General features: G+C 39.7%; 1 protein-coding gene and 1 pseudogene across 2 annotated transcripts; one reads left to right on the top strand and one right to left on the bottom strand.

The window, feature by feature from the left end:
* Positions 1-114,558: 114,558 nt before the first annotated feature.
* LOC149211084 (transcription initiation factor TFIID subunit 5-like) lies at positions 114,559-454,049 on the bottom strand. Of its 2 annotated transcripts, XM_089396906.1 has the most exons (19): positions 453,671-454,047; positions 369,411-369,492; positions 356,025-356,103; positions 355,801-355,898; positions 355,608-355,664; positions 341,906-341,993; positions 341,598-341,710; positions 269,124-269,228; positions 267,507-267,658; positions 251,319-251,429; positions 251,099-251,168; positions 250,961-251,009; positions 205,366-205,521; positions 205,172-205,248; positions 204,173-204,289; positions 169,211-169,476; positions 115,225-115,320; positions 115,045-115,117; positions 114,559-114,952 (listed from the first exon to the last, which is right to left on the bottom strand). In XM_089396906.1, the coding sequence occupies exons 1-19, from the start codon at positions 453,823-453,825 to the stop codon at positions 114,899-114,901; spliced, it is 1,998 nt and encodes a 665-aa protein (XP_089253032.1). In that variant the 5' UTR covers positions 453,826-454,047; the 3' UTR covers positions 114,559-114,898. The 2 variants fall into 2 exon arrangements, with proteins under 2 accessions (XP_089253032.1, XP_089253033.1); XM_089396907.1 differs by lacking the exon at positions 269,124-269,228 and having other exon boundaries at positions 453,671-454,049.
* On the top strand, positions 224,441-226,197 carry LOC149211085 (putative UDP-N-acetylglucosamine--peptide N-acetylglucosaminyltransferase SPINDLY pseudogene; annotated as a pseudogene).
* Positions 454,050-576,716: the final 122,667 nt, after the last annotated feature.

Below are 576,716 nucleotides of genomic sequence, written 5' to 3'. Positions count from 1 at the left end.
ATAATAATAAAATAAAAAATAATAAAAAATTGTAAAAAAAATTTTAAAAAATAATAATAAAAAATTAAGTGAATAAATCGACGGATGAGATCAAGAGATGTCTTGATCCCGATCAACGGTCGAGATCATTTCTACATGGATCATTCGAACTAGCCGTTGGGATCATTTCCTTTATATAGGGTCTTAGGTGGTCATTTCAGATAATTGGATCTGTGAGTCTTGTACTGAAGAAGCTCTCTTGTAAATCTATTTCTGGTTAATAAAAGAAGACTTTGGGGTCCATATCTTGCTAGTGTTACTCTCTTGAAATGCTATGAGATTGTTTAAATTTTCTGCATATTTTCTTTTCGGCCATTAATAATAGCTTTTTGTAGAGTAGTGCGGGCACAGGTATCTTGTCCACTTGCTAGGATTTGGGTGTTGTTAGGGTTTCTGAAGTAATGGTAGGTATCTCCATTACTTCCTGAGATCTAGCAGCATTTTTTCCCTCTTTACTGATGGTTGTTTCTGAGCTGTGCAGAAAACCCTTTCAGAAGGAAATTGTGGGAGTTAGGGGAAGTTCTCGGCTGAACCAGCCAACTCCCGCAAGCATTTTTTGCTGAGCCCAGTTGGATTTGATCCTAGATCTATCATTCGGTTTATTTTTCTAAGTTTACATGAGAGATTTTCTGAAGTTCTTCACAGTGAAAATCTGAAATTTCTGTTCTTTAAATATTTTCCGTGCTTATTGCCGAATCTAGCTGTTAAGGGGCCAAATCTGTACATTAATTTTTCTGCCCTAGGGTTTCAAAATTTTTGCCTTATACAAATTTTGTTAGGGTTTTCCTTTTTCTGCAGGTGCTGGTATTTGATGAATTTTTGAGGTTTCAGTTCATCAGCTGTCGGATCGATGTAATACTGGGCACCAAGCCGTCTGCAAAACCTGCGGATCTGGAGTTTAAGCATTAAATCTATCGTTGTGGGCATATTACGTAGGAATAACAGTTGGCAGGTCCTTGATTATACGCGGTGGATTATCATTGCATTATTTCAGCTTCAAAAGGATCGACCTAAACACGTTGTCCATCTGCAAGTATAGCTTTTTTCTGCATATTTATTGAAAATCTTCAACGTGGGCAACAGAAAGAAGTTACGGTGGACTGTTCTGTCGACCTCGCAAACAGTACAATTCGTCCATTAACAAATCTCTGAATGATTTCCGCCGGCAGCAGGGGCAATCCGTCAGTTTCGTTTCCAGACCAGAAGACTGCTTCCACGCCGTCAAAATAACCTGCAAAGACTCATTACCGCCGCCAAATCGTGGAACCAGGTATATGCGTAGGTACGTTTCTCATTTCACTGTAGCGTAAAATCGTTTTTCTTTTTTTTTCTCATGGTAAATGCGTGGTTACGTTTAGGTTTCCGTAGGATTTTTGATTTCATTTTAGTTTCAGACATGGCTGTGTTCGATTTTTCGATTCAAATGGCTGCATTTTGATTTTTATTTCTTTTATTTATTATTTCATGTTAATAGGGTATGTTTCGATTAGGTTTAAAATCTGTATAGTTTTTATATTTAAATTAGATTTCTATTTAGTCTTTAGATTTAAGTCTAACGTGGATTTTTTTTGTCATTTAGATTTTATTTTGATTTTTAGGTTAGTTTAAAATTTTTGCATAGTTTTGTTTATAATTTAAATAGATTTTAGTATTTAGTTCGTTTTATATCTTATGTTTTAGATTATAGGTTTTTTAAAGTAGAGTTAGCGTAGTTTAGCTTTAGGTTTAAATTTGTATATTTAGACTTTAATTTATTTCTTTTTAGTTTTTTATTTTTAGATTTAAAATTTTTGTTTTGGTTTTATGATAAAAAAATATAAAAAAGATTTATTTAATTTTAGTTTAGTTTTTTTTTTAGATTTTTCCCCTTTTTAGATTTTTATCATATAAAAAATAAAAATAAAAAGAGATTTGTTTAGGCTTAGTTTTAGTTAGATTTTGATTTTATTTTTGTTTTATTTAGATTTTAAAATAATTTTAAATTTTGTTATAAAAAATCAAAAAATTAAAAACTAAAAAAAAATAAAAAAATTAGGGTTTTAGTTTAGATTTAGTTTTAAAATTTCGTTCTCTTTTAAAAATCTTGAAAAATATAAAAAAAATTTGAAAATTCTCTGTTTTGTCGGATTTCAGTCATTTTCGGGAGCTATCATGTTATATCTTTCATGCTGAGATCTAAATTTTCAAGTCGAGATGCGAAATTGATATCTGGTTAATGGTTTATGATTCGTGGTGGTTTAAAGCATTCATTTTTGAAAATTCTTAATCGCTGGATATCGTTTTCGTCATTCTAGGAGCATTGTGATTTAGCTGATGATAGATGATTGCTTTTCATGGTCCATATTTTTATATCATTTAACAAGTAATCGTTTTAACCACAATCTCTTAAGGCACTGGTCTGCTAAATTAATCAAATCCATCGAGTGCTTTTTATATCGTATCTCGTGTCTCCCAACCAACTGGTCGACAGTTGGTCTCATCATCTCACAGGGACTACCCCCCTTAGCCGCGGGAGACAGGGTTAAACGGAGGGATCGGGGATCAGAGTGACAGCCCCCGGTCTGAGCGTTGTCGTGCCAATCCGTGCGACAACATTTTTTGGCGCCGTTGCCGGGGACATTGTTTTCTCGGCATTTCAATCATCTTTTCATCATTCATCATTCATCGTTCATCTGTCTATCATTCGTTTGAGCCAGCAATGACAACATTTTTTGGCGCCGTTGCCGGGGATACTTTTTCTCGGTGTTTCAAACGACAAATCATTTTTCTCATTTCTTATCTTTTCATCTGACCCGGCAACGCCAACATTTTTTGGCGCCGTTGCCAAAGAAATCTTTTTCTCGGTGTTTTAACGACTTTTCATTCATCTTCTCATCTTTCTCGTCCCTCATTTGAGCTGGCAGATTCAATATTTTTGGCATCTTTTCATCCCATATCAGCAACATCTCTTGTGTTTGTTTCTTGTTTGGGTGGCGACTCCATTTTCTTATTTTTCCCAGACAAGAAGCCTCCTGCATATCTGCTTGTTGATTACTTCTTGGATCTTAGAATCAGTTTTATTGTTCAAGTGGCGACTCCACTTCTTTCATCTCTTGATTTTCTTGAGCAAAGAGCTAGTTCTATCATCCATCTGATCCCTTATTGTTCATCATGGATTATTCATTTAAACCATGTCGTTTTACTCACCGTCTCCATGATTTTCCGGAGGAGGCCATTCCTGAATTACCTATTTTTTCAGATGGTGATCCAATCGCTGCTAAAAGGCATCTAGACTTGTTTATTCGCATCATGATCATATATTGCAGACCCCCTCAGTTTCATCATGATGATATCAAAATGCGTCTATTTGTCCTTTCTTTAGAAGATGATGCTTTGAATTGGTTTAACAATTTTCCTAAGGATTCTTTCACTTCTTTGGTTGATATTATCAATGCTTTTGAAGATAGATATGGTTATCCAAACAGCTTGCCTTCTTCTTCCAAAATTGTGCAACAGAATGAAAATAATTTGATAAGAGGTCTAGCTGAAAGATCCCAAGACGATTCATCATGTCAGAATGTGTCATCCACCGAAAATATTGCAGATCAGGTTCATGATAGTGAAAAATCAGGGACAAATGACAATGAAAGGGAAGAGCAAAAACAAATTTTACGAGATCTAATGATGCTGGTGAGAAATATGGAAATCAATCAAACTAATTATGTCAATGATGTGAAAACTTTATGCACCCACCTAGAAAAACGTAATAGGGAGATTAAGGTCACGCAAAATCAGCATGCTAAAGAAATTGAGGCCATGAAAACTAAATATGAAACAGAAATTGGAAACATGCATAGCAAGATGTCAATCTTAGAGGAAAATATGGTGACCATGAAAGTTGATCATGATAGAGAAATTGACTCTATGCAAAACAAGTTATTAACTATGGAAGAGGAAATGACTATCATGACGTTCGATCATAATAATCAGTTGGCTGACATGCAAGCGAATCACAAAGAAGAAATAAATTCCATACAGCATTGCTTGATGAACATAAAGGAAGAAAATGTTAAAGTAATAAAAGATATGCAAGAACACCATGTCAGACAAATCAGAGCTACAAAGGTTGAACACTCTAGTCAGATGGATGCCATTAAAATACAAGTTCAAAGGTTTCAGCAACTGGCAGAGGACAAGAGAAACCAACAAACATCAACAGATTAGGAGTCTTCTCATTTGCTACAACAAGATTCATATTATTATGAGGAGGTTATTGATTCGATTGAAAGATGGTTAGTTGAAGGTGATCCGGATAGACTTAAGAATGATAAAGACCAGATGCAGGATAAAGAAAGACATATCACGCATAATTCATCTGATGGTTTTGAAACAGAAAGTTCCAGGTCATCAGTAATTCAACCTACCAGAAAGAGAAAGCGTAAGAGAAAGAAAATAAGAAGAAGATTTGACTCATCAGACGGCCGCAAGCAGCTTGATTTTCGGATAGGAAAAAGTCCTACCATATGCAAAATTGGACATGGCACATCCGACAAGCAGCCGACAGATTTGCCTGAAAGCAGGCAAATGCTCAGTATGCACTATATTGAACACATCTGATGCCGTAGGGCATCCTTTGTATCGTATTTCTAACCCTACTTGTTTTTTCCGCATTTTCGTTTTTGCTTTAGATAGTTAATAAATGAAGAGCTTTTATCTTTATTGTGCTTAATGTATATGATGATTTTGGATGGACGCTACTTATTTTTGTGTTGTATGGATGCATATTCTGGATTCTCACATTCCTGCAAGCAGCAACGTGTCCCCAAGTAGAGCCAGATGTTGACCACTACTGGTCAACTTCCCATGCAATACACCCTCTTTTGTTGGCAGAAAGGGGTAGCACCTGAACGACGTGTCCGTGCCAGCCTACAGTCATCAGCAGCTTGATCATTTCAATTGTAAACCCAGTCTGCATGTATGAATTGTAAATAATCTAAGCAGATCAGAGTCATGTATGTAAAATTGCCTAGGTGGACCTAACTTTCTATGATAATCTATGTCCCGGAAGGTTTTTCGTCTCACCGATCCATGGATCGGCAGAGTTTTCCTTCAAACCTGACCCCAAAGCCGGGATGGATTTTGTCATTAGAACTTTAGGAGAATCCTAGTGTGTTAATCTGCTAGATTATAGTTGTGTCGCAGAACTGGGTGTTTTGTGAGGGTCTGTATTAAGTGGGTTTGTCCCCTTGAGATGTAAATTGTAAAAAGTCATCATGAAATGTGTCTTGAGGGTTGAAAATGTTTTAAATCCCCTCGTGAGTCCTAAGTCCTAGGTCCTAGGTGATGTTTCCAAAGGCTTAGTTCGATGATCCATTTAAAAAATGAAATAAAATAATAAAATAAATAAAAACTAAGAAATTTAAAAATTTAAAAAATGAAATAAATAAAAAATAATAAAAAATTTAAAAATTTAAAAAATAATAATAAAATAATAAATAATAAAAAATTTTAAAAAATAATAATAAAAAATTAAGTGAATAAATCAACGGATGAGATCAAGAGATGTCTTGATCCCCATCAACGATCGAGATCATTTCTACATGGATCATTCGAACTAGCCGTTGGGATCATTTCCTTTATATAGGGTCTTAGGTGGTCATTTCAGATAATTGGATCTGTGAGTCTTGTACTGAAGAAGCTCGCTTGTAAATCTATTTCTGGTTAATAAAAGAAGACTTTGGGGTCCATATCTTGCTGGTGTTACTCTCTTGAAATGTTGTGAGATTGTTTAAATTTTCTGCATATTTTCTTTTCGGCCATTAATAATAGCTTTTTGTAGAGTAGTGCGGGCACAGGTATCTTGTCCACTTGCTAGGGTTTGGGTGTTGTTAGGGTTTCTGAAGTAATGGCAGGTATCTCCATTACTTCCTGAGATCTAGCAGCATTTTTGCCCTCTTTACTGATGGTTGTTTATGAGATGTGCAGAAAACCCTTTCAGAAGGAAATTGTGGGAGTTAGGGGAAGTTCTCGGCTGAACCAGCCAACTCCCGCAAGCATTTTTTGCTGAGCCCAGTTGGATTTGATCCTGGGTCTATCATTCGTTTTATTTTTCTAAGTTTACATGAGAGATTTTCTGAAGTTCTTCATAGTGAAAATCTGAAATTTCTGTTCTTTAAATATTTTCCGTGCTTATTGCCGAATCTCGCTGTTAAGGGGCCAAATCTGTACATTAATTTTTCTGTCTTAGGGTTTCAAAATTTTTGCCTTATACAGATTTTGTTAGGGTTTTCCTTTTTCTGCAGGTGCTAGTATTTGAGGAATTTTTGAGGTTTCAGTTCATCAGCTGTCGGATCGATGTAATACTGGGCATCAAGCCGTCTGCAAAACCTGCGGATCTGGAGTTTAAGCATTAAATCTATCGTTGTGGGCATCTTACGTAGGAATAACAGTTGGCAGGTCCTTGATTATACGCGGTGGATTATCATTGCATTATTTCAGCTTCAAAAGGATCGACCTAAACACGCTGTCCATCTGCAAGTATAGCTTTTTTCTGCATATTTATTGAAAATCTTCAGCGTGGGCATCAGAAAGAAGTTACGGTGGACTGTTTTGTCGACCTCGCAAACAGTACAATTCGTCCATTAACAAATCTCTGAATGATTTCCGCCGGCAGCAGGGGCAATCCGTCAGTTTCGTTTCCGGACCAGAAGACCGCTTCCACGCCGTCAAAATAACCTGCGAAGACTCATTACCGCCGCCAAATCGTGGAACCAGGTATATGCGTAGGTACGTTTCTCATTTCACTGTAGCGTAAAATCGTTTTTCTTTTTTTTTCTCATGGTAAATGCGTGGTTACGTTTAGGTTTCCGTAGGATTTTTGATTTCATTTTAGTTTCAGACATGGCTGTGTTCGATTTTTCGATTCAAATGGTTGCGTTTTGATTTTTATTTCTTTTATTTATTATTTCACGTTAATAGGGTATGTTTCGATTAGGTTTAAAATCTATATAGTTTTTATATTTAAATTAGATTTCTATTTAGTCTTTATATTTAAGTCTAACGTGGATTTTTTTCGGCATTTAGATTTTATTTTGATTTTTAGGTTAGTTTAAAATTTGTGCATAGTTTTGTTTATAATTTAAATAGATTTTAGTATTTAGTTCGTTTTATATCTTATGTTTTAGATTATAGGTTTTTTAAAGTAGAGTTAGCGTAGTTTAGCTTTAGGTTTAAATTTGTATATTTAGACTTTAATTTATTTCTTTTTAGTTTTTATTTTTAGATTTAAAATTTTTGTTTTGGTTTTATGATAAAAAAATATAAAAAAGATTTATTTAATTTTAGTTTAGTTTTTTTTTTAGATTTTTTCCCTTTTTAGATTTTTATCATATAAAAAAAAAAAAAAAAGATTTGTTTAGGCTTAGTTTTAGTTAGATTTTGATTTTATTTTTGTTTTATTTAGATTTTAAAATAATTTTAAATTTTGTTATAAAAAATCAAAAAATTAAAAACTAAAAAAAAAAAAAATAATAAAATTTAGGGTTTTAGTTTAGATTTAGTTTTAAAATTTTGTTCTCTTTTAAAAATCTTGAAAAATATAATTTTTTTTTGAAAATTCTCTGTTTTGTCGGATTTCAGTCATTTTCGGGAGCTATCATGTTATATCTTTCATGCTGAGATCTAAATTTTCAAGTCGAGATGCGAAATTGATATCTGGTTAATGGTTTATGATTCGTGGTGGTTTAAAGCATTCATTTGTGAAAATTCTTAATCGCTGGATATCGTTTTCGTCATTCTAAGAGCATTGTGATTTAGCTGATGATAGATGATTGCTTTTCATGGTCCATATTTTTATATCATTTAACAAGTAATCGTTTTAACCACAATCTCTTAAGGCACTGGTCTGCTAAATTAATCAAATCCATCGAGTGCTTTTTATATCGTATCTCGTGTCTCCCAACCAACTGGTCGACAGTTGGTCTCATCATCTCACAGGGACTACCCCCGTTAGCCGCGGGAGACAGGCTTAAACGGAGGGATCGGGGATCAGAGTGACAGCCCCGGTCTGAGCGTTGTCGTGCCAATCCGTGCGACAACACCAGGCACTAAAAAAAATCACAGTGAAAAATCATTACCCTCTCCCACGCATTGATGATTTACTAGATCAATTAAAGAATTCTATCTATTTCACCAAATTGGATTTGCATAGTGGTTATCACTAGGTTCGAATTGCAGAGAAGGATGTGTGGAAAACCGCCTTCAAGACCAAACAGGGGTTTTTCGAATGGATGGTGATGTCATTCAAACTTTTCAATGCTCCAGCCACATTCATGAAGATCATGAATGATCTCTTTAGGCCTTTCATTGATGAATTTGTTCTTGTATATCTATATGATATTCTTTTCTTTAGTAGAAATTGGAATGAACATGTATGTCATGTAAAGAAAGTGCTTGATGTATTGAAAAAAGAAAAAATCTATGTAAAATTGTGAAAGTGTGAGTTTGAGAAAACCTCTTTGGTTTACCTAGGTCATATTGTTGGTCATGATCAGTTAAAAATTGATCCTTCTAAAGTTGAAGCAATTGAAAATTGGCCTAAGACTACTAGTGTAACCAAGGTTCGCAGCTTTTTGGGTGCAGTACAATATTGGAGGAGATTTATTGCCAATTTCTCTATTACTGCAACACCTCTACACACACTGAAAAGTGTAAATCAAGTCTTTCAATGGGGAGGAAAGCAGCAGAAGTCCTTTGAAGCGTTGAAAGAAAAGATCAGCACCGCATCGGTCTTGGCCTTACCAGATCTCCAACAACCATTCGAGATCAAGATAGATGCCAGCAGATATGCCATGGGAGCTGTACTGATGCAGCAAAAGAAACTGATATGTTACCATTCGAAGAAATTCTCGCAGGCTGTGATAAACTATCCCACTTATGACAAGGAGTTATATGCCTTGGTCCAGAGTGTGAAAAAGTGGAAACACTACTTGATTGGCAAGGAGACCATCATCCATACAGATCATCAGCCCTTGCAGTATCTTCAGTCATAAACCATGTTGCAGCAAACTCGTCATTTTAGGTGGATGGGTTTTCTACAACAATTTCATCTGGTAATAAAGTATAAGAAGGTCACTAGCAACAAAGTGGATAATATTCTATCTCACCCTCCTATTTTTGCTTCTCTTATTTTGCATAATGCTTCATTATCTTTTGAAAGTTATGCTGAACAATATGTTAACGATGATGACTTTAAGGATATTTATGCAAAACTAACCCATGGTTCACAAGTGGACAGCTATCACTTGCAAGGGAAACTATTGTATCACCTTGGTAAATTGTGCATACCCATAGGAGAAAGGGTACATGTAATTCGGGAGGTGCACACCTCCTTTATGTCTAGTCATTTTGGGGTTGAAAAAACTTTGTGTCATGTACAAAGATTTTGATTTTGGCCTCATATGAAGAACATTGTGACTTGCTATGTAAAGGGATGTGTGATGTGTTCTGTTTCAAAGCCCTCTAATATAAAACTCAGGCTCCACACACCACTCCCTATTCTAAGTCATCCATGGGAAAGTGTGTTGATGGATTTTGTAGGAGGTTTGCCTTTGTCTAGAAAAGGTCACGACTATTTGTATGTCTTCATTGACCATTTTAGTAATATGTGTATTTAATGCCTTGTAAAAAGAAGATCACTGTAGAGCAGGCTGCTTATATTTTCTTTCAGCATGTTTGGGTCCATTTTGGGTTGCCCACATCGATTGTGTCAGATCAAGACTCTCTGTTTCTCAGAGAGTTTTGGACCAACTTGTGGAAGATGATGGACACCAAGTTGAAAAGAAGCAAGGCATTTCATCCATAGATCGACGGACGGACAGAGGTTGTCAACCACACCGTTGTATACTTGTTGCAAGGCTATTGTGGAAAACATCCTAAGTTGTGGGATGAGCATCTTCCATATGTGCAACATTCCTACAACCGAGTAGTGCACTCATCTACGCATCGTTCACCATTTGAGACATGTTTTGGCTACCTTCCCAAAGATCCTTTTGATATGGTCTTTGGAAGGGAAGATGACTCCAGTAGACGTGGTGATAGGGACAAAGCGTAGCAGTTCATTCAGCGGATCCAGTTGATTCACCAAGTAGTACAGGAGCAGTTGGAGAAAATTCAAGCCCGGTACAAGGATCAACATGACAAACATCTAGTCAAACATCAATTTCAAGTGGGAGACAAAGTGTGGTTCCATATCAGCAAGGACAAAATCAAGGGAGAAGGGAAGAAATTTCAACCAATCCGATATGGTCCATTTACCATCTTGGAGAAGATTGGAGACAATGCCTTTCATCTTGATTTGTTGACATATATGCAAATGTACTCCTTAGTGAATGTGGAAAACTTAAAGCTTTATGAGCCACCATTGATTATGGACACCGAAGAGGTAGGATCAGTTCCTACAGTTGATGCCTTTGCACCAGATTATCTCGATGAGTTGCCTAAAGATATCATCCTTGACAGAAGAACTAGGACTTCACAATGAGGAGATGTGGAGTACCTTTGAGTTGGTTTCAAAGGGATGCAGCCTAGCAAGGAAAAATGGTTAGAAAAGGAAAAGGTGAGGGAAAAATTTCCTCACTTGCCAATTGACTGAGAAATCTTTTGGCGGTCCAAAAGCTCCTCAATGGGGAGGATTGATCCAGGTGGATCCCCAGACACCAGTGGCATGAAAAAGGATCAAAATTCAAAGTGACAAAAAGTTGATGAACTTGACACTTGATCGAAGTGCTCGTCGCCCTGATTCCAACGGTGTGAATGACACTCCAATCCAAGTCTGTATGAGAAAGATAGAAGCAACCAAAGTTTAGGGTTGACTTACCCATGTGGCAGGTTTAAGAAGGGCGCAATTTGGCAAAAATCCGGCACCGAAATAAGGCCAGTTTTCTGGGCGAAATTGTGGGTCTTTTAATTTGCATAATATCCCCTAAGGTTCTAGAAAATTTCTAAAGAGGGTTATAAAAGTTTAAAAAAATATAGCGACAGGCCATGAACCCCATCACCCCGGTGATAGCAATAACAAAATAATATTAAAATAATGGCGGGCAGCCATGACCCCGCCACCCTCGAAACCACCATGAAACAAACATATTAAATATGGGGCGGGCAACCATGACCACGCCGCCCCCGGTACCCACTGTAACCATATATGTTTTAAAAGTATTGGGGGCAGGGTTATCAACCTCGCCCCTCCCCTCCACGCCATCCCATTAACACAAATAACTGGAAGATATGGGGGGAGCGGCCCACTAGACCAGCAGACCCACTGCCAAAAATAAATAATGGAAATATTATTGTGTTAAAATGGGAGGGGCGGGATTTGATCCCCCGCACGTTTTTAACCAATATGCCAATGGACACCATTGGGAGATCCGCCGACATTTTTTAATATAAGATTTTCTACACAGTACATCCGGGGGGGACCACGGCACATTTTTTGAGACAGAGGTGGCAGAACCGTGAGCAAGCCTATGATAGAGGGCGGAACCTTGCCTGAGCACATTTTCCAAGGGTTCAGTTTTGGTCCAGTGTCAGAATTGGGCAAGTTTTTATCGATTTTGCACCTCTCAGCGACAGGAACTCAATGGTGATGCTAGTTTCTGCAATAGAGCTCTCCATTTTTTTGGCCATTTTCTAGATTGGAGGTATAAGACTCCTTTTGTAAATGTTGATTGTACTTCTTCTTTCTCATGCCACTTAATGAATGAAGGCCTCCCTATTGATCAAGAAGGGCCCGGAGACGTAGTCCAAATTGGACGAACTCCGTTATCAAGTCTCTCATCTTCTTTTCATGCTTTTATGTGTTTCTCCTCTTCTTTCATGTGCACATTAAATTTTTATGATTAAGATGCGATTTATCCATGTAATTCTTTAATACACCTATAAACAAAATATCTTGGATCAACTATTCACCTGGAACTAGTTGATCCATATCCTTGGCTTTAGTGGGCATGCAAGTGTAATCCATGCGGGTGGGTTCTGTTTGCTTCATGCACGTGTAATGCGGGTGGGTTTTCCTATTGGCACATTCCATGTTCTTTTATTAAATAAAATGGCACATTGCATGTCACTTTATTAAATAAATTGTTATTTATTTTAATTAATAATATGTATATATTTAATCATAGTGTATTGGACTTTTGTTGAATGGATTGACAATTAGTTTATTTTATGTTTTGTTTACCACTTAACCATTCTATAGGTCTGTTGTAGCAGTTACAACCACTATTTTGGGAAAATTTAGTGTTCTTGGACAAATGGTTAACCCTCTAGACTAGTAGCTCAATTTAGAAATAACAGTACAAAGTATTCTCTACTTTTCCTATAAACAATAGATAAAATAAGAGAACAGAGAACCTATTTGCAGTTTCCACTTGTTCCTTATCTCCCTTGACCGATTACGTTGCTCCTTCCCGTACTTAAGCTGCTTGAAAAGTACCTGCATATAGACAGAAAGAAGAATCCATCAAAGAATATGATAATGATCTATTGATTAAAAATAGCATGGAATCAGATACATGATAAGCATATGAAAGCATCAAAAGATAATACAAGCATATGGGAAAAAAATTGAATACTTTATTAGTAAAAGGAAGGATTACAACCCAATTTGTCTGATTCAACACCATTCCTCCAGTTCAATCCCATCCTCTCCACACAACAAGCAAGACACTTTGACATCATTACAATACTTGCAATCAGCTCAAAACTCATACCAACAACATCTCTCTACAATCTTCAGCCTCCAGATCACTTAGATGAGTGGTCTTTTTATAGGTGAATGAAGGAGGTTATGCCATCAATGGTGATAATGAATGCCTTTCTAAATTTAGAAATCAGTTCCATGGAAGAAGGGATAGGGGATTGATGTTCCTTAACTCCCTTCCTCATCCAAATGCGAACTCAAAGGAGTGGTTAGCCTTGAGAAACTTCTAGAGGCTTCCAATGGATAAGGAATCTTCAAACCCTCACGGAAATTCACTCAAATTTGCCCAGCGCAGGCCAAAGAGGGACCAAGTGCATTGCATAGCACCCTGACAGTGTATGGTTTGCATTGCAGCGCACCCTAATGAAGGCCTACCTGTGTTGATCTTCTTAGAGGCAATTTTTGGATGTTTTCAGTGATGGAACTTCTTGGGAAGTGAGGCATTCTGATGTTCAAATTCTTTAGGGCATGTAACAACTGCATTAGGGGTTGATGGGCCCTAATAGCATCGATCTATAAGTTGGGGTTGATGTGCCCAAATGGATCTGTAACAATTTCCCCTAAAGCATGAAGTCGAAAATATAGATGTCGAGTGAAATGCTTTATCATGAGGAGAGGAGGTTTTGAAACGGAAGGTGACCTACATCAATTACAATACATATATCATGATAATTTGATTTTTCTCATGAACTTGCTGAGGGAAGGCATACCCATGCTCAGCACATAAACTTTCATTACATGTACAAATATAGTCATCTACAGATATAGACCCATGAATTGTTGACCATGAATGTAAGGCCATTGTACATTTGATTTAGTACTCCTGAAAATATCACAGCCCAGATGGATGAAACTAGATCTGGGGTCTTCAATCTCGTTCAACCTTTTGCTCAAGTACAAGTCTAACCATGTGAATAGATGTTTTGAAGTCGAACATGGAAAGACATCATCTGATTACCAGCCAATGATGTAAGTCGTTAACGGACGCGAGAGGAATCACCGATAATGGTAATGACCCTCAAGGTACTACAGTACATTTCGCATGGTGTGAATAAATGATTTGATGTCAAACACCATACAAAGTCTTTCAGTCGAAGGCTAGTGATGTCAACCTATCGCTAGAAGCGAGAAACCTGCCATTGATGTATGCAAGCTTCAAGGTACTGAAGGGGTGTTTCTAAGTCAACTTCTTGGATGATGTGCTGATGTTGACAAGAAGCGACTCATTGCAGGAGGGCCTTGATGTATCCCACATATACGACACGAAACAAGGTAAATGATTTTGGAGATGAAAAATCGACTGACGACAAAAGGTTCAGGAATGGTGGTCATGAAAATGAAGGTTTACGGTATTGCAAAGAATGAGTTTGAACTGAATGACTTCTATTGAACATGTTGGTGACACTAAGATGAATTGGTAGCATTGACCCAAAACAAAGCAATTGATGGTATGATAGACCAACAGTGTGATAACCATCAAGCTGAATGACCCAACCCACATAGTCATGATGATGAGGTGAAAGTATCATGTTCAAGAGCGACTTGCTACCATAAATTTTTCTCAGCTTTTTCCATTTTCCCCAGTCATTGTTGACCAGTACCTCTTTATTTTTTATCAAGCTTGAGGAGGATAACATATGCTTGTTGTATAATTTCACCCTTCAGGTGAATCCATCGCTATTTGATTCTTTAACGAGTCTAGCGAAGGTGAAACTCGACCTTGTCTCGATGGACAAGTTTGTCGTTGTTTGATGTTTCTAACGAAATTGGAGAGTTTGAAAAGGGACGAAAAGGAAACTCCACAAGTCCTTTTTTGTAAAATAATCTCTCAAGTTTGAAAAAGCGTAAAATAATACAAGAGAGATATCATTTCCAATCCTTTAACGAGCTGGAAAAGACAAGCGCTCGACAATCTTTTCATTTTTAGAGAGCATGAAAAGAGCTTAAAGAGGACTCCATTTTGAGGAACGAGTGGTGTCTAAGATAGCAATTGGTTCCGGTGATGTTGGAAATTCTCAAAACATGATGATTTACGTGAAGAGGCTGGCTAATAAGACCACTCATTGCAACTATTCCTCAAAAATAGTAAAACAACCAAGTGAAAGTGTATGATCGACCAAAGGGATGGTGGTGATGGGATTAAAACAACCAAGGATCATCTGATGAAAGAGGCTGATAGAATGGAAATAACAAGGGTTAAAATGAAAATGGGTTCATTTTTACACAAGCTTGAACCATAGATAACTATGCTTGGGTTTAGTTTCATGTTTACACAAGCTTGAAACAAAAAACTATGCTTGGATTCAGTTTCATTTTTACACAATCTTAAAATGAAAAGCTATGCTTGAGATTGGTTTACATGCCCCCAGCATGATGAAAGGGAGAGTCTCCTGTAACCAGATGGAAGTCGCTGTGGTGAAGTAGGATGGTTATCCAACACCTTTTTGGCTTCGTCCAGATAGGGACAAAGGTGAATGGGGTGATTCCCTTCACATAACCTACAGAAAAACTTAATTTTACCACTAGGTTCATGCTCCCCAAGCTTCATTACATTTACCTAAGTAGACTACTCATGGCTATGAGGTAGATGGAATGAAGGTTCACTTACGAGATCAAGTGAAAGACTCGACTGGGATTTTATGAGATCTACTCAAAGACTCGACTTGGAACTTTTCTCCAGGGGACCTTTTTTCATTTTTTAATGAGCTTGACACAAGACAAGGAACTATGCTCAGATTCCTTGTTTCATTTTTTTAATGAGCTTGACACAAGACAAGGAACTATGCTCAAATTCCTTGTTTCATTTTTTAACGAGGTTGACACAAGACCAAGAAATATCCTCATGGGAATTGTTTCATTTTTTAATGAGGTTGACATAGTAAAAGAACCGTCCTCTATTCCTTGTTTCATTTTTTAACGAGGTTGACACAAGACCAAGAACTATCCTCGTACCCTTGGTTTCATTTTTTAACGAGGTTGACACAAGACCAGGACTATCCTCGTGGACCCTTGTTTCATTTTTTAATGAGGTTAACACAAGACCAGGAAATGTCCTCGTAGACCCTTGTTTCATTTTTTAACAAGGTTGACACAAGACCAGGAATTATCCTCATGGGCCTATTTCATTTTTTAACGAGGTTGACACAGTAAAAGAACTATCCTCATATCCTTGGTTTCATTTTTTAATGAGGTTGACACAAGACAAGGAACTATCCTCATAGACCCTTATTTCATTTTTTAACGAGGTTGACACAAGACTAGGAATTATCCTCATGGGCCTGTTTCATTTTTTAACGAGGTTGACACAGTAAAAGAAATATCCTCATATACTTGGTTTAATTTTTTAATGAGGTTGACACAATAAAAGAACTATCCTCATACTCCTTGTTTCATTTTTTAACGAGGTTGACACAAGACCAGGAACTATTTTTAATGAGTTTGACACATTAAAATAAATATCCTCATACTCCTTTCAATCACAACTCATAAGAGGTCATGAAGGAGAGTGTTGCCACATAATTAACCCATGGCGGGGATGATACCATTGGTACAAAATAACCATTTAGGGAAGATGGTTGACTGGGAGCCATATTTGGACCGGGAAATGAAAGCTAGTCAACGGTGACAATTCTGCCTTCATGCGGGAAACAAATCATTCGAAAGAGTGTTGAAACAATAGCTCCCATGTCATAAACATAGTTGCGCCCTAGAAGTAAATTTTAATCTAAAGGGCCTGGGACTACCATCACGTTCAAATAAACGATTTTCCTCCCAAAGTAATAGGTAACTGAGGGAGGATCCCTAATGGTTGACTGGTTCCTCTGTTAAAACCCAACAGATTCTGGGTAATAGGCACAAGCGGCAATGAACCAAGCGCTTGCCAAGCAGTTGAGGAAAGGATGCTCACTGATGCACCTTCATCTATAATAGTGCCAGATACAATCATATTACAAACTTGTACTATGATCTGGAAAGGCACATAAGAAGGAAGGCAGAATCCTGCCAGTCGATTCCAATCAAAGGAAGTGACTTGACGACTTGGAGGGGGTACCGTAGAAACGGGAGAATTAACCCCTTTAGTTATGAGAGCAGGAGGATTGTCTTCCTATCTTGATGGAACAGGAGGACTGCCCCCAAGCTCATTAGAATCTGAACAAACAAAAAGAACTTGAGTGGTATCATATTCACTCTCTTCGGGAAAGTTACGATTTATTGAAGGTGAAATCGGGTTAGCTATTACCTCGACCTGTTGATTTGGGTTGGGTATAGACTCAAAGGATTCACTTTCAGAGAGAGTGGGTTTGACCGACGGTTGATTTGAGTCTGTCAATTCATCAACTAGTGAAGGAATAAGGGAGAGTTTCTTGTAACCAGATGGAAGTCGCTGCGATGAAGCAAGATGGTTATCCAATACTTTTTTGGCTTCATCTAGATAGGGACAAAGGTGAATGGGGTGATTCCCTTCACATAACCTACAAAGAAACTTAACTTTACCCTTATTTCCATGAACTTTACTACCACTAGTTGATGGTGTCTCACCAGCATGATCTCCAGCAGTTGATGACACAAGATGATGTGAACGAGAAGACCATTCTTCTAAGATCTAAGGAATATCAGGACAATTTCGAAGAAGATCGTCTCCCGCACAAAGTTTGCATGGATATTGAACTTTGTGAGGCTTGATGGATGATTTCTCATCAGATGTTGCATTCAAAGCAATGGTTGCTTGGTTGCCCCTTTGATGAATTTGCTTCTTCTTCTTCTTCTTCCCTTTCTTCTTCTTCTTAGCCACCTGATTACTAGTACCAATACTTTCACCAAGCGAAGAGGAAGAAGGGGAGGAAGAAACAAATGAGGAATAAGGCAAAGGGTCAACTTTAGGATCAAGTGGAGGTTGATTTTATCCAGTTGGAAGTGTACTCGATTGTAGAGAAATCACGACATTTTCAACCAAGGAGGTTGAAAACAACCATACTAGCAAGCTAATGGTAAATCCCAGAAGGGACAATGTAGCCATATAAGGAGCACCAATATTTCTGAAAGGAGGAAAAGGACTAGGATTCCCATCAAAAGGAATTCCTTGATCGGTGGAATCCGGATTTGTCGCCATATGTTTCAACCTAAGATCAACTAAGGAGTGAGCATGGAGGATGTTATCTGCGGTCAATTAATTTTATTTTAATCAAAATAACATAACAAAACAAAAGAGGGATGATCTAGGCAAAAGGATTACCAAGTAACTGTGAACTACAGAATACCTCCTGGTGAACCAAGAAGTACGGGCAGGCAATCTCCCCGAATGTTGTGTTCGGTGTATCACAGTGTACAAGGCAGCTGACTCAGTTACCTAAGGATGGATAGAAACCTAGTGTTGTCCTCCCATATATACCCGAAAGTACATGGAGGCCCAATCTGTATAAGCGTTGTCTAATGCAAAACTGCACAGTGAGAAAATTCCCATATATTTTATGTACTGTAACACTGCCCTATATACCCGAAGGTACATGGACAAGATATGATATACTCACGTACATGGAATGAGGTATCACACTCGGGATGTATTACAGACAAGTTAGTGACAACTACTTTGTTTTACGATGCCAGAACACGTCTCTAGCCTAGACCTCTAAATGTTTTTCGTTAGGTGACAATGCTCCATTAGGTAAATTCAAATAAATTTTAAGTTGATCTTCTTTAGAATTTGCCTTTCAAGGTTCACCACGTGATGTATGTTTGCAATTCCTAAAATGCAACTAATATGATAAGCATTCTTTCCATTCAATTTAACAATGAAAATCCTTAGCTAGTAGGGATAGAGCAATCAGGTCTTTGACAAAGAGCAAAGAGCACAACTAATGCAATTTCCCTAGCTATTCCTTTCAAGCATTCACAAACTACAATATGAACGATGCAAGTTTTTCTTTTCAAATCCCTTAATGTTATGATGAACAAAAAGGAAATATGCACAATCGATCAAAAATCTCTTTTCATAAAAATGACGATTTTGCGACAATTTCTTTTCAAGGAAAGGAAGAATTTACGACACTTTCGATTTCAAATAAATGAGGAATTACGACGCTTTCGACGAAAATAATAATCATTTGCACATATCAGTCAATCAATCTTTTATGAATGAAGAATTTACGACAATTCAATTTTTGAAGGAAAAGATGACTTTATGACACTTTCTTTCAACAAAGATCAATCGACCAAAAAATAACTTTGATTATAGACTGATAATGACAAAGAAAACATTAAAGAAACATTAATCAATCCAATCAAAGTAGGGTTGTCTAAGGAGATGAAAAGACTGTTTTCAGAGATAAGACATCATTGATATTCAGCAAGCAAGCAATCAGAAGAATTTTGGCAAAAACTCAAACCAAAGGTGGGAATTTAACCTAAGGTTGATCAGCGCAGGTCAAAGAGGGGCTAACTGCGCTACAGTGTACTATCTCTCACTAAAGCCTGCGCTGATTTCAATGATTTCAAAATTGATCAGTGTAGGTCAAATAGGGCCCATTTGCACTGATCAGCGTAGGCAAAAGAGAGCCAAATTGTTCTGATTAAAATATTCCAAGGTTAATTAGCGCAGGTCAAAGAAGGCCTAACTGCGCTGCATAGCACTGTCTCTAAGGCTAGCCTGCGTTGATTCCTGTGAGGCCTTCAAGAGTCATCTAACCTCAAATTTTGACCAAAATTCAGTGCAAAAGGTTGAATTACAACAAGTAAAGTATGTCAAGGTGTCTTAAGAGGCTGATAAGCTACTAAGATGGATGATCTCTCCCCAGTGGAGTCGCCAATTTGTTTTGGGAAAATATAGTGTTCTTGGACAAACACCTAACCCTCTAGACTAGTAGCTCAATCTAGAAACAACAATACAAAGTATTCTCTACTTTTCCTATAAACAATAGATAAAATAAGAGAACAGAGAACCTATTTGTAGCTTCCGCTTGTTCCTTATCTCCCTTGACTGATTCCGTTTCTCCTTCTCATACTTAAGCTACTTGAGAAGTACCTGCACACAAACAGAAACAAGAACCCATCAAAGCATATGATAATGATCTATTGATTAAAAATAGCATGGAACCAGATACATGATAAGCATATGAAAGCATCAAAAGACAATATAAGCATATGGAAAAAACTTTGAATACTTTATTAGTAAAAGGAATAATTACAACCCAATTTGTCTGATTCAACGCCATTCCTCCAGTTCAATCCCATCCTCTCCTCAAAACAAGCAAGATACTTTGACATCATTACAATACTTGCAATCAGCTCAAAACTCATACCAACAGCATCTCTCTACAATCTTCAGCCTCCAGATCACTTATATGAGTGGTCTTTTTATAGGTGAATGAAGGAGGTTATGCCATCAATGGTGATAATGAATGCCTTTCTAAATTTAGAATTCAGTTCCATGCAAGAAGGAATAGGGGATTGATGTTCCTTAACTCCCTTCCTCATCCAAATGCGAACTCAAAGGAGTGGTTAGCCTTGAGAAACTTCTAGAGGCTTCCAATGGATAAGGAACCTTCAAACCCTCACAGAAATTTGCTCAAATTCTCCCAGCGCAGGCCAAAGAGGGACCAAGTGCACTGCATAGCACCCTGACAGTGTATGGTTTGCATTGCAGTGATGAAGGCCTACTTGCGTTGATCTTCTTAGAGGAAGTTTTTGGATATTTTTAGTGATGGAACTTCTTGGGAAGTGAGGCATTCTAATGTTCAACTTCTTTACGGAATGTAGCAACTGCATTAGGGGTTGATGGGCCCTAATAGCATCGATCTGTAAGTTGGGGTTGATGTGCCCAAATGGATCTGCAACAACCACCCTCCAAAATTTTGGCTTGCATGCAAATTTCGGAGCCTGCTTTGGATCCTGTAATCGATCATTCCTTGGTCACTTGTTGGTAAGTTGATGATCTCAAGCTCCCTCCTTGATCTTATGATTTGTTTACGTTCTCGTATTTATGTAGTATGTGTCATCTTTGGGCATCGGGATTATTATTTTTCATGGAAATGGAATGTTGTTTTGCTTCCAGGGGAAATCTTGTGTGTATGGGTTGTTCTCATTGCATAGACATGTTTCACACTCACTTCACGCACTCTTTTCACAAAGGTTGTTGCATCAAGAAGAGAATGTATCTTATGTTTTGGATGGTCTATGTTGTATCACTAAGTGTTCGCGTGTGATCATAGTCAAGTTCTATCATTGTTTGCATTAGTCTCATTGATCTCACACTTAGCCCAGTTTCCCAAGCAACCTAGCCTCATCCAAATTTTCAGAACTACACACTTTGCTTCTGCAACCCTCAAGCTTTTTCCCTTGCCTGTTGGGACTGCGCAATGCACAGAGACCCCAACCTCCCTTGGCATCCAAAACTGTGCAGTGGTTTCCTCCAGTGTCCTTCCCTAGTCAAAACCCACTATCTTTAGAAACTACACAGTGTTGTCCCTCAACTGCCCAGCTAGCACTACTCTCCATAAATGCGCAGAGTAGTCAGGCAGCCAACACTGCTCTCTAGAAATGAACAGAGCAGTTAGGCAGTCAGCACTGCTCTCCATAAATGTGCAGAGCAGTCCAGCTGCCCTACATCCAGAAAATGCATAGAGGTGTCCTCATAGGACCCCATCCCGCAGCAGTGTTCTGTCATCCAAAAATGTACAGTATTGTCCCTCAGTTGCTCAGACTGCACTGCACTCAGAAACTGTGCAGAGATGTCCTCCCAAGACCCCATCCCATAGTGATGTCTTGCATCTCAAAACTGCACAGTGTTGTCCTAATTACCTATCATCCTTGCTCCCAGAAATTGCGCAAAGAAGGTAGCCCAACCTTGCTCTGGAAAACTGCAAAGATCATCCCGGTAGCAGTCATTTTCCGCTGAAACTACATTGATCTATCTCTTAGTGACTACAGGAAAAGGTGACATATTGCATCATTCTCAGGGAGTTGAGGTGAAGGACCAAGAAACTAGGTTATGATCGGGACTTCATGCAAACTCCATCGGATGCATGATCATCTTGAGGGTAAGTTGGTAACTAAAGAATATTTTTTGAAATACACCTCTTAATGTAGCTTGAAGGACTGTTTTTCATTGTCATATCATTTTGTCTTTGATAACATGCATGTTTCCAAGCACAAAGTCATTTCATGTGTTTCCTCTACATGTCTTGCTTCCCTCTCACTTGTTTGACCAACTGTCTTCTTGGCATGTTGATTTCTATGTCATGCTTGTGACCCAGTTCTGGTAATGTTAAAGGTTTGTCTTTGTGTGTTGGGTTATCTTAGCTATACGAACACTCGTCACACTCACGCACAAGGTTGTAAACATTGTCATGCAAGTGTCATCACGGTCGTTCGAAGACATATTTCAACTATCACACTTGTCACTCTCAACCTTCAAGTCAGTCTCACTAAGCACATGTTGTCTTGTTGATTTGAGGTGTCTTGTCGTCGAGTCATGCTAAGTGTGTGATCACATTGTCATGTATGCATGAGTACACTTGCTTTCACACTTAGTCAATTTTCCTAAAAAATTGTCGACTGGACAACCCTCTGTCAACTGGACCCGATCTCAGTGACCTTTCACTACTGCACAGAACTACGCAGAGCTTGAGGTTGTCCTTCGAGCAGCCTTCTCTGTACAATTCTATAAATGAGCCAGTTGACTAACTCCCAGAACTATGCAGAAGTTGTCCCAAAAACTGATCCAATCTGCGCTTCCCGCAAGAGCTCCCATCAAGCCTCTCATTGGTCAACCAGAGAAAGAAATTGAGTTGTGACCCTGGGCTATACTAAGATCTATAATTTCGCAGAGTTGTCCTGTTCATCACTTCTCCCCCACTCTGCAACAAGCTCAAAAATTGCGCAAAACTATCCAGGCCCAGAGTGTCTCTCACGTTTGTGCAGTTTTGACCAGCAGCTCCTGCAGCCCGACCTTGTGCTCCTCTATAAAATTGCGTTGATTTTTCTGCCAGTGCCTCTGGCTACCTGCATTGTCTTCCCCGGAGAAATTGCATAGGTCCTAGTTGAATGACCTACCCAGTGCTCCCTTGGAAAATTGCGCAGATTGGCCCAGCAACTCCCCGACAACCCACTTGGCCTTCCTCCCGGAAACTATGTAATTATTCCTTCCACTTGGGTTTTGCCCCGCAGCTATCACTGCTATCTCGGATTGTGAAAATCTATCTCCCAGTGACATCTGTGCAGTTTTTCCTGATAGTGCTCCGGAGCCTCACATCATGACCTGTGTTGTTCTCTCCGCAGTCTCAGTGCATTGTCCCTCTCCCAGTTACCTACACTGAAATGAAAAACAATGCATGATGATAGACTAGGAGATTTTTGGATTTGATGTCATCCTGTCATGAGTGATTGTAGGAACAGGTACATCGATGAAACATGGCACGATGATGAATGAGATAGAAAAGAGGTGCATGCTAGAAAAATTGCTCATGGTTGAACGAACACATCGAGCAGGCGAGCAAAAGGGACACATTCACATGCACCATCAAGAAAAGCCCAAGACCATTGAAGACTCCACACACTTTGCCATGCGAAGGTGAAGACATGTTACACCGAGAGCATATCATCACTCAGCAGCACAACACCTCGACATGGACTCCACAGTTATCCAGTACATGTCAATAGTTTCATGTCGAGTTGTGTCATTGTCTAAGCCACATCACTACTATGGGCCATACTTGTTGTAATCAATGTAATGTAAAGTGGAAGTCCAAGAGACCCACATATGAAATTGAAAATTCATGTAAAGTCGAAGAGTCATAGGAAGTTAAACAGTCATGAGGGAAGTTGAAGAGTCATAAGGGTTAGTTATACCCCCTTGGCTATATATACCCCCTCATTGTATGAGCCAAGGACTTTTCACCTTGGCTCCTCCCACATAGCCTTGAGAGTTTGCAATATGTTCTTTGAGGAGTGAGGAGTGGCTCCAATGTCCCACTACTAGGACTAGTGATGTATGGTGTATGAATGTGTCTTGGATATTTTGCTTAATTCAGAATCCTATCTCAGGCCAGTACGTTTTTGCGCATGTTTTGTATCCGTTTGTAAGACTATTCTTTAAACGTTTATAACGCATTTTTTCTTAACCTGTACTAAGATAGTTGAACTACTTTGGTTATTTTAGTACTCATATTGTTGAAGATGTGTTGTATTGTTTATCACTGCTATCACATCCGTGTGGACTACTCCGCTGGACATTAGACAGACCATCTTTGTGTATTTATTATTTTTAATGATCGTCACCCCTGTGTTGACTATTCCGATGGATGGTGTACGTGTTTTCCCTTTAAATTTGGTTTTCATGACTACCACATCCATTATGGACTATTCCGTTGAATGTTGGACAGACCCTTCTTGTTGTTCGCATGTGTTTCTTCTTGGGTTGGAACTATTCCCTCTCATCAAGAGGCTCACTTTACCTCTCCCTTTTGACGGTAAGATAACCCAGACACATAGTTACATTACGCACTCACTAGGTACACTCACTTTGCTTTCTAGAAGTTACAAGCATAACACTCTCATGTACTGAGCCGCAAGAGCTAAGGAAAATCTCTAAGATAATAGAAATCGGGCCATCGTACCAGATGGGAATCTTACACCAAATTGTGTGAGGTCTAGTTGGGACTTCATACTGGGGAGATCCCCTGAATGTTGGTGGGTCCAGCACCATCAATATTTCTGGAGCTAGAAGGAGGGCTAGATGAAAAGTTGAGTCCTCAAAGTCTGTTTTCAATCTCTGCACATATTTGATGACTTATGCTACCGTTAAGCCTCTGGCATGTCTTTCTCATGGACATGATTTTGAAGTGTTGGAGGACCTCTACAATGACTTGTCACGTTTCACATATTATGGTGAAGGCAGAGCAACCTTACTTAGAAACGAAGTTGCTTTCATAGGCTTTTGTGAAAGGAATGGGATCCATGAGGATCACATTGCTTGCTCGTTGTTTTCCTACACGCTTAGAGGGCATGCACAACAATGGTGCGTCATGTTGCGTGCAGCCTCCATTCACTCTTATGATCGGATGATCGGAGAGTTGGCCTATGATTTCTATTGTTATCGCCGAAAAACACTTAATAAAAAATTCTAGAATTATGGAAAGCACCTGATGAATACCGTATGCAATTTTGGACTCGTTTTTGTAATCTCGCTTTTCAAATTCCAGAAGATGAAATTGATTGGAATTTTCTCAATGAAATATTTCAGTATCTTCTTCACATATCTGAAAATCCATAAGTATTAGAATCATTCGAACCCCTCCCAGCATACCTCGGTATTAGAGTTTCCAAATCCAAGAAGGACAAGGTCCTTGTCACAAGTTACGATCCGTCCTCGTCTCATCAAATAGCTCTAGCTCCACAGTAGGAGGTGGGAGAAGGTGCGCACACATTTGTTGAACTGTCACATCCTCCCACCCCATCTGCTCTTAATATATGCGCAGATTTGGCTTGCAAGACTGTTGTTTTTCACGTGAACTCGTTCTCTCAGCCTCTATCTTCTGGTTATGTTGGTCCTCTAGATTGTATTATTTTGTGTTCTCCCATTCTAGACTCTACACTTGTTGTTCACGAGGATCAAGTTGTCGAAGGAGTTGGTGTTTTGCAACCAACTTGCGGTCTCATTCATAATGGGTGTGTGCAGGAATATGAAGAAGAACACGTAGTGAAGGATGACCTCCTTCTATCCGCACCTCATTTGCTCTATCCTGACATCCTTTGTGATTCTGCCATTTTTTATTTTCCCTATGAAAAATCATCTCCGAATGTTTCTACTTCTGATCATTCATAGAACACAATGGATGTCATTTTGTCATTACATTGCGGAGAGGACACATCTTTATCTGAAAATCCATCCCATCTTTCATCTGTCATTTTTGAAAACATAGAGGGTGAACATCCTTGTTTCTCATCAACCCCTCTGCATGACTCATCAAATCATGAGGATGTCGATGAACATCTTGAATTTTCTTATCGTTGTTGTCGTGATATTTGTACTTCTTCATTCGATCATGATGTTGATTCACTTGCTATTAATCTTTCTAAGTCACTGGTCTCTGATAATCTACCTGTTTTTGAAGTGGAAACCCCTCAAGCAGTTGGGGCACTTGAGCCTACGCTGATGGTTATGTCAAGCCCTTGTTGTCCTGAGGTTAGTTCCACTTCGGATTAGAAAATTTTTGAAACAGCAAAGGCTCCTCATCACTCTCCTGTGTGCATTGAAAATCAATCTAGTTCACAGATTTCGCTTCCTCCACCTGAACCACATGATCCCATCGCTCACACATTGGAGGAATCATACACAATGAGCATGCTTTTGAAACGCAAGTTGTATTTCTTTCTCATGTTTGCTCATTTTTCATGGTCCAAAGAGTGTGCATGTTTATCGTCTACACGTAGTGTGTCCCATCACCATGATATGTCCACAGAATGCTTATCCTGCACTTTTACTCTTTTCTTTTCTGTGGACGCTTTTGAACTTGGAGCGTGTTGGTCTTCACTGTGGTATCTTTCTTGTTCATTAGTTTACATGTATATATTTATTGTTTACCATGCCTTTGCCAACATGGGCCATCCAATGTGCTGGTGGCTGCATTGGAAATATCACTTTACATGAGTAGGCCCATGCACTGTTTAGTTTAGGAGTAGGAGTAGTGTTTGCTTTCTTATTTTGCTTTGTTTGCATGTTTGTTTGCTTGCTTACTTGGTTTGGTTTTCTTGCTTGCTTTCTTTGCTTACTTGTTTTGATTTTTCTTTACTTCTGCTCTTTGCTTTCTTGTTTGTTCGCTTGTTTGTACTCATAGGTTTAGTCTCACATGAAACCGTGTTTGGCTCTCGAGACAAGCCTGTAAAATATAAGAGGACTTGTATAGCTATCAACATTTGGTTATTTGTTTTCCTCTATCTTTATGAAGATATTTTTGTCTTCATTTGATGATACCCTAATGGAAAATGCATTATGTTCAGATTGAATCTTGGTGAAAACACAATGCTTGCACTATTAACTAGTACCACCTATTCTAATCAATTTTTTTTGGTTAATCCTTGCCAGCCTAGTCAAGTAGAGTAAGGTGAGCGGGAATACATTAAAAAGTATGTCAGAGGTATATATAACATACTTATCTAAAGGGAAAACCTCTTCTACTCTCAATAAGTTGGGATCCCTCTTCCACATTTGAAATAAATAAGTGTCTATGCATAGTTCTTTGAAAAGATGAAAAAGAAGAAAAATGAAAAAAATGATTAAGGCAACAGAAGAGAAAGGCTTCTTGCATAGAGAGGTGATGCAAGTAACTCTGTCGAGGTACTAACAAGGCTTGTTGGCAACGGAGTGATGCTTGTGTTCCTGCGCGACTCCGTTGGGGTACTGTCTAGGCTTGTTGGCAACAAAGCAACATCAGAGATGAAATTAAGACTCTGACATTTATATTACTTGTGCATCTATATACCCCTCATTCCAATCGAAACAACTTAGTTGACTTGGCTTGGAATGTGTGCTAACTCGTCAAGAGAATGGTAGGGACTATATCTTTCGCCCAAGCGAGTGCTTAAGCCATGATGATCAAAGAATCAAAAAATACTTCCGGAAAGGTTAGACTCGCTTTTCACGAGACAAGGTCTATACAAAGAGTTGGAATTCTATGAATGTGTCGCCAATGTTGTAGCGGCTACAACCACCCTCCAAAATTTTGGCTCGCATGCAAATTTCAGAGCCTACCTTGGATCCTGTGATCGATCATTCCTTGGTCACTTGTTGGTAAGCTGATGATCTCAAGCTCCCTCCTTGATCTTAAGATTTTTTTACGTTCTCATCTTTATGTAGTATGTGTCATCTTTGGGCATTGGGATTATTGTTTGTCATGCAAAGGGAATGTTGTTCTACTTCAAGGGGAAATCTTGTGTGTATGGGTTGTTCTCATTACATAGACATGTTTCACACTCACTTCATGCACTCTTGTCACAAAGGTTGTTGCATCAAGCAGAGTATGTCTTTTATGTTTTGGATGGTCTATGTTGTATCACTAAGTGTTCGTGTGTGATCATAGTCAAGTTCTATCATTGTTTACATCAGTCTCATTGATCTCACACTTAGCCCAGTTTCCCAAGCAACCTAGCCTCATCCAGCTTTCCGAAACTACACACTTTGCTTCTGCAACCCTAAATATTTTTCCCTTGTCTGATGGGACTGTGCAATCCGCAAAGATCCTAGTCTCCCTTGGCATCCAAAACTACGCAGTGGTTTCCTCCAGTGTCCTTCCCTAGTCAGAACCCACTATCTTCAGAAACTGCGCAGTGTTGTCCCTCAGCTGCCCAACTAGTACTGCTCTCCAGAAATGCGTAGAGCAGTCAGGCAGCCAGCGCTTCTCTCCAAAAATGAGCAGAGGAGTCAGATAACCATCACTACTCTCCAGAAATGCGCAGAGTAGTCTGGCTGCCCTGCATCCAGAAACTGTGCAAACGTGTCCTCCCAGGACCCCATCCCATAGTAGTGTCATGTCATCAAAAAATGTGCAATATTTTCCCTTAGCTGCTTTGGCTGCACTGCACTCAGAAACTGCGCAGAGGTTTCCTCCCAGGACCCCATCCCGCAGTGGTGTCTTGCATCTCAAAACTGCGCAGTGTTTTCCTAACTGCCTAGCAGGCTTGCTCCCATAAATTGCGCAGAGTAGGCAGCGCAACCTTGCTCTAGAAAACTGCACAAATCCTCTCGGCAACAGTCACTATACCCTAAAACTACATCGATCTATCTCTCAGTGACCCCATCCCACAGCGGTGTCTTGCATCTCAAAATTGCGTAGTGTTGTCCTAACTACCTAGCAGCCTTGCTCCCAAAAATTGCACAAAGCAAGAAGCCTAGCCTTGCTATGGAAAATTGCATAGATCATCCCAACAACAGTCATTTTCCATTGAAACTACGTTGATCTATCTCTCAGTGACTATAAGAAAAGGTGACATGTTACATCACTCTCAAGGAATTGAGGAGAAGGAACAAGAAACTAGGTTATGATCAGGACTTCATGAAAACTCCATCGGATGCATGATCATCTCGAGGGTAAGTTGGTAAGTAAATAATATCTTTGAAATACACCTCTTAATGTAGCTTGAAGGACTTCTTGTCATTGTCATATCATTTTGTCTTCAATAACATGCATGTTTGCAAGCACGAAGTCATTTCATGTGTTTCCTCTATGTGTCTTACGTCCCTCTCGCTTTTTTGACCAACTATCTTCTTGGCATGTTGATTGTTATGTCATGCTTGCGACCTAGTTCTAGTAATGTCGAAGGTTTGTCTTTGTGTGTGTGGGTTATCTTAGCTATGAAACCACCTGTCGCACTCACACACAAAGTTGTAAACACTATCACGCAAGTGTCGTCATGGTCGTTCGAAGACATATTTCAATTGTCGCACTTGTCACTCTCAACCTTCGAGTCAGTCTCACTAAGCACATGTTGTCTTGTTGGTTTGAGGTGTCTTGTCGTCGAGTCGTGCTAAGTGTGTGATCACATTTTCATGTATGCACGAGTACACTCGCTTTCACACTTAGTCAATTTTCCTGAAAATCTGTCGACTAGACAAACCCTCCGTCAACCAGACTTGATTTAAGTGGCCTTGCACTGCTGCGCAAAGCTTGAGATTGTCATTTAAGAAGCCTGCTCTGTGCAATTCTAGAAATGAGCCATCTGGCTGACTCCCATAAATGCACAGAAGTTGTCCTGGAAACTGATCCAGTACGTGCTTCCCGCAAGACCTCCCATCAAACCTCCTACTGGTCAACCTGAGAAAGAACTTATGTTGTGACCCTAGGTTGTACTGAGTGAAAAAATTGTGCAGAGTTATCTTGCCCTGCCCATCTTCCCTGCTATGCAACCAGCCCAAGAATTGCACATAGTTGTCCTACCCTACTAGCCCTTCCTTCCCGCTTTGCAACCAACTCAAGAATTGCGCAAAGTTTTCATGTCCATCCCTTCCCCCTGCTCTGCAACCAGCTCAAAAATTGTGCATAACTGTCTGGGCCCAGATTGTCTCTCAGGATTGCACAATTTTGACTAGCAGCTCCCGCAACCTGACCTTGTGCTCCTCTTGAAAACTGTGTAGATTTTTCTTCTAGTGCCTCCTGCTGCCCGCACTGTCTTCCCCAGAGAAATTTCATAAATCCTAGCTGGATGACCTACCCAGTGCTCCCCTAGAAAATTGCACATATTGGCCCAATAGCTTCCCAACACCCCGCTTGGCCTTCCTCCTAGAAACTGCACAATTCTGCTTCCCAACTGGGTTCTGTCTCAGATTGTGAAAATCTGTCTCCTTGTAACATCTACGCAATTTTCCTGATAATGATCTGGAGACTTGCATCCCGATCTGTGTTGTGCTCTCCGCAGGCTCAGTGCCTTGTCCCTCTCCCAGTCACTTGCACTGAAATGGAAAACAATGCATCATGATAGACTAGGAGATTTTTGGATTTGATGTCATCCTGCCATGAGTTATTACAAGAGCAGGTACATAGATGAAACATGGCACGGCGACAAATGGGATGGAAAAGAGGCACATTCTAGAACACTTTCTCATGGTTGAACAAACATATTAAGCACATCGAGCAAGCGAGCGAAAGGGACACATTCACATGCACCATCAAGAAAAGACCAAGACCATTGAAGACCACGCACACTTTTCCATGTGGAAGTGAAGACATGTTACACCGAGAGCATATCATCACTCAACAATGTTGTGTGTGGATGTATACCCCAGGAAGTTTTGTACACCCCTCCACGCGGGGGGGACTTGTCCCCCCCGCGGGGGTCCGGGGGGGCCCATCCCCCCCAGCTAGGGGGTCCGGGGGCCAGCGGTCCCCTGGCGGGGGCTCGAGGGCAGCACCCCCGAAGCCAAAAATAAATGTAAAATTGCCTTGTAAAAGTATAGTAATTTCTAGTCAATCTGGGCCGTTCATTAGGCGGATGATCTGATGGTAGAACTTATGTTTAGTTTAGGGTTTTTTTCCCTAGAAGGCAACCCCTCTCTTTGTATGAGGGCATTTGTATTTGAGGCTGTGTGATAGATGTGTATTCTGTGAGCGAGAAACAGAGAGGTGAGACTGTGAGAGAAAACAAGGGGGTATTACAGCAGATTTTCTATAGGTTGCGTCTCTTCATTTTGCTGGATAATAGAAAGGAAGGACTGGCTGTTCGGGGTGGACGTAGCCCAAACTGGGTGAACCACGTATATTTGTGTCTCTCTTGTTTTGTGCGTTTTCTGTGTTTATATTTCTGCAATATTTTATGTGTTCCATTGCTCCGTAATATATAATTTTCTAACAACTGGTATCAGAGCCGAAGGTCTATTTGGTTGATAAACTCACAGGAAAGAAGGGTTCTTGGTTCGAGTGGGAGCAATGGCGGAAGATGGTAAGTTTAGGGTCGAGAAATTTAACGGCCAAAACTTCTCGCTGTGGAAGATGCAGATGGAAGATTATCTGTATCAGAAAGATCTATACCTACCATTGGGCGGAAAAACAAAGATGCCGACGGGTATGAAAGACGAAGAATGGAACCTTCTCGATAGAAAGGCACTCGGAACAATACGGTTGTGCCTTGCTGCGTCATTCACCTTCAACATTTCGAAGGAAACCATGACAGAGGGTTTGATGAAGATGTTGTCGAAACTATATGAAAAACCCTCGGCCTCAAACAAGGTATTTCTTATGAAACAATTATTTAATATGAATATGTCGGAAGGTGGATCTGTTGCAAGCCATTTAAATGATTTTAATACAGTTACAAGTCAGTTAAGTTCTATAGGGGTAAACTCTGATGATGAAGTTAGAGCTCTGTTATTCTTGTGCTCATTACCAGAAAGTTGGAATGGTTTGGTAATGGCCATTAGTAACTCCGTTTCTGGATCTAGTACTTTAAAGTTTGATGATGTTGTCGGTGCTATCCTTAGCGAGGAAATGCGACGGAAAAGCTCCGTTGAGACATCGGGAAATGCTTTGAGTGCAGAGTCTAGAGGAAGAAAAATGGAAAGAGGAAAGAGCTTAGGATATCGCAGTAAATCAAGGAAAGGCAGATCCAAGTCCAGATCGGGGATAGTGTGCTGGAAATGTGGAAAGAAAGGACACCTAAAGAAAGACTGTAGATCTCGGAAGGGAAAAGAAGGAGATGCACAACAAGAAAACAATCATGAAGCAAATGTGACAGGTGAGGTGTTACAAGATGCTTTGATTCTTTCTTTCGAAAATATTACTGATTCTTGGGTGGTAGATTCAGGGGCTTCATTCCATGCCACACCTGATAAGAAATACTTTCATGACTATGTTCAAGGAGATTTTGGACAAGTTCTTCTGGGTGACGATAAACCCTGTAAAATCGTTGGAATGGGTAAGGTTTTTGTAAAACAGCAGAATGGAAACCAATGGCTATTAAAGGAGGTAAGGCATGTTCCAGATCTAAAGAAAAATTTTATTTCAACAGGGCAGTTAGGCGGTGAAGGTTGTGTGACAACTTTCATAGATAAAGCTTGGAAGGTCACCAAAGGAGCCCTGGTAATAGCAAAAGGCGAAAAGGTTGGTACATTGTATTTATGCAATGGTATTTCTAACTCTGTTAATGCTTTAACTTCCAAAGGAGCAGATGCAACATTATGGCATCATAGGCTCGGACACATGAGTGAAAAGGGGATGAAGATTCTTCACTTAAGGAATTTGTTGCCGGGTTTGACGAATGTTGATTTGGATTTCTGTGAGAATTGCATTTATGGAAAACAGAAGAGAGTCAGATTTCTCAGAGTTGGGAAAGAAAAGAAGAATGAAAAATTAGAGCTTGTGCATACAAATGTATGGGGACCTGCTCAGGTATCATCTCTCGGTGGCTCTCGTTATTATGTTACTTTTATTGATGATGCAACTAGAAAAACTTGGATTTATTGTATTAAGAATAAGTCTGATGTATTTTGGTTGAGATTGAGACAGGAAAGAAATTGAAGTGTCTTAGATCAGACAATGGAGGTGAATATTGCAACAAAGAGTTTGATAGGTACTGTTCAGAGCATGGAATTCGTAGAGAGAAGACAGTTCCAAGAACACCACAAGAAAATGGTGTGTCAGAAAGGATGAACAGAACAATCATGGAGCGTGCAAGGTGCATGAGATTGCATGCAGGATTGCCTTTACAGTTTTGGGTAGATGTTGTAGATACTGCTGTTTATCTAATAAACAGAGGGCCTTCAAGTTCCTTGGATGGTAGTGTTCCGGAGGAAGCATGGACAGGTAAAAAGGTAAACTACTCTTTTTTAAAGCCTTTTGGTTGTGAGGCCTTTGTCCATATTGATAAAGAAAATAGAACAAAGCTTGAGGCAAAGTCAAAGAAATGTACCTTTATTGGATATGGTGTTAATGATTTTAGTTATCGCTTATATGATTATGAAAATCACAAAATCATTAGGAGCAGAGATGTAATATTCAATGAAAAGGTCTTGTATAAGAATCAGTTGCAGGAAAAGAAGCAAGAAAAAGAAAACAAGGAATACACAGTTCTTGACGAAATCACTGAAAAAGTAAAGGTTCCTGAAAATAATAATAATCAACAACTACAAAAACAGCAACCACCACAACAGCAACAGGCACCCCAAACACCCGAAAGTGGTGTTAGAAGATCTACCAGGATAAGTAGACCCCCTGAATGTTACTCTCCTTCATTATATTATTTATTGTTGATTGATTCTGGTGAACCCGAATGTTATGAAGAAGCAGTGCAGGTAGAAACCAGGAAGAAGTGGGAGCAAGCCATGAAAGAAGAGATGGACTCCTTAGCACATAACCAGACTTGGGACTTAGTCAGGTTGCCTGTAGGTAAAACAGCATTGCGAAATAAATGGGTTTACAGGCTGAAGGAAGAAGATGGAGGAAAACAGAGGTATAAAGCTAGACTTGTGGTGAAGGGGTTTGCACAGAAGAAAGGTATTGATTTTGATGAAATATTTTCTCCTGTTGTTAAAATGACTTCAATCAGAACTATTTTAAGTCTTGTAGCAGCTGAAGATTTGCATCTTGAGCAGTTAGATGTAAAGACAGCCTTTCTCCATGGGGATTTGGAGGAAGAGATATATATGCAGCAGCCACAAGGATATGAGGTGAAAGGGAAGGAGAAACTAGTGTGCAGGTTGAATAAGAGCTTTTATGGCTTAAAACAGGCTCCAAGGCAATGGTATCTAAAATTTGACAAGTTTATGTCTGAACAAGGTTATACTAGATATCACTCTGATCATTGTGTTTATTTGAAAAAGCAAAATGATGGCAGCCATATTATATTGTTATTGTATGTAGATGACATGCTTGTTGTAGGATCTAACATGCATGAAATAAATGTGCTCAAAAGAAAATTGGCAAATTCATTTGCAATGAAGGATTTGGGAGCTACAAAACAAATCATTGGTATGAGAATAACTAGAGACAGGAAAAATCGTAAATTAACATTGTATCAGAATGAGTACATACAAAAGGTGTTGAAAAGATTTAACATGCACAATGCAAAAACAGTTAGTACACCTTTTGCTAGCCATTTCAAACTTAGCAAGGAAATGTGCCCAAAGATCCAAGAAGACATGGATTATATCTCTAAAGTTCCATATGCATCAGCAGTTGGAAGCTTAATGTATGCAATGGTCTGCACAAGGCCCGATATTGCACATGCAGTGGGAGTTGTAAGCAGGTACATGAACAATCCAGGAAAGGAACATTGGATGGCAGTGAAATGGATTCTCAGATATTTGAAAGGTACCACAAATCAAGCATTATGCTTTGGTGGTTCAAACATCTCCCTACAAGGATATGTTGATGCAGATATGGCAGGTGACAGAGATAACAGGAGGAGCACTACAGGATATGTATTTGCTGTTGGAGGAATAGCTGTCAGTTGGGTTTCAAAAATCCAAAGTGTTGTTGCACTTTCAACAACAGAAGCAGAGTATGTTGCTGCTACAAAGGCTAGTAAAGAAATGATTTGGTTACAAAGGTTTATGGGTGAGTTGGGTAAGAAGCATGATATCGGCACGTTATACAGTGATAGCCAAAGTGCCATTCATCTTGCAAAGAACTCAGCATTTCATTCCAGGACTAAACACATACAACTCAAGTATCATTTCATATGATCAGTGTTGGAGGATGGAGAGTTGAAGCTGGAAAAGATACACACTAGCCAGAATCCTGTAGATATGCTAACAAAAGTTGTAACCAGGGAGAAAATGAGAACATGCTCAGTTTCAATCAATCTTCAAGGATGACGATGAAGATGAGAAACAACCAGGTCCAAAGAGGAGTCATTGTCCAACAAATGAAGCAGCGGTGGAGTTGCTACAATCATTCTCCAAGTGGGAGATTGTTGTGTGTGGAGCATGATTGTTCAAAGGTCTTTGTTTCAGCCGGATGTATACCCCAGGAATTTTTGTACACCCCTCCACGCGGGGGGGGGGGGGGGGGGGGTGCGGGGGGGGACTTGTCCCCCCCCATGGGGGTCCGAGGGCCAGCGGTCCCCCGACGGGGGCTGCCCCCGAAGCCAAAAATAAATGTAAAATTGCCTTGTAAAAGTATAGTAATTTCTAGTCAATCTAGGTCGTTCATTAGGCGGATGATCTGACGGTAGAACTTATGTTTAGTTTAGGGTTTTTTGCCCTAGAAGGCAACCCCTCTCTTTGTATGAGGGCATTTGTATTTGAGGCTGTGTGATAGATGTGTATTCTGTGGGTGAGAAACAGAGAGTCGAGACTGTGAGAGAAAACAGAGGATATTACAGCGGATTTGATGTAGGTTGTGTCTCTTCATTTTGCTGGATAATAGAAAGGAAGGACTGGCTGTTTGGGGTGGATGTAGCCCAAACTGGGTGAACCACGTATATCTGTGTCTCTCTTGTTTTGTGCGTTTTCTATGTTTATATTTTTGCAATATTTTATGTGTTCCATTGCTCCGTAATATATAATTTTCTAACAAACAACATAACAGCTTGACACGGACACCACAGTCAACCAGTACATGTCAGCAATGTCATGTCGAGTTGTGTCATGAGTTGTCTCAACCACGTCATTACTATGGGCCATACTTGTTGTAATCAATGTAAGGTAAAGTGGAAGTCCAAGAGACCCACATATGAAATCAAAGAGTTGTGTAAAGTTGAAAACTCATAGGAAGTCAAAGAGTCACAAGGGTCATTATACCCCCTTGGCTATATATACCCCCTCATTGTATGAGAAAAGGACTTTTCACCTTGGCTTCTCCCACATAGCCTTGAGAGTCTGCAGCCTATGCTTTGAGGAGTGAGAAGTGTGTTAGGATATTCCGACACATAGGAAATAGTTAAGTATAACTTGGTCTAGTATAGAGTTAGGTAAAGTGTGTTTCTTTACTATGTACATTTTGTAACTTACAATCCGACGGTCACGATATGTAGTGATCCGACGGTTCATTCTCTCCTTGGTATTACCAACACTTGATCCGTGGCTTAACACCGGATTGGTCCATGATCTCTATTTAAAGAGCATGGAGGGTCATTTGTAGGTTAACCATCCATGAGAGAAGCTTATGTAAATTTTCATTCTTTTATTAATAAATTGCCTGAAGTGGCCGCGTTGGCTCAGGCCGTGGACTGTTTCCCTCTTTGATGGTTTTAACCACATTAAAAGTACTGGTGTATTGATCTGTGATCTGTTTGTGAGCGGTGTCCTTTGGTGTTCTATCTGAGGAACTTACCTTGTAAATTCCTACATGGTATCAGAGCTATTTGAGGGCCGCGTCCGTTGGTGATCCAAATCTGAAGCCGGTAGAACTGCATCCAACTACCGTTTCCTAGATCTATTGTTTCTGACTGCTTTTAGGCCGATAGGACTGCTCTGTTGTGTTGGGAGCATCTGTTCCAGTGAGGGACCCCTTTCGTTTCACGCGAAAAGGTTTCCGGTAGCCCTAGCTGCGTCATTTTTAAGATCTGGAGGTATACAGTGTTTATTTGCAGTTTACAGTTATTTTCTCTCTATTTATTTCGGTTTCGGTTTATTTACCTTTTTTTATTACCGGATTTGAACCTTTCATTTCTGCGTATGCTCTTTGCCCCGCGACTTTGTGCGATCTGGGCAAATCAGAAACAGAAAGGAAGGATTTTTGTCATGCGTATGCTCTTTTTTGCTGCGCCTTAGTGTGATCTCGGAAAATCAGAAACATTGAGGAAAATATTTAGTTTCCGGGTAAAGCTAACTTCGAGCTGTAAGGTTCGTTTTTTTTTGTATGTCCGTGTTGGGTTTTGTGTTTTTTGTTTTGTAGGGAAAAAGAGCTTTCTCAAAGCAAGCACGCAACCCAAAGCTTCAACCCCCCCCTCTCTCTCTCTCTCTTTCTCTCTCAAACTTTTTGTATAGCTCACTTGGTTCAAAGCTAATTTATGAGAGTAGAGGTCTTTAGTTCAAGTCTCCTTTTTGTGAGGGCAGATTTTTCATTTCCGCACATTCCCGCACTTCGTCGGCATCTTCATCAAATTTTCTTCAAAAAGCCATAACTTCTTCATCCGGAAGCCATTTTCAGAACCGTTTTTTTTAAACAGCCTAATTTTTTGAAATCTTTCCATTGGAACACTTAGTTTCAGCATCTATAGCTTCATTTTTTGTTAAAATGGAAATTCCATGCCAAGTTATTCTTGACAGCACCAACTACTTCCAATGGTGGTCCTACATTGTGGATTTACTTAGAAGTAAAGGTCTTTACAGAATAGCCTCAGGCCAAGAAACCAAACCGAAAGATGAAGATAAGGCAGCTAAATGGGAAAATAGGCAAGACCAAGCACGTGGGTTGATAGGGATGTCTATTTCTCTAGATCTTAGATTCCATATTGCAAAACTTGATACTCCTGAAGAAGCAATGAAACGGATCACTAAAATTTTTGGAATTAAAAATGAACTTAAAGCCCATCAACTTGAAAATGAGTTGCTTACATTGGACCCCAATAATTTTTCTTGCATTGAAGATTTTTTGTCCAAGTTCAAGACCCTTAGACTTCTCTTGGAAGGTGTTAAGGTTAAGAAAGAAGATAGTAGCCTTATCTACTCCATTCTTACTAAGTTGGGACCAGCCTATTCTGTTTTTGTTTCCACCTTCCATTCTACAAGAGAAGCCTCAAGGACAAGACAAGCCCCCTTCCTTTGATTATTTTTGTGATTCTTTAATAAGAGAACAAGAAAAACTCTTACACCTTGGTCTTCTTATTCTTGGAAACTCTTCTAAGAAAGTGTTAGCCACCCAGCAGCAACCAAATCCAAAGAATCCTAAGAATTTGTATCCTAAAAGGAATGGTCCTAAACCAAACAAGGGTCCTAAGCAATTTCAGCCTCAAAATGAAAAATCATTTCAACAAAATGATAAGACAAATAAAAACAAAGGGAAGAAGACTGATAGACATTGCAACTTTTGTAATCAAGATGGCCACTTAGAATCCAAATGCTTTAAGAAGATGGAAGCCTTGGAAGCAGCAATGAAGAAGCACAACATCCATTTGGAGCACTCTTCAACTTCAACTTCATCTTCAGGAATGGCACTTTCTGCATGTGGTTGTCAAGCATCTCGGTCTGGCTACGCACTAAATGTATCTTCTTCTTCTCATTCTCATGAGTGGCTCATTGATTCTGGAGCTTCTTATCACATGGCCAAAAACAAAGCCATGTTTTCTTCTTTAAATGATTGTAACACCAAAAATATATATGTTGGTGATGATAGATCTCTCAGTGTTGTAGGGACTAGAACTATTCATATAGACAATGGTCAGTTTAATGATGTATTATGTGTTCCAACCTTATCCTGCAACCTTCTATCTGTATATCAGATAACTCATTCAGGTGAAGGTAAAATCGTTGAATTTTCACCTCACGATGTTGTAATTAAGGACCTAGGAGATCCTAGACAGATTTTAGCTATTGGCATTGCTGATGATTCTACAAGGTTGTATAAGTTTCACAACTTTGGGTCATCAAATCTTCCCTCGGTATTTGTTGCTCATAATGATGAAGTGAGCAAACTTTGGCATGAGCGATTTGGTCACTTAAACTATCGCTCCCTTCAGAATCTATGTAAATAAAATATGGTGACAGGTCTTCCAATGGTATCATGCAGAGATGGTGTTTGTTCCGAATGTGTACTCGGAAAACATCATCGGGATAGTTTTGAAAAACGTGCCTCTTGGCACGCCTCAGCCCCTTTACAGCTCGTGCATAGTGATTTATGTGGTCCACTTCCAGTTGTTTCATTCTTTGGCTACAAGTATTTCTTAACTTTCATTGATGATTTCTCCAGACGCACTTGGGTATACTTCTTAAAACTCAAGAGTGAAGTATTTAACATGTTCTTGGCCTTTAAGGCCTTTGTTGAAAAACAATCTGGACATCAAATTCTTAAGCTAAGGTCTGATAATGGCGGAGAATATGTTAACAACAAATTCATCAACTTTTGCACTGAGAATGGAATTCAAATGCAACATACTGTTCCATATACTCCACAACAAAATGGTGTAGCTAAAAGGAAGAATCGCACCTTAAAGGAAATGGCTAATTGTATGCTTCAATCTAAAGGACTTAGTCTTAATTATTGGGCAGAAGCAATAAACTGTGCAAATTACATAATAAATCGCACTCCTACTAAGGTTTTAAAGAATATCACTCTAGAAGAAGCATGGAGCTCAATCAAACCAGATGTAAGTCACTTTCGTGTTTTTGGAAGTGAAGCATGGGCCCATATTCCAGATGAGAAACATAAAGCTTTAGAACCTAAGAGTGAAAAATGTATTTTTGTTGGATATTCTGAAGATGTCAAAGGATATAGACTTATTCCACTTAAGTCCAAAAATGTTATCATTAGAAGAGATGTAAAGTTTGCTGAAAATATATCGGCCTACGAGCCTAGTTCGGCAGATGTGCCACCTCTCCCTATCTCTTCTACTTTTGAAAATATTTCTTCTTCAGATGATGAAAGCGAGGATGAAAATCCTCCCCCACCTTCTCAGGATCCTCCTTCAGCTCCTCAGCTTCCAAAATGGGTCCGTGCTACTCGGGATGCAGCAGGTGATCTTGCCGGTGATCCTACAGATCAACAACGTACACGTTCTCAGTTTGATAGAGCCTCTTCTTTACTGGCTCAAGCTTCAGTGAATTATGATCCTGACACCTTTGCAGAAGCTTCAGGCCATCCAGATTGGGAAGCAACTATGAATGAAGAATATCATTCATTATTGGCAAATGATACATGGGATCTTGTTCCTCTACCAAAGGGACGAAAACTTGTTAGATGCAAATGGGTTTATAGAACCAAGTATGGACCAGATGGGAAATTTGATAAACATAAAGCTCGTCTTGTTGCTAAGGGTTTTTCACAAGTTGAAGGCATTGACTACACTGAAACCTTCTCCCCTATTGCCAAAATGAACTCTATCCGCCTTGTTCTTTCCCTTGCTGCCTCTTTCAAATGGGAAGTCCATCAGATGGATGTTAAATCCACCTTCTTGCATGAAGAAATATATATGGAACAACCTATTGGCTTTATACAAACAGACTCCAGTCTCATATGTCGACTTAAGAAATCCCTTTATGGTCTCAAGCAAGCTCCTCGGGCTTGTTATGCCAAAATGGATAGCTTTCTTTTAGAATCTGGCTTTTCTAGGTGTCATTCTGACAATACTTTCTACACCAAGAAAGTGGGAAAGTCTCTTATCATTCTTGTTCTTTATGTTGATGATCTTATCCTCACTGGTAGTGATCCCAACCTTATCAACCATGTGAAGTCTAGCCTTAAAAATAAGTTTGAAATGACAGACTTAGGACACTTACATTATTTTCTTGGTCTTCAAGTCTTGCAATCCAAGGAAGGTATTTCCCTTTCCAAGTCCAAGTATGCCTATGATATTCTACGCCATTTTCACATGGAAGACTGTAAGCCAGCCCCTTCTCCCTCCCAGTCTGGAGTCAAAATTTCAGTCACTTGTACTTCTCCTGAAGTTGATGCTACCTTATACCGTCAACTTGTAGGAGAACTTTTGTATCTAACCCATACTCGTCCTGACCTTTCCTTTTCTGTTGGCCTTGTTGCTCGGTTTATGCAAAACCCACATGAAAGTCATTGGAAAGCAGCTAAGAGAATACTTCATTATGTTCGAGGTACAGTTCAGTTTGGGATTCATTACAGTGCCAAAGCAGCTCCTCTATTGGTTGGTTTCACTGATTCCGATTGGGCTGGTGACCCTGATGATCGGAAGTCTACTGCAGGTTATGTGTTCACTCTTGGTTCAGGACCTATTACATGGGCTTGCAAGAAACAAGGTGGCATTTCTCTTTCTTTAGCAGAAGCAGAGTATCGTGGTGTCGTATAAGCTAGTAAGGAAGCCTTGTGGCTTCGTCAGATCCTGTCAGAGTTTGGCTTTCATCAGCAACATCCGACTACAATTTGGTGTGATAATCAAAGTGCCATTCAACTATGCAAAGATCCAGTCCAACATTAGCGCAGCAAACACATTGAACTGCACATGCACTTCATCAGAAAGCTCATCCACGACCATGTCCTTGAAGTGCAATATTGTTCAACAGATGATCAAGTTGCAGACATCTTTACAAAGGCTCTCACAGAGGCGAAGTTCACTAAACTTCGATTTATGGTTGGAGTTCAGGAAGTTGTCACTAAGGGGGGATAGGCTCTAGTGCCTCCTTCCTTCTCCTATTGTGTCATATTTGTAAATCCTTCAATCCTATCCCAAGTTGTTCTTAAGGGGGGATGTTAGGATATTCCGACACATAGGAAATAGTTAAGTATAACTTGGTCTAGTGTAGAGTTAGGTAAAGTGTGTTTCTTTACTATGTACATTTTGTAACTTACAATCCGACGGTCACGATATGTAGTGATCCGACGGTTCATTCTCTCCTCGGTATTACCAACACTTGATCTGTGGCTTAACACCGGATTGGTCCCTGATCTCTATTTAAAGAGCATGGAGGGTCATTTGTAGGTTAACCGTCCATGAGAGAAGCTTATGTAAATTTTCATTCTTTTATTAATAAATTGCCTGAAGTGGTCGCGTTGGCTCAGGTCGTGGACTATTTCCCTCTTTGAGGGTTTTAACCACATCAATAGTACTGGTGTATTGATCTGTGAGCGGTGTCCTTTGGTGTTCTGTCTGAGGAACTTACCCTGTAAATTCCTACAGAGTGGCTCCAATGTCCCAGTACTAGGACTAGTGATGTATGGTGTACGGATGTGTCTTGGATCTTTTGCTTAATTCAAAAGCCTATCTCAGGCTAGCACGTTTTCACGCATGTTTTCTATTCGTTTGTAAGACTATTCTTTAAACATTTGTGATGCATGTTTACTTAACCTGCACTAAGATAGTTGAACTACTTCAGTTATTTAGTACTCATATTGTTGAAGATGTGTTTTGTTGTTTATTGTTGTTGTCCCATTCATGTGGATTACTCCGTCGGACATTAGACATACCATCTTTGTGTATTTATTGATGTTAATGACTGTCACCCCCGTGTGGACTATTCCGCTGGACGGTGTATGTGTTTTCCCTTGAACTTTGGTTTTCACAACTACTGCATCTGCTGTGGACTATTCCATTAAATGCTGGACTAATCAAGGTGGCTCCAGACACAGGCAGAAGTCCCAGAGGACTTAGGAAGGGTAAAAAATCAAAGTGTTTGGATTATGCTTGAAACAGGTTCATGTTAAAGATCTTGTCGTTGTGATCGCGGTGGTGTGAATAGTTCGTCAAACCGAGCTCGTATGTGAAAGATAGAGCTCTTCAAAGTTTAACATTACAAGGGAGAAAAGGGGGCCACAGTGTGCCACATAGCATCCCCGTAAGCATGTGAGACCCACATGGCAGCCCATCAAGCATTGACACTTGGCATTCTTTCATTAACTCCTTATTCCTGCAAAAAGACAAAAGAAATATTTTTAAATACCAAATAAAACAAAAATCATTAAAAAATACAATATATATTAGAATATGGTTATTATTATAACCATATAACAAAAATCCTATAAAATATTAAAATGGTTAGCAAATCATATACAAATAACCATATATGGTTATATTACACAAATTTCAAACCAACGTGAATATATTTTCAAAGGTGAAAATGTGTTTGAACAAATATATTACAAGGTATGGGAAAGTGGACTTGTGGTATGGTGTATGGTATATAACACCAAATTTTAAATATAAAACAAAACCAACGTCACACGTAACCTCCACCAACGGTCCTTCATGTGATACGGCCAACCAACAATGTGTTAAACCAAACAAATGTGCGCCATTCAAATGTTACGTTACGGGAGTTATGGGGGCGGGCCACCCAATGCGGATTCGACCCCCCATTCACACACATTTTGGTTTTAAAAACAAACTATAGGGAGGGGAGGGATTTGATCCCCAATCCCTCTTCAATCGTTTACCAATTTTACCAACACACCAAACCAAATGATTGAAATCTCTACTCTGAGAAAAATTATATAAAAATTCATTTCACCCGTGCACACAAGCAGATGGAGGAACTAGGAGCGGGCATGAAAAACGAGGCAGAGTCATTTTTTTATTATTTTTTATGTAGGTGGAACCATGACTAAGCAAGATTTCAAGGAGGGTAAAATTTTCGTAGTGTCCAAATGGGACAAACTTTATGTCGATCTTACACCTCTCAGCGACATGAACCCGATGGTGTAGTTAGTTTCCTTATCTAAGCAAACGATTTGCAGAGGACTCGAAGGAAGAAATCTTTGAGGAATCTAAGGGGAATCTAAAAGATTCTTTGAGCCCCAAATTTTCATTTTCTCAGAATTCAGAAATTTGATAGTCGATTTTGCACTATTCGATGCCACAAATCTGATGGTGCATTCAGAGTTTCCATTTGTTCATTCTGTTCTTCGACCACTTTTCTAAGTGGAGTGCAGGGGTTAGCATTCATATGCAAGCAACCATTTTCATGTGATTTGATGCCGTGAGATCGATGGTCCGAACAACTTCAGCAGTTTGACATCCGCTTCTTCAGATGGCCCCTAGATGTGAGGTATATGCAGTGTGTTCATGTACTTCTTTTGCTATGCATTGTGATGCACAGATCCCTGTTTGATGTTTGATGTGGGATCTTGTTTCTTACTTGTCTCATGATTCCTGCCTGATGTGATGCGGAATCAGCTGTGTGATGTACTTGTTGTCATGATTCGTCATGTTGTGTTTTGAGATCCCTTTGTTGTATGTTGATGGGATACTCATGTTATCGTCATGTATGTTTGCATGGAGATCCATTTTATGCCATGTTGGTGGGATGCTCATGATCATCATGCATGAGTTTATGTCATACTGATAGGAGTCTTTTGACTGAGAGTTCCTGTAGCGGAACATCTCTTGGAGCCACTCCTGCGTGAGGGCATTTTCCTTGTATGATAGCGACATCATCTCTTATGTACATCACCACTATTGACAGCACTTAATGCAGCGGCCTACACCATCTTGACAGTGAGGCCCGAAGACGTAGTCCCTCCTGGACGAACTCCGTTATCAACGGCTTATGTTTTCATGTGTTGATGATTGTCATGTTCCTCTTCTTTACAGCATGCAGATGTATTCATTTATGTTCTTTTTAAAAATGCAATTTAACACATCACGAAAGTAAAAGGTCTTGGAAGGGTCCTTAGTCACACTCGAACTCGGATCATGGACATACCCTTCTTGTTGTTCGCGTGTGTTTATTTATGGGTTGGGACTTTTCCCTCTCATCAAGAGGCTCGGTTTACCTCTCCCTTTTGACAGTAAGAGAACCCAGACACAGAGTTACATTACGCACTCACTAGGCACACTCACCTCACTTTTTTGAAGTTACAAGCATAACACCCTCGTGTGTTGAACATCAAGAGCTAAGGCAAATTTCTAAGATAATGGCAACCGGACCATCGTACCATATGGGACTCCTACACCAAATGGTGTGAGTTCTAGTTGGGGCTTTATACCGGGGATATCCCCTGAATGTTGGCGGGTTCAGTACCGTCTACAAGGTCTCAACCACTCTTAGGTTTCTTTATTTCTATTTTTTGTGAAGAAATGCATGGAAACTATTGCTAGTTACAAGAACTGTATGGAGATTCTTGTAGAGGGTCATGGAATATTTTTGTAACTTTGGGCTATTTAGATTTTTGTTGAGGGTCGTGGAAAATTTTTGTAACTTTGGAACACTTTTATCTCTGAGACATGAAGAAGGAAATGGCAGAGAATATGTGAAATATTGATTTACTTAGTTTTGTGAATGTTTTGGTATGACATGGCAAAGGGAACAATTCTATTCTTCTCTTCTTGGACCAAATGGCCACAATTCAACATCAACATCTGAGTTTTCTCTCAAAAAAGTGTTTTGGTAGCTATTATATATTGCCCATTGTGAGATAGCAAGGGGTATATGTGATCTAAATTGCTTAATTTGATGTTACATTAATTGCACTTTTCTTTTTGGTTTGATTTTTTCTATTGTGGGAAATGTTGTAACCTTATACTTGTATTGAGAATGGAGAGTGTACTGTTCAGGCATATACAAGGAGCCTTATTGCTACATTTATTTAAATATAATAATAATAATTGTTGCAATGCTTTATGTTAAGAACATATCCATGTGTGAATCTTGTTTTGGACTAATTTTCTGTTGGTATGATAATAGACCAGTAAGGTGAGCTTCCAATGGTTATGGACTAGAAAGGAGTTACTAATCTAGTTTGGGACTAGTTTCCCCTTTGCTTTGGCGCAGACAATATAAATACACAAACATGCATTATAAATATGTATCACCAAATTTCTGTTTACATAGACCTTCTTTCTAAACAACTTGAGTGAGTCTCTATCTGCCAAAGACCATTTATTTCTAGCATGTCTGTTATACAATCCTTAATTTAATACAATATTATTTCTCTAACTAGAATAGTTTAGTCATTATTATTGTTATATAGTATTTTGTCACACTCCCCTTCGTAAAATGTCAAAATAATAAAAATTGTGAGTGTATTCACCATGAAACATATTACTGTATTTATTAAACTAGAAAAAACTTAAATAAAGAAAAAAAATGATATAATTAGATTATTTTCAAGTACATGACATGAGAAAACTGAAGATAAATTACCACACAACAAAGTGATATGATTAGCTTATTTTCAATTACATGATATGAGAAAGCTTACCATAAATTACTAAAAAAGAGTGATATGATTAAGTTAATGGGTATTATTAAAGAAAAAAAGTGATATGATGAGGTTATTTTTTAATTATATGGTAAAGTTATATGATTGGATAATCTTCAATCATAGGAGAAACCTTAGAATAAATTAAAAAAGAGTAATATGATTAGGTTATTCTTTAATTCTATGATACAATGGGAATTAAAGAAAAAGAGTTATTCTTTAATTACATGATTGGATGATCAGCATTTTCCAATTAGAGAGAACGAAATTGGAAGTCATAACAACGACTCAGCCTTTGTCCATAAATAAAAATGAACATTGCCATTTGAATATGAAGCATAGTACAAAGCGTTTCATAAATTTAACCATAGAGTTTGATAAATTTAAGCGTTTCAAGACTTAATCTCAATTTATATATACTCATTTTCGATCTATTTAATAAATATGGATAAATACTCATTCATTTGAGATCGATAATTTTTTAATTAAGTTAATGATAATTAAATTAAAATTTTAATAAATTTTATTTTTAAATCAAAATTTTAATAAATTTTATTTCAAAATAAAGTTTTAATTTAATTGGACTGTTTTTTTTATCTGGAAAATCATAGAAGTTTTCTCAATATTTTGATAAAATTGTACAGAGATTTTTGTAAATCTAAAAATAGTGGTCAAATTTCAAAATTTTAGGTGCCTAAGAGGTTTTTGATAGTGCTTGATCCATTTCCACCATGAAAAACATGATTCAAACACTGCTGCTACTGCAATATTTCTTGATTTTTTTTGGTTAGATTTCAGCCACTTTTAAGCATCATGACAATTCCTCCACCTCATGTAGAAAATATATAACATGTATTTTCTTTAATTTTAAAATTATAAATTATAATTTTCTTTTAAATACTTTATATTTTTTTTCACAATTCTTTAAACATACTAGATACCAAATTTTATATTTATATAATATAAATATATATTTTAAAATTTTTATAAATTTTAATAAAATATAATTGTAAATAAAAATGGTTATTAAAATAAAAAAATTATATATAATTATTTAATATTATTAATAAATAATTAAATATTTATATAAACAGTTAACGACTAGTTTATAACACTTAGTTTTTAATTGATATTAAAAATTAAAAATATATTAATATATTAACTAAAAAACTAATTTCTTAATGGCTAGTTTTTCCCAGAGAATTCTACTTCGATGCGTCTTTGCTATTTATTCATTAGGATCTAGATTTTTTCACTTAACCACGTTAGCTGGTTCTAAACTTCCACCAAATAATACTAATGTGATTAATCCAAAAGACATGCTTACTAAAATATATTGTTATTCTCAATATGCTAAATTTTTAATAGAGTTAGCTCTACCTTAACTAATGGAAGGTCACTAAGTCAATTCTCCTCTAGATTTTTAAGGTTAGGCTTCCCTAAATTTCACTGTAAATTATGCTTCGTCATAGTAAATATTAAATACTGCATTATCAAATTTATTAGATATACATTTTTATTTTTATCTTATATTTATTTAAAATAATTAATTAATTTTATTTTTTTTTCAATCACAAAAATAAGATATTAAAAATTCTCAATTAATTTCTTGAATTTTTTTAACTCATAAACCATATTAATCTTAATAAACATTAATAATCATCACCATTATATAGCAGATGAAGAAGCAATCTGTCTTATAGAACCTCCTGGACTTTAAAATAATTTCTTTCTTTCTTTCTTTTTTCTATATACTCTAAATTACTATTTTCAATATACTAAATTTTAAATTTAGTTATAAATCAAAAAAATTAAAATTAAAATGCAACCTAATTGCATAAACATGTAAAAAGCTAAAACTATTGATTATTATGATGATGATGGTTAACGTCTACCAATTGGTCTCTCGACCTAAAGAAACAAATTATTTAGTTTGATTTAAGATTTTATTTCTATGCTCAAAAAGCTTGGAGAGGCTCACTATCTCACTATAATTTTGACATCCTAAAAGGCTAAGAAGGTCACTATTACAACAAAGATTATGAAATTGAGATCTAATGTGGTTGTAAGTGGGGCACTCTAAGAGGAAATCATTTTCATCCTAGATGTTCATATTCTCACAGATGGCAAATCATTTCTATCCATGGTATTTTAGGAACTGCCCAACGACCCTTTTCACTATGGAACTCATGAGAATTCGTTTTAATCTTAGCTATATTAATTTTCTTTTTTAATAGATGGGATTGGGACACAGTTGCAAATATTGTGAGAGAGTCTGAACTGCATATGCTTGAAAAGAGAGCTCTTGTCACCAGAAACAAAAACATGACTGTAAAGATACATGACATCATTTTGACAATTGGCCTAAAAAGGAAAAGGGAATGAGATACACATTCACTGGTGCAAGTGCAAATCAAATTCACGAGTTTTTAATGATTAAGGTAACTAATCTTTCTGCTTGAAAATACATCATATATACAAATTTATTTCCTAAAATGTTTAGGTTGATTGACTCGATTATACTTAATAACGGAATGCAGGACCTCCAAGGAATCAAAGGTCTCTGGTTCAGTAAAACTAAAGATCAATTCTATATATCTGTAACGAAATTAAATTTAATGTACAATTCATTGAGAATTCTTGCACTAGGAAATTCCACAAAAGTGGAAGAAATATGTAATAAAGCATTTGAGAAGCTCGTACTCTTCCAAGGAGAAATTCCCTATCTTCCATTCAATGTGTCATGGTCAAAGGAGTTGAGGTATTTGAAATGTCAACCCCGGGATTTGAACTTACTTAAGGAGGCAAGTCTTCTTCACATATTTTATCCCCTGTTCCTTTACTCATTTTTCTGGAAAAGAAAATTATGAATTTGTTCTATCGTCATGGTTTTGACAAATTGAATACGTTCATTTCCAGATGCCCTCCAATTTCAAACACATTGAATTGGATGGAAAACTACATTCTCATGCCTACTAAATGGATTACAAGAACTAACTCTTTCATATAGCGAATGAATAGAGGAATTGCCCAGCACAATTTCAAAGCTTCACTGTTTAAGAATATTGAGAATGGATTATTGTTCGAGTTTGAAGCAGTTGCCAAAAGATTTTGGATCATTGACTTCTTTGCAAGAACTCAATCTTTCATATTGCAGTTCTATACCAGAACTACCAAGATCAACGATAGAGCTTCAATCTTTAAGAATGTTAACTCTTTCATATTGTACATCTATACAGGAGTTACCAAAATCAAATTCAAAGCTTCACTCACTAAAAGTATTGAGAATGGATAACTGCACTAATTTGAAGGGATTACCAGATGATTTTGGATCATTGAGTTCTTTGGAAGAACTCAATCTCTCAAATTACAAATCTATAAAGGAACTATCAACATCAATTTTAAAGCTGCAATATTTAAGGATATTAAGATTGAATTATTGTTCAAATTTGCAATGGTTGCCAGATTTTGGATCAGTGAGATCTTTACAAGAACTTGAATTGAAGGCTGTGAGAGTCTAGAACTAGCGGACAGAGAGAACGTCACCCGTCAGGTATGGAGCAAAAATACCTTCATGATGAGTAGTGTTTAGGGGAGCAGACAAGAAATGGGTAGAATAAGAAGTTTGTTAAGAAATTGAGGTGACTCTCATGCCTTCTCCCACCATTTTGTTATGTAATGTATATATTTATGCTACCATAAGAATAGCATTACTCTTTGTTTTGGTTTATTCAATACTATTGAAAAATGGAATAGCATTACTCTTTTGTTTTGGTTTATTCAATACTATTGAATTTTTCTATGTACTCTTGGTTTATCTAATATAATTTAGTTATTTTTAGTGAGATTTAATCCAGCTAAATAGTGAGATTTTTAAAATTTTTCTGGTTAAATTTTTTTAATATTTTGTTGTAATTTATTGAAATTATTGATGAGTAATTCTTGTGGTACTGAGGTTTTTCAGAATATTTTACAATAAAAAAAGTAGTTTAAATAATACAAATCAAAATTTCACCTCAAATTCAAACATCCAAAAAAACTAAAAAGCCAGACTAAAAACAACTCCAAAACAACTCCAATCCCAGTATAATTACTTTCTTTATCATTTTATTTTAATTTATGTAATGCACGTTTTTTGGTCTGTGAAAACCCAAACATGTTTACAGTTATTATGATGAATCTCTTTTTTTTTTCAGAGAGAAATCATCATATGGCCGAAACCCAAATTTTTACAATCAATATGACCTAAGCCAGCAGAATTTTTTACGACCGAAGCCAGCAGAATATTTTTTTACGACATAACCGTTACAAATATCACCGTAGCAAAGAAAACCTCAGTGAACGCCCCAACGGGAATTGCTGGAGTGCGAAAGCCAGCCGCCCCAGCCGCCGTCATATCATGCACGTCATAACTCACGTCATACAGTTATGGGTGATGAATCTCTACCCATGCACAACCGCATTTTCACTGGTGCGCCGCAGTTTGATGGAAATAATTTCTTTCTATACTGCATACGCACATTGTAGTGGTCGTTGTCTACTGATGGATAGAATTTGGTAATGGTTGAAAAATTTAACGTTTTAATATTAAAAATAGATTCGGCGAAAAAAAACTTGAAATACTCCCACTGTACCTGAATTTTTAAAAATTATGCCCGTCTATCTGTTGTTTAGACTGCCTGCATTGCATTGCATATATTCATATTCACGTAATTAATGAATCAACACGGATGGAGGGAAGTTCGTTTTGACCGTCACCTTCATAGGATTGGAGTCCGAATTAAGCATGGGATTAAACCCACACGGTAATTATGATAACTTAGGGATAAATTACTCATTATTGATTATTTGTCTTTCTCTCTTTGTCAATTTAGGCGTTTTTTTCTTATATTTTGTGAAATCTTAAAAATTGTGTGTAATTTGCAAATTACAAAATTTTTATGCAATATTTGAGGCATTACAATTTTCATTCAGTTATTTTAATTTTATTAAAAAATTTATCACTAAATTTTAATCAAATGGTACAAAAAAAAATCTAATAAATTATAATTTTTTACTAAACATCAAAATGATGATGTTATTAGAGTAGCTAATTGTGAAGCTTTTTTTATTCCCACCAAACTCTTGGAGATATTAACCCCTACTTGTATTGTGCTATATATTTGATATTATTCATGTGCTATATATTTGATATTATTCATCCTATGTAGAGATATTGATATTTTTCATAGGATGTAATCTACCTAATTTGTTATGTAATTTCTACTTTATTGGTTTATAATATTGACAAGATTTCTACTTTATTTGTTTATAATATTGACAAGATTGTTAGTTAGTTTTGAGAAAAACCCATGTAAACTTACTAATGTAATCTCTACCTAATTTGTTTATATTATTGACAAGATTGTTAATTAGTTTTAAGAAAACCCTATATAAACTTACTATTAAAATGCATTAAAGTTCCAATCCATTTTCTAGAGAATGTTGTTTTCTAAAAAGCCTAAGTTGTGATCATGTGTAAGTGTTATTAACATTCTAGTTCTAAATGGTTGTTATAGTTATCGATTTGGTGGGTGCAAGCTAATCATGGTTCTCATGGCACATTAGTGGCAATGCAAACCTCCAAAAACAACAAATTGTTAACTTGGAGGGATAATTAGAGGTGCTTACTGAATTTGAAGTTAGTGTAAAAAGATGAAAGGTAAGAAATGAGTTGGCTTTCCAAATATAATTTTTAGTTATAGAAATAGTGTCTAATTGTGTGAATTTTGAGTTTTCTTAACATTGGCAAGTTAATTTTTTATGCAAACTATGTTTTGGTTAGTAAAATTTTAAATATCTGAAGGATGGAATCTTGCTACAAAACTTGTGGAATTGTAAAGAATAGTTTTTTCTTGTGCACAACTATTTTTCAAAATTTATAATCTTAATTTTATATATATATTTAAATTATGAAAGCATTTATCCTTAAATTACAAGGCATTAGGTTAGTGTAACCTAAAAGGCTCTTAGAATTATTAAACATTCATTTTTTTAGATTGTACCTCTTATTGTCCTCTAGTGCATCATTTAATTTTTTTTCCAAATGGTTAAGGCCCCAAAAGTTATAGCACATAAAAACGAGGGATCTATTTGAATATTTTGATAGAGGTTAAGACATAAATGTATTTTTTCCTTCAAAAAAATCATAACTTTATTTTGTTAGAACATATGATACAAAATTACAATTTTTAGATGGATATTGGACTATGCATTCATGAAGGATTCGTCTATCCTGGCTATGTCGCATTTTGTCACCACTTGTGGAAAAAAAAAAACCACAATCATCCTAGCTTTTACATACATTTTGACTAAAATACATAAAATCACATCACTCAATGGTTGTATCTGGTTTCAAAATAATATCACCAAAAAATTGACGAGGATGGTAGAAAATAGATTTCAATTTTCTACATTTTGTAGGACTAAATGACCCCTTTCTATGAATGGCCCATGGCGGTACTCAAAATTTTCTCCTCCTCTTAATTCCCTAATATTTCACTACCCATAAGTCTATCAAATACCCTCTTTACAAACAGAATCTACAAGCATTCTAATTTCCATATACACGTGACAACATGAAAAATTTTCAGAAGTCCGTAATATGACAAACTTCCTCCATCAAAGGTGATATTTTTTGTTACAACAACACCAATGAACCTCTTTATCCCAATTTATAATTGTCATGGAATTAACAAAAAGTTAAAGTAATCACATCCATTTTCTCTTGCAAAATGTAGTAATAGTTTTAGGGACATTAGTTCAACATAATTATTTGTTCTCTTTCCCAACCCCTAATTTATAGAGTAGAAGTGGGACTCGAATAAGTAGAGGATAGAGTCCTCACCCTTTGAGGCCACATCGATGTATATTCATGGGCTTGTTTTGTTAATGTTCTCATTGGTAATAACACAATTGGAAGGGGGTTTCTCCTTGAGTGGAAGAATAGAAACAATGGCCAAGCATTGAGTTGTTGATCTGTCGAACAATGATAGTGGGTCTTGGAAGATTTATTTATTTCAATCTAGCCACACACCCCATCAAATTAGCAATGGTAAACTTTTAAAGCTTTTCACCGCCCGATTTCCAAACCACATCCGCCCGGCTTCCACTAAAGCCTCCACTTGTCATTCGCAATCCAGCCCTAATTGGGCTCAACAAACTATCCATACATATTTTCTGAAGAGCATTCAATGAATAAATTATATATTATTTCCTCCTTTGATTTACAAAAAGTGCACCATCTTGGTCCCTTCTTATGTATGATGGCACAAAGAACCCAACTAATACAAAACCCATAAAACACTCAAACTTCATTTTATTAAAGGCTCAAAACCTTTCTTGGTTTCCAAAAAATGATTATATTCCTATTTATACTTAGAGAAGTAAAGATATAGAATTTCTCAAGAGATAATTCCTCTCCTAGATTTTGTAAGAGCCCTATCCTAAGGTTTGTTAATAGATCTATTTCTGATGAATTTAAATGCAATAAGAGGCAATAGTTTACTTACTTACAAGACTTTTAAACAAATAAAATTTTACCATTTATATTCTAATCCTTATAACTTATGGTGAACATTTCATTTAATAAATTTACATGAATAATCTATAGAGGAATACTTGTACCGATGGTTGGTGGAGATGCCTTTGACCTGTTGCTCCTGCTGAATGCTCCTCTTGACTGACCCAACTGGATTTACCTTCCAGCCAACTAGGAAATAATTCCTAGCCCAGGAAACTTCCACAAGTTCCCTAGCCCTCCAAGCCCAAGTCCAATCAGATGTAGTGTGTGTGTCCCAGATGAATGATCCAAACCAAGATGAACAATATTTCCCTCCTCTCAACAACCCAAGAAACCTCCACAAGTTCCTAAGGTCTCCAACAATCACAACAAATCCTAAAATCACAGCCAAACCCAAAATCATAAGCAAGACCCAACCTCCCCTTTTCTCCCTTCCTCCTTCCCCTTTTATGCCCTTCCTCTCTTCTCCACCTCAACCACCTCTCATTAATGTCATTAATTTTCCCTTCATCCTTACAGTTGACTTCTCTCCTCCCAAGTAAATCTGAGAGTACATTTGGAAATGTGATATGAATATAAAATTAGGTAATTAATGGGAGAGTACATTTGGGAATGTGAGATGAGGACCATGTCCTCTCCCAAGTAAATGTGAGAGTACATTGGGGAATGTGAGATGAATATATATATTGATAATTAGTTGGGGAGGACCATGTCTTCTCCCAAGTAAATGTGAGAGTACCTTGGGGAATGTGAGAGAGAGTACATTTGGGAATGTGAGATGAGGACCATGTCTTCTCCCAAGTAAATGTGAGAGTACATTGGGGAATGTGAGATGAATATATATATTGATAATTAGTTGGAGAGGACCATGTCTTCTCCCAAGTAAATGTGAGAGTACATTGGGGAATGCGAAATGAATATATAATGAGAAATGAATATATATATTATTTGAAATAATGGAAGGAGACCATATCCTACCTAAGATTCAATTTGAGAATGGGAATTTGAATAATAGAAATCATGATTTTTATATTAGACCAATATTTCTCAATATTTTCAGGTAATGTAAACATTAATAAAAATTTGCAGGATAAGATTTAAGTGGGGCATTACAGGTTTTTGGAAGAAGTTGAGAGAAATCCTCTTGATTTTAGGAACCTATCATAACACTCTCCTAAAACACATTGTTTCTATACTTTACATAGCCTAGTATTTTCTAAAAATCTATAAAATTTGGATTTCTATAAAAGCTTCTTAGATTTAGGAAATTAAATATACATCTTAGGATGCTCCTCTATCAGACTCCCGGGGAACAAAATAAAATTTTCATTGTTGTTTCCTTCATTCGATATAATTTAGGGCATAAGGTGTTATTTTCAATTATTTCCCTCCTAGATCCCAAGGTATATTTGTTGGATGTAGGTTTACTTCTTAATTGTAATATGGTGTTTTGATATGGAACCTTGATTACTTGTTGAATTTTGTTAAGACATAATAATCTTGTCTGCATAATTGACATCTTTTCATGAGTTATTTCTTCAAATTTTATCTTTATTTGGTTCGTGTCTTCTTCAATTTCATCTGCACATGAAGAAAACATGTTAAAGAAAACAATTTGTTCATCAATCTTTTGAAGCCCATCCTTAGCCATCAAAATCATTTTCATGTATATAACTTCCAGGACAACTTGGAAGAATTTTTTCTTATTCTTTTGCCCTTCCTTCTTTATTTTTTCATATGTATGCTTTGTAGTCTCATTTTCACCTCATATGGATGAAATTTTTCTTGCATCAATTTTTTATGCTCATCCTTTCTCAAATCTACAAATACTTCCTATTCCACGGCCTGCTCACAACAATCTTTATTCATAGCATTTCAACAACAATTTGAGGTTTTTCACACAAAAAAAAAACCCTCGTTATCTCTTACGACAACCTCATGCTCTTTGTCTTCCTGTTGTTCACACACGACAATTTCTTCACAATTTCCTTCCATCATAATCTATTTTTGAAAATTATATTTTACAGTAGATGTCATTGGATTATCTATCTCTTCTTTCATCAGCACTTCACCAAACAATTCATCAATCATCATATTATCATACTCATTTAACAAAATATAATTTTCTAAAGGAAAATTGATTACCTCAACAACTATCTTTGTCTCCTCGGGTAATGTATATCCTTCTTCTTCTTCAGTTTCCTATTTCAAAAACTCCTCACTCATCATTAACACTTTGACTATTATTCTATACCATTGTATCTTCATCCTTTAATAGTAATAATGTGTGTTTCATTTTTTTCAGAAACATGTGTTTCTCCTCCCATCATGCATTTCTTTTATGCCATATTACCAAGGTATGCCTAAAAAAAAGTGAGATACACTCATGGGCATGACATCACAAAGTACTTTATCTTTGCAGTGTTCAATATGGAACTCTACTTCACATTGCTCATTTACCAGTATCTAGTGTCCTTTTTACATGATTCTTCCAGATCCATCACAATGTGTTTTTTAGTCAATGTTTCAAGTGAACAAGTGTGGTCCTAATTATGAGCCACACTTGTTGGCTCGAAAGATCAACTCAAAAACACATTGTGATGGATCTAGAAAAAAAAAATATTAAAATTACTCGCAACATAGGAGTCTAAACTAACAAATATTTGGTGTCCTTTTTGCATCCATGACTCTTTTTATGGATTAGAATGCATTCTTTTCTTTATATTTAACTTTTCCACCTTCTCTATATAGACCAAATTTTCAGTACTTCCACTTTCAATAAAAACTTAATAACATTTACCTTTTGACTTATATGTGGTTTTGAATAATGCTTTTCTTTGTGGAGACTCCTTAATCTCCTTAATAGGCTTCAACAAGACTCTTTTCATTATTATGGATTCTCCAACTTTTCATGCATTTTCATGCACAGAGGGATTTACACTTTATGTATCTTTCTGTATAATGTGGATGCATTATGTATTTTTGGAAGTGTTCTCTAGAAATTCATTAAATTTATGACCAATTTTATTACATGTGCAACATCTAATAACAAAGTTTTGTCCTCTACCTCTTTCGTATGAGATTTTTCCTCTAAAAGCTCCTCTTTTTTATGATTGTTATAGCTTATGGGAATTGCTTCCTTCTTCTGAGTGCTTTGGAATCTTCCTAAACTGCTTGTTGTTCCTCTACTTAATTTCCTTTGCTTCCTACTATAGTTCGCTCCTTTTCTCTCTAGATTTCTCTCCTTGCTAGTTGCTCTTCCACCTTGAGAGCTACCTGATATGCTTCTTCAACATTTCTTAAAGGAAAAATACTTAGCACATATTCGATTTTGTAGCTTAAAACATTAATATAACTATAAACCTTTTCAATGATCTATTCTACATGGCCATCCCTTATACGTAACTCATAAAATTCTTTTGTATGCTCTTTTATAGACATTGATTTTTTCTTGAGGTTTGCATTTTTCTAAAGAGATTTAGCTTATAATCTTGGGGTATAAATTTATCTTTTAATTTTTCCACCATTTGGTCCCAACTGGTAATATTATTCTTTCCTTTGTTTCTTTTCTTTACTTTCATGTTATCCCACCACATCGAAGCATGTCCTTCAATCTGGTAACTACAAATTGCATCTTCTTCTCCTCGGCTACATTCACATATTCGAAATATTTTCCCATAGCACTAATCCAAGCAATCAACGCTTTAGAATTTAAGTTTCCCTCATACATGGGTACCTCCAAATTCATTTTGTTGCTCAATCCTATGATTATCTTGATCATTTTCTCTTTTGGAGTCTATTGTTCAACATTGACTTCTTCTTCTTCTTCTTCTAATGACTCTTCTGGATCATTGATGTTTCTAGTGTCGAGTCTTCTTCTTTATGCCATCTCCATTTCATATATTTGTGTTCTTATGCTTCTTATTTCTTCAAGTAATATTTGTTTTGTAGATGGTCTTGCTTGGCCAATTCAATTTCCTCGGGCTCTATGTGCCATCTTTTACACAATTTATCTTACAAGCAATTAGTTCTTAATTTCCAAACTTGTATGACTTGACTTTTACTAAACTCCCCACTTATAATTTAAATAGAACTCATCATTTATTAAATAAAAATACTATTTTTTTTTTATAAATCAAGTTGAATTGACTTAAACTCTTATGCCAACCATTTTTTATCTTTCAATCACTTTTCTAACATTCCACATATATTAAAAGTATATTTCCATCCTTCCAAAAACTTCATATAAATTAAAAATTATTTCCTCCCAAAAAAAAAAATTAACCTCTTTGGAGATAATATAATATGGAAAATGATTGTGATCAAAGTTCCATAACACCAAAGATAGGAATATTAAAAGAGATTCCTAGAATAGATAAAATATACCATGTAAAACTCATAAAGATATAATGATTTTGAATAAAGGGCCCAAATTGACTTATGTTCAAGTTAATAACATGTGGCTCTACTACAACTGTCATGTTGGTTTCTGTGTACAAATCATCAAAAACCAAATATATCGTACATACACCAAGACTACCTAATAGTTCATTTTGGTAGACAATTTGTACAAATCTATATGCAATCCATCTATGACATCTCTATTTATTTAAACTTCTCTTGATCGTTGCTCTGATACCAAAATTGATGGCACAAATAACCCAACTAATACAAAACCCATAAAACACTCAAATTTTATTTATTAAATGCTTGGAACCTTTCTTGGTTTCTAGCAAATGATTACATTCCTATTTATACTTCGAGAAGGAAAGATCTAGAATTTCTCGAGAGAAAATTCCTCTCCCATATTTTTGGAAGAAGTTGAGAGAAAGCCTCTTGATTATAGGAACCTAACATAATTTTTTCGTCAAACAAATTGTTTCTAGACTTTACATAGCCTAGTTTTTTCTAATAGTCTACAAAATCTAGAATTCTCTAGAAACTTCTTAGATTTAGGAAATTAAATATACATTTTAATAAGATTCTCTTGCATCCATGTATTTTACAAATGTTATCCCAAGTTGGGACTTTGTTATCAAAGAGGCACCACATAAAAGTGTGAACTTTTGCAAACCACTTTAACTTCTTGATATGTTTCGACCACTATACCTATTCACCTCAGATTCGTTCAACAATTAAGTGTATACATCCCATTATCAGTGAGTAGGTCTATGAAGAGATAAATGCTAGCGAAGTTCATATTCCATGTCTAACAATAAGATTCGGGCTGAGTGTAGTGTTTTGATGTACCTCTTCCATGTTTTAAAATGTTCAGAAGGTATACCCAGTTGCCTATTTGATGTCCAACCTTGTGTCCAGATGTTATAAAGGGTTGGATCTGCCACCTGATTTAGTGAAAAAATACCACTGCCATTTAACTAGGCCACAAGATCTTGTGGAAGGAAGTATCCTTCACCATAACCAATCCATGGATCAATGCCTACTCTAACCTGAGAGCCATTCCAAATTCTCCAAATTAGGCCTTCCTCGATGAATGGAAAGGATGTTAGTATTGCCTTATAAATGATAGAGACATTTGTGCAAGCCTTGTTGGGATTCCTAACCTAGTCTTTGATCATGCCAGAGCCAATATATTTCATGTGTACCACCATTTTTCGTAAGCTCTATGTAGTAAGAAGTCTCCATCGCACTTTGGCCACAAGAGCTTTTATGAAAAGTTGAATTTTCTTCAGTCCCTAGCCACCCCAAGCCTTTGGAACTGAATTCCTATCCCATTTTACCCATGGCTGAATAAATTGATCCTTGGAGCCTGCCCAAAGGAAATGGAGGAAAATTCTACACATTTTCTCCAAGGTTCCTTTAGGAATATAGGAGAGGGATCCAATATATAAGAATGGCTACCAGGATGGATTTAATGAGCACTAATTGTCTAGCTCTAGAAAGTTATCTCAAACTCCATACCTTTAACCTCATTTCTAGTTTAACTATCAACCAGCGTTGGTATTCTTTTTGGTAAGAATTAGGCTTAAGGTAGAATCCTAGTTATTTAATCCCTTCATAAAAATGAAATATTTTGAAAGGGATTAAAGATTGTAAATAAGATACTTCTACATCTTCTAATGCATAATTCGAAATAGATGATTTAGAAATAATTATACGCATATTAGCGGCTTTCTCAAATAGAGATAAAGAGGAGTGTAGAAAAATTGCATTTCAATGAGAACCATCACTGACAATTGCAATATCGTCAACAAGTAAGAGGTGTGTGATTAATAGGTTATCAGCCACCACAATCCCTATTGATTTTCCCCTTTGATTTTCATTACCAAGTAGTCTACGTAGACATTCAACCACTAGTAGGAAAAGTAATGTGGAAATCATGAATCCTTGTTTATGCCCCCTTTGAGCATGGAAGAAAGCAAATTCCAAACCATTGATAAATAATGCGAAGGACATAGATGTCATGCAGCTCATGATCCAAGTGATGAAAGGTGCTACAAATCCCATGTGATTCAGTAGGGGGAATAGGCAGAGCCAGTGCAATCGATTATAAGCTTCTAAAATGTCAATACTTATAACCATTTCTTTCAAATTCCTAGTTTTAAGGTTATGAAGGCCCTCCTGTCCTACTTCAATCACCTCGTGTGTAACAACCCCGAGTTAAAATACATGTAATAAAGTTAATAAAGGAAAAATAAGACCAATATCATGGGACATATATTCCAAGTTGAATGTAGGGAAAAACATCCTAGTATGGGTGTTCATTTGGTTTATTATGGCTAAGGAAATTGGAAAAGGAAATGGCAAAGGCTTCGAAAAGGCAAGAGGCATTAATTGGCATTTTATTTATGAAAATAATGGAAATTAGGAGAAAAGGAATGTGAAAGGTCACAAGTTACATGTGAGGAGGAAAATGAAGGAAAATAATGGAAATTGAAGACAATAGAAGCTCCATTGATTAAAAGGTTTCTGAGGATCAGTTCACATTTTTTTTTCAATTCCATTTTGGAGCTCTCTCTCTATTCTCTCTCTCTCTCATATTCTTGCACACTTAGAGTATTATTGGAGCACTCTAGAATTGGAAGAAGGAAGGCAAAGGAAGGAAAAGAAAGCAAGAGGGAACCAAAGATCAAGCAAGGAAGAGAGGGATCTAGTAGCTATAACAAGATTACTTGCAAGTATCGAGTTGCATCTATGATTTCCTTGCTAGTTTTGGCATGCATGTGTGTATTTGGTTCTCTTGTTGTAATTGGCATGGGTTTTTCTAAGTGTGATAGTGGTTTTCAACCTTGCCTTTCCAATTTCAAATGGCCATGGTGTGATGGCATCTCTATTACTTGGTTGAGTTGAATTGTTGAATGATTTCAAAACTCAGTGGGGTGCTCTCAGGAAAAATCATAAGGCCTATGAATCCCTTGACTGGTACTGGTGGGATACATGGTAAATCCTAGCTAGGAATCTCTTGACCAGTAATGGCAAGATAAATGGTAAAGCCTAGAGGTGTATACCCTCGTTGGGCCTAGGAATCCCTTGACCAGTAATGGTGGGATACATGGCAAATCCTAGAGGCTGGAGACGGAAAAATTCCTCATGGTTTAGGTGGAGAGATTTAGAGGCATCCATGTTTGTTTAGGGCCTAGTGATCCCTTGGTGGGATTGTTGTAAATCCTGTAGTGTATGTTTACAGTTTGGTCCTAGGAATCCCTTGGCGGGATACATGGCAAAGCCTGAGGAAGACTTGGTTTGTTTTTTTGTGAGTCCCACATTCATGCTTGGAAATATGGCACGGAGGTGATTGGCTGAAAGAGAGATTTGGTTCAGCCTAATCTATGGTTGGGTGGTACGTGGAATTCACTGACTTGGTTGGATTTTACATATGTTAATAGGAGCTCTTTCTCTTATGTATTATGTGTAAATAAGTTTTTTATTATGTGATGATAATGGTTGTTCTAGAATTGTTATTATGTTGGTTATATGATGGTTATAAACATGGTTTATGACAGAACATTCCTATGTGTATGATTCATAAATGGAAATTCATTGTTCATTGTTAATTGTTGCCTCTATATTTCAAATTCTTCACTGCAATATAGGCCTAGGGGTTATTGTTTCTAGTTGACTTTTGAAACAAGTGCATCTTAATGTTCAAAACCACATATTTAGAATAGTGTGACCAAATAGGTCTCTGCAGAGATGTATATTAGGCCAGAATGCTTCAAATGTCTTTCACAACACTGTAGAATATTTTTTTGTTGTAAGGATCAACTGATGTAAGTCATAAAGGATTGTTGCACCTTCAATAAGCTCACAACACTTTAGTTTAGAAGCTTCGTTGTCAAATGAGAATGATCACGCCTTAAAATCTATTAATCTTTACAGGAGCCACATGCTTAATATCAACTAAGTTTCTTTCCGATTCTAAGATTAACCTTATGAAGAGCCCTAGTTCGAGACTTTCAGAAGAGTCTAAATAATTGCATTCAGTGACATATTAGCATGCCGAATTCATGAGGTTTATTCTTCACAATGATTATGGACCGTAGACATTTAGGGGGCAATAAACTTACCAAAATTTGATGATCAAAAGGCTTCAATATGTCTAGCACAAAGATACAATAATTACACCTTCATATTTCAACAGAACGAATTCTTTTGTGAACCAAAATCTGGCCTCAAGCGAATGCCAAGGTTGGTAACAACGTGAGGCTTCCTTCAAGCTAGTTGATTGATGACCGTAGAGATAGGGGTTTTAGATTGGTGACATTTTGGTCAACTCACATTCTAATAGTCATCAACATATTCAAATCTCAATGGCCAACCAAATGTTTTATGCCTCAGATCTTGTTTTAACTCTCGATCCTTCCTTGATAGATAGTCTTGTAACAAAAATAGGTGCTTTCACCTTCACCGGTCTCCAATGATGTATACATTCAGAATTTGAATCCCAGATTAGGGGCCAAGTGTCACAAAATTCAACGCAAATCTACCACAATAATGAAGACCGAGACTTCGGACTTGCATCATTTTTAAATTAATTTGAGACCCAGATCTCAAAGAATTAACTACAGGTTCTTCGTTGAGAGGCATTCTAGTGCAAAGGGTTGATTTCCAAATAGAAAATCGAAGCAACCAAACAGACTCCACAAAATTCTACACTCCTTCAACAACCAAAGATTTTATCCTTAGAAAGATGTGAACCCATAGCAAAATGATCGACCACATCAAGATCTCATACAAATATTCTTAGGCCGCAAAGTTTTTCTTCAGATCAACTCACTGTCATAAATGTCACTTGCAAAGAAATTAAAACCCTTTCAAAAGCTACAAAACCCAACCAGGCAAATCGATTATGCAAGAAGATGCCCACAATTAAGAATTCTATATTTAATTTCAGTTTGAAAAAATAGATATTATTTATAAGTCAAGACAAAGTGTAATTAAACAAATTCAGTCTTTCATTTTCTTTAAACAATATAGATTAGAATAACATATGGAAAACATAGATGCAACAATTTTACAAATAGAAAAACATCACCTGTCCGCCTGACACAAGAATCCTAGAACAGATTTATGTATTAAAGAAATGATCACCTTTAGCTTAGCGAACAACTTTACTTCAAGAGCATGCTTTCTTCATCCAAGTTAGAACCCCTATTACTTCGAATTCTAAAGTATTTATACAAATGCTAAAGAAAAATATCTTGATTGAAAAAAAAATCAAGATTTATTACAAATATCTCAAAACTGTATTACATAAATAGAACAAAAATATATTACATTTACATTGTTGAATCTGTTGGCACACTCTTCAAGGGTTGTTGATGAATGGGCCTGGAAAAGTGTTGCTTTGTTACTGAAGATAAAATTGCTTTTTACTCCAAGAGTTGACACAGCTTGTCCCATCTATCTTCATCTGGAATGGGTATTTTAACCAGCTTTCTATAAGTTTCATCTACCTCAGTATATTTATGGAAAGTTGGTTTGACCAAAAATAAATGCTTGATTTCAGCTCTGATAAGCAGATTGAATTCTAAAGCCTCCATGAAAGCTTTTCCTGTGATTGTGCCTTTGATAGTAGAAAACTTTGATTTTTCCCAAGCTATTGAGTACAACTTCTGATGGTAATCTGCTACTTGCACTAACTTGTCTCCAATCCCCTTTAGTCCTGGTCGTCCCTTTAAATGTAATACAATTGAATTTCTTATGGAACTTTTGGATGTTGGTCTCCAAATGCTAGCACTTGTTTTCCAACTGTACTAGCAAATTCCTTTTAGTAAGGTCTCTCTTGACTTCCAAAATAGTCTTTATCCTATCTGCAATTTCAAATTCTGCTTACTCATCCTTGGTCTTTGAATTCAAAATTTTAATTAAAGTACTAGCTTCCCCTACCCTCTGTCCCAACCTGTTTCTAACTTCTTCAATTAACTCCTTTGATCTTTGTATTAAGTCCTCCTGTTCAAAGATTATTTCAATCGAAGGCCAGATTTCTGTGATGTCCTTATTGATTTCAATCCATATACTTTCTTTGGTATGTGCTAGTGTTTGAGCCATTACAGACTCATTTTCCAGCTACTCAATCTTTTGGGTTAGCCTATGAGATTTATGTAGCTCTATTATATATGAATTATCTATTTTCAATTTCTTCTCCTGTAAAGTTTTAAGTTGGGCCTTTAATTTTTCAATTTCCTGCCCTCTGATGGACAGGTCTTCCATAGCTTTAACCAGTTAATTTGATGAATCTATGATATGTGCTTTTGTTGTTGTCGATGTAGATGATCTTGTTGTGGTTGCAACTGAAATAGGGACCACTGCCAGTGGAACTATTGCTAGTTGTGAAGACTGCTCCCTTTCCTTCAGTAGTCTTTCCATCTCAACCTCCATGTCCTTAATCTGACCATTTTTTTCAATTACAATTTTGAACATGTCCTCTTTTTCGTTCTCAAGCTCCCCAACTTCCTTAGTCTGTGGGTCTTCTGTAGAGGGAAGTTTGAGCTGCTTCTTGAGTGATGCAATATCAACTATTCCTTATTACAAACTATTTTGCTGCTTTCACATCGATGGGATCATACCGGGGAATTTGATTACAAGGTCTTCTATCGATTTGATCTTTGTATCTTTAGCCAGATATGAGATATTTTCAAGTTTTAACTAAGATTGCATGTTGCTGACTGAGGCTTACAATTTGGATGTTGTCATGGCAGTATGGTCAGAGTAGAACATAACATTTCACTAGTTTGTTTATGCATGTCCATTTGGTGAATGGGGTGAATATGCTTGACATCAAAGGAAAATATAGACTTCTTGTAATCAACTGGAGTTTTTGGAAATGGGACCTACGCTTGAAGGAATGCAATTTGCATTTTCCCCTTTTGTGTCAAAGGTTGAAAGAAGCCTATGTTGTGAAGAGGTTGTCTGCTTCCAGAATTGGGAGTATGTGGTGGCTTTGAGCAGTTCATTTTTCTTCTTGATTTCTTTGAATTTGGAAAAAATGTTTGGTTCAGCCTGGTCCTGAACCAACTCTGTTGTTTGAGTTGTATCTAGGGGATCTTGGGAAGCTAAGGAAGATGGAGATCCTGTGAGGATATCTTCTTTCCTTGTAGAAGCATGAGGGCCTATTAGGACTATGGTGGACTGCTCATCATCCTCCTACAGAAAAACTAGTATAGGATTAGTCTTTTGCTTCTTCTTGTATATCTGAAACTCTTTGACTCCAATCTCTGTCACTGAAGGGGAAACATCCTCCCTTGGCCTCTTGTCCTGTTTCTCTTGAGGTACTGGAGTTTGTGAGGTAGTTGTGGATATCACCTGCTCTTCTGCCTCCTGTAGAGTATTCTCCTCCCACTGACTTTGATTCATAAATTTCTCTATCTCTGGTCTAGGAGTGTGAGTATAGGGAGTGGTTTTCTGCTCCACTCTCAGTTTGGAAATGATGCCAAAGGGGTCATATGACCAGGTGAAACTCAACTTGAAATTCATTTTCTTAAGAAGCAAATTTGCCTCCTTACCTGCTGCCCTGGTGTTACATATAAATGGTCCAACATGTCTATGCTCACTGAGATGCAAAAGTCTCTGTATTTCTAGTCCTATCCTAGGCTCCACATCATTGTTTAACAAGCAGGCAATTGTATATAGAAACTGATCTACAAAGTCACTGAAGGTGAATTCATTGGAATGCTTCCTCACCAAGGAAGTCCAATGAATTATTGATTGAGCATTGTTGCTCATCTAATTTTTGCAATGAAATCTAGAATCTCTCGGCTCGGTGAAATAAAAATAGATAAACTAATACAGAAGCATATTTAAACACTTCCTCTATTGAAAATTTAAGAAATTGCTCATGAATTGTATCTGTTAAAAACTGACTATAGTTGAAAAAGACAGAAGGTTTCTCCCCTGTGGAAAAAACTGATAGAAAACCTAGGATGGGCTCATCAACCCACTGATTGGATTGATAGCCTAAAAGACATGATACTAATGAAATAATCTGCCTGGTCATGTCTGGAAACATAGAAGATGGGTAAGGTGGATTATTTTTTGGCAACTGAACATCTTTTGGTAGGAAAATTTCAAAAAATTTAACTCTTTGTGGGAAGGTAAGTTTCTTATAGAGTTCCATGAGGGAATCTACTGAAAATGGGCTTAGAGAGTCATTATTTGGGATTTGTAGCATTTGGTTGATTGAATCAGGGGTTACGGTGAAGAAAATGTCTCCATTCTGGGCCACAACTGCCCTCTGACAAGGAATATATCTAAACTGACACCAGGAGACAAATTCAAGGAAATGATGTCCGGGGAAAGATGAATTGGGATAGAGAGAGTCCCAGAGACTCAACTTGTCGCTCCGGTCTAAGAATTTTTCCTTTAACCAATTGTGAAGTTCATATAAGTTGAATTCACAACTGGTTTCAACAATTTTATACTCCTGGCCCACCAAAGGTTGATGGTCCAGGTCTATGACAGGAGGTAACATGGAGTTTTCCTTGCTTTTTTAGACTTTCTTTTAGGGGCCATGACGAATAGAAAAAGAAATAATGGATACTATGATTACCCAGGAAAAGGAACTAGAGGTTGTTGACTTATTTCCTATGGCTGTGATAGTTAATCTTGACGACTGAAGGTTGTACAGGATCCGCTTTTGCTGACTGGACCGCAAGGCAAGTAGATTTTGTAGATTGGTCACTGCAAATAATCTCTCTTTTTTTTTTTAATTTCTAGGAACAAAATGCAGAAGGGGGCCACCGAATAGGGTTGTGGGTTTTCTATATTGTGAAAACAACTTACAGTTGAGTTTGGGCTGTTAGGGAGTGGATCCGTTGATAAAGGGAAACGTTCACATGGTGAATGGGTAGTTAACAGATAGGCATAATGGGTGGGACAAATGGCAGGACAGGGTTGGAGTAAGAGCGGGGGAGGAGTAATGGTAGGCGAGAGCGGGGAAGGTACATGGCAAAAGATTAGTGGATGGGATGGGAGACGTGGCGGGGTAATGATCTTATTTTTGGCGGGAGGCAGATGGCAGTGTTCGGAGGGGGAGAGGGTAGTAAGGGGTTTTAGAAGGGGGGTGAGTGTGAAGCACCTGGGAGGCCGCCACATCGCCCAAAGCGAGAAAGTTGTTTCCACCTCTTCGGAATGTCCACCCCCCAGCCCCTGTGATTAAATGTCAAAGGCGTTGGGGGGGACCAAAGCTCATCACTCGTCGCTGATCCGGGCGCATGAGATATTCACCATCCAATGTCATCCGAATTTTATTCAAAAAATGACAAAAGGTCATGTCACATTAAATTTTATTCAAACCATATACATTTGCGCTTTTAACATGTAAAGCGGGTTTATTACATTAATCTTATTTCGTTGTTAATTAAACCACGATTAAACAATGTAGTTTAATTAATCAACATTAACTAACCTAATCAAATCAAAGTTAAACCACGATTAAACAGTGTGGTTAACCAATTTTATTCTAACTACTGTATTCTAACCACGATTACACTGTGGTTAAAAGTTAAAACATTATTTTGCTAACTAGACACATTTTATTAACAAGCATAATCACATTTAAATAGTGCTATTAAACTAATTAACCCTATTTATTTAACTTCAAATTATGTGGCATTTTCACTGGTAGCACATTATTCAAACTTTCTAAGGTATTACTGCTGCATTTTTTTATTTTTTTTAGTGGCATTTAGACTTGCTCACTTATTTTGGAGTACTTTGATTATTTTTTCTATTTTCTCAATTTTTTTTCTTTTGTTTTTTCACACACACACACACACACACACACACACACACACATATATATATATATATATTGTATCCTCTTTTATTTTTTTTTTATTCTATTTTTGTTCTTTCTCTTTTCTTTTGGAAATAATTTGTAGAAAAGAAGATTATTTACAATAATCATATACATGAAAATTCACAGATAATCAACTTATGATCCTATAGATTATAGGACTCTAACACAACTCAACACAGTGATTAGTTCCAAAATTTGTTCCACTCAACCCTTTCAACAAAGGTCAGCTGTCTGTTTTTCCACAGTGCCAAATTCTGTCCTCGGGACTGCTCTAAAAAGTCATCAAGATCTTGTTCAAATTCAATTGAAACCAATCTTAGATAGGCTGAGTTCTATGCCCCAATCACGTGTTTTATTCACAGAGGGAGGAACAAAAATTGTAGGTCTGAAATAGCCCCTTCCATTGTTTGAATCTACACTTTCTTTGAGCCAAGTTAGGTAGCTTGCTGAAAGGTCGAATTAGTCACAAAGGGCCAAATTCTGCAGTCAAAACAAAGACTGAACTTCAATCCAAAACCAAGGCCAAAGTCTGAGGCAACTTTCTAAGGAAGATACACGGAGTTTTTAGAGGTAGAGGGGCTGAGCTTGAGGGAAAAAACCAAACCAAAACTCTCTTCACAAATATCTAAAAATGAGTCCTTTAACACAATTGAAATACACTTTCAGTTTCACATTCTCTACCTTGTCCAAGCGATCTTCTTACCTCATATTTGTATCTCTTTTTTCCAGCAAATTCCTTTTATCAAATGGGGAAGGCGAATTTATATTTATAGTGGTTGGATGGCCTTATAGGGGAGCTGACATAACTTTGTGAAGATGCATGAAATTTAACAAGGCCGACCTATGCATCAAAATATCTATCCAGCCAACCTATTAGTGGAGTCATCGATTTGTTTGCATGAGATCAAGCAAGCCCTCTAACCAAACTTGCTCTTGATGTTCTTGTTGCCTTATTACACAAGCCAAGCATGGGTGATATCTCCTTCTTTAGATTATCATGAATCATTCCACATATCTTTTCTATATAAGTTGTCAGTTGTTGCTTAAAGAGAAAAGCAAAATACTTTGTTTCAATCTGGCGTAAAGCATCTAACCCATCAATCATCCCACCACTACTAAATGAAAGACCTAAGCCTGATGGAGATGTTCAAAACCCTTTGAATAAATTTCAACCCCCACTCTAGTTATCAATTTTCCTTATCACTCCATGCATTTAGTTTTAAATCCAAGCATGATAAAAATTCTAAAATCTAGAAATGACAATATTTTTTCTGAAAACACAAATTTATAGATTTCACAACTGTTGAAATTGCAGAAATAAAGCATAGCATAATTATGACAGCCACACACAAAAAATAACACATAGATTTTTGGTCAATGTGACCCTGGGAAAACCCCTTACAACTCTTGGGGAAAACTAGTTTGAGAGCTCTTCTTTATTCCTGAAAATGCTTTTACAGAAAAATTGAAACACACAGTAAAAATTCTAGCAACCACAAATTACAATTTATCTCAATTTTCGTGCTTGAACTCCACCTCAAAAATCATGCCAATCAGCAAAAAGCCAAAACAAAAAAAAAATTAGAGCAATAAAACAACATTAAATGTTGTATGGCTTGCCTCAAAAAATGTGCCCAAAACTTGTTGTACAGACTATACAAACCGTACAGATTTCAACAGTACGAATCCCTCGAAATTTGTGCCCAAATCTGCCTCGAAATTTGTGCCCTTGTTGTCCCTCTTCCTCGATATCTATGTTTCTCCTGTTGTACGATTTTGCCTTGGGATGCGTGCCAATGAATGTTGCTATCCAGATTTGTTGAATGTCTTCTAACTGCTCTCCTTCACTTCCTCACTACTCATAAATTTTCTCCTTGCTCTCTCTTCTCTCTCTCAAAATGCTTATGAAATAATGAAAGATATTTTCCTCTTCACTTCTCATTTTATTCTCTAAATGACCTTTTGGGTTACTCTAAGATCTAATGGCTGAGATTCATTTAGATCTAGGGATGAGAATAAATATGCATTTAATTCTCACTTTCTATTTTTTAACTCACCCACTTAAATAAAGACCCACTTAGCTTTTTATTTCCTTGACTTTAATAAAATCACCTTTAAATTAGAATGTAGCTTTACCACTTACAAAGTAACTTTTAAATTACAATGTAACTTTATCGCTTATAAAGTCACTTTTAAATTAATTTGACATTTTTCCCTAGGCCAAAGATCAAAGCCTTAGGGAACCACTTGTCCTCTGGTACCCAAATTTTAACACTCCCTCTTACCGAGGAAAGTGTTCCTCGCCACTCCAATCTTGTCTCTGAAGTAGACATGCTTGCCTCGTGGTAAGGGTTTGATGAAAATGTCCACTACCTGCTCATTTGTGGAAATGTACTCAAGCTTGAAGTGATACTTGATCTCAATATGCTTTGACCTGTCATCAAAAACTGGATTCTCTGTGAGTTTTATGCAACTCTGATTATCACAGTAAATTTCTGAAGGTTTCAATGCCTGACGAAATAGACCAAACAACATCTTGCGAAGCCATATGGCCTCACAACTAGTCAAAATAGCAGCCATATACTCTACCTCAGCTGAGCTCAATGCAACTGACAGTTGTTACAAGCTGATCCACGACACAACTGCCGAACCCAACCCAAAACAACACCCGGAAGTACTCTTCTATCTGAAGCACAACTTTCCCAATCTGAATCCATGTACCCTGCCAGTCTCACTCCATCACCCTCTATAATCCAGACCAAAATCCACAGTGCCCTGCAAGTAACGAAGAATGTGTTTTGCAGCCACCTAGTGCACTCTCCTGGGCTCACACATGAACTGACTCATAATGTTAACTGCAAAACATATATCTGGTCGAGTGTTGACCAAATACATCAAACAACCAATCAGTTGTCTGTATAGAGTAGGATCCACCAACTCGGAATTAGAAGCATGAATCATAGGTGTAGACATGGGTTTGCAATCCTCCATGTGAAATCTGCTAAGAATATCCACAATGTACTTCCCTTGTGCCAGGAAGAAATGCCCCTCCTCCCGCCACACCTCCAATCCCAGAAAATAATGCATCAAGCCGATATCCTTCATCTCAAACTCTAAAGCAAGATCTCTCTTATACCCCTTAATGAGTCTCTCTGCACCAGTGATGGTCAAGTCATCAACATACAACACTAGAATGAGAGGCTCCTCACCCACCGCAATGAAGTATAGGTTTAGATCAGCCTCACTCTTTGTGGAACCCAACTGCTGCAAGTATGTATCAATCCTCGAGTACCAAGCTCTAGGAGCTTGCTTCAGGCCATAGAGTGCCTTTTTCAATCTGCATGCATGGGACTCCTTCCCATGCACCTCAAAGCCCTACGACTGCTCAATATAAACCTCCTCCTGAATGAAGCCATTGAGAAATGTGGTCTTCACATCCATCTAATGGATCTTCCAGCCCATCTCTACTGTAATCGATATAATGGAGCGAATAGATGTATACCAAGCTACGGGAGCAAAGGTCTCCTCATAGTCAGCTCCCTCTACTTGTGAGAACCCTCTTGCCACAAATTGAGCTTTGAACTTCTCGATGCTGCCATCTGCAGCATGCTTTATCTTGTAGAGCCATCTCGAAGTAAAAACTGATTTACCTTCAAGCCTCGACACTACCTCCCAAACATCGTTCTTCATAATAGAAGAATACTCCTCCATCATGGCCTCTCTCCAGACCTGCTAGTTGGCTGCCTCCTCATAACTAGAAGGCTCGGAGTCAACAATGCTTGTTACCAATGCCATGTAACTACAAAACTGCTCAGCTGGTTTACTCGCTCTAACTTGCCTCTTTGGCCCAACAACTTATGTGGCCTCGCGCAAGGTATCTTGAAGCCATTCAGGCTTCCTCTTCCCTGAGCATACTTCTCCCATCGGAGTGAACGAACCCTCATCAGCATTAGAAGTCTCAACTCCTGAAGGCCTGCCAACTAACCTCATGCTTGAATCTGTGCCTGTAGATGTTGAAGTAATGTGTGAATTGTCCATTAGTGGACTACCTTGTGAACTGCTTTGCGAACTGCCCTGCATGCTGCCCGAAGAACCACCCACCTGACTTTGAGAGCCAATGCTCACTAATGGCTCTGACACTATAATCGATGTCCCTCCTGATCCTTGACCACTAGATCCCTGTGACTGACTCAGCTGCTCTTGAGGGTTTGCTGACTCTGGATACTCTAACTCTTGTGACCTCCTAAAAGCTCTCTCCTCATCGAACTTCACATCCCGCCTGACAACCACTTTCCTCTACGTAGGAATATAAATTTGATAATCTTTCGAGGTCTCGCTATAACCCACAAAGATGCTCTTGTTTGCAGTGGGCTCTAGCTTGGTCCTATTCTCCTTGGGGACATAGGAATATGTATGGCACCCAAAGATACGAAAGTGCCCAACATCAGGCTTCTTCCCAAAAAAAGCCTCCTCTGAAGTCACACTCCCCAAGGCACGATGTGGACTCCTATTTTGCAAGTACACAATAGTGTTGCAGGCCTCGTCCCACAAAAATAATGGTAACCTCTGATCATGAAACATGGCTTTGGCAGCCCCTGCAATGGATCTATTCTTCCTCTCTGCAACCCCATTCTGCTAGGGGTTGTAAGGAACTGTGAACTCCTTCCTAATGCTTGCCTCAACACAAAAATCAACAAACTCACCAAGGGTATGTTGGAAATAACACTGAGAGGGGGGGTGAATCAGTATTATCTAGTTCTTTTTAATAAATCTTCCTTATTTATACTTTGAATTATTCTTGTATGTCAGTACCATAAAACAATGAGCATGAACAAGAAAAATAGATAGTCACACCAAAGAACACCAGATGTAAGGTGGAAACCCAATGTGGGTGAAAACCACCTACTACAATATGTCTCTATCTTCTTTCAATTAGAAACTCCTTTTACAATGATTTTGTACTGGTGCAGTCCTTTACCAGTATGCAGGCTGCAACCTGAAGAGAGCTACAACTCTCTCTCGTTTTCTAGTCTCTCCTGGAAGGGAGCTACAACCCCCTACTTCTTTTCTTTCAAGGACCACTTTTCATAAATTTTCAAACTGGATCCATGAACATCAAATGATCATCAAGTACAAGTAAATCACCCAGTCAACTGCAGTAACTAGATCAATAGTAAGTGTAAACTAAACCTAGAACACCTTATCAACAGAGAAAAGTCAGTCAAATAAATGCCTTAAGACAGGTACGCAATTTTTCTTTATCTGGCATGCGTTGCTACGCACTCCACCTTCTGCACCTCTGCGTATCCCCGCAGAGAACCTTGAGCTGCACTGCGTATCCACGCACTGTTCTTTTAAACGCGCCGCGTACCTTCACTGTGCCCACGCGCCCACTGCTTCTATCGCGCCGCGTACTACTACTGTAGCCACGCACTCTGAGATGCTATCGCGCCACGTATCTACGCACCTGCGGCTGCTGTAGCGCCGCGTACTTTCACTGTGCCTACGCACCTGAACCTCTGTCGCGCTGCGTACCCACGCACTGCGCCTTCTTCTGCTCTGTGTACCCACGCACTGCGCCTTCTTCTGCTCTGCGTACCCACACACTTGTACTGTTAATCACCTGCGTACCTCTGATTAGGGCCAAATTGGCAGTCCCCCAATGTGCCACCGATAGTCAGATGCCCAGATCTGATCATGCGCCTGAGAGATCACACTTCATAGATTCACTTTCAACTTCACTTTTATATAGATCAAGCTTTTAAACCGATAACCCAATATTTCAGATCTTAAGATATTCAATTTGCAAAAGATACCTTAGCCAAGTGATCTCCTTCCCTATTTATAGTCAAGCCCTTATTCACACCATGGGACAAAACCATCAATAACCAATACAAGGGATCCGAACCAGGGCAAAATTAGATCCTATACCATGGGCCAAAACCATAGAATCAAGAATGGCAGGCTAAATACCACGGGCCAAACATAAGAAACCCCACGTGAGCGCGCTTCTCTGCCTTGAAGTGAGTGAACTAGGGGTACGCACCTCATGAACGGGTAACCTGCGGGTATGAACGCACTTCCTGGCCGGCGTACCTGCGGGTACGCACCTTTTGAACTATTCACCTGCGTACCTCTTAATTTCCAACATTTTGAGAGCCTGATTAGAGCATTGCCACTTGAGAGTGTTTCCATCAAGTACAACATCTGTAACATAGAGCCATACCAGAATCATAATGCCAACAATCTCCCCCTTTGGACTTGATGGCAACCTCAAGATCCTCAACGTCATTCTCTCCCTTTGACATCAAGGGCAAAGGGTTATGCTCCCCCTAAGAACATGCTCCCCTTGACTATAAACCAGATCTGCAAAGAAGAACCATAATCCACCAAACACCATAAATGACCATGAAAGAGATAGAGACATATTGCAGCAATATTCAGACCAGCATCCATGATCTTCTTCTGTACGTCCTCCATAATGCCAACAATGCATTATATGCTCCCCCTGAACCTGTGCCATTCGATCTTTGACCAATCCGCAACCCAGCACATGTACGCATATGCCCCAGATGAGCCTTGCATACAACCAACAACCAGAAGAGATTCAACAACATGATGATGCCTCAACAACCCCTAGCTTTTGCCTAAGGTATTCAAAAGTCTCCCTGGGCAATGGTTTGGTGAGTATATCAACAACTTGTTCCTTAGAAGGAACATACTCCAATTTGACCTTTTGTTCAAGCACTTGTTCCCGGAGAAAGTGATACTTGATTGGTATGTGCTTGGTCTTTGAATGCATGACTGGGTTCTTTGAAATGCTGATTGCACTTGTATTATCACATAAGATGGAGATAGGTGGTGTACAAGTGATTTGAAAATCCTGCAAGGTCTGCATCATCCAAAGGAGTTGAGTGCAGCAAGATGCAGCAGCAACATATTCCGCTTCAGCTGTAGACAAGGCAATCGAACTCTGTTTCTTGCTGAACCAAAATACTAATCTGGAACCCATAAAGAATGCACCACCACTTGTGCTCTTCCTGTCATCCACGCTTCCAGCCCAATCTGCATCTGTATAAGCATGAAGTGTGAGATCTGTATCTTTAGGATACCATAAGCCATAGTTTTGAGTTCCTTGAAGATATTTGAAGAATCTCTTTACTGCCTGAAGATGAGTTTCCTTTGGATTTTCCTGAAATCTTCCAACTATTCCTACTGCATGCATTATGTCTGGTCGGGTACCTGTCAAATAAAGTAGACTTCCGATCATAGATCTGTAGGTTGGTTGATGCACTGCTGCTGATTCATCATTTGCACTGAGGTTACATCCTGTGACCATGGGTGTACATACTGGTTTTGCATCTTCCATGCCATATTTCTTCAAAATCTGCTTGAGATACTTGGTTTGAGACAAAAAGATCCCTCCTTCTTTTTATTGGATTTGCAAACCAGAAAATATGTCAGTTCTCCCAGCAAGGACATTTCGAATTCTTTCTGCATTACCAAGGCAAAACTTTGACTCATAGCTTCTTCATTGCTGCCAAAGATAATGTCATCTACATACACAACAAGTATTAGCAATTTGTCGTTTTCAACTTTTATATAAAGATTGTTATCTGCTGATCCTTTTGAAAAACCTTGTTGATGAAGATATTTGTCCAAATGATAGTACCAAGCCCTTGGAGCTTGTTTGAGACCATAAAGAGCCTTTTTCAATCTGCATACAAGATTTGGATCATTTTCAAGAATGAAACCATCTGGCTGCTCAATGTATACTTCTTCTTCCAAGTCTCCATTCAGAAAGGCTGATTTCACGTCCATTTGAAATACTTTGAAGTTTTGAAAGCTTGAGAGAGCAAGGAACATTCGGATGGCCTCAAGTCTTGCAATAGGAGCAAAAGTTTCTTCAAAATCTATTCCTTCTTGCTGCGCATACCCTTTACAAACAAGTCTGGCCTTGTTTCTAATTACTTCTCCATTTTCATTCAATTTATTTTTGAAGACCCATTTTGTCCCTATAACATTCTTATCCTTTGGTCTAGGAACCAACTCCCAAGTGTTGTTCTTTTCGATCTGCTCAAGTTCTTCATCCATTGCTTTGACCCAACATTCATCTTTGCATGCCTCTTTCACATTTTGTGGTTCAGTGGAAGAGAGTAGTGCCAAATAGCTTGAAGCTTCTGCAATTGTTCTTCTTGTTTGTACACCTGCTTCTTTCTGCCCCAAAATCTGAGATTTTGGATGATTCTTCTGAACATATCTGGATGGAGTCTTCTCTTCTATCCTTATCTGCTCCTCTGGTTCTTCTTGAGGTTCTTCTTCTTCATCATTCTGTCTTTGAGGGTAGTCTTCATCTTCTTCGATATCTTCATGATTTACTTGCCTAGGAATGTATCCCTTCTCATCAACCACTACATCAATGCTGTCAACAATTCTTCCAAGTCTTTTATTGTAGCACTTGTATGCTTTGCTATGTGGAGAATAACCAAGAAGAATGCCTTCATCTGCTCTAGGTTCAAGTTTGCCAAGTTGCTCATCAGTATTCTTAATATAGCATTTGCTCCCAAAGATTTTGAAGTGCTTTACCGAAGGAGTCTCACCATACCAAAGCTCATGAGGAGTTTGAGTGTTGTTCACCCGGACATTTGTTTTGTTGAGAATAACAACCGCAGCATATGCAGCTTCACCCCAGAAAGTTGGGGGAGTTCCAGACTCATCAAGCATAGCATGAGCCATTTGTTGGATTGTTCTGTTCATTCTTTCCACTACTCCATTTTGCTGAGGAGTTCTAGCTGTAGAGAATTCTCTTCTTATCCCATGTTCTTCACAGAAATCGAAAAATTCATTTGAGGTAAACTCCTCACCTCTGTCGGATCTGAGGCACTTATTTTTGTATCCTGATTCATTTTCAACCAAGGCTTTAAAGGATTTGAATTTTTCGAATGCTTCATCTTTGTGCTTCATAAGTCCTAACCAAAAAAACCTGGAGAAATCATCAATGAATAATATCAAGTATTCTTCTCCTCGAGGTGTCCTTTCCCTGAATGGTCCACATACATCTGTATGTACAAGCTCAAGAGGCATGCTAGCTGATCCTTCCTTCTCTGGAAAGTTAGTTCTGGTTTGCTTTCCAAACTGCCTGATATTTGCATGCTTTCCTTATTTGTGAAAAGCTTAGATGCCCCAACCTCCAGTGCCATAACCAGTGTTCATCATCCTTGCTTAGATAGCATTGTTGTTGTCCTTCTTCAAATATGTATAGATTATTTGGAGTTCTTTTACCTTTGATCACTGTTTTACCTGTATCAAGATCACGAACAAGACATCCATTTCATCTAAATATCACCTTGGTTCCTTGATCACACATCTGGCTGACACTCAGAAGATTATGCTTCAATCCATCGACATACAAAACATTTCCAACTTTGACCTTTTCTTTTAACTGAGCAGTTCCTTTTCCTTTTATAGCTGCAGGAGTATCATTTCCAAAAGAAACTTTCTTTCCCTTTTCTAAAGTAGAATATGATTCAAGTTTTTCTTTATCACCTGTCATATGCTTCGAACATCCACTGTCAATGTACCATAGATTTTCCTGTCCCTCTGCATAAAATGCTATCCCACATCTTTATGTTTGTGGTTCCTTTATTCTCCATGTTTTGGTGCTTGAGGCTTGTTCCTTTGTCTGCTGAAACCTGCTCCTGCATTCAGAATTTTCATGACCAAAGTTATTGCAAATAGAGCATTCAAATTCATTTTCAAGAGCCGAAAAGTTGTTATAGGTCCTTTTTGTAATCCCGGTCATACTTCTTTGTTTTTGAGCTTCTCTAGTCATGATTGTCTTATATGCAATACATTGAGCTGCTTTGATCAAAGTTATGGCAAGAGAAGCATTGTCCATTGAAGAAACTTCTGCGGTTATTAAATCTTCCGGCCAAATGATTATAATTTCTATTGTCATCCATTCTTGAAGCAAATTGAGAGGATTTTACCTGTGGCTGGTTGTAGTTTTTGTTCATCCTTAGAACGGATTGCCCCTGGTTTACCTGATAGTCTTTGTTTGATGTAATTCGTCCTTGCTTCACCTGGTGATCTTCATTATGCTATTGCTCATTCCTTCTTGCTGCATCAAGGTAACTCTTTGAGGTGGATGGTTGAGAAGTTTCTCCATTATAGCCCAGACCTGTCTTGTTTAGAGGAGAATGTTGTGCATTGATGATCTCATCCAGAGTTTCAGATCCTTTGACAAACTTAATATTAATAGCCTTTGTTTTCTCAATCTCTTTTCTAAGACCAACAATTTCACCTTCTAACTTTTCAAGATATTTTTCTTTTTCATCAATTTGAGATTGTAGGGTATCAATGATCATATTCTTTTCTTCTATACATGTCTTGAGTCTAGAAATTTCTTCATAAAAGCTATCCACATCTATAGCATCCATGTAATCATCATCTTCAAATGCCATTAAAAGTTTATAGTCATTACCTCATTCATCTTCATCACTATTTGATAGACCATCACTATCTTCATGAGTGTAGTAGCTTTTCTTATTTGCATTCTGTTTCTTGTTCCATCTAGCAGGTTCCTTTCCTTTCTCAATCTTATCCTTATGCGGACATTTTGCCGCATAATGACCTACTCTTCCACAAGCAAAACATTTAAAAGGTAACGTACCTTTGAACCTTCCAGTACCCCGTTGAAGATTTCTGACAAAATTTGATTCTTCTTTTTCTTCTGGCACGTGACTTGCTTCATAGTAGTCTCCTTTGCCTGAAGCCTTGAAAGCAGCTTCTCTCCTGTCTGATGGGCCTTCCTTTCTCATTTCATAAGCAATTAGAATTCCGTGTAGCTGAGACATAGTAAGAATTCGTAGATTTTCCTTTTCTTCTATTGCAGACACTTTAGATTCAAACTTGGGGGACAATGATCTTAAAACTTTTTCAACCACAATAGCCTTTTTTATTTCTTCACCCAAGTTTTTCATGCAATTAACAATCTCGTCTACCCGAAGAAAATAGTTAGCCACACATTCATCATTATACATTCTGAGATTCTCATACTGAATCCTGAGAGTTTGAAGTTTAGCATGCTTTACCTGTTCATCTCCTTCGTAGCTCAAGACAATCTTGTCCCATATTTCCTTTGCGGATTTATATTGCATAACCTTTACGAATTCTGTTTGAGATAAGCATCCCAACAAAGTATTGACTGCTTTAGCATTTGTTTCGTATTTCTTCTTCTCAGCCGAATCTGTAGGAGTAGCTGAAGGAAAAGTGTAGCATGTATCTATGATATCCCAAACTTCTGTACCAAGAGATTGAAGATAGGCAGTAACTCTTACTTTCCAATAATTGAAGTTTGTCCCATCAAAAATTGGTGCCCTGATTGATGCTTCCCTCTCGTAATTGCTCATGATGAATGGTCTTCCTTCAAGCGATCAAGCTTCTCTGAAGGACCTGCTCTGATACCAATTGTTGGAAATAATACTGAGAGGGGGGGTGAATCAGTGTTATCTAGTTCTTTTTAATAAATCTTCCTTATTTATACTTTGAATTATTCTTGTATGTCAGTACCATAAAACAATGAGCATGAACAAGAAAAATAGATAGTCACACCAAAGAACACCAGATGTAAGGTGGAAACCCAATGTGGGTGAAAACCACTTGCTGCAATATGTCTCTATCTTCTTTCAATTAGAAACTCCTTTTACAATGGTTTTATACCGGTGCAGTCCTTTACCAGTACGCAGGCTGCAACGTGCAGAGAGCTACAGCTCTCTCTCGTTTTCCAGTCTCTCCTGGAAGGGAGCTACAACCCGTGTTGGAGAGGCAAATCCCCTCTACGGATAGAGGCGATCCCTACTAGCCCAGAATGGGTCTAGCAACAATCAGTCAATGCTACTATGCAAGTTCCTAATTGCAATTAAAAGGTAGGCAAAGAGCACCTACTTGGATTCCAGCGCTGTTGTTTGATGAAGAGATGCCGCCTTCGCTCCTTCGTTCTGGCTGGTCACGATCCTCCGCGATCTCCGCGAATAGACACCTGCACACACGAAGAGGAAACAAACACAAGTGTGAAATCTAATAAAAGCAACTATACATCAGTCAGAAAGGATGTAATTCACATTAACCATTGCATAGACAAATGAGAATGGAACAATAATAGTAGTCATCTATTATTAATCAAGCAGAGAAGAGTACAACCAAATGTTCTGACGTCGGTATCCTTCTTAGGAGGGGCCAGTCAGCAAGTGTTTCAAGCATTCACCTTTGGAAATGATTCTCCCAAGACAAGAAACTCTCTCTCTCACACAAGCAACACAAAACAACCTTCCCTAAGCTATCAAGCACTTCCACACTTATCACACCAACTACCTATAGTAGCAGCAATCTGAGCACTATAAACTCCACACAATCCAAGCTATTCCAAACTCGCTGCTCATGGTAATGGTAGAGGTTTATATAGGAGAAGGAGTCTCCTTGAATAGTGGAAGGATGAGCTTATCTTCAAGGGAAGTAGTTGCAAAGGGTCGAACAGACATGTCATAGAAAGGAGGCGATACTCACAATGCCAACAACCAAGTCTGGAGTTATCTGGAAGGCTGGCTATTGGAACAAATTCGCCTAAACTGGATCAGCGCGGGTGCATAACTGGTCTGGTGCACTGACGTCGCACAGACATAATGGAAAGGGCCATGTCAGCGCGGGTAAATACAAACAGAGGCTGCGCTGGTCATGAAATTCGATTAGCGCGGGAAAGTCGTGTGCTTCCGCGCTGGTAGCGCACGTGGTCTGTTATGAAGCGTCGGTCATCGCGGATATTTTAGAAACAGACGTGCTGATGAGGAAAACTTTGGAAAAGTGGGTTTTTGGCCAGTTCAGAAGGCATGAACTTGATTATTGTGAATTCCTGACACAGTAGGGTGACTGACAGGGAGACAGTGACAAATTACTGTGTAACAGATGCCCCCTAAAGCATGAAGACCGAGAGAGTGGGAGGGGTGAAATGCTTTACAAAACTTGCCGAACTGGAACACCACCAGGAAGGACCGAATATCTCTGATAATCAAGTACATGCTGTCTAGGCATGGGCGCAGCCATCCGAAAGACATGCGAAAAGGTCTGTGGAATGGACGCAGCCACCCAGCTAAAGAGACCAGAATAATGATAAGGTATGGTCGCAGCCATCCATGAAGACTCAGGTATGGGCGCAGCCATCCATCAATGAGTCATGTAATGATCATCCACAAAATCGCAACCTAGACCATAACAGACAGAGATCCAGGGTCTTGCGCTCCGTCCCGACCCGAACAAAAGTACAAGTCCAAGCATGTGAATACATGAGCTGAAGTCGAACATGCATGAACATCGTCTGATTACCAGTCAGTGATGAAAACTGTTAACAGACGCGAGAGGTACCACCAATAATGACAATGGTCCTCAAGGTACTATAGGTACAATCTGTGGCGTGTGAATCAATGAGCTGGTGTCGAACACCCGCAGAATCATCCGATCGGAGGCCAATGATGAAAACCTCGCGTCGAACACGAAGAACCTGCCATTGAGGCATGCAGGCTCTAAGGCACCTGAAGGGAGTCTCTAAGTCACCTTCCCGGATAATGAGCTGAAGTCGACAGGAAGTGACCTTGATCGAAGGTGGGCCATAATGTTTCTCACATCATCGACACGAGACAGAGGTAAAATGATTTGTGTGAGATAGCATATGAGGTTGTATTATTGCAGAGGTCAACTTCTCTTGAACATATCGGCGGCACGACAGGGGATTTGGCAGTGTTTGACATCAAATGAGCAGAGGGTATGATGACGACGGCAATGAGCAAATGAGAGGTCAAATAGGATAACCCGTACCCACGGAGGTCAGTTGTGAAACAAAATGAGAAATTCCCACCCGACACGAATGCAGACCAGTGCCATGTTCAAGAGCGACATACTGCCGACGCGACAATTTCAGTTTCATTTTCCCCACCATTTCTGGTAGGTACCCCGGTTATTTTTGGATGACAAGCTTGACGGGGATAGCATATGCTTGAAGAGTGTCATTTCGACGATGCCCGATGTCATCAAGTGTTTAATGAGCCTGACAAAGGAAAAAATCGGCGTCTTTTCTTGTTTAGAGAGTCTGAAAAGACAGCGGAAAAGGAAACTCCAGGGGGGTCCTTTTTCGTAAACTTGTGTCTCTCGAGCCCGAAAAAGTATAAAACAATGCTCGAAAGAACCGCCCGACTATTACGATCGAGGAGTACTTTTCGTAAATAGTGCCTTCGACCCGAAAAAGTAAAAAAGCGGTCGGAAACACATCGTTTTAGAGCCAATAACGAGTGCAAAATGACAAACACCCGGCAATCTTTTTAAGTTACACGGTCGGAAAAAGAGCTTAAAACGACCGCCTCTCATTCCCTTTAACGAGCTGAAAGGAAGCTTGGCTATCTTTTCTTGTTTCATGTCGGAAAAGAGCTCAAAGACGACATTTTTTTGGGACCAAGTGTATTTAGGGTCATTATGACTTCACCGTTTCTGAGGACCTACACAGTAAAAATACCCGCATAAATCCGTTCGACATGTTTAAAAACATAGTAAAACATGCATAAAGGCATAAGACATTGACAGAAGCGCTAAATCCATGGTAAAAGCATGACAAGAACCGCATTTGTAAAATCTATAGTTAATTAAGCCATTTTTACTATAAATAGAAGGGTAAATAGTCATTTTTACCATTGTTACCATATTGAGCCTTTGAGAACGTTGTGAAGCTGCGAAGTTGACGGAGCGAATTCTTCCCCGTGCGGACACCATTCATCGAACGGCTTGCTCCAGGTAGGTTCCCCTTGCCATGCGCTCTATTTTGAGTCCCTTTTTGAGCATTTCAACGGTGGGAATTGGCCGTTTGGGCGAATTCTTTGAGCGTTGGTGCGCTCTCGGTCAGCGCGGATTTCCCGCGCGGGTCCGCGCTGATCGAATTAAAATTACACGTACCACCTTCCCGGTCAGCGCGGAAAACCAATGTTCTTCCGCGCTGACCTGGGGAAAAAACAACGGGCTGCCATGGTCAGCGCGACTGTTTTAAAAACAGTCGCGCTGACGCTGTAAAATTTTGTTTTTTAAGATTTGAACGTAAAAAACTCATTAGTCAGCACTCTAATATTTTTTGATGCTCATGCAGGACGCAATGGCCTTTCAGTGGCAAGAGAGGGCCCATGATGTCGAGGATATAGCTGCTTTTGCAGATGCGAATTGCCGAAATGCCATGCGGGCGTGCGGATTCATGAAATTCTTTCTCACTCCACGTCTGAGGGCTCAGCCTGACCTGCTTGAGTTCCTGATCAGGGCATGGAACCCAGTAGATGGCAAATTTACCATCCGAGGCCGTGACATTGAGTTTGACCATATGGACATTTATTTTTTGACTGGATTGTCGCGCCGGGGCGTGATGCCTATCATAGAGGGGCAACGGCCCAGCGGCGAGACACTTGACCAGCTCATGGCTCGAGTGTGTCCAGAGGCGATAAAATCGCGAAGTGGAAAGGTGTCAATTCCCACGGTGACTGATATGGTCCTTCGTACCATACTCTTTATGGTAACCCGGGCAGCGGGGAGCTTGGCCAACCATGAGGCCTCGAAGACCCATCTATTGCTAGCTCTCGAGTGCTTACAGCCTACTGTGTTCAACTGGGCAACGGCGGTGACAAACAGCATGAAGAGGCAACTTAGCAACTGTCGTCGCGGGGAGACGAAATAGTTTGGCTACGGGTCGCTCTTACTCCCACTCATTCTAGAGCAGGTGCCAGCCATACGGCTACAGACCATGGCCGTGGATCCACCTAGGGGTCCCCAGGAGACGAGGGCCACTCGATGGGCCCGTATCATGCCGCGCGGGGGTGGTGGCCGCCCAGTGGCTTGGGGAGTGTACTTTCGAGAGTGGTTGGACCAGCAGGTCATTTTCGTAGAGGACTGGCCATATGCCGGTATGGACTTCCGCAATGATCCTGACATGCCACTGCCCGCGGGAGAGCATTGGGATGATGGAGGTATGACACTTGATCTCTTTTTAATTTTTTAATGTTTTTGATTTTTCATGTACATGTCTTGATAAACGTCACGGTGTGCAGATGTGGGACCTGTTAGACCCATCGGCCTAGCCCTAGAGGCTCGGAGAGAGGGGCAAGGAGCTGGAGCCCTGGCCTTAGTTCCTCCAGGAGTTGACACATCGGAGACTGTAGCTCACAACCTTGAGGGTTTACTGGAGGGGGTGCCAGATTACCAGGGGGTCGAGGAGGTCCCCATAGCTCATCAGATCCACACAGTGGGGGTGGAACCCAAGATGCACCGCCTCTTGAGGCAGGTGGCACGAGCAGCTGTATGCTACAGAGAGCATAACCCAGCACAGTAGTCGCCTAGGTTTATTTCCACTGATGTTTTGAGAGACATATGTCTTGGATGTACTGAGGACAATGATTCCATTTTTGACATATACACTTATTTTTGAGCGCCTTAGTGCGCCACACGATATATATATATATATATATATATATATATATATATATATACATACCGAGTTTTGGATGGATCTTGTTACATGTGATGATGTATTGTTTATGTTTTGCGCAAATGTTCAGTACAAATGTAATCTTATGTATGAATTGCACAACACACGACCCATGTATTTTAATGTTTTAAGTGTAAGCTTAAAAGCACACACAGCATGCATGCAAACTATGCTTGGGAAATATCTTATTTACATATGCTTTACTCTATTATGCTTTCTATGTTTTCTTGTATAATTTTTATCTATTTCGCAAATCTCTGTCTAACACATGATTTGCCAATGCATCAGTCAACGTGTTTAATCGTCTCGGAATATGTTGATATGTGATATAGTCAAAATTCCTTTCTAACAATCTGACACGTAGATACAACCTTAGGATACGTTGGTCTCTGACGGAATATCGCCCGTTGAGTTGATGAACGACCAGCTGGGAGTCGAGGTTTACTATCATTGCACGAATGTCGAGATCAACTGCTTCGGCTAGTAGCTCAATTACGGCACTGTATTCGGCAACATTATTAGTGGTAAGACCGAGGCAGACTCCTTGAAGATCTAGCAACTCTCCGTGAGGATCATAGATTGCCCATGCCGCAGAAGACAAATTGCAAGTACTACGGCAGGCGCCATCAGCGAAACCAACATAAGGTGTACTAGACATCTGCACAAGAAGGAGAAAACACAATAAGAGGCAAACACGTCTTCACACCAAAGCAAAACATGAAATCATGCACACAAAACACACTGAACACGCGTATGTACAAACTGAATGCACGAAGTCATGCATAATATTTCTTCAAATACAGCCCGTTGCGGGGCTTGTCAAGAGGATTTCCTTCTTAATCAATCAACTTATATGCGCCCTTTTGTAAAACTCTCTTCACGATATAGGGACCTAGCCACATGGATTCGAGTTTTCCTGCCCCCAGCTTATCTTTAGCTTGATCATAGAGCAGTACTAGATCTCCCTCAACGAAGGAACGAGGATGAATGTTCTGGTCAAAGTGAGCCTTGACTCTCTTCTTTTGCGCTTCGATAGCCAGAGAAGCTAAACGACGAGTCTCGTCTAACCGTTCTAGGTAAAGAAGCTGTTCCTCCACCGGAGTGGTGTTGGGAAGCAACTCGACAGCTAATTTCAACGAAGGAATCTCACACTCGACGGGAAGGGTGGCCTCCAGTCCGTAAACCAACTGAAACGGAGTGAAACCGGTGGCGTCCTTCACAGAAGTCCGGTAGGCCCACAAGGCTGGGAACAGCATCAGATGCCAATTAGACTTGTGTGTATTGACGGTGCGTTGAAGCATAGTGATCAAAACTTTGTTCACAGCCTCGACTTGACCGTTGGATTGTGGATAGTACGGTGTCGAACTATCTTGACGCAAGCCTAGTTGGGTCGTTAGTTCCGTCATCATGTGATTACGGAAATGCTTTCCGTGATCCGTGACGATAGCCTGAGGGACTCCGAAACGAGTAATGACATGATTAAATAAAAACTGCGCCGCTGTGTAACCGTCTTCATTCAATGTAGGCATCGCTTCGGCCCACTTGGTGAAATAATCCACGGCAACGATGATGTACCCATGCCCCCCGGCCGAACAAGGGTTACAGGACGTATAATCGATGCCCCATTTGGCAAATGGACCTACGGTGACAACAGGGTGCAGTGGTGCAGGAGGAGCACACATTTTCCGGTGGTATACTTGGCATTCATGGCATGCGCGAACGGCAAGAATGCAATCTTTGAAGATAGAAGGCCAAAAGTAACCAACACGGAGAATTTTCTGGGCGGTAGCATATCCGGACATGTGACCGCCACAAGCACCAGAGTGGCAGTCATTTAACACCCGCTCAGCTTCCTCGAGAGTCAAACATCGGCGGAGAACAGAATCAACGCCGAGGCGGTACAAGGTATCGCCCAAAATGCGATAGGGTTGAGCTTGGTGACGAATTCGTCGTCGAGCATCTTTCGATACATTTGGACGGAAGGAAGACGTCTGCAAATATACGATAATGTCTCCGTACCACGGGTCAAGGGTGCTGATGAGAAACAATGTTTCATCCGGGATATGCTCCTCCGAACGAGATGGTGCAGAGTGAGATGGTAAGGAACAAAGCAGTTCAACAAAGACCAGAGATTTCTTAGACTTGGCCGCAGTGAATTCCAAGTCGAACTCTTGGAGGATTACAATCCACTTCGAGTATTTTCCCCCTAACAGTTGACGCGACAAAATGTAGGTCATGGGGTTGCAGTCAAAGATCACGGTCGTTGTGCGCAACAGGATATAATGCCGGAAACGTTGGACGGCGCAAACAGCTGCCAATGCCAACTTCTCGACATATGCGTAGCGAGTTTCCGTATCTAGAAGGTTGCGACTAAGATAATAGATAACGTGCTCGGTGCTGGCATCATCATCCTGCACTAGAACCATGCCGATGGTGGTGTCAGCGATAGCTAAATAGAGAGTGTAATCACGGTGGTAGTTCGGAGGTCTTAAGAGCGGAGCTGAGACAAGAAGGTCTTTAAGGCGCTCGAAAGATTCCTGGGCGATAGCATCCCAACGAAAGGGTGTGTCTCGTTTTAATAACCGTGTGAAGCCCTTAGCCACCTCGGCATAATTCGGAATGAATCGTCTGAGAAAATTAGCTTTACCCTGCAAGCTCTGCAATTGCTGCAAAGAGGCAGGGGGAGGAAGATTCAAAATGGCCTCGACTTTGAGGGGATCCAGACGGATGCCTTCCCGGGAGACGATGAACCCGAGTAGTCGGCCAGATTCTACGCAGAAGACACACTTATGCGGATTGAGTCGAATACGGTAGTGTCGACAGCGGAGAAAAATTTCGCGTAGATGAGATGGATGGTCTTGACGCTTAGCTGAATGAGTTGGGAGGTCATCCAGGTAAGGTTGTACGATGTGTCGAATATCATGAAAAGCATATGACATCGCACGCTGGAAGGTGGCACCGGCATTTTTGAGACCAAAAGGAAGCTTCTTATAAGCGAAGGTGCCCCAAGGACAAATGAAAGTTGTCTTATGCTGGTCTGCAGGGGCTATGTTGATCTGGTTATAACCAGAGAAGCCGTCCATAAACGAATAAATCTCGCTTCCTGCGCAGTCATCAATAAGCTGATCAATGAAAGGCGTAGGAAAGTTATCTTTTGGACAGGCACGATTGATATCGCGGTAGTCAACACAGACCCGGATAGTGCCCTGCTTTTTATTCACAGGGACTATATTGGACACCCACTCCGTGAGGGGGATGGCATAGATGAAACCAGCTCGAAGAAGCTTTTCGACTTCGGCCTTGATGGCTGCAGCCTTTCGAGGGTGCACTGGACGTAAGCGCTGACGAACAGGCTTAGCACCTGGATAAGTGGGTATTTCGTGCACCACAATACTAGGGTCGATGCCGAGCATTTCCTCGTAAGACCACGCGAAGACATCACGGAATTCACGAAATAAAGCGGTATAGAGTTGAACTTCCTCAGGAGTGCACGTGACTCCAATGAAAATATTCTCGACAATCCCTGGTTTGACAGAGATGTCGATAGGCTGGGTTTGCGTGATGTTACCCATATTGCCCTCCGAAGACACTTGGTATAGCTGGACAGGTGTTTGGAGGGGCGGAGATGGGACACATGAAGCAAACCGCTCGAGACATGCGACCATTTCCGAATGTGGAGGGAGAAACGAAGAGCGATGGTGGTGATCTGACCAAGGGAGCTCTTCGAGAGACATAGTCTCTATGATGGCCTCATCGGAGGGAAATGTTTCCTTCAGGGGATCCGAAGTGGCCTCATCACCCAGCCAAGGGAAATGATCATATGAATCAGGAACACTGCTTAAAAAAGCAGGTTCAGGAGGGGGAGCCGATGCAGCGACAATCTCGATGTAGTTGAGCTCGGCAGGACTCAACGGCATCATATCACGCCAAGGGTCTTCCTGATTCAAGGGAGGGAGAACCCATGGATCAGAACGTACTGAAATCATGTTAACAGGGGCGAGATTCAGAGGTGGGAGGGGAAAGACTCCCATTAAGGAGGGATCTTTGAACAGTCCGGCACCCACACTCACTAATGACTTGGAGGTATGCTCCACGAACGGCACATTTTCTTCAGAAGAAGAAGCAAAAAATGACAGCTGGTCCACTGTGACGATTCTTCCTTGATGAGGGAAGCGAACGACACAGAACAAGGAGGAAGCCACGGCTTGCATGGCGTATGTCCAGCTTCGTCCAAGGAGGAGGTTGTAAGTGAGATTAGCGTCAACAACTTCAACCTCTACCTCTACGGTTTTCCCTTCTAAATAAATAGGCAATCGTGGGAGGATACCATATGGACGAGATTCTCTTCCATCGAAAGCTTCCAGGGTCGTAGGAGACTGGCTCAGAGCAGGAGAACCGATAGCCTTCCAGCAAGCAACAGACATGATGCAGGTCGAGGCACCCTCATCAATGACTGTACAGTGAATCGTTTTGCCATTGATGAGGACCTGTATAAGGAAAGCCACTTGGTGAGGCAGTCTCTATGTGAAACCCTCGAGATCAAAAGAAATTAAATCCGAATCTGCCGGGTCGATGCCACCAATGGCTGATAGCAAGGACTTCCTCTGGGAGGGGCAGCTCTGGAGGACTTCTAACGCGGACATAGCAGACGGAGCCTGAGCTAAGTCCTCGACAATGCTATAGTGCTGGGCAGCACGAGCATTGGGGTTATAAGATGACTTCCTGAGTACACCTTTGGGAGGGGGTCGGGGGATCGTCTCAGTGCTGGGCCGTTCGATGTGAAGGGGACCAGAACTGGATGGAGGAGCGTTGGAGGGAACCTCCGGCTCTTTCCCGGCTTGAGATGGATAATCTTTCGCTCGAGTTGAAACATGGATGGGAATCGTTCCAGCCATGAACACTTGAGAACCAAACGAGGAAGAGGATTGAGACGGATCTGCCACCATTTGCGTCTGCTGGGAAGGGAAAGGTTCTTTAAGCACAGCAGGAGGCCCCGGAGCACCTTTCAAAAGTCGACTAACCTCGGACCGCCTTGGGCAATCCTTGGTATAGTGATCCTCATCGCAGATGAGACAAGGATACTTAGGTTTTCGTTTAGCTCCTTCCTCGGAGGGAGGCTTAGGAGGATCCTGCTTGGGCTGTCCAGATTTATCTTTAGCTTTCCCTTTCTTTTTCCCTTTCGAGGATTTGTCCGCCGCGGTGGACTGAACGGCGTTTACCTCGGAGGTACTCCCAGAAATTGATTGGCCCTGAGAATCATTTTCGTTAGAAGTGTTCTGTTTCTGCTTCCCGGGGTTCGCAGCCGATTTCTTTGATGACGAATTCACAGAACCAATAACTCCATCAACAGAAGGCTTTGGTGGAGCCTTGGGCTGTCCAGGCCTCGGGGCATCTGGCAAATACTCATACAAAGTACCCGACTGAGAATACACTAAGTCGAGGTACTGAGCTCGCGCGATTGCTTGCTCTTTAGTTACACACGCTCCCATTGCGATGTCTTTTGCAATCTTAGGGAAAAAGGAAGTCGTGAACCAATCGGTCAGGAGTTGATCAGGAATCCAAAATTTGATCAAGCGACGACGCCCTCTCCATTCATGTATATGATCAGAGATGTGCGTAGCCGTATCCTGTTTAAGAGACGTGAGGAGATGTGTCCCAGTCTCGTACCGAATAGGTAACTGAAAATGAGTCAAGAAGGCCATAGCCAACGAGTTGAAATCTTGAAACATCCCGCGATTCAGCGCGATGTACCACTTAGCGGCTGAACCAGTGAGAGTTCTCTGAAAGAGGCGGAGCCGGATAGAATCATCAAGCCATGAGTTCGATGAACACCAAAGGTGATAAGTCATTACATGGGCCTGAGGGTCTTCACCAGCTTTACCATCAAACTTCAGACAATCACCTGGTATTTTGGTTGGAACCGGTGGCCAATATGGATTATGCAAAATAGGATCATTTGTTAACTTGGACACATCAGGCAGTTCCAACGTTGCTAAGAATGGTAACTGAGGGTTAAAGGACATTTGTGGCTGCGGATTCGAGGCAACATTAGGGTTCCAACCAGGTGGTGGTTGCCCCCATGGGCTCTGTCCAGATGGACCTGGCCCGAAAGGGCCTGGTGCATAGGGACCTTGCCCATAGGAGTTCTGTCCATACGGATTCTGGCCATATGCGGACAGTTGTCCCTGTGTCTGCCCCCCAGCTCCCCATGTATTAGCAACTTGCCCTACAGGTGCGGCATACTGATAATTTTGGTAAGGAGCGACCTGTGGCTGTTGATAATTTTGATAAGGAGCAAACTGAGTTTGCCCCTGGGGTTGCTGGTAGCCATATGACTGTTGGGCCCCATACTGAGCCTGATAGGGAGGCTGCATCTGGTAAGAAGGTTGAGGCTGTGGCCCACCTTGCATTTGATAACCCATTTGAGTTTGAGGCCCAGAGTAATGTCCTTGAACCGGCTGGGCTTGGATCATCTGGCCCGAAGGTTGACTTGGTTGGATTTGAGATGGACCTGGCTGGCCAGCAGGATGAACTTGCTAGGTGCCAGGTTGTCCGTGGACCACCAAGGGTTGTCCTTGCGGAACGGATGACTGAGCCGGCTGAACAACTGGTTGACCCTGAGGTTGGCCAGCTTGTCCAGATGGATGATTAGGGTGGACAGCGGGTTGACCTTGCTGCATAGAAGGTTGGCCTGTCTGCCCCCCAGGGTGCACAGACTGAGCAGAGGGCTGGCCTTGCTGTATAGCAGGCTGCCCCCCTTGGTGCACAGGCTGAGCAGTGGGTTGGCCTTGCTGTATAGCAGGCTGCCCCCCTTGCCCAGAAGGATGCATGGATTGAGCAGTGGGTTGACCCTGCTGAACGTAGGGTTGCCCACCCTGCCCAGAAAGATGACTAGACTGGGCAGTAGGTTGGCCCTGCTGTAAGTAGGGTTGCCCCCCCTGCCCAAGAGGATATCCCTGCTGGACTGCTGGTTGATTTTGAGGAGTATAAACTTGCCCAGTTTGTCCAGGTGGGTACCCCTGCTGGAAACCGGGTTGGCCTTGTTGAATGTAAGGCTGCCCTGGTTGTCCAGTTGGGTAACCTTGCTGGGTACCAGGTTGCCCTGGATATCCAGAAGGTTGACTCTGATATGAAAACGACGGACCTCCAATGGCCGAGGGTTGTCCCGGGTAGGGTTGTCCCTGCGGGCCCCCAGATTGTCCTGGGTAAGGCGGGCCATAAAGTGGTTGCCCTTGAGGGGTTTGCACATAAGGTGGCTGGCCTTGATTGGGTGGTCCTTGGGGCTGTCCGGGAGGATTCCGGCGCCCTCGAAAAGTATGAGTAACGGGATCATACGTAACGTCCAACGGTGCCGAGTTCTCAACGAAAGGTTGACGAGGCAGGGATGAAACGTTCTCGAGGTACTGACCGTTAGCGTCATAATAAAAGAGTGGACCTTGGTAATCTGGGTCCACAATGGGCTGCCCATGGGCATCATACGGCCCTGCTCCTGGAACACCACCAGAAGAGGGCTGAGCACTTTGTGCAGGATCGATGACTCCAGACGAAACCCCTGGCCGGCCCTGACTGTAAGAGGGACCAGCTCCAGGGTTTGTAGATGAGGATGCTGTCACAGCACTGACGGCCGGAGTCGAGTGCGCTACACAAATGGTTGGATTGGTAGGAACTGAGGTAACAGGCGTATTAAGACCTGAAGTAACAGGTGTATTAAGAGGTCGCGAAATAAAGGGCCCCGTGGTGGCAATAAGACTAGGATCCCATATAGTCGTAGAAGTAGTTCTAGCAGCTATCCTATCCCTCACTGACTGATATCGTGGAGGGAGTGGAGAGGTAGCTGGGATCGGAGTTTCAATGTCTGTCACCACGGGTGTCTCACCTGTGCTGGGAGATGTCTCATCCATGGGGGAAGTAGACATCGGAGACGACATACCGAAAGGAGTACGAGGGGTAGAATCGTTGTAAGGCTCCCAGATAGGATTCCAATCTTCTATGTAATCTTCGTCGCCCGGGGCATGTACGTTGATAGGCTGGATACTCGGAACAATGGGAAGAGTATCGCTTACAACTGGTACCTCTGGAGCAACAGAAGATGGAAAACCTTGATCACTCGGACCGGGAGTTGACGGGTCAGCCAGGATGACAAGACCCCTTAGAAAACCTAAAGAAAACTAACGATAAAGACCCTACTCAAAACTATCGCACACAAGATCTAACCAGGTGATGTTATCGTGGCCGAATAAATTTTAAGACACAAGAACCAAACTTGACCTTTTCATGTTTCAAGAGTCGAGAAAAGGACGAAAAGATGACTCCAGTCTCCTTCGAATGTTTAATGAGCACGAAGTGACAAGACGCTCACAGGCACCTTTTCATTTAGGGAGTCCGAAAAGGATCAAAAGTGACTGCTCTGGAGACTCTAGGTATAGGGTTTACCAGGCGACCCGTAAAACTGCTTATACACCTTAGCAATCATATGAGAGCCAAGGACTTCCCGTACTGCAGTCAATCTTCCCAAATGCTGTGTTCGGTGCGTTACGGTTCACAAGGCGGCAGACTCGGCTTCCTATGGATAAAGGATAAAATCCTAGTGGGGTCTCCCTATATACGCGACGGCACGTGGGAGCACAGTCCGTGTTAGACCACTATCAAGTCACAGAAGGAGGAATCACCCAACCATAATGTGAAACAACAGTGACTATGTTTAAAGACGCCGGAACACGTCTCTAACCTAGACCTCTAGATATTTGCGTTTAGTTCCAATGCGTCTTTAGGTTAATTCAGTTCATTTTATGGTTGATCTTAAATTAAGTTTCGATTTCAGGTCCTATCGTGTGTTCTCTCACAATTACCTAGATGCAAACTACATGCCAAAGAATACCATTTTGTTCGATGAATCCTAACTATGAGAAGGTAAAGAATTTTTTGATCAAACAAAACGAACACGAGCAATCAAACAACCTAATGCAGCTAAAAGCAAGGAAAGGAAACTTTTCTTTTGAAAATACGAATCAATGAAATGTTCTTTTCCTTTTCAATTCTCGAAAGCAAAGCTACTGGTTTGATTTTCTTTCAATGGCACAAAGCATCCAAATGAATTTTGAGGAACAGGAACACCAAGCAAATCACTTAATGAAAGCACACAAAGTTCCCAAAACATCCCAAAAAGGTTTCCAAATCAAAAGGAAAAACCAAGTTCCGCACGAGCTATGTGATCTAAGCTCGGCAAAACAAACAGGAATTCAAACAAGGAAGAAGCACAAACCGCTCGGAAACACAACCAAAAACACTTCAACAATCACTGAACAAGTGTAAAAAACAAATCTGAAGTTGGCTGGTCAAACAAGAGAACAAGATCCCTACGGAAGGCTTGACACACACACGGCCACTAGATGCCCTAGGGCTAGAGTGTGAAATCAATGGAGAAGAGCAAACACCCGGAGGATGAGAGTTACAACCAGTCAATTAGAGATTCAACACAATCCAGCAACTGTAAAAGTGATGGCCGAAATACAAACCAAGCAGCGAAAGCAAAGAGGAAGGTATTTGCAAAACCGAAAAATGAGCACAAACGAAACCCTGTGGAGCAAGACTTTGCAAACAAGTACTTCAGAGTTCAGGCAATGAAAAACAAGTCATAGACCAAGTGGAGAGAAGAGGGGAAAGTCAAAGCAACAGGTTCAGGAGGCTAATTTGGACAAAAATGAACTCTACAGGATCAGCGCGGGTGGCCTTCAGCAACTCGGCGCTGACAAGAGAAGGCTTGTAGCAACTTTGCGCCGTCAACGCGAAAGCACATGGATTAAGCGCGCTGCCTCAAAAACGAGGTCAGCGGGACTGTTAGTCGTACAGGAGCGATGACAGGGAAAACAAAGAAGCAGGTATGCGACGTCAGCGCGTCTGTTTTGAATTAAACCGCGCTGAGGGTAAAAACGAGTAGAATCAAAGCAAAAGCTCCCAAACCAAAGGTAGAAACCCTTTAACAATTAAGACACTTCCCAGATGGACCCAGGAAGTCTACAAGCAGAGAATCAATCCCCAAATCTTGAAAAGAGAGAACAATCAAATTCAAACACAAGAATGGACACAAGAGACAAAAGGCTGAACTCCCCAGCGGAGTCGCCAAATTGTTGGAGAGGCAAATCCCCTCTACGGATAGAGGCGATCCCTACTAGCCCAGAATGGGTCTAGCAACAATCAGTCAATGCTACTATGCAAGTTCCTAATTGCAATTAAAAGGTAGGCAAAGAGCACCTACTTGGATTCCAGCGCTGTTGTTTGATTTAGAGATGCCGCCTTCGCTCCTTCGTTCTGGCTGGTCACGATCCTCCGCGATCTCCGCGAATAGACACCTGCACACACGAAGAGGAAACAAACACAAGTGTGAAATCTAATAAAAGCAACTATACATCAGTCAGAAAGGATGTAATTCACATTAACCATTGCATAGACAAATGAGAATGGAACAATAATAGTAGTCATCTATTATTAATCAAGCAGAGAAGAGTACAACCAAATGTTCTGACGTCGGTATCCTTCTCAGGAGGGGCCAGTCAGCAAGTGTCTCAAGCATTCACCTTTGGAAATGATTCTCCCAAGACAAGAAACTCTCTCTCTCACACAAGCAACACAAAACAACCTTCCCTAAGCTATCAAGCACTTCCACACTTATCACACCAACTACCTATAGTAGCAGCAATCTGAGCACTATAAGCTCCACACAATCCAAGCTATTCCAAACTAGCTGCTCATGGTAATGGTAGAGGTTTATATAGGAGAAGGAGTCTCCTTGAATAGTGGAAGGATGAGCTTATCTTCAAGGGAAGTAGTTGCAAAGGGTCGAACAGACATGCCATAGAAGGGAGGCGATACTCACAAAGCCAACAACCAAGTCTGGAGTTATCTGGAAGGCTGGCTGTTGGAACAAATTCGCCTAAACTGGATCAGCGCGGGTGCATAACTGGTCTGGCGTGCTGACGTCGCAAAGACATAATGGAAAGGGCCATGTCAGCGCGGGTAAATACAAACAGAGGCTGCGCTGGTCATGAAATTCGATCAGCGCGGGAGAAGTCGTGTGCTTCCGCGCTGGCAGCGCACGCAGTCTGTTATGAAGCGCCGGTCATCGCGGATATTTTAGAAACAGACGCGTTGATGAGGAAAACTTTGGAAAAGTGGGTTTTTGGCCAGTTCAGAAGGCATGAACTTGATTATTGTGAATTCCTGACACAATAGGGTGACTAACAGGGAGACAGTGACAAATTACTGTGTAACAACCCCCTACTTCTTTTCTTTCAAGGACCACTTTTCATAAATTTTCAAACTGGATCCATGAACATCAAATGATCATCAAGTACAAGTAAATCACCCAGTCAACTGCAGTAACCAGATCAATAGTAACAGTAAACTAAACCCAGAACACCTTATCAACAGAGAAAAGTCAGTCAAATAAATGCCTTAAGAAAGGTACGCAATTTTTCTTTATTTGGCATGCGTTGCTACGCACTTCACCTTCTGCACCTCTGCGTATCCCCGCAGAGAGCCTTGAGTTGCACTGCGTATCCATGCACTGTTCCTTTAAACGCGCCGCGTACCTTCACTGTGCCCACGCACCCACTGCTTCTATCGCGTCGCGTACTACTACTGTAGCCACGCACTCTGAGATGCTATCGCACCGCGTATCTACGCACCTGCGGCTTCTGTAGCGCCGCGTACTTTCATTGTGCCTACGCACCTGAACCTCTGTCGCGCTGCGTACCCACGCACTGCGCCTTCTTCTGCTCTGCGTACCCACGCACTGCGCCTTCTTCTGCTCTGCGTACCCACGCACTTGTACTGTTAATCACCTGCGTACCTCTGATTAGGGCCGAATTAGCAGTCCCCCAGTGTGCCACCGATAGTCAGATGCCCAGATCTGATCATGCGCCCGAGAGATCACACTTCATAGATTCACTTTCAACTTCACTTTTATATAGATCAAGCTTTTAAACCGATAACCCAATATTTCAGATCTTAAGATATTCAATTTGCAAAAGATACCTTAGCCAAGTGATCTCCTTCCCTATTTATAGTCAAGCCCTTATTCACACCATGGGACAAAACCATCAATAACCAATACAAGGGATCCGAACCGGGGCAAAATTAAATCCTATACCACGGGCCAAACATAAGAAACCCCACGTGAGTGCGCTTCTCTGCCTTGAAGTGAGTGAACCGAGGGTACGCACCTCATGAATGGGTAACCTGCGGGTATAAACGCACTTCCTGGCCGGCATACCTGCGGGTACGCACCTTCTGAACTATTCACCTGCGTACCTCTTAATTTCCCATTTTGAGAGCCTGATCAGAGCATTGCCACTTGAGGGTGTTGCCATCAAGTACAATATCTGTAACATAGAGCCATACCAGAATCATAATGCCAACAGGGTATACTCCCCTGAATTGTCCGACCTGAGGACCTTGATCTTCCTACATGTCTGGGTCTCCACAAGAGCTTTGAACTCTTAAAACCGCTTGAAGACCTCACTCTTGGTCTTTAAGAAATAAATCCAGGTCTTCCTGGAGTGGTCATCAATGAATAAAACATAGTACTCATAGCCACTCAAGGATACATGAGACATCTGACCACTCACATTGGTATGAATCAAGTCAAGGATCTTGATCGCTCTGTTGTCACTGCTGGGAAAAGGGGATTTGGAAAACTTCCCGATAACACATACTCTGCATGCATCAAGGTGATCATAACTGAAATCTGACACACATGTGGTGATCTCCCAAAATGTACTCAAGGCCCCATGATACATAGTGCCCCATGTTGGGTGTGGAGCTTGATTATCTTCTATATTCAAAGGTATCGTCGCATTGGACGCCAGTTTGAAATGGGGCGGCAATGCCGCCTGTAAAATATTCATTGCAGGGGGGGTCCAGGGGGGGTGGCTGCACCCCCGAAACTAAGAATAGATGTAAAATTGCCTTGTAAAATGTTGTAATTTTGTAGTCAATCTGGGTCGTTCATTAGGCGGATGATCTGACGGTAGAAGTTATGTTTAATTTAGGGTTTTTTGCCCTAGAAGGCAACCACTCTATATATGAGGGAATTGTATTGCGTCTATGTATATCTGAAGATCTATATTCTTAGTGAGGAAGAGAGAGGAGATTGAGAGCGAAGAGAGAGTTACAGCGGATCTGATGTAGGTTGTATCTCTTCAGTTTGCTGGATAATATAATAAAAAGAAGGACTAGTTGTTTCTTCATGGATGTAGCCCAAATTGGGTGAACCACATATATCTGTGTCTCTCTTGTTTTATGCGTTTTCTGTGTTTATATTTCTCCAATATTTCATGTGTTCCATTGCTCCGTAATATATAATTTTCCAACGCCCCATCCTATGGTGTCAAATCTCACACAACTCTGAACTGCTAGATCTATTGTCGGTTTTGTCTCGAGTGTAAAAATTTCTGTTTTCCCACCCCGGTTTTCAGTTTCTCCTTATTTCTCCCATGTAGTTAAATGATCATTCCCATAACCATACATTTAACAGACTGAAAAAAATAAATATTGCTGAAAACACAAATTCTGGAAATTTTTCAGAATGCTGGAAATTGCAGAATTAAAAATCAGCAATCAAAAACAGCCATTAAAACACATTAAAACACTGATATTTTTGGTCAACTTGACCCTGGAAAAACCCCCTACAACTCTTGGGGAAAACCAGTTTGAGAGCTCTTCTTTATTTCTGAAAATTGTCTTTTTACAGTGAGAATTATTCAGCAAAAAATCAGCAAGCAAATTTACAACTTATCTCCTTTCCCGTGCCTCACAGCAATCTGGAAATTACAGCAAACAGGACAACAATAAATGTTGTACGACCTCCGTTTTGTGTGCAGAAAAATCAGCAAACTGCTCCTCGATTTTTGTGCAAAAATTTGCCTTTCACTATGTGCTGAATCAGCTGTACAAATCTGCTCAACTGCTGCCTTGGAATGTGTGCCAAGCTGCTGTCTCCTTCTCCTCCCTACTCAGAAATCTCTCTTGCTCTCCTTCTCTCAATCTGCTCATGAAAGAATGAATGATCTTTTCCTCCTTTAATATAACTCCAAGTGACTTTTGGGTGATCTCTAAATCCAATGGCTGAAATAGATTTAGATCAATGGTTGAGATTAAATGCTCATTTAAATCTCACTTTCTATTTTTTAATTCACCCCACTTTAATAAAGACCCACTTAGTTATTTATTTCCAAAGTCACTTTTCCTTTCTAATTTTTCATTGAATTTATAAAAGTCACTTTAAAATTAGACTTAATAACTTTATCACTTAAAGTCACTTTTAAATTAGATTTAACTTTATAAAATTATAAAGTCACTTTAGGAGAAAAATTAAATTCTTTTGGACACTTTTCCCTAGGCCAAAGATCAAAGCCTAAGGGAACCACCTGTCCTCCGGTACCAAATTTCAACACTCCCTCTTACCGAGGAAGGTGTTCCTCACCACACCCATCTTGTCTCTGAAGTAGACATGCTTGCCCCGTGGTAAGGCTTTGGTAAGGATATCTGCAACCTGCTCATCAGTGGAAATATACTCAAGCTTCACAGCTCCCTTCTGAACATAGTCTCTGATGAAATGATATCTGATCCCGATATGCTTTGACCTGTCATGAAATACTGGATTCTCCGTGAGTTTAATGCAACTCTGATTATCACAGTAAATCACTGAAGGTCTCAACGGCTGACCAAATAAGCCAAACAAAATCTTGCGAAGCCAGATAGCCTCACAACTAGCTAGACTGACTGCCATATACTCTGCTTCCGCTGAACTCAGTGCTACTGACTGCTGCTTCCGGCTGAACCATGACACTACTGCTGAACCCAACCCAAAACAACACCCTGAAGTGCTCTTCCTATCAGAAGCACAACCTGCCCAATCAGAATCAGTGTATCCTGCCAATCTCACTCCATCTCCCTGCCTGTAGTCCAGACCATAATCCACTGTCCCCTGCAAGTACCGCAAAATGTGTTTTGCAGCCACCCAGTGAACCTTCCTAGGCTCACACATAAACCGACTCATCGTGTTGACTGCAAAACAGATATCTGGTCTAGTGTTGACCAAATACATGAAGGAACCAATCAGCTGTCTGTACAATGTGGGATTCACCAACTCGGAATCCGAAGCATGAAGCTTCTTCCAGTTGGTGATCATCGGTGTCGACATGGGTCTACAATCCTCCATGTGGAATCTGCTAAGGATGTCCACAATAAACTTCCCTTGCCCCAGGAAGAAATGCCCCTCCTCCTGCCATACCTCCAAACCCAAAAAGTAATGCATCAAGCCGATGTCCTTCATCTCAAACTTCGCCGCAAGATCTCTCTTGCAGTGCTCTATGAGTCTCTCTGCACCTGTAATGATCAAGTCATCCACATACATCACCAGAATGAGAGGCTCCTCACCAATCACAATAAAGTAAAGGTTCGGATCTGCCTCACTCTTTGTGAAACCCATCCCCTGCAAGTATGCATCTATCCTGGAGTACCAAGCTCTGGGAGCTTGCTTCAGGCCATAAAGGGCCTTCTTCAATCTGCACACATGGGACTCCTTCCCATGCACCTCAAAGCCCTGTGGCTGCTCAATGTACACCTCCTCCTGTATGAAGCCATTGAGAAATGCGGTCTTCACATCCATCTGGTGGATCTTCCAACCCATCTCTGCTGCTATCGATATAATGGAGCGGATCGAAGTATATCGAGCCACGGGAGCGAAGGTCTCCTCATAATCAACTCCCTCTACCTGGGAGAACCCTCTAGTCACAAACCTCGCTTTGAATTTCTCAATGCTGCCATCTGCAGCATGCTTTACCTTGTAAAGCCATCTGGAAGTAACCACGGATTTGCACTCAGGCCTCGGCACCACCTCCCAAACATCATTCTTCATGATAGAAGAATACTCCTCCTGCATGGCCTCTCTCCAGACCTGCTAGCTAGCTGCCTCCTCATAGCTAGAAGGCTCAGAGTCAAGGATGTTGGTAACCATCGCCATATAGCTACAGAACCTTTCAGGTGGTCTACTCTCTCTGACCGGCCTCTTCGGCTCAGCAACAGATGTGGCATCTCTCAAGGTGTCCTGAAGCCACTTGGGCTTCCTCTTCCCTGAGCATGCTTCTCCCATAGGAGAATGAAACTCCTCCTCATCATCACCATCAGTAGCCTGAACTCCTGATTGTCTGTCTGCTGTCCTCCTGCCTGCACCTGAACCTGTAGAAGCTGAGGTACCGTGTGAACTGTCCATCAGTGGACTCCCTAGTGAACTGCTCTGCATGCTGCCCGGAGCACCACCCCTCTGGCTCGGCGAGCCACTGCTCACTGATGGACCTGACATCCTCATAGATGTACCTTCGGATCCTCCTGATCCCTGCCCACTGGATCCTTGCGACTGACTCAACTGCTGCTGAGGGTCTGGCTTATCCAGATACTCTAACTCCCGTGACCTCCTAAAGGCCCTGTCCTCCTCGAACTTCACATCCCGTCTGACAACAACTCTCCTCTGTGCAGGAATGTAAATCCGAAAGGCCTTTGAGGTCTCACTGTAGCCCACAAAGATACCCTTCTCTGCGGTGGGCTCTAGTTTGGTCCTCTCCTCCTTGGGTATATAGGAGTATGTAATGCATCCAAAGATATGAAGATGACCAAGATCAGGTTTCTTCCCAGAGAAAGCCTCCTCAGGAGTCATGTGCCCCAAGGCACGATGCGGACTCCTGTTCTGCAAGTAAACAGCTGTGTTGCAGGCCTCTGCCCACAAGAACAATGGCAACCCCTAATCATATATCATGGCTTTGGCAGCCCCTATGATGGATCTGTTCTTCCTCTCCGCAACCCCGTTCTGCTGGGGGTTGTAAGGAACAGTGAACTCCCTCCTAATGCCTGCCTCCGCACAATAATCAACAAACTCTCCAAGGGTGTACTCTCCTCCATTGTCCGACCTCAGGGACTTGATCTTTCGACCTGTCTGAGTCTCCACAAGAGCTCTGAACTCCTGAAACCGCTTGAAGACCTCACTCTTGGTCTTCAAGAAATAAATCCAGGTCCTCCTGGAGTGATCATCAATGAATAAGACATAGTACTCATATCCACTCAAGGAAACATGAGACATCCGACCACTCACATCGGAATGAATCAAATCAAGTATCCCCGTCGCTCTGCTGTCACTGCTAGGAAAAGGGGATTTGGCAAACTTGCCCATCGCACAACCTCTACAAGTATCAAAGTGATCAGTACTGAAATCTGGCACACCTGTAGTGATCTCCCGCAATGTCCTCAAGGCTCCATGATACATATGTCCCATCCTGCGGTGCCAAATCTCACACAGCTCAGAACTGCTAGCTCTGCTGTCGGTACTACTGCTCAATGCCAAAAGGGGCTGGAATGCAAATTTGTACACCTTTGCATGGCGTACACCTATCACTCTAGTTGAATCAGCTGGAGCGTCCCTGGGATACATCAACACCTGTCCTCCCCTGAACAGTACCTCATATCCTCTGTCCTCCAAAGCTGAGACGGATATGAGGTTCTTCCTCATCCCTGGCACATAAAGAACCTCTGACACCTTCAAGGGAGGTTTGGACTCCCTCTGAAATGTCACTGTCCCCACCCCGACTGCTCTAACAACTCTGTCATCACCGAGTACTACCTCAATATCAGTGCCACTCTCTGAAAGCTCTGAGAAGTACTCCCGGACTCCTGTCATGTGACGTGAAGCCCCACTGTCCACATACCAGATACCTGAAGATGCTCCGCTAATCGAGGGAAAAGCATGCTCCCTCTAAACCTGTGTGGCAGGTGATCCTGTACTAGAGGACTCACACGTAGTGAACGCAAACTCTCGGTCAAAATGACCAGCAAAGTCCTCAATCTCTGCTGAAGCTGCCACGTCCTGGTTCTTCCCCTTCTTCTTCTTCTTCTCCGGACACACAACTGCATAGTGTCCCATCTTTTGACAATTCCAACACTTCACCTTGGAATAGTCCTTCTCTGAGTTACCCTGTTTACCTTTACCTTTGCATTTGCCCCCACCACTGCTTGTGGAAGCCTGCTTCTTCCCTTTGCCTTTCTTGCCTCCTGCCACCAGTGCTACGTCCTCATCCTGCTCAACTGGCTTGGCTACCCCAAGCTGTCCTTTCTTGATCTCTGTCTGAATACAATCATCCCAAAACCTCTCCCATGTGGGAAGGGTCTCACGTGCACAAACCCCATCAGCAAAGTTCAACCATGAACGGGGGAGGCCATTCACTGCAATACGCACCAACTCAGTGGATGGAATGGCCTCTCCAATCGCTGCCAACTCATCTCTCACATTGGTAATCTTTGTGAGATATCCAGCTGCACTATCATTCCCCATCTTAATGTTCTTCAGCTTCTCCTTCAAGACCATCTTCCGGTTCTCATTAGTACTCTGGTAGAGATTGGACAATGTTGTCCACATCTCATGGGCATTGCTCTTTCCTCTCACATGAGGAATGCAATGGTCTTTGATTCCGTCTAGAATCAGCCTCTTACCCTTATTGTTCTTCTTTTTATACTAAGCCAACTGAGTAACATCAGTGGGCACAACAACAGGGTTCTGTGCGGTATGCACCATGATATCCCAGACTTCTGCCTCCTCAAAGATACTTTGCATTCTCTCATTCCAAACACTGTAATTTGTATGCCCATCCAACCTATCCTCCACCCTCAATCCCAATGACATCCTGCTGTCCTAAAACTGAAAAATAGCACTGTTGTAGTAAAGATAAAACTCTTGTTTATGAAAAAATCAGCTTGCTGGAATTTTCTGAGTGAAAAATCAGCAACTGTAATTTTTCCTTTTGCTGTCCCAAACTGCCCTTCAGCACTCAAGCTCTGATACCATGTAAAAATTTCTGTTTTCCCACCCCGATTTTCAGTTTCTCCTTATTTCTCCCATGTAGTTAAATGCCCATTCCCATAACCATACATTTAACAGACTGAAAAAAATAAATATTGCTGAAAACACAAATTCTGGAAATTTTTCAGAATGCTGGAAATTGCAGAATTAAAAATCAGCAATCAAAAACAGCCATTAAAACACATTAAAACACTGATATTTTTTGTCAACTTGACCCTGGAAAAACCCCCTACAACTCTTGGGGAAAACCAGTTTGAGAGCTCTTCTTTATTTCTGAAAATTGCCTTTTTACAGTGAGAATTATTCAGCAAAAAAATCAGCAAGCAAATTTACAACTTATCTCCTTTCCCGTGCCTCACAGCAATCTGGAAATTACAGCAAACAGGACAGCAATAAATGTTGTACGACCTCCGTTTTGTGTGCAGAAAAATCAGCAAACTGCTCCTCGATTTTTGTGCAAAAATCTGTCTTTCACTATGTGCTGAATCAGCTGTACAAATCTGCTCAACTGCTGCCTTGGAATGTGTGCCAAGCTGCTGTCTCCTTCTCCTCCCTGCTCAGAAATCTCTCTCGCTCTCCTTCTCTCAATCTGCTCATGAAAGAATGAATGACCTTTTCCTCCTTTTCCTCCTTTAATATAACTCAAAGTGACTTTTGGGTGATCCAAGTGACTTTTGGGTGATCTGTAAATCCAATGGCTGAAATAGATTTAGATCAATGGTTGAGATTAAATGCTCATTTAAATCTCACTTTCTATTTTTTAATTCACCCCACTTTAATAAAGACCCACTTAGTCATTTATTTCCAAAGTCACTTTTCCTTTCTAATTTTTCATTGACTTTATAAAAGTCACTTTAAAATTAGACTTAATAACTTTATCACTTAAAGTCACTTTTAAATTAGATTTAACTTTATAAAATTATAAAGTCACTTTAGGAGAAAAAATAAATTCTTTTGGACACTTTTCCCTAGGCCAAAGATCAAAGCCTAAGGGAACCACCTGTCCTCCGGTACCAAATTTCAACATCGAGTGCTACTACTCAATGCCATCAGGGGATGGAATGAGAACTTGTACACCTTGGCATGGCACACACCAATCTCTCTCCCTGAAGAAACTGGAGTTCCCCTAGGATATATATAAGCACCCGCCCTCTCCTAAACAACACATCATGCCCTCTATCCTGAAGTTCTGAGACGGATATCAAGTTCTTCTTCATTCCAGGCACATATAGAACATCTGACACTTTCAAGGGAGGTTTGGGTCTCCTATCAAATGTCAATGTCCCCACACCCACTGCTATAACAATGTTGTCATCACCAAGTACTACCTCCATATCAGTATCACCCTCTGAAAACTCTGAGAAGTACACTCTAACTCCTGTCATGTAGCAGGAAGCGCCACTGTCAACATACTAAATGCTAGAAGATGTTATGCTAGTAGCGAGGAATGCACACTCCCTCTGAACCTGTATGGCAAGTGATCTTGCACTAGTGGCCTCACAAGCTATGAACCCAAACTCCCAATCAAAGCTCTCTGAGAAGCTCTCTATCTCTGCAGAAGTTGTCATGGGTTTGTCTTTCCCTTTCTTGTTCTTCTTCTCCGGACACACAACAACATAATGTCCCAACTTTTGACAGATCCAACATTTGACTTTGGAATAGTCCTTCTCTTTGTTTTGTTGCTTGCCTTTACCTTTTCCTTTGCCTCCACTGTTGGAAGCTTGCTTCTTTGCTCCGCCCTTCTTGCCTCGTGCTAATAATGCCACATTGTGATCCTCCTCCACCTGTTTCGCTGCCCCAAGACAGTTCTTTCTGATCTCATTTTGAATGCAATCATCCCACAACCTCTCCCAATCGGGAAGGTTTTCCCATGCAACAATGTCATCCACAAAATTCTCCCAAGTCTTGGGAAGACCATTCAAAGCTCATCACCAACTCAATGGGTGCAATGATATCACCTACAACTGCCAACTCATCTCTCACTGAAGTGATATTTGTGAGGTATGCTATAGCACTATCAGTCTTAGCCATTTTAATGGCCTTCAGTTTCTCCTTTATGACCATTTTTTTTGTTTTCATTTGAGCTCTGGTAAAGATTGATCAAGGTTGTCCACATCTCATGTGAATAAGTCTTTCCTCTCACATGAGGAATGACATGATCTTTGATTCCTTCCAGAATCAATCTTTTGCCTTAACATTCTTTTTGTTAAACTCCGCCAACTGTACAGGGTCAACAAATACTACAATTGAGTTCTGTGTGGTATTTACCATAATGCCTTAGACTTTTGCTTCATCAATGATGCTCTGGATTCTCTCCTACCATGCACTGTAGTTGTTCTGCCCATCCAACCTGTCTCCCACTCTCAAACCCAAAGACATGTTTCACTGTCCTACCAAACTAAAATTTTCAAATTTGTGGTAAAGGTTTTTGTTTTCTGTGTAAAAATCAACTTGCTGTAATTTTCACTTTGTTGTCCCAAACTGCACTTTTCAGCCAACCAAGCTCCGATACCATAAAGAAATTTCAAGCCCCACTCTGGTTATCAGTTTTCTTTATCACTCCATGCATTTAATTTTAAATCCAAGCATGATAAAAATTCTAAAATCTGGAAATGACAATATTCTTCTGAAAACACAAATTTAGAGATTTCACAACTGCTGAAATTGCAGAAATAAAAAACAGCAAAATTATGACAGCCACACAGAAAATAACAATGTTTTTTTGTCAATGTAACCATGGAAAAACCCCCTACAACTCTTGGAGAAAACCAATTTTGAGAGCTCTTCTTTATTTCTGAAAATGCTTTTACAGATAAACTAAAATACACAGTAAAAATTCCGGCAACCACAAATTACAACTTATCTCAATTTTCGTGTTTGAAATCCACCTCGAAAATCATGCGAATCAGCAAACAACCAAAACAGATATTTTTACAGCAATAAAACAACATTAAATGCTATATCACCTGCCTCGAAAAATGTGCCCAAAACTTGTTGTATGGACCATATAGATTTCAGCAATATGGTTACCTCGAAATTTGTGCCCAAATCTGCCTCGAAATTTGTGCCCTTGTTATTGTCCCTCTTCCTTGATATATGTGCCTTTCTCCTACTATATAGTTTTGCCCTGGGATGTGTGCCAATAAATGTTGTTGCCCAGAGTTGTTGATATGTCCTCTTGCTCCTCTCCTTCACTTCCTCACTACTAAGAAATTTTCTCTTTTCTCTCTCCTCTTTCTCTCAAAATGCTCATGAAAGAATAAATGATCTTTTCCTCTTCTCTTCTCCTTTTATTCTCTAAATGATATTTTGGGTTACTCTAAAATCTAATGGTTGAGATTCATTTAGATCTAGGATAAGAATAAATGTGCATTTAATTCTCACTTTCTATTTTTTAACTCACCCACTTGAATAAAAACACACTTAACCTTTTATTTCCATAGTCACTTTTTCACTTTCTAATTCTCCATTGACTTTAATAAAGTCACATTTAAATTAAAATGTAACTTTACCACTTACAAAGTCACTTTTAAATTAGAATGTAACTTTACCACTTATAAAGTCACTTTTAAATTAATTTGACTTCACCACTTATAAAGTCACTTTAGGAGAAAGTACAAATAAAATTGGACACTTTTCCCTAGGCCAAAGATCAAAGCCTTAGGGAACCACTTGTCCTCTGGTACCCAAATTTTAACACCCTTGAGTCATCATCTCAAATAAAGTAGCTGAAGATAATATGTGGCACGGAGGAGTCATGCCAGCCACACCACTTCCTTTTGACATACATTGAAGGAGTAACAACAAAATGGATGTATTTGATAACCAATAAGCGGAAACATCAATGTTTTCTTGAGTCCCTATCCCTGACCCAATTATTTGAATAATGCGATAAAAGATATTTATTCTCTCAGCTTCAAATGATCACCAATGGCAAAGTGGTTTTAGATAATACTTGCAGCAACAGGTCTTCCCCTACTGAAGCCAATATCTTGCATGATACATTTTATTAATGCATCTTGATTTTCTTGTTGCATGTTATTGAGAGTCATCTACGACCTCTACTCTACTTTAGCAACATCTTTCAAGGTAGGCACATGATTATGCAAATTTGTTGTGGCCTTGATTTCACCATTTAGAAGATGGTCATTCTCTTGACTCCTCTAAATAATAGTGGTCTTAGATTGCCCAAAAAGATCTTTAGTTGGCGATTAGTTGACCCTTTTCCATCAATGACAACAACTCAACAAATATGACTAAATCTTCACTATCAATAGTTCCCCCCACTATTGTCAAATCATCTCTAATCTGAGTGATCCTGATTAGGTATGATGTAGCTGTGTCAATTTCAGACATCTTGGCGTTTCTCAATTTCTCTTTCAACACCATATTCTTATTTTGGTTTGTACTCTAGTACAACTTGGTTAAGGATGCCCACGTCTCATAAGCATACTTCTTACTGATCACATGAGGTATAACATGGTCTCTAATGGAGTCCAGGATTATTCTCTTGGGCTTCACGTTCTTCTTATTTAACTCAATCAACTGAGTAAGATCTACAGGAATTACGACAACCTTATCCACGATGTCCCACAACTCCTGCTTCTCAAATAATAGAACAATTTGCTCCTTCCATGGGCTAAATTTTATGTCGTGTCCAACATGTCAACGTAACGTAGCTCAGTAGCCATTGCTATCAAAGTAATCAACGGTTAATTTTCTTATTGCACTGAATCCTATGCACGTTGCGCAAGTCCCCTACTCGAGACTTTTGATCCCCCGAGTCCTATTGTAACTCATTCACGTGCTTGCTCATAGCCTTTACAATTGTGCCTCATATGGTCCATCAACACCCAATCGCAACCTTTCTCATTTACATGTTGATATGCAGCTTTGTTTAGGCGTCAACAGCCCTGCCTCAAATCCAATCTTCTCGAAAACTATCAATTGTCACCTTCGTCCCAAGCTTTTGCTACTACAATCATGTGAATCTTGGTCACGACCTTATCCATGACCCACTGCAACCTTGTCAACGTGCTCCCTTAACTCGATCTATACCTTTCGTCTATGGTGTGGCCCTTTCCTACTGTTACGTTGCACTAATTACGACTGGTCGATCTGGTTTGGTGGATGGACAATCTAGCGGCTTCGACGGTCTCTACAACTTGTTTCTTTCTACCTCACTCTCAATTTCTCTTGTCGATGGATCAAGCCCCCGACTGACAATTCCTCTATCAATTGCATTGTCCTTGGTCTGTGTTCTCGATCGAATTTATGTGGTCAATTGTTACCCTCAGTGATGTCACGATCCAGCCGCACTAAATCACTCACATTCTGGCTACTCACGACTGTGTTGCTAGCATTGTTCCCTTCGACCTATCGCCTGTTGAATCTACATTTCGTCGGTATGATGATTTCCTGTCTACCGAGTGTTGTAGATGTCATAGTTGTGACTGTGCTAATCGGCCAATTGCCTACCAATTGCTTGACAACTGTTGCCGACAACTGGTGGCTCTGTTGACCGCTGGCTAGCCCAGTTGTCGGCCACCTTTTTTTTTGTTTTTATTATTTTCTATTTATTTTAAATGCACTGCTTTGTTTTTTTTTTCTTTCACATTTTTTTTAATCGAAATTTTGTTTTTCAACTCAAACAAAAATCGCTTGGAAAAGAAATTCCTCTCTACCCTTTAAATAAAAAGATTATCGTCTTTAAAAAAAATTGTTCATATGATCCCAACCAACCTAGCTTTGGCGATCTGATACGAATTTGCACCTGTAATTCTGAGATCGATTTAGAGTTGATGCTCTACTATCATGTTATAATTTTTGTTAGCACCCAATATTTGGTTTCCAACAATTATTAACAGAACGAATACACAAATATTTAGTGGAAGCGAAAATTACTTAATCTAAATCACACACACAAACAAATTTATGCTTAATCAAATGTTCTTCATTAATAAATTAATCACGAAACTTACTTGGGCTCTTGTACCAGGGATATTGGCCCAACTAAGAAAATACAAAACTAATCACTAATCTCAATGCACTCTCTCGAACCCAGCACACATTCACTAAAAGCCTCTCTCAATCTTGTGTTGTTGTTATGTCTTAGCACCTCACATTAGGCTCAATTTATAACTTTCCTAAACAAATTGACGCCCAAAATTAGCTCGTCAAGTTAACTAAAGATAATCAACTTTACTTTAGTTAACTATCTTATCTTTAGCTTTCTCTACTTTAACTCAAATACAAGTAATAAATTTAGCTTGCTTTATATGCACATCTCATGCATGCCACATTAACACATTCACATGCATGCAACTCACTTGCACACTCTGCATGTCGCATGCAAGCTCTTAACGAGGTAAATCAAGGTCTTTCTAGTTAAGACACAAGATTAGAAGTACCTTCTAAGCTACAAAACTCTACAAGTCATTGTATGGATGGCAGTGAATAATGTGTTCCATTGTAGTTCTCACGGTTATGATTTGATGTAGGAGCATCGACTCATCCTTCGAGAAAGGAGCATAGACAAGTCTTGGAATGTGCAACTATCAAAAAGACAAAGTAACATCTATTATGTAAAGGATTAAAAGCTTGAAAAATTAGATCTATGAGGGATATTAAGGATTATGTTGAGAGCTTTATGTAGAAAATCATGGATCGGAAGTGCTCCATGACAACATATTTTCCTTTATAAATTGTAAGTAAACATATGTTGTGTCGAAGGCAACCACTAGATGAAGAGCATGCCATGAGCCCCAAAGAGGCCATGTGTAATTTTTTTCATTTAATATAAGTATTCTCGTGTTAAATTGTGTGTAATTAGTTTATGCCTCAGATTCCTGCAAATTTTATGGTTGTTTAGGACAAGTTTTTGGTTGCAAATTGATTGAACTTGAGTCAAGGAGGTGAGAGTCCACTGATCATGTATACCATCATGTGAGTGAGGCATGGCACTGGGTTGTTGTATTGAAGTACCCAGCGAAAAATGAGACTTTAGATCAATCGTAGGCATAGGTTAGACAGTGTGACCCTCTGACTAGTGTGACACTAGCCCGAACGATTTTGATGGTTGTGTCTAGCTTAATCGTTTCTTTAAATCCCATTGAGGCAACATAAAAGTTAACCGTATCACACATGATAACATAAGAAAGGAGAACTACTCAATCACATAGAATTCAAGTCGAAATGAGGGACTTGATCACGAATCTTGTCTTAGTGTTTTGCTGCCATGTGAATATCCCTGTAGCGAGCTTTGAGAGAGAAGAAGCATTGCACCCAAGAACTAAAGGTTGACCCTGGACCCATAAACCACATGTCCGAGGATCGAAATGAATTAAAGAAAAACTTGTAAACAACAATGGTCCTATAGTAATTATGTGTATCTGTGTGATTGAGGATAATTCTAGTCTGTGAAATCTAGAATTTGCAAGGTTTTAGTGTCTATACGAACTCTGAAACTATTGATAGATTTATTTATTAATCTATCATTTGGAGAAGATATCCTGTGTAATGATTTATGACAATTTAGATGAAGTGAACCAGGATGAGAAATTTGTGCATACTATAGATGGATTAGAATGATCTATGTGTGATTAAATTGTACAGAACAAGTTTGTAAACTTGTTAATGATGAACAATTTGGTGAGAATGGACCGAAGATCTCTATGTAAGACAGAGATATAAGTCAAACTTGGCGAGAGAATTCTAGGAAGGATACTAAAATTTGTTGGCATTTTACTTCTTAAAGAACTCAACTCCAGAAATTACAATCATCGTTGGATGACTATACAATCTACCATCCTAAAGGGTTTCCCATGTGGAGCACTAAGCTTTGAATTTTTTTGTTGAGGCTTAATCATATGGGAGTCAAATATTAGTAGAAGCATTTAATATTTAAGAGTGAACACCCAATTTATGATGTCAGCCACCATAATGGTATTAGAGCATATAATATTCCTATGTGTAGTGTGGTGAAGCAACAAAAGACGGTACAAGTTGATTGAAGATCTTGTAAGAGATTTGTTTCCTCAATGCAGGTGACAACAGAGGAAGGTGAAAAGATTTGCAACAACCTAGAGCGAGGAGTGCTCAAATGGTTCTTGAAAAAAGAACTAGGAATATGCCAAAAGCCCAAACTCGAGCGAAAGTTTGGTGAGGTATCATGTAGCAAGGTGGATACTTGTTACCGCTAAGGTGTATTGTAGCAAGTTGAAGCTGTTAGAAAAAAGGCCAAAAGCATATGACCAGGGGATCATAAATTCATGTACCTTGGGAGTCTAATGCAGGAGCGTCGACTCATCATTCAAGAAAGCAGCGAAAACAAGTTCTAGAAGGCACAATCGTCAAAAAGGTAGGGTAATATCTATTTTGTAAAGGATTAAAAGATTGAAAAATTAGATCAATGAGGGATCTTAGGGATTATGTTGAGAGCTTTATGTTGAAAAATCCAAAGTGATCCATGACAATGCATTTTCCTCTATAAATTGTAAACCTATGATGTATGAAAGGCAGCCATTAGATGAAGAGCAAGCCAGTCAGGCCCAGAGAGGCCATATGTAGTCATTTTCATTTAATATAAGTACTACATTGTTGTTAAATTGTGTGTGAATAGTTTATGGCTCATGTTCCTGCAAATTTTGTGGTTGTTTATGACAAGTTCCAGAAAGAGTCCATTAATCATGTATACCATCATGTGAGTGAGGCATAGCATTGGGTCGTTGTATCAAAGTACCCAGACAAGCAATGAGACTTTACATCAATCGAATGTGTAGGTCGGATGGTGGGACCCTCTACCTAGTGTGAGACTAGCCCAAACTGTTTTGATATTCGTGGTGTCCAGACTAATTGTTTCTTTAAATTGCATTGAGTTAGCATAAAAGCAAACAATATCGCACATGATAACGTAAGAAAGGAGAACTACTCAATCACACAGGATTCAAGTCAGAATGAGGGAATTGATCGCAGATATCATCATAGTGTTTCGTTTCCATGCAAATATCCCTATAGCATGCTTTGAGAGAGAAAAGAAGTGTTGCACTGAGACCTAAAGGTTGATTGTGGGCCCATAAACCACAGGTCGTACGATCAGAAGTAATTAAAAACAGCTTGAAAACAATAGATCCCAGAAAACATTTTCATCATGATTAGCAGTGAATTTTATTAACAATATTTATGGAAAGGCATCTATAATGTATGGCCTAAATGAAGCTATACAATTGTACAAGTGCACAAATGCAGATTAGTACAGGGACTATGATTGACAAATACTGGTGGCTCTCTTCCTGTTTTTGTAATATTGATTTCTTCTCAACACTTACCTATTCTCTTTTGACAATGATATTTGGCAGCAAACTATTTCACTTTGCAATGGAGTTTTCAGAGTTCGAATGGCCAAGGGCCAATTGTGGTCAAAGACCAAACATTTCGAAAGACTCTAAGATCATTGTCGTTGTGGGTAAGGACCACTAGATATGTTTCCAAGGTCAATGAAATATTTTCAACCAAGGGTCTACGGCCGAAGCTCAAGATCATAAACAAAGTTGACACCAAATATAACAGTCAAATCTGGCTCACCAATAAATTATCCAAAATATTTGGAATATAAAGATATAATTTAGGATAAACAAATAATCATATACAAATGTAGGAGTAAAGACGATGTGATTAATTTAGAAATGGGGACCCCATATATATATGCCTGGATGAGGGCACCCTCTTATTAAGAGTCGTGTCCTTTGAGACCTGTCCTTTCATTATGCTAATAATTCTTTATGTTATTTATATTTTTATGTTCATTATAAACATGTATACCCGATTGAATTTTTATGCTGAACTTAAAATTATAGTGAGCCATAATACTATATCCAATAAGAAAAAAGATAAACTGATAAAATAATATCCTCACTATAGTTTTCTTTGCATATGTTGTTTCCCTCTGATGGATTTAGCATTGACCCCCGCTTAATAGAGTGCCTCCAAAGACGATATTTAAAGACAACGTTTTGATGCGAGGACAATATTTCATTATCCTAAAATTGATCTACACCCGATGCAACAATGGAATAAGCCCAAAAATTCCCAACAAAATCGGTCGATACAACAGATCCAAATGAATCCCGGAATAATAATGAGAAAGAACACTAATAGATAGTCCTCTTAAATACAAAAACACACACAAATTTTTTAGGAATTTAGAAAAAACCATGGCTAGAATTTTCATTTAAAACCCGGGAACGAGTGCAAGCTGTGTAGATTTAGCAATGTATTGACCAAGCCTTTTCAAAAATTTACAGCAACTTCTGTCAATACCCTTTCTGGTGCCATCATACAAGGATATAATGGTCAGCGAACAAAAATAATCGAGGAAATAATGATAACCAACTCCTTATAACCAGGTCAACCTCACTTTAATACAATTTGATGTAAAGAACATCTATATTGCAGATATGATTCCCTTTCTACCAAAGGGAATTAATCAATACCTCCCCTATTAGTATTTTTCACATAACTTTCCATGTCTGTTAATACCTTACCTATAAGAAGAAAATGTAATTTGCGCGAATTCCACATAATCTAGGCATCAGTCATGAAAAATAATAATAATTGTACCTCCAGATAAACAGTTAACAAAGGAAGCCATCGCAATTGAATTGAACGTAAACACGATGCTGAAATCCATAGTCAAAATAAATAAATAAATCCCAACCCTGATATCTTTAAATTTTTGTTTTTTAAATACCATGAATATGAAAAGAATTTATCGTTGAAATTTCTACCATGATAGGCATTGAGAAGGATCAAATCAGACAGAAGTACTCCAAAGAATTTCTCTCAATGTTAAAAAAGCCATGGTTAAGATGGATCTATGCTGGTTTATTTACTATATGTTTTTATGAGAAGGATCAAATCAGACAGAAGTACCCCAAAGAATTTCTCTCAATGCTAAAAAAGTCATGGTTAAGATGGATCTATGCTGGTTTATTTAATTTTTGTTTTTATCATATTATGATACTGTCTTTTAGTTTTTTATTATTATCATCAGCGAATTTTTACCCTTTCGTTTTTAAGGACTTCATTTTTTCAACTTGGTTTATTAACATTACGGACATGACACATCTACTTGGGTAATACATGCACCTAGCTACTCTCGGTGCAATTACAATTAAGAACAATTTGTCAAAAAATCAACAAGAAGATGGTGAAAGCAATCAAGCCATTTAGACTTTCAAAGTTATAAAACAGAATCAAAGTTAATATGGTTAAGTTGCAATTGATTAAGATAATTTCTAAACCACAGTAGGAAATCATGGAAATAAAGGCGTGTGGTTCACACCAACGGAATTTGGAAGACCTCAAATGTGAAATAATGTAATATTTTCTTGCTAGCCCGAAGCTAAAAATGGATGTTAGAGAATAACTCATTTTCATGAATATAACAATTTTCTCATATTGAATGAATAAACATCAAAGATTATGTTTAAAAAATAATGATAATGACATCTGTGTTGCCTGAAGATATTTTCTATTTCAAATGTACACCAGCAAACAATAGTAAATTCGCAAAACTGTGTATTGACATAACCTTTATGGGTTCCTTGTGAATGCCCCAGCTGCAAAAAGGAGGTTCCTCCTCGAAAACTAGTCAAAGCAATAACATGCAAGGAGCATAAATCAGTATTAACAATAAAATAAATTCTTTCTCAAAGAAAACACGAGGGTTGCAATCTTACTCGTAATGCATGAACAGGAGTAGACTTTGTGGGGAGAGCCTTCAACAGCCGCAATCTGTGTGCAGCTCCAGCTCTGAAATAAAAGGCACAATATTTTGAAGTTTACTCAATTTTCAAAAACAGCTAGGGCATCAAACAAATACCAGCATGATCAGCATCAAGAGAGAAACAAAGACATACTTTTCTTCTGCTCGTGGTGCTCTTGAACTTGCATTGACATCCCATAATTTTACTGTACAGTCTGCAGAGCCAGATGCTAATACTGAACCTTCACAACTATCATAACCACGAGATCAGTTGACTCCATTGAGTACCAGTATTAGTTCTAGAAAGCATGGATATATTTCTCATTTGCTCTTATTAACTTTGATTATTTATGTATATGCTGCGTTATAGTCAGCTTCATTTATCCACTAATAAATGCATTATTGTAGGACATAAGTTTGTAACACTAATAACACTTAGTTTCTACCATTACAATTAGTAAAATCTGCTTCACTGTTATGAACATAAATGTACAATAATACAAATAATAATTGATAATAATAATTATGAAAGGGAATATTTCAAAGCACATGACTCCTTACAAAAGGGCGGCCCTGCCTAATATTTACACAGGGTCCCTTATTGTATTCGACCATATCACTTTTGTACTCAAACATTTAAATATAAGTATTTATCCTATGATGGATATTCTCATATTCAAGATATTGTAGATATTTGTGTGATAACTGTTGAAAATTGGGTAGCTATGTTTGGTATTTTCATTGGAAAATCATGGATAAAAAACTCATATTTTGACATTTAACCAAGTCGGCCTAATGATGAACAAGTCCGCCCCACATGTGGAAAAGGCCACCTCTTATGACACATATAAATAAGACATAGTTGGACTTCATTTGGCATCATCTCATCACATCACATTCGATCTGAGGTAGAGAGAAGACATCAACATGTGCGAAGGAGACAGAAGGAGATACTGTTTTGCCTTGACCAGCCTACCTTTTTTTTGATTGACCAATGTTGACTTGGAAAAATTGCTTCTGTTTTGACCAATCTCTTTGACTGTCTTGGAGGCCGAATGTTCCAGGAATCTGTTGAATCTGTTTGACCACACCTACATCTCTGTTTCTGGACTCGTTGACTTGCGTTGACCGCAGGCTTGACATAGGCTTTGACTGAGGATTTCGGAGGTACATTTGACTGAGGCTTTGACTGAATTCTGGCCTCCTGTTCAAAGCTTTCACAGGCCGAAATTCAGCCTCTCTATTGCAGATCAGACTTTGACATTTTCTCTCTCTCCTCATTGACCGCTTTTGACTTTGTATTTGTTGAGGTCAGGTTTGGAATCTTGTTGAAATTTTCTGATGTACTATTGATGAACTGAATTCTCTCTCTCATAAGGAAATATTGGTTGAGTTTTCCCCTTGTGGGTTTTGCCCCGGCTGTGAGCGTAATTTTTGGGGTCTCTTGTCTCTCGTGACTGTTTAATGTGATCTATTTGCTCTATTGTAAAAAGTGAATGGTTGAAGTTTTTCATGTGTACCTGCTTAATGATTGCATGCTATAAGAAGACAAATTGTATCATTGGAAGTAGTTATCAATTTTTTGAAAACTATACTAATCTTGATTGCACTAGAAAATCAACATGGAATTACAGCTTTGGTGAAGGGAAAGAGCTGTGAGATCACCTTGAAGAAGCATTGAGAGCACCTTAAAGAGTTTGGGATTGTTCATCTTTTGATTTTGGTTGGTCATCTTCATCATGAATTCCTTCATGAAGGTAGAGAACAAGCTTGAAAGAGCTACTAGTTACAGGGAATGGAAGGCAAGGATTGACCTAGTACTCGCAAGACACAAGGCTTTGGGAATTGTTACAGGAAAAGTTATTGAAACAGCTGACAAAGCAGGAAAAGATAAATTTCAGAAACATTACATCTTGGCAAGAAACATCATTATAGAATCTGCTAGGGATTATCCAATTCCCTATATTGTTGATCATCAAACTTCCAAGGGCCATCATTGGATTGTACACAATCAACAACATCAATCAATCTATAAATTTGAGGGGTCAACTTCACAATATCAAGATGACAAAGAATGATATTGTGGCATCATACTTCGTTAGAATTTCTCAAATAAGAGATCAACTCAAGGCCATTGGTGAAGAAGTATCCGACAAAGAATTGGTAGTTGTGGCTTTGGGTGGTTTGCCTAGATCATGGGATCCTTTTGCATCAAGCATTTGTGGAAGAGAAAATGCACCTTCATTTGATAAGTTGTGGGCTGCCTGCACACAATAAGAATCAAGACTCCTTTCTAGAGGCCAGATTGAAGATCCAAGTGAAGAAGCTTTTGCAGCTCATTCTAAGAGTAATAGAAGAAGACCTAATTTTGGAAGATTTCAAAGTTCTGGTAGAAGACCAAATTTAAGATCTGTCCACGATCTGCTCTAAGAACAGAACCTGCTCTGCAAAGAGGACCTCCTCCTCCCTCTCAAAATAGAAGAGATCTGACAAATGTTTAGTGATATCATTGTCAAGCTTATGGTTGTTCAAAAAATAATATGCTAGTACATTAGGGTTGATTCCTCTTGCTTGATAATTACTTGTGGATATTTGTTGATTTTTGTTACTTTTATTATGTCTTCTTCATCAAGAAATTACCAAAATATAAAATACATGAAGATCACAAAAGACAGAACACAAAGATGTAGCCGGGGGAAAAACCCCACAAGGAGGAAAACCCAAACAATTCATCTTCTTACAGAATCAGATCAAAGTGAGATATCCAAGACCAAGGACCAAGACAAAGACTGCCACATAGACCCAATTCATCCCTCCTTCAAAGCTTCTTCACCATGTCAAAGTCAACGAAAGTCAACACCAGTCAAACCTTAAATTGCAAACCTGGAATTTCACAAAATCTTTGCACGTTTGAACAAAAAGAAAGCGAAGTACTTGAATTCTCTTTCCTTTGACTTTTTTTTCTCTCCCTTGAATTTGCTCTTTCTCTTCTTCTATTTGACACAGAAATCAATGTGTGATGAGTGATCAAATAAGGTCGAAGCATCCTCTATTTATAGTTGTCTAGAATGTCAAATAGATGGCTCTTCTAGGTCGACTTGTCTAGGCAAGGCCGACTTGGTCTTGTGGGTGACAAATGGACTCTTTTGACTCCAAATAAAATATTTTTATTTTCTTACAAATAGTCCAAATGGGACTTCACTCGTGACAAATTTTCTTTTTTTTACTCAATAAACCCTAGAAACATGAGGAAAATGTTTTGACTAATGAAAATAATAATAATATTAATTTATTTTTCCTCTTTTCCATTAGAGGAATTTTGAAGTCAAAATGGGCCTCCTAAGAAAAATGTACAACCAAAATAAAATTTATAAGAACCAATAGGATTCAAGATGATGATGTCAACCATGGGGGATGATTTACCATTTTCGGAGTAAAAAGGTAAAAAGATTAGAAAATAATAAAATAATAAATCTATTTTTTCAACTCGTATTTTCAACTTATCTCGCTAACGTTTTACTCAAATTTCAAGTGGGAGTACTCATTGGATGCAAAATTTAATTCATCATCCAAAGAGCACCCATGTTGCATACTTTCAATGGAAATAAAATTTATAAGAACCAATAGGATGAAGATGATGATGTCAACCATGGGGGATGATTCACCATTTTTGGAGTAAAAAAGTAAAAAGATTAAAAAACAATAAAATAATAAATCTATTTTTTCAACTCGTAATTTCAACTTATCTCCTTAACGTTTTATTCAAATTTCAAGTGGGAGTACTCATTGGATGCAAAATTTAATTCATCATCCAAAGAGTACCCATGTTGCATACTTTTGATGGACCCTGCTACACGAAAAATGAGAAATACATTAAAAACATGATTTCAATCACGTTTCTCATGTATTTGTCATTTTTCGTGTAGCAAGTCCCATCGAAAGTATGCAACATGTATACTCCTTGGATGAGGAAACAAATTCTGGATCCAATGAGTGTTCCAACTCGAAATTTGAGTAAATCCATAGGCATATAACTTCAAAATACGAGTTGAAAAAATAGTTTTTTCTTTTTCCCTCTAAAATTTGATGATGTAATCTAATCTTATTTTATTATTTCCACTATTATTTTATAATTTCCTTAGGAGACCCATTTTAGACCTCAAAATTCCCCTAATGATTTTTACATGAAATACATATTGATACAAGTACAATGATAATTATGAAGACCAAACCTAGTTACATTTTCAACAATGGTCACTATCAAGATTAATGTCCTCAAAGAAATTAAAGGGATGACTATCAAATGAGTGGAGATTGAAAAAGGAAAGGGAAGCATCATGCTTTTGTTGTTGATCTGAATGAATCATCTCATAAGAGGATGGCTAGAAAGAATGATTATGATGATGAATACGCATTTTATTCTACTTTTATAGGTTCTATTGCAAGACATGATGAAATATGGTTGGTGGACAGAAGTGCATGTAGGCACATGACTAGGAATCGTGATCATCTCTCTAAATTGGTTGAAAAGAAGATGGCTCAAAGGGTTGATCTTGGAGATAATGGTAAATATGAAGTCAAGGGCATTGGCATTGTTACCGCTCAAACTAGCAGGGGTCCTCGGAGGGAATCCTAAAGCAACAATTGCTAGGTCAAGGGAAACAATGGAGCAATAGCCCACTGTCACCTTAGCTAAATCTCCCTACTCTTTACGGACTTACACTGATGGGAGGAGACCCAGTATGATAAGGATCACAAATATGAATAGATCAAAGATAGGATGAAGGGTGATCTTGGAAGCCTATTCACAAAAGAGGCTCAAGACTGTGGCTTGCTTGTCTTGGAAGACAAGATGGAAGGCTCTCTAGGAAGGTTTGGGGAAAATTTCAAGGTTTAGGTTTCGAGTATGTGCCTTATAAAGGAGATCCCTAACCCCTATAATTCTTGTGGAAACTTGGGTTCCAAGTGATCTTTGAAGAATTAACCTTGATAGTGCATGGGACCACACGGGACTAAGTGGACCCAAGGTTAGGTCAAGAGGATAGGATTTAGCAACCAATGATATACTTGACCTAATTAGGGAGGGGAAAGGGATCAAGGAATGAATTTTCAATGAAAGGCAATGCAAGGATCTCAATGAGGTTTCTAGCCTAAGGGAAACCAAGGGCAAGGATTGGTTTTCGAACTAGGGCTTGCGATATCTCAAAATCCCATCGTCGAAATCTCATGAAATTTGGAGGGCTTCTTGAGGACACACCAGCATAGTTGTTGACCAACAATCAAAGTATTTGGATGGCTAGATTGTGAGATAATTGATGCCATAGGTGACTTATGTAGGTTAGGCCTAGAGAAAGAGGGGAAGGTGAAAGAAATAAGCTTTAAAGTGATCAATGGAGGAGGACCAGTGCTTTGTCCTTTGGGAGAGATGGAGTCGTGGAAGATTTAGAGATTGGATTGATTTCCACTTGTTAAGGAGGCCTAAAAGACAACTTCGTTGGGCATTAAGGCTTAATGGAAGTAGCTTCAAGGTCATTTATACTTCGTTCAACAATATTTGGTGACTTGTCAAGACAAGGATGTGTCTAGGAAAATTGATTCATTCAAACATGGCCCAATAATGATACAACAGTATTTAGAGATTTAATTTCCACAATTTTGTTCCAGGAAAAACAACAAATTAACCCTAGAATAAAAAAAATCCCAATATCATAAATGCAACAAAATAAAGAATCAAAATAGCATTAACATAGTACTTACATGTAAGAAGAATATATCCAATCACCAAGATATTCCAATCATAGAAGCTCCAAAACAAAGAAGAATAACCAAACATCAAAATTCATCCATTCATCCAAAAAGTCTCATCCTCAAAAGATAGCGAAAATCTCACAAGAAGATATGATCCAATCCAAGTGATGATCCTAAAATGAATTCACATAACTCGTATTTATACACTTCTAATGAGTTTGATTTAGCTAATTAGGCTTGCATTAGCCCCTACAATAAAATAATGTGCAAAATAACTAACTTTTGGTGACAAGCCCACCAAACTAGCTCATAAACAAAAGAATAAGCCTCTCAAGAGGTCGAATAATGAATAGAGCATGGCGTTGGGCCTTGGAGGAGGCCTAATGGAGTCCATATGTGCCATAATCTGTAGTTGAACTCCCAAAAACAGTGGACCAGGGGTTGGCCGCTTGTAATAACTTGTGGTGCTCCAAATGACATGTGGGCACACACAAGTGTCCTCATGGGTCACCAAACAAATTGAAGATGCCTATCGATCACTTGCAAGGGCTAGGATGATGGTGTAGGTGATGCCACATCCTCATGCACGTCCTAGATCATCTGCCAAGTGTATGGTGCAACTCTGGGGCCAGGTGGGAATACAAAGAAATACCCGATTAACTGTTGAACGCGGATACACTCAAACCCCCTCTAACACTCAACCTCTCACTTCTCACTTAAAACCTAATCACATTTGCTTCAATGCTGGTGCTAGTTACTGTTCCCTTCAAGCTATGTTAGATGAAACTTTATTTATCCCTTCACAGAATTGTTCTTTAGGTTGCGTTATGTACCTGATTAACCCAACATTGGTCTAAGCTTTTCAAAGGTGAATCCAATCAATAGAGTTGCTCGTCCTTCAGCGTCCTCCTATCCTGCTGGACCATCAGCTTCCTCCTGTCCTGTTGGACCTTCGGCTTCATCCTGTCCTGCTGGACCTACCACTTCTTCCTTTCTTCCAGTTCGCCAACCACAACCGCTTTTTTTCTCTGTTATATAAGCCTGATATGCTGACCTTTGGCTTCCTCCTTGCTCACTTGAGCTTCGGCTTCCTCAACGCTCGCTCGACCTTTTGGCTTCCTTCCTCTGGTCGCTTTAGCTTCCTCTGTGCTCGCTCGTCCATCTACGCTCGCCTGATTCTTCGGCTTCCTGGTCCATGGCTTCCTCTGTCGATTCGAGTGTTCCAATACCCACAGGATACGTAAATTCAGAAGAAAGGTCGAATTACAAAGAAATGTTGCATATTAAACAATATCAAAGAGGCCCTTTTTTCTTTAATATTTATATAATAGACTCAATCATTATTTATGGAGGATTTCATTGGAGACATTGTACCAACACGAGGTCCCACATGCCACGTCACAATCACTATCGCAGCTTTCAGGAGGTCTTTTATAAGTCATGTCTATAACATCGTTGATGGCCGATTACTGATTGCCCCTACTGGATGCGATATGATTATAAACTGTTGTTAATAACTCCGTCAGGTCCATAGCTCCATCGCAATCGGCGGATTTAACATCCCTTAGAGACTAGCGACACAGCGGATGCGATATTACATTAGGGCGGTTTATAATGGAGCTATCGGGTCTGTGTAGTATATCGCAATTGGTGTTGTCATAGTTACTAAGTTGCACGAAACGGAGAAACGAAAACGAGTTTCCGAAACGGAGAAACGAAAACGAGTTTCCGAAACGGGAAGCGAAACGAAACGCGACCTCCCCAAATTTTGGAAACGGGGAAACGTGAATATATATAATAATATATATATATATTAAAAATATTTAAAAATTATTAATATATATATGTGCAATCATAAAGCATTAATGATACATTTACTTAAACATTAAGATTAAATTTACATCACATTTACTCATGAGTCATGAATAATCACATAATGAAAATAAAAATATAGGAACTGGAAAATCCAAAATCAGCCTTTATTTATATTAGTATATGAGGCTGCAAGTACAATAAAGACTATAAGGCTGCAAGAACTATAGAGACAAGTCACAAAAGACTAATCCTCATCATAACAATCCTCATCAAAAGTAGAAGCAGCAGAATGCTCAACAGTGGATGGTGGTGCTGAAGAAGATGATGCACCAATTCCACTTCCAGAATCGTCCTCAATATTCAGGGCAGCAAGAGAGAGATCCAAATCAGGATTTTCTGCATCCACATCCCATTCTTTAGAAGGACCACTGTTGTATTCTGGACCCCTACGAGATGCAAGGCGAAGGTTGGAGTGCACATAAACAAGATCCTCTGCTTTCTGTGAGCCCAACCTATTGCGCTTCACAGAATGAATAAAACCATAAGTGCTCCAATTCCTTTCTGCTGATGAAGAGCTTGCCACTTGCGAAAGAATACGAATGGCAAGGCTTTGCAAATGTACACCATTTGCTCCATGACAAATCCACCACCTAACTGGATTCATGGTGCTTCTCTCCTCCAAAGCTGATATATCTGCATAATCATCTATTCCTGCAGCAAAACTGGCAAATTCCTCCTTTACCTCCCTATGTAGATGAGAAGGAAACATTCTCATAAGTGCCTTTTTCACCCCAGTAGCCACCTCTCTATCCTTATGGGGTGCCTTCCTCTTCCCATTGCTTTTAGCAATAAGCTCCTCATCATAAAATTTGGGGTTCAAAGCATGTGCTAAAGTGTGCAATGGTGTATTGAAATTGTTCCACCTGTCAACAATGATTTTCTTGATCAAACCAGCAAAATGATCATCAACAAACAGAAGTTGTGGAGACTCCTGCGAAATGATTTCCATAGTTTTCTCAACCATGGAATCCATGCCATCATATACCTCTCCCAAGAAAGGTTGGTCAGTGTCAGCACTCTAGAGAAGCTCAAATGCAGGGGTTGTGAACTTTAGCAAGAAATCTACCTTGCTCCACCAATCCTCATCAAGGCACAATCTACGCACCATAGATCCCCGCTCTGAATCTGCTTGTCTCCACTCAATCCAAAGTTGACTCACCACCATAGAAACTAATGCATGCTTAACCTCAACAAGGCGGCGCAACATCACGAAGTTTGAGGCATATCTTGTCTCAGCAACTTTTAACAACTCCAATTTGGAGTACTCTCGAAATATGGCCTGAGACTGGTGGTGGTTGGTGATGAATTTGATAATCTCCCTTGCTTCCCCTGTGACTTCCTTTATCCAGGAAACTTTGTTGTCGATCTCCTCTAAGACCAGATTCAGATTATGGACAATGCATGGTGTCCAAAAGATGTGGTCATACCTCCCCTCAATAATTAAACCTGCAGCTTTGCAAACTGGTGCATTATCCGTGATAACTTGCACCACCCTGTTAGGCCCTATTTGTTCAATAGCTTTTATAATAACATCAGCAATGAACTGTGCATCTTTCACCTCTCCTGAGCAGTCTTTTGCCTTGATAAACATTGCTCCTTTGGGGGAAGTGGCAATGATATTTATCAATGGTGTGTGCCTCATATCTGTCCAACCATCTGAGACTATCGTAACCCCAGAGCTACTCCAGGAAGAACGAATTGGAGCTAAAATGTCCTCCACAAGTTCCTTCTCATTTTTGAGAAGCTGGGTTCTGACTTCTCATAGTTGGGCCCCTTGTACCCTTGAGGAGCTTTGTTAACTGCCCTTATCATATCTTGCCAGTAAGGAGAGCGAACAACATTGAATGGGATACCACATGCATAAATGCACCTAGCCACTCTGGAATCAGCTTCTTCTCTTGCTTGCACATTCACCAATCTAGCAATTCTGCTATCCTGAACTGAATGGGATGCCCCTGAGCCTCTGGTATTTTTGGGTGCTGGTTGTTCATGTTCTTGAGTGTGACCAGCTCTCCTCTTTCTTGCTTCAGCTACAATCCTTGGCTCAATGTTAGATGGAGCTTGAGTAAGGTCATCATGCCTTCTCTTAGTACCATCCGCCTCATCTTGCTCTCTTTGATATGCCCTCCTTACCAACGGATCTGATATTTTTGTGCAACCTGAAATCCCCTGTCCTCCTCCATGCAATAGATGCGCCTTCACTCTTGGGTAGGAGCCCTTGTACGTATTATTGCAAAGATTGCATCGCCATTCCCATGAGCCACCACCTCCACATCTTTGAAGCTTCGTCACTTGCCTCCAAAGAGGATAATATTCAGCCCTTGGGTTGGCCCTAGGGTTTGAAGTTGCAGCTGCACTTTGGCTGGAAGCCATTGCTGCAAAAATAAATTAAAAAAACAAATCTGTAAATAATAAAAACGTTTTTCATATTTTTGGCTGTATAAACCTTAGAAAAATTAAAGAAATAGTAAGAAAAAAACTAAGAAATGAATGTGGCTTACCCAAATTAATTTTCTGTGGCTGAATCTACCCCAAAATGCCAGAAAAGAGGAGAAATATGGCTGTAGTTGAGCCAAATCTGCTGCAAAAATAAATTTAAAAAACAAATCTATAAATAAAAAACGTTTTTCATATTTTTGGCTGCATAAACCCTAGAAAAATTGAAGAAATAGTAAGAAAAAACTAACAAAATGAACGTGGCTTACCCAAATTAATTTTCTGTGGTTGAAACTACCCCGAAATGCCAGAAAAGAGAAGAGAAATATGGCTGTAGCTGAGCCAAATTTGCTGCTACAGAAATCTCCTGCTGAAATCTCTTTCTCTTGCTGCTGAAATCTCTTTCTCCTGCTGCTGAAATCTACTTTGCTCACTGCTCAAAACACCCTAGCTGAAACAACTACCAATCTCCAAGAGAAACGACTTGCTGAATAGTGTGATGAGAGAATGAGAGAAACTGCTCTTTTATAACTTTAGAAATGGTTTCTAGAACATCCTGGAAACCCTAAAAAAATTTAAAAACAAATTAGAAAGAAAAAATTAAAAACAAATGTTTTTTTTGGGGAAACGGGACCCGTACGGCCTAGAAACGCGTTTCCGGCCGTACGGCCACGTTTCCATTTCGAGAAACGTGGCCGTACGGCCGGAAACGTGTTTCCAGGCCGTACGGTACGGGGAAACGCGTTTCGTTTCGTTTCCCCTAGCGAAACGCCCCCTAGGGCCACGTTTCCTGCAACTTAGCATAGTTATAGTTCTTCACGACTTGCGATATGAGATGGATGCGATATAACAATAAAGTGCTTTTAATAAGTCCGTCGGGTCCACAGCCTTATCGCAATCGGCGCTTTCAATGTGGCAAGGCTTTACGAGAGGCTTGCGATATGGTGGATGCGATAATATATTAAATCATATTGCAATGGTGTAGTCAGGTCAGCATACATATCGCTATCGCAGTTTTAACGTGACATGGCTGCGATACATAACTCCCGATATGCTTAAGCTGCATATAATCAAACTTCACACTTTGCTTTGATATATCAGACTTAACCACAAAACCCTCTCTTAACATTGTTTATGCGTAAACTTAACCCATAAACCTTTATCCCCTTTAATTCTATTATAACCCTCGTATAATGGGAATATACACAAACACACGGAAACTTACATTTTCCGCTTTTCCATAGCCTTGGCGCGTTTATCGATGCTTACATTTATTAGGCTCATTCTCCACCGTAGATTTCCCTCCATCAGATCTAACGGTTGACGGGAAAACCCCGCTCCGAACACATGAGCCGGACTTCAAATAATAATGAACCGCGTTCATAAATTGTCGAGTCCGCACATCAAAGACACCTCCGCAACACAGCTCCTTCCTTTCTCCGGTCTCCGATTAAATCAGGATCGTTGATCTGGCACTCGATCCGACGGTTGTCTCTTAGCCTGATCAATCAAACTTGTGCGACAATCCTCCACCGTCGATCTGCACTCAATGGATCTGATGGTTCACAACGATTTCAAGTAGACAACAAGCACGGGGATTAACCGCCCGATAAAGCGGTTTCCTCTCTCCTCCTCGCTGCTACTTGTCGCGTGGTTAGTGGAATCGGGTGCTCACCCTTCAATACCACTTACCACTTCTTTCTCACCCGATAACCCTCTTTTGTTTAAAAACTACCTTCCTCCACGACTAACACCTCTGATATATATATATATATATATATATATATATACTGCTCCACTCTTATCTGCTCTTGGCTTGTCGCTCCTATGGCTTCCGATACACTGCTCCAATAGCTCTTCTCTAATATTCCTCCGATATCTCATGATATGGTTCCTCTGTTAACTGCTCTTCCGCTAGCTTCTCCTCCTAATGCGTGTTCCTCTTTGTTCCTTCTCTTTTGATGACTTCTTCCTCTTTGCGGGACTTCTTGGGCATATAATACATGCGATACTCCCGATATGGCTCCTCTTGCTCCAATAGGTCTTCCTTTGGCTTTGCAATGTCTTTCAATGAACTTCTCTAATACCTTCATACCTTGATGGCTTCTGATATCTTTTCCGATATGCCTCTCTTGCTTTGATATTCTGCAATACTCCTCTGATGTGTTAACTCCTCTGATACTCTGCGATACTCTTAAGCATAAGCGATAGCTTTGATATGCCTCCTTTGTTAACTCCTACGTTAACAAACTCTTACTCATGGCTTGGCTTTCCTGATGTCCTTACTCCTTGGCTTCTTGCTCCTGTTTCTTCATGGATCTACTCTGTTTCTCCTTGGTTTCATATCATCATTTAGTATCCTAGAATATTTCCATATTGACATACTCCTGTTGCTTCATGGATCTGCTCTACTTGGCTTCACATCATTGTTTACTGTCCAGAATATTGCCATATTGACATCAATGACAACCTAGATTAACAAGGTGCATCTTCCTTGTCTAATAAGTGAACCACGAGTAATCTTTGAATGGCTATGGGGATCCATGGAGTGTTGTTTGCTGCTATGGAGGCCCGTGGCTCTCTACACACACCCTACATGTGCCAATGTAGCCCTTTGGGGTTAGGACCCCGTATAGGGAGACCATACCCAAATGGAAACCACGTGCAATCTTGCACAAGATCCAATGCATCCTCGTGCCTTCCAGCACACCAAGTCATTAAAGAAATCAAGTAAAAGAGTTTATAAACCATGGATAACAAGTCAGCACTTCATAATGGCATGCCCTTGCATAGTCGGCTTCATGTGCTAATGTCTCCCAACTCCAAATAGGGTTAACCAAGCATCCTATTAGGTGGTTTCTAGCCCTAAAGGGGGTGGTATGTCCGTGGTATATCCTTCAAATAGTGATGGCATGTGGCATAATGATGGAATGGAGTAGGGAATGAAAGAGGACAACCTGGATCAGATGCCATGGTAAAAGGGTCGCTAATAAAAGGGAAGCCCACACTTGTGTAAATAATGTGTAGGAGGGTGCAATCAGTGCATGAGTTACCCCGACCTTGATTTTCCCACCCTTCTTCATATGCCTTTTGCCTTTTTATGATTTTAATTAGTTAACCCCCTTATAAGGTGGGGCAGTTCATCGATCACTGGGGGTTGGGACAATCATGGGTTCCTAAATGATAAAGGAGGTTCATCAAGGGCCATGTAGGAACCAAGGTGATGGCCATGGAATGGGGTAGAGCTCATGTCATGGCTTTTGCCCACATGCTAAATGTTTTTGTCTCGACCATCTTTTGCATTTTGTAGTACAATTTCTTGTTGAATGTGGCCAATTATGCTCTTTTTTTTTCTTTTCGCTGGATCAACCTTCGAGCATCATTCCAGGCCCGACCCAAGATGTGAGGCAAGGAGAGGGGGTTGCTGACCCTATGTGGACCCAGGTGGGAGGAGAAATGATTGGGGGTGTAATGAGTGGAAGGGGAGCAATATATGCAAATCAGGGAACGGGACCACGCAACCAAAATTAGGGTTTCCCATGTAGTACCATCCCTAAAACCAATAGGTTAGTAAAAGAGATCCCATTGGACTAGGGTGCAACATTAACATCCCAAAAGAGACCTAGGGGACATGTTAATTTTAGATAGCAATGGTATGTTCCATGCTTGAGACAATTTACTTCAATGTTACTTTAGCAGCCCAATGACAAATTCCAATTATATCCACTAGCAATCACATTAACTTATAAACTAGGAAACCGGATTCGTCCTAAACCCCCTGCGAATCCCGAATCCGGCGAATCCGACACGATTCGGTCCGGATTCGTGTCCAAATCACAGGACACGTCGTGTCCGTTTCGGACACGTCGTGTCCGTTTCGGACACGTCGTGTCCGAGGGCGTGTCGCGATTTTCAGGGGCGTGTCGCGATTTTAGGACACGTGTCTGGTTTCCAGGACTCGCTAAGCTCAGCGCGGGTATGAAAATGGCGTGTTTGCTCATTAATATTTTCATTTGGTAAGTGATTTGTGCTGTTGCAGCAAGGAGTAGAGCATTTTGGCAGCTTCATAATCAAGTCTAGGCCCTAGTATTGATATGCTATTCATGGTAATGTTAAATTCTTAAAGTAAAAGTGACATTCTCCTTAATCTTCATTTTCATCCTTTTACTTAAATTTTTAACATTACCATGAAATGACTCAGGATGTTTGAGAGTGGTTCCGGCCTCATTGGATTTCATATGGAGAAAGTAGAATTTTAGATTTCATTCAAAATCCAGCAGACTTATCAGCTTTTCAGGATTTTAGGATTGGGGGATTGCAATGTTTCCATTGAATTTTGTCATGTATTAGGGTATGGAACTCGTATTTAATCAAGAGCACCAAACCAAGAGCTTCTGAATATGTCGCTCCCGCTCCCGTTTTCACTCCCGCTCCCCACTTTCACTCCCGCTTTCGCTCCCGCTCCCAAGTAACACTGTTCCTGATGATATGGGTCTGGACACCATTGTTGAGTTAGCATTGGCCAACATGGATCTCAATGATCCAGTGCTAGAGCCTGTTAGATTTGATGACTTAGAGGGGTCAGCCTCCATACCAGCAGATGCAAAGGCGACTATGGATACAGGGGAGGAGGAGGATGTAGAGGAGAGCAGTGGGGACCATGATGATGGGGACAGTGATGCCGATTCTGATGCTGATTGATGCCTTGAGGCTTGTATACCTGTAGTTGTTTTATATTTTCTATTTCTATTTGCCATTGGCATTGCACCAACACTACCTATGTAACACATTTTGATTTGATGACTTAATGAGAAAACTACAGTTGTCAGTGTGTTTATCTTACTATCTTGTAGTTGTAAGTTGTCTTTCAGTTATGAATTATGAATCATGATTTAAATTTTTAATAGATTTATCATTTATGTGACCAGTACCACTGACATTTATTTGAATTTTGTATGTACTATGCATGCTAATAGCTATAGATGAAGATCTATGTTTGAAATCAATAAATTTGTATCATTAATTAAAATTTGTGTAAGAAATATGATAATATCTAATTTTTAATATATATATATTTTTAAATATATATTATATATATATATATATATATATATATATATATATATTTTAATAAAATAATATATAACGTGTCCTAACGTGTCCTGTTCCGGGGGGTCAACGTGTCCCGAATCCGACACCACGAATCCCGAATCCTACGTGTCCCGAATCCCCGTGTCAGGTGACTTAGCTTATAAACATTGACAGTAAATGCAGATAGAACATAAAATCATATGAATAAGACAAGCCAAGACAAGAGGACACAAGTTGTGGCGCATGCCAAGGACAAACCCCAATGTGGGGAAACCCTTTGATCAAATCTTCTTATTATTCTTCAATAGTTCAGGAAAGAGAGAGAGTACAAATATAAGCCCAAAACAGATCTGCTAAATCAGCAGTCAAATCAGCCCTAACCAAAAATTCAACGATGGTCAACACTGCCCCAAAACATCCTCCAAACAATAGTCCAATTATGCCTGAAGTCAACGCTGGTCAAACCACTCCAAATGCCTCAATTTCTGTGCCAATAAATGTAGCCTAGGAAAAGCAAAAATTTTGGCCCAAAAACTAAGGTCAACGTTCGTCAAACTCCCCTTGGTCAACGCTCTACAATTTCGACCTGTTCTGCCCAGAAGAAACTCGGCCTCCTGCCACACGTGCAAAGAAGAGAAAGAGCTGCCCAACCACACGTGCGAAGTAGAAGAGAGAAGCCTCCAATGTTGTTTGACCCAATCAAGAGAGAGAAGAAGATGTGATGAGATGATGATGTCCAAATGAGGAAAAGGTCTCTCTTATTTATACACAACGTTGAGGGTGAAAAGACACATCTGTTGGGCTTCATGAGCCTACATTTGACTGGAGCCGACCTTGACAATTTGTCCATAGGAGAAATAAATTCATAATTCCATTTCTGCTTGTTAGAATGAGATGATCTTTATATCAAAATTGTACCTCTCTAAAAGAGGAATCCAATGCAATAATCATCTCCATCATATGAGTTGTCCTAAGTTGGAATTTTGCCCTAGTTGGCAATTTTAACACTCCCTCTCAACTAGGGAGAATTCCACCTGCCAATCCATCATCATGCTAACATGTCATCCTGTACCATCTTGCCATCACTGCTCTGTTGAACCATGAAGAGATAATGAAGAAGTGATCGAGAGTGTATCATACCACTCTCCATTGACTAAAGTCAGTCCTTGATCCCAAATCAAGTTGTCCAACACCATGCATCCTAGTCATAGGGAGTACGACAGTACACAATACGTTCATCGGCAGTGCTATGGTCCCTAACCATCTTTTCCCAACTCATTGGCTAGATGAGAGGTACTTCCCATGAGTCTCGGACTCTATGGGTACAATGTGTGTCGGGGCATTAGCAGGAGACGATGAACCACTCATCCTATGCATCTGTCAATTGTAGGGGACGGACTCACCCTACATGCATGTGTCCGGGTAGGGTAAGGTGAATCACTCACCCTACACACATGTCAACCATAATGGGGTATCACAGCCGAAGGTGAACCACTCACCCTGTATCCAGCGCACCACTAAGGGAAGGTGGACCACTCACCCTATGGTCTCTCATAGCTAGCTCCAAGAAGTACCCCACACACCCAGGAGTTCCCAAAGCTCTATGTCCAACTCATACGGGATGCTCATAAGAGGGTCATTCCACGACTCCAAGACTCTCTCGGAAGAATAATAATTTGACATTCTCGAGAAGCTTCGTGAGAATGTCAGCAACCTGCTCATCTGTCCCCCAGCTTCACTCTGCAACTTACCCACAACCTCCTAAGCCCGAGCAAACTAAAGCTTAGAGCTTCAAGGCTCTGGGCAATCCTGGCACTAGCAAAATCCGCACCTCCTGGCCACATGGCGTCAATCCTTCTTGACTGAGAAAGATGGTCGGGCACTGTGTAGGTCGAGTCTGCTCTCCTCTACCACTGCGCTGATCCTCTTCCCGGCTCAAACTTGATGACGCAGGCACTACGTCACCCCTTCCTTGCTGCTTCTTTGCTAGGAACAACTTCTGTCACTTGGGACAATTGTTTTCTGTTGTTGCTGCTATGCTCAGTTGATGTCTTCAGTTCTTCTGTGATCTGTAACTTTGCTCTGATACCATGTTGGAATTTCTAAGTCTAACCCGTTAGAAATCCTTCATGTACTTTCTGATATATTTCTGCCTACTTGTTCTAATTAATTAACAAGTTATTTACCATGTAAATATTGAAAATAAATACAAGTACATGCTCAACATATTAAAGATCATCAACTAAAGGAAACACAACAAACACATAAGTGACACAGTTGTTTTTGGACCAATGTCCTTGGAAAAACCCAATGTGGGAAAACCGGTGCAACTATCTGAGGGTTTGTATTATTAAGCAGTTTCAGAATACAATCTGGGTGCCAAAACCAACACTCCCAACAAAGAATAATCTCGGTAGTCGTACCTCTCATTCGGAGACAGATATTCCCGCTGAAACCCCCGATAAACACTCCAACAGTGCCCAGCTCCAATCTCCCCCACAAAAACCCCAACGTCAACCTCTAGGGACTACGTCAGCCAATGTTTTAGAACTCCGGCTCCGACTCCGACTCGGCCGAGGGTCGACTCTGACTCCGACTCCAACTCGGTAGCGACTCGCTCGGCTCGATTTCAATGACTCAGTCATTGTAAAAAATACATTAAATATTTATTTTTTATAAAAACACATAATTTTAAAGATTTTCATTCATGTTTCCAAACACATGGCATTAGAATATAGATAGAAGACAACATATGATCAAAGTAGGCTCATGAACATATCCATTATATCAAAATGGCACCCAATGCACTGTCCAATACATACACGATGATGATATAGAGATCAAAACAAAAACACATAACCAAGGAGGCTATAAATGGCCTCTACAACAAAAGTCTGTGACCAGTACTACTGGCTACTGCTAGAGTTGCCAACATCATCTGGCTTAGTGTTACTTGGGAGCGGGAGCGAAAGCGGGGAGCGAGAGCGAAAACGGGAGCGGAAGCGACATTTTCAGAAGCTCCTGGTTTGGGAGCGAATTCCAAAGGAGTTCGACAACCAATGTCACTAACATCAAGGTACATAGAGGGGTTGGTGCTCTTGATTAAATACGAGTTCCATACCCTAATACATGAAAAAATTCAATGGAAACATTGCAATCCCCCCATCCTAAAATCCTGAAAAACTGATAAGTCTGCTGGATTTTGAATGAAATCTAAAATTCTACTTTCTCCATATGAAATCCAATGAGGCCGGAACCACTCTCAAACATCCTAATTCATTTCATGGTAATGTTAAAAATTTAAGTAAAAGGATGAAAATGAAGATTAAGGAGAATAGCATGAATAGCATATCAATACTAGGAGAGGAGAATGGACCCCAAAGACCAACAAACCAATTAATAAAACCATTTGGAGTCCCCCACACTCAAGAAAAACATAAAAAAATAAAAAAAAATACGTTTTACCCGGCCGGGTTGATACAGACTCGGCCGAGCCGGCCGAGTCATGCAATGACTCGGCCAGCCGAACTGGTTCAACCGAGTTGAAATTTTTTTGGCCGACTCAGACCAACTCGAGCGAGTCGGTTCCGAGTCAGTCGAGTTTAAAAACACTGGCGTCAGCGCTTTTTGGCCCAACATCTGCCCAATGTTACCCTAGCTCGCGTCAGTGTCTGGAGGCACTGCATCAGCCCTTAGAGCCTCTACGTCACCCACGATGGCTCTCTGAGGCACTACGCAGCTCCTGGCTGCCTCTGCGTGAACCTTGGCTAGCTCTGCTGAACCTCTGGCTGGCTCTGCATCCCTCTCTCCCAGCTTTTGCACTGATCCTCCCGGTACTATCTCTGCCTCTCTGCTTTTGTATTCACTGCCCCTCAACTGCAACTCTGATCACTCCTTCGATTTCCTCAGCAAACCCTGCCCTAGAAAATCAAATTCTTTATCAACTTGGTGTGTCCTCCAAGTAACCCTCAAGCTTCCTCTTATACTTTTCTCATTGACAATTCAACGGCCGAGATTAAGTCCCTAATCAATGGCTAAGATTAACTCTGGCTTGATCCATGACTTTTGGACCCTTCTAACATAGTTTTATATTAATTCACATTAATATTTTATTTTCCCTAAGCTTAAACTTAGGGACTCCATTAAAAATATTAATATCTCCCAAACTGGTTAGATTCTGTCCAAACCATTTCTGGGTATTGGAGATCTCATGTGCTTTAGCCTCTCCATCAATTTTCGTGGCTAGAGCACATCTGATGCTACCCCAAATCAACGCAATACCCTCATCATTCATTCTTTTTCAAGGCCACCTAGAAAGCCTTCTTCCCTTATGAATCTTAGGTCTAGGGTATCCCTTATCAAGAAAAATATCTCTAATCCCTAGGTCTAAGCCTCCTTTGAGCCTTTCTTGGAGAGCCCCACACCTTGCTTCTAAAGCAAGCAAACCTTATCATTTGAGTCTCTCCTATGAATGGGCTCTAGAAATCACTGCTTATCCAATCATTGACTTATCATTCATAGTGATTTCCCTCATACTGAGACTCCTCCCATCGGTGAAAGTTTGTAAAGAGCAGGGGACATCGACTGAGGTGACAGTGGGTCCTTGTCCCATTGTTGCCACTTGATCTAGTAGTAGTCCCATAGGAACCCCTCCTAGGACCCCTGCTAAATTGAGCAGTAACATTTTTGGCATCGTTGTCAGGGACCAAAGACGTGTGCCTTGTTCCCCATATGACAATATTGACATATCAATCTTGGCAACTCCATTGGAAAAATGAAGCCCTTGTTATTCATTGAGCCCTAATGTCAACGCTTGTAGGGTGAAACAAGCATCTCTCAACGCAATCTTTGAGTTTACCCCGACAACTCTCATAACACATATATTTAAGAATCAATGTTTATCAAAAAGCTTCATGAGTGGTTCCCTGCTTTGGATTCACATGGATCCCCAATTACCCAAATGGCTTGGATAGAAGACTCATGCAAAAAAGTCACACTAGATGAAATCAACATAATATGTCCTCATATGAACTATGATGTGATTGACTACAATGGAAAAACTCTGATTGAAAGTTGCTAGGAATGGAATGTGTGAGGAATGAAGAGATCGTGAGATATGCAACCATGATGAAGGCAATCGACATCCAAAAGACCAAGATGATTTGAATAAGAAATCTCCTAGAAAGATATGAAGACTCTGATGAAAGTCTAAAAAGGATGAAGACCCTTTACAATGGATATCTTTGGGAGACATGTAAATATGTGTTAAAATTGGCAACTAGGGCCAAACTCCATATGGGTCACTTTATTTATGGCAGCTGATATTTTTCTTGGATTCCTCTCTCCGAGAGGTGTAGGATTGCTCTAAAAAGCGTCCAATTCCAACATGTATTTATGGAGATATGAATTTATTTATATTATTGACGATTTGTCAAGGTTGGCCAACAAGCGAATTACCGCCAGCTCAACCTCAATGTTGCATTTAAATAGAGGAGACCTCAAGTCATTTGAGAAGCATATCACTCATGATCTCTCTCTCCACTCGTTTGGGTTTGTCCTCTCACAAGGAGGACGTGGTGGAAAGAAAGGTCACAAAGGTGCCTAGTTGCAGTCATCTAAGGAGCCCTAGCCACAGTCAAAGGGAGAGCCCTAGCCGCAGTTAAATAAGAGATCTAGCCACAGATTAAAGGGAGATCTAGCCGCAATCAAAGGAGCCCTAATCCGCAGGAAAGAGAGGCCTGATCTGCAACAAAGAGCAAGCCCTAGCCACAGCAAGGAGAGGTCAAGGGACAACATGGAAGAAGGTCTGCTTTAGGAAAGCGTGGACAGGTCTGTTTGGAGGCCGAGTGCTGGACAGGAGTCAAGATTGGGTTGAGGGACTGTTTTGTGGTCAAAACAGGTCCGAAGTTAGTTATTTCTAGGGCTGAGTTTGTTGGGCAGTAGGCCGAGTTTAGGAGAGGGTAAGATATTGTTGTTTGGGGTGACTGTTTGGGCCTGTTGGAGGATACCGCAGTTACAACTAGCTGCTTTGCTAGGCTGCAAGCCATAGCAAGCAGCTAAGGTTGTTCCAAGGCAGCGTTGAGGTGAACAATGCTTGCAGGAGGCAACATGGCATAAGGGGAGACTCTCCTAGGTGGACCACAGCTCTAGAAGGGCTTAATTTGTTGATAGCATGGAGGGTTAAAGGTTGCATATTGTGCCCTAACCAGAATTGCAGGAGCAAGCAAACAATGGAGGACAACAACATTTTGTGGAGTGTTGGGTCAAAGTGTTGACAAGATTGGATCGTGATTGTAGCAGCCTGTTGTTTCCATGTGAAGGATCTTCTGAGGAGTTGAAGGATTTTCCTAGGAGCAGAACCAGCAATGTAGTTTTTGGGCTAATTGAGCTATCTATTGGAGGCTGAAGTTGACTAGGCTTGACCAAGCCATTTAGAGAAAGATTATGTCCTGTTTGACCAGCATTGACTTCTCTTGTCAATGCTTTACTATTTCTGTCATAAAATATCAGTTTTGTAAATTTGTACTATCTCTCTCTCTGTTAAACTATTGAAGAATATAAGAAGAATTGATGAAGGGTTTCCCCACATTGGGGTTTGTCCCTGGCTGGTGCCACATCTTGTGTCCTCTTGTCTTGGCTTGTCTTCTACTGTTTATGTTTATGTTCTATCTGCATTTTACTATCATGCTAATGTGATTGCTAAACTGGACATTGATATTGAGCTAACAAGAAAATTGAAGTAAATTTCTCTTAAGCATAGAACATACCAAAAATTAACAATATGTGTGCAGGATGTTGATACCTATAGAAAGATGTCATGATGACGAGCCACCTAGTAAGGTACAATTTTAGTTAATCATATATTTGATTTCTTGAGTAATATCTATATAAGTTCATGCAGGGCTACTTACAAGTACAACTAGCATTCATGTAATGAATGGAGGAAGCATGATAAGAAAGAAGTAGTCATATGACGAAGGTTCTCGATATGAAGAAGGCCACTTTCCATGAAGAAAGGAATGACATGATGAACTAAGGAGGAAAGTGATCGATGATAGTTACCCTACAAGAAAGAAGTTCAACTAACTTTCATGACATCAAGAAGAGAAGTTTATCAAGCAACTGAAGGACCCACGAAGAAGAAGTTGTTGATGTATAGAAGAGTCCCTAGCTAAGAGGAAGCTTTGACAAGTCTCTGATCAAGAGGGAGCTTCAATTAGATCACCCCCGATTACAAAGGAGTGAAAGTTGTGTTTTTCTATTTCATGTATCATGCACTAGAACAGGACTAACAGCCATAAGTCTAGTTGAAGGTTGTTGATCAGTGGTTGTCATTGATGTCAACCCAAGCAGCACCAGGGGCTACCCCGATGTTGCATGGGAATTTTGACTTGGAAACTTACTCTATTCTGAGTCAAGGATCTTCTATATGGATTCTACTTGTCGAGATGTTTCTGTTGATATATAGCAGGCCATGTAATTCTTCACGATTTGAGAGATATTCATGTTTGAAGTTAGTAACCCCAGTTAGTGGGCTAAAACCCTATGGAGCTGTGGCATGGCACTCATAATTGGTTGTGGTCATTGAATAGTCAATAGTTAATAATAAAAAAATTGCTCCTAAAATCCCTCCAACGCTCACTTGTTGAGGACCCTCTCAACTCAACATATTCATATAAATAATGACCCTCATATCGTCCTCTTGTAGGGATTTTGTGGCTTCCAACAAGTCCTTGTGGCATTTTCACTATAACTTTTTTTTTGCCAAGCTTCAGAAGGTGAAATTAAAACCCATTCGAGCCGAAATCTTGATGCAAATTTCAGATCTTGGTTCGCTATATTTTCGGAGATATGATCTAAGGTAGTTAAGGTTTTTGCAGGCTCTCGAATTCCATGTCAAACAGGTGACATTGGGAAAATCGTCATAACTTTCTCTTGGAGCATTGGATTCAAATTTTGTAAATAGCCACAGAAAGAAGACGAACTGTAGTTTGTTGAGTATCCTTTTCAGAGCCAAAGGTCGCAACAGTGACACGTGGCACTTCGTACAAGTTCGCTCTACTGAACCAGTCTATAATCGCGTCATTGTGGGAGATTGGGCATAACTCTTTCTTGAAGAATCCAATCTTGATCAGACCTATGGGGTTGGAAAGAGGACTCAGAGGGGTACCACAGGACGAAATTTTAGACCCTGGAGATCCAAAATTACATAGATACAACAAATTCAATATCAAGCTACTATAAGGCAAAAAAAAAAGCATGCATTCAAGCAATGTTGTGAAAAGCGCGAGCGAGATTAAATCGGCGCAGGGAACGAATCGGAAAAAATCGGAAAAATCAGGGAAAAATAGGAAAAAAGCGGGAAAAAATCGTTTGGTACAAAAATATTCATTTTTTTTTCATTTTTTTTCAATTTTTTTAATATCTAAACCATCTACAACATAAAATAAATACATTGACACATAAATATGATAGAAAAACTAATATATAAGATGTTTAATATCATTTCTAGTGCTAAAATCGCACATAACATTGAATCATGTCCTGAATAGTAAGTCCTGACTCCTGAGTCCCAACTCAACCTCAAAATATCAACAAAAAATATGATAATGTATTTCATCATGTCATAATGTCATATACAATAAAATGAGGTCTAATCCTATTGATTTCCTTTGCCCCTCTTGCGAGAAAATGCCACAGCTTTCCCTTTCCCTCTAGATGTAGATGTTGGTGCCTGTGCTGGTGGAGATGGCAGTGGAGTCTGATGTGCTCTAGAAGCTGAAGAACTAGAAGTAGGAGCTATAGGAGGTAGACCACGTCCTCTATTGGTAGCAGGGGTAGCCCGAGCAGGTGGTGTCACCTGGAAACATTACAATCTCCCAATCCTGAAATCCTGAAAAACTGATAAGTCTGCTGGATTTTAAATGAAATCTAAAATTCTACTTTCTCCATATGAAATCCAATAAGGCTGGAACCACTCTCAAACAACCTGAGTCATTTCATAGTAATGTTAAAAATTTAAGTAAAAGGATGAAAATGAAGATTAAGGAGAATGTCACTTTTACTTTAAGAATTTAACATTACCATGAATAGCATATCCATACTAGGGCCTAGACTTGATCATTAAGTTGCCCCACTCAAAAATTATTTGTTTCATTCAAAAAAAATTGCATGAAAAAACCCAAATGACCAAATGAAAAACCAAAAAAAAAATTATAAAATCGTGTTGTCCCGGCAACCCCGCGCTTTTTTCGGAAAAAATCGCGCCTTTTTCGAAAAAAACGCACTTTTTCGGAAAAAATCGGCAAAAAAATAACCAATTTTTTCGTGTAAAAAGCGCGATTAAATCGGCATGGGGAAAAAAGCACGATTTAATCGCGCTTTTCACAACACTGCATTCAAGGATCACTACAGTAAGGACCACACATCAACAATCAAGGGTAAATCTCCTATAGCAAGGTATGTATGATTAGTGTTTACATTTGAAATATGAGTATCATCTCTGACATATTTTTTTGTAGGACAACGTAAGTACATACAAGGTCTCGGTTATATCTGTATGTCTCTATATGTCACAATTAGTTTTGATACCACATTTCGGATGTGCTATTCTTGATACTACACATTTGATGCTACACCAAGTCTGCTAAATCTATATGATGTTGTAAGTTCATGTTACTTGTCTTGTCATAGTTGATAGAATGGTCTCTGTTGTTGTACTTGATCCATCACAAGTCTAGGGTATGTCATCAGTTTTAATTGTATATATCTTTAGGCCAGTTTTGGATATAGTCTTGCATAGAGTCGACGCTTATATCAAGAGTGGGAGTCTTTGTCTACTGCTGCAACAAGTCAACAACAAAAGTGACAAGCACACTTCATGTATGCGTTGTAATTTTAATTTGTATTTATTCATTATTATGCACTTACATGTGTTTTGCAGGGAGAGGTAAGTTGAAGGGTATTTTGTTTTGTTTTGGGAATTGGTTTCGCCACAAAAATTTTATATGCAAGTAGAAGAAGATTCAAGTACAACTTCAAGCAAGAATTCAAGCGCAAAAGTATCAAATCAAAGGAAGCATTGCAGCAGGACATCCTTTGAAGACATGACAACCATCCGTATATTGTGAAGAAGTGTCAAGGCTAAGAATCATCATTGTAAAGTTGTAAAAGAGTCATTTGTAAAAGTGTCATCATTGGAAGAGTCATTATTGTAAAAGAGTCAATCTGCCTAGAGTCGAAAAGGCATTATTGGGAGGTATAGGAGTCTCTGTTGGGATGATGTCCTGGTTGGGTTGCAGGTCATAGTGTGATTGGGTGTTCGATTAAAATCATTGTAAATCATATTGTATCGTGGATAATTGTCTCTGGTACGGGAGTCCACACTTTGTATTTAATTTTTGTCTTTATAGGGTGGTTGGGTGGTGCTAAGGTGAGTTCAGGCTCACTAGGGTGTTGGGGCATCCATTCAATTGACCACTGAAGAAACTAGGGCGTTGGGGCGTCCTTCCAGTGGGAGTTGGAGAAGAATGTTTTCCTAGAATTCTAGGAAGTTGTAACTTTCATTTCAGTTGGGGCTTAAGATTAAAGAATTTATTAGAAAAGCGTTCGGTGATTTTTTACCCGGAGGGGGTTTTCCACCTAAAATTCTTGTGCCTAGTGTGTTCTATTTTTACTGCATAAATATTAATAATAATTGAAGATTAACTTGTTTAAGTTTCTAAGTCTACCAGTTAGAAACCCTCCATGCACTTTACTGATTTATTCCTACCTACTTGTTCCGTTACTTAACAAGTTATTTACAATGTAAATACTGAAAATAAACACTAGAGCATACTCAACATACTACAGATCATCAACTGAAAGAAATAGATACAAGCACACAAAATGATACCGTTATTTTTGGACCAATGTCCCCAGGAAAACCCAATGCGAGAAAATAGGTGCAACTATCTAAGGATTTTCTTATTAAGCAATTTCAAAGTTCAATCTGGGTGCCAAATCCGGCTTACCCAACAGAGAATGCCCTTGGCAGTAGTACCTCTCAGTCTGAGATAGATGTCCCGGTTGAAACCCTGGATAAACCATTCAACAACTCCTCAGCGCCAATCTGCCCCGAAAACCCCAACATTTGCCTTTCTGGATTGCGTCAACCTCTCTCTACCCAGCGCTAGCCCTGCATCACCCTGAATGGGCCTGTGTCAACCTTCTGGCCCTCTGCGTCAACTACACTTTCCTTTCTGAAGCAAATGCGCAGCGCCTGGTTGCCTCTGCGTGGCCATGTGTGAGCCCTAGCTGCTACTGCGTCACTCTCTCTGGCTCCTGCGCTGATCTATCGGCATTATATCTGCCTCTCTGTCTCTCTGTACTCACAGCCCCTCAGCTGCAACTCCGAGAACTGATTCTATCTCTCTTAGCAAACCCCGCTCTAGAAAATAGAATGACTGATCATCTGGTGTACTCTCCAAGTGACCCTCAAGCCCCCTCTTATACTTTTTTCGTTGACATATCAACGGTCGAGCTTAAGTCCCTAATCAACGGCTAAGATTAGATTTGAGTTGATCCATGTCTTTTGGACCATTCTAATACAGTTTTATATTAATCCACATTAATATTTTAATTTTCCTAAGTTTAAACTTGGGGACTCCATTAAAAATATTAATTATTTTAATATCTCCTTAACTGTTTAGGATCTGCCCAAACCCTTTCTGGGTATTGGAGATCTCATGCGCCCCAACCTCTCCACCAAATTTCGTGGCTAGAGCACATCCAACACTACCACAAATCAACATAACTAATGCTCTGAAAGATTTAAAAAGTGCTAATTGCTAAGGAATACTGATTCACCCCTCCAACAATTGGAGAATTCTTAGATAAAGAGTTTGCCTATTTCACGCGGAAAATCAGAACAGGTACGGGAAAATTCAAAGGTAAACTTCCATTAATATGTTTAGATTGTGGTGGGGTTGGGCATTTTGCAGTCAATTGTCCTCACAAAAATGAGGTTGTTAAGAAAAGAAAGAAAAGTCCTAGGAAGTTCAACAAGCAAGGCAAGAAGAAATGGTTTAAGAAAAGTTTTTTCTCCAAAGAAGATAGCTCCTCATTCGAAGAAGACATTGATAACAAAAAAGAATTCAACGGAAGAGTATTGTTTACGACCAAACACAATAAGCAAGAGGACTTGACGAAGAAGGAGACGAAGAAGAAGAAATGACTGAGGTTGAATTTCAAAATGGAGTGATCAGGGTTAAAAAGAGCTCAAAGTCGAGAAGAAGCACATCAACACTCTTGAAGACGAATTAAAGACAGAAATGGAATAGGTCAAAAATCTTAAAATCAAGGTTGAAGAATACAAATGAATTGAAGAATCGCTCAGGAAAGAATTAAAGGAAAGGAACAAGGAAAGAGAAGCATTCGACGCTGAAACCGTTTCTTTACAAAAGGAAGTTAAAAATGGAAAAACTCTACAAAACTACGCCAACAACTCACAGACTTTAGACGAACTCATCAGCAACCAACGATCATGCAGCGACAAGATTGGTCTTGGTTAAAATTCGAAAAGGAGTCAAATCCTTCTATGACAAATAAAGAAGATGGATATGCAAAATCTACCAAGCAGGTAGATCTCCCAACTAGATCAAGAGATTGTTGAAATTTGGTAACGGAGGACAGGTGGTTCCCTAAGGCTTTGATCTTTGGCCTAGGGAAAAGTGTCCAAAAGAATTTAATTTTTCTCTTACAGTGACTTTAGAATTTTTATAAAGTCAAATCTAATTTAAAAGTGACTTTAAGTGATAAAGTTACTAAAGTCTGACTTTAAAGTGACTTTAATAAAGTCAATGTAAAATTAGAAAGGAAAAGTGACTTTGGAAATAAATGACTAAGTGGGTCTTTATTAAAGTGGGGTGAATTAAAAAATAGAAAGTGAGATTTAAATGAGCATTTAATCTCAGCCCTAGATCTCAATCTATTTCAGCCATTGGATTTACGGATTCCCCAAAAGTCATTTAGGGTTAGATTAAAGGAGAGAAAAGAGGAAAAGGTCATTCATTCTTTCATGAGCAGATTGAGAGAAGGAGAGCAAGAGAGCAAAGGAGATTTCTGGACAGTGAGAAAAAGGAGGCAGCAGCTTGGCACACATTCCAAGGCATCGTTTCAACAAGTCCGTACAGCTGAGTTAGCACATAGTGAAAGGCAGGTTTTGGGCACGAATTTCTAGAAAGGCCGTACATCAGTTTTGGTTCAGATTCCAAGGAGGTCGTACACCAAGTTAGCACAGAAATCGAGGAGCAGAAAAATTGAAGTTTGCTGGCACATTTTTCGAGGGAGGCCGTACAGCAAGTGGTTGTACCTTGGCATGCTTTTCTAGGCAGAAATCCGTACAGTCGTACTGTTGTTTTCTGCACAGAAATCGAGGAAAACTATATAGCAGCATTTATGGCAGTATGCACGCTTTTCTAAGCAGTTCGTACAGCAGCATTTAAAGCCGAAATTTGGGCACAAAAATCGAGGAGGCATATAGCATTTCTTGTTGTTCTGTTTTGTTGTTTGCAAGTTTTTGCAGTTGGCTGAGAGGCACGGAAAACGACATGAGTTGTAAAAGTTTGCTTGCTGATTTTTGCTGAATATTTCTCTTATTGTAAAATCATTTTCCAGAAATAAGAAGGAGCTTTCGAACTGGTTTTCCCCAAGAGTTGTAGGGGGTTTTTCCAGGGTCACCTTGACCAAAAATCACTGTGTTTAAATGTGTTAAATGGTTGTTTGTATGTGCTGATATTTATTTCTGCATTTTCCAGCATTCTGTTATATTTTCGGAATGTGTTTTTAGCAAAATTTATTTTCCAGTTGTTGAATGTATGTATAAGGAAAAGGGCATTTAACTATTTTGGAGAAATAAGGTGAAACTGAAAACCGGGGTGTGAAATGAGAAATTTCTACAGAGATCAAAACTCGCAGGAAGAACCTTGGAAGACAATTCCTCGAATAAGATTTCCTCCCAGGTATCAACCCATATTTTATGGTCATTGTTATTCATGTGGAAGGTTTGGACATAGAGTTGCAAAATGTCGTATGTATGTTTGGAATGAATATAATTCCAGGGGATCTCTCAGAAATGGATATTTCAGAACTCAGCAGAATATCAACATATTTGATCATTTGAGAGATGATGTCGAATGTTACACATGTAACAATTTTGGACATATGCCTAGGGATTGTGAAATTTTTGACAGGTACAATAATTATCTCAAAAACCCTAGAAGCAAGTTTGTAGGATCACGAGACAGGTTCCACGATGATTTTGTCAGAAGAGAATACATGCTAGATGGGCCAACCATTGAATGTTTCACATGCCATAACTATGGCCATAGCGCTTGTGGTTACATATATCAGATGGAATCGCCTATGGACAACATTGAATGCTTAAAGTGTCATAACTATGGGCACATGGCTCGAGATTGCAGGAATAAGAAGGTCTAGAAAAGGAAACAGGTATAGGGAGACCAAGCAGATAACAAGGATTCAGCAGTTATGCTTTCAGGATTTATAAAACCAAAAGGTCATGAGGAATTACCAGTTGCTTTAGATAATGACTCAAGTCAAGATGGATCGTTAGGTGACTCACTATTTTGAATAATCTAGCTTGTTGACTCCTTAATGTTTGTAGAGGAGTCTATGCAGCAATATATGGCACGAGTCTACGATTCACAGGAAGGTAGTTTGAACATGATGGCAGTGTCATTACAGGTTCAGGGGGGGCAAAACAGTTGAAGGATTACAGGTTACTAGGAACAAGGCAAGATTAGTCTGCAAAGGATATGCATAGATTGAAGGAACCGATTTTGAAGAACATTTTCTCCCATTGCCAAAATGGAAGCTATCAGGATGTTCCTCGCTTATGCTTGCTCGAGAAAAATCACGGTCTACCAAATGGATGTTAAGTTAGTTTTTCTACATAGTGAATTGGAAGAAGAAGTTTACATTGAACAACGCGAATGTTTTCTGCTCTCTGACAAAGAAGACTACGTATGCATTTTAAAGAAGGCTCTGTTAGCGCTTGAAATTTCACCTCAGGCTGAGAAAGGTAAACCTCAAGGCAACATCAAAGCACTTAGCCTCGTAGCTAGCCCTACAGGGCTGGAGAGGGCTCTCTCCGGTCAATCTCAGTAAAGATCTTCAATGGGCGAGATGACCAATAGGGTAACACTGATTTTAGGCTAGTAAACTAATCAAAAGGGTTGATTTGGGGTTTTTAGGGTTTTTGGTGGAAAATTGGGGAAATGGAAATTTTGGGTGCGGGGATTGGACACAGTTTCTGCAGGGGGTTCTTTGGGGCGAGATAGGAGACAGTATTGATGCCTTCGATTGCGGTGGATGGTCAGGAATGACAGATGAGGAGCTAAGGAGAGCAAACAATAACTTTGAATTCTCCTTAAACAGTAGAAAACATTGAAATTAAACAAACTTAAAAGCAGAGCATGATAGTCATGAATTATTACTTTAACACTTCGTTTGCTTAATGTGCAGAAGGAAAAGAAAGGAAATGATTCACATAACACACTTACAGGTACATAGAGAAACACACCATCAATACATGTAACCACAAGAATCCCAAAGAGGACTACAAAACCCTGGTCTTCCTTAGCCAAAAATTGCAGAGATACAGTGAATAATACAATGATAGCTTATCCCTCAAGAGTCCAACCATGAAAATGAGCAAGAAAGTACATAATATAAATCATCTAACCTCTTTCCCTGCCTCCATGGGTCGAGCTCACTATCCTAGGAGTTGTTTCAACCACTTCTAAACTAAGCACTACAAACTAGGCAGTCAAAACAACTTGCCTCTATAAGCTAGGAAACCAATTCATTCATTAAATTTTCACCTATCTCATGAAAGAATCTTCTAGAAGAGATACAAAAGTGTAAAAGTGTCATAAAATTACATCATTTACAACAAAGAGGATAAAAATCAACTCCAAAAATTCAAACACAGTCAAAACTGCGTTTTGCTGAGCTGTAGGCTGAAATCCTGAGCAATTTGCCTGACGGGTCGCGCGCCAAATCCTGACGGGTCGCGCGCCAAATCTTGACGGGTCGCGCGCCTTTGAGAGCACTTTTGGGGCACTTTCAGGTGTCCAAATGAGGCAAGAGTAGGCTTGTTGGAAAGGTCTGTGAGTCTACTTTCCAACCCAACTGGAATTTCTGAATTTGGTTGTCATTTGCCCCTCCAAAATTTCAATCTCCCAAGACTGCTTTCTGTGTGTCAAAAATGTGGCAGAAAGTCATTTTTTGTTTGTTTTTTGGCTTTCAGAAGGCCCAAAACTTCATAAAATCTCTTGGCAATGGGTGAGCATGTGTAACTTTTCATGCCAAATCCAGAAATGCTGAGTTTTTTTAAAATAGAGTTGCCAAGTGAAAGGGTCGCGCGGGGGGTGAGACCCGTCAAACGGAAAAACCTGTTTTTTGCCTTAAAAACCAAAAATCACCCAAAATGCTCAAAATTTCTTGGAATTTGTGCTGGGAGTCCCCAATAAAGTACCATGCTCAGTCAAAGAGGCTTTGGCCAAAATTTGGAGTGGATCGGGCCTTTTCCGTCGTTTTAGTGCCTTGGCCAACCTCCTTGGATCCGGCGATTGTAATATTGACATTTCTCTAAAACCATGTCACCTGTGCAAAAAGTGAAGGAGGTTTTTCTTCTTTGGCATGTTATGGACAAAAACCTCTCTCAGTTTTCCAAAATTCATCTTTTATTGCTCTGGATCATCATTTGAGTGCGACTTGTCCCGATGTGTGAAACAAGGAATTTTGTCGAAATGGAGCGAAATGAAGGGGATAGGGGGCTTCTAAATTCTTGAGGAAATTTAGGGGAGTAGGGAGGGATGTTAGGAAGCAGGGGAAAGTGGAATCTCAGAGATTGAGTGAGGGGAAGGGGTCCAAAAGGGCAAAACACAGACCCAACCTAGAAAATTGTCAGGTTGTAGTTAGAAACTAGGGTTTGTGCAAAAATGAGGATTTTGGGGGATCTCAGTGATGGGAAGCATTTGATAAGGTATATGAAAGATAGGGGAAGGTGTATGAACATCTGGATACAAGTTTTGCCGATGACTTGACCGTCCAAGAGAAATTGGCTTTCAAAACCCTAGGAGAGGGAAATGACCTTGCCTGGGCACAACTGAAGCATGAACAAGATGTAAAATGACTCATTAGATACTGACATGATAATGACAACCCCTTTGAATGATGATAGACTCAGCTAAATGATGACATGGACTGACATTTGGACAACTTTAAAAGGAGTGAAAGCAAACCCTAGACCTAATCCCTGGTGACCAAATTTTGCTTGAAAACTCTTTGAAATGACAAAATTTGACCTTGACACTCTGAGATCACTTTGTAAGAGCATATTTGATCACTGGAGAAAAGCTGGAAAGACTGACACTAACATTGGCTCCAATGGGGATGGTAGCTCCTTGGAGGTGCCAAGAACCTTAGACCTCCGGGAGAGCAGACCAGTGCTTTTCAATCATTGGGCAATGGAGTCAAAAACTCAAGCCAAAATGCATGACTGAAAACCGACACAAACTAACTTAACAACAAGACTGAAAATTGACTCACAAAGGACTCTAAACACAACCGACAAACTGAAAATGATGCTCAAAGTGGAGCTTATTCATCAAAACCTACTCTAACAGTTTCATTCATCACCTGATCAAGTGAAATGAAACAACCAATGTAACCAAGTAAGTATTCCATCTGCTGGTTGAATTCTCCGCAAGTGCTCGCTTGTGAACAACAAGAGAGAACCACTGAAAGGCAACTCCCATGACAACTTCGAAACAGATCCGTTGAATGATATGAATTCTCTATCCGCCTCCAAAAACACTGCATAAGGATCTTGAAATTCAAGCACACCGGAACTTAGCTCATCCAATGGATTACTTTTCTTCTCCTCATACCATGAATGCAAACTTTGATCTGAGCCTTGTGACAAGACCTCTGCTGAAAATGACAAAGAAACTGACTGCCGGATCAAATTCATATTAGCGCATGTTTCAAGCTCACATATAGACAATGGAGAAAGACTTTGACTACAAACCCCATCCAAAACATCAGCTATTGGATCATGAAAAACCTGAAAAGACTGCTGCAATGTATCCATTGAAAATGCATGACATCCTTCTAGCTGTTCATCTTTTTCTTGAGAGATTTTACGAACATTCTTCCTTATAAACTGAAATGCTTCGAAAGAAAAGGGTATAGAATCTTCCTGCATCATCAAATCATGTATTTCGGCTGCCATACCTTCATCTGTAATCTGCCCTTCAAGTTCATTTGGTGGCTGCAAATCTGATGCTACAGGCTGCTCAAGAATTTTGTTATCTGTCTCATCCTCAACATTAACACTGAGAGATTGCTGATTTGTGATAGGTTGTTCATTTGAAGATTTACTATGCAATCTACCCTTCAAAAACTGAAATGATTCAAAACAAAATGGTACGGAGTCACCTTGAATCATTAAATCATGCGTGTGCACTTCCAAGTCTTCATCTGCAATTTGATAATCAATGGCTTTCGGGGGTTGCAAATCTGAATATGTAAAGTCTTGAACAAAATTTTCATTGCTCTCAAGATGATTCAAATCAAGGCTTGTTGACATTTGATTTCTGATTGCATGGTAGTTATCTCTGATGAACTAAAATGAATCAAAACAAAAAGGCAAATATCCTTCACTTACTTCAAACTTTGATGCACTTTCCTCGTCAATGTCATAGCTGATATGTGATGGCTGAACATTGTATTCAAGCTGCTGAAAATGAACTTCTTCCACCCACAAACTAACTGCTGGTTTGTCTGTAAGATTAGCTTTTCTTTGGAGAACATAATCATCATCATACTGATCATACTGAGGCAAATCATCGGTATAAAAGATATCATCAAGCATGCAGGTCATATCAACAGTCCTTTCTTCGCCAAGGTGATCTACAAAACAATCATTATCAGATCTATGACAACTAGGATAAGAAACAAAATGTTTTGGATCAGCAACTTGTTCTTCTTCAATCAGCGAGCCATGGGCTTGAACATCATAAGCATTTCTTGCGGTGATCTTGTCCATCATCTTTTCTACTGCACTTACCAAAATGTCAAGCTTCACCTCTAGAGATTTTGATTTTTCCGGATTTATGTTTTTCATCTCTTCTTCCTTCAACCTTGCCCTTCGGATCAGCAGATGAGCCTCTATGTTTACTGCATTGTTTTGCATCTCGTGAAGTGTTGCAATATCCCTTTCTCTCAGCTGAAACTCCATCTCCGGATCAAAGGCACCCGGATAGTGCAAGAGAGCAGATCCAGGAGAAGGTCTTATATCAACTGGCATCGAATAATAAACTTGGTTAAATCTGGCTGAAAACTGTTGTACTGTCTCCCCTGGCAATCTTTTCAGCTGGTTATACTCTTCTATAATCAAGAAAAGGTTTTGTCCGATCATCCACCTGTCGAGAAAAATTTTGACAAATTGCTGGAAATCTGAAATGCTTGCATCAAGCAGGGCTTTGAACCAACTCTTTGAACCAACTCTTCACTTTGGCTTGCAAAGAAAGAGCAAAAAGCCTTATACTAACATCTTCTTCATCAACTTCAAAAAGATCTAGAAAATTCTCAAAATTCTGCATATGTTGCTCAGCGTTGACATTCTTACATTCACCATCAAACCTCCGCAAGTATAGATCATAATTTTTGGGGAAAGCATGGAGAACAGAAGGTAAAACAAGAGGTTTATACCGATCTGAAATTTTACAAGGTGTAGGGGTATGTACAGAGGGTATAGGATCAGTCTTGGTCTCTTGAGGCTCATCAATTTGAAGATGGTCATCACAAAATTCGGAAAAAGGATCTTGATCAAGCTCAAAGGCATGCAAATCTTCGGTATTCACAATCTTCAAAGGGAAAGAATCAACTGCAGGCCGAGGATCTCTTCTCAAATATAGTATACTTTGCAAAGCCTTCTTGACATTCTTGGGAAAAGAGAAGAAATAATTTATGACAAAGAACAAAATGTCTTGGATAAAATTCCAACTTGAGTACCTGATCTATCCATATTCTCCTTTCATGTTTTTGCTGGTCGGGATCATCCTCCAGTGGAGTCTTTGAATCTGATCTCGAAACTGATTTAGAGTCGCCAAGTGAATGATTTCAGCCTTTCAAGTGTCTGATCGTTGTCCACCATCAACAATCAGATCTGAACTTGATACATGTACTGGGGTAAAACGCAAATGAAGTGTTGTTCCACAAGCTCACGGAGATTGACTGAAGCAGCGTTTATCTACTTCCGCTTATGCAAAGCAAAAGCGTTTCGAAGGCTACCTGGCATAACTTCAGGCTCCGTCTAAGACTTATGAAACAAACACATCAATCCACAGACAAGTTTGTTCTCCCCAGTGGAGTCGCCAATATGTTAGCGCTTGAAATTTCACCTCAGGCTGAGAAAGGTAAACCTCAAGGCAACATCAAACCACTTAGCCTCGTAGCTAGCCCTACGGGGCTGGAGAGGGCTCTCTCCGGTCAATCTCAGTAAAGATCTTCAATGGGCGAGATGACCAATAGGGTAACACTGATTTTAGGCTAGTAAACTGATCAAAAGGGTTGATTTGGGGTTTTTAGGGTTTTTGGTGGAAAATTGGGGAAATGGCAATTTTGGGTGCGGGGATTGGACACAGTTTCTGCAGGGGGTTCTTTGGGGCGAGATAGGAGACAGTATTGATGCCTTCGATTGAGGTGGATGGTCAGGAATGACAGATGAGGAGCTAAGGAGAGCAAACAATAACTTTGAATTCTCCTTAAACAGTAGAAAACATTGAAATTAAACAAACTTAAAAGCAGAGCATGACAGTCATGAATTCTTACTTTAACACTTCGTTTGCTTAATGTGCAGAAGGAAAAGAAAGGAAATGATTCACATAACACACTTACAGGTACATAGAGAAACACACCATCAATACATGTAACCACAAGAATCCCAAAGAGGACTACAAAACCTTGGTCTTCCTTAGCCAAAAATTGCAGAGATACAGTGAATAATACAATGATAGCTTATCCCTCAAGAGTCCAACCATGAAAATGAGCAAGAAAGTACATAATATAGATCATCTAACCTCTTTCACTGCCTCCATGGGTCGAGCTCACTATCCTAGGAGCTGTTTCAACCACTTCTAAATTAAGCACTACAAACTAGGCAGTCAAAACAACTTGCCTCTATAAGCTAGAAAACCAATTCATTCATTAAATTTTCACCTATCTCATGAATGAATCTTCTAGAAGAGATACATAAGTGTAAAAGTGTCATAAAATTACATCATTTACAACAAGGAGGATAAAAATCAACTCCAAAAAGTCAAACACAGTCAAAACTGTGTTTTGCTGAGCTGTAGGCTGAAATCCTGAGGAATTTGCCTGACGGGTCGCGCGCCTTTGAGAGCACTTTTGGGGCACTTTCAGGTGTCCAAATGAAGCAAGAGTAGGCTTGTTGGAAAGGTTTGTGAGTCTACTTTCCAACCCAACTGGAATTTCTGAATTTGGTTGTCATTTGCCCCTCCAAAATTGCAATCTTCCAAGACTGCTTTCTGTGTGTCAAAAATGTGGCAGAAAGTCATTTTTTGTTTGTTTTTTGGCTTTCAGGAGGCCCAAAACTTCATAAAATCTCTTGGCAATGGGTGAGCATGTGTAACTTTTCATGCCAAATCCAGAAATGCTGAGTTTTTTGAAAATAGAGTTGCCAAGTGAAAGGGTCGCGCGGGGGGTGAGACCCGTCAAGCGGAAAAACCTGTTTTTTGCCTTAAAAACCAAAAATCACCCAAAATGCTCAAAATTTCTTGGAATTTGTGCTGGGAGTCCCCAATAAAGTACCATGCTCAGTCAAAGAGGCTTTGGCCAAAATTTGGAGTGGATCGGGCCTTTTCCGTCGTTTTAGTGCCTTGGCCAACCTCCTTGGATCCGGTGATTGTAATTTTGACATTTCTCTAAAACCATGACACCTGTGCAAAAAGTGAAGGAGGTTTTTCTTCTTTGGCATGTTATGGACAAAAACCTCTCTCAGTTTTCCAAAATTCATCTTTTATTGCTCTGGAACATCATTTGAGTGCGACTTGTCCCGATGTGTGAAACAAGGAATTTTGTCGAAATGGAGCGAAATGAAGGGGATAGGGGGCTTCTAAATTCTTGAGAAAATTTAGGGGAGTAGGGAGGGATGTTAGGAAGCGGGGGAAAGTGGAATCTCTGAGATTGAGTGAGGGGAAGGGGTCCAAAAGGGCAAAACATAGGCCCAACCTAGAAAATTGCCAAGTTGTAGCTAGAAGCTAGGGTTTGTGCAAAAATGAGGATTTTGGGGGATCTCAGTGATGGGAAGCATTTGATAAGGTATATGAAAGATAGGGGAAGGTGTATGAACATCTAGATACAAGTTTTGCTGATGACTTGACCGTCCAAGAGAAATTGGCTTTCAAAACCCTAGGAGAGGGAAATGACCTTGCCTGGGCGCAACTGAAGCATGAACAAGATGTAAAATGACTCATTAGATACTGACATGATAATGACAACCCCTTTGAATGATGATAGACTCAGCTGAATGATGACATGGACTGACATTTGGACAACTTTAGAAGGAGTGAAAGCAAACCCTAGACCTAATGCCTGGTGACCAAATTTTGCTTGAAAACTCTTTGAAATGACAAAATTTGACCTTGACACTCTGAGATCACTTTGTAAGAGCATATTTGATCACTGGAGAAAAGCTGGAAAGACTGACACTAACAGGCTCTATATGGTCTCAAGCAAGCTCCTAGGGCTTGGTATGCTCGTCTTGATGGATATATACATCAACATGGATTCAAGAAAGGAAGTGTTGACAACAATATTTATGTGAAAGTGGATTGAGATAACCTAACAATTATCGAAGTATATGTGGATGATATAATCTTTGGAAGAAGTGATAACAGATTAAGTAAAGACATTGCCACAAAAATGCAAAGTGAGTTTGAAATGTTTATGATTGGCGAACTGACATACTTTTTAAGGATTTAGATTTCTCAACAGGATAAAGGAATATTCATATATCAAACCAAGTACATCAAAGAAATGCTTAAGAAATTCTAGATGGAAGATTGCAAGCCAGTCCTTATCCCCATGGTAACATGTTGCAAGTTAAGCTTAGAAAATTCGTCAAAGGATGTGGACCAAAGGTTGTATAGATCCATGATTGGTAGTCTCTTATATGTGACAGCCTCCTGACCTGATGTGATGTAGGCAGTTGGACAAGTAGCAAGATTCCAAACAACACCAAAAGAATCTCATATTATTGTCGTCAAAATAATTCTTAGATATCTTAAGGGCACAGTGGAATATGGTTTACGGTATCCCAAAGGAAATCATCTGGTCATCCAAGCTTATATAGATGCAGATTAGGCAAGAAGTGTTGATGATCGTAAGAGTACCAGTGGAGCAGCATTCTATCTAGGTGGTTATCTGGTTTCATGGTTAAGTGAAAAGCAATCTTCAATCTTGTTATCCACAGCAGAAGCAGAATATATCGTGGTAGCAACTTGTTGCACAGCACAGAGGAAGCCGCAGCGACCGAGGAGGATGTAACAAATAAAATATAGAAATAATATAAATATAATGTAAATGATAATAATCATAAATAATAATTAGTTAAGCTAGTAATTAGGTTGAAGATGCATGTCTAAATGAGACATGACTCTTCATGAAGAGACACTTGCCTAATATAACAGCGAGCCTCTCATTCTCATTGTAAATCATTCATTCATTCATTATCATTCTTATTCATATATTTAATATAATATTTATATCTTTAATGGATAATTTGATATTCCAAGTCTTTTGGAGTAATTAATTTGTAGAAGGAACTTTGTTCACTTCATTTGGTATCAAAGCAGTTCGGTCCTCTAAGTTGCTTAACCGGTGCACAGAGCTCATTCTCCTATCCAGGTCCTTGGCTATCGAATTTCGTCAACCTTGTTGCTATACAATTGAAGCATTTTGCTCAGAATTTGGGAGTTTCTCCTTTTCTCTGTTTTTCTAAGCCTTTGGACATAAAAGAAAAAAAAGATAACCAAAAAAAATATAAGTAAATAAATTAAAAAAAAAAAAAGAAAAAAAAAAGTAAAAGAAAAAACAAAACGGATACAAAATCTCATACCAAGTATATTTAAAACTTTTTACGTGGAGAAGCCTGTGGTTTTAAAAAACAACCCATGGTAATTTAAAAAGTTAAAAAAAAGAAACAAACAAACAAAAGGAATATGTTTTACTTTTTACATGAAGAAAATTTTAACGGAGGTTTTAAAAACAACCCATGGTAATAGCCCATGGTATTTTAACATCGTGACCGTGTCATATGAAAAGACGTGACCTTTATATTTATTAAGTGGGGTGACATTAAAAATTTATCAAGGAAGTAATTAAGTATAAAAAAAAGGGACCAATTTATTATTTAAAAAAAGAAGTGAAACTATTATTATTATAAGATAATAAAGTTATTTTGAAAAGGGGTCTTAATATAAAGAAATGCATACATATATAGAGGGCAACAATATAAAGGAGTATTTTTTTTAATAAAAGGGTATTCAAGTTTTTAACAACCAACATTAAGAGAGAATATTGGAAATATATATATGAAAAAAGGGAGATAAAATAAGTTAAAAAATAAAAATAAAATTCCATACAAAGTTGAAACAAGTGAAGAAAAAGAAAAAATATGGAATCCTTGAGTAGGGAACAAAAACAATCAATCGCAAGAGAAATAGAACAATTAATTACAATAATTGAGCGACGGTGTGAGGAGAGAAAGAGAAAGTATTCCTTCTTCCATTCTCTACATCCATCATCACTTCCACAGAATGATGTTATCCAGTGTACCGAGAAAGTGCAGCTAAAAGATCAAGAGAATGACAAAATAGCCAAAATTCAACAAAGCAATAATGGAAAAGAAATAAAAATCTTGTGGACATACATTACAAAGAAATAATGGAAAAGGACGAAGAAATTTCTCGTCTCAAGGACCATGTCGAAAAATTGCTAGCGCAAATGAAGAAGACTAAGGTCACAAAGAAAGAGCTCAAGAAGCACTTATTAGAACAAGAAGAGGAAACCTTGCGTTTAAAGAACCTTAATAAAAATTTATTAGAACAAATCAGAGATCTAAAAGATGAAAATCTTAAAATTCAAAACGCTGAAAAAAAAGTTTGATAAATTTTACAACTAAAAAACCATAATCAAAATCTACTCACTCAAATTAAGAAGCTTAAGGATGATAAGAAAGCATTAAAAGATAAGTTGGAGCAATCCACTCAAGTAGAAGTATCAGAATCTCCAGTCGCAACCGTTCAAGTTGAAAAAAAGGGAAAGAATACCGATCCAATTAATATGACAACTCAAGAAGACAAGTCAGTTGAAGAAACGACACACTTAGATGTTGTAGTTCAGACAATGGACGTCCCAAGTGAATGTTCCATAACCAATTCAATAACATCCTCACCAGAAGAAAATCTAAAAACTTTATATCGGCATCCGAATCACAAGATTAGACAACTCAACCAAGCTACATATCGAGACCATTCAGACCAAAGACAACAAACTAATGTTCTAGAGAATAATGACATAACATCAATCCAGTCTTATGCTAACAAGTCGTTACAAAATTCCAGTGATCAAAATACTATACAGAAGATTAATCTCGGATGGTCTAATCCCTTCTCAGCGCGACAATTCTGTTTGTTGCTAAGAAGATCATATCAACTTGTATCGACGAGGATGACTATTTCGAGAGAGAAAGACATTCGAAGCCGAAAAAGAGATCAAGCCTTTTTCATCGACAAGCTTTGAGGACAAAGCTTTTTGAGGAAGGAGGCAATGTAACGAATAAAATATATAAATAATATAAATATAATGTAAATGATAATAATCATAAATAATAATTAGTTAAGCTAGTAATTAAGATGAAGAGGCATGTCTAAATGAGACATGACTCTTCATGAAGAGACACTTGCCTAATATAAAAACAAGCCTCTCGTTCTCATTGTAAATCATTCATTCATTCATTATCATTCTTATTCATATATTTAATATAATATTTATATCCTTAATGGATAATTTGATATTCCAAGTCTTTTGGAGTAATTAATCTGTAGAAGGAATTTTGTTCGCTTCAGAAGAAGCCTAAGAGGCAGTGTAAGCAGACACGAATGGACAGAGAATGGGAATGTATAAAATAGTAAAAACAGAAAACTGTTCGTGCTGTTGTTGTGGTGAAGAACCAGAGTGTGAGATAGCAGAAGAGGAAGCAGAAGCAGTGGAGGCTGTAGAGGCAACAGAAGCAGCAGAGGCAGGAGAGTAAGAGTGAGAAAACCTCAGCTGAATAGAGTGTAGCAGCATACCAGTTTATACCAAGGTTGGGTTGGAGCCCAAGAGGTTGGAGCCTCAAAACTGAACACGACTGAAGTCATGGGGGTAGGTGCTCCTAAGTGCAGAACCACTGCAAAACAAAGTTGGTGCTCTGGAGGTTGGAGCCTCACTGAAGTCCAAGTTGGAGCTTGGCAACCTAAGTCACATGACACGAGGACACGAGACACAGAGGACACGTAAATACGAGTATTCAATACGAAACGCAGCGACCTGGAAACAGGACACGGGGGACACGTTTTATATATATATATATATATATATATATATATATATATATATACACTTAAATATAGCTTTTTATCCATATTAAATTGCAGGTTGCAGCTTATCTAATCAAATTAAAATATAATTACTTCTCAAAGTTCATAGTTCACTTTAAAAAAATAAATAGAATCAAAATTTACTATTTAGAAATTAGAATGTGATATGCTTGGTCTTGATTCTTGAATATTCAATGTTCACTGTTCATATACAACTTCCAAGCACATAAGAAAATAACTAAAGTCTAATCCTATTGATTTCCTCTGCCCCTCTTGCAAGGAAATGCCTCAGCTTTCCCTTTCCCTCTAGATGTAGACGTTGGTGCTGGTGGAGTTGGCAGTGGAGTTTGATATGCTCTAAAAGCTGAAGAACTAGAAGTAGGAGCTATAGGAGGTATACCATGTCCTCTACTAGTGGCAGGGGTAGCCCGGGCAGGTGGTGTCACCTGGAAACATTACAATCTCCCAATCCTGAAATCCTGAAAAACTGATAAGTCTGCTGCATTTTGAATGAAATCTAAAATTCTACTTTCTCCATATAAAATCCAATGAGGCTGGAACCACTCTCAAACATCCTGAGTCATTTCATGGTAATGTTAAAAATTTAAGTAAAAGGATGAAAATGAAGATTGAGGAGAATGTCACTTTTACTTTAAGAATTTAACATTACCATGAATAGCATATCAATACTAGGGCCTAGACTTGATCATTAAGCCGCCCCACTCAAAAATGATTTGTTTCTTTCAAAACAAATTGCAGCTTATGCAGGCAACGTTTTCTATCAACGGAATACGCATTTTCCAGATGCAGGACACGACGAAAACCGGCGAATATGTTTTACATTTTACAGGACACGATGAAAAACGTTTTCGACACATTTTAGGGCCGTTTTCATGTCCGACACGTAAAATACGGGACATGGGACCTTGGAGGACATGTCCTATGACTTAGTTGGCAACTATTCACAATCAGATATATATACTTATATTGTATTTATTTCATTGCACTGTCTTGAGTTTTAATAAAAGCACTAATTTCCACTATTGATTTATGTGTTCTGTGTATACATATACATATCTATATATGCTTTTGGCAATCACTAGAACAATTAAAAAAATAATAAAAAGATTGATTCACCCCCCCTCTCAATATTTCCAACAAGCTCCTGCCCATATCGTCAGTGAAGCCCCAGTTCCCACTGTTCAGGTGGACTAGGCCTCACTCGATAAGGCTTTGAAGTTTTCTGAAAGTGCCATAATCTGTCGATTCAATGGTTTTTGGTTGCGGCTGACAGCTCTCCACAGTTGGATCTCAGAGGTATGGAAGCCTGTCATTTCTGATGCAATTAATATCTACCCCTGTGCTAGGGGTTTCTTTATAGTAGATTTTGAAAACCCTGAAAGCAGACAATGTATTCTAGATTCCAGCCCTTGGTTTTGGAAAAACTCAGGCCTATTCATGAAGCCATGGAACCCATCATTCAATCCCTCAACAACACTCATAACCTCAGCACCAGTTTGGGTAAGATTACCAAACCTACCCTTGCATCTCTAGAATTCCTCCTCGCTAAAAGCCATTGGAAATGCAATTGGGAAATTTTACTGCAGGTGCCCAGAAACAGAGGAATATGTCAAAACCACCTATGCACGCATATGTGTGGAAATGGACTTTAGCGTCGGATTCCCAGCTGAAATACACCTAACAAGTAAAGACTATGTGTGGAACCAGAAACTCGATTATGAAAGTGTCCTCTTCAGATGTCGATCTTGCTTTGAGACAGGCCATCTAGCCAAAAATTGCCCAAAAGCCTCCCAGAAAAATTATGCTAGAAAAAATCACCACAGATCTACATGGTGGGAAGGAGCACAAAAAGAACACTACACTGTCATCAAAGAAGAATACTCTCGAGAAAACTCTGAATCACAAGAAATCGGGCAAGAAAGAAACAACTCTCAAGACAAGCAGGGGGAAAGCCCCGCCCAACAACAAAAAAGTGAACTCGACAACACCTCAAGCATCAACAATTATGAGGATTCGAATACTGCACAAAATAAATCTTCATTTAACAGCAAAGTAGATCTCCTAGACCAAACTTCTTCTTCGACTATCTTCAAAAGGACAAACACAATAGATCGCAAAGCTAAGACACCAATGTCCCAAGAACTAGAAGAGATGAAGGAGATGCAAGATAAAGGAAGTTGGAAGACCGTAGAGAAAAAAAAAAACTACAGCATCAATCTCGCCAAGAAAGATGAGGAACCAGACAATTAAAAACTAAGAAAATTATAGGTCCAATAGACCAATTTGGTCTCAGTGGACGTTAACCACCACCACCATCATCATCATCATCATCATAAGATTCAATGTGTCTCCTCATCTTCAGTACAACAATTCATTAATGCAATTGAGTAAATATGCTTGTAACTCGAAGAGAAAAAGTGGACATTGCATAGTGGCATGCCCTTCCAAATCGGCTTTAAAATGTACAGGTGTCACCAAGTTCAACAAAAGAGATTAATATAAGACGCTATTAGGCGGTTTCAGCCTCTAAGGGAGAAAACTCTGAATCACAAGAAATCGGGCAAGAAAGAAACAACTCTCAAGACAAGCAGGGGGAAAGCCCTGCCCAACAACAAAAAATTGAACTCGACAACACCTCAAGCATCAACAATTATGAGGATTCGAATACTGCACAAAATAAATCTTCATTTAACAGCAAAGTAGATCTCCTAGACCAAACTTCTTCTTCGACTATCTTCAAAAGGACAAACACAATAGATCGCAAAGCTAAGACACCAATGTCCCAAGAACTAGAAGAGATGAAGGAGATGCAAGATAAAGGAAGTTGGAAGACCGTAGAGAAAAAAAAAAAGCTACAGCATCAATCTCGCCAAGAAAGATGAGGAACCAGACAATTAAAAACTAAGAAAATTATAGGTCCAATAGACCAATTTGGTCTCAGTGGACGTTAACCACCACCACCACCATCATCATCATCATCATAAGATTCAATGTGTCTCCTCATCTTCAGTACAACAATTCATTAATGCAATTGAGTAAATATGCTTGTAACTCGAAGAGAAAAAGTGGACATTGCATAGTGGCATGCCCTTCCAAATCGGCTTTAAAATGTACAGGTGTCACCAAGTTCAACAAAAGAGATTAATATAAGACGCTATTAGGCGGTTTCAGCCTCTAAGGGAGCAATAGGTCCATGATACATCCGTCAAATGACAGGTGTCATGTGAAATAGCGATAGAATGGAATGGGCAAGAGGGACACCGCAAGCCACATGCCACAATACAAGGGTAGCTACAATGAGGGAAGCCCACACATTGGGTGTATAGATGTAGGAGGGAGCAATCACGGTACAAGAGCTAACCCAACCCTTGTTTTTTCGCCCTTCTTTGTATGCCTTTTTCTTTTTATTGATTATTCTTTCTTTACACTGCTCGGGGCTCCAGGGGATGAGAGCATGATGTGAATGATAAAGCAGTGAATACCCCCTTAATGTTAGGCAGTTCATCGCCCACCAGGGGTTGCGACAATCATGGGTTCCTTAATGATGCAGCGGACACACATGGGGGCCCTAGGAACCAGCGTGATGGCCATAATGATAGGGGGTAGAGCTAGTGTTTGGCTTTTGCCCACGTGCTATATTCTTATGTCCCAACCATCTTTTGCATTTTATGATACATTCCCTATTGAAAGTGGTCAAATTATGCTTTTAAATTTCTTTTTAGTTGCATCAACCTCTGGGGCATCATTCCAAGTCCGGCCCAGAGTGTGGACAAGGGGATGGGGAGGCTAACTCCTTGTGAACCCAATGGACAAATGTGAGCTCGGAAGGGAAAAATGTGAAAAAGGGTTATAATGAGAAGAAGGGTGTGAGATATATGGTGTCTTGTAATGGGACCACGCAACCAGAAACAGGGTTTCTCATATAGTGCCATTTCTAAAGCTAGTAGTCAATAGAGGAGATCCCACAAGACTAAGATACAAAATTAACCACCAAGTTGGAACAAGGGAACGAGAGTACAGACCAAGCCCATTCTTTCCGCTGAATCCCCCCCACTGATCCATGTCCAAAATGTGCCCCAGAAAAACAAGCATAAACACTCAATTACATAATGAAAACTTATACCTTCGGAGTTGGAAGGCCCACCTTCAAACATACAATCATAACCAATGAGCGAGGGCACATAATAATTGACTCAGGTGGCGGAGAATATGGTGGCACATCGAGCTATCTAGTGGTTGCAAAGGGTTACTCACTGTCGGCTGAAGACAAATCTAGGAGAAAAAATCTCCCATAGGGGTCGCCATTGGTGGCAGGTAATAGGTATTTTGTAGCTTCTTCGTGCAATGTATTAATGTCCTTTTAACCCTGTATATTGATAACATTTATCATTTATAAGTGCATTCTTCTCCTTTTCTTCTCATCATTTTTATGCAGAGTATAGAAAAGTTTCCACCACACAAAATTAATATTATTTTCAGAGCACCTTTAGTTGTGTTGTCGCACAGGATGTCTATGCACCACAACAACGGCTCAGATCAGGGGTTATCACACTAATCCCCAATCACTCTGTTTGAGTTGTCTCCCTATAGAAGACTAAGGGCGGTAGACCCTATAGGAATGGGATGAATGAAAACTAGTTGGAAACTAACCAGTTTGGGAGACAGCTAAACAACCAATATTTGTTTGAATTGCACAAGATTTTGAAGAATTCGATTTGATTTGAGGAAAATGATATTGATGCCTTGTGGAGTCAACTATCTTGCGAAGGAAAAAAAGTCCAAGTAAAAGATGGGAAACTGCAGCTGAATAATTCGACTGTCTCATATGAAAATGCAAAACTTCAAGCAATGTGGATTGCAGGGACTTGGTTAATTTTAGTTAAATGAGGACCCAAAGTTATTTCTGAAATGTGTCTTAAATGTTATTTAACTTAAAGCTTAGAAAAATGGTGATCTTAACGTGAAAATAGGTACTTAAACCAACGATGTAAAATGTAAAATCTGCACAAGTAATTACTGAAATGTACAATAGGATTGAAATGTAAAATGCTGGAAATAAAACACTTTACATTCAGAAATCCATTTGCATGAAGTACTCAATCAAAGATATTGGATGCATAAGTGAAACTAAGTTAATCTTTCTTGAATGAGCATGTGAAAACAAATGTACTTCAGATGAGTAATCTGCCCTTAAATCAGATGTTAATGCGAACAATATATTCTAAAACAGCAGTGTTGAAACCATGCAATATTTATATTTTTCTATGTATAACAATAGAAAATTTTAAATGACAAACTGATAACTACAATTCAGAAAATTTCTAAGCCTAATTATTTATGATCTACTGATGTATTTGATCTAAAACCTCAGAAATAAATTATTGAACAGCTGTGAAACAATGTTCAAAATTTGTCAATTAGCATGCAAAAAGTTACTGAAGATAATTTATATCTCTGCAATGTATAGCACTAAAAGATGTAAATTAAATTTGCCGCTATACTCTAGCTAATTTCAAATCTATGTCAGTATTAGCTTTACTTTCAAAATGAAATGAGGAAAGGTGGTGTGCACAGTCAGCTCTTAAGGGCTTGAAGACACTTGAAGATACGCTGCCCGAATCACTGAAAATCTTCCAATTCCAAATGCCAAATTCAGAAAAAAAAAAAAAAAAAAAAAAAAAAAAAAAAAAAAAAAAAAAAAATAAATTAAAAAAAAAAAAAAAAAAATTGAGAAATGTTTTGTTAAAAAATTGTTAAAATTTTTTAAAAAAAATTGTGGGAAGAATTTATGGTGATAGGGAGTGAAAAAAGAAAGGGCTTGAAGGTAAGAAGAAGGAGGTCGAGAATGAGAAAGGGAGGCCGAGAAGAAGGTTGGAGATGGCCATCGCAGGGCTTCAAGGCCCTAAATAGTTTTCCCATGATCTTCTTGCAATTTCTCTTCAACCTACAAACAAAATGGAGATGCTCTCCGGGACTTAGATCTCTTTCCAGAATCCACAAAAATCACATGCAATATTCAGATTTGTTCCTGCACAAACAAAAGATAGCAAACCCCAAAATATGTATATACACAAATATGAAATACCCAAAACACCAATGCATTAGAAATTTGATATTTACAAGTCTACAATAATATTCTACAAATCTAGCAGATCTGTAGATCAAAGCCCTCTATTAGCCAGATTTAAACAAATTTTGCACAAATTTAGAAATAAATTTGAAATTTTAAAGAGACACAAGTCTAAGAACAACCCTGCAAATTAAATATTTTATAAGATAACTGTTATGAAAAAAATAGTTAATTTTAGATTTATTATTTAATTTAGGTTTAGTTAGGCGAAAGGGCACGAACATAAGATCATGCCCTTTCCGAAAGGGTGTCCATGGCGATATATAAGCCAGGCATCCCCACTGTAAACATCATCATCTGTCTATTCATTTTATTAATAAAACATTTTTATATATATTTCTGTTATCCCAGAGATTTTCTGCTTCATCTGGCATCAGAGCAGTTCGGTCCTCTAGGTTGTTTGACTTGTGCAGAAAGCTCGTTCTCCGATCCTTTGCTTGCTTCATCTGGCATCATCGACACTACTCACCCAAAACGATTGCTGCGACCACGGGAATAATCTGTGCGGGGTCCGTGTGACTTAACCTGCAGTGATAAAACACTGAAATTCCGGCGTTCTTTTTTTTGGTGACAGCACTGAGGGTTGCATTTCCTTTTCTGCGATTATCCCTGTCCGACTGCGTGGGATCTGCGATACAGGTCAGAAGGTCCCGTCAATTGTCTGGGCTGAACCAACGAAATTCCGGCTTTTTTTATATCTGCGGTGAGTCGTGACAACGTGAAATCCGTCTGCGGGATACGCTGAATTCTTGTTTTCTTCCGGTGTTATCTCTGGCGATCTGTCCGCTCGAAAAAGGTTTTGAATAGTCACGGTGGTTGGACGTGACTGTCCGCTTTAAAAAAATATAATATAATTATAACGTTAAATATATATATATAACGTTTATTTATATATAACATATATATATATATATATATATATATATATATATATTATATATTATATATAATTTAATTAATTAAATTTATTTTAATTAATTAAAAGTTTTATATATATAAAAAGTTAATTAAATTAATTTTAATTAATTAAAAGTTATATATATATAAAAATTAATTTAATTAATTAAAATTTATATGTATAAAAATTAATTTAATTAATTAAATTTATTTTAATTAATTAAAATTTATATGTATAAAATTTATTTGAGATAATTAAAAAAAAAATTATTATTAATTAAATTAAATTATTAAATTAATTTAATTTAATTAAAAAAAAAAAAAAAGGGAAAAACCTTTAAACTGGCAGATAAATACACGCCTCCGCAAACCCGCTCAATGTCGACAATGACAATGGCGGATTTCCAGAAAAGGTTGTTGGATGCAGAGCAAAGGATAAATAACAACCACGACGAAGTCAGTAAGAGATTAAATGACGTCGAGAGCAAGCTTGGGGAGCAAGCGGACAAAATCAAAAATCTGGAAGATACGACAAATCGAATAGAGATAAAAATGGAAAGTCAACATGTCCAAACAGAAGTAAACTTCAAAGAGGTCTTAACAATGCTAAAAGTTCTGTGTAAAAGGTCGAATTGTACGCCCGAGCAACTACTGAAAGAAGGTGAAGAGAATCAAGAACACGTCTCGTCGGACTCAACTAAACCCACAGACTCGCATGACAAGGATGAATCCCCAAAAAAATCAGCGACACCCCACCAAGAAGCAAGTAACACAGTCTTTACAAACAAGCAACTTTGGGATAACTTTACCAATCAACACCCTTTTTTCGCTCAACCAGTGGCAACATACCAGCGAAGGGCAAAGGTAGAGATGCCTAAATTCGATGGAGACGAAAAAAACAATGTTGCATGGATAAATAAAGCAGAAGAATACTTTGAAATATATGACATCACTGACGATGACGAAAAGCTCAGACATGCATCCATGAAAATGGAGGGAGAAGCATATAACTGGTATATGTGGTGGAAAAAGACAACACACGTCATTAGCTGGAGGAGATTTAAAGATGCATTCTTCAAAAGATTCCAAGGTGTGAAAGAAGAAGAGTTCTTTTCAAAACTCATCAAATTACGACAAAAAGGAAGTGTGGACGAATACACTCAAGAATGGGAGACCTTAGTAACACGAGTACCTGGGTTATCAGAATCTCGTCTAATTCAGTCATACATCTCGGGGCTCAAAACCCATTTACAAGCAGAACTTGAGATGCATGATATTACATCTATAGAAGAAGCAAGACGAAAAGCAAAAACAGCCGAAAAGAAATCCGAACCAATATTTTGGTCAACAGTGGAAAAAGCTTATGCAAGACGAAGGATACCCCAGTATGTGGACTCAAATAATACAAGATATGTTCCACCACATCGTCGTGAAGATGAAAAATCTAATTTGGAAATGCAAAGGATAAAAGAGGGTAAATGTAAACGCTGTGGTGAGAAGTGGGACCCCAAACATAGATGTGCTAAAGGAAAAGAACCAAAGAACCTATATAATTGTGAAGCAACCAATGATTCAAACAGTGAAGATTATGACGTAGAAGACACAGAAGATGCCCGAGAATTCTCACCAGAATTAGATGACGGTAGTATTCCACAAGTATCATTATCAGCTATGACAGGTATATCACAACCTCAGACTTTAAAGTTAAAAGGACACATAAAGAAGAACAACGTAGTGGTTCTCGTCGACTCTGGAAGCACACACAATTTTCTAGATGCAACCGTGGCAAAGAGACTCAATATATTTTCATTTCCCTTACCAAACATGAAAGTGATGATAGCTAACGGTAAGAAGATTGAAAAGGTGGGAAAATGCCATAAGGTTAAATTGCAGATTCAAGACTTCAGTTTAGAGTCTCCGTTTTTCACAGTACCGTTAGGAGGAGTAGATGTAGTCTTAGGTATCCAATGGTTACGAACTTTAGGTACTTATGCCGCCAACCATCAAGTACAATTTATAAAATTCAAATGGGGAGGTCAGAAGTACAAGCTACACGGATTCCAACCACCAGGAAATCAAGTTACATCATCATCCCAGATGATAAAGCTGAGTCGAAATGGAGCACCTACTTATGCAATACAATGTCACCAATTAGAAATGTTATCTGCAAATATGACCAGAGAAGAATCACCAGAGATTCAAGACCTACCTATGAAGATGCCGCCTAATACAGAAATTGAGCGTAGAACAGAAGTTAAAACAGAGTCAAACCCCATCAACATCAACCCATACCGATATCCACATCTCCAAAAAGCGGGAATTGAGAGATTAATCCAAGATCTTTTAAAGTGTGTGACTTTGATCATCTTGGAGTATCTGATCAAGTGGAAGGATTTACCGGAAGAAGACGCTTCTGGGAGAACGAATCATTTTGTCAACAACATCCGTCGTTACGTATGCTTTGAGGACAAAGCATTCTTTCGAGAGGAAGGCAATGTTATGAAAAAAATAGTTAATTTTAGATTTATTATTTAATTTAGGTTTAGTTAGGCGAAAGGGCACGAACATAAGATCATGCCCTTTCCGAAAGGGTGTCCATGGCGATATATAAGCCAGGCATCCCCACTGTAAACATCATCATCTGTCTATTCATTTTATTAATAAAACATTTTTATATATATTTCTGTTATCCCAGAGATTTTCTGCTTCAATAACCATAGAAATTAAAAACAATGAGCTCTTTAAATTATATAAACTAAGAGTCAGTGGGTCTAGTTGAGGACTTCCCCAAATGCCCAAATCCTGAATGATAACTTCTACACACTTAGATCTGCTTGTTAGATTAATAGAGATTCAAAAATGATCATAAAATCATCAAGAAATAGAGGTCCGCATGGGGTAGCTCAAGTGGCAATGGTCGTGGAAATGAAGTCTCACCGAACCGGAGATCTTGGGTTCGATTCTTGTGCTACCCTCCCTGGAAATGGGGTGAATAACGGACATGTAAAAACTCGAAAATGAGAAGGTCCCACCTAAGCTTACAAAAAAAATCATCAAGAAATAGAGATACCTGCTACTTCTATCAAATCAAAATGATATTTAAGAAACCCATAAATTTGTACAAGATACATGTACACAAATCAATCCTCAAAGGCTATTAACCAGCAAATGCAAATAAAAACAACAGAGTATTAAGAACAATAGTACCACATAAATTTGAAAGAGGAACACCACGATCTGAAAATCCAAAGTCTTTGTGTTTTATTAACCAGAAAAAATTACAAGATCTTTCTTAGAGCAAGTACACGATTCGGAAATCGGATCCAAATAATGAAGAGAGCCCTCTAATTTATAGAAAAATTCTCCAACGGCTAGTTGGCTTGATCCTCGTTAAAACAATCTCAACCGTTGATGAAGATCAAATGATCTTTTAATCATCATCGTTGAAATAAAGTTATTTTTTGAACAAATTCGAATTTCACTTTTAATTTCATTTTAATTAACTCAAAAATGATTATTTTGAGTTAATTGTTGCATAAAATTGACTTTGACTTAATTACTATGGCCCAAGGGTTCAAAATATCTTGAAATTTTCAATATTCCCTTGGTCGAGGATCTCCAAAAATTAAAAACTTTAAAACCCACGAATCTTAAATGTTGGAGAATTTAATTTTCCCTATGACATAAATTAATTAAATTTTTGGCTTTAACATTTTAATTTATTTTAGCCAGAAATTTTAATTAATTGACTCATGAAGGGATTATTAATTTTTTCAACCCTCTAATATTTAGCAATGGTGTCTCAGTGTAACTATGAGAGACCATGCACTAAATATTTTTTACATGAAATATTACATTTCTAATCCATGAAGGGGGAACGCCTGTTCATTATAGACCCTCAACATTTACCGATCTCTGAGACACAAAATATGATCTAGTAGACTAAATGACTTGTAATAAAATAATCTAACTAAATAGTTAGAATTGTTCCCAAATCACTTCTACAAAGACTCGATAAATAACACTAAGACTCATTTAAAATCCTGACGACAAAATCCACCCTAGCTTTAGGGTGAGGATGGAGGGAAAAACTTTGTCGATCATCCGTGTTTAGAAAAACACAGGAATCGGTGAAACTAATAACCTCCTAGGATAGAAATCATCATCAGAAAAATAAATTAACCTAGGTAGTTACATACATTTGTCTTACTAGGATCATTTACATTACAAAATGCAAAATAGGTTTACAAAACTCCAGTGTACATATAGCTGATAATGATGAATCTGTGGATTATCTAAGTGCTCGGAGCGAAAAAAAAGTACAACTATGGAGTAGTTGACATGGAGTGGTCAACAGGTTGTTTAATCACTTGCCAAAGAATATATTGTGTGTCGTTATATGAATTTTATGTGCAGATTTCAGAAGTAATTGCAGTGCATGAACAGTTAGGGAGTCAGGGGCACCTCTTGAGATTGGCAACCACCAGCCCAAATGGAGAGGAGATTTTCTGGTGACAGGTGTGGTAGATTTTCCTAAATGTTACATTAATTTCCACTGCAGATTTTTTAAGTTATTTCACCTATTTACAGTGCAGAAATTTGTGCTAACATGTCCTTGTCCAAATCTTCTTAAATTACAGATGGATGGGATTTTAAAAATGCATTCCATTGGTGAGACATTCCAAAATGTACAGATCACTAAATTTCAAGAAAACCAAGAAGGAAAATGAACTTTTAGAGCTCAAACAAACTGCTTTCATCTGCTACATGAGGAATGCCATGATGCTTCACGCCAACAAAATTAAATTTGAGAATCGTCATTTCCTGCAATCCACAAGCACCAATTACACTGTTGCTGCTTGTGGAAGCCAGCAGTGGGGTTGATATTTGTTGCCATGGAGTAATAAATAGAAAAGATAGAAAATGGCAAGGCTTGAGGAAATTTGGATAACAAAATACGAAAGAAAACCTTCTACAGAACCGTGTTAAGAGCACCAAAAATTATAATAACAGCCAATATAAGCAGACATTTGTCTCTTTCTACCAAAAACATGAAAACAGTTGCAAGGAAGACTCTTCTTGTACCATACAATCAAATCTGTAAGTGAAAATTCTCTACTGGAAGGGGCAAAGCTCAAAGGAGTCAATCTGCTGTATTTTGGTTCATTAAACAAAAATACTGTTAGTAAGAAGTATCAATAATATACCTGAAAGCAAGTGTCCATATGCAGGATGTGTGCCCCATTAGAGGAGTTACACATCGACCTGTTGATAGATCCCACATCATTATAGCACCATCTTCATCTCCAGATGCCATATAACGCCCATCTGGAGACATGGCTATTGATAAAACCATACCTCTGTGTCCAACAAACATGCGCACACATTCACCACTTTGCACATCCCATAATCTGACAGTCTTGTCACTTGATCCGGTAGCAATATAGTTGCAATTGACATGCCACTGTACACACTGCATGAAAGTTTCAAGAATAACATGTAAATAAATTGAGGCTTGGCATGTCAACAGTCATAACGTATTCTATCTGGGAAAATTTAGGACCAAAATGAGAAGAAAAGCAAATAAAATTGTGGTGATTCGCAAAAACAGAAAGTGTCCCCGATATAAACAACTGATATCAACAGTACAGAAAAGGGCTTGGCATAACTACATCAACTCCAACTTATGTACCACGGGGACACATTCTCTATCATAAGAAAAGCCAGGATCATGATTGACCCCCACAAGGGACATCCATGCACTACAGTGGAGCTAATTTCCCCCAATAAAATCAGTCTTTTTCATCCCTTTTTGAAAAAATATTAATTATTGCTCTGATGCCCAATTCCATAATACACAAAAAGATGTTCAAATACCCATGATAGTGAGTTCATTAGCTTCAAAATCAGAAAAGAAATGGAAATATATGTTGAGTATCTCACAAAATTTATACACAAAATGCTGCATAAAATATAAAACAGTGCTTTAGATCTAATATCAAAAGAGGTATATGAGAAGAAAGTATATTGCAAGAGTATGAAAAGGAAACAGTTGACTGCACCAATATTTGTCAAAAATGCTGAGTCAACAAAGCAAGTATGGAGCATCAACAAAGATTATTTATGTATCAACTGTACATAAATGTGTCACAACACTACCCAAGAATTAGAAAAGTCAATGGAATCTTGGTACGGGAAGATAGACTTCCTAATGTGGTCAAAATCATCCATTGCAACCTGACTTCCTAATGTGTTCAAAAGCATCCATTGCAACCTGCAGTAATATATTATACCCATTTCAACTTCAGTTCGGAGAACTGCATGACACAACGAAATTATTTATGATTAATCATGATTTATGATGAAAACTAACACATGCTCATTCAACAATAATACACAAAAGTAAAATATTAAAGCTAAAGCAAATATATAAAATGACTAAAACAAGGTAGGCTGACCACACCAAAATATGTCAACGAAGCAAATATGGTCAAGCTCATCCCTAAATGGAGATAGGCACATCAATGGAGATAAAGTTAAAAAAACCTGGTGTTGACTTAAGTCATGATGGATTTAAAAATGCAGCCTTAGCTGAGCATACTCACAAAACCAACCACCAAATATGTCATGTGAAAGTCAAGATAACACTGTACTATGAGGAAAGTATGAAAGAAAGTGGAAATTAAAATGAACCTGCAAAGTCTTAGTAGGGATGGTGGGCATTAACATAAGTGGAACTTAGAAGCTGATCTTACATTTTCTTCAAAGTGAATGGCATAAATATATCAATGGAGTTAATTCTTACAGCCGACAAAGGAATAGAAAGCCTGCATGGTGTTAGTCGCTCTGCATTATTATAATTATGAGACCATATTGTAACAATAAATCCTTCAAGCCCAAAAGAATCCAAAGGATGATCCAAGAGCATGGTTCGAAATATTGAGAAATCTCAGTGACTTGGTCCCACAAACTATCACCAAAGACAGATGCTTTCACAGACAAATGCTTTTGGTTTTGTGTTATCTTTCCAAAATATCCATCGCTAGCTACAAAACATTCTTCTCAAAGCTTGGTACTCATACAAAAGGCTTTGGAGGGTAAGAAAGTTTGTGGCAATCTGTGTGATAGTTGGGCGACTAAGCTCACCCTGTGTGAATTCTCTCATAAGGTTCAACAGCCAAGCATGATTATAAATATACTTGGTAATTTGGTTGCACTCTTGCACAACATCTTGCACCACTCCAACTTCCCAATGCCCTCTAGTGTCAAGTCTATGCAATTGGCAGCACATGGAGTCGAAAACATGGTGGGATATTTGGCACAAAGCAACCTTTCAGTTGCCACATAATTTGTTGCAATTGTCCGTGATTACTTGGACAATATTTGCAACCCCGACTTCCTCCACCACATCAACCGACAATGTAAAAATCAAATATGCATCTTTTACATGTGTAGATGCATCGATGGATTTTAGGAACATCATCCCTTTAGGGCAAGCTACAACAAAATTTATTACTGTTCTACCCCTCTGATCTGTCCACCCATCCAACATAATTGTACAACCTGTAAATTTCTAGCTCTTTACCCCTAAGTGCATTATATAATGGGGCTTTGTATCCAGGGCCAATACTTGCAATGGCATCCACCATGGGGTGAGAAAATGTTATGAACATAAATTATGTAAAAATAGATAATAAATAGATAATAAATAATAACCATAATAATATAAATATAATAATAAATAATAAGTAAATTACTAATGGTTAGTTACTTAATAATGAAAAGACATGTCTTAAAGACATCACTGTTCGTGAAAGGGTCCTTACCTGGCTATAAATACAAGACCCTCATTCTCATTTGTACTCATCCTACATCAATTTTTTAATACAATATACACTTTACAATCACGGCGCTACAATAGATGTCTTTGTCTACAAAGTATTTTAAATATTTCTCTGCGTATACGACTTTTGGTCGTTTCATTGGTATCGAAGCCAGGTTTGGCTGATCACCAGGCCTTTGGCCATCAACCTCCCATCAACCTTGTTGTTGTGTAATTGAAGTGTTTCACTTAGAGTTTGGAGTTTCTCCATTTTCGGTCAAGCCTTGGGCCACTTATCGAAGAAAAGAATTAAAAAAAAAAGAATTAGTTAATTAAAAAATTAAAAAAAAAAGGCCTTTGGCCATTCACATTTCAATTATTCTAGTAAAAAAAAATATAGTCCGAGGTAAATTTTGAAGGAGAATATTCATATATATATAAAGGTTCTACATTATTGATAAAAAGTGCATGACAAAGTAAAAATGGAATCTTTCCAAATATCTTTAAAACTATACATAAGAAAAGGAAGAGTAGCTAATATTATCTTGATTCTTCATTAAGTGGTTTACAAGCTCGTGGTTTTAGAAACCCATTGTAATTGTCCATGGTATTTTAAAGGTAAAAGAAAAACAAAAGGAATACAAAATCTCTTTATGTGAATGGTAAGTTTTACTTTTTATGTGGAGAACATTAACGAGTCAAAAGCACATAAGCGGACATAAATTTAATATTATACCCCAAAGAGGTGAATAGCCATGTTTCACTAGAGTTGTAACTTTTCAAAAAGAAAAAAGAAAAAAAGATTATAAATAAAAATATGTATAAAGAGAAATATCATATTATAAAGGGGTATTTAAAGAAAAGATCAAGTCATAAAATTATTGAAAATATATATAAGTACAAAGCGGGCATTATTATAAAATGTTACTTGAAAGATCCATATATTAAAGTTTATAAAGGGTTCAATCTAGAACTACAAAGAGACATAACGATAACAAGTTATAACAAAAGACGAGTACTTTTTAAAAGCATTATAATAAATATAAGATGCAGTTTATTTAAATAATGGAACTATATTAATTATTTTTGAAGTGGGAAAAAAATATATATTTGAGAAAAATGAAAGTTAAAGGAATTTATAAAGGTGTTCAAGTTTATCCAATAAAAGGGCACTTATTTTTAAAAAGAAGCCCATTTTTGAAGAAAAAAGTGAATGGAGCCTAATTTGAAAATGATGAAGAAAGATTTTCCTATAAGGATATTTTAACCACACATCACAAGCTAATTACATTAGGAGGGAATATCCAAGGGAAAAATTTTAATATCGTTATTAGTATAAAGAACGACGAAAATTACATAAATATTAATCTAGCGAATCAATTGCTAATTTCAGATGCCAATGTAAGTGAAACAACAGATCTTTTTTGAAAGAAATACAAAATTAATGATTTACAAATAACAATAGATCATTATGAATACACATCCCAATTAAGTGTTGTAAAAATGTTTGACGAAGAGGTTGACCTTGGTTCAAAGAATTAGGTACATTCATTCTAAACATAGAAAAAAATTTCTTATTGTTCCCTTACAAGAGGAAGATGGTGACGTTCCAAGACATGACAATGAAATCAGAACTAATAATACATTCATCGAAAAATCTTAAGGATATTACGAAACTAATGTTTCAAGAGAATCTAGAAACAATATCAAGGAAGCAAAAAGAACTTGAAGAAGTCATATCCAACAAAAATAAAGAAAATTCGTGTTTGAAGGAGTATAATCAAAAACTACTTACGCAAGTGAGAAAATGTAAAGCTAACAAGCACAAGTTAGAACAAGAAAAAGAAAGCTTTCCCAAAAAATTCAACAAAAGTCTATCAAAGAAAGAAGAGGAGAATTTATGCTTAAAAGACCTTAACAAAAAATTATTAGAACAAATCAAGTGTTTAAAAGACAAGAAGCTTGAAGGCCAAAATAATGTTGACTCAAAAAATGAGGAATGCTTACATCTCAAAAATCATAATCAAAATCTGCTCAAATAGATTAAAAACTTAAGGACGATAAGAAATCATTGACAAATAGGTTCGAAGAAATTGTCGCAAAAGAAGCATCAAAATTGCTAGATGTAGTAGTCCAAGTTGGGGAAGAAGAAACAAACATCGATCCCACTAATCTCACAGTTTAGGCAAATCCAAATCCTCCTGAAGTAAAGACGTACTCAAAGATTTCCATTAAAACGACGAACACTCCAAATGAGGATTAAGTAATCAATTCAACAACAACATTGCCTGAAGGAAATCAGGAAACTGCCATAAAAACGTTAAGGGAAGTTCAAACAAGAAAAACTCCTTATCTACATCTGAATCACAAGAGTAGACACCTTAATCAATCTACAAATTTGTATCACTCAGAACATAAACAACCAACTTATGTTCCAAAGAATACTAAAGTGAACTCAATTTAGTTTACTGATAACAATTCATTACAAAGTTTCAGTAATCAGAAGATTCCACAGAAGATTAATCTAGGATGGTCTGATCCGTTCTCAGTACAACAATTTTATATATCACTCCAAGGATCATATCAACTTGCATCGACAAAGATGATTATTCCGAGACGAGAAGGCATTTGTAGCAGAAAAAGAGATCAAACAAAAGACATTCGTAGCATAAAAGAAATCAAGCCCTTTCATCAACAAGCTTTGAGGACAAAGCATTTTGCAAGGGAAAGCAATGTTATGAACATAAATTATGTAAAAATAGATAATAAATAATAACCATAATAATATAAATATAATAATAAATAATAAGTAAATTAACTAATGGTTAGTCAGTTAATAATGAAAAGGCATGCCTTAGAGACATGCATGTTCATGAAAGGGTACTTACCTGGCTATATATACAGGACCCTCATTCTCATTTGTACTCATCCTACATCAATTCTTTAATACAATATACACTTTACAATTAATGTCCTACAATGGATGTCTTTGTCTACGAAATATCTTAAATATTTCCGCTGCGTATACGACTTTTGGTCATTTCAGAAAAATAAGACTTTTCATAGTTCAATAAAAGACTGGTATGGCACCAAAACATCCTCACTGCCATATCTGCCTCCTTCCTCTTTTTTTCATTAAAACTCTCCAAGGTTGGCTGAGATCCTGGAGTTGTACGAGGAGCGAAGAAACAAGAGGTTATACTCTTACCTGCACTTTGAATCTGTGGTTCACTCTGAGATGAAAATTTATCTGTTGATTTGGGGTAGCATCTAATGTGCTCTAACGATGAAAATTCGTGGAGAGGCTAAAGCACATGAGATCTCCATGACCCATAAATGGTTTGGGCAGATTCTAACCAGTTTGGGAGATATTAAAATAATTAATATTTTTAATGGAGTTCCTAAGTCTAGACTTAGGAAAAATAAAATATTAATGGGTATTAATATAAAACTGGGTTAGAAGGTTCCAAAAGTCATGGATCAAGCCAAATCTAATCTTAGCCGTTGATTAGAGATTTAATCTCGATCGTTGAAGGACCAACAAGAAAAGTATAAGAGGAGTCTTGAGAGTCAGTTGGAAGAGACACCAGATTGATCAGTCAGTTCGATTTTCTGGAGCGGGGTTTGTTGAGAGAAATCGAACCAGTGATCAGAGTTTCAACGAGGGGCAGTGAGTGCATAGCAGAGAGGCAGAGATAGTGTCGAAGGATCAGCGCTGAGGCAGAGGAGGCTACGCAAAGCCAACGGAAGCCACACAGAGGGCCAGATGGATTGCGCAGAAGCTACCAGGGCTTGTGTGAGTGACGCAGAGGGCCAAAGAACCAGCGCAGAGCATCAAAAGGTTGACGCAAAGGCCAAGAGGGTTGACGCAGAGCCTCAGAGAGGCGCTGGTGAGATTTTCGTGGAGAAGACTTGTTGAATATCTGCTTCCAAAGAGCAGTATTACTACTAGATTGATTTCTTTGTTGGGTGAGCTAGTTTGGCACCCTAGTTGTACTCAAGAAAGTTGCTTAATAATAAAACCCTCAAAACTGCTGCACCAGTTTTCCCAAGTTGGATTTTTCCAGGGACGATAGTCCAAAAATAACGGTGTCCCTTGTGTGTTTGTCTATTCTTTCAGTTGATGATCTGTAGATGGTTGAGACTGCATTTGTGTTTATTTTCAATATTTATATGGTTAAATAACTTGTTAAGAAATTCAACAAGTGGGTGAAATAAACCAAATAATGCAAGAAGAATTTCTAATGGGTTAAACTTAGAAATTTCAACACTACCTATAATAGCAAGCTCAAACTTCCTTTTTGCCCCTTAGAACTTTCTTCTTTAATGGATTCCAAAGCAGCTACCATTTCAGCGGTGACTTCATCAAGGCAATGTTCACAACATCCCACACCATTCCCAGGAATTCTAGTTAGGTGGTACTTTAGCCTATTTATGCCTACATGCATTGTGGCATTGCTATAATTGCACTTGACATGGTTGTTATTACCAGCAATGAGTCGTTGACCATGTTCCCATGCCGAATCACGAGACTTTCTAGTACCCTTGGTTGAAATTTCTAAGTATTACCCGTTAGAAATTTAATCTGTATTTTTCTGGTTTATTTCTTCTACTTGATAATTATGAACAAGTTATTTAAAACATATAAATAACGAAATAAACACAATACAATCTCAACATCTACAGATCAACAGCTAAAAGAAAACAAACACACAAGTGACACCGTTATTTTTGGACAACTCGTCCCTGGAAAAACCCAATGCGGGAAAATCGGTGCAACAATTTTGAGGGTTTATTATTATGCAACATTAACTTGAATACAACTGCGTGCCAAACTAGCTCACCCGACAGAGAAAAACAACCGGCAGTAATACCTCTCTATTCGAAAACAGGTATTCAAAAAACTTGTCCCACGAAACCCTCTCCAGCAACTCTGAAGCACTGCGCTGGCCCTTCTGGCCTTTGCGTCAGCCTCAGCACCCTCTGCACCAGCCCTCTGAGGCACTGCGCAGCCTCTGGGACCCTTTACGTCACTCTTGTTGCCATCTGCGTGGATGACGCAGGCCCTCTGGCCTCTGCGGTGTCCCTACTAGGCTCTGCATGGCCTTCTCTGGCTTCTACGTCTGCATCTCTCTGCTTCCGCATCGATCTCTCGGCACTATCTCTGCCTCTCTATCCAGTACTCACTGCCCCTTGCAGTTAATCATTGATTCGACTTTACTTAGCAAACCCCGCTCTAGTAAATCGAATGATTGATCACTCTGGTATGTTCTCCAACTGAACCTCAAGCCTCCTCTTATACTTTTCCTGTCGGTCCTTCAACGACTGAGATTGAATCTCTAATCAACGACTAAGATTAGATTTGGCTTGATCCATGACTTTTGAAACCTTCTAACCCAGTTTTATATTAATACACATTAATATTTTATTTTTCCTGAGTTTAGACTTAAGAACTTCATTAAAAATATTAATTATTTTAACATCTCCCAAACCGCTTAGAAGCTGCTGAAACCATTTCTGGGTCTTGGAGATCATGTGCTTTAGCCTCTCCACCAATTTTCATGGCTAGAGCACATCCGATGCTACCACAAATCAACACTCCCTCTTAGCATCACACTATTTATCCAGCACCGGTACCCAATGCGGGAAAATCGGTGCGACAATTTTGAGGATTTATTATTATGCAATATTAACTTGAATACAACTGCGTGCCAAATTAGCTCACCCGACAGAGAAAAACAACCGACAGTAATACCTCTATTCGAAAACAAGTATTCAAAAAACCTGTCCCACGAAACCCTCTCCAGCAACTCTAAAGCACTGTGCTGGCCCTTCTGGCCTTTGCGTTAGCCTCAGCACCCTCTGTGCCAACCCTCTGAGGCACCGCACAGCCTCTGTGACCCTTTACGTCACTCTTGTTGCCCTCTGCGTGGATGACGCAAGCCCTCTGGCCTCTACGGTGTCCCTACTGGGCTCTGCATGGCCTTCTCTGGCTTCTACATCTGCGTCTCTCTGCTTCCGCATCGGTCTCTCGGCACTATCTCTGCCTCTCTATCCAGTACCAATGTTTTACAACTCGGACTCGGACTCGGACTCGGCCGAGGATCGACTCCGACTCGGACTCCGACTCGGCAATGACTCGGCCGGCTCGATTTCAATGACTCGGTCGTTGTAAAAAATACATTAAATATTTATTTTTTTTATAAAAAAACATAATTTTAAATATTTTAAACATAATTTTAAAGATTTTCATTCAAGTTTCCAAACACACAACATTATAATATACATGGAAGACAACTTTGTATCCATCTGGCCCACATTTGCCAAAAGAAACCTAGCTGCAGGCACCGAGGGTATCAAACCCTATTACAAGCTTTAAAGGGGACATTTACCCTTGACGCTGGGGGTTTAATAGATTTATTGTTGTTAATCATATATACTGATATTTTATTTACAGGCCTAGAGATGAATTTTTAAGGGATTGGTGTGAGTTTACATTGAGAATTTGTCATTTGTGACTATCCCTGTTGATTTACAGGCCTGATTATCTTTCCTTACCCTGGCCACTGGCTTATTGGGCATTATCACAGGTCTAAAAGGCTTATTTCTCTTTTCTGCAGCCTTGTCCTAAGGCAATGTTTTTCTCTATAGACATTTCCATGTACACATGTTACCACTTCACAATATTTTCTAGTCTGGGCTGGACACGTTCTTCCAGAAGATCATTCATTGGATGCAAATTTTGAATTCAGAGGATCATTTCCTCAGAAGAGAAACATTGCACATGGTACAAAAATTGCAGCGAATGCACACAAAATGCAATCAGCCTCATAAATTGGACCTACAGACCTCATGTCTTAAAAATTTTCACATTAGATAACATTGATTGTTGGCCTCTGGTTAGGCTTGAGTGCTTGCCAGCCTTGGTTGGGGGATTGACTCATGTGTAAGCCCTCAAGTTAGCATGCAGAAGAATTATTGCCATGTATGCCACAGAGATTATTCTGCCGTGTTAGGTTAGTGAGATGGAAAACATCACCCTCTTATTTAAAATACCTGCACAAGGAGATATACTGTGCAGATCGAAAACAGGTATAATTGGCATTTACCAGATGAGCAGAAAGGCCACTGATGGACTGAATTAGACCTCCTCATCCCTTACTACCAGAAAGACTGTTGCAGTGGAGGTTATAAGACTTCCAATTCTTAAACAATCCTTTTTATCGGTGTGATGATTGCCAAACCTCAATCTTTGGACTGCAACAATTAATGAACAGATAGCTTTCATATCAAGACATATACACCACCTCTAATAAAGGCAGTTCATTTGGAAGACACACAAAGCTCTTCTATATGCACTTGCAGCATGAGAACAACCGAAAATCTGCTATTACTAATTTACTACACCCTGTGACAATGTGGAAAGAGACTCTACATGGACAAACCCAAATGTCTGATGGAAAAGAAGGAGTGATTCAATGGATGAGATCATGAGAGGCTGATTCAATGTTCAAAGGCCTGGGGAGTGACTCGGCCAGCTACCCGGCCGGGTTGACCGAGTCACATATGACTCGGCCGAGTCATATGTGACTCGGTCAACCCGGCCGGGTAGCTGGCCGAGTCACTCCCCAGGCCTTTGACTCGGTTCGACTCGGCCGAGTCGGAGTCGATTCGGCCGTTTTGTAAAACAATGTCCAGTACTCACTGCCCCTTGCTGCTAATCATTGATTCGACTTTACTTAGCAAACCCAGCTCTAGTAAATCGAATGACTGATCACTCTGGTATGTTCTCCAACTGACCCTCAAGCCTCCTCTTATACTTTTCCTGTCGGTCCTTCAACGACTAAGATTGAATCTCTAATCAACAACTAAGATTAGATTTGGCTTGATCCATGACTTTTGAAACCTTCTAACCCAATTTTATATTAATACACATTAATATTTTATTTTTCCTGAGTTTAGACTTAAGAACTTCATTAAAAATATTAATTATTTTAACATCTCCCAAACCGCTTCGAATCTGCTGAAACCATTTCTAGGTCTTGGAGATCATGTGCTTTAGCCTCTCCACCAATTTTCATGGCTACAGCACATCTGATGCTACCACAAATCAACACTCCCTCTTAGCATCACACTACTTATCCAGCACCGGTACCCAATGCGGGAAAATCGGTGCAACAATTTTGAGGGTTTATTATTATGCAATATTAACTTGAATACAACTGCGTGCCAAACTAGCTCACCCGACAGAGAAAAACAACCGACAGTAATACCTCTATTTGAAAACAGGTATTCAAAAAACCTGTCCCACGAAACCCTCTTCAGCAACTCTGAAGCATTACGCTGGCCCTTCTGGCCTTTGCGTCAGCCTCAGCACCCTCTGAGGCACTGCGCAGCCTCTGGGACCCTTTACGTCACTCTTGTTGCCCTCTGCGTGGATGACGCAGGCCCTCTGGCCTCTGCGGTGTCCCTACTGGGATCTGCATGGCCTTCTCTGGCTTCTATGTCTGTGTCTCTCTGCTTCCGCGTCGGTCTCTCAGCGCTATCTCTGCCTCTCTATCCAGTACTCACTGCCCCTTGCTGCTAATCACTGATTTGACTTTACTTAGCAAACCCCGCTCTAGTAAATCAAATGACTGATCACTCTGGTATGTTCTCCAACTGACCCTCAAGCCTCCTCTTATACTTTTCCTGTCGGTCCTTCAACGACTGAGATTGAATCTCTAATCAACGACTAAGATTGGATTTGGCTTGATCCATGACTTTTGAAACCTTCTAATCCAGTTTTATATTAATACACATTAATATTTCATTTTTCCTGAGTTTAGACTTAAGAACTTCATTAAAAATATTAATTATTTTAACATCTCCCAAACCGCTTAGAATCTGCTGAAACCATTTCTGGGTCTTAGAGATCATGTGCTTTAGCCTCTCCACCAATTTTCATGGCTAGAGCACATCCGATGCTACCACAAATCAACACTCCCTCTTAGCATCACACTACTTATCCGGCATCAGTACCTGTGCTGATGCTAGGCCTCCCTGCCCAACATCCTCTGCACTACAGCATCCTATACTGCTACCCATGGCCCTGCCACTGCCATTGCTACATTCTTACGACAACTCCCTCTGCATCTGTGTTGTTGTTGGTCCATCCTCCCAACACTGCATCTGGACTACATCCCCTTCTCATCATGTTGCATCGTGCTACTGCATATTGCTACTGCACTGCAACTCAGTTACTGAGAAGTAAGTAACTAATCCACCCAACTTCTAACAACAAGCACTCCCTCTACTAACCTCTGCGTTGTTACAACAACTCCCTGCATATCACATCGTTGCAAACCTCTCTATGCCATCCTGCACTGTTGCAACACTCTCCGTGACTCTCGCACTGTTGCAGCCTACTAGCCTCGTACTGCGTGGGGACTCCTGCACTGTAGCACTCTCTGTCGCTTCATCCACATCCATCTCTACCCACATCCACCAATCCTGCTACATCTCTCTTTGGGGCTCCTGTAGCAAGGTATAATACAAGAGGTTGGGTACCTCAAAGATCCTGCCCCTCATCACCTGTAGTCCGTCTGACTATAGTTCAATGTCTCCCCACCTCTTCTTTATAGGTACATGTGCACTCATGGCACAATCGTCATCCTCCTCGACCTCCTTCTCTGCATTCGTTGGCGCTACCTTAGAGTCAGACGCCTCTCCCTTACTCTTCTTCCTCGGACACTAGGTCGCATAATGACCCAGTTCCCCACAGTGGAAGCACTTGACCTTGGAGAGGTCATTTTTCTTCCTCTTCTCCTGCTTTCCCGCAGATGCCATAGCTGCATCCTCTTCCTCTTCTTTCTTGGTTCGGACACCTTTGTTGCTACTTCCCGTCTTGCTCAGCCTTATGATCTCAACTTGGCAAAGAGTCGCCCACAACTCTTCCCAATCTGGAAGATCCGCCTTGCCCAGTATGCTCTGGACAAATGTCTCCCACTCCTCGGAGGCTATGTTAAGTGCAGTCCTCACCAACATCACTTCATCCGACGTGACCCCTATGGAGGTCAGTTGGTCCCGAATCTCCTTCAACCGATCGACAAAGTGATCTATCTGCTCCCCCTTCTGCATCTGATATGACCACAGCCGATTCTCAAGCAACATCTTCCTCTGCACGGAAGTACGTTGTTACAATTTCTTCAAGGTGTCCCACACCTCATTTTCTGTTTCCTTCTCGGCAATATGTTCGACCACATGATTCTAGACCCCATCAAGGATGATGCATTTCGTCCTAGCCATTGCCTCCTCGTACTTCTCATTTTCAGTCGAGTCAACTGGGATCGCCACTATTCTCAAGGCGAAGGCCTTGATGCAATGTCTATCTATAATGAACAGGATCCTGGCCTTCCAGACCACAAAGTTGGACGCCCCGTCTAGCCTATCCTGATCCCTCAGCCCATTCATGGACATCTCTCTGCTCTTTCTGTCGACTCCTCCAAGTCTCTCTACTTCCGCCTGGAAGTTCTCTATTCGACTCCTGCTGAGTCTTTCTACTTCCCGCCTGGAAGTTCTTTGCTAAACTACCTCTGAGTCTCGAGTTCCCTTCTAGAAATCCACTTGCCAATCGTCAAGTTGCAGCTCTCCGATCTTTTGTGCACCTGCAACAATGATTCGAATTCCTTGGCTAGAAATCCGGCTCAGTAGCAACTCCCTCTACCTTGGTTTTGCCCTGTTAGGTACTTTTCTGCCCACAGTACCCCACCAGCTTCACTCCTACAAACTGCCCACAGCTTCCTATGCCCAAGCAATTGAAGAATTGAGCCCCTAGGCTCTACACAATCCCGTCACTGGCAAAACTACTCCCTTAGCCAACTGCATTGTTGATTTGGGGTAGCATCAGATGTGCTCTAGCCACGAACATTGGTGGAGAAGTTAAAGCACATGAGATCTCCAATACCCAAAAATGGTTTGGGTAGATTCTAACCGCTTTGGGAGATATTAAAATAATTAATATTTTTAATGGAGTCCCTAAGTCTAAACTTAGGGAAAATAAAATATTAATGTGAATTAATATAAAACTGTGTTAGAAGGGTCCAAAAGTCATGGATCAAGCCAGAGTTAATCTTAGCCATTGATTAGGGACTTAATCTCGGCCGTTGAATTGTCAACGAGAAAAATATAAGAGGAGGCTTGAGGGTCACTTGGAGGATACACCGAGTTGATGTAACGAATAAAATATATAAATAATATAAATATAATGTAAAAGATAATAATCATAAATAATAGTTAATTAAGCTAGTAATTAGGTTGAAGAGGCATGTCTAATAGGGCATGACTCTTCATAAAGAGACACTTGCTTGGTATATAAGCAAGCCTCTCGTTCTCATTTGTAAATCATTCATTCTATTCTTATTCATTTTAATATAATATTTATCCTCAATGGATATCTACATATTCCATATTTTCTGGAGTAATTAATTTTTAGAAGGAACTTTGTTCGCTTCATTTGGTATCGGAGCCACATTTCGCTGATCACCAGGCCTTTGGCTATCAACCTATCATCAACCTTGTTGCTGTCATAATTGAAGCGTTTTGCGACACATTGGGAGATTCTCCACTTTTTAGGTCTTTGGCCATTATTTAAAAAAAAATTAATAAAGAATAAAGAAGAAGGGTATATAAAAAAAGAGAGAAAAGGAAATAATATATTCCGAACAAACCAAAAAAAGTGAAAAAAAAAAAAAAAAAAAAAAATATATATATATATATATATATATATATAAGGATTTTACATTATTAATAAAAGTGCATAATAAAGATAAGCGGGAATCTTTTCAAGTATATTTAAAACTTTTTACGTGGAGAAGCCCGCGGTTTTAAAAACAACCCATGGTAATTGCCCATGGTATTTTAAAAAGTTAAAAAAAAAAGGAAAAACAAAAACAAAAGGAATACGTTTTACATTTTATGTGAACATTTTAATGGAGGTTTTAAAAACAACCCATGGTAATAGCCCATGGTATTTTAAAAGTTAAAGAAAAAACAAGGATACAAAAGCTGTTACATGAACGGTAAATATTACTTTTTACAGGAGGTTTTAAAAACAACCCATGGTAATAGCCCATGGTATTTTAAAAGTAAAAGATATTTTGATAACACTGGAGAAAAAAAGTGTGATCTAATCGTTCAAATCGAACCGTACCAAGAAGTGTGATTTAATCGTCCAAGAAGTGTGATTTAATCGTTCAAATCGAACCGTACCAAGAGTCATGTCTCATCCAAATTTTCTGAGAAAAAAATATTATTATAATTATAGAAAAGGACACTTTATAAGCCTTATATAGTTACATATAAAAAGAAAAGTGGGTTTCAAAAAAGTATATATAAATTTTATATAATTATAATTTTATAATATATATAAATTACAATTATATAATATATATAATTTATAATTTTATATATTAAAAAAATTTATTATTATATAAAAAATTTATTAAAAGAGTGAACAAAAAAAGAAGAAGAAGAAGAGAATATTTGAAATATATATATATTAGATTTTTAAAAGAGAAGTAAATTTAAAAAAAAAAAAAAATATATATATATATATATATATATGGAATCCCTGAGTTGGGAACAAAAACAATCAACGCAAGAGATATAGAACAATTAATTACAAGAATGGAGCGACTGGCTGAGGAGAGAAAGAGAATGAATTCCTTCATCGATTCTCTATATCCATCATCACTTCCACAGAATGATGTTATCCGGTGTACCGAAAAAGTGCAACTAAAAGATCAAGAGAATGACAAAATAGCCAAAATTCAACAAAGCAAGGAAGTGTTAGATTGCGAACATAAAAATCTTCTGGATATACATTACAAAGAAATAATGGAAAAGGATGAAGAAATTTCTTGTCTCAAAGACCACGTCGAAAAATTACTGGCACAAGTAAAGAAGACTAAAGTCTCAAAGAAAGAACTCAAGCAGCATTTATTAGAACAAGAAGAGGAAAATTTGCGTTTAAAGAACCTTAATAAAAATTTATTAGAACAAATCAGAGATCTAAAAGATGAAAAATTTAAAATTCAAAACACGAAAAATAAGGTTGATGAATCAAAACCAAAGAAATTTTACGTTTGAATTTGCAATATATAAGTCTCTGTTATGAATTTTTTTATCATTTACGCTGCCCAGGCCGGGTTGACCGAGTCACATATGACTCGGCCGAGTCATATGTGACTCGGTCAACCGAACCGGGTAGCTGGCCGAGTCACTCCCTAGGCCTTTGACTCGGTTCGACTCGACCGAGTCGGAGTCAACTCAGCCGTTTTGTAAAACAATGGTTGGAGCAAGTCACTCAAGTAGAAGTATCAAAATCTCTAGTCGCAACCGTTCAAATTGAAAATAAGGGAACGAATACCGATCCCGTGAATATGATAGCTCAAGAAGACAAGTCAGTTGAAGAAACAACACACGTAGATGTTGCAGTTCAGATAATAGACATCCCAAGTGAATGTTCCATAACCAATTCAACAACATCTTCACTAGAAGAAAATCTAAAAACTTTATATCGACATCCGAATCATGAGTAGACAACTCAACCATGCTACGTATCGGGACCATTCAGACTAGAAACAACAAATTGATGTTTCAGAGAATAATGACGTAAAATCAATCCAGTCTTATGCTAACAAGTTGTTACAAAATTCCAGTGATCAGAGTACTATACAGAAGATTAATCTGGGATGGTCTGATCCCTTCTTAGTGCAACAATTCTGCTTGTCTCTAAGAGGATCATATCAGCTTGTATCAACGAAGATGACTATTCCAAGATAGAAAGACGCTTGAAGCCGAAAAAGAGATCAAGCCTTTTGTCATCAACAAGCTTTGAGGACAAAGCTTTTTGAGGAAGGAGGCAATGTAACGAATAAAATATATAAATAATATAATGTAAAAGATAATAATCATAAATAATAGTTAGTTAAGCTAGTAATTAGGTTGAAGAGGCATGTCTAATAGGACATGACTCTTCATGAAGAGACACTTGCTTGGTATATAAGCAAGCCTCTCGTTCTCATTTGTAAATCATTCATTCTATTCTTATTCATTTTAATATCATATTTATATCCTCAATGGATATCTATATATTCCATGTTTTCTGGAGCAATTAATTTTTAGAAGGAACTTTGTTCGCTTCAATTGATCAAGATTTTGATTTTCTGGGGTGGGGTTTGTTGAGGAAGTCAAAAGAGTGATCAAAGTTATAGCTAAGGGGCAGTGAATATAGAAGCAGAGAGGCAGAGATAGTACCATGAGGATCAGCGTAGAAGCCGGGAGAGAGGGACGCAGAGCCAGCCAGAGGTTCATGCAGAGCCATCCAGGGCTCATACAAAGGTAGCCAGGAGCTGCACAGTGCCTCAGAGAGCCACCGTGGGTGACGCAGAGGCTCTAAGGGCTGACACAGTGCCTCCAAAGGGTGATGCAAGGCGAGCTAGGGTGACGTTGGGTAGATGTTGGGCCAGAAAGGGTTGACGCAGTCCCTAGAGGCTGACGTTGGGGTTTTTGTGGGGCGGATTGGAGTTGGAAGCTGTCGGAGTGTTTATCCGGGGTTTCAACCGGAACAACTGTCTCCGACTGAGAGGTACTACTGCCGAGATTATTCTATATTGTGTGAGCCAGTTTTGGCACCTAGATTGTATTCTGAAACTGCTTAATAATTAAAACCCTCAGATAGTTGCACCGGTATTCCCAAATTGGGTTTTTCCGGGGACATTGGTCCAAAAGCAATGGTGTCACTTGTGTGCTTGTTTTGTTTCCTTCAGTTGATGATCTGTAATGTGTTGAGCATGTACTTGTATTTATTTTCAGTATTTACATGGTAAATAACTTGTTAATTAATCAGAACAAGTAGGCAGAAATAAATCAGAAAAGTACATGAAGGGTTTTTAATAGTTAGACTTAGAAATTCCAACATGGTATCAGAGCGTGGTTGCAGATCACAGGAGAACTGAGGACATCAGCCGAGCAGAGCAGCAGCAGCAAAAAACAGTTGTCCCAAGTGACAAAAGTTGTTCCTAGCAAAGAAGCAGCAAGGAAGGGGTGACGCAATGCATGCGTCATCAAGTTTAAGCCGGGAAGAGGATCAGCACAATGGCAGAGGGGAGCAGACTCGACTTACGCAGTGCCCGGTCATCTTTCTCAAACAAGAAGGATTGACACCTGTGACCAGGAGGTGCGGATTTTGCTGCTGTCGGGATTGCGGAGAGCCTAGATGCTCTAACCTTCAGTTTGCTGGAGCTTAGGAGGCTGTGGGTAAGCTGCAGAGTGAAGCTAGTGGGGTACTGTAGTCAGAACAATACCTAACAGGGCAAGACCAGGGACGAGGGAGTTGCTGCCAAGGATTTCTAGCCAAGAAATCCGGATCAGTGGTGCAAATGCACTAAGGATCGGAGTGGGGGCATCTCGACATTGGCAGAGGGGTTTCCAGGAGCGAAATCGAGGCTCAAAGGAAGTCAGACCGATAACTTCCAGAAGGGAAGTAGAGGAGCAGCGAAATGGCAGTGAATGGGGTAAGAGATCAGGACAGAATGGACATAGCATCAAACTTCATAGTCTGGAAGGCCAGAATCTTGTCTTTTCTAGAAAGGAATTGTGTCAAGCACTTCGCCTTGAAGACTATAGTGATCCCAATTGACCTAGCTGAGAACAACAAGTACGAGGAGGCAATGGCGAGGACCAAGAGCATCATCCTTGACAGGGTCAAGGACCATGTAGTACCACATATTGCTGAAAAGGACACATCAATGAAATGTCAGAGGCCTTAAAGAAATTGTACCAGCATACTTTTGTGTAGAGAAGGATGCTGCTAGAAAATCAGCTACGGTCATACCAGATGTAGAAGGGAGAACAGATCGACACCTCCCTCGGTCGATTGAAGGAGATCCGGGATCAGCTAACTTCCAAAGGGGCCATGCCGAATCAAGAATTGATGGTGAGAACAGCCTTGAACGCAATCTTTGAACACTAGAAGGTGTTTGTCCAGAGCATACTGGGCAGGGCGACCCGTCCAGATTGGGAGGAAATGTGGGTGGCTCTTCGCCAAGAAGAGATCAGAAGGCTAAGCAAGGCGAGAAGCAGCGGCAAGGGGATTAGAATCAAGGAGGAGGAAGAGGAGGATGTTGCCCTAGCATCTGATGGAAAGCAGGAGAAACAGAAGAAGGACCTCTCCAAGGTCAAATGCTTCCACTATGGAGAACTGGGTCATTATGCAACCCAATGTCCAAGGAAGAAGAGCAAGGGAGAGGCTTCCGAGACCAGGGTTGCGCCAGGAAGGGCAGAGAAGGAAGTGGAGACAGATGATGACTGTGCCATGAGTGCTCACACGCCACTTGAGCGAAAGTGGGGAGACATCGAGATGTAGTCGGACGAACTACAGGAGATGAGGGGCAGAATCCTCAAGGTACCCAGCCTCTTGGATTATACCTTTCTATGGGAGCCCCGAAGAGGAGCAGCAGTATTGGCAGATGTCAATAGAGACGGATGCGAATGGAGCAACAGAGGCAACTACAGTGCAGGATTCCCAGGACAGCATGAGGCAGCAGTGCAAGATGCGTGGAGTTGTTGCAGTAGCGCAGAGGTCAGAGAAGGGCCACTTGTCAACGACAGAGGGAGTTTCAGCATCGAGGGTGTCTCTAGCCTGACAGAGATGTCAGAGTTGGGAGATCAGTTACTTACTTCTCGATAACTGAGTTGCAGTGAGCTATGGGCAACGCGGTGCAACATGATGAGAGGGGTTGTCGTACAAATGCAGCAGTGGCAGTAGCAGGGCCATGGGTAGCAATACATGATGCAGCAGTGCAGAGGATGTTGGGCAGCAAGCCTAGCATCAGCACAGGGACATTGCCGTCTTTTTCAAAAAGCTTTCTTCTCAAAGCTTGTTGACGTAAGGGCTTGATCTCTTTTTTTGCTATGAATGTCTTCTAGCCTCAGGACAAACATCTTTGTTGATACAAGTTGATATGATTCTTGGAGTGATATATAAAATTGTTGCATGGAGGAAGGATCTAACCATCCAAAATTAATCTTCTGTGGAATATTTTGATCATTGGAAATTTGTAATGAAATGTCATCATATCAAATGGAACGAACAGGGGCTTCTTTATTAGAAATTCGAATTCATAGTCTTGTATAAATAAGAGAGACTCACTCTCTTTTCAAACCATTATCAACTATTTGACTTTCGGCCTAGAGAAAAGAATTTGAACCTGCAATTTATGGAGTGATTTTGGATGATTGGATGACTTTTGATGTTTGGTTAACTTTTATATCTCTCTTGGAGCTTCTTTTTGTAGTGTTAATGGATGGATATGTTCTTCATTATCTTGTATGTGCTATTTAATGTTATATTTCTGATTTTGATTAATGTCTAATGCATGGAATTTTATCTCATGATTTTTAATATGCCCTAATTAATGAAAAATTGATCAAGCATTGAAACCATTGGGAAATTTTGCATGTGTTACTCACAGATAATTAATGAATAAATGTTCCTAGGAGAATCATTGCATATGCATCCTTGAAACTCCATTAATGATTGTCAATGAAGTGTAAATATCTAGAGGTCATTTTGTTGTTGCTTCACTAAGGGTAGCAAAATTCCTTCTAGGTCTCCTTAAAGAGCGAGTTGCCTTCTCAAGGTTATCTTTGACTCCTATCATCCCAATTGCTAGGCACTGGTTCTAAATCCTTGGTGATCACTCTTAACTCAAGGAATCATCTTTCTCTCACCTCCTTTTACCTCTTTTTCTTCATCCCTTAAAGGATAGGGATGTCGCTCTAGGGCTTGCTGTGAATTTCAATAGGAGAATGAGTTTTGAATTTCGTCCTAACAAAACTCATTCTTTGTGTCTCCTCTAGGCATCCACAAGTTTTGAACGAATTCTGACGATGGAATCTCCACATCACTGATGCCCTAGCCATCACACCAAGTGGGAACCCTAGAAGCTAATCCTTCAACACAAGGATTCTTTGAAGGTTTATGCTTTAGTACTAGTTGAAGTATATCATTCACAACCTTTTCTCTTGTCTACCTGGACCTTGGATGAACTCTTATCTCGTCAAATATCTCAACCCTAGGTCTCGTGTAGTCTTCCTTTCAAGGGGTTTTTCTTGGAAAGTCTTCCTAGCTTCTCCCAAAGCTCGCACTTTCATTGAACCTTTCCATTGAATGAGCCACCTTGCCTCACTTCAAACCTATCCTAGACACATCAATCACAAGTGAGGGATATTGGGACTCCTCCCATCGGTGAAAATCTGAGAAGAGAAGGGGACTTAGGCTATGGTGACAATGGGCCTTTTTCCCAGAGTGTTGTTGTGCCCTCTAGTTTTGGCCTCTTTACAAGGCCTGCTAGTTTGTGCAGCAATATTTTTGGCATCGTTGTCGGAGAAACGAGACGTGTGTCTTGTTCCCCATACGAAAATATTGACATACCTTTTGGTGACTCCATTGGAAGAATGAAGCCCTAGTTCTTCATTGAACCTCAAAGCAAATGCTTGTAGGGTAAAGCAAGCATCTATTAAGGAACCTTTGAATTCACTCAGCGACTTCTGCATAATTGATATGTGTAATCTAATAGGATGCCTTACTTTGACGAATTCCCTGCCTTGGATATCGTTGCCATCCCTAGATACCCTAATCATGTCACCTGGAATGCTATACATGGGGTGCCTAAGTTTGATGGTGATCTGATTTAATTGACCATGTGACAAGATTTGTTGCAGATGCCTCAAAGGCTAAAGTGGTTCACCATGATGTCCTCATAATGTTATTCATCAAATCCCTCCATGGTCATAATTCATGGTTAGATAATTACAAACCTAGGAGCATCTCTTGAATTGAAGCATTATTTGATGGCTTTCTTAGAAATTTTCAAGCTTGCCAAGCATTAGATATTCAAGAGGAAGCCTTCATTAAACATGAGGAAGACCTTGGAAAAGATGACCCAACTCCCCCGTTGGACATTGACATTAGTGATTGCTTGCATATTGAGGAAGGGTAGTGGAAAATTGATGACCATCGCTTTGGCAAAGACCCTATTTATGATATCGATGATGATACTGATAGAACCTTTGTCTTGCCTGATTCCTCATATCATCAACATGAAATAATTATTTCCCGGGTATACGATGGGAATGGTAGGCCCATAATTGTTTTACCTTTTCAATATGATCCTCATGATGAGTATCATAGTTGTGATGATTTTCCTTACCAGTCACCTCCTTTTGCTTCCCATCATGACCTTAGGGCTACTATACAATATGACATCTCTGGGAAGGACCATGATTAGGATGATATGCATGAGGTAGCCCTTCATCAAAAATTCATGAGCTCGATCGTTGGTATCTCAATCTTTTGGCTAAAAGAAAAAATCCAATGGAGTAGGTTGCATCCATTTATTTCCTCTACATCCATGATCTTCCATATGTGGTCACCTTATTTTTCCACCTCCCACCTTTGTGACCCTCCAGATGATTGCTCTTGTCCTTGCTCTTGGATTTGTTGCATTAGAAATCATTGGGGAAAATATTTCTATATTGATCTAATCATGTCTCGGTTGCATTATCTCTATGATTACACTTAGCACTTGTATCATACGCATTTAGAGTAGGATGCATTGCATATTGATTTTCTGCATTAGAGTTTAACATCATATTATATTCTCATGCTAGATTAGGTGCATTTAGATCAGGCTTGCATTTAGGAATAGATTTCATTTCCTGTTGATCTTTATGGACTTACAAAAGCATGGGCAATCAAAGGATGCCATCAAAATATGTTGTCTCGTTTGCTTTTTCTTGTGATGTGTAGGTAACAGGTCTACGATCCCAAGAGATTTTTGGTGTTCTCGTGACCTCCCTGTTCGAGTACATGGTTCATGAACTCTATTGAGAGCTCATGTCCAAGTTGGAGTGAGATGTTACCCACCACCAGTGGGTGACCCTTATAAGTGAAATTTTCTCCTAGATTTGCGTTCAATTGGCAGCGAACAACCCCTTCCAGCCACCTGATAGCTCATTGTGCTACTATTCTCCGCCACCTGAGCCAGCCATTGTGTGCCCTCACTCACCTATTATGATCGTATGTTTGACGGTGGGCCATCCAATACCCGAGGGTATGATTTTTCATTGTGTAATTGGGTGCTTATGCTTGCTTCTTGGGCACATTTGGGCATGGATTAATGGGGGGACTCAACGGAAAGAAATGGGTTTGGTTGTATTCTTCTTCCCTTACATCAACGTGGGGGTTAATCTTTCCCGTGGGATCTCCTTTACTAACTACATTTAGGAGTGGCATTACACGAGAAACCTTGATTTTGGTTGGTGGACCTGCTTCTCGATGCCATGTATCTTATTCCCCTCCCCTCATTACAAGCCCTTTTCATATTTTCCCCATCTAGGTCCGCAATTGTTCATTGAGTCCACAAGTTGTTAACCTCCACACACTCTTGTCCACACCCTCTATCGAGCATGGAATGATGCCCCAAAGGTTGATGCAGCAAAAAAGAAAGATAAAAGCATAATATGGCCACATACAACAAGAAATGCACCATAAAATGCAAAAGACTACTAGGACAATAAAATCTAGCATATGGGCAAAAGCCAAACATGAGCTCTACCCCCTATCATTATGGCCATCACCCTAATTCCAAAGGCCCCTATGAGTGCCCCTTGCATCATTAAGGAACCCATGATTGTCCCAACCCCTGGTAGGCAATGAATTGCCCCACCTTAAAGGAGTAATCACTACTACATCTTACACATCATCCCGTCATCTATGATTTTTAATGTACCTTGGATAAGTGGTTTCCCACAGGTTAGTCTCTACCTAGAGAAAAGTGTCCAAAATAATTCTTTTCCTAAGTGTGACTTTATAAAGTGAAAGTGACTTTATAAGTGGTAAAGTCAATGTTAAACTATAAAGTGAAAAGTGACTTTAGACATAAAGTACAATGTGGGTACTTTTTTAATGGGTGAGTTAAAAAATAGAAAGTGAGAATTAAATACACATTTATTATCATCCCTTGATCTAAATGAATCTGATCCATTGGATCTTAGGTTTGCCCAAAAGTCATTTAGGGAAACAAAAGGGAAAAAGAAAAAAGAAATTGCATTCATTCTTCATGAGCAAATTGGAGAAAGGAGGCTAAGAGCTGGGAAAAAGTTCTAAAAGAGAAATTTGTTGCAACAAGCTGAAGGAGTGACTTCTGGGCAAAGCTGGGCATGGAAACCAAGGTTTAGAAGACAACAAAAGGTACAGTATGAACAGCGTTGAATATTGTCAACGGCACACCGTTCGAGAGAAGTTTTTTAAAAAATACTTTTTTTTCAAAAAAAATGTATACTTCGTACAACAGTACGAAAGTCCGTACGAGACAGTCTATACAGCTTCATGTGGGCACGAAAATAGAGTGGGCACGGTTTTCAAAGAGTTTTGGGCTGAAGAGATAAGTTGTATTTTGCTGTTTTGTTTTGTCTGCAAATGTATTTTTCCTGAACTTGAAAGATAAATAAATTTGAGGAGCTCTCTAACATGTTTTCCCCAGAGAAGGATTGAAGGGTTTTGCCTGGGTCTAACTTGACCAAAAATCTTTGTGTATTTTTATGTGTGTTGTTGGTCTGGTTATGTCCATATTTATTTTCAACATGTGTTGACAGTCCCATGTGTTTTAATCTGAAAATTTCATTTCCAAAATTCTATATGTTGAATGTATGTTTATGGGAAAAGACATTTAACTAAATGGGAGTGATAAGGTGAAATTAAAACAGGATTGGGATTGTTGGAAACTTTTTTTTTAGTCATCAAATTTCAACATGGTATTAGAGCTATAGGCTGAAAATTGCAAACAGTGGTTTGGGCAACAAATTGAATTTTTGGACAGCAAAGCAAACAGTCGTTTGGACAACAAACTGAATTTTTGGACAGCAAACTGATATTTTTGGACAACAAGTTGAAATTTCACACATAGTAGACTTTTGGGACAGCAAGGAGTGTTGGAAGGTTCATTTCTCCATTTTCTTGGTTTTGTAAATTTTGGACAATAGTATTGGCCATGTTCTTAAGGATAGAGGACAGACTGGATAGGATATCCAACTATGTCGTTTGGAAGGACAGAATTCAAACAGTGTTTTAGGAGGCAGCAGTTTGGGACATAATGCGGCAAGTGGTTGTACCTCCTACTGTTGCAAATGAACTTGCTAAATTTACAAAAAATAATGCAAAGGCAAAAAGGATTTTGATGGACAGTATGAAGGATCATGTGGTTCCTCAAGTGAGAGGAAACACATATGCATACCAAATGTGGACAGCTCTAACCACTCTATCAGAGTACCAATGAGAGCAAGAAGATGGTACTCACAGAACAATTGAACAACATCAGAATGACAAAAGCTGAAAGTGTAGTTCATTATCTTGGCAGGGTCAAATAGGTATGTGATGATTTGACTACTATTGGTGAGACAGTTGCACCCACAGAGTTAGTCAAGATAGTTGTAGTGGGACTTCCTAAGTCTTGGGAGGTCTTTGGAGATATTGTTACCTCTAGGGAGAATCTTCCCAATTGGGACAGATTTTGGGATGATTGTGTGCAGCATGAGATATGGAACACTGGCAATGGTGGGGTGAAGATAGTAGATAAGGAGTATGTAGCCTTGACAGCCAGGGAGAAGAACAAAGCGAAGGCCAAGAAAGGGGCCTCATCAGATGGGGCTAAGGGAAAGGAGAAGAAGAAGAAGAAACATACGGATATGTCCAAAATCAAATGTTGGGCATGTTAGAAGATGGGACACTATGTTGCTCCGTGTCCTGAGAGGAAGAACAAGGGGAAGAAGGGTACTGCAGCTTCAGCAGAGGTAGAGCAGTTTGCTTCATAATTTGACTAGGACTTTGCATTTATTACTTCTACATCTAGTAGGAGCACACCATCCGATGTGTTGTACATAGACAATGAGGCTTCTCGCCATATGATAGGTGCATGGGAGTTCTTTCCAGAGCTTGCAAAGAGGGCACTTGATATTGAGATTGTAATAGGAGATGACCGCACTGTGAGAGTTGTTGGTGTGGGGACTGTGACCTTTGAGAGGGAGTCATTGCCTCCTTTGAAGGTCATGGATGTTTTGTATGTTCTGGGGATGAAGAAGAACTTAATTTCAGTGTCTGCTATGGAGGAGAAGGGGTTTGACATCACTTTCTTAGGAGGGCAGGTATTGATGCATCCCAGGGGAGCTTCCATCACTTTGGCCAAAGTGATTGAAGACCGGACTAGGAAACTATACACGTTCAATTTTCAGTCGGCATGAGCATTGTTGAGTAGCACATCTAGTAGCACTCACACTAGTACCACCAGCAGTAGATATTTGTGCGAGTTATGGCACTAGAGGATGGCGCATATGCATCATCGAGCTTTGAGAGTACTGAGGGAGATCACTACTAGAGTTCCTGATTTCAGTGTCGATCATTATGAAGTCTGCAAAGGGTGTGCTTTGGGCAAGTACACCAAGTTACCATTCCCAGCAAGCGACAGCAAATCTATAGGTATACTAGACTTGATTCATACTAATGTTAGTGGTTGTATATCTCATGTGTCTTTGGGTGGTTATGAGTATTATGTTATATTCATTGATGACTACTCTAGGAGGACATGGATATATTTCCTGAAGACCAAGGGTGAGGTCTTCAGTTGCTTTAAAGAGTTCAAAGCTCTTGTGGAAAAGCAGACAAGTAGGAAGATTCAGGTCTTGAGGTCAAACAATGGTGGTGAGTACACCAATGATGGGTTTTCTGACTTCTGTGCATAGGAGGGCATTAGGAGAGAGTTCACGGTTCCATATAACCCCTAGCAGAATGGGGTGTCTAAAAGGAAGAATATAGTTATTGTTGGGGTTGCTAGAGCGATGACTCATGATCAGGGGTTGCCTCTGTTTTTGTGAGTTGAGACCTGTAATATTGTTGTTTATCTTCAGAACAGGAGTCTTCACAAAATATTGGGGAATAATAAATATGACTCCGGAAAAGGCTTTCACTAGAGAGAAGCCTCATGTGGCACATCTTCGTATCTTTAGATGTCTCACATATTCTTATATCCCCAAGGAGCAGAGGATGAAGCTGGAACCCATGGCAGAGAAGGGTATCTTTATGGGTTACAGCGAGACTTCGAAGGCCTATCGGATCTTCATTCCTTCTAAACGGAGAGTGATGATTAGGAGGGATGTGAAGTTCGAGGAAGAGAGGGCCTATCGGAGATCACGGGAGTATGATGAGAGAGAGTCGCAGACTTCTCCTCAGCAGGGAGGTCAAGTACAGGGAGAAGGACCTCATGGTTTTGGATTGACTGGTACATGAGGTACTTCAGTGTCAATGACATCTGGGGCACCAGTGGCGAGTTTGCCAAGCACTTCTTTAGGGAGTCCACTGGTACAAAGTTCACATGGCACTTCAGCTGACATGGGCACAGGTGCCAGTACAGGTTCTTCGAGGGCAGGTACTGGTACAGGCACACCAAGGTCAGTTGGCAGACCTTCAGGTTCACCAGACTGGGGGGGAAGAGGAAGAGGAGGCCCAAGTGGCTTCAAGACACCTCGAAGGAAGCGGAGTCCGTTGGTCCTCCGAAGAGGGTGAACAGGGAGAGTGTGCCACCTGAGCAGTTTTGTAGTTATGTAGCTAAGGCTACCAGCATTGTTGACTCTGAGCCTACTAGCTATGAGGAGGCTGCCAGCCAGGAGGTATGGAGAGAGGCTATGGTGGAGGATCAGGCCTCTATCATTAAGAACAATGTCTGGCAAGTGGTGCCTAGGCCTGAGGGCAAGTCAGTTGTGACTTCCAAGTGGCTCTACAAGATCAAGCATGTTGCAGATAGCAGTGTTAAGAAGTTCAAGGCGATGTTTGTGGCTAGATGATTCCCACAGATAGAGGGAGTTGACTATGATGAGACCTTCGCTCCCGTATCTCGATACACTTCTATCTGGTCCCTTATTTCTATTGCTGCAGAAATGGGTTGACAGATCCACAGATGGATGTCAAGACCGCATTTTTGAATAGCGGTATAGAGGAGGAGGTGTATGTTAAGTAGCCGCAAGGCTTTGAAGTACTTGGGTGGGAGACCCATGTATGTCAGTTCAGGCAAGCACTCTACAGAGTTAAGCAAGCTCCGAGAGCTTGGTATTTGGGGATTGATACTTACATGCAACAGATGGGTTTCACGAAGAGTGATGCAGATCCGAATCTATACTACATTGTTGTAGGGGATGATTCGCTCATTCTTGTGTTGTATGTTGATGACATGTTCATTACTTAGGCAAAGAGTTTGATTAGTGGTTACAAGGAGGATCTTGCCATGGAGTTCGAGATGAAGGACATTGGGTTGATGCATTACTCTTTGGGGCTTGAGGTGTGGCAAGAGGAGAGGCATATCTTTCTGGGGCAGGGGCAGTATGTTGTGGATGTGTTGAGCAGATTTCACATGGCAAACTGTAGACCCATGTCTACACCTATGATCACCAACTAGAAGAAGCTTCATGCTTCAGATTCTAGTTTGGTGTATCCCACATTGTATAGGCAACTTATTGGGTCCTTGATGTATCTGGTCAAATGCTTTGCAGTGAACACACTTAGCCAATTCACAGTTGAGCCCAAGAAGGTGCACTGGGTAGCTGCAAAGCACATTCTTTGCTACATGCAAGGGAATGTTGATTATGGTTTGGACTATAGGCAAGGAGATGGAGTGAGGTTGGAAAGTTACATAAATTCAGATTAGGCAGGTTGTGCTTCTGACAGGGAAAGCACTTCAGGTTGTTGCTTCGGATTGGGTTTGACAGTTGTGTTGTGGTTCAGTCGAAAGAAAAAGTCAGTTGCTTTGAGCTCTTCTGAGGCTAAGTATATGGCTACTAGCCAAGCTAGTTGTGAGGCAATTTTGCTTCGCAAGTTGTTGTATGGCCTATTTGATCAGGAGTTGAGACCGACGGTTATTCACTATGATAATCAGAGTTGCATTAAACTCAGGGAGAATCCAGTGTTTCATGAAAAGTCAAAACACATTGACATCAGATATCATTTCATCAGGGACTATGTTCAGAAGGGGGCAGTGAAGCCAAAGTATATATCAGTAGATGAGCAAGTGGCCTATGTTCTCACAAAGTCCTTGCCAAGAGGCAAGCATGTCCATTTCGGGGACAAAATGAGTGCGATGAGAAACACTTTCCTCGGTAAGAAAGACTGTTGATTTTAATGTACCTTGGACAAGTGGTTTCCCATAGGTTAGTCTCTACCTAGGGAAAAGTGTCCAAAATAATTATTTTCCTAAGTGTGACTTTATAAAGTGAAAGTGACTTTATAAGTGGTAAAGTCAATGTTAAATTATAAAGTGAAAAGTGACTTTAAACATAAAGTACAATGTGAGGACTTTATTTAATGGGTGAGTTAAAAAAGAGAAAATGAGAATTAAATGCACATTTATTCTCATCCCTTGATCTAAATGAATCTAAGCCATTAGATCTTAGGGTTGCCCAAAAGTCATTTAGGGAAACAAAAGGGGGAAAAGAAAAGAGAGACTGCATTCATTCTTCATGAGCAGAATGGAAAAAGGAGGCTGAGAGCTGGAGAAAAGTTCTGAAAGAGAAATTTGTTGCAGTACGCTGAAGGAGTGATTTCTAAGCAAAGTTGGGTGTGGAAATCAAGGTTTAGAAGACGGCGGAAGGTACAATACGAACAAAATTGAATTCTATGAGTTGCACGTCGTTTGAGAGAAGTTTTTGAAAAAAAATAATTTATTATTTTTTGAAAAAAAAATCGTACAGTCCGTACAGCGGTACGAAAATCTGTATAGTCTGTACGGGACAATCGGTACAGTCATATCTTACAGTACATATTTTCAGCTTCAAGTGGGCATGAAAATCGAGGCAAAGTGGGCACAATTTTCAAGGAGTTTTGGGCTAAAGATATAAGTTGTATTTTGTTGTTTTGTTTTGTCTCAAATGTATTTTTATTAAACTTGAAAGATAAATAAATTTGAAGAACCCTCTAACAGGTTCTCCCCGGAGAAGATTGAAGGGGTTTTGCCTGGGTCTATGTTAACCAAAAATCTATGTATTTTTATGTGTGTTGTTGGTCTGGTTATGTCCATATTTATTTTCAACATGTGTTGACAGTCCCATGTGTTTTAATCTGAAAATTTCATTTCCAGAATTCTATATGTTGAATGTATGTTTATGGGAAAGGGCATTTAACTGAATGGGAGTGATAAGGTGAAATTAAAACCAGGTTGGGATTGTTGGAAACTTTTTTTTTAGTCATCAAATTTCAGCATCATCCCCTGGAGCCCCAAGCAATAAAATAAAGAAAAATCAATAGAAGGAAAAAGGCATATGAAGAAGGATGGAAAAACAAAGGTCAAGGTAACTCATGTACCACGATTGCTCCCTCCCACACTCATACACCCAGAGTGTGGGCCTCCATCATAGCTACCCTTGTACCATGGCATGTAGCTTGGAGCCTCCCCTTTTCCCCCCACTCTATTGCATCACTATTTCACATGACACTTGCCATTTGATGGATGTACCATGGACATGCCATTCCCTTAGAGGTTGAAACCACCTAAAAGGGTCCTTCATTAACCTCTCTTGTCAAGGAAGGAAACACGAGTACATGTTTAAAGCCCATTTGGAAGGGCATGCCACTATGAAGTGTCCACTTGTACCCTATATTAGCAAACTTATTTACTTAATTGCAGTAATGGATTATTGCACTGGAAGGAGAGGTGGTGCATTGGATCTTATACACGATTGCAAGAGGGTTTCCATCTTGGACTTGACCTCCCTATACGGGACCCAAGCCCTTTAGAGGGTCATAATGGCACTTATAGGGTGATTGTTGAGAGCCATGGGCCTCCAGCCATGCAGAGCATTGATTACCACACCACGGGCTTCTTCAGCGCCACCACATTGCTTTTTTGTGCCCCAGTTATACAAAGATGATGATGCACTCTGACCACGTTGCCTAGTCGACTACACAATGCACCCAACACTTGGCAGCTGATCCAGGGCCCAAAGGAGGTTTTGTCTTTCCTGAGGGACATGGGAGGGCATGTGTCATCTTCTAGCCCTCATTGATGGAGCATCAACTTGATCTTGAGCCATTTAGAGACCCATGAGACCCATTTAGAGCCCAAAGATCCCAATTTGGGATTTGGAGATGTTTTGCGGGATGTGGAGGGTATCACCCTCTTTACCGCCAATGTTTTGGCCCTCTCCCACACTTTGAGCACAAGAGGCCTCAACACTAACTTTAGAGGGCACCTCACGTGGACGACATGGGCTAAAGGGAGAGATTAAATAATGATTAATGTTTAAGCTATCTTGTTTGGCTTGTAACCAAGGGTTTGTTACCTCATTTTTACATTTTAGGGGCTTCTTTATTAGAAATTCGAATTGATAGTCTTGTATAAATAAGAGAGACCCACTCTATTTTCAAACCATCATTAACAATTGGATTTTTGGCCTAGAGAAAAGTATTCAGACTTGCAATTTGTGGAGTGATTTTGGATGATTGGATGAATTTTGATGTTTAGTTAACTTCGATATCCCTCTTGGAGCTTATTTTTGCAGTGTTAATGGATGGATATGTTCTTCATTGTCTTGTAAGTGCTATTTAATGCTATATTTCTGATTTTGATTAAAGTCTAATGCATGGAATTTTATCTCATGGTTTTTAATGTGCCCTAATTAATGAAAAATTGTTTAAGCATTGAAACTAGTGGGAAATTTTGCATGTGTTACTCAGATAATGAATGAATGAATGTTCCTAAGGGAATCATTGCATATGCATCCTTGAAAATCCATTAATGATTTTCAATGAAGTGTAAATATCTAGAAGTCGTTTTGTTACTTCTTCACTAAGGGTAGCGAAATTCTTTCTAGGTCTCCTTGAAGAGCGAGTTGCCTTCTCAAGGTTATCTTTGACACCTATCCCCCAATTGCTAAGCACTGGTCCTAAATCCTTGGTGATCACTCAACTCAATGAATCATCTTTCTCTCACCTCCTTTTACCTCTTTTTCTTTGTCAAGATGCCCCTCTAGGGCTTGTTGCGAATTTCAATAGGAGAGTGTTTTGAATTTTTTCTACACAAAACTCATTTATAGTCTCTCTTCTAGGCATCCACAAGTTTTGAACGAATTCTGACGGTGGAATCTCTATATAATTGATGCGATAGCCATCACACCAAGTGGGAACCCTAGAAACTTGGGGATTCTTTGAAGGTTTATGCTTTAGTACTTGTTGAAGTATATCATTCACAACCCTTTCTCTTCTCGACCTGGAACTTGGATGAACTCTTATCTCGTCAAAGATCTCAACCCTTGGTCTCGTATAGTCTTCCTTTCAATGTGTTTTCCTTGGAAAGTCATCGTAGCTTCTCCCAAAGATCGCACTTTGATTGAACCTTTCCATTGAATGAGCCACCTTGCCTCACTTCAAACCTATCCTAGACACATCAACCACAAGTGAGGGATACTAGTACTCCTCCCATCTATGAAAATTTGAGAAGAGAAAGGGACTTAGGCTGTGGTGACACTGGACAGTGGGCCTTTGTCCTAGAGTATTGTTGTGCCCTCTAGTTTTGGCCTCTTTACAAGGCTTGCTAGCTTGTGCTGCAACATTGCCACCTGAAGGCAGTGTTCAGGATGTCTTGCTCCCAAACTTGAATCTGGTGGTAGCCTAAACAAAGATCTATCTTCAAAAAGTATTTGTCTCCCCTCAACTCGTCCATTAGCTCATCTGTTCTGGAGATGGGATATTGGTTGTTTATTCGTCCTCTTGTTAAGGTCTTGGTATTCAATACACATCCTCAAGGTAACATCCTCCTTCTTAGCCATCATCATTGAAGATACATAGCCTGAAATGCCACACGTTCCGTTCTATAATGCGCTCAGAATTACATGTAGTATGGCTCCAGATATGCTATACGATGACTAGAAAACCCAAAGCTACTCTAGAAAAGACATGCTAAACACCACAGTTACAACAACTTCAGCTTGAACCTCAACCATATGATTTTAAAAACAAATTGTTTGATCCTTATCTCAAACAAGACATTGATAGTCCTGTCCAACCTTGTAGCGTTAGGACACAGGGATGAGGTCAATGTGTGTTATGTACCAAAATTTCAGCATTTAGACAAGTTATAAACATAAATACCGATGCACCTTTGACATTTGTAACTTTCTTACCTTTCAAAGTAAAGGTCATTCCTGTCCCACCTAATGATTCCTTGCTTTTCCAAAGATGGCACACATTGGTGGTCATCAGGAGTCAAGTCAAATCAGGTATTTAGGGTAATATCTGAGTTGTGTAATTTGAGTCTTTGACTTGTTCCCAACTATTTGTTCATAGGGCTTTCCTTAGCATTCGGAGTTCTAGGACTCTCCACATTGTGCAGATGTATCCTTGCACCTAGCTGGAGGCACTAATAACATTGAATTTTCCCTAGCTACAAGTATTAAATCATAAACCACAAGTTTGTAAACTACTTAACGAAGAATCAAGATAATCTCATCTACTCTTCCTTCTCTTACGTATAGTTTTAAAGATATTTGGAAAGATTCCCTTTTGACTTTATCATGCACTTTTTATCAATAATTTAGAACCTTTTTATATATATGAATGTTCTCCTTCAAAATTTACATCGGACTATTTTTTTTTACTAGAATAATTGAAATGTCAATGGCCAAAGGCCTTATTTATTTTTATTTTTTATCTTTTTTTATTTTATTTTTTTGGGCCAAAGGCCTAAATGGAAATATGGAGAATCTCCAAACTCTGAGAAAAACTCTTCAATTACGGGAGGTTGATGGCCAAAGGCTTGGTGATCAGCGAACGTGGCTCTAATACCAATATAATGACCAAAAGTCATATACGCAACCGAAATCTTTAAAATACTTCAGAGGCATAAATGTCCATTGTAAGACGTGTAACTATATATTGAATTGATGTAAGATATGAGATGATTACAAATGAGAATGAGGGCTTGCTTATATACCCTAGGCAGGTGCCCTTTCATGAATGGTCATGTCTGGAAGACATACCTCTCCATTACTAACTAACTAACCATTAGTTAATTAATTATTATTTATTATTATTATATTTATATTTATTATTTTTATATGAATTGTATTCATAATAACACCTTTGTAATTAAATTTTTGATTGCATTGTTCAATATCAAAGGAATGGGTAAAACTTGGCAGCTTCACAAAACTCAGTTCAAGACTCTACGAAACTCAACAAATACAATAACCAAAATAAATAAAAAAACCCTATAACAGAAAAAAAAAAATATTGGAAAAAAACATTGACATTTCCATCCATAAAATTATAAAACCACAGATTATCCATCAATTAATCTTATCAAAAATGATTTATGAGGGTTCACTTTGCCTCCTAGTTGGCAGATCCATCATTTGAGATTTTATGGCACACCAAGCAAATTTTTAAACCATGGAACATTCGCTTTCACTGATAAGGATGTATTTACATAATTTAAAGTTTTAAACATGATATTATCATATTTGATAAGATTAATCAACAGATAAGCTGTGATTTTATAGATTTTATAGATGAAAATGCTGTTCTATTTGCTTGCACAATCTAACAGAAGTGAGGGTTTTCTGGTTTAAAGAGTCATTTTGATGTTTGCGAACTTCATTGTTTTCATTGTTCAGCTTAGAGCCTTTTGATTCATAAGCATTGATGTCTAAATTACCATGTTAATCTTCGTCTGAAATTTGAATCCCCATTAGACTTGGCACCATCCAAACAACATACTTTCAAGCTTATTTTATTAAATCCACTGTAGATTTTGAAAACGTGTTCACTAATTTCAAGAGTTCATTCCACAATACAACCTTATGAGTATGCCCATGGAGTTTGCATCCAGTAACTCTGAAATAAGAGCAGGCAAGTCAGTGATAGATATTCTGAGACTCTCTTGGGAATTTTTATTCCAAGGGTGCAACCTGAGCGATAACAGGTGAGAAGAGGTGAAACCTAAGCAATAACAGGTGGGAGGAGGTACACTTTCAGCTCCAAGACAACGGTTTTTTTTTGGTTAGAGATTTCAAGAGTGCCAATGTTTTTCCATATCCAGATCCTCTCTCAGTTTTATTAGTACTGAAAAACTATCATAAACAATTTATTTCTATGCAAGATTGCAAGTTACAAATGAAGCCAAAACAAAAGGAAAGATTAAGAAAGGTTAAAAAAATAATCAACTGATAAGGACAAATACATCTAAGAAACATCAGAGTTTAAACTTACATCAACATCAGATAGATGTCCTGCCATGATCCGTAAAGGTTGAATTCTCTCCATTGACCAAACTCTAGCTGTTCGATCATGTGAAGAACTGACAAAATAGTGTCCCACAGGGCTAAACTGCATCCACCAAAGTCACAACCATGAAAAAACAGCATGAGTCTGAATCCATAGTAGAACTAGGGACTCCTCCAATCCAGTTGTAAGAGTTTGAATTTCATCCGAATTATTGACAATGTTCTATGCCAATTATATACATTGTCAACATGTACTGAAAGTCGGGTGATTAATTAAAAGATTTGAAAGTTATACTAATCTTCATCTTACTTCATCTGAAGAATAACAAAAGTGAATTATCAGAAATTTGAGAATTAATTAGATAAATAGTTAAATAGTCAAGCAAGGGTTATCGAGCACAAACCAAGGCAACGATTCAACAATGGCCTTAAACAAGGAAGATAGAATTTCATGATATCTAGATTGATATAAGTGCTCCATGATATTATAATTCTATGGCTGGAATTGGTGTTAATCTGTTTCATGCAGTGTGGCTTCAGCAATATTAAGCCGTTTTGGAGCTGCTTCATTAGATAATATGAACCAATAATTAAATAATGCCTTTAGCTCTCATTTGCATGTTCATCATCATGGGTACAACATTATGTTGAAACATCACATGATCATTTTAAAGATATTTGGAATTGGACCAACCATTATCCTTGGACAGTGTGTCATCTGATTCAGCTCAACGATGACAACATCTAAGAAATAATGTGAGAGACTTGGATGAAAAAACGTTCTAGTCTCGCTTCTTGTTTTTTAAAACTGTAAAGTTATACCATCAATCATTATTATTAATGGAACCGGTATCCTTTTTGGTATCATAAATAAGTCAATTCATTTGACAACATAACGACAGGAAATACAAAGTAAGCAAACATGTATATCTTTGACTTATCTACTAGGGAATTTCACCATTGGTTACTTCAATGTAACAGATACCTGAACATCCCACACAGGATAATTGTGCCCTTTGTAGCAAACAAGATTTGCATTCATCTTCGAACTCCATAATCGGACTGCATGATACAAATCAGCTCAAATCACGCACTGTTTCTTTTAACTAAACTGCAATTCAATAGAAGATCATTCCAAATATGACAGTAGCAAGAATAAACCGCTCCTAGAATGTATACCTGTACAATCTTCTGATGCAGATAAAATGAAATCCCCTTCTGGGCTGAAATTTGCAGCATAAACAGGTCCTGCATGACCTTGTAATAATGTGTATGACCTTTTCCCCGTATCCAAACCTGCTAACTGCTCAGTTTGACCAACTTCACCTGTATTGCCTGTTGAACCAAGTTCTTTCATCATTTTGACAGATATAATAGCTTGAAGAACTATTTATTATTTAAAACCCTGCAATTAAAGCATCCACTGGCTAACACACAAAAAAATTACCAGGAAAAAATCAACATGATAACCCCCTTTTGAAAAGCAAGAAATAAGATGAGATAAAATTTTATTAATGTGCAACAAATGACCACAAAAGTAGGTCAATGGGACTAGAGGATGCATCCAGTATGAGAATAATGTGAGACCCCAAACTCAACTCCTAAAAAATGCCAAAGCTAAATCTAGGATAAAATGAAGTAAATAAGGAGACATTAATAGGACAGCCTCATAAACATGTATATAACTAGATCAATGACCTCAGTGATGTAGAAGACTAATTGAATAAGTCAAGGGCTAGAGGTCGATGATGTCAAGAATAGTCGATGGCAAGGACGGTGACAGTGGCATTGGCTCACTATCAGAGCCCTCTGCATCCCAATGAGGAGTCTGGCCCAGTGTTTCAAGGACCATCCCCCCCCCAAAGATCCAATTGCAGATCTGCGTCTTGTACAAAACCGCCACTGATCCTTCGGCAGAACAGCGGATCAAAAAATTGGATCCACAGTTCCTCCTTCTTTTGGCGATTCCTGCAAAATTGGATTCATGGGGACCCGATCCACGGCTCCTATTGCCCGATCCGCGGTTCCTATTTCCTAATCCGCAGATCCGAAAAGGATCGGGCGCGTGTCTATGGAGGTTTGGGCGTGTATCCACAGCGGATCACGAGCGGATCTGAGAGAAGGTGGACAGTTCCGCAGGGCATTTTTGTTTTTTTGTTTTTGGAAATTTCAAACTGTTCTGTGAGGAACTACACTCTCTGAATACTCCCAAGGTGCCCCTTGATGCTCCCTAAACGCTTCCTAGATGCTCCCTAATGGTAATGTTAAATTCTTAAAGCAAAAGTGACATTCTCCTTTATCTTTCATTTCCATCGTTTTACTTAAATTTTTAACATTACCATGAAATGACTCAGGATGTTTGAGAGTGGTTCCAACCTCATCAGACTTCATATGGAGAAAATAGAATTTCATATCCCATTCAAAATTCAGCAGACTTAATAGTTTTCAAGATCAATGGGATTGTGGTGTTTCATTGGATTATATCATGTATGAGGGCATGTGATTGGCATTTAATCAAGAGCAACAAGCCCTACATGTACTCCAATGTTGGTGTTATTGATTGTTGAACTCCTTTGTGATGGCCTTAGCAATTATGTACCTTTCACTCAAGTCAAAATCATTGATCATGCATGTTAAGCTTTCTCTACCATATTATAAGGCCTGGATTAAGCTGTTTGATCAAAATTAGGCAATGTTAATTAAAATCCCTATAGAATTGAAGTAGAGGCAAAGGCTAGACAAGAGAAGAGGAATCTAGATTGTAGATGATTGATGTTGGAATAATTAATCATTGATGTACAATGGATGCCATATCTATCTTGATTTAGGTAAAAATATGCATGTTTTCATGTCTTCTACAACTAATTTGGTATTTTGGATGTTTTTTATATAAATGCAAAAAAAAAAAAAAAAAATATATATATATATATATATATATTAGACGCTTCTGAGACACTTCGCTTCCTAAATTTTTGGAAAACAACGCTTTCGCATCCCCGCTTCGTGCAACATTGGTTTAGCTACATGATCTTGAGAGGGGCATGTAGGGGCAAGGGATAATCCTAGAATCCAAGGCCAAGGAAAGAAACTCTAGACAAGTCTTTGGTTGCTCTATTAGGACTGGGGAAGAATCCATCAAGGTGGGGGCCTCTTCCAGATCCGTTAGAACTAATTAGTATGAGCTAACATTGATGGATACTTAGGAGCATGTTAAGACTCCTAGGAGCATGCTTGGGAGAAACAAGTTTTGAGTGCAAATTCCACAACAAGGAGCAAAGAAGTCTTCCAGTTAAAAGAGAGTAGTTACAACAACAAATGGTGTGTTGGGATTGGAGACAAATCCAGGTCGAGGAGTTTCTTCCAGAAGTACTTTCCTCGATAAGAGGGAGTGTTGAAAGTGTTGGAGAATGTAACTAGTTTCGGTCCTCATAATTTGTACCACTATGTATTTTATGCAAAACGAAAAAGAAAAGAAAAAAATATATATTATTATTCTCTAGACAAACATGTTCTTCATGCTTCTAGGTTTTTTTTGTGTCAAAGTCATATTTGGACATATTGTAAAAGAAAAACGAAAAGAAATTTTAATTTTGGGTCAAAAACCCCTCTAGGTGCGATGTCACACTACATGACAAGTCGGCTCTACCCCAATGGACGTGTCTACTTGCACCCACTCTAAATTGTATAAATTGTTGATTTGGGGTAGCATCAGATGTGCTCTAGCCATGAAAATTGGTGGAGAGGCTAAATCACATGAGATCTCCAAGACCCAGAAATCGTTTTGGAAAATTCCATTCGGATGAAGAGTTATTAAAATAATTAATATTTTTAATGAGTTCCTAAGTCTAAAATTAGGAAAATAAAAATATTAATGGGTATTAATAAAGATAAGGATGAGAAGCTTCTAAGAGAGGAAGATCAAGTCTGTTTTAATCTTAGCAGTTGATTAGGGACTTAATCTCGGCCGTTGATTCATCAACAGAAAAAGTATAAGAGAAGGCTTGAGGATCAATTGGAAATACACTAAGGGAGACCAGTCACTTTGATTTCTAGAGCAGGGCTTGCTGAGAAATTCGAACTACAAGACTAGATTGCAGCGAGAGGTAGCGAGTACGTAACAGAGGCAGATACAGTACCAGAGGATTAGCGCAAAGATCAGAGAGGCAGACGCAGAGCCACTCAAGAAGACGCAGAGGCAGCAGGATTGTGCAGTCACTGGAGGGCCTGCGTGGGTGAAGCAGAGAGGCCAAGTGTTGATGCAGTGAAGCAGAGTGCTGACACAAATGGTCTAGGAGATGCGAGAGGCTAGCTGGACTAACGCTGAGCCTAGGGGAGGTGTCGGAAAATTTATCTCTGTTGGGTGAGCTAGTTTGGCACCCTAATTGTACTCAAGAAAAGTTCATTAATAAAATTCTACTCTACTGCACTGGTTTTCCCACATTGGTCTTTTCCAGGGACAATTAACCAAAAATAATTGTGTTGATGTGTTTGATTATTGTGCATGTGTTTAATGGTGAGATGTATGCAGTAGAATTTATTTTAATATTTACTGAAGGGATTTCGTAACTAACTTATTGAAGAATAAGTAGGAAAAACAAATCAGTTGTTGCAATAATAGATTTTTGACATGGTATCAGAGCAAGGAATCAGAGACAGGAAGGGAAAATCAATTATGGGTCAAGATCATGATGCAAAGGCATCTACGTCAGGAGACCCGTGCAGATTTTCAGACAATGGCACAAGAGATAGTGATCTCGATTTCTCTATGCTGGCTTCCAGATTGGAAGAAGGAGTTGCTTGTGTGACAAGCTCTGCATCATCAAAGGTATGGTATATAGACAGTGGAGCCTCCTGAAATATGACAGGGATCCGGGAATGTTTATCAGATTATCAAGAGGAAAGCATGAATTTTTAGATCGCCATTGGGAATAAGGCAAAGTGTACTCCAGTAGGGAAGGGTACCATAGTTTTTCAAACAGAAACAGGAGAGCGGTTCCATGCTACCAATGTGTTGCATGTGCCAGGACTGGGGATGAACTTACTTTCTATATCACCAATTTCAAAGCAAGGGCTATGACGTTTTTTTCATTAAGGAGAAAGTATACATCAAACACCTGAGTTGGAAAAAGAATGTGCAGATCAAAATCAGAAGTAACAGGTTGTACAAGTTCCAACTAGAATCACCAATGGCACTGATAGGCAGTGATGGAGACAAGGATTTGAATGAACTATGGCACAGAAGAACAGAACATTTGCACCATGGGGCTCTGAGAATTCTCAGGAAAACTGTAACAGGAGTTCCAGATCTTAGTACAGAACGAGGTGATGTATACAGAGGATGTGCTCTGGGCAAGTATGCCAAAGCAGCATTTCATAGAAGTAAAAACAGGGCCAAGAGTGTACTACAATTGATACACTCAGATATCTGCGGACCAATGTCCATTAAAGCTCTTAGTGGTGCCAAATACTTCATCACCTTCATTGATGACCACTCCAGGCAAACTTGGATTTATTTTCTGAAAACCAAGGATGAGGTTTTTTGTCGATTCAAAGAGTTCAAGGCTCAGGTGGAGAATCTAACAAGGAAGAAAATAAAATTTTGTGCTCAAATAATGGTGGAGAATATGTCGATAAGGACTTCAGTGCTTCACTGATTTTTGTGCTAGGGAGGGCATCATAAGAGAGTGGACAGCTCCTTACAATCTGGAGCATAATAGAGTAGCAGAAAGGAAGAACATGACTATCATGGAAGCAGCTAGGGCCATGATGTATGATCAGGATATGCCAAAATTCCTGTGGGCAGAAGCATGCAACACGACAATCTATGTCCAAAATAGAACTCCTCATAGGGCATTGGGCAAGATTACTCCAGAGAAAGTCTTCACTAGGAAGACACCTGAAGTCAGCCATTTCAGGATATTTGGGAGTTTAGCATATTGCCATATACCCGAGGAGAAAAGGAAGAAGTTAGATCAAACTGCAGAGAAAGGATATCTAGTGGGATATAGCGAGAACGCTAAGGCATATAGAATTTATCTTCCAAGGAGTAGGAAGGTAGTAGTCTGACGAGATGTGAAGTTCATGGAAGATAGGGCCTTCATAAAATCTTGAGAAATGCCTTCTGAGGAGCAGTCAAAAGATGAGTCGTTGGTCAAACAACTTCAACCAGCGGAAGCCAAGAATTCTCCCTTAGAATAGGAAGAATCACAGGAAGAGGAGGAGATAACAGATGCACCTATTACCTGAGGAAGAACGAGCCGAGAACTTCGGCAGATTTTGTGGGATGCAGAAGATTTCATCAGCACACTGAGAAACAATAAAAGGGAGCAAAAACAACCAGACAAATATCAGGCCTTAGTAGCTCAGGATGGGGAGCCTTCCAGTTTTCAAGAGGCTGCTCAACATCAAGTTTGGATGGATGCAATGGTAGAGGAATACAACTCTATAATGGTGAATGATGTCTGAGAAGTAGTACCTAGGCCTCAAGAAATCGGTGGTAGGTTCGAGATGGATCTACAAGATTAAATATGCTGCAAACGGCAGTGTGGAAAAATACAAAGCCAGGTTTGTGGCTAAGGGGTATGCTCAGAAGGAAGAAATTGACTACGAAGAGACCTTCACCCCAGTAGCCAGGTATACATCTATTAGAACCGTGATATCTCTTGCAGCACAGATGGGATGGGATATTCATCAGATGGATGTCAAAACGGCATTCTTGAACGAAGTAATAGAAGAGCAAGTATACATTGAACAGTCGGAAGGCTTTGAGACACATGAGAAGAAGTCTCGTGTATGCAGATTGAAGAAAGCCTTATATGGGCTCAAACAGGCACCTAGAACGTGGTATGGTCGAATTAATGGCTACTTGCAGAAGATGGGGTTCGTCAAGAGTGACGCAGATCCAAATCTCTACTATCTAGTTGTAAAAAATGAGCCTCTAATACTAGTATTATATGTGGATGATCTCTTCCTAACAGGATCATCCAGGCTCATCGAGGATTGCAAGAAGAATCTAGTGATAGAATTCGACATGAAGGATTTGGGACAGATGCATTATTTCCTGGGGTTGGAAATTTGGCAACATAAGGGGGAGATCTTCCTTGGACAAGGGAGATATGCTATAGAAATTGTGAAGAGATTCAGGATGCAGGATTGTAGGCCTATGGCTACTCCAATGATCACCAACTAGAAGAAAATTGATGCATCATAAAACAAAGATGTTGATCCTGTTGGAAAATACTGGGGGGGGGAATCAATATTCCTTAGCAATTATCACTTTTAAATCTTTTCAAAGCATTAGTTAATCTTCAATTATTATTCATGTTTATGCAGTAATAACAGTAAATAAAAGAACACAGGAGGCACAAAAATTTTACGTGGAAAACCCCCTCCGAGACAAAAACCATCGAACGCTTTTCTAATAAATACTTTAATCTTCAACCCCAACTAAAATGAAGGCAACAATTTCCTAGAATTCTAGAAAAGCATTCTTGTCCCGCTCCCATTGGAAGGATGCCCCAATGCCCTGGTTTCTTTAGTAATCAACTGAATGGATGCCCCAACACCCTAGACCAACCTACCACCCTGAAGTGTTCACAGGCTCCAACCTGTACGCGACTTCATGCACCTGCCTAGCACCTCCCTGCCACCCTATAATGACTGAAATGAGGCAAGAGTGTGGATTCTCGTACCAGGGACAATGATCCACAATACAATATGATTTACAATGATTTTGACAGAACACCCAATCACATTATGACCTGCAACCCAACCATGACATCATCCCAACAGAGACTCCTATACCTCCCAACAATGCTTTTTCGACTCTTGGCAAATTGATTCTTTTAAAATAATAACTCTTCCAATGATGACACTTTTACAGATGACTCTTTTACAACTTTACAATGATGACTCTTGGCCTTGACACTTCTTCAGAATATACGGATAGTTGTCATGTCTTTAAAGAATGTCCCGTTGCAATGCTTCCTTTGATTTGATACTTCAGCTCTTGAATGCTTCTTGATGTTGTCCTTGAATCTTCTTCTACCTACATTCAAATTTGCCCAACGAAACCCAATCTCAAAAGGAAAAACAAAATACCCTTCAACTTACCTCTGCCTACAAAACACATGTAAGTGCATAACAATTAATAAACACAAATTAAAATTACAATTCGTACCTGAAATGTTCTTGTCACTTTTGTTGTTGACTTGTTGCAGCAGTAGACAAAGACTCCCACTCTTGATATAGCCTTGGACTCTATGCAAGACTATATCCAAAACTAACCTAAAGATGTATACAATAGAAACTTATGACAGACCCTAGACTTGTGATAAACCAAGTTCTAAGTACAACAACAAAGACCATTCTATCAACTATGACAAGACAAGTAACATGAACTTACAACATCATATAGATTTAGCAGATTTGGTGTAGCATCATATGTGTAGTATCAAGAATAGGACATCTGAAATGTGGTATCAAAGCTAACTGTGACATATAGAGACATAGAGATATAACCGAGAACCTGTATATACTTACGTTGTCCTGCAAAAACATATGTCAGAGATGATACTCAAAATTCAAATGTAAACACTTAATCATACATACCTTGTTGTAGGAGACTTACCCTTGACTGTTGAGGTGTGGTCCTTACTGCAGTGATCCTTGAATGCATGCTTTTTCTTGCCTTCTGCGAGCTCGATATTGAATCTGTTGTATCTATGTAATTTCAAATCTCTAGGCTCTGAAATTTTGTCCTATGCTAGCCCTCTGAGTCCTCTTTGCAACCCCACAGGTCTGATCAAGATTGGATTCTTCAAGAAAGAGTTATGCCCAATCTCCCACAATGACCTGATAATAGCCTGGTTCAATAGAGTGAACTTTTACGAAGTGCCACGTGTCACTGTTGCGACCTTCGGCCTTGAAAATGCTACTCAACAAACTACAATATGTCCTCTTTTCGTGACTATTTACGAAATTTGAATCCAATGCTCAGAGAGAAAGTTATGACGATTTTCCCAAGGCCCCTTGTTTGACATGGAATTCGAGAGCCTGCAAAAACCCTAACTCCCTCAGATCATATCTCCGAAAATATAGCGAACCAAGATCTAAAATTCGGTCACGAGATTCATCAAGATTTCGGCTCAAATGGGTTTTAATTTCAGCTACTGAAGCTTCGCAGAAAAAAGGTTATAGAGAAAATGCCACGATGACTTGTTTGAAGCCACAAAATCCCTACAAGAGGAGGATATGAGGGTCATTATTTATATGAATGTCTTGAGTTGAGAGAGTCCTCAACAAGTGAACGTTGGAGGGATTTTAGGAGCAAAAAATAATTTATTACTTATTGACTATTCAATGACCACAACCAATTATGAGTGCCATGGCACAACCCCAAAGGGTTTTAGCCCACTAACTAGGGTTACTAACTTTAATATCTCTCAAACCATGAAGAATTACTCGGCGTGCCATATATTAACGGAAACATATCAACGAGTAGAATCCATCTAGAAGATCCTTGACTCAGAATAGAGTAAGTTGTCAAGTCAAAATGCCCTTGCAATATCGGCATAGCCCCTGGTGCTGCTTGGGTTGACATCAATGACAACCACTAGTCAACAGATCCCACCTTATACAGGCAGCTCATACTATCCCTGATATATCTAGTCATTACCAGGCCAGACATTTGTTATGTTGTCAACACTCTTAGTGAGTTCATGGTGGAACCGAAGAGGGCGCACTGGGCAACAGCCAAACATGTTCTCAGATATATATAGGGAACAGCCAATTATGGACTCTTGTACACCAGGAGTAAGGATATCAAATTGAGTGGATTTACTAATGCAGATTGGGCTGGAAGTTCAGTGGATCAAAAAAGTACCTCTGGATACCGTTTCAACATTGAATCGCGAATGACCTCCTGGTGCAGTAGAAAACAGAAATTCGTAGCTCTGAGCTCAGCTGAAGCAGAATATATGGCCACTAGCACAGCTTCGTGCGAAACCATATGGCTTAGAAAACTACTTGTAAACCTATTCAGAAGAAAGATGGAAGTGATCAGGATCATGTGTGATACTCATAGTTGCATCAAGCTCTCTGAGAATCCAGTATTTCATGATCGGTCAAAGCACATTGATATTCGGTGTCACTTTGTCAAACACTGTGTCCAACGAGGAGCTGTACAGTTGAGCTACACTCCTACAGGGGAACAGGTGTCCAACATCCTTACCAAGGCCCTTGGAAGAACAACGTTCTCTTATTTCGGGGAGAAGATGGGGATGATAAAGAATCCATTTCAGTAGCAAAAATGGGTATGATGTTGCAGTGTAGATGTAGTGTTGGGAGGCAAGGACCAGCAGCAGCACAAATGCAGAGGGAGTTGCATTGTAGATGCAGTGTTGGGAAGAAGGACCAGCAACAGCACAGATGCAGAGGGAGCTACAGTATAGATGTAGCAGTGGCAGTGGTAACGCCATGGGCAGTAGTACAGGATGCAGCAGTGCAGAGGATGTTAGGCAGGAAAGCCAAACATCAGCACAAGTACCAGTGTTGGATCATCAGGGTGATGTTCAATTGTGAAGTATTACTAGAGCACATTCCTTGCTAAGAGGGAGTGTTGATTTGAGGTAGCATCGGATGTGTTCCAGCCAGGAAAATTGGTGGAGAGGCTAAAGCACATAAGATCTCCAAGACACAGATATCGATTTGGAAAATTCCATCCGGATGAAGAGTTATTAAAATAATCAATATTTTTAATGAGTTCCCAAGTCTAAACTTAGGAAAATAAAAATATTATTGGGTATTAATAAAGATAAGGATGAGAAGCTTCTAAGAGATGAAGATCAAGTCTATTTTAATCTTAGCCGTCGATTAGGGACTTAATCTCTGCCATTATTTCATCAACAGGAAAAGTATAAGAGAAGGCTTGAGGGTCAGTTGGAAATACACTGAGGGAGACCAGTCAGTTTGATTTTTGGAGCGAGGCTTGCTGAGAAATTCAAACTAGAAGACTAGATTGCAGCAAGAGGTAGGAGTACGTAACAGAGAGGCGGGGACAGTGCCAGAGGATCAGCGCAGAGATCAGAGAGGCAAACGCAGAGGCAGCATGATTGCACAGTCACTGGACGACCTGCGTGGGTGAAGCAGACAGGCCATGTGCTGACGCAGTGAGGCAGGGTGCTAACGCAAAGGGACTGGGAGTTGCGCACAGGCTAGTTGGACTGACATTGAGCCTAGGGGAGGTGTCAGAGAATTTATCTCTGTTGAGTGAGCTAGTTTGGCACCCTAGTTGTACTCAAGAAAAGTTGATTAATAAAATCCTCCTCTGCTACACTAGTTTTCCCGCATTCGTTTTTTTCTGAGGACAATTGTCCAAAAATAACTGTGTTGATGTGTTTGATTCTTGTGCATGTGTTTAATGGTGTGATGTCTGTAGTAGAATGTGACAATTCTATCAATGCAACAACTGATTTATTTTTCCTACTTATTTTCCAATAAGTTATTTATGAAAATCCTTCAATAAACATTAAAATAAATTCTGCTGCAGATATCACACCATAATACATAAATAAACACATGCACAAGAATCAACACATCAACACAGATATTTTGGACAACAATCCCCGTAAAAACCCAATGTAGGAAAACCGGTGCAGCAAGGGAGGATTTTATTATTCAGCAATTCTTCAGTACAACAGGGTGCCAAACTGGCTTACCCAACAGAGAGAAATTTCTATAGCACTTCTCCCAATATCAACTTCAGACTAGCTGACCTCTGCGTAGCTCCCAGACCCTCTGCGTCAGCTCTTGCCTCTCTGCATCAGCACTAGGCCTCTCTGCGTCGTCCACGCAGGTCCTCCAGTGTCTGCGCAGTCAGCTGCCTCTGCATCTACCTCTCCAACCTCTGCACTGATCTTCTGGTGTTGTTCCGTATTTGCTGCCTCCCGGTTCTCTCCAGACCACTAGTTCGAATTTTTCAACTAACCTCGCTCCAGAATCGAACTGACTGGTCTCCCTCGGTGTATTCTCCAACTAACCCTCAAACTTCTTATACTTTTCATGTTGGTCCTTCAACAATTGAGATTAAATCTCTAATCAACGGCTAAGATTAGATTTGGCTTGATCCATGACTTTTGGAACCTTCTAACCCAGTTTTATATTAATACCCATTAACATTTTATTTTTCCTAAGTTTAGGCTTAGGAACTCCATTGAAAATATTAATTATTTTAATATCTCCCAAACCGGTTAGAATCTGCCCAAACCATTTCTAGGTCTTGGAGATCACATGTGCTTTACCCTCTCCACCAAGTTTCATGGCTAGAACACATCCGATGCTACCCGAAGTCAACACTCCCTGTTAGCAAGGATTGTGCTCTAGTAATACTCCTCACTAAGTATCACAGTGATCATCTGGGACCAGTACCTGTGTTGATGCTAGGCCTTCCCGCCCAACATCCTCTGCACTGCTGCATCCTGTATTGTTGCCCATGGCCCTGCCACTGCCACTGATGCATCCGTACAGTAGCCTTCTCTGCATCTATGCTACTACTGGTCCATTGTCCCAACACTGCATTTGCACTGCAACTCCCTCTACATCCATGTTGTTGTTGGTCCTTCTTCCCAACATTGTAACTGCACTGCAATCTCTTCTCGCCATGTTGCATCGTGCTACTGCTATCGCAGTGCAATATCACCCCCATTTTTTCTACTGAAATGGATTCTTCATCGTCCCCATCTTTCCCCTGAAATAATCAAACTTTGTTCTTCCAAGGGCCTTGGTGAGGATGTCTGCCACCTATTCACCTGTAGGAGTGTAGCTCAATTGTACAGCTCCCGTTGAACACAGTCTCTGACTAAGTGACACTAGATATCAATATGCTTTGACCGATCATGAAACACTGGATTCTTAGAGAGCTTGATGCAACTCTGATTATCGCACATGATCCTGGTCGCCTCCATCTTTCGTTTGAATAGGTTCACAAGCAGTTTTCTAAGCCATATGGCATCACAAGAAGTTGTGCTCGCTGCCATATATTCTGCCTCAAATGAACTCAGAGCCACGGATTTCTATTTCCTACTACACCAAGAAGTCATTCCTGATCCAATGTTGAAACAGTACCCAAAGGTACTTTTCCGATCTACTGAACTTCCTGCCCAATCTGCATCAGTAAATCCACTCAATCTGATATCCTTACCCCTGGTGTACAAGAGTCCATAATCTATTGTTCCTTGTAAATACCTGAGAAAATGTTTGGCTGCTGCCTAGTGCGCCCTCTTCAGCTCCACCATGAACTGACTGAGGGTGTTGACAGCGTAGCAAATGTCTGGCCTGGTATTCACCAGATACATCAAGGACCCTATGAGTTGCCTGTATAATGTGGGATCAACATCCTTGTCTTCTGATGCATCAATCTTCTTCCAGTTGGTGATCATTGGAGTAGCCATGGGTCTACAGTCCTCCATCCTGAATCTCTTCAGGATTTCTGTAGCATATCTCCCTTTCCCAAGGAAGATCTCCCCCTTTTGTTACCAAACTTCCAACCCTAAGAAATAATGCATTCGTCCCAAATCTTTCATATTGAATTCTATGGCTAGATTCTTCTTACAGTCCCCGATGAGCCTGGATGATCCTGTCAAAAAGAGATCATCCACATACAATACTAAGATTAGCGGCTCATTCTCTACAACCAGATAGTAGAGATTTCGATCTGCGTCACTCTTAACAAACTCCATCTTCTACAAGTAGCCATCGATTCGACCATACCATGATCTAGGTCAGTGTTTCAGCCCATACAAGGCTTTCTTCAACCTGCATACATGAGACTTCTTCTCATGTGTCTCAAAGCCCTCTGGTTGTTCAATGTATACCTCTTCTTCTATCACCCCGTTCAGAAATGTCGTTTTGACATCCATCTGATGAATCTCCCACCCCATCTGTGCTACAAGAGATATCACAGTTCTAATAGATGTATACCTGGCTACCGAGGCGAAGATCTCTTCGTAGTCAATTCCTTCCTTCTGAGTATACCCCTTAGCCACAAACCTGGCTTTGTATTTCTCAACACTGCCATCTGTAGCGTATTTGATCTTGTAGATCCATCTCGAACCTACCATTGATCTGTCTTGAGGCATTAGCACTGTCTCCCAGACATCGTTCACCATTATGGAGTTGTACTCCTCTACCATCGCATCTAGCCAACCCTGATGTTGCACTGCCTCCTGAAAACTGGCAGGTTCCCCATCCTGAGCTACTAATGCCTGATATCTATCTAGCTGTTTTCGCTCCCTCTTATTGTTTCTTAGCGCACTGATGAAGTCCTCTACATCTCATAGAATCTAACGAAGTTCTCAGCAAGTTCTTCCTCTGCCAGCAGGTGCTTCTGTTAGCTCCTCCTCATCCTGTGAATCTTCCTGACCCGAGGAAGAATTCTTTACTTCCATTGATTGAAGAGGTTTGACCAACGGCTCCTCTTTTCACTACTCCTCGGAAGGCATTTCTCGAGATTTTCTGAAAGCCCTATCCTCCATGAACTTCACATCTCGTCGAACCACTACCTTCCTGCTCCCTCGAAGATAGATTCTGTATGCCTTAGCATTCTCGCTATATCCCACTAGATATCCTTTTTCCACAGTTTGATCCAGCTTTTTCCTCTTTTCCTCAGGTACGCAGCAATATGCTAAACTCCCAAATATCTTGAAATGACTGACTTCAGGCGTCTTCCTCGTGAAAACTTTCTCTGGAGTAATCTTGCCCAATGCCTGATGAGGAGTCTTGTCCTGAACATAAGACTGTTGTGTAGCATGCTTCTGCCCACAGGAATTTTGGCATATCCTGATCATACATCATGGCCCTAGCTTCTTCTACAATAGTCATGTTCTTCCTTTTTGCTACTCCATTCTGCTCCGGACTGTAAGGAGTTGTTCACTCTCTTTTGATGGAGTCCTTAGCGCAAAAATCCGTGAAGTTCTTATCGACATACTCTCCACCATTATCTGAGCGCAAAACTTGTATTTTCTTCCCAGTCAGATTCTCCACCAGAGCCTTGAACTCTTTGAATCAACAAAAAACCTCGTCCTTGGTTTTTAGAAAATAAATCCAAGTTTTCCTTGAGTGGTCATCAATGAAGATAAGGAAGTGCTCGGCACCACTGAGAGCTTTAGTGGACATAGGTCCGCAGATATCTAAGTGTATCAATCCTAGTACACTCTTTGCATTGTTTGTACTTCTACGAAATGTTGTTTTGGCATACTTTCCGAGAGCACATCCTCTACATACATCATCTCGTTCCGTACTAAGATCCGGAACACCTGTTACAATGCTCCTGAGAATTGTCAGAGCCCCATGGTGCAAATGTCCCATTCTTCTTTGCCATAGTTCATTCAAATCCTTGTCTCCATGACTGCGTATTATTGCCATTGGTGATTCTACTTCTACTCTGTACAACCTGTTACTTTTGATCCCTATCTGCACTTTCTTTTTCCAGCTTGGGTGTTTGACGTATACTTTCTCCTTGATGAAGAAAACATCATAGCCTTTGCCTTGAAGTTGCAACACGAAAAGTAGGTTCATCCTGAATCCTAGTACATGTAGCACATTGGTAGCACGTAACCACTCTCCTATTTCTGTTTGAAAAACCTCTTTGGAAGTGATCTTAGTACCTTTCAGATAACTACCTTGCTATCCATTGGTTTTACCAATGCTTCTATAGCATTCATTATTTCATCAACACGGAGGAAGAAAGCACCAATGTTTTCCTCTTCGTTCATTTTCAGCTGGTTAAATTGACCTTGGTGGGTCAGGAGCTTGGCCTCCTTTACCTTCTTGTCTCCTTCATATGTATTTTGAAGCTTCTCACAAATTTGTTTCGCTGATTTACAATGCATCACTTTGACATATACAAAATCTGACACACCATTCAACAGGGCATTTTTAGCTATACAATTGCATTCGTAAAGCCTTCAGTGGTTATCATCTAAAGGACCAGTTGAAGATTCCTTGTATTCAATCAACAGAGCATTCCAAACATCAAATCCTTGTGCTTGAAGATATGCCTTCATCTTTCCAGTCCAAAATGAATAGTTGTTCTGATTAAGTATCGGAATTCTCGGCTTATTCCACTCCATGATCTCCTTCCAGTTGTTAAACTGCTAGTGAAGGAACCTACTCTGATACCAATTGTTGGAAACATTGAGAGGGTGAATCAGTATTTCTTAGCAATTAGTAACTTATTAATCTTTTCAAAGTGCAAATTAATATTTCGTATCAATCCAAAACATAAACAAGCAATAGATAGTAGACACCAAAATTTTTTGGTGGAAACCCTTCTACGAGAAAATCCACCGAAAGCTTCTCTAATAATTTATAAGTACATCAATGCTTTAGCTCCAACTGGAAGGACACTCCAATGCCTTGGTTTTACCAACAGCTGCTGAAAGGATGCTCCAACACCCTTGCAAGCTCCAACTTGCCCAACCACCACCCTACCACCCTGAAGTGTTTTCAAGCTCCAACCTGGCAATGACTTCAACCATCTGCCTAACACCACCCGACCACCCTAAAATGATAATGAAAATTGGCAACTATTGTGGCCTTCTCTACCAGGGACAATGACCCACTTACAATGAGTGTACTTATGTAGAATACCGTGGGTTCCCATACTAGGGACAATGACCCACTTACAATGATTTCCAACAAAAGTATTTTTGCAAATATCCTTCAAGTCAACAATAATCTCTAGACAATGATACCAATACAACTGAATTGCAAAACCCTAATTGAAAACATACCTTATTTATTCAGAGGAATAGTGACAATGATGAAAACTCTACTATTGGATAACCTTACAGGTTGAGTCAGAACTACTTTCACTTATTTTGACTTGATTGTGTGGAACTTTGACGTCTTAACTAAACCCTCACTTGACATGAATCAAGCATATAATCCCTGTGAAGTGACAAATCCTGAGGATGTCCTGAAGTAGAGAAAGTCAAACCCTTCCTATAGGTCCATAACTTTTAATGATGAGACTGTGTATCTTTAGCTGCAATATCTAGAAGAAACCTTTACTCTAACTTGCGAACCTTCACTACCAAATTAGCCTAGCAACCGTAAACAGTTTGTACAAGTCCAAATTTCAAAACTTCAAAACTATACTCTTACACCTTCACAATTTCTTATATGCCCAGAATAGTTAAAACAATGCACTGACTTGTTGCTACACGATTTTAAAAATTGAAGAAATGCAAATACCTCTATCTGCTCATAGGATTACCTTAATTTGTTGAAGTCACCATCATTCCTTACTGAAGTCTGCAATGATCAACACTTTTTCGTTGGATCAAGACCAAATAGTGAGCCCTTACACTCACGGCGTAGGCCTGACAGTGCTTATAGTGGTGGTCTTCGATCTTACAGCGCAGAGACATAACAAGTCCAACTTCAAAGCAAGGGATATGTGTTCCAACAAGGTTGTCGCAGAGCTTGAGACTTTAGAATAGGTTACAAATAGACCTCAACCTTGTTTACATTTCTTCTTTTTGTTGGTAAAAGAACCATAGAGAATGACCCAGCGAGATACCTCTTCAATAAATTCGACAAATCCTTCAAAGCTCGGTCCTCTTCAGAAACAAGGTCGAGAGACCTAGTAGACCTGTAACAAACAAAAAGGAAACTTTCGCTAGCCTGTAGAGATAGACATTTGCTCAAGGTTTAATGCTCTAGAGGGCCGAGACCTGCAAAAGATAATAACTGAATTCCAAGAGCGAAGACCAACTTAAAACCAATAACCCTAACCTTCTTCGTTTCATTTAGCAATTCACCTCAAAGGGCTGAGAATTTCGGATAGAAGATTTTGCATTGAATTGCATATCTTGGAGGATAGATTGAGTGCCTTTTATAGATGTTGGAGGGGCTCCTAAGAGATGCAACGATTTCCTATTTTCAAGGGAGGTTGATTTTTTAAATTCAAATATATTGGACGGAAAAACCCTTTGAGATTTTTTGACCTTGAAATTCAAATTGAATTTAAGACCCAAAACCCCATTTATTATTTTTTTATTTTTAGATTCGATTTGAAAACCCTTTAAAATAGTCTTTTCCCATAAATAAAATTATTTTAATCTTTGGAGAAGAGCCTTATTACTTAACCATTTGATTTGACCAAAGAAGGGTTGCCACATCATCATCTTTTGGTGTTTATGCCCACAATTTGGGTCCTACATCTTCAAAAAAGCATAGCTCCCAAACCGTGAAGGCTCTCATGACGTGTTACATACCACCAGAATGAGCTCGACAAGGAGAATCCAAACAAGATTATCCAGACTCGAAAAACTATGATTTGCCATGTCATATTGGTCAAAAAAGGTAGGGCATCCTCTGGTGTTGCTTGGGTTGACATCTATGACAACCACATTTCAACAATCTCCCCCTTTGTCATTGATGGAAACACATGTACTCCCCTTGCAAGCACTACTTCCCTTGACTCAATGCCTCTGATCCTTTTGTCTTATTTTCTCTCCCTCTTTGACATCAATGGCGAAGGGTGACGCCCCCTAACAAGTTGCTTGTTGTTGTGTACCTGTAATCTGCCTTTGCTCCCTTTCTCTGCTTGGCTGGATAAAAAAACATTTCAATGTGCACTTGGGAGAATCCCAAGTTTTTTGTCGAAAATACTCAAACTTCATGCAATAATGGTTTGGTGAATATGCCAGTTATTTGCTACTTTGTCCCAATATATTCTACTTTGATGTTCCTTTCTACAACCTGTTCACGAACAAAGTGGTACTTGATAGGAATGTGTTTTGTTTTTTAATACATGACAGGATTCTTTGAGATACTTATGGCGCTAGTGTTGTCGTATAACATCGAAATGCGCTCATCAAACTTCACCTGAAGATCCTGCAATGTTTGTTTCATCCAAAGCACTCGAGTACAACATCTTGCTGCTATGTATTTTGCTTCCACTGTGGATAAGGAAACTAAAGGTTGCTTCTTGCTCAACCATGATACAAGATAACCACTCAAGTAGAAAGTTGCTCCACTAGTGCTTTTACAATCATCAATGTTGCCTGCCCAATCTGCATCTGTACAAGATATGATGGTTATGTCATTTCCTTTTGGATACCATAAGCCAAAATTTGTTGTTCCCTTGACATAACGAAAGATTCTCTTCACTGCAACAACATGGTAGTCTTTTGGTGTTTCTTGGAAACGTGCTACCTATCCAACATTTGCCCTGGAAGTTGTTACATATATGAGACTGCCAATCATTGAGCTATACATCCTTTGGTCTGCATCCCTGGATAAGACATCTATGCTCAACTTACAACCGGTCACCAATGGTGTTCTAACTGGTTTGCAGTCTTCCATTTGAAACCTTTTCAACAGTTCTTTGATATACTTGGTTTGACAGATGAATATGCCCTTGTCTTCTTGAGATATCTAAGGTCCCAAGAAGAAAGTCAACTCACCAAGCAATGAAATCCAAATTCATTCTTTTTTTTTATGCAACCTTCTTGCTTAATATGTCATCATCGCTACCAAAAACAATGTCATCCACATATAATTCAACGATGGTCAAGCTTGTTGGAATACTGAGGCGGGTGAATCAACATTTCTTAGCAACTAGCACTTTATTAATCCTTTTCAAAACATTAGTTATTCTTTATTATTATTATTATTATTATTATTATTTACCAGAGATAAAATGCGGTAGACAACACCATACAACAATGCAAAAAGATAAGACAGTAGACACAAGATTTTTAGGTGGAAAACCCCCTTCAGGTCAAAAACCACCGAACGATTCTTAGTAATTTTCTTCTTCTTCTTTTAAAAGAAAAATAAATTACATAAAGTTCTCAGCCACAATTGAAGGAGGCTACAACTTGTAGGACACTACTACACCCTAATAACCTGCTGCAACCGAAAGGATGCCCCAACGCCCTATATGTCAGGCCCCAACCTGACGAGTGCTCCAACACTCTGCTTACCAACTGTTGTCGAAAGGATGCATCGTCACCCTGTAATTTATCAACTCCAACTGAAAGGATGCTGTTAGACTCCGTCTTCTCAAAATTCTCTGTCAGAGTCAAAATGACAGGTGGTTGTTAAAATTCAAATATGCAGGCCAATGACAATTAGCTTTCACCCACTGCTACTTAGATGTCTGTAAAGCTTGATGTTTCAATAACACTTGCAGGCTAGGAGAAGGTTCAGTAGATGTTTACTTCAGGAATGTCATCAATGTGAAATGGATTCTTCTTCAAAACCCTGTTTTGAAGAAGAAATCATCAAATATGTTTTTGTAATAAATAGGTAAATGTTCCAAAGCTCTACAGTCTTCAATGGCAGCAGCTTCAGTAGCTCCAATCCCTGCAGAAACAGCCAAAGAAATCATCAGATGTGTCAAAATGCTTCAAAGTTTCCAATTCTTCAAATGACAGCCCTATTTCAGCATCAAAGGCAACTCTGTCACCGCATTATCTTCACCAGTTTCAGCAAACAGATAGCTCAATTTTCCATGGAGCTCAACTGAGGATCAACACCCGCTGACAGTTTTAAATTAGTATTAAAATTACTGTCGCAGGTATTCAATTGCACACAGGGAATGGGGTAAACAGTTTAGGAATCTCTATCCTCAGTACACTACTTGGGATAATCCTAAGGATCCTGAACAACAACTAGTTATTGGTTACGTATCACCAGATTACTTCACACATTCAGTCTCATATTTCATAGAAGCACCTCTCTCATGCCATGATTATAGCAATTACAAGGTGGTCGTTTATTCTGCAGTTGTTAAGATGCAAAGACACATAGGTTTAGAGAAAGAGTTCTGAAGAAAGGTGGGCTTTGGCAAGATATATATGGAATTGATTGAGAAGAAGGCCTGCTCCAGTACAGGCTACATGGATTGGTTATCCAAATACAACTGGTTTGCCGACCATTGATTATCGATTTACAGATTCATTGGCAGATCCTTTGGAAACAAGACAGAAGCATGTGGAAGAGCTTGTAAGAATGCCAGGATGTTTCCTCTGCTACACACCATCTCCAGAAGCAGGGCCTATTGTAGAAACACCTGCTCTTTCTAATGGATTCATCACCTTTGGAAGCTTCAATAATCTCGCCAAGATAACACCGCGAGTTTTGCGTGTATGGGCAAAGATTTTGTGTGCAATTCCTACATCACGACTTGTTGTTAAGTGTAAGCCATTTTGCTGTGATAGTGTGAGGCAGAGATTTCTTTCAACCTTGGAGAATCTCGGATTAGAGTCTTTACGTGTTGATCTTTTACCTCTGATTTTGCTTAACCATGATCACATGCAAGCATACTCCCTAATGGATACCAGCTTGGATACATTTCCATATGCAGGAACGACCACCACATGTGAATCGTTGTATATGGGCGTTCCATGTGTTACCATGGCAGGGTCTGTTCATGCTCACAATGTGGGTGTAAGCCTTCTGCACCAAGTTGGTTTGACAAATTTAATTGCTCAAACTGAAGATGAGTATGTCAGCAAGGCATTGGAGTTAGCTTCTAACATTCCTTTGCTCTCATCTCTGAGGATGTGTCTTCGGGAACGGATGTTGAAGTCCAAGATTTCTGATGGACATAACTTTGTTCATGGTTTGGAATCAACATACCGAAAGCTATGGCACCGGTATTGTGAAGGGACTGTTCCTTCCCTGAGGCGATGCAACATGGAAAACCTACAAGAGGGGTCCACAACTATGTCAGGGGTTGGTGTTGAGGACATGCCTAATGATGCAAATGGTAAAGAAATTTTCATTACGCGCACCTCTCTTTTAAATGGCGTGAATCCCACTTCACTACCTATGCCCATTTTTCCAACCCTGAAACAAAGGTAAATGGAGAGTCCTAGTTAGTGAAGCAATGAGGAAACCGATGTAATTAGTGATGTTTGAATATATTCAGGTTGTGTCCTACAGGCCCTGGTTGCATTTAATTGAACAAACGTGGAAGTCACCAATTAAAACCAAGTCAGAGGAAATTTATTTCAGTCAATTTTGGTGGAGGTTCTGCTGGTTCCAAAGATGCACATTCCGAATGACAGTTGTTGTCCTTTGAGAAACGAGCACATGTTCTTTGCTATAGTTCTTATGCTGAGTAAGAGGTTGTTGCAGCTACATACCATCAAGGAATTATTGTTACCCTAAGGAACACATATTTTCTTTATGGAGTATAAGAGGCATTAACCTGCACTCCTATTGTAGTGTCTTGACTCTTGAGTATGAATCTCGTATAGATTTCATCAGTGATGCTGTAAAATACCCGAATCCATGACTGTGCCCACCTATGTAAATTAGCTCACGGGTTTAGTCTCAATGATCCTAATGCAGACTCTGAGAAATGACTATGCAAAGTATGCTCGCGAAAAAGATGACTTGGGTAGCAACAGCTGGCTCATGAATATGGCCCAAGAGCGCTATTCAAACGGAGCCAAAATACTTTAAATTGGAACAAAGATATACATCACAGCCGAAGACATAGGATTCAATTCCTATTTCAAGACTTCAGTTAATGATTCAAAGGGATCTGCACTCCAGCATTTATCTCTTAATTGGCCATCAGAGGATTTTTAGAGGAACGCTGTTCTATTTTAGAATAAATGGAAATGCTCTTTTATTTTTGTAACTGCAGGTGAAACAGCGCCCCTGTTTTTCCCTTAGCAACATTTATTTATTGTATTAAAAATTCATTTGTAAAAGAGAGAGAGGAGAGAGTTCTGAGCGCTGGTGGCGGAGAGAGAACAGAGCTTTCATTGTACAGATTTTGACAGAGATTTCAATTAAAAAATGCAGCTCTGACCCCTGAGATTCCTGTGGTATGAGATTTAACATTTGTATCCTCTTTTGTTTCATATGTAGCCCGTTATGTGTTCACGTCATTTCATGATCGTTTCCATTTGAACAAATGAAGTGTTAAGGTAGAATTCATAATTTATATGCTCTGCCTTTAAGTTTGTTCATATTCAATGTTTTCTTCCATTTGACAAGGATTCATCTTCTATGCCCTTGTCAACTCCTCAGCCGTCTTGCCGTTCCATTTAATCTCAATTTGATGTGAAAATTTCTTGCCTACCTTGCCTCAGGAGATAATCTGTGTTTTTTATTATATTTCTTTGTTCAAGCTGTTTCTTTGCCCCATGCAGCCCAGAAAAACCCCATCATTTATTAAAAACCCCTTTTTTATCAATTTACTAGCCTAACATCAGTTTCTTTTAAAGTCATCTCAACCCCTTTTAGAAAACCTTTTGCTGAGATAGACCAGAGAGAGCCCTCTCCTGTCCTCGTAGGGCTAGCTACGAGGCTAAGTGGTTTGATGTTACCTTGAGTTTCACCTTCTTCAGCCTGAGGTAAATTCGAGCGCTAACATATTGGCGACCATACTGGGAAGAACAAACTTGTTTGTGGATTGATGTGTTTATTTCATAAGTCTTAGACGAAGCCTGAAGTTATGCCAGGTAGCCTTCGAAACGCTTTTGCTTTGCATAAGCGGAAGTAGATAAAAGCTGCTTCAGTCAATCTCCGTGAGCTTGTGAATACGGCACTTCGATTGCATTTTACCCCAGTGCATTTGCAAACTCTGAACTTTTGGATGATTAGTTGAGAGTTTTCACAGACTGATTGGTTATTTGTTCCTTGATATCCAAACTGGCTTCAGATTCTAATCATATATTCAAATCTCATTCATGTCCAGCTGTTTTTGAGTATCTTGAAGACATTGGTTTTGACGAGAGTTTTGAGTTGTCCTTGCTCAAAACCAAATCTGAAAGTGCACTTGATTCTCTAGTTCCCAACCCTGATTTTGCTGCTGCCCTTGAAATCGAGAGACACAATAAATTGGTTGAAAATTTCATCCTAAGACATCTTCAGACAGATATCCAAGTCACTAATCTTGTTGATTTCCTCGAAACTATATCTAGCAATATTGGATCTACTATCACGGCTTCAGTTCCGCACGAACAGATCAATCCTCCTTTTATTTCTATATCCCCTATAGTTACATATCCTGAATCCACAGTCAATTCTCCTTCCTCATCACATATCACTTCTCCTCTGCCTACACCTCCCTATACCCCTCATACTACAGCTACACCTACTCCGCCTGCTACTCCTAGACCCAATCTACCTAAAGCAATGGCTGCCCGGTTTGCCCCACTTGCTCTTCCTCAAAATCTGCATGATATCCCAGCTGATTATCAGAATAAAATTCCCATGTTTGATGGCACTCCTCAGGGTGTTTCCGCTCAGCAGCATATAGACAAGATGACAACTTTCTTTGATCTATATGAGATAGATGAAGAAGATGTAACTATGCGTTTGTTTGTACAAACATTCGGAGGAGAAGTAAGAAAATGGTTCAGAGGTCTGACAGCTAGAAGCATACCCACATTGGAAGAACTTCAGAAGCAGTTTCTAGATCGATGGGAAATCAGAAAAGATCCACTTCAGATCAATGCTGAGTACAACAATCTCAAACGTAATCATGGTGAGTCTGTCCAAGATTACATTATCAGATTTAACACAGTTTACAATGATATTCCAGATGATTTAAGACCATCTAGAAAATCAACACTTCTCAAATTCCCGGATGGCTTTGATCCAGAGATGGCTTATTCATTGCGAGATAGAGATCCGCCTACCTTGGAGGATATGCAGAAAATCGTCGTTAGTGTTGAAGCGAATTTGAATGATAAAAGAGCGAGGATGAAAGCCGAAAAGCGAGTGACAATCAAAGAAGAAGCTTCTACATCAGATCAGCTCCTTCGCAAGGTAGAAAGGGTAGAAAGGTTGCTTGAAAATACTCATCTCAGCAAGCTGGAACCGCAGATCCGTAATCCTAATTTCCGAGGTCCGCAGCAGCCACAATACAGAATTAAGCAGCGCGAAACAAGGGCACAAGAAACAGCAATACAGCAGCAAATTAAACCTCCACTTCAATAGAATTTTGTTAGCCAAGAGTCCGAGGATGAAGGTGATACTATAGGAGAGGAAAATCACTTTTTCACTCCTGATGATTTGCCTACTTATATTACAGAAGAAGAAGAATTGGTGAGTAATTCCATCATACATCAAAATGAGGATTATATCTTATCAAATGATGCAGCCCTTGTGGAAGAATCAGAGGAGTACCAAAGAGGATATCTCGATGCTTTGTTCGCTCAGCAGAGACAATTAAGGAATCGAGTTGTTCCCATAAATCCCATTCAGAGGAGGAAAGATACTTCAGCAAAAAATGATTCAGCTTCCCCACAGACAAAAGGAAAAGATATAATTGATCCCCCAGCAAGTCAATCATCTTCAGCGGATAAGGCAAATCAGCCACCAAGCATAATGAGGGATAAAGTTGAAAGAAGAGAAGTTCCGGCTAAAGAAGGTGAAAAGGTTTCAGCATTTAGTTTGGAGAATGAAATTTCAACGCTGAAAGTGTCTATTCCATTGACCGAAATCATGAAGAACACCACCTACCGAGGTCAAATTTCCAAAATTCTGAATATTGATCCAATGCTTGACACGGTAAATGTAGAAGATGATCAGCCGGAATTAATTTTTGGGCCTGCTTTAAATGGTGAGTCTCCTGAAAATGATGTTCCTCCCTTTTATATCAGTTTGAGGTTGCACGAGTATGTTTTACATAATGCTATGTTTGACTCGGGTGCTTCGCACAATTTAATGCCGAAAGCAATCATGGAAAGGCTGGGATTGGACATCACAAGAAGATATCATGATTTGTATTCATTTGATTCCAGTCGGGTAAAGTGTATTGGATTGATCAAGGACTTGGTGGTAAGCCTAGATCAAATTCCAGCTAAGAATGTTTTGATGGATGTGGTTGTGGCGGATATTCCTCCACGTTTTGGTATGTTGCTTTCAAGATCTTGGGGAGCTAAGTTGAAAGGTACACTTCAGCTAGATTTTTCTTATGCTACAATTCCAGTCTTCGGTCAAATGAGAAAGTTATATCGGGAGCAAAAGATGAAATACATGATAACTAGCAAAGAAAAGCCAATAAATCATCCTGTAAATTATGTACATACAGATTTGGAGTCGTTTGTTTTGTTTGCTGATAATTTTAATGAGGTAGATAGTCAGTTAGTTCAGGCAGAGGATATACCAGAGATTACTGAAAATTTTAGAGAAGTTCTGCAAAAGGAAAGAGAAGAAAAGTCAGCTGCCATGAGGCAAACAGCTGAAGCTAAGGGGCAGCAAACAGAAAAAACAGAGGCAACACAGTTTCAGCAGTTAGAGGAAGATGAAGATGGTCTTTGGACCATGGATTTCGATGGCGCTGTGGGCAGCGATGGTGCTGGTATTGGTGTGTGAATTCGAAGTCCTTTTTCTGCCCGGGACAAAGTCCCAAGCAAGGTGAGAGTGTGTTCTTATAAACTAGCATTTGATTGTTCAAACAATGAGGCAGAATATGAGGCTCTTATTGCTAGCCTTAAAATTCTTCGCAAGCTGAAAGCAAAGAAGATTGTAGTCTATGGCGACTCTGAGTTGGTGATAAAGCAAGTTAAAGGTGAGTTTCAGGCCAAGCATCATCGCATGAGAGCATATCGAAATGTTGTCCAAGATATTTTGAAATTATTTTCTAAACATACTTTGACATGTGTGCCCCGCATACAAAATGGTGTTGATGATGCATTGGCCAAGGCAGCAAGTAACTTAAAAATTCCAATGAATTCCAGCAACAAATTTGAAATTTATGTGAAACACCGCCCCACAGTTCCGGATAATCAACGATGTTGGCAAGTCTTCCAGGATGATGAAGAAATCAAAGATTTTCTGCAGATTGAAGGTGAGTTTAAGGACATCTCCATGGATACTGAACCAGATGAGGTAAATCAAATGGATGTGCTGCAACTTAAGGACAATTTTATTCCTAAAGGATTGATTCCTTTAGAAGAGTTGTTTGATCAAGATAATGTGGCCCACAAGCCGACATTGAGACCAACTGAAGAAGGTGTTGAGGAGGTAAACATTGGAGCAGCTGAGAATCCTAAGATGGTAAAGTTATCTAAGTCATTGTCACCAAAGGTAAAGAAGGAGTATGTCAGATTATTGTCTTCGTTTTCTAATGTCTTTGCATGGGATTATTCAAATTTGAAAACATATGATACTAATATCATTCAGCATACTATTCCTATAAAGCCAAATCAAAAACCTTTCCGCCAAAAGTTGAGGAGAATCAATCCTAAATTGCTGCCATTGATAGAAAAAGAAGTGAATAGGTTGTACAAGTCTGGAATCATAGTACCTATCAGATTTTCCGATTGGATATCCAATTTGGTACCCGTAAGAAAGAAGACCGGTGAGATCCGTTTATGCATTGACTTCAGAAATTTGAATAAGGTGTCTTTAAAGGACAATTATCCGCTGCCCAAAATGGATCATATATTGCAGCGAGTAGTTGGAGCATCAAGGATGTCGCTACTCGATGGTTATTCCGGGTACAATCAGATTTTGGTGCATGAGCATGATCGTGATAAAACCGCATTCACTACTCCATGGGGTACATTTCATTATGCAAAAATGCCATTTGGTTTGAAAAATGCAGGTGCCACTTTTCAGCGTGCGATGGACATGGCCTTTGCCAATGAGAAAGATGTCTTTTTAGTTGTTTACCTTGATGATTTGATTGTTTTTTCAAAATCTGATGAAGAACATTTATATCACTTGCAAATTGTTTTTCAAAAGTGCAGAAAGTATGGTATTTCATTGAATCCAAAGAAGAGTCTTTTCGCCATGAGTGAAGGCAAGCTCTTGGGTCACATCATTTCCAAAGATGGCATCCGTATAGATCCTGCACGTGTTGAAGCTATTCAGCAACTTGAGCAGCCCCGGAACAAAAAAGAAATACAGTCCTTTAATGGTAAGCTGAATTTTCTGCGTCGCTTCATTCCAAATCTTGCTGAGCATCTTAGAGAAATCACAAACATGCTGAAAAAGGACAGCCAGCTAAAGTGGACCGAAGAGGCGGTAAAATCTTTCAATTTGGTAAAGTTGGTTTTATCTTCAGCCCCTACTCTAATCAGTCCGGATTACACACAAGATTTTATTTTGTTTTCATTTGCTTCTGAGCACACATTGGCAGCTGTATTAATGCAAAAAAGAGATGGAGTTGAGAAGCCCATTGTTTTTTTCAGTCGTATTATAAGAGACAGAGCATTGAAGTATAACATCATCGAAAAACAAGCGCTTGCGCTTGTGAAGGCCCTGAAGGATTTCCGTGTGTATATATTGCATTCCCACATTATAGCATATGTTCCTAACGCAGCAGTAAAGGATGTGTTGGTACAGGCAAAACCGAAAGGAAGGCGGGGAAAGTGGATTGCTGCATTATTAGAGTATGATGTGGAAATCAAACCCACTAAGTTAATCAAAGGGCAAGGTCTTGCCAAATTGATGGCTGAAACAAATCTACATGTCCTAGACATCAACCTGATAGCTGCCATGTCCGATGAAGATGAGGAGAATTCAGCACAACAGGTATCTAACATCTTTATTTCTTCTCCTTGGTATGCTGATATTGTATATGTACTTCAAAATTTGTCTTCACCTCCCGCGATGCCTCGAAATAAAAGTAGGACATTGAAGTTGAAAGAAGCCAAGTTTTGCATCCTTAAATCTGCACTATATTGGAAAGACCCCGGTGGAATATTGCTGAGTTGTTTGGTTGAGGAGGAAGCCAAAACAGTGGTCGAAGATTTTCATAAAGGTGACTGTGGGGGTCATTTGTTTTGGAAGACTACAGCAAATAAGATCCTAAGAGCAGGTTTTTATTGGCCTTCATTATTTTCAGATGTATATAAAGCTGTTAAGAGTTGTCATGAGTGCCAAATTTTTCAAGGGAAACAAAAATTGCAGCCATTGCCTCTCAAACCAATTGAAGTCAGTGCACCATTTCAGCAGTGGGGTTTGGATTTTATCGGTGAGATTCATCCGGCATCGTCAGGACAGCATAGATGGATATTGACAGCCACAGATTACTTCACAAAATGGATTGAAGCCATTCCCACCCGGCAGGCCACGGATGCGGTAATTATTTCTTTCCTTGAAAATAATATACAGTCACGTTTTGGTTGTCCAAGTTAATTACAGATAATGCAGCAGCATTTAAATCAAAGAGAATGGTTGACTTTTGCTACAATTATAATATCAGCTTGGGGCATTCTACCGCCTACCATCCGCAAGGAAATGGGTTGGCAGAATCTTCAAATAAGTCCTTGGTAAATATCATTAAAAAGTTGCTGGAAATCAATAAGAAGAGCTGGCATAAAAAGTTAGTGAATGCACTGTGGGCTGATAGGGTAAGTCATAAAAAGTCAATTGGCATGTCTCCTTTTGAGTTGGTGTACGGGACAGATGCAGTGTTTCCTACTTCGCTTGCTATTCCGGTAGTCAAATTGCTTCAAGAAGCTGATAGTGAGGAAGATCCCATGCAAAGGCGGATTAATCAAATGATTCATTTACAGCAGACACGGGAGGAGGTTCTTCACAATACTCTCAAGTTGCAAGAGCGCATAAAGAAGATTTATGACAGGAAAGCAAAATCAGATGACTTCCAAATAGATGATGTGGTTTTGAAGTGGGATGCTCGGAATGAAGACAAAGGGAAGCACGGCAAATTTGATAATTTATGGAAGGGTCCCTATAAGATCGCAGCATATCGTGGCCAAAATGCTTTTCTTCTCAAGGAAATGAACGGAGATGATTATCCCGGAGGGTCGATCAATGGTCGGCTGCTGAAGAGGTACCATGTCTGATGCATTTTCTGTTCTTGTCACCATCATTGTATATACCGTTTTACTTCTGTTTTATCGCATGTGTGTGCTGATCTTTCATCCTCAGTCTGGGGCCCGCGGTGAAGGCTATAATTCTGAAGATGGAGATTGGTTGGTTTGAGGTTTGTCAAGGTGTTTTTATCAATCCATTTTATGTCCACAATTGAGTTAGTTTGGGTAAAAGTTGTCCAATTTTCAGTCAGATCTGCAGCCACTAAAGCTGTCAGAGTTTGTGTCAAATGAGTAAATAATGACTCCATTGCCCAATGGTTGAAAACATTGGTCTGCTCTCCCAGAGGTTTGCGGTTCTTGGCACCTCCAAGGAGCTACCATCCCCATTGGAGCCAATGTTAGAGTCGGTCTAGTAGCCCTCCACTAGAGATCAAAACTCTTTGCATTTCATGATTAGGTGTCCCATCAGTGTGATCATGTTGCATTCCGTTAGGCATGCCATAATCCTGGTGGAGGGAGTTTGTGTCTTTAATCCCCTCTTGTTTGGCACTGCTGGTTCAGGTTTGTTCAAGTAAATAAAATCCTCAAAGGGTCATTCATCTTGCTTTAAGTTTTAATGTCTTAGGTCTAGGGTTGAGTCCATTTTTATCTTGAGAGGTCATAAAGGACCAGCAGGCCGGAGGGATGTCCTTCATTAAACATTATTTCAAAAATTATCATCATTGTACAGCTAAATTTTCACCTTGTTCTCAAAGACTCTGTTTTTGAAAACAAAGGTCATTATCTCATTTTTGTAAAAATTCTCAAAATTTCAAATTCTTCAAATGTCGAAGTGCAGCCTTGATCTCCTTTGCCAAAGCATCCTAGAAGCTATCCCTGCAAAAATTTTCAGAAGAAATCATCATTTCAACCAATTTTTCAAAGGAAAGAAATCAAAGGTCAGAGCCAATTAATTCAAAAAGTGTCAAACTCAAAACATTACAAAGTGGGTTTTGGGCAAGTAAAAATCAAAAGGGAAATCTATAAAAGCATATCACTCCTCATTTGCAACTCATTTGCCTCTTACAAGCTAAGTGAATCCTTGCAAAGTCGATTTGAGGAGTTCTTGAGCAAGTTGAGCAGTTTCAGGGGCGCGCTACACGTCAGGAGAGGCGCACTACGCGTCAGGGAGATTTTTCCAGTGTTAATTTACAAGTGCGCTACGCGTCAGAGGGGCGCTATGCGTTGGGGTTTCGACTCAACAAACTGCCAGCAAGTCATCAAATTGATTTTTCTCTCAGGCAAAGTGCAGGTAGGCTTCTCCTCTATGCCTAGATTTGGTTTTGCAAATTGAAAAAGAGAATTGATGTGTTCAAATGCTATGTAAATGATAAATCAAAACCCTCCCTTGTTATGGAAAATTTAAAGTTTCAATGGTACTAGGGTTTCAAATTTCTCTTGCTGTCCAAGGTTGTTCATTTATAAATCCCTTTTTCCCTCATTTTCATCACCTTTCTCCCTCGAATTTTCCCTTGAAATTTCATCATTCTCCTCTTTAAAATTCCTAAAAGCATACTTAATTCCTAAACCCTACTTCATTTTAAAATCCCACAATTTTGTAATTTCCCATGCTTGTCTTCCCTAAATTCCTTCTTTGTGTTTATTCTCCCTAATTCCCACATATTCCCCTATCCCTAACAAGTCCCTTGTATTTATGTCCCCTTGGTGACAGCATTTGAAAAAGTCAAAAAGCAGTTAATTGGGTGCCAAGTCAGCAATATATTTCAGTCATCTTGCCTTCATAACCATGTCAAAAACCGAATCAGATTATGAGCAGAGCTATGACAGTGATTCAACACCAGAGGTAGAAGTGCCAAGGAGGCATCATAAGGGTGGTAAGGGTGGTCGGCATGTCAGGGAAGAGCCCACTTCATTGGCTCATTTGCAAGCTTGTCCACTTGCAATGTCATGTTTTCGATATCAATCATGCTTTGGATATTGTGAGAGGATCTCACAAATTCAACACCATAGAGAGCTGGTCCGCTTGTTTGTCCTACATTTGCACAATGGCCATGTGAACCTTGCAGGAGTGGATTTCACCTTATCACCTGAAATGGTTGCTCAAGCCACCGGGATACCAAATGTTGGGGAAGAGTGGACCAAGCGCAAGCTGCTAGACAAATTTCATTATCAACCATACATCAAACCCGGATGCATGAGGCACCTTACTGCTGTTTTTCCTTTCAGATTCCTAAGGGATGAGTATGCACCCTTGATGAGGTTCATTATGCATTATTTCACTTGTGAGGGCAGATTTTCAGGTTTATATTCGTACCATATCCGTTTGTTGATGCATTTCACCCGGGTACGAATGATGAACATTCCATTTTTCATGTGCTGAAATATAGAGAAGATGGTGCCCGTAGTGCAAAGGAAGAATCCCGCACAGCAGCTCAAAAGTATATATCATTATGCACTGATCGAGATCATAGTGATGCATTAGTTGGCACAGCAGGGTATTGCTTGGGAGGATTTCATTTCTCGCGACTTCTTCATGGTGCCACAGCCACCTCCCGAGGTTGTCCATGATGAGGGAGGGCCTTCACAGCAGTTTGATATTCCTGAGCCAGAGCATGTCAGCACTCCTCCTTATGTTACATATCAGAGAGGCCACAGGGCCTTATTTGCATCTGCACGGCGAGTATTATCTCCACATCAGGTGGAAGGGGTCTCGCCTTCTTCATCAGCACAGCGAGTGTTATCTCCACATCAGGTGGAAGGGGCCTCGCTTTCGACAGCAGCACAGGTACAAGAGAGAGGCAAGCAGCCCAAGATTGATGAGGGGCCATCAGGTGATCCAGGCATAGATGTTGTTGACCTTGATATTAGTTCTCCTAGCCTAGAGCCAAAGGAGATCATCCAGCAACTAAGGGTTGAAAATGACTTGTTGCAGCAAAAGTTGGAAATGGCAAATTTGACAATCACATACTTAGAGCAGCGCAACAAGCAATTAGAGGATGAACACACTCTTGATGAGTTGCGGAGGATCCGAGAAGACCGGAACTTGGCTCGCAAGAGACCCGGTGATTTGACACCTAAGGAGCAAAGCTCTATGCTCATTCAGGTGAACACACATTTAGAGAGGTTGATAGCAAAGGCAAACAGGGACAAAGACATGCTCCGCCACATGAAGAACCATTATTGGGCCCGCATGCATGTGTGCAAAGCAAAAATGAACGTACTCAAAGCACGCTTGGCCAAGGCACTAAAACGGAGGAAAAGGTTCGATCCGCTTCAGATTTTGGCTGAAGCCACCTTGAGGGAGCATGGTGCTCAATGATACACCTCCAGCTCAAAATTCAGGAAATCTGGAGCAATTTTGGTCATTTTTGAATTTTTTGTGCCAAAAACAGGTTTTTGCCCTCAACGCGTAGCGCGCCGCGCGCTACCCTTAAGTTGGGGAGGTCCATTTCATGAAAACTCAGCATTTTTGGATTTGTCATGGCAAAATACACTTGCTCAGCCACTGCCAAGAAGTTTCATGGAGATTTGAGCCCCCAAAAGGTCAAAAAACAAGCAAAAAATGACCTTCTGCCACTTTTTTGACACACAAAAAGCAGTCTTGGGAGATTGCAATTTTGGAGGGGCAAATGGCCACCAAATTGAGAAATTCCACTTGGGCTGGAGAGTAGACATCTAGACCTTTCCAGCAAGCCCACTTGTGCCTCATTTGGATGTCGGGAAGTGCCTCAAAAGTGGCCTAAAAGGCATGCTACGCGTTGAGAAATGGTGCGCTACGCGTTGGGAAAATTTGCCAATTTTGCATCTTCAGCACAGGAAAACGCAGCAGTAACTAGTTTTGACTTTTTGGTTGGATTTTCCATCCTCCTTGATGTATTTGATGTAATTTCATAATTGACATGACACTTTTTAACTATTCTAGAAGATTCATTCATAAAATGGCAAAAAATTAATGAATGAATTAGTTTCCTAGCTTATAGAGGCAAGTTGTTTTGATTGCCTAGATTGTAGTGCTCAATTTAGAATTGGTTGAAACAGCTCCTAGGATGATGAGCTCGACCCCTAGAGGCAAGGAAGTGTGTTAGCTTGCCTATATTATGTACTTTCTTAGTCATTTTCATGGTTGGACTCTTGAGGGATAAGCTTAGACTGTTTTACTCTTTGTATCTCTGCAATTTTGGCAAAGGAAAGACCAAGGTTTTGCAGCACTATTTGGGATTCCTGTGGTGTTTTGTGTTGATGGTGTGCTGCTCTCATGTACTTGTAAGTTTGTTATGTGTATCATTTTCTACTTCTCTTTTCTGCACATTAAGTAAAAGAAGTGTTAAGGTAGAATTCATGGTTTCTATGCTCTGCCTTTAAGTTTGCTTAATATCTATGTTTTCATCTGTCTAAAGAGAACTCTCGAAGGTTTCTTGCTCTCTTTAGCTCCTCACCGGTCATTTCTATCCATTCACTCAAATCAAAGGCATCAAGACAAACTCCTACCTTGCCCCAAAAAGACCTCTGCAAAAACTGTGTCTCATCCCCACACCCAAAATTGTCGTGCTCAGCTTTCCAACAAAACCCTAAAAAATTAAAATCAAACTTTCCCTATCAGTTTACTAGCCTAAAATCAGTGTTCTTTATTGGTCATCTCAGCCCTTTGAAGCCCTTTTGCCGAGATAGACCCGGAGAGAGCCCTCTCCTGTCCACGTAGGGCTAGCTACGAGGCTGAGTGGTTTGATGTTGCCTTGGATTTTGTCTTTTTCAGCCTGAGGCCAAATTCAAGCGCTAACAGATGCCACAACGCCTAGCGCAGGTTATGACCTGCCCTTGCACCACCCTACCGCCCTGAAGTGTTCTCAAGCCACAACCTGAAGGTGACTCCAATCACCTGCCTTGCACCACCCTACCAACGTAATCAACAGGAGGACCATGTTTCACAATTTTCACACTAGATCCCCCTGTGCTCTGAATCAATATAAGAATGTTGTAATGAAGAAAATGTTTATCTTGTCAAATCCTAGTAACCATTGACCACTGCACAATCCTGCTCAAGTTGATCACTTCACAATACTATCCAAATTAATCACTACACAATATTGTTCATCAAACCCTGACTACCAACGTTGCCAAATCAACTATCAGTTGCACAAACTGACCACTGCACATCATAACTAAACCATTGCACTACTCACAAGTCAGCTACCATCACTATATATCCAACTGCTTATAGTGTTGCAAATGTTGAACCAAAATCTCTGATAATGGCATACTCCAAGATGCCTCAAGTCATCCCTATGTCGTGCTACCAATGCTCTCAAGTTCTGCTCACGGAGAGCTACCAACATATGTCTTTTCACTGTTGATCACTGCTCACACACTACTATCCATCTTCACGTCAACACGTTGTACAACAAGATGATATTTCCCTCAAGGACCTGTTACCATGTAAGGTCACAATTATGTTATTCACTAAAGACATCTAGTATGAACTATAGTCTAAAGGTCAAATCAAGATAGTATGTCAAATGACATTCATCATACTTCTATTGACATCAAGTCAAAGTCAAAGTACCAAATCATTGTCAAGTCAAGTCAGTGTGTTAATATTTTCAATTCTAGTAGAATTTGAAATCAATGATTGTCTTAGTGAATTTGGTCTTACCAAGGTTGTGAAGTCAATGATTGGGTTATTGCCTTTGGTTCTTCAAGTTATTCCACTTATACACAGTGAGATTGCGGCAAGAATTATTGTCATATATTGACAATTGTAGGTGAATAAATTTCCTATACATTGCTTCTCACTTTGTTGAGTACCTTCAGTTTTCAAGAGGATACATCATTGTCAAGATGACCAGGTAAAATCCTTAAATTAATGATAAGTGTCATGTCACTACCACCTAGGGTTTTAGCCCACCAATTGGGATCATCAACTTCAAACGTGAATATCTCTCAAACCAGGAGGACTTATGTGGCATACTAGATATCAACAGAAAGATCTTGTCGAGGAGAATCCAATGACATCGATCTCCAAGTCAAACTCAATGTTTTGACCCTTCAAAAACCCTCAACAAAGTCATGGTACATCCTCAGCCCAAAAAACACAAACCCTAGGACTTGGGTTTTCAACCATCCAACGGTGTAGTTGCCAACTTGATGTAATCCAACAATTACTAAGAAGCATTCATTAACCATTTGACATTAATGACTAGTGTTTTTAGTCAAAATCAAATCTAGTCAACTCGATGGGTTGACATCAATGACAATACCATCCAACAATCTCCCCCTTTGTCATTGATGGCAACACACGTACTCCTTTTGTGAGTACAACTCCCCCTGACTTCATGCTTCCATCTCCTTCTCATAATTTCAATCTTCTTCTCATGATTTCTCTCCCCCTTTGACATCAATGGCAAAGGGTGACTCCCCCTGATAATCTACTTGTTTCCTGTGGACCTGTCATCTACCTGTGCTCCCCTAACGAGAAGCCTCCTTGTAATTATCTTGTCAATGATGATCTCTGTGGACCTGTAATCCTTCATTGTTCTTCTCCCCTTGAACCTGTTACACATTTGTCTTGAAGCTACTATTATGTCCATATTGTTTATTCGTCAACGGTAAACCTATGCCACACACTGTTGCATAGACTCCCCCTCTTCAAGATTCAAGGAATCGACAAGCCGAATCTTTTCAGAATGATGTGTCATCCAATGGATCATCTTGACTCATGTCATCATCTGAAGCAATTGTTAATTCCTCATGACCTTTTACTTTTACGGATCCTGAAAACAAAACTGTTGAAACCTTCTTATCTGCATGATCTTCCTGTACCTGTTTCCTTTTCTAGACCTTCTTGTTCCTGCAATCTCGAGTCACGTGCCTATAGTTATGACACTTGAAGCATTCAATGTTGTCCATATGTGATTCAATTTTATATCTGCAATTGCGAGCTATATGGCCACAGTTATAGCATTTGAAACACTCAATGTTTAGCCCATCTGGCACATACTCACTGCTAACAAAACCATCATGGAAACTATCTCATGATCCTGCAAACTTGTTTCTAGGGTTTTGCAAATGATTATGATACTTGCCAAATACTTCACAATCCCTAGCCATATGTCCAAAGTTAGTACATAAAAAGTAATAACCATTAAATGAATGTGCGTACCTGGATGATTCATTCAAAGTTAGTGGTCCTTGATGATTGTACTTGTCAACAACTTTACAATCCCTAGCCATATATACAAAGTTAGTGTTACCACTCAATCTAGTAGGGGTCCTAGGAGGGGTTCCAAATGGACTACTACTAGATCAAGTGACAACAATGGGACTAGGACCCACTATCACGTCAGTCGGTGTCCCTTGCTTTGTACGGACTTTCATCGATGTGAGGAGTCTCGGTATGGAGGAAATCACTTGAATGATAGGATCATGGTAAGGCGTAATGTGATTTCCTAGGCCCATTCAAAGGAGAGGCTCAATTAATGGTTCAAATACTATGGTTGAAAGGCCCCCTAACAAAGACCTATGAAGGATGACCTCGGCTTAAGAACATTCAAAAAAGATGCATGCCTATGATCAAAACTTTAAAAATCCCTCACTAGTGATTGATGTGTTTACACTAGGATTCAAAGTGAGGCAAGGATGGCTCATTCAATGGAAAGATTCAATTAAAGAACGAGCTTTCGGAGAAGCTATGGTGACTTTCCACGAAAAACCCCTTGAGCAAAATACTATAAGAGACCAAGGGTTGAGAGATATATCGTCGTAAAGGCTCGTCCAATGATCACCTATAGTTAAGGGAAAAGGTTTTGAATGATGAACTACAAAGTGCAAACCTTCATGAAATCTCTGAGTCAAAGCAGCTTCAAGGGTTCCCTTTTGGTGTGATAGCTAGGGCATCAATTTATTTGAAATTTCACTATCAGAATTCATTCAAAATTGGAGGATTCCTAAAGGAGACATAAATGAAGAAACTTGTCAAGACGGAATCCTAAAATTCCTCCTCCCTAAAATTTCGTACCAAGACCTAGAAATCTCCTTATCCTTGGAGCACGAAGAAAAGAGGTGAAAGAATGATATTTCATTAAGTTAATGTGATCACCAAGGATCTAGGACCAATGCCTAGCTATTGGGAAGATTGGAGTCAAAATGATCAAGAGTGGCTCCATGGTGCGACCTCACACAAATACCCTCCTCAAGGAGGCCTAAGGAAGCAACTTCACTACTAATGGATGCAACTACACGGCAACTTTAGACTTTTATACTTCGATATGCAAGATTTGATGGAATTTCAAGGTAAAAGGTGCACAACCTACCCCTAGGAAAAATCGTTCTTCTTACCAAGATGACTAACATATGCAAAGAACCAAGATTACTAGTGTTTCATAAATTCACATTAATTTTTGGGCACAAACAAAATCAAAGCATAGCGTTCCATACATTAGACATAAATTATCAAGAAATTTGCATGAAAAGAGCACTTACATGACAAGAGAGTATATCCATCCATCACATTTGCAAAATAGAAGCTCCAAGAGATATAGCGAAAATATTCCACACAAAAAAAATGCATTTGATCATCCAAATCACTTCACAAATTACAGGTCCAAAATCTTTAGAAAGATATATCCCAAATCCAAGTGATGGTGAATGAGAGAGAACACCTCTCTTATATTTATACAATCCTCCAAGGGGTTTGAATACCCTAATTTAGCCTAATGATGCCCCTATAATAAAATGATGTGCAAAATAACAATACTTTTGGTAACAAGCCCACCAAATAGCTCCAAAATAAGAATAATTAGCCTCTCAAGAGGGCAAAAATGATAGAAAGATAGCTAGAAGGGTCGTTGGAAGGCCAAATGAAGTCCCTCATGTGCCCAAATGCGTAGGAGGGCTCCAATAACAGTGATGAAGGGGGTGGCCCCTTGATATCCAAGCAAATGACCTGTGGTGCTCTCAAGTGGTTGTGGGGGCACAAAGAACATCCTCATGGGGCTCCACCTAAATCGATCAAGCAAGTGCTCCATCTATAAGGGTTGGAATAATGATGCAAACCCTCCTTTGTCTCATTATGAGAGACAAAACCCCATCTGGGCCTTGGATCAACTGCCAAGTGTGTGGTGCAAGTGTGTAGCCAGCTAGGCTAGCAAGTCCTAGTACATCATCATCATCGAACAAGTGGTACACGAGCAAGCAATAAGTAGTGCAAAGGGATCTCATGGTGTAGTTAATTGCTCTCTACTATAGTGGAGGCCCATGGCTCCCAACGCTCACCTTATAAACGCCATTAAAACCATCTAGAGGGTTTGGATCCTGTATAGGGAGACCAAACCCCAAGATGAAGACCCATCTGCAATACTGTATAAGATCCAATGTGTCTCCTCGCCTTCCAATACAATAATTGACTAGTGCAATTGAGCAAATGAGTTTACAAATAATGGACCGAAGTGGGCACTTCATAGTGGCATGCCCTTCCATAATGGGCTTTAGAATGTACAGGTGTACCTAGGTTCAAGACGGACATTAATCAAGGACCCTATTAGGTGGTTTCAACCTCTAAAGGAATGACAGGTCCACATTATGTCAACCAGATGGTACGTGTCACATGAAATAATAATGGAATGGAGTGGGGCAACAGGAAAGGCTGCAAGCCACATGCCATGGTACAATGGTAGTTATAGCAAGGGAAGCCCACACATGGGTGTTTAGATGTAGGAGGGAGCAATCGTGGTACATGAGTTACCCCAGCCTTTGTTTTTCCACCCTTCTACATATGCCTTCTACCTCTATTGATTTTTCATTTGCACTGCTCGGGGCTCTAGGGAATGAGAGCATGATGTGAATGATATAGTAGTGAATACCCCCTTAAGGTTGCGCAATTCATCGCCCACTAGGGGTTGGGAATATCATGGGTTCCTTAATATAGTTACCTTGGTACCATGGCATGTGGCTTGGAGCCTTCCCTCTCGCCCCCACTCTGTTCCATCATCATTTCACAAGACACCTGTTATTTGATGGGTGTACCATGGACCTATCACTCCTTTAGAGGTTGAAACCACCTAATAGGGTCTTTTATTAACCTCTCTTGTCGAGCAAGGAAACACATGTACTCTCTAAAGCCCATTTGGAAGGGCATGCCACTATGAAGTGTCTAATTTTGCCCCTGATTAGCAAGCTTATTTACTCAATTGCACTAATGGATTGTTGTACGGGAAGGCGAGGAGATGAATTGGATCTTATATAGGATTGCAGGTGGGTCTTCATCTTGGACTTGGCCTCCCTATACGAGATCCAAGCCCTCTAGAGGGTCATAATGGTACTTGTAGGGTGAGCGTTAAGAGTCATGGGCCCCCACCACAGCAGAGCATTGATTGTCTCACTATGGGCCTCTTTAGCACCACATATTGCTTGTTTGTGACCTAGCCATACAGAGACGATGATGCACTTGGATTGCGTTGCCCAGTCGGCCACACATTTGCACCCAACACTTGAAAACTGATCTAGGGCCCAAATCAGGTTTTGTCTCATTTGGAGAGACACGAGAGGGCATGCATCATCTTTTAAGCCTCACTGATGGATCATTGACTTGTTATTGAACCACTGGAAACCCATTAATTGTGCCCCATAGCCAATTGGGAGCACCACAAGATGTTTTGCTTGGAAATCAAGGGACCACCCCCTTGATCATCAATTTTGGAGCCCTCCTCTTCATCATGGCACTATGAGGACTCATGCAAGCCTTCCAACGACCCTCTTGACCATTATTCTATCATTCCGGCTAGCTTTGGATGGCTTATTTTTCACATATTGAGCTATTTGGTGGGCTTGTCACCAAAAGGGATGTTATTTGCACATTAAAATATTATTAGGGGCTTAATTAGGCTATATTAGGAAAAATCAAACTTGAGGAGCCTCATATAAATAAAGGAGGCCTCACTTTGTATTCCATCATCATCACATTCTTGGATTAGCTCTCTTGAAGATAATTTCACACTTTTTCTTGATTATCTATTGGAGATCTCTTGATGCATTCCGATATCTTTAGAGCTGATTTCTTTGTTCTCTTGGAGCCATCTTCTCGATCTTGGATTTGGATATATCGCTTGTTGTCTTGTAAGTAATCTTATGGAAGTTTTTTGCATGAAAAATGTCTAATGTGTGGAAATTTTGAAACTAGCTCTTTCTTTTTGTGCCCTAATTATTGAATATCAATGTAAAGGATTGTTAGATTGCAAATTTATGCATGTTACTCATTGATAACAAGTATATGAATGTTCCCAGTAGAGTAGAACTTGTTTTCTTTCCATGAAAGTCCATTAATCTTGGATGGGTAAATGCTAGAGAGGGCTTGTTAGGGTATCATTTTCTAGCCTCCTTCAACATGATTTTGGCCAGATTTTGAATCACAGACTCCATAGCCCAAGAACAAAGCATTGATCCAAGAAATCTTGGTGATCACCCTCCTTTTTGTGAAAAATTGGAGTCTGAAATCCTATTGCAGTAATTGGAATTAATTCTTCTAATTGTTAATTAATTAACAACTTATTTGCTACAGCAAATATCGAATAAATCACACTATAACTTTCACAAAAAAATATTGTCAAAAATAATAGCGTTGGAAACTGAGAAATATGCTAGCACACACACATAAAAATTAACACACTTATTTTTCGACAAATGTCCCTGGAAAAACCCAACTTGAGAAAACCACTACGGCAGCTGAGGGTTTTGTATTATTAAGCAGCATTGAATTCTGAGTACAATCTATGGATGCCCAGTTGGCTATCCAAACAACAACTATCTGACAAAAGTAATTAGAAATAAAATTCTCTCACTCCACAAGCGATCTCGACACTGGCTCCTCCAGAAAAACTAGTTGTCCAACCCTTGCGTAGGCCCTCAGCGCAGTCCTTGTGTTTCCTCTCGCATGTGTGGCTTTGTTCAGCCTTTGATCAAGTCGTCTTGCATGTCTCTGCTGCTAGAAATGACTCTCCAAGCCTCTGGAGACTTTCCTGACCTCTGGAAGCTGATCGACTTACTCCCCAGTTAAATTGAACTACTCTGTTGAAGCTTCTGTGCAACCCTTATGCAAATTTTGCATGCAATACTTTTGATACTTGTTGCTTCCTCTCTGGATCTGGAAAACTTCCTTCGGATCATTGTCCTTGCCCCTCTTTGTCTCTTCTTCCCTTTTGTAGCTCGAACTCTTTCAGCAACTACTATTGTTCTCTGGAAATCGAACTACCAGAGGAAATAGAACTCAAGTGTATGTGTTCTCCATCTACCCATTGACTTCTTATAATCTTTTGTTGGAGCTCCAACAGCCAAGATTAAAACTTAATCAAGGGATAAGATCATATCGGAGCTGATCCATGTGAGTTTCTAGAGAATTCTCACCTTGACTTAATTAATTCCGATTAATTAACTAGTTTTCCTAAGTTTAGACTTAGAAAACATTAAAAAATAGGTTAATAATCTAATTAAGTCATCTCTAGGTGGATTTGTCAGAAACGATTTCTGGGTTATGGAGATCACATGTATTCTAGCCTCTCCACCAAGTTTTGTGACTAGAACACATCTGATGCTACAAAAACTAACACTCCCTCTAAGCGAGGATCGATAATGGAACTGAATATGAATCAAATGAGTTCAATAATTATTCTAGAGAAGTTGGCATTAAGAGGGAGACTACTACAGCATATACTCCTGAGCAAAACAATGTTGCTGAAAGGAAAAACCATTCTATAATAGAAGCCACTCATGACATGATTCATGATCAAAGTTGTCTGAAGTTCTTATGGGCCGAAGCTGCAAACACCGTCGTGTATGTTCAAAATAGATGCCCTCATCAAGCGTTGGACTCCAAAACTCCCGAAGAAGTTTTCACCAGTAAGAAACTTGATGTTTCTCACTTTAGAATCTTTCGTAGCCTCGTATATTTCATCTGCCGAAAGAAAAGAGAAGCAAATTGGATGCTTCTCGGAAGAAAGGAACAATAAACTTCTAAGGCATATAGAATCTATGTGCTTGATCAAAGAGAAGTGGAGATAAGTCATGATGTCACCTTCGATGAGGATGCTTCCCTTGGGAAGATTAGTAACCTTCCTATTCCGAGGAAGGACAAAGAAGCCGATCAAGTAAAGCAGGGAGAACCGCAGGATGAGTCGATGCCCGATGCTAAAGGACAAATGGATCCCATTGATCCACCCCTTCATGATCCCTCCTCAAAAAGAAGACACACATGGCTTAGGGAAACTCTCGAAGATTCTGAGAGACATGTTGCACCTAGGGGAACATTTTGTGAAAGCAAGAAGCCAAATAGGTACCGAGGGTACTTAACTGCAATGAGCACCATTGTTCAATTTGAGCCTTGCACATCCGAAGAAGTTGTAAAGCACCAAGTTTGGAAGGATGCTATGAATGAAGAGTATGAGTTGATTATGAAGAATGATGTCTGGGATGTGGTCCCTAGACCTAAGGACAAATCCGTTGTCACCTCGATACGGCTCTACAAGATCAAGCATGGAGCTGATGGAAGTGCTGAAAAGTTCAAGGCTAGATTTGTTGCTCGAGGCTTCTCTCAAAAGGAACGTGTGGAATACGATGAAATAGTTGCACTTGTTGCCCGATATACCACCATCTGTTCGATTATATCCCTTGCTGCCTCGCAAGGATGGAATCTACACCAGATGGATGTCAAGACCGCCTTCTTACATGGTTTAATTAAGGAGGAAGTCTATGTAGAACAACCAGAGGGGTTCGAAGATCAAGATCGTCAGACACATGTATGCAGAATGAAGAAATCCCTCTATGGGTTGAAGCAAGCTCCCTGAGCTTGGTATGAGAGGATTGACATCTATCTGATGAAGCTAGGATTTACAATAAGTGAAGCTGATCCGAACCTTTATTTTAAGGTTGAGAATGATAGACCTCTCATCTTGGTACTTATTCAGCAATGTAAGAGGGAGTTGGCTTCCGAATTCGAGATGAAGGACCTAGGATTGATGCATTACTTCCTAGGCTTGGAGGTCTAGCAAAAGCCAGATGAGATTTTCATTTTTCAAAGGAAAATACATCGTGAAGCTACTTGAAAGATTTGGGATGGTGGACTGCAAGTCCGTGACTACTCCGATGGAACTTAACTTCAAAAAGTTATGCGGAAGTGTTGTTGGGCCCGATTTGGGAAATCCTTATGAGTATCGTCAAATCGTGGGGGCCCTGAAGTTCCTAGTGAACTCCCATTCGGACATATGTTTTGCAGTGAATACATTGAGTCAGTTTATGGTCGAGCCTCATCACATACATTAGAATGTTGCCAAGAATCTCTTCAGATATCTCTGAGGCACAATCACTTATGCACTAAGATACATTGTCGGGAATGTGAGGCTCCATGGTTACTCTAATGCACATTGGGTTGGCAGTGTGGTCGATCACAAAAGCACATATGGATGTTGCTTCTCTCTAGGTTCTACTTCGATATCATGGATGAGCACGAAGTAGAAGTCGATTTCCTTGAGCACTGTTGAGGCTGAATACATTGTTGCTAGTATGGCCTCTTTTGAAGCTGTTTGGTTGAGAAATCTCTTTAGTGAGTTGTTTGAACATGTGTTGGATACCACCGTGATCTATTGCAACAACCAAAGTGGGATTTGTCTTTCCGAGAATCCTGTGTTTCATGACCACTCCAAGCATATTGATATCAGGTACCACTTTATCAGGGATACGGTACAACGATCAGCAATAAGGCTCCGTCATATTGGGACTGATGATCAGGTCGTTAATATTCTTATGAAGCCCCTCGGGAAGGTCAAATTCTTAACCTTTCGTGAATGACGTGGAGTCATGTAGAGGGGTCCTGTGTGAGATGGATGTTGAGCTCTGGGAGCTCCGAAGGGCTTGGGGTACTTCTTGGAACAATCAGCGACCATAGGGTGAGTGGTTCACCTTCCCCTAATGGTGCGCGATGTATAGGACGAGACTACGAGTGGTTCACCTTACCCTGTGATACCCCATGTTGAGTTATGCATAGAATGAGTGGTTCACTTTCTCCTATGGCATACGAGTAGGATGAGTGGTTCACCTTCTCCTATCGGCACATCTTGCCCATGCAGTCTCGGACTCATGGGAAGTACCTCTCATCTGGCCAATAAGTAGGGAAATGAGGATAGGGATCATAGTACTACCAATGGATGCATCGTGTACTACTATACTCCCTATGCGAGGATGTTTGATATTGATCTAGGATCAATGGAAACTGACTTTCGGTCAGTTAAGAGTGGTACGAGTCTGACACACTCTCGATTATTGGAGACTGACTTCCGGTCAGTGGAGAATGGTATGATACATTCTCGATCATTTCTGCTTTCTTCATTGTTCAGCAGAGCGGAGCAAAGCAAAGACAGAAATGGTACAGATTGTCAGACCGTTTGGCAGGTGAAGCTCTCCCTAGTTGGGAGGGAGTGTTAAATTTGGCAACTAGGGCCAAACTTCATCTTGGACAGCTCATATGAAGCAGTTGATATTTTTATTGGATTCCTCTCTCCGAGAGGTGTAGAATTGATCTAAAAATCATCTCATTCTGACATGTAAAAATGGAATTATGAATTTATTTTGTTTATGGACAAATTGTCAAGGTCGGCCAGCGAACTAATGTAGGCTCAGAGGCCCAACAGTCACGTCTATTCATCTTCAACGTTTGCATATAAATACAAGGTGCCTCCTCCTCATTTAGACACTTCACTCACTCACATATCTCTCTCTCCTTCATTGATTGGGTACAGATTTCTGAGGCAGCGCTCCACACCCGCGAAGGACAGTTATGTTCCTGCATTGACCAGATTTGACCAAAGTTGCAGGAAGGGTTTTTGACCAGTGTTGACCAGCAGAGTTGACCTGTTTGACTGTGGTTTTGTGAGGGTTATCTCAGTTTGGGCAGGCCGCATTTCTGGGCACAGAAAATGAGGCAAATCGTAATATTTGACCAGCGTTGACTGCAGAAAGGTTTGACGGCAGCGTTGACTTTCCTTGACCAGGTTTCACTAGATATTTTCAGACTGTTTTTGGGCTGATTTGATTTGCTGTTGGAGGCCGAGTTGACAAAGTTTGACCGAGCTGTTTTGGAGGTCAAATTTTGCCCTGTCGGCCAGTGTTGACTTTCTGGTTAGGGCTTTCTGTAGCTGTTGTTTGTTGGGACACATTTCATTGTGATTGGGCAAGTGAATATTGCATATTTTACTCTCTCTCTCTCTGCTGAGCTTTTGAAGAATTGATCAAAGGGTTTCCCCACATTGGAGTTTGTCCCTCGCTGGCGCCATATCTTGTGTCCTCTTGTCTTGGCTTGTCTTGTCCTGTTATTGTTTATGTTCTGTCTGCTTTTTACTGTCATGTTGATGTGATTGCTAATCTGGATATTGATATTGGGCTAATAAGAAAATTGAAGTAAAATTGCTTTTAAGCATAGAACATACCATTGTTATCTAAAATTAACACCATAACCATCAAATATGCAAGCAACAAATGATCAGCAAGGCAAGCAAATGTAAGAATACCACCAAACCAGCAAGCATAATCATCCAACTAAGGAGAAGTGAGATCCCCCAACCAAAGACCTCTATAAAATGATCCAATGCCATGGAGAGAAATGCCTCTGTACAGTTGTATCTCACCAAGTTGGTCCAATGCTCCAAGGCGGCAGCTACAAATCTACATCTATGTGATGAAAATCACAATGTAGAACCTCATACAATCATGGAACACTTCTCAACATGCAAGGTCCTTGTTTTCCTCCCTCACTGACTATCAGACTTTATTAGCATCCATTATTTCAAATAATATTAGACCACAGACACAATTTCAAATTCCATGTCAAGCGTTGCTAACCAAGATAACCTATGATGGAAACCTAGTATAAGATAGTTTTATAAGAAAAAGAGAAGTTGTTGTCCCATTGATATTTGGTTATTCTCAAAATAAAAACAAAAATAAGTCAAATCAAAGACTGCAGGTGGTACCATTTTCAGAAGAATTGTGTTCTTCACCGATCTTGGCCATGTTCCACACCTGTTCAAGCTCTATTTTCATTACAATCAGATAAATATTACTTGCCACTTAAACAGAAAAATAAAAAATAACAACTGCAAAGCACATACCTTCAAAGATGAATCAGAAAAGCCTCCAACAACTAATGCTCCATCCTGAGATATAGATGCACAATTGAGACTGACAAGAATCCAGAGTGCAAGCATGTCAAATGATAAACACACAAATAAATCAAGATGTAAATCATGACCACTCCTGAAAGGGTGACGCAAAGGAACCATATACCATACATTTTTATTCAGTAATGTGTTTGCTTGAGATAAGAATTACCTGTTGTGGGTGTTAATAAAGGTGTAGAAGCTGACAGAAGGCAATGCACTGCTGCCTAGACGAGCACGATTGCGTAAGTCTTCCAAAGCTGACCGTTCAACTTCCATAGAGCTGCAAATAGACAGAAGTCACCATAAAACTGGTGATGCTTCTTTCTATCCATAGAAATAATTTGGAAAAATATCTTCCTCATTGCGAAATTTTTATTAGTGTCCCACCACACTAGAAACTGTTTCCTCACAGAATCCCTTGGGGGAACCCATAATTATTTGGCAATAATGACCTCCAATTTTTTTAAATATCTTACAAAAAAATGCTTAAAATGAAAAGGCCTTCACAGCAGAGATGATTACACCACTCGCAGAAAAAGCCTGCCAAAATATCGACATTAACAGGGCTGACACAATTCTAGACGGGACCAACATTCACTATTCACTCAGAAGCAGAGGCTGTCATAACTGGAGCAATCCATACTTCAGAAGGAAGCAGAGGTGGTACCTTTTGTGTCTTCCTTCAACTGCATATGGTATTACAAAAAATCAAAATAGCTTAAGATGAAGGCATAAAGTCCCAACAAGGAATAAATGGGCTCCTTGTAGGAGTGCCTAAGCAGTTATCCACTTTCAATACTAGATTTCCATGAAGCAAAACTATTTCAAGCAACTGGTATCTTGAGTCTGTCAGAAAGAGCACTAAAATGTACAGCATTAAGCTGTAAGAAACATAAGACAACATTTCTGGAAAGAAAATGTTTACATACAAACAATTCCCTGCAAGGACAAAAGGATGTTTCCACTGAGGCAAATGCAACCCAAATAACACTGTCCTCATCTTAATAAGGAATCAAGTTCACAAAAGCATAACAGCTAAAAAATATTAAGTTCAGTTGGATGAGCTGGAGCAAGAACACATGACTGAAGGTAAAACATTGAGAAAATAAGGAGATCAAAATTACGCAAGGGCCAGGAAGTTGAAATAGATGAATTTGACATAACTCCAGAACAATGAAGAATTGAAAGCTCAAATGAAACAAATATGAGAAAAGGGCTGCCATCCTAGTTTTTGGTGGAAGAATGTTGCTAAACAAGGACACAATGAATTGGGAAACAAGAGGGTGGAAGGTATACTCATCCTAGGGCCTGGTGAAAGCATATCAATGTGGTGCTTGCCACTCAGAAAGTGACAAGTGTATACAGTTGAATGAAGCTTGGATGATCAAGGGCTCCACAGCTCAGGTTGCCTTGGAGAGAACTTTTCTCGAAACTCTGCATCCGAACATTGACACCTACTCTATATTGATTTTCCCAACATGCTAGAACATATCAAAGATGTCTCAACAATATAGTCAAATGATTTGGAAGGCGGCTAGTTGAAGACGAGAGCACAAATCAATGAGACCAAATTCAAGTGTTCATGGAAATGAATTTCACAAGGAAGGTTCCTGTTAAAGTAAAATGGGGAGACATTGCTATGGTTTTGGGGCTTGATGCTATAGGGATTATTGTGCTTGAGAGCTGCCCTAGCCTAGTGACCATCCTACCACATTTACTGATATTGACAACATGGATGTAGACTATACTACGTACCAGCCTTGTGTCTCTTGTATTGACTAACTTTGTGGCCCTATTAACATGCCATAAGGCTCAAAATGGGCCTTCATAATAGCCACACTACCATCCAAACCACTTTTCTGGCTAATATTCAAGGATCACCTACACAAGGAATAAGCACTGCTAGCCATGGTTTCATCAAAGGTTCCACAAAAGTTCATCCTGAAGATGGGACACAAGGTAATGAAATCCCTCTTGAATAAATTCCTATACATATTGAAGTTGATGAATATTATGTTTTATGCGAAAATTTGGAAGGGAGTACCATATTAGGGTATTTTGTAAGTCATCCCATGATACTCTTTGATTAAGCCCTAAGAAACCCATGGTTCAGGCATGCACAACCTAACTAATGGTTTCTTTCAATTCACTATCAAGGAGGAAATTCATAGCCATGCATTGGTTACTCATGGCCCCTAGATGGCATGAATTGTTTTGTAGTACTCAATTGTAATGCCTAGTTCATATTGAATTCTAGAGGTGGGCCTCTGCAATGCTAGGACTTCCCCAAACACATATATTTCTTGATAGGGTAAATTACTAAATTGTATGCAAAAAAATTGCTAGGTTTCACAACTTGAGGCCTCAAAAAAGGGTTATCATTCAAATTTCAACTCAATCAATCTAAGGCCTTAAGGAGTTTATAAATATCTAGGTAGAGGGCCATCTTCTACATTAGCAATTTTGTCATATCTACCACTCAAATACCTACTTCAGTCGTCAAAGTCTAAATGGAAGCTACAAGAATTGTCTTGTGATGATCAAAACCAAAACCAAAAAGGCTCAAATTGCTAAGAATGCATATGGTTGGGCTTGCTACCACAAAATCTAGCAAGCCTTGGAGAGGGTAACCCTACAAGACAAGAAATAGACAAACAATAGGGTAGATGCCTAATGTCACCTCAGCCAAAACCCTTGGCTCTTTATGGACTTTCATCAATGCAAGGAGTTCCAGAGGGAGGGAGATCACTTAAAATAGATAAGTTAGGTATAAGGCACAAAGTGATCAAGCTAGCATTCATTCAAGAGAGAGGCTCAATAATGGCTCAAGGCTTCAAGGAAGCAAAAGACTCTCTAAGAAAAGCCATAGAGATCAAGGTTCAAGACCTAGGGTTTTGATGTTTTTCGATGGTGATAGGTATTCACAAGGTCAAGAACAAGGAGAAAGGGTTTCTTGCAAATATAATCAATTTTTCCAAGGCTCGTGAAAACCTCAAGAATGTCCTTAAGTTCAAGGAAAAGAAACTAGGGTTTTCCTCTTAGGGAAACACCTAGGGCAGGAAATTTTATGGATGAAATTTGAGTGGATGCCCACCAAAGTGACAGGTCATGTAGCCAAGACCTACCTCTTGATGTTTAGGCTCTCAAACCACCAAAAAGCTTCCTCCCTAAAAATTTGCTCCGAGGCCTAGTTTTTATATCTAGCCTTAAAAGGACCGAATTTTAAGAGAGAAATTTATGGAGAAAATTTTGGGATGATCAAAAAGACTTGGACTAGTGCCTTGTCCTTTAGGCATATGGAGTCAAGGATGTGATAGTTATGCCAAATTTGTTGCTAAGGACACCGAAATTTGATGCCTTGGCTATCAAAATTCCAGCATTTACACACTCAATGATAAATGAAGTTTGATGGAGAGTTATAAGGATTCCTCCACTAGGAACATTCATTACATGTTATACAATGAGGAACATATGCAATTCTCAACTAGATAGCCTTTAAAATTTATTTTCAACAAATTAGGACACAATCAAGCATAATCTAGAAGCAGCAATTCCATACATTAGACAAATTCAAACTAATAATCTTCAACTATAGGCACTTACAAGATAACATGTCTATTGATGAGCAGGTTGTTGAATATTGTCTAAAATGTGTTGCAGGTCAGACTGCAGGGATTCTCTGACTCTGATTCGACTGGAAGTATTGTACAGCTGATGGATGTTTATGTCTTGGGTCCACGATGGTTTCTTTGATAAGTAGAAAATAGTCTTCTATGGCACTCAGTTTTGCAGAATCTGAATTCATGAGAACCAATGTTGTGACTCAAGAAGCAATTTGACTTTGAAAATTGCTTGTCGGATTGTTGGATTAGATGTTGGAAGCAACAGTGATATTATATGATAATCAAAGTTGTTGAAGCCGTCAAAGAATCCAATTTTCCAGGGCAAGTCAAGACATATTGGCATCAGGTATCAATATATTCGTGACATGGAGCAAAAGGGAGGAGTGAAGCTCCAATACATCTCCACTAATGAGCAAGCAGTTGATATTTTGACAAAGTCTCTCCCCAAAGGAAAGTTTGTGTGTTTCAAAGATAAGTTGGGACGTGTGGAGAATGCATCTCTAGCTAAGAGGGAGCAGTGATCTACCTAGATCATGTTATTTTTCCCAAGTCACTTTGACCAGTGTAGGGACACTATCCCTGTATCAATGTGACTAGTATAGGAAGAATGATTTGACAGATTAGACAACATCTTGGACAATCATTCTCTTTGTGTCTTGTACTTTGACTAGTATAGGGATATTATCCTTATGTCTTGTACCTCAATCTTGCAAAAATCGCGATCGGGATAAAATCGGCAAGGGTCTTGAAAAGGGAAAAACATTGGCAAATTTTAGAAAAATACAAAAAAAATCATTTTTTTCAATTTTTTTAGTATCTAAAGCATCCACGATTTTTTGACAAATTTTTACGAATTTTTGGTGATTTTTACCATTTTTTGGCGATTTTTACAATTTTATCGCAATTTTTTTTTTCATTTTGGAAAAAATTGTGATTTAATTGCAATTTTCGCAACATTGTTGTACCTTGATCAGTACATTGGGAGAATGGTCCAATGAGCATATTCCTATGTCTTGTACTTTCACTAGTATAGAGATATCATCCTTGTTGTCTCCCGGATTGTATAGGCACCATGACAACGCTCAGGATGAGGGTTGTCACTCTGATCCCCGCCCACTCCATTCTAGTTGTCTCCCAATGGCAGGCTATGGCGGGTAGTCCCTATGGAAATGAGGTGAGAGACAAGTTGGAGAAAAACTTATCTAGGAGACACAGTTGTGTATCCTGATTCCTAAATACCTGGTTAATTTAAGCAAGATACAAGATTGGATGAGACCAGTGCCTTGTGGAGTCAAATTCTCGCTTATTTACAATTTAGATGTCAAGTAACTGGATGGACAATGGCTGCTTGGAATGTGGGTGATCATTGGTTTAAGGTTGCTAGTGTTAAATACTTTAGCTATGGTTATTCCTTAATTATGATGGTAAGTACTTACCAATTGAAATCAATGGCCAATCCTTAAACACAAGAGAACGTGCAAAGTTAACAATTACCAAGATAGCCAAAAAAAATCACTTGTCTAAGAATGAAATGAACGCCCTTCACAATTATTCAATAATATAGAGTTCTTATGATCAATACCTGGATCATGAAGTAAAACATATATTCAAAGATCTTCCAAAGATAATGTGAATTTGATGCTTAAGACAGATGACTATATATTGTTTCGATAATCAAGTTCAAAACACAATTAGCAAGCTAGACCAAAAGTGACAATATGCTAGCATAAGAGAGATCATTCAACAATATGTGATTAGTGCCAATATATACTATCTCCATCTAATAGTATGGTTCTATCTCCATCTAATGATAAAAACAAATCTTACCAATATTCAGCCCAACATAAAGATGCCTGTAGTCAGCACATACCACAAATCAATAAGCAAGAACACCTTGAATTGCACCCCAAAGTCTTTTATTATGGTAGAAAAATAGTTCCCAGCGTTTACACAATGCTTCAGTAACAATTCTAGCCAGAGATCAAGATTACTAGAGACTCAAATGACTCTCTAATTTATAGATAAATCCTCCAAATGGAAAAATAACAGCTAGTTTCTTTGTCAAAATAATCTTGGTCGTTGATAAATACCAATGTTGCAAAAATCGCGATATTATCGCGACAACATGAAAAAAACGCGACTTTTTCAAATTCTTGATAAACTCGCCCGATTACTATCAGTCTTTTTTCCAAAAAATCAGCGAAATAGTCACGATAACTTCAAAAAAACGCAATTATTTCGAAATTATTCCGATTTGATACGAAGTTATTGCAAGGGTGGCGAACAACGCGTTTTATAAAGGAAAACATGAATTTTTTTTGTCATTTTGAACAGACAGCAGCATGGATTGAGAGTTGAGGAGAGAAACCCTGGAAGGCGTCTACTAGGGCAGAGGAGGAAGAAGCTTGGAGATTTTAGCATCCCAAGCAAGAGAACTTCGTCTTTGGATCAAATTTCTCCGGCAAACTGTGGTTTCCAAGTATGGGCACCAAATTTGGCCATTTTGTTTTGGTTTTTTTCTTGTTTTTACTTAGGTTTCTATAATCCATTGATTATCAATGATTTTTTAGTGGATTTGATGGTGTTTTTTTTACATTTTTGTTGCATAGAGTGGAGAGAGTTCATTTTGGATTGAGTTGAGGTTTTTTTGTTTGTTTGTCAAAAATTCAATGTGTTGTGTCATGTATGTAATTTTTTTTTAATTTTTGTAACTTGCAATTCTTATTGTGCCATACATTCAACTTCAAAGTTCAAACTTCATTTTACATTAAAACTCAAGGGTTCAACCAAGTTACAAACATGTCAATAAAATTGGACCCTTTGTGGGAATATGGTGAACCTGATGGAGGGTTTGATGGATTGAACTTCTCTTGCAAGTTGTCTGGGTAGCATATGTCGAGGGGGTTTATAGATTGAAGTATCACCTTGCACAAATCCCTGAACATGATGTAGGGCCTTGTAACAATACAAACGCAGAAATCATCCGAAGAGCCATGGGATCATTGGAAGAATTAGGGCAAGAGAGAGTGGCCAAAGCAGAACTGAAGAAGCAACTAGCAGAGAAGGTGTTAGGAGGTGAATATGGAAGTGGCACTGGTTCTACTTTAGCATCAATGTCTACAACCAACCCTGTAGCGGCCTCATCATTTTTTGTTCCTAGAATCACGTTTGGTTCACAACCATCTATCACTTCAATGCTTAAAAAAATGAGAAAGAACAAGCTGACAAGTTGTTGGGCAAGTTTCTCCTTTGGAGTGACATTCCTTTCAGCGTTGCAAGGAATAATCCATTTTTCTAGCCTGTTGTTGATGTTATTGCAACTATTGGCCCAGGGTACAAAATCCCTTCTTATGATGACTTTAGAAGCCGCATTTTTCAAGAGGAAAAGATTGCCTGCACCAAAAAATTGGAGGAGTTTAGGGCATCATGGGCACAATCAGGATGCACTGTGATATCAAATGGTTGGACCGACCAAAAGGGAAGAACCCTTATAAACTTCTTGGTTAGTTGTTCCAAGAGGACAATGTTTATGAAATCCGTTGATAGATCTTCACATATCAAAGATGCAAAATTATTATGTGATTTGCTACATGTGTTTATTTTGGAGGTGGGTGCAGAACATGTTGTCCAAGTCATAACGGACAATGCTACAAATTCTATTGCTGCTAGCAAGATGCTTATGGAGAGGCATCCTACTTTATTTTGGACACATTGTGCTGCACATTGTATTGATTTGATGTTGGAGGACATAGGAAAAATTTCCTTTGTCAAAGATATTGTTGACTTATCAAAAAGCATTACAAAATTTATATATAATCATGCATCTGTGCTTAGCTTGATGAGAAAATTCACCAACAACAAGGAGTTGGTGCAGCCCGCCATTACACGGTTTGCCACCAGTTTCATATCTCTTCAATCCCTCTTGAATTCTATGTGGGATGTGAAGAGAATGTTTCTTTCAGAGGAGTGGCGTGCTTTGACAATGAGCTGCAAACCAGAGGGAGAGGCCATATGCAAATTAGTTTCATACCAGGAAGACTTCTGGGCAGGAGTGCAGGAGGTGTGCACCGTTACTAAACCTTTGGTAAAGGTTCTTCGAATAGTTGATGGTGAGAAGCCCGTAATGGGCTATTTGTATGAGGCCATGAACAGGGCCAAAGAATCCATTCGGGCCTACTATGATGATAAGGGAGATGAGGGGTTTCAAGAACAACTCCTCCTATGGGAAGTGATTAATGAACGATGGAACAACACACTCCATCATCCCATTCATGTTCAAGTGATCTACCTGAACCCCGCATTTTCTTACCCATGTGGTTTCTTATTTGATGTTGAGATCATGGATGGATTCTTAACTTGTGTTCAAAGGATGGTGCGATCTCTAGCAGAACGTGCAAAAATCTCCAAAGAAATGGAGATATACAGGATGGCAGGTAACACATTTGGCTTTGAGAAGGTTGTAACTGATAGGAAGACTACAATGCCATGTATTTTCAAATTTCATTATCTCTTCAAGTTCATAACTTCATACTTTGCTTCAACTTTCAAATTTCATTCTTTTTCTTATGTTTATCTTATTTGTATTTTTGTTATAGATGCATGGTGGACTCGCTATGGTGCCAAACTACCCCATCTGCAAAATCTTGCCATTTGAATCCTCAGCCAAACATGTTCCTCAGGATGCGAGCGCAACTGGAGTGTATTTGAAAAAATACACAACAAGAAGCACAACAGGTTAAATTTAAAACTTATAATATTCCAAATTTCCAATTAGTTTTTTGAATTCATTAAATAATTTTTTTATAATTATTATTTTATGATTTTTGTACAAGTTGGAGACCCAGCGACTTAATGACATGGTCTACATCTACTACAATCTTCAATTGTGGGTGAAGCAACTTGAGAGGATACCTGATATGGAGGCCATCTCATTGGATGGGATTGACACCACTGCTACATGGAGGGTTGAGGCCGAGAGACCTCTCATGGAGTCTGCTAATGATTGGTTAGAGCAAGAGGTAGTGGAAAGCATAGAGGGGGAGGGGGAGGAGGAGCAACAGGAAGAGAAGGTGACACCACCTAGCCAAGCTACCCCTGCCACCAGTAGAGAACGTGGTCTACCTCCTGTAGCTCATAGTTCTTCAACTTCTAGAGCACAACAGAGTCCACTGCCAACTCCACCAGCATCTACATCTAGAGGGAAAGGGAAACCTATTGCATTTTCTCCCAAGAGGAGCAGAGAAAATCAGTAGTATTAGTTATTTGGTTCATTTCATTGTATATGACATTATGACTCATGATATGATATACATTATTATATTTTTTGTTGATATTTTGAGGCTAAGTTGGGACTCAGGAGTTAGAACTTACTATTCAGAACATGATTCACTGTTATGTGTGATGTAGCACTAGAAATGATATCACACATCTTATATATTAGTTTTTTATCATATTTATGTGCCAATGTATTTATTTTATGTTGTACATGCTTTAGATATTAAAAAAAATTGAAAAAAAAAATAAATATTTTTGTATTTTACGATTTTTCCCTATTTTTTCCCCTCGTCGATTTACTCCCAATAACGGTTTTCGCAACATTGATAAATACTTTAAGATATTTTAATTTTGACCCTTGATTTCTTATTTTTGAAGAATTTTCGAATTTTCATTTAATTAGCTCAAAATTAATTATTTAGAGCTAAATTCCTCAAAATTTTGACTGACTTAACCACCAAGGTCCAAGGGCCCAAATTTTCTTGAAAAAAGACAAAATATGGTAGATGACCTTTAAAAATTGATTCTTTCAAGACCCATGAATTTTTCCATTTGGAGAATTTTTTTCCTAGACAAATTAATTTTGACTCTAATTAATTAATTTTCTTGCTTCAGATTTTAATTTTATTTTGCCAGAAAAATTATTTAATTTACACATAAGGGGATTAATTATTTTTCCAACCCTCTAATACATATGAATTTTCTTTTACAAGACTCAAAGAGGGAATACACATTCATCTTAGACCCTCAAGGCACATAACCCATCTGCGACTCATTATGATCTAGAAAACCAAGTGATTTGTAATAAAATAATTTAGCCAATTAGCTTAAATTATTCCCAAACCACTTTTACATCAAATTCGACTAAAACACTAAGACTCGCCGAATAATTCAACAATAAATTTCACCCTAGCTTTGGGGGTTTAAGCTGGAGGGAAAAAAAACTCTTCTAATTAACCATGTCGAAAAACACAAGTAACCAGTGAGGTAAAAAACCTCCTGATGGAATTCGTCATCAAATTATAAGCTTACCTAGCTTGTCACATACACTCGTGGTTTTACTAAGATCATTTACAATATTAACCAAGCAGATTAGGGATATGGAAATTAAACACGCCAAACAGATAAGTGACATGCAAAATCAGTTACTACAAATGGAAATGAATGCCAGAATGCAAGCACAAAGTAGTCTCCCTAAAACAATAACAACCAGTGGCAAAAAAGGAATTCCTCAAATGATCAAAGACCTCCTATGTCGCTTGAGTCTGCCAACATAGTTGATGAATCTATTCCTTTCTACAGACCTTGTGACAATTTTCATGAAGAAAGTACATGTGCTTTGGCTAGAAGAATCTTAGAAGAAAGTAGATATCAACAAAGTAATAATGCAAATCAAGTGAAAGCCCACGCACCAATATGATTTCTTCAACCTTTGCAATAAACACCTTTGATAAAGAAAAGGACCCCATTACTCAAGCATATGGTGATAAACCAACTCAGGAACAAGTTCTAGAACTTGCAAAAAGTAAGGGTTACACATATCAAAGGAAGGGCAAAGGTCAAAGTCAGAACAAGCAGGTTCCCGCTGAAAGATACAAATCTAGTTTGAACATGGATTGGACCGCATGGATAAATAATATTAAGATGTTTGTCCCTGTACTTGAACTTTTAAAGATTCCATCTCAAAGGGCATCTTTCTTTAGGGCTTTGGGTATGCTTCAACAAGAAGATAATGGAATTAATCATCAGGATGAAGAAATCAAATTAAAGGATATCAATTTTTTTATGACTAGTGAAAACCATGAATCACTCTTTCTTACTTTAGACATCAATGATAGATTACTTCACAACTGCATGCTAGATTCTGGTGCATCTAAGAATGTTATGACCAAGAAGGTTATGGAGCAATTAAACTTAAGAATTTCTAGACCATATCATAACATTTGTTCAATGGACTCTCGAAAGGTTGAAGTTCTTGGTGTGGTCAAAGACTTACAGGTTGTCTTAGCAGATTATCCATACAAGATTATCACCATGGATATTGTAGTCATTGATGCCCTAGATGTGTGGGGAATGCTTCTCTCTCGGCAGTTTGCAGTTGATTTAGGTGGATGCATTCAGATGGATTTGTCTTACGCCACTATTCCAGCAGCAGCAAGTGGCATCGTCAAGTTATACAGAGAAGTAAAAAGAAGATACCACGTGGAAGTTCCAAAGAAGTTGGAAAATGGTGAACAGGTTGTACCGAAAGAGCATTCGCCTCACTTTGAATCAGAGATATGTCACTTTTTCTACCACCCATCCCCTCCGCCAAGCAAAAAGAGAAGAAGGTTGCAGATTGACAGAGATATGCAGCACAGTGATGAGCAGTCACACCGACCTAAGAGGATCAAACTTCAGCAAGGGACATCTGAAAAGCAGCCGAGTGATTTACTAGTCAGCAGACAGATACCCGAGATTGTTCCTCACCGATGACATCTGGTGCCATAAAATCATTTTGTATAGTATCTCTAACCCTACCCCCTTTCATTTATGTCATTAGCTAGTTTATTTCACGCATTTATATTATGGCTTTTATATTTTAGTTTGTTAGGATAGATTTTCTCTTCCAGCGGTATTTTTTATATGTGCATAATGATTTTGATGTTGAATGGATATCTATTTGATGGGCTTTTGTTTCCTTGGATGCAAGATTCTAGGGTTCTCACGTTACTTCATGGAAGCAACGTGTCCCCATATGGAGCCAGATGTTGCACTCATATTTTCAACGTTCCAGGGAAGCGAAAGTACCAATTTTTCAACAAGGATCGGATCACTTACCAACAGTCTCTGTATCATAGTCATCTCATTCTGCAAGTTATATATTGTAAATGATCTTAGTAAAACCATAAGTCTATGTAACAACCTAGGTAAGCCTATAATTTGATAACAAATTCCATCCTAACAGGTTTTTTAACCTCACTGATTACCTGTGTTTTTCGACACGGCTAATCAGAAGAGTTTTTTCCCTCCAACTTAAACCCCCAAAGCTAAGGTGAAATTTATTGTCGAATTATTAGATGAGTCCTAGTGTTTTAGTCGAGTCTGATGTAAAAGTGGTTTGGGAATAATTTAATCTAACTGGTTAAATTATTTTATTACAAATCACTTGGTTTACTAAATCATATTGAATCGCAGATTGGTTATGTGTCTTGAGGGTCTAAGACGAATGTGCATTCCCTCTTCGAGTCTTGTATTAGAAGGTTGGAAAAATAATTAATCTCCTCATGTGTAAATTAAATAATCTTTCTGGCAAAATAAAATTAGAATCCTAAGCTAGAAAATTAATTAATTAGAGTCAAAATTAAATTGTCTAGGAAAATAAATTCTCCAAATGGAAAAATTCGTGGGTCTTGAAATAATCAATTTTTAAAGGTCCTCCACCAAAGGAATATTGTCTTTTTCAAGAAAATTTGGACCCTTGGACCTTGGTGGTTAAGTCAAAGTCAAAATTTTGAGGAAATTAGCTCTAAATAATTAATTTTGAGTTAATTAAAAGAGAATTAAATGATAAATTCGAAAATTCCTCAAAAATAAGAAATCAAGGGCCAAGATTAAAAGATCTTGAAGTATTTATCAACAACCAAGATTATTTTGACAAGGATCAAAGAAACTAGCCGTTATTTTTCCATTTGGAGGATTTATCTATAAATTATAGAGTCATTTGAGTCTCTAGTCATCTTGATCTCTGGCTAAAATTGTTGCTGAAACATTGTGTAAACTATTGTCCCGCTGGGAACTATTTTTCTACCATAATAAAATACTTTGGAGTGAAATTCATGGTGTTCTTGCTTATTTATTTGTGGTATGTGCTAACTATGGGCATCTCTATGTTGTGCTGAATATTGGTAAGATTTGTTTTTATCATTAGATGGAGATAGAACCATAATATTGATAGTTTTGGGCTAATCTTAGGTGGTTTGATTCCCCATGTGATCTAACAAATTATTTTGAGATAAAAATCATAGTTTTTGCAGGTACTTCAGCCCTTGGCCTCCAAGATCACAAATTTGGGCAAAAATCGCTCGAAGAAGGTATTCAAATAAGGGTTCAAGGGTTAGATCAAGCGAAGAAGGATCTCTTCTATCTTTCATTGAGATCTGTAATGATTCATTGCTCCTATGTATCAAGTCTGAGAGTTGTTACTCTTTTTAGTGGTCCGAGATCTGCTCAATATTCTTGTGATTTGAAGTCTTGGTGGTCCGAGATCTACTTATTATTCTTGTGATCTGATGCCTGGTGGTCTGAGATCTGCTTCTTATTCTTGTGATCTGAAATCTGATCTGCTTGCCGAGATCTAACTCTGATTTGTCTCTAGTCCAAGATTTGAGCTACTCCAAGATTGTGACTTTGTCTCTAGTCCAAGATTTGAGCTACTCCAAGAGTGGAGACATGCAAGAACATGGATCTGGCGTTAAGGTCAAGTGGGAGGGAGGAGTGGCAAGGGCAGACGATGCACCAGAAAGGTTTAAGAGAAAGAACAAAGGAGGTAAACAAGTCCCATCTCCTCTTACAGACAAAGAGGTGTTTCTTGCAGTGGACAAGAGTCGAGACCTGTTGCAAACCAGTCCAAGAATTTTTTAGACAACATTCTAAATTACTCAGTTATTGTATTGCAAGTTGTTAAGTGCTGATAAAATATTTGCTCAGCGAAGAGTCAATCCATGCACGGCAACCATAAGCCTCTTCAATTAACAACAAAATGGATGCAACAACCAAGTTTGCGAAAATAGATGTAAGAATGTTATATAAAAAAATTAATTATTCTGTAACTATTAGTTTAATTAAGACAAAGGGCATGATCTTTGTTCACCAAGAGGCACTTAGGGTTGTATTTAAGCCAGGGCCTCTCACTCTGTAAACCAACCATTCATTCATTATTAATAAAATATATATCTTTGTTGATAATTGTTGAGTATTTCTACTCCATCTAGTATCAGAGCAGGGTTCCAGTCCTCGAGCCAAGCTGTGCGACTTCGTCGTTCCTCTCCGTTGTTCCCCGGCCCTCGACTTCCTCCATCGTACCCCCTTCCGTCATTCCACGATTCATCAGCCACTATCCATCCATTGCCATCACCGTAATAGTTTCATTGTTTCGACTCCACCCCGCTCTCTTCCACTGTCTATCGTCAGTTTTTACGCTAGTCGAACGGGTCAACCACCGACGCGTCGATTCATTGGGTGGTTCATTCCTGCAGATTGGTTTGATACCATTACTCGCCTTGTTGACCGTCGTCATTCTCGTTCATCCACCGTCAACATTCTTTCCACACTAACGCTCTTGTTTAATAAGTTATACGGTATATAATTATATAATTAAGGTTATATAAAAATATAATTATATAACTTTTTATTATTATGATTATATAAATAAAATAAAAAAAATAAAAACTATATGTTATAAAAAAATAATTTCATTATATAATTAAATTAATTAATTTAATTTAATTATATATATTTAAAAAAAAAAAAAAGTTACGCTGGATAAGTATATTCCGCCGCATACCAGATCAATGGTTGCATCAATGTCGATGGCCGATTTCAATAAAAAATTGATAGATCTTGAGACTAAGGTGACCGGACATGGTGAAACAATCAAAGCGCTCCAAGACACAACGAAGAGAATAGAGAGTCAGCTCGAGGAGAACAAGAATGAAATTAAAAAGGAGCAGGCATTTCAGTTAAGTGGATAAAGTGATGGTGATGTTTACTTGTATTTGTAACACTATGAAGATTACACCCAATCAAGGACCCCAAAATAATGAAGCTACTCAACATCTCCATTCTCCAGATTTATCAAACCCGTCAGGCTCACATGAGAAGCCCAAGTCTCCAAAGACATCTTCCACACCTAATCAAGGAAATAGTAACACGAATTTTGAAAATAGGCAGCTCTAGAATCCATACACCAATATGTCATTTTCAAATCAATACCCCTTCTTCGCTCCACTGATAGCGACATATCAGCGAAGAGCAAAACTTGAGCTATCCAAATTTGACGGTAACAAAAAATGCCACGTTGCTTGGTTCAATAAAGTAGAAAAATATTTCAAGATTTACAGTATTGACAATGATGACGAAAACATCAAGCATGCTTCCATGAAAATGGAAGGCAAAGCATAGAATTGGTATATGTGATGGAAAAAAACGACACTCGCTATTAGTTGGAGGAAATTCAAAAATGCGTTCTTTATAAGGTTTCAAGGTGTCAAGGAAGAAGAGTTATTCTCAGCACTCACCAAATTGCAACAAAAAGGAGATGTGGACGAATACACTCAAGAATGGGAAACTTTGGCCATACGAGTACCTAGGTTATCAGAAACTTGTTTGATTCAGTCATACATCGCGGGACTTAAACCCTATATTCAGGCTGAACTTGAGCTTTATGACATCACGTCTATAGAGGTAGCCAGACATAAGGCAAAGGTTGTTGAAAAAAAGCATGAAAAAATGCAGTGGTTGAAGGTTGAAAGAGTATATTCAAGACAAAGATTTTCCCAAGTCGCGAACACAGATAACACAAAATATGTTCCACCACATTTTCGTGAAGGAGAAAAAACTAACGTGGAATTGCAAAGGATGAAAGAGGGCAAGTGCAAACGTTGTGGCGAAAAATGGGACCCTAAACAAAGGTATGCTAAAGGGAAAGAGACCAAAAACCCGTATAAATGCAAAACAACTAAATATTCAGAAAGTGATGAATCAGACGTAGAAGAAATCGAAGATTCCCCGGAATTCTCTCTAGAACTAGATGACAAGAGCATTTCGCAAGTATCATTATCTCAATTTGACTGTAGCATAAATACAATCAAATTGAAGCTTTGAGCTGTTTAAATCAGCATGTTTATGGATGTCTTTACAAGTTCCCTTGCAATTTCCATGGTGTCTCCTAGCATCTATGAAACACACAATTGAAGATGACGATGATGATGGGGACACCAAGCATATTGCAAGGGAACTTCTAAACACATCCACAAACTGAAGCAGGTGTTCAAGATAGAACAAAAACGTATGTTTGGTTGTGCCACATGGTATAGTCCTGTATACTTACAAATCAACATGTTATATTTCACCAAAGTCACTCTGCTAATTAATGACTTTTGAGACTCCATGCCCTTGATCCAAATAGAAGTTTTCTTTTTTTCCTTTCGAAACAACACTAAAAAGTCAAATAAGAAAACATAGCCCCAGTCAAGACCAATCAAATGTCTTCTGATGTACTAGAGCATGTTATAACAAGTATATGATACAACTGTTTTGTTATCATTGTGTGTATAAAATGTTAAAATCTCTGTAACTCAAAGCCTGGACTTGAGGTCCTGAAAATTTTAATACCCATAAAAACAAGGTTTTCAAATACAACATGCAAGAAATCAGTACCAGATGTAAACAAAAAAACCCAGAAGAAAAAACAATCATACATGGTGGGCATTGGGAGCTCAGATTTCACCCGAGGAGCAGTACGAACAACATTTGTCTCTGTGCGAATTCCCTTTCCCGTTGTACCAGTAACCTTATCTTTCTTCAACTTCTTGCTGGGGCCTCCGGACTTTCCAACTTCTCCAGCTTTTTTCTGCATTGACAAAATGAAAAGGCTATCAAAGTTGAATGTCAGGCAAGTTAAAAAGAATAGTCACTGCTTTAGCCACTGCCATGAAGGTTTTTCCCCAAAATTCTGAAATTCACCAAATCTCAAGCACTTGCAAAATTGCAAATTTAATGACCAGGTAAATTTTTACAATATTCACAAAAAATTTCAAGATTCACTGCTTTTATGAAAATATGATGGTTTAACATGTCCTTAACAAAATTTGTTTGAATCTTTTTTCCAAACATCATTTGGATTTTATCAAATTGTTTTGCACTGGCAAAACATTTCCGAATTGTTGCCAAATTCGAACACAAACACGAGCCTGGTGGCTTTAGGTTCATACTAAAAATAAATGTTACAAGATATGATCCGTTATTTGATACTAGGAAGAAATAAGCATATATTCACCAAATAGAATCCCCTTTATTTGAAATAACATGACTTTCAAGAAAGATTATAAACTTCAAGATAATAAAGATCTTATTTGTTAATATAACAGATTCTTATATGGTGACATGCGCACTCAGTTTTCTCTACTAATTTTCCAGTCGTAATGAGTACTGGGTAGCCAGCACCTGTTTCAGGCCAAGTAAAGCTCAAAGGAAGCCTAAAGAGTTTCCATACCCATAACAAATGCTTAAAAGTTACTGCCGATAATTGTGCCAGTGTCAATAAATTTATGACATTATTGCAGGCCATCATAACTATGGATTGGAACAAATTGGATGCATATTCCAGGATGTACTTTTGGCACTTTTTTCCCAAGGAGATGTTCAACCATCATTCATTGATAAAAAATAATGCACCTTTCCAACGTAAACAAGAGTCAGAAATTTGAAAGGCTTGACAAAAAACAGCTTCCAAGTAACCAGAAAAAGCTGCTGTGTAATATTAGTATTGAACAGCAGTGACTTGGAAAAAGAACCTCTTAACCATAGATGCAGTCCCAGGATCGCATGATTCAATATGAATTAAAAGCATGCCACTTCTTGGCCATTTGCATAAGCTGGAATAAAGGACCTGCCTAAAGTAATTTGAAGAATCAGATGATTCAGATCCTATCAAATGAGGATCCTTGAATATTATCACTTATATTCTTGGATATTGCAAAAGCTGTTAGCTATTTACACAAAAGGTATATCTGGTAGCACTTTGATTTTGATCGAAACCTTCATCTGGAGACGCTTTATGCTGTCATATTTCTGACTGTGAAACAACATACTTTGGTCTCAGAAACAAGTTCCAATTAGGAGAGTGATTAAAAGATAGCCATAAACACACACAAGAATAGCACCAAAAATTGGAAACTAGATGTTCGCCTGATTCATGTTTTCGAGAAAAACCCAGCCCAAGTATTAGATTGCATCAAGTCACTCCATGCCTTCATTTCACAAATATTTTTCAATCATTAGAAACAATCGCCACAATCAAGATACTTCTTATTAACCTTGCTCTCTTCTCCATCTCCTTCTTTGGCTTCGGCTTCAGCTTTATCAGCCTCTGCAGCTAAAATTTCCTTCTCAAGTCTCTCTTCTAAAGAGTCTTCCAGTACCTACAAGAAAAAGGATTTAAGAAATTTCATTAGGTTATTTTTTTATGCATACAACAGATCAGTAATAAAAGGAAATAGAAAATATCAATATATCAAAGACAGTCAAAAAATATAGTCATTGCAACTAAAAAGAAAGTATGTACAAGGCCCCACATATCTAGGCTTTATGGAGCAAACTTCAAAAGTAAATTGCCTTCTGCTGTAATAAAACATTTTGATCACCTATTCCCACTTTTCGTCTCTTTTTATAAATTTAGCATTCTATTAACTTCAACATTATAAGCATAATAATTTAATAAGAACAATAACACTATAATTAGGCTATTAAAGGTCAAATAGAAAATACCCCTTCACCTCATGAAATATCATTGCATATAAGCACACCATCACAAGATGTTACCCACCATTTTGTGGGTGATATCCCTAGGAGAAAAAATTGCTCGAAGATGGTCCTCAGCCAACAGCCCCTTGCAGCCACCAACTAGCTTGTGTCATTTCTCCGCCACTTGAGCCAGCCATGTGGTCTCTCACCCATCTGTTATGAAAGTATGTTTGAAGGTGGGCCTCCCGAACCCAAAGGTATGCCTTCTCATTTGGTAATTGAGTATTGTAGTTTGCTTATCATGAACAGTTTTGGGCATGGATTATTGAGGGGATTTGACAGAAACAATGGGCTAGGTTTGTGCTCTTGTCCCCTAGACCCCTTTTGGATATTAACCTTAGATTCTAGTCCCGTGGGATCTCTTTTACTGACCAATTGGATTTAGGGATGGTATTTCATGGGAAACCCTGATTTTGGTTGCGTGGTCCCGCTCCCTCATACACATATATTACCCCTTTTTCTATTCATTATAACACCATTCATCATTTCTCCCACTTGGGTCCACATTCTTCCACTGGGTCCACATATGGCTAGCTCTCCCCTTTCCCTTGCCCACACCTTGGGTCGAGCTCAGAATGATGCCCTAGAGGTTGATGCAACTTAAAAGAAAAGTAAAAACATACTTGGCCACATTCAACAAGAAAATGTACCACAAAATGCAAAATATGGTTGGGACAAACACATTTAGCACGTGGGAAAAAGCCAATACATGAGCTCTACCCCATCATCATGGCCATCACCTTGGTTCCTGTTGACCACTAGAGTGGCACCTGATGATTATATGAAGACTCCATGCCCAAGGATGATCCAGAGGACACTTGTACCATCAGATATCATCAGTCAACAGAGTTTTCTTAACTTTACTTCTATTTTCTCATCATCTTACTTGTACCCAGATTCCACACCCTGTGGAGAATTGTAATAAGTGATACTAGTAATGATGAGTTTTGAGTATGTAACAAGCCTAGGATGTTGGGACTCGATCAGCAAATGAGTACACCTTGGAGTTTTTTCTTTATCTGGTTTATTATCCTTACTTTTTCAGAGGCGGATAATTTTCTGCGTTTTTTCACTCACTTTTTACCCCAAGGCCGGGGTGACGGTTTGAAGGTTGAGCCCCTGACACATCTTAGTGTCTAGAGTCGATGTATATTACCATATTAGATCACACAAAAAATTTAGTGGAATTTGGTTAGGTCTACTTAGTCATTTTTTATTTTCTTAGATTTCCCGCGGGTCAAAAATTGCAAATAAAATTGTATTTAAATTGTAATAAGTGTAGTCTAGAAAAGTTGTATGGGGTATGGGTAATCAAAATTACACCTCTCATCCTCAACTTTCTACTATGACACACTTTAAGAGGTTAAAAATGTGTTTTGAACCCTCAAAACCCATTTTTTCTAAATTTAGTGGGAAAATTGGCAATCAATTAAGCCAGAAATTAAATAAATGGAAAAAAATAAATATCCACACATGCTAAATGTTGTGGAAATGAGGTGGAAAATTATGGGGGAGTTAAAGTGAAGTCCCAAGGTGATGTGGACTCCTAAAATCAAGGAAAGGGCATGTGCTCAAATAAAATCGAATTTCTGGCATTATAGGAGAAAGCAGCTTACTTGGAAATTCGAATTTGTGAAGTTAATGCACATTTGGGAGAATTTGGAAGAATATTTGGTGGAGATTTTTGTGGGAAGTTGTCCCCACATAGGTTATCACCCATATACACTTGTCATTCTATCATAAAATTTGAATTTGGCGCATATGGAAAGAAGAAAATGATGTTCACTTGCCAGAATTCGATTTTTACACTTGGAATTGGAGCTCCATTCAACAAATTTGAATTTCTCTTTGGGATTGTCACCTCATGCCACTTGTTTAATCACTTCTACATTGTGATTGGCTCCAATGCCATTTGTCATTGTCATTCTTTATTGGTATTTGCTCCCAACTCTCTATATAATAGAGCCATGGGCTCTCACATTGTATCATGTAATACGCGCTATTGTGCTTGAGGAGACTCTGCGGGATTGTATTCACTACTTGCAATATAATACAACAATCTTTGGGGTAAAGCGTGATGGTGTTCTTCTCCTTACATGTGTGGTAAACTTTTGACTTCTTGTTATGCTTCTATTTATTTCCTCATGTCATTATTTCTTTCATGCTTGTTTCAAGTTATGTTAGTATGCAGCTATCTCATATTAGCATAAGATATTAAGAGCTAATTATTTGTTTTAGAAAAAAAAGATGTTCTAGTGGATAATAGATGTATCTCTAGGAATTATTTCCACTGCATTTATTTAATTTCATGTCGATTTAATGATTTGTGGTGAAGTTTTGTAGATTAGTCATTATTTGGTCAAGCTTTTCAAGCGTGGGGAAATTCCAGGAGGAATCAACCCATTCTTGAAAAATATTCAAGGAGAACCCGCATGTTTTGAATTCCAAAGTCTCATCTATATCTTATTTGTGTCTTGCAAGGATTCTTTCAAGTTTCTTAAAGCTTTTATTTCTTGCATCAAAATATCAAACTTGGAAAAATTTATTTTTTACATATTGTACTTCATTTATCAATATCTAGCTATTTCAAAGAGCTAAGTCATGGCTAGTGTTGACACCTAATCTTCATGATTGGGAGAATTTGTAAATAAATAAATTAGGAATGTGAACAGTCATCGGGAGATGAACTGAACAATCACTCCTATTGTATATAACAATAGCCTACCTATGGAATAATAGACGAATCAGTTTTACTGCCTTTGGAGAGTTACTGCCTGGCCTGACATGGTATCAGAGCCAGTTCTAAAAATAGTTGTAACTCCCTTCAGTTTTGCTACTGTGGGCTGTACGCTGGCCTGAGCTCTGTCCTCAAACGCCTCTGTCGTTCTGTCCACTGAGCGCTGCTCTGCCTCTGTCCCCACTGCCATATTCCCCTCTGTCCTGATGATGGCCTGTCCGAGCTCATTTCGCTCTCTGCGCTTCTATGCTAAAATCTCTGTCGAAACTCTGCAAATCTCATTCATTCTTGAATACATCCGTTGAAGCGCGTCACTGCATGCTGTGTTGAAGGGGTCGTATTGCTGTGTTGAGACATTTGTTTTGGAAAGTTCAAAACGATTGAAGAATTAGTGTGAGAGCCTGGTCAAAACTTGGAGGTGTTGCGGTGTTTGGTAAGTGCTTTAATCGGAATTCGTTATCAAGCTCATAAATTGCAGAAGATTGATGGTCAATGGCGTATACGGTGAATGCATGAAGTTTTTTAGTCAGTTGAATGGCACTGTACGTTGGAGTGATTGTATCCACTGCTCTACTGTTTCCATACGCTATACACTGGCGTAACTGTGTATGCGGTCCCCTCAGCTCCCACAAGTGTATTCATTGTGCGCCCTCTCCTTCGGTCGCACTGTATTAAACCACCTCTTCGTTTTATTATTTCAGCAATCGCTACAGCCTTGCTGATGGCTTGGCCCATTGCTTTCAACACAATTTCTGGAGTTGCCTTGTCCTGCAAGAGACTCGAGGCATAACTGACATAATTCCTTATCAACCCTTGAGTTGTCACCCGGATTTCATTCTGATTAATTGCAGTCTCAGCCTTCGGCCTTTCGCACTGTATTAAACCACCTCCGTTGGTATCAGAGAACTCTTGCGGTGAACCTCCGTGCACTCTTGCGGTGAACCGTTTGATTCATCACTCCATAACACTGTTTGATTCATCACTCTGTTTGATTCCTCCCTCACCGCTTCGGTTTCTCATATCCCACTGTCATAACATACCTCCCTCACCGCTTCGATTTCTCATATCTCGCACAAGGGGAACGTCCTTCATCATCTCATTCTTTTTCTCGCTCGGTAGGCGGAGGGGGTTTTGCTCGAAAGCATCGTGGAGAACCAGAGGATTGTCCACCTCTTGTTGGCCAGGCTGAACAAGTTCATAGCGGGAGAGAATAGCGGGAAGCAACAAAATTAAGAGGCACCGCGCCATTGCAGAACTGATACTTAAATACGTTGTTCCATATTACCTAAATACATTGTTCTATACATATATAATGCTAATATACATTAGTTCGTTGTTGCTTTTGGCTCCGGCGTTTGGCTTCCACGTTGTATATGAATGTTATTAACGTTGTACGATTGGAATGTTATTATTGTTGTCGTATTGGAATGTTATTAACGCTCTTGCGTTTGGCTCCCACGCTGTCCCCCATATACCACGACAAAATAATACCTCTGTTTTTAATATATCTGAGTACAATTTCACTGTACATCAGCAGAAGTTTTTTTTATCAGCAGAAGTATTTTTTACAGAATGCATTCAATCATCTCTATGGTAGGAATAGTTCTCACTGGCAAGGAGAACTATCCTGAATGGTCCCGGATGATAAAACACACCCTCATCTTCAATGAGTTGTGGAAAGGAGTGTGTGTCGGAGAAGGAGACAATGACCCAGTGCAACCTACATCAGACAAAGAGCTCGTCATTTGGGAAAACAAGAACAGCAAAGCCTATGCATTAATCGCAGCATCTGTAAATGAAGAAGTAAGTCGCCATATTTCATCATATTCAACTGCCTTTGAAGCTTTACAAAAGCTGAAAGAACTCTATGACTCACATTCTGCACTTGAAGTTGTTCAGCTCATGATTAAACTCTTCACTCTTGAACTGAAAAATAATGATCCTCTTGCTCTTGCATCTGAAGTAAAATCTATAATGCATGATATCAAATCCACTAAGGTTGAGCTGGATATCCCTCTTATTGTTGTTCTCAAGGCACTCTATCCTACTTACTCCAATTATCTTGAGTCTTTACAAGCAAATGGAAATCTTAAAGATATAACCTTTGACTCTCTTGTGAAAAAGTTTGCTGAAAGAGAGAAAGCCTTTGGAAAGAAGACATCCCCTGAATCTTCTAAAGAGACTGTGTGCCTTGCTCATAAAGAAAAGCATCCTGCTCAAGATTCTACAAGAGGAAGAGGTGGACGAAGAGGAAGAGGAAGATACTTCAGAGGCAGGGGGGGCAGACATTCTCAAGGAGAAAAGGCAGACTTACATTGCATTCGCTGCAAAATAAATGGACCCCATGATGCCTCTACATGCAAGCTACCATGGGACAAAATTGAGCAAAAAAGAAACCAACAGAAAGGTAAAACTGATGATACAGACAAAGGTAAAGCACCTGAATCCGCTCACTATATTGAGGCACAATGTAACATTGGAGTAAATGAAGATTTGTTTAATGCTTCACTTGCTTCTTCATAAAATGATTGGTTGCTTGATTCAGGAGCAACCTGTCATATGACTCATAGAAAACATTTTTTTGAAGATTTCACTGACAATGTTGATGGAGCAGTATACTTTGCAGATCAGACAAAAATCAAGCCATCACGGCTTCGCACAATCAGGCTTAAACTGCCTGGTCTTCCAAACTTTCTTCTGGATCATGTTCTATACCTCCCACAGCTCAAGAGAAACTTGTTGTCTTTGGTCCACATCCACCAGCAAGGTCACTCCATTCATATGTTTGATGGCAAGCTTGAGGTAAGAAAAGCTTCTGACCACTCACTTGTCATGAGGGGAATAGAAGAAGAAAGACTTCCCAAACTGCAACGAACCTCTGCTCATGCACAACATTTCTCATATATTTCTCATCATGAAGAAGGTACACTTCCATCAAGTTTATTATGGCATGCTAGATTTGGACATTTAAACTATGACAGTCTCCACTTATTGAAGAAAAATGGTGTTGCTGGTTTGCCTACAATTCCTAGGAAACATAAGCAATGTGATGTTTGCATTCTAGGAAAGCATAGCAAACAGTCTTTTCATGATTCACATTCAAGAGCACATAGGAAGCTTGAACTCATTCATTCAGATTTATGTGGTCCAATGCCTGTTCCTTCTGCAAATGGAAATAAATATATCATGACATTTATTGATTATTACACCAGAATGTGTTGGGTTTATTTATTGAAGAACAAATCTGATGCCTTTCAAACATTCAAGAATTTTCATAAATGGATTGAAAATGATGCACAATCTCATATTGGGTCTATTCGCACTGATAATGGAAAAGAATATACATCAAATGAATTTGAAAACTATCTTCGCCAACATGGGATCAAACATCAAACAATTGTGCCTTATAATCCCCAACAGAATGGTGTAGCTAAAAGAATGAATAGAACAATCTTGAATATGGTACGATCCATGCTTTTCTTCAAAAATGTAAAGATAATGTTTTGGGCTGATGTTGTTCTATGTGCTGCATATATAAAGAATAGATGTCCATCTAATGCTATAAGAAACAAGACTCCTTATGAATTGTGGTATGGACATGTTCCTTCGGTAAAACATCTCAGGATCTTTGGTTCCACTTGTTATGCTTTGATACCAAAGGTACATAGAAACAAACTTGGTGCTAGAAGTCGTAAGTGTATCTTCCTGGGGTATTCAAACACCTCCAAAGCATACCGCCTCTATGATAAAGTAAATAAAAAGTTTGTTGTATCTAGAGATGTAATTTTTCTTGAATCATCCAAATCTGACAATGTTGTTGAGCGGCAACTTGATAGCTTAGATAGATTCGCAAAAACGAAATCATTTCAAGAGTTTGATAATCAGATTCCACATCTTGAAGGGGGGATTCCTATACTAGATCAACATGTGGAATCTTCTTCTGAAGAACAATCTCCCCTGCATGAAACTCCAACAATGGATGATGCTTTAAGTGATGTAATTGATAGAATTGGGAGACTCAATCTTGATTCAGTCCCAACTCAATCAACACAGCAGCCTGGACCATCTCAGAAAGGTCCCCCGAAGTGGCTGACAAAGACACTTGAAAGTGTTCATCCTGATGAAATTGGAAAAACAAGAACCAGAAACTCAAACCAACAAAATGGAGGTGATGTAGATGACTCTAATTCACCTGTTGATATGGATGTTACTTATGATTGTGAATTGAACTTGTCTACAAATTTTGAACCAACTTCCTTCAGAGAAGCTGCTTCTCATGATGAATGGAAAGAAGCGATGCAAAAGGAGCATGATGCCCTCATAAAGAACGGCACTTGGAAGCTGGTTGATCCTCCATTTGGAACCAAACCAATTGGCTGCAAGTGGGTCTACAAGAACAAGTACAAAGCTGATGGCTTACTTGACAAGCACAAAGCTAAGCTTGTGGCAAAAGGTTTTGCACAGAAGGAAGGGGTCGATTATGAGGAAACTTTTGCCCCCACAGCAAAATAGGCCACCATCCAGACACTCTTTGCACTAGCAGCTCAGAACGGTTGGAAAGTCCATCAAATGGATGTAAAAACTGCATTCTTGAATGGAGATCTAAAAGAGAATGTTTTTATGTCCCAGAATGAAGGATTTGTTGTGAAAGGACATGAACATAAAGTATGCAAACTTGTGAAGTCCTTGTATGGCCCCAAACAAGCACCGCGAGCCTGGTATGAAAAACTAACTGAGCATTATTAGAATATATCTCTATTTAGTAATGCTCAGTCTTTAGCTGTTTCTATTTTTATTCTTTTAGCAGTTTCTTAGATGAAACTGTTTGTTCTATATTCTACATAGAAACCTGATGTTTCTATTATTGTAAATATCTTTGTATTATCATTGCGCTGTTTGCTCCAGGTTAATGAATTCATTTTGATATTCTTTTACATGCGTGTTTCGCACTGTTTTATGGTATCAGAGCAAGGTTAAGAGATTTCTTGAACAGTAAATCTCTCTGCATCGTAATCTCTTGAGTCCTTTCTAAGGTCGAGCCCTCTGTAAGCCAGGCAGCCTTCACTGAGTCTTAGCCTCGGCTTTGCTCGCTGTGATAAAAGCTTACAGTCGTCCATCTCGATACAGAAATGGATTCTTCCCTTGCATGATCGTTTTATTAAGGAAATAACTTTGTGGCGGTGACTGTTTTCGTGGGAGCGGAATTTTTTTTGGCTGACCAGTTTGCTTGGAATCGTGAATCCGGCTATCTTCTTCTTCGCCTGGCGGCTACTCGACCACAACGTGGAATTCCTCAGCAATCGTGATCCAGGTGTTTTCTCTCAAAACTCATTTGTTTTTTTTTTGAAAGTCGGAGTCGTGGTTTGAAAATTCGATCTGTAGGCAAAATCGTGGTTTTAGTCTCAATTGCTGTCAAACCCGTGGATATCTGTGGATACGCGTGCAATTTGAAACTTGTGGATAGATATTTGACACCTGTGGATATATATTTCAGATCTGTGGATACATATTTGAAAACCGTGGTCAATATATACATTTTGAAACCCGTGGATTTATACCTCAGACTCGTGGATACATTTTTGAAACCCGTGGTTCATTCTGTGGATAAATATTTGAAACACGTTGTTCATATATACATTTGAAACCCGTGATATATATTTCAGACCCGTGGATGCAAATTTCAAACCCGTGTTTATTTTCAAACGCGTATATGCCTGAGACGTGACGTGAAATATATATATACGTATATACCTGAGACGTATATATCCGTGGTGTTTGCCGGCATACCTGAGACGTGAAATATATATACGTATATACCTGAGACGTATATATCCGTGGTGTTTGCCGGCATACCTGAGACGTGGTGTTTGACGGCATAAGTGGAGTGGTGTTTGCCGGCAGTGTAAACGTGAAGCTGAGATAGCACATATCCACATAAAGGTATTTTCGGATCCACGTAGTTTCCAGATCATAGTGACGGCATAACGCATCTTTTCAGGGATTTTCCAGTGACGGTATTTTCAAGTGACGCCATCTTCCAGATTCACGTGGTTACGTAGCCGTTTGATTAAAAGTTTATTGTGATTTTCTTTTGAAGTGGTGGGACCAGAACAGCGTATACAGCACAGCTTGGACAGCTTCAGTTTACAATTTGTTAAGGTTATGTGTCTCGGCCCTTATTTCCTGTTTCTTTATCTCTGAAGTTTGGCATTTGTTTGCTCAAGGCTGCCTGTGAAGAATTTGTTCTGCAGCCTGTGTTAAACCGGCAGCTGTATAATCAATAAAATCACTTCAAACAGCAGTGTAAGACTTGTGAAAGAAGGGTACAGCTACAGCAGTGGAATCTGCTCTATTGCCATTTTTTTTAGACTGTGGAAATATATTTTGTGTGCTGGACTTCTGTATTGTCTTTGAGAAAATGGCCACGCTCACCAATCTGATGTTAGAAGGAAATCAAGCCTTTTACGCCTTTATGGCTAAAAGGTCTTCAGATCATGTTCCTTCTTCTGCATGGTACATTGATTCTGGTGCATCACGCCATTTCTCTCACAGGCGTGACTGGTTTATTGACTTCTCACCTTTCAGTGATTCTGTGGTATTTGGCGGAGGTGAAAAGTACACAGTAGCTGGCAGAGGTACAGTTCAAATTCAGTCTGGTGGGCGCACACTCATATTTCTGAATGTATACTATGTTCCTGGTATGGAAATTAATCTGCTGTCTGTCAGCCAGATTATGAGGAATTCTCCTCAGCTTGATGTTGTGTTCAGTGCACACAAGTGCTCTATTATTGACAGAGAGACTAGTCTAACAGTTGCTGTTGGCTTAGAGGACCATGGTCTATATAGGCTACTTGACACCGGTGACTCTCCAGAAGTGGCTTTAGCAGCACGTGTCTCTCCCATCAGTACTCTTTGGCATCAGCGATATGGGCATCTAAATATGCAGTATCTCTCTCAGCTCTCCCGGGAGGGACTTGTGTCAGGATTACCTGTATGCGGCGCCTGTCAAGCAGGAAAGCAACATCGGTCTTCATTCAAGAATGGAGAATCTTGGCGTACATCTAAGGTACTCCAGTTACTTCACGCTGATATTTGTGGCCCTATGAATACAGCTTCTATCACTGCTTGCAAATATTTTTTACTTATTGTAGATGATTTCAGTAGAAAGATGTGGGTGTATTTTCTAAAAAATAAATCTGATGCACTTAGTACCTTTCAGAAGTTTAAAACCTTAGTTGAAAAAGAGTCTGGCTGTAACATCATGACTCTTAGGACCGACAATGGGGGGGAATTTTGTTCTTCAGCTTTTGCCAATTTCTGTGATATTCATGGCATCAAACATCAGTTAACCGCACCCTACACTCCTCAGCAGAACAGTGTTGTCGAGCGCCGCAACCGCACGGTTGTTGAAATGGCTCGTTCCATGTTACAACACAGGAGTGTTCCAAACAAATTCTGGGCTGAAGCAGTATTTACTGTTGTTTACCTTCTTAACAGATCACCCACTCAGGCTGTTACAGGGAAGACTCCTGAAGAGGTTTGGTCTGGCCGTAAGCCTAAGATCAGTCATCTCAAAGTATTTGGCTCAGTTGCATATGTTTGGATTCCAGCTGCTAAGCGCTCTAAGTTGGATTCCAAAAGCCAGAAACTCATGATGACAGGGTACAGTGATCATCACAAAGCCTATAGGCTGATAGATATAGCCACTGGTCGTCTTAGCTTCAGTCGGGATGTAGTCTTTGATGAGGACAGAGGATTCTTTCAGCAATGTTCTGAGGATCAGCCTCACAGTGTTCTTCTTCCAGTCGGTCCACCTGATGGGAGGGATGATGTAGCATCAGTATTTGATAATACTCTATCTGAGCTTCCTCCAGAAGCTAACCCTCCTCTTGCTGTCCCTATTGCTCTTGAGCCTTCTCCACCTCCTTCTGATATTGGTTCCTCTGCTCCTGATATTGGTTCTTCTTCTCTTCGGCCTAAATGGTGGGCTAAAACCATAGGTGATCTCCGGGATGATGAGCTCCTTGAAGGTAGAACTTCTAGACATAAGAACAGACAACAGTCTACAGTCAATTTTGCTCTTATGGCTAACATACACAGTATTTTTGAGCCTCAAACCTATTCAGAGGCTAAGGGTACATCTGAGTGGGAACAGGCTATGGAAGCCGAATTCCAAAGTCTTCAGAAGAATCATACATGGACACTTTCTGATCTTCCTGCAGAGAAAAAACCCATAGGCTGCAAATGGGTGTATAAAGTGAAATACAAAGCTGATGGAACCATAGACAAGTATAAAGCTCGTCTTGTGGCTCGAGGGTTCTCACAGAAGGAAGGCATTGACTATGAGGAGACTTTTGCTCCTACAGCCAAGATGAGTACCATAAGGCTTGTGCTTGCCCTAGCAGCTCAATTCAATTGGAAAGTTCATCAGATGGATGTAAAGAGTGCTTTCCTAAATGGTGATCTCCAAGAAGAAGTCTACATGACGCAGCCTCTAGGATTCAAGGTTGTTGGTCAAGAACAGAAAGTGTGTCGGTTAGTTAAAGCAATCTATGGATTGAAACAAGCTCCTCGGGCTTAGTACATGAAAATTGATCAGTACCTGACAGATCAGGGTTTTCAGCGGAGTCCATCTGATGCAAACCTGTATATCAAGCATACTGGTGATGATATCTTGTTTGTAGTTGTCTATGTGGATGATCTTATCATTACTGGCAGCTCTGCACATTTGATCCATGGGATCAAACAAGATCTATGCAGAACTTTTGAGATGACAGACTTGGGACTTCTTCATTACTGTCTGGGGGTTGAAGTGTGGCAGACTGAAAATCAGATCTTTCTTTCTCAGTCCAAGTATGCCAAAAATCTTGTGGAAAGGTTCAGAATGCAGGATTGCAAACCGGCCACGACTCCTATGGAACCAGGGCTCAAACTTTCAGCACAGTCATCCTCTCCTCTTGTGGATGAAACTTTATTCAGGCAATTAGTGGGCAGTCTCATCTATCTTACTGCTACCAGACCTGAAAGGTTCAGAATGCAGGATTGCAAACCGGCCATGACTCCTATGGAACCAGGGCTCAAACTTTCAGCACAGTCATCCTCTCCTCTTGTCGATGAAACTTTATTCAGGCAATTAGTGGGCAGTCTCATCTATCTTACTGCTACCAGACCTGACATCAGTTTTGCAGTAAGCTACATTTCTCGCTTTATGTCAGCTCCTAAAGCTGATCATTGGATAGCAGCAAAGCAGGTGCTACGATATGTGCGTGGTACTTCTGATTATGGCCTCTTATATACTCGCAGCTCCAATCCTATTCTCAGTGGCTACACTGACTCTGACTGGGCCGGTTCGGTTGATGACCGTAAATCTACAGCTGGGTATGTGTTTAGTCTAGGATCTGGTGCTGTCACTTGGACTAGTAAGAAGCAACAGGCAGTGGCTCTCTCCTCAACAGAAGCAGAGTATCGGGGAGCAGTTAAGGCAGCCTGTGAGGCAGTTTGGCTTCGTCGTATGCTTGCAGATATGCATGTTTTTCAGACAGGGCCTACTTCTTTGTTTTGTGATAATCAGGGAGTGCTCAAACTTGCCAAGAATCCAGTCTTTCATGAACGAACAAAGCATGTGGAAACTCACTGCCACTACATTCGACAGCTGGTTGAAGACGGCTCAGTTCAGTTGCACTATGTTCCCACAACAGAGCAGCCCGCCGATATTTTCACCAAGCCTCTTGGTCCTGATAAATTTGTAAAATTTCGCGGGTCTATTGGTGTTGTAAATAGATTGAGCATTAAGGGAGGGTATTAGAATATATCTCTATTTAGTAATGCTCAGTCTTTTAGCTGTTTCTATTTTTATTCTTTTAGCAGTTTCTTAGATGAAACTGTTTGTTCTATATTCTACATAGAAACCTGATGTTTCTATTATTGTAAATATCTTTGTATTATCATTGAGCTGTTTGCTCCAGGTTAATGAATTCATTTTGATATTCTTTTACATGCGTGTTTCGCACTGTTTTAAGCATCTTCTGAAACTCAACTTCAATCATTTTGATCTTGATGATGCAACTTTATTTGTCAAGACAGTTGGCAAAACAATTGTGTATCTTGTGGTATATGTAGATGATCTTTTAATGACAGGGAACAATGAAAGCTACATTGCATCCATAAAGAAGGAATTGGGGAAAAGTTTTGAAATGACTGATTTGGGCTATGTTCATTACTATCTTGGCATTGAAGTAACCCAACATCCAAAATCCATATTTCTTTCTCAAAAGAAATACATTGGAGATTTGTTAAACAGATTTGGCATGACAGAGTGCAATCCCCTTTCTACTCCAATGGAACAAAACCTAAAGCTCACATCTATTGAAGGAAACGAATTTGAGGATGCAACAAAGTATAGACAGCTTGTAGGAAGTCTCATCTACCTCACTACTACCAGACCAGACATTTCATTTACTGTTGGAATCCTCTCCAGGTTCATGCAAAAGCCTTGTGAGGGACATTGGTCTGCTGCAAAAAGAGTTCTAAGGTACTTGAAGGGAACTCAAGACCTTGGAATCAAGTATACACAGGTGGACGACTTCAGCTTGATTGGATACTCTGATTCAGACTTCGATGGAGACAAAGAAACTGGGGTATCTACTTCAGGATATGCTATGAGTCTTGGATCAGGAGCTGTCTCCTGGAGATAGGGCAGAACAAGACAAAGCAGAACAGGTAGAATAGAGCAGAGCAGGGCAAAGGTCAGGGTGTACAGGGCAGTGCATTTGATGGATGAATAGTAGCGACCGACAGACAGATTGCAAATGAAGTTCTCCCTAGTTGAGAGGGAGTGTCAAAATTGGCAACTAGGAAAAACTTCATGTGGGTCATCTTATTCATCACTGATAATATGTTCATTAAATTCCTCTCGTCGAAAAGTGTAGGATTGATCTAAAGATCATCCGATTCTGATAAGTATTCATGGAGATATGAATTTATTTTGATTATGGATTTATTATCAAGCCGACCTACAACTCATGTAGGCTCAGAAGCCCAACAATCGCATCTATTCAAACATCAATAGTTGTGTATAAATACAGGAGGACTTTTCCTCATTTGCACTCACTCATCTCATCACAGCTCTCTCTCTACTACGCAAAAAAGAGTCTCTTCTCTACTGCGCAAAAAAGGGTCTCTCTTTCACACATGTGAAGCCGGAAGCTGTTGAAACTGAAACTGCAACTGCAGAAGTGAAGTTTGACCTGCGTGGACCAGAAGATCTCCTCATTTGAACTGCATTGTAGGTTCATCTGAACCTCCTCTGAAGGCTGCAACTTTTGGTGGTGGAATCAAGCCGATCTGACAGTCAGTTTGTGAGATATCAATTGCCCCAATTTTGATGATGAAGCCACTAATGTCGATGCTGCTGATCTAGGGTTTGCTACTGCTGATATAAATCAGATTTATTATACTATTTCTCTCTGTTGAATTATTGAAGATAAAAGAAAATTTGATCAAAGGGTTTCCCCACACATTGTGGGGTTTGTCCTTGGCTAGCCGCCACATCTTGTCTCTCTTGTCTTGGCTTGTTTTCTGTCAATCGTTTAATGTTCTATCTGCACTTTACATTATGTACATGTGATTGCTAATCTGTGGAATATAATAAAAAAAAGAAGTAAACTGTTATAAGCATAGAACATACCATAACTTAACAGGACAGCTGTCTATACATTGAATCGAACTCAACTGAGACAAAGTAATGAAAAGACTCCTTATGAATTATGGAAAGGAAGACCTGTGTCAGTAAAATACTTCAAGATTTTTGGAAGCAAGTGCTTCATAAAAATCAATGATGACTCACCAGGAAAATTTCATTCACGGGTTGACGAAGGGATCTTTCTTGGATATTCTATAAGAAGCAAAGCCTACAAGTGCTACAATAACCGACTACGTAAAATAGTGGAAAGCATTGATGTAAAAATTGATAAAGACGTTCTAGAAAAATAAATTGAAAAACATAAAGTTGATCCTCTCATTGAAGAAGAAGAACCTGAAAAAGAAGAAAAAGACCAAGGAAAAAGAACCATCTCAAACCCCTTCAAAGATGAAATTTCTCCAAAAATATCACCCAGAAGAGCAGATTATTGGCAATATGGATGAAGGGATGCAAACCCAAAGAAGGATGACTAGTACACCAAAAAAGAATGATGTTGCTCTTCTATCCATGATAGAACCAGAAACATTTACTCAAGCAAGTAAGGATCCTCATTGGGTAAAAGCCATGGAAGAAGAAATGTCTCAAATTCAGAAGAATGAGACATGGGAGCTGGTACCTCGTCCGAAGGACAAAAACATAATAGGTACCAAATGGGTATTCAAAAACAAAATGAATGAAGATGGACAAATCATCAAAAACAAGGCAAGGCTTGTTTGCAAAGGCTATTCACAAATTGAAGGAATTGACTTTGAAGAAATATTTGCACCAGTAGCTCGTGTGGAAGCTATCAGGATGTTCTTGGCATTTGCTTGCTCAAAAGGATTCAAAATCTATCAAATGGACGTAAAATCAGCATTTCTGAATGGGGAACTCAAGGAAGAAGTCTACATGGAGCAACCACAAGGGTTCAATCTAACAGAAGGAAAAGACTTTGTTTGTAAGTTAAAAAAGGCATTATATGGGTTGAAACAAGCTCCTAGAGCTTGGTACGCAAGATTGGATCACTATCTACAACAACAAGGCTTCAAGAAGGGGGTGGCAGGAAGTAATCTCTACATAAAGATGGATGAGGATAAGTTACTAGTCACACTTGTTTATGTTGATGATCTGATTTTTGCTAGTAATAATGATGAGATGAGCCATGAGTTTTCTCAAAATATGTCAAAAGAGTTCAAGATGTCAATAATAGGAGACTTATCTTACTTCCTTGGACTACAAGTATTTCAAACCACGGCAGGCATGTTCATATCTCAAGCCAAATATCTTAAAGACATGCTTAAAAGATATGGAATGGAAGATTGTGCACCCATGAGCACACCTATGACCACAAATTGTAAATTAAGCAAAGATGATGACTCCCCTCCAGTAGATGCAACTCATTACAGATCAACAATTGGAGCCCTTCTATACTTAACTGCTACGAGACCCGACATTATGCAGGCAGTAGGAATGGTGGGAAGATTTCAATCAACCCCTAAACAATCCCATTTGATGGCTATAAAAAGAATTCTCAGATACTTGAAAGGAACTCCTGATTTCGGCCTTTGGTACCCTAAGAGCTCAACTCTTACTGTGAGTGCATACACCGATGCTGAATGGGCTAGAAGTGTTGATGATTAAAAAAGTACTAGTGGAAATACATTCTTTCTAGGAGACTGTTTAGTATCTTGGCTCAGCAAAAAACAAACATCCATATCACTATCTACAGTTGAAGCCGAGTATATAGCTGCCGCAAATTGTTGTACTCAAATATTATGGATGAAGGAAGCTCTAAAAGATGTCAACATAGGTACAAATCAACCAATTACCATCTATTGTGATAATACAAGTGCGATCAACCTCAGCAAAAATCCAGTGATGCACTCAAAGACCAAACATATACCAATCAAGTATCATTTCCTTCGTGAACAAATAGTTGAACAAAACATCATCTTGGAATATATGAATACCAAGGAGCATATAGCTGATATTTTCACAAAACCTCTTCCTCGAGAAGCATTTGAACATCTTCGTCAAAAGATGGGAAGCAGTTCGACAAGGGGAGTCCTTGTGCACTCCTTTGCCACTGATGTCAAAGGGGGAGAGAAGAAGAATATTGCCATCAATGACAAAGGGGGAGATTGTTGATATAGATTGTCATTAATGGCAATATGAAGCCGAGGAGCTATTAGAGCAGAGCTATCAAAGTAGAGAAGAGAAGCAAGTGTAAGAGTGGAAGATTGAGGAGGAGCCATATCGGGAGTATCACGTGTAATGTATGCCCAAGAAGAACCGAGAGGACGAATTCATCAAAGAAGCAAAGAGGAACATATCAGAACAGAGAATATTGGAAGTTGTCAGACCAGGAGCGTTATATTGGAGCCGAGGTATGGAGGAGGGTTGTGGAGTCGTATTGGATGGCGTTAAGAGATAAACGACGGAGATGAGTTTTTGTCCTAGCGGAAAAGGAATCCAAAGGAGTAGAGCTATCGGAAGCCAAAGGAAAAACTATCGAAAGTATCGCATATGCCAAGAGTAAGAGCCATAACAGAGGAGTTAACAGTTAATCTCGTGGTTAAACGATTAAGCGCTTTATTTAAGTGATTGATTAATGCACGTGGTTATATTCCAAAAAGCGAGTTTGTAATAATGGCAGTGGTTTTCGAGCGGATGCAAAATGGTAAGTGGTATTTAGAGGAGAACGTCTGATTCCATTCAATGGTTGACATGTAGCAACTAGAGGAGAGAGAAAAACTGCTCATTTCGGGCGGGTAACTCTCGTGCAAGTAGTCCACCCGAAATGCATGTAGGTCGTTGGATCTAGCACGGGTTGATCGACGGCGAAGGATCAATGGACGGTTTTGGGTTGATCGGGTTAAGTCGGGACCGTTAGATCTGGAGAGAAGAGATCTACGATGCAGCAAGCTTCCGATGGATTGTGTTGATCGGACCGAGTGTTGATCGTCGGATCTAATACAAAAGAAATCGACGGTGTGGAACGAGGACTCCTATTATATCGCGCCCTAATGGTATATCGCGTCCGCCGTATCGGGAGTTATGTATCGCAGTGTTTAAGGCCTTGTCACGTTAAAACTCTGATTGCGATAATACCGCGGACCCGCTGCTCCATTGTAATACGCCCTATTGTAATATCACGTCGGAAGATATGTATCGCAAGTTATAAAGGGATGGCACACTATAAACTGCGATTGCAATGTTACTGTGGACCCGACGGAATTATTAAAGACAGTTTATAATCATATCACATCCAGTAGGGGCAATCAGCAATCGGCCATCGGCGATGTTATAAGGACGACGTATAAAAGACCTCCAGAAACTTGCGATTGCGATTGAGATAGTGACGTGGCTGGTGGGATTATTAATGTATATTTTATGAATATTAAAAAAAAGGGGGGCCTCTCTGATATTTTCTTTCATATGCAACATTATTGTAATTTGGCCTCTCTTCCACATTAACGTGTCCAGTGAGTATTGATGGATTCGAAGAGACAGAGGAAGTCAAAGAGTGAGCGTAGAGGAAGTTGAAAGATCAAGTGAGCGTTGAGGAAGCCGAAGCTCAAGCGAGCAAGGAGAAAGCCAAAGGTCAAGCGTATCAGGCATATAAAACAAAGAGCAAGGAAAGTTTAATGTTTCTAGCGAATTGTAAGATTAAAAGGGAGCCGAAGTTCTGGCAAAAGTGGAAGGAACAGGAGGACAGAAGTAAGTCATAGGTCCAGCAGGGTTGGGAGCAGAGAATTACAACCAAACAGATCCAGACAGTTACAACAAAGGGTTGGAGCCCTTAAGGTTGGTGCCTCAGAATTGAAAGGATTGGTGTCCTGGGAGTTGGTGCTCCTAAATTCAAGGTTGGTGCCTTGACAAGACAGAGTTGGTGCTCTGGAGGTTGGAGCCTCACAAAGAGTCCAAGTTGGTGCTCTGGAGGTTGGAGCCTCACAAAGAGTCCAAGTTGGTGCTTGGCAACTGACTGAAACCATATATATATATATATATATATATATATATATATATATATATATATATATATATATATATTGTACTTGATTTATTGCAAAGATCACATTAATAAAAGCATCTATTCCTATTATCTATTTCTGTGTTCCAAATATAAATGTTTTTAACTGATAAAAATAATAATTGAAAAAGAAATATTGATTCACCCCCCCTCTCAGTATTTCCAACAACATCCCCAAATGGGTCTTTAATACATGACAATGTCTCAACTGACTTTATGACAAACCTAGAAGCACTCAATGGGTGCTTGACATAAAAATAAATTTCCCTTGAGCATGAAACCCATGCCTCAAGAACAATAATCATAAATTTATTTTTCTCTTTTCATTAAATACATAAAATCATGATTACATATATCATTATGAAGACCGAACCTAGTTACATATTTCAACACTCCCTCTTAACTAGGGAGGTATTCATAATCCATACAAGGTACTTGGACATTCTCAATCTTAAGGATAGAGTTGGATTGGTAACCCATTTGTTTGGAATCATACCAACTAGTATTGTCACATAGCAAGCCCTTGACTAACAGCTCTATCTCTCCACAAGATCAGAGCACAATGTTGGCGAGATCAATGACTAATAAACACCATCATCATTGTCTCCCAAGGCACATATCTCATCTGAGTGTTCAAAAGGTATGTCCTTCCACAACTATTCTTATCTTGGATTCCCAGTCCTCAAAGAATATCAGTCCTTTACGACTACTCTTATCTTGGATGCTCTACCTAATCTTCAAAGAGTATGGATGCCATATGCTTACCCAATTCTCCATTCTTTCTTCACAAAATGAAGACAAGAATGATGTGTCTTTCTCTCCCTCTTACCTAGGGAAAATATACCCATTCCTATAGAAGGAATCTACACAAGTTCCCTCTTATCCAGGGACTTGTTTCCAACAACAGTTTTCTAGTCTTTGGTAGAGATCATCGAACCTTCAACTGCTTGTAGAGCTCCTCCTTTCAATGTCATGAATTCCATCTTCATCATTATGGAGTCTTCATCTTGTAGGGCATCGGTCGTCCATCACTTTCCTTCACGAACCATGTCATTCATGTCATCCTTTTCATCGGAAAGTGATCTTCTAGTCCACATCTGGCTCTTCTTCATATAACTACCTCTTCCATGTCATGTTTTCCTTCAAGAGCTTCCATCCAATCACAAGAGTACTAGTCGTAGTTGACATCTACAACTCTCTTTCGATAGCCCTGCATTAAGCCATCCAGATGTTCAAAAATCAAAAATGAACATCAAATCAAAGTTACCTTTTGTGATGGCCTTTCATCATGAAATTTGCTTCTTGCAACATCCTGTATAGTCATAGACATATCTCCAAGATTTCCAATGTCAAGGGTCTTCTTTCTTTTCAGACTCTATCAAGGTCTTCATTCCTTTCCCATAGAGATATCATACCAAATCCTTCTACTCATCGGATGTTGATTCCTTATGTGATCATAGTTGCATATTTCACGATCTCTTCTTTATTTCTTCACATATTACTTCCCAGGAACTTCATCGTTCTTTCATCTTTTTCAACCACCTCATATTCCAGATGAGGATATATTATGTTGATTTAATCTTTTCAATATGTGAACCATGTCTCCATGTATCTTTCCAAAGGAAGAGATCCCTTTTGATCATGCTCATGGTGTAGAGCATTTACCCATGCAACCATATGACGACATGACTTAATCAAGTACATGAATACATACCTCTTTCCAAGACTTCGATGTCATCAATTTCTTCATATGTAGGGTTCAGCCATCCATCACTTTCCTTCGTCATGTCATTCCTTCTTTCCTGGAAAGTATCCTCCTTGGCTTTGCATCTGGGGCTTCCTTCATAAGGCCATCTATCTTCACCTTTTCTTCAACGATTTACAAGGTACATAGTTGTGACATCCTTCACAACTCTCCTTACCTTGGCCCTGTACACATACCCAAAATTTTCCAAGAGGTCAGACACCAAAAACAAATCACATGTTACCATTTGGTGATGGCTTTCTATCAATGACATCTTCTTGTAGGCATCAACATCCTGCATACGTGTTGGCATATCTCCCAACGATCTTTGTTGTCAAGGATCTTCATCTTTTCAGACTTCTATCAGAGTCTTCACATCTTTTCGGGAGATTTCCTTGTCAAGTCTTCCTGATCTTCTGGATGTTGATTGCCTTCATCCAGGTTGCATACTTCACGATCTCTTCCATCATCACATCTTTCATTCCTAGGAGCTCTCAGAGTTCTTCAATTGTATTCAACTACCTCATACTTTATATGAGGACATATTATGTTGATTTCATCTAGTGTGACTTAAGTCTTTCAACATCCTTTCAGAGGAGGAGATCTTTTCCCTTTTGATCATGCTCGATCCATGTTACCTGCAACCATATGACATGACATTACAATATTAAACAAATACAAGCATACATACCTCATTATTCCTTCAGGCTTCTTTCAGCAACTTTCTTGATTGAACAGATCTTCAATCCCTTGATCTGCTTCATCATGTCATCAGTCCTTCATCTCATGATTTCCATAAGTTGGAATTCCTGATGAAGCACTTGTTGCCTTCCTAGACTAGGGGATCCTCCGCTGAGATTTCTATCAGAGATCCTTCAGGATCTAGTATATCCCCTTCAAATAATTCCTTTGTTCTGGATGACTTCTTCCTTTCCTTCAATGTACAATGAGATTCCCAAGAGCTATATCCTTCATGATTCATACGAGCTCTTATTTTCATGATGCCATGATGCATCCTCTTATTATGATCATATCTGTAAGGACTTCTGATAGGATCCTTTTGAGAGCGATGCCATCTCACTTATACTGGAGATCTATTACTCCCTCTTTCCTTTAGATGATATGAACCCTTTTTCATAATCTTTTCATAGTGTTATTATGTCTTGTTAACCTTTCCTTTGCACATAGTTGAGTCCTTTCAACTTACCTTTCTCTATCTGGCATAGAGACCACAAACTGTTGATTGAGGTGACCTTCTTGTTCATAGACATTTGTCACATTGCTTATCAATGATGATTATCTATTCATCATTTTCCCAGATCTCTCAATTGAGATCTCATGAAGAAATTTCTCATTCTTTGGCACCTTTTGCACTGCATTTTAGAGAGTATATCTTCTAGCATTTCATGTATCCTTCTTATGTCTCCTTTCTTACTTTATAGAACTTTAAGAGTTCTCATGACTTCAAAGGAGACCTTGATGTACTAACTTCTCTAAGGATAATGACAATCCTTCTCATTCCATGCAAGACCCTTGATTACCCATCCAATATATAGGTCTTCTTGCAATCATGAAGTCATAAAACCAAATTTGATTATAAAATGAAAAGGTACTTACTTGATTGTGAAGATGAAGTCTTCACCTTGATCATGTTGGCAGTAGTTGGACCAGATGTTTTGATGCTTCCATTGACTGAGATCCTTGATAGGAAGATTGCCTTCCAACAAACTTCTGATACATATCGAATTGAAGTTGCTTGCCATGATGCATAGTGATTCATTAGATAGTACAGCTTCTGATTTGAGTACTGTCCATATGCACTCCCTAAGATATGAAGGTTGTTGACATCTGAAACCCTTGTTGTTGTAGACTGATCTCTGATCTAGGGTTTGATCATGACTAGGGTTTGATTTTCCATCCATGAGCGTGCTAGAATCTTGATTCTTGTATGTCTCTTTTCAGCCCTTTCTTTGACTGTTGAACCTAACGCTCTGATATCATGTTGAAAAATCTAGGGCATGCATAATTAAAGTGATTCTTCTTAACATGATAACAATTTGTGAAGCGTTTTTACATTTTATCTCAGCTTGATCTTCTTTGCATTATTAATGTGTGTGTTTACTTCATCAAACTGCTATCAAAAACAAAAGAGACAAGAACACAAATGTTTGGCTTTCTACTAGGGCCAAAACCTCTCCCTCTTGGAGAGGAAAACCCATGCAAAATTTTTCTTATAGAGATTCCATTGACGAATACCAAGACCATGACCCTTGACACTTTCTGCCTCTCCAAGACCAAGACATCAATCCTTTCCTCCATCACTGTTGAGATCATCATGATTGCTGCACCATTGAAGCTATCACTGAGATCTTCATTACTGCTTCTAACATCTGCTCCATGACTGATCCTTGATATTGCCACCAAGGTGATCTCTGCACTCTTCATCAAGACTATGATCTTCAATAAACAGATCATGACTTGTGACAGCACCTTACTGTAGCTTGAGATAATGTGTAACATTATGAGATCATGATCCTTGTCGAGACTGTTCATCCTAGTCATCAGTATCACAGTTCCCCTCATTATTCCGAGATTGCAACTATCATAGTTGCTTACTGCTCCCTCGAGACTACAGGTCCTGATTTGATTGTCACTGCTCTTTATTATGTTAGGACTACAGTAGACACAATCATCACCGAAATTCTCTTCAACGTAATTATAATATATCTATATGTTGATACTGAGATAGCACCTTCAGGATCACTGTGATCTCCATTAGGCCGAGACAATGAGGACAGTAAGGGTTCTAAATCACATTGACTGCTTATGAAGTAGATCCACCGAGATCTACTTTCCATCTAGGCAGAGAATACATGTATGTCTGAGATAGCAAATATATATGTCGAGGCAGATTCATTCACAGGAATGCCAAGATTGTCATGCTCCTTCACAGTCATAGATCCGAGACTGATCATACTGTTGATACTGCGGCTTACCAGGACTATGGAGACATTCTTATGCCGAGGTCAACCATCCATCTGAGGTCCTGTCTGCTCCTCCATGCATCCGAGATTTAGCTTGCCTTTCTGCTCTTTCTAGCCATCTGAGACCTAGTCTGTCTGCCCTTAAACCCATCTGAGGTGCAGACAGACCCTTGATCTCTTGCCCTAAGGTGATGCAGATTTGCTCCTTCTGTTCATCCGAAATTTCAGAGAGGAAACCCGAGATCTGTCTCCTCTTATTTGCAGAGACCTGCACCCATCTTCACACGAAGTTTCAGAGAGAATTGTGAAACTGATCTGCGTTTTGTGAATACCTTGACGGGGTATTTATAGTGGTGAGCCACCTATATTTGAGCCGACATGAACCCATGAACCATCATGACTATTTTTCTTGAGCCGACATGAATTTCATTTATTTAATTAATTCTATTTTGGAGCCGACATGAAGAATTTCTTCTTGTTTTCGCTTGCAGACTTCTTGGAGGATTATGCTTGGTCTTTGGAGGGCTTCTTTACAACTTTGAGGACTTGTTTACATTTACATAAACTCATGAACAGTTTCTATACACATGACATGACTCTTTGACATATAGATAAATCCTAAAGACATCAAAAAGAAGTCCTTCACCTAGTCACATTTCTTGCTCATGAAACCCATGTAGCAAGGGATACAAAAATAATTTACTTACTTTTATTACATCGTTTACAAAGATCATGTCATTATGAAGACCAAACCTAGTTACACTTTCTTCAACACTCTTGACTGCAGATTTTGGTGAGGAATTTCTCCTTGGCAGGCCGCAGATCTGGGCATTGAAATCGAGGTGATTTGACCTCACATTTGACCAACGTTGACTGCCCTAGAGCTAGCTACAATTTGACTTTCGTTGACCAGCTTTTGGCTGGACTTTGCACTGTTTTGGGCTGTTTGGGCTTGCTGTTGGAGGCCGAAGTTGACTGGGTTTGACTGAGCTGCTTAGAGGAAGAATTCTAGCCTATTTGACTTTTCTGGTTAGGGCTTTTTCGCTGCTGTCATGAATTATCAGATTTGTAAATTTTTACTATCTCTCTCTCTGCCGAACTATTGAAGAAAATAAGAAGAATTGATCAAGGGTTTCCCCACATTGGGGTTTGTCCCTGGCTGGTGCCACATCTTGTGTCCTTTTGTCTTGGCTTGTGTTCTACTGTTTATGTTTATGTTTTATCTGCATTTTACTATCATGTCGATGTGATTGCTAAATTGGATATTGATATTGGGTTGATAAAGAAATTGAAGTAAATTGCTCTTAAGCATAGAACATACAAAAAATTAACATGGTATCAGAGCTCAGGTGAAGACAAAGCCCAAGCAAGACTGAAGGAGCAATCACCGAAGACAGTGGGACAAGGACAAAAGGCTCAATGGGTTCCTCATCCCACTTCCCGGCTGAAGACAAGCTCCATGAAAAGTCTGACTATCATGGATCAAAGATGTCTCTCGATTTGATCTTCAAAGAGAAGGAAGTGATGAATTATGTGCAGTGTAAAATCCCTAAGCCTCCTTCAAATGCATCGGCTGCTACAAAGACCAAATACAATAAGGTTGAAGTCAAAGCGAAGAAGATTATCAGGGATTCCATTGACAAGCATATGGTGGCCTATATCTCTGAATTGAAGACCTCCAAGGAGATATATGACAGGTTGATCGACATGTACAAGGTTAGTAATGCTAATCAAATTCTCTTTCTCAAGAATAAGTTGAAGGATATTAAGAACGGCAAGGACGAGGACATTCAATCCTATTTCTTGAGGATTACTGAGATCAAGAATGATCTAATCTCGATTGGAGAAGTCATACCTGACAGGGAACTTACTCTGACCACCCTTGGAGGACTCCCACCTGAGTGGTATGTATTTAGAACCACTATACTCAACAATGATCGAATTCCAGGGTTTGAAGAATTGATGTCGAGATGCATTGAAGAAGAAATAAGAATAGTGGAGCAAGAAATGCCTTCTAATAGAAGCAACCCCACTGCATTCTCTACTCATGCCAAAAGGAGGAATATTGAAGGGTCTAAAGATCATTTCCATGGAAAGCCTGGATCTAAGGGAGGAAGGAAGGGTAGCTACTTTGTTTGAAATAAGATGGGCCACTATGCAAGGGAGTGTCCTAATAAAAGGGATACACCTCGAGATGATGACTACCATAACAACTTTAGGGGCAACTTCAACAACAACAACAACAACGATCAAAGGAATGGAAGGTCCAATGGCAAAGGGAAAAGGAATGCGAGACATCAAGGAAATGGTCGACCCTCCAAGAAAGCAAGGAACTCCAGGTATGAAGAATCAAATGTTGTTAACAATAAGCAAAAAGAGTATTATCTTATATCGACCCTCTCCACTGCCTCTCCTCCGGACACTTTGGGAAATTGGTTGATTGATAGTGGTGCCTCAAGGCACTTCACCGAATACAAGGAAGCTCTCTCTAATCTGATAGAAAATGAGACAAACTTGGAGATCATCCTTGGAGACAATGCCACCTATCCCGTGAAGGGAGTAGGGAATGTTACCCTTCAATTGAATCTGTTGGAAATACTGAGAGGGGGCGTGAATCAGTATTTCTTTTCCAACTATTATTTTGCCAGTTAAAACATTTATATTCAGAACACAAGATGAACAACAAGAATAAATGCTTTTATTAATATAATCTTTGCAGTAAAATAGATACAATATATAAGTGGTTGCAATCAGTTGCCAAGCACCAACTTGGACTTTTGTGAGGCTCCAACCTTCAGAGCTCCAACTCTGTTTCACCAAGGCAACAATCTTGGACTTAGGAGCACCAACCCCCAAGGACTTCAATCCTTTCCAGTTCCTGAGACACCAGTCCCAAAGACACCTATCCTTCCTACTTCTGAGGCATCAACCCCAAGGACTCCAATCCTTCTTACTTCTGAGGCACCAGCCCCAAGGACTCCAATCCTTCTTGCTTCTGAGGCACCAGCCCCAAGGGTTCTGACCCAATCTTGTCAAGGCACATTTGATAGTAATGTTCTGCTCTCAGAACTCTTCATTACTGAGTTCTGTCTGTTTACAGCTTCACTGTAGTCTCCATGCTACAGCATCAATGACAGCCAGTCTTCTCATGAAGGAGTCTTTACAACTCTTCATACTACCCACACAGAGTCTCCAATAGCCTTCATGACCTCTGATAATGTCTCCACACAGCTTTAGTGAGTCCACTATTAGCTGCACTAAGCTCTGCATAAGAACCAGCTTTTTGTTCAAGCATATGTTCTTATTGTCACAGTGAATGCTTCAGCATGACTGTTTCTCTGTTGGCTACTTCTGCCCTTCGACTATCTCTTGTCTTGTTGATCCTTTGGTCATTTTTTCTGTTCTGCTAGACCCTCTCGCTACCTCTGTTTCCTCCAACTGTATCAATAGCGTTCAACCACACTATGTTCTCTGTTTTTCCTGTTTTATGCATTCCTCATGCCTCTGTCTATCGGTTTCCTCTTTTCGCTGGCTCTTTGGCTTCCTCCTTGGTCTCTGTAGTTTCCTTTGCATTGCTTGATCCTTCGGCTTCCCTCCTTGGTCGTTGTGGCTTCCTCTGTCTCTTCATGCTCACCAACACTTCTGAGACATGTTGATTCAACGGCGAGGACCGAATAATACACAGAGAACACATATTCCATGTTAAAACTGTAACAACGCTCCTTTTTTCAATCATCATAAACATACACAGGACTTTGCAGTTTAACGGAGAGACTGTACCAATCAGGACGGCCCCTGCCTGCCGCGTCATCATCGCAATCGTAGTCGGCTTTTGTTCAGGCCTCCTGAACTATCGGAACCGTTGTTCATGCATTTCAGCCTTCAAAACCCCGTGCAATACAATTTTGAATTACACAAGAAATATATGAAAATGCGACCGAAACTCTAAAGGGCGGACTTCAAATTTATTTTACCCGCATATATTCCTGTATCGGATCGGCTACATATATCGCAATCGGCAGTCGCAGGTTCTCAATGGCCGATGGTCGATTTACCTGTGGATGCGACATGATATTAAGGCAAAACGCAATGTTCCATCGGGTCCGCAACAATCATCGCAATCGGATCTTGCAAGAGGAAAGCCCTTTGGGTATTGCAGTATGTGAGTACCGATAGGGCAAATGCGATATAACATTAAACCTACCATAATGTTGTCGTCAGGTCTGCAACGTATCGCAGTTGTATGATATACATATATATATCGCAATTCGCATGGTTTAATGTGGCGAGGCTTAATGCCCGCATACATAACGATATATATGAAATACACTTAAACCCACTTTGAAGCACTTACCTGGACTTCACCTGTTTATATACCCGGACATATATGTCGTCGGGTCCGCACATATGTATCGCAATCAAGGGTTTGGGGTGATGGCACATAACTGAACCACCAATTATCATATCGCAGATATATATATATATATATATATATATGTCGCTGTCGAGGGTTTGGGGTGATGGCACATAGCCGAACCACCGATTTCACTGTCGCCAATATATATATATATATATATATATAGATATATATATATATGCCCGCTTCGATAGTGTATCTAGCCTATATACATGATTTCTGCCTCTTTTAACTCTTCAACCTCCTATAGTTTAAATGCATACTTATATGATATATGTTGCTCCGCCTATATTTGCATGCATATATGGCCTTCGATAGTGTATTTGCATGCATATAACTCTTTTGTGACATATATTACTCTAATAGCTCTGTTTGCTCTTTGCTCCTCTGATATGCTCTCCGATAGCTCTGTTTTGCTCTCTGCTTCTTCTGATAGCTCTGTTTTGCTCTTCGCTTCTTCTGATAGCTCTGTTTGCTCTATTTGCTCCTCTGTTATGTTTTTCTTTAGCATATATATATGGCTCCTCCTGTAGCTCCGATAGCTCTGTTTTTCCTCCTCTTGCATGTTAACTCCTTGGTTCTTCTTGGGCACGTATTACATGCAATGCTCCTTCGATGTGGCTCCTCTGGCTTGGTAATGTCTTTCAAAGAGACCTCCTCTGTTTGCTCTGATATTTTGTAATATGCCTCTCTTGCTCTGATATTCTGCAGTAGCTTTGATATGCCTCCTTTGTTAACTCCTCCATTAACAGACTCTTGCTTATGGCTTGGCTATCTTGATGGCCTTGCTCCTGTCTCTTCATGGATCTGCTCTGCTTCCCCTTGGCTTCATATCATCATCTAGTATCTAGAATATTGCCATATTGACATCAATGACAACCTAGGTCAACAATCTCCCCCTTTGTTATTGATGGCAATATTCTTCTCCTCTCCCCCTTTTACATCAATGGCAAAAGAGTGCTTTGGGACTCCCCCTATCAAACTACTTATGTTCTTCATGAATGGTAGACTTCATGGGTCTGTGACTCCCCTTGTCATAGCGCTCCGCTTCTTTTTACTCAAGATAGAAGGATTGATGTTTTATCATCAATTAGCACATTATTCCCTCTTCATGTCTCAGAACTACTTTATCATGGCTTCAACAATGCTTAAAGATGCTCTACTTCAATGCTTTCAATCAGATTGCAAATAGCCATACACCAAGTGTCCAAGTTCAGGTTTTTATGCTTCAATCCAGATTGTTATCTCCATAGTCAGAATTGAGAGGCCTTCATAGTCCGAATCAAGAGAAAAATGCCACTAAACTTTTATTTCTTGTTATCTTTCTTCAGATCCGAGTTCCTTTGTGTCTCTGTGCTTCTCCTTAAGTCACTGCCATCCAATATTCAACATTACTGCATTTGGATGAAGTGGTGAGAGGTTGTGCCTTACTGTTGCTATATTTTCTCAGTGACCAGTCTTAGCATAAGTTATATTTGACTGCACAACATTCTCCTTTCTATGAGCCATCTTTTCCTTGTGTTCTTGTACATATCTCAGCAAGTTATTTCCCTAGCAGATTTAGATATCCAATCTGTGACTATCTTTTAAAATCATTCTGCTGATTTGCATCTTTTTGCAATGCTTCAGTTTGTTATATGCTGCCAGCTGCTCTTACTTCAAACTCCATTCCAAATGTATCTGTTTGTTTGAAGATTGCCTCTATTAGTGTCCATAATTTATCTGTTCTCACATTAAATCCCTGAGTCAAGACATTTAGCATCTGTAATATCAGCACCATAGTTATTTGCCCTATTTCTCTAGCATTAGATGACTTTCTCTGTTGCTCCAAATACTACTTAGTGATTAAGTGGAAAGCATCTTTAACAACAGTCCAAAGAATGGTTACAGGATCATGTTCTTTAATGGAGTACCCCTGAGAAATGATCTTTATCAAAGAATGACTGTTAATATAGCTCAGCAAGGATTTCATAGGGACCCTTTCACTAATAGCTTCTGCAATAATGATCAAGGATCACAGGCTCTCCCTAACTGTATGCATCATCTCCTTTTGGCAGTCTTCCCATCAAATGCTTAGATTGTCAAAATTCAGGCCAATGACATACGTTGTTGGCTGGAGAGCTCAAGGGACTTTTGGATTGTATTTGCTTCCTTCTCCATACTTGTGTAACTTTCTTCTTTTGCATGGTTCTAGCTTGTGTAAGAGCCCAAGTTAAGTTACAATCACGTGCCATATTACCAATGTTATGACACTTGAAGCATTCCACATTGTTCATGAATAAGAATTCATGATTTCTTCCTGCAAATTGTTTCTTGGAGATTGTTGGGGACTATAATATCTATCTCTATGAGATGGTTGGGGACCATAACATCTATCTTTATGATATGCTTTACAATCTTTTGCCATGTGACCAAAGTTTGTACAAGAATAACAATAACCAAAAAATGAACTTTGGTACCTAGGAGATGGAGATTTCCTTGATGTACTTCTGAAGCCTTTCTGCTTTGAGATCCTTTGATGATAACCATGGCCTCTCGCATCTTTGACATCATCTACATTTCTTCTTGGAGCAGAATTTCTTCTTGGAGCAAGATTTCTTCCATTGTAGCCTTGATGTATCTCCTTGCCTTTGCTGGAACTGGGAGCATCACCATTTCTTTCTGGTGTCTTCACATCCCTTTTGTTTGAAGTATTATCATTCTTGGTTGAGGATTCACCTACATACCCGAGACCTGATTTATCAAATGGACATATGTGATCGCTGAGCATGTCATCCAAGGCTTGAGAGCTCTTCAAGATTTTGTTCATCCCTTTAACCTTTTTCCTGACGAAGACAATCTCTTCTTCCAATCATTCACACTCATTATTCTTCTTAGCAAGTTGTTTCTCAGTTTCTTCCTTGATACAAGTAGCTTTACATGTTTCAGCCTTGAGAAGCTTGATGTTAAATTTTAATTTGAAGATTTCTTCATCCTTTGCTTTCAGTTGACAAATCATGGTGTTTCTTTCCTTTCCTACTTCATCAACCTGTCCTTCTATGACTTCCAATGCTTCCATGGTCTTTTCAGCTCCTCGTGCTTGTTTCCTTGCTTCTTGTAGTTTAGAAAACTACTACAGAGAGGAGACCTCTACCTTGTACTGACCAATCTCTTCTTCAAGTTTGTTCAAGCTTTTGTGCCTTTGTTCAAGTTGACTTGACAAGGTATCTTCCTAATTCTTTGCTTTAGTCAATTGATTTGTCATGGATATGACTTCTTCATGATGCTTTCTTTTGCTTTGATGAAATTCCTTTTTAAGCTTGGCAAGCTCTTCATCCCTTTCTTGTACTTGAAGCTTGACGAGGTCAACTTTCTTCCTTGTTTGATCTTGGTCACCAATTAGTGCTATCTTCTTAAATTCCTCATTTTCCTTTTTCTAATTGTTAATCTCTTCCATGGCAGTCATAAGTTGAGCTAGGAGTTCTTCTACAAAATCTTTTTCATTCTCTTCATCTTCTAGGTCTGTTTTAGCCTTGATGTCATCATTCTCATGTTCAGCTTCTATGATCGATTCTGGATTTCCTTCTAGATTTCCATCATCTTATTAACTGATGGTCATGGTCAATGCTCCTTTTGAGTGAAGGTCATGAAGTTTGTCCCATGTACCCTCTGCAGATGAATATTTTCCTAGATTGTTCTTTATAGAATCAGGTAGCCAATTCAAGATTGCCTTCATTGCTTTTGTATTGTACTCCTTGGATTCTTCATCCATCCTGCTATCAACAATTACTGATTTCCAGATTTCAATGCTTTGAGTCTGTAAGAAATTCCTCATTCTTGCTTCCCATATATTAAAGTTCCCATTGAACCTTGGAGCCTCCTCAAATTGATTGTCTTCTATCTTAGTAGTAGAGGGAGACACATCCTTGGGAGGATTGGAGACTTTCTTCCTTGACTTCGCCATTTGTGTTCTAAAGATCAACCTTCAAGCTGTTAGGTTTTGAATGAAGGTACCGGCTCTGATACCAATTGTTAGAAACACTGAGAGGGGGGGTGAATCAGTATTTCTTTTCCGACTATTGTTTTGCCACTTAAAACATTTATATTCAAAACACAAGATGAACAACAAGAATAAATGTTTTTATTAATATAGTCTTTGCAGTAAAATAGATACAGTATATAAGTGGTTGCAATCAGTTGCCAAGCACTAACTTGGACTTTTGTGAGGCTCCAACCTTCAGAGCTCCAACTCTGTTTCGCCAAGGCAACAATCTTGGACTTAGGAAAACCAACCCCCAAGGACTTCAATCCTTTCCAGTTCCTGAGACACCAGTCCCAAAGACACCTATCCTTCCTACTTCTGAGGCATCAACCCCAAGGACTCCAATCCTTCCTACTTATGAGGCACCAGCCCCAAGGACTCCAATCCTTCTTTCTTTTGAGGCACCAACCCCAAGGGTTCCGACCCAATCTTGTCAAGGCACGTTTGATAGTAATGTTGTGCTCTCATAACTCTTCATTTCTGAGTTCTGTTTGTTTACAGCGTCATTGTAGTCTCCATGCTACAGCATCAATGACAACCAGTCTTCTCATGAAGGAGTCTTTACAACTCTTCATACTGCCCACACAGAGTCTCCAATAGCCTTCCTGACCTCTGATAATGTCTCCACACAGCGTTAGTGAGTCCATTGTTAGTTGCACTAAGCTCTGCATAAGAACCAGCGTTCTGTTCAAACAGATGTTCTTATTGTCACAGTGAATGCTTTAGCATGACTGTTTCTCTCTTGGCTACTTCTGCCCTTCGACTATCTCCTGTCTTGTTGGTCCTTCGATCCTTTTTTCTGTTTTGCTGGACCCTCTTGCTGCCTTTGTTTCCTCCAACTGTATCAACAACGTTCAACCACACTCTGTTCTTTGTTTTTCCTGTTTTATGCATTCCTCATGCCTCTGTCTATTGTTTTCCTCTTTTCGCTGGCTCTTTGGCTTCCTCCTCGGTCTCTGTAGTTTCCTCTGCATCGCTTGATCCTTCGGCTTCCCTCCTTGGTCGTTGTGGCTTCCTCTGTCTCTTCGTGCTCACCAACACTCCTGAGACACGTTGATTCAACAGCGAGGATCGAATAATACACAGAGAACACATATTCCATGTTAAAACTGTAACAGTGCTCCTTTTTTCAATCATCATAGACATACACAGGACTTCGCAGTTTAACGCAGAGACTGTACCAATCAAGATGGCCCCTGCCTGCCGCATCATCATCGCAATCGCAGTCGACTTTTGTTCAGGCATCTTGAACTATCAGAACCGTTGTTCATGCATTTCAGCCTTCAAAACCCCGCACAATACAATTTTGAATTACACAAGAAATATATGAAAATGTGACCGAAACTCTAAAGGGCGGACTTCAAATTTATTTTACCCGCATCTATTCCTGTATCGGATCCACTACATATATCGCAATCGGCAGTCGTAGGTTCCCGATGGCCGATGGCCGATTCACCTGCGGATGCGACATGATATTAAGGAAAAACGCAATGTTCCATCAGGTCCGCAACAATCATCGCAATCGGCGCTTGCAGGAGGACAGCCCTTTGGGTATTGTCATCGGGTCCACAACGTATCGCAATTGTATGATACACATATATATCGCAATTCGCATGGTTTAACATGGCGAGGCTTAAGGCTCGCATACATAACGATATATATGAAATACACCTAAACCCGTTTTGAAGCACTTACCCGGACTTCATCTGTTTATATACCCAGACATATATGTCGTCAGGTCCACACATATGTATCGCAATCGGGGTTTGGGGTGATGGCACATAACCAAACCGTCGATGATCATATCGCCAATATATATATATATATATATATATATATGTCGTTGTCGGGGGTTTGGGGTGATGGCACATAGCCGAACCGCCGATTTCACTATCGTCGATATATATATATATATGCCCGCTCCAATAGTGTATCTAGCCTATATACATGATTTCCACCTCTTTTAACTCTTCAGCCTCCTATAGTGTAAATGCATACTTATATGATATACGCTAGTCCCCCTGTATTTGCATGCATATATGGCCTCCGATAGTGTATTTTCATGCATATAACTCTTTTGTGACATATATTACTCTGATAGCTCTGTTTGCTCTTTGCTCCTCTGATATGCTCTCTGATAGCTCTGTTTTGCTCTCTACTTCCTCCAATAGCTCTGTTTGCTCCGTTTGCTCCTCTGCTATGTTCTTCTTTGGCTATATATGGCTCCTCTTGTAGCTCCGATAGCTCTGTTTTGCCTCCTCTGGCATGTTAACTCCTCTTGGTTCTTCTTGGGCATGTATTACATGCAATGCTCCTCCAATGTGGCTCCTCTTGCTCCAATGTGGCTCCTCTGGCTTGGCAATGTCTTTCAAAGAGACCTCCTCTGTTTGCTCTAATATTCTGCAATATGCCTCTCTTGCTCTGATATTCTGCAGTAGCTTTGATATGCCTCCTTTGTTAACTCCTCCGTTAACAGACTCTTGTTTACGGCTTGGCTATCCTAATGGCCTTGCTCCTGTCTCTTCATGGATCTGCTCTACTTCCCCTTGGCTTCATATCATCATCTAGCATCTAGAATATTGTCATATTGACATCAATGACAACCTAAGTCAACAGAATCAAGGTAACACTATTCATTTGCAAGAAGTACTATATGTACCCGATCTCAAAAAGAACCTGGTGTCCATTTCAACAATGGAAGATAAAGGATTCAAGGTGGCTTTTATCGATGGAAAGGTACGTGTTTGGAAAATAAATTTCAAGGATGCTTTTACTCTTAGGTTCAGGGTTGACAGTTTGTATCAAGTTGGAGGAAGTCCATTGGGAGCCATGTCTTGCGACACAACTCTACAATCTGAACTATGGCACCGGAGGTTTGCCCATCTTCATTATATGGTCCTACCCGATGTGAGACAGATGATGACAGGTATGCCCGAGTTAGAATCCAATGAATTCCAAGATTATTGCAGAGAAGCTGGCATTAAGAGGCAAACTACAACAGCTTACACTCCCGAGCAAAATGGTGTGGCTAAAAGGAAGAATCACTCTATTGTAGAAGTTGTCTGTGCCATGCTTCATGATCAAGGCCTTCCGAAGTTTCTATGGGGTAAAGTTGCAAATACCATCGTGTATGTTCAAAACCGATGCCCTCATCAAGCATTAGGCTCCAAGACTCCCGAAGAAATGTTCACTGGTAAGAAACACGATGTCTCTCATTTTAGAATTTTTGGAAGTCCCGTCTATTTTCATGTGCCGAAAGAGGAAATAAGCAAATTGGGTGCATCAGGGAAGAAAGGAATCTTTGGGGGCTATAGCGAAAATTCTAAGGGCTATAGAATTTATGTGGCTGGTCAAAGGGAAGTTGAGATAAGTCATGATGTCACCTTTGATGAAGAAATGGCCCTCAGCAAGATCAACAACCTTCCTATCCCAAGGAATGACAAAGAAGCTGACACCAGAAAACGGGGTGAAAAAGAGGATGCGACGATGCCTGACGTTGATGAACCTATGGATCTTATTGATCCACTCCCTCATGAGCCTTCCTCCTGTAAGAGGAGACCCTCATGGCTTAGGGAGACTCTCGAAGAAGCTGAGAAGCACATTGCACCAAGTGGAACTTTCCGTGAAAGTAAGAAGCCGAACAGGTACCAAGGATATTTGACCGCCATGAGCACTATCATTCAAAATGAGCCTTCATCATTCAAAGAATTCGTGAAGCAACAAGTATGGAAGGATGCTATCAATGAAGAATACGAGTCAATTATGAAGAATGATGTCTGGGATGTGCTCCCTAGACCCCTGGACAAATCGGTTGTCACTTCTAAGTGGCTCTACATAATCAAGCATGGAGCTGATGGAAGTGCTAAAAAGTTCAAGGCTCACTTTGTTGCTCAAGGCTTCTCTCAAAAGGAAGGTGTAAATTACGATGAGATATTTGCACCCGTTGCCTGATACACCACTATCCGCTTGATCATAGCCCTTGCTGCCTCGCAAGGATGGAACCTACATCAGATGGATGTCAAGACCACTTTCTTGCATGGTTCGATTACAAAGGAAGTCTATGTGGAACAACCCGAGGGGTTTGACGTTCATGATCGGGAATCTCATGTATGCAGGTTGAAGAAGGCTCTCTATGGCTTGAAACAAGCACCCTGAGCTTGGTATGAGAGGATTGATAACTCTCTGATGAGGCTGAAATTCACTAGAAGTGAAGCTGATCTGAACCTTTACTTTACGATTGAAAATGATAAACCTCTCATACTAGTACTTTATGTGGACGACCTCTTCCTGACAGGTGCAGACCCTCTCATTCACAAGTGTAGGAGGGAGTTGGCTTCTGAATTTGAGATGAAGGACCTAGGACTGATGCACTACTTCCTAGGGTTGGAGCTCAGGCAAAAGCCAGGAGAAATTTTCCTATCACAAGGAAAATATGTTGTGAAGATATTGGAAAGATTTGGGATGGTGTACTGCAAGCCTGTGACTACCCCGAAGGAACTTAACTTCAAGAAATTATGTGGTAGTGCTACCGGACATGAATTGGGAAATGCTTCTGAGTATCGTCAATTCATAGGAGCATTGATGTTCTTGGTGAACTCCCATCCGGACATATGTTTTGCAGTTAATACGTTAAGCCAATATATGGATGAGCCTCACCATATACATTGGATTAGTGCCAAGAATCTTTTGAAATATCTTCGAGGCACAATCACTCACCGACTGAGATACACTGTCGGAGATGTGAGGCTGCATGGTTATTCTAACGCTGATTGGGCCGGCAATGTGGTGGATCGCAAGAGCACTTCTGGGTGTTGTTTTTCTTTGGGTTCTACTTCGATATCCTGGATGAGCAGGAAGCAGAAATCGGTTACCTTGAGCACCACTGAGGCTGAATACATAACTGCTAGTATGGCCTCCTGTGACGCTGTCTGGTTGAGGGAGCTCTTCAGTGAGCTGTTTGGACATGTGTTGGATACCACCATGATCCTCTGCGACAACCAAAGTGGGATCCAGTTATTAGAGAATATCTTGTTTCATGACCCCACCAATCATATAGATATCAGGTACCACTTTATTCGGGATATGGTACAACGAGGAGCAATAAGGCTCCATCACATTTGGATAGATGAGCAGGTCGCTAATATTCTGACAAAGCCTCTCAGGAAGGTCAAGTTCTTAGCCTTCCGAGAACGACTTGGACTCGTGGAGAGACCCTCTTCTAAGGGTCCTGTATGATATGGACATTGAGCTCTTAGAGCTCCAAGGGACTTGGGGTACTTGGAGCGATGAGCAACCGTAGGGTGAGTGGTTCAACCTTCCCCTAGTGGTTTGTTGTGTACAGGGTGAGTGGTTCAGCCTTCCTCTGTGATACCCCATGGCGACATGTAGGCAGGATGAGTTGTTCATCCTTCTCTTGCTAAGACATCCTACCCATGCAGTCTGGGACTCATGCGAAGTACCTCTCATCTGGCCAATGAATAGGGAAATGAGGATAGGGACCATATTACTACCGATAGACACATAGTGTACTACCGTACTCCTTATGCTAGGATGACCAATATTGATCTGGCATCAATTGGAATTGACTTCGGGTCAGTAAGAGTGGTATTAGACACTCTTTTGATTGGAACTGACTTCGGGTCAACAAGAGTGGTATGAGACACTCTCTTTTATCTGGGACTGACTTCGGGTCAGTAGAGAATGTTATGATACATTCTCGATCACTTCTTCTTCTTCATAGTTTAGCAGAGAAGAGCAGAGCAGTGCATTAATGGCAGAGATAGTACCGACTGGTAGATGAATTAGCAGATGGAGTTCTCCCTAGTTGAGAGGGAGTGTTAAAATTGGCAACTAGGGCCAAACTCCACATGGGTCATCTTATTTATGACAGCTGTTATTTTTCTTGGATTCCTCTGTCTGAGAGTTGTAGGATTGATATAAATATCATCCGATTCCGACATATAAAAATGAAGATATGAATTTCTTTATATTATGAACAAATTGTCAAGGTCGGCCAGCAAGCAAAACAGGTATTCAAACCCCAAGCTCATCCTCAACGTTGCATATAAGAGGAGACCTCAAGTCATTTTATCATCATCTCATCTTCACTCGTCTCTCTCTCCTCACTTGATTGGGTACGCAAATTTGGGCAGCTATCTCTCACACATGCGAAGGAAGGAGGATATTTTTTGTTTGACTGCGTTGACCAGTGTTGACCGAATTTCAGAGGCTGCATTTTGGGTTTGTGTTGACCAACGTTGACCTCCTCTTGACTATAAATTTGGGTGAGGAACTTCTACTTGGCAAGCCACAAATCTGGGCACTAACACCGAGGTGATTTGTCCTCACATTTGACCAGTGTTGACTACCCTAGGGCTGGCTACAATTTGACTTTCGTTGACCAGCTTTTGACTGGACTTTTTCAGACTGTTTTGGGTTGTTTGGGCTTGTTGTTGGAGGCCGAAGTTGACTAGGTTTGACCGAGCTGCTTAGAGGAAGAAATCTGCCCTGTTTGACCAACGTTGACTTTTCTGGTTAGGGATTTTCTGCTACTGTCATAAATTATTAGATTTATAAATTTGTACTATCTCTCTCTCTGCCGAACTATTGAAGAATATAAGAAAAATTGATCAAGGGTTTCCTCACATTGGGGTTTGTCCCTCGTTGGTGCCACATCTTGTGTCCTCTTGTCTTGGCTTGTCTTCTACTATTTATGTTTATGTTTTATCTGCATTTTACTATCATGCTGATGTGATTGCTAAACTGGATATGGATATTGGGCTAATAGATAAATTGATGTAAATTGCTCTTAAGCATAGAACTTAACAGGTTATCCATTCAGGTTGGATAATAGAAACGAGACAAAGCAATGCTTCCACATCCTCATCATTTCTTGAGAGTGCATCTGCAACAACCTTTTGCTTCCCTTTTTTGTAGATGATTTCAAAGTCATAACCCAACATCTTTGTCACCCATTTTTGCTGCTCTTTTGAAGGTAATCTTTGTTCCAAAAAGTATTTAAGACTATCATGATTTGTTTTTACCTTGAAGTGTCTTCTCATTAGGTAAGGTCGCCATTACTTTAGTGCATGTAGTATTGCTAACATTTCCTTCTCATAAATAGGTTTATGTAAATACTTTCCTTTGATTGGACGACTTTCAAAAACAATGGTTCTTCCTTCTTGCATTAAAACTGCACCAATTCCATTTCCTGAAGCATCACATTCCACAATAAAAAAATTTGTGAAGTCTAGCGTAGCTAAAACTGATGCTTGGAATGTTGCCTCTTTAAGATGTTTAAAGGCCTTTGTTGTTTCTAGCATCCAAGAAAATGCATCTTTCTTTAGTGATGATGTTAGAGGTTCCGCTATTCTCCCATAATTCTTAACAAACTTGAGATAATACCTTTTCAACCAATGAAATCCTCGAAGATGCTTTATGGTTGTCGAGATTTTCCACCCCTTAATGGCTTTAATTTTGTTAGGGTCTAGATTAACACCCTCATGAGATACAATATGACCCAAATATTCCACCTCTTGTACTCCAAAGAAATATTTGGATGTTTTTGCATATAATTGTTTATCCTCCAATAGTTTGAGCAACATGTTGAACATGATCCTTCCAAGACTTGTTGTAGATTAGTATATCATCAAAAATACTAACACAAATTTTCTAAGGAAGGATTTGAAAATGTGTTAATTATAGATAACAATGGTATATACTATGCTTAAGATCAATTTTACTTCAATTTTCTTATTAGCCCAATATCAATATCCAGTTTAGCAATCACATCAACATGATAGTAAAATGCATATAGAACATAAACAATAACAGTAGAAGACAAGCCAAGAGAAGAGGACACAAGATATGGGGCTAGCCAGCGACAAACCCCAATGTGGAGAAACCCTTTGATGAATTCTTCTTATTATTCTGCAAAAGTTCAGCAGAGAGAGAGAGTACAATATACAATATTCACTTGCCCAATCACAGTGAAATATGTCCCAACAAACAATAGCTACAGAAAGCCCTAACTAGAAAGTTAATGCTGGTCAACAGGGCAGAATTTGACCTCCAAAACAGCTTGGTCAAACTTGGTCAACTCGGCCTCCAACGGCTAGTCAAATCAGCCCAAAAACAGTCTAAAAATATCTGGTCAAATCTGGTCAACAAAAGTAAACGCTGCAGCAAACCCTTCTACAGTCAATGATGGTCAAATATCCTCAATTTATATGCCCAGAAATGCGACCTACCTAAACAGAGATCTCCCTTACAAAAACACAGTCAAAACAGGTCAACGCTGGTCAAAACAGCCTTCCTGCAACTTTGGTCAACGCAGGGACAAAAACCATTCCTTCTTTGCACGTGTGAGTTGCCTCATAAATCCATACCCAATTAATGAAGGAGAGAGACATATGTGAGTGAGTGAAGTGTCTAAACGAGGAGGAGGCACCTTGTTGCAAACGTTGAGGATGAATAGATGTGACTGTTGGGCTTCTAAGCCTACATTAGTTTGTTGGCTGACCTTGACAATTTGTCCATAAACAAGATAAATTCATAATTCATTTGTACATGTCAAAATGAGATGATCTTTAGATCAATCCTACAACTCTCGGAAAGAGGAATCCAATAAAAATATCAGCTGCCTCATATGAGCTGTCCAAAGTGAAGTTTGGCCCTAGTTTCCAAATTTAACACTTCCTCTCAACTAGGGAGAACTTCACCTGCCAAACTGTCTGACAATTTGTACCATCCCTGTCTTTGATCTGCTCTGCTCTCCTGAACCATAAAGAAAGAACAAATGATCGAGAATGTATCATACCATTCTCCACTGACCCGGAGTTAGTCTCCAATAATCAAGAGTGTGTCGTACCACTCTTAACTGACCCGAAGTCAAGTTCCAATGATCCCAAATCAATATCAAACATCCTAGCATAGGGAGTACGGTAGTACACGATGCGTCCATCAGTCATACTATGGTCCCTATCCTCATTTCCCTACTCATTGGAGAGATGAGAGGTACTTCCCATGAGTCCATGGAGCCTCACATTCCACACAATGTATCTCAATCCATAAGTGATTGTGCCCTGGAGATATCTCAAGAGATTCTTGGCAACAATCCAATGTATGTGATGACGCTCGAACATAAACTGACTCAATGTATTCACTGCAAAACATATGTCCGGACGGGAGTTCACACCCCACAAGTTGACGATACTAAAAAGGATTTCCCAAATCGGTCCCAGCAGGACTTTCACATAAATTCTTGAAGCTAAGTTCCATCGGAGAAATCACGGACTTGCGATCCACCATCCCAAATCTTTCAAGTAGCTTCACGATGTATTTTCCTTGAGAAAGGAAAATTTCACCTGGCTTTTGCCAGACCTCCAACCCTAGGAAATAATGCACCAATCCTAGGTCCTTCATCTCGAATTCGGAAGCCAACTCCCACTTACATTAATGAATAAGAGTGTCTGCGTTTGTTAGAAAGAGATCGTCCACATAAAGTACCAAGATGAGAGATCTATCATTCTCAACCTTAAAAAAAAGGTTCGGATCAGCTTCACTTCTTGTAAATCCCAGCTTCATCAGATAGTTGTCGATCCTCTCATACCAAGCTCGGGGAACTTGCTTCAACCCATAGAGGGATTTCTTCAATCTACATACATGTGTCTGACGATCTTGAACTTCAAACCCCTCGAGTTGTTCTACATAGCCTTCCTCCTTAATTGAACCATGTAAAAAGGCAGTCTTGACATCCATCTAGTGTAGATTCCATCCTCGTGAGGCAGCAAGGGCTATAATCGAACGGATAGTGGTATATCTGGCAACAAGTGCAAATACCTCATCGTAGTCCACACCTTCCTTTTGAAAGAAGCCCCGAGCAACAAATCTAGCCTTGAACTTTTCAGTAGTTCCATCAGCTCCATGCTTGAGCTTGTAGAGCCATTTTGAGGTGACAATAGATTTTTCCTTGGGTCTACGGACCATATCCCAGACATCATTCTTCATAATCGAGTCATACTCTTCGTTCATAGCATCGTTTCAAACTTGGTGCTTCACAGCTTCTTCGAACATGCCAGACTCAGATTGAGTAATGGTGCTCATTGCAGCTAAGTACCCTTGGTACTTATTCGACTTCTTACTTTCATGAAATGTCCCCCGAAGTGCAACATGTCTTCGGCGTCTTCAAGAGTTTCCCTAAGCCATGAGGGTCTCCTTTTTTAGGAGGAGGGCTCATAAGGGGGCGAATCAATGGGATCCATTGGTCTTTCAGCATCAGGCATCGACTCATCCTGCGGTTCTCCCTGCTTTCTGAATCTGCTTCTTTGTCCTTCCTTAGAAGAGGAAGGTTACTAAACTTCCCAAGGGAAGCATCCTCAACGAAGGTGACATCATGACTTATCTCCACTTCTCTTTGACCAGGCATATAGATTCTATATGTTGAAGTTTCTAAGTTTACTTAGTTAGAAACCCTCCATGCACTTTATCTTATTTATTCCTACCTACTTGGTATCTTCCTTAACAAGTTATTTACAATGTAAATACTGAAAATAAACACTAGTGCATGCTCAATATATTACAGATCAGAAACTAAAAGAAACAAAATAATCACACCACATGACACCATTATTTTTGGACTAATGTCCCCGGAAAAACCCAATGTGGGAAAACTGGTGCAACTATCTAAGGGTTTTCTTATTAAGCAATATCAAAGTACAATCTGGGTGCCGAAACTGGCCTACCCAACAGAGAATTTCCTTAGCAGTAATACCTCTCGGTTTCTGACAAATCTACTCGCTGAAACCCCGGATAATCCTTCCGGCAGCTACTCAGCACCAATCTGCCCCAGAAACCCCATCGTTTGCCCAATCTAGACTCCGTCAGCCTCTCCTAGCCCAGTGTTGGCCCTGCGTCAGCCTATCTTGGCCTACGTCAGCCCCAAGACGTCCTGCGTCAGCTCTTTGAGCCTCTGCGTCAGCTACACTAGCCCCTCTGGTGCTCTGCGCAGCACTTAGCTGCGTCTGCGTGGCCCTGCATGAGCACTGGCTGCTCTTATGTCTCTCTCTCAAGTTGCTCTGCTGCTATCTCGGCACTATCTCTGTTTCTTTGTTTCTCTGTACTCAATGCCCCTCAACTGCTCTCCCAATCACTAATTCTATCTCTCTTAGCAAACCCTACTCTAGAGAATAGAATGACTGATCACTCTAGTGTATTCTCCAAGTGACCCTCAAGCCTCCTCTTATACTTTTCCTGTCGACATCTCAACGGCCGAGATTAAGTCCCTAATCAATGGCTAAGATTAGATCTGGCTTGATCCATGTCTTTTGGACCATTCTAACACAGATTCATATTAATACACATTAATATTTTATTTTCCCCACCTTTAGGCTTAGGGACTCCATTAAAAATATTAATTATTTTAATATCTCCTGATCTGTTTAGAATCTGCCCAAACCCTTTCTGGGTAATGGAGATCTCATGTGCCCCAACCTCTCCACCATATGTCGTGGCTAGAGCACATCCGATGCTACCCCAAATCAACACTATATGCCTTAGGAGTTTCACTGTAGCCCACAAATGTTCCTTTCTTCCCAAAAGCATCCAATTTGCTTCTCTTTTCTTTCGGCACATGAAAATATACAGGCTACCAAAAATTCTGGAGTGAGAAACATCAGGTTTCTTACCAATGAAAACTTCTTCCGGAGTTTTGGAGTCCAACGCTTGATGAGGGCATCTATTTTGAACATACACGACAGTGTTTGCAGCTTCAGCCCATAAGAACTTCGGAAGACTTTGATCATGAAGCATGGCACGAGTGGCTTCTACGATAAAACAGTTCTTCCTTTTAGCAACACCATTTTTCTCAGGAGTATATGCAGTAGTGGTCTCCCTCTTAATGTCAACCTCCCTACAATAATTATTGAACTCATTTGATTCATATTCAGTTCCATTATTGGTCCTCAATATTTTGATCTTCTTCCCTATTTGATTTTTGACAAAAGCTTTGAAAGAACGGAACCATGAGAATACTTCGTCCTTCTTCTTGAAGAAATGTATCCAAGCCTTGCGAGAGAAATCATCCATAGAGATAGCATAATATAAATATCCTCCTAATGAGTCCATGGGCATCATACCAGATAGATCAGAATGAACCAATTGCAATATGTCTGTAGTCTTGCTATCACTTCAGGGGAATGGTCCCCTTGTATGCTTTCCTTTGGCACATCCCTGACAAACACCTTCATGTTCTACTTTAAATTCGGGCATGCCTGTGACCATCTTCCTCACATCGGGTAGAACCTTATAATGTAGATGAGCAAACCACTGGTGCCATAATTCGGATTGAAGTGATGTGTCGCAAGACATAGCTCCCAATGGACTTCCTCCAACTTGATATAGGCTATCAAACCTGAATTCAAGTGTAAATGCATCTTTGAAATTTTTATTCCACACGCGTACCTTTCCATCGATGAATGCCACCTTGAATCCTTTGTCCTCCATTGCCGAGATAGATACCAAGTTCTTCTTTAGATCGGGTACATATAGGACTTCTTGTAGATGAATGGTGTTACCTAGATTCAATTGAAGAGTAACATTCCCAACTCCCTTCACAAGATAGGTGGCATTGTCTCCAAGAATAATTTCCAAATTTGTATCCTTTCCAATTAGATTTGAAATAGCTTCCTTATACCTAGTGAAGTGCCTTGAGGTACCACTATCAATCAACCAACTTCCCAAAGTGTCCAGAGGAGATGCAGTAGAGAGGGCAGATATAAGATAAAATTATTTTTGCTCGTTATCAACGACATTAGATTCATCATACCTAGTCTTTCTTGATCTCTTAGGAGGGCAACCATTTCCTTGATGAAGAGCGAGAGCATTCCTTTTTCCTTGGTTGTTGAATCTGCCATTCCTTTGATCATTGTTGCCCCTGAAAATGTTGTTGTTGTGGTTGTCATCATCATGAGGTGTATCCCTTCTATTAGGACACTCCCTAACATAGTGAGCAAACTTGTTGCAAATGAAACATCTTCCCTTCCTTCCATTTTTGAAACTTGGCCTTCCTTGACATGCTTCTTTGAACCTGCATTGTTCTTTTTTTTAGCATGAGCGGAGAATGCAGTGGGATCATTCCTATTTGAAGGCATATCTAGTTCCATCATCCTTGTTTCTTCTTGAGAACATCTAGTCAGCGATTCTTCAAAACTTGGAATCCCGTCGTTGTTAAGAATAGTGGTTTTGAACACGTGGCATTCACGAGGGAGTACTCCAAGGGCAATGAGAGTAAGCTCCCTATCAGCAATAGCTTCTCAAATCGAAAGAAAATCATTTTTTATCTCGGTAATCCTCATGAATTAGGATTGATTGTCTTCATTTCTTCCCTTCTTTATATCCTTCAGCGTGTTTTTGAGAAAGAGAACTTGGTTTACATTGCTAGATTTGAACATGCCAACCAACCTGCCATATATCTCCTTTGATGTGTTCAAATCGGAGATGTAAGCAACTAAATGGTTATGAATAGAATCCTTGATGATATTCTTTGATTTGACTTCACCATTCTTGTACTTTGTCTTAGCAGCAGTTCATGCATTAGGAGGAGGTTCCAAAATCTTTCCCTGCACATAGTCCATAACAGCTTGCTCTTCTAAATTCAAATCAAGAAACATCTTACATGCATGATAATCAGACTTATCATGAAGCTTGTCATCAGACTTGAAGTAGGATGTGGAGGCCATTGAATCTTAGCATTGATCAAAGGATATCAGTGATTGCTCTTTTCACTCTTGTTTGGGCTTTGTCTTCACCTCAGCTCTGATACTATGTTAATTTTAGATAAAAATGGTATGTTCTATGCTTAAGAGCAATTTTACTTCAATTTTCTTATTAGCCCAATATGAATATCCAGTTTAGCAATCACATCAACATGATAGTAAAATGCAGATAGAACATAAACAATAACAGTAGAAGAGAAGCCAAGACAGGAAGACACAAGATATGGCGCTAGCTAGGGACAAACCCCAATGTGGGGAAACCCTTTGATCAATTCTTCTTAATATTCTTCAAAAGTTCAGCAGAAAGAGAGTACAATATACAATATTCACTTGCCCAATCACAGTGAAATTTGTCCCAAAAAATAGCAGTTATACAAAGCCCTAACCAGAAAGTCAACGTTGGTCAACGGGGCAGAATTTGACATCCAAAACAGCTTGGTAAAACTTGGTCAACTCAGCCTCCAACAGCTAGTCAAATCAGCCCAAAAACAGTCCACAAATATCCAATCAAATCTGGTCAACGGAAGTCAATGTTGCAGTAAACCCTTCTACAGTCAACGCTAGTCAAACAGCCTTGATTTCTATGCCCATAAAAGCGACCGATCCAAACAGAGACCTCCCTTACAAAAACACAGTCAAAATAAGTCAATGTTGGTCAAAACAGCCTTCCTGCAACTTCGGTCAACGCAGGGACAAAAACCCACCCTTCTTCGCACATGTGGAGAGCTACCTTAGAAATCCAATCCCAATCAATGGAGGAGAGAGAGATATGTGAGTGAGTGAAGTGTCTAAATGAGGAGGCACCTTGTATTTATATCCAAACGTCAAGGATGAATAGATGTGACTGTTGGACTTTTGAGCCTACATTAGTTTGTTGGTCAACCTTGACAATTTGTACATAAACAAAATAAATTCATAATACCATTTGTACATGTCAGAATGAGATGATCTTTAAATCAATCCTACACCTCTCGAAGAGAGGAATCCAATAAAAATATCAGCTGCCTCATATGAGTTGTCCAAGGTGAAGTTTGGCCCTAGTTGCCAAATTTAACAAAATGGAATTCATCAAACCTTGAAATGTGGAAGGAAATTATGGCCAATGCATTACAAGATATGGTCGGATTCATTTCTTCTTTCTTTAGGGTTGGTTCTACTGTTTATCCTCCTCTTTTGATGTTTCTTGTTCCTTTCTTCCTCCTCTTCACAGTCGATGTAGAATAATTTATTCTCAGCACACTTATGACCTTTAGTGTATTTGCTATCACAACTGTAAGAAAGCCCTTTTGCTCTTTTTTCCTCCAATTGTTGTGGTGTCAACCTTATAGGTTGTGGAAGACTAAGAGCAACAACACTTTCAGCTTTATAGTTGTGAGTGGTAGACTTCCTTGTTCCCATAATTTTGGTTTCAACTTTTCTTGCCAGCATGAATGCTTTCTCCAATGAATCGAGTTCCCAAAAGCGAACCTCATGTTGGATGTTATCTTTTAAAATCCCTACGAAGACATCAATCTTATGCTCCTCTGGAATATCAGTTACCTTAATATTCAATTTTTGGAAGTCTTCAATGTGCTCCGCCATTGAACCCTTTTGTTTGAGATTTATCAATTGGCTAAAGAAGGTGTTGATCTTTGGATATTCATAATGTGCTATCATTTCCTCCGTAAAAATTAACCAGGTGACAAGTGATTTACGAGAACAAAGTCATTTATACCATACAAATTGATTAGGTTCTGAATATAAAGATGCAATACCTACCTTTTGTGAGGGTTGCACATCCTATAGATCAAAATATTGCTCCATTTGTAGTATCCATGTTACCGGATCCTTGCCATCAAACTTGTTAAAATTTGGGTACGAGAGGACAAGAGTTCGCTAAGGCTTTGATCTTTGGCCTCGGGAAAAGTGTCCAAATTTATTTTTTACTTTTCTGCTAAAGTGACTGTATAAGTGGTAAAATCAATTTAATTTAAAAGTGACTTTATAAGTGGTAAAAATACATTCTAATTTAAAAGTGACTTTATAAGTGGTAAAGTTACATTCTACTTTAAAGGTGACTTTAATAAAGTGAATGAAGAATTGGAAAGTGAAAAAGTGACTATGGAAATAAAAGGCTAAGTGGGTCTTTATTTAAGTAAGTGAGTTAAAAAATAGAAAGTGAGAATTAAATGCACGTTTATTCTCATCCCTAGATCTAAATGAATCTCAGCCATTAGATCTTAGGATAACCCAAAAGGTCATTTGGAGAATAAAAGGAAAAAAAAAGATCAATTCATTCTTTCATGAGCATTTGAGAGAAAGAGAAGAGAGAGCAAGGAGAGAATTTCTTAGCAATGAGGAAGTGAAGGAGAGCAGCAAGAAGACATTTCAGCAAATCTGGGCAGCAACATTTATTGGCACGCATCCCAAGGAAAAATCGTACAGCAAGAGAAAGGCACAAAAATTGAGGAAGAGGGACAACAAGTTCTAGGCACATTTTTCGAGACTGGCTGTATAGCATTTAATGTTGTTTTATTGCTATAAAAAAATTTGTTTTAGCTATTTGCTTATTGGCACGATTTTCGAGGTGGAGTTCAAGCACTAAAATCGAGATAAATTGTAATTTGTGGTTGTTGGAATTTTTACTGTGTATTTAAGTTTCTCTATAAAAACATTTTCAAAAATAAAGAAGAGCTCTCAAACTGGTTTTCCCCAACAGTTGTAGGGGGTTTTTCCAAGGTCACATTGACCAAAAATCACTGTGTTATTTTTTGTGTGTGGCTGTCATAATTTTGCTATGTTTATTTATGCAATCTCAGCAATTGTGAAATCTCTAAATTTGTGTTTTCAGAAAAATATTATCATTTCCAGATTTTAGAATTTTTATCATGCTTGGATTTAAAACTAAATGAAGGGAGTGATAAGGAAAACTGATAACCAGATTGGGGGTTGAAATTTCTTCATGGTATCAGAGCTTGGTTCACTGAAAAGTGCAGTTTGGGACAGCGAAGTGAAAATTACAGCAAGCTGATTTTTACACAAAAAACAGAAACCTTTACCACAGATTTGAAAATTTCAATTTGGTAGGACAGTGAAACATGTCTTTGGGTTTGAGAGTTGAAGACAGGTTGGATGGGCAGAACAACTACAGTGCATGGAAGGAGAGAATCCAGAGCATCTTTGAGGAAGCAGAAGTCTAGGGCATTATGGTAAATACCACACAGAACCCAGTAGTAGTACCTGCTGACCCTGTACAGTTGGCAGAGTTTAACAAAAAGAATGCTAAGGCAAAAAGATTGATTCTGGAAGGAATCAAAGACCATGTCATTCCTCATGTGAGAGGAAAGACTTATGCACATGAGATGTGGACAGCCTTGACCAGTCTTTACCAGAGCTCAAATGAAAACAGAAAAATGGTCCTAAAGGAGAAACTGAAGGCCATTAAAATGGCTAAGACTAACAATGTTACAGCATACCTCACAAAGATCACTTCAGTGAGAGATGAGTTGGCAGTCGTAGGTGAGATCATTGCACCCACTGAGTTGGTGAGAATTGCTTTGAATGGTCTTCCCAAGACTTGGGAGAATTTTGTGGATGGCATTGTTGCACGGAAAAACCTTCCCAATTGGGAGAGGTCGTGGAATGATTGCATTCAAAATGAAATCAGAAAGAACCATCTTAGGGCAGCCAAACAGGTGGAGGAGGATGACAATGTGTCATTGTTAGCAAGAGGCAAGAAGGGCAGAGCAAAGAAGCAAGCTTCCAACAGTGGAGGCAAAAGCAAAGGTAAATGCAAGCAGCAGAACAAGGAGAATGACTATTCCAAAGTCAAATGTTGGAATTGTCAAAAGTTGGGACACTATGCTGTTGTGTGTCTGGAGAAGAAGAACAAAAAAGGGAAAGACAAACCCATGGCAGCTTCTGCAGAGATAGAGAGCTTCTCAGAGAGATTTGATCGGGAGTTTGGGTTCATAGCTTATGAGGCCACTAGTGCAGGATCACCTGCCATACAGGTTCAAAGAGAGTGTGCATTCCCCGCTACTAGCAGAGCATCTTGTAGCATTTGGTATGTTGACAGTGGCGCTTCCCACCACATGACAGGAGTCAGAGAGTAGTTCTCAGAGCTTTCAGAGGGTGATACTGATATGGAGGTAGTACTTGGTGATGACAACGTTGTTAGAGCAGTCGTTGTGGGGACATTAACATTTGATAGGGGACACAAACCTCCCTTGAAAGTGTTAGATGTTCTATATGTGCCTGGAATGAAGAAGAACCTGATATTCGTCTCAGCACTTGAGTATAGAGGGTATGATGTGTTGTTCAAGAGAGGGCAGGTGCTTATATATCCTAGGGGAACTCCAGCTTCTTCAGCTAGAGAGATTGGTGTGCGCCATGCCAAGGTGTACAAGTTCTCATTCCAGCCCCTGATGGCATTGAGTAGCAACACCCGAGACAGGACCGACAGTAGATCTAGCAGTTCAGAGTTGTGTGAGATTTGGCACCGCAAGATGGGGCACATGTATCATGGGGCCTTGAGTACATTGCGGGAGATCACCACTGGTGTGCCAAATTTCAGTTCTGATCACCTTGATGTATGTAGAGGATGTGCTATGGGGAAGTTTGCCAGATCCCCTTTTCCCAGCAGTGACAGCAGAGCGACCAGGATCCTTAATTGATACATAATGATGTGAGTGGTCGAATGTCTCATGTATCATTGAGTGGCTATGAGTACTACGTTTTATTCATTGATGATCACTCAAGGAAGACCTGGATTTATTTCTTGAAGACCAAGAGTGAGGTCTTCAAGAGGTTTCAAGAGTTCAAAGCTCTTGTGGAGACCCAGACAGGTAGGAAGATCAAGGTCCTCGGGTCGGACAATGGAGGGGAGTATACCCTTAGTGAGTTTGTTGATTTTTGTGCTGAGGCAGGCATTAGGAGGGAGTTCACAGTTCCTTACTACCCCCAGCAGAGTGGGGTTGCAGAGAGGAAGAACAGATCCATTGCAGGGGCTGCCAAAGCCATGCTTCATGATCAGGGGTTACCTTTATTTTTGTGGGCAAAGGCCTGCAACACTGCTGTGTACTTGCAGAAAAGGAGTCCACATCGTGCCTTGGGGAATGTGACTCCGGAGCAGGCTTTTTCTGGAAAGAAGCCTAATGTTGGGCACTTTTGTATCTTTGGGTGCCTTACATATTCCTATGTCCCAAAGGAGAACAGGACCAAGCTAGAGCCCATTACAAACAAGGGCATCTTTGTGGGTTATAGCAAGACCTCGAAAGCTTATCGGATTTATATTCCTACACAGAGGAAAGTGGTTGTCAGGCGGGATGTGAAGTTCGAGGAGGAGAGAGCATTCAGGAGGTCACGGGAGTTAGAGTATCCAAAGTCAACAGACCCTCAGGAGAAGCTAAGTTAGTCACAGGGATCCAGTGGTCAGGGATCAGGAAGTACGTCGATTACAGTGTCAGGTCCATCAGTGAGCAGTGGCTCTCAGAGTCAGGTGGGTGGTTCTTCGGGCAGCATCTAGGGCAATTCGCAAATCAATGCACAGGGTAGTCCACTAATGGACAGTTCGCACGGTACTTCAACATCTACAGGCACAGGTTCAGGCATGAGGTTAGTTGACAGGCCTTCAGGAGTTCAGCCTTCTGATGATGATGAGGATTCTTTCACTCTGGTGGGAGAAGTATGCTCAGGGAAGAGAAAGCTCAAGTGGCTTCAAGATACCTTGCGCAAGGCCACATCAGTTGTTGGGCCAAAGAGACAGGTTAGACAGAGTAAACCACCTAAGTGGTTTTGTACTTACATGGCATTGGTAACAAGCATTGTTGACTCCGAGCCTTCTAGTTATGAGGAGGCATCCAACCAACAGGTCTGGAGAGAGGCCATGATGGAGGAGCATTCTTCTATTATGAAGAACGATGTTTGGAAGGTAGTGTCTAGGCTTGAAAGTAAATCAGTTGTTACTTCCAGATGACTCTACAAGATAAAGCATGTTGCAGATGGCGGCATCGAGAAATTCAAGGCTCGATTTGTGGCGAGAGGGTTCTCACAGGTAGAGGGAGTTGACTATGAGGATACCTTCGCTCCTGTAGCTCGGTATACATCTATTCGCTCTATTATATCAATTGTAGCAGTGATGGGTTGGAAGATCCACCAGATGGATGTGAAGACTGCATTTTTCGATGGCTTCATTCAGGAGGAGGTTTATATTGAGCAGCTGCAAGGCTTTGAGGTGCATGTAAGGAGTCCCATGTATGCAAATTGAAAAAGGCACTCTATGGCCTGAAGCAAGCTCATAGAGCTTGGTACTCGAGGATTGATACATACTTGCAGTAGTTGGGTTTCACAAAGAGTGAGGTTGATCCGAACCTATACTTCATTGTGGTGGGTGAGGAGCCTCTCATTTTGGTGTCGTATGTTGATTACTTGATCATCACTGGTGCAAAGAGACTCATTGAGGGCTGCAAGAGAGATCTTGCTTCAGAGTTTGAGATGAAGGATATCGGCTTGATGCATTATCTTTTGGGATTGGAGGTGTGGCAAGAGGAGGGGCGTTTCTTCCTGGGACAAGGGTAGTACATTGTGGATATTCTTAGTAGATTTCACATGGAGGACTGCAAACCCATGTCTACACCTATGATCACTAACTAGAAGAAGCTTCACGCTTCTGATTCCGAGTTGGTGGATCCTACTCTATATAGACAGTTGATTGGTTGTTTTATGTATTTGGTCAACACTCGACCAGATATATGTTTTGCAGTTAACACTATGATTGAGTTCATGTGTGAGTCCAAGAGAGTGCACTAGGTAGCTGCAAAACACATTCTTCGTTACTTGTAGGGGACTGTGGATTTTGGTCTGGATTATAGACAGGGTGATGGAGTGAGACTAGCAGGGTACACGGATTCAGATTGGGCAGGTTGTGCTTCAGATAGGAAGAGTACTTTCGGGTGTTGTTTTGGGTTGGGTTCAGCAGTTGTGTCATGGATCAGTCGGAAACAACAGTCAGTTGCATTGAGCTCAGCTGAGGCAGAGTATATGGCTGCTAGTTTGGCTAGTTGTGAGGCCATATGGCTTCGCAAGATGTTGTTTGGTCTATTTGGTCAGGCATTGAGACCTTCAGTAATTTACTGTGATAATCAAAGTTGCATAAAACTCACGGAGAATCCAGTTTTTCATGACAAGTCAAAGCATATTGAGATCAAGTATCACTTCATTAGAGACTATGTCCAAAAGGGAGCTGTCAAGCTTGAGTACATTTCTACAAATGAGCAGGTAGCGGACATTTTCACCAAAGCCTTACCACGGGGCAAGCATGTATACTTCAGAGACAAGATGGGAGTGGTGAGGAACACTTTCCTCGGTAAGAGGGAGTGTTAAAATTTGGGTACCAGAGGACAAGTGGTTCCCTAAGGCTTTGATCTTTGGCCTAGGGAAAAGTGTCCAAATTTATTTTTTACTTTTCTCCTAAAGTGACTTTATAAGTGGTAAAGTCAATTTAATTTAAAAGTGACTTTATAAGTGGTAAAGTTACATTCTAATTTAAAAGTGACTTTATAAGTGGTAAAGTTACATTCTACTTTAAAGGTGACTTTATTAAAGTGAATGAAGAATTAGAAAGTGAAAAAGTGACTTTGAAATAAAAGGCTAAGTGGGTCTTTATTTAAGTGGGTGAGTTAAAAAATAGAAAGTAAGAATTAAATGCACATTTATTCTCATCCCTAGATCTAAATGAATCTCAGCCATTAGATCTTACGCTAACCCAAGAGGTTATTTAGAAAATAAAAAGAGAAGAAAATAGGAAAAGATCAATTCATTATTTCATGAGCATTTGAGAAAAAGAGAAGAGAGAGCAAAGAGAGAATTTCTGAGTAGTGAGGAAGTGAAGGAGAGCAGCAAGAAGACATTTCAACAAATCTGGGTAGCAGCATTTATTGGTGTGCATCCCAAGGAAAAACCGTACAACAGGAGAAAGGCATAGAAATCGAGGAAAAGGGACATCAAGTTCTGGGCACACTTTTCGAGGCTATTTGTACAGCGTTTAATGTTGTTTTATTGCTGTAAAAATTTATGTTTTGTCTGTTTGCTGATTGGCACGAATTTCGAGGTGGAGTTCAAACACGAAAATCTAGATAAGTTGTAATTTGTGGTTGCTAGAATTTTTAGTGTCTTTCAGTGTCTCTGTAAAATCATTTTCAGAAATAAAGAAGAGCCCTCAAACTGGTTTTCCCCAAGAGTTGTAGGGGGTTTTTCCAGAGTCACACTGACCAAAAATCACTGTGTTATTTTCTGTGTGTGGCTGTCATAATTTTGCTGTGTTTATTTCAGCAGTTGTGAAATCTCTAAATTTGTATTTTTAGAAAAATATTATCATTTCCAAATTTTAGAATTTTTATCATGCTTGAATTTAAAACTAAATGCATGGAGTGATAAGGAAAACTGATAACCGAAGTGAGGGTTGAAATTTCTTCAAAACTTCCTCATATCTATCTTTGGAATGTGGTGGTTCTTAAACCCCACATTGGAGTCTCTAAAATCGTAATTCATATTGCTTTTGTCTTCATCATGATTTTCATGGATTACCTTGTCACAACCGGGAAGCCTTTCTTGCAACAATGTTGTCAAACTTTCCTTCAAACCTTCCATGCCTGCCCATCCATCTTAGCTTCCATGCCATCCTTCAAACCTTCCATGTATGCTTTTAGACCATCCATGTCGCATTTTAGTTCATCTTTGGTTGCTCTTTGTGAGAGCGAAATTTGTTGCACTTGGTCCCGTAATTTTGATATATCATGTTGCAATTCTTCCTCTTCATGCGTCAAAAACTACACGAAAAAACTATAGTTTGTGCACTTTCAGCGACTTCTTACAAAATTCAAATCTGATGCCTGAAACGAAAGTTATGATGATTTTCGCGGGTCATCTATTTGAGATTGAATTCTAGAGCCTACAAAAACCCTAACTTCCTCAAATCATATCTCTGAAAATATACACGAAGTTCACCAAGATTCCGGCTCCACGTGGTAAATATTTCAACTTTTGAAGCCTCGTAGAAAAAAAGTTATAGCGAAATGGCCAAGATGACCTATTTGAAGAAGTGAAACCCTAGAATCCAAATCTTTGATCGCAAATGTTATGCAACCAGCTAGCAGAAAGGATAGATCAACAACTTTAAAATTATCCTCTTCGAGAGGGAAACCTCTTTTACATTACATAAATGAACAATTCTTGGATGATACAAATGACAAGACCTCCTTTGTATATATAGGAATCTAAGGGGTCACAATATAATCAGAGCCTACATAACAATGATGATGTAAGGGCACAACATAACAATATTGGGATTCTATGGGGAACAACAATAACAATATGGGGGCTACATGGGCACAACAAAAACAATAAGGGGGATACACTAGTATTATAGGGACCTAACAGATTCTCCATCTTGTCATCAGGCCTTTGGCCATAAATAAAAGAATAAAAAAAAAAGGAAAAAAATAATTTATATATAGGAAATTTTAAAAAATTAAAAATAAAAAAAATAAAAATGGAGTAAAAAAAAGTATGTATCTTAAAATAAAAAAGTGTCAAATTTTTTTATATAAAATAATTTTAAAAATGGTAAAAAAATGAACAGAAATAAGCAAATATATAAATAAAAATTATTTAAAAAAAAAAATTAAAAAATAATATTATTAAAAAAAATTATATATAAAAAATAAATAAAACAAAAAATATTACCTATGCCTACCATTACTACTATCGCCATTGCTGGTGCAAAGACCACAACAAACGCAGCCACTGCAACCACAATCACCCTGCAATCAATTGCACAAACTTAGCGACCACGCCATCTCCCGTCAAGCTTCTTGTTGTTGCCAACGTAACCCCACCGTCGTCGTTGGGCGTCTTGACCAGTCGCCTTCTCATTCGCCATCTATAGCTTGACAAAGCTTGAGCCACTCAAAGCCTTCGTCCATACAACTACCTGCAAGTGTGCCATTGTTGCCGCTCTTGTCAACCATTCCACATGCATCCCCCGCCACAGTCGACCCTAACACCACCTTCGACTCTCTTGTCAACCATTCCACACGCATCCCCCGCCACAGTCGACCCTGACACCACCTTCGATTGTCACAATCCTGTAGTCGTTGCATTCCCCTATTGTCAAAATCGATCTGACGTTCTACACCCTGTCTAAAGCCAATCATATAATTAATTCCCTTTTAGGTGTTAATTCAATATTCAAGTGGAAGAGTAAAGGGTCCTAACTTTTTGAAGAGACTTTTTGATGAGAAAATTAAAGGAGACAAACTTATATTATAAGATAGAAGTGAATTTAAAAAAATAAAAAACAAACAAACAAACAAACTTGCTAAAGAGTCATTTAATATAAGGTTATTATTTTTAAAAAATAGTATATATATATATATATATTACTATTCTAGTTTTTATTTAACAAAAGGGGGCAAACGCATTTAGTATTCAAAATAAAAATAATGGAGATCAGTGATGGAAAATCTCCTAAAACTTTTAGAATGTGTGAACGCACTATTTAAAATCGAAGGATCACTTGCAGGAAAGGAAGCTATAATCTCTATCGCTCCTACTCAAGATAATGATTATGTTAGTACTGAATATGCTAACCAATTAGTGATTCTTGATTCGAACATAATTGAAATGATGGATTCAATGAATAATAAACAATATAACATAAGCAATCTACAACTATGCATTGGAGAGTATATTTTGGCCTCGCAATTCACTATTAAAACTTTATTTTACGATAATAGTCATGTTATTCTGGGTTCACCTAGATGGAATCACTAGGGTCTTTTATCCTAAATATGAAATTTAAGTTTTTGACATTTTCCTACAAGAAGAAAAAAATAACACTGCAAGACATTACATTCAATGCAGATTCAGTAACACCAAAATACATACAAGATATCTCAAAAGTAATCTTTCAAGAAAGTAAAAGAGCAATACAAAACATGCAAAGGGAAGTTGATAAAATCAATGCTGACAAAAATGAAGAAGTTTCTCGACTTAAAGACCATAGTGAAAAATTATTGACGCAAATTAAAAAGCTTAAGGAGAAGAAGTCATTCGAAAACAAGGTACAACAACTTATCAAGAAGGAAGCATTGAATGTAGAAATTCAAGTTGAAGAAAAAGATACGAACATTGATCCAATCAATATCACAACTCAAGAAAATGAAAAACCAATTGAAGGAAAAACATATTCAAATGTTGCAGTTCAAGCGATGGAAATTCCAAGTGAAGATTTTATAGCCAACTCAGCAACATCAGTACCTGAAGTAAATCAGGAAATTGCGACACACTTGATAAGGGAAAGTCAAACCAAAAGAACTCATTATCTACACCCAAATTACAAGAGCAGACATCTCAATCAGTCTACATAATTGTATCACTCAAAATATAAATAACAAACTTATGTTTTAAGGAATACTGAAGTTTATGCAATCCAGTCCTATGATAACAATTCATCACAAGTTTCCAGTAACTGCAAGGTTCCACAAAAGATTAATTTAGGATGGTCAGTTCCTTTTTCAGTTCAACAATTTTATTTATCACTCCAAGATCTTATCACCTTGTATCAACAAAGATGACAAATCGAAGAATTCCAAAAGATGCGAATAGATTACAAAGACAAACAGATGATATGCCTTGTTAGCAATAAGCTTTGAGGACAAAGCTTTTTGAATAGGAAGGCAATGTTATGAATAAAATATATATATAAAAATAATATAAATAATCATTAATTAACTAGTCATTAATATTGAAGAGGCATGTGTCTAAAGACATGACCATTTGCGATGGGGTACCTGCCTAGGTATATACGCAAGCCCTCACCCTCATTTGTATCATCATCTCGCTTGTATTCAAATATTTTTATATAATATATTACTGTCCTATCATGAATATTTATATATTTCAGATCTTTTGAAGTAAATTGTTGTGTATATGAACTTTGTTGCGTATACGAAATTTGTTCGTTACAAACACACACATGGAATGGACAGGCAAAATCGATAGAACGTTGAATGCTTTATTATTCACAAAGATATACATTTATAATACATCCTTATGACCGTTGGTTTGATATTCCAAGGTCTCATGGACTCCAATGATTGTTCACATTCCACCACACCAACCCTTAGCAAATTAGGTGTCAACATTCCCCCCCTTAATCCGAAGGGGTATATACGAGTCCAAGAAGAGAGCTCTAATACAAAAATGCATGATAGCAAATTATTAAATGTGCTCTCTCAAATTAAGGTATAAGGTGGGAGAAATTGAGGTCTCAACGGTGGTGGTTTAAGGATGACCACCAACATTGGAACGCTTAATGTAGTTCCTGGAACTCTTCCAAATTTGGCTAGACGCTGAAGTCTTCTACTAGAGGAAGTGCTCCCTAATGCTTTGAAAGGGAGACCATTGGGGTCTCAACCTGGAACGCTTAGTGCAATTCCTAGAACAATTCCAAATCTTGCAAGTTGTTAGTCTTCCGCTAGAGGTAGTGTCCCTAATGTTTTGAAAAGGGAGACCATCAACCTGGAAAAGGGAGGTCTCAACCTGCGGTGGTTTAAGGAAGGCCACCAACCAAAGGCATGCTTGTGAAGCATTGCTATGTCTCTGGCTACAACTCTAAATATGGGTATGGTTGTCTTTGGTTGTATGCTCAGGCAGCAGGTTCAGGCTATGGCTTAGGCTCACTTGATGTATCTTTGAAGCTTGTAAATGGCCATTAATTCCCCCCTGTCAGATACAAGGTGAGAACATGAAGAAAACTCAATTGCAAGACTTTTTAATACTCGAGAACAAATTCTATGATATGAGTGAAATATTTTCTTGGTTGTTCAAGCCCACTGCCAAGAAGCGATCCATCCAAGGTGAATCTTTGTTCTTTCAGGAGGCTTGTTTCTGAAGCATTTGTTTGAATGATGACTGTGTCGACCACAATGCTTACAAGGGTGAAGATCAAAACAGTGATTTTTCACATGACCAACTCTCTCACAATGTTGGCATTTCACAATCTGCGATGAATGTGAAAAAGGAGAAAAATTTGGAATAGGTGAATATGAACTATCTTGAAGAAACCTAGCACTCTGAAACTGAATGGGCTTAGTGTACTCTAAAATATGAAAGGACATATCCTTGTCATATCTAAGACTGGTTATGTACCTGTTATGGAAAACTTCTTCCAAGGTTTGATGATGGGCTTGGAAAGCGCAACCTGAACTTTTGCATCTGAATGTAAATATGCTCTTACTTTGGGCACTGAATTAACCTCAATCTCACTAATCTGTTTAGTTTTTGGTTGTTGATGGGAGTCAACTTCAAACTCATACAGGGGATTGTTCTGAACAAAAACAATTTCAGAATCACAACTCTTTTGCTTTAATTCAACTCACTATAATTGTGACTCGAGCTACAAAAATTCAATCTTGTCTTGTGCATTTTGCAAACAGGTTTGAATGTCTGTGAGAATTGCTTTGTCAATCATAACTGTATTGTCGACAATAGAATGCATAAGAGTATTCAGTAACTCTAATACTCCATCAAGTTTTCCCATTTTGTCAACATATCAAACTCTGTAAATGACGAGTGTTAGGTTCAATTGAAAATGCACCTATTTAACTTATTTCCAAAGAAATTAGAAGTTGCTCCAATTCTAATCTGCACCAATTTTGGCTCAATGGAGAAACCATACAACATTTGAATAATGGGATAACTTTTGTATACTTTAATGTTCTACGGGCAATTCAACATCGAACACAACAATAACTAGAAAAATGACAACCATATTGAGTCTTAAATAAAGTGCCGCAAATGTAGCCACATTGGTGCTAATGTGGTCACACCTTTGATCAGTGAGGGGCAGACGAGATTCCAACCACAGTTTGAATGTGCAGAGTAGCAAACACACACGTGAAAATAGACAGCAGAAATAACCAAGTTCCAATTAAACAAATGCATATCTTATATCATCATTGTAATTCCTACCTAAATTCTCATTAGAAGATTTACCAATTACATTAATATGTCCCAAATTGTTGTTCCCATCAAATCGCAGTTGATTATATTAGATTTATTACCTACGTAGCAGACTTTGATGTCCGAAGTGTTTTTAATGTCGTTGTTGAACGAAGAGTTGTTTTCCGCTTTCATTCAAAGGTCCAGATTCCAATTCAGCGAATGCATATCACATGGGACACAAACCAAGTTGTCTATTGCATCACGCTGGACACAAACCTCTTCACAAAAAAGCCCAGGCACTAAAGAAATATTGAGGCATTGTAGAACTCCGCAGGAAGCCACTACTTACTTTCTTGAGCATTGGTGTGACAATTTTTTTCAGCTATACTTTATTTTAGATACTACAAATGCAATTTATCTACTCTACTGTCGCAGGAGCGTGTTTGGCTTTCTTCTTGTTCAGGGGTCAAACTGCAGGATGGGTTGGTTCTCACCATCTTTGAGGCTGATAATGGTGCTTCTTAATATATGTCCCATAGTAGCTAAACCAATTCGTGTAAGGAGCACCTTTCCATCATTTTTGTGACGGGGTAGGATGTACTAATCAAGCAAATTCTTGGCATTCAAATGGCCAAGGTCGCTGGCCTGTTAAGTTTGTTCTGTTGAATTTTGGGTAGTATCGGATGTGCTCTAGCTCTGAAATTTTGTGGAGGGGCTAGAACACATGAGATCTCCAAGACCCAAAAATCGTTTGGTGAAATTCCACCCGGATTGTATTTTATTAAAATAATTAATATTTTTAATGGGGTTCTTAAGTCTAAACTTAGGAAAATTAAAATATTAATGGGTATTAATGAAAATATGGGTGAGAAGCTTCTAAGAGACGAGGATCAAGTCTAATTTAATCTTAGCCGTTGATTAGAGACTTAAACTCGGTCGTTGATCTCTCAACACGAAAAGTGTAAAAGGAGGCTTGGGGTCAGTTGGAGAAGACACACAGAGAGATTGAGGAAATCAATTTTCTGAGGTGAGAAGTTCTTAGGAAGGAAATCGATTGGGGAGATCTTGCAGCTAAGGCATAGTGATAATTCAGGAATACAGATAGAGAGGCGGAGAGAAGCTTGTGGAGGCAGCGCAGTAGCCCGGAGAGCTGACAATGGGCCAGTTTGGGCCCACGCAACATTGAAGCAGAGTCAAGAGGGCCAGCGCAGAGGAAGAGCTGCCTTCCACGCAAAAAGTCGGGGAGCTGTCAGAAACTACTGCAACAATTGAGAAAGTTGACGCAGTGGACAGAAGTGCTGACGCAGAGTCTCAGAGAGCTCCACGCAGTTACTGCGAAGGGGCAGCGCAGTTGTAGTCAAGGCCAGATAGTTTTGTTGCTGGATCAGACGAATTCTACTGGGTGAAGTGAGGTAAAACTCACTCAGGTTCTCCACCATTGTATTTCTGTCACTGGTTTGCCAGGTGGGAAACAAGCATTTGTATTTAGAACTTCTGCTTAATAATAGAAAACCCTTAGAGTTGTTGCACCGGTTTCCCTGCATTGGGTTTTTCCGAGGATGCTTAGTCCAAAAATAAGTGTCCTTTGCATGTTTGTCTCATTTATTTTTCAATACTTGATCTATATAGTGGTGTAGGCTGCAATGTACTTACATTAATATTTTCTAAATATTTCTAAAAATAACTTGTTAAATGAAGAATACAAGTAGGTAATGTAAATCAGTTTTCTACAGTAGGATTTCTGGTTTGTTAGATTCAGAAATTTTCACATGGTATCAGAGCAATTGCACATCAAGGAGGACTGAAGCCATCAGCGAAAGGACAGAGGAGAATTTGTGTTGAAGACAGTTGTCCCGAGAGACAGCGCAGTTTTTTAGCCGAGAGAGAAGAGGAGGGGTGACGCAGTCACCAAGGGAGGCTCACGCAAAGCCTACATTTGCCTGTTTGTGTGACGTAGCTGCAAAGGGCAGCGCAGTGATTGTTGGGCCAGCGGAAGCACTGTTGGGTCTCAATTTTCCAGTTGCCGAAGCTAGAGGCACAGCGCCGACTTCATCTAGAGTTGCTGGTGGGGTGTTGATTTTGTTGGTGTAGAACAGTGTCTAGTGGGGCAAAAGCGAAGTAGAGAGAATCAGTTCCTCAGAAGATTTCTTGTCAAGAATTCTAGATCCAGTGCTCTGTAGAAATTTCTGTTTTCCCACCCCGGTTTTCAGTTTCACTTTATTTCTCCCATGTAGTTAAATGCCCATTCCCATAACCATACATTTAACAAGCTGAAAAATAAATATTGTTGAAAACACAAATTCTGGAAATTTTACAGAATGCTGGAAATTGCAGAAATAAAAATCAGCAATCATAAACAGCCATTAAAACACATTTAAACACTGAGATTTTTGGTCAACTTGACCCTGGAAAAACCCCCTACAACTCTTGGGGAAAACCAGTTTGAGAGCTCTTCTTTATTTCAAGAAAACGCCTTTTACAGTGAGAAAATTTTCAGCAAATAAATTTCAGCAAAAACAGAAATTTCCAGCAAGCAAAACTTATCTGTTTTCAGCCCAACAGACAATCTGAAAATGTTGTAAGAGTTGTACGGACCGTACGGATGTACGGACCGTGCGGGCGTACGGATGTACGGCCTGTACGGACGGCCGTACAGACTTGTACGGACAGACCTCGAAAAATGTGCAGAAAATCACCTCCTCGATATTCGTGCTGAAAATCAATTTTCTATTGTTTTGCTCACAAAAATTTGCCTTTTTCTGCTTGTTCTTTGAGCTGTACGGATTTACTGAAGTGCTGCCTTGGTATGTGTGCCAAACTGCTGCCTCTTTCTCCTCCTTGTCCAGAAATCTCCCTTGCTCTCCTTCTCCCAATCTGCTCATAAAAGAATGAATGATCTTTTCCTCCCTTAACCCAACCCTAAATGACTTTTGGGTGATCCCTAAATCCAATGGCTGAAATAGATTTAGATCAATGGCTGAGATTAAATGCTCATTTAAATCTCACTTTCTATTTTTTAATTCACCCCACTTTAATAAAGACCCACTTAGTCATTTATTTCCAAAGTCACTTTTCCTTTCTAATTTTTCATTGACTTTATAAAAGTCACTTTAAAATTAGACTTAGTAACTTTATCACTTAAAATCACTTTTAAATTAAATTTAACTTTATAAAAAATTATAAAGTTACTTTAGGAGAAAAATTAAATTCTTTTGGACACTTTTCCCTAGGCCAAAGATCAAAGCCTTAGGGAACCACCTGTCCTCCGGTACCAAATTTCAACACTCCCTCTTACCGAGGAAGGTGTTCCTCACCACACCCATCTCGTCTCTGAAGTAGACATGCTTGCCCCGTGGTAAGGATTTGGTAAGAATATCTGCAACCTGCTCATCAGTGGAAATATACTCAAGCTTCACAGCTCCCTTCTGAACATAGTCTCTGATGAAATGATATCTGATCCCGATATGCTTTGACCTGTCATGAAATACTGGATTCTCCGTGAGTTTAATGCAACTCTGATTATCATAGTAAATCACTGAAGGTCTCAATGGCTGACCAAATAAGCCAAACAACATCTTGCGAAGCCAGATGGCCTCACAACTAGCTAGACTGGCTGCCATATACTCTGCTTCCGCTGAACTCAGTGCTACTGACTGCTGCTTCCGGCTGAACCATGACACTACTGCTGAACCCAACCCAAAACAGCGCCCTGAAGTGCTCTTCCTATCAGAAGCACAACCTGCCCAATCAGAATCAGTGTATCCTGCCAATCTCACTCCATCTCCCTGCCTGTAGTCCAGACCATAATCCACTGTCCCCTGCAAGTACCGCAAAATGTGTTTTGCAGCCACCCAATGAACCTTCCTAGGCTCACACATAAACTGACTCATCGTGTTGACTGCAAAACAGATATCTGGTCTAGTGTTGACCAAATACATCAAGGAACCAATCAGCTGCCTGTACAATGTGGGATCCACCAACTCGGAATCCGAAGCATGAAGCTTCTTCCAGTTGGTGATCATCGGTGTCGACATGGGTCTACAATCCTCCATGTGGAATCTGCTAAGGATGTCCAAAATATACTTCCCCTGCCCCAGGAAGAAATGCCCCTCCTCCTGCCACACCTCCAAACCCAAAAAGTAATGCATCAAGCCAATGTCCTTCATCTCAAACTCCGCCGCAAGATCTCTCTTGCAGTGCTCTATGAGTCTCTCTGCACCTGTAATGACCAAGTCATCCACATACAGCACCAGAATGAGAGGCTCCTCACCAATCACAATAAAGTAAAGGTTTGGATCTGCCTCACTCTTTGTGAAACCCATCCCCTGCAAGTATGTATCTATCCTAGAGTACCAAACTCTGGGAGCTTGCTTTAGGCCATAAAGGGCCTTCTTCAATCTGCACACATGGGACTCCTTCCCATGCACCTCAAAGCCCTGTGGCTGCTCAATGTACACCTCCTCCTGTATGAAGCCATTGAGAAATGCGGTCTTCACATCCATCTGGTGGATCTTCCAACCCATCTCTGCTGCTATCGATATAATGGAGCGGATCGAAGTATATCGAGCCACGGGAGCGAAGGCCTCCTCATAATCAACTCCCTCTACCTGGGAGAACCCTCTAGCCACAAACCTCGCTTTGAATTTCTCAATGCTGCCATCTGCAGCATGCTTTACCTTGTAAAGCCATCTGGAAGTAACCACGGATTTGCCCTCAGGCCTCGGCACCACCTCCCAAACATCATTCTTCATGATAGAAGAATACTCCTCCTGCATGGCCTCTCTCCAGACCTGCTGGCTAGTTGCCTCCTCATAGCTAGAAGGCTCAGAGTCAAGGATGTTGGTAACCATCGCCATATAGCTACAAAACCTCTCAGGTGGTCTACTCTCTCTGACCGGCCTCTTCGGTTCAGCAACAGATGTGGCATCTCTCAAGGTGTCCTGAAGCCACTTGGGCTTCCTCTTCCCTGAGCATGCTTCTCCCATAGGAGAATGAAACTCCTCCTCCTCATCACCATCAGTAGCCTGAACTCCTGACTGTCTGTCCATTGTCCTCCTGCCTGCACCTGAACCTGTAGAAGCTGAGGTACCGTGTGAACTGTCCATCAGTGGACTCCCTAGTGAATTGCTCTGTGAACTGCTCTGCATGCTGCCCGGAGCACCACCCCTCTGGCTCGGCGAGCCACTGCTCACTGATGGACCTGACATCCTCATAGATGTACCTCCGGATCCTCCTGATCCCTGCCCACCGGATCCCTGCGACTGACTCAACTGCTGCTGAGGGTCTGGCTGATCCAGATACTCTAACTCCCGTGACCTCCTAAAGGCCCTGTCCTCCTCGAACTTCACATCCCGTCTGACAACAACTCTCCTTTGTGCAGGAATGTAAATCCAAAAGGCCTTTGAGGTCTCACTGTAGCCCACAAAGATACCCTTCTCTGCGGTGGGCTCTAGTTTGGTCCTCTTCTCCTTGGGTATATAGGAGTATGCAATGCATCCAAAGATATGAAGATGACCAAGATCAGGCTTCTTCCTAGAGAAAGCCTCCTCCGGAGTCATGTGCCCCAAGGCACGATGCGGACTCCTGTTCTGCAAGTAAACAGTTGTGTTGCAGGCCTCTGGCCACAAGAACAATGGCAACCCCTGATCATGTAACATGGCTTTGGCAGCCCCTATGATGGATCTGTTCTTCCTCTCTGCAACCCTGTTCTGCTGGGGTTGTAAGGAACAGTGAACTCCCTCCTAATGCCTGCCTCCGCACAATAATCAACAAACTCTCCAAAGGTGTACTCTCCTCCATTGTCCGACCTCAGGGACTTGATCTTCCGACCTGTCTGTGTCTCCACAAGAGCTCTGAACTCCTGAAACCGCTTGAAGACCTCACTCTTGGTCTTCAAGAAATAAATCCAGGTCCTCCTGGAGTGATCATCAATGAATAAAACATAGTACTCATATCCACTCAAGGAAACATGAGACATCCGACCGCTCACATCGGAATGAATCAAATCAAGTATCCCTGTCGCTCTGCTGTCACTGCTAGGAAAAGGGGATTTGGCAAACTTGCCCATCGCACAACCTCTGCAAGTATCGAAGTGATCAGTACTGAAATCTGGCACACCTGTAGTGATCTCCCGCAATGTCCTCAAGGCTCCATGATACATGTGTCCCATCCTACGGTGCCAAATCTCACAAAGCTCAGAACTGCTAGCTCTGCTGTCGGTACTACTGCTCAAAGCCAAACGGGGCTGGAATGCAAACTTGTACACCTTTGCATGGCGTACACCTATCACTCTAGCTGAATCAGCTGGAGTGCCCCTGGGATACATCAACACCTGTCCTCCCCTGAACAGTACCTCATATCCTCTGTCCTCCAAAGCTGAGACGGATATGAGGTTCTTCCTCATCCCTGGCACATAAAGAACATCTGACACTTTCAAGGGAGGTCTGGACTCCCTCTGAAATGTCAGTGTCCCCACCCCGACTGCTCTAACAACTCTGTCATCACCGAGTACTACCTCAATATCAATGCCACTCTCTGAAAGCTTTGAGAAGTACTCCAGGACTCCTGTCATGTGACGTGAAGCCCCACTATCCACATACCAGATACCTGAAGATGCTCCGCTAATCGAGGGAAAAGCATGCTCCCTCTGAACCTGTGTGGCAGGTGATCCTGCACTAAAGGACTCACATGTAGTGAACGCAAACTCCCGGTCAAAACGACCTGCAAAGTCCTCAATCTCTGCTGAAGCTGCCACGTCCTGGTTCTTCCCCTTCTTCTTCTTCTTCTCCGGACACACAACTGCATAGTGTCCCATCTTCTGACAATTCCAACACTTCACCTTGGAATAGTCCTTCTGTGTGTTACCCTGTTTACCTTTACCTTTGCCTTTGCCCCCACCACCGCTTGTGGAAGCCTGCTTCTTCCCTTTGCCTTTCTTGCCTCCTGCCACCAGTGCTACGTCCTCATCTTGCTCAACTGGCTTGGCTACCCCAAGCTGTCCTTTCCTGATCTCTGTCTGAATGCAATCATCCCAAAACCTCTCCCATGTGGGAAGGGTCTCACGTGCACAAACCCCATCAGCAAAGTTCAACCATGAACGGGGGAGGCCATTCACTGCAATCCGCACCAACTCAATGGATGGAATGGCCTCTCCAATCGCTACCAACTCATCTCTCACATTGGTAATCTTTGTGAGATATCAAGTTGCACTATCATTACCCATCTTAATGTTCTTCAGCTTCTCCTTCAGGACCATCTTCCGGTTCTCATTGATACTCTGGTAGAAATTGGACAATGTTGTCCACATCTCATGGGCATTGCTCTTTCCTCTCACATGAGGAATGCAATGGTCTTTGATTCCGTCTAGAATCAGTCTATTACCCTTGTTGTTCTTTCTATTATAAGCAGTCAATTGAGTAGCATCAGTAGGCACAACAACAGGGTGTTGTGTTGTATGCACCATGATATCCCAGACTTCTGCCTCCTCAAAGATACTCTGCATTCTCTCCTTCTAAACGTTGTAATTTGTATGCCCATCCAACCTATCATCCACCCTCAATCCCAATGACATCCTGCTGTCCTAAAACTGAAAAATAGCACTGTTGTGGTAAAGATAAAACTGTTGTTTATAAAAAATCAGCTTGCTGGAATTTTCTAAGTGAAAAATCAGCAGCTGTAATTTTTTTTTCTTTCGCTGTCTCAAACTGCCTTTCAGCACTCAAGCTCTGATACCATGTATAAATTTCTGTTTTCCCACCCCGGTTTTCAGTTTCACCTTATTTCTCCCATGTAGTTAAATGCCCATTCCCATAACCATACATTTAACAAGCTGAAAAAATAAATATTGCTGAAAACACAAATTCTGGAAATTTTACAGAATGCTGGAAATTGCAGAAATAAAAATCAGCAATCATAAACAGCCATTAAAACACATTTAAACACTGAGATTTTTGGTCAACTTGACCCTGGAAAAACCCCCTACAACTCTTGGGGAAAACCAGTTTGAGAGCTCTTCTTTATTTCTGGAAAATGCCTTTTACAGTGAGAAAATTTTCAGCAAATAAATTTCAACAAAAACAAAAATTTCCAGCAAGCAAAACTTATCTGTTTTCAGCCCAACAGACAATCTGAAAATGTTGTACGAGCTGTACGGACCGTACGGATGTACGGACTGTACGGGCGTACAGACGAACTTGTACGGACAGACCTCGAAAACTGTGCAGAAAATCGCCTCCTCGATATTCGTGCTGAAAATCAATTTTTCACTGTTTTGCTCACAAAAATCTGCCTTTTTCTGCTTGTTCTTTGAGCTGTACAGATTTACTGAAGTGCTGCCTTGGTATGTGTGCCAAACTGCTGCCTCTTTCTCCTCCTTGTTCAGAAATCTCCCTTGCTCTCTTGCTCTCCTTCTCCCAATCTGCTCATGAAAGAATGAATGATCTTTTGCTCCTTTTCCTCCCTTAACCCAACCCTAAATGACTTTTGGATGATCCCTAAATCCAATGGCTGAGATTAAATGCTATTTTAAATCTCACTTTCTATTTTTTAATTCACCCCACTTTAATAAAGACCTACTTAGTCGTTTATTTCCAAAGTCACTTTTCCTTTCTAATTTTTCATTGACTTTATAAAAGTCACTTTAAAATTAGACTTAGTAACTTTATCACTTAAAGTCACTTTTAAATTAAATTTAACTTTATAAAAAATTATAAAGTTACTTTAGGAGAAAAATTAAATTCTTTTGGACACTTTTCCCTAGGCCAAAGATCAAAGCCTTAGGGAACCACCTGTCCTCTGGTACCAAATTTCAACATGCTCAACAGCAGTAGCAAAGAGAGATCAGAGAGGGGTTGTTCAACAGTTGTTGGCAGAAGGATTTCACTGAAGGAAATCGAACTTCAGAGGGAGCTTGTTCCTTGGAGGATTTCTAGTGCCAAAGAAATCTAGATCCGAGTTTTGCAAGGACAGTGGCGAAAGAGGGAGAAGAGAACTCGTTCGACACTCATTTGAGCAGAGATGGCAGTTAATGGACTGAGGGATCAGGACAAGTTGGATGGAGCATTCAACTTTATCATTTGGAAGGCCAGGATCTTAGAAGTTTTGGACAAAAGCCGCATCAAGGATTATGCCTTGAAGACAGTTGTTGTTCCGGTTTGATGTTGATCCTCTCAAGAAGTACGAAGAGGCTTAGCCAAAACCGAAGTGCATGGTCTTGGACGGAGTCAAGGATCACGTGATCCCACATATTTCTGAGAAGGACACAGCAAGGGAAATGTGGGAGGCCTTGACCACTTTGTACGTGGGAACTTTCATTCAACGGAAGATCTTGCTTGAGAGTCAGTGGAGACAGAATCAGATACAGAAGGGAGAAGAAATCAATCCCTTCCTTCTCAGGTTGCAAGGGATCCGAGACCAGCAAACTTCCGTAGGGTCTACACCAAATCCTGAATTCATGGTCAAGACTATCTTGAACGCAGTCACTGAAGACTTGGAAACCTTTGTCCAGACTCCAGAGCATCTTGGGCAGGGCTTCTCTCCCCATTTGAGAGGAGATGTGGGCAGCACTTCAATAGGAAGAGATCAGACGAATGAACAAGGCAGGAAGCAGCAACAAAGGGATCAAAGCCAAGAAGGAGGAAGAGGAGGATGCAGCTTTCGCATCAGCAGGACAGCAAGGGCAGCAGAAGAGGAAAAAGAAAGACATATCCAAAGTCAGATGCTTCAGATGTGGAGAAATTGGACATTTTGCCACGCAGTGCCCTCGAAAGAATGGAAAAGAAGAGAAGTGTGACTCAGGCTGCTCCAGCGCAAGCTAACAAAGAGGGCAATGATGATGATTGCACCATGAGTGATCATGCACCTCTAGAGAAGAGGCGGGGCGATATTAATTTGTAGTCGAGAGGACTACAGGAAAAGGGGCAAGATCCTTGAGGTGCCCAAACTCTTAGATCACGTATGGCTACGGGAGCCCTTAATGACAGTAGCAGAATGACGGGAGTCGGTTGGTGCTAGGGATGATGGAGCGACAGTGGCAGAGCTAGAGTACCAAAGTCTGAAGCAGCGTTGACCTCGGAAGAAGGGCAAAGAAGAGAAGTGTGACTCAGGCTGCTCTAGCGCAAGCTGACAAAGAGGGTGATGATGATGATTGTGCCATGAGTGATCATGCTCCTCTAGAGAAGAGGTGGGGCGATATTGAGCTGTAGTCGAGAGGACTACAAGAAAACGGGCAGGATCCTTGAGGTGCCCAAACTCTTGGATCACATACGGCTACGGGAGCCCTTAATGACAGTAGCAGAATGATGGGAGTCAGTTGGTGCTGGGGATGATGAAGCGACAGTGGCAGAGCTAGAGTACCAAAGTCTAAAGCAACGTAGTAGAGTGTTGAGCAGTGCGGGAGGCACAGAGCAGATACAACAGCAACGCAGTAGCATTAGAGGGTCAACACAGATTAGCAACAAAGGTAGCTTCAGCATCACGAGGTATCCAAACTGACCAACATGTCAGCTTTTGGGTGACTTTTTTAGTTGCATAGTTCTCAGCAACTGAGTTGCAGTGCAGCAGTTAACAATGGCAGTGCTATGGGCAGCATGATGCAGCGTATTGAGAGGGAGTTGCAATACAGATGCAGTAGTGATGGACAGAGCAGTACAGGTTGCGGCAATGCAGTGGATGAAGGGCTGCACGCCAAGCATCAGCAGCGCAGAGGTCTGATGAAGTGGATCAGTGTGATACTTCTACTGGGAATTGTTACTAGAGCACATTCCTCACTAAGAGGGAGTGTTGATTTTTGGGTAGCGTCGAATGTGCTCTAGCTCCGAAATTTTGTGGAGGGGCTAGAATACATGAGATCTCCAAGACCCAAAAATCGTTTGGTAAAATTCCACCCGCATTTTATTTTATTAAAATAATTAATATTTTTAATGGGGTTCCTAAGTCTAAACTTGGGAAAATTAACATATTAATGGGTATTAATGAAAATATGGGTGAGAAGCTTCTAAGAGACGAGGATCAAGTCTAATTTAATCTTAGCCGTTGATTAGAGACATAATCTCGGTTGTTGATTTCTCAACAGGAAAAGTATAAATGGAGGCTTGGGGTCAGTTAGAGAAGACACACAGAAAGATTGAGGTAATCGATTTTCTACGGTGAGAAGATCTCCAGAAGGAAATCGATTGGAGATATCTTGCAGTTGAGGGGCAATGATAGTTCAGGAATACAGACAAAGAGGCGGAGAGAATCTTGTGGAGGCAGCGCAGCAGCCAAGAGAGCTGACGTTGGGCCAGACTGGGCCCACGCAGTGTTGACGCAAAGCGAGGAGGGCCAACGCAGAGGAAGAACTGCCTTCCACGCATAAAGCTGGGGAGCTGCCAGAAATTGCTAGAACAATCGGGAAAGTTGACGCAGTGGGCAGAAGTGCTGACACAAAGCCTCATAGAGCTCCACGCAGTTACTGCGAAGAGGCCGCACAGTGGTAGCCGGGGCCAGCGAGTTTTGCTGTCGGATCAGCCGGATTCTGCTGGGTGAAGTGAGGTAAAACTCACTCAGGTTCTCCGCCATTGTATTTCACTGTCACTGGTTTGTCGGGAGGGAAACCAACATTTGTATTCAGAACTTTTGCTTAATAATAAAAAACGTTCAGAGCTGCTGCACCGGTTTTCCCGCATTGGGTTTTCCGGGGATGTTTAGTCCTAAAATAAGTGTATCCTTTGCATGTTTGTCTCATTTATTTTTCAGTACTTGATCTGTATAGTGGCGTAGGCTACAGTATATTTACATTAATATTTCTGAAAATAACTTGTTAAATGAAGAATACAAATAGGTAATGTAATCAGTTTTCTGCAGTAGCATTTCTGGTTTGTTAGATTCAGAAATTTTCACTTACAATTGCTAGTGAAAACTCAAACGCATAGGCTAGACAGGGAATAAAGCAGAATAATATCATAACATTAAGCAGATCTGACATGCATGTCTCGGGCATGAGAAAACTGCTCAACAATAAAGGCGGAGGAGGAGGAATGATTCAGATCTTAGAGGCAATTATGAACACCGAGCAATGGCAGGACTGCAGAGATCGTTATGATGGGGCTATCCAATGAGGTTCAATTCAAAACTGTGCAACCATTTAGCACCAAGAATAGGTGTATGCAGACTTTGGCAGAGGGTTTTTGACAGACAGAGTGGTTAATGAGCAGGGTAGGAATTCGCCTGCTCTGATATCATGTTAAACACAGACATGGTATGGACAGGCAAATAAGATAGAACGGGGAATACAGTATTATTCACAAAGCTATGCATTTATAATACATCCTTATGACCGCCGGTTTCATATTCCAAGGTCTCTTGGACTCCAGTTACTGTTCACATTCCACCACACCAACCCTTAGCAGATTAGGTGTCCAACAAATATATATACAGCAAATATTATACTTCCTATGCTAAATGCAAGTACGCACAAAACAAACAAATCCCAAATCCATGCAAGTGTATAGTATTTATTATTAAGCTGCAAATTAAATCTGGGCATAATAGCTGACCACCTTATTGCACAATAGTTTTCTTGGAATTCAACAATTTAAATACCTCATCACTAACTAGCCAACATTTTCACGCTTACCCCCCAACGAATCTCTTTTTGATTTATCTGTTCAACAGCCTCTTGACTACTTCCTGTTAATGTTATGACTTCTCCTTCACTCGAATATGGACCACATGGTTGTCCAGGAGAGACTGTTCACAAAAGATTGATATTTTATAAGACTGTTTTGGAAAAAAAATTAAACGAAACAATTAAGTATAAGAAAGCATGATATAAAAATGGAAAAAGCTATTGCCAATGACTTTACCAGTAAAATATTATTAATAAAAAACAATGAAGAATTTATAAGCTATACGCTATAAGTAGGGTGCCTGAAACAAACTTGCCTTGGAAATTTATCCTTTCATTGACGATTCCAAGCATGATTTTACACTCTGTCTTAAGCAAATATTGTAGCAGAAGCTCATAGGAGTACTGGAGTACAAAAAGTAAAAAAAAATATAAAAGCAATATATCAATAAACATTTTTATCAAACCAAAATTTGCAAGTGTATCACTAATACATTTACTGCGCTTTAGACCGTGATTTTTTAAACAAGTATCTGCATTATCATATAAATATGCCGTTTATTAAAATCAAAAAATTCCAGCTATGTTAAACTATAAAGCGAAAAGAGAGATAAATAAACATTCATTACATGCATTATACTCAATGTCAGAAATATACCAAGTAATATTGAGGCAAAACCATTTAAATTAATCTTACAAATTCAGACATTTTTGAAAATGATGCCCCTGAAATTAATCCAGAATGTAATATGTTCTTAATAGCCATAACGATATTGCAACCAAAGTTTTCGAAACCTGAAAAGCCCAAAAAAACAGATGGAGCGCTGGGCAACTAAATGTTAGATGCCTAATCTTGAGGGATTGAAGTATATTGTAAATATTATATTAGGAAAAATATGACGAGTCATAGGTGAATAGGTAGAGTCATTAGGACCACTTGGAAGATGAAACTCTCTAACTCTCTTACTCTCTAAGATTTCACTTACCCTGCCTTGTTTAAAATCCTTCCCTACAGAGACTGTAAACAGAGCATCACACAAAGGAATTAAGGAATAAAGCAACTATGTATATTTTGTGGTTCGTTTGGTAGATATAGAGTTTGCAAGAAGATAATGATGCAGCTTCTAGAGACATTGATTTCAACTAGAATACTCCATCAATATACTCACAGATTTGTTTGAAGATACAAATGTGTGCCATTCATGCGAGGAGAGTTAAAATAACGCCAAAAGGCATTCAACTTGCAAGGTGCATCCAAGGGTAAAGGGCAAGCTGAGCTCTATGATGTCGATGTGTAACAAAATATTTTCTGGACTTGAGTTATATGTTATGTGTGTGTCTGTGTATTTGATAAGGGAGAACCTTCACAAAAACATATTGTAGACAACTCTACTACCCAGCAAAATCCGCAAAATCTCTAACTTGTGCCCTGTTGCCGCAAAATCTAGCAGGCCAAGTGCAAAGCCTCACCAGGCGAGGGCCAGACCTTATGGAACAAAAGAGAAGGGTTGTTGCAGTCCCCTCAGCGACCTTGCAACCTTTCTCGTGCTCTTTAGTGGATTCAGACCACAAGGGAGGCTTTCCTAAATCACCTATAAAGAAACTATAATATTGGGACTTGTTACCCACCATTTTGTGGGTGATATCCCTAGGAGAAAAAATTTCTCCAAGATGGTCCTCAGCCGGCAGCAACCAGCCCCTTGCAGCCACTAACTAGCTCATTGTGCCACTTCTCTGCCACTTGAGCCAGCCATCTGGTCCCTCACCCATCTGCCATGATCGTATGTTTGAAGGTGGGCCTCCCGAACCTAAAGGTATGCCTTGTCATTTGGTAATTGAGTATTGTAGTTTGCTTATCATGGACACTTCTAGGAAAGGATTAATGGGGGGATTCAACGGAAACGGACTAGGTTTGTGCTCTCGTCCCCTAGACCCCTTTTTAGATGTTAATATTGGATTCTAGTCCCGTGGGATCTCTTTTACTGGCCATTTGGCTTTAGGGATGGTACTTCATGGGAAAACCTGATTTTGGTTGCGTGGTTCCGCTCCCTCATCCACATATATTGCCCCCTTTCCACTCATTATAACCCCCCCATTCATCATTTCTCCCACCTGGGTCCACATTCCTCCAATGGGTCCACATAGGGTCAACTTTCCCCTTCCCCTTTCCCACACCTTGGGTCAAACCCGGAGCTTGATACAACTAAAAAGAAAAGCAAAAGCATAATTGGCCACATTCAATAGTAAAATGTACCACAAAATGCAAAAGATGGTTGGGACAAACACATTAGCACATGGGCAAAAGCGAATACATGAGCTCTACCCCATCATCATGGCCATCACCCTGGTCCCTAGGGGCCCTAGATGAGCCTCCTCTATTGTTTAGGAACCCATGATTGTCCCAACTCATGGTGGGAATGCACTGCCCTACCTTAAAAGGGGTATCCACGGGTACATCTCACACATCATGTGCTTACCCCTTGAGCCCCGAGCAGTTAATTAAAAAAAAATCATAAAATGCAAAGGCATATAAAGAAGGGTGGAAAGATCAAGGCCAGGGCACCTCACATACCACGGTTTCTCCCTCCTATACATTATATACCCAAGTGCGGACTTCCCTTTTACTAGCTACCCTTGTACCCCAACATGTGGCCCAAGGATGCCCCTTTGCACTCCCTACTCCATTCATCTTTTTATCACGTGCCACCACCTTTTAAAGGATGTAGCTTGAACATATTATCCCCTTTAGAAGTAGAAACCACCTAATGGGATACTTGGTTAACCCCATTTGGAGATTGGAAACATTAGCACATGCCAAAGCCCATTATGGAAGGGTATGCCATTATGAAGTCCCCACTTGTTTTCCATGCTTTGTAAGCTCTTTTACTCGATTTCCTTGATGACTTGTTGTACTGGAAGGCTAGGGGACACACTGGATCTTATGCAAGATTGCAAGTGGTCTCCATCTTGGGTTTGGTCTCCCTATACGGGATCCTAACCCTCGAGAGGGCTACATTGATACATGTAGAGTGTGTGTTGAGAGCCATGGGCCTCCACAGCAGTAGACAACACTCCATGGATCCCCAGAGATGTTCAAATATTGCTCAAGATTCACCTATTGGACGAGGAAGACGCACACAGTTCACCTTTGCCAAATTGGCCCCACAGTCGTACCATGCACTTGGTAGACGACCTAGGACTTGTATGCTGATGTGGCATCACTTACACCATCATTTGAGCCCTTACAGATGGTCTACAAGCATCTTCGACTTACTTGGAGGCCCATGAGGTCACTTGTGTGACCTCACAGCCATTGGGAGCACCACAGGTTTATTATGTAAAGAACAAAGGGCCAACCCTTGTCCATTACTTTTGGAAGTCCAATTCATCATTTTGGCACTTATGGACTTCATCAGGTTTCTTACAAAGCCCAACGACATGCATTATTGATTATTCGACCTCTTGAGAGGCTTATTATGTTGTTTATGAGCTAGTTTGGTGGGCTTGTCACCAAAAGATAGTTATTTGCACATTATTTTAGCTTATGGGCTAATGTAGGCTCAAATTAGGTAATTCGAACTCCTAATGACTGTATAAATAGGAGAGACATGAATTCATTTTGTATCATCACTTGGATTGGACCTCTCTCTCTCTCTCTTGAGAATTTCGCATTTCCTTCTCGATGGATGAAATTGGAGGATGGATGAATTTTGATGTTTGGATTGTATTTCTTATCTTGGAGCTTCTTAATTGGAAAATGTATTGATGGTTGGATATATTCTCTTCCATGTGAGTACAACATTGATGTTATTTTCTTTTACTTTGTCACATACATTGATCATGGGATTTTCGCTATTTTAGGGCTAATCGCTGCATGCATTTACTGTTTCATTGTGGAATTATATTTCTATATAGCCTATCTCTATGTATGGGCCATGTTTGTTGAACAAATTTTCCTAGAGATCGAAGTTATCTTAATAAGCCATATTGATTTGCAAACTAAGTATAAATGCTTCAAGGTCACTCTCTTTCTTTGCCCTAACGCTAAACGAAGTTGCTCTTAAAGCCTCCTTGAGCTAGAAACGAAATCCATTTTCATAATTCTTCTTGACTCCATATCCCCAAAGGAATTAGGCACTAATCCACCATTAGGTGATTACCTTAAAACCTATGTTTCCTTCACCTTTCCCCCTCTTTTTTAGGTCTAGCGCCACTGGGCCACCTAGGGCATAATTTTCCCAACAAAGTAACCATAGAAAAAGTCTATCTCCAGGCCTCTACTGCGTTGGTGTTTCCTCAAGCTCTCCTCCAGCTTTGAAGAAATTCCGACGATGGGATTTTGAGATATCCCAAGCCCTATCCCTGAGACCAAACTTTGCCCTGGTGTTCCCTAGGCTAGTACCTCATAGGATCAATTTGGCACCTCTAAGTGAAAACTCTTCTTTTGATCATTTCCCCTTCCTTGTTTAGGTTAAGATCATCATTAGTTGCTAAGCTCCCTCCCCTTAACCTAGGCTGGGTCTACTTGTCTTTGTGTGGTCCCATTCCTCATCAAAGACAATTATTCCGAGACAACTTGGGAATCCAAGTTTCGCAAGGATTTTAGGGATTGGGAAACTCCTTTACAAGTCATATTCCCTTAACCTAGCCCTTAAATCCTCACCTCCTTCTCCTAGAAAGCTTTGTACCTTGCTTGAGGAGCAAGCAAGCTCCATTCTTAAACTCCTTCCAGGAAAAGGATCATTGAGATCACTTCACACCCATTGCTTGATTCATCCTCCACAAGTGACTTTCTATATACTGGGTCTCCTCCCATTGGTGAAAGTTCGTAAAGAGTAGGGAGTCGTAGCTGAGGTGACAGTGGGCTAAGTCTCCATCGTTGCCCTTGATCTAACAGTGCTCCCTTTAGGAGTCCCTTTAGGCCCCCTGCTAGTTTGAGCGGTAACATTTTGGCGCCATTGTCGGGGTGGAAGAAGGTCTACCACCCTAGTGAATCATTGAGGAATTGATTCATTAACGACATCTATAAGCATTCCTCTGGTGACTCCACTCATTGTCCAAACCCCTAATTTACTTGAAGGCAACAACATTCCTCCTTTAACTAGGGTTGCTGCAAAAAGGGGAGAACGAACTCCATCACCTATTGGAACCTCGCTTCTCCCTAAATTTGAGAAAGTCAGTGATCCATCCCCAAAGATGCCATCTAGTTCTAACACTGACCAAAAACAAGATCAACCCAAGATAACCAAAAGTGAAAGACACTTGGTTAGTGTCTTTGCCATTTGAACTTGAGTGATGATCCCCAAACCTTTACCTGAGAAATATAACCGATGGTTACCAAAGTACAAATTCTATTGGCAAATGTCCCTATGATGATCTTTGATGAAGATAGGCTCACGATGTTTTTTGGTCTATCGCTTGAAGGACAAGCAAGAGAATGGTACCTTAGCCTTCCCCCAGCGTGCATAGAAGACTGATGACTTTGAAGACCTATTCATGAAGAGGTGGTAATGCAATGCCCAAGGAAACTAACATTGAAAAATTCTAACAAATAACCAAGGGAAGGGAAGACGTGCAAGAATTCATTCAAAAATTTGATAGGGTAGTCAAGGATATAGCTGATCATCTGAAACCATCTGAAGCTAATATCCTTGATAAATTCATAAAAGTTGTGGGTGACCACTTAACTTATGTATTAAGGGACAAGAAACCTTCCACATCGGTTGAAGCCAAAGAGATAGCAATGGAAGTTGAGGAAAACCTACGAATCTTGAAGGTACGTGCCATTGACAACCCTAGAGCTAAAGTCGAGACCAAGAAGGAGAAGTCCAAAGATCAACACGAAGAAACCCTCCTTGCCATCCTCAAGAAAATGGAGAAATTCGCCAAAGAAGCAAAAGCACGTGAGAGCGTTATCATGAATAAAATCATTTCCTTGGAAAGGGCCCAAAAAACTAGTTATATTCCAAAAGGAAAACCCTTTCCCAAAAAACAAAGTGAAGAAGATAGGCCAAGCTCGTCTCAATTCCCAAACACTTTGGCTCCAACTAACATTGTTGAGCCGGACTCATCTTCTGAGGATGAGGGAAGTGAAGAGGGAGAGAGTGAGGGTGAAGAAGTTGATGAGCAGGCTAACATTTTCGAATCTGACATATTCAACATTTTGCTAGGAGGATCATATACACACCCTCCCATTAGTGAGGTCACCCTTAAGGAAGATAAGCAAGAACCCATTCTTAACTCTGATAGCAAGGGAAAGTTAAAAGGGATCCAACATTCACGAAAGGAAGGAAAATAGAAAAGACCCTACAACCTCTAAGGAACCATCTAAAGAAGACTCATTGCCCAAGAAAGCCCCTCCCAAGGAGTCTCTCCCTGAAATTCCTCCCAAGAATGATCCCCCAACCAAAGCCAATTCGAAAAAGGATCACCCAAGGAAGGAAAACATCAAGAAGAAAGAGAAGGGAAAAGAGGCTAAACTTGACATTAATATAGGGGTTGTTGTAGGAAAAATAACCATACTCATTCCTTTGAAAGATATTGCGAAAATTCCCAAGCAACAACAACAAATCAAAAAGTCCCTAGGTATTCAGGAAGAAGAATTACCTGAAGACTTACAAAACATTCATATTCCTGACCGAAACCCTAGGTGTGAACCATTTATGCTCACTTTGGCTATCAATGGCCTCTTCTTACACAATCGTATGTTAGACTCGAGGGCTTCTGCAAATATCATGCCCTTAAAAGTTATGAAGCAACTCCTTAAAAGTTATGAAGCAACTTGGTCTCAGCGTCACTCGGTCGTATAAGAAGGTATGTGGTTTTAACTCCAAGCCTATAGAGGTGGAAGGTCTCATAAAGGACCTTAAGGTTTCTTTGGCTAGGAACCCTAACATATCCCTTCTCATGGATGTCGTTGTCATTGATATTCCTGATGTGTGGGGAATGCTATTATCTAGGAAATGGGGGGCTACCATTGGGGGTCATGTTCAAATGGACTTATCATATGCTACCATCCCACAATCTGATGGAACCCGTTTTATCCTTTATAGGGAACCCACCTACCTATCTCATGTGATTAAGCCTGGACCATATTACGAAACACATGAAACTGAGAAGCCTTATCCTATTCTCCCAGCTCAATAATTTTGTATTCTCAAACGACCAATTTCTAAAACAAGCAGAAAGTGGAAGCCTAAAAAGGATTATTAGGCCAGGGACTTGGTCTTGGTTGATAGCGACCCAATGCCTGTCAAGATCCTTGGAAAAGTTGGCGAAGAATATTATTACATTGCTAAAGTCAACGACAAACTTTGGCCCAAGACGGTCAAATTAAGTCATATCACCCCTTTCTTTGAGACTTGATATTGTATCATATGCATGGTAGAGTAGGATGCATTGCATGTTGATTTTGCATTAGAACTAACATCATATGATATTTTTCATGGTAGATTAGTTGTATTTATATTAAAATTTGCATATTTTATTTTTTTTGTTGATTTTACAGCCCAACACTAAGCATGGGTGATCATAAGACACCGTGAAAAACATGTTGCCCCATGGGTTTAGTCATTGACATGTGCAGGTAACAGGTCTACGTTGGAGTTCTCGTGACCTCCCGTTCAACTAGCCTCGTCCACTTCTTCGAGAGATCACGTCCCAATTGGAGCCAGATGTTAACCACCATTTTGTGGGTGATATCCCTAGGAGAAAACAATTCTCCAAGATGGTCCTCGGCCGACAGCCACCAACTAGCTCGTTGTGCCACTTCTCTGCCACCTGAGCCAGCCATGTGGTCCCTCACCCATCTGCCATGATCTTATGTTTGAAGGTGTGTCTTCCGAAACTAAAGGTATGACTTGTCATTTGGTAATTGAGTATTGTAGTTTACTTATCATGGACACTTTTGGGCATGGATTAATGGGAGGATTCGGCAAAAAGAATGGGCTAGGTCTGTGCTCTTGTCCCCTAGACCCCTTCTTAGATGTTAACCTTGGATTCTAATCCCATGGGATCTCTTTTACTGACCATTTGGCTTTAGGGATGGTACTTCATGGGAAACCCTGATTTTGGTTGCGTGGTCCCGCTCCCTCATCTACATATATTGATCCTTTCCACTCATTATAACCCCATTCATCATTTCTCCCACCTGGATCCACATTCCTCCACTGGCTCCACATAGGATCAGCTTTCCCCTTTCCCTTGCCCACACCTTGGGTCAGGACCAAAATGATGCCCCGGAGGTTGATGCAGCTAAAAAGAAAAGCAAAAGCATAATTGGCTACATTCAATAGTAAAATGTACACAGATGGTCAGGACAAGCACATTTAGCACGTGGGCAAAGGCCAATACATGAGCTCTACCCCATCATCATGGCCACCAACCTGATTCCCACAAGCCTTATATGAGCCTCCTCTATCATTTAGGAACCCATGATTGTCCCAACCCATGGTGGGAAATGAACTGCCCTACCTTAAAAGGGGTATCCACTGCTACATCTCACACATCATGTTCTTACCCCTTGAGCCCCGAGCAGTTAACTAAAAAAAATCATAAAAGGCAAGCCGCAAAAGGCATATAAAGAAGGGTGAAAAAATCAAGGTCAGGCATCTCATTTACCACGATTGCTCCCACCTATTATATACCCAAGTGTCGGCTTCACTTTTACTAGCTACCCTTGTACTCCAGCATGTGGCCCAGGGATGCCCCTTTTCACTTCCTAATCCATTCATATTTTTATTCCAGGATGCATTGCATGTTGATGTTGCCTTTGTCAGAGAGCCTCCTTTATTCATTCAAGATGTTTTTGAAAGATTACATTAATGGATTTTTTGGGGCAAAAGACAATTGAGATTATCATCTTGCAGAAGGTGACAATGGCTTTTGGCATTCTTCCTTCAATTTTAGAAGCACTATATATCTTGGGCATTCATCTAAAAACAATGGTAACTTGCAAATTGTGTTTTTCTATAAGTTTACCAGTGAAATTGCATTGTAAATGAGTGCATTTTTGGTAGAAACCGACACCCTTCTTGAGTTCTGTGCATGGAGGATCATTGTTTTTTTATCTTCATCCATGTGAACACTCTAGAAACATATTCATCCTCTCACTTTGTATGGGATAAGAGGGGATTGACAATGAGGCTTCTTGTTTTTTGAAGCCTATCAATCAAGCATGTACAAGTGAGCCTAAGTAACAATGTTATCATCTTCTCACCTTGTATCTGATAGGGGGGGAATTGATGATCAGCTACAAGTTTCGAAAAGCCTAAGTAATAGCTAAAGCCACACCAAAAGCAAAGCCTCAAGCTTGAACCAAAATCGAAGTTCCAGCCAGAGTCAAATTATGACCGTGATTCTGTACAGTCGTCTTCAAACTAGCATTTTCCACTAGCAGAAGTCTTCAGCTTCTAGCCAGATTCAGAACTATTCTAGGAAATGCACTAAGCATTCCAAAGTTGGTGGTTAGCCTTAAACCATTGTTGCTTGAAACTTGAGACCTCAATGGTCTCCCTTTTCCAAGAAAAATAGGAAGCACTTCCTCTAGTAGAAGACTTCAGCTTCCAACCAGATTTGGAATTGTTCCAAGAACTGCATCAAGCGTTCCAAGTTGAGAAGCCAATGGTCTCCCTTCTTAAAGCATTAAAGAGCACTTCCTCTAGCAAAAGACTTCAGCTTCTAGCCAGATTTGGAATAGTTCCAGGAACTGCACTAAGCGTTCCAGTGTTGGTGGTCATCCTTAAACCATTGCCGGTTGAAGCCTAGAGTTCTACCACCTTTTGGGTTTGTGGTCTTCCTTCAAAACCTCCATTTCAGAGAGCACATTCAGTCATTTGTTGACATGCATTATGTTCAAGTCTTTTCTTGGAGTCATATACACCCCTTCAGATTAAGGTGGAGAATGTTGAACACCTAATCCGCTAAGGGTTATGGTGTGGAAGGTGAACCATCAAAGGGAGTCCAAGAGACCTTGGAAGATGAATCCAATGGTCACATATTGTATTTATATGTAATATCTTTGTAAATAATAATGCAATTCACATCTTTCACTTTGGTTTGCACTTTCCAACATATACATACATACATATATATATATATATATATACATATATATATATATATGTATGTATATGTATATATGTATACATATATATATATATATGTATATATGTATACATATATATATATATATAGATATATGTATACATATATATACATATATATATATATATATATGCATATATATGTATATATGTATGCATATATATGTATATATGTATACATATATATATATATATATACATACATACATATATATATATGTATATGTTGGAAAGTGCAAACCAAAGTGAAAGATGTGAATTGCATTATTATTTACAAAGATATTACATATAAATACAATATGTGAACATATATATATATATATATATAAGGATCAAAAATAAAACAAAAATAGTATTAAATATATATATATACATAAAACTATATAAAAAAAAAAAGTTTAAAAAAAAAATTGTTGCCGACAGACTGTTGTTGCCTCTGACAAACCATTGTTCCCTCTCGTCCGCCATCAGTTTGTGTTGAATCGCTACGATTTCTTTTGCTATTAGTCCAACCCTCGATCTCAATGACTACTAGTTTTCCCTATCCGCCTGCAACTGTTGTCTCGCTGCGAGCGGATCACTCAACCAACTTCCCCCCCCCCCCCCTTCTATAAAGCGGTTGTGTCTGTCCTGTGATTGTTGGTGAAGTGTTATGTTCCCCCTGCGTACCTCTTGCCAAGTCTAGTGGTTGCATTCTTTGACTCTACTGGCCATTAACAACCTAGTCGTTGCGTGCTTTTACTAATAGGGAATTCAAACGGCACAATCTAATCGTACCTTTCCATACAATCACGATACTTCATTAATCTGTATAAAGTTATGATCATATATTATTTAAGCAATAGTGATTTAAGTGTGTGTGTGTGTGTGTGTGTGTGTGTGTATATAGTTGAAGTTTTTATTATAAAAATAGTTTTTATATCACCATAGGGGAAAGGAGTCACATTATATTAGTGGACTTCAGGTAATTACAAGGCAATTATTCAATTAACCTTTTTAGTTGGTAAGGTGATATATTATAAAAGGAGAGAAAAATATAAATTATTATAAAAATTAAACGATGGTTAATATTGAAAAAAAGGGGGGACAATTAAAAAAGAATCACAAATTCAACTCAAAAAGTTCCAATCAAAGTGATAAAGGGGACTTTAAACGAAAAATGAGCTCCATAAATAAGTCAACGTTTTGGACTAAATGTCATTTTTTGTAAAATAGAATTTATGTTTTCGTCATATGTAAAAATCACAAACTTGGTTGTCCAACATGTGGAAAAAACTTTATTATGGAAAAATGTCAAGGTGATGTGCAGATGCAAATAAAAGGGTTAGAATATGAACTCGCAAAACTTCAACAAAAAAACAAGGTATCAAAAAAGAAACAAAGATCTCAAATATATGTTTTACAGCAAGTCAAAAAAAAAGGACAAGAAAATTTTGCATCTAAGGGACCATAGTCAAAAATTACTCGAGAAGGTCAAGAAGTCCAAGGCTACAAAGTAAAAATTAGAAGGAAAAAAGAATGTCTCAAGAAGAAATTCAACAAGAATCTATTGGAGAAGGAAGAATAAAGTTTGGGCTTAAAAACCTTAATAAAAAACTATTAGAACAAATCAAATGTTTAAAAGAAGAGAAGCTTGAGCATCAAAATGAAGTTGAATCAAAATTTGAAGAAATTTCATGTTTAAAAAATCTGCTTACTCAAATTAAGAACCTAAAATTGATAAGAAATCATTGAAGAACAAATTCGAAGAACTTATCACAAAAGAAGCATCAAACTCTTGAGATGTAGCAGTCCAAGTTGAATAAAAGGGAACCAACACAAATCCCATTAATTTCACAATTCAAACAAATCCAAATCCAATTGAAGTGAAGATATACTTAGAAGTTGCAATGCAAACAACAAAAAGTCCAAGAGGAAATCCAACAATCAACTCAACAACATCAGCTCTTGAAGTAAACCAAGAAATCACCACAAACAGGTTAAGGGGAGATCAAATCACAAGCACTCCTTATCAACACCCAGATGATAAAAGCAACCATCTCAATCAGTCTGCATATCCTTGTCACTCAGATCAGAAACAAGTTACTTATGTTCCCAAGAATATCGATGTCACCATAATTCAGTCTTATGATAAAAATTAATACCAGTAACCACAAGATTCCACAGAAGATTGATTTAGGATGGTCAAATCCATTCTCAGCTCGACAATTTTGTTTATAACTTAGAGGATCCTATCATCTTGTATAATCTCAAAGAATTTTGAAAGATGCGAAGAGACCACAAAACAAAGGAACGAATGGCATGCCTTGTCAACAATAAGCATTGAGGGCAAAGCTTTTTTGAAGAGGAAGGCACTGTTATGAACATAATAATATAAATAATAATAACCATAATAATGATTAATTAAATAATACTTAGTCAGGAGTTTTTGGGTAAATGGCGTATGTTAAGCCCTTATATGGTTAGAGAGAGACTGGCAAATGGAAGATGCTCCATGATGGATTTGCACAATGGAGACAACTTGCTCAATGGTTGCTTGACCTTAAGTGGGTGCTTTCTTGGCATTCTTCCCTAGGTTCTTAGAGTTATATTGTTTGCGTGGTGGACGCCCTTAGGTGTGACCACATGGAGAGGTTCACTCACTTGAAGAAGACCCTACTTAGGAGTAGCAGCATTGTGCATCTTGGACGAGGGCATTAGGCCCTATATGCCATGGGGTAACTTCGATTCCTAGTTGTTGGCTTGGATTTGGCTTGAGCACACTCGAGTTGCAATGGAATTCTTGAAGGAGCAGCTGACCCAATGTAGTACATGGCTTAAGAGGAGTGAAGTCTATGTGGTCTTGGGATGGATATGTGTGGACACGCCTTGAGTAGATACACCATCTAGGAGCTCGTATTGCATACGACATCACCTTGCATCATGACATGTGTACAATGGAGTGGAGAGTTTCATTTGTGTAATCCCACATGAGCTTTTATTGTAGGTTGCTTGTAAGGACATGGCCCACATTGTACTGTTGGCCTCCCTTACCTTTCATATATACATATATAGGAAGGAGAGAGTCCTTTCTACTTACATAACATTGTATTCATTCTCATCCCACTCTTGTGCAACATGTGACCTAGGGAAGGAATGCACTAGTCACCTTCTCTTTCTTGACTCTTCATTTGTACTTGATATCTCTCTCTCTTGGAGTTTCTAGTGTTTCATTATCCTTGTAGAAAGTCTTGAAGCTTAGAGACAACATCTTCATCTTAAGCTATTAATGAAGTTTTCAGCTGTCCAACACTTGTGTAATTCCAGATTTGATTTTCAGACATCTATGTTCTTCGTGTGTTGTTACATACAGCTATATATATCTTGCCGATTTAACAATTGTAAAGGGAAATTTTATTGAGTGATTTAACAGTATCATTGAAAACTTAAAGGGTTGTTTTACTGCTGTTATATCTACTCTAGAAGTGAATTTCCAGATCTTGTTTAAGCATGATAGGTTGCCCTAGAAGGGCTGAAACTTATCAAGGCACTTTGGTATATTTGTTGGGTTGGCTAAAAGAGTAAGTTGTTGGAGAGTGAAATACTATATCTTTTCCACTGTTGTTTTATACTACATTTCATAACATCCCTAAAGGCTAAAATTCACAAGGTAAAAATACGGAAAACCTCTAAGCTGAGGCGAAATTTCTGAATCTTGAATTTTTCCAAATTCTGAGAAATTTCTACAACCACCCCTCACATTTGAGACTATTCAATGCATACAAGGATACCCTCACAAGGGTCATTGTAAACATCATTTCGTTCATTCATTTATCAATTATATAATCATTTATCTGATATGGATTTCAACTCCTCATCCTTTTTATGTCAGATATTTTCTCCTATATCAACTATTATCCATTATTTCTATGAGTACCTGACACATCTTGATGTTGACTTTGTTTTGTCTCAAAGAGTGAGCAAATTCCATCTCCTGCAGTCAGAATCAGAGTACAGATGAATTGCTTCCTTTCCATAGCATGCATGAATAGAACCTATGATAATGTCAATCCATGAAAACAATGCCTTAACTATATAAAGTGAATTGCCAAATAGCAGATTTTAGCTACCTCCAAGTGTTGGGGTGAAAGAACGCCTTCCAACTTTTGCAAGTCATGAAGATATAGGGCTTCATGGTCTTCCCGGAAACTTTGAAAGAATGAACGAGCTGGCATAAAATATTAAAATGTTATAACAGGACTAAGTTATTGCTGAATGACCATAATTCACTAGCAAGTTTTTCTTGATATTTTGCTGAGATAGGAAAATAACATCAAAACAGTTATCAACATACCTTCCTGAGTGTGACCCTTCGCCACTAGGTCCATGAAACAGTGGATGAAAACTGGATAAAGTACACGTAGTAGTTCATGCTGCAAGCAGAATTAATAGTAACATAAATTTATATGCACCAAATTTGGAAAAGGCCATCATATTCCCTTTTAACATGAAATTATCAAGCTGAAACATGGAAAAAACATCAACTTAGTAACAAAAACTGACCGGGAAGCACAGTCCTCATCAGAAAATATGTAATCTTATCAGAAGAATGATACCTGAACTTCTTATCAAGAGCAAAACATTCTTCCCAAATAATAAGAAACACAGGCAAATATCTGAGCAACAACTAAAATATGAATCCAAATTGAAAATTGAAACCTCCGACTCTTAAACTTCAGAGAGCGTGTAAGTTTAAGACTCATTCTATGCTAGTCAAAATTGTGTCTCGTAAATAAAATCAACTTTATATTAATGTCCTCAAAAGACAAAACAACTCAAACAACTGGATGTTACAGCAAGATATTATAGCCAAATAAAATGGGGTGCAAGAAGCATCCCTCAAAAGGGAGATGAAAATGAGTACAAATAGCAGCATGAAATGACATAAAACATAGAAGTGGGTTAAACCTAAAAGGTGAACCCTAGAAGGTGAAGAAAAGCAAGAAATGAGACATGATCTTCAGAATAGATAAGATAGGCTAAGATAGTTTTATTAATATGCAGCAAATTGCTAGCTTTTAGGGTTACTCCAAAGGTCTTTTTATCTTGGTAGGAGAGTGCTATGTTTCCTAACCCAACAGTAATGCTTCATGGACATATAGATGCCTTAATTTGCATGGATGTTTGACCTTGGTTAGAGTATTGGCATCGCACCCTTACCTAGGAGGCTGTTATGCTCATCGACGCAATGAAAAGCAATTCGGTTGACACAGTCGGGAAAGCAGTTGATTGATTACAGGAGGTAACTAATTAGAAGGATCGCAAGGCCACTCAAAGAAGAGCACTTAGACCTTAAAGCTTAGAACACTCTACAGGTTGGACACTTGACTTGAGGATGTTTGGGTCAAGGAGCATATTTGATAGACACATATGTTGAGGAGGAGCATTGAAGCTTAGTCACTACATTGGTACACATTAAAGCAGATTTTGGCACATGAGATAACATAACACAGAGCACACAATTAAAAGAGGTCGACCTTGCATGAATACACTTGGATAACTAACCACCATGGAAGGAGTGTTAGACTAACAACTTGTTGCAGAGCACACCATCTTGGAGGAGGGACATTGAGCCCAAGGAGGATAATGCTTTGAGGGTACTTCATTTTGGGGTTGGATAAACTCTAGTTTGACACATGCACATGCTTGTATTGTAGACCGATCCATGTGGGGTTGCCTCCTTGTTTATTTTTAAGAAAACGTGTTCTTATTTTATGCAATGTTATCAGCACTGAACCGGAACTGACAAAACCAGCCAATCCACCCAATTTCAATGCCATATAGATCCAACTCAGGGTTCTAAAATAAAAATGGTTGGTTCCATATAGAACCAGCCTTAAATCATTGAACCAACTGGTTCCATACAGCACTATACGACAATGGTTAGAACTTAGAAATCACTAAAAATAAAATTTATTTATTAAAAAAAAGAACAAAAAAAGGTTTAAATTAAATCAAAAAAATTAACTCTAGTAATTAATTGTAATATTAAATTCTTAAAGTGAGATGGTAGGAAAAGAAAAATAAACGATGATAGAAGAGGAAAAGTAAAGGAGAATGTCAACTTTTACTTCAATTTTTAGCATTACCAACAAATATTTCAAGGTGATTGAGAGTGGACTTCATATGAATTTTGGATCCCATTCCAAATTCAAGGGACTTAACATCATTCAGGGCTTCAAGATTGGCATGTTTGCAACATTTCCCCTAGGTTCTATCATTTATGAGGGTATGGAACAAGCATTTAATCAAGAGCACCAAGCCCTCTATGTACCTTAATGTTAATGGCATTAACTGTTGAACTCCTCTTTCATGGCCCTAGTAAAAATGTACTGTTCACTCAAGCAAAGTTAGATTTCCTTAAAACCCAATAATTGATTCACAATTTTCTAAGTGTAAAACCAGAAAGTCAAACCATTGCTACAGTAGAAACTTAAATTACAAATACACTAAGTTTTCTAACTTGGCATGCACAGTCAAAAATAAATAAATCGGAAGACAAACCCATTCAACACATAGAATACAAGATATACCCAACAACAACTCCGGGGAAAACCTGCAACTGTGTGTAATTTCTATTAGCTCAGCAGATAATAGATTTTCCATAGATTTATACAGCAAGGGAATGCTTCCCTGCTTCAGCAAACTCCCCTCAATAACTAATCTGAATCAAAAGCAAGACAACCCCTGCGCAAGGCTCGTGCAAATCTTCTCTTCTGCACACAGATGCGCATATCTTCTCTTCTACGCACAGTGCGCATTGTACGGCCGCATAGGTCGATCTATCCTTGCACACTGCACTCTCTATACGACCACGCTATCTCTGAGCTAGGATAAGGCTATTCAGCTTCTTCCTTCCTACCTCTCAATCCCTGATTAGCTTGCTGACTGCTAAAAACCCTTCTCTTCTTAGCCAAACACACACTCTCTGTGCTCATCAAACTAGCCACTTACTCACTCTATCTCCTCTTAAAATTTCAACCTCAACACTAACGTCACTCCCAACAGCTGAGATTAAATCTTGATGAAGGGCTAAGATTAATTCATAAGTTAACTTAGGATCTTTAATTTTTAATAAGTCCAACTTTAGGTAGTAGTTAAATAAATTAATATTTTGCTAAAGTGGTTGTCTTATGTCCCTTTGCTAGCCTTAGAACCTAGGCAAGCAAAACCCTTGCTTCTCTACTTCAGTCAACACTCCCTCTTAGAGAGGAAGGTGTTTTGCACTATACCCAACTTCTCTCTGAGGTAAATAAATAAATCCACTCCCTGGCAAGGCCTTGGTCAGAATGTTTGTTGTTTGCTCCTCTATTGGAACGTACTAGAGTGTAACTATACCTCTAAACAATATCCATGATGTAATGATAATGTATGTCAATGTGCTTTGAGCAATCGTGAAACACTAGATTCTTAGAGAATTTAATGCAGCTTTGATTGTCACAGTGGATCACGGTGGGCTCCAACTCTATCCCAAACATGCCCACAAGAAGCTCCCTTAACCAAATAGCTTTGCACCTTGTCAAACTGGCAGCCATGTATTCGGCCTCAGCTGAGCTCAATGCAACTAATCTCTACTTCCGACTGAACCAAGAAATAGTTGTTGATCCAACATTGAATGTGCATCTCGATGTGCTCTCACTGTTGAGCTCCCTGCCCAATTTGCATCAGTCAAGCCCTCAAGCCTCATCTCATCAACTTGTCTATACCACCATCCAAACTATATTGTCCCCCTAGGGCCCAAGACATCTCAATATGTGCTTGGTGTTGATTTCTGGTAGCATCGGATGTGTTCTAAGTCTCAAAATTTGCAGGGAGGCTTAGACACATGCATTCTCCAATACCAGAAATCGTTTTGGGAAATTCCACACGGAGACAGTTTTATTAAAATAATTAATTATTTTTAATGGGACCCTAAGTCTAAACTTAGGAAATTAAAATAATTAATGGGTATTAATATAAATTGAGGGAGACACTTCCAGAAGAAGGCGGAGATCAAGTCAATATGATCCTAGCCATTGATTAGAATCTAATCTGGGTCGTTTATCGATCAACGAGAGGTTCATAAGAGGAGACTTGATGGGCACTTGGAGAACACACCAAAGGCAGATACTCAGTAAACCAAGAAGATCGATTTTCTCACTGGTCGAAGTTCGGCAAGAGAAAATCAAATCAGAGGGAGAGTTGTAGGTGAGAAAGGAAGAGAGGGCATCAGCATCTTTTGAGAGTGCAAGGCAGCAAGACGTAGAGCAATAACAGGGTGACACAGAAAGAGGCAGCACAGAGGCAAATTGATGCAGAGCTTGTGTGAGCAGCTAGCAGCAGGGCCAGTGTGAGAAGTTTGGCACAGAGGGATGCAGAAGGATTCTGGGGCAGAGGAGTACCTCTCCTGGATCAAAAATTTGCCAAAAAACGTCTGTAAAATTTCTCACTCTTGTTTTACTGGTTGTAATTTGTACATGAAAATTTGTTGAAGAATAATAAAGAAACCCTTATCTGTTGCACCGGTTTTCCCACATTGGGTTTTTCCGGGGACGATTGTCCAAAAATAACTGTGTCATTGTGATTGTATTTGTGCCAGTATTTTTCTTTACATTTACTTTTTGCAATAATTTAATTGTGAAGGATGCAATAGAATATATTTTGATATTTGTTGTAAGAACACTGTGAATAACTTATTTCTGAGATAATAAGTAGAAGAAATAATATTAATCACTACAGTAGGATTTCTATTCAGAAATTTTCACACTTGGCAGCATCCCAATGCACTCTAGTAGGATCAACCATAAACTAGCTCGAAGAGTTAAGTGCAAAACATGCGTTTGGTTACCAAATACATCAGCGACCCAATCAAATGTCGCTAAAGTGAGGGATCTACTCGCTCTGATCTGGATGTATCCACCTTCCTCCAATTTGTGACTAGAGGTGTGCTCATGGTCCTGCAATCTTGCATGTCGAATTGTAATATGTTCGTTGAAGAATTTAATAACTAAAACCCTCATCTGCAGAACTGGTTTTCCCTTCGAAGTTTTTCCAAGGACATTTGTCTGAAAACACTGGTGTTCATTATTTGTGTGTGTGCAAAATTTTCTCAGTTCTTGTGGTTAATTATTTTTCTATGAAGTTGCAGTAATGTTTTGTTCAATATTTGCCGCAAGTATTTTGCTAAAAACAAATAATCTAAATAGATAGGAGAATAATAACCAGTAGCTGCAACAGAATTAAAATTTCAATTTCTTTTGTTCACACATGAGAGATAAATAGGAAGACCTTTGAGGTTTGACAAAGATATTGAAGTTTCGTTGACCATCTTAGACCTGCCTATTTTGACTAAGAATCGAACTATTGTTTGGCTAATGTTTTGACTAAATTCTAGATGAGTTTTTTTACTGCGAAGAAGGTTGCATCGACCATACAAATTCGGACCTCTTTCTAGGCACTTTGACCGCAGCTAACCGCAAGCTACTTGACCACATGTCCGAGTCGGCCTCAGGGCAAATTTAGGCCCTTTGACCTGTGTTGACTTCTCTACTACTTTGAAGCTTTGACCAACGTTAACGGAGTATTTCTGGGTAGTTTGACCGAGTTGATTTGTCGTTGCAAAAGGCCGAATTTCGGTCTGTTTGAGTAGGTTTAACCAGTGTTGTAATTTTGGTCTAGGTTGACCAAGTTTGACCTGTAAATATCATATTGTAATTTTGTTGAACTGAACAATTTCTCTTAGAAAATATGGTTGGGTTTTCTCCCGAATTTGGGTTTCCCAGGGCAAAATTCTGGTGTCTATTGTGCATGGCTATTCTATTGAGATCTTTATTGTTTCTATTGCATTTACAGTTGAATTTTCTTAGTGTAATTACTTAATGATGTTCTGGGGTATGCTAAATTAATATCATATATCATTGGAAGTAATTATCAGTTGTTGAAAAATGTGCTTGTCTAATTAGCACTAGAAAATCAACATAGTATGCTCATCAACATGCATAGTTGTAGTCTACTCATCCTACTTGGGAGCTTGTTGCTTCTCCTCCTACACTATAGAATGCCCATGCTCTAAGGACTAACTCAAAGCCCTTCCCTCCTCAAACTTCATATCTCTCTTGATGATTGTTTTTCAAAGTGTTGGTTTATATATCTGGTACGCCTTGGATGTCTCATTGTAGCCTACAAAGATGTCCTTCTCTATTGTTGGTTCCAACTTCTTCCTTTTCTCTGCTGGTGCATGGTAGTGCACCAAGCTGTCAAATATCTGAAAATGTGACACATCCAGTCCCTTCCCTGTAAACACCTCCTCTAATGTAACTCACCACAACACTATGTGTGGAATGGATCAGCAAATTGGGTGACGCAGTGCCTAGAGAGGTTGACGCAGGGACTGCGTGAGGACTGCCAAAGGCAGCATAGGGCCTGCCAAAGGCACTTCATCCAGAGTCTGGATCAACCGGGATTTTCTCAGTGATTTTGTGAGGTAATCTCACAAATCTTTCTGTCAGTATTTCTCTCTGTAACTGAATAACCGGAGAGGTATTCAAAGATGTATTCAGAATTTGCTACTGCTTAATAATAATAAACACTAAAATCTATTGCACCGGTTTTCCCGACATTTGTCCAAAAAACAACGGTGTCCATTGTGTTGTATTTTCTTTCTTGCTTCGTGTCTTGTTTCTGCACAATATTTAATTAAGTGAAGGTTGCAATGTATGTATTATGATATTTGTTGTAGGAAACTGTAAGGAATTTGTTTAAAGGAATTTAACAAATAGGAGTAATATCACCAGTTGCTGCAGTAGGGATTCCGGTTGTGGACTTTTCACAGCAGGTACCCTTTCACAAACGGCCGTGTCCTTAGGGACATACCTCTTCATTAACTAATTTCTATTTAATTAACTATTCATTATTATTATTTTTATATTTATATTTATATTTATATTATTTTTATATAGTTAAATTCATAGCATTGTCTTTCTCTTCAAAAAAATTTGTCCTCAAAGCTTATCGCTGACAAGGCGTGTCATCTATTTCTTTGTCTTTGTAATCTGTTCATATCTTTTGGAATTCTTCAATTCATTATCTTCGTTGATACAAGATGATAAGATACTTAGAGTGATAAGATCCTTGGAGGGATCTGACCATCCTAAATCAATCTTTTGTGGAATCTTATGGTTGCAGGAAGCTTGTGATGAATTGTTATAATAGGACTGGATTGTGCAAACTTCAGTGTTCTTTGGCACAAATTTGTTGCTTATGTATTGAGTCATACAGATTCGCAAATTGATTGAGATATTTGTTCTTGTGATTCGGATGTAGATAAAGAGTTCTTTTGATTTGTTTTTCCTTTATCATGTGTGTGGCAATATTCTGATTTACTTTAGGTATTGATATTGTTGAATTGGTTACAGAATACTCACTTGGAATTTTCATTGTCTGAACTGCAACATTTGAGTGTGTTTTTTCTCCAATTGGCGTGTCTTCTTCTTGAGTTGTGATATTCACTGGATCAGTAATTGTTACTTTTTCTTCAACTTGGACAATTACGTCTGAAAACTTCGATACGTCTTTCGTATTGAGTTTTAGTTTGTTTTTCAATGGTTTCTTGTCAATTCTAGGTTTCCTAATTTGCGTCAATAATTTCTTGTTGTGGTCTTTGCGGCGAATAACTTCTTCATTTTTGTCAACAGTGATTTTGTCAACTTCCCTTTGCATATTTTGTATCATTTTTTTACTTTCTTGAGAAATTACTTTTGAGATATCTTGTATGTCTTCTAGTGTTATTGAATTTGGTTTCAATGTGACATCTTGTAGCGTTATGTTTTTCTTTTTGTAAGAAAATGTCAAAAACTTTTTTTTCGTATTTAGGATAAAAGACCCTAGCGATTCCATCCAGGGTGAACACATAATTATATCACTATTGTCACAAAGTAAGTGTTTAACAGTGACAGTGAATTAAGAGACAAAAATATAGTCTTCAATGTTTAGTTATAGATTGCTTATGTTATATTGTTTATTATTCATCGAATCCATCATTTCAATTATGTTCAATTCAAGGATCACTAATTGGTTAGCACATCCAGTACTAACATAATTATTATCTTGAGTATGATCGATAGAGGTTATAACATCCCTTCCTCTAAGCGATCCTTTGATTTTAAATAGTGCATTAACACACATCCTAAAATTTTTAGGAAATCTTCCATCACTGGTCTCCATTTTTTTATTATTATCTTTTTTTTATCCTTCAGAAATGGATTTTCTTTTGTGTTCGTAGCTTACCTTGGGTTTGATGATAACCCCTTTAAGCTTTATAGTAATACCTTTTTTTTTCCATACAATTTTCCACCTTATTCAACAATTATTTTGATATTACCCCATTAAAACTGTGAAGCAGAACTATGAATTTTTTTTTAATATATGTATAAGGACAAAACAATTTAGTTATAATAATTGGACCAAATCGACCCTTTCAAAAGTCATGTCCCGTCACACTTTGATATGTGAGTAACAAACCTGGTTCCCTGCTCCTATGTTAATTACGATACTGTGATCAAGTCCTTAACAATCGCACCCCTACGAGTGCAGTTGTATGAACAGGCACGACAATTAAGTTTTTTTTAATTATCAGTGCAGACTATAGTGACGCGCAAGGTTACTTGGGAGCAGGAGCGGGAGCGACATTTTCAGAAGCACCTGGTTTGGGAGCAAATCGAGAATTGGATTTTTATATAATATATATTTTTTTATATTTTGATGCATCTATGTCAACAAAAGCATGTAGAATGATGAATTAGATATAAAAAGCATAAAAACATAGATTGAAGTTTGAACCATATAACATCAATCATCTAGAAGTTATAATCTTCAACAATCATGTCCACAAGTTAGTAACATACAACATATTGAGTCTCATGATTCGTCAATCTTAAAGTTTCAAGCTTTCAAAATTCAATATATAACATTTATCATCATTGATCACCAAAGTTGTACTTGTAAGCTAAGTGTAACCATTACAACAAAGAATATCTAACATGAAATGAAACAACTTTCAACTTTCACGAAGCATCATATTCATAATTCATTACCAATGAGTTATAATTGCCAACTTCAAACTTCAAACTTAAATTGTCATATATTGTTTACAAAAAATATCATCATAAATATGAAAGAGTCAACAATTATTAAAACTACTAGAAACTAGAAAAGACAAGTAAATATATTATCTGCAGCTTCCTCTTGCCACGAGAAATGTCTAATTTCTAAGCAAGTCGTGGTACTGGTGGTCTTCTAGGAGTCACCTCTTGCATAGTCGCACAACCAGAACCAGAAGGCACATGCCCTCCATGTGAGGATGTAGATGGAGGCGGCAGCAGCAAAGGAACAATAGTTGGAACTCGAGCACTGGCACTACTACTGGATGGTGGGGGTGGCATGGTTGTTGTTGCTTCATCATCATCTCTCAAAAGTTCTGCTTCCAATTCTTCAAGATGTATAGTGCCATCCTCCAAATTATCGTCCTCTGGTGGCAGCTGCTACTGGTGGTCGCTGCTAGGGGTCACGACCACTAGTGGGCACAATGGAAACAAAGGAGATGGATGCAGAAGTTTGGGCGACATTGGAGGTTGGTGGCGTGAAACAAGTGCAGCAGTGACGCTGCTACAGGTGGGCTCTGTAGGGTGGACCGCGGGGGTGATGACAGCTATCATGGCTTCTCGAGTGGTGTCTGTAGCTACACCTTTTGTCACATTTTTGTTTCTTTTTAATATATATACTATTTTTTTTATTTGAAATTCTGAAATTTTTTTAATTCCTTGTTTTTCTTATTTTTTATTAACTTCTCTATTTTTTTTCCTTGATATATTTTTCTTTCTCTCTCTTTTTTTTGGCCAAAGGCCTGATGGCAAAAATGGAGAATCTCCAATTGTATAGCAGAACGCTTCGATTGCGACTACAACAAAATTGACGATGCGTTGATGGCCAAGGGCCGAATCAAACTGGTTCTCTGTGTAGTGGTTAAGCAGCCAAAGGATCAAACATCTCTAATACCACTGTAACGAACAAAGTTCATATACTTCAACAGTATGCTCAAATACCAATGTAACAAACAAAGTTCGTATCCTCAGAGAAATGCTCTAATACCAATGTAGCGAACAAAGTTCGTAAACGCAACTACTTCAAATGATCCAAATTATATAACCATCCATGATAGGACTATACTATATTATATAAGAATATTTGAATACAATTGAGATGATTACAAATGAGGTTGAAGGCCTACTTATATACCTAGGCAAGTACCCCTTCAAAAACGATCATGTCCTTAGGGACATACCTCTTCATTAACTAATTCATATTTATTAACTATTCATTATTATTATTTATATATTTATATTTATATTACTTTTATATAATTATATTCATAAGATTTATGTTTTGCTAAAGTGGTTGTATTATGGGTCCCTCTACTAGCCTTAGCACCTAAGCAAGCAGAACTCTTGCTTCTCAACTCCAATCAACAAGCAAAATCATTGATTAGGCAAGTTAAGCTTTTTCTATCTTATTTTAATGCTTAGAGGGTGATACTAATGATGAGGATCCCAATATAGGCAATGACTTTAATAATATGTAGTCATTTGTTATAGCATTATCTTTTTTGGACTTTAGAGACCATTTAAAACCTATTTATTCATGTATTTTGGTTTATAGATGGATTTCACTCAATGTTATTCTTGTTATATGCACACATACTTGTTATATACATGAGAAACTTCACATGTTTGTGTATAATGATTCAGATTCATATGGATGCACATGAATATTGTTAGAAATCCACACACCCTGGGTGTGGTCTATGCCTTGGCTAGGAAACATAAACACACTAGCAGTGCCTAAATTTAAACAAACTTTTGCACAGCGGAAATTACACCAACAATCAAATCAATGCACAATACACTTAGGGCTCTTGTATTAGTGATAGTATCCCATTACAATCCCTGTACAATGTAGATATATAACGTATCTAGGTTGAGGCTGAGTCCTTCCAGCTCTCATCAACCTTGACAAGTGGCTATACTTCTCCACCAAAACTTCAGCTACCTGTTGTAGCACATAGGACACTTCTTGCCCTCCTCAAACTGCCCACCCAACTCCCTTTAGGCTAACAGTTCACTCAGCAAGTTCTTTGCCCAAATGGAAACCTTGATATCCCTTCACCTCCACTAGTTGTCTCTTTTCAACTGCCTTTCTCCTTCTTCTTCAACTTCTCGGTTGCACATTGATCATGTGGCCCAAATAAAAGATCTCAGTGATCCCAAACTCACTTTGCCTTGGCATAAAGTGACTACTTCATAATACCCAAAATCACGTCCAAATGTCCCAAATGTTCTTCCCACATTTTGTTGTTTATTAGGAGGTCATCAAAGAATACCAATAAGAACTTCCTCAATGATTTGAGGAAGATGTGGTTCATGCAAGAATGAAAGGCGGTCGATGCATTGGTTAACGCAAACAGCACGACCAAGAATTCAAGATGCCCATAGTGGTACTTGAACATTCTCTTATGTACATCCTACTCTTGGACTTGGATCTGATGATAACATGGTCGAAGATCAATCTTCAAGAAATACATTGTTTCATGCAACTCATACAGTGGCTCATCAATCATGGGGATGGGGTACATGTTTTTTATGGTCTTCTTGTTCAAGGCTCGATAGTCAATGCACATACTCCAAGTACCATCCTTTTTCTTCACCAAAACTACTAATGAGGTGAATGGACTTGAACTAAGTATGATGTGGTCCATGGCTAGCAGTTATTTTGAGCTCTATGGTGTGCTCAAAACCCCTGTCAGAAGGTCTCCTTGGAGGAATCTCTCTTATGTTGCATTGGCTTTGAGAACAGGGGGATGAGTTTCTGGGATGGCTAGAGCGCACCCCTAAATTTTCATGGGACGACAAGATGGGGACAGCAATTTTATATATTTAAAAATAATAAAGAAATTCACAATATGCATATGCCATAAGCATGAATAATAAGTAAAACACATTGAAATAAAACTAACTAGTTAAGAAATCTGAAATTCATCTTAGTAATTATAAAACCAAAAACTCATTTGGTAAATGTTGAATTTTCTAATAACTTAGTAGATTAAGATTATATATTCGAAGGAAAAGCATGGATCATAGTCTGACATAATACATATTGTGAGTGCCAAATGGAAAATGCATCATAATAACACAAAATGTCAATGGAGTCCCTAACTCAATGGCCATACTATCATGAAGGCTAAAGCTACTCATAGATCCTCTGCATTAATGTTGTCCAAAAATGTTTAAGCCTCACTTCTCTATCATCATCATCAATGCCATCTAATAGTACATTTACCAATCTTGCCAGGAGAGATGGATTATCCACCTCATCATCAATCTGGGAAGGATCCTCAAGATCCACATCCCATTGTGTTGTAGGTCCTTATAAATACTTTGGTGCTTTCCTTGTAAGAAGGTGAAGTCTGCTATGCACATAAACTAGTTTTTCCGCTCTCTTAGATGTAAGTCTATTCCTTTTAGTAGAGTGGATACACTACATGTGGACCAGTTCCTTTCTGCAATTGAGGAACAAACAACCTATGATAGTAAACACATAGCTAAAGTGTGTATGTCTGGAGCTTTGTCCCCATACTTCCTCCACCATCCACTAGGATTTCTTTGTGCCATACCCATCAAATCTTTCTTTGCAACATTAGAGAAATTGGGGCCACTGAGCATTGCAAAGTCAAAAGATTGATCTTGAATCATGGTTGTTTGTTCCTCTATATACATCTTTTGTATGGCATCGATAAACCCTTGTTTCACTTCAGGATCATCTATTGGTGACACTCTACCTTCCCTTTACACATGCCACTTTGGATTAAGTGCATAAGCAGCCATATGAAGAGGTGTGTTCAACCTGTTCCATCTCTTTTCCATCAACTTTTGGATTTCATTAAAAGATTCCAGACGGGTCCCTCTGACGTATGATGGGTTTGACATGTCTGATCATGCTGTCAATTGACTCATATATTTCTCCAAGGTTAGGGGAATCTGAATCTGCATACCTTATTAGCTCCACAATTAGAGAGGTGAAAGAGACAATGTATTTCACATCAAGCCACCATTCCTCATTCAAAAGAATCTGTCTTATCTTCTTTCCCTGATCTATTTTACCCCCCCATGTAGACCACTCAGAATTGATAACAATGGCCTTTAAGGCTTGTTGCGCCTCTAGCATATGATCAAGAAGAATAAAATAGGTAGCATACCTTGTATCTGCTAGTTTGAAAAACTGTTTTTTTGCATAAATCCTGTAAATAGCTCGAGAGGCATGGTGGTTGCAAATGAACATTTGTGCCTCTCTTGCATCCAAAATAATATGAGCGTTCCAAAGGGAGTGGCAATGTAACAAACATAATAATAAATAATAAATAATGAAAAGATGTAAAGGTATGCCTTATCAAAGAAACATGTCTCTTAGTGTTTATAACGGGGTCCCTCGTTGTAACATTCGTCAATTCAGTTATTCTATCATCTATCAATATATATATTATTTACAATACATTTGTGTATTTTACATTTAAGTACAAACAGTAACTATTTGTTTAATGCAAAAAGGCATGCACATCTGTAAACAAATTGATATTCAAGATGGACAAGTATACCTTGTACAAGTCCAAGGAATTATAAGTCCACGAACGCAGCTTGCTGTATTCCTCTCTGTATCGCACTGGCCCATTCTCTGACCTGGAATAAAATACCACACCTCTTAGAATTGATAATCACAAGGAAACCTTGACAAAATAGACGATGTCCAGATTTATAAGATATACTCATGGGTTTGCAGCCACCATCTGAATTTTTTTGTTCTCTACTTCAAACATTGCCATATGATAAATAAAGTTTACAAAGAGCCTAGGCACAGACATACATATTCAACACAGAAAGAGCCAATCAAAGAGAAGGAATGCCATGTACATGATTGTAGTCTGATGTTATTCAAGCTTCACTCGGTGAAATCTAAGCTTGATTCATTATCAAATGAAAGCTGTAACATAAACAGTTTACTACTTATTGACTTTCAAGAAGTATGTCCAGAGACTCCTTAAACAGGAAAATTAAACTTGGTTAAATGTCCAAATTGAGCCTGTAAACAACCTTGCTTTGAAATTCTGAAGGGTCATTTCATCTACACTAGAAACATTTTCTCAAAATTTGTTGAAATATCCAAGCTGTCTTGGGTTGCCAGTAACAAAGACCAAACACTAATAATTGGATGCATATTGATTCAGAAGTAATGCAGCCTTAAGTGTGAGAACACTAATAATATTTGAAATTTGAATCTATCTGAACAAATCAAGATTCACATTCTCCAGTCATAAAACAATGGGTCAGCCAAAGTTGCATTTTAACAAGGGCAGTAATGGTCATTTTCCTTATTCCACAACAGGTGCTGCAAGATGAAAAAAAAGGGATCGTGCCAAACAAATCATTTTACAATTAATTACTGCTTAAAGGAAGATACTCGAATGCATGGTTACCTAGTTCCTGTTCATGTTTGAATTTGAATCTAATGAAATTCGACAAAAAATCGTGAAGACAAAATCAAGTTCGATGAAATCCAACATTAAATTTGACAAAAGTTACCCTATAGTTTATTAAAAATGTCTTCTATATTTTAATTTTACAACATATATAACTTTAATAACTGTAATACATATATAAATCTATATATTAATGTATTAGTTAATATTAATTATATATAACATAATATATATAGACTTATAATAAATTATATATAACTTTATATATGTTTCCTAACCATTTTTTTATACATATTAATCCCTTGAAATTTAAAACACTAATTAATTACCATTAGAGATATATTAATCGCTTAACCATGTAAAACCCTTATCAACCTGTTGTCTTATTCAGTGATTACTTTGTGTCTACCTGCTTCACAAATCACCTGTGTGTCCTCTTCAACATTCCACTCTTTGGGAGACCCAGAGAGTTTCAAGACCTAGGAAAAGAATGAAAGAAATAAGGTAAGGGTGTTTGTGGACCAATAACTCAGATTATCACTTTTCCTTATTTCCATGGCTTTGGCCTTATTGCGCGAACTAAGGTAGGCAGTGGGAGCGTGTCATGTCACTCGAATAGGTAGATCTACAAAAGTCCTTACTTTGGTTATGCATGGCTGCCACATATGCCAGTCCATAGAGAGCATTCAATCAATGAAGATAGATCTCAACCCTAGGTGAGCTATGTTTGACCTTTGGACACACTTGGCCATGCTTGATCCCCGCAATATCAGGCTTCCTAACACTCCACAACTAGGTGTTGAAGAATGTAACTAGTGTCGGTCTTCATAATTATATTTGAGTTATAATGTAATGTAATTGTCAAAAGAAAGAAAAGGAAATTTTATTGTAAAATAATTGACTTGTTAAAGCACAGGTTTCATGCTTGGGTCAATGATTAATAGGTCAAAGCCTCCATTGTAGGTTTCTAGGGTTTGTGTCAAGAATCCTTGTCCATGTCATTATGTACAAAAACCCTTCTTGGGCTTCATCAATCAAGAAAGAAATTTATTTTGATGTAAATTAGGTCATTTAGGCCTCCTCTACCAAGTCGGCCTCATCAAGGGAATTCGACCTCACAAATTCACTATATACTGGCAGCTATTTGACCGCATTTGATGTACCAACCAAGAAGTTTGATCTGCAGTAACTGGAGGCAGAAAAGGAGTGAAATTCCCAAGGAGGAGAAAACCCTAGCGAAGGAGGAGGAGACATTTGTCAAGCAAGAAGAAGTTGTTTTTCTCTCTTTTTGACTCACACGTGCAATATTCTGAGCTACTAGGGAAGCCGAAATTTCGGATCTGCAACGGGACTGAAATTCTGAAGTTGGAGGCCAAAATTTTGTATAGTTGTTGGGTTGAAGTTGGTTGTCAAGAAGAGACCACTGGAGTTTTCATAATCATCTTGGAAGGCTGACTTGGTGGAGTGAGGAAGGTCTTTTGGTCTAGTCAAAGGTCTTAGTTTGTCTCATTTTGATTTGAACCTACTAGTGGAAGAGTTTGATTGGGCTTTCCCTTATAGAGAGGCTTTAGCCCTGGCTGAGTGCCTATATCTAGTGTCCTTGATCTTCATGTTTTATTTTGATGATTGCTTGATGAAAGGAAGATTAAACAAGAACATAAAGAAAGTTAATAAGACTATAAAAATATCACAAGTAATTATCAACATAAGAGGATCTTTTTTCCTTTCTGTTTTTCTAACATGGTTTCAGAGCTAAGGTAAAGAAGGAAAGAAAAAGGCAACTTGAAGATATATTAAAAGGGTTAAAGAAAAAGGATCATATAAGAAGAGGAAGGCCTACTATCTATATCAAGAAAAGAAGACATGACAATGAAGACTGAAAATAAGCTAGAAGGAGCCTCCAACTATAGGGCATGGAAGAAGAGGATAGATCTCATCCTTGCTAAGCACAAAGTATTGGATTTTGTTCTAGGAAAAGTTGCGAAACCAACAGATGATGCAGGAAAGGAAAAGTACAGGGAAACAAACATCTTGGCCATGAATCTAATAGTAGATGGAGTAAAGGACAATCTAATCCCCTACATATCCAACATAGATACTGCACAAGGGATGTATGAAGCTCTCTCCAAACTATTCACCATCAAGAACATTGGACAAATAGCCAGTCTCAAGAATGAACTAAGAACAATGAAGATGACAAAAGATGATATTGTTTCTTCATATTTTGTAAGGATATCTTGAATAAGAGATGAACTACAAGCCATTGATGAAGCTATACCAAAAAAGGAACTTGTGATTGTTGCACTATTAGGTCTACCAAAATCATGGAGCTCTTTTGCATCAGGTATTAGTAGTTGGAAGGACACACCATCTTTTGAACAAATGTGGAATGCTTGCAATCAAGAAGAAGCCCGCATCTCATTAGCAAATAATAAGAAGGAAGAAGATGAGGACAACACCTCCAATGCATACTCTGCTAATCACAAGAAGAAGGGAGGATACAAGAAATTCAAAGGACCAAAGAAGAAAGTTGATCTATCAAAGATTGAATGCTACAATTGTCATAAGATGGGACATTACAAGAGTCAATGTCCTGAAAATCCAAGGAATAAAAAGAGAGAAAGAGAACATGCAAATGTTGTTGATGAAGCTCCACCAAAGAAGAACAAGACTAAAGAATCCGAAGTCAAAGACTTATACTATTAAGTCTTTCCTTGCATATCCTTCTAGTCCCCTATTTTAAGTTTTGTGAATTTTGTCTTTTATATTTTGATCTAATATGGTTAGAAGTTCTTGAATTGTTTTGATCAGTTATACGTATCCCTTAGAAAGATTGGATTAAGAGGGAGTCTTCACCATTTTACCAAAAGATAAGTATATTGTTCTTTATTTCCTTTCTCATGTTTGATTTTCTTCACACACTTAGATTAATTTATATCGTATACTCATAATCCTTTCTTTTGTAGAAAAACTTGTAGGAATATACAAAGGTTGTGCAGGAAACTTCAAGAAAGGACTTATATCATGAAAGTAGAATTGCAAATAAAGAAACTCTACAAGGTTTGTTAAAGAACAACTCAAGGTATGTTTGATTTGATTTTGTTACAGAAGAAGGTAAATATTCTTCACTTTGATATTTGCTTCATATTGCTAACTCTCCCATGTCTAGGGTTTTGAATCATAAGAATTCTTGTGTTAAATTTTTCTAAGGGTGTATTGTTCCTTGCTTTTATAATTGCATTTTTATATACTTTTCATCATTTACACATTATTTCACCACAATACAACTTAACATCATTAGCAATTATGTAGAAAGAACAACATCAACAACATTGCAGAGGAAATAAAAGGAATGTCAGAAGAAAAGCACACACACACATAGAGACACCAAGATTGGTCGAAGACCAAGGCAAAACCCCACAAGGGGGGAAACCCGCAATCAATTCTTCTTCTTCTATTAGATTTCATCAATTGTTCAACTGAGATACAAAGTACAATCATAGAGAGATCAGGTTATTGTTCACAACTCAAAGTCATGTCAGACACAACATTAACAAGGCCTCTGCACAAGAAATTATTAGAGTTTCTCTTGAAGACAAGGTATCTGCATATATCTCAGAGATGCCATAGGATCATATCAAAACTGCTAATGCCATAATATTGCTTACTACTCAGAATCAAGGTCATGACAACAAGGCCTCAATATTGTTCTTCCTATGATGCCATATTACTGATATGATGTTTCCAGAGTACAGGGACCATACATATACAGTTGTGCCACATCCCTAGTCATACTAATGAGTTGAGATCATACTAAAGAACCATATACATATGTATTAGAGATGCCAACAAGAAAACCGTAGTGATGCCAAGAAGTAACGCTGAGAAATCCATCATAGAAGCACCCAAATAAAACGCTAAGAAATTCAATATATAATCACAGAGGAACATGTCACATAAATCTGTGTAATTGTGCCTTACATATGTCATATGTCTTGCCATACATACTCGGTGCCATACGCTTTGATTGCAGAGGTACCATAAATTTGTGTGACGATGCCATACTTATCAAACCATACGCTCTCGGTGTCATAAGTATCTAAACATAAACTATACATGTGAGATTGTGCTCATAAGCAAGATATCTTTTATATATATATCAGTGTCGAGATCTATCCATAGTGTCGAACATAATCGAGACATATAACATCACTGGAACATATCAAAGACAGAGCCGAGACATATCTAGTGCCAAGACCCATGTAATGCCAAAACTGGGAATCAATGTGATGCCAATATAACAAACTAATGCCAAGTATGTGATGTAAAAGCGATGCCAACCATAACATGATGACCAAAGATGCGAGACTATTTATGGCAAAGATTCGAGTGCAATTATGTCAATGTGAAATTATTTGAATAGCGAAGGTATAGTATAGACCTCTGCAAGCTCTCACTGACGTATTTCCTGAGCACTCATTCCATTTTGACTATTAGACCATCGGTTCTCCATTTTGACAAATCAACTTTGCTAAAAAGACTCACGAGAGGATACGATTAGTAATGCAAGTAGTCTTGTAGCCAAAAGCGAGAAGACTTGTAGCCACTATGAGTAGCCTATCCAGAATATGAACAAAGATGCTAAATGCGTAGACCTCAGAACAATGTGAAGATCTTTGACCAATGCCCAGTTGCCGAGAGAAATCCAAATCGTTATTGCAAAGTGACTAGTATGATTGAGTATTTATAGTTGATTCTAATAGTCGAAAAGTCATGACTTTTGAAGAGCTGACTTGATCCAAATTTGAATTTCAAATCAGATATTTTCCCTCCAATTATTTGAACCAACTTGGAGATCACTATTAACTTCACTTTAATAATATTACAAAGTTGAGTGAGCACTAGGGAATTTCTCCCTAACTGCCAAAATTAACATCTTGTTGGGGTGATTAATCGCGAGATTGAATCTACCCTTATCATTTTATCTCGTCATTTTGTTTTGAAAAAACCCTAACCTTAGGGTTCACTATAAAATCCTAGCCTTTCGATGCTTAGGGTATGCTAATGATGAAACCCTAATCTCTTTAGGGATTATTGATAAAGTTTAGATCTCTTGTCAAAATCCTACTCTCTTAATGTTTAGGATTTTGGTAATGTTATGGTAAAACCCTAACCTTTTAGGGTTTGTTGTTGATGTCTAGAAACCCTAGATTTTCTTAGGGTTTGGTATATTAGGGATTATGACTAAACCCTTGTAATAGTCAATATAAAATCCTAGAAATGGATCTCTGGGTATATGTGCTTCCGTATAATTGAAACCCTAGCCTAGTCAAAATTGTTGTATATCTAATTTTGGAATTTGATGTTTGTATCTAGGGTTTATGATAAAACCCTAGTATGAGACTGATATAAGTCTCTAGGAAATAATAATGGAACCCTAGAAATGAAATGTTGGTATGATAACTTGATTATTGTTATTCATGATTTAGTTTTTGAAATCTAGGGTTTGTAATAAAACCCTAGTAGTTGATTTTCTAGGGCATGATAAACTCTAGAAGTATAATGTTTTCGATTATTGATATGATTTAGTTTTGATGATGAAATATAGGGTCTGTAAATATTGTCGCAAGAAGTCTAATGAATGAAACTCTTGATTGATTACAAAACATAACTAGGTTTAGGTCTTGAATATCTAAAATTTGATTTATTATGCTCCTATTATAATGACATGCGTCATGCTCTTGTACATATATATTTGCTTTTGGTTGCACTTGATTACGAGTACATAGTCTTCAGGATGATGAAGATGCTTACCTCATATTCGATGATAATTTCATGATCTTGAGCATGATGGAAAGAGCGAGTTGTGAGAAACTCAATAACATTAAAGTTCAATAGATGATCTTGTTGCCATTTGAAGGAAGATCTAAATTCTTCAGTGAATTGTTGTTGCAAAAAGGAAGAGCATGTATGACTAGAAGAATAAGATAGTTGATGGACTTGGAAAGTGTATATTTCCCTAGTTGAGAGGGAGCTTGAAGAGAAGTGAATAACTTGATGAAAAGGCCATGAGGATGTTTGAAATCGGAGAATAGTTGAAGCACTATTAATGGTTATTCATAATCAATAAAGTTGTGAACAAAACTTGGATGTTTTTGAAAGAAGTGTTGAAGTTAAGTTGGGTGCTGCCAAAGAAGTTAAAGAAGATAGTTGATAACCTAAGCAACATCAGTATATTTGAAGATCCCAGAGGTTTGTGTTAACTTGTATATATATTTGAAAGTTTGTTGCTAATTGGGATTGTGATTGTACAAGATCTCTCCATAAGAAGGTTGAACGTTTGAAGCATGCTTGGATTGGTGGATATATCTGGTTTAGTTGATAAGGAGAGATGAAGCATCTTGGGGCGACAAGATGCTTGGGAGGACATTTGGTCGGCCTGTGATGATGTCTAGATCCCGAAGTAGGGAGGGTGGTGTTGGTCTTGGAGCTCTGACCTTGGATACGCACCTAGATCCCTGGGTTGGTGTTAGAGCTAAAGCCTGATGGTACCTAGAGTGGCTAAAGCTTGGAACACACCTTAGTCCCACGCGATTAGATACCCTGGTCAGGTATATTAACCTATAGAATTGCGTGTGTTGTGACTCTTCATAAAGCATATCATTTTGAGATCTTCCATGTACCTTTGTATATATGCAATTATGAATACCTCCCTAGTTAAGAGTGTTGAAGAATGTAACTAGTGTTAGCCTTGATGATTATATTTGAGTAATAATGTGATGTAATTGGCAAAAGAAAGAAAAGGAAATTTTCTTGTAAAAGAAATTGATTTATTAAAGCACGGGTTTCATGCTTGGGTCAATGATTAATAGGTCAAAGCTTCCATTGTAGACTTTTAGGGTTTTTGTCAAGAGTGCTTGTCCATACCATTATGTAAAAGACCCTTCTTGGGCTTCATCAATCAAGAAAGAAATTTATTTTTATGTAAACTAGGTCATTTAGGCCTCCTCCACCAAGTCGGCCTCAAAGAAGGACAAGTTAGCCTCATCAAGGATGAGGGAATTCGACCTCACAGATTCACTATATATTGGCAGTTATTCGATCTCATTTGATGTACCAACCAAGAAGTTCGATTTGCAATAACTAGAGGCAGAAAAAAAGAGCAAAATTCCAAAGGAGGAGAAAACTCTAGCGAAAGAGAAGGAGACATTTGTCAAGCAAGAAGAAGATGTTTTTCTCTCTTTGACACACACATGCGAAATTTTGAAGTTGTTGGGGAGGTCGAAAGTTGTTGGTCAATAATTGTCATTGATGAAATATATACCTGTTGAGTTCTCCTATTGATTACTACACCATCACTGCACTAGTTTCATGATGACATGACTCCTATGACGAAGCCATACTGTTCCAAGAGAAGCCATATTGTCCTAATCATCTTCTGCACTAAATAATTCAAGGGCAGTCACAAAGAAAAATGTTTTTCACCACCTTAGAGGCATCTCTTCATAATGATTTCCATACCATCTGAAAGAGGATTTTTTCCTCTTTCCAATGAGCCTTTACTTGCCCTGAAACTCCAAATGGTTGATGAGAAAATGAATTTTTAAAATATAAAAATTGTATTTTTTTTATGAGCCGACCTATACATGGCCTGCTCATGTCGGCCTGCTTGAAGGGACGTGTCTCCTCATTCCTCCTTACAAGAAGCCTATTGATACAGAGTCCAAGATTCATTTTTCAACCATATTTTCGGTCAACAAAAGACAGAGAGAAGGAACAGAGTTCACGACTCGTGAACTAGACCACCGAGTAGCATTTTGAAGGTTGTTTTTGTTTACGGTAAAATTTATAATAAGCCTTCGGACCTGTGACAGCAAAACACTCTCGGACAGTGATGAGACATCTTGATATACTCTGTTATGTGCAACAACAAGCTTAAGTAGCTCGGATTCTTGTTTAATGGGCTTGGATTAGGGCTCGGATTGCAATCTCTTTGCACGGACTGTAGCATACCTTTGCAGTGGTGACTCTTTTCTCCTCAGAATACAGTAGCTTCTCCTCAGATTCTCTCGGACTGTAGTAACATATCTTGACAGTGGTTGGTGCAGCAGTTTTGCTTGGTGTAAGTCGGATTGGTGCAGCATTGGCTCAATGCCTCAAATTCCCTTTTCCTGGACTGTACAGTGCCTCGGTGTGGACTGTCCTAGTGGCAATCTAACTCGGATTTGGGTGGTTGTTTAAAGCTCGTTCTTGTGGCAATTACCTCATACTCAGGAACAGTGGGTCGGATCCTCATCATACACACAAAATTTGGTGCACTTATCATACACAGAACTGTTCTACCTCAAGCTCGGGCTATCTTCCCACAAATTATCCACAGAACTGTGACACAGTGAACACTGCAGCCCTAACTAAGATCATCACTCAGTGTAGCCTCACATCTTTAGCCCTCAGACTGAGCATCATTGACCTTGGACTGTGGAAGTACTGGAAGCATCGTTAACCTTGGACTTGGAGCAACATTAACTCTCAGACCTATAGTGATCATTGTTAAATAAAGGATAGTCAAGCACAGATTATGGCGCTAATTGAACATGTGAAGAATTGAATGGTGAAGAATCTGTTTGAAGACATACAAGTAAGTACAACAGTTATTTTCTATCAAAATAAGACTAAAGGATTGGTGTCATAGGGGTTGGTGCCTCTAAACACAAGGTTGGAGCCTTGAGAAGGATAGGATCAAAGCCCTAGAGGTTGGAGCCTCACTAAAGTCCAAGTAGGTGCTTGGCAACAGGTTGGTGCCTGGAAAATTGAAGGGTTAGTGCCCTCAAATTATTATTGTACTCAATTATTTGAAAAGAGGATTGGAGTCCTCCCTTGTTCTTAATAAAGCTATTATTATTCATTTCTTTCTTATTATAATTGTGCAGAATCTAACTAGTAAAAAGAACAATTGAAAAGAAATATTGATTCACCCCCCTCTCAGTGTTTCCAACAATTGGAATCCGAGCCAGCGTCTTCATTATCAGCCTAACAGCTGGAAAAAGGATTCTTAGGTCACAATGAAGAATCAGGGAATGACAAGAAAGATTCCCCTGTTTGATGGTACAAACTTTTGTTTTTGGAAGAAGAGGATGTCCTACTATTTAATGTCCCTTGGACCTGAAGTATGGCAATCTGTTTTGGATGAGTACAAAGCTCCTCCCACTCTTCCGATTGATCAAGATGGAAGGAAAGCTTATAATTGCAAATGTTAAAGCATTAAATTCCATAACTAGTGGAATCATTGACTCTGAATTCACAAAAGTCATGAGTTGTGATTTGGCAAAAAAAAATGTGGGACAAGCTCATTGCTTTATATGATGGGGACTCCAAAGTTAAGAAGGCAAAGCTCCAAACTCATAGAAGGCAATTTGAGAGTCTTAAAATGGATGACGAAGAAGATATTGCATAATTCTTTCTCTGAGTGGTTGAAGTCGTCAATTCACTTAAAGGCTTAGAAGAAAATATTGAAGAAAGCACAATTGTTCAAAAAGTCCTGAGATCTCTTCCAGAAAGATTTGACACCAAAGTAAGTGCCATAGAAGAAATAAAGGATTTGGATACTTTAACAATGGATGAACTTCATGGAATTCTCATTGCTTATGAAATGAGAAAAGGGATCCCAAATTCCAAGGAAGCAGCATTCAAAGCTTGAAATTCAAGAAAAAAGGGGACGAATTGGAATACCAGCAGTGATGACTCCAATACTGAATCTGAACTGGCACAATTTGTACAAAAGCTAAGAAAAGGATCCAAGCTAAAAGGTAAGTATCCTCTCATTTGTTTTAAATGTGGAAGGATAGGTCATTATGCTGCAAAATGTCCTCATAAATATGATAGTGATGATGAGGAGGAATATAAAAAGGGGATGTTCAAAAAGAAAGGATCTAATAAGAAGAACTTCTTCTCCAAACAAGACGACTCTGATGAAGATGAATTCATGATCACCAAGAAAAAATCAACTAAAAATATCACTTTTCACAAAAGAAATGATGATGAGTCAGATGAGGAAAATGACTATGCTGGAAGCAGAGAAGTATTATTCATGGCATTTACAAATGATGATGACTATGAACAAGAAGGCGAAGGAAGTATGGATGAGTTACTAATAAGTGCCATTGAAGAAAATGAGAAATTATGAAAGAAGATCATTTCTCTCAAAGTAGAAAAGGAGGAAGCAAAAAGGAGGGAAGACTTCTTTAACAATAAACTAAACGAAAAAGAAGAAATTTGTGAAAAACGTGAAGCTGAAATTGTTTCCCTAAGAAAAGAATTGGATCAAGTTAAAGAGAGTTGGCAAAGCTCTCAAACACTTAGATAACATCCTTAATACTCAAAGACCTCAATGTGACAAATATGGGATTGGTTTCAAAGGAGAATCATGAAATACAAAGGAGAATATGAATGAGGAAATCCAAAGAAGCTATGTTGACATTCTTTCTAGTCATCCAAAAGAAGAGAAGTCATTCCACCAAGAACAAAGGTCCACCTTTATCAATCCAAGGAATGAAGGAAGGACAACTCCAAGGAAGAATACTACTTCAATTCAAGGCTATTCCAACAGGTACCAAACAATCTTTCTTGGTTATTGTTTTTATTGTAAAAACTTTGGTCATCAAGCCAAGCATTGCAAGGCTCGTAAGGACAATGCTTCAAGATATAAGAATCAACAAAGCAAGCCACTTGGCCTCAGAGAACCACTAGGGGAGGGTGAGTCACCCTATGGTCCCTTGTCGCTCTAAGAAGTACCCCAAGCCCCCCGGAGTTCCCAGAGCTCAATGTATGCATTATACATGACCCTCATAAGAGGGTCTCTCAACGAATCCTAGTCGTTCTCGGAAAGTCAAGAATTTGACCTTTACCCAAGGGCTTCGTCAAAATGTCCGCAACTTGCTCATTTGTCCCAATATGATGGAGCCTTATTGCTCCTCGCTGTACCATATCCCATATATAGTGGTCCCTGATATCGATGTGCTTGGAGCGATCATGAAATACGGGATTCTTTGATAAACGAATCCCACGCTGGTTGTCGTAGAGGATCACGGTAGTATCCAATGTATGTCCAAATAGCTCGTTGAAGAGCTTCCTCAACCAGACAGCCTCACTGGAGGCCATACTCGCAGCAATGTAATCTGCTTCAGCGGTGCTCAAAGCCACCGACTTTTGCGTCCTGCTCATCCAAGAGATCAAGGCAGAACCCAAAGAGAAATAGCACCTGGAAGTGCTCTTTCGATCCACCACACTGCCTGCCCAATCAGCATCGAAATATCCATGTAGCCTCACATCTCCAGCAGTGTATCTCAACCCATGAGTGATTGTGCCTCGAAAATATCTCAGAAGATTCTTGGCACCAATCCAATGTGAGTGATGAGGCTCAACCATATATTGGCTCAACGTGTTGACTGCAAAACATATATCCGGACAGGAGTTCACCAAGAACATCAATGCTCCTATGAGTTGACGATACTCAGTAGCATTTCCCAAAGCAGGTCCGGCAACACTACCGCATAACTTCTTGAAGTTAAGCTCCATTGGGGTAGTCACGGGCTTGCAGTCCACCATACTGAATCTCTCCAATATCTTCACCACGTATTTTCCTTGAGATAGGAAAATCTCTCTTGGCTTCTACCAGGCCTCCAGCCCTAGGAAATAGTGCATCAGTCCTAGGTCCTTCATCTCAAATTCGAAAACCAACTCCCTCTTACATTTGTGAATGAGAGGGTCTACACCTGTCAGGAAGAGGTCGTCAACATACAGCGCCAGTATGAGAGGCTTATCATCCTCAACCTTAAAGTAAATGTTTGGATCGGCTTCACTCCTAGTGAATCCTAGCTTCATCAAGTAGCTATTGATCCTCTCATACCAAGCTCGAGGTGCTTGCTTCAGCCCATAGAGAGCTTTCTTCAACCTGCATATGTGAGATTCTTGATTATGAATCTCAAACCCCTCTGGTTGTTCCACATAGACTTCCTCTTTAATCGAACCATGCAAGAACGTGGTCTTGACATCCATCTGATGTAGGTTCCATCCTTGCGAAGCAGCAAGGGATATGATTGAGCGAATGGTGGTGTGTCGGGGAACAGGTGCAAATATCTCGTCACAGTCTATACCTTCCTTTTGAGAGAAGCCTCGAGCAACAAAGCGAGCCTTATATTTTTCAGCACTACCATCAACTCCATGCTTTATTTTATAAAGCCACTTCGAGATGACAATTGTTTTGTCCTGGGATCTAGGGACCACATCCCAGACATCGTTCTTAATGATGGACTCGTATTGCTCATTCATAGCATCCTTCCATACTTGATGCTTCACGGCTTCTTCGAACGATGAAGGCTCATTTTGAATGATGGTGCTCATAATGGTCAAGTATCCCTTATACTTGGTCGGCTTCTTACTTTCACGGAAAGTCCCTCTAGGTGCAATGTGTCCTTCAGCATCATCAAGTGCCCCCCTAAGCCATGAGGGCCTCTTCCTAGAAGAGGAAGGCTCTTGCAGAGGGGGATCAATGGGATCCATAGGTTCTTCCACATTGGGCATCGTCTCATCTTCCTTCTCATCCGGCTTCCTGGTGTCTTCTTTGGTTTTTCTTAGAATTGGAAGATTGTCAACCTTGCTAAGAGCCATATCTTCGTCAAAGATGACACATGACTAATCTAGACTTCCCTTTGACCAGCCACATAGATTCTATAGCCCTTAGAATTTTCATTATAGCCCACAAAGATTCTCTTCTTTCCAGATGCACCCAATTTACTCCTTTTCTCTTTCGGCACATGAAAATATACGGGACTTCCAAAAATTCTAAAATGAGAGACATCAAATTTCTTACCAATGAACATCTCTTCGGGAGTCTTAGAATCCAATGCTTGATGAGGACATCGGTTTTGAACATATACACGAGTGTTTGCAGCTTCAGCCCACAGAAACATCAGAAGCCTTTGATCATGGAGCATGGCACGAACAGTTTCCACAATCGTGCGATTCTTCCTTTTCGCCACACCATTCTTCTCAGGAGTGTATGGTGTTGTGGTCTCCCTCTTAATGTCAGCCTCTTTGCAAAAGTCATAGAACTCATTGGATTCATACTCGATCCCATTATCAGTCCTTAAGATCTTGATCCTCTTCTCAGTTTGATTATCGATCAAGGCTTTGAAGTGACGAAACCAGGAGAACACTTCATCCTTCTTTTTCAAGAAGTATATCCATGTCTTGCGAGAATGGTCATCTGTAAAAGTAAGATAATATAAATATCCTCCCAAGGAGTTCACAGCATCATACCAGATATGTCAGAATGAACCAACTGCAAAATATCGGAGGTCTTGCTATGGGTCGAGGGGAATGGTCCCCTTTTGATCTTTCCTTTGGCACATCCCGAACATACATCTTCATGCTCTAATTTAAACTCGAGCATCCTTGTCACCATCTGTCTCACATCGGGTAGAGCCTTATGAAGGTGGTCAAACCTCTGGTGCCATAGTTCAGACTGAAGAGATGTGTCGCAAAACATGACTCCCAATGGACTTCCTCCAACTTGATATAAAGAGTCAACTCGAAACCCAAGAGTAAAAGCATCTTTAAAATTCTTTTTCCACACACGTACCTTGCCATCGATGAAGGCTACCTTGTAGCCTTTGTCTTCCATTGTCAAAATCGACACCAAGTTCCTCTTGAGATTAGGTACATATAGGACTTCTTGCAAATGAATTGTGTTACCCTGATTTAATTGACAGGTGAGCGAAAGAAGTTTACCTCATTAAACAAAAGGGTTGTACATGTATCTTTTGGGAGTGGATCTGCCATGATTGTTGGAAAAGAGACTATTGCTCTCGTCAATGGAAAAGGAGAAGCCCAAAATGCACTACTGGTGGAAGGCCTCAAACACAATCTTTTGAGTGTGAGCCAAATTTGTGACCAAGGACACAAGGTTGTCTTTAGTACGAAAGACTGTGAGATAAGAAAATCCTCCTCAGGTGAACTTGTAGCAAAAGGAGTAAGAACACCAGACAATGTATACATTTTGAGCAAAATTCAAGAAGATAAATGCTATATAAGTCGAACAGATGAAAGTTGGTTATGGCACAAACGATTGGGGCATCTAAGCTTTGATAACTTGATTAATATCAGCAAAACTAATGCAGTAAGGGACATTCCAAAAATTATCAAGCCAGATCAAGTTGTGTGTGGCCCATGTCAACATGGAAAGCAAACTAGAACCTGTTTCAAAACTAAGGAGTTCTCAACATCAAAACCTTTGGAGATCATACATGCAGATTTATGTGGACCAACCAGAACTCCAGCTCTACAAGGCGAAAGGTATTTTGCTTTATTTGTTGATGACTATACTAGAATGATGTGGGTATACTTTATAAAATTCAAATCTGAAGCATTTGAATGTTTCAAGAATTTTAAAGCTCTAGTAGAGAATGAGAAAGAATCAAAGATTAAATGCCTTAGAACAGATAGAGGAGGAGAATTTACTTCAAAAGAATTTGATCAATTATGTAAAGTGCATGGAATCAAGAGAGAGCTCCCTGTTGCTAAAACTCCCAAACAAAAAGGAGTAGTAGAAAGAAGAAATTGAACTGTACAAGAGATGGCAAGAACAATACTACCAGCAGCGAATTTGCAGCCCAAGTTTTGGAAAGAAGCAAACGGGACAACAGTTTATACCTTGAATCGAACACAACTAAGACCAAATAACGACAAGACACCATATGAACTATGGAAAGGAAGACTTTCTTCAGTAAAGTACTTTAGAATCTTTGGAAGCAAATGTTTTATGAAGATCAATGATGACTCACCAGGAAAATTTGATTCTCGGTTTGATGAAGGAATATTCCTTAGATATTCTACAAGAAGCAAAGTTTACAAATGCTTACAACAATCGACTACGAAAGGTAGTAGAAAGCATTGATGTAAAAATTGATGAAGCTCTTCCAAAAAAAGAAATTGAAGTCCATGAAGAAGATCCTATCCTTGACAAATTCGAAGAAGAGCCAACAAAAGAGGAAAAAGATCAAGAAAATCAAAAAGAACCATGTCAAACTCCTTCAAAAGTGAAATTCCTCCAAAAACATCATTCGGAAGAACAGATTATTCGCAATGTAGATGAGGGAATACAAACCTGAAAAAGATGACCAATACACCAAGGAAAGATGATGTTGCTCGCTTATCTATGATAGAACTAGAAAATTTTACTCAAACAAGGATCCTCATTGGGTAAAAGCCATGGAAGAAGAAATGTCTCAAATCGAGAAGAATGAGACATGGGAGTTGGTACCTCGTCTGAAAGATAAAAATATAATTGGAACCAAATGGGTGTTCAAAAACAAAATGAATGAGGATGGACAAATAATCAGAAATAAAGCAAGACTTGTTTGCAAGGGATACTCACAAATTGAAGGAATTGACTTTGAAGAAACCTTTGCACCGGTAGCCCAATTGGAAGCCATAAGGATGTTTTTGGCATTTTCTTGCTCAAAAGGGTTCAAAGTCTATCAGATGGACGTAAAATCAGCATTTTTGAATGGAGAACTCAAGGAAGAAGTCTACATGGAGCAACCAGAAGGGTTTGACCTAGCTGAAGGAAAAGACTTTGTATGCAAGTTGAAAAAGGCATTGTATGGATTGAAACAAGCTCCTAGAGCTTGGTACGCAAAATTGGATCACTATCTACAACAACAAGGTTTCAAAAAGGGGGTGGCAGGAAGTAATCTCTACATGAAGGTGGACAAGGATAAATTACTGGTCACTCTTGTATACGTTGATGATCTGATTTTTGCCAGCAATGATGATGAGATGAGCCATGAATTTGCTCAAAATATGTCAAAAAGGTTTGAAATGTTGATGATTGGTGAGTTATCTTACTTCCTTGGACTACAAGTATCTCAAACCACAGCAGGCATGTTTATATCTCAAGCAAAATATCTTAAAGACATGCTTAAAAGATATGGGATGGAAGAATGTGCACCCATGAGCACACCAATGACCACAGGTTGCAAATTGAGCAAAGATGATGATTCTCCCTCTATAGATGCAACTCTTTACAGGTCAATAATTGGAGCTCTCCTATACTTAACTGCTACAAGGCCAGATATTATGCAAGCAGTGGGAATGGTGGCAAGATTTCAGTCAGCTCCTAAACAATCCCATCTAGCAGTTGTGAAGAGAATTCTCAGAGAATTGAAAAGTACTTTTGATTTTCATCTATGGTATCCCAAAAGCTCAACTCTTATTGTGACAGCTTACTCCGAAGTTGACTGGGCTAGAAGCATGGATGATCAAAAAAGTACCAGCGGAAATGCATTCTTCATGGGAGATTGGGAGATTGTCTAGTATTTTGGCTTAGCAAAAAGCAATCATCTATATCTCTTTCCACAGTTGAAGCCGAATATATCGCTGTTGCAGATTGTTGTACACAAATACTATGGATGAAGGAAGCTTTGAGGGATGTCAACACTGAAACTAAACAGCCAATCACCATCTATTGTGACAACACTAGTGCCATTAGTCTCTCAAAGAATCCAATGATGCACTCAAAGACCAAAAATATTGCAATCAAATATCACTTCCTCGCTGAACAGGTTGTTAAACAAAACATCAAGTTGGAATACATCAATACAAAGGAGAAAATTGCAGATATCTTCACAAAACCCCTTCCACGAGAAGAATTTGAACATCTTCGCCAAAAGATGGGGGTTATTGCTCTTGCATCACATTAAGTAATCACTTTCACAAGAGTAGGAGCAACACGACAGGGGAAGAAACATGACAAAGGAAACAGTGTGATAGGGGTAGTACTTGGGCACCCCATTTGCCATTGATGTCGAAGGGGAGAGAATGGTGGAATATTTCCATCAATGACAAAGAGGGAGATTGTTGGTCAATAATTGTCATTGATGAAATATATACCTGTTGAGCTCTCCTATTGATTACTACACCATCACTACACTAGTTTCATGATGACATGACTCCTATGACGAAAACATATCGTCCTAATCATCTTCTGCACTAAATAATTCAAGGGAAGTTACAAAGAAAAATGTTTTTCACCACCTTAGAGGCATATCTTCATAATGATTTCCATATCGTCTGAAAAAGGATTTTTCCCTTTCCAATGAGCCTTTACTTGCCCCGAAACTCCAAATGGTTGATGAGAAAATGAATTTTTAAGATATAAAAATTATATATTTTTTATGAGCCGACCTATACCTGGCCTACTCATGTCGGCCTGCTTGAAGGGACGTGTCTCTTCGTTCCTCCTTACAAGAAGCCTATTAATACACAGTCTGAGATTCATTTTTCAACCATCTTTTCGGTCTACAAAAGACAGAGAGAAGGAACAGAGTTCAAATTTATAATAAGCCTTCGGACCTCTGACAGCAAAATACTCTCGAACAGTGATGAGACACCTTGATAGGCTCTGTTATGTGCAGCAACAAGCTTAAGTAGCTCGTATTCTTGTTTAATGGACTTGGATTAGGGCTCGGATTGCAATCTCTTTGCACAGACTATAACATACCTTTGTAGTGGTGACTTTTTTCTCCTCAAACTGCAGTAGCTTCTCCTCAGATTCTCTCAGACTATAGTAACATATCTTGCCAATGGTTGGTGCAACAATTTTGCTTGGTGTAACTCAGATTGGTGCAGCATTGGCTCAGTGCCTCAGATTCCCTTTTCCTGGACTGTACTGTGCCTCGGTGTGGACTTTCCTAGTGGCAATGTAACTCGAATTTGGGTCATTGTTTAAAGCTCGTTCTTGTGGCAATTACCTCATACTCAGGAACAGTGGACCGGATACTCATCATACACACAGAGTCCGGTGCACTTATCATACACAGAACTGTTCTACCTCAAGCTCGGGCTATCTTCCCGCAAATTATCCATAGAACTGTGACACATTGAACACCATTGCCCTAACTAAGATCATCATTGGGTGCAGCCTCACATCTTTAGCCATCAGACTAATTGTGGAAGAATTATTCACCTCGGACTGAGCATCATTGACCTTGGACTGTGGAAGCACTGGAAGCATCGTTAACCTTGGACTTGGAGCAGCATTAACTCTCAGACCTATAGTCATCATTGTTAATGGATTAAACTTGATAGTTACCGATTCACCATGTGGTTAAAAAAAAAAAAAAAAAAAAGGACAGTCAAGCACAGTTTATGGAGCTAATTGAGCATGTGAAGAATTGGATGGTGAAGAATCTGTTTGAATACATATAAGTAAGTACATCACTTATTTTCTATCAAAAGAAGACTAAAGGATTGGTGTCCTAGGGGTTGGTGCCTCTTGAGTCTAAACACAAGGTTGGAGCCTTGAGAAGGATAAGGTCAAAGCCCTAGAGGTTGGAGCCTCACTAAAGTCCAAGTTGGTGCTTAGCAACAGGTTGGTGCCTGGAAAATTGAAGGGTTGGTGCCCTCAAATTATTATTGTACTCAATTATTTGAAAAGAGGATTGGAGTGCTCCCTCGTTCTTAATAAAGCTATTATTATTCATTTCTTTCTGATTATAATTGTGAAGAATCTAACTGGTAAAAAGAACAATTGAAAAGAAATATTGATTCACCCCCCTCTCAATATTTCCAACAGTCAGCCTCATCAAGGGAATTTGACCTCACATATTCACTATAGATTGGCAGTTATTCGACCTCATTTGATATACCAACCAAGAAGTTCGATTTGCAATAACCAGAGGCAAAAAAGAAGACGAAATTCCCAAAAAAGAAGAAAACCCTAGCGAAGGAGAAGGAGACATTTGTCAAGCAAGAAGAAGATGTTTTTCTCTCGCTTTGACAGACGTGTGAAATTTTGAAGCTGCTAGGGAGGTCGAAATTTCAGATTTGCAGTAGGGCCAAAATTCTGAAGCTGGGGGCTGAAATTTTGTATAGTTGCAGGGTTGAAGTTGGTTGACAAGAAGACACTACTAGAGTTTGCATAATCATCTTGGAAGGGTAACTTGGTGTAGTGGGGAAGGTCCTTTGGTCTAGTCAAAGATTTTAGTTTGTCTCATTTTGATTTGAATCTACTAGTGGAAGAGTTTGACTGGATTTTTCCCTATAGAGGGGTTTTGGCCCTAGCTGAGTGCCTATATCTGGTGTCCTTGATCTTCATGTTTTATTTTGATGATTGCTTGATTTAAGGAAGATAAAAGAAGAACATAAAGGAAGTTAATAATACTACAAAAATATCACAAGTAATTATCAACATAAGAGAATCTTTCTAACTTTCTGATTTTCTAACACTAGGCCCTCCCAAGAAGGGCAAAAAGACTATAGGCCCAAAACCATGTTAAAGATAGTGCCTAATTGGTATAAATGTTCGGCAATTTTTTCAGACAAATTCACCATAATTTAAACTTCAAGATTTGACTCAAGTGAACCTGGTGACTTAGCTTGAATGAATTGCATTCACAGACACTAGTTCCCACCATTGAACTTTAAGCTAGACCATTTTTCGTATATCTTAAGTTTTGCAACAAAATTTGTGGCATTTAAATAGCCTGGCTCCTTAGAGGATCAATAGAATTATAGGACTTTTATATAGGTTGCTAGAATAGACAAGGATCTCCTAGCTGGAAATGGTGTAGGTCAAAATACCAATCATCCACAATGTATATTTATGATGGCGGTTTTGGTATAGTGTTGAGCAGTTGAGTCAAAGTATAAACGTTTGTTGAATTCATGGTATTCCGCAGTTTATATGATTCAAAGCGTTTATATATCATTCAAAGTATTGTGGTGTTTTCAGAGTGTTTTATATACCAAAGCATTTGTAGTATTGCATGATATATTGATATATTGAAGTGATATATTAATACATTGAAGTGATATATTGAAGTGATCCCTTGCGCATTTTTTCAAAACATAGTAGTATTGCAGTGATATGTACAATGAAATGCTGATGCTTTTAGCAAATATTAGAGGGATTTGAAGGCTGTAACGTAAGGATTTTTTTTATCAGCAGAAGTAATTTTTTACAGAATGCATTCAATCGTCTCTATGGTAGGAATAGTTCTCACTGGCAAGGAGAACTATCCTGAATGGTCTCGGATGGTAAAACACACCCTCATCTACAATGAGTTGTGGAAAGGAGTGTGTGTCGGAGAAGAAGACAAAGACCCTGTGTAGCCTACATCAGATAAAGAACTTGTCATTTGGGAAAACAAGAACAGCAAAGCCTATGCATTGATCGCAGCATCTGTAAATGAAGAAGTAAGTCTTCATATTTCATCTTATTCCACTGCCTTTGAAGCTTTACAAAAGCTGAAAGAACTCTATGACTCACATTCTGCACTTGAAGTTGTTCAGCTCATGATTAAACTCTTCACTCTTGAACTGAAAAATAATGATCCTCTTGCTCTTGCATCTGAAGTAAAGTCTATAATGCATGATATTAAATCCACTAAGGTTGAGCTGGATATCCCTCTTATTGCTTTTCTCAAGGCACTCTATCCTACCTACTCCAATTATCTTGAGTCATTACAAGCAAATGGAAATCTTAAAGATATAACCTTTGACTCTCTTGTGAAAAAGTTTGCTGAAAGAGAGAAAGCCTTTGGAAAGAAGACAGTCCCTGAATCTTCTGAAGAGACTGTTTGCCTTGCTCATAAAGAAAAGCATCCTGCTCAAGATTCTACAAGAGGAAGAGGTGGACGAAGAGGAAGAGGAAGATACTTCAGAGGCAGGGAGGGCAGACATTCTCAAGGAGAAAAGGCAGATCTGCATTGCAGTCGCTGCAAACGAAATGGATCACATGATGCTTCTACATGCAAGCTACCATGGGACAAAATTGAGCAGAGAAGAAACCAGCAGAAAGGTAAAACTGATGATACAGACAAAGGTAAAGCACCTGAATCTGCTCACTATACTGAGGCACAATGTAACATTGGAGTAAATGAAGATTTGTTTAATGCTTCACTTGCTTCTTCGAAAATGATTGGCTGCTTGATTCAGGAGCAACCTGTCATATGACTCATAGGAAAGATTTTTTTGAAGATTTCACTGACAATGTTGATGGAGCAGTATACTTTGCAGATCAGTCAAAAATCAAGCCATCAGGGCTTGGCACAATCAGGCTTAAACTGCCTGGTCTTCCAGACTTTCTTCTGGATCATGTTCTATATCTCCCACAGCTCAAGAGAAACTTGTTGTCCTTGATCCACATCCGCCAGCAAGGTCACTCCATTCATATGTTTGATGGAAAGCTTGAGGTAAGAAAGGCATCTGACCACTCACTTGTCATGAGGGGAATAGAAGAAGAAAGACTTCTTAAACTGCAAGGAACCTCTGCTCATGCACAACATTTCTCATATATTTCTCATCATGAAGAAGGTACACTTCCATCAAGTTTATTATGGCATGCTAGATTTGGACATTTAAACTATGACAGTCTTCGCTTATTGAAGAAAAATGGTGTTGCTGGTTTGCCTACAATTCCTAGAAAACATAAGCAATGTGATGCTTGCATTCTAGGAAAGCATAGCAAACAGTCTTTTCATGATTCACATTCAAGAGCACATAGGAAGCTTGAACTCATTCATTCAGATTTATGTGGTCCAATGCCTGTTCCTTCTGCAAATGGAAATAAATATATATTGACATTTATTGATGATTACACCAGAATGTGTTGGGTTTATTTATTGAAGAACAAATCTGATGCTTTTCAAACATTCAAGAATTTTCATAAGTGGATTGAAAATGATGCACAATCTCATATTGGGTCTATTCGCACTGATAATGGAAAAGAATATACATCAAATGAATTTGAAAACTATCTTCGCCAACATGGGATCAAACATCAAACAATTGTGCCTTATAATCCCCAACAGAATGGTGTAGCTGAAAGAATGAATAGAACAATCTTGAATATGGTACGATCCATGCTTTTCTTCAAAAATGTAAAGATAATGTTTTGGGTTGATGCTGTTCTATGTGCTGCATATATAAAGAATAGATGTCCATCTAGTGCTATAAGAAACAAGACTCCTTATGAATTGTGGTATGGACATGTTCCTTCGGTAAAACATCTCAGGATTTTTGGTTCCACCTATTATGCTTTAATACCAAAGGTACATAGAAACAAACTTGGTGCTAGAAGTCGTAAGTGTATCTTCCTGGGGTATTCAAACACCTCTAAAGCATACCGTCTCTATGATGAAGTAAATAAAAAGTTTCTTGTATCTAGAGATGTCATTTTTCTTGAATCATCCAAATCTGACAGTGTTGTTGAGCGGCAACTTGATCGCTTGGATAGATTCACAAAAACGAAATCATTTCAAGAGTTTGATAATCAGATTCCACATCTTGAAGGGGGGATTCCTATACTAGATCAACATGTGGAATCTTCTTCTGAAGAACAATCTCCCCTGCATGACACTCCAACAACGGATGATGCTTTAAGTGATGTAATTGATAGAATTGGGAGACTCAATCTTGATTCAGTCCCAACTCAATCAACAGATCAGCCTGGACCATCTCAGAAAGGTCCCCCAAAGTGGCTGACAAAGACACTTGAAAGTGTTCATCCTGATGAAATTGGAAAAACAGGAACCAGAAATTCAAACCGACAAAATGGAGGTGATGTAGATGACTCTAATTCACCTGTTGATATGGATGTTACTTATGATTGTGAATTGAACTTGTCTACAAATTTTGAACCAACTTCCTTCAAAGAAGCTGCTTCTCATGATGAATGGAAAGAAGCGATGCAAAAGGAGTATGATGCTCTCATAAAGAATGGCACTTGGAAGCTGGTTGATCCTCCATTTGGAACCAAACCAATTGGCTGCAAGTGGGTCTACAAGAACAAGTACAAAGCTGATGGCTCACTTGACAAGCACAAAGCTAGGCTTGTGGCAAAAGGTTTTGCACAGAAGGAAGGGGTCGATTATGAGGAAACTTTTGCCCCCACAGCAAAATGGGCCACCATCCGGACACTCTTTGCACTAGCTGCTCAGAACGGCTGGAAAGTCCATCAAATGGATGTAAAAACTGCATTCTTGAATGGAGATCTAAAAGAGAATGTTTTTATGTCCAAGCCTGAAGGACTTGTTGTGAAAGGACATGAACATAAAGTATGCAAACTTGTGAAGTCCTTGTATGGCCTCAAACAAGCACCACGAGCCTGGTATGAAAAACTAACTGAGCATCTTCTGAAACTCAACTTCAATCATTTTGATCTTGATGATGCAACTTTATTTGTCAAGAGAGTTGGCAAAACAGTTGTATATCTTGTGGTATATGTAGATGATCTTTTAATGACAGGGAACAATGAAATCTATATTGCATCCATAAAGAAAGAATTAGGAAAAAGTTTTGAAATGACTGATTTGGGCTATGTTCATTACTATCTTGGCATTGAAGTAACCCAACATCCAAAATCCATATTTCTTTCTCAAAAGAAATACATTGGAGATTTGTTAAACAGATTTGGCATGACAGAGTGCAATCCTCTTTCTACTCCAATGGAACAAAACTTGAAGCTCACATCTACTGAAGGAAAGGAATTTGAGGATGCAACAAAGTATAGACAGCGTGTAGGAAGTCTCATCTACCTCACTACTACCAGACCAGACATTTCATTTGCTGTTGGAATCCTCTCCAGGTTTATGCAAAAGCCTTGTGAGGGACATTGGTCTGCTGCAAAAAGAGTTCTAAGGTACTTGAAGGGAACTCAAGACCTTGGAATCAAGTATACACAGGTGGACGACTTCAGCTTGATTGGATACTCTAATTCAGACTTCGATGGAGACAAAGAAACTGGGGTATCTACTTCAAAATATGTTATGAGTCTTGGATCAGGAGCTGTCTCCTGGAGATCACACAAACAATCAATTCCAGCAGATTCCACAACAGAAGCAGAATACGTGGCAACAGCTGAAGCAACGAAAGAAATTGTGTGGCTCAGGAAAATTCTTGAAGATTTGCAGGTAAAACAAGTACAATCAACTCCACTCATGATTGATAACACCTCTGCAATAAAGTTGGCAAAGAACCCAAAGTTCCATGATCGTACTAAGCACATCAATACTAAATATCATCTGATCCGACATCATGTTGAGGCCAAAACAATCCATCTCCGTCATTGTTCCACAAATGAACAAATTGCAGACATCTTCACCAAAGCGCATGGAAGAGAAAAGCTTGAAAGACTCAGAACGATGCTTGGACTCACCAACATCCCTTCAGATTAAGGGGGGGAATGTTGACACCTAATCCTCAGCGGTTGGGTAAACTGGAATGTGAACAGTCATCAAGAAGATGAACTGATCAATCAAAAATCTGTATATAAACAATAGTTACATAATGAAATAACGAATCAGTCTTTTCTGCCAAGTCTGGAGTTACCCTGGCCTGACACACAATAAGACTAAATTGTTATCTATCTTATAAGCTTACCTTAGTATCAAGTATTCTCATTTGATACTAACTAATTCAGTCAATCATTCCATCCCCACACTACGTCATGGCCCCCCACACCAATATTACCCACTTAGCCTCAACACTTCCACTTACCCCCTTAAACCTAACATTGTGATGGCTCTCCCTTATCCCAACCCTCACAGCTCTACACAAAGCCCTCCAAACCACCCTCTTCCACCACAACTGTTACCATTGCAAACTCTTTCCCTCCACCTTCTCCCTCCAAAACTAGTCACTCTTCCTACCCACAACACCCCTATCCACCTCTGTTATGAACATCAATATGTATAAATAATAGAGAATAATAGTTAATAATAATATAATAATTAATGATTATTGCCCGATGGGGGCGCCTGCCACCCCACAGACTCTCAAGATAATTAAGAGGGGGTGGTGTACCACCCCCCCCAACCATGCACAAAGCATGTGAAGAAGGCTCATATCATTTGCTATGGTTGGTTGCGTTCTGATTTACTATTGTTTTGTTTCGGTGCAGAGCGGTGGGTCTTTATGCCCTATGAATGTTTTGTCCATGACACGGGTGGAATTTTCCTCTCTCTTTCGATGGCTAGTAGTTTTGCGCTAGTTTGACAGCAGAGTACCAACGTTACCCTACTACCCACTTTGGGGTGGAAAATATTAATTTGTCCTCATGAAAAATCAGTTTTACTGAAAAAGTGAGGAAAAAGACAAGAAAAATCATAATTATATAAGTCGGGAACATGTTGGAAACATGTTCCTAGTCAACTGAGTCTCTCAATCACTTTCGTAGAGTAAGAAAGCACTTAAGGCTGAGTTAAGCCATAAGTGGAGGTCAAACTCAAGGCCCACAAATTGAGGACTAGGTGGTTGCCATAAACACGAGTTAGTTACCAGTTTAGAGGCCTGAGTTGCCTCATCTATGGGGCCAAGTTCACACTTGGAGTTAGAGGCAGAGTTACATGTGTTAAGAGGCCAAGTTAATGGTGAGTTAAGTGGGGCATGTGGCAAGCCACTCCCACTTCCTCTACACATGGCTATGCATTGCCTCACTTTCCTATACACAGCTCTCCTAGATGGCTATACATTCATCCTAGAGGAGACACACATAGTTGTTGATGTGAGTAGCATCGGATGGTTTTCTATATCAGGTTGGTGTCTTAGCATGTGGAAGACATTATTTGCCTCTTCTAGTGATTTATGTCTTATTTCCTAGGTCTAACTTGGGAAAAGTATAATAATTAAAGCCAATTAATTACTGTGGACTACTAGGTTATTTTCTAAAGATAAATAATTTAATTATTTAAGTGACTTAGAAATAATCTCAATCGTTGATCTTCAAGATCGTTCTACAAGGGAGATTGGGGTTAGGGATTTGGACTCAATGAAGATTATAAGGGAGCCTACCGAGGAGATGAAGAACACTAGGTGGCTGCCATAAACACGAGTTAGTTACCAGTTCAGAGACCCGAGTTGCCTCATCTATGGGGCCAAGTTCACACTTGGAGTTAAAGGCTGAGTTAATGGTAAGTTAAGTGGGGCATGTGGCAAGCCACTCCCACTTCCTCTACACATGGCTACACATTGCCTCACTTGCCCATACACAACACTCCTAGATGGCTATACATTCCTCCTAGAGGAGACACACATAGTTGTTGATGTGAGTAGCATCGAAAGGTCTTCTATATCGGCTTGGTGTCTTAGCATGTGGAAGACAATATTTGCCTCTTCTAGTGATTTTTGTCTTATTTCCTAAGTCTAAATTAGGAAAAGTATAATAATTAAAGTCAATTAATTATTGTGGACTACTGAGTTATTTTCTAACGATAAATAATTTAATTATTTAAGTGACTTAGAAATAATCTCAATCGTTGATCTTCAAGATGGTTCTACAAGGGAGATTGGGGTTAGGGATTTGGACTCAATGAAGATTATAAAGGGAGCCTAGCGAGGAGGTGAAGAGCACAAGTTGTGAGAGAGAATCATCACGGAGAGAGTGATTTTCTCTGCAATGCGAGTGGTTCAGTCGACCAATGCACAGAGAAGGAGAAGTGCGAGTGAGTTCGTGCAAATCCATGAGGTCGAGTGGTAGGAGATTGCAGGGCCGAGTTGTCGAAGGGAGATTGTATTTATCCGGAGGAGGTTAAGAAAATGTAACTAGGTTCGGTCTTCATAAATGTACTTTTGATATTTGTATTTATTCAAGAAAAGAAATATTATTTTTATAATATATGTCAATGAGTTTCTTGCTCATTGAAATAGGTCTAGCACTAGTTAAGGTGCTATAGGTGAGTCAAATAGTCAAAAGAAAAGGTTGAAGACCTTAAAGGCTTGTTACATCATCCAATAATATGTATTAGAGTCAAAAGGAATACCTCCAAGCAAAGTCAAGTCCTCTCCATGCAACGACATCCTTCAAGAAGCAAAAACGATGAAGAATCTTCAAGTCGGCCTAAAGGAGGGACAGACCTATATATATAGAGGATGTCCACTCCCTCAAACGACAAGCACTTGACTCTGAAAACAGCGAAGAAGAATAGTCGAGAAAAGGTGAAGAGAAGATGAGTTTGAGGAGCCTCTAGTGCAGCGAAGAAGGCGAAGTCAAGACCGAAGTCAAAAGGACTATTTTTAGGGTGAAAAATAGTCACACGTGCGAGAAACAAAGTCATCTTGTGGTCATAACAGCAGCAATATACAGTCTGTTAAAATTCGCAACTAGGGCCAAACTCCATGTGGGTCATCTTATTTATGGCAGCTGATATTTTTTTTGGATCCCTCCCATCAAGAGGTGTAGGATTGATCTAAATATCATCCGATTCCAATAAGTATTCATGGAGTTATGAATTTATTTGCGTTATAAGACAATTCGTCAAGGTCGGCCAGCAACCAAATAAACCCCACATGTGCTCAACGTTTTAGTATATATAGAGGTGGCCTTCAAGTCATTTCAACACACTTGGGATCTCTTCCTCTCTCTACTTGTCTTTGGGTTTTAGTAGGAGAAGAGATCCTAAGGAATAACGTTGCCCTGATCTAGAGGGTAGCAAGTCGGAACTGCCGGAAAAGCCGGAACTGTCGGAAAAGCCGGAACTGCCAGAAAAGCCGGAACTGCCAAAAAAGCCGGAAAAGCCGGAACTGCTAAAAAAGCCGGAAAAGTCGAAACTGCCGAAAAAGTCGGAACTGCCGCAAAAGACGGAACTGCCGGAAAATCCGGAAAAGCCAGAACTGCCGGAAAAGTCAGAAAAGTCGGAAATGTCGGAACAGCCGGAAAAGCCGGAAATGCCAGAACTGCAAGGACTATCGGAAAAGCCAGAACTGCAAGGACTGTCGGAACTGTCCAGAACAACCGGAACTGCCGAAACTACCAGAACTGTCGGAAACTTTCAAAACAGCCGAAGCATCTGTCTCCGAAGGAGAGCAGCATGCAAGGGACAATTAACTAACATTGGGACAGTTGTATGGTACTTAGCAGCAAATACACCAAGCATGCAATGTTACAGCTAGCATGCAAGGGACAACTAGCATGCAACAACAAGCATGCTAGGGACAACAAGCAAGGAAGGTGCAGCCAACACATAGGTCAGGATGGCAACATGGTGCAGCAGTGGCACATAATGTAGTACAGCGATGGGTACAGTCATGATTAATGAAGCGTGATGAGATGCAGCGTAGTGATGATGGGTGTAGCATGGTGCAGCGCGGTGAGGTGTAGCATGATGACGAAATGCAGCACAACGATAGGTGAAGGAGTCACCTTGGAGAATTAGTTGAAGCAGCATGTCTTCAACTGATCTCATGTATCATCTTCTTAGAGATGATCTATGCTCTTATCTAAATAAGTCAAAGTGTTGACTTCTGTTGTAAACGTACTATCTCTCTCTCTCTCTCCCTGCTGAACTATTGAAGAACATATAAGAAGAATTGATCAAGGGTTTCCCCACATTGGGGTTTGTCCCTGGCTAGCGCCACATCTTGTGTCCTCTTGTCTTGGCTTGTCTTCTGCGATTTATGTTTATGTTCTATCTGCAGTTTACTTTAATGCTGATGTGATTGCTAATCTAGAAAAGATATGGAGCTAACTGTGAAAATTGAAATAAATTGCTCTAAGCATAGAACATATCTAAAATTAACATGGTATCAGAGCTGACGTGAAGATAATGCCCAGGAAAGAGTGAAAGAGCAGTCACCGAAGACAGTTGGGAAAGGACAAAAGGATCAATGGATTCCTCATCCCTCTTCAAATTCACCAAGGGTGAAGTCGAAGCAGAGAATATTATTAGAATGGCGCAACGAAATATGGCCTACCTAAAGATCACTTCATTGGAAGACCGAATCTCAGGGTGGAAGGAAAGGCAGATAACTAGTTCGGCCATTATGCGAAGGAGTGTCCGAATGGCAGGGACACATCACTTGATGATGATAACAATCATTCCAGGGACATCTTCAATGATCAAAGGAATGACAGGTAATGCAGGTCATCAAGGAAATGGCCGGCTCTTCATAGAAAGCAAGGAACCCCAGGTATGAAGAATCAAATGTTGTTTCTGATAAGATAAAGAAGCATTATCTTGTATTGGCCCTCTCGTTCAGAGTCTTTGGGAATCTGGCTTATAGATTGTAGTGCTTCAAGGCACTTCATCGAATAGATGGGTCCACTCTCTAATTTGGTAGAGATGGAAACAATTGTGGGATTATACTTGGAGCCAATGCCACCTATCCCGGAAAGGGTGTAGGGAATGTTAACTCTCAATTGAATAAGGGTAACTCGATTCATTTACAGAATCTCTTTTATGTACCTAATCGCAAGAAGACCCTGGTGTCCATCTCGGAAATGGAAGTCAAAGGTTTCAGGGTGGCATTCATCGATGGAAAGGTACGTGTTAAAAAATATAATTTTCAAAGATGCTTTTTCTCATGGGTTCAGGGTCGGCAATTTGTATCAAGTTGCAGCATGGTCCATTGGGGATCATGTCAATTGACATATCGCATCTATAACACCAGAGGTCTACCTATGGGGCCCTACCTGATGTGAGTCAAATGGTGATAGGGATGTCTGAATTCAAGTAGAGCATGAAGGTACATGTCTGAGATGTACCGAAGGAAAATCTTATAAGGGGACCATTCCCCTCATGCAACAGGTCCACAGGTTTGGAACAACCCGAGGAGTTTGAGATTCATGATCGGGAATATCATGTATACAGGTGGAAGAAAGCCCTCTATGGCTTGAAGCAAAACACCCCAGGCGTAGTATGAGAGGATTGATAGCTGTCTGATGAAGCTGAGATTCACTAGGAGTGAAACCGATCCAAACCATTACCCGAAGGTTGTGGATGATAGACCTCTCATACCGGCACCTTATGAGGACGACCTATTTCTAACAGGTGCAGACCCTCTCATTTGCAGAAGTAAGAGGGAGTTGGATTCCGGATGTGGAATGATAAACTGCAAGCCTGTGACTACCTCGAGGATCTTAACTTTCAGAAGTTATATGGTAGTGATGTCGGACCAGATTTGGGAAATGCCTCTGAGTTTCATAAACTCATTCGCGTTGATGTTCTTGGTGAATTTCCGTTCGAACATATGTTTTGCAGTTAGCATGGTGAGCTCATATTTGGTTGAGCCTCACTGGATTGGTGCTAAGAATCTTCTGAGATATATTCGGGGCACAATCTCTCATGGATTGAGATACACTGCCGGAAATATGAAACTGCGTGATTATTCGAATGTTGACTGGGCAAGCAGTGTGGAGGATAACTAGAGCACTTCTCAGTGCTGGTTCTCTTTGGATTCTGCTTCAATATCATGGATCAGCAGGAAGCAGAAGTCGGTTGCTATAAGCATCGCCGAGACCGAATACATAGCTATGAGTATGATCTCGTGTGAAGTTGCATGGTTGCAGAAGCTCCTAAGTGAGTTGTTTGTACACATGATGAATACCACTGTGATTCTCTGTGACAACCAGAGGGGGGATTCGATTATTGAGGAATCCTGTATTCGATGATTACTCCAACAGATAGACATCAAATACTGCCTTATCTGCGATATGGCAAGTCGATGATCGAGGAGGCTCCATTGCATCGACACTGATGTACAGGTCGCAGACATTTTGTCAAAGCCCCAAGGAAAGATCAAATTTGTGAACGAGGAGTCGTTGAGAGACCTTATAAGGGTCCTACATGTTGCATGCATTGAGCTCTGGGAGCTCTAGGGGGCTTAGGGTACTTACTGGAGCAACATACAACCACAAGGCGACTCACCCTCCCCTGGTGGTGCGCTATGAACAGGATGATTAGTTCTTCTGTGGGCCGAGATGATTAGTTCTCCCGTGGCAACTGTGGAACAGGATGATTAGTTCTCCTATGGGCCAGGATGATTTGTTCTCCGTGGCGACTATGGAACAGGATGATTAGTTCTCCTGTGGGCCAGGATGATTTGTTCTCCGTGGCGACTGTGGAACAGGATGATTAGTTCTCCTGTGGGCCAGGATGATTAGTTCTTCGTGGCATCCACTGACAGGATGATTCGTTCTCCTGTGGACAGGATGATTAGTTTTCCTGTCGAGGCATCCTACCCATGCAGTCTGGGACTCATGGGAAGTACCTCTCATCTGATCAATGAGCAGGGAAATGAGGATAGGGACCATAGTAGTACTATCGATGGACGCATCGTTGTATCTACTGTACTCCCTATGCTAGGATGACCTCCATTGATCTGGGATCAATGAAACTGATCTAGGATCAGTATGAGTGGTTTGAGACACTCTCTTGTGACATTGATCTGGGATCAATGAAACTGATATGGGATCAGTATGAGTGGTTTGAGAAACTCTCTTGTGATATTGATCTGGGATCAATAAAACTGACTTTGGGTCAGTAAGAGTGATGTGACACACTCTCTTCAGATGAAACTGACTTCGGGTCAGTAGAGAATGGTATGAGACATTCTCGATCAATTCTTCTTCTTCATGGTTCAGCAGAGCAGAGCTCAGCAGAACAAAGCAGAAAAGAGCTCAACAGATCAGAGCAGAGCAGAGCAATGCAGGGCACTGATGGCAGAGATAGTACAGTCGGACATATGGATCAACGGATGGAGTTCTCCCTAGTTGAGAGGGAGTGTTAAAATTGGCAACTAGGACCAAACTCCATGTGGGTCATCTTATTTATGGCAGCTGATATTTTTCTTGGATCCCTCTCATCGAGAGGTGTAGGATTGATCTAAAGATCATCCGATTCCGATAAGTATTCATGGAGTTATGAATTTATTTGCGTTATAAGACAATTCGTCAAGGTCGGCCAGCAACCAAATAAACCCCACATGTGCTCAATGTTTTAGTATAAATAGAGGTGGCCTTCAAGTCATTTCAACACACTTGGGATCTCTTCCTCTCTCTACTTGTCTTTGGGTTTTAGTAGGAGGAGAGATCCTAAGGAATAACGTTGCCCTGATCCAGAGGGCAGCAAGCCGGAACTGCCGGAAAAGCTGACAATGTCGGAACTACCGGAAAAGCCAGAACTGCTGGAAAAGTCGGAAATGCCGAAAAAACTAGAACTGCCAGAAAAGCCGGAAAAGCCGGAACTGCCGGAGAAGCCAAAAAAGTCGGAAATACCGAAAAAGTCGGAACTGCCGGAAAAGTCGGAAATGCCAGAACTGTCGAAACTGCCGAAAAAGTCGGAACTATAGGGACTGCCGGAACTGCCGGGAACAACCGGAACTGCTGGGAACTGCCAAAACAGCCAGAGCATCTTGTCTCCAAAGGAGAGCAGCATGCAAAGGACAACTAACTAACGTTGAGACAGTGGTATGGTACTTAGCAGCAAATACACCAAGCATGCAATGTTACAGCTAGCATGCAAGGGACAACTAGCATGCAACAACAAGCATGCTAAGGACAACAAGCATGCTAGGGACAACAAGCAAGCAAGGTGCAGCCAACACATAGGTCAGGATGGCAACATGGTGCAGCAATGGCACATAATGCAGTACAGTGATGGGTACAGTCATGATTAATGAAGCGTGATGAGACGCAGCATAGTGATGATGGGTGCAGTGCGGTGAGGTGCAACATGATGACGAAATGCAGCACAACGATAGGTCAAGGAGTCACCTTGGAGAATTAGTTGAAGCAGCATGTCTTCAACTGATCTCATGTATCATCTTCTTAGAGATGATCTATGCTCTTATCTAGATAAGTCAAAGTGTTGACTTCTGTTGTAAACGTACTATCTCTCTCTCTCTCTCTCTCTCTCTGTTGAACTATTGAAGAACATATAAGAAGAATTGATCAAGGGTTTCCCCACATTGGGGTTTGTCCCTGTCTAGCGCCACATCTTGTGTCCTCTTGTCTTAGCTTGTCTTCTGCGATTTATATTTATGTTCTATCTACAGTTTACTTTAACGCTGATGTGATTGCTAATTTGGAAAAGATATGGAGCTAACTGTGAAAATTGAAATAAATTGCTCTAAGCATAGAACATACCTAAAATTAACACAGTGCCATATATATCATTGTCTGGCTAGTAAGTTAGGCCTATAAGGCCTTCTACTCTAGCGAAGGAAAGACTCATCTAAGCAAAAATCAAAGGAGCATAATATACAAGTAAGCCATCCACATGTGCGAAGAACTAGGACTGTTGTACAGCCACACCAAGTCTACATCTACATCTCACGAATGAGCTCGTTTGGTTGAAAGAAGGAATGTATCTACATAAGTAAAGGATATCATTGAGTATAGAAGAGAAGCATCTCATCTAGAGCTCACATAAACAAGGTCTATGTACAGCGAGAAGAAGGAGGACGAAGTGTCGTGGAGTGAAGTGTCGGAAGAAGAAAGACTAAGTGTCGGGCAACAAAGTGCAAACATGAGGAAAGACTTGACTTGTGCTTGGAGGATATTCTAGTCAGGGGTCTAGAGTTTGGCATTGATCAATAAGAAGATTCAATAAGAGAAAACGTACCGAAGGGTTTTCCTCTCAAGAGAAGAGAAGTTTTGGCCCTGGCAAAGAACCAACATCTTGTGTTTTTGTTCTTACGTTTTGGTAGCAGTTTGATGAAGTACACACACATGCATTAACAAGAAGAAGAAGAAGATTAAGCCAACAATAAGAAGTAAAAAGACTCCACAAATTGTTATCAAGTAAGGAAGAATCCTCCTATACCTTATTGCCCTAGATTCTTCAACATGGTTTTAGAGCTAAGGTGACACATCAAGGAAAGGGCAACTCAAGAACACTCATCAAGGAAAGGCAACTACAAGGTTAAAGCATCAAGCCAAATCTACTCAAGGAAAAGAAGGCCTACCATCTATCATTCATCAAGGAAGACTACAAAGCAAGAAGAAGAGCCTTACCTAAACGCACCTACAAAGAAGAGCAGATCAAGAAGGAACATACACCACAAGCCACGCCATCAATCAAGTCTACTTGAAGCAAGTCCACTTGGAGAAGGCAACTTGAAGAACATCAAAGGCAAGCCATCAAGTCTTCAAGGAGAAAGCAAATCCACTACATCTCAAAATCTATCAAGTATATGTCCCCTTCTAAATATACATCAATGTATTTTTGCAAGGAAAGCAACAAATTGCTAGGTACCAATAACTTTCTTGCATGGAAGAAGAGGATTGATTTACTTCTCAAGGAGAATGAACTCCTAGAACATGTCAAAGGGAATATCACTATCCCTGCTAAGGAACAAACTCAAGCCTTAGTCAAGGATAATAAGGATGAGACAAGAGCTCAAAGGATTCTAATAGAATCAATCAAAGACTCTCTCATTCCTTATGTCTCCAAATTTGAAACATCAAAAGAAATTTATGATAAGCTAGTAGAGCTATTCTCGATATCCACAAACGGAGAAGTCATATCTCTAAGAAATGAGTTGTACAAGATGAAGATATCAAAGGAAGGAATAGCTCCGTACTTCATGAAAATCTCTGAAATGAGAGATCAACTTCAAGAGCTTGGGGAAGTCATGTCTGACAGAGAGATGACAACTGTAGTACTCAATGCTTTACCAGAGGATTGGGGCAACTTCACATCAAGCATATATGCCAAGAAGGAAGCAACCACACTCGATGAAATGTGGTCTTTGTGCAGGACAGAGGAAACCAGACTTAAAGCAAAGGAAGATGTGGGATCAAAGGAGCAGGCATTTGCAACCATGGCCAATACAAAGGGAAAATTTGGCAAATTTGGTCCACGAAGAACAAATGTCCAAAATCAAATGTTTTGGATGCCGAGAATATGGACACTACAAAAGGAATTGTCCTAAGCTTAAGAAGGACAACAACAACAAAAGAAAGAGGGAAGAAGCTCACATGACTCAAGAGATGAAAGAAGAAGAAAAGAAGCAAAAGAAGGAAGATCCTCTGGATCTCTACTATGACTAGGTCAAACTCTTTACTTCAAGTCTTCTTTCAAAGTTTTGAGTAGGATAGGAGCATGTAGGAATAAAATAAAATTGCATGGCTAGAAACATCTTCTAGAATCTAGAAGCATGAAGTACATAGAGTTCTAGATACTCATGAAGATGTAGCATTTATAATGAGAATAAAAAATGCATGGGTAGAAATATCTTCTATAATATAGGAGCATGGTAGATATAGCTCAAGATATTCATGTAGAAAGAGCATACCTAGTATAGGACCTCATCCACGATGAAAAGAAAAATTGATCATGATTAAGAATCTTAGAAGACCTCCATCATCAAAAGAAAAGAAACATTTGCAAGACAAGGGTCTTTAAGATCCTAGGATGGAATCTTCAAAAGAAGGTTCATAAACCAAAAAAGATGTCACATTGGGAATCCCATTCATGGGATTCAAGAAAGGGATGATATGCAAGCAAGCTAAGATGAAGCAAGAAGGGCCACACCAAGGACAACCAAATAAAGCTAAGATGGTCAAAGGAGAATCAAGATGAGGTATGTATGCGTCAAAGTCTAGTCATGTTATCATTTGTATATTATTGAGTCATGGGAATAGTTCTATAACATGATCAAGTATGAAAGAATCTCTTTCACCAAGGACATGCTCAAAGGCATGTACTACAATGCAATGAAGGTCAACAAAAGAATATACTCACATAAGGAAGTATAAGATTGTTGACTAAGAAGCAAGAAGAAATGTTGACTAGTCCAGAAAGCAAGCAATGAAGAAGTGCTCTCACAAGAAGCATAAGATGATTGACCTATTTGTCCAAAGAGAAGCAAATGAAGAAAGAGATCAAGCATGTGAAGAACACCATGATCACCGAGAATCACTATCTGACAAGATACTCTGAAGATATCTCCTAAAAGAAGGCAGGACAACTCTGACAAAGGAAGGAAGGACCCTTGACACCTATGAAGGCCTTGGAGATATGAAAGATTCAGATAACTAATTCTACTCTACAAAGATGTCGTGATGAAGAAGCCATCCAGCAAAAGAAAAAGCAATGTTGAAGCAATATCAGGATGAAGTCATGATGGGCTACTAGGTTGAAGCATGTAAACAAGCAAGTACAACGAAGCATCCATGAGAAGAATATTCCGAAGCATGGACAGATGAAAAAGGAGTAGCCAGATGACAAGAAAACCTAATCTATGGCAAGAAAGACACTTTCTATGAAGGAAGCAATGACATGACAAACTAAGAAGCAAAGTGATCAATGGATGGTGCCCTACCTAGAAGAAGTTTGAACAAATACTTAATGACATCAAGCAAGAAAGGAGATCAAGCAACTAAAGGACCCACGAAGAAGAAGTTGTTGATGAATGAAAGAGTCCCTAGTTAAGAGGGAGCTCTGACAAGTCCCTAATCAAGAAGGAGTTTTGGATCACCCCTCATTACAAAGGAGTGACGTTTGTGTTTTTCCATCTCATGGGTCATGCACTAGACCAGGACTAACAACTGTAAGTCTAGATGAAGGCCATGAATGGAAATATAGACACAACATTCTTGTCTTCACTTGGGAAGAAAGAATGGGAGGATTAGGTTATCATTTGGCATCTGATACTCTTTGAGGATGTGTAGGGCATCCAAGACGAATAGGCAAGAGGACCGATATTCTTTAAGGGTTGGGAACCCAAGATAAGAATAGTGCTAGAAGGTCATATTCAGAGAACACCCGGGTGGGTATGTACCTTGAGAGATAATGATGAAGGTGTTTATAAATCATTGGTCTCGCCAGCATTGTAGCTCATGATCTCATGAAGAGATGGAGTTGTTAGTCAAGGCCTTACACTCTGACAATGCTTATGGATATGATATTATAACAGATGGATTGCAAATCCGGTTTCTCTTATGTGAATTCTTCGAGATTGATAATAGCCAAACACCTTGTAATGTTGTATGAATACCTCCCTAGTTAAGAGGGAGTGTTGAAGAAAATGTAACTAGGTTCGGTCTTCATAAATTTACTTTTGATATTTGTATTTATTCAATAAAAGAAATATTATTTAAATAATATATGTCAATGAGTTTCTTGCTCATTGAAATAGGTCTAGCACTAGTTAAGGTGCTATAGGTGAGTCAAATAGTCAAAAGAAAAGGTTGAAGACCTTAAAGGCTTGTTACACCATGTAATAATATGTATTAGAGTCAAAAGGAATACCTCCAAGCAAAGTCAAGTCAATGACATCCTTCAAGAAGCAAAAACGATGAAGAATCTTCAAGTCGGCTTGCAGTCTTCAAGTCGGCCTGCAGGTGGGACAGACCTCTATATATAGAGGTTGTCCACTCCCTCAAACGACAAGCGCTTACCTCTGAAATCAGCGAAGAAGAATAGTCGAGAAAAGGTGAAGAGAAGACGAGTTTGAGGAGCCTCTATTGCAGTGAAGAAGGCGAAGTCAAGACCGAAGTCAAAAGGGTTGTTTTTAGGTTGAAAAACAGTCACACATGCAAGAAACAGAGTCATCTCTGTGGTCATAACAACAGCAATATAACAGTCCAATATCTATCATTGTTTGGGATAGTAAGTTAGGCCTACAAGGCCTTCTACTCTAGCGAAGGAAAGACTAATCTAAGCAAAGATCAAAGGAGCATAATATACAAGTAAACCATCCACATGTGCAAAGAACTAGGATTGTTGTACAACCACACCAAGTCTACATCCACATCTCACGAATGAGCTCATTCGGTTGAAAAAAGGAAAGTATCTACATAAGTAAAGGATATCATTGAGTATAGAAGAGAAGCTCACATAAACAAGGTCTATGTACAGTTGGAAGAAGGAGGACGAAGTGTCGGGGAGTGAAGTGTCGGAAGAAGAAAGATTAAGTGTCGGGGAGTGAAGTGTCGGAAGAAGAAAGACTAAGCGTCGGGGAGTGAAGTGTCAGAAGAAGAAAGACTAAGTGTCGATGAACAAAGTGCAGACATAAGGAAGGACTTGACTTGTGCATGGAGGATATTCTAGTCAGGGATCTAGGGTTTGGCATTGATCAATAAGAAGCTTCAACAAGAGAAAACTTACCGAAGGGTTTTCCTCTCAAGAGAAGAGAGCTTTTGGCCCTGGCAGAGAGCCAACATCTAGTGTTCTTGTTCTTATGTTTTGGTAGCAGTTTGATGAAGTACACACACATGCATTAATAAGAAGAAGAAGAAGATTAAGCTAACAAGAAAAAGTAAAAAGACTCCACAAAATGTTATCAAGTAACGAAGAATCCTACTATACCTTATTGCCCTAGATTCTTCAACACAACCAAGATTAAAACTTAATCAAGGGATAGGATCATCTTGGAGTCAATCTGTGTGAGTTTCTAGACTATTCTCACCTTGACTTAATTAATTCTGATTAATTAACCAATTTTCCTAAGTTTAGACTTAGGAAATATTAAAAAATAGTTTAATCTAATTAAGTCATTTCTATGTGGAATTTCAAGAAACAATTTCTGGGTTTTGGAGATCTCATGTATTTTAGCCTCTCCACCAAATTTCATGGCTAGAACACATCTAATGCTACAAAAACTAACAGTGTCGAGATTAGATAATGGGGGCGAGTATACCTCCAACAAGTCCTAGGACTTTTGCGTTGATTTTTCAAGTGCAATATATATACAAGCACAGATTTCTAAAAATTTTGATAATTACTTCTAATGATATAGTTCTTATTTTAACAATTCCAATTTATCATTAAGCAATTACACTTCATAAATTCAACCATAAACCATAAGGACAGTAGAGATCACAATTCACAAAAGAGAACCCAAGATTTATCCTGGGAAAACCCAATTAGAGGAAAAATCTAGCAACTTTCTTAGAGAAATTCTTCAATTCAACAAGAGATACATCTAATGTTGCTAGTCAACTATGCCAACAAGCTAATGGTCAAACCTAGTCTCCAGCCCTCAAGTCAAGTCAAACCAAGTCAAACTTCTGCTCTTCAAGATTTTGGCCTTCTCAAATCTGTCCAGAATTTTGGTTTGCCCAAAATTTCGACCTGCCCAGAATATGCTATCTAGAATTTCAGCCCACGCAAAAAACTACCTAGAAATTCGGCCTATCTAGAAAGTGCTAACTAGAAAGATCACATGTGCGAGTTCTTGGAGAGAGAAATGTGAGCTAGAGAGAGAGAGATATTTCACCTTGTCATCCTTCTTCCTCTTCTTGTCCTTCGCTTGGATGACCAAAAACAATTTTCTTGTGATGAGATCGAATGGTGCCTTTGTGGAGGAGGTTGAATGCCTTTATATAGTGGTGTTCCTGTCCAAAATGGGTGTGTTGCTTCACTAGTCCGACTTGACTTGAGGGAGCTCTGACTCGACTTGAGGGAGGGTCGACTTGACTATCTTGGAGCCAAAAATTCAAATTTCAAATTTCAAAAATTTCTCTTTTTATTCTGACATTGACATGTCTTATATAAATTATTTCAAGGGCTAAATAACCAAAATGACATGAAGAACATGTCTTATAAATTCTTTAACATTACAAGAGCAAAAATATGATTATGAAGACCGACCATAGCTACAAAAATTCAACACTCCCTCTTAGCTAGGGAGGTATTCATAATGACTAGACAGATGTTCTTCTTGTGAACAAATTTCTCTAAGAAAAGGTTATAACAAATCATCATCAATCAACTACCATAATTCTGGCCAAATAAATTTGACAGATGGTAGGATAATAGCATCAACAAACTACCATAATTCTGGTCAAGCATCTATGACACGTCAACATGTTGCCATAATTCTGATCAATACTCCTAACACATCATTAGCATCAACTAGTCACCATAGTTTTGGTCTACTTGACACATGGTATACAGACTAGTCTTGGTTCACCATCACTCTGGCTAGTACCTGGCACATAGTGAATCCCTAAACGCCACACTCTAACTGAGTAATTTTGTACCAAATGCTAATGATCTTGATGTTGGAAAGGCCACACTCTATCAGAGTAATTTTGGGCCTCTAGGACCATTCTTCCTAATTCAGGTCATACATGACACAGGAAGAATGTCAATGTTTTGTTGGACCATTCCCCCTAATTCTGGTCAAAGTACTTGACACAAGGATAATTTCCCTATTGTTGGTCACAGTACTTGACACAAGGAGAATGCCAGTCCATAATGTTATCTCATCAACACTCCATCTCAATGAGAGAGGCATTCTCACAAGTCCAAGCTTGTCTCTGAAGTATACAAACTTCACACAACATAGAGGCCTTGTCAAAATATCTGCAATTTTTTCATCAGTGGAGACATATTGGCTTCATTGCTCCCTTCTACACCATGTCATGGATGAAGTGGTACTTGATCTCGATGTGCTTCGACCTATCATGGAACATTGGATTCTCTATCAACTTCACACAACTTTGATTATCACAATAAATCACAGTCAACTCAAGCACACAATCAAGTAGTCTCGTGAGTAACTTCTGAAGCCATACTGCTTCACAACTCACTAAGTTAGCTGCAATATATTTGCCTCAGCACCACTGAGTGCAACAAATGTTTCCTTCCTACTCATTGACGAAATCATAGCAAAGCCCAAACTAAAGCAACCTCCGGAGGTACGCTTCCTGTCTTTAGCGCCCCCTGCGAAATTTACATCGTTATATCTCTGCAACTATATATCATCGTTTGAGACATATCTCAAACAATAGTCCAACATACCACACAAGTACCTTAGTATGTGCTTTGCTGCTATCCAATGATCGTGTCTCGGTTGCACTTGGAACTGGCTCAACAAGTTCACTGCAAAGCAAATGTCTGGCCTGGTATTAACCAAATACATCAGTGAACCAATCAACTTCTGGTAAATTGATAGATCTACCAAATCAGAGTTTGTGTCTCTCAACTTCCTCAAGTTTATAACCATGGAAGTCAGCATCAATTTACAATTCATCATACCAAACTTCTGCAGGATCTTGATAATATATTTTCCTTGACCAAGAAAGATTTTGCCAGGCTTTTTCCATACTTCTAGCCCCAAATAATAGTGCATCAAACCAAGATTATTCATATCAAATTCAAAAGCTAGCTCCCTCTTATACTTGTCATAAATAAGTCATCAACATATAATAGCAAAATCACAAGTTCATTCTTTTCGACCTTGAAGTACAGGTTTGGATCATCATCACTTTTGGAGAAGCCAAGCCTCGCCGAATAATTGTCAATTCATGTATACCAGGGTCTCGGTGCTTGCTTAAGTCGATACACGACTTTCTTCAACCTACAAACATGAGACTCTCTACCATGGACCTCAAAACCTTGAGGTTACTCTAAGTATACTTCTTCAATCACACCATTAAGAAAAGAAGTGTTTACATCCATTTGATGTAAATTCTAACCCATAGATGAAGCAATAGAAATAATGGATCAAATAGTAGTGTACCTGGTAACCGTAACAAAAGTCTCATCATAGTCTTCTCCTTTTGTGGGAGAAACCTCTAGCCACAAATCTCACGTTGTATTTGTCAAAGTTTCCATCCACTGGCTGCTTGATCTTATATACCCATTTAGAGGACATCAGTGATTTTCCTCGAGGTCTAAGCACGATTTCCCATACATCATTTTTCATAATTGATTGGCATTCTTCCAACATCGCATCCTTCCAAACTTGTTGGCTAACTACTTATTCATATGTGGAAGGTTTTGCATCAATAAGATTAGTAATTAATGCTGCATAGCCAAAATACCTCTTTGGCCTCTTGCTTTCCCTGAAGGAACCACGTGGTCCTGTAGGTCCTTTAGCTTCCCACAAAGTGGATCTTAACCAAGTTGGCCTTCTCGTGATTTCAGGAACAACAACTGGGTCCATTGGTTCACTTGGCCCTTCTCGCTCTTCTTGATCATCAACGAGATGTTCAAAAGGATTTGATGGACCAAATCCTTCTTCCTTACGAATTTCATGTTCTTCGTTCTCATCGGAGTCCACTTCTTTAAACTTCCAATAAGCCACATTCTTATCAAAAGTTACATCCCTGCTAACTTCAACTTGTTATTGTCCTAGAATATATATTATATATGCCTTTGATGATTCACTATAGCCAACGAATATTCCATTATTCCTTAAGGCTTTAACTTCCTTCTCTTAGCTTTAGGAACATGAATATAAACAGGACAACCAAATATTCTTAAATGACCAACCTAGGGTTTTTGTCCGATGAATGCTTCTTCAAGAGTCTTGTCTTCTAAGATTCGATGAGGACTTCTATTTTGAATGTAGACATCAGTCCTTGATGCTTCACTCCATAGATACATAAGCAGGTCTTAGTCATACATCATTGCCTTGACGAATTCTTCAATGGTTCTGTTTTTTCTTTCAGCAACTCCATTTTGTTGCGGATTATTAGGGACTATCAATTCCCTCTTAATCCCATCTTCTTTGCAAAAGGCAACGAGCTCCTTAGAGGTATATTCACCTCCATTATCAAATCTCAAGATCTTGATCTTCTTTCCCTTCAAGTTTTCAACTTTAGCTTGAATTCCTTGAACTTGTCAAAAACTTCGTCTTTCAAAACCACTTGGAGTTTCAGGCTGAGTAATAGCTCGTTGGAAAGGAAAAATTATGCTCTTTAAGATGGTGAAGGTCTCATGGTGAGATTCTGCCTCTAAGGAGGTGAAAATTAATTTTTAATGTGACTGGTCCTTTATGAGTGCAGAAATAAAGTGTAGGGCTTCTTCATGGTGATTGCTTCGTTAGTAATCATGCCCTTGTCTTCATATGGTCATCATCACGATTGCCTTCTTCAATGTAAGGTCATCATCATGTTTGCCTTCTTCAATGTAGGGACACCATCATGTCCTTGATTGCCTTTTTCATCATCTTGTTTCCTTCAACATTATTGGAGGTTTGTCATCATGTGGTGTCATCGTGAAGATCATTGGAGGTAGGGCATGTCATCATGTTTATGTCATATAGGCAGTCTTCCAAGTGTAGTCCACCTAAGTCATCATCATGGTCCACATAAGTCATCATGTAGTCTTTTATCATAGACATGCCATAGCATGATTGACACTTCATCAACTTAAACAAGAGTTGTAGTCATCTTTCGGCATCTTCATGAATATTTGCCATCCATTCACTGCTATATCAATGATCAACTATTGACATCAATGAGAACCTAGATTAACAGCAAGCCCGCCAAACTAGCTCATAAATGAAAAAGTAAGCCTCTCAAGAGGTCAAGTAATAATCTATGCATGTCGTAGGGCCCTCTCAAAGGCCTAATGAGGTCCATGGGTGCCACAATGAAGAATAGGACCCTCAAAAGCAGTGGACAAGGGGCTGACCCCTTGTAATAACCTGTGGTGCTCCAAATGACATGTGGGGGCACACAAGTGTCCTCATGGGTCTCCAAACAAATCGAAGATGCCTGTAGATCGCCTGCAAGGGCTAGGATGGTGATGTAGGTTGTGCCACATCATCGTGCAAGGCCTAGATCATCTGCCAAGTGTATGGTGTAAAACTGGGACCAACTAGGCATGATGGATCAGGTGCATCTCCCTCGTCTAACAAGTGAACCATGAGCAATCTCTGAATGGCTATGGGGATCCATGGAGTGTTGTATGTTGCTGTGGAGGCTCATGGCTCTCAACGTACACCCTACAAGTGCCAATGTAACCCTCTGAAAGATTAGGACCCCGTATAGGGAGACCAAACCCAAAATGGAAACCATTTGCAATCCTGTATAAGATCCAATGCGTCCCCTAGCCTTCCAGTGCAACAAGTCATTAGAAAAAATTGAGTAAATGAGCTTACCTAATCATGGACCACAGGTGGGGACTTCATAATGGCCTGCCCTTCCATAATGGGCTTCAAGATGTGCCAATGTCTCCTAAACTCCAAATGGGGTTAACCAAGTACCTTATTAGCTGGTTTTTGCTTCCTTTCGCAGATACATTGAAAGGACGCGAAAGGTACCCTTATCTAGCCTATTGCTCTTCTGAGACCATCGACTGCACCCAACCAGGAAAAGCCAAGTGTTGGTATACAGGGGTCTCAAAGTTCCTCAAGGCAGTGGGACTCCATATAGATCATCTCCCCCCTTTCGGTATTCCCTGAACGCCCCCAGAGGACTCCCCCCCAGGCAGTGACTAAATAAGATCATCAAGGAAGACATCTACAGGCAGTTTATCCAGGTCACATGGATTAACCCCCCGGGGGGCCTGCGTCCAAAGATGGCGTTCTATGCAGAGCACTTCTTGAGTATCAGAGACGGGCTTATAGTTCGCCCCCAATACACGCTTCGACATTGGATGCATGCTCTTTGGATCCCCCTCGGGTAGTTCAGAGTTGGATCACATAGGCTTCAGGTAGAGACAGACCACCAGATAGAGAGAGTTGACAGGACTTGCCAGCTATGCCATACACAGGAGGTGGAAACTGAATGGAACTTCATCTTCGATTGTCCGATATATTATGAGATCAGAGGTCGCTACCATTGTCTGTTCAGAGGACCACAGAACCTATCCAGCTTCTTCAGCTACACGGACCAGAGATGCGTCGCACTTTACATCCAAGAGACTCTAAAGCATCGGGAGCATATCCTCCAACCTCCCGTCCGACCCAACACTACTCATCAGATCACCTCTTTCTTCAGCATACTCCCCTCAGCCCGAGGAGTTAAGAGATCAACCAGTCCGAGTACCGATCAATCCGGCTCACACAGATTGACAGACCCTCGTTCAGTTAAGAGGAGAGGCCCCTTGCTTACGAGGGCCCAGTAGCAGAACCGTTCCAGGCATCTCCCCGAGAGGCAACCCACGATCTTTAGATCACAGAGACAACACAATGGGAGGCAACCAGCGCCCACCGCTTCAAATCAGCAAACCTTACTGAACTACCCACAGTTCTTTTCTCTCAGCCTCGGATGTTAGGAGTAGCGGACTCCCACATCCACGTCCCCAGGGTCTTCTTCACCAGTGATACTACGACGCAGTCTAGAGATCAACAGGCGTGGCCAGGATTGGAGCTCCATACGCTCTTCCCAACCCGCCTCGTTTTTAGTTTCTATCTTCCTTTCAGCATTTGTCTTTCTGAGGAGACCGATTGGTTCTCCTATTGGGCACGGCCCCTTATGTAACCGGCAGTCCCATTGACCTACTTTGTGGTCATTCGCTGGACATTAATAAAATTATCTTATCTTATCTTATCTAAATGGGATAGTATTCAAGGTACATCCTTCAAAAGGTGGTGGCATGTGACAAATATGGTGAATGAAGTAGGGGATGAAGAAGGGCAGCCCTAGGTCACATTCTGGGGTACAAGGGTAGCTAATAAGAGGGAAACCCACAGTCGGGTTTATAATGTATAGGAGGGAGCAATCATGGTACATGGTACATGAGGTGCCCCAGCCTTGATTTTCCACCATTTTCCTATGCCTTTTGCCTTTTCGTGATTTTCTTTTATTAACTACTCAGGCTCAAGGAGTTAGAGCATGATGTATATCATATAGCGGTGGATTCCCCCTTTTAAGGTGGGGCGGTTCATCACCCACCAGCGGTTGGGACAATCATGGGTTCCTATGTGATGAAGAAGGCTCGTAGAACCTGTAGGAACCACGCTGATGGCCATGATGACGGCGTAGAGCTCATGTATTGGCTTTTGCCCATGTGCTAAATGTATTTTTCCTGGCCATATTTTGCATTTTGTGGTACATTTTCCTGTTGAATGTGGCCATATATGCTTTTATCTTTCTTTTCAACTGCATCAACCTCAGAGCTTCATTCCAGGCCATGCCCCAAGTTGTGGTCAAGGGGAAAGGGCAAGTTAACCCTATGTGAATCCAATCGAGGAATGTGGACCTAGGCGGGAGAAATGATGAATGGGGTAATAATGAATGGAAAGAGGGTAATATAAACGGTGATAAGGGAGCGGGACCACGCAACCAAAATCGGGGTTTCCCATGAAATACCATCCCTAGAACCAAATGGTTAGTAAAAGAGATCCCACAAGACTAGAATCCAAGGTTAATTCCTAAAAGGGGTCTAGGGGACAAAAGCACAGACCTAGCCCATTCTTTCCACCAAATCCCCCCATTAATCCATGCCCAGAAGTGTCCATGATAAGCAAACTACAATACTCAATTTCCAAATGACAAGGCATACCTTTAGATTCAGGAGGCCCACCTTCAAACATACGATCATGGCAGATGGGCGAGGGACCACATGGTTGGCTTAGGTGGTGGAGAAGATGGCACAATGATCTAGCTAGAAGAGGTTGTAAGGGGTTGTTGGCTGTCGATTGAGGACCATCTTAGAGAAAAAATTCTCCTAAGGATATTACCCACAAAATGGCAAGTAACAGGACCATTAATCTTGATACATTTGCTTGGACTGATACCAAGATGGAACATCCTTGATTGATTGATGACATGATGGATTTCATCACATATGCAGAGGCATGGGGACTCTATGGTTTTGGACATTTGGATATGGAAAGAAAATTTGCATATGACAAAGTCTATTGGACTTACAAAAGGTGTAGATGAAAATTGGAAATCTAGGGTTTCTAAACCCTAGAAGACTATAAGCCTTGGATAAGATAGCCCTATGGTTTGTGGATAAAACCCTAGAGCTAGACCTAGATCGATGTTTCCGCTGAATGAAGAAACCCTCGCTCATGCAAGGAAGGAAAGGAAAGCAACATGCATTAATAGCCAATGATGAGGACGAGGATGATGAGTTTGCAGATGGATTTCATTTCTGCAAGAAAACAAATATCAGGAGGGAATTGACAATTCCCTCCAATCCTCAAATCAAAAGATAAGTACTTTATATCTTTGTTCCTTGATTATTGCTTCATTATTTTATTATTGATTAGCCTCTTGTCTTTGTATCTTTTGCTTGGTTATAATCATTTCTTCAATGACCTCCTAATGAGGTTTGCAGGTACAACGTAAAGGCTGACAAGGCTCTAGCAACAGATGAAAGCATCGAGAGGAACAAAGCAAATTTTGTGTCGAGAGGACTCTCCCAGAATCGAGCATAGACTCAGCTAGAGTGATTTGTGTTCAAGAGCAAGAAATTGAACTGACATCTAGAAATGTCCCAGATAACTAGAAGAGCTCCTAGTTTAGAGGAAGCAAGCAAATGAGCAAGTTTGAATGATGTCATGATGGAGGAAAACTATGTCAAGCCCTGAGTGTAGATTTTCCACGAAATCCTGCAACTACTATGCACAATCTGAAACTAGTTTCTTTTCACCAAGATAAAGAATTTATCCACAAAAATAAGTAGCGGAATAAGAATGCAATGATAAAGAACACATTCACACAATTAACACAGCAATTTTTTAGGGGCAACCCAACTAGGAGAACCCTCTCCTTGTTGTAGAAATTTATTGAGAGAATCAATAGATCAAATACAAAGCAATATGTCTATTGAGAATAGAGATGTTCTCCTGCGGATCTAGCCTAGACTTTCCTACAAACCCTTTGATCACAACTCCTACTTCCTTGCACGACCTCTACCCTATTTCCTAGCGCAGGGAATCTCCTATTTCCAGGTTACCTTGTCAAGTGGTGGGGAGAATGGTCCCGAGATCATCAAGGCCCAGAGTGCTCCATATTCCCAAGAGGTGCTTGGCTAGTGGTTGGAGTGAATGCCGAAATGGTCCAGAGAGCATCAAGGCCTAGAGTACTCCCCCAGTCAAAAGGTTCTAACCATATTGCCAATAGGTGCTTGGCTAGTGGGTAGAGTGAGTGCCTTTAGCATCGGGCAAGTGTATTACCATTCAATTGGCATGCAGGAATGGTAATTGCCCAAGGTTTCACCATAGGTTACAGGTGCTAACCATGTGATGACTTGGATAATTGGTGATCCAGGACTAGTCTTGACGCCATAAGGCCAAAGGTATTTGGCCAGTGGGTGACTAGATCCATTTGAAAAATAGAGTTGACTAGTAGGCAACCGAATCCCTTTGCATGATGTTGATGCATTATCAAACTCACATGAAATGGAAACAACATATGTGAATGATATGTATTAGATTGCATATATTATTGACATGATATATATATATATATATTTATAGTACATGGTGTGACCCTTGGATTCATATTCCAAGTGGTCTCTTGGACTCCGGTGGTTGTTCACATTCCACACCAACCCATAGAGGATTAGGTGTCCAACATTCCCCCCCTTAATCTGAAGGGGTATGTATGAGTTCAAGAAGAGAGTTGTAATACAAAATGTGCAAAAATATGGATGACAGCACTAGGCTGAATGTACTCTCTGAAATGTTGGTAGAAGGAGGTGGTTTAAGGATGCACCAACACTGGAACGCTTAGTGCAGTTCTCGGAACTCTTCCAAATCTAGCATGAACCTTAGGTCTTCTACTAGAGGAAGTGCTCCTAATGTTTTGAAGAGGGAAACATTCAACCTTGAAAGTGAGGTCTCACCCCGCATAAAAAGGGAGAATCTCAACCTGAAAAGGGAGGTCTCAACCTGTGCTGGTTTAAGGATGATCACCAACTCTGGAATGCTTAATGCAATTCTTGGAACTCTTCCAAAACGGGCAAGAAGTTGAAGTCTTCTGCTAGAGGAAGTGTCCCCAATTCTTTGAAGAGATGTCTCAACCCCGCATAGATGGTTTTAGGTTGATCACCAACCGAAGGCATGCTCAGGGGCATCCTTATCTCTGGCTACAACTCTGTATTTGGTATGGCAAGTTGTGGCTCAGGCTCGCTTGATGTGGCTTTGAAGCTTGTAGATGACCATCACTTCCCCCCTTGTCAGATACAAGGTGAGAAGATGGAGAAAACTCAACTGCAAGACCTTTTAATATTCTAGAAGAAATTCTGACATATGACTGAAATATCTTCTTGGTTGTTGAAGCCCATTGCCAAGAAGCGATCCATCCAAGATGAATCTTTGTTCTTGCAGGAGGTTTGTTTCTGAAGCATATGTTTGAAGAATGAGTGCGATGACCACAATGCTTGCACGGATGAAGATCAAAACAATGATCTTTCATATGGCCAACTTTGTCATAATGTTGGCATTTAACAATCTGTTGTGGCTACTGTTGAAGAGCACCAGAATCTGAAACCACTGAAGGTGAACTGTCATGAAGAAATCCAGCACTCTGAAACTAGATGGGCTTTGAGTAATCTGGAATGTGAAAGGAAACCTCCTTATCATATCCAAGCCCTGTTATGTGCTTGTTATGGACAAGCTTTTCCCAAGGTCTGATGACCGGTTTGGGAAATTCAGGCTGAATTTATGCATCTGCATGTAATTTCGCTGCATCATTGGGCACTAGATCTGAATCAATTGCAAAATTATTGACTCGCTGCTTATGGGGGTCTGTCCCAATGTTCTGAATAGAAGCAAGTTCAGAATGATGACTCCACTGTTGTAATTCGTTGTCTAGCTTCACGTGAGGAACCACTCCGTCTTTTAGGACGTTGGCATAAATTTGCGGGACAGAAATTACAAGCGTACTCACAGCAGAGGGGAAAGAGGACCTGTGTCTTCATCTAAGACACATAATATACACCCTATAATGAACAATGTTGCAGAATGTGAAATCCGATTGGAATATCTGCAAATAGGTGTGTTGACCCCTACTGGTCAACTACCCATGCAGTGCACCCCGTTTTTCTTGACAGAAAGAAGCAACACCTGATCAGCATGTCCGTGCCATCCTGCCATCATCAGCAGCTTGATCATTTCAGTTGTAAACCCAATCTGCATATATGAATTGTAAATAATCTAAGCAGATCAGAGTCTGTAAAGCTGCCTAGGTGGACCTAACTTTCTATGATAATCTATGTCCCGGAAGGTTTTTCGTCTCACCGATCCATGGATCGGCAGAGTTTTCCTTCAAACCTGACCCCAAAGCCGGGATGGATTTTGTCATTAGAACTTTAGGAAAATCCTAGTGTGTCAAATCTGCTAGATTATAGTTGTGTCGCAGAACTGGGTGTTTTGTGAGGGTCTGTATTAAATGGGTTTGTCCCTTAAGATGTAATTTTGTAAAAGTCATGATGTAATGTGTCCTGAGGGTCGAGAAATGTTTTAAATCCCCTCATGAGTCCTAAGTCCTAGGTCCTAGGTGATGTTTCCGAAGGCTTAGTTCAGTGATCCATTTTAAAATGATTTAAAAAATTAAAAAATGAATAAAAATAATAAAATAATGAAAAATAATAAAAAATTAAAAAATGAAGCAAAAACCCTAACTAATAAAATAATAATATTTTAAGTTAATAAATCGACGGATGAGATCAAGAGATGTCTTGATCCTCATCAACGGTCGAGATCATTTCTACATGGATCACTCGAACTAGCCGTTAGGATCATTTCCTTTATATAGGGTCTTAGGGGGTCATTTCAAAGCATCCGAGCTGTGAGTCTGGACTGAAAAAAGCTCTCTTGTAATCTGATTTCTGGTTAATAAAAGAAGACTTTGGGGTCTAAATCGTGCTGGTGTTACTCTCTAGGATTGCTGTGAGATCTTTAATTTTCCGCATATTTCAGTTTTCAGCCATTAGTTATAGCTTGTTTTTAGAGTATTGTGAGCACAGGTATCTTGTTCACTTGCTAGGGTTTGAGTGTTGCTAGGGTTTCTGGGATAATGGCAGGTATCTCCATTATTTCCTGAGATCTAGCAGCATTCTCTCTCTCTTTGCTGATGGTTGCTTGAGATGTGCAGGACAACCTTTCTGAAGGAAATCGTGGGCGTTTGGGGAAGTTCTAGGCTGAACCAGCCGACTCCCACAGGCTTTTCTTTGCAGAGCCCAGCTGATTTTGGCCCTGGGTTAATCATTAAGAGTTTTATTTCCTGTTTTACATGAGAGATTTTCTTTCTGCTTACAACAAAGTTCAAATTTCTGTTTCTTTGAAATATTACTGCTGTTATAGCTAAATCTGGCATTTCAGGAGCCATAATCTGTAAATTATTAAGCTGACCTAGGGTTTTAGTTTTTGCTTTATGCAGATTTGACATTAGGGTTTTCTTTTCTTGTTTTGCAGCTGCTCAGCCAGCAAATCCAAGTCAAATCGAAATACCTTGAGCTGAGCCAGTGTGCAGCGAAAGGTTATTATGCTGTCGACAAGGGCCAAGTGGAGAAAGCAACGTATCTCAGGCAGCCGACAAACAGTTTCAGTATAAATCTCAATACCGCCGTCAATTTCCTTTGCTGGCAAATACAAAGCCGTGACCTTATCTGCTGCCATCAAAACACACGGGTACCAAAGCATTTGCATTCACCGCCTTTTGCAAACGAGAAATGGCTCCCCACAGTTGACGGCTAGGGTTCTTTGCAAAATCCGAACTCAGTTGAAGACTTTCAGCAAAAATCCGTCTATCATCTTCACCATTGGACCAGCAATGCTTTAGTAAATTAGAAAAATCGAAATTTTCTTTTTTTTGGGCTCGTGGTCTTGAATTGGTTTATCACCGTGGAGCCGTCTGCAAATCGATCCAGCTATGACATACGAAAACGTCAGACAGCCTTCGACGTGATCATCATTTCGATTAGTCAACAAAACCGATCTAAAACGAAATCCTTCACTGCAAAATGCTCAGATTTGATCTCTGATCCAAAAAAAACGTTGCTCAGTTCCGGGTTAATGGTGCGGCCCAATCGAAATTGCCAGGGTTACAGTGGCGGCACCAAGTCACACGCGGAGCAGGTAAGATCGAAAATTTACAGTGGCGGCATCAAGTCACGCGGAGCAGGTAAAATCGAAAATTTTTTTGATCGTCTATCATAAAATGCGTGATTTGCTTGGCTGCGTTTCTGTTTAGTCGTAGGTTTGGTTGAGTTTTATAAAAAATCAAAAATCAAAAAATGCGTTCTGATTCTATTTTTATTTTTCTAGATTTAGTTTGTAAATAATTTCATTTATAACTTTGGCATAGTTTAGAAATGAATTTTTTTGACTTAGGTTTTCATTTGAATGATTTTAATTAGATTTAGTTTTATGTTTTAGTTTTAACTTTAATTAGATTTAAAATTTTGTTTTAAAATATAAAAAATTTCTTTACATTTTAGATTTAGTTTTAAGTTCTCATAGTTTAGTTTAGGATTTTATTTTGGTTTGATTTTAGTTAGAATTTAACTTTTAGGATTTTAATTTGTTTATTTTTAGCTTTAGTTTGGTTTTTCAAATTTTAACATAGTTTTAAATTTTGATTTAAAAAATAAAAAATAAAATAAAAAAAATATTTTTAAAGGGATTTTTAGGGTTTAGGTTTAGATTTAAGATTTTCTTTTTGTTTGTATTTGAAAAAATAAAAATAAAAATTGAAAAAAAAGATTTAAAATTTTATTTTTTTTTTTGAAAAAATATTAAAATTCTGGAAAATTATTTTTGCCAGATTTCAGTTGCTTTCACGTTATATCTTTATTGCTGAGACCTAATGTTTTCAAGACCGAGATGCGAAATTGATATCTGGTTGATGGTTTATGATTCTCGTGGTGATTTAAAGCATTCATCTTTTTCAAATTTTTAGCTGCTGGATATCGTTTTTGTCATTCTAAGAGCATTGTGTTTTTAGCTGATGATAGATGATTGCTGTTCATGGTCCACCTTTTTATATCATTTAACAAGTAATCATTTTAATAACAATCTCTCAAGGAACTGGTCTATTAAATCTCTAAATTCATCTAGTGCTTATCATCAATGTGTATCGTGTCTCCCACCCAACTGTTTGGCAGTTGGTCTTCATTATCTCGCAGGGTCTACCCCCCTTAGCCGCGGGAGACAGGCTTAAACGGAGGGATCGGGGATCAGAGTGACAGCCCCCGGTCCGAGCGTTGTCGTGTCACTCTGCGCGACAACATTTTTGGCGCCGTTGCCGGGGACAGAGTTTTTCTGTTCCTGGGGTTTCATCGACATTCATCTTCTCATCTTCTCATCTCTCATTTGAGCGGGCAGATTCAAATATTTTGGCATCTTTTTATCACATATCAGCAGCATCTCTTCGGTTTTGTTTCTTGTTTGGGTGGCGACTCCACTTTTTCATGTTTCCCAAACAAGAAGCTCTCCTCATATCTGCTTGTGGTTACTTTTTGGATCCTAGAATCAGTTTTCTTGTTCAAGTGGCGACTCCACTTCTTTCATCTTTTGATTTTCTTGAGCAGAAATCCCTTTCTATCATCCATTTGATCCCTTACTGTTCATCATGGATTATTCATTTAAACCATGTCGTTTTACTCACCGTCTCCATGATCTTCCGAAAGAGGCCATTGGTAAATTACTTAAGTTCTCGAGTGGTGATTCGGTCACTGTTAAAAGGCATTTAAACATGTTTACTTGTGTAATGATCTTATACTGTAGATTTCCTCAATATAATAATGAAGATTTCAAGATGCGTCTATTTGTCCATTCTTTAGAGGGTGATGCCTTGAATTGGTTTAATAACTTTCCTAATGATTTTTTCACTTCTTTACAAGACATTCTCAATGCTTTTAAAGATAGATATGATAGTCCAAACAGCTTGCCTTCTACTTCTAAAATTGTTGAACAGAAAGAAAGTAATTCAGCTGTTGAAGAAAGATTTCAAAGTCAGAATGTGTCATCCACCGGAAATATTGCAGATCATCATAGTGGAAAATCAGGGACAAATAACAATGAAAGGGAAGAACAAAAGCAAATTATACAAGATCTAATGATGCTAGTGAGAAATATGGAAGGCAATCAAACTAGTCTTATCAATGATGTTAAAACTTTATGCACCCACCTGGAAAAACGTAATAGGGAGTTGGAGGTCACACAAAATCAGCATGCTAAGGAAATTGAGGCCATGAAAATTAAATATGAAACAGAAATTAGAAGCATGCAAAGCAAGATGTCAGTCTTAGAGGAAAATATGGTGATCATGAAAGCTGGTCATGATAGGGAAATTGACTCTATGACGTTCAATCATAACAATCAGTTGGCTGACATGCAAGCGAATCATAAAGAAGAAATAAAATTCATGCAACATTGCTTGATGGACATAGAGGAAAAGAATGATAAAGTAATAAAACACATGCAAGAACACCATGCCATACAAATCAGTGCTATAAGGGATGAATGCTCTAGTCAGATGGATGCCATTAGAATACAAGTTCAAAAGATTCAACAATGGTCAGATGATAAGAGAAACCAGGAGCCTTCTCATTTGTTACAACAAGATCCATCTTATTATGAGGAGGTTATTAGTTCAGTTGAAAGATGGTTGATTGAGGATGGACTTAAGAATGATAAAGATCAGATGCGGGCTAAAGAGAGACATATCACGCGTACTTCATCTGATAGTTTCGAGACAGAAAGTTCCACCTCATCAGTAATTCATCCTGCCAGAAAGAAAAAGCGCAAGAGGAAGAAAATGAGAAGAAGATTTGACGCATCAGACGGCCGTGAGCAGCTTGATTTTCGGATAGGAAAGAGTCCTACCATATGCAGAATTGGACATGGCACATCCGACAAGCAGCCGACAGATTTGCCTGAAAGCAGGCAAATGCTCAGTATGCACTATATTGAAAACATCTGATGCCGTAGGGCATCCTTTGTATCGTATTTCTAACCCTACTCCTTGTTTTTTCCGCATTTTCGTTTCTGTTTTAGATAGTTAATAAATGAAGAGCTTTTATCTTTATTGTGCTTAACGTATATGCTGATTTTTGGATGGACGCTACTTATTTTTGTGTTGTATGGATGCAGATTTTGGATTCTCACATTCCTGCAAGCAGCAACGTGTCCCCAAGTAGAGCCAGATGTTGACCCCTACTGGTCAACTACCCATGCAGTGCACCCCGTTTTTCTTGACAGAAAGAAGCAACACCTGATCAGCATGTCCGTGCCATCCTGCCATCATCAGCAGCTTGATCATTTCAGTTGTAAACCCAGTCTGCATATATGAATTGTAAATAATCTAAGCAGATCAGAGTCTGTAAAGCTGCCTAGGTGGACCTAACTTTCTATGATAATCTATGTCCCGGAAGGTTTTTCGTCTCACCGATCCATGGATCGGCAGAGTTTTCCTTCAAACCTGACCCCAAAGCCGGGATGGATTTTGTCATTAGAACTTTAGGAAAATCCTAGTGTGTCAAATCTGCTAGATTATAGTTGTGTCGCAGAACTGGGTGTTTTGTGAGGGTCTGTATTAAATGGGTTTGTCCCTTAAGATGTAATTTTGTAAAAGTCATGATGTAATGTGTCCTGAGGGTCGAGAAATGTTTTAAATCCCCTCATGAGTCCTAAGTCCTAGGTCCTAGGTGATGTTTCCGAAGGCTTAGTTCAGTGATCCATTTTAAAATGATTTAAAAAATTAAAAAATGAATAAAAATAATAAAATAATGAAAAATAATAAAAAATTAAAAAATGAAGCAAAAACCCTAACTAATAAAATAATAATATTTTAAGTTAATAAATCGACGGATGAGATCAAGAGATGTCTTGATCCTCATCAACGGTCGAGATCATTTCTACATGGATCACTCGAACTAGCCGTTAGGATCATTTCCTTTATATAGGGTCTTAGGGGGTCATTTCAAAGCATCCGAGCTGTGAGTCTGGACTGAAAAAAGCTCTCTTGTAATCTGATTTCTGGTTAATAAAAGAAGACTTTGGGGTCTAAATCGTGCTGGTGTTACTCTCTAGGATTGCTGTGAGATCTTTAATTTTCCGCATATTTCAGTTTTCAGCCATTAGTTATAGCTTGTTTTTAGAGTATTGTGAGCACAGGTATCTTGTTCACTTGCTAGGGTTTGAGTGTTGCTAGGGTTTCTGGGATAATGGCAGGTATCTCCATTATTTCCTGAGATCTAGCAGCATTCTCTCTCTCTTTGCTGATGGTTGCTTGAGATGTGCAGGACAACCTTTCTGAAGGAAATCGTGGGCGTTTGGGGAAGTTCTAGGCTGAACCAGCCGACTCCCACAGGCTTTTCTTTGCAGAGCCCAGCTGATTTTGGCCCTGGGTTAATCATTAAGAGTTTTATTTCCTGTTTTACATGAGAGATTTTCTTTCTGCTTACAACAAAGTTCAAATTTCTGTTTCTTTGAAATATTACTGTTGTTATAGCTAAATCTGGCATTTCAGGAACCATAATCTGTAAATTATTAAGCTGACCTAGGGTTTTAGTTTTTGCTTTATGCAGATTTGACATTAGGGTTTTCTTTTCTTGTTTTGCAGCTGCTCAGCCAGCAAATCCAAGTCAAATCGAAATACCTTGAGCTGAGCCAGTGTGCAGCGAAAGGTTATTATGCTGTCGACAAGGGCCAAGTGGAGAAAGCAACGTATCTCAGGCAGCCGACAAACAGTTTCAGTATAAATCTCAATACCGCCGTCAATTTCCTTTGCTGGCAAATACAAAGCCGTGACCTTATCTGCTGCCATCAAAACACACGGGTACCAAAGCATTTGCATTCACCGCCTTTTGCAAACGAGAAATGGCTCCCCACAGTTGACGGCTAGGGTTCTTTGCAAAATCCGAACTCAGTTGAAGACTTTCAGCAAAAATCCGTCTGTCATCTTCACCATTGGACCAGCAATGCTTTAGTAAATTAGAAAAATCGAATTTTTTTTTTTTTGGGCTCGTGGTCTTGAATTGGTTTATCACCGTGGAGCCGTCTGCAAATCGATCCAGCTATGACATACGAAAACGTCAGACAGCCTTCGACGTGATCATCATTTCGATTAGTCAACAAAACCGATCTAAAACGAAATCCTTCACTGCAAAATGCTCAGATTTGATCTCTGATCCAAAAAAAACGTTGCTCAGTTCCGGGTTAATGGTGCGGCTCAATCGAAATTGCCAGGGTTACAGTGGCGGCACCAAGTCACACGCGGAGCAGGTAAGATCGAAAATTTACAGTGGCGGCATCAAGTCACGCGGAGCAGGTAAAATCGAAAATTTTTTTGATCGTCTATCATAAAATGCGTGATTTGCTTGGCTGCGTTTCTGTTTAGTCGTAGGTTTGGTTGAGTTTTATAAAAAATCAAAAATCAAAAAATGCGTTCTGATTCTATTTTTATTTTTCTAGATTTAGTTTGTAAATAATTTCATTTATAACTTTGGCATAGTTTAGAAATGAATTTTTTTGACTTAGGTTTTCATTTGAATGATTTTAATTAGATTTAGTTTTATGTTTTAGTTTTAACTTTAATTAGATTTAAAATTTTGTTTTAAAATATAAAAAATTTCTTTACATTTTAGATTTAGTTTTAAGTTCTCATAGTTTAGTTTAGGATTTTATTTTGGTTTGATTTTAGTTAGAATTTAACTTTTAGGATTTTAATTTGTTTATTTTTAGCTTTAGTTTGGTTTTTCAAATTTTAACATAGTTTTAAATTTTGATTTAAAAAATAAAAAATAAAATAAAATAAATATTTTTAAAGGGATTTTTAGGGTTTAGGTTTAGATTTAAGATTTTCTTTTTGTTTGTATTTGAAAAAATAAAAATAAAAATTGAAAAAAAGATTTAAAATTTTTTTTTTTTTTTTGAAAAAATATTAAAATTCTGGAAAATTATTTTTGCCAGATTTCAGTTGCTTTCACGTTATATCTTTATTGCTGAGACCTAATGTTTTCAAGACCGAGATGCGAAATTGATATCTGGTTGATGGTTTATGATTCTCGTGGTGATTTAAAGCATTCATCTTTTTCAAATTTTTAGCTGCTGGATATCGTTTTTGTCATTCTAAGAGCATTGTGTTTTTAGCTGATGATAGATGATTGCTGTTCATGGTCCACCTTTTTATATCATTTAACAAGTAATCATTTTAATAACAATCTCTCAAGGCACTGGTCTATTAAATCTCTAAATTCATCTAGTGCTTATCATCAATGTGTATCGTGTCTCCCACCCAACTGTTTGGCAGTTGGTCTTCATTATCTCGCAGGGTCTACCCCCCTTAGCCGCGGGAGACAGGCTTAAACGGAGGGATCGGGGATCAGAGTGACAGCCCCCGGTCCGAGCGTTGTCGTGTCACTCTGCGCGACAACAAGGTGAACGCATTGGACTAGGTTCTTATGGAGAAGTTTATCATGCAGACTAGAATGGCACGGAAGTTGCAGTTAAGAAGTTTCTTGAGCAAGATTTTTCAGGAGATGCATTAGAGAAATTTCACAGTGAAGTGCGAAGATTGCGTAACCCAAATATTGTTCTTTTTATGGGAGCTCTCACTCGGCCTCTAAATCTCTCTATTTTGACTGAGTTTCTTCCAAGAGGAAGCTTGTATAAGCTAATCCACCGCCCTAATATTCAGATAGATGAGAAGCAGCGTTTACGAATGAATTATTTGCACAGTAGCAATCTTGTAATAGTTCATCGAGAAGTAACGCTCCTTTCAACACACACCATAGGAGTTACACTTAGTAGCGCAGAGAAGCAGTAGGACAACGAACCTAATATGAATCTAGCTGAGAGGTCAGTGGGACAGCGTGCAGCAAGAATAATAATGGCAGTTCTGACACACAGGAAGGCAGAACTGACATTTAAAGAGTCCACAAAACAAGTGGCTCAAATTAGAGCAGGCCAAAATTCTTCTGCATCTCTGATACCATGTTAAACTCACATGGAACGTAAACAGCATATGTGAATGATAAGTATTAGATTGCACATATTATTGACATGATATACATTTCTAGTACATGGTGTGACCCTTGGATTCATATTCCAAGTGGTCTCTTGGACTCCGGTGGCTGTTCACATTCCACACCAACCCATAGAGGATTAGGTGTCCAACATGCATGATGCTTTCCACATGGTCTTCGAATAAAACATGAGGTGGATGGATTCAGCAACGTAGCTAGCTCATTTAACCTTTTCTTGGGATGGAGAAATTTTTTCAACAAGAGAACATCTGAAGAAGTCAAAGGGAACACCTCCCTAGCTAAGAGGGAGCGTTGAATTTTGGTAGTTGCGGTCGGTATTCATAATTTATATTAGCCCACAAAATAAAAGAAAATGAAAAATTCAAATTTGGTTTCAAGTCGGCTCCAAATAAAAGGGGGAAATTTTTGAATTTTAAATTTTGAAGTTGCCTCCAAACTTAAGTTAGCCCAACCAAGAGACACACCAATTCGGGCTCATCAAACCACTATATATTGCCAATCGACTTCCTCACTTGAAGACCAATTCAAATCACCTCAAGATCTTATGATTTTTATTCACACGTACAAAGGAGAGAGGAGAGGAGCAGATAGAAGTTTGACCAAGTTTGATTAGCAAAGTTTTACTAGCCTTTGACTCGTATTGACCAACAGTTTGACTAATTTTTGGTGGAGCAATTTGACCGAATTTCGGAGGATGTTTGAACACGATCTAAGGCATAGTTTGACTGAAATTTGGAGGGTGTTTGACCACAAGCCCAAGGCAATTTGATTGCAATTGACTAGTGTTTTTGAGGCAATTGCAAGAGCCCAAAATTCAACGTATTTCACCGAGTTAATCAATTGTTACAGGAGGTCAAAATATTTGTTTGGCCAAGTTTGACATGGGCTTGCTTGTTGGTCAGTTTGACTTTATTTGACTAGAAAAATCATATTGTATCTCTTGTTGAATTGAACAATTTCTCTAAGAAAAGTTTGTTGGGTTTTTTCCCTAGTTAGTATTGATTTGGGGTAGCATCGGATGTGCTCTCGCCATTAAAATTGGTATCTCCACGACCCAGAAATGGTTTGGATAGATTGTACCCGGTTTGGGAGATATTAAAATAATTAATATCTTTAATGGAGTTCCTAAGTCTAAACTTAGGAAAAATAAAATATTAATGGGTATTAATATAAAACAAGGTTAGAAGGTTCCAAAAGTCATGAATCAAGCCAAATCTAATCTTATTCGTTGATTAGAGATTTAATCTCGGTCGTTGGAGGACCAACGAGAAAAATATAAGAAGAGGCTTGAGGGTTAGTTGGAGAACACACCAGAGTGATCAGTCATTCATTTTGCTAGACCGGGGTTGCTAAGCAAAAGTGAATCAGTGATCAACAGCGAGGGGCAGTAAGCACTGGACAAAGAGGCAGAGATAGCACTGAGAGACCAGCACAGAAGCAGGGAGAGCGAGAGCAGCAACCAATTCAGGCCACACAGAGCCCAGCAGAGACAGCGCAGAGGCCAAAGGGACTGCGTCATCCACGCAGAGGTTGTTGGAGTGACACAGAGGGTCCCAGAGGTTGTGCAATGCCTCAGAGGGCTGACGCAGAGGGTCCTGGGGCTGACGCAGGTCAACAGGAGGCTGAAGCAGAGCCCAAAAGAGCCAGTGCTGAGCTTTAGAGTCGCCGAAGAGGGTTTCGTGGGACAAGTTTTTTGAATACCTGTTTCCAAATATAGAGGTATTATTGCCGTGTATTTTTCTCTCTCGGGTGAGCTGGTTAGGCACCCAGTTGTACTCAAGGCAATACTGCATAATAATAAACCCTCACAATAGCTGCACTGGATTTCCCGCATTGGGTTTTTCTGGGGACATTTGTCCAAAAATAACGGTGTCACTTGTGTGTTTGTTTTCTTTTAGCTGATGATTTGTATATTTTGTGATTGTATTGTGTTTATTTCGGTATTTAAATGTTTTAAATAACTTGTTAAGAATTTACAAGTAGAAGAAATAAACCAGCAGAATACAGATTAATTTTCTAACGGATAGACTTAGAAAATTCAACATGGTATCAGAGCATGGTTGCAGATCACAGGAGAGCTGAAGGCATCAGCTAAGCAGAGCATTTGCAGCAGAATCAGTTGTCCCGAGTGACAGTAGTTGATCCTTGCAGAAGCAACAGAGGAAGGGTTGACGCAGAGGGATTGCGTCATCAGTCCGAGCCAAAGAGAGGCCAGCGCAGAGGCTGAGGAGGGCAAAGAGAGGCTCACGCAGAGCCATGCAAAGACCAGGAGGGTTGACGCAGTGGCTGAGGGAGCTATTTTTGCTGTAGCTGGGATTGCGCAGAGCCTAGAGGCTCAATCCTTCAGTTGCTGGGGCGAAGGAAGTTGTGGGCAGTTTGTGGGAGCGAAGCTGGTGGGGTATTGTGGTCAGAACAATACCTAACAGGGCAAGACCAAGGTAGAGGAAGTTGCTGTCGAGGCGGATTTCTAGCCAAGGAATCTGGATCAGTGTTGCAGTTGCACAGACGATTGGAGAGGGGCAACTTGACGGTTGGCAGAAAGATTTCCAAGAGGGAAATCGGGACTCAGAGGGAGTCCAGAAGAGAACTTCCAAACGGCGAGTAGAGAGACTCAACAGGAGTCGAACCGAGAACATCCAAACGGGAAGTAGAGAGACTCAGCAGGAGTCGAACCGAGAACTTCCAAGCGAGAAGTAGAGAGACTTAGCGAGAGTCGAACCGAGAACTTCCAAGTGGGAAGTAGAGAAACTTGGAGGAGTCGACAGAAGAGCAGCGAGATGGCCGTGAATGGGCTAAGAGACCAGGTCAGGCTGAACGGAGCGTCCAACTTTGTGGTCTGGAAGGCCAAGATCTTGTCCATTCTAGACAGACATCATATCAAGGGCTTCACCTTGAGAGTGATGGCTATCCCAGTTGACCCAGTAGCTAATGAAAGGTACGAGGAGGCAATGGCTAAGGTAAAGTGTAACATCCTTGATGGGGTCAAGGAACATGTGGCCCCACATATTTCCGAGAAGGAAACGGCAAAGGAGATGTGGGACACTTTAAAGACATTGTACCAACATACTTCCATGGAGAGGAAGATGCTCCTGGAGAATCAACTAAGGTCATACCAGATGCAGAAGGGAGAGCAAATAGATGTCTTCCTCGGTCGATTGAAGGAGATCCGTGATCAACTGACTTCCATAGGGGCCACGCCGAATCAGGAGTTGATGGTAAGGACCACACTTAACATAGTCTCAGCGGATTGGGAGACATTTGTCCAGAGCATACTGGGCAGGGCGAGTCTTCCAAATTGGGAAGAACTGTGGGCGACTCTTCGTCAAGAAGAGATCAGACGGCTAAAGCACATGAGATCTCCAAGACCCAGAAATGGTTTGGACAGATTGTACCCCGTTTGGGAAATATTAAAATAATTAATAATTTTAATGGAGTTCCTAAGTCTAAACTTAGGAAAAATAAAATATTAATGGGTATTAATATAAAACTAGGTTAGAAGGTTCCAAAAGTCATGGATCAAGCCAAATCTAATCTTAGCCGTTGATTAGAGATTTAATCTTGGTCGTTGGAGGACCAACGAGAGAAGTATAAGAAGGGGCTTAAGGGTTAGTTGAAGAACACACCAGAGTGATCAGTGATTCGTTTTGCTAGAGCGGGGTTGCTAAGCAAAAGTGAATTAGTGATTAGCAACGAGGGGCAGTGAGTACTGGACAGAGAGGCAGAGACAATACTGGGAGACCAGCGTAGCAAGGAGAGTGAGAGCAACAACTAGTTCAGGCCACGCAGAGCCCAGCAGAGACAACGCATAGGCCAAAGGGACTGCGTCATCCACGCAGAGGTTGTTGGAGTGACGCAGAGAGTCCCAGAGGTTGTGCAATGCCTCAGAGGGCTGACGCAAAGGGTCCTGGGGCTGACGCAGGTCAGCAGGAGGCTGACGCAGAGCCCAGAAGAGCCAGTGCTGAGCTTCAGAGTCGCCAGAAAGGGTTTCGTGGCACAGGCTTTCTGAATACCTGTTTCCGAATATAGAGGTATTGTTGTTGTGTATTTTTCTCTCTCGAGTGAGCCAGTTAGGCACCCAGTTGTACTCAAGGAAATACTGCATAATAATAAACCCTCAAAGTAGCTACACGAGTTTTCCCGCATTGGGTTTTTCTAGGGACATTTCTCCAAAAATAACGGTGTCACTTGTGTGTTTGTCTTCTTTTAGTTGATGATCTGTAGATGTTGTGATTGTATTGTGTTTATTTCAGTATTTAAATGTTTTAAATAACTTGTTCAAAATTTACAAGTAGAAGAAATAAACCAGTAGAATACACATTAATTTTCTAACGAATAGACTTAGAAAATTCAACAGTTAGGGTTTTCCCATGGTAAAAACTATATATCTTGTGTTTGGTTGTCTCTTCATGATCCTACTATCATAATTGTTTTATATTTGAGATTTTCTATGGATAATCAATTGCTTAAAGATGGATGTGACACAAAAAAGATTAATTAAGAAATCATTAGAAGTAATTATCAAATTATAAAGTCTTGAAAAAACAACGCAACTCACCTTCTAACCAAGACCAAAAATCTTACCAAAGAGTGCCAAAAACCCTCCCAAAACGTGCTAAAAATCCTTCTCACAGAAAACCTCTCCAGCTCGGCTTCACTTCACTTGGTTCAAGAGGTATGAACCTCAAAATTGCTCCTTTGTTTACTTAGACAAACTCAGATTGGCTTGAGCAATTGAGTCCTAGATTCCTCCACATAATGTCTATATATAGTGCATTTGACCCTCAAAAGTAGGGCCGACTTGCCCACCGGCTGGGTTGACTTGGGCACTAGCTAGGCTAACTTAGAAAATTGTATAATGAATATTCAAAAAATCATTTCTCCTCAACTGTGAGGAGTTAGAGGGAGTGCCATATACCATTGGAAAGGTCTCAAAATAAGTTTTCCAACCATATATATTATGCTCCCATTTGAGCTAGGTAATTGGAGTAAAAATGCATTCAAAGATAGGGTATCTAAATGGGGCATCAAAAATCCAAAAACAATATTTCCATAAGGCTCAAAATATGTTATTCAACTATGTAACTTTATCTTTCATTTGGACAGCCTTTGACATCAAAAACAATTATTTCAACAAAGTAACCTAGTTTGAATTCATGTTTGAATTTAACCACCTTGAAGTTTGATAAAAATTTGACAATGAAAAATTAAGTGAAAATTTTAATAAACTAGAAATTCCAATATATATGTATATAACTTCCTTAAATTTAATTTTTAATTATTTATATAATATAACTTTTTTTTAGCCCCAAGGGATAGCTCAGTTGGTCAAGCTTTCGTTGTTAAGTACCTTGCCAATTGGGAGGTCACAAGGTCAAATCTCCTCAACGCCCTTGGGGTTAGCCCGACATATTAGGTCGGTGGGTAGATCCCTTTGGGTGGATCTACCTAGATTATTGCTTGTGGATGTAGCGGCCACTCAGTGATCGTGAACCACAGTTGAAAAAAAAAAAAAAAATATAACCTTTTTGAAATAATAAAAATATTTTAAAATTTTAAATTTATTATATATGATATAATTATAAATATGAAAATCAAATTAGTATCATTTACAACTTGATTTTTTAAATGTTTTATAACTTGTGTATTATCATTAATTCACACATATTACCCATCGGGCCATAGAATGTGTCGTAGATAGAATGAGGTACAAGCACACAAATGAGATATGGTTCAAGAATCATACTAAACATAGGTTACTTAAACCATATGGGAGACAAAAAGTCATTGATTGGGAGGAAAGACTTAAGGTCACGGGCACAAGATGTCAAATGAAAGTCATCATGATCCTTCCAATAGTGAGTGAAGCCAATCCACAACCCCTCCGACAAGCCAATGATCAACCCTTCACCAATGAATGTGTGGATGCATAACCTTTCTAGGAAGCCACATGCACTCTCTAATTATTTTCAAACAACCCATTAAACCAATCACAAAGCACCATTGAGTGAATTTATTCAAGGCATCCATTCGAAGGAGGGCATATGCAAACACAAAGACGCTGAAGAATCCTTAAAAGAATGTAGTCTAGCAAAACCCTTGTGAGTTTGAACGAATTTGTTCTAAATTTGATCACCCAGCCTTTGAATTTGGAAAATTTTGAATTTCATCACTAAAATCGGCCAGATGCGATGACTTCGCCTAGCAGGTTGTTATCCAATGTGGCATGAAGATTAACCCATCGAGTGCAAAGAATGGGGGGGCCCTTTGCTTGATTAAGACAGGTACCTACCTAGGAGAATGAGAGCTAGGCACTTGGAGAAGGACACTTAGCTTTAAGAGCATGGGACCATGTGACATACACCTTGGAGGTGTTGAAGAGTCTAGGGCAAATAGGATTAGTAAGATTCTTCTAGACTTGATAACAATTTGTGAATTGTTGTTACAATTTATCTTAGCTTGATCTTCTTATTATTATTAGAGAGAGTGTTTATTTCATCAAATTGCTACCAAAACTAAAGAGACAAGAACACAAGATGTTGGCATTTTGCCAAGGTCAAAACCTCTCCCTCTTGGAGAGGAAAACCCACACGAAATTCTTCTTACGGAGATTCAACTGACAAACACCAAGACCATAACCCTTGACCTACTAGGCCACTCCAAGACCAAGTCAACAATCCTCTTCTTTATCACATTTGAGATCATCATCATTGTTGCTTCATTATTGATCCATCTTGACTAAGATCATTGTTACACATTGAGATCATTTCTACCACCATTACTATTTCACCTTGTTGCACTACCATGAAGATCTTCATTACTGTTATGTCCTCACCGAGATTTTCTCCACAACAAAGAGATCTAAGATATATAGTAGAGTTGCACTTAGATTCACCAAGACAGTGATATTCTCTATTAAGGTCTTAACTGTACTTATACTGAGATTATTATTACATCTGTTATGATTGCTTCTGGACTGAGACAGAGTGTCACTTCAAAACCTTTCTCTTCAAAAATGCCGAGATAATGAGGTTGCTTCACTCTGTTAGTAGGCCATGATCGTGACCATTATTGAGACCTTCATTATTGTTGCTTTACTAAGATAATGACTGCCATCCTCATACCGAGATTATGATTGCAGGTATGCTAAGATTGCCATCACCGAGGAGTATTAGATGGCAATTTTCCTCATTGTAATTGCCTGCGAAATTGCAGAGGCATTCGAGAACCTTCCTGCACCCATCCAAAGTTGTGCCATCCAAGATCTTGTACCCATTTGAATTTTCACCTTGTGACCCGAAAATCTTAGACAAGTTTGAGTTCTGTGTCTCTGTTTTGCGGATACCCTAGTTGGGTATATATAATGGTTTCATCCCCATATTTAGCCGACCTATCAGTGTGAACAGATGTATCTCTATTTGCAGGCCGATATGACTTTTATTTAGTTCATTTGTTGGTTGACTTCATCCAGAGAATTGTGCTTGTCTTGGAGGGTTATTCTAAACATTTGGTTTGACCCATATACATTACACATAGGCTCAAGAAGAGCCTTCAATTTTCTTTTGACTCTTTGACTTTCCTTGACCTATGGAATTAGCAAGAAACTCATTCATATAATTTATAAAAAATAATAATTTTTTTCTTGACAAGTACAAATATCAAAATTACATTGACAAATACCGAACCTAATTACCCTTTTCTTCAACACTCCCTCTTAACTACGGTGGTATTTACAATGGTACTTGGTTATTCTCAATCTGAAGAATTTCTCATTAGAATCATCGGATTGGTAATCTCATATGTAAGCATCATATCAATCAACATTGTCATAGTGCAAGGCCTTGACTAACAGCTCCATCTCTCCATGAGACCATCAGCTACAATGTTGGCGAGACCAATGGTTTATAGACACCTTCATCATTGTCTCTCAAAGTACATACCCACCCGAGTGTTCACTGAGTATGACCTTCTAGGACTATTCTTATCTTGGGTTCCCAGCCCTCAAAGAATATCGGTCCTCTTGCCTACTCTTATCTTGGATGCCCTACACATCCTCAAAGAGTATCGGATGCCAGAGGATTACCCAATCCTCCTATTCTTTCTTCCCATGTGAAGACAAGAATGTTGTGTCTATCATGTGTCTACATTTCCATTCATGGCCTTCACCTAGACTTACGGTTGTTAGTTGTGGTCTAGTGCATGACATGTGAAATGGAAAAACACAATTGTCACTCCTTTGTAACCAGGGGGGATCTAATTCAAACTCCCTCTTGATCAGGGACCTGTCAGAGCTCCCTCTTAGCTAGAAACTCTTTTATACATCAACAGTTTCTTCTTCGTGGGTTCTTCAGCTGCTTGATCAACTTCTCTCCTTGATGTCATGAAATTTAGTTGAGCTTCTTCCTTGTAGGGCAACAACCATCGATCACTTTCCTTCTTATTTCATCATGTAATTCCTTTCTTCATGGAAAGTGGCCTTCTTGGCATACATCTGGAACTTTCTTCATATGGCTACTTCTTTTCTCTCCATGCTTATTTCGGGAGTTTCCATCCATTGCATGAATGCTAGTTGTACTTGTACTTACAAGACTTGTTCTAGTATCCCTTGCGAAAATTTCTGAATCTAACAAACCAAAAATCCTACTGCAGTAAACTGATTTGCATTACCTATTTGTGTTCTTCAGTTTAACAAGTTATTTTTCGAATTATTCAGAAAATATTAATGCAAATACATTGCAGCCTACACCAATATACAAATCAAGTACTGAAAAATAAACGAGACAATCACACAAAGGCACACTTATTTTTGGACTAAACATCCCCGGAAAAACCCAGTGTGGGAAAACCGATGCAGCAGATATGAGGGTTTTATTATTAAGCAGATTTTTTAATACAACTAGGGTGCCAAATCCGACTCACCCAACAGAGAATAAACCCGACAGAAGTACTTCTATCCGGAGACAGATATTTTGGCAAATCCAGCAACTGGATGAACAAACCCCACAAGTGACTGCATTGTCCCCAATGTTGTGCAACGATGGTTGCTCCAACCTCTGTGTTGGAGCTGCGTCACCCTCCCAATGAGCCTTCCCGACTCAAAAATCGATTTGTTGAACTACTGCTCGATCTGCCTCACAGAAACCCCAGCGCTGCCTCTAAGTGACTGTATTAGCTCCTCTAGCCTCTGCATCACCTTTTGAAGCTGCGTTGTCTCTCCCTGATGTTATGCTTCCTCTCTGCTATGTATTCTCAGCCTTGGATTGAAGTCCCTCTACCGAACTGCCCCTCTGCACTAAAAACTTACTCCGAAATTCTCAGCAAACCACGCCCCAAAATTTCAAACTAGCTCAAGTGTTGCTCTCTTTATGTGTTCTCCAACTGACCCCAAGCCTTCCTTTATACTTTTCCTGTTGAGAAATCAATGGTCGTGATCTAATCTCTAATCAACAGTTAAGATTAAATTAGACTTCATCCTCGTCTCTTAGAAGCTTCTCAACCATATTTACATTAATTCACTTTAATTATTTTAATTTCCTAAGTTTTAACTTAGGCAACATTAAAAATAATTAATTATTTGAATCGCATGCACTTCGGTTGGAATTTCTCCAAATGTTTATGGGTCTTGGAGATCTCATGTGTTCTAGCCCCTCCACAAAATTTCGAAGCTAGAGCACATCCAATGCTACCCAAAAAATCAACACTCCCTCTTAGCGAGGAATGTGCTCTAGCAATACTTCCCAGCAGAAGTATCACACTGATCCACAGCATCGGTCCTTTGTGCTATTGATGCTCGGCCTACTGCCCTTCATCCATTGCGGTGTTGCAATCTGTATTGCTTCCATGACACTGCCACTGTCACTGTTGCATTTGTACTGCAACTCCCTCTCAATATGTTGCATCATACTACCCATAGCACTGCCACTACTAACTGTTGCACTGCCACTACTAACTGTTGCACTGCAACTCAGTTGCTGAGAAGTAAGCAACTGAAAAGCCACCCAAAAGTTGACATGTTGGTCAGTCTGGATGCCCCTTGATGCTGAAGCTACCTTTGCTGCTAATCTGTGCTGACCCTTTGATGCTATTGCACTGTTGTTGTATCTGTTGTGTGCCTTCCGCACTACTGCAACACTCCACTGCATTGCTTTAGACCTTGGCACTCTAGCTCTGCCACTATTGCTCCATCATCCCTCGCACCAACTGACTCCCGTCATTCTACTACTATCATTAAGGGCTCTCGTAGTCGTATGTGATCCAATAGTTTGGGCACCTCAAGGATCCTAACCCTCATGTAGTCCTCCCGACTACAGCTCAATATCGCCTCACCTCTTCTCTAGAGGTGCATGAGCACTCATGGCACAATCATTATCGTCCTTTTTGTCAGCTTGCGCTAGAGCAGCCTTTGAGTTAGACTTCTCTTCTTTGCTCTTCTTCTGAGGGCACTACGTAGCGAAATGACCCATTTCTCCACATCTGAAGCATCTAACTTTGGATATGTCCTTGTTCTTTCGTTTATGTTGTCCTTGTTGTCCTGCTGATGCAAGAGCCGCATCCTCCTCTTCCTCCTTCTTGATTCTAACCCCTTTGTTGTTGTTTCCCACCTTGGTCAACCATCTGATCTCTCCCTGTCAAAGAGTTGCCGACATTTCCTCCCAAGGGGAAGAGAAGCCCTACCCAAGATGCTTTGGACAAAGGTTTCTCAGTCTTTAATGACTACATTCAGGGCAGTCCTGACCATAAATTCAGGATCTGGTGTAACCCCTATGGAAGTTAGCTGGTCACGGATCCTTTGCAACCTCAGAATGAAGGGATCTATTTCTTCTCCCTTCTGCCACTGAAACTGTCTCAACTAACTCTCAAGTAACATCTTCCACTAAACGGAAGTTCCCTCGTACAATGTGGTCAAGGCCTCCCACATTTCCCTTGTTGTGTCCTTCTCAGCAATATGTGGGATCACATGATCCTTGACCCCGTCCAAGATCATGCACTTCGCTTTTGCCTGAGCCTCCTCGTACTTCTTGAGAGGATCAGCATCAACCGGAACAGCAACTGTCCTCAAGGCATAATCCTTGATGAGATTTTTATCCAAAACTGCCAAGATCCTGGCCTTCCAGATGACGAAGTTGGATGCTCCATCCAACCTGTCCTGATCCCTCAGTCTGTTAACAATCATCTCTGCTCAAATAAATGTCGAACCGGTTCTCTTCTCCCTCTTCCGTTGTTGCCCGAGAAAAACTCGAATCTGGATTTCTTTGGCGCTAGAAATCCTCTAAGGAACAAGCTCCCTCTGAATTTTGATTTCCTTCACGGAAATCCTTCTGCCAACTACTGTCGAACCACTCTTCTCTGATCTCTCTTTGTTGTTGCTCAACACTGGATCTAGATTTCTTGGCAAGAAATCTTTTGAGAAATTGATTCCCTCTATTTTGCTTCTGCCCCAATAGGCATTGTTCTGCACCAACAAAATCAGCACCCCACCAGCAACTCCAAATGAAATCTGCGTTGCGCCTCTAGCCACGGCAACCGGAAAAACGAGACTCAACAGTCTTTGCGCTAACCCAGTAACCACTGCGTTGCCCTCTGCAGCAACAGCATCAACCAATCAGGCTGACGCAGGCTCTGCGTGAGCCTCCCATGGCAACTGTGTCACCCTTCCTCTACTTTCTTGGCCTAAAACTATCCTACCTCTCGGGACAGTTGTCTTCACGCACAAATTTTTCCTTTGTCCTTTAGCTAATCGCTTCAGTCCTCCTTGATCTGCAATCGCTTTGATACCTTGTGAAAAATTCTAAATCTAACAAACCAGAAGTCCTACTGTAGTAAACTAATTTGCATTACCTACTTGTGCTCTTCAGTTTAACAAATTATTTTCATAATTATTCAAAAAATATTAATGCAAATACACTGCAGACTACACCAATATACAGATCAAGTACTGAAAAATAGATGAGACAACCACACAAAGGACTAAACGTCCTCGGAAAAACCCACTGTGGGAAAACTGGTGCAACAGATATAAGGATTTTATTATTAAGCAGATTTTTGAATACAACTAAGGTGCCAAATCCGGCTCACCCAACAGAGAAAAACCTGACAAAAGTACCTCTATCCGGAGACAGATATTTTGGCGAATCTAGCAACTGGATGAACAAACCCCACAGGTGATTGCGATGTCCCCATGGTTGTGCGACGATGGCTGCTCCAAGCTCTGCGTTGGAACTGTGTCACCTCCTCTAGGAGTTGCGTCACCCTCCCAGTGAGCCTTCCCAGCTCAGAAATCGATTTGTTGAACTATTGCTCGATCTGCCTCACAGAAACCCCAGTGTTGCCTCTAAGTGACTGCATCAGCTCCTCTAGCCTCTACGTCACCCTTCTGGAGTTGCGTTGTCTCTCCCTGGTGTTGTGTTGCCTCTCTACTATGTATTCTTGGCCTTGGACTGAAGTCCCTCTACCGAACTTCCCCTCTCTGCACTAGAAACTTACTCCAAAATTCTCAGCAAACCACGCCCCAGAATTTCGAACTAGCTCAAGTGTTGCTCTCTCTGTGTGTGTTCTCCAACTGACCCCAAGCCTTCCTTTATACTTTTCCTGTTGAGAAATCAACGGTCGTGATCTAATCTCTAATCAACGGCTAAGATTAAATTAGACTTCATCCTCGTCTCTTAGAAGCTTCTCACCCATATTTACATTAATTCACTTTAATTATTTTAAATTCCTAAGTTTTAACTTAGGCACCCTTAAAAATAATTAATTATTTGAATAACATGCACTCCGAGTGGAATTTCTCCAAACTATCTCTGGGTCTTGGAGATCTCGTGTGTTCTAGCCCCTCCACAAAATTTCGGAGCTAGAGCACATCCAATGCTACCCAAAAAATCAACAGCCCTACATGAACTCATCCAAATATTATTCAAGAAATCAAAACATCATATTAAATTAAATCATACCTTACGAGATGGCTCTTCATCGTGACATCTTCTTGTAGGTATCATCATCCTGCACACAAATGGACACATCTCCCAAAGATATCCATTGTCAAGGGTCTTCATCTTTTCCAGAATTTCATCGGAGTCCTCGTATCTTTTCGGGAGATTTCCTAGTCAAATCTTCTTGGTCTTTTGGATGTTGATTGCCTTCATCATGGTTGCATATCTCATGATCTATTTCTCCCTTATACATTCTATTTCCTGGAACTTTTAATCAGAGTTTCTTAGTCAACTACCTCAAATTTCATATGAGGACATATCATGTTGATTTCATCTAATGTGACTTATGCCTTCCTGCATTCTTTCGGGGGAGAAGATCCTTTTTTTTCTTTTTCTTTTTACTTGATCATGCTTCTCAAGATAGAAGTAATGATCTATTGTTACCTGCAACCATATGATATGACATTACAATATTAAATACAAGCATACATACCTCATTTTACCTTTAGGTCATCTAGGCTTCTTCCAACAGTTTCCTTGATTGAAGAGATCTTCAATCCCTTGATATGCTTCATGTCATTACACCATTATCCCATGAATTCCATAAGTTGGAGTTCTTGATGAAACACTTGCTTCCTCTCTAGATTAGTGAACCCTCTGATGAGGATTCCATCAGAGAACCTTGAGGATCTTGCATATCCTCATCTGGTAGATGTTTCTTGATGTATGATGAGCCTTGTCCTGGATGACATCTTTCTTTCCTTTAATGTTCAATGAGATTCCCAAGAGCTATATCCTTCATGTTTGACTGCCATGGATTTTGTCCTTTTTGTCCTTCATGATTCCATGGTGATGTCACGAGCTCTTGCTTCTAATGCTTTCATGATGCCATGATGCATCTTATTATCATTGTCATATCTTATAACACAAGATATAGGAGCTTATGATAGGATCCTTTTGTGAGGGATACTATCTTACTCATAGGAGAGATTTGATACTCCCTCTTTCCTTGGCTCTTTTCTTTTATCCTTTAATACTATAGACTGCAACTTGTCTTTCTCTATCTAGCATAGAGACCACAAATTGTCGAGTAAGGTAAGCTTCTTTGTTCATTGATATTTGTTACCTTGCTCATCAATGATGACTACCTTCTTATCATCTTTCCTAGATCTTCATGAAGTTATTCCTTCATTCTTTGATACCTTTACTATTATGTATGTCTAAGTGACCTTCTTTACTTTAATTCTGAGAGTATATCTAGCATTTCATATATCTCTCTTTATGTCTCCTCTTCTGCTATTTAGGTATGAGAGGACTTTTGAGTGATATCGTATGAATCCTATAAATCTCTTAATGGATTCAAGCAATGCTTGACCTTCATAGACCTTTTTATAGATATCAATGATTTCTCTTTTCTATGAGGATTATGACACTCCTTATTCTATGCAAGAACTTTCGATTATCTAACCGATTTATAAATCCCCTTGCAATCATGAAATCATTTAACCAAATCTGATTATAAAATTGAAAGATACTTACTTGGTGTGTGAAGAGGAGATCTTCACGTTGATGCTTCTTTTGCTTGAGTTGCCCATCATTAGTATCCTTTCATCACGACTTCCTTGGAGGCCTTCTAGCACCATGAGATCAGTGGTCTTGACATCACCGAGACTGCTTCACGACCTTCCCAATTCATTTTTAAGGTACTTTTGACTTCAACATATTGTTGACATGTTAGTGATACTATGTTTTTATCTGAGCACCATGCTATTGAGATCATAATCATAGACAGCATTTGAGATTGTGACAAGTATATTGATATGGTACTGCACTGAGACAATGATGTCTATGTGCATAGAGTTGTGTAGAGATGCAATATATAGAGAGCCCAAACTTGTCAATGAATAACATAACTAAATTGTGGGAGGCACTGTATAGATAGACTGTCCCATCACCAAAACTGCCTTGATGTAATAACTATATTGAGACAGTGATGTAATCATGGATTGTGAGAGGTATTCTTTGGATTACTTATGAAATATATATATATATATAACACCTGAGACTATCTTTTATGGCATGGAGAAAGTTCAGTGATCAAGAAGTGAGGATCACTAATATACTCCATCAAATTGAGCATGAGTTGAGTGCAACTCTTTCTTTTGAATGTGGAATGAGCAAATGAACTTGTGTTTTGGTCTTTTGTAGCTTTGAAAAATTGATTTCTCCATAGTGGTAGGGTGGCCCACCATATGTTTTTCACTTTTGCTTTGAAAACTATGTAGCTTTGGAGCATTGAATGCAGCTTTGGAACATTAGAACTTATTACATGATATTTGAAATAAATTACACTTTGAAACAAAAACTTTTTGAGAAAATTCCCTATTACTACTCCTTCATTTGCCGGATTTATGAATGAAATGACAGATTTTGATGACTTTGACCCTAATGACCTAATGGTGACACTGACTTGAATGAGGACCATGATGATATGACTGAGATGATGATGATGACCTTTCAGTGATGGCAATGATCGGAACATGAAAAATTTTGAAAGGAGCAGTAACAGACCTAGACAAACTAGCCAGTGACCAAATTTTTATTTTGAAAACCTAATGAAATGATTAAAAAATTGACTTGAGACCCTAACAAAAACCTTGTAAGAGCATATTTGATCACTGGTGACTGGCAAGACTGACAGACACTAACAGAGCAGAAGCAAAATGCTAAAGCAAAGCAAGTAAGCAAACAAGCAAACAAACATACAAAGCAAGAAGCAAACACTACTCCTACTCCTAAGCTAACAGTGCATGGGCCTGATCACGTGAAGTGATATTTCCAATGCAGCCACCAGCGCATTGGTCGACCCATGTTGGTGAAGGCATGGTTCGCGAACAGCACAATTGCGTGAACCAACAAACATGAAAAATATAACAATGAAGACAAACACACTCCGAGTTTAAATGCGTCCACAAAACATAAATGAGTGTAAGCGCATGACATGCAATCCGTGGACTTACCATGGTGTTGTGCGACACTGTGTGCAGATGTTAAGCATACGCATTCTCTTGATTATGACATGCAAGCAAGCGAGAAACAAAGACAACTTGCGTCGTGCATGTGTCCTTGCTGTGTAAGATTCCTCCAATGCATGAGTGATGGGATCATGTAGTTCGAGTGGAGGAAGCGAAATCAGTGTGTGGAATTGATCTTCAATGCATACAAATGAGTGATGAGGAGCCTCGAGTGTTTCAACAATTTCCCGACCAGAAGCGAAACCAACCTCAGGACAGCGAGGGCCTGACATCACCATCAACTCGAGCTAAAGTGCCTCGACAGTGTGCGGGGTTTCGACTTCATCAACAGATAGATCATCATAAACAGGTGGCTTTGAAAAATCAACAGCAATAGAATCATCATCGTGATTGAATACAAGAGTAAAGAGATCACGACAGCTACGATCAGAAAAATCAATGATTTCGTCGACATCCTCATGATCAAATAAATCAAACAGAGGGGTAGATGAGAAGCAAGAATGTTCACCCTCTGCGTTTCCGGAAAAAGCAAATGAAAAATCAAGTGGATTTTCAATGAAGCATTTGTCCTCTTCGTTGTCGAATGATGGACTAACATCCGATGTGTTCTGCGAATGATCAACAATGGGTGCATTCGTTGGTGGATTTACACAAGGAAAATCAGAGATAGCAGAATCACCAAAGATGTCAAGAAAAAGTGGAGGAGGCGCAGACAGAAGGAGATCATCCTTTGCCACGGGTTGATGTTTAGGTTCCCAGTCATACTCATCATAAATGACAGCGCAGGTTGGTTGTGCAACACCAACTCCGTCGATGGCTTGATCCTCGTTCACAACAGGTGTAGAGTCTGGAATGGAAGAACACAAGACAGTGTAATCCAGAGGATCAGCAGAACACGAAGACGGAGGTTGTGGTAACAAATGCATGTGACAACCCATGGGCTTCGCAACCAAATCTGCGTGAAAATTGAGAGAAGTGATGTTGGGAGGATATGACAGTTGAACAGACGTGTGTGCATGTTCTCCCACATCACTCTGCGGTGGTGAAGTTGTTTGATGAGGGGACAGTGGACAGTCACTTGTGACAACGACTGTGTCCATCTATGATTGCGCAGCTCCATCACCGAAGTATGTTGAGCGGGGTTTGAACTTCAACTTCATCTTGGGATTGACTGATTTGTTAAGACAGTATTCGAATCTGTCCCAAAGATATTGAAACTTCATCTGGCTTTTCGGAGCTTGAAACTGCAATACACGGAAGCACTACCAAAAATCCATAGGTGATTCTTGCGGAGTCTTCCATTGTTTTAACAGTTTTTTGTCAAGAGGTTCCGAATCAAAATGATGGAAAGTAGATTCAATGAGATCACAGAACTGGTCAAGTGAGTGCACGCTGCCAGGTGGCAAGCTGCTGCACCATCGTTGTGGGGATTCACGAAGTGTGCGTGAAAGCAACAAGCTGGCCTCTTCATCAGAGAAGTCATCTGCATCATCAATAAATGCATAGAAGTCTTGTAAGTACGCAGGCCAAGCCACTTCACCTTCACCATCATACGTGAATTCCAACAAGAGATCAAAAAACTCCCTTGTGATGTCGAGATGTTCAGCGAAGGGATGAGTCTAACAGTATCCATGACGGATATGTGAAGATTCAAAACAGGATGTAAGGGCTCAGCTTGTCATCTGGCCCTCCTTCTAGCGCCAAAATGTTAACGGTGCTGGACTCGCCAACATGTTAGGGGATCTCCCCCGTAAGAAGTCCCAACTAGACCTCAGACCGTTTGGTGTAGGAGTCCCAGCAGTGGGTCGTACGGTATTGCCTTGACCGTGGTTGTGCACAGAGGCAAGAAGGATGTCCTTGTTGGTAACAAGGGTGTGACCAGCGCAGCAAGCCAAGGAAGGTGCATGAAGGGTTCTAACACACGAAAAGTGGAATGAGTGCGCCCCTTGGAAACCTTTGGAAACACGCAGCTTGGAAGGGAACACACAAGCAAAGATACATCAAGTTGAAAGGCTAGTGAACCGACAATCCAAAGTGATGGTTAAACCAACAGCACATCTCAATAAGATTCATACATACATATATAGAAAGAGTCCATAAATACATGCGTAAGCAAACAGCTACATATATCATTAGAGTAACCAAGACAATTGAAATACAATAATAACATATGCATGAAACGTTCTAGCTTTGTTATATTAAGAGTGAAAGATCCAATCATACAGTACAACCATGACTAACCACTAGTTCCAACAGCGAACGTTATAGTCACTGTCGCTTGCTCCTCCAAAGAGATGTACTAGCTCTGCACTATGGAGAAGCCAAGGCTCGTTACAATACACTCCAAGCTTTCTCTAAGGTACACCTATAGGAAGCTTGGCTCCCAAAAGCCTCTACAATGAGTTATGAGGTTCCATAAAAAGCAAAGGGTGGGGTGACCCTTGACACTCCCCTTTGTGACTCTTCACCTACCCTTATGACTCTTCGACTACTACATGACTGTTACATTCAACCATCGACACTTGGTCTATCACTTTTACAATATGTTACATTACAATCTGCACATGTACGCATGTGAGACAAAATAGACTTGAGTAAGCCATGCAAGACATCACTAAGACTCGGACAGTTGTGGGAAGACCAACTCTTCGACATCCTCGCGATGACGGTGGTGAACCAATGCCAAGCTTGGTGGTCTGTGACGATGTTCGCGAGCTCAATGGTGACATCCTGCTGAAAGCGAACTCTTGCTTCCGTTGTATCCGAGTACACTGATTTGGCTCCTCTATCCAACTCGTTTGATAACATGCACATCATAGTCTTAAGTGCAGCCGGACCAGCAACATACCGATGCATAGTGTCTGCGTTGATCTCCAAGTGTGTGTTGGTGGCTATGCGCATCAACTCGTCGAAGTACATGTCCAGCTCCAATCGGACTTGGTTCTTGTCTTCGCCTTGATGAGTGTGCCAATGGGTGGGATCGCATGCGTGTGCACAATGACATCCATGCTACTGAACATTCGTGCATGTGATCGTCAGAACCGCCCACCCTGTCTGCTCTGTGCCAGCTGTTAGGATGGGTGACGGGTCTATATCATGTATAGGCGCAGTTTCATCAGTCTGCGCGTGTTGTGCCCCCTGTTGTACCTATTCCTGCTGCGCTTCCTTCTCTGCTCTGCGCAGCTCCTGTTCTTCCCTGAGTTGTCGCTTCAACTCCTACAACTCCTTCTCTGTTTCCTCCATCCTTTGTTTGTCTCTTTGCCTTTGCGCGATCCTCTTGTCGCGCTGTCACTTAGCCTCAATCTCCAAAGTTGCTTTCATCACAAGTGGATCTGCTTTGAACTTGCAGCTTTGCTCCGCCTCTATGCTGTCAACAACCTTCCTCTTGCCTTTTGTCGCACGCAGGTCTGCTACCCTTTGTTGTTGTTGATGGTGTTGCTCTTCGCGATGCCGCGGCCATTTCATCTTGATATCCTTGTCTATGAACAGCTTGGTGTCTTCATAGATATGCAAGCTCATAGACACTCGCTCAACTGCATCTCTAGTTACGCTCTCAACAGTGTCCTTTGACCCTACTCCCTGGGAGGCCATTATACCTGTGCTACTGAGAGGCAGACGAACACCTATGATACTTGGAGACATAGCAACACTCATGGCAAGCAATCCGTCAGTTGAAAACCAAAACAAACTTGAGGACTGACTTGCAACATACCTGTATGATTGATTGTGAAGATTGTGCACTTCCATCGAGAGGTTAGGAGGCTGACTGCCAAAATTGCGCAAGGCATAGTCCGAGCTGTCAGGAGGCTGACTGACTGCTGGAACTGTGCAATGCACAGTCCAGCATGGCCTGCTGAGGACTGAAACTGCGCAATGCACAATTTCAGTCAACAGTGACATACAAACCAGCAAACTACATTGCGCAGTTTATGGGGCCAACAAGGCACTGCCTCCCAGAATTGCACAATGCAAGCCTAGAGGCTAGTGCTAGGCCAGATTTGCGCAATTTCTGGAGGGAAGACAGAGCCTTCACTTCAAGAAACGTGCATTTGCTAGCCGGGCAAGGCAAGGTCAGGGCCAAGGCGGCCCATACCCACCGACAGGCCACTGAAAACATGAGAACGTTAGAATGCATGGCGAGACTCAGTGTAAACAAGAGTGAATGCAACAGTGAACGCAGGATTCAGAAATGGAGAAGCAAGCATGTGTAAACGGGGAAGCAAGCATGTGTGTGAAGCGAGTCGCCACAACGGCAACCGTTAGTGCAGGAACAGTATCATGCATGCGACAGCAATGAGATGCAAAGAAAAACTGAAACAGTGCTTCTACAAGCTAACATGCATCAAAACAACAGCAAGCGTTCATTGAAATCAAGCAAACATCACTTACACAAAGTGAAATACAAAAAGCGACAAAAACGCAGCGCAAGACATGAGAAGCAGACTTACCCTAAAAAAGTTGAGTTGAATGTGCCGAAGACTCCTAGATGCGATGTGGGATGTCAGAGCTGCAAGATAGATGCAAGGAATGAGTTCTGCAGTGTCCGATACATAAGTTTTGATAAGATCAAGGTTATGACGCACATGCCACAAATCTAGGAAAAAGCGACACTTGGCAAGAGGTTTCTAAAACGATCTTTGCATGTAACCTCCAACTGCTAAAATAGATCCTTAACATCTAGGGATGCCTTTTGCATGCTACCTTTTGCTATTTCGGGAAAAGCAGCCCATGCATGCCAATCAGGATAACTCAGTCCCAGAGGGGACCGGTCGACCTGAAGGCACATTCAGTAGTCTGCAAGCTTGGGAAAGGGATTTGCGTAGTTTTTGGGCTGAGCAAAGCTGGTTGTGCCTCAGGCATTGCGCAATTTCTGGGATCAGCAGGTCACTGTCTCCCAGAATTGCGCAATTTCTGGGCTGAAGCCCAATGTTGGGCTGGATTGCGCAATTTTCAGAGGGAGGGCTACCTGGCTGGATTGCGTAATTCTGGAGCTCAACAGGCAACCCAGCAGGATTGTGCAATTTCTGGACGGAAGGCGGTTCCCCTCCAGAATTGCACAATTTTCGAGGGGAGCATCTCAGCCAGAAAATTGCCCAAGTCCGGAATGACAGCCTGCGGGTGGGAGACAAACAAGTTGACATGCACAAGCTGTTGAGCCATTGAAACTCAGCTAAAGCCTATGTACTTGACAGTGCAAGACATGTTGCTAAGGATGGTTGGTAGGGAGGCTCCAAAACAAAGCTAAGGCAAAATTTTGGAGGGTGGTTGTAGGCGCTACAACACATCCCCATATTTAGCCGACCTGTCATCGTGAACCATTGTTTTAAGATCCGGCCGGCTCGGAACCGACTCAGCCGAGTTGGTCCGAGCTAGAAAAAAAAAAAAAAATCAACCCGGCAGAAAATTTGGTTCGGTCAGCCGAGTTATGACTGACTCGGCCGAGTCATAGCATGACTCGGCCGAGTCAGTCATAACTCGGCCGAGTAGCTGACAATGGCCAGTGAACCATAAAAACACGCCTTTTTTTTTTATTTTTGTAAGTGTGGGGGACTCCAAAGGGGTTTATGAATTAGTTTGCTGGTCTTTGGGGTCCATTCCCCTCTCCCACACCCTAGTATTTGATCATATTGCCCTACTAAGGCTATGCTATTCATGGTAATGTTAAATTCTTAAAGTAAAAGTGACATTCTCATTAATCTTCATTGTCATCCTTTTACTTAAATTTTTAACATTACCATGAAATGACTCAGGATGTTTGAGAGTGGTTTCAGCCTCATTGGATTTCATATGGAGAAAGGAGAATTTTAGATTTCATTCAAAATCCAGCAGACTTATCGGTTTTCCAAGATTTCAGGATTGGGGGATTACAATGTTTCCATTGAATTTTGTCATGTATTAGGGTATGGAACTCGTATTTAATCAAGAGCACCAATCCCTCTATGTACCTTGATGTTAGTGACATTGGTTGTCGAACTCCTCCGGGATTCGCTCCTAAACCGAGAGCTTCCGAAAATGTCGCTCCCACTCCCAAGTAACACTGAGCCAGATGATGTTGGCAACTCTAGCAGTAGCCAGTAATACTGGTCACAGACTTTTGTTGTAGAGGCCATTTCTAGCCTCCTTGGTTATGTGTTTTTGTTTTGATCTCTATATCATCATCGTGTATGTATTGGACAGTGCAGTGGGTGCCATATTAATATAATAGATATATTCATGAGCCTACTTTGATCATATGTTGTCTTCTATCTATATTCTAATGTCGTGTGTTTGGAAACATGAATGAGCATCTTTAAAATTATGTGTCTTTATAAAAAAAAAATATTTAATGGATTTTTTACAACGACCAAGTCATTCAAATCGAGCCGGCTGAGTCAATACCGAGTCAGAGTCGAAGTCGGAGTCGACCCTCGACCGAGTCGGAGTCTTAAAACATTGGTGTGAACAAATGTGTCTCTATTTGCAAGCCGACATGACTTTTATTTAGTTCATTTGTTGGCCGACTTCATCCAAAGGATTGTGCTTGTCTTGGAGGGTTGTTCTAGACATTCGGTTTGACCCATATACATTACACATAGGCTCAAGAAGAGCTCTTCAATTTTCTTTTGACTCTTTGACTTTCCTAGACCTATGGAATGAGCAAGAAACTCATTCATATAATTTATAAAAATAATAATTCTTTTTCTTGACAAGTACAAAGATCAAAATTACATTGACAAATACCGAACCTAGTTACCCTTTTCTTCAACGGGAGGTTGGATACTTGATTTGAGGACACTTGGGCTGAGGAACATACTTCATGGAGGTTCACTGCAAACCTAGATATATGTTGAGGAGAAGCAACGGGGCAAGTAACTACCCTGGAAAACGTGTTGAGGAGAGCAAGGCACAAGAGGGCATGTGGCATACAATTGCATGAAGAGCACCTTGCAGAAGGACACTTGGAGAGAAAACCACCATGTAAGAGGAAACATTGGGCTAACAGCTTGTTGAATAGCACAACATCTTGGAGGAGGGATGTTAGGGAAGTATGAGTGAGATCTGACCCTAAGTCGCTTTGTCCCTGGGTTGCAATTGTTAACAGTGGATATCTCACATCAATATTCTGCACATTACATTACAGTGTAATGTCTTAGGTTACTGGTTCAGTTTCAATAGATATTTGGACCAAGGCAAATGGAAAATTGGCTTGTAAGGCTGTTGGCGGTTTGATTTGCACATCAACATGTCCACAACATCATCCTGAAAACTACAAGCTGTTTAGGTTGCACCATACCAATTGAACTGAAATTGGTGCTAGATATGCATACAGAAACTGATAAGCAACATATTCATTCCAAAGTATCTCCTCGACTGTTGCAACATCCAGGTTTATCATCTACCTTTAATGAAGTTTAAATATATACCTTCCATTTATGCAAATCCATTCACCTTGGCATAAGGAAAAGAGGTATTTCTTATAAGTAGGAAGTGAACAAAGGAAAAGAAATATGAAAGAAATCAGCATAAACATGCCCATAGAGCTGCAAGAATGGATGAACACTATGTGACCAGAGCCTTCCAATTCAACACCATACCCACTGTCCACAACTGCACCATCTCTGAGTATCTTAGGATCGTTTTAGGATCCTCTTAAGATCCATGTTGTGAATAGTCCATCAGGGAGAATCTCTACATTGTGAAGATTTACAGATCATTAAATTTTGAGAGTTTGCCACACCCACATCCATTCTTTTGGAAACAATGGTCACAAAAAACAGTCATTTTGCTTGCTGGTGCTGTTCTTTTTTCCTGTTTTTTGTGTGGACCAAATCAGTGAACAATTCCACTGACAAGACCACACACTCGACTACAGATGAAAACAGTGGACATTTTTTCAGTTCATTTATCCCATACAGTTTCGTGATTTTGTTGTAAATATTAGTCTCTCATGAGGAATTTAAAATTCCTCATGAGAAACTCATGTTCACAAAAAAATCACAAAACTGTATGGGTTAAAGATGAGTAATTTACTATTTTTCTTTCTGTATCCATCATATTTATTTGGCTGGCCACTCTTTTTTCATATTTGAGGTCTACCCAAGTTGTGACTAGGCTGGAAACTTGGATAAACAAAGTCAACTATCGTGCATGCTACGTTTTAATTAGACATTTTTCCTTCATGAGGTTTCACCCCACATCGCGGTTTCGGCAACTATTGTGCATGCTACGTTTTAATTAGACTTTGCCCTTCATGAGGTTTCAACGTTAACCCCAGATGGGGTATTGTTTGTAGTTTAACAGGCTTTCTACTATGCTTGCAAACAAGAGGCGATGAACAAACACGTCCTCGATGAAGCACAAGGCATGAGGCTTGCAATCCTTTGAAGCTTCCTTGACATTTTGTACTTCCATTAAATTTTCCTTAGTCCGTGCCATGCTAGCTTTATTCCACGCATAATGTACATACTTCTCAGTACCTGGATTTGTCTTTGCAAAACTTAAAAGGAAATAAGATATAATCCTTCTGTGGAGTTTTCAGTGGCATAGTGTTCAGATGGCATAATATGCTAAAAAAGCAATCAGAAAAATAATAAAAATAAGGGTGCCCTTCATTGCTAACTTGCTGTTTTGCTGACATACTGTGCTTAACAAATTTCTCAAAATTGCCCTCCTTCGACTTCTAAAGCTGCATTCAAAACATGAACTCAAGGTTGCTTTTTTTTTATTTTTCTGTTTTTTAAACTAGCAATGGTTCTTTGTAGGATAACTTGTAAAGGTCACTTTAAAAACATGGTTTTCGAACAATGGCCAAAGATTTACCCTTTGCATTAAAAAAGAGAGAATTTTCACGCCAAAATGCCTAGAATTATAATCATGTAAATTCGAACACAGTATCGCAGCAAAGATGAAGAATCCAAATACTGTTTGAATTGGGAGAGGTCTGGGGTTTGAAACTCGATCTTAAATTGAAAAAAATTGCATTTGCCGTTGAAGAAAGAATAAAGAATCCCTGAATTTGGTTAGAAACTTACTCGGCGAATGAGAGAATTAGCTTGGCAACCTCGGGGTCCGTCTTGGCGGCGGAGGGATTCTTCTGATGTTCTTCTTGAAGCGAGATTTGAGTTTGGTGGAAACCCCTCTTCTTCAAGTACGCCAAAACTGCTTTTTCTATTTGGTCTTCTTCCATTTTTGTTACTTCCGCAGAGCACGCCCCCGAGCTAATGCTGCTCTGTGAATGTCCGCCGAACTATATATTGGTTTTCCCTTCCCAAATCTGTGTTCAAATGCTCATCATGGGAGCAGTTTGGTTCGTTTGCCTTTCCAAAAATTTCAATCCAACTATAATCGAGTCGAAGAGCTCGACGCTGTCGTATCTGGCGCTTGGATCTTATTGTTTTCCCGGTTTATTTTTGCTTTAAACTTAGTTAAAACTATATGTCGGATAATTTTTGCTTTAAACTAAAACAATGTCGGAACTCTCAATTCCACCTCCGGGATTTTATTCATGTAACAATGGTCAAATTTCTGATGATCATAGAAATAAAGGGAAAAAAATATTTTAACATTTATGAGGTTAAATATAGCTTATAAGATATATTGTTTTTTCATTTTATTGTTGTATTTGGGCTTTTTCATGTGAAGTCTCACAATAAACGCTAAGAATGAACCCCTCGCTAAATAGATTATCCCAAGAACTAGCTGCCAAAATATTTGCATAACTTTCCTTGTTGTCTTTGAAGGCATTGCATTTTAAAGAACAAAAAATACATATTCTTTCCTCTCATGCATCTTTTTTCCAGTGCCCTGTTTCACAATGATCAAAATGTGTGGAAATAGGCCCCAATCGGAAAAAGACAACTCGTGTGCTCTGAATTGCCTATTATAAAACGTATTAACATCATCATCCGAGCATCCAAATGTGATTATTAACAAAATATTATGTGGAGAATCTTGGGTTTTCACCTAAACTTCCTTCATAATTGTAAAAAGTGGCAAAGTTGTTTCCTCTATGACTATGTTCAAATCCTATTTTATAATTTGTTTACTATTGTTGTCGAGATGTTGATTTAGCCTTAAATCTTGAAGAGCTCACTTTACCTTGAGTATTATCTTAGAAATGAAATGAAGGGAAGGTTACATCTTGATTATTAGCATAGGTTCAACTTAACCCTTTATCTATTGAGTATTTTAAGGGATCTTTTTATGATTGTTTATTCTTCATGAATCAATTGTTGTGGAGATGTTAATTTAACCGCTCACTTTACCTTGATTCGGCATTTAAGAAAATACTAGCATGGGTTCAACTTAACCCTTTATCTATTGAGTATCATAAGGGGTCAAAAGAATGGAGACACAAAGAATTTAGTGCTTAAGATAGGCCTATATTTAAATTGTATTTTTTCATTATTATAGTGGTTCTTCTTTCGTTTCTCTTTTATTTTAGCCATTGTGATGCATTACATATCTCATTCATATTGGGTTAGAGGTTGCACCTCACTTCTCTCAATGCAAAAGTATGACCATGAGCAATGAAAATGAAAATTATTGCACCAAGAGAAACAAGTTATACTCTATGACCCAAATGAGAATAGGGCTAGAGGTCATCCATCAACTCTCTATGTGGCCATGCAATGGTCCAATTGGGTTTAAACGATTCATTGAATATGGACAATGGCCTAAACCATCTAACCTTGAATCTCATATATGCCTTTAGGGTGCAAACCTTAAGGAGGCATGGCTTTAGTTCACACAAGAAACAGATGTGTCGAACATAGGAATCGACTTGAGATATGCAACCTCTAACTACATATCAAACTTCTCAAAGAATACGAGTTATTGTAGAATAATAAAGAGGGTGAGACAATAGTAATATTAAGTAAAGTCCCATAAGGCAATAACAACTCATAGAGATAAAGAATAAGAGTATGGCTTGGACTCAAGAAATTGTTGTGGGTGTGTGAGGAGCAGTCAATATAAAACTTAACAAGAAAGGGTATGAATTTAAATATCGTATTATAAATAAGTAAATACCAAAATGATTATTTAGTGAATCTTCCCTAAAAAGTAGATAATTGTTTCATTTCTTCATAATGTAGTGCATAAAAAATATTAATGTCAAATTGTAGCATATAACATAAACTAATATGGATCAAGCCTTATACACAAATAAACAATGTACAATTCCAAATGCAACTTGATGTTAAATTGGCTACACTCGGTTAACCCTAGTTATTCAATCATCTTCTGATGCAAGTATTTAAACCACTTAATCTAATAACATTAGTGAAATAGGAGGTTGCAATAAGAGGAATGTGTCGTCAATAGGCTCTAATGCCTCCTTCCTTCTCCTATTGTGTCATATTTGTACATCCTTCAATCCTATCCCAAGATGTTCTAAAGGGGGGATGTTAGGATATTCCGACACATAGGAAATAGTTAAGTATAACTTGGTCTACTGTAGAATTAGGTAAAGTGTGTTTCTTTACTATGTACATTTGTAACTTACAATCTGACGGTCACGATATGTTCTAGACATGAAGTGATCCAATGTTTTATTCTCTCCTCGGTATTACCGAAACTTGACCCGTGGCTTAACACCCGATTGGTCCATGATCTCTATTTAAATAGCATGGAGGGTCATTTGTAGGGTGACCGTTCATGAGAAAAACTTATGTAAATTTTCTTTCTTTTATTAATAAATTGTCTGAAGTGACCGCGTTGGCTCAGGTCGTGGACTGTTTCCCTCTTTGAGGGTTTTAACCACGTCAAGAATATTGGTGTATTGATCTGTAATCTATTTGTGAGCAGTGTCATTTGGTGTTCTGTCTGAGACTTACCCTATAAATTCCTACATGGTATCAGAGTTATTTGAGGGCCACATTCGTTGGTGATCCAAATCGGAAGCCGGTACAACTGCATCCGACTGTCGTTTCCTATATATATTGTTTCTAACCGCTTTTAGGCCGAGAGGACTAATCTATTGTGTTAGGAGCATCCTTTTCAGTGAGGAACCCCTTTCGTTTCACACAAAAAGGTTTCTGGTAGCCCTAGCTACGTCATTTTTAAGATATGGAGGTATACAGTCTTTATTTGCAGTTTTAATTATTCATTTCTCTATTTATTTCGGTTTATTTAGCTCTCTGTTTTTTATTACTGGATCTATACCTTTCATTTCTGCGTATGCTCTTTGCCCTGCGACTCTGTGCGATCTGGGCAAACCAAAAACAGAAAGGAAGAATTTTTCTCATGTGTATGCTCTTTTCCGTCGCGCCTTAGTGTGATCTTGGAAAATTAGAAACATTGAGAAAAATATATAGTTTCCGGCGAAAGCTAACTTCAAACCATAAGGTTTGGTTTTTTTTGCATGTCCGCGTTGGGTTGTGTGGTTTTTTGTTTTGTAGGCAAAAAGTGTTTTTTCAAGTAAGCACGGACCCCAAAGCTTCAGTGACTAAAAAAAAAAAACCCTTCCTCTTTTCCAAAAATTACCAACATTTTAAACTAGTTCACTTGGTCCAAATTTACTTTATGAGAATAGAGGTCTTGGCTTCAAGTCTTTCTTTTTGTTGAGTTACTTTTTCAAAAAGCACATGTACTTTATGTTTTAAAGTTACTTTATGTAAAAATGTTTTCACCCATTATAAAAAATGAGTCACTTATAATTCTAAAGTCTCTCTATCTTTTATTTAAGTTACAATTTAGTGAGTAGCTTTTAAAGTACCATTGTAAAAGTGACTTTCACTTATTTATAAAAGTGGGTCACATAAAATATTTTTTTTTAAGTGAGCTAATTAGATTAAATTTGGAAGGTGGGGACGGATTTTTTTAAAATATAACATTATTATTCACTTCCGCACATTCACGCACTTCGTCAGCATCTTCAACAACTTTTCTTCAAAAAGCTATAACTTCTTCATTCAGAAGTCGTTTTGAGAGCCGTTTTTTTTTAATCAGCCTAATTTTTCGAGATCTTTCCATTGGAACACTTAGTTTCAGCATCCATAGCTTCAGTTTTTGTTAAAATGGAAAGTTCATGCCAAGTTATTCTTGAAAACACCAACTGCTTCCAATGGTGATCCTACATTGTGGATTTACTTAGAAGTAAAGGTCTTTACATAATGGCCTCAGGCCAAGAAACTAAACCTAAAGATAATATAAGGCAGCCAAATTGGAAAATAGGCAAGATCAAGCACGTGGGTTGATAGGGATGTCTATTTCTCTAGACCTTAGATTCCATATCGCAGAACTTGATACCCCTAATGAAGCAATGAAACAACTTGCTAAAGTTTTTGGAATTAAAAATGAAATTAGAGCCCATCAACTTGAAAATGAGTTTCTTATGTTGGATCCCAATAATTTTTCTTCATTTAATATTTTTTGTCCAAGTTCAAGACCCTTAAACTTCTCTTGGAAGGTGTTAAGGTTAAGAAAGAAGATGGTAACCTTATCTATTCCATTCTTACTAAGTTGGGACCAGCCTACTTTGTGTTTGATTTCGCCTTCCATTCTACTAGAGAAGCATTTATTTCTCAAGGACAAGACTACAAGTCCCCCTCTTTTGATGCCTTTTTTTATTCTTTAATAAGAGAACAAGAAAAACTCCTACATCTTGGTCTTCTTAATCTTGGAAACTCTTCTAAGAAAGCCTTAGCCGCCCATCAACAACCAAATTCAAAGAATCCTAAGAAGCAGTATCCTAAAAAGAATGGTCATAAACCAAACAAGGGTTCTAAGCAAATTCAGTCTCAAAATGAAAAATCATTTCAACAAAATGATAAGGCAAATAAAAATAAAGGGAAGAAGACTGATAGACATTGCCACTTTTGTAATCGAGATGGCCACTTAGAATCCAAATGCTTTAAGAAGATGGAAGCCTTGGAAGCAGCAATGAAGAAGCATAACATCCATTTGGAGCACTCTTCAACTTCAACTTCATTTTTAAGAATAACACTTTTTGCATGTGGTTGTCAAGCATCTCAATCTGGTTATGACTGAATGTGTCTTCTTCTTCTCATTCTCATGAGTGGCTCATTGATTCTGGAGCTTCTTATCACATGGCCAAAAACAAAGCCATGTTTTATTCTTTAAATGATTGTAATACCAAAAATATATATGTTGGTGATGATAGATCTCTTAGTGTTGTAGGGACTGGAACTATTCATCTAGACAATGGTCAATTTAATGATGTATTATGTGTTCCAACCTTATCCTGCAACCTTCTATTTGTATATCAGATAACTCATTCAAGTGAAGGTAAAACCGTTGAATTTTCACCTCACGATGTTGCAATTAAGGACCTAAGAGACCCTAAACAGATTTTAGCTACTGGCATTGCTGATGATTCTACAAGGTTGTATAAGTTTAACAACTTTGGGTTATCAACTCTTCCCTTGGTATTTGTTGATCATAATGATGAAGTGAGCAAACTTTGGCATGAGCGATTTGTAGAAATTTTGAATAATATGACACATATTCACAGAGATTATCCTGATTATACACTTATAAGCGGAACATGCATAATACGTAAACTCCTCTACATTGATCATCAATTTACAGAAGCAGAAACATTCACAGGCGCACATAGAAGCATCAATCGCACATATCAACACAGTATTTTCCTGGGGAAAGCATCTCGCTAAAAACCCCAACTATCTGTATATTATAGTGATTGAATCATGTAACATTACAAAGTACAATGCTTATCACAAGCAATCCAGTACCAACTCCACCTGTTACACACAATACAGCTCAGATCTGATCTCGAAATCTCCCCTGCTGCTTGCCTACCTCCACAGCTCAATACCTGCTCAAGAACTGATGAGAATGGCTTACCAAACTCGTATTTGACCTGCAAATAATCACTCACACTCTGTTGGACGTGAGCACAGGCTACAATTCTTGATATTGGCCAATTCATTGGCATACTCAATCCCTCTGATTGTGCAAATCATCATGCACAGTTATAGTCACAACTGATAGCAATCTGATCCTCTAACACCTGTCCCTGCTGAACTGAACATGCACTGACATGCAACTGAGTTAACTGATGTATTCTATAGTTGCATTATGAGTTAATAACTTGTGAATTAATTAATAACTAATTCACCCAACTCATCTCTAGTCTATTGATCAGTTAGACTAAATACAACTAGTTTAACAAGGCTAAACTGAACACAACTCCATCAATTGCACCTCCAGTCCACTAAACTCAACTCACTTGAGTTCTAAATGAAGTCCTGCATGCAAATATTAGTCAACCCATAGGTAACCACGTATTTCCCTCTGGGATCTGCATGTACCACATCCGTAGCTCATCCTGAAGTGCTCCAAGAGAATAAGATCAAGTTTATAGTCCAAATATTATTATGAGACAATAATATTTGACTTTTCTATTTTTGACAGCTAGTCTAAAAATAGACTTTGATCACTCACACTGTTGTCACCCACACTTTAATCACTCACACTGTGATCACTCACACTGTGGTCACCCACACTGTGATCATCCACACTGTGATCATCCACACTGTGATCAAAAATAGAACTTGCGCCATAATTTGCTTGCGGGCCCACTTAGTGAAGGCGACTATTTTCACTAAGCTCCATCATCTTGTTGCATTCTCAACAAGCATTTCTTGTTGCACACTTTTCAACACGATTTGGTCACTTAAACTATCGCTCCTTTCAAAATCTATGTAAAGAAAATATGGTGACAGGTCTTCCTATGGTATCTTGCAGAGGTGGTGTTTGTTCCAGATGTGTACTCAGAAAACATCATCGAGATAGTTTTGAAAAACGTGCCTCTTGGCATGCCTCAGCCCCTTTATAGCTTGTGCATAGTGATTTATGTGGTCCACTTCCAGTTGTTTCATTCTCTGGCTACAAGTATTTCTTAACTTTCATTGATGATTTCTTCAGACGCACTTGGGTATACTTCTTAAAACTCAAGAGTGAAGTATTTAACATGTTCTTAGCCTTTAAGGCCTTTGTTGAAAAACAATCTGGACATCAAATTCTGAAGCTAAGATCTGATAATGGCGAAGAATATGTTAACAACAAATTCATCAAATTTTGCACTAAGCATGGAATTCAAATGCAACATACTGTTCCATATACTCCACAACAAAATGGTGTAGTTGAAAGGAATAATCGCACCTTAAAGGAAATGGCTAATTATATGCTTCAATCTAAAGAACTTAGTCGTAATTTTTGGGCAGAAGCAATTAACTGTACAAATTACATAGTAAATCGCACTCCTACTAAGGTTTTAAAGAATATCACTCCAGAAGAAGCATGGAGCTCAATTAAACCAGATGTAAGTCACTTTCGTGTTCTTGGAAGTGACTCACGGGCCCATATTCCAGATGAGAAACATAAAGATTTAGAACCTAAGAGTGAAAAATATATTTTTGTTGGATATTCTGAAGATGTTAAAGGATATAGACTTATTCCACTTAAGTCCAAAATTTTATCATTAGAAAAGATGTAAAATTTGCTGAAAATATATCAGCCTACGAGCCTAGTTCAGCGGATGTGCCACCTCTCTCTATCCTTCTACTTCTGAAAATATTTATTTTTCAGATGATGATAGCGAGGATGACAATCCTCCCCCACCTTTTTAGGATCCTCCTTCAACTCCTCAGCTTCCAAAATGGGTCTGTGCTACTCGGGATGCAGCAGGTGCTCTTGTAGGTGATCCTATAGATCAGCGACGTACACGTTCTCAGTTCGATAGAGCCTCTTCTTTACTAGCTCAAGCTTCAGAGAATTGTGATCCTGACACCTTTGCAGAAGCTTCAGACCATCCAGATTGGGACACAACTACGAATGAAGAATATCGTTCATTATTGGCAAATGATACATGGGATCTTGTTCCTCTTCCAAAGGAACGAAAACTTGTTAGATGCAAATGGGTTTACAGAACCAAGTTTGGACCAGATGGAAAAGTTGATAAAGATAAAGCTCGTCTTGTTGCTAAGGTCTTTTCACAAGTTGAAGGCATTGAATATACTGAAACCTTCTCCCCTGTTGCCAAAATGAACTCTATCCGCCTTGTTCTTTCCCTTGCTGCCTCTTTCAAATGGGAAGTCCATCAAATGGATGTTAAATTTGCCTTTTTGCATGGGGACTTGCATGAAGAAATCTATATGGAACAACCTCCTGGCTTTATACAAACAGACTCCAGCCTTGTATGTCGGCTTAAGAAATCTCTTTAGGGTCTCAAGCAAGCCCCTCGGCCTTGGTATGCCAAAATGGATAGCTTTCTTTTAGATACTGGCTTTTCTAGGTGTCATTCTGACAATACTATCTACACCAAGAAAGTCGGTAAGTATCTTATCATTCTTGTTCTTTATGTTGATGATCTTATCCTTACTGGTAGTGATCCCAACCTTATAAACCATGTGAAGTCCAGCCTTAAAAAGAAGTTTGAAATGACAGACTTAGGACACTTGCATTATTTTCTTGGTCTTCAAGTCATGCAAACCAAGGAAGGTATTTCCCTTTCCCAGTCCAAGTATGCCTATGATATTCTACGCCATTTTCACATGGAAGGCTGTAAGCCAACCCTTTCTCCCTTTTAGTCTGGAGCCAAACTTTTAGTCACTTGTACTTCCCCTGAAGTTGATGCTACCTTATATCGTCAGCTTGTAGGAAAACTTTTGTATATGAACCATACTCATCCTGACCTTTCCTTTTTTGTTGGCCTTATTGCTCGGTTTATGCAAAAACCACATGAAAGTCATTGGAAAGCAGCTAAAAGAATACTTCGTTATGTTTGAGGTACAATTTAGTTTGGGATTCATTATAGTGCAGAAGCATCTCCTCTATTGGTTGGTTTCACTGATTCCGATTGGGCTGGTGACCCTAATGATCGAAAGTCTACTACAGGTTATGTCTGTAGAATTTTTCTACAAATCAGCTAGCTCTAATACCATGTAGAAATTCCCACCTGTAGATCACCTGATAATGCAATATACTAAAGCAAAATACTTGATCTACTTCTACAACCAATTCAACGGAAGCTTAATCGAACATGAGCAACATCAATAAGAACACATATAACTGATATGGAGAAATCAATCACACATAACATAGAAGAATTTACCTGGGGAAAGCCTCAGCCTGAAACCCCAACTCTGTATTATTGTACAAGTGGAAATATAGCTAGTATTACAAAAAGAATCAGCTCAAAAGCTATCCTGCTCTTTCTGCAATACCTCTGCTGCTCATAGACAGTCAAAGGCCTCCCTCTAACCTCTAGTCTGCCCTCCAAGCCTCCTATTTCTTTGCGCAATTCTGATTGGGGTCCAGTGCAGCCACTTGTGTGAATTTGCCTCTTCACACACTCACTAACCTCTGATCCAACTACGCAGTCCTGAAGGAGATAAATCCTCATCATGGATGAGCTTCCTTTATAGGAAAAATATTCATCCAACTAATAGTACACTGTCCCTTCTCTGATCTCAACTGGGTCTTTGTTTGAACTGACATGCATGAGTTATTCATGAGAGAATCTTCATTTATCTGAAGTGCAGCAGTTATATGCAAGCATGCATTAACTAACTGAACTTACTTAATTTAAACAAATTGTTTAAATCAATTATAACTGGACTTGACTCAGTTAACTGAGCCAACTAAATACTACTCAAATTATAACTCATCCTTATCTCTTTAACTGATGGATAAATTCCTCAACTAATAGATAAACTATTGCATGTCCTCACATAGACTTCATGATTGATTTTTCACAACTAATTAACTCATGGTGAATTAATTTATTTATTTTCAAACAACTGTTAAGTTCAAATTCGAATTTTTACTTCCTATTTCTAGTCCAGGGACTGACTAAAATTGGAATCCATCCTAAACTGCTAAAAATAGAATGTTATCTTTAGCAGTTCCATTTTTCATTCCCTGTTGCTCAATCCAGCACTGATACCCAAACTACTATTTATAGCAGTGTTATTTTTAGCACTTCTATTTTTAGCATTTCTTGTTGCTATTTTCGACAATGTCTTCACTCTTGGTTCTAGACTTATTACATGGGATTGCAAGAAACAAAGTGCCATTTCTCTTTCTTCAGCAGAAGCAGAGTATCGTGGCGCCGTAGAAGCTAGTAAGGAAGCCCTCTGGTTTCGTCAGATCCTGTCAAAGTTTGGCTTTCAGCAGTAGCATTCGACTACACTTTGGTGTGATAATCAAAGTGCCATTCAACTATGCAGAGATCCAGTCCAACATCAGCGCAACAAACACATTGAACTACACATGCACTTCATCAGAAATCTCATTCATGACCATGTTCTTGAAGTGCAATATTGTTCAATTGATGATCAAGTTGTAGACATCTTTACAAAGACTCTCACAGAGGTGAAGTTTACCAAACTTTGATTTATGGTTGGAGTTCAGGAAGTTGTCACTAAGGGGGGATAGGCTCTAATGCCTCCTTCCTTCTCCTATTGTGTCATATTTGTACATCCTTCAATCCTATCCCAAGTTGTTCTTAAGGGGGGATTTTAGGATATTCTGACACATAGGAAATAGTTAAGTATAACTTGGTCTAGTGTAGAGTTAGGTAAAGTGTGTTTCTTTATTATGTACATTTGTAACTTACAATCCAACAATCACGATATGTTCTAGACATGAAGTGATCCAATAGTTCATTCTCTCCTCGGTATTACCAACACTTGATCCGTGGCTTAACACCCAATTGGTCAATGATCTCTATTTAAAGAGCATGGAGGGTCATTTGTAGGGTGACCGTTCATGAGAGAAGCTTGTGTAAATTTTATTTCTTTTATTAATAAATTGCCTGAAGTGGCTGTGTTGGCTCAGGCCGTGGACTGTTTCCCTCTTTGAGGGTTTTAACCATGTCAAGAATACTGGTGTATTGATCTGTGATCTGTTTGTGAGCGGTGTCCTTTGGTGTTCTATCTGAGGAACTTACCTTGTAAATTCATACAAAGCATGTCCTTTATTGTCCCTTATCTAGTTGAGCCAAGCCAATTTTAATGTAATATGGTCTTGAGTCTTATTGATGGATTGGACAAACTTGTCAAATTCTTAGATTTATAGATTTCATAAATGAAAATTTTCACTAACAGAACACATAGTGATCAAAATTGCCTTATGTTGTGACATTAATTATTGCTTCCTTCCCATATCTTGAAACATATGAAATCACAAAAAGATAAGCCCTAGAATATATAGTCTTTAATCCATTTTTATAGGTCATAAAATTCCACCTATCCATATCGTAAATGTTATGCCCACGAGTAGCTCCAAAAATATGGACCATCTCATCACATCGTTGATCACAAAGTAGGCGAGTTGAATTTTGTGTTGACATGTAATGGATTCCAATCTCCTTCATCTTTCACCATTTTCATTTCATCACTTGTAAACCATGTCAATCATTTAAATGGATTAAGGTTAGTTTCTTTGTACACATATATTGGGCCTACAAGATGATGTTTCACCAACATTTAAAAAATATGGCAATCCAACCAACTTCACCAATCTTGATCAAAGAGGTATGAGAGCCATAGTAAAACCATATAATTATAATTCCCCAACCAAATTAATGATACTTCATTGTTGATCTATGAGTTTGAGCCTTCTACCCCTCTGTTTGTTTTACGAAGTGTCAAGCTCAGTGCTTCTCTCTGCATGATTGATAAAAAGGGATGGTTTAATTTTTGCCCATATCATTTTTTAACAAGTTAAATGGTCATATCATTTTTTAATAAGTTAAATGGTTTGTACCTTGCACCATTCAAACAAATTATGTACAGTAGAATTAGCAAAGGTTTTATAGAAAAATACTTTCTTGTAATCAAATCTCCTTTTTTTAGTTGAAACGGTTAAAATTTGTTTTAAAAGATGGTCATGACCACACTATACAACATGTAACATAAACAAATTTGGTCTTGTCTAAAGTCGAGCTTTCAAGAAGACCCGAAAATTCAAAACTTTTACCTATAATTTGAGTTGATCTTACTTTCTTAAAACTATAGTCAAAAAGTCGATTGGTATATGTAGAAATTGCAAGAAATTTGCTACTACTAATGAAACCGAACTGAAATCAAGATACAATAATTTCTTCTACTATTATGCGGAAAGGAAAACACGCAATAGAAACACATGCAATAACATGCAACCATCAAAACACAACGAACACAGTGATTTTACAGGGGAACCCAACTGGAAAAAAACCCATCTGCTACTTTGCATTAATTCATATAAGAAAGAGAAACAATTACAATGTCTTGCTTCAACTTTGAAGCACACCCTGCAATATAAAATTGTTATTTTGCTTCTTGACCTGCTTTGGCCAACACTTTGCCAATTCAAGCCTCGACCAACCTCCTAGTTCCTTGTGCAATCCTGGAGGAATTAAGCTCCTAGAAATAGGGAAATTCCCTATTTCATTACGCAAATCCAAGGGGAATTGATCACCTACTCAATGCAAAAGCATTGTACGCTCAACTAGTTTACAACAATAAATAAAATTTTTCCTTTTCCCACAACTCAACTAGGCGATTCGAATTCCATCCATGACTAAGGTTGTTTTTAGTAAATTGATTAGTTAATTGAGAGATCAGTGAGTTAACAATTGTTATAACTACTCAACTAAACTCGATTGACTCTACTAATGACAAGAGCTTAGATAATTGAGTTTAACTAACAATAACTCCACTAGATTGCTAGATTTTAGCAATCAACCCATGCATAACTATACTAGCCTACAAACTCAAATTTACTGATTTAACTAGGAGACAAGGCCATGCCACTCCAAATAACTGCAATCCAAATCATCCTGCTAATGCGGAAAATCAAATTTATCCATTTGACTAAGGCACAAGTCAAATGAAGCCTTTTCTTGCTACAATTTCAACACTCCCTCTTAGCAAGAAAAGGGTTCTACAGAATCCCAATCCTGCTCCTGTAAGAGTGTACTGTAACAAAAATCCCTCTCATTATTATTGTAGCTAATGCAACAACTGTAACTAAGAAGCATCCAAAATATTGAATCAATTGTCTCTCTAAACTGCAATTGTCTCCTAAGTCTCTGACTACTACTAGCTTGCAACTATCAATCAAGATCTGACTACATCAATTGACATTGATCCTTTTGTTACCGAATACTATGGGATAACAAGGGTAATGATCCATGAGAAGATTATACTGCAAATGTAGTTGCTTTCTTATGGACCCTGACCAAATCTTTACAACTTAGGGACTAAGGCTCTACATCGCCCCACCTCACTCTTGGAGGTATAGTTGCATGCATGGCAAAATCTACCTCTAGCTTGTAGAGATTTTTAACTCAAACACCAATTTGTTTTACTTGTCTAGTAGCAACATGCTTAAGATAAACTTTCCCCTTACTGAACACCACATCATATCCACAGTCTTCAAGTACAACTACAAAAACTAAATTTTTTTTATATGAGGCACATACATTACATTCTTAAGGTGAAGATGAGAGCTTGAATCCCTCTTAAATATGTGACACTGCCAATCCCTTTTGTACTCTATCTCCCATCATCTCCAAGCTCTATGGGTAATTGTAGGTCCTTCTCCTCTAGGTTGTTGAATAAATCCTTATTTCTTGTCATATGATATGAAGCACCATAGTCTAGGTACCACTCACTCCCTCTTACTATGCTAGCTATGCAAGTAATGAGGGTGAAATCCAACTTGAATTATGATGCAAGAGCATCTCCTGCTGCTGCTGCTACCACAGCCTCCTTACTAGTTATCTTGCATGAACACTTGGTTGCATAGTTTCCATACTCATGGCAGTGAAAGCATTTAATTTTACTGAGGTCTTTATTCTTGCCATGGTTCTAGCTAGATTTTGCCTCACCTTGGGCCTTTATGTCTTTGGCCTTCTTTCCTTTGCCAATTAGAGCACAGTATTCTTCCTCATCTGCAATGGATGTGACACCATCTCTAGTGTTTCTTTTGATCTCCTCCTGCACCAAATTAGACCAAAGTCTCTCCCAATTTGGTAGCTTGTCTCTTCCATTAACTGAATCTTGATAGTTGTGCTAAGATTTCAGAAGGCCAAGGAGTGTTAAGCTCACAAGTTTAGATGATGGCACATTTTCTCCTACTCCTCCAAGTTCATCTCGAACTTGAGTGAATTTGGATAGGTATTGAGGAATGGTTTCATTTTTCTACATGCAAATGTTCCTGAGCTTGTCCCTCGATGCCAATTTTCTAGCATCACTACTGCTCTGGAATAGATCTGTGAGAGTTTTCCACTTTGTAAAAAGAGCCTAATTTCCATGCAATTTTGAAACCACATGATCTTTGACACCCTCCAGAATAATCCTCCTAGCTCTTGTTGTGTCTTTCTTCCACTAAGCAAGTGCTTGTGCATCTGATGTTGTTGGTTTTGGAATATCAATTTGTGTATATTCCCATACTCCATTGTCATAGGACATCTTACATAATGTATTTCCAAGCACAAAAATTTGAGGTGCCCTCCAATGCATACTCAAGCCTCACTCCGTTGAAAGACAATTTTCTTGCACTAAAGAGAATATGTACCAAAAACTCCGCAAATCGAAATTTCTCTAAGAGAAGATCTGGAATAAGGTTTCTATCTATCTTCTGAGGCTCTGATACCATGTAGAAATTGCAAGAAATTTGCTACTGCTAATGAAATCAAACTGAAATCAAGAGACAAAAAATTATTCTACTATTATGCGGAAAGGAAAACACACGATAGAAACACATGCAATAACATGCAATCGTCAAACACACAAGGAACATGATGATTTTACAGGGGAACCGAGTTGGGAAAAAACCCTCTGCTGCTTTGTATTAATTCATATGATAAAGAGAAACAATTATGATGTCTTGCTTCAACTCTGAAGCACACCCTGCACTGTAAAGTTGTTCTACTGCTTCCTGACTTGCTCTGGCCAACAGTTAGCCAATTCAAGCCTCAACCAACCTCTTAATTCCCTGCACAATCATGGAGGAATTAAGCTCCTAAAAAATAGGGAAATTCCATATTTCCTTGCACAAATCCAAGGGGAATTGATCACTTGCTTAGTGCAAAAGCATTATACACTCAACTAGTATACACCAATAAATACAATTATGCTTTTCCCACCACTCAACTAGGAAATTCGAATTCCATGCATGATTAGGGCTATTATTGGTAAATTGATCAATTAACTGAGAGATAAGTGAGTTAACAATTATTATAACTATTCAATTGAACTCCTACTGACTCTACTAATGACTAGAGCTCAAATAATTGAGTTTAACTAGCAATAACTCCTTTAAATTGCTAGATTTTAGCAATCAACCCATGCACAACTCTACTTCTATCCTACAAACTCGAATTTACTGATTTAGCTAGGAGACAAGGCCATGTCACTCCAGCTAACTGCAATCTAAGTCATCATGTTGATGTGGAAAATCGAATCTCTCCAATTGACTAAGGCACAAGTCAAATGAAGCCTTTTCTTGCTACAATTTCAACAGTATAGATATTAATAAACTAATCTAGAAGCAAAACTATCCTACACAATATTGAATTAACCTATTCTTAATAGATTATATGCCCACTAAAGTCTTCATGTTTGACAGTAACCCGTGGTTTATACTCCATTTATGCCTTTCCCATCTCCATGTCTCCTTATGCTTGTCAGACTACCTTCTCATCCTTTATGACAATAGGGATAGAACTGATTAAAAGACTTGGATGGGTAACCAAGGAATGAGAACTCATGGAGAAGATTAAGACCAATTCATGTAGCATGTTACAATCAACTTCTAGTTTCTCTATTTACCTACTCTGGCAAGCCACTATCTCTCAAAATTATGCATCCTCAAAACTTTGAGAATCAACTTGACTGGGCATTATATTGCTAAAACGGGAGAGGAATATGGGGTGACAAGGGGGATTTGTTGTTTTCAACCTAGAGGGAAATTAAGAACTTAATTATTGTAACACCCCTGCCCTTAACCCTAAATTTTAAATATATATGTACACATGATACTTAGGTTGGTGATTTGATACATGCCAATTAGGTTTGTGAGCCATATTGTATTAAGGCTTGTGTGAATGTGTGTATAAATGTGTTTTCCATGTGGGCCAATGTACAAAATGTTTGATGCCATAGTACTTGTGTGGTTTAGGCTGAAGAGCCTGACTACTAAAAGGCCAACAAGCTTAGCAAATGTAATCAATAAACACACACACACACACAACATCATCGTTGTAGACCAAAGGATGAAAAGTGTGTGGGGGGATAAGACTCCAAGAAAATAAAGGTGAGGGGGTTAGAAAGCTTAACAAGGGGTTTGAGCTAGGAAAATAATATTTTATTTCTAGCCCAAGCTATAAAGGTGAGTGCCTTGATATTAAAATATTTATAATAGAATGTTATACTATAAAGTAAGGGTCCCCATGCCTATAAAAGCATGATTTCACCATTTAGTTGGGACATATTCTACGAGTATAGCTATTGTGTGTTATTTGAGAAGAGTTAAAGGGTGTTTGGCTATCATACCCTGAGGATCCTAGGTGGGTCCAAGTATGAGTGCACGTCTCCTTGGGTTGCCTTGGGAAAATTTGGAGCTCTAGAGGTAGAAGTGTAGGGATTGGTGTCCCTATGTGGGGCCTAGAGGGTATTTGGAGACCCCTGAGGGAAACTAAAACTCCTAGAAGCCACAAGGCTCTGAGACGTCCCTAGTCGTCTTGAGATGGAAACCCTGTAAGGGTAGTGGCATGGCCTAATGCAGTATGGGTGAATAAAAGGGGGTGCACTACCTTAGGTTGTGTGATGTGAGATTGTTTTTAGGAGGCTACTAGGTTTTGATACCTTGGCCTTATTCATGTTCAATATTGGTTATGTAGTATAATTGGCTTTAGGTAAGCCTTTGTCCTTACGGAGTCATGGCCCCATCTCGGGGGTAACCCGCTACTAAGAGAGCTAGAGAAATGGAGTCTACAGTTGGAAGAGACGTCCAAGGTCTATAGCTAGTTGGTAGATTTTACTAGATAGGTGTTCTAACTATGTTCTTTTAATGTGCTTATTTCATTGTATACTTTGTGGAAAAAATTTCATTTGTGATTTGTGATTTTCATGCATGATATTATGATGTTCTAATCTTCTTATATATATGTTATTGGATCATTATGGTATGGTTGTCAGAGGTTGGTGCCATCACCCCTTCTGTGTGGCTAAGGGATGTTACAATTATGCCAAGACATTAGGCATGTCCTCTAAAAACCTATTTGAATCTCTAGCCTTGTACCAAGGCTTGATTCTCTTTAAGACAATAAAGATCAACAATTTTATTGCAATTAGAGACTCTTTTATCGTAATTCACCAAATAAAAAACCCCCTCGTCTCTGCAAGACGCTATTAATTTTAGATTGTCCTTCATAATACAAATGTGGAAAATCTTTTCATATCTTTGAATCTTCTAATTTCATAGTAGTCAAGTAAATTCTATGGAAAATAGAAACACCTTCTTAAGTTGAAATATGTTGTCAAAAAATGGGGAGTTCCCTCCTCGATTATTTCCCTTGAAATGATGTTCACAAACATATGAGGTGGCATGTTGTAACACCCTCCTCCCACATTTACCCAAGCTAACTGGTCCATCAGGGTAAACATGTGATGAAGAGTTACTATGATATGATTCAACTCCCCAAGTACAGTTAGGGAAGTGGAACCGACATGACAAGACCGATATGACCTTCCTCAGGAGCTACAAAACCTTCAGGAGACAACCAACCCTTCCAGGTGCCCAACCCTTGAGACAACTTGATGTTTTGCTGATCTAGACCCCCAGTCGCTCCCATGGCAAGCCATGCATGTGACTTAGACCCTTCAGGCGCTCCCACAGCAAGGCATGCATGCGACAATGGCCCTTTTCAGGCAGTTTTGTGCCAACGACCCTGGATTTTGTGCCACTTTTTCAGGGTCAGGACTCAGGCCACTACCCAAAACTTCATGAAACTTCCAAAAAAGGTAATTAACACTAAGATAAGGCTACTAATGCAAATGCTTGACAAAGAACTTGATCTTACCCCCACTAGCCATGACAGACATTTCGTCAAACATATTGTAAACATGAAATCTACAGATCATAACAAAAGATATGAACATAAGAGTCTTTCAATAATCTTTCACATCCTGAAGATGAACCACCGTTGCTGGTTCGAAACATCGATCAACAAGAAACCTAATGCGATGAATCCGAAAGATGATCTACACAATTATGAAGTTTGTAGAAACCTCAAAGACAAAATATCTAAGAATCGTCAAGGAGGATCAATATCTTCTCCCAATAGCTGCATTGTTACCTATTAGGCCATTCATTCATTATTATTTCATTTACTAACCAAAACATGATGAGAGCCACACATAAAAATTATCATAAAACATACTCATAACCTATAAATAACCAGAGATATATTAATGATGAAACAACTAATTAAGACACATAATGACAAGCAGATTTACTCATGAAATTACCAAGGGAAAAATAGTTCTTATTAACATATGCAAATCAAACCAAGTCAGGGACTTCCACGTACCACTTGACCAGAGATTGGGATGAACAAAATCTCTCTTTTAGCCAATCACCCCCGCGCCATATTCCAAGCATGAATGTGGGATCTCATGGAACAAATCAAACAAACCCAAACAAAGGATTCTAGAGGCAAAACCAAGGCTTCTAGAGGCCAAACCACCTCAATCCTCAACCAGTGATACCACCTCATGGTCGAACATCACTAACCATCACCAGATTGGTCTCTACCCAAGATGTCTGGAGCTTTAGAGCATTTGTTCGAACCAAGGCTTCCAGGACTAGTAACTCAACACAGAGTTGTTGTCGGGCTCCAAAGCGTTTGTCCTATTAGGATTCCAAGAAACTCTCTTAGGTTGTAGCTCGAAGATGCCTGGTAACATATAAATTCAACTATTGTTGCAGGTTTAATGGAAGGAATGATGGTTTGGTTCAATCCAGATAACCACTTCTACTTTGTTTCACTCCAGACATGCATGAACACCCTCAGACTACAAGGCTTTAGACCACCGATGCTCACAGTTTAGATACTAGGTGAATATGGAGAATACTAACCACACCAGCAGATACATAAGACCATGTGATGGCCGGCTGCAACTAGTACAGAACCTGTAAATCTAATCTATTAATGCAAAGATAGGATGACAACTCTCCTACATTAGATAGAAAGAAACCTGAGCAACCTATTCAGTGATGCATGAAAGATTCCAACACAGAGATAAGATGACAGTTATCTAGTGCTAAACATCAAGAGATCAAGAACACAGCATATCAGGCACAAGCTTAGAACAGAGGAAAATGGACAGTGAGCAGTTAACAACAAAAGAAGCTTGTATTTGCTGAAAATGAAGATGAGACGCTGCAAGTGACAAAATGTCTACAGTCTCCAGAAGTTGAACCTTACATCAAATGCCAACCTTGATTACATCTTGCTTCTGGATATTTATAAGTTTACAATACTAGGGCACTTGGCCGTTCAGGTATGGAGGGGTCATAATTGACCACCAACTGCATTTAACTGCCTGATGGAGTCTCTGGACGAGGTTGCTTGATTCAGTGGGTGAATCCGATCTGTTCAGGTGTTGTGCTGTCCTTTAGGCGATTGGAGTGCTCGTACCGGTGGAGTCCATGACTGATAAATTCAGTTACGGAGCTATGCTATGTCCTTTTCTCCTTTGGCCCTGCTTTCTATTAAATATGGTTGTTGGGGGTCTAACTGTGATTGATACTGGCAGAGCTGGTCATCTCCTTCTTCGGGCAACAGAATGGTCATAGGACATGGAATGCATGGGTAGGTGGACGATTTGGGTGAGCGAGAAGAATGACTGTCGGATCGGGGAAATGAACAACGGAGATGGCTCGACGGAGGTTATCGGCTGAGATGGGAGCAGGGTGTGCTAGGGCCGTTAGATCTTCAGCGGACAGATCGGACAGTCATCGGGAAGCGGAGTTGAACGGGCGTTTAATCAGGGGAAGGCAGTTTGGTCGGGCGGTAACGGATTTCATCGCACCGCTTTCGTGTGCTAAGTGGTAAATGCCCGAGGCCGAGCGATTCCACTCAATGATCGACACGTAGTGGCGAATGAGAGAGAAATACCGCTCTCATCGCGCGTTATCACTCAATCAAGTTGCCAGCGCGATGAATGCGAAGACCGTTAGATCTCGGCGAAGATGATCCGACGGTAGGGAGTGGTAGAGCAAGTCGCCTTTATCGGGTGCGATGGGAGCTATTGGATCAGCGGGGGAGATCAACAGCGGGGATGCAGTGTGGCGAGTTACGAACGCACGAAGACATATGGTAGGGTTTTATGGTTGGTTTGGGGTTTTGCGCTTGGGGCTAAGGTCAAAGGGGGTTACTTTGTCGGGTTTAGGAGGCAAATAGGGAAACAGAGGTGGTGGAGAGTAAGCGGGGTAGGAGGAGAAGGGAAAATGACCCATGAGGGGCCCCTTTGAAGACACCACCAAACATACCAAGCTTTTCTCTGACATTAGAAAGTCAGCACTGCATAACAGGGCTAACACTAGCTCCTTTTGGGGATGAAATCCTCCCTGCGAGGTTTCAAGAACTGTAGACCACTACCTTTCATACAAAAACAAGATCAACAATATTTCCTAGTGTTCCATTGGGCATGGAGTCTAATTAAGCCTACACTAAAACTTATAAAAAGAACATATTTAGAATGCTAAGGCCTAAAGGCCTTAAACAACACAAACTTTCAAAAACCACCCATTGACTGGGCCATCAAAAATTGTTTCTCCTTCCATACTTTGCAGCATGAAAGTGTTGTTCCCCTGGACCTGAGCAATGACAAAAGGTCCAATCCACAGAGCATCGAACTTCCCATGATTACCTTTCTTTTCCTTCAATGCATCCCATTTAAGAACCAAGTCTCCAATTTGAAAATTGTTCATCTTTGCCTTTCTGTCAAAGGCTTCCTTGATTCTCTTTTGATGTGCTGCAGACTTTTCAATCAATTGATCCCTAATTTGATGCATTTCAACCAAGTCACTAATCCTCTTTGCCATGTCATTTTCCTCATTCTTCTCTTCCTGCAAGAACTTGGCCACAGGGAGGGTCAACTGGATTGGGAATACAACCTTAGTGCCATATACCAGCTTGAACGGAGAATTCCCTATGGATTTCTTGGTGGTTACCCTGTCAGCGCACAATGCAAACTTCAGTTTGGAATCCCAGTTCCTTTTGTTGTCTTCCAGCAGCTTTTTGATTATCCTTATCAGGCTCTTATTACATGATTATGCCAGACCATTACCTTGAGGGTAATATGAGGTGGAATGCACTAGCTTAATGCCCATTAAGTCACACATGTCCACCAACTCTTTTGCCCTGAAGGCTGTTGCATTGTCTGTAACCAATTTGTGTGGACAACCAAACCTGGTGAAAATGTTTTCTATCAAAAACTTCATGACAACATGGTGATCAACTTTCCTAGTAGGGATGGCCTCAATCCATTTAGTGAAGTAGTCAGTGGCTACTAAGATCCATCTGTGCTGGCCACTAGAATGTGGATTAATTTCCCCCATGAAATCCAAGCCCCACTGCTGAAAAGGGCCACTGGTATGTATTGGCTTCAAGGGTAAGGACTTCAACTGCTGTTTTCCTTCAAACCTCTGGCATTTGTCACAGGATCTTACAAATGAGAAGACATTAGAAAACAGAGTGGGCCAATAATACCCAACTCTAAGGATTTTGTGGGCTGTGGTTTTCCAGTAGTGATGTCCTCCACAGATGCTGGAATGAAGCTGATGCATGACCTCCACAGATTGTTCTTTGTCCAGACATCTTAAAAGGATTCCAGATGGATCCCTCCAATAAAGCAAGATTTCATGAATACGGAACTTGGCTGCTCGAAGCTTAATAGTCCTAGCTTGGCTTGAACTAAGACCTAGAGGGACTTCCAGCTTCAACAGAAAATGAGCTATGTTATCATACCATTCATAAGAGGCCAAATTTTCGACCAAAGACTGGTTCCATCCTTGTTCAACTGCTTCTTCCTTTGTCTGTCTATCATCTGAGTTTGTGCTTATACAATTCATGTCCAACATCCTGCAATTTTCTTCAGCCATCAGCTTGGCAAGGCCCTGGCCCCTGACCAGCTTGGTGGGCTTCAATTCTATGTTGAATTCAATAAGCTTTGCAATCCATTTAGCCCTTCTTCCATCAACATCTGGCTGTGTTAGGACATCCTTTACTGAAGCAGAGGGCACATATGCAATCACCTTGGAGTGCAGAATGTAGATTCGGAAAGCTTTTAAAGATCTGATAAGAGCATAGGCCTGTTTTTCGATAATATCATACCTTAGTTCGACGTCCCTTAAAGTTTTGCTGAAAAATGCCACTGGATGCTCTGAATACCTATCATCTTTCTGCAGTAAGACTGTTGCAAGGGTGTCACCGGAAGCAAAGGAGAAGATATGGAACTCCTTGCTATAGTCTGGGCTGATCAAAGTGGGGGCTTCCATAATAGCTCTTTTGATGGCTTCAAAAGATCTTCTTGTTGCATCAGTCCATTTGATCTCTGATCCCTTTTTTAGCATGGAGGTGATGTGTTTTACCAATTCTGCAAAATTAGGAATAAACCTCCTTACAAAATTTATTTTGCCCAGAAAGGATTGGATGTCCTTTTTTGATCTTGGGACAAACAAGACCTGTATTGCTTTCACTCTTTCTAGGTCAATTTTGACACCTGTAGCAGAAACAATGTGTCCTAAAAGCTTGCCCTCTTCTAAAGCAATTTGTGACTTCTTAGGATTCACTGATATCCCAAACCTTCTGCACTTCATAAACACTTTCTTTAAATGTTGCAAATGATCTTGATGGTTGATGGAGTACACTGTTATATCATCCAAGTAGACAAGGACAAATTTATCCTTCTCTCCAACAAACGCTATATCCATGGCTCTCTGAAAGGTAGCCCCAGCATTCATCAGCCCAAAGGGCATCTTAGAGTACATAAAAGTGCCCCAAGGAGTGGTGAAAGCAGTGTTTTCTTGGTCATCTGGATGTACAACAACTTGGTTATACCTTGAAAAACCATCTAGGAAAGACATAACTTTGGCCCTGTGACTTTCTGTAGCAAATGTTCCATCTTGGGCAGAGGATAGTTGTCTTTCTTAGAGCATTTGTTCATGTTCCTGAAATCAACACACAGCCTGATTTCTCCACTTTTCTTCATCACCACTACCAAGTTGGCTACCCACTTTGAATATCTAAGAGGAACTATGATTTTGGCAGCCAACAACTCCTTGATTTCTTTTTCAATCAGAGGGAGGAGCAAAGGATTTATGGGTCTCAACTTTTGCTTGAAAGGAATGGCGTCTTTCTCCAATGGGATCTTATGCTGGATGATATTTTTGTCATAAGTTTTAAGGTCACTTGGATGATCTGGACTCCCTATGTTATGCTTATGGACTGCAGACTAATTTTCTTTTTGGGCAGCCTTATGAGGCACATCGTTATGGTTAAACAGCTTCTCTAGAGGCACTAGCCCTTTAGGTATATGATTGCTAGGCAACTGAACAATAATGTCTTGGCCAATTCTGTTCCTTAGCTGGAGTTGGGGACATTCCTCCAAGGTTTCATTCTCTTGATCAATTTTCATCTCAGAGAATTCATTAATGACTTGCAAAAACCTATTTACTTCATCATCATCCTCAAAGACTTTCCAGTGCTGGACACTATTAGGCAAAGATGGTCTATATTTTACTTGGACTTGATAAGCCAATCTAGGGGGCATGGGAGGGATGAACATGCTAGTAGACACAACAAAGGAATCAGCAAGTTGATTTTTTACTCTAGGGATATATGAGATAAAAAAGTTGTCAAAAGAGTCTTTGAGTCTCCATACCTCATCTCTGTACGCTTTCAGCGTTGGGTTTCTAGGAGCAAATGTATTAGGAAGCCTTGCTTTCCTAGAACTCTGCTCAACCTTTAGTTTGGATATTTTAGTAGCCAATGACTCTATCATTTTAGTCATTTTGTCTATTTTGGGTTCTGAAGACGAAGAAGAAGAAGAAGACTCACCTCTCTGCCTCCTTCTATCAGCATGTCCCTGAGTTTCTCTGCAGCCATGATATTGTATTCCACCTCCAAGGCTGCATCCTACATTTCAGCTAGAGAAGCACATCTTCTCTCTCTTAACAGCAGGCAGAAATTAAATCAAAGTCATTGGCATAGGTGAGCTTGGCAGAAGTGGGGGTAGGCTTCACTTCAGCTGGTATCTTGCTATACATATGATTGAATCTTTTATTAAAATCAGATAATGACTCCCCATTTTCCCTTTTCAGGTTGCCAAACTCAGTATGGTAATATAACATATCTTTCTTATCTCCCTAATGCTTTAAAAACACATCATCTAATGCTTCAATGTCTGCTATAGACCTAGGGGTCAGCTCTCTGAACCACTTTCTAGCCTCTCCATCAAGGCTTTGGACAAATACTCTCATCCACACATCATCTTCATTGATATCTAAGTTATTAGCATAGCTATAAAAAGACTCAAGGTGTTCTTCAATTGTTACTCCCTCTATACCCGTGAACTTAGGCATATATTTCTAATATTCTCCTACAGGCATGGAATTCAAAGGAATAGGCAGGACCAGGGTTCCATACCTAGCAGCTATGATTCTTTCCATTTTGGTGGGCACTTGGGGGCCTGCCATGACTGGGGTAGATGGAAGGGTACTAGCAGTTTGCAAGGTAGAGAGTTGAGAAATGATTGACAGGGCTAAAGGAATATGATAGGCCGGAAGGGAAGTTTTCTTTGGACTGAGATTCAAAGGGGAACTTATTGAACAAGGAGCTTTATGAATCTCTGAGAGTATTTCTTCACCGATAGCGCTAGGCTCTATATTTTCAACATGTGCATGCTCAGTTACAAGCCTTTCTTGCAGAGATACATAAGATTGTTTAGGATTACCTGATCCTGATGCTCCTTTTCGTGATGTCTTGCTCTGCGTGAAAATATTCTTAGGGTCAGGCACTGGGTCAGCTGGTGATTTCTGAGGATTTCTCTGAGTATGTCTCACAAACTGAGCCAGAACTGTGATGTGGAGTCGCTAAAAGGTTGGTCCTCCAGTAGAGTCGCCAGATAGATGATTACAACCAAAAATGTGTCCAGACTTTGTCTATCATCAAAGTTGGATCTGTGTTGTTTTCCCAGGGAAGCTGAGCTTCAATCTCCTCTCCCCGGCAACGACGCCAATTATGTTAGGATTCCAAGAAACTCTCCTAGGTTGTAGCTCGGAGATGCCTGGTAACATATAAATTCAACTATTGTTGCAGGTTTAATGGAAGGAATGATGGTTTGGTTCAAGCCAGATAGCCACTTCTACTTTGTTTCACTCCAAACATGCATGAACACCCTCAGACTACAAGGCTTTAGACCACCAATGCTCACAGTTTAGATACTAGGTGAATATGGGGAATACTAACCACACCAGCAGATAAACAAGACCATGTGATGGTCGGCTGCAACTAGTACAAAAACCTGCAAATCTATTCTATTAATGCAAAGACAGGATGACATCTCTCCTACATTAGATAGAAAGAAACCTGAGCAACCTATTCAGTGATGCATTCAAGATTCCAACACAGAGATAAGATGGCAGTTATCTAGTGCTAAACATCAAGAGATCGAGAACACAACATATCAGGCACAAGCTTAGAACAAAGGAAAATGGACAGTGAGCAGTTAACAGCAAAAGAAGCTTGTATTTGCTGAAAATGAAGATGAGACGCTGCAAGTGACAAAATGTCTACAGTCTCCAGAAGTTGAACCTTACATCAAATGCCAACCTTGATTACATCTTGCTTCTGGATATTTATAAGTTTACAATACTAGGGAACTTGGCCGTTCAAGTATGGAGGGGTCATAATTGACCACCAACTGCATTTAATCGCCTGATGGAGTCTCTGGATGAGGTTGCTTGATTCAGTGGGTGAATCCGATATGTTCAGGTGTTGTGTTGTCCTTTATGCAGTTGGAGTGCTCGTACCGGTGGAGTCCATGACTGATAAATTCAGTTACGAAGTCATGCTATTTCCTTTTCTCCTTTCGCCATGCTTTCTATTAAATATGGTTGTTGGGGGTTTGGCTGTGATTGATACTGGCAGAGCTGGTCATCTCCTTCTTCGGGCAACAGAATGGTCACAGGACGTGGAATGCATGGGTAGGTGGACAATTTGGGTGAGTGAGAAGAATGATCGTCGGATCGGGGAAATGAATGGCGAAGATGGCTCGACGGAGGTTATTGATCGAGATGGGAGCAAGTTGTGCTAGGGCCGTTAGATCTTCAGCGGACAGATCAGATGGTCATCGGGAAACGGAGTTGCACGGGCGTTTAATCGGGCGAGGGCGGTTTGGTTGGGCAGTAACAGATTTCATCACACCGCTTTCAGGCGCTAAGTGGTAAATGCCTGGGGCCGAGTGATTCCACTCAACGATTGACACGTAGCGGCGGATGAGAGAGAAAAACTATTCTCATAACGCGCTATCGCTCGATCAAGTTGCCAACGCGATGAATGCGAAGAAAGTTAGATCTCAGCAGAAATGATCCGACAGTAGGGAGTGGTAGAGCGGGTTGCCTTTATCGGGTGCGATGGGAGCTGTTGTATCGATGGGGGAGATCAACGGCGGGGATGCGCGCGTTGCGAGTTACAAACACGTGAAGACATATGGTAGGGTTTTATGGTTGGTTTGGGGTTTTGTGATTGGGGCTAAGGTCAAAAGTGTTGAGATTGCAACAAGATGATGGAGCTTAGTGAAAAGAGTCGCCTTCACTAAGTGGGCCCGCAGGCTATTTTTGGCGCAAGTCTATTTTTAGACTATGTTTATTTTTAGACATATGGATCATGTCTATGGATTGCAGGTTGCTGTTTATGGATGATTGATCAAGTTGGGAAAAATAGATGGACTTCTATTTTTGATGAAAGTGTGAGTGATCACAGTGTGAGTGATCAAAGTCTATTTTTAGACTGGCTGTCAAAAATAGAAAAGTCAAATATTATTATCTCACAATAATATTTGGACTATAAACTTAATCTTATTCTCTTGGAGCACTTCAGTTTGAGCTACAGAGGTGGCACATGCAGCTGTCAGAAGGAAATACGCTTTTCTTATGAGTCAGTTGAGTTGTTGCATGCATGACTTCAGTTAGAACTCAATCAGTTGAGTTTGGTGGAGTTGATTGTGGAGTTGATGGAGTTGTGTTCAGTTTAGCTTTGTTAAACTGGTTGTATTTAGTCTAACTGGCAAAATTAGAGATGAGTTGGGTGAATTAGTTATTAATTAATTCACAAGTTATTAACTCATAATACAACTAATGAATACATCAGTTAACTCAGTTGCATGTCAGTGCATGTTCAGTTCAACAGGGACAGGTGGTAGAGAATCAGATTGCTATCAGTTGTGACTATAGTTGTGCACCAGATCTTGCACAATCAAGGGATTGAGTATGCCAATGAGTTTGCTCACGTATTTGCCCACATTATAGCTTGTGCTCACGTCCAACAAAGAGTGAGTGAATATTTTGCAGGTGAAAAACGAGTTTGGTGAGCCATTCTCATCAATTCTTGAGCAGGTATTGAGCAGTGGAGGCAGGCAAGCAGTGGAAGAGATTTGGAGATCAGATCTGAGCTGTATTGTGTGTAACAGAGGTGGAGATACTTGTGAGAAGTATTATGCTGTGTAATGTTACATGACTCAATCATTAATATACAGATAGTTGGGGTTTTTAGTGAGATGCTTTCCCCGGGATACATACTGTGTTAATGTGTGAATGCTCTTGATGTTTTATTGTTATTGATGCTGCTATATTGATGATCAACGTAGAGGAGCTTATGTATTGTGTATGTTTTCCGCAATAGTACATGATCAGGATAATCTCCATTGAATATGTGTTAAATTATTCAAAATTTCTACATGGTATCAGAGCTGTTGATCATCAGATCTACTATTCAGGAAGTGTTTACATTCTATTTCTTTAGGCAGAGTCTGTAATCGGGCCAGGTAGCCTCTGGATTCATCCTTCCTTTGGAAGGTGAGATATCTGGTGAATGCCCATACAGTCAATCTCTGTACGAGAAATATTGTGTTCTCACGAATTCTAGATCGGAAGCAGTTGAGTTGGTTGCTGGTGGAAATCGAATTTGCAGCAGTGTTGTTGAAATGTCTTTCAACGGATTGCAAATGTTATTCCAAAGCAAGAGTGACCTGGCGCTCAATGATAAACTCAGAAACAATAAAGGTGAGAATGGATCTTCATCAAAGGTATCTGATGAAGAGAATTGCGCTTTGGCTGCCAAAGCAAAGAAGGGGAAGAACAAGAAAGCTTCTCATTCGGGTGCGAAAGGCAAGAAGCAAGATATGTCCAAGGTGAAGTGTTTTCACTGTCACCAGCACGGACACTATGCCACTAATTGTCCGCAGAAGAAGAAGAACAAGCAGGCTGCTGGATCTTGAGCAGGAGAGGCCTTAGCTTCTCAGTTTGAGCTTGATTTTTCATTGATCGCATGCTTGGTTTCAAGTGTGATGGGATCAGTGTGGTTCTTGGACAGTGGTGCATCTTTTCACATGACGAGAGATAGAGATTTGTTCTCTGATCTGGAGGACAAAGATCTTGGAGTGCACATCGAGATGGGCGATGATGGTAGATACAGTGTGACCGGTATCGGTACCATTTCCTTTGAGAGGGAGTCTGGTAAACCCTTCGTATTGAGGGAAGTCATGCATGTTCCAGGATTGAAGAAGAATCTTATCTCAGTGGCGATGTTAGAAGACAAGGGGTATGATGTTGTTTTCAGCGAGGGAAAGGCTTTCCTGCGCAGCAAGACAACTGGTGAGAGCCGGAAGATAGGGGTTCGAGTGAGGAACCTTTATCATTTGCATGTAGATGGATGCGCAGCAATGGCGGGCAAGGCAGAAGGATTGGTGAGCCGGGATGATGGCGAGTTGTGGCACAGGAGATTGGGTCACCTTCACCATGGAGCCTTGAAGATACTGCAGTAGATCACTACAGGGCTTCCTAAAGGCACACTTGCACAGTCAGAGCAGTGCAAGGGGTGTACTTTGGGGAAGTTTGTGAAAGCCACCTTTCACAAGAAGGATAGTCGCGCCACGACGATCCTTGAGAGAATTCACACAGACGTGTGTGGACCTTTCTCAGTTGCTTCGACAGCAAAACACAGGTATTATGTGATTTTTGTTGATGATTTCTCTCGTAAGTGCTGGATCTTCTTCATGCAGAAGAAGAGCGAGACATATTCAAAGTTCTGTGAATTCAAAGCACTGGTCGAGAAGGAGTCGGGGAAGAAGGTGAAGGCTCTTAGGAGCGATAATGGTGGTGAATACATCTCGAATGAGTTCAAGGATTTCTGCAAGGCAGAAGGGATTCGTAGAGAGCTCATAGCTCCCCATAACCCACAGCAGAACGGGGTAGCTGAGCGGAAGAACAGAACGATTGTGGGTGCTGCACGGGCAATGTTGCATGATCAGGGCCTACCCCTTCACTTGTGGGAGGAAGCATGCAATACAACAGTTTATGTGCAGAACCGTTGTCCTCATAGGATACTTGGCATGAGTACACCTGAGGAGACTTATTCTGGTAAGAAGCCTGATCTTTCTCATTTGAGGATTTTTGGTGCTAACGTTTACATGCATGTGACGAAGGATGCAGGAAGAAGTTGGAGCCGACCGCAGAGGTTGGGATATTTGTGGGGTACACTGATACGCCCCACAACTATCGTGTGTATTTGCCAGACAGTGGTAAAACTGTTGTGCGACGGGATATAAAATTTCAGGAGGAGAAAGCCATGAAGTGTTCGCTTGAGAGGGAGCTACACTTGGATGCAGATGAGGAGCTATTAGTTCCTAAGGATGAGCTTCAGGACGTGGATCAGCCACAGGACGAGGTTCATGGAGTGGAAGAGACCACTCATGCAGCGCCAACCATCAGAGGGCAAAGCGCTTGACAGAAGCTGAGCGACTGGCTCAAGATGCAGAGAAAGTTGTAGGACCACCTACAGCCCAACGCAGGCAGAGACAGTCACCTGATCGGTACACTGGATACATGGCTCTTATGAGCAAGTGTGTTGTGACTGAGCCATCCTCTTTCGAGGAAGCTGTGGAGGATCCCGCATGGGTAGATGCCATGGTGGAAGAGTATGATTCTATTGTCAGAAACAGTGCATGGGAGATTGTTCCTAGACCAGAAGGGAAATTAGTGGTGGGTTCAAGATGGATCTACAAAGTTAAGCAGGTAGCTGACAGGAGTGTGGAGAAGTACAAGGCAAGATTTGTTGCCCGAGGCTTTTCACAGATTGAGGGGATCGATTATGAGGAGACCTTTGCACCTGTCGCAAGGTATTCTTCCATACAGACGATTCTTGCTCTCTCAGCGCAGATGGGATGGCACATTCATCAGATGGATGTGAAGACTGCGTTCCTCAACGGAGTCATTGAGGAGGAGGTGTACATTGAGCAACCCGAAGGCTTTGAGGTCTTCAGCAGCGAGTCGCATGTGTGCAGGCTCAAGAGAGCGCTGTATGGGTTGAAGCAAGCACCACGTGCTTGGTACACACGGATAGACAGCTATTTCACAGGACTTGGATTCTCCAAGAGCGAGGCGGATCATAACCTATACCAGATTGTGGTGGAGGGTAAGTTGCTTATCATTGTATTGTATGTTGATGATTTGATTCTAACGGGTGATGAGCTGTTGATACTGTCATGCAAGAAGGATCTTGCTACAGAGTTTGAGATGAAGGACTTGGGCCTCCTTCACTATTTCCTAGGATTGGAAATATGGCAGCGCAGTGGTGGACTGTTTGTTTCTCAGAGCAAGTATGCTCGGGAGATACTGGAGAAGTTCAACATGCATGGCTGCAAGCCTGTTGATACTCCTCTTCCTGGAGGTTGGAGGAAGGAGGATGCCACTTCGGGAGAAGAAGTGGATGCCACTGTTTATCGACAGTTGGTGGGGTCGCTGATGTATTTGGTCAATACACGACCTGATATATGCTATGCAGTTAACCAGCTTTCACAAGCTATGGTTAAGCCTACCAAGCTCTTCTGGAAGGCAGGCAAGCATGTATTGCGCTACTTAAGAGGCACATCAGGATATGGTTTGTGGTACAGACAGGAGGATGAGGTGAAGCTATGTGGCTTCACGGATGCAGATTGGGCAGGGAGCCCAACAGACAGAAAGAGCACATCAGGAGGGGTCTTCAGTATTGGATCGACAACAGTTTCTTGGTACAGCAGGAAACAAAGATCCGTGGCACTCAGTTCAGCGGAGGCCGAGTATATGGCAGCAAGTTTGGCTGCATGCGAGGCTATATGGATGAGGAAGATCCTAGTTGGTTTGTTCGGTTCTCATTTGGATCCTACTGTGATTTACTGTGATAACCAGAGTTGCATTAAACTCTCGGCTAATCCTGTATTTCATGATAGATCTAAACATATTGACATCAGGTACCATCATATCAGAGATTGTGTGCAGCGGAGGATCATGTTACTTTCGTACATTCCAACGGAGGATCAGGATGCTGATATTCTGACGAAGGCTCTCACCAGGAGCAAATTCGAGTACCACCGAGGCAGGATAGGGGTTGTTGATAATCCATATCTTGTCGAGAGGGAGTGTTGAGATTGCAACAAGATGATGGAGCTTAGTGAAAAGAGTCGCCTTCACTAAGTGGGCCCGCAGGCTATTTTTGGCGCAAGTCTATTTTTAGACTATATGACATATGGATCATGTCTATGGATTGCAGGTTGCTGTTTATGGATGATTGATCAAGTTGGGAAAAAATAGATGGACTTCTATTTTTGATGAAGTGTGAGTGATCAAAGTCTATTTTTAGACTGGCTGCCAAAAATAGAAAAGTCAAATATTATTATCTCACAATAATATTTGGACTATAAACTTAATCTTATTCTCTTGGAGCACTTCAGTTTGAGCTACAGAGGTGGCACATGCAGCTGTCAGAAGGAAATACGCTTTTCTTATGAGTCAGTTGAGTTGTTGCATGCATGACTTCAGTTAGAACTCAATCAGTTGAGTTTGGTGGAGTTGATTGTGGAGTTGATGGAGTTGTGTTCAGTTTAGCTTTGTTAAACTGGTTGTATTTAGTCTAACTGGCAAATAGACTAGAGATGAGTTGGGTGAATTAGTTATTAATTAATTCACAAGTTATTAACTCATAATACAACTAATGAATACATCAGTTAACTCAGTTGCATGTCAGTGCATGTTCAGTTCAACAGGGACAGGTGGTAGAGAATCAGATTGCTATCAGTTGTGACTATAGTTGTGCACCAGATCTTGCACAATCAAGGGATTGAGTATGCCAATGAGTTTGCTCACATATTTGCCCACATTATAGCTTGTGCTCACGTCCAACAAAGAGTGAGTGACTATTTTGCAGGTGAAAAATGAGTTTGGTGAGCCATTCTCATCAATTCTTGAGCAGGTATTGAGCAGTGGAGGCAGGCAAGCAGTGGAAGAGATTTGGAGATCAGATCTGAGCTGTATTGTGTGTAACAGAGGTGGAGATACTTGTGAGAAGTATTATGCTATGTAATGTTACATGACTCAATCATTAATATACAGATAGTTGGGGTTTTTAGCGAGATGCTTTCCCCGGGATACACACTGTGTTAATGTGTGAATGCTCTTGATGTTTTATTGTTATTGATGCTGCTATATTGATGATCAACGTAGAGGAGCTTATGTATTGTGTATGTTTTCCGCAATAGTACATGATCAGGATAATCTCCATTGAATATGTGTTAAATTATTCAAAATTTCTACAAAAAGGGGTTACTTTGTTGGGTTTAGGAGGCAAATAGGGAAATGGAGGTGGTGGAGAGTAAGCGGGGTAGGAGGAGAAGGGAAAATGACCCATGAGGGGTCCCTTTAAAGACACCACCACATAGACCAAGCTTTTCTCTGACATTTAGAAAGTTAGCACTGCATAGCAGGGCTAACATGTCCAACAAGGGCTTCCAAGACTAGTAACTCAACCCACCAAGGGCTCCAAAGCATTTGGCCAACCAAGGCTTCCAAGACTAGTAAATCAACCTAAGTTGTTACAAAGCTTCTAGAGCGTTTTACCAACCAAGGCTCCAAGAACTAGTAACTTAACCCACAACCATAAGGAACATGAGAACCAACCGGAAAACAAAAGGAAAGAAACCCACAACACCATGGCTATCTAGGAAATGGAAAGGCTAGGCAAAACCACTATTAATCCAAGAAATCCTCCATGCTAATGACAAAACATGACCAAGAAATCACATGCATGTGCCATGCATGCCAAAACTATCAAGGAAATCATACATGCAACTCAGTATTTGCAAGAAAAACTCATTGTAGTTGTTGATCCCCTTGTACTCTTACGATATCCTGCTTTTCCTTTGCCTCCTTGCTCCAAATCCTAAGTATGCCACATTCCTCCAAGAGTGCTCCAAGAAAACTCTAAGTGTCCAAGAGTGTTAGAGAGAGAATAGAAGAGAGAGCTCCAAGATAAAACTGACAAAAATCCATGAACCGATCCTCAAAAACCTTTTTTATCAACGAGGCCTCCATTTTCTTCATGTTACCATTATTTTCCTTCATTTTCCTCCTCACATGCAACCTGTGACCTTTCACCTCTCTTTTCTCTCTATTTCCATTATTTTATAAATAAAATGCCAATTAATGCCACTTTGCCTTTCCAAATAATTTCCCATTTCCTTTGCCAATTTCCATAGCCACTAATTAATCACAAGCGATCCCCATCACTATGTTTTTCCCAAGATTCAACTTAGAATACATATCTCATGACATTGGTTATTATTTTTCCTTTATTAATTTTATTACATGGATTTTTAACCAGGGTTATCACAAAATCCCCCACCCCCTTGGGGAACACCATCCTCAGTGTTCAATGACACCTACAACCAGCAATATTGCTGAAAAGAAAACATACTGCCCATGGAGCTTTATAAGTTAGCTCGTTGTAGTATTTACAATGGTCATCCTGCTGAAAATCAAACTAACATAACCAACACAACAATCATAACATCGTGACAACCATGTCACTTATTGGAGCTTTATAGCACAGCTCATGGCGGTATTTACATCCATATACATATATACATATACCAAAATTGATTTGCCTCAACTGACAAACAAGGAAGGACACATAGCTTGCATCTGATCAATCATCTCCCATGTAGCTTCATCGGGCCCAAAGTGATTCCACTGCACTTTAGCCTACTCGATTACTAGGTTTCAGAGCATGAGCATCTTTCTTTGCAAAATGGACTGAGGTTCTGGCTGGAATTCTCCTTCTGGATCCACCTGCAATACAAACCAATTAATCACATGATCAACATCCTTAACATACTTCTTAAGCAATGACACATGGAAAACATCATGGATTCAATACCAGAGGTAGTGCAAGTCGATGGGCTACTAGCCCAATCCTCTCAAGAACATTGCAAGATTAACAATACGGAGGTGCCAACCAACTTGGCACATGATCCAATCCTCAAGGAGCTCTTCTTGGGATTGATGCACAAGTACACATGTTCCCCAACCTGAAACTCATTAAACAACATGTTCTAATCTACATAACACTTTTTTCTATCATGTGCTACATTTAGATTCTTCTTGATTACCTGCATTGCATGTTCCATCTCTACCAACATGTCTGGTCCTATCAACACCATGTTAACTGGATCCTCCAATTGATGGGATTGTTACAACTCCCCCCATAGAGTGCCTCAAACAGACTCATCATCAGTGGCTCCTGATACCCGTTGTTGTAAGCAAACTCTACCCGTGGAAGATAGTCTTCCCACTTTCGTTGTTGATGCATCACGTACATCCTCAACATGTCTTCCAGGATCCTGTTAACCCTCTTTGTATGTACATTTGTTTGTGGATGATAAGTTGTGTTGAAGGCCAGCTTTGTATCCAAACCTACAAAAAACTCTTTCTAGAACTTGGAAGTGAACTTAACATACCTGTATGATACACTCTTCTCTGGAATACCATGCAACCTCACTATCTCTCTAATGAAGACCTGTGCTACATCATTAGTTGAATAAGTAGACTTTAGTGGAATGAAGTGCACTACCTTTGTCAACATGTCCACCACAACCATGATGGAAATGTTGTCTAGATGTCCTCGACAAACCTGTGATGAAATCCATGGAAATTACCTCCCATTTCCACTCTAGAATCAGAAACGGCTATAGTAATCCACTTGGATGATTACACTCTGCTTTTACCTATTGACAATCTAAGCACCTAGCCACAAACTTCGCCACTTCCTTCTTCAAGTTCAACCAATAATAGAACTTCTTCACCGTTGTCAAATTCTTCTGATACCCCGGGTCACCTGAATACGGCTTAGCATGAAATTCTCTCAAGGTAATGTTCTTGAGCTCACTATTGTCTGACACATATATCATGTCCCTAAATCTGACCAAACAATCTGTTGTGAGACGATAGTTCACATCCTGATCAACTATACCCTGTTGTAACTTGTGCCTAAGCTCCCTATACCTGTCATCTTGTTGACCTTCTTGTAAGATCCAATCCTATAAATCCATCCCATAAGAACTCATAATTGCAATGTTATTTCCCCGTACTCTCTTGCTAAGAGCATCTACAACCTTGTTGCATTTACCTTTAATATACCTTATCTCAAAGTCGAACTCATTGATCGTGGCCAACCATCTAGCTTGTCTGGAATTGATATTCGGTTGGTCAAATAAATACCTTAATCCACTATGATCGCTCATCAATACAAATTTCCTGCCAAGACTATAGTGCCTCCATTTCTTCAATGCATGGATGATCATTGCCAAATCAAGATCATGTGTCGGATAATTCTGCTCGTGCTCATTCAACTTTCGTGACTCATAGCACAATACATGTCCTTCCTACATTAAGACTCTTCCAAGCATTTATACATACCACAAACTCTTTGTTCAGATTTGTAATCTTTGAAACTGGAGCATTTGTCAACAATTGTTTCAACTACTAAAAACTGGTTGCACAATCCTTTGTCCATTCAAATTTCTTACCTTTCATCTGCAATGATGTGATAAGATACATAATCTGAGAGAAGTTCTTGATGAACCTCCTATAATAACCTGCCAACCCCATGAATGATCTTACCTCGTCCACATTCCTAAGAGTTGCCCATTCCATGATAGCTTTTATCTTTTTTAGATCCAACATGTCCCAAGTAATGTACCTATATCTGAAATAAACTACATTTTCTAAGCTTGAAATACAACTGATGCTCTCTTAGCAATCTCAACACTATTGCTAAGTATTCGACATGTTCTTCCTCATTCTTAGAATATACTAATATATCATCAATGAATACAATAACAAACTTGTCTAGATAAGGACGTAACACACTATTCATCAAGCACATAAAAGTAGTTGGAGCATTAGTCAAACTAAATGGAACTATAACAAACTTATAATGCCCATACCTGGTCTGGAAAGAAGTCTTGTAGATGTCCTCTTCTTTAATGTGTACCTGATAATATCTGGATCTCAAGTCAATCTTCGAGAACACTGCTACTCCCTTCAACTGACTGAACAAGTCATCTACCCTCGACAATGGATACCTGTTCTTGATGATCAGTTTTTTCAACTACCTATAATCAATGCATAACCTAAGAGTACCATCCTTCTTCTTCACAAACAGTAGCAGTGCACCCCAAGGCAATACACTTGGACTGATGTATCCTTTGTGAAGCATTTCCTTCAACTGCAACTTTAATTCCACTAATGCTGGTGTGCTTATCCTATATGGTGCCTTTGATTCTGGTGCTGCCCCTGGTACCAACTCAATAGAAAATTCCACTTCCCTATGAGGCAACAACTCTAAAATCTCTGTCGGGAACACATCCGGAAATTGTTGTAAAACCATATACCTCCTCAAGACATCTGTGTCCTCAACTTCCTTACCTTTGTCACTAGAAATATGCACTGCAAATAACATACACCCTTTTCTGCGACTATGCTTTGCCTGCATATCTATCACCATTCTAACTGATGTTGTCTTCTTCTTACCCTGCAATATTCTTCGTTCCCATTATCATCCAAGCATTCAATAGCTTTGTCATAGAATTCCACCTTATTCATGTGAAGATATAGCCAATGCATAACCAAAAGCATACTATGTGATCCCAGTGGAAGTACATTTAGATGTGTTGATGCAGGTGTACCATTCAACTCGAATGCACAAGCTCTTACCCAATGATGAACTCTCTTCTTTGTACCTATAGCCAACTGCACTAACCAAGATCCTACATGCACTTCTTTATTCGAACCACACTTATCCACTAGGTCAGGATTTACATAACTATAATTAGATCCAGGGTCAATCAAAATAGTAACAACTTGATCACAAAGCTTATCATCCATATTGATAATAGATTCCTGGTGATTTACCTTCCTGTTATCTAACGTTGCATAGATCCGAGGAATGCTCTTCTCAACATCCCCAATTGTCTGCTTGTCCTGTGCACTGTAAATCTAAGGCCTACCACCTTGATTTTGTGGAAAATCTCTTCTTGGATTCTCTTCTCCACAACTCCAACACTGCAAGGGCTTCCTGCCATCACCCCTATTCTGCTCCTAAGACCGAAAAGCCTTGTCCTTTGTCAGATGCATTGAACGACTTAGGCGATGTTATATTCTCTTTGTTCCCTGTGCCCTGAGGTCTTGTTCACTTTTTATCCCGTTTTCCTTTATTCTTCTCATTACTTTTCCAAATCTGCTTAGTCTCAAATTTGTAGTTTTATAGCTCATAACAATGCTTTAGCTTTCAGATGGCTTCCTCTAATGATCTAGGCTCATCAAACTCAATCCTATCCCTGAATGCTACCAGCAACCCACTGATGAATCTCTAAATCTTGGATTTATCCTCCCTAAGATAAGGCACATGTCTCAATAACTCCAAGAATTTGCTAGTGTACTCCTCATTGGTCATATATCCCATCTTCAACTCATATAATTCTTTTTCCTTGTCATCATACTATCTCTCTGTTAGAAACTTCTTCCTAAAAGGTCTCTCAAACTCATTCTAGGTCAACTCTTCTTCATGAATATCTCTAACATTCTTTACAACTTCCCACCAAATGTCTACTTTACCTTTAAGACCGAACGTAGCTATTATGGCCTTTATGTTCTCTAAGTAATCATGAAATCTAAAGAACTTATTCATTCTAAATAATCATGCTTATGATTCTAGTGACTTCTTCATTTCAACATCAAATGTAGGTGGCTTTTATTTCTTGAACTCATCCAACAAATATCCCCCGCCACTCCTCTTGTAAGGATGATAACGATGTTGACCATGATACCTGTCTAAACCAGAACTAGAATAAAGCCCGTGTCCGCTGCCCCGTCTATCAAGTGAATCCAAAATTCTGCCAATTCTAACCATGCCATCTCTATCCAACTTGTTCCCACCATGTGACCTGCTACCATATGCTCCATTATTCCTATCCTCCCACCCATGGCTGATGCTAAGCAGTCCTTGTCTACGCAAGTATGAAAAGATCTAAAGGATGATTGCATTAACCTCTTCTTGTTTCTCTTGTGCCCTAGCAAGTCTCTCTTGTGATTGAATGACTCAATCATTATCTTTTTTGCAACTCCTTATTTTTGCCTTCGAACTTCTCATAGTTTTTGCTGTGTCAGGAGAATATCCCTCACCATGTTTCTCATCTTACTAATAGGGAGAATCTTGTGAGTTGTAGTCTACTATATTGCTTGTCATCTTTGATCTTCTCTTCCTCCAAGGTATATCATGTTAGCTAAACCACATCATAAACAAACCAATGTAACTCAGTGTAGTTTAGGGTAGGATCTTTCGTCTACAAGATCAACCATATTAGCATAATACATGTATAATCATAATCATCACAGTATACATACATCATCTTACTCGTCATCCAATTACCATGCATAATGCCACAATTATAGCACTAACTATGAACTATGCATAAAAAACATATGGAGGACACACATGCATAACAATACATACAATCGACATACATTCAAGACAACACATCTCGACAACAAGACAATCAACTTCTGCATGACATGACAACGACAACCATGACCATCGCCATGCACACACAACAAGCACATAGACCACAAGCATAATGACACATATGCAACCGAAATGTACACATGATAACACTTTAATCCAAGGATAACATAAACTAGACATCACCCAAGGAGAACTTAACCGTGCTCTAATACCACTCTGTAACACCCTCCTCGTACATTTACCCAAGCTAACCGATCCACCGCAGTAAACATGTGACAAAGAGTTACTATGATATGACTCAACTCCCTAAGTATAGTTAAGGAAGTGGAACCAATAGGACAACACCAATCTGACCTTCCTTAAGAGCTACATAACCTTTAAGAGACCACCAACACTTTCAGGTGCCCAACCCCTAAGACAACTTGATTCTTTGCTGATCTAGATCCCCAGTTTCTCCCATGACAGGCCATGAATGTGAATGAGACCCTCCAGTTTCTCCCACAGCAAGGCATGCATGCAACTGTGGCCCTTTTCAGGTAGTTTTATGCTAGCGACCCCATATTTTGTGCCACTTTTTCAGGTCCAGGACTCAGGCACTGCCCATAACTTCATGAAATTTCCATAAAAGATAATTAACACCGAGATAAGGTTACTAATGTGAACACTTGACCAAGAATTTGATCTGACCCCTACTAGCCATGGCAGACATTTCGTCAAACATATTGTAAACATGAAATCTACAGATCATAACAACATCTTTGAACATAGGAGTTTCATACTTATCTGAGAATCTTCAAGGAGGATCGATATCTCCTCCCAATAGCTGCATTGTTATCTATTATGTCATTCATTCATTATTATTTCATATACTAACCAAAACACGATGAGAGTCATACATCAAGATTATCATAAAACATGCTCATAACCAACAAATAACCACAGACACATCAACGATGAAACAACTAATTTAGCCACATAATGACAAACACATTTACTCATGAAAATACCAAGGGAAAAAGGAGCTCTTATTAACATATGCAAATCCAACCAAGTTAGCGACTTCCACATACCACCTGATCATATATTGGGCTGAACCAAATCTCTCTTTCATCCAATCACCCGCGCACCATATTCCAAGCATGAATATGAGATCTCATGGAACAAATCAAACAAAACCAAGCGAGGTCTTCCAGAGGTCAAACCACCTCAACCCTCAACCAGTGATTCCACCTCACGGCGGGACATCACTAACCATCACCATATTGGTCTCTTCCCCAAGTTGTCTAGGGCTCCAAAGTGCTTGTTTCAACCAAGGCTTCAAGGACTAGTAACTCAACCCACAGTTGTTGTTAGGCTCAAAAGCGTTTGTCCAACTAGGGATTTCAGGACTAGTAACTCAACCCACCAAGGGCTCTAGTGTGTTTTTCCAAGCAAGGCTTCCAGGATCAGTAACTCAACCCAAGTTGTTACAGGGCTTCTAGAAATTTTTTCCAACCAAGGCTCTAGGAACTATTAACTCAACCCACAACCATAAGGAACATGAGAACCAACCAAAAAACAAAAGGAAAGAAACCCACAACACCATGGATATCCAGTAAAAGTATCCAAGAGTATGAAAGAGAGAAAGAAGAGAGAACTCCAAGCTAAAACTGACAAAAATCCATAAACTGGTCCTCAAAAGCCTTTTTAACAATGAGGCCTATATTTTCTTCCTTTTTCCATTATTTTCCTTCATTTTCCTCCTCACATGCAACCTACGACCTTTCACCTTCCTTTTCTCCTATTTCCATTATTTTCATAAATAAAATGTCAATTAATGCCACTTTTCCATTGCCTTTGCCAATTTCCATAACCATTAATTAACCACAAGTGATCCCCATCGCTATGTTTTTCCCAACATTTAGCTTGGAATATGTGTCCGACCTTGGTTATTATATTTCCTTTATTAACTTTATTATATGGATTTTTAACTAGGGTTGTCACGCATGCAATAAAAGCGTCTGGACAAGTGGAATTAGATTCTAAAATCGTCGTTTAAATCATCACCATATGAGTTAAATCACACATCCCTCATAGTAGATCCTCCTCCTTTCTTTAAATAGAGTAGATGGATGGCTCCTAACTTTAAAGGGATGTTGGCACTTAGTGATGTGGGACAAAATTTATGACTTCCTTTGGTTTCCATTATAATTCTCTCTGTTATAGACCTTGAGCCTTAAAAATGATAAGAAACCAATAATTACAGTCCTTTTCTAGGGGAAAACCTCCTTTTATGATGAATACAATGTACAAGACAAGATTAGAAGATCCAGAGACTAGGTCACCTCAGTGCACACACGCACACACATATGAGACAAATGGTACAATTATAGTAAAATAGACCCTGAAATATTCTAGTCTACATAACAATACAACAATATAAATATAATCGCTCAATATCTAAGGCTTAATAAGGGGTTTTAAAGTTAACATGGGGCTTATATAGGGCTTATCATACCACTCCAGTTCAAACAAGTATTGTCCTCAACAATTGATTAACTGATAATGATTTTCATGAATAAGTCATCTTCACATGTCACCTCTTCCACTCGCAGGTCCTTCTGTTTTATAAGGTACTCTATAATTACTAGATTACTCGATTGCTTAATCGTTTTTTCAAGGATTGTTTTTACTTCTAATATGATTTCTTCTTCTTCATTTATCTTTTCTACACTTCCAGATGGAAAATGAATAGCATTGGCATGATCTCAAGCATGGGAAGACCCTTAGGCATTACTCCAAATATCTTGGAATGATTGTTAACGTCTTTATGGAGATACCTTGACATAGATGATATTGACATTTGAACATTTAGTGAACACAATTATGCAATTACACCCCAATGCCCCTTTTTGAGTGGTTTTGTCATTTGATTAAATTTTATCACTTTAGAAGTTTTCTCTTGGATACCTCTAAGATCAATTTCCTTTCCTTCCAAGGTAAACCTTATGAAGATATATTGAAAAGGTCATCGTTCCCAATGTTTGCAACCATTGGACCCATAATATAACACCACCAATTTTTATTACAATCATGGGAACATTGAATAAATTCTCCCCATATTGAGCTTAATACTATGGCACTTCCGTGAACAATATATGGTACCTCCATCTGCAATCATTACTTGAAACTTTGGTGTTGGATATATGAAACAATTGAATTTTTTTATTGATATATATGATAAGCGCTAGTATCGCAGCAAGAATGCTGCAACTCCCGTGGCTACCAACTTTACTTTATCTACCCGGGGTTCGTGCAAACTTGGAGGTGATAGTGCTATATACACAAGTAAATGTGATGGGTCCGCTCTTTGTCACTGCTAAGTTGGCGATAGACCACTAAGGTTTTTCAAACCAGACTTCTATTGATTCAGAAGAAGCTTGATTACCAATGAGGGAAAGCGAAATCTACACTAAGAGAAAGCTTGTCTACTGCACTAAGGAAAAAGACTGAAATCAAATGCTTAAACACACCAATTTTTGAACTAAATACTAAGAGGCTTTGCTTCAAAATAATGCTAAGTTAACATGTATGCAATCCTACTGTCCTAGGCATGCAAATTAAAACATCCAACGTTCTATCGCTGTGCATGGTGAATGGTCAGAAGGCTTGGGAGACAAGTACGAGTCCTTTTCTAGCTTCTTAGGGGTTTTTTTCCAAAATTCGGCCTCAAACATGCCACTATAGGCCAACCTATAGGATGTCCTAATGCGTTCTACGGGATGTCCTAAATTCCTACATGATCCCCTATATTCCTACAGGATACAATCGAGAGAAAAAGGAGGGATGTTGAAGGTGATGGATGGCTCAGGGAAGGTGGATGGTGGATGGTGGATGGAATGAGGCAAGGAAGTACCTGGGACTCCTTAAAAGCTCAAAACCAGAGTTGTGAGATGGTTGGAATTGCTTAACAAGCTTGGAGAAGTATTCTTGAAAATGATGAAATTGGTGAGGGTTTTAGTGAAAGAAAGTGATGACCATGGATGGATGAAGTTGGGATGAGGTTTCTGATAATGACATCTCTATGTATTGCTGAAATTCATGCACTGCATCAACCATTGATATTTGTCCATAAATCATGTAAACAAGAAAAATTTCAATTATATATGGAAAACAAAATTTGATGAGATTCCTTCACATACTCTCTCTGGATAACTATCCTGCCAAGCAACAACCTTACGCCTATTTCATGCATGGGAAAAATTTGCAGAATAATATGAAACATTAATGAGATCTAAAGTACTAATGAAGATAATAGAAATGGAAATCAAATCTTATTCTTGAAAACTAGCAAAATTCTGACCTAAGTAACAGAAAACCTTAAATTCCACGAGAAACTAGAATACTGTCTTTTTGGGGCTGCATAGGGGTTCTTTCTTCAAACCATGATCCCTGGAGGAAGGAGTGAGGTCAAATCCACCTATTGATAGTTTTTTGATGTTCCTTTATCTATTCTAATCTACTGCCGAAGTAAGGCACAAATGTAAGCAAACTAATTAAATCCACAATTACTTGCAATAAAATAATTCTAAAGACAATTCAACCATTAATCTATGAAATCAACTAAGCATACAAATACAAGAAGAGGAGCCTTTGCTACTAGGGTTGGGCCCTAACCCAAGAGCTTTAGCCCTCTGAGTCAACTCAGTGTTGGATCAAGGAAATGCTCATTCTCATTATCAAATCAGAAAATTACATAACAATGTCTTCCACAAGTCTTGAACTCGAAAATGACTAGTGTTTTTACAACAAAAATTCGAATCCTAATGAGGCTCTAGGCCTCTTTATTTATACAACTAAAGTCTCCAACAACTTCCTTAAATCTAGGGAGGATCGGCTCCCAAACTCGAGATAAACTGGCTCTTTAATTGTCATTTTCTCGATTGCCTTTTGATCTCCATGACTTGGTTGCTTGTACTCCCAGCTGTTAGAGTCGGTCTAGTAGCCCTCCATCAGCGATCAAAGCTCTTTGCATTTGCATAAGTAGGTGTCTCATCAGTGTCATCTTATTGCATTCCATTAGGCATGCCATAACCCTGATGGAGGAGCTGGTGTCTTTATTCCCCTCTTGGCATCGCTGGATCAAGTTGTTTCAGTCATTAAACTTTTTCAAGGTTACTTGTCTTGTCTTGAGGTCAAAATTTCTAGGTCTAGGGTTTAGGTCAAATTTGTCTTCAAGATCATGTCTCTGAAGGTCAATAAGTGCCCAGCAAGACAGAGGGATGATTTTCAAAGTGTTTCTTCGAAAGATTCTATCTTGTACAATTAATTTTCACCTTGGATTTAAAAACCCTGTTTTTAAAGCCAAGGTAATTTTTCAAAATTTTGTAAAAATTGTAAAAATTCAAAATGATTCAAAGGACAGCATGTAACCCTGGCTCCCTTGCCAAGATCCCTCAGATGCTACCCCTGCAAAAAATTATCAAAGAAAAGCATCAAATCAGTCAATTTCAGGACAAAAGGAAACCAAAAAGTCAAGTTTATAAAGTGTCAAGGAAAAACATTGTAAAGTGGGTTTGGGCATGAAATTAATTCAAATAAGGTTATAAAAGTCCCAATCTCCCTCCATCGAGCCTCATTGTGCATCTAAATCATAGAGCAAGTGATTGCAAGAGAGATTGGGCGAAATTTGTGAGGTGGACAAGTGCGCGACCCGTCAGACCAGGCGCGCGACCCGTCAGAGGCGCGCGACCCGTTGAGCGCCCTCCGCCAGTGCAAAATTATAATGGGCGCGACCCGTTGGGTGAGGCGCGCGACCTGTAAGCGCCCTCTTTGTAAAACTGCCTGCAAATTCCCCAAGGAGCCACAAATCGCCAAACTTCGTAAGGTAGGCCCTCATTCTTAAACAATTCTTGCTTGCCATGGTTAAAGGATATCATGATTGCATTCTCAAAGGCCTTCATTTGAGAATGAAAAGCTCCACTTTGCTTTGGTTTAAAGTTGTAAAAATGGCTTGGGTTTATATGCTGTTTTAAGGTATCCCCTTGTTATCATTTTCTCCCCATTTCCCATTTCTTATTCCTTGTCATTCCATGTAAATTTCCTTTCCAAATTTGTGAAAGAAACCTAAACTTTACCCCTTTTCCCTAAGAAATAAAAATCAAACCCTAACCCTACCTCTCATAATATCCATGTAAATAAATTTGTATAATGATGTATATGCAATGATTTTGAAATTATTTTCCCCTAAATCCCTGTTTCATTATTATTCCCAATTTCCCTTTAAAACATCCCTTCCCTAACATTTCCCTTGTGCTCCTTGTCCCCTTGAAACAACATTTTAATCAGCAGTTTATAAAGCAGAAACAGCAGTACATTTCAGCCATTTTGCCCCTGAAACCATGTCAGAAACCGAAACCGACTATGAGCAAAGTGATGACCGTGAGTTAACACCAGAAGTTGAGCCTGCTCCGGAACATGAAAAACCACTATTGGGCCCGAATGCACGTATGCAAGGCAAAAATGAAGGTGCTCCAAAGACGGCTGGCCAAAGCACAAAAACAAAGGAAAAGGTCCGATCCCCTCCATATCTTGGCTGAGGCTTCTTTGAAGGAGCATGATACTAAATAGCTCAGCCCCAGCACAAATTCCAAGAAATTTTGAGCATTTTGGGTCATTTTGGTTTTTTCAGGCAAAAAACAGGTTTTTCCGCTTGACGGGTCTCACCCCCCGCGCGACCCTTTCACTTGGCAACTCTATTTTCAAAAAACTCAGCATTTCTGGATTTGTCATGAAAATTTACACATGCTCAACCATTGCCAAGAGATTTTATGAAGTTTTGGGCCTCCTGAAAGTCAAAAAACAAGCAAAAAATGACTTTCTGCCACATTTTTGACACACAGAAAGCAGTCTTGGGAGATTGCAATTTTGGAGGGGCAAATGACAACCAAATTCAGAAATTCCAGTTGGGTTGGAAAGTAGACTCACAGAACTTTCCAACAAGCCTACTCTTGCCTCATTTGGACACCTGGAAGTGCCCCAAAAGTGCTCTCAAAGGCGCGCAACCCATCAGCATTTGGCGCGCGACCCGTCAAGCAAATTGCTCAGGATTTCAGCCTACAGCTCAGCAAAACGCAATTTTGACTGTGTTTGACTTTTTGGAGTTGATTTTTATCCTTCTTGTTGTAAATGATGTAAATTTATGACACTTTTACACTTATGTATCTCTTCTAGAAGATTCATTCATGAGATAGGTGAAAATTAAATGAATGAATTGGTTTCCTAGCTTATAGAGGCAAGTTGTTTTGACTGCCTAGATTTTAGTACTCAGTTTAGAATTAGTTGAAACAGCTCCTAGAAGGATGAGCTCGACCCCTAGAGGCAAGGGAAGAGGTTGGCTTGCCTATATTATGTATTTTCTTAATCATTTTTAGGGGTTGGAAGGTTGGACTCTTGAGGGAGAAGCTATCATTGTATTATTCACTGTATCTCTGCAATTTTTGGCTAAGGAAGACCAGGGTTTTGCAGTCCTTTTTGGGATTCTTGTGGTCACATGTGTTGATGGTGTGTTTCTCTTTGTACTTGTAAGTGTGTTATGTGAATCATTTCCTTACTTTTCCTTCTGCACATTAGGCAAATGAAGTGTTAAAGTAGAACTCATGACTGTCATGCTCTGCTTTTAAGTTTGTTTAATTTCAATGTTTTCTACTGTTTAAGGAGAATTCAAAGTTATTGTTTGCTCTCCTTAGCTCCTCACCTGTCTTTCTCATCCATTCACCTCAATCTAAGGCATCAATACTGTCTCCTATCTCGCCCCAAAGAACCCCCTGCAGAAACTGTGTCCTATCCCCGCACCCAAAATTGCCACTCCTCAATTTGCCACCAAAAACCCTAAAAATCCAAATCAACCCTTTTTATCAGTTTACTAGCCTAAAATCAGTGTTACCCTATTGGTTATCTCGCCCATTGAAGATGTTGACCGAGATAGACCGGAGAGAGCCCTCTCCTGCCCCGTAGGGCTAGCTACGAGGCTAAGTGGTTTGATGTTGCCTTGGAGTTTACCTTTCTAAGCCTGAGGTGAAATTTCAAGCGCTAACACCAGCTAGTGTGATTGATGGAGGAATATTCAAATGAGTGAGGAGTAAATGAGGAGGATCTACCTCCTACAGTCTCTCCTCCTTGTCTCATTCGAGTTTCATCCCTTAATTAGCCAAAATTTCCATGATTTTCTCTCAAAAACCTACAATCAATGCACCTTATTCCACTAGGCATAATATCTCACTTTGACTCGTCTCATTAAGCAAAATACAATCAAAATATGTAATAAATTATGAGAAGAGTTTATTTAAATAATATAGGAGGTGTATTAAGGTCCATATAGTTACCCAATGATGAGGCTCATCATCGCCCCCCTACTGAAAGTGTTGCTCATCCTATGAGCAACTCAATCTATATCCATGTCTTTCATTGCTCTAGTGGCCTCCCTAACATCCCATGCTTTTGTTGTAGTTTCCTCTTCCTGTGCATAGAATCTTGCCTTCCTTTCTATCTCCTCCCACTGCTTTCTTTCTTCCTCTTCCTTCCTTCCTTCCAACATTCCTAAGAGCAGTGGTGGACTAAGTCTCAAGCCAATCCAATTGACTTTGAGTCTTTGGAGAACTTGCTTGTACATGGGTGTTCTATTCAGTGCTTCTCTAATTCTCTAAGGAGAATGGTACTCTCTGATTTTTAAGATGTAAGTTAAAGTGTTCCATCTCCTTTGGAAAGCTTTTATGCTGTCATCCCCTAACATGCTGAACATGTCCTCAAAGTGTGTGATTGCTTGCTCTTGGGAAGCAAGGTACCTAGGTGCAAGTTGAGGGTCATTTGCAATCAAGTTATGGGTGTTGATGACAACCATTGGATTTGACTGCCCGTCTCTTATCATGAGAGGTTCTATTTCTTCCTTTGCGGTTATTTTCTTAATTTCTGCAACCCTTGCTTCCTCATGGCTCATCCATGATGCCAAAGCCATCACTTGTAAGTCCCCTAGTTTTGAATTAGGGTCCCATACATTCAGATCTGTCAAGGCTAAGTTATGTAAGTAGAAATCAGACATCTTAGCCCTATCCTCCAATGGTCTTTGATCACAAAGATCAATGAATTGTCTATAATCCTGGAAGGGCATAGTGCCTCTCTGTGCTAGAGTATTGATTTGGAACTGCAGCCATTGTTCCTTAAGATATAATGCACAGGAATTTGTTGGCATCCTACCCTTGATTGCCTCTAAGGATAAACTGGCCATGGATGCCAATTGATTCTCTCTATCTCTTGTAGTTGTCCCCATAACCATGCATTTTTTGCCTCCAACTGAGCTTTCATCATTGTCTCTATGTCTCTCAGGCTGCTTAGTTCTCTGCCCATCTCCTTTACTTTCTCCTCCATGTGACCTATGTCCTCCACTCCTCTAGACTTGGCAATTTGCATCCATCTATGTGTTCTTGCCCTTTCTTTTTCAAGATCAAAGAATAAGGGGATGGAAAATTTCTATGGAATGACCCTACCTCCTTCAATGAACCTGTAGTAGGAGTCAAGGTTATGTTGAGCATTAGGTTCCTTAAGCTCTGGATCCTCCTTCTTTTTTTCTCGCTGCATACTCCCTTCTTTGTCCAATTTATGAGTTTCCTGTAGGATTGCCTCTGCTTCCTGTAGGTCCTTTTGTGTCTCCTGTAGGAAGCCTTTTCCTTTGGATGAGGCAGATCTAGTGACAGGCCTCCTAACATAAGTGATAGGAGACTTGGGAGAGGCTTGTACTGATGATCCTTCTCCTTGATTTTTCAAAAGAGGAGCTATCTTTTCCTGTTGTTTGGGTGAGTCTTCAATGACAATAAAAACCTTGGTGGGAGTTTGAGGTTTTCCTTACCTTATTCTTGTCCTAAAGTACATTGGAGTTTGTCTTTGTCTCTTCCCTTTTTGTTTGGTAGGGGTACTAAGGGCAGTGAGGGCAATTGTTGCCTCTTTCTCAATGGGTTTTGGGGATACCTTGCATGATTCTTCCTTGTATTCCGTCTCCCCTTTTCCATTCCCCTTCTCATCTTTGTCTTTATCCTCTTCTTCTCCCTCTAGTTCCTCACTCTTTTCATCAGTTTCCTCCTTTGCATCCTCTTTTGTCTCTTCACCACTTTCCTTCTCCTTTTCTTCCTCTTCTTCCTCCTCTATTTCTTCTTCATCCTTCTCTGTTTCTTCTTCCTCCTTTTCAGTTTCTTCTTCATCCCTTTCACTGGCATTGGGGCTTTTGTCATACTCAAGGTATTTTATGTCTTCCTTTTTCTGCATATCCCTGAAAGTTTCCCATGTGGTAGGGAGCCTAAGGTTTTGGAGGGAATATTCTATGATAAGGCTAATTAACCCATGATGTGCTAGTTGTTGATGGTTTCCTACCTACACCTTTGTGCTCATATCTGTCACTGATTGAAGAAGGAAGTAGGGTATGTTGAATCTGTTTTGAGGAGGTGTGTCTGCTCCAAACCTCAACTCTTGAAGAAGCCTAAAATGGTATCCATATACCACACTATACCTACCTTCACATGATATATATTTAATAAGGTGGTAGCTAATTTCATTCCAAGGATATGGTAGGCTTGCTCTTGTAACTCCATTTTTGTCTTCCATTTCCTCCTATCCTTCTAAACATAATTTCTTCTTTGCGATTTGGCTATTACCCCTGTCCTCCTTTCTCCAAGGCATCCCTAAAGGAAGGGTGGTGGTTTTGCCTACGATTTCAGGGGTGAGTTCTATAGAGAGGCCCTTCACCACAGCAGCGGCATGGTTCCTAGTCAGTGGAATGAGGGAGAGAGCAAAACCTTTGGCTACTTCATCATCATATCCCCTCAAATTTTCAAAGAAACCCATCCAATTATGCCTTGTGAATATCTCTAGTATAGGAGGGTGTTGATGAATCCTCACTTTTTTGATGGGTTCCCTCTTATTAAATCCCCCTGTCATTTTTCTCTGATGGATGGAGGTTTTTATATGTTTGATACCAAATTTAATGGATGAGGAATTTTATATGAAAATTCTATGTATATAATTCCCTTAGACTGCAACCTTTTTCAATAAACTATAAGGATTTTCTATATTCTTTTCACTTGGAAAATGTGGGAAAGTATAGAGCCTACCTACTTATCACTGCTTGATGAAGCCAACTTCTATTTTTCCCTTTTAAAACTGCTCACTACCAATCCTGTAGACTGTTGTTCTATATCCTGTAGGTGCTCTTGTGCTGGCAAAAATGAATTTTTCCTTTCCTGTAGACTACTTGAGGGTAGAGAGAAACTTTTCTAGTGTGTAGCCTCGAGAATGTGAATGCCTCTATGCATGGGGATCAATGTTTTATTTCCTCATATGGGTGATTTGAGTGGGATGTTGTGCTGGCAGCCGAAGTACGAGTATCCATTTTTGGACCGTTGGTCCCACTACCACATCATCATTCTCCTTACCTCATAATCAACTCCCACTTCGGGCATCCGTAGCTTAACCACTTTCGACCTCATCTCTCCTTTTCCTTGACTTGACTGCTGCCACGTGTGTAAGGACTAACTGTCTTCTCCTCGTTGACTGAGCAAAGGTGGCCAAGTTAACTGGCCACCTTTTGCTTATAAAACCAACTCTTTCACAACTTTACATGTTTGATCATATTATGCTAACGAGAGAGTGGAAGCGAGATACTTACTAGTGGTAATGATGCCTTGATGTTGTTTGTTGAAGAGTGAAGTCCTTGGTATGTATTTGTTGCATGTGTTTCTCTTCTTCTTCTTTTTTATCGTCCTCTAATGTTTTTCTTTGATGTGCAGGTACTAGATGGTGATGTTGATGATGTTGATGTTGTTGCTAAGCTCTGGAGGAGCTTCTTTGACCCCTGAATCTCCATGCTTGAAGTTGACTGCAACCTAGGAGTTTTTGTTTTGTGGGACAGGTTGCTACAGGATGTCCTGTAGCTGCCTCTCCCTCAATTTTTTTATCATTTCTTCAGTTCTGGAGCATGAGGATGGTTTGAATGGGTAGAGAAGGGGTCTAGGGATTTGTGAATGAGATATATAGCCTTCAAGTGTTGTCCCCTTGTTCTCTGTCTTCATCCTTTTTTCTCCGTGTTTTTTTCTTTGAAAACTGTAATTTTTTTAAACTGACTTTTTTGGATGAATGCAAGGGTGATCATGGTGGAGAGAGGTGTGGTGATGAGATGGTGAAGTAGAAATTTATTTTTTTGACATGGATAGGTCATCTACTTGCTCTAGGATTACTTCCTTTGGGATTCCCAAGCCACTGTAATTCCTACAGGATCATCTTGTAGGTTTACAGGGAATCCTATAGAAAACACAAAACCCTTGCAAACTGAGCTAAATGAATCGAAAAATGGAGGGAATGATGGAATGATGAAGGATAAAGAATTGAGGAATAAAAACATGAACTAGATAGGTTCCTTTTGATCCTCTATTGTTGCTTTGATCCTCCTCCTGCTGACCTGCAAACAATATTTTCAAAATTTTCTCTTCTCTTATATATATATATATATATTTGTTTTTTTTGTTTTGAAAGCAACTAGTTTGCCTCCAAGAGGTTTTCATCCTAGCTGCTTGCCCTGGGCGCCTCAAAAGAGGTTTTCACCCAGAGATCTTTTTATTTCTGTTTTTTTTTACAACATTGGGCTGCCTCAAGAGGTTTTCAACCCAACTGTGGGACTTAGGTGCCTCAAGGAGGTTTTCACCTGAGTCTTTTTTTTTTTTTTACCAGTGACTTGTTGAGGTAGAAGCTGAGACTTGCTCCACCACCATCACTGTCTTGTTGATGCCATTAATGAATTCTTGCTTTGACAATGGCTTCTTATAAACCTTCAATATGTGCCCATTAACAAGTAAAGGAATAGCCTCTGCATCAATGGTTCTAATATGCACTGAACCATTATCATGGCATTTCTCTATGATATAAGGCCCTAACCATCTAGTCCTTAACTCTCCCTTAAAATCTTTGTATCTAGAATCATACAACGAAGCCCAATCATCGTCTTGAAATTGATTTTCCTTGATGTTCTTGTCATGCCAGATCTTCCTCTGAATTTAAGTCACCTCTGTGTGTAGGAGGGCATGCATTCTAAACTCATCTAACCCATTCACTTGGAACAATCTCTCTTTTTGTGCACTAGTGAGATCTAGATCTAGTTGGGCTAACATCCTCAATGTATTGTACTCAAATTCAATGGACAACATGGCCTTCTTCCCATATACCAACTCATAGGGAGTGAATCCAGTGGTGGTATTCCAGGTGGTATTGTAGGCCCAAGTGGCCTCAACTAACCTATCTACCCAATCTTTTTTGTTGCTGCTAACCACTTTGGTCAGAATTCCCTCCAATGCTTTGCTGGTCACCTCCACTTTCCCATTAGCTTGTGGGTGACAGAGAGTGGAGGTTTTATGCTTGATCTTGTGTTGTCTTAACAAGTCTTCAATACATGAGATGTAAACTGGCTACCTTGATCAGTGACCAGTTCTTTAGGGTACCCAAACTTGTAAAATACATTCTCCCTTAAGAACTTAGTCACTTTCTCCTTTGTTGTTGCCTTGATTGCCTTGGTTTCATCCTACTTGGTCAAATAGTCAGTGCACATAATGATGTACTGCTTTTGCTTGGATGGAGGGTCAATAGGTCCAATGAAATCCATGCCCCACTTGTCAAATGGCTCGAAATTTACTTGATGTTGCAAAGGCATTTCATCCCTTGGAGTAGGCTTTCCCATCCTTTGGCACTGATCACACTGACTAGTATACCTTCTCACATCCTGATGAAGAGTGGGCCAATAATAACTAGCTTGTAACACCTTGAATGATGTCCTCTTGGTTGCAAAGTGACCTCCATAAGGCCCATCATGATAGGTGAGAAGGATGTCAAAGACTTCCTCCTCCTTGACACATCTTCTCAGAATTTGATTGGGGCGTAGTTTGAAGAGGTTGCCCCCAATCCAAGTGAATGGGGCACTCTTCCTCACAATCTTGCTTTTCTCTTTGGAGGAAAATTTCGGTGGGAATTGTGTAGACACCAAGTAGTTTGCTATGTCAGCAAACCATGGAGAGAGAACTAAAATGGCAAATAATTGTTCATCTGGGAATTGATCATCAACCATTCCTTCCTCCCCTGTAAGCAAATTTAATATGGACAAAAAATCTGCAACAACATTCTCCTTGCTAGGCTTATCATCAATAGTTAGATCAAACTGTTGTAATAAAAGTAACCATGTAATAATCTTGGCATTCACATCCGGTTTATTCATCAAGTATTTTATTGCAGCATGGTCAATATGCACAAATGTTTGGTAACCTGTAATATAATGCCTAAATTTTTTCAATGAATGCACAACGGCTAGGAGCTCCTTTTCAGTCACTGTGTAGTTCAATTCGGCCTTTGATAGAATCTTACTGATAAAGTAAATGGCATAAGATGAAGTGTAAAAACTTCGGAATAGCAGAAATATATATAGAAATATTTTATTAATAAAAGAATAGACAGATGATGTCTTTTACAATGGGGTTTCCTGGCTTAAATACTGCCATGGACACCCTTTAGGAAAGGGCATGATCTTATGATCGTGCCCTTTCGCCTAACTAAACCTAAATTAAATAATAAACCTGAAATTAACTAAATTTTTTACATAACATTGCCTTCCTCTCGAAAGAATGCTTTGTCCTCAAAGCATATGTAACGACGGATGTTGTTGAAGAATGATTCATTCTCCCAGAAAGCGTCTTCTTCGGGTAAGTCCTTCCACTTGATCAGATACTCCAAGATGATCAAAGTCACACACTTTAAAAGATCTTGGATTAATCTCTCAATTCCCGCTTTTTGGAGATGTGGATATCGGTATAGCTTGATGTTGATGGGGTTTGACTCTGTTTTAACTTCTGTTCTACGCTCAATTTCTGTATTAGGCGGCATCTTCATAGGTAGGTCTTTAATCTCTGGTAATTCTTCTCTGGTCATATTTGCAGATAACATTTCTAATTGGTGACATTGTATTGCATAAGCAGGTGCTCTTCTTCGACTCAGCTTCATCATCTGAGATGATGATACAACATGATTTTCTGGTGGTTGGAATCCGTGTAGCTTGTACTTCTGAGCTCCCCATTTGAATTTTATAAATTGTACTTGATGGTTGGCGGCATAAGTACCTAAAGTTCGTAGCCATTGGATACCTAAGACTACATCTACTCCTCCTAATGGTACTGTGAAAAACGGAGACTCTAAACTGAAGTCTTGAATCTGCAATTTAACCTTATGGCATTTTCCCACCTTTTCAATCTTCTTACCATTAGCTATCATCACTTTCATGTTTGGTAAGGGAAATGAAAATATATTGAGTCTCTTTGCCATGGCTGCATCTAAAAAATTGTGTGTGCTTCCAGAGTCGACGAGAACCACTACGTTGTTCTTCTTTATGTGTCCTGTTAACTTTAAAGTTTGAGGTTGTGATATACCTGTCATAGCTGATAATGATACTTGTGGAATACTTCCATCATCTAGTTTTAGTGAGAATTCTGCGGCATCTTCTGTGTCTTCTACGTCATAATCTTCACTGTTCGAATCATTGGTTGCTTCACAATTATATAGGTTCTTTGGTTCTTTTCCTTTAACACATCTATGTTTGGGGTCCCACTTCTCACCACAACGTTTACATTTACCCTCTTTTATCCTTTGCATTTCCACATTAGATTTTTCATCTTCACGACGATGTGGTGGAACATATCTTGTATTATTTGAGTCCACATACTGGGGTATCCTTCGTCTTGCATAAGCTTTTTCCACTGTTGACCAAAATATTGGTTCAGATTTCTTTTCGGCTGTTTTTGCTTTTCGTCTTGCTTCTTCTATAGATGTAATATCATGCATCTCAAGTTCTGCTTGTAAATGGATTTTGAGTCCCGAGATGTATGACTGAATTAGACGAGATTCGGATAAACCAGGTACTCGTGTTACTAAGGTCTCCCATTCTTGAGTGTATTCATCGACACTTCCTTTTTGTCGTAGTTTGATGAGTTTTGAAAAGAACTCTTCTTCCTTTACACCTTGGAATCTTTTGAAGAATGCATCTTTAAATTTCCTCCAACTAATGACATGTGTTGTCTTTTTCCACCACATATACCAGTTATATGCTTCTCCCTCCATTTTCATGGATGCATGTCTAAGCTTTTCGTCATCGTCAGTGATGTCATATATCTCAAAGTATTCTTCTGCTTTATTTATCCATGCAACATTGTTTTTTTCGTTTCCATCGAATTTAGGCATCTCGACCTTTGCCCTTCGCTAGTATGTTGCCACTGGGTGAGCGAAAAAAGGGTGTTGATTGGTAAAGTTATCCCAGAGTTGCTTATTTGTAAAGACTGTGTTACTTGCTTCTTGGTGGGGTGTCGCTGATTTTTTTGGGGATTCAACCTTGTCATGAGAGTCTATGGACTTAGTTGAATCCGACGAAACGTGTTCTTGATTCTCTTCACCTTCTTTCAGTAGTTGTTCGGGCGTACAATTCGACCTTTTACACAGAACTTTTAGCATTGTTAAGACCTCTTTGATGTTTACTTCTGTTTGGACATGTTGACTTTCCATTTTTATCTCTATTCGATTTGTCGTATCTTCAAGATTTTTTATTTTGTCCGCTTGCTCCCCAAGCTTACTCTCGACGTCATTTAATCTCTTACTGACCTCGTCGTGGTTGTTATTTATTTTTTGCTCTGCATCCAACAACCTTTTTTGAAAATCCGCCATTGTCATTGTCGACATTGAGCGGGTTTGCGGGGGCGTGTATTTATTTGCCAGTTAAAATATTTTTCCTCTTTTTTTTTTTTTTTAAATAATTAAATTAAATTAATTTAATAATTTAATTTAATTAATATATATTTTTTTAATTATAAATTATAATAATTATAATTTATAATTATTAATTATTATATATATATATATATATATATATATATATATATATAAATTTTAAAGTTATAAATTATATAACTTTTAATTAAATTATATATATAATATATATAATTAAAATATAATATATATATAACCAAATCACGTCATATATTATCTATATATATGTTAATTAAATTATATATAATATAATTATATATATATATTATATATATTATATGTCACCTTATATATTATATATGTGGAGAGTCACGTACACCCCGGAAGGTCACGTCCAATGGAAAAGGAAAAGGTCACGTTTCTTCGTTTTTTTCTTTTTTGAGTTTTTACGGCAACCATTTCTTTTCGTTTACTAATTCGATGTATATGTGGAGAGTCACGTACACCCCGGAAGGTCACGTCCAATGGAAAAGGAACAGGTCACGTTTCTTCGTTTTTTTTCTTTTTTGAGTTTTTACCGCAGCCACTTCTTTTCGTTTACTGATTCGATGTTCAGAACTCAAATTGCGTCGACTTTCGTTCGCAGATTGTAATCGACCTCTCGACCACACAACAAATCAAACCAGCAGCGCGGCAGTCAATTCGAAGAATGAAATGGACAAGCGAGAATCGACCCGCTCTGATACCAAATGAAGTGTAAAAACTTCGGAATAGCAGAAATATATATAGAAATATTTTATTAATAAAAGAATAGACAGATGATGTCTTTTACAATGGGGTTTCCTGGCTTAAATACTGCCATGGACACCCTTTAGGAAAGGGCATGATCTTATGATCGTGCCCTTTCGCCTAACTAAACCTAAATTAAATAATAAACCTGAAATTAACTAAAAATTTTACATAACATAAGATAACTTGTCATCTATCTGGCCTAGAGCTGCTCCTGTGGCTTTGTGTGAGGCATGAGCATGTATATGAAAAGTAAGGGCCCAATTCGAGCCTCGGAGAATAGGTGTAGTGTTCAACTTGTCCTTCAAGGTGTTTAAGGCCTCTTGACAACTTTTTGACCATACAAATTCAAACTCTTTGGCAAAAAACCCAAATAAAGGAGAGGCTAACTTGTTGAAGTCTTTTAAAAACCTCCGATAGTATCTAGTTAAACCTAGAAAACTTCTGACATCTATCTATTTTTGCGGAGGTGGGACCCTTTGGATGATGGCTATTTTGTTTGGGTCCACCTGCAGTTCTTGTTGGGATATTGAATGACCTAGAACAGTCCCTGTAGTTCATTTCAATGCATTTGTTCATCACCTTACCTAAGTTGGACATAGCCTCCTGGAAATCACACCCATAGGGTGTAAAATCATCCATATAAATTTCTACTACATCATGGACTAGCTCGGCAAAGATACTCAGGACTGCTCTTTGGAAAGTGGCAGGGGCATTGCATAGGCCAAAGGGAAGGACCCGATAGGCATAAGTACCCTAAGGAAAAGTGAAGGTGGTTTTATCCCGGTCTTCCAGGCTGATCTGGATTTGATTGTACCTACTGAACCCATCTAGGAAAGATAAAAACTTTTTCCCCGCCAGGCCATCTAGCACTTGATCAATGAAAGGTAGAGGGAAATCACCCTTCTTTGTTGCTTTGTTTAACTCTCTGTAATCGACACAAATCCTCCACTTCCCATTTTTCCTTGGAACCAAAACCAAAAGAGAGACCCACTTACTATCTGAGATAGGGTAAATGAATCCTACATCTAACAGCTTTTGCAGTTCTTCTTTGACTATATCCTTGAGAGCTGGATTCATTCTCCTTTGGGGTTTTCAGATCGGTGTGCAACCTTCTCTGATATAAATGTGGTGAGTACACACTGAGGGGTGCACTCCCTTCATTTCCTTGTAACTCCAAGCAAAGGCATCCAAATGTCCCTTTAGCATGTTGCACAACTTTTCTTCTTGGTGTACAGAAAGAGACGGGTTGATTTCAAAGCTCTCTCATGGCCGAATTCTATGGTTTTGACACGGGTAGGGTTTGAATCAGCTAAGCATAGATCAATCTAACAGTTGTTCTGGGTTTCCTTTACTACTTCCTCTAAGGACAATGTGATGGGAGTTGGACTTTAGAGTATGTGTTCAATCAAGTCATCTTCATCCAATTGTCCTCCTCCCATTGTTGTTTCTAAGATATAGAGTTGGGCTGAATAATATTCATCTTCTTCCTCCTCTTCCATCCATAAAGGTAAGTCATGTTCTAGAGATGGATGAGCAGGAGGGTACAAGACTAACTTCTTGGACATATGCCCATTTTTTATAGTCATATTTCCAGCCCTGCAGCTAATGTAGGCATCGACAGTGGCTAACCAGGGCCTCCCAAGGGTGAGAGGGTAACTAGTAAGCTTGGCCTTAGGATGGAGAACTAGGAAGTATACAGGGTACTCCCAAGAGTCAATGGAGACCATCACATCCTCCACATTCCCCTCAAGGGTCACTATGGAATGGTCTACAAGTTGCAAGACTGTTGTGGTCTTTCTTAATGAACCCTGGAGATTGATCTTGAGCATAGTGTCCTTAGCCATCACATTAATGGTAGCCCCAAAATCAATCAAAGTGTGTGGGAAAATGGTGCCATTGATGTGCACATCTACTACAGGGCTTCCAGGGTCCAAATACTTCAGGCAAATTACCTGCCCCAGCCTTAAGTCGGACAATGACATCAATGGTAGGGGTGTCTCTTCTTTGCCTCCCTGGATGTTTGAAGCACTTCTCCTTAATCAACTTGTTGTAAATAGGTACATCCTTTATGGCTTGGAGAAGTGGAATTTTGACACATAGATTTTTCAATTCTCCCAGAAGTTCATTCTCTTCTGGGGTAGGTTGGATTGGATGGGTTAATCTCTCAGGAAAGGGTGGAGGATTTACTTTAGGCATGCTTTCCTCTCTTTCTTCCTCACTCTCCCTAGGTGGAGGTAGAGGTTGGTTGTCCGGGAGTACTCTCCCAGATCTCAGGTTGATTTCCTGAATCTCCATAGCATAAGCAGGATAGGATGTCTCTCCACTATATACTTGTTGTGCCTGTCTGTTGTTCGGGTTCAGATTTGGCTGGGCAGGCATCTGGGGTTGTTTAGGTGGAGCAGGGTGTAAAAGTTGTGGTTGAGTAGGTGGTGAAGGCAATAAAGCTGGAGCATTATTGTATGGGGGCCTCCACCCCTGGGGCGATGCATTCCACTAAGGTTGTGGCGAAGCATATGGCTAAAATGACTGGTTGGTCGGCTGGGAATGGTACTGAGGTGCAAAGGACCAACGAAGAGGTGTAGACTAGGACGAGCAGGGGGCCCCCAAAAGGGAATGGATGTGGTCTCCTTAGGGTTGTAATATGCATGAGATGACCCTTGCATGCCCTGCTGATGTGGCCGAGGCCCATGAGGTCTCCTTTGATTTATGTAGCAAAGTTGTTCAGTCACCCCTTTAGTTCCCTGATACATAGCTTTTACTCTGGGTAGAGAAGGGCACTTGTTTATGGAGTGATTTTCTTCATAGACTGAGCAGACTTCAGTCATATTCAATGGACATTCATTCCTAGGGTGCCTCCTTGTGCATTTAGGGTAGAAAATGGCTAAAGCTCTCTCTGCTTCCTCCTGCTTTCTCTTGATGTGCATAGTGTCCATCTACAGGGCAAGGGTTTGCAACATCTCACTCTTGAAATCTTCCAGCATATTTCCAATTTCACCTTTGATGGATGTATTGGAAGAGGATGGACTTACCATAGGTTGACTAGCCCTACCCTTTTTCCTAGCTGCCCTAGAATGGTTCGTAAAGAAAACCTTGATATCTTCATAGGGTAGTTGGTAGATGTGCCCCTCTGCTATCAGGTTTAGGGTATCCAAAAGATCTTCCCTTACCCCTCCAAGCAGGACTAACTTCAGTGACTCAGGATCAAGTGTGCACTTGGCCCTTTTGTAGCTAAGCTGGAATCTTTCTTCATAATCTTCTAGGGATTCATCATGCCCTAAGGTCATCCTAGAAATTTCCTCTTTAGTTTCTTTGGAACTGCTGTAGTCTCGATACTTGTTGTTGAAGGCTTGCTGCATCTGAGGCCAGTTGTGATGCTATCCCCCGGTAAACCCATGAACCAGCGCAAAGCTGCATCCTTGAGAGTGGATGGGAATAGTTTCAACTTCTGCTTATCATTGGTGTAATCATAGGTTCTGCATATGACAACAAACTCAAACAAGAAAGTGTCTGGATCTTCTGAGGTTAGGCCATGGAAATGAGGAAGAGCAGAGGGGCTTATATTCTTCATCTTGGTATCCCCATTAGTTTCTCTGATGGGAAAGGCACCCTCAATTCTTTCTCTATTTCCTCTGTCATTTCTATTTTCAGCCATTGGGTCAGTTGGAATGGGTTCTTCTTCTTCTTCTCCCCCTGTAGGCTCTTCAAATATCTCTGGTTGTTCACCTAAGGGGTTCTCCAATTCACAGCCACCGAAGAAGAGGGAAGGTTGGTTGTTTGAAGTGGTGGGGGTATTTGGCAAAAATTTCCCTACGTTATCCCTGTTCCTACGAGGCATGAAAGAAGTGTTTTTGTTTTGTTTTGTTTTATGTTTTTCAAGCTTTGAAAATAATTGAAAAATTGAAATTACAAACCGAATGGAAACTAACTGAATGAATGAAAACTGACTGCTTGAATGAAATCTCACTTGCAGAATGGAAAAGAAAGCAAACAAGATTACTTTTGCAGAAATGAGGCTAATATCAGAATGTCAAAGATAAGAAATGGAAGAAAGAAAGCATAAATGACATATTACTCAGACACCTCCCCGAAAATGGCGCCAAAAAGTGATGAGCACCAATATTGCAGCAAGAATGCTGCAACTCCTAGGGCTACCAACTTTACTCTATTAACCTGGGGTTCGTACAAACTTGGAGGTGACAATGCTGTATACACAAGTAAATGTGACGGGTCCACTCTTTGTCATTTCTAAGTTGGCGATAGACCACTAAAGTTTTCAAACCAGACTTCTCTCATATCACTTGCCCTTTAAGTCAAGTCACCAAGGGTGGAGTGAAAGAAAATTTCTTTTGGTTCGAGACCCAACAAAAGGTGTTTGCTGATTTGCAGCAGTGCCTCTACTCTACACCAGTGCTCACATTACTAGACCCGCAACAGCCATTTGAGGTTGATACAGATTCCTTTGACTATGCTATTGGTGTAATTCTTACTCAACAGGGGCATCCAGTGGCTTACCATAGTGAGAAACTTTGAGCTACAGTGCGAAAGTATCCCACCTATGACAAAGAAATGTTTTCCATTGTGCAAGCCTACATAGACCACCGACCCCTGCAGTTCATACAAACACAAGGGAAGTTGTAGAATGATTGCCATTAGAAATGGTCCACATACCTACAACAATTCCATTTGAACATTAAGTACAAGAAGGGAAGCACCAATAACGTTGTAGACTACCTCAGCCAACCACCAGTCATGGCGCTGATCACTGTGCTCGACTCTTGTGGGCACGATACTTTGTGGTGGCCACCAAAGTTTGGCTACAATTGTAGAAGGAGCGCCTTGCTGGACCCCACCGTAAGATTCACTTGTTCCGATATGGGAAATACACCATCACCAAGGTTGTGGGGGAAAATGCCTTCGAGCTCAGCATTCCACATTCCTTGGTCTGCACCCACTGTTCAATGTAGACCGCCTTCAGCCATACTTTCCACAATTGTTGGACACATTCGACATTATAGAATAACTCACACCAACAAATTTGAAACAAGACTGCATGGAACAGGCCACAATTAATCAGATCATGGATACACATATCAAGAACACTTGTCAACGGAGGATCCAGCTAAATCGAGTTGTCAAAGCAGGCCAACTCCTTCACCAAGGTAAGTGGTTCACCACAGACTAGGTTCAATAGAAATTTCCTCACCTCAAGGAGGCTCTACACACAATGGGGACTATTGCTTCCTAAGGAGGGAGGACTAATCTAGGTGGATATTGGTGGCCACCCGCCTATTCCACCTAGACCTCTAGTCAGTTTCATCCGGTTCCTTGTTTATTGCAAAATTTACTATTTTTTGTAGTTTCCAGGTCTTGAACTTCTGGAGCAGTTTTGACCCCCTAAACGACGTGTTTTGAGGCCTGCAATAGGATCATGCCTACAAAAATCCTATAGTACTTAGATAGATATTTCCAACAACGTATCATACTCGCCAAACAAAGATAATATGACTAAGTTACGAGCCCGGGAAGTTGGCTGCCAACTAACCCCAACGGGGCCCACAAACTCTTGGTGTCCCATCTCCTGGGGTTAGGGTTTTGATTGTTTAAGGTTTTCCCTTATTGTTCAATAATAAATAGGCCCTTGAGCCTCATTGTAACACAATCCAAAGGCATGTAGCCGCCACATCTCTTCTCAGAGATAAGCTATCATCACCCGAGCTAGTTTATTTCTATTTCTATTTGTAAGCATACTCCAGTATTTGATATTAATGAAATGAAGTGTTATTTCTGTTGCATCTCTGTATTTATGGTTATATTTGTGATTTGTTACATTCCTATTAAGTTTGGATGACATCTTGTTTTACATGTGCTTATTGTAGCTTATGAGTTGATTTATTGACTAGATCAAAGTTTTTGGCATATGTTAGATGGCATTTAAATTCAACTCATCTTTTCAACTGTTAGTTGTTTCATCTTGTCAATTATAAAAGGGTATATGCATGTGATGTCGCAGGTATGTTTGGATCTGCAAGAAAGAGGCATTTCACCACCTCCATCTTGGACTTAGTCGCCTTCTTTGACTAATACCAAATTCTATCTTCAAAGTTATGTTCTTGAGATCATTCCCTTAGAACATCGTGAGCAGCTCTCCTAGTGCAAAATAGGCCTTCCAAAGGCTCTGATCATGGCTAGGGGTGTTGGCCACCTTTAATCCATTTATACCAACCTCCATTCATCTTTCCATCCCTTAAACCCATTATTCCTACCTCCTAAACCTTCTCGACAACCTTCATGTATCATTACAGGCCTTCTTGTAGCAATATAGGGCACCTGTAGCAGCCTATTTCACCACTTGTTTTGACCTTTGATGCAATTTGGACTTAGTTTAGAAGTAGGTTGACCCCCAACTGTGACTCCATGATCAAGGGTAGAACCTAGGCCACTCCAACCATCCTTTTCCTTCATTGCAAAAAAAAACTAACATTAATTTCCTTATCACAGATTGAGCACAAATAGAAGATTGATTTATATGCAAGTGTGAGTTGGATAGATAATGCATGGAATCTTGAGTTATGATTTGGTAGGTTAGCTTCCTGTCTGCAAGTAGATTTGGTAGCTCGATGGTTGATTGCAAGATAATGTAGTTCTCTTTCTGAAAGTAGTGTAACTCTTATCTTTTCATGAATTAATTCAATAAAATTTACAAGTTGAAGTTCAAAAAGCATTTTTTTTTAATCATGAGAGCTAGCTTATGAATTTTACCTTCATTAGTTAGTTTTCCTTCTAATTCAGTAGGAAGAATGGTCTTAGAGCACTATTGATCAAATGTCCTAGTCGAGGGTGGCATGAGTAGAATCCCATCTACTGTGTATATAGCACTGTCAACTCAAACTTTGTACAAACTCTGGGTTGATAAATAGAGTTGAGGATCCCTTGGGAGTTGCAACACTCTTGGTGAAATACTAGGGCTCACCACGTTTTGGCACCATTTTCGGGGAGGTGTCTAGGTAGATTTTAGTTATGCTTAAGCATTAGTTTCTATTTTGCATTTAGTTTTGAAAAAATCACATAAAATAAAAACAAATCTTTCATGCCTCATAGGAATAGAGATACTCAAGGAAAATTCTTACCAAACACCCCCACACCCTCAAACAGTCAACCTTCACTCTTATTTCGGTGACTTTCAGCTTCCCCCTCTGATGAGCGTGATCATTGAGTAATTATATGGGCCTTAATTCACCTCCTAGCTTAGTCAAACCAACTATTCTCACAACTTATTGCATACTTTTGATTATATTTTGTTTATGAAATGAGTTAGAGTTGGATATGTTGCTTTGTGGTCTAATGTGCATGAAATGTAGGAATAAAGGATAAAAGTAAGGAAAATGCAGGTATAAAGGATAAAATCAAGGAACTATGGCAAAGACCTTGGTAAAACTAGAATGGGACAAGGGAGAGTAATTATAGGAGGTAAATCCTCCTCATTTACTACCCCTCCATTCGAATATTCCTCCATTAGCTCGGAGTGCAAACAACCATCACTTTAAAGACTAGAAGACAACTGAGCAAGTGAAAAGGACAAAAACCAATTTTTCTTGAGTTAGAGGCCAAGCCTCCCTAATGGAAAGGAAGTTTTTAGAGACTTCAGATGTATAAATAGAGAGGTTTAGGACCTCCGTAGGATTCAGACTTCATTTGTAAAACTCTGTTTTATTTCTGAGCTTCAAAGACTTGTGACAATTTTCTCTGTAATCCATGGTTTTTATAATAAGAATGAGTTCTATTGAAGCCAGCTCTGAGTTAACTCCAAGGGCTAAAGCTCTTGGGTTAGGGCCCGACCAGAGCAACCACAACTCCTCTTTACTGTACATGTATGCTAGCATAGAGTTTTGTTCTGTTTATTTACTTAAGTAGTTTCATGGTTTTCTGTTCATTTTCTTAAGTAACCTTATGGTTTTCACTGTTTATTTGCTTAAGTAGTTGCACTTTCATTACAACAATATAGCATAGATCATGCATGGTTTTTCTGTTCATTTGCTTCAGTAGCTACATTTGTTGTATTTTACTTTCATTTATACCTTCTTTCAATTCACAGGTTAGTTAGAGGAAAAAGATCACTATCAGGTTGTGCGTAGGTGTCTTGGCCTCATATCCTCCCTCTGGGACCATGACTTGAGGAAGGGACCCTTCAGAAGCCCCTAAAACACAGGTCTCTGGTTCTCACATGGGCTATGGAGTTCGTTGTTTAATGCAATTATTTATTCACCCGCACTGGTTTTCTCTGTCATTTTCATTTGAAACTGCCTCCAGCACTTTCCTCATGCATCGCTTCCTCGTCGTCTGATCACCAGCAAACATTCACAATCACCATCCGATTCACTATTTTCTCTAATTGTTGCCTTGCGTGGAGTATTCCACTCAGTATATTAGCTTTAATATCCACCGTCGATCTATCCCTTGATCTTACGGCTAGCGCATCACTCGATCACTTTACACAATTTAAGTCCCCACCGTCGATCTGCCTTGCCTGATGCGACGGTTGTCACTTCACTCGATCGCCAACTAGCTTGGCCGATCTCCACCATTGATTAGCCCCGCTTGATCTAGCATCCATCCCGCAATCTCACGTGGATTAGTGCACAAACGTTATTCGCCCAAGAGCACACGAGAAAAATGGTTTTCTCGTGCTACGTGTTGTGTAGTAAGGCCAATCGCGTGAAATTTCGAAATACTACTTACAGCCTGAAGGGCGTGCGAGAAACTACTTACCACCTTAGAAACCCGCTCCCTCATTTCCGCACGTTTCTTTTCCTCACGATATGATCTCCGCCGTCCATCTCTTGACTTCACCTGTGCGATAAGATCTTAGCCGTTCATCTCTCCTGTTAGCCTTATCCATCCATCTCTCGACTTCACCCGCGCAATTAGATCTCGTCCATTCATCTCCTGTTAACCTCGTTCGTCCATCCACTCACCTAATCCCTCGCGACACGATCTCCACTGTTCATCTGCTTTGTTCCCTTGTTCGTCCATCCATTCACTTAAGCCTTCACGATAAGATCTCCACCGTTCATCCTGTTAGTTAACCTTGTTATCCAATCTATCTATGTAACCTCCTACGATCCAATCTCCATTGTTCATTTGCCTTTCACCCGACTGATCCAATGGTTCTTATGCATTGTTTCTCCCTCACATCCTCCTTTCACTAATTTCGACCTCCAATTGCTTTTTCCGCTTGAAACCCAATTTAGCCTAAGTTTATTTGTTACACCTTAGTCTAGTTTTGATGCTCTTTACTTTTGCAACTTAGATAATTAGCATTAGACTAGTGTTAATTTAGCAATTATTCTTAGCATAGCTGTTTAATTGGTTAGTTAGGTTATGGTGTAAGTTTAGCATTTCATGTTGTTTTCTTCATTACTGCAGTAGAGTAGCTCTCTCTTAGAATATGTTTGCTCTCCTTCTATCAAAGAATTAAGCTTCTTCTAACCCTATAGAAGTTTGGCTTGGAACCCCTGGGGTCTCTTGCCAGACAAGCAGTGACAATAGGAAGGACCTTCACTTTTACTTGTGCATATAGCACTGTCACCTCCAAGTTTGTATGAACCCCGGGTTGATAAGTAAAGCTGGTAGCCCTGGGAGTTGCAGAATTATTGTTGCAATACGTAGGCTCAGGACTTTTGGCACCATTTCCAGGGAGGTGTCTAAGTAGAAGTAATTACTTCTTTCTTCTATTTCCTAGTCTCCAACTTTCTGTTCTTCTACTTCCAGTCTTCAATTTTCTTCCATTAGTTTATTTCTGCAAAATTAATCTAGTTTCTTCCTTTATTTCATTTGTCATTAGTTGCTTTCCTTTCCATTCTGAAATTACTTTCTAGCTTTAAAGAAAATTTTACAAAAACCAACCCAAAAAATTTTCCTTTCATGCCTCATAGGAATAGGGACAATTCAGTTAAATTCTTGACAAATACCCCCAATGCATCCAACGGTCAACCTTCTCTCTTCTTCGGTGACTGTGAAGTGGAAGAACCTTTAGTGAGGAACCTTACATATTTGAAGAACCTACAGGGGAAGAAGAAGAGGAAGAACCCATTCCTACTGAACCAATGGCTGGAAACCAAAATGACAGGGGAGATAGAGAGAGAATAGAGAGTGTCTTCCCCATCACGGAAACCAATGGGGACACTAAGATGAAGAATATAAGCCCCTCTGCTCTACCTCATTTCCATGGCCTAACCATAGAGGACCCTGACACTTTCCTATTTGATTTTGTTGTTGTATGCCGAACCTATGACTATACTAATGATGAGCAAAAGTTAAAACTATTCCCATCTACCCTCAAGGATGCAGCATTGCGTTGGTTCATGGGTTTACCTGGAGATAGCATCACAACTTGGGCTCAGATGCAACAAACCTTTAACAACAAATATAGGGACTACTGTAGGTCAAAGGATACTAAAGAAGAGATTTTCAGGATGACCATACGCCAGGATGAATCCTTAGAAGACTATGAAGAAATATTCCAGCTCAGTTACAAAAGGGCGAGGTGCACACTTGACCTTGAGTCACTAAAACTGGTCCTTCGTAGAGGAGTAAGGGAGGATCTTTTGGATACCTTAAATATGATAGCAGGAGCAGATGTCTACCAATTACCCTATGAGGATATTAAGACTGTCTTTAGAAACCATTCTAGGGTAGACAAGAAAAAGGGTAGGGGTAGTCAACCTATGGCCAGTACATCATCCTCTAACTTATCCATCAAGGGTGAAATTGGAAATATGCTGGAAGATTTCAAAAGTGATATGCTGCAAACCTTGCCCTTGCAATTGGACACCATGAACATCAAAAGGAAGCAAGAGGAAGCAGAGAGATCCTTGGCCATCTTTTGTCCTAGATGCACCAGGAGGCATCCTAGGAATGAATGTCCATTAAACTGTATTAAGATTTTCTCAGTCTGTGAAGAAAACCACTCCATAGACAAGCACCCTTCTTTACCTGGACTCAAAGTTGTATATAAAGGAGCTGAAGGGGTCACTGAGCAACTTTGCTACATCAACCAAAGGAGACCTCCTGGGCCTAGACCATACCAGCTGGGTATGCAAGGGTCATCCCATGCATATTACAACCCCAACCAAATCACATCTATACCTTCTTGGGGACCCCCTACTCATTCTTCTTGGTCTACACCCCCTCCTTGGTCCTATGAATCTCAGTATCATTCCCAGCCAGCCAACCAGTCATTTCAACCTTATGTTCAGCCACAACATTAGTGGAATACCCCACCCCAGGGGTGGAGGCCCCAATTCAACAATGTTCCAGCCCAATTGCCTCCACCACCTACCCAACCGCAATTCTTGCACTCTGCTCCCCCTAAGCAACCCCAGATGCCTTCCTAGCCAAATCCGAACCCAAACAATAGGCATGCTCAAAAAGCATACAATTACCCAACTTATGCTGTAGAAATCTAGGAGATCAACCTAAGATCAGGGAGAATTCTCCTTGGTAACCAACCTCCCTCTCCACATAGGGAGGTTGAGGAATAAAAAGAGGAAAGCAACCTTAAAGTAAATCCAACCTTTCGTGAGAGATTAACCCAACCACTCCAGCCTACCCCAAAAGAAACTGAACTTCTAGGAGAATTGAAAAATCTATGTGTAAAGATCCCCCTTCTCCAGGAAATCAAAGATGTTTCCATTTACAATAAGTTGATTAAGGAGAAATGCTTCAAGCATCGAGGAAGAAGAAAAAGGGATGCCCCTACCATTAATGTCATTGTGTAGTTGTCTGACTTAATGCTAGGGTAGGTAATATGTCCAAATTATTTGGACCCTGCAAGCCCTGTAGTAGATGTACACATCAATGGCACCATTGTCCCACACACTCTGATTGATCTAGGGGGTTTCCATTAATGTGATGACCAAGGACACCATGCTCAAGCTCAACCTCCAGGGGTCATTGAGGAAGACCACAACAGTTCTTCAACTTGCAGACCGTTCCACAGTCACCCCTGAGGGAAATGTGGAGGATGTGATGGTATCCATTGAATCTTGGGAGTACCCTGTAGATTTCCTAGTTCTCCACCCTAAGGCTAAGCTTACTGGTTACCCTCTCATCCTTGGGAGGCCAAGGTTGGTCACAACTGATGCTTACATTAGCTGCAGAGCTGGGAATATGACCATCAAGAATGGGCATATGTCCAAACAGTTAATCTTATACCCTCCTACTCAACCTACCCTAGAGCATGATTTACCTTTATGGTTAGAGGAGGAAGAAGAAGATGAAGTTTATTCTGCCCAACTTTATGCTTTGGAAGCAATCACAGGAGGAGGACAACAAGATGAGGATGACTTAATTGAACACCTGCTCCAAAGTCCAACTCCTAGTTCACTGCCATTAGAAGAAGAAGTAAGGGAAACCCAGAGCAATCATCCAATTGACTTATGCTTGGCCAATTCCAACCCACTTCGTGTCAAAACCATATAATTTTGCTTAGAGAAAACTTTGAACATTAATCCATCTCTTTCTACTTTAGAAGAGGAAAAGCTATGCAACATGTTGAGGGAAAACCTAGAAGCCTTCTCTTGGAGTTATAAGGAAATGAAGGGAGTACACCCCTCAGTGTGTACTAACCACATATACATGAAAGAAGGTTGCAAGCCAATCAGGCAACCACAAAGGAGGATGAATCCAACCCTTAAAGACATAGTCAAAGAAGAAAAACTACTAGATGCAAGATTCATTTACCCTATCTTAAACAGTGAGTGGGTCTCTCCTTTAGTATTAGTTCCCAAGAAAAATGGTAAGTGGAGGATTTGTGTTGATTATAGGGAGTTGAACAAAGCCACAAAGAAGGATCATTTTCCCCTACCCTTCATTGACCAAGTGCTAGATGGTTTGGCAGGAAAGAAGGTTTTTTCCTTCCTAGATGGATTCACTAGGTACAACCAAATACAAATCTTCCCAGAAGGCTAGGATAAGACCACATTCACCTGTCCTTGGGGTACTTTTGCCTATAGGGTCCTTCCTTTTGGCCTATGCAATGCTCCTGCCACTTTCCAGAGAGCAATCTTGAGTATTTTTGCTGAATTAGTACATGATGCTGTGGAAATCTATATGGATGATTTTACACCTTATGGCTACGATTTCCAAGAAGCCCTGACTTACCTAGGCAAAGTATTACACAAATGCATTGAAATGAATCTATCTCCCGGTCCATAAAAATGTGAATGCTTAACGACTAAACGCACTGTGCTAGGGCATTTAATATCTCAGCAAGGACTGTAGGTGGATCCAAACAAAATAGCAATCATCCAAAGGGTCCCACCTCCACAAAAGCAGAGAGATGTCAGGAGTTTCTTAGGGTTAGCTAGATACTACCGAAGGTTCATAAAGGACTTCAGCAAGTTAGCCTCTCCTTTGTTCGGGTTGTTGGCCAAAGATTCTGAGTTTATATGGTCAAAGAGCTGTCAAGAGGCCTTAGACATTCTAAAGGGTAAGTTAACCACTGCACCAATCCTTAGAGGCCCAAACTGGGCCCTCCCTTTTCATATTCATGCTGATGCCTCACACAAAGCCATAGGAGCAGCCTTAAGTTAGGAAGAGGAGAAATTGCCCTATACCATCTATTTTATCAGTAAGAACCTGTCAAAGGTTGAGCTGAATTATACTGTGACCAAAAAGGAACTCTTGGCTGTTGTGCATGCATTAAACAAATTTAGGCATTACATTACAGCCTATCAAGCATTTGTGCATACTGATCATGCTGCAATCAAATATTTAATGAACAAACCAGATATGAATGTTAGAATTATAAGATGGTTTCTTTTTATTACAATTCTTTGATCTAACTATTGTTGATAAACTTGGTAAGGAAACTATTGTTGCTAACTTTTTATCTAGGATGAATCTGCCTGTTGGCGAAGAAGGAATGGTGGATGACCAGTTACCAAATAAGAATTTGTTGCTATTTCAGTTCTCTCCCCATGGTTTGCTAAAGAAAACTATCTGGTATCATCACAGTTCCCACCAAACTTTCCCTCCAAAGAAAAGAGCAAGATAGTCAGAAAGAACGCCCCCTTCACCTAGATTGGGGGCAATCTGTTCAAACTTGGCTTAGATCAAATCTTAAGAAGGTGTGTAAGGGAAGAGGAAGTCTTTGACATCCTTCTGACCTCTCATGATGGACCTTGTGGAGGTCACGTTGCAGGGACGAGGACAACATTCAAATTATTGCAAGTAGGCCATTATTGGCCTACTCTTTATCAGGATGTGAAATAGTACATTAGTCAGTGTGATCAGTACTAGAGGATGGGAAAGCCTACTCCAAGAGATGAAACTCCCCTACAACCTCAAGTGACTTTCGAGCCATATGAAAAGTGGGGCATGGACTTCATTGGGCCTATCAACCCTCCTTCAAAGAAAAAACAACACATCATTGTGTGCATTGATTATTTGACTAAGTGGGCTGAAACCAAGGAAATTAAGGCAAAAATAGAAGAGAAGGTGGCTGAGTTCCTATGGGAGTATATATTATACAAATTTGGGTACCCTAGAGAGCTAATCATAGACCAAGGCGGCCAATTTACCTCCAACATGATTGAAGAACTGCTCAGCCATCACAAAATCAAGCATAGGACATCCACTCCTTATCATCCACAAGCTAATGGGCAAGTGGAGGTGACCAACAGGGCATTAGAGAACATCTTAACCAACGTAGTGAGCAACATCAGGAAAGATTGGGCAGAGAGACTAGTTGAGGCCACCTGGGCCTATAATACAACATGGAAGACCACCACTGGATTTACACCCTATGAGTTGGTCTATGGGAAAAGGCTTTGTTGTCCATTGAGTTTGAATATAACACATTGAGGATGGCAGCCCAACTAGATTTGGATCTCAGTCATGCACAGAAAGAAACATTGTTACATTTGAATGGCTTGGATGAATTCATAATGCAGGCCCTCCTACATACAAAGAAAGTTCAACTTCAGAGGAAGATTTGGCATGACAAACATATTAAGGAGAAGCAATTTCAAGAGGGAGACTGGGCATTGTTACATGATTCAAGGTTTAAATACTTCAAGGGAAAGCTAAGGACAAGGTGGCTCAGACCGTATGCGGTGGAAATATGCCATGACAATGGTTGAGTGCAAATCAGAACTATTGATGGAGAAGCCATTCCATTGCTAGTTAATGGACACCGATTGAGGCCTTTATCAAAACAAGAGTTCATAGACAATATCAATAAGACAATAATGATGGCGGAGCAAGTTCCAGCTCCTCCCTTATCAGATCACTGAAAAAGAGAAAAAATAATAAGGATTCAGGTGAAAACCTCCATGAGGTGCCTAAGTCCCATCTTTGGGTTGAAAACCTCGTGAGGTGGCCCAAGGATGAGAAAAATGAAAAGGATAAGAAGATATCTGGATGAAAACCTTCCTTGAGGTGCGCATGGTAGATATCTAGGGTGAAAACCTCTTTGAGGCAACCTAGGTGTTTTCAAATACACACACACACAGATATACATATATACACACACATACATATATATACATATATATATATATATATATATATATATATATATCTATCTATATAATAATAATAATAATAATAATAATAATAATAAAGAAAGAAAAACATAATTGTTATGTGTAGGTGGGTGAGAAAGACAACTAAGGAGCAAAGAGAAGATCCAAAGGGAACCCTGCCTGACATTGTTGGAAATACTGAGAGGGGGGGTGAATAAGTAATTCTTATTTTTTTTAATTGTTCTAGTGATTTCCAAAAGCATATATAGATATGTATATGTATACACAGAACACAAAAATCAACAGCTGGAATTAATGCTTTTATTAAAACTCAAGACAGTGCAATGAAATAAATACAATATAAGTATATATCTGATTGTGAATAGTTGCCAAGCTCCAACTTGGACTTCAGTGAGGCTCCAACCTCCAGAGCACCAACTCTGTTTTGCAGTGGTTCTACACTTAGGAGCACCTACCCCCAATGAATTTAGTCCTGTTCAGTTCTGAGGCTCCAACCTCTTGGGCTCCAACCCAACCTTGGTATAAACTGGTATGTTGCTACACTCTATTAACTGAGGTTATCTCACTCCTACTCTCCTCCCTCTGCTACCTCTACAGCCTCTGCTGCTTCTACTGCCTCTACAGCCTCCACTACTTCTACTGCCTCTTCTGCCTCTGCTGCTTTTGCTACCTCATACTCTGGTTCTTCACCACAACAACAGCACAAATAGTTCTATGGTTTTACTGTTTTATACATTCCCATGCCTCTGTCCATTCGTTTCTGCTTACACTGCCTCTTAGGCTTCCTCCTCGATCGCTACGGCTTCCTATGCAATGTGCAAGTTCACTGACTTTTTGGGGATACATAGATTCATTAGACTAGTCCAAATAATCCACGGAGAACACATCCTCTCAGTTTACCGTAACAGTGCTCCTTTTGGCAATGATTGCGGCATACACAGAGTTCTTTCAATTAAACGGAGATGTCTTGTCCCGATCGCAATCATAATTTCATGATTCACCCCTTTTCACTAACGTTTAGCCTTTTGAACTGTCGAAACAACCATCGTAAGCCTTTCGGCTTAAAACACCCCGCGCAAGCCAGACATTCCATTACACAGAGAATATGAGAAAAAATAGTCAAACAGACTAAAAGGTGGACTTCAGGAAATATTACAATCGCACCTATTCCTGTATCGGGTCTGCGCTTAAATCGTAATCGGCGATTTGTGACTCCCGGGGGTCCTTTATATATCGGACCCATGACTCCGCCGATGGCCGACGGCCGATCCTCCACTGCTCCAATGGACTGGATGCGATATGGTATTAAACCATAGTTAATATGCCTATCAGGTCCACAGCCTATCGTGGTTGGTGCTTCCAATGTGGCAAGGCTTTACGACTTGCGATATGCGACAGATGCGATCATAGATTAAGTCATATTTTTAATGTGCGGTGGGTCCGCATGGATATGCATCGTAGTCGGGAGTTGCCCCTGGTGGAGGTCTAATGCGATATCGCTATCGGCGATCACAATGGACCGCTTGACATATTGTAGCTCCCATTTGCGAAGTGCTGATGTGATACTTGCTATCAGTGATCGAAAGTCGCACAGGGTCAGGGCTCGACATTAACGTAGACCCCTCATAGCAATGTGATGTGCCGGACCCAATACAACTCAACACTCTCATGTATAGAATTTCAAGTCCGCAATCCGCCTCTGATAGTGTATTTTCCCTAGAGCCAAGTCTTCCGCCTCCGATAGTGTTAAGCCTATAGTGTTAAAGCATGCATACATGGGTTTTACGGCCCGATAGTATAAATTTATATATATGTATGACATATGCTCCTCTACCTATATCTTCATGCATATAATTCTTTTGTGGCCCGATAGCTCCCGATAATATAAATGCACCCATTGCTCCTCTGATGGCTCTGTCTGCTTCCTTATAGCTCTACTTGTTCCTCTGTTGCTGTGATGGTTGTCTACATCCTCTGTTCTACTCCTCTTGGCTCCTTTTTCTCCTCAAATATTGCCATATTGACATCAATGACAATCTGTGTCCAACAATCTCCCCCTTTGTTATTGATGGCAATATTCTTCCGCTCTCCCCCTTTGACATCAATGGCAAAGGAATGCATATGGACTCCCCCTGCCAAGTCAGCTCCCTCTGTCCTACTACATCTTTATGAATGAACTTGAGGGATGATAAAGAGATAACCCCCATCTTTTGATGCAGAGGTTCGAATGCTTCTCGAGGAAGAGGTTTTGTGAAAATATTAGCTATTTGTTCCTTAGTACTGATATATTCTAGGAGGATGTTTTGTTCAGCTACTTGCTCACGGAGGAAATGGTACTTGATCGGTATGTGTTTGGTTCTTGAGTGCATCACTGGATTTTTGCTGAGACTGATAGCACTTGTGTTGTCACAAAAGACAATAATCAGTTGATCTGTACATATGTCGACATCTTTTAGAGCTTCCTTCATGCATAGTATCTGAGTACAACAGTCTGCTGCAACAATATACTCGGCTTCGGCTGTGGATAACGATATGGATGATTGTTTTTTGCTAAGCCAGGATACTAAACAGTCTCTTAGGAAGAACACATTTCCACTAGTACTTTTCCGATCATCTATACTTCCAGCCCAATCAACATCAGTGTATGCAGTTAGAATCAGTGTTGAGCTCGTTGGGTACCAAACACCGAAATCAGAAGTTCCTTTCAGATATCTGAGAATTCTTTTTACAGCTAATAAATGGGATTGTTTGGTAGCAGATTGAAATCTTCCCACCATTCCTACTACCTGCATTATGTCTGGTCTTGTAGCTATTAAGTATAGAAGGGCTCCAATCATTGACCTGTAATGAGTTGCATCTACTAGATGGGAGTCATCATCTTTGCTCAGTTTGCATTTTGTGCTCATAGGTGTGCTCATGGGTGCACAGTCCTCCATTCCATATTTTTTGAGCATGTCTTTTAGATATTTGGTTTTAGATATACACAATCCCGCTCTAGTTTGAGATACTTGAAGTCCAAGGAAGTGGGACATCTTTCCTATCATTGACATCTCAAACTCTTTTGACATGCTTTGAGAAAATTCATGGCTCATTTCATCATTATTACTAGAAAAAATCAGATCATCGACATAAACAAGAGAAACTAGTAACTTACCTTCATCTGTCTTTATGTATAGATTACTTCCAACCACTCCCTTTTTGAAGCCTTGTTGTTGTAGATAGTGATCCAATCTTGCATACTAAGCTCTAGGAGCTTGTTTCAACCCATATAAAGCCTTTTTCAACTTACAAACTAAGTTCTTTCCTTCTGTTAGATCAAAACCTTCTGGCTGCTCCATGTAGACTTCTTCCTTGAGTTCTCCATTTAGAAATGCTGATTTCACGTCCATTTGAAAGATTTTGAATCCTTTTGAGCAAGCAAATGCCAAGAACATCCTGATAGTTTCCATACGGGCTACTGGTGCAAATTTCTCTTCAAAATCAATTCCTTCAATTTGTGAATAGCCTTTGCAGACAAGCCTTGCCTTGTTTCTGATAACCTGTCTGTCCTCATTCATTTTTTTTTAAACACCCATTTGGTTCCTATTATATTTTTGTCCTTTGGACAAGGAACCAGATCCCATATCTTGTTCTTCTCAATTTGGGACATTTTTTCTTCCATGGCTTTTACCCAATGAGGATCCTTACTTGCTTCTGCAAATGTTTCTGGTTCTATCATAGATAGAAGGGCAATGACTTTTCTCTTGGGTGTAATTGTTATCCTTCTTCGGGTCTGCACACCTTCATCTCTGTCACCAATAATCTGCTCTTCTGGATGATCTCTTTGGACAAAATTCATCTTTGAAGGGGTATGAGGTGGTTCTTTCTCCTCTTCTTCTTCCTCATCTATTTCTTCTTCTTCGGGTTCTTCTTCTTTAGGTCCTTCTTCTTCAATGAAAAAATCATCTTCATATTCTTCAATTGTTTTTTCTAGAAGTCCTTCATCAACCTTTACATCAATGCTTTCCACTATTTTCTTTAGTCGAAAATTGTAGCACTTGTAAGCCTTGCTCCTTGTAGAGTATCCAAGAAATATCCCTTCATCAACCTGAGAATCAAACTTTCTTGGTGAGCCATCATTGATTTTTATGAAGCACTTGCTTCCAAAGATCTTGAAGTACTTTACTAAAGCTGGTCTTCCTTTCCATAACTCATAAGGTGTTTTTTCACAGTTTGGTCTGAATTGAGTTCGATTTAATGTATAGACAGTTGTCCCTACTGCTTCTCTCCAGAATTTCGACTGCAAGTCTGCTGCTAATAACATTGTTCTTGCCATCTCTTGCACTGTTTGATTTCTTATTTCAACTACCCCATTTTGCTGAGGTGTTCTGGAAGTAGAGAATTCCCTTTTAATTCCATGAATATTACAGAACTCACTAAATTCATTTGATGTGAATTCTCCCCCTCGGTCTGTTCCAACGCACTTAATTTTTGAATCTTTTTCATTTTTTACAAGGGTTTTTAGATTCTCAAAACACTCAAAAGTTTCAGATTTAAACTTTATAAAATATATCCACATCATTCTAGTATAATCATCAACAAATTACACAAAGTACCTTTCTCCTTGGAGTCCCTGATTTCTAGTTGGCCCACACACCTCAGCATGGATGATCTCCAAGGGCTTCGATGTAGAGAGCTCCTTTGTCTTGTGGCTGGTTCTGGTCTTCTTTCCATGTTGACATGGACCACATACTCCTTGATTTGGTTTGAACAGCCTTGGGATGTCTCGTACAACTTTGATCTTAGAGAAAGATTTCGACGAAAATCACATGGAATGTCATTTGTCGACGCGTTTCGAACCAACCAGTGTGGTTCATCGTCAGGACAAGTTGAAGAACAGATCTAGCTTAGCATGTTATATAGACCGAGCAGAGCCTCCAACGGCTAGTTTGACCAACCGCTAATATTGACCAAAGGACCAGGATCAAAATACTAGTTTATCAGTAAATAATAAAAAAATAAAGGTCAATTATTATTAAAAGAAAATTAGTTGCAACGGACCGCTTCTAAGAATAAATTAAGTGAGAATGAAATAACTAACTGAATAAAAATAACAAGTTAAATAAATAAATAAATAGATATAAAAAACCCCGAAATAAAAATAAGAAAGATAAAATAAATACACAATCAAATAAAATAAAAAACAAATGAGATCAGATAATAATAATTAAAATAATAAAAATAAATAACTGGAAATAAATACGAGTTCTTATTTCTAGGAATGAGGATGGCTCCCTAGCCCATCAAGTTTTTCGAAAGAAAACTCATACGAAGCAGTATCTTCATGCCAGTTCCCACCATTTCCCAGCTCAGAAGATGGGGGTTCTTAGTACCCTTGCTACTCGGGCCCTGAGGATCTCGGACAAGAAGAGCTTTGAGAAAGAAAAATCCCATCTGCTGGATGTCTTTGTGGAGAATGGTTACAGTAGATACATGGGTCATAGGGCTTTCCTTAAAGCTTCCAAGAATTCTCTGGTGAAAAGAGAGCCAAGAGATCGTGTTCCTGGTGTCCTTCTACCTTATGTTCAAGGGACCACGGATAGAATTGGTAGGATTCTCAGGAGACATAGTATCCCGGTATCCTTCAGGCCCCTGAACACCATCCGTTCGTCTCTCAGATCGGTGAAGGATCCCATCGACCCTAAAGATATGAAAGGTGTTTATTTGATCCCTTGTTCTTGTGGGACCCCCTATATTGGGGAGACTGGTCGTTCCATTAATCAGAGGATTAGTGAGCACGCAGCGGATCTGAGGCATAGGAGATTTAAGTCTTCCGCTTTGGCTGAACATGCGGAGAAAACCAATCATCATGTTTGTATCGAAGAAGCCAGTGTTATTGCTAAGATTCCGCATTTCCATCATCGAAAATTCAGGGAAGCGCTAGAGATTGAAAAGAGACCTAGCAATCTCAATAGAGATGATGGTTGGAAAGTCAGTAGGTGTTGGGTCCCTGCCCTCTCCTCCTAGTCGTGTTTTCCGTCCTCTTTGGTTTTTGTATTGTTCACTTATTTATTTATGTTATCGTCATTATTTCGCCTCTCCTATTTTTATTTATGGACCTCGGTGTAACTTATTTCCTTTCTACTTATATTGCTTTTCTATATTACTATTTAACACGCTATTTTTATTTTATTTAGCTGTATACATTACTCTATACACCTAATTTTTTCCCTTTTATTTTCTTATTTTTTTATTATTATTATTATTATTATTATTAGTAATTTTTATTAATTTATTTATTTTAATTTATTCTATTTATTTATTTATACTACTATTTTTATTTTTATTCATTTAGTTTTGTTTTATTCCCATTTAGTTATTCAATTTAATTTTTTTATTATTATTTTTCGTGTTTTATTATTATAGTTATTATTTTAATTCACTTATTATTATTATTATTAATTTTAATTAATTAATTTATTATTATTATTACTATTATTATTATTAATTTTTTATTAATTAATTAATTAATTTAGTTTAATTTATTTTTATTTTTTATTTTTATTATTTATTTTATTCATTTAGGTATTTATTTTTTACCATTATTTTTATTTTTAGTCATTCAGTTATGTTTTATTCCCATTTATTTATTATTTTATTATTTTATTTCATTTTCTTTTTTATTATTTTTAGTGCTTTATTATTATTTTTATTTAGTTATTATTCTTTTTAACTATTATTATTATTATTACTAAGTTTTAATTTTGATTAATTAATTAATTAATTTATTTGATTTATTATTTTTATTTTTGTTTTTACTATTGTTATTCTTTTTATTTTAGTTATTTATTTCTATTTTTGTTTATTCACGTTTTAACTCGTATTTATTTCCAGTTATTTATTTTTATTATTTTAATTATTATTATCTGATCTCATTTGTTTTTTATTTTATTTGATTGTGTATTTATTTTATTTTTCTTATTTTTATTTCGGGGTTTTTTATATCTATTTATTTATTTATTTAATTTGTTATTTTTATTATTTTTATTCAGTTAGTTATTTCATTCTCACTTAATTTATTCTTAGAAGCGGTCCGTTGCAACTAATTTTCTTTTAATAATAATTGACCTTTATTTTTTGATTATTTACTGATAAACTAGTATTTTGATCCTGGTCCTTTGGTCAATATTAGCGGTTGGTCAAACTAGCCGTTGGAGGCTCTGCTCGGTCTATATAACATGCTAAGCTAGATCTGTTCTTCAACTTGTCCTGACGATGAACCACACTGGTTGGTTCGAAACGCGTCGACAAATGACATTCCATGTGATTTTCGCTGAAATCTTTCTCTAACTTAATATGGATCACAGAAGCCTAAACTCTAACTTTGATCTTGCTGATATTGATCAGATTTTCGAAGCTTGTATGTCCAAGTCGCTTGTGCCATAGCCAACTCTCATTTGTCTGACTCAAGTGGCATTTATTTTCTTGAATCTTGTTCAAAATGTAAATGTTTTCTGATGTTCTCACCCCTTTTGCCACAAGTTCCCCTAAGGCAGAGTTCCTTATTTCACAGTCTTTGGTGCTGAAAACAACCTTATGTCCTTGATCACATATTTGGCTGACACTCAGGAGGTTGTGTTTGAGTCCGTCAACTAGCAGAGCATCTTGAGCTTTTCCTTTTCCATTGATCAGAGTAACTATTCCTTTTCTTGCAATTTTTCTAGATCCGCTTCCAAAGGACACATTCCCTTCCTTTTTGCTCAGTGAGACAAACTTCCTTCTGTCTCCTTTCATGTGTCTGGAGCACCCACTATCCACAAACCAATGGTTTCCATTATTTGAGCATATAGAGCTAGGCCACATTTATCCATGCTGGAGTTCTTGCTACTCATCTTTCTTCCTTTGAATGGGTAGTCTTGTTCATAGTGTCCATTATTGTAGCAGAAAGAGCAAATCAGATCAAATTTGGTCAAGGGATCAAATGAATTGAAGGTTTTTATTTCTCCTTGCCTTTTGGGGGCATATGAGTTTATTATTTGGTCCTTTAGCTTTGTCTTTTCACTTCTGTGAGCCATACAATGTCTGGCTTGATGACCGAATTTTTTACAGTGAAAGCAGTGTCCAAGAAAGATGGTTTTGTACCTATTGAAGCAACCACGGTTTGAGTCGACTTCCTTCCTGGGAATTACTCCTCCCTCGTTCTTTGGATTTGCGATGGGCCTTTTGTGGAGTACAGGTTTGTATTTGCTATAGTGTCCACGATTTGACTCCACATTCTTCTTTGGAGTAATTCTCTCTTTATTCTTGGGATCTGGGATGCACTTTTGATAACATACTTTTTCATCTTTTGGATTGTAGGAAAGTGCATCGGCATAGCTTTTCACACTATTCTTAGTGCTTGAGGATTCTCCTTTGAAACCTATTCCAGACTTATCATGTTGAGGTTTTTGATTTTTCAGAATAGTCTCAAGTTTTACAACCCTTTTTAATTTGCTCCAACTCTTTTCTCAGAGACACTATTTCGGCCTCACGTTCTTCACAAGTCTCTTCTTTTTCTTTAAGCTTTGCTTCCAAGAGATCTTATTTCCTTCTTATTTCCTAGTTTTCCACTTTGAGAGAAATGATTTTGTTTCGTAGTTTCTCATTTTCTTCAATGGCGCTTATTAACAGTTCATCTACATTTCCTTCCAGTCCTGAGTCATCATCATCTACGAGTGCCATGAATAATGTTTCTTGGCTTTCATCATGATCACTTTCCTCATCTCATTTCTTTTTTATGACCATAAACTCATCCTCATCAGACTCATCTTGCTTGGAGAAGAAGTTTTCATATTGAACCCCTTCTTTATGTGTGCCATTCTTTTAGAATTTCCTTCATCATCACTGTCATGTTTATGAGGAAATCTAATGTTACATAATGACATATTTTACGACATTTAAAATAGATAAGATGATACTTGGCTTTAAGCTTAGATCCTCTCTTCAGCTTTCGTACAAATAAGCCAATTCGGATTCCACATCTGACTCACCACTACAGTCATTCCTTTCTTTCCCCTTCTTTGACTTTGAGGCCTTGAATGTTGCATCTTGGGAGCTTGGGCCACCTTTCCTCATTTCATAGGCAGTGAGAATTCCATGGAGTTCATCCATTTTGAGGGTATCTAGATCCTTTTCTTCTTCTATAGCGCTTATTTTAGAGTCAAATCTGTTTGGAAGAGACCTTAATACCTTTTGAACAATGGTACTTTCTTCAATTTTTTCATCCAATCCTTTCAGGGAATTTACCACTTCAGCTACTCAGAGGAGGTATGCTGCAATATCTTCTTCATCTTCCATATCAAACTTTCAAATTGTCTTTTGTGAGTTTGAAGCTTTGCCTTTTTGACTTTTGAGTCTCCATCGTAGAAGCCAACTAGCTTCTCCCACATTTCTTTGGCAGAGGTACAGTGCATGACTTTTGTAAACTCGGAATCAGTGATTCCACTAGTGATGGAGTTCAAGGCCTTAGCATTTGAGATGTAGGATTTCCTCTCGTCTGGGTCTGTTGGAAGAGTGGAAGTCGTTTGGTATTCATTTTGAACAAAATGCCAGACTTCAGGTCCAAGGGACATTAAGTAGTAGGTCATTCTTTTCTTCTAGAAACCAAAGTTAGTGCCATCGAACAAAGGAGGTCTTCCTGATGCTTTGTGATTTCTCATCATGGCTATGGATCCTTCTTCAAGCTGTTAGGCTAGTATGAAGAAGCCGGCTCTGATACTAATTGTTGGAGATACTGAGAGGAGGGGTGAATCTATATTTATTATTATTTTTTAATTGTTCTAGTGATTGCCAAAAGCATATATAGATATGTATATGTATACACAGAACATATAAATCAACAACTGGAATTAATGCTTTTATTAAAAATCAGGACAATGCAATGAAATAAATGCAATATAAGTATATATATGATTGTGAATAGTTGCCAAGCTCCAACTTGGACTTCAGTGAGGCTCCAACCTCCAGAGCACCAACTTTGTTTTGCAGTGGTTCTGCACTTAGGAGCACCTACCCCCATTGACTTCAGTCTTGTTCAGTTCTGAGGCTCCAATCTCTTGGGCTCCAACCCAACCTTGGTATAAATTGGTATGCTGCTACACTTTATTTAGCTGAGGTTCTCTCACTCCTACTCTCCTCCCTCTGCTGCTTCTGCTATCTCTATAGCCTCCACTACTTCTGTTGCCTCTACAGCCTCCGCTGCTTCTGCTGCCTCTTATGCCTCTGGTTCTTCACAACAACAACAACACGAACAATTCTCTGTTTTTACTGTTTTATACATTCCCATGCATCTGCCCATTTGTTTCTGCTTCTACCACCTCTTAGGCTTGCTCCTCGGTTGCTGCGGCTTCCTCTACGATGTGCAAGTTCACTGAATTTATGGGGATACGTAGATTCATTAGACTGGTCCAAACAATCCACGGAGAACACATCCTCCTAGTTTATCATAACAGTGCTCCTTTTGGCAATGATTGCAACATACACAGAGTTCTTTCAATTAAACAAATATGTCTTGTCCCTATCGCAATCATAATTGCCATGATTCACCCCTTTGCACTGACGTTTAGCCTTCTGAACCATCATAATAGCCATAGTAAGCCTTTCGGCTTAAAACACCCCGCGCAAGCCAGACATTCCATTACACAGAGAATATGGGAAAAAACAGTCAAACAGACTAAAAGGCGGACTTCAGGAAATATTACAATCGCACCTATTCCTATATCGGGTTCGTGACTCCCGGGGGTCCTTTATATATCAGACCCATGACTCTGCCGATGGTCGACGGTCGATCCTCCACTGCTCCAATGGACTGGATGCGATATGGTATTAAACCATAGTTAATATGCCCGTCGGGTCCACAACCTATTTTAGTTGGTGCTTCCAATGTGGCAAGGCTTTACGGCTTGCGATATGCGACAGATGCGATCATAGATTAAGTCATATTTGTAATGTGCGGTGGGTCCGCGTGGATATGCATCGCAATCAGGAGTTTCCCCTGGCGAAGATCTGATGTGATATCGCTATCAGCGATCGCAATGGACTGCTTGACATATTATAGCTCCCACTTCCGAAGTGTCGATGCGATTCTCGCTATCCGTGATCGAAAGTCGCACAGGGTCAGGGCTCGATGTTAACATAGACCCCTCATAGCGATGCGATGTGCCGGACCCAATACAACTCAACACTCTCATGTATAGAGTTTCAAGTCCGCAATCCGCCTTCGATAGTGTATTTTCCCTAGAGCCAAGTCTTCTGCCTCTGATAGTGTTAAGCCTATAGTGTCAAAGCATGCATACATGGGTTTTGCTGCCCAATAGTATAAATGTATATATATGTATGACATATGCTCCTCCGCCTATATCTTTATGCTTAAATTATTTTGTGGCCCGATAGCTCCTGATAATATAAATGCACCCATTGCTCCTCTGATGTCTCTGTTTGCTTCCTTATAGCTTTGCTTGTTCCTCTATTGCTGCGATGGTTGTCTGCATCCTCTGTTCTACTCCTCTTGGCTCCTTTTGCTCCTCAAATATTTCCATATTGACATCAATGACAATCTATGTCCAACAGACATATATTTCATCTCCTCCACTCCTTAACATGCATCCCTCCATCAATTCTATTGTTTTTCACTTCATGGCTTCAATTCAGGTTCAGATTTTGTTTTCTAACAAAATCACCTCAACCATTACCATCATCTCTGCATCCACATACACTCCTACTCCCTCTGTCCATTCATTCCAGCATCCTCACAACACCAGCCAACAACATGATCAAGAAATTATAAGGGAGACACCAAACATTTCCAAGTGGTGATCTAGGAGCTCCACAACATCATCAAATCCAGGAGCTCCACAGCAACAACAACAACATCATATCTTCAGTCACAGACACCTGCAAAAGCTAATAAACCATTAGCAAACAATAGAGGAGGAAAAAGAATGACCATCAACAACACCTATGATGTTTGACAACTGCAGCATGGCATCAAGACCACAGGTAAATATCCCATTTACTCACTCATATGCATCATTTGATCAAAAGTTGTAAAGGTTAAGAGGTAGTTGGTTTATAAGTGAAAAGGTGGCAAAAAGGAAATTCTTTAATAAGTCAAAAAAGAATGCAAGAGTCCATAGATACAGTGTTATTATGGCAACCATTTGAGAATTCTTGAAGAATTAAGATTTGGGGTAGAAACACCAGTTCACCAAAGACTCAGCATACCCTATTTTTTGATGCAATCACTCATAAACTCCAACATCAAAGCAAAGGAAGGAAATTCCCAGCAATTAGTTCACCATGGGTTGATCAGGATCCTCATTAAGGATGCCCTCCAAAGCCTCAGGATCCCCATAACATGGTCAATATTCAGAACTTACCAACAAAGAATGAAATCAAAACCCTCACCTATGATGTTAATCCTTATGTTAGTGAGGAGGAGGTAAAACAAAAAGAAGAAGATACAGAGCTAGATGGGGATGAGATGGGTGAAGAAGTAACTAATACACAGGAACATGCTGAAAGAAGACAAGGAGGATGATGCTGAAACAGAGGAAGAAACTGATGGAGATGAGAAAGAACAACAAAAGGAAGAAGATAAGAAAAACAAAGAGGACAATTGCAAGAAAAGGAAAACTAGCTAGCATGTATGGCCAGCTTCTCCTTGGAGGCCATCTAGTGTAGGATGCCAACTAAATCCTATACTCCTTACCTCAGAGAACAATGGCTGCAATTTCAGATTAAAACACTAGCACAAAGGAGCACCATGCCATTTTAGGACTGCAAACAGTTTACTGATCTTTGTGATCAAAGTTTACTAAAGGATGGGGCCAAAATGGCTGAGTTTTACTTACATAACATGGCCCTCACAGACATGAATATTTGGGATCTTAATGCAGATCTAGGAGATCTACAATTAATGGCTTTGGCATCATCGATGAACCATAAGAAGTCAAGGGCTGCAGAGATGAAAAGAATATTGACCAAAGAGAAAAATGAACCTTTTTTTATTAGAGGTGAACAATCAAATCTCATGGCCCTAATCAACACCCATAATCTAATTGCAAAGGATCCTCAGCTGGCACTTAGATATCTTGCTGCCCAAGAGCAAGAAATTTCACATTTTGAGGATATGTTTAGGCTACTAAGATGATAATATACATGCCTACTAAAGGAGATGGAACACACTGCCACATAACTTGAATATCAGAGAATATCACTCCCCTAAAAGGTTGAGAAAAGCACTCAATAGGACACTTATGTATGAGCAATCAATGCAAAGGTTGAAGGTTAATTAGATAGGCCTAAAACTCAGTCCACCACTACTCCTAGGGATGCTAAAAGGAAGAAAAGAAGAAGAGGAAAAGAGGCAGTGGGAAGAAGTAGAAAGGAAAGCAGGCTTCTATAAACAAGAAGAAGAGACCACAACAGAAGCATGGGATGTCAGAGGCTACCAAAGCCATGAAGTGCATGGACATTAACTAAGTTGCTCAGAGGATGAGCAACACTTTCAGTAGGGGGGTGATGATGAGCCTCATCATTGAGTAATTATATGGGCCTTAATTCACCTCCTAGCTTAGTCAAACCAACTATTCTCACAACTTATTGCATACTTTTGCTTATATTTTGTTTATGAAATGAGTTAGAGTTGGATATGTTGCTTTGTGGTCTAATGTGCATGAAATGCGGGAATAAAGGATAAAATCAAGGAAAATGCAGGTATAAAGGATAAAAGAAAGGAGCTATGGCAAAGACCTTGGTAAAACTAGAATGGGACAAGGAAGAGTAATTATAGGAGGTAAATCCTCCTCATTTACTACCCCTCCATTTGAATATTCCTCCACCAGCTTGGAGTGCAAACAACCATCACTTTGAAGACTAGAAGACAGTCGAGCAAGTGAAAAGGACAGAAACCATTTTTTCTTGAGTTAGAGGCCAAGCCTCCGTAATGGGAAGGAAGTTGTTAGAGACTTCAGATGTATAAATAGAGAGGTTTAGGACCTCAGTAGGATTTAGACTTCATTTGTAAAACTCTGTTTTATTTTTGAACTACAAAGACTTATGACAGTTTGCTCTGTAATCCATGGTTTCTATAATAAGAATGAGTTCTGTTTAAGCCAGCTCTGAGTTAACTTTGAGGGCTGAAGCTCTTGGGTTAGGGCCCAACCCAAGCAGCCACAGCTCCTCTTTACTGTACATGTATGCTAGCATAGAGTTATGTTCTGTTTATTTGCTTAAGTAGTTTCATGGTTTTTTGTTCATTTGCTTAAGTAGCCTTATGGTTTTCACTATTTATTTGCTTAAGTAGTTGCACTTTCATTACAGCAATATAGCGTAGATCATGCATGGTTTTCCTGTTCATCTGCTTCAGTAGCTGCATTTGTTATAGTTTACTTTCATTTATGCCTTCTTTCAGTTCACAGGTTAGTTAGAGGAAAAAGATCACTATCAGGTTGTGCACAGGTGTCTCGACCTCATCTCCTCCCTCTGGGACCATGACTTGAGGAAGGGACCCTTCAGTAGCCCCAAAAACATAGGTCTCTGGTTCTCACATGGGCTATGGAGTTCGATGTTTAATGTAGCTATTTGTTCACCCACATTGGTTTTCTCTATCATTTTCATTTGAAACCGCCTCCATCACTTTCCTCATGCATCACTTCCTCATCGTCCGATCACCAACAAACTTTCACAATCACCGTTCGACTCACTATTTTCTCCAACTATTGGCTCGCGTGGAGTCTTCCACTAACTTTATGAGCTTTAATCTCCATTGTCGATCTATCCCTCGATCTGACGGCTAGCACGTCACCTGATCACTTTATGCAGTTTAAGTCCCCACCATCGATCTGCCTTGCTTGATCCGATGGTTGTCGCTTCACCCGATCACCAACTAGCTTGGCCGATCTCCACCATTGATCAACCCCACCTAATCTAATGGCCATCATGCAATCTTGCGTGGATTAGTGCATGAACATTATCCGCCCGAGAGTACGTGAGAAAAGTGGTTTTCTCGTGCTACGTGTCGTGTAGTAAAGCTAATTGCATGAAATTTCGAAATACTTCTTAGAGCCTGAAGGGCACGCGAGAAACTACTTACCACCTTAGAAACCCACTCCCTCATTTATGCAAATTTCTTTTCCTCGCGATATGATCTCTGTCTTCCATCTCTTGACTTCACCCGCGCAATAAGATCTTAGCCGTTCATCGCTCATGTTAGCCTCGTTTGTCCATCTCTTGACTTCACCCACGCTACTAGATCTCAACCATTCATCTCCTATTAACCTTGTTCGTCCATCCACTCACCTAATCCCTCGCGACACGATCTCCGTCGTTCATCTGCTTTATTCCCTTGTTCGTCCATCCATTCACTTAAGCCTTCGCGATAAGATCTCCACCATTCATCCTGTTTGCCCATCTATCTACGTAAAACCCTGCGATCCAATCTCTGCCCTTCATTTGCCTTTCACCCGACTGATCCAACGGTTCTTATGCACTATTGCTCCCTCACGTCCTCCTTTCATTGATTTCGACCTCTGATTGCTTTTTTCGCTTGAAACCCGATTTAGCCTAAGTTTCTTGGTTACACTTTAGTCTAGTTTTGATGCTCTTTACTTCTACAGCTTAGATAATTAGCATTAGGTTAGTGTTAATTTAGCAATTTTGTTTAGCATAGTTGTTTAATTGGTTAGTTAGGTTATGGTGTAAGTTTAGCATTTCATGTTGTTTTCTTCATTACTGCAGTAGAGTAGCTCTCTCTTAGAATAGGTTTGCTCTCCTTCCATAAAAGAATTAAGCTTCTTCTGACCCTATAGAAGTTTGGCTTGGAACCCTTGGGGTCTCTTGCTAGACAAATAGTGACAACAGGCAGGACCTTCACTTCTACTTGTGCATATAACACTATCACCTCCAAGTTTGTACAAACCCCGAGTTGATAAGTAAAGCTGGTAGCCCTGGGAGTTGCAGGATTATTGTTGCAATACCTGGGCTCATCACCCTCTAACTACAAGAGAGTTAGAACACCCTTTAGATGAGAAACCTGAGATATTTGAAGAACATATTGGGGAAGAAGAACCCATTTCACCTACCCAAACCATGGTTGAAAACAAGAATAATGAGGTTTTCCCTATCAGAGAGACTAATGGAGAGGCCAAAATGAAGAATATAAGTCCTACTTCCCTTTCACACTTCCATGGCTTAACCTCTGAGGGTCCTGATACTTTTATGTTTGAATTTTCTGCTGTCTGTAGGACCTATGACTATGTCTCTGATGACCAGAAGCTGAAGTTATTCCCATCTACCCTTAACGATGGAACCTTACGCTAGTTTATGGGTCTGCTTGGGGATAACATCACTACCTGGGTTCAAATGCAACAATCCTTTAATAGCAAGTACAAGGACTACTGTAGGTCCAAAGAAACCAAGGAAGAAATCGTTAGAATGACTCTTATTGTTGGAATTAAGGAATTGCTGTGGGGGGGGGTGAATTAGTAATTTAAGAAACTCTTTCTTTTCTTTTCTTACTGTGCTTATAGTTCCTTCTTATGTTCTTTCATATGTGAAAGCATTCATTCATAAAGAAGTAAATCTTATAAACTTTTAGAACACATACTCGAACAACAATCTCATGACCAATATAAATTTGACATAGTGTCTTCACTTGGAATCCCAGAGGGAAAAAACCACCAATTTCTTGCTTGTTTTATGATTTAATTTAAGCACCAACTTAATTACATATGATTTTTTGTGAGCACCCAATCACTGGAGGTACCAATCCCCTTTTGTTTAGCAAGCACCAACTTGCCAAGAGGCACCAACCTCTTTTGTTTAGCAAGCACGAACTTTCCTAGAGGCACCAACCTCTTTTGTTTAGCAAACACCAACTTGTCAAGGGGCACCAACTTATTTTGTTTAGCAAGCACCAACTTGCCTAGAGGCACCACCCTCTTTTGTTTAGCAAGCACCAACTTGCCTAGAGGCACCAAGCTCTTAAGTATGCAGGAACCAACCAATCACTTCCATTGTTTTACTATTTCATACAATTTTCATACTGAAAATAGAGGCATACAAATTATAAGTAAAATACCAACTTAATGGTTGTCTGCATATTCAACTTCTGCACTCTGCTTTCTGAATACTTGTGGTAGTCTTCCTCTTGCTTCCCACTGCAACACTTGCTCTATGCTCTGCTTTTTTTGCTTAGGGATCTCCACTGTTTCACCACAACGCTACCCTTGCAACACTCTCCTCCAATTCACAACTCACTCCTTTGCTCTCTCCTCAGGGCTCTCCACTGTTTCACCACAACACTATCCTTGCAACACTCTTCGCCAATACATAGCTCACAGCTCTGCAATCTTGCAAGTATTCTCACACTCCCCATTAGCTCAATGGAGATTCACAGTTTTGTTCATGTGTTGCTATTGGCTCCATGTAGTCACTGTCATCATCAATTCTACCCACGCATGGCCCTCCATTATTTTGTTGATATACGCTAACACTAGTTCAATCATTGCATTAAACTCATAAGGATGGGCAACGATCACTTCTCTATCATACATCTGACTCTCCATGTTGTGTATTAACTCTTAGTCCCCTTTACATATTTAATATAATCTCCCCATACTTCTTTATGGTTGGTAGATATCTACCAGTATATCGTCATGGAGTCTCTGTTTTTCATTCATTTATAATGCGTGCATGGGAGGTCTTCAACCATCAACCTTACAGTTCTACATTCAAAATCACAACTGCCAATTCATACATCTTAATGACACCCTGTACCATCATATCATAGCTTTTCATCGAAGTACTGTGTAGTGGTGTAACACTATGAAATATCTGATTGCCGACCTATGATCAAGTCTAGCCCCTTTTGCATTATACCCCTACTATATCTCCACCATAGGACTTGGTTCGGTGACTGAGTGCCAACCATATCAAAGCCCCCTATATCAGCGTTTTTCATTTGTGCCCAATGTGCCAACGACCACAAACCTGCGATTGCTGATCTCTGATTTTTAAGCTCCTTCCCCTTAGCCCTTACTGCACACTTGTTACCATAGGACCAAGGGAGGTGATCGGGGGCTTGGCCTTAAGGCGCTAAGTCTTTCAGTGCTCTGTCGGAGGCCTTTGGTTCCCGTATAAAGTGTCGCGCCCTTGGTTTCTTCTCTTTCCTCTAGACCATGCGCTTACCACATCGGAGCCCCTTATCGGAGATTTCCACTTTGTGACAATGTGCTATCCATCACAAATTTTCAATCAGCGATTTCTGATTGGCCCCTCTATTTAGCCCTAGCCCTTTTTTCCCTTAGGCCTTTACGACCACCTACTATCCCACATCCTAAAAAAATTCCATTGTGGCACATGAGCCAACCATTGAAAACCTCTGATCGCCGATTGCCAAAGTGATGTCATCTCATGCCACATGGAATCTTCTTACTAGTGATACATGTCACTCAGATATGGCCCATTAGACCATCCATAAACACCGAAATAGCTTGCCACGTTTCCCTCTGTAATGTGACGTCATGTTGAAACAAGCGACCATGTGTCTGTTATCAGAACCAATTGGATCCTGCCAATTTTCCTCATCAGAGCTCCTTCGATGCTGCCTTCTATCCTTATCGGAGCCAACTGGATGCCTCCATGTGTCCTACTTGGAGGAGAGAGAAAGAGGCCTCGCCTACTCTGGTTTTTCACCAAATTCCTTTGTATTTTCCTTTTTGGCCTCCCCAATGATTTAACAAAGAATGCACAGTCTCGGCTTATCCCCGAATATTGTGAGACCTCCGACATGTGAGATGGCCAATATGAAATTTGTCGAGGCCTACGATATGCAGGATCATCGAGATGCAATTTGTCGAGGCCTCCGATTGCGATTCGCTAGGACCTCCGATCTCCGATATTCCTCACTGCACAAGGCCTGAATCATCCTGAACTTCAGCAGGCCACATCTCTCAAACCACAAGTGAATTTCTGGACTTCCTCACACCGTTGGAAAGCTCTTCCATAGAAATTTCTAATGAAAGGAGTCTGATTAGCCACTAAACTCATCCTTTGCCTCAAAATATGGCTCCAAAGTCTCTACCTAGCTAAAATCACAAGCACCAATCCATGAAGCCCCATCATTAGGCTGAGACTTGTTTGACATCAATGCCAACATTTACACAACCAACCACCTTCATACCAACAAATTTCCAACACTTGGACCTGATGAATCCCTAGAGGACTATGATGAGAGATTTCAACTCAAATATAGGAGGGCCAGATACACCCTTGATCCTGAATCACTCAAGCTAGTTCATCTCCGAGGGATCATGGAGGACATGCTAGAAACCCTCAACATGTTGTCTGGGGGAGACATCTATCAATTATCCTACGATGACATCCAAGCAATGTTAAAAAATCACTCTAGGGCTACTAGGAAGAAGGGTAGGGATAGTCAAGGCTTGGTCAAACCCTCTCCTTCCACAACATCCACCAAGAATGAGATTGGGAAAATGTTGGAGGACTTTAAAAGTGAAATGTTCCATACCTTTTCTTTGCAAATGGGTACCATGTAGATCAAGAGTGGACAAGAGGAAGAAAAGAGATCCCTAGCTATTTTCTTCCCTAAATGTACTAGAAGGAACCCCAAAAATGAATGGCCATTAAATGTCATAAAGGCCTGCTCAGTCTGTGAGGAAAACCATGCCACAGAGAAATTCCCTTTTTTTCCTAGTTTAAAAGCTATATACCAAGGGGCAGAAGATGGGGTTGAGAAACTCTACTTTATAAATCAAAGGAGGCCTCAAGGACCTCAGCCATACCAATAGGGCATGCAAGGTGCATATTACTCTTATTACCATCAGAACCAGAAAGCACCATTGCCACCCTAGTACTCTTCCACTCATCCATCATGGTCCACACATCCTTCTTGGCCCTATGCTCCTCAATATCCTACCCAACATGTCAATCAACCATTTCAGCCATATGCTTCTCAACCTCCTCAATGGAATAACCCATCTCAAGGGTGGAGGGCTTAAATCAACCAACCCCTTGCTTTATTGCCTCCACCTCCACCTCAACCACAACTCACTCACCTTGCTCCACCCAAGAAACCTCGAATGCCTGCTCAACCCAATCCAAACCCGAATAACAAGCAAGTACAATAATTCTATAGTGTAGAGACATCTTACCATGCCTATGCTATGGATATTCAAGAAATCAACCCTAGTTCTGGAAGATTGCTTCCAAATAACCAACCTCCATATCCACCTGAAGAACTTGAAGAGGAAAAGGAAGAGAGTACCCCTCAAGTAAATCCACCTCCTTTTCTCGAGAGATTGATCCATCCTAGCCAGCACACCCCAGAAGAAACTGAACTTTTGGGAGAATTGAAGAATCTGTGTTAAAATACCCCTCCTCCAAGCTATTAATGATGTTCCCATCGATAATAAGATTATCAAGGAGAAATGTTTCAAACACCCTGGGAGGAGAAAAAGAGACACCCCCAACATCAATTTTATTGGCGAATTATTTGATTTTATGTTGGGGAGAGTGATTTGTCAAAAATATTTAGACCCTGAAAGTCCAATAGTAGATGTACACATTGATGGCATCATTGTCCCCCATAACCTGATTGATATTGGGGCTGCATCAATTTCATGACTAAAGAAACCATGCTAAAACTAAACCTCCAAGGATCCTTGAGAAATACCACTATAGTGCTGCAACTTGCAGATAGATCCACAGTGGCTCTTGAGGGAGTTGTTGAGGATGTAATGGTCTCCATTGACTCCTGGGAGTATCCTGTTGACTTCTTGGTTCTCCAACCCAAAACCAAATTCAACGGTTAACCTCTCATCTTGGGAAGGCCATGGTTATCCACTATTGATGCTTACATTAGTTGTGGGGTTGGGAACATAACCATTAAGGATGGGCATTTGTCCAAACAATTGGTATCGTACCCTCCTGGTCATCCATCCATTGAGCATGACTTACCCTTGCAGCTAGAAGAGGAGGAGGAATATGAAGTGTATAATACAACATCCCATCGAATCTGTACCCTAGATGTTGTTATAGGAGGGGGGCAACCTAATGAAGGTAACCTAATTGACCAGATTCTCTAGAACCAACCCCCCAATACCATGCCTCTTGATGAGCTTGTGAAAGAGTCTGAGAGTATTCCTTGGACTGAATTATGCTTAGTTGACCCAAGTCCTGCCCATGTCAAAGTTGTAGAATTTGGTCCATCTAGAACCTTGAAGACTAAACCCTCTTTCTCGACCAATCAAGAAGAGAAGTTGTGCAAGATGCTGAGAGAACACTTAGATGCCTTTGCTTGGAACTATAAAGAAATTAAGGGGGTGTATCCCTCAGTTTGGACTCATCACATCTACATGAAGGAGGTATGCAAACCCGTGTGCCAACCTCAGACGTGAATGAACTCAACCCTCAAGGACATAGTAAAGGAAAAAGTGAAAAGGTTGTTGGATGAAGGGTTCATATACCCCATCTCAAATAGTGAGTGGGTTTCCCCTCTAGTTTTAGTCCCAAAGAAGAATGGGAAGTGGAGGATTTGTGTGGATTACAGAGAATTGAACAAAGCCACCAAGAAGGACCATTTCCCTTTGCCTTTCATTGATCAAGTTTTAGATGGTCTTGCAAGGAGGAATTTCTTCTCTTTCTTGGACGGATTCAGTGGTTACAATAAGATATAGATCAAACCCGAGGATCAAGGAAAAACTACATTTGCATGTCCTTAGGGTACCTTTTCTTATAGGGTCCTCCCTTTCGTTCTATGCAATGCCCCTGCCACTTTTCAAAGGGCAGTTCTAAGCATCTTTGCTGAGATTGTCCATGACTTTGTAGAGATCTACATGGATGATTTCACTCCCTATGGATGTGACTTTCTGGAGGGTCTCTCTAATATAGGAAAAGTCCTTAGGAAATACATTTAGATGGACTTCTCACTTAGTCCTGAGAAATGTGAATTCTTAATGAATGCACGAATTGTCCTTGTCCATTCAATATCTCAGGAGGGAATACAAGTGGACCCAAACAAGATTTCCATCATCAAAAGGGTTCCCACTCCTCAAAAGTAGAGGGATGTTAGGAGTTTATTGGGCTTAGATGGATATTATAGGAGGTTTATCAAGGAATATAGTAAAGTGACTTCAGCATTGTTTGGATAACTGGCAAAGGACTCAGAATTCTGTTGGATAAATAACTTCCAAGAGGCCCTTGAGATTTTGAAAGAGAAATTAGCCACTGCACCCAAACTTAAGGGTCCAAATTGGGATCTTACTTTCCATATCCGTAATGATGCATCCAACAAAGCTATGGGGGTAGCCTTGGGACAAATAGATTATAAGTTACCCTATGCCATTTATTTCATTAGTAAAAATTTGTCTAAGGCTGAATTGAGATGCATTGTAATTGAGAAAGAACTCTTAGTTGTTGAACACTCCTTAAACAAATTTAGACACTACATCACTGGATACCAAAATTTTGTGCATACTGACCATGCAAATATTAAATATTTGATGAATAAGCCTGATGTGAATGATAGAATCATTAGATGGTTGCTATTGTTACTATAGTTTGATTTAACTATCATTGACAAACCAGGAAAAGAAAATATAGTTGCAGATTTTGTCTAGACTTGCTTTTCTTGTAGGTGATGAAGGGATGGTCAATGATCAAATTCCAGATGAGCACCTATTTTCTATCTCAGTGCTCTCTCCATGGTTTTCTGACATAACCAACTACCTAGTTGCTGCAAGATTTCCTCCAAATTTGTCATCTAGGGAGAAGAGCATAATTATAAATAAAAGTGCCCCTTTCACTTGGATTGGGGGCAATCTCTTCAAGATGAGACCAGATCAGACCTTAAGGAGATGTGTCAGGGAAGAGGAAGTCTTTGACATCCTCTCAGCTTGCCATGATGGGCCCTGTGGAGGTCATTTTGTTGCTAAGAGAACAACTTTCAAAGCTCTACAAGTTGGCTATTATTGGCCCACTCTCCACCAAGATGCAAGAAGGTATACCAGCAGATGTGATCAGTTCCAGAGGATGGGAAAACCCACACCCAAGGATGAAATTCCTCTACAACCTTAGGTGGCCTTGGAGCCATTTGACAAGTGGGGCATGGATTTCATTGGGCCAATTGATCCACCATCGGGCCAGAAAAAGTACATCATTGTGTGTACTGCTTACTTGAAAAAGTGGCTTGAGACAAAGGCTGTTAAGGTAGAAAAAAAGGAGAAAGTGGTTGAGTTCTTAAGGGAAAATATATTCTACAAATTTGGGTACCCTAGGGAGATATTCACCGATCAGGGAGCTCAATTCACATCACATCTAATTGAGAATCTTCTAAGGCAGCATCATATTAAACACATAACATCTACTGCCTATTACCCTCAGGAAAATGAGCAAGTATAGGTTACAAATAGGGCATTGGAGTGCATCCTCACCAAGGTTGTGAGAAACAATAGGAGGGTTTGTGAAGATAGATTAGTGGACGCCACTTGGGCCTATAACACCACTTGGAAGACAACTACTGGGTTCACTCCATATGATCTGGTTTATGGAAAGAAAGCTATGTTTTCTATTGAGTTTGAGTATAATGGAAGCCCAATTGGACTTAGATGTTAGCAAAGCACAACAAGAGAGGTTGCTCCAATTGAATGGCTTGGATGAGTTCAAAATGCAGGCCCTCTTACACACTGAAGTTATACAATTGCAAAGGAAGGTTTTCAATTATAGGCATATCAAGGATAAGTTTTTTGAAGAAGAGGATTGGGCATTATTATATGATTCCAGGTTCAAGGATTTCAAAGGAAAACCGATGAAAAGATGGTTAGGCCCATACATGAGAGAAAAATGTCATGAAAATGAAGTTGTTCAAATCAGGACCATTGATGAGGAAGGTATTCCCGTGCTTGTTAATGGCTATAGGCTGAAGGTATACATAAAACCTATGTCTGAGGAATAATTCATCAATGCAATCAGTAGAGAAGTCAATATGGTTGGAAGTGTCATAGCTTCAGTCACAACATTTCTAGATATTTTTGTAGAGAGAGAGAGAGAGAGAGAGAGAGAGAAAAAGAAAAAGGAAAATAAAAGGCCTAGATGAAAACCTTTATGAGGCATTTCAGGACAACCCCTGTGTTGAAAACCTCTTTGAGGCATCCCAAGAGCAAAACAAAAAGAGAAATAAAATAATAAAGATCCCTAGGTGAAAACCTCTCTTAAGGCACCTAGGGCAGACATATAGGTCTAAAACCTCCTCTTAGGTAGCTTGTGTATCTAAAAAAAAAATGAGAAAAGAAAACAGACAAGAAATGGATCTACACCATGTTTGTTAAATTTCTTTTGTCATTTTTTAGGATTAAAGACAATGGAAGATTCCATTGCTACAGGGCCAAAATTATCAAGATTTCCTTCACTCCTCCATCCATCCACTTCATATCCATCCTCCACGCTCATGTGATCACCCATCTCCACCATCCCATTAGCCCAAAATTCAAGTTTCACCCCTCTCTGGATTGCTACAGGAAGGACCCGTAAATTCTACATGAAGGTCTTGTAGTGCTATAGGAGGGAGATCCGAGGAAAAGGGCAGCCCAAAATTACCTTGAAAATGATGAATAAGGTTCCCCCACCATGGTCCACCATCCATCTATCACTCATCCATCCCATTTCACAAAAAAGAATCCACTAAAATTCCTCCACTCTGTCTTACCCCTGTTAAAAATTTGGAAAAACACGCAGAGGCAACCATCTTCATTTCTACAAATATACACTACTCCCTAAAAGTCCTAGGAATATCATCAATGCATGTTACATCCTCTCTCATCACCCCATGTAGCTTGACGACCTCAGAGGAAAAGGAGAGGACTGCTACAGGAAGAAAACCTCCTCATGTAGCAGCCTGTGCACACATCACAAAAAGAAATAATAATTTTGTTTTTTTTCTCATTAGTAAGGGGTGATGGAAACTTATGAGGCCACTCTAAAGTAGTCATATCACTCCCATAAGGACTCTCCACCATCACTAGCAACTTGGACATTAACAAGGTACCTGCACACACAACAAACACAACAATTGACAAATATCATGAGTAGAAATGAAGAAATGCACAGGAAAAAAAACACAGAAAGTCAACTCCCTTGATGCTAATAATGTGGTCCAGCTCCAACATGAAAATCCCCATGTCAATTCTATCATGAGGTAGGCCAGGTATGGAAAACTCTCACCTCCTCCTTATGTGTGAATAATGAAAATGTGTAAATGTTGAGAGGAGATGTTTTAATAAGTTGGAGGTGGCCAGTTAACTTGGACACCCTCGGCAAGTAAACTAAAAGTGATGGTAAACACTCATGCAATGTGGAGATGTCACATCATTCAAGTTGGGATCACAGATAGTGGGTGGTGATTATGAGGAAATATGGAATAATTACTCCGAGTGGGGGTAACAGTCCAAAAGAGGAAACCCTGTGTGACTGGCAGGTCACCACAATGCTCCAAGCCTAAGCTGAAAATGGCATATTATGTACTAGGGCTTGAATTATTTTTCATATTCGCTCATTCCAAAAACAATTAAGGAGAGGACGAGCTTAGGGTTCCATCAAGGAGTTTCAAACCCTATTCTGCAAATGCTACAGGAGGGCCGAGAAACCACTACAAGAAGGTTGAAAGGATGAAGGAAAGATATAGAGGTTCGAATTGGTCTCCAAATTATTACCTTCATCCTAGAACACTTGATAAAAAGTAAGTGACACCATCTCCTTCATCCATGCATAAGACTGTATACAAATTACACTTCAAATTCTACAGGTAGTAGCAGTCTAATTGTGAAATTAAAAGTTCTTTTCGGACAATAGAGTAAGGGGAATGTAGGAAATTATCATCAACAAGGAATTTTAACTCATTGTTGCCACTGAATTATACACTAAAGCTATTAAAAGAAGTACCTCTCCCTCACTTAGCTAAAAACATAGAGAAGAGATGGGGGGAGGATTTAACATAAGGGATCCATTAGATACCAAAAGAATCCACCTACACCCTCCTTTGATAGACATTTTTAGAAGACACCAGTGGCTAAGATTCTTCAAGTTGTTGAAAGGGTATGATGATGACATTACCTTTGAATTTTTCATGGCCCTGACCTCACAAACATAGGACAATTCCACCATTGTGGTGAGGGGGTTAGCTATCTCACCCAGCCATGAAATAATTAGTAGAGTGACAACCCTACCTCTAGGGATAAAATAGAGCATACTAGACAAAGGCACCAGTGTCATTGCTAAAAACAATTTCTTCACCTCTAATGAAAACCCTATCGAGGACAAGAATGGAGTTAGGAGGGAAAGCCTACCTTATCCTTGGGATGAGGTGGCCTACCATATTATGAAATACATCTATTGAGATGGAAGGATGAGTGCGGTCTATTTCTACCACTTTATATTACTTAATGAACTTTGATTTCAGGAAGAATTGCCTCTTGCTCAAAGGCTTAGTGTGCCATACTTCCTCCTACAGTTCATCAGCAACATGAGTCAAAAAGTGAGAGAGGGAAAACACCAACACCTAGGCCACCATGGCCTCGTTAAACTGATAGTGGTGGATGCCTTGAAAAAATTGATAATCCCCGTCCTTTGGTCTAAATTAATAGACATGGATAGAGAAGCCTTCATTGACACACAAACCGTCATATTAGGTGATACCCCAACCTCTAGTGTTGGAGGAAGAGAGGGAAAAACATAGGAAGAAGAAGAAGGGGCAAGGATAGAAGAGGAAGAAGTAATAGCGTCAGAAGAAGAGGAAAGAGAAACAGATGCAAAAAGGACAGTGGAAGAACACAAGGCAGAGGTAGGAAAAGAACAAGACGAAGAGGAAGAGGGGGAGAAATAGGAAGAACCAAGTCCTAAGAAAACTATCGAGCCCAGAGAAACAAAGATATCCCAAAAGAAAGAAATTTTATCTCCAGGATCCGTTGAACAAGAGGTAGCTGCAACTTTAGCTACCTTGAGCACCCTAGTCAAACCTAAAAGGAAGAGACAAAGGCAAGCCCCCATATATTTTAAGACCAAGAAAAGCACTAGGATCAAACAAAGGAGGCCACAAATTCCCACAAAGGCCCATATCACAATTGAAGAGTCCCCAAGCAAGAAAGAGGAGGTGGGACCCATTGAAAGAAAATTTGAAGAGTTCACCTCTCCAAAACCCATAACAAAGACTCCTATAGCATATGTAAGGAGGCCCACCACCAGATCAACCTCCTTCATACAACCCAACACACCAACCACCCCCCAAAAAGAAGAAAAAGGGAAGCTACATGAGGGGCAACGTATGCTACAGGAAAAACTGAGTGTGCTATAGGAGGGGCAGAGTATGCTACATGAAAAACAAAGTGTGCTACAAGAGGGGTAGAGGGTGCTACAGGAGGGGCAAAATGAGCAACAGGAGGGGTAGAAAGTGACACAACAACTACATGAGGTAGAAGCCTCCCAAAAAGCATTTGAGAAGGACTTCACAGAGCTCTATAAGCCTAGTCCACAGCCTAGCCTAAGCTCCTATTATATACTCGAAGTGGGGAGATTTATTCCCCAAAAATTTCCAGTCCCACTTTTTTATGAGCTAGAAGCAGAAAGAGGAAGAACCCACAGATGGATGCAAATTGATAAGTCTAAGAAAGTGTAAGATGTGGGCCTCATGGAAGAAAAGGTACTTGAAACGGGAAAAGAATGAAGTGAGTTGAGATAGAGGGACTCCACAATGAAGGAGTAGCTACAGGAAGAAAATAGGTGGTTGAGGGAGAAGTTGTAGGAGAAGGAAACCCAACTTTCCACAATGGAAAGCCTCTCTATGGAGGCATTATAGTGCAGACAACCATCCAAGTCTTATGCACTCTTTCTTAAAGAGCAGTCACTGCAAATCCAAATCAAAACCTTAGCACAACATGGGTTTATGCCCTTTCAAGATTACAAACAATTCATTGAATTTTGCAACCAAGCTAGCATGGAGGACAAAGAGAAATTGGCTAAGTTTTACATTCATAACCTCAATTTGAATGATATGAATATTTGGGATCCCAATGCAAAATTGGGGGATACATAGTTGATGGCCTTAACATCCTGGATTACTCATGAGGAGGCAATATTTGAGGAAGTAAAGAGTGTCATGGAAAAGGAAGAGAATGAACCATTATATATGAGGGCAGAGCTAATGAGCCCAATGGTTGTCATCATAAATCATAGCATCATCTCCAATGACGCTGACCTAGCACCCAAATACCTTGCCACCCAAGAACAAGCCATCTCACATTTTGAAGACACACTCAGGTTGTTGGGAATAGAAAGCCAATAAGCCTTTGAGAGGAGATGGAATTCCTTCCCCCCCAATCTCCAGATTAGAGAATATCACTCTCCTGAAAGGTTGAGGAATGCATTGGAGAGGACACCCATGTACCAAAGAATCATGCAAAGATTAAAATTCATTTGGATAGGACTCAAGCTCAATCCACCCTTGTTGCCAGGCCTACAAGAAGGAAGAAATGAAGCAGAGGAGTAGAAGGAGTGGACAGAGATAGAAAAGAATGCATGCTTATATCCCCAAGAAGGCACACCATTTGAGGAACCTTGAGATGCCAGGGAGGCCACCAGGGCCATGAAATAAATGGACATAAATGACTGAGTTGCTTAGAGTATGAGCAACAATTTCAGTAGGGACGTGATGATGAGGCTCATCAATAGGTACATCATAAGGGTCATAATTCCATCCTCTATCTTTAGAACTCTCTTTCTCACATTTATTTATAGTTTTTGTTATATTATGCTTAGTGAGAGGGGTAAAATATGTTTTGCTATGTCATGTGGCCCAATATGGTTTAATTGCAGCAAACAGAGCATTTTTTAGATCCATTGGGAGTGATTCTAGGAGGTTTTCCACCTCCTTATCTCCTTCAATTAGCCAAGATCACCACACTCGCTCTCATCAGCTCGAGGTCATTGGAATCCAAGCAAGACGAGATCATTGGCAGTCAAGCAAGTGTACTTAAGGAGGATCAAGATCCACCCTTCTCGAGTTATGGGAGACAACCATTCCTATTTTCTAGGGATATGCTAGTAGCTACCCTCTTGTATAAATAAACATGTAAAAGAGATCATTAGGATTTGAACTTTGTTCTCAGCGAGGAATCTATCGATCTCAAGAACTTGACACTGTTATTTTTGACTCATTATGGGATGTATTTAACATTGATGCAATGATAATGAGAAGTTTCTTATTGGTCAATCACCGAGTTAGTTCCAGAGGGCTGAGGCTCTTGGGTTTGGGCCCAACCCCAGTGGCTTAGGTCCCTCTTATGTATTGGTATTTATTTTTAGTTTAGAGTGCTTATTAGTTTTTTGCATTTCATTAGAAAATAACCCCTTGAAAATATTGTGGTTGCAACCACTATCTCATCTCTCCCATTGATCTGAATGGGAAAATTAGTTTTGTTGTACTAAATTCATTTCCAGAATATGTAAAAGTGCTTAAGGATTCATGAGTTTAATTGCAAGTTTTATCATGAGTTTTTGAGTGTTTTTATGTAAATTTCATGTACAAATTAACATAAACAAATGACTGAACAACAACATACAACAGACAAGAACATCACCAAAATAGTATCACAACAACACATGATGAAGGAGTTCACCCCTCCTGGGCTACGTCTCCTTGGTCCAGCTTCCAATGGCTTGACCCTCTCTATTATGCTCAAAAGTGTGAATACAACAATTTACAATGCTCAAACAGCTTTGAACCCTGCTCCAATGGCTCCAAAATGCCTAAAAATGTCTGTCTAGCCTCTTTCTGCTCCTGAATTTGTCAAAACTAAATAATTTATGGCTTCCCCTAGCTCTTGCACTATTCGCTCTACAATTTCCCCAAAATTTGGCACCATCCTACAAATTTTCCCCAATTTCCGCTAACTGGGCATCAATTCTGCCAAATTTTGGGCGAATTTGTCGGAGCGATTAAATGCCCAATGTGGCCTTATTTTCGAAAATCAGGCCACATGGGGGGGCCACGTGCCCAGGGCTAAGGCCAACAACTCGCCACTGTCAGCCAGGCTGCCACTCCGCTCTGCCCACAGTGTTATTGGGTTGCACGCGCCCAGGGGTTGGTTCCCCGTGGGATGGCCCCTTTTCCAAATGACACATATTTAAAGTTTAAATAACATTTGTATGCCAATGTATAATAAGAAACACAGTGTCGCATTAGTAGTTGGAAAGGTTCTGTTGGATGGAGGTCTGGTGTTCAACCCTCGCCCGGTCCATTCGACCCTTAACAAGATTTGTGGTGGTCCCCATGCTGCCACGTGGCAGCCTCCAGTTGGGCCACATGGGAGTCTGTGGTTGGCCACCAACCCACCAATGAAAATCGCCTAAATCAGCACTAATGAAATCATGCCACATGGCACTATCTAATTCGCCGAAGGAAAATGGTCAATGTAAAGTCACCTTACCACGTAGGCATGCCCAGTAAACACCACATCAACAGTACGAACTACTGACTAGATTGCCATATATATTTTTTTGCAAAAATTCGTTTGTTTAGGAAAATGAATGAAACATGTTTCTCAGAGCATAAGGAGTCCATTTCGCGTGAATCAAGTTGTGACAGATTCAGGATGATGAGCATTACACAGTCGTTTAGGTTCCACACCGATCTGAAAACTTTGAATTTTAGCACCTAATCATTCCTCCCCACTGGAAACTTTTGGACCCCAAAATATTACTTTCAATTGTTCAGTAGGTGAGGGTATAGTTCCCTCACGTTTCTAATCTCGATCCATTTGGCCTTGGAAGGATTTGTTCCTTTGAGCCCCACTCGAAGGTAGTCTACACTCCCTCATTTTGAAGACCTTGTTCTTCTGTCAAGAATGGTGTCTTGTTGTAGTTCATAAATGTATTCAAGAGAGAAATCTTCAATGGAAGGAATTGAACATTATCTCCTTGATCTTCAATCGAAGGAGGCTCATAAAACCTTAAATTTTCCACATTAACAACATCATAAATTTGCATATATGAAGGAAAATCCAACCTGAAGGCATTGTCACCAATCTTTTCCAGAATTCTGAATGGACCATATCAAATTGGTTTCAACTTTTTACCTTCTCCTTGAAGCCTCTCTTTGCTAATGTGAAGCCAAAATTCATCATCGACTTGGAACTTGTGATCTACATGATGCTTGTCGAGCCTTGATTTGTACTTGCCTTGATCTTTGCCAACAATTCTTGAACTCTTTGGTGTACCAATTGGGTTTGTTCAATGAACCTTCTTGCTTTTTCTATGTCACTATGACCATCAATAACAACATCCTTTCCAAAAATGAAATCAAAAGGAGACTTAGGCAAGTATCCCAAACGTGCTTCAAATGGTGATGTTTGAGTTGAAGAGTGCTTGGCTTGGTTGTAAGCATGCTGAATGTAGTGCAATGTTCATCCCACAACTTAGGATGCTTGTTGCAATACCCATGAAGAAGATGTATCATGGTCTTGTTCACCACCTCTGTTTGACCATCTGTTTGCGGATGAAATGTTGTACTCTTTTTCATTTTGGTGTCCATGAATCCCCACAAGCTTGACCAAAATTTCACAACAAAGAGAGAATCTCGATCACTAACAATGGATGTGGGAAATCCAAAATGCACCCATACATTCTGAAAGAATAACTGAGCAGTTTGTTCAACTGTAATTTGCTTTTTACATGGCATCAAAATACACATTTTGCTGAACCTCCAACAAAATCCATAGAAACACTCTCACATGGACGAGAAGGTACTGGAAGTGGTGTGTACAATCCTAACTTCTTATTGCTTGGCTTACTGACTGCACATAATGAACATCCTTTAATAAAATGTGACACACTTTCAAGTATACAAGGCCAATAACAATACCTCTGTAGATGTGCCACCATCTTACTTACATTGAAATGACCAACAAAAGAAGATGTTCCTATCTTATGATGTTGACTATTTCTCCCTATGGAATACAAAGCTTACCAAGATGGTACAACAAGTTATCATGCAAATGATAATCCAATTCCTCTACTTGGTTACCTTGACTCAAGCTTGCAAAAACATCCTGAAAGTCATTGTCTAATATAACTTTCATGCAAAGCAAAATTATGCTTGAGTAAAGTAGTTGAACTAATAATAGGCCTAGAAAGCATATCAACAACTTTATTGTAGATACCTTTTTGTTGATAGTGCTGGACCCGTCAACATGTTAGGGGATCTCCCCGAAAAGAAGTCCCAACTAGACCTCAGACCATTTTGTGAAGGAGTCCCAGCAGTGGGTCATATGATATCGCCTTGAATGCAGTTGCGCGTAGAGGTAAGTAAGATGTCCTTGTTGGTAGAAAGGGTGTGACATGCGCAACAAGCCAAGGAAGGTGCATGAACAGTTCTAACACATGGAAAGTGAGGTGAGTGTGCCTCTTGGAAACCTGTGGAAGCACGCGGCTTGGAAGGGAACACACGAGAGGAGATGCATCACAAAATGGAAAGCAAGTAAGCTAGTTAAATCAACAACACATCACAGTAAGTTTCATACATACTTATACAGAAACATTCCATACATGCATGCATAAGCAAACAAATACATATATCATTGGAGTAACCAAGATAGCTGAAATACAATAGCAACATATGAATGAAATGGGTTGGATCTATTATATTAAATGTGAAAGTTCCAATCATACAGTACAACCATGACCAACCAGTAGTCCCGGTAGCGGAACATTACAGTCACTACTGCCTGCTCCTCCAAAGAGATGTACTAGCTCTACACTGTGTTGAAGCTAAGGCTCATTACAATATTGTCCAAGCTTTCTCTAAGATACTCCTATCGAAAGCTTCCCTGACCAAAAGCCCTTACAATGAGTTATGAGGTACTATAAATAGAAAAGGGTGGGTGACCCTTGACATTCCCCTTTGTGACTGTTCACCTACCTTCATGACTCTTCAACTACTCTATGAATTTTACATTCAACTATCAACACTTGAACTTCCACTTTACAAGATGTGACATACACTCTACACATGCACTCATGTAAAACAAAATAGGCTTGAGAAATCCATGCAAGACATCACTAAGACTTGGAAAACTGTGGAAATACCAACTCTTCGACATCCTCACGATGATTGATGGTGGTGAATTGATGCCATGCTTGGTCGTCCGTGATGGTGTCTATGCACTCAATGGTGACATCCTGCTGAAAGCGAACTCTTGCCTCCATTTCATTTAGGTACACTGATATGGATCCTCTGTCCAACTCGTCTAATAACATGCACATCATCACCTTGAGTGGAGCTGGACCAACAATATATTGATGCATAATGTGTGTGTTGATCTCCAAGTGTGTGCTAGTGACCATGCATATCAACTTGTCGAAATACATGTTCAGCTCCAATTGAACTTGCTTCTTGTCTTCGCCTCGGTGAGTGTGCCAAATGGGTGGGATCACATGCATACACACAATGACATCCATGGTCCTAAATACCCTTGCATGCAATCGACAACACTGCTCACCCTGTCTGCTCCATGCTAGTTGTTGGATGGGTCCATAACTTGTATGGATGCAGTTTCATCAGTTTGTGCATGTTGCGCCTCTTTCTGTGCCTGTTCTCGCTGCAACTCTTTCTGTTGTTTGTGCAACTCATGTTCTTCCTTGAGTTGTCACTTCAGAACCTGTAACTCCTTCTATGTTTCTGTCTCTGACTTCGCGCGATTCTCTTGTCACGCCGTCGCCTCATAACCTTAATTTCCAAAGCTGCTTTCATCACAAGTGGATCTTCTTGAGCTTGCAACTTTGTTCCACCTCTGCGCTGTCAACAACCTTCCTCTTGCATTTGTCACATGCAGGTGTGCTACCTTCTGTTGTTGCTGATGGTGTTGCTCGTTGTGATGTCACTACCATTTCATCTTTATATCCTTGTCCATGAAGAACTTGATGTCTTCATAGATAGGAAAGTTCATAGACACTTGATCAATTTCATCCTCAGTTTGCTCTGAACGGTGTCTTCAACCCTACCCTGCTAGAAGCCATTGTATCTATATTGTTGAGAGGTAGCCGAACACCTATGATACTTGGAGACATAGAAATAGTCATGAAAAGCAATATGTTAGTCAAAAACCAAACAAACTTGAGGACTGACATGCAACATACCTGTGTGACTGTCTGTGAAGATTGTGTAATTTTCACTAGGAGGCTGGGAGAATGACTGCCAAAATTGCGCAAGGCACAGTCTGGGATGTCGGGAGGCTGAGTGACTGTTGGAATTGCACAATTCACAGTCCAACCTAGCCTAATGAGGACTAAAACTCCGCAATGCACAATTTCAGTCAGTAGTGACATGTAGACCAGAAAACTGCATTGCACAGTTTTTGGGGCTAGTGAGGCACTGCCTCCCAGAATTGCGTAATGCAAGCCTAGAGGTTAGTGATGAGCTAGACTTGCACAATTTCTGGAGGGAAGGTAGAGCCTTCACTTCCAGAAATGCGTAATGCTAGCTGGGCAAGGCAAGGTCCAGGATAGGGCAACCGAGACCCACCGACGGGTGACTGAAAACATGAGAAGTCTAAATGCATGGTGATATTGGGTATAAGCAAGAGTGAATGATCATGCATGCAAATAACAAGTGCATGATTCAGAGAATGGGAAAACATGCATGTATGTGAAGAGAGTTGCCGCAACAGCGACCGTTGGTGCAAAAATAGTGTCATGCATGCGGCAATAATGAGCTGCGAACGAAAATTTTACGGTGTTTCTACAAGCTAACATACATTAAAACAACAACAAAAAGCTCATTGAAATCAAGTAGACAACACTCACACAAAGCGAAACACAGAAAGTGACAAAAATGCAACGCAAGACATGAAAAGCAGTTACCCTAAAACAACTAAGCTGAAAGTGCCGAAGACTTGATACAATGTGGGATGTTAGATCTGCAAGGTCAATGTGAGGAATGAGCTCTGCAACGTTCAATTCATGAGTTCTAATAAGATCGATGTTATGATGCACATCCCACAAATTTAGGAAAAAGCGACACTTGGTGAGAGGCTTCTAAAATGAGCTTTGCATGTAACCTCTAGCTGCTAAAAATAGATCCCTAGATCTAGGGATGCCTTTTGCATGCTGCCTTTTTCTATTTTGGGAAGAGCAACCCATGCATGCAAATCAGTTTTGCTCGATCCTGGAGGGAACTGGTCAACCTGAAGGCACATGCAACAACGTGCTTGACTGAGAGAGGGATTTGCACAATTTCTGAGAGGAACTGGGCTGGCTGTCCCAAAGGGATTGCACAATTTTTGGGAGGAGTAGGTGACTGCTGCCCAGAATTGAACAATTTCTGGGCTGAGCTACAATGCTAGGCCAGATTGCACAGTTTTTCCAAGGAAGCATGTTTGATTGTTCTGCACAATTTTGGAGTTGAGCAATCTGTGCAACATATTTGCATAATTTTTGGGGGAAAGGTTGGTTCCCCTCCAGAATTGAACAATTTTCCGAGGCAGCTGCTAAGCCAACAACTAGCCCAAGTCCAGAATGGCAGCCTGTGAAGGGAGTGAAGCAAACTCACATGCATAGGCTGGCAAGCTACTGAGAAACCAACGAAGCCTATGTAATTGATAGTGCAAGACATGCTGCTAAGGATGGTTGGTAGGGAGGCTCCAAAATGAAGCTAAGGCAAAATTTTGGAGCGTGGTTGTAGTCACTACAACATTTGGTGACACACTGGTAGAACTCCAGCGCTCTAAATGGACCTTGTTCATGAAAATCAAGTCTAACACCTGGGGAAGTATTGTTCAGTTCTTTGTTCATCTTGGTTTCCACACTTGCTTGATTGTAAGATGTAGCATTTGCCAAGCTCTTGGTCGGTCAACACACATTCCAAGCCAAGACAACACATTTGTTTCTATTGGGGATGAGGGGTATATTGGTGCACAAACTTTATGATCATTCGAGTTTTATTTTCATCTCTGGTCTTGCTCCGCTGCCAGCAGGCCTGGACAGTACCCCGACGGAGTCACACGGGAACACAAGCATCGCTCCGCTGCAAGCAAGCCTGGTGAGTACCCTGGCGGAGTTACTTGCATCACATCTTTGTGCAAGAAGCCTTTTTCTTCTTTCGCCTTATTCATTTTTTTGAATTTTTTCCACATTTTCCGTAACTATGCATAACACTTATTCATTTTAGAGGCAGAAGAGGGATCTCGACTTATTGAGAGTAGAAGAGGTTGTTCCTTCAGAGAAGTAGTTTATATATACCTCTGACGTGCTTGTTAAGGTTTTCCCCCTCACCTTACTCTACTTGATCGAGCTGACAAGGATTAATCCCAAAAAAACCGACTAGAGTAGGTGACACTAGTTAGCACGCAAGCATTGTGTTTTCACCAAGGTTCACTTCAAACAATACTAATTTTCCATCGATGTATCATGGACTGAAGATAACAAGTTCTTCATACGGAGGCAAGATGACATATAACCAAGTATTGATAACTGCACAAGTCCTCTTGTACTTTACCCAACTTGTTTCAAGAATAGCGCACGGTTTCATGTGATACTAACCTATAGACGTAAACAAGCAAACAAACAACAAAACAAAGCAAAATAAGAAGTAAATGTGCAAGCAAAACGAGTAAGCAAACAAGCAAGAAAACAAACAAACATGCAACGTAAGAAGCAAGCATGCATGCAAGAAAAAAAACCAAAAGCAAACACTACTCCTACTTCTAAGCTAACGACGCATGGGTCTGTTCACGTAAAGTGATACTTCTAATGCAGCCATCAACACATTGGTCGACCCATGTTGGTGAAGGCATGGTTCGCAAACAATACGATTGTGCGAACCAACAAACATGAATGTTATAACAGTGAAGTCAAACATACTTCGAGTCTAAATGTGTCCATGAAACATAAGTGAATGAAAGTGCATGACATGCACTTTGTGGACTTGCCATGGTGTTGTACGACACTGTGTGCGGTTGTTAAGCATACACATACTCTTGAATATGACATGAAAGAAAACGAAAGAAACAAAGACAACTTGCCTCGTGCACGTGTGCTTGCTATGTAAGGTTCCTCCAATGCATGAGCGATGGGATCATGTAGTTAGAGTGGAGGAAGAAAAATTTGAGTGTTATATTGATCTTCAATGCATATAGATGAGCGATGAGGAGCCTCAGGTGTTTCAACAATTTCTTGATCAGAAGTGAAACCAACCTCAGGACAGAGAGGACCTGACATAACCATCAACTCGGGCTGAAGTGCCTCGACAGTCTGGGGGGTTTTGACTTCGTCGATAGATAGATCATCATATACTAGTGTCTTAGACAAATTAAAAACAGTTGAATCAATATCATGATCAGGTGAAGAAGTAGAGAGATCACGAAAACCAAGATCAGAAAATTCAAGATGTTTGTCAGCATACTCATGATTTGATGAGTCACACAGAGGGGTAAGTGGGAAGCAAGAATGTTCACCCTCTGCATTTCCGGAAAAAGCAGATGAAAAATCAAGTGGATTTTCAATGAATGATTGGTCATCTCCATTTTCGGATGATGGATTGACATCGGGTGTGTTTTGCGAATTGATCAACAATGGGTGTATCCATAGACGGACATACACATGCGAAATCAGGGATGGAAGAATCACAAAATATGTCAGAGAAGAATGGGGGAGACTCAGACAGAAGGGATTCATCCATTGCTGAGGGTTGATGCTCAAGATCCCAATCATGCTCCTCATGAATGACAACGCAGGTTGGTTTTGCAACACCAACTCCATTGCTAGCCTGATCCTCGTTCACAACAAGTGTAGAGTCTGTAATGGAAGAACACAAGACAATGCAATTCGGAGGATCATTAGAATATGAAGACGGAGGTTGAGGTACAAAATACATGTGACAATCCATGGGCTTGAACTTCTTATTAGGATTAACAGATTTGGTAAGACAGTACTCAAATATGTCCATGAGATACTACAATTTCATCTGACTTTTCGGAGCTTGAAACTGCAATACACGAAAGCGGTCCCAAAAATCCATAGGCAATTCTTGCGGGGTCTTCTATTGTTGTAACAGTTTTTTGTCAAGAGGTTCTGGATCAAAATGATGGAAAGTAGATTCAATGAGATCACAGAACTTCTCAAGTGAGTGCACACTGTCGGGTGGAAAACTCCATCACTACCGTAGTGGGGATTCACGAAGTGTCTATACAAGAAACACGCTGGCCTCTTCTGCATAGAACTCATCTGCAAGGAATGAATAGAAGTCTTCTAAGTACCCAGGTCAGGCTACTTCGCCTTCACCATCATACGTGAATTTGGACAAGAGATCAGCAAACTCCCTCGTGATGTCGAGAGGTTTGGCATACGAAAAACATCATGGAGGGATGAGTGTGACAGTATCCATGATGGGTGTGCAAAGATTCAATATAGGATGTAAGGGCTCAGCTTGTCATCTGGCCCTCCTTCTAGTGCAAAAATGTTGATGGTGCTGGACTCACCAACATGTTAGGGGATCTCCTCGGTAAGAAGTCCCAACTAGCCCTCAGGTTGTTTGGTGTAGGAGTCCCAGCAGTGGGTCATATGATATCGCCTTTGACTGTGGTTGTGCCCAAAGGTAAGTAATATGTCCTTGTTGGTAGCAAGGGTGTGACATGCGCAACAAGCCAAGGAAGGTGCACGAACGGTTCTAACACACAAAAAGTGAGGTGAGTGCGCACCTTGGAAACCTATGGAAGCACGCGGCTTGGAAGGGAACACATGAGAGGAGATGTATCACAAACTGGAAAGCAAGAAAGCTAACAATCCAAAGTGATGGTTAAACCAGCAACACATCTCATTAAGATTCATACATACTTATACAGACAGAGTCCATACATGCATGTGTAAGAAAACAAATACATATATTATTAGAGTAACCAAGATAGTTGAAATAAAATAACAACATATGTATGAAACATGCTGGCTCTGTTATATTAAAAGTGAAAGTTCCAATCATACAATACAACTATGACCAACCACTAGTCTCGGTAGCAGAACATTACAGTCACCACTGCCTGCTCCTCCAAAGAGATGTATAGGCTTTGCACTGTGGAGAAGCCAAGGCTCGTTACAATACTCTCCAAGATTTCTCTAAGATAGTCCTATCAAAAGCTTGGATGACCAAAAACCCTTATAATGAGTTATGACATACTATAAATAAAAAAGGGTGTGGTGACCCTTGACATTCCCCTTTGTGATTTTTCACCTACCCTCATGTCTCTTCAACTACTCTATGACTATTACATTCAACTATCGACACTTGAACTTCCAATTTACAAGATGTTACATACACTCTACACATGTACCCATGTGAGATAAAATAGGCTTGAGCAAGCCATGCAAGACATCACTAAGACTCGGACAACTGTGGGAGGACCAAATCTTTGACATCCTCATGATGGTTGACAGTGGCGAATTGATGCCAAGCTTGGTCATTCGTGATGGTATCCGTGCGCTCAATGGTGACATCTTGCTGAAAGCGAACTCTTGCCTTCGTTGCATCCAGGTACACTGATATGGATCCTCTGTCCAACTCGCCTGAAAACAAGCTTATCATCGCCTTGAGTGCAGCTGGACCAACAACATGCTGATGCATTGTGTAGGTGTTAGTGACCATGCACATCAACTTGCAGAAATACATGTTCAGATCCATTCGAACTTGCTTCTTGTCTCCGACTCGGTGAGTGTGCCAAATGGGTGGGATCGCATGCGTGTGCACAATGACATCCATGCTCCTGAATATTGTTGCATGCGATTGACAACACTGCTCACCCTGTTTGCTCCATGCCAGCTACTGGATGGGTCCATAATCTATATCGGCACAGTTTCATCAGTTTGTACATGTTGCACCTCCTGTTGTGCCTGTTCCCACTGCAACTCCTTTTGTTGTCTGTGCAGATCTTGTTCTTCCTTGAGTTGTTGTTTCAACACTTGTAACTCCTTCTCTGTTTCTCTCTCTACCTTCGCGTGATCCTCTTGTTGCGCTGTCGCCTCATAGCCGTAATATCTAAAGCTGCTTTCATCATAAGTGGATTTGCTTGAGCTTGCAACTTTGTTCCGCCTCTGCGTTGTCAACAACCTTCGTTTTGCATTTGTCGCATGCAAGTGTGCTACCTTCTGTTGCTGCTGATGGTGCTACTCACTATGACACCGCTGCCATTTCATCTTGATATCCTTGTCCATGAACAACTTGATGTCTTCATAGATAGGCAAGTTCATAGACACTTGATCGAATGCACCCTTAGTTGTGCTCTGAAAGATATCTTCGACCCTGCTCTCCTGGAAACCATTGTACCTGTGCTGCTAAGAGGCAGACGAAGACCGGTGATACCTAGAGACATAGAAACACTCATGACAAGTAATCTGTCAGTTGAAAACCAAAACAAACTGGAGGAATGAGATGCAACATACTTGTGTCATTGTTTGTGAATATTTCACAATTTTCATCGGGATGCTGGGAGACTTACTGCCAAAACTACGAGGCATAGTTCGAGTTGTCGGGAGACTAACTAACTGTTGGAACTGCACAATGCATAGTCAATCCTGACCTGCTGAGGACTAAAACTGCGCAATGCGCAATTTTAGTCAGGAGTGGCATATAAATCAGCAAATTGCATTACGCAGTTTTTGGGGCCAGCGAGGCACTGCCTCCCAGAATTGCACAATGCAAGCCTAGAGGTCAGTGTTGGGCTAGACTTGCGCAATTTCTGGAGGGAAGGAAGAGCCTTCACTTCCAGAAATTCGCAATGCTAGCCGGGCAAGGCAAGGTCCGGGCTAAGGCAGCCCAGACCCACCGACGGGCCACTGAAAACATGAGAATTTTGAATGCATGGTGATCCTGAGTGTAAGCAGGAGTGAATGATAATGCATGCAAACAATAAGTGCAGGATTCAGAGGATGGGAGATCATGCATGTGTGTGAAGCGAGTCGCCACAACGATGACCGTCGATGCAAAAACAGTTTCATGCATGCGACAACATTGAGATGTGAAAAAAACTGAAACAATGCTTCTACAAGCTAACATACATTAAAATAACAACAAGCATCATTGAAATTAATTAGACAACACTCACATAAAGCGAAACACAAAAAACGACAGAAACGCAGCGCAAGACATGAAAAGCGGACTTACTCTAAAACACCTAAGATGAAAGTTCCGAAGAATCCCCGATGCAATGTGGGATGTTAGAGTTGCAAGGTTGATGTGAGGAATGAGCTTTGTAGCATCCGGTTCATGAGGTATGATAAGATCGAGGTTATGACACGCATGCCACAAATCTAGGAAAAAGTGACACTTGGCGAGAGGCTTCTAAAATGAGCTTTGCATGTAACCTCCAATTGTTAAAAATATATCCCTAGATCAAGGGATGCCCTTTTCATGATGCCTTTTGCTATTTCAGGAAGAGCAGTCCATGCATGCAAATCAGTTTTGTTTGGTCCCGGAGGGAACCAACCAACCTGAAGGCACATGCAATAGCCTGCTTGACTGGGAGAGGGATTTGTGCAATTTCTGAGAGGAATTGGGATGGATGTCCCAGAGGGATTGCACAATTTCTGGGAGGAGCAGGTGACTGTTGCCCAGAATTGCGCAATTTTTGGGCTGAGCTATAGTGTTGGGCTAGATTGCGTAGTTTTTCCAAGGAAGCTTGTCTGATTGTTCTGCGCAATTTTGGAGCTCAGCAGTCTGTCCAACAGATTTGTGCAATTTCTGGGGGGAAGGCTGGTTCCCCTCCAAAATTCTGCAATTTTTTGAGGGAGCTGCTCAACCAACAATTGTAGGAATTTACAGGGTAAGTTCCTCAGATAGAACACCAAAGGACACCGCTCACAAACATATCACAGATCAATACACCAATATTCTTGACGTGGTTAAAACCCTCAAAGAGGGAAACATTCCACTACCTGATCCAACGTGGCCACTTCAGGCAATTTATTAATAAAAGAAATAAAATCTACATATGATTCTCCCATGAATGGTCACCCTACAAATGACCCTCCATGCTCTTTAAATAGAGATCATTGACCAATCGGGTGCTAAGCCATGGATCAAATGTCGATAATAAAGAGGAGAGAATGAACCGTCGGATCACTTCATGTCTAAAACATATCGTGTCCGTCCTATTGTAAGTTACAAATGTACATAGAAAAGAAACACACTTTACCTAACTCTACATTGGACCAAGTTATACTTAACTATTTCCTGTGTGTCAGAATATCCTAACATCACCCCTTAAGAACGACTTGGGATAGGATTGAAGGATGTACAAATATGACACAACAGGAGAAGGAAGGATGCATTAGAGCCTATCCCCCCTTAGTGACAACTTCCTGAACTCCAACCATAAATCAAAGTTTAGTAAACTTCGCATCTATGAGAGCCTTTGTAAAGATGTCCACAACTTGACCATCTGTTGAACAATAGTGCACTTCAAGAACATGGTCATGAATGAGCTTTCTGATGAAGTGCATGTGTAGTTCAATGTGTTTGCTGAAGTTGGAATGGATCTTTTCATAGTTGAATGGCACTTTGATTTTCACACCAAAGTGTAGTCGGATGTTGCTGCTGAAAGCCAAACTCTGACAGCTTCTGACGAAGCCACAGGGCTTCCTTACTAGCTTCTATGGCGCCACGATACTCTGCATTTACTGAAGAAAGAGAAATGACACTTTGTTTCTTACAAGCCCATGTAATAGGTCCAGAACCAAGAGTGAATACATAAACTGCAATAGACTTCCGATCATGAGGGTCACCAGCGCAATCGGAATCAGTGAAACCAACCAATAGAGGAGATGCTTCTGCACTGTAATGAATCCCAAATTGAACTATACCTCGAACATAATGTAGTATTCTTTTAGCTGCTTTCCAATGACTTTCATGTGTGTTTTGCATAAACCAATAAATAAGGCCAACAACAAAGGAAAGGTCAGGATAGGTATGGGTCAGATACAAAAGTTTTCCTACAAGTTGACGGTATAAGGTAGCATCAACTTCAGGGGAAGTACAAGTGATTGAAATTTTGGCTCCAGATTGAAAGGGAGAAGAGGTTGGCTTAGAGTCTTCCATGTGGAAGGCATAGAAGATCACATGCATACTTGGACTGAGAAAGGGAAATACCTTCCTTGGATTGCAAGACTTGAAGACCAAGAAAATAATGCAAGTGTCCTAAGCCTGTCATTTCAAACTTCTTTTTAAAGTTGGAATTCACATAGTTTATAAGGTTGGGATCACTGCCAGTAAGGATAAGATCATCAACATAAAGAACAAGAATGATAAGAGACTTACCCACTTTCTTGGTGTAGATAGTATTGTTAGAATGACACCTAGAAAAGCCAGTATCTAAAAGAAAGCTATCCATTTTGGCATACCGAGCTCGAGGGGCTTACTTGAGCCCATAAAGGGATCTCTTAAGCCAACATACAAGGCTGGAGTCTGTTTGTATAAAGCCAAGAACTTGTTCCATATAGATCTCTTCATGCAATTCCCCATGCAAGAAGGCAGATTTAACATCCATCTGATGGACTTCCCATTTGAAAGAGGCAGCAAGGGAAGGAACAAGGCAGATAGAGTTCATTTTGGCAACAGGAGAGAAGGTTTCAATATAATCAATGCCTTCAACTTGTGAAAAACCCTTAGCAACAAGATGAGCTTTATGTTTATCAACTTTTCCATTTGGTCCAAACTTGGTTCTATAAACCCATTTGCATCTAACAAGTTTTCCTCCCTTTGGAAGAGGAACAAGATCCCATGTATCATTTTCCAATAATTAACGATATTATTCATTCATAGTTGCATCCTAATCTGGATGGCATGAAGCTTCTGCAAAGGGGCCAGGATCATGATTCACTGAATCTTGAGCTAGTAAAGAAGAGGCTCTATCGAACTGAGAATGTGTACATCACTGATTTGTAGGATCACCTACAAGAGCACCTGTTGCATCCCGAGTAGCACAGACCCATTTTGGAAGCTAATGAACTGAAGGAGGATCCTGAGAAGGTGGGGGAGGATTGTCATCCTTGTTGTCATCATCTGAAGAAGAAATATTTTCAGAAGTAGAAGGGATGGAGAGAGGTGGTACATCCGCCGAACTAGGCTTGTAGGTTGATATATTTTCAACAAACTTTACATCTCTTCTAATGATAACATTTTTGTACTTAAGTGGAATAAGTCTATATCCTTTAACATCTTCAGAATATGCAACAAAAACACATTTTTCACTCTTAGGTTCTAAAGCTTTATGTTTCTCATATGGAATATGGGCCCATGCTTCACTTCCAAAAACACGAAAGTGAGTTACATCTGGTTTAATTGAGCTCCATGCTTCTTCTGGAGTGATATTCTTTAAAACCTTAGTAGGAGTGCGATTTACTATGTAATTTGCACAGTTAATTGCTTCCGCCCAAAAATTAAGACTAAGTCCTTTAGATTGAAGCATACAATTAGCCATTTCCTTTAAGGTGTGATTCTTCCTTTCAGCTACACCATTTTGTTGTGGAGTATATGGAATAGTATGTTGCATTTGAATTCCATGCTCAGTGCAAAAGTTGATGAATTTGTTGTTAACATATTCTCCACCATTATCAAATCTTAGCTTAAGAATTTGATATCCAGATTATTTTTCAACAAAGGCCTTAAAGGCCATGAACATGTTAAATACTTCACTCTTGAGTTTTAAAAAGTATACCCAAGTGCGTCTAGAGAAATAATCAATGAAAGTTAAGAAATACTTGTAGCCAGAGAATGAAACAATTGAAAGTGGACCACAAATCACTATGCACAAGCTGTAAAGGGGTTGAGGTGTGCCAAGAGGCATGTTTTTCAAAACTATCTCGATGATGTTTTCCAAGTACATATCTGGAACAAACACCATCTCTGGAAGATATCATAGGAAGACCTGTCACCATATTTTCTTTACATAGATTTTGAAGGGAGAGATAGTTTAAGTGACCAAATCGCTCGTGCCAAAGTTTGCTCACTTCATCATTATGAGCAATAAACACCGAGAGAAGAGTTGATGACCCAAAGTTGTTAAACTTATGTTGGGCATGGAATCCCTCCAAGACATGTTTTGAGGCTTAGAGCTTAAGTTTTGACCAAATCTTGTTGTAAAAGCTCCGCGAATTACGGGCACAGGGCGCGAAAGCATAATAGAGTCACATGGTTGTCCACCCTAGTTTTGTAATGTAATGTCGACTGGATAGACCTACCCATGGTCTGCACACCATGGGATTGTATAAATAGAGTAAGGCTCTAAGTGTAAAAGATAACTAATAAGGGATGAGTAGAGGAGAATTCTAAGTGATTGAGTCAAAGTGTAAAGTATGTCCATGGGTCGTAGAGTAGGAGAAGACTCTGCAACTATGTGTGCAGAAGCCTAGTAGTCCGCAGCTGAGTGCACAGACCCCTGCAACTGAGTGCGCAGGGCAAGTCAAGTCTGTAATCATTGGAAGAATCAATAAAGAGAAGTTTTGCTATAATTCAGTGTATCTTTCTCTGATTTAATGCATGATTGAATATAATTTACAAGTATACTGTTTATTTACTACGCAAACCGGTATGAATGTTTTATATTGTTAAGTATAACTTAAGACATTCAAGTAGGTGAAGATAATTAACTGAGATTGGAATATAAGCAAGATCTTGGGTAATAGCATAGAGCGTGGCTCATAGCCCCTCGATAGGGTTGCACGAAGGTAGTGTATCGGGTCGTGAGGAATGGGAAAGTGCGCGAAGCAACATGCGCGCAGGGACAAACAGTCGACTAGTCGAACTCATCAGACATCTCCAAGGTGCGGAAACCTAGTTCGAGCACCCTCCCATACTACTTCGAGTGAGACCTCAGTCCGCGCTCCCTGGACTGTTGCCGAAAGGGCCATTAGTACAGGGATTTTTTTGGCTAATTAACTCCGAACCTGGGTCAGGCCCCAACAAGCCAACAACTTATACAACCTTGTAGAATCATCAGCAATGTTAGTAGCTAAAGTCTGTCTAGGATCTCGTAGGTCCTTAATTACAAAATCATGAGGTGAAAATTCAACGATTTTACCTTAACTTGAATGATTTATCTAATATACAGATAGAAGGTTGCATGATAAGGTTGGAACACATAATACATCATTAAATTGACCATTGTCTAGATGAATAGTTTCAGTCCCTACAACACTAAGATATCTATCATCACCAACATATATATTTTTGGTGTTACAATCATTTAAAGAAGAAAACATGCCTTTGTTTTTGGCCATGTGATAAGAAGCTCCATAATCAATAAGCCACTCATTAGAATGAGAAGAAGAAGATACATTTAGTGCATAACCAGACTGAGATGCTTGAAAACCACATGCAAAAAGTGTTATTCTTGAAGATGAAGTTGAAGTTGAAGAGTGCTCCATATGGATTCTATGCTTCTTCATTGTTGCTTCCAAGGCTTCCATCTTCTTAAAGAAATTGGATTCTAAGTGGCCATCTCGATTACAAAAGTGGCAATGTCTATCAGTCTTCTTCCCTTTGTTTTTATTTGCCTTATCATTTTGTTGAAATGAATTTTCATTTTGAGACTAGAATTTCTTAGGACCCTTGTTTGGTTTAGGACCATTCTTTTTAGGATACTGCTTCTTAGGATTCTTTGAATTTGGTTTTTGCTGGGCGGCTAAGGCTTTCTTAGAAGAGTTTCCAAGATTAAGAAAACCAAGATGTAAGAGTTTTTCTTGTTCTCTTATTAAAGAATCACAAAATGCATCAAAAGAGGGGGACTTGTAGTCTTGCCCTTGAGAAATGAAGGCTTATCTAGTAGAATGGAAGGTGGAAATAAAGAGAGAGTAGGCTAATCCCAACTTAGTAAGAATGGAATAGATAAGGCTACCATCTTCTTTCTTAACCTTAACACCTTCCAAGAGTAGTCTAAGGGTCTTGAACTTGGACAAAAAATATTCAATGAAAGAAAAATTATTGGGGTCCAATGTAATCAACTCATTTTCGAGTTGATGGGCTCTAATTTCATTCTTAATTCCAAAAACTTTAGTGAGTTGTTTCATTGCTTCATCAGGGGTATCAAGTTCTGCGATATGGAATCTAAGGTCTGGAGAAATAGACATCCCTATCAACCCATGTGCTTGATATTTCATATTTTCCCATTTGGTTGCCTTATCTTCATCTCTGGGTTTAGTTTCTTGGCCTGAGGCTATTCTGTAAAGACCTTTACTTCTAAGTAAATCCACAATGTAGGAACACCATTGGAAGAAGTTGGTGCTATCAAGAATAACTTGGCATGAACTTTCCATTTTAACAGAAACTAAAGCTATAGATGCTGAAACTAAGTGTTCCATTGGAAAGGTCTCGAACAATTAGGCCCATTAAAAAAAACGGCTCTAAAATCGGATTCTGGATGAAGAAGTTATGGTTTTTTGAAGAAAAGTTGTTGAAAATGCCAACGAAGTGCGTGAATGTGCGGAAGTGAATGATAATGTTATATTAAAAAAAAAATCCCCCCCTTTTCAAACTTAATATAATTAGCTCACTTAAAAAAAAGTTTTTATGTGAATTAATTTTATAAATAAGTAAAAGTCACTTTTACAATGGTACTTTATGAGCTACCCACTAAATTGTAACTTAAATAGAAGGGGTGTGTGCTTACTTGAAAAAAATCTTTTTCCCTACAAAACAAAAAATCACACAACCCAACACGGACATATAAAAAAAACCAAACCTTATGGCTTGAAGTTAGCTTTGTCGAAAACTAAATATTTTCCTCAATGTTTCTGATTTTCCAAGATCACACTAAGGTGCGGCGGAAAAGAGCATACGCATGAGAAAAATCCTTCTTTTCTGTTTCTGATTTGCCCATATCACATAGAGTCGCAAGGCAAATAGTATACATAGAAATGAAAGGTATAGATCCGGTAATAAAAAACAGAGAAATAAATAAACCGAAATAAACAAAGAGATAAATAACTAAAACTACAAATAAAGACTATATACCACCAGATCTTAAAAATGACGTAGCTAGGGCTACTAAAAACATTTTCTCGTGAAACGAAAGGGGTTCCTCACTAGAACAGATGCTCCTAACACACTAAAGCAGTCCTCTCAGCCTGAAAGCGGTTAGAAAGAGTAGATCTAGGAAACGACAGTCAAATGCAGTTGTACCGGCTTCTGATTTGGATCACCAACAGATGTGGCCCTAAAATAGCTCCAATAGAACACCAAAGGACACCACTCACAAATAGATCACATATCAATATACTAATATTCTTGATGTGATTAAAACCCTCAAAGAGGGAAATAGTCCACGACCTGAGCCAATGCGGCCACTTTAGACAATTTATTAATAAAATAAATAAAATTTACATAAGCTTCTCTCATGAACGGTCACCCTACAAATGACCCTCCATGCTCTTTAAATAGAGATCATGGACCAATCAACTGTTAAGCCATGGATCAAGTGTTGGTAATACCGAGGAGAGAATGAACTGTTGGATCACTTCATGTTTAGAACATATCGTGACTGTCAGATTGTAAGTTACAAATGCACATAGTAAAGAAACACACTTTACCTAACTCTACACTAGACCAAGTTATACTTAACTATTTCCTATGTGTCAGAATATCCTAACAACAACTAGCCCAAGTCTAGAATGGCAGCCTGTGAGGGGAGTGAAGCAAACTGACATGCACAGGCTAGAAAACTATTGAGAAATCAATGAAGACTATGTACTTGACAGTGCAAGACATGCTGCTAAGGATGGTTGGTAGGAAGGCTCCAAAACGAAGTTAAGGCAAAATTTTGGAGGGTTGTTGTATCCGCTACAACACTTTCTTATACCTTATCACCAAGTGGAATTGATGAAGAAAACCCAACCTTCGGAAGTGCCTTGATTGCTGCAACTTAGATTGAGATTGCAAGTATTGCAATGGTTGATGATCAATTTGAAAAATTGTTTCCTTACCCATAAAGTAGTGTTTCCACTTTTTCACACTTTCCACCGATGCATACAATTCCTTGTCATATGTAGGGTAATTAATCACCAGACCATTGAAAGTTTCCGAATGAAAATAGATAGGCTTACCATGTTGCATGAGGACTGCACCCATGGTGTAGTCACTAGCATCATTCTGGATCTCAAATGGCCGTCTCAAGTCTAGAAGTGAAAGTATTGTGGCTGAACTGATCTTTTCCTTCAATGCATCAAAGGCCTTTTGCTATTTGCCTCCCCACTGAAAAACCTTTTTCACACTAGTCAATGCACGCAAAGGAGTTGCTATAGAAGAAAAGTTAGCAATGAATTTCCTCTAATATTGGGTTGCTCTCGAAAAAATTCTTACCTCAGTAACTGTCTTGGGCCTTGTCCAATTCAAAATGACATCAACCTTGGAGGGATCTATTTTCAACTCACTTCCTCCAACAATATGACCCAAGTAAACTAAATATTTTTTTCCAAACTCACACTTTGACATCTTTAAATACCACTGTTCTTTCTTTAAGACATCAAGTACTTTTCTCACATGCATGTCATGTTCATCACGAGATTTACTGAAAATTAAGATGTCATCTAAATATACTATAACAAACTCATCAAGAAATGGCCTCAACACATCATTCATCACACGCATGAAGGTAGCAGGAACATTACATAAACCAAAAGCCATAACTAGCCATTCAAACCAATCTTGTTTTGTCTTGAATGTTGTCTTCCAAATGTTTCCTTCAAAAATTATAATTTGATGGTAGCCACTCCTTAAGTCCAACTTAGTAAAATACTTTTCATCTTTCAATTGATCAAGTAAATCATCTATTCTAGGAAGTGGGTAACAGTTATTTACCGTAATCTTGTTCAATGCATGGAAGTCCACACACATGCACCATGTTCCATCATTCTTTGGCACCAAACAATTGGTGACCTACATGGTGAAGAACTTACCCTGATGATCCCTTTTTCCAACAACTCTTGAATTTTATTTTTAATTCTGCACTTTCCATCACTGACATCATGTAAATGCCAGCGTTAGGAAGAGGACAATATTGCTGCCACTGTATTTCATGTTGGATTCCTCCCTTGGGAGGCAATCCTTTTGGTTCCTGAAACATCTCATCATATTGGTTAACAACATCAACCAATTCGGATTTAAATCTTGAGTCACAACCTTGAAAAGCTTCATTATCAATATCATTCTTGGGTTTGATCAATAGAAGCAAAAGAATCTTGCTGGAATTCACTCGTCTTTTCATCTTCCCCACATTTACAAGCAAAATATTTAGTTTCTTTCTATGGGCTCTTACAATGTATTCTACTCCATCTTTGAACAAATGGTATTTGTTTTCATGTCTATGGAAGATAACTTTTATGTCATAGAGCTATGGGTTGTCCAATACTATACCACATATGGGCTCTTATAATGTATTCTACTCCATCTTTGAACAAATGGTATTTGTTTTCATGTCTATGGAAGATAACTTTTCTACCATAGAGATATGGGCTGTTCAAAACTATACCACATGTCTAATGGCAACATCAAGTTCCACTTCATCTATGAAATTTGCAGTAATGGCGAATTTAGTCTACACTTCCTAGTTACCTACAATTGTGCATTGTCACACACCCATCCTAATGGATATGGCTTATGATGTGGAATGGTTTCCAAGTTTAAAATTTTGACAATGTTTTCAGAGATGAGATTGGCTTGAG

This window comes from Pinus tabuliformis, chromosome 1_2, assembly GCF_031772625.1.
Source record: "Pinus tabuliformis cultivar Carrire ecotype Pingquan chromosome 1_2, CPIR1, whole genome shotgun sequence".
Lineage (NCBI taxonomy): Eukaryota > Viridiplantae > Streptophyta > Pinopsida > Pinales > Pinaceae > Pinus > Pinus tabuliformis.
Note: the sequence above shows the minus strand (reverse complement) of the source record. Positions and strands in the feature narration are given on the sequence as shown.

Bases quoted from the DNA above. Each gene is read 5' to 3' on its own strand.
- LOC149211084 (XM_089396906.1), bottom strand. From the start codon at position 453,825: ATGGAAGAAGACCAAATAGAAAAAGCAGTTTTGGCGTACTTGAAGAAG. The intron at 169,477-204,172 runs GTAAGTTTAAAC...ACTTTCATGCAG, and splicing joins GACATCTATCTGATGTTGAT to TGTGTACAGTGGCATGTCAA. The intron at 115,321-169,210 runs GTATATTATTGA...TGGTTATGATAG, and splicing joins ATATGGACACTTGCTTTCAG to TTGTGAAGGTTCAGTATTAG.